General features: G+C 41.7%; 1 protein-coding gene, 1 non-coding gene and 2 pseudogenes across 6 annotated transcripts; 1 reads left to right on the forward strand and 3 right to left on the reverse strand.

The window, feature by feature from the left end:
- Positions 1-44,484: 44,484 nt before the first annotated feature.
- On the reverse strand, positions 44,485-251,468 carry ZNF438 (zinc finger protein 438). Of its 5 annotated transcripts, XM_070428825.1 has the most exons (6): positions 251,371-251,468; positions 190,043-190,245; positions 176,047-176,106; positions 111,515-111,634; positions 46,729-48,516; positions 44,485-45,386 (listed from the first exon to the last, which is right to left on the reverse strand). In XM_070428825.1, the coding sequence occupies exons 5-6, from the start codon at positions 48,504-48,506 to the stop codon at positions 44,771-44,773; spliced, it is 2,394 nt and encodes a 797-aa protein (XP_070284926.1). In that variant the 5' UTR covers positions 48,507-48,516; positions 111,515-111,634; positions 176,047-176,106; positions 190,043-190,245; positions 251,371-251,468; the 3' UTR covers positions 44,485-44,770. The 5 variants fall into 5 exon arrangements, with proteins under 5 accessions (XP_070284926.1, XP_070284936.1, XP_070284944.1 ...); XM_070428835.1 differs by lacking the exon at positions 190,043-190,245; XM_070428843.1 differs by lacking the exon at positions 111,515-111,634.
- LOC139001392 (small nucleolar RNA SNORA43) lies at positions 109,722-109,856 on the reverse strand. Its single transcript, XR_011469986.1, has one exon. It is a non-coding gene; the product is annotated as a small nucleolar RNA SNORA43 (small nucleolar RNA).
- Positions 251,469-262,914: 11,446 nt separating the features above from the next.
- On the reverse strand, positions 262,915-263,374 carry LOC139004703 (large ribosomal subunit protein eL32-like; annotated as a pseudogene).
- Positions 263,375-365,545: 102,171 nt separating this feature from the next.
- On the forward strand, positions 365,546-366,722 carry LOC139004719 (splicing factor 3A subunit 2-like; annotated as a pseudogene).
- The last annotated feature ends 126,628 nt before the right edge of the window (positions 366,723-493,350 follow it).

The raw sequence follows: 493,350 nt of genomic DNA on the forward strand, positions 1-493,350 counted from the left end.
TAAAAATCTGAGTCCATTTAAGGGAAGAAAGTTTGAGTAAACAGCAGGCCACAGGTGGTATGTGGATATGGCAAAAATTATTACAGTGCATGGTGGTGCAAAGAGGTGGCACAAATAAAGGTCCACAAAGCAGCGAGGTTGGCAAAGGCCTGGTGGGGGCGGGGTCCTGCAGCCACGGCCACAGGGCTGGCCGGCTCCTTCCTGAGAGCCAGGGCAGAGGCCTCCTCAGTGCCCAGCCTGTGAGAGCTGAGCAGGAGGATGGCCTTTGCAAATCGCCTGGCAGATCAACCAGCCCCTTTCCGCTACTCAATCCATGTCACTTAAAATCTGAATTTTTACCACTATTGGGGTTTTGGGTAGCTAACTTTGATAACAGAATAATGTTGCCAATATGAGATGAAGTAACACAAACATCAATATTGTGGTCACTTGTCTTGGTCCTCTGATGCCAGAGACGCCTGTCAGGATGGCACCAGCCTGTGACCTGTTAAGGTTTGGTGAGTTTTTCTTCAAGACTCAAGCTGTCTGGGAATGAACCACAGAAGAGAAATGCAAAAAGCTGTTGTTATGTCAAGTATATAAGCATGAAAACCTGGTCCATGTCTCTCCCTGGGGTGGAGAAGGGAAGAGAGGGGACATTACCATTTGATCAAATAAAAAAAAAAACACAGTCATGCCACGCAGACACAATAGAATGAGGTGTAGGTCTGTCTTCTTTTTTCCTTCTTGACCCGTACAGAGGATAAAGCATACTGTGGAGGTAACTTGTGCTGTTACCAAGTCATCTGTGTTCAAATTAATGATTAAAACTCTAATGTGTATGGGGCCTGGTATTGAACATTTTATGATGTTCTGAAGACAAGGTGTTTATCATTCATTTGTTCCCGTTCCGCCCCCCCCCCCCCCCCCAGAAGAATCCACTCTCTGGCTATGGCTCCGTGTCCCCTCTGCAGAGTCCCAGTGTCTCCACCAGAGAAGAAAAGCCGATAAAACAACAGGTGGACCTGTGGGATTTGCCTCTGATGAAATAGTCTAGGAGGCAAGAATTAACTCACGATCTATATATATAAAAGGCTAAGTGGCCCTAGCCGGTTTGGCTCACTGGATAGAGTGTCGGCCTGTGGACTGAAGGGTCCCGGGTTCGATTCTGGTCAAGGGCATGTACCTTGGTTGCAGGCACATCCCCAGTAGGGGGTGTGCAGGAGGCAGCTGATCGATGTTTCTCTCTCATCGATGTTTCTAACTCTCTATCCCTCTCCCTTCCTCTCTGTAAAAAAAATCAATAAAATATATATTAAAAAAAAAAAAAAAAGAAAAGGCTAAGTGACCGTTCAACCATTTGACCAGCCAGTAGCTATGATGCACACTGATCACCAGGGGGCAGACGCTCAATGCAGGAGCTGCCCAGCTGCGGTCACTTAGCAGCTGCGGTTCTCGGGGTGATGCACCCCAGAACCAGAAAGGGGGGAGCCGGATTCCTTGTGATTCCTCTCGCACTCCTTTCAGCCCCATACCCACAGGCCAGGCTGAGGGACCCCACCTGCTGGAGGGACCTCGCTCACTCTGCAGATACTCTCTGAGCTGCGGTGCCTCCCAGGTGTGGCCAGCCAGGGAGGGACCACAGGAGGATGGCTCCAAAGCGTGTCTGGCCGATCTTGCCCAGTCCCACCTGGCCGGCCACCACCTGAAAACCGCCTGCCTTGTTACTGCACCGGAGAGACTACTTAATTTCCTTTCAATGTGCACGAATCCATGCACTGGGACACTAGTGTGACCATACTAAAGCTGGAATTTAATTGAATCCACATTATGGTCACTTTTCTTCCTTTCTTATTAGCCTTTTCTTTTGTCTGCTTTTTTCTCCTTCCTCCTTACTTTTAGCTTCAATTTGAGAGCGGTTTCTCTCAGCAATCTTAGAAATGTGAATACAGGGTGACTGTACGGCTGCTGCCCACGTTCCCTGAGTCTGGCCACACAGGGCAGGCAGGGACCTGGCCTTTCTTACCCTGCAGATCAAGAGCTCCAGCAGGGCTGGGCAGGCCTGCACCAAGCCTGTAGTGCCGAGACTTACCAAACTGAACACTTTACACGTGTGCAGTTTATTGTGCGTGTTAGTTATAGAATTGTACTTGGATAAGCATGTGTAAAAGGGGGGAGGGAGAGGAAAGGGAAGGGGAGAGGGAGGAAAGGGGGAGGAGGAGGAAGGAAAGAGAGGAAGAAACCCTGTTCCCATCAGTGGGCTGAGCAGATTGGGGGTGGGGGGACTTGGACGGCCAACCCCTCTCTCCCCAATGTGACTTGGAACTGTTAAGACACCTTAGATCAGCAGTTCTCAACCTGTGGGTCACGACCCCTTTGGGGGGTCGAACGACCCTTTCACAGGGGTCGCCTAAGACCATCGGAAAACACATATATAATTACATATTGTTTTTGTGATTAATCACTATGCTTTAATTATGTTCAATTTGTAACAATGAAATTGGGGGTCACCACAACATGAGGAACTGTATTAAAGGGTCGCGGCATTAGGAAGGTTGAGAACCACTGCCTTAGATGGAATTAGGCCTAGACTTTAGAGTTTGACTGGATTTCATTCTAGTTCATTCATTCACTTATGTATGGGCAAATCGCTCTCTTTCTCCCTCCCTCCCCCCTGCCCTTGCGCTCCTCCTCCCCACCCTGGCATGACCCCCTCACACCGAGGTCTTCAGCAGGTCAGGAGTCAAGCTCCCACTTGTGCGGAGCACGGGCCTAGCCCCAGCTCTGTTCTTCAATGCTCACTGGCTCTGGAAGGAAACTGTCCTGTGAGATTTTCAGAACTTCCAGACTTTCCAGAAGTTGGAGTCTGTAAATGCAGATGATGAATCGCAATATATTGTGGACAATTACAGAAAACCCACCTTCTCTCCTAATTGCCCAGCTCTCTAGAGCCCGGTCTAGAGTGACGAGATCCCCACATCTTCCCACCATGTGTGAGTGCCCTTGTTTTACGGATGAGGCAGGTGAGGCTTACCGAGGGTGGCAGTTTCACTAGGTCGTGTTTGCTGAGGGTGGGCCAGCTCTGGATGCAGGAAGCTGGAGGCAGCCTCATGCACACATTTTGAGAGCCGGATCCCATAACCCCATAGACGTGGGGCCGGGAAGGTTTTGCTTAGAGAACAGGAGACTGGATGGAGGTGGCTTCCTGATGTCCTTGCACAGATGGGGATGAGATTCTCTTCAAGAGATTCCCTTTGGAAGAGGTAGGTTTCAGTGGGCACTTTGGAAATGACTGAGTCGCTGTGACGAAATGCCACTCCACCCTAGCATCTGTGTCAGGAGGCTTACATTCTTCTCTGCAGGGATGTAGATCACAGAGGAGCCACCGCATGAAGCACTGCGTGAGACGTCCTGTGACAGTCGCCCAGCATTCTGGTCCCATTTGAAGTCCAAGTAAGCCAAGGCAGCGATTCTGGAAAAGGTGAAGAATGCACTCAGGCACAGCTCAGCTCCATCACCTACCAGCTGTGTGACCCTGGGCAAGTGAATTCACCTGGCTTTCCTCTTCTGTAATGTGAGGAGAACAATCCTGCCTTCCTTTCAGGGTTGCTGTAAACACGGAAAGAGACAATGGCTCTGCAATCATTAGCACAATGTCCACCTCCCAGTCAGTGCATGTCGGTGGCAGCCTTTGAAGAATATTATAATATGCTGTATCCTGCTTAATGAATTCAGAAACCTCCTCTTCTTTTATGTTCATCACAACATCAGTAGATAGATGTCATTGCATCCATTTTACAGATGAGAAAATAGGTTATATAATTAGCCTCAGAGCTCATCTCAAGACCAGTGCTCATCTCACAATCTCACAACTCTTTTTCCTTTGTTTCCGTTAAATCCAACCCCCACTGTTAGTCCCCCTTCCCTTCCCCTCAGCAGCTCCCTTCTCACTCAGGATCAGTAGCAGTGAGACTTTCCATGCTGCCCCTGGCTCCCGGGATGGGTGGTTCTGCTGTCCCAGGATCAGGGCCTTTCATCTTTGCTCTTGTCCCAGGTGTTATTATCTCAATTAAAATGCATTCTGCTGGCCCTGGCTGGTGTGGCTCAGTTGGTTGGAGCATTGTCCCATACACCAAAAGGTTGTGAGTTCATTCGTGGTCAGGGCACATACCTAGGTTGCAGGTTCAATCCCCGGTTGGAGTGCATGTGGGAAAGGCAACTGATTGTTGTCTCTCTCTCTCTCTCCTCTCTCTCTCTCTCTCTTCCTCTCTCCCTCCCTTTCCCCCCTCTTACTAAAATCAATAAGCATGTCCTTGGGTGAAGATTAAAACTAAATACATACATACATACATACATATATACATAAATAAATAAAATGCATTCTGCTGTTCCAAGGTGTAAATGTGTTGCCATAGCTGGTGACTGTCTATGGAAAGATGCATTTGGAGTAAAAATAGCCTTACAAGTGGCTTAAAGCTTTACAGCAGAGCAGAAGACTAGCTTTAGTCATTAGAGGTGGTTTTGCAGGGAAAATCGTGGGGACTACTCCTGTTATTGGTGCGAGTGGAGCTCTTGGGGTGACTCGAGGAAAAGAATTTCTTTCGGCTCCAGTGGAGGATGGGGTTTTGTGGAAAGCTCTACTGATGATGTAAAGTTAAGGGGTTCACGTCCGAGGTTTCATCTCTGTCTGTGGAAGAAGTCCAATCTTGTCTTCAGCAGGCCCAGAATAAAGGGCCACTGCCCATAGTTTCGGCTCCATATTTGAAGTCCAGCCCAGTCCAGCATCCTGCTTGTGGAGGCTGAGTCTGCACGGCCATGGGCAATGTGACTGCTTAAGGCCACATTGGAGAGAGAACATGCAAGTGAATGAGCAAGTGCAGGCCATGGTTAAGAGAGAGCAAGGGGAGCAAGCAAGAGAGCAGGGACTCTGTGTCTGGGGATTTTAACTTCCCAAGATTTTGCACAATTCTGATGGGGTCCACCCCCAGCCAATCCATTGTTCCCTAAGGTAGACTGACAGGCAAGCACCTCCCCTGCATCACTCCAACTTCAATGTGCATGCACCCATCTCCCCCTTTGCTGGACCCCTTCCCCCAGTGATCTGCAGGGAATGGACAGGTGGTTCCTTGGGGAGCATGAAGCTGTAGCTTCCTGGTAAAGCTGCCCAGATGACCATGCTTATAAAGTCTGGCCTCCCCTTTGCTTTCTTCCCTTCATTAATACTAACTAGCTAATCATGATGATAACACTTCATCCCCCATTAACACTACACTGGCACCAAGGAAGTGGAAGTCCAATGAGGAAGCTCACAGAGAAGGGGAGGGGCAGCTTAGTGTTCTGCAGCAGGAGAACTAGATGCTGAATTACAGGAGGGGGTTCAGCCTGCTTCAGTTATTACATCAGGATCCAACTCCCAGATCAAAAAGAATGTCAAACACACTCACCATTCCAGTAGGCCCTTAGCTTGCCTCCTGCAGCAGAAGAAAAGTGGTCGGTGAAGTTCAGAGCTGTCCGTCACCCTAACCTGCTTCCTGTCTGTCCCAGGCCATCTTGATACTCCTCTGCCTGCACCTTCAAGGCCTGGCTGTGGCCAGAGGTGGTTGAGTTAAATCATGCTCAACAAGAGCTTTGCTGATGTCTTAGAATTTCTGGGATGACCTAATTCCCTGTGTCTGTTTTTCACAACTTTTCTTTCCCCTCCCCCTCTTGTTTATAAGAGCAAATTGCTGGACTGAGATCAAGCAGCTTGTGGTGCCAAGAAACCAGAGGCCACAGAGACTCCAAGTGCAATGGAGAAAGGCTTCCTGGCGCCAGCACCACCCTCTGCAGGCACCCCGCCCAGCCAGTACTCAGGGTGCATTGCAACCACTGCCTGGGGGGCATCCGCAGCCTGGCCTGAGCTCTAGTGAGGGCCTCACTTTTATCTTAGGTGAGGGAGAAAAGCTGGGGTGCAGGTGGCTGTTGCTGGTGCTCTATAGAATCAGAAGAAAGTGTCCCAGAATAATACTGGCCAGAACACTACTTCTTGCCTGTTCTTCACTCTTTCAAGCACTTTCCTGTTTTGTTTCCTACCACAGCCCTACCCTGGAAATGCAGGCCTCCTGTGCATTCTTATTCTCCCGAAGCTTGATTAGGTATTGGGCGTCCTTGCACTTGCCTCTAATGGGTGCTTATGGCCTCAAGTGTCCACTCTCACCACTGAGCCTCCAGGGTTCCTGTGAGCTAGGCAGGGCAGCATTGCCACCCCCACCCTGGATGGGGAGGGAGGATGACATAGATCTATAAGAGACTTGGCCAAGATCATTGAGGTAATAAGTGGAAAAGCTCCAATAGAAAAGAGTTTTTCTGACTTAAGTCTTAAGGAAGTCTTCCTTCTTAAGGAAGGTACATGTAAATGAAAACGCTTAAATTTTATTTGTTCTTCTGGTCATTTCTTTCAGTGGTGGGATTGTATGAAAGAACCCTATGGTGATTTCCGTGCCCCTTGCATTCCTTAAAGTGAGGCCCTGTGTTGTTGATTCTAGGTGCTTGTCCATCATCTCATCATCCTCACCATTGCCATCATTCCCCACCTCTTTTGACCAATGTGGACAAATAGGCATAGAACCTTAAGTGACTTGCCCAAGTCCACACAGAGGAAGGTGGGAGTGTTGGGTTCAAACCCAGGAACTCAGGTTCCTTGTCTTTACTTTTAATCACTTTGCTCTCTTCGCCTTTTTCCAGGCAGCCCTCCCATCTCCTCTGTCGCAGGGGAGGGGAACGGAATAGAAAGTACAGAGAGAAACTCAAAGATAATTATCGGGAATTACCCCCACTTACAGCAGCAACTGGGGTGGAAGCCTAAAATTCCCAGACTGATTTTCAGGAAGTCTCATCCAGGTATTTAGAATGATGGGGCAGAGGAAGAAACACAGGAGTAAGTACCCTCGCTCTGCCTCTAGAATTTTTCTAGTGAACCCAATCCGATTGGGTGGGTTGGGCAGGGCCCCAAGGCTGAGTTTCTAACCAGCGCCCAGGGGACTCGGAAGTTTCCAGTCTGAGGGCTCCACTGGGAGCAGCAGGCCCATGACCACAGGTCTCCAGACTAGATTCCTGGGGTTTCCTGAAGATACCGCACGAGCCTGCCTGGGGGTGGGAGGGGAGGAGTTTGAGTAAGATTTCCCTTGAGAAAAGGGGTTTTCATGCTTTGAAAAAATGTTTGAAAACCACAGCTCCAAAATATAATATCCCATACATTTGCTAGAATGTGTGGCAAGAAATTTCTGTCCCAAAGATCATTTTTTTATATACTTTGCTGACTCAAGGGAATTAGCAGCCATATTTGGATAGCTGGCCTCACAGTGACCTCCCTGCAACCTAATGGAAAATGTTGAAGGTACTCTACTTAGAAATAATTATATTTACATAGCCTCTGTTCTCTCTCTCTCTCTCTCTCTCTCTCTCTTTCTCTCTCTCTCTTTCTCTCTCTCATAGATGCTTGCAGGCAAAAAGAATACTTGCTTCTGGAATTCATCAGCTTCAGCTGTTTACTTCCATTTGAGGCCAGATTTTTTCCCTGTGGTTACGTTTCCTATGGGAGAGAGGGGGAAGGAAGGCTTCTAACATGCAATTATCAGAAATTGTTACCATCTCTGAAAAATCAGTCTATCTGTCCCAAAGTTTTGAGAACTCACCATCAGACCAGAGGAAAAGAGAGGTTAGAGTATGGAGCTGGGAAAGCATTAATATAATCCAGTGCTTTCTAGCATCTCCAATTGTGTTCTATAAGGAAAAAAATTTTGTGATAGAATAAGGTGGGAAAATGCTAGGCCAAACAAATTTCTCTGTTTTAGGATTACTTAGAGTCCTTTATAAGCTAACATGGTTATAAAGCTCCAGGAGGTAATAAGAATCTGCAGTGTTGCCCCAATTTCCTTGGTCACAGAGCCCATTTTTCTAGAATATCCCAAGTAACACCGGAAGTCCATGGAATCCAACTGCTGGGACCAGCTGATGGATCCCTAGCTCTAGAACATCCAGTGAAACACCTAAAACTGAGAGGACATCTTCCCTGGGGTCTTGTTCTCAAAGCAATCAGACACCCATGTCTTCCACCTCTGGAGTGACAGTTCCAGGAAGCTCCTGCCCAGCCCCTGTGCAGCCCTGGGAGTGCATGGCAGAGGCCAAGGGATGCTCAGGTAAGGCTGGGGCTGGGGCTCTTTCCCCTTTGTTCCTCTTGGGTGGCCCCAGAGAGCCGTCTATACATGTGGGTCAGACTGGATGTGGGGGGTCATAGAAAGACCATGTGAAAACAAGTAGATGCCCAAGCCGGTGGGTGTGCACAACTCCTAGGAGACCAGGGTGCATGGGAGTAGGGATCTTGGAGAAAGCAAGGGAGCAAAGAGTGTTCTGGGAAGGGCAGCTGGGGGCAGGGCAGCAGGGGAGCAGGATGTGACTAAGAGTTCACTCAGCCTGAAGTAGGCAGGGCCTTGCTTTATATGGAGTCCCCTTCAGCTGCCCCTGAGTCTCAGTTTACTAATTTCTTAGACAAGGTAGTTTCATGATTCTGAGGACTTTCCTGAGTCTAGCAGTGACAACTCCCAGAACAGCATGTCTCCAAGTGTGATGATGGTACATTCAAGGCAACCTAGGTAACCTTGGTGATACACAGACAAACATTTTTTTATTTTCATAGTTATGTTTTTGTTTTAACATTTATTTGAAAAAAAGTGAACTAAAACTTCCAGCCTATTCTTTCCCAGATGTTCTTGCTTCAATGAAGGCTGAATCGGTGGCCCCAGGGGCTGCGGCACGTGCTCAGCTCCGGAATCCTACATAATAAGAGGCTAATATGCAAATTGTCCCCAAGGGTGAGAGTTCGACCGACCGGGTGTTAGACGTGTGCTAACCACCGGGGAGGCCCCGGCTGGCAGCCAGAAGCTGCTAGGGACCCTACCCGTGCAGAAAATTTTGTGCACTAGGCCTCTCGTTTTACATAAATGGGAGCAGAAATGACAAAATTGTGAGCAGGCAAAGGCTGACTGCAGTTATAGACACCCAGGAAAAATTCAGAATTTCCTCTAGGAAAGACTCTCCTGACTGCGTAGGGAGCTGGTCCCTGGGCTGGAAGGTAGCTGTGGATGACAGGCTCAGCATCAATCCAGTCCCCCAGGTCCCCTCCAGCCAGCAGCCAGGAGAGGGGTGAGCAGCACACTCAGCTGGTTTTCAGAGCAGCAGCAACAAACACGTGCACCCTGGACCGGGGCTTCGCTCTGCTCACTGAGTCTGGAACCCAGCTTCCAAGTCCAGAACTGTATCTCTCCTGATAGTCCTTAGAAGTGACAGATGCCTGAGGACATGTAAGAAAGTCTGGGGGTGAAAAGAAAATGCCACAATGTGGGCAGTTTCCTGTCTGTCCAGCTGCCTTACCATCTGGCTTCTGTCCCTTTAGATTCCAAAGCCTGGATTTAATTCACTGGATGAGATTATCTTAATTGGTACTGCTTCCAAGTACACCTGGTAAGCTGTGTTTAAACTAACATGTAGGAGAGCTCCTTCACGTAACGCAAATAGGTCTCCAATTGGTCCCTTGTGCTGCAGTTTAACGTGACAGGACTGCGTATGCAAATCCTGTCAGGCTTAAATAATGTAAAACTTTCTATTTTCTGACTATGGCTCCAACCTGGTTTAGGCACGAGGGCTCTGCATCTATCACTCTCCTACAGGGAATAATTAGTCACTGGGATTTGCTGTCATTATGTGTCAGCACTATTCTAAGAAATTGACTCATTTAACCCTGTGAGCCAGGACGTCTATTATTCCCATCTTTCAGATGAGGAGAGTAAGGAACCGAGAGGCTGAGTAACGCCCCAGGTCACAGGGCCAGCAAGTAGTAGAACTAGGCTTTCAAATGCTGAGTCACCTCCCATGACCTCCCCATATCCTGTCTGGTCACATGCTTAACAACACAAAACAAAAGCAAACACCAGATATGTGGATTTCCACAGTCAATAATTTTCAGTGTGGTTTTAGGTGACCAAAAGGTTTGCTCTAACATGGGAATCTAAAAATCTAGAGAAATCTCCAGGTGACTAGTTTCTAGAAACGGGACTGTATGACTGAGAAAACACCCCCAGGAACATAGCCATGACTGCCAAGCTGCCAGTGGGGAGAGGCTCATGAGAGAGTGGAGGGCTGCTGGGAGGTTGAGAGCCCCTCTGGAACCTTTGTCCTAGGGTTTCAAGCAGGAGAGAGAGGAGGTTCAGCCCTCCCATGGGAGCACCCAGGGACCGAGGGGAAGCAGTGTGACCTGCTGCTTGTGGGCTCCGGTGCATAACAGGGACCTGCTCTGTTCAGAATTGCAAATGCTGTGCTGACCTGTCCTTTAAGCCTGGAATCCAAGCCAGCCCTGGGGCCTGAGCATTGGCGTCTGGTTGGCAGCAGTGCAAGTGTGTTTGGGTCAGCGAGCAGCTTCCTGCCCACACTGGCTGGCTGTGCATGCAGCACTTGGCCATGGGCCATCGGTACTGCTCATGGCCCAGAGAAAGCCCTATGGAGAAGACAAAGTGGGCTGGGGACCTGTTTCCTCAGGCCACAGGAGCTGGAAAAGGCCAAGCAGACCAGCATATGCAGCCTTGAACAAGAGACTTTCTAGACCAGTGGTTCTCAACCTTCCAAATGCCGCGACCCTTTAATACAGTTCCTCATGTTGTGGTGACCCCCAACCATAAAATTATTTTCGTTGCTACTTCATAACTGTAATTTTGCTACTGTTATGAATCGTAATGTAAATATCTGATATGCAGGATGTATTTTCATTGTTACAAATTGAACATAATTAAAGCATAGTCGTTAATCACAAAAACAATATGTAATTATATATGTGTTTTCCGATGGTCTTAGGCGACCCCTGTGAAAGGGTCGTTCGACCCTCAAAGGGGTCTCGACCCACAGGTTGAGAACCACTGTTCTAGACTTTGGAGTCTAACCTTCTTGCCCTCAAGCTCAGCCCCACCTCTTCTGGCCATGCCCAATCCCCTGGGAGTGGTTCTCTAAATATAGTTCCTAAACTGGTGAGTTCAACTTTCTGTCTCCTGCCAGTACCTCACCTCTAAACTTGGGCTGCATACATACAACTGCCCACCTGAAATCCTCACTTGGACATTTAATGGGTGTTTCCAACTTCACCCCCATACCTATCCCCTGGTGATGCAACCCCATCCACCAAGGCGCTAAGCTCAACACCCTTGATGTTATTCCTGATTTCTTTTATTCCTGACATCAAGGTGGTTTACTGAAAACATGCTAGTGTCCAGCTCAAGACCCTTGCCTCCTGCCTGCATTGTTGCTGTGGCCCCTGCCTTGTTCCCTGCTCTGCAGGGAGTCCCTGAGGCCACAGAGGGAGTCCCTGAGGCCCTCACCATGTGAGTCCTGTCACTCATGGCCTTCCTCTGTTGAAAGCAGAAGACCATGACCTGGCTCTGCCCCTCAGCCTTATGTCCTCAGGCTCCCCTCACTCCCTCCAGCCACTGAGGCCCCTTGATGGCCCTCAGAGGCCTTGTCCTCCACACACCATGTACTTCCTGGACAGCCAACTGGCTTCCTCACCTCCACATTCATGTTCTGATTGCCTCCTTCTCAACAAGGCCTCCATAGGCCACTCTATCTATAATGACACATCTCCCCTCTTTCCTGATTTCTTTTCTCTGTAACAGTTTCTCCTTCTACACCACACAGAATCCATATTTCTGTTCATTGCCTGCACTCCTCACGGTCACTGCTGTATCAGGCACTGAACCACCAACACCTGGTAGGTGCTGGAAACCCTGCCGTCCCTGATGGGATCAGGAAGAAAAGCGCTCTTCAGAGGGATGGCTGTTGTTCAGATTTAGAACTCGTAAACTGAAGCCCTTCAGATACCTGGATCCGGGTATTCCCCACGTCCACAAGTAGACACAGCTGTAGCTGCCACAGCTTTCCATAGCTCAGCTGCAAAGGGCAGGAGGAGGATAGTGCATTGGGAGCTCTGAGCTGTGACACAGGGACTTTTGTCTCTATGTCAGTAGGGCCTTAGGGAAGCCGATGACCAGGAGCAGCCCTGAGACCAGAGAGGGCGGTAGCGCCCCTCCCTGCTGGCACACTCAGGATTTCCAGTGCTCTCTCCATGGATCCCCTTTCTCTGGAACCTGGGCCCTTCCCCAGGCTAACTCACTGTCCCTGTGCTCTCTGCAGGCACTGCAGCAGGAGTTGGGGACTGGGGACCCGGAAGGAGCAACCACAGTTGGTGCAAGTGCCCTGGTGGACGCTGGCCCTGTCCTGGGCCTAAGGCCACGCTGTCTTTATTTTTGGAATGGTTTGTCTGTGAACATGCTCCCAGGGACCGCTGCACCCTGCCACCACCCCTCTCTCCTGGTCTCACACAGCCATGCTTGGCCTTCTCTCACTGTGAATTGTGGCCGGTCTGTTTGCAGTTTCTCATTGAATTGGTGTTTTCACTCTCCTGGTGGGTGGGGGGCGCTGTCAGGCAATAGGGGTGGTTTGGTAGTTTGTCAGTCACAGGCTGGCAGGTGGCAGGTGAGAAACACTCTGCCTTACAGAGCCCAGGGCAGGTGGAACGTTCTGGTGTATGTGTCTCCCCATCAGACTGTGAGCTCTTGGGCTACAGGGCCCAACCTGTCTTCTCTGTCCAGTGCTCAGCTAAGACCTAGGACACAGTAGACATTCTAACAAGTAGACATGCTTGCCAGGCTGTGGGAGGCATCCAGCCAATGGCCACTAGGGATATTCCCTTGATCTACACCAGGCATGTCAAACTCCCAGCCCACAGGCCGCATATGGCCCACAACGAATATTTTTTGCGGTCCAGGCAATATAACGGTATGTAAGAAACGTTTTAATAAAAATTTCTTAACTTAATTTTTACAATATTCTGTTATACATAACTAGTGGCCCGGTGCACGAAATTCGTGCACGGGGGAAGGGTGATGTTCCTCAGCCCAGACTGCACCCTCTCCAATCTGGGACTCCTCGAAGGATGTCCTACTGCCGGTTTACAGGGATCGGGCCTAAACTGGCAGTCAGACATCCCTCTTGCAATCCAGGACTGTTGACTCCTAACTGCTCACCTGCCTGCCTGCCTGCCTGATTGCCCCAACCACTCTGCCTGCTGGCCTGCTCGCCCCCAACTGCCTCCTGCTGCCAGCCTGCTTGCCCCAAAATGCACCCCCCCCCCCCGCCGGCCTGATCACCCCAACTGCCCCCCCATGTCGGTGTGCTCGCCCCCAACTGCCTCCCCTGCCAGCCTGCTCACTCCCAACTGCCCCCTCTGCTGGCATGCTTGCCCCCACCTCCCCTCCCCACTGGCCTGCTCGCCCCCAACTGCCCCCCTGCTGGCCTGCTCACTCCAAACTGCCCCCCCCCCCCCGTTGTCCTGATCACCTCCAACTGACCCCCACTGATGGCCTGCTTGCCCCCACCAGCCCCACCCTCCACCAGCCTGATCACCCACAAATGCCCTCCCCTCTTGGCCTCTAACCGCCTCTACCTCGGACCCGCCACCATGGCTTTGTCCAGAAGAAAGTCTGGAAGGTCTCCTGGAAGGTCTCCCAGTCTAATTAGCATATTACCCTTTTATTAGTATAGACTAGTGGCCCGGTGCACGAAATTCGTGCACGGGAGGAGGGTGTCCCTCAGCCCAGCCTGCACCCTCTCCAATCTCAGACCCTTTGGGGGATGTCGACTGCTGGTTTAGGCCTGATCCCAGGATGTCCGACTGCCGGGATCGGGCCTAACCTGCTGGCCTGATTGACGCCTAACTACTCCCCTGCTGGCCTAATCATCCCCAACTGCCCTTCCCTGCTGGCCCGATCACCCCCAAGGCTTTTATTAGCATAGATATGACCCTTCACAGAAAATTTCACTAACCCTGCTTTACAATAAGGGATTGACGATTGAATCATTGGGGCCAGGCACCAAGATTTCCTTTCTTTGAATAGTGGAGGGAATAATTATCTTGTCTTTAAGTTGCCCTGAACATCAAATGAGATAATGACTTAGAAAAGCATAAAAGCACCATATAAAGACAACTGTCTTATCATATACTGAAAAGACAATAAAGTGGTAAAATGAAAAACACTATTTTTATTCTCCCCCTTCCTTCCTTTACAGCCTTTATTTAAACTTTGAAATTTAGAAAAATTTCACTCCTATTTTCATTTCTTTACATTCAATATTATTTTGTATTAGTTTCAGGTTTATTAGTTACAGAATAGTGGTTAGACAACCATATACTTTTCAAAGTGTTCCCTGATACTTCCAGTACCCACCTGGCTTCATACATCATTACAACACTGTTGACTCTAGTCCCTATTTAAGTGACAATAGGTTTACAGGTTCCTTCCAACCTTTCTTTTGTGTTGCCCCTCCTTCCTTTTCTTTCTCAGGTCTTCCCTCATTTTCTTTATATAGGATTTCAATTGGCCCTCAAAGCTCAGTGAAGGCACTGAGACACGCTTAACACATTTTACGGAGCAGGAAACTGAGGCCAATTCCAGTTGGCTATGGAACTGGACTCCTCGTGCAGGGAGCCCTCACAGCCGGCTCTCTGACTTTCCTAAGGGACAGCCAGGGCAAACAGAACAAACCTCCCCATCAGGCTTCCAAGCCTCATTCTCCAGCACCTCTTCATCATGGATGCTCCACATTCTTTCCTCTCCTGCCCCACCCCCATTCTTTACTTCCCCCCATTCTGGGGAGCAGGTGGTAGGCTTGCACTCACTGTGCAGGTGTGCACCCCCATGAGGTGGGCGAGAACTGGGGGCGGGGCGGGCGCAGGCTTGTTTTTGGGCCAACGCGGGAGCAGGAGTCCTGGCCTCTCAAGTGTGCAGGCCGCGGGGAGGCCCGGTCAGCACCGGGAGCTTCACCAAACCGCTGCAGTGGGGTACCCAGCATGGGGCGCTCCTCCACTGTGGTGGTGCCACCCCCTCCACCCCCGCCTCAGGGCTGCGTGTCTGTGCCTCAGCCTGGGCGTCCTTCCACGCCTGCAGTCATCCCTGCAGTCATCGCCTCTTGTTTCCTGCCTATTGGGGCCAATACAGAACCTCACTCTCTGCAGGCGAGGCAGATCCCCGCCCGCCAGCACCCTGCCCAGGCCTGAGCCCCCTCCAGTGCACCCCACCTTGGCGCCGCTCTGCGCCCCTTGGGCCGCCCGCCTGCTGGCCAGCCGCTTTCCCCCAAGCCATGGCGCTTGCCCAGGATCGCCCATCAGGCGGAGGCCTGTGCGCGTGCCTGCAGACCCCATGGCCGCGGCTCCTGGCACTGGTTTTGCCAAAGGTTCCTCTACCTTCAAGCTCTCTCCTCAGACTCCCAGGAGCTTGGCTCCCGCGGCCCAGCCCTTCCGTGGCTCCCTGCAGCCCCGCTCTACTCAGCTCTCCTGCCGCCCACCTGTCAGGAAGCTGTCTGGAGCCTTGCTGCGGGCAGTGTGGTTCTGGGGCAGGGGCTAGGGTGTGGGGAGCAGCTCCAGGAAAGTTTAGTAAACCCCAGGTCCCCAGCCCCTCCTTGAGCGGAGCCCAAGGCAGGCTGGGGGCCTGGGTCCAAACACTGCAGCTGCGGAGGCCCCGCCCACCCAGGGCCACACACAGGGGTCCCGGCTGGGGGCGTGGTTTAGGCGGTTTGTTGGCACGCCAAGCCCCCCACTGCCCAGGGTGCACACAGGGCAGCTGAGGGCGTGGTTTAGGCGGCTTTTTCCCACCGCCAAGACCGCCCCCCCCCTCCCCCCCCCCCCCCCCCCGCCCCGCCTCCGCCCAGGTCACTCGCACACAGTGGTCCTGGCTGGGGGAGTGGTTTAGGTGGCTGTTTGAGCCGCCAAGCCCCCGCCCCCCCTCAGCCACTCAGGGCCGCACACTGGGGTCCTGGCTGGAGTTGGGGCTTAGGCGCCAGGAGGGTGGGATGACAGCTCCAGCTGGCCCTCCCTGCCGACAGTATGCAAATTAGCCGCCATCTTGGCTGATAGTTAATTTGCATATACTCACTGATTAACCAATGAAAAGGGTAGCGGTCGTACGCCAATTACCATGTTTCTCTTTTATTAGTGTAGATAGAGGCCTGGTGCACAGATGGGGGCCGCCTGGTTTGCCCTGAAGGGTGTCCCAAATCAGGGTGGGGGTTCCCTTGGGGCATGGAGCGGCCTGGGCTAGGGGCCTGTGGTGGTTTGCAGGCCGGCCATGCCCCCATGGGGTGAGGGTCCCCGTTGGGGAGGTGTGGCCAGCCTGGGTGAGGGGCTGAGGGCTGTTTTCAAGCTGGCCACACCCCTTTCAGGGTGGGGGTCCCCGCTGGGGTGCCTGGCCAGCCTGGGTGAGGGGCTGATGGCTGTTTGCAGGCTGGCCATGGCCCCCAGTGACCCAAGCTCCCAGCCCCTCCTTTTTTTCTTTTTTCTTTTCAGCGCCTCCTTGAGCGAAGATCAGGGAGGCTGGAAGCAGGTATTTGGGATTTATTTATCTTCTATAATTGAAACTTTGTAGCCTTGAGTGGAAGCCAGGGCAGGCCAGGGCAGGCGGGAGGCTTGGCTTCCTCCATCGCCGGGGGCAACCCAAGCCTCCTGTTCGCTCCAGCTCTGCGGCTGTGCCATCTTGGTTGGGTTAATTTGCATACTTGCTCCTGATTGGCTTCTGGGCATAGTGAAGGGGATGCTAATTTGCATGTTTCTTTTTTATTATATAGGACTAGAGGCCCGGTGCACAAAAATTTGTGCACTTGGGGAGGGAGGGGGGTCCCCCAGCCCGGCCTGTGCCCTCTTGCAGTCTGAGACCCCTCGGGAGATAAAGACCTGCTGGCTTAGGCCTGCTCCAGGGTGGCAGAGGGCACGCCCAATCCCTAGGTGCAGCCCCTGGTCAGGCTCAGAGCAGGGCCGATTGGGGAGTTGGGGCACCACCCCTTCATGCACAGAGCAGGGCAGATTGGGAGGTTGGGATGCCACCCTCAGTCTCGCTCAGGGTAGGGCCGATTGGGGGGTTCGGGCACCGCCCCCTGTCACACTCAAGGCAGGGTCGATGGGGAGGTTGCGGCGCCCGCCACCCCCTGTCACGCACAGAGCAGGGCCGATCAGGGGGTTGGGGCGCTGCCCCCTGTCACTCACAGAGCAGGGCCAATCAGGGGTTGGGGAGCTCCCCCCTGTCACGCACAGAGCAGGGCCCATCAGGGGGTTGAGGAGCTCCCCCCTGTCATACACAGAGTAGGGCCGATAGGGGAATTGGGGCACCACCCCCTGTCACACACAAAGCAGAGCAGATCAGCGGGTTGGGGCGCTGCACCCTGTCACACTCAGGGCAGGGCCAATGGGGAGGTTATGGCTCTACCCCCGTTACACACAGAGCAAGGCCCGTGGAGGGGGGTTGGGGCGCCACCCTCTATCACCCACAGAGCAGGGCTGATCAGGGGGTTGGGGCGCCACCACTGTCACACTCAGGGCAGGGCCAATGGGAGAGGTTATGGCTCTACCCTGTCACACACAGAGCAGGGCCCGTGGGGGGGGGGGGGGGGGGCGGTGGGTTTGGGCGCCGCACCCTGTCACACACAGAGCCGCAGGGCGATCAGGGGATTGGGGAGCTCCCCCCTATCAGGCACAGAGCAGGGCTGATCAGGGGGTTGGGGCGCCTTCCCTTGTCACGAACAGAGCAGGGCAGATAGGGAGGTTGTGGCCCAGCCCCCTGTCACACACAGAGCTGCAGGGCGATCAGGGGGTTTGGGCGTTGCCCTCTATCACGCTGATCCCGGTGCGGGAGGCCTCGCTGCTCCGCTGATCCTGGTGCCGGGAGGCATATTACCCTTTTACTATATAGAATAGAGGCCTGGTGCATGGGTGGGGGCCGGCTGGTTTGCCCTGAAGGGTGTCCTGGATCAGGGTGGGGGTCCCCACTGGGGTGCCTGGCCAGTCTGGGTGAGGGGCTGAGGGCCGTTTTCAGGCTGGCAGGTGACTGAAGCTCCCAACTGCTCCTTTTTTTCTTTTTTCTTTTTCTATTCTGGGCCAGCTTTAGCTCTGAGGCCTCGCTGCTGAAAGCAGGTTTCTGGCCTTTACCTTCTGTATTTGATACAATGTTGCAGTCCGGCTGGCTGAAGCCCGGCTGACTGAAAGGCGGTTTCTAGGGTTTTTTTTAGGTTCTATATTTGTTACAATGTTTCTTAGAGTTTCAGCTGAGAGGCCAGCAAGTCAGGTGGGGAACGTTGGAGTCCGCAGTCACTGGAGCAAGCAAGCCTCCCTGTTCGCTTTAGTGCATGGCTGCCAGCCGCCATCTTGGCTGACAGTTAATTTGCATAAGGATATGCTGATTAGCCAATGGGAAGGGTAGCGGTCATACGCTAATTACCAAGTTTCTCTTTTATTAGTGTAGATTGTTAATAATGAACTACAACATTCACTAATGACTGATTACTATAATCGTGTTGCATTCATTTCTCTTATGTGCCTTACGTGCAGGCACACCATTTCTCTCCAGTAATATTAGCAGCGAATATTTTAGCAGCCAATTGCCACGTCATTAGTCTTGAACTGTGTTAGCCTTTGAGTTTGACATGCTTGGTCTACACATTTCTAGCATGAGCTAAGCCTCTGTGGGGTGCATGAGTGGAAGCCATTGGCCCCCCCAAACTTTGATTTGTAGTTGGTTTCTTGAAATCTACCAGCCCCTTTAGAGAGAAGGCAGCTGTGTCAGCTACAAAGACATTCCAGAACTTCTCCATCCTCCCTGGGTAACCCACTGGACAAACACTGGAGACCAGAAAAACAATGAAGCCAGCTGTCCTGAATGAGAATTAAATGGCTGCAAGCAGATCATAATGAAAAATAACTTGGGAACAGACGAAGCAGCATCGTCTCATACCTGTGCCCCCTGCTCACCTAAGGGAGCATGATGAAAATGGCCAGGTTAGCCAGACTGACACTCCACTCTAACAGGGATCCGGATTGAACCTTCTTACCCCCATGGAAACACCTCCCCCTTCTCAGCTCACTCCCAACTCTCCCTTTTCCTGGTGACTTGCAGCTCTGAGGGGTGGGAATAAAATTCTGAGACTTGAAGCCTTGGACACTTTTCCACTAGTGTCCTTGGTGCCTTTGCAGGGGATAAAACTGTGACTTCATGGTGTTGTGTAAACCAGGCCAGCCCCCCAACCTCCACCCCAGCCCCTCCTGTCCTTTCAGGCTTTTTTCCTCACACTCCCCAGGCTTTTTCTCCCAAAGGGAGCCCAACACCCCAGGAGAGCTGTCCCCAGCTTGAAATCCCAGAGACCCTGACGCCCGCCTGATGGCTCTGCTCTGCTTTGTATGACAGCTGCTTAGTTTGTGCATCACGGGAAACTCAGCCACACTGAGTCCGGAAGTTGGAAAGAATGTCGGTCTTCACTGGGATTTAACATGACAGGTTTCTGGCTCTGAACTTGGAGATTAACTCTTGGTTTCTAAGGGGGGAAAACCCTTCAGGTCTCTGAAGTAGCAGTTTAGTGGGAAAATGTGCAGCTTTGAAAGCATCAGGCAGTTCGATGTGCATGTCCCCTCTTTCCGGGGCTGCATATTTTCTGTGTCTGATAATATGTTTGCTACACCTCCTCTCTGCCAGGGACACTTACAGTCAATTGTCGGCTCCAACCATGTAATCTCTTAACCATAAGGCTCCACATCTGTTGGCCAGTTGCTGCATGGTTGGGTCATTAATGTGGCTTCTAATTTTACTCTTTGAATTTAACATGAAAAGTTTTAATGAGTATATGTAATTCATACTTTCCAGCTTCAGAGAGTCCTGAAAGAGAAACTTATGCTTTTATAACCCACATCTCTGAAGTAGATGGTTTTATTTTTAAATCCCATTTCCTCCCTCATCCTCCTTACACAAATGCATTATAAAATAGACCTATGGGATGTTATCTCCCTTCCCCCAAAATGCATCCAAATATTTGTCTAGGTTTGGGTGAAGAGCCCCCTTCAACATCATGCTCCTACGGTGTGTCAGATGTGCTCATTGTTCATTTCAAGATCAGACTCATGTTGTGAGTCTCCATTCATTCATCTATAAAAACAAATTGAAAACTGGCATAGGAAAGACGACCCATGAGTCATCTTGAAGGAATTCAAGCTTTAAAACTTGCTTTTGCTCTGATGCCTGTTTTTACTGAAAGAAGCTGGATTTAGTAATGGTTTGTTCCTGCCAACTTAGTTCACTTTTCCCATTTCCCCCCTTCTCTGGGACTGCACTCCATCTTCAGTGTGGAAAGTGACTGCATTTGATTAAATGCAATTTTGGGTTGACCTTTTTTCAGAGACTTGCTTCCATTAATACATTTGGGGGTATTTTTTAGGAACAAACTCCAACAGACTAGAGCAAAAATGTTCAATCCAATAACATTTGTGTCTGAGAAAGCATAGCTTTCATAATTACACACTATAGCTGTGTTTATCATTAACCAACTCCCCAAAAATTTCAAAAGCACGCCCCATCTGAGCATTCACTTCCTGTTTGGGTCTTCTAGATTGAAAGCTTGGTTGAGTGTTTAAAGAAAAAGCCCAGAACTAACCCCAGGTGTGGCTTATTAACTCCTACTGGAAGTTCTGAGGATGTTCTGCAGACCATGTCCCTTTCTGCTGAGTGCATTTCACGTGGCTCTGCCCACAAGAATGGGACAGTGATGTGCATAATGGATGGCTAGAGTTAAGTTAACTCCTTTTATTGTTGCTCTTTTTATTGAACTTGATTCTCTCAAGTTCACACAAGTTCCGAAGCAGAACCTCAACACAGCATTTTGTGTGAAGAGCCACATCTCAAATGCATGAGGTTGTGTCAAATGGGGGAAGCTGATGAACTTGACCCAAGTCAAGATCAGGTTCCTCCATTCCTCAGTAGAAATGTATTAACTGTTTTACTGGACACTTTCTAAGCCATAGGCAGAGCAGTGAAGCAGAACCAAAGCACTGCTTTCTTGGCACTTACAGTCCAGCATAATCAAATAATGATTTGACTATGGCATGCAATTTTTCTACCGAAGAGCAGAATAAAATTTTCTAGAATCTTTTGGAGATTTGGGGACTTACTACTTTTTAAGAATTCTTGAGAAAATTTGCCTATTCAACATATTTTAAGAGCTGAGGGCCAGTGAAGGGATGATAGTTCCTATGGTGGGTTGAATGGTAATGGCAACGGGAAGGAATCCAGGGAGCACCCAGGCCAATAATTGTTTTTGAGGTGGAGACGCTGAGGTTTTTGAAGTATCCATCTTATATAAAAACTGCTGTTTGAAATTTTAACCCTGATAGTATGGCTTCTGTCTTAAATAATAAGGAAAATAAGACTACTCCCATTCCAGAGAGGCCGTAAACTATGCCCCAGACAGAGTTGTCAGTGCTGACACCCAGACAGTTGCCAGGCCTTGAGATATGGTCTCATGGCCCCTTCCCAGCACGCAGGCCTTCTTTCTCCGAAGGCCCGGAAGTCTCATTCCAAATTTTGGAGACAAAGGACTGGAAAAAGTATAAATAAAGAGAGTTTCCTCCATATTGGGGGCCCAGAATTTGAAAGACACATTTTTCTCTGGGCCTGCACAGAATTTAATAATAAAATGTAACTCCTGTAGTCAGCACTGCAGTTCAGCCTTTGCTTTGGCAGGGTGCTTAACTGTAGTCGCTGGCCAGCTTAATAAAGGCTCCTAAATCTTGATCTGAGTCCTTGGTGATCATCTTCGAGGGTCGCCCCATTACATTTGGAGGCCCCAGAGAGATCCACTCCGGCCGAGTTGCTGGTGGACACCCCGGACACCCCAGGCCAGGACACTCCAGTCTCCATCTTGGGTCCCAGGGAGGCGGAGTGTTTTCCTTCCAAAACTGCAATCTGAAAATGACAAGCCACCTGGACCTCCAGCGGGGAGGTAAGAATCTGGTATCTGTCTGTGGAACGTTCCCCTTAAGACTCAAAAGAGGGCTGTACGCAGCAGAACCTCGGAGTCCGACTGCCCTGACACGATGGCGTCTGGGGGTCCTGGTCTGGGCAACCTTAGGTTGCATTTGTCTGGTTTGTTTTGTCTTTGTTCTTTGTTGTCTTTGTCTTTGTCAAAATGGGTCAGGGTCAGTCATCTTCGTCGACCCCCTTACAATGTTTTCTTGAGAATTTTCAGGACTTCAAGAGATGCGGCGAGGACTACACCACCCCCGTTAAAAGCTACTTTGTGCCATCTGGCTGTACACTTGAGAGTATTTGTTCTGTTGTTTGTTTAAAGATAGGGAAAACCCTGCTTTAGGGGGAAGACAGTAGAGAACTTTTAATTGCTTTTCCCTGATGCATAATTTTGCTATGTTAGGTTAAAATTTTAGAAGTCTAGGGTTAATTTAAAGGTATAAGTTTACAACCCAGAGAAGTTTAAACAAAGGCTTGTTGGGTTAAGATTAGTACATTTTCTCATGGCCTGTGTAGGGTGAGGGAGAGGGACTGCTGGATTTTTATCATGTGGTCCTGAGACCTGCGACCTGCCTGCCCTTCCTGATAGATTTACAGTAGGTCTCTGTTGGGGAAGCATCTGCTCTGACTGGGGGAGGAAGAGAGCTGAAAACTGCTCCGGAGCGGGTGTGAGATGGGGTGGTGGTGGTAGGATTTGCTACATAGGGTAGTAGGTTCTCAGCCTGCTGAGATGGAGGAACCCTAGGCTGGGGGACAGGGGGATGGTCAGAGAGATCAAAAGTGGTAAAGGAGGAGAAGGATTTGAGTCTTTGGGGCTTAAAGAGGAAAAGTCTAGGAGGGAGAGCAGCTAAGGACAGAGTAAATGGTTAATGCAGAAAAGGGGGGGGCGTCGGCAGGGAGAGCAAGGAGAGATAGTTTTTGTTGATTTTTACCTATCTGAACTATGCCGGACTCAAGGCCGCAAGCTGCTACTAAGCACAACAAGTTTTTCTCTGCCCCGTTTTGTTCTCTTTAACCCTTCCAATACTAAATTAGACTGATACAATATACTTGAAATTACATAAGGAAGGAAGCACCTGTTCTTAGTAATCTAAGAAATACTAGCTGTTTACTTTATAGTAATCATTAAAGGATTGAGGTTTCTAAGAATAAGGAATTACTGAGTAGAAGGTCTGAGGCATGGTTATGCATTTTTAGAGGACATAGAAAGAAGGTTTAAAGGCTAATTTGAAAGTATAAAATTTATAAAGGTTGTGTATATAATAAGAAGGAGAAGAGAAATGTTAAAAGGAAATTAATTAAATGATACAGGCCAGTAAGCCAGAAAGAGTAAATAATTTATATTCTGCCTCTCTAAACAGAGGGTAAATAGTTATGCCAAAGGACTTAGGGGGGACTGATAAAAGAAATACAACAGTTACTGTTTTTTTATAACTCTGGAGAGTCCATAAAAAGGACTGGCAAGGAAAATCAGAAGATCTTAATGCAGGTCAGTAGCTTTTTCTCCTTATGTAATTCTTCCAAAATTTGGCAATACTTAATAAATAAATCATGTCAATACATTTCTTTACATAAATTCAAATAGACCGGTTTCCAGTAGTGGTTTTATTGACAGCAAACTTTGACTGGAGTATCATGTTTTAAAGAGCCCTGTCTAAGCTCTGAAGACTTGAAGCCAATAAGAGTGCCATGGAGAAAGCCTGGTATCCTACTTGAGAGCCTTGAAAATAGCTGGCGCTGGAGCATCAGGCCCATGCCCTACCATCACTGGCGGTTGGTCAGAGTTGAAGGGGAGCAATAAGGGCACCTCTGCATCCCTGCATAACCCCCACACACTCTGGGCTGCAACGAGTAGGAGGGCTGCTGAGAAGGGTCTTAAAGCAAGGACAATGGGCCCAGGTAGAGCCATTGCAGGTGAGAATTCACCTAACTCAGCAGATGCTGCAGGCAGGCCTGATGGCAGCTAGATGGCTTGGCTTCCTGGCCCTATGGGGCACATTAAGATTCAATCATAAAATTCCAGCAAAGGTAGTCAGTTACCATTCTTGTTGTGTTTATGCAAACAATCAGGCCAAATTAAATACAATAGATAAATTGGTCTTAATTTGGCTCTTTTAATAAACAGAGGGATAATTTTAAAGAGAAAAACTCTATTTCAATAGAGGTTATTAAAACTGAAATGTTTTCTTTCCCTCCCACCAGACCATTTGTTAATGCAGAAAAGGGGCGAGGGCGTTGACCGCCAGGTCACAAGCCCACCTCCTTCTATGCTCAGGCCTCATCGTCCCTCTGACAGACAGCAAGGATCTCTTGGCTCTGAGAGAAACTTCTGACCCGCCTCAGCAGGAAGTAATTACAGAAGAAATCCAACGTCCATTTTCCCTGAAAGAATTCAGAGCCAGGATCCTTGAGGTAATATAGTAGGCAGTTAGGCAGACATCAGCAGAGCAAGGACGATGGGCCAACTGGCACTGCCAGATGAAACTAAGTCTTTCCACCGCTACGTATGTGAGACAAGGGGACTCCCCAGAAGCAAGAGAGAACTAGGCTGCAGACGAAGCAGCCCGGGAGGCTGCCCTAAAACCAGTGGGGCCTTTACAGATTCTAGTGACTCTTCCAGACCCTGACCTACCCATCTCACCAGCTTACATAGAAACCTAATCTAGAAAAGCGGAAATACATAACCAATCTTTATTCAAGTTCTTACAGGCTTTACAGTCTACCCAGAAAGCAGACCAGAAGCACATCCGAGATGCTCTGCCTGTATCCGGTTCATCCCTTCCAACCTGGTAACTCTGTTTGGGTAAAGAAATTTGCCACCCAAGGACTGACTCCTACCTGGAAAGGACAACTCCCACGGCAGTCAAGGTCGATGGGATCCTGATGTGTCTCCATCACACCCAGCTTAAGATAGCTAGGCAAAATAGAGAGTCTAGGACTCTTCGCACCCTCTAGAGATTACTCCTGGCCCTCATTCCAGGCCCTTATCTTATAAACAGGCCCACTGACTTTATTCAGCAAAGAATTAATCCTATCAAGCTTATAGTCCTCAGGGGTCAATATAACTTCCTCCCCAACAATGACCCGAAAGAGTCAATGATTTGACTCATGTACATAAAACCAGTGGGGAATGAAGTATCCATCTTATATAAAAACTGCTGTTTGAAATTTTAACCCTGATAGTATGGCTTCTGTCTTAAATAATAAGGAAAATAAGACTACTCCCATTCCAGAGAGGCCGTAAACTATGCCCCAGACAGAGTTGTCAGTGCTGACACCCAGACAGTTGCCAGGCCTTGAGATATGGTCTCATGGCCCCTTCCCAGCACACAGGCCTTCTTTCTCAGAAGGCCCAGAAGTCTCATTCCAAATTTTGGAGACAAAGGACTGGAAAAAGTATAAATAAAGAGAGTTTCCTCCATATTGGGGGCCCAGAATTTGAAAGACACATTTTTCTCTGGGCCTGCACAGAATTTAATAATAAAATGTAACTCCTGTAGTCAGTACTGCAGTTCAGCCTTTGCTTTGGCAGGGTGCTTAACTGTAGTCGCTGGCCAGCTTAATAAAGGCTTTTAAATCTTGATCTGAGTCCCTGGTGGTCATCTCCATGGGTCGCCCCATTACAGTTTTCAGTAATGGTGTGCATGAGGGTGCGACCACTACCAACTCCCAGTGTAATATTCTCTAAAGAGGATCAAGGAGAGAAGACAGAGATGGTGACAGAGATGGGGACGGAGAAATGGATTTGAAGGGGAGGTGAGGAAAGAAGGAGAAGGAGCAAGTGGGGAGAGAAGAGGGAAACAAGCTGCTTGGAAGGAGCTGGACCCTGGAATCAAATCCTCCCGCCCTCTTCCATCAATGGGCAGAACCTTGCTTCTCTGTGGTGAGTTTCAAGGTGACTTCAGTTACTTCAGTCTTTCCCTTCCTAAGCTCTTCCTTTTGTCCCTGCCTTATAACAGGGTAGGTATTTTCAGGAAGTGTCTGGGTCCGAAGGAGCATAAGGACAGGGGTTGTTATTGTAAATGAAAATTAATTTTAGACTGTGATAAAGAATAATAAACATTTATTTGAGTAAAAGGAGCTATATCCTAGAGACACAGATTCAGGTAGCAACTTACACTATTTCACTGAGACAAAGGGGAGGCCAAATTTTATAGCAAAAGTTCCTGCCCTGGTTCTCAATTAGGTCAGTTTTATGTAAATGAAGTATCCAAATTGTGCAGTTCTGATTGGACGGGGCAGGTCTCAGTCCTTTAGTAGAAAAAGGAAATCAGGGCTTCCCTGCAGTGTTTGACTCCAATGAAATAAACAAGGGGGGCATAGTGTGAAAAGAGAGTTCAGTCTGAGGTTCTTCTTGGAGTACAGAGTCCACAAATGACCACTAACTTCTTATTATTTATAAAATTTGACCTTGGGATCCATCTCAGCAGATACATTTTTTCTTGGGCTCACATCAAAGGAATCTTTGGTCTCAAGTTCACATTATTGTGGACGAACGAAAGGGGCCACATGCTAAGCTGGCTACTCAGGGAAGGTCTGCATGGCAGCCTCACAAACTCAGAGACCTAAAGTAACCACAAATGATGGTCTGACATTAAAACTTTTAAAATAAAAAAGCAGTTTGTAGTGGGTAGTCATGTGGTAGGCCAGTTACCGAGCCTATTGTCTTTTTGCATCTAGATAACCTACCTGTGGAAGGTCAGGGTAACATGGAACTTCCCTTTTTCCTGACCCCTCAGGGCACAACCAAGGTGCCAGGGCACCAGAGCGGAGACCACAAATTCCCCCATTGTTATTGTTATCCTGTTAACTATCCTGCACCCACCTATGTAAAAGAAGCATGTGTCTATCATTTTACTTTTTATCCAATCCCAGAGGTTTCCTGAATTTGCTTTCTCCCACCTCCCTAATCTATCACCAATGGATTTCATGTAACCCACTTACGTCTCTTCCTTTTATACATGGTAATGTATAAAAATAGGTGAAAAACCACCATTCTCCAGAGCATTATCTTAATTTGTTGAGATTCTGCTTCCCAGAATTTGTCAACAGTTTGGCTCAAACAAAGTCACAAAAATTCTTTACAGGTTTGAATGTCTCTTACGTTAACATTATAGTGCATGTTTCAATGGAGTACAAACAAATATCTAGGAGATTGTGTAAAACTAGGCAGCACGTCACTCTGGTGCCCTATCTGCTAATTTAAAAGGCTGCATCCTTGGAATATTTGCATTTTGAATTGAATACGTATTGGTGCCCCTGTGGTCAGCCTCTGGTACCTCCTCTGGGGTGAGGAGCCGAGCTGAACTGAGGATGTTCACTGTGCTATCTGGGCACTCATTGCTCCTCCACAGCATCTCCCCTTGAGATTATAGCAGAAAGCTTGCAGGAGTCTTTGCAAACCACCTCTCACCTCTTCCCCTCCCCACTCCCTCTGGGCAAAGTGTAAGCCTGACATATTGTGATTTATAAGACACTAGAGGCCTGGTACACAAAATTTGTGCCCTGAGGGGGAGGGGTGCCTCAGCCCAGCCTGCACCCTCTCACAGTCCAGGACCCCTTGGGGGATGTCCGACTGCCAGGGAGCAGGCCTAAGCAGGCAGTTGGACATCCCTCTTGCAGTCTGAGACCCTTCACTCCTTACCACCCTCCTGTTCGCTGCTCCTTAGCACTGCTGCAGAAGTGGGAGAGGCTCCTGCCACCACTGTTTTGCTCACCAGCTGTGAGCCCAGCTTTTGGCTGAGTGGTGCTCCCCCTGTGGGAGTGCACTGACCACCAGGTGGCAGCTCCTGCAGTGACCGCCTGCCCCTTGGTGGTCAGTGCGCGTCATAGCAACTGGTCATTCTGGTCGTTCTGCTGTAACGGTCACTTAGGCCTTTATCATATAGATTTGGTCTTCAGCTATAGTTCCAGACTAACAATTCCTCAAACCCTTTTAATTTCCCTAAGTGTTGAGAGTGAAAAAAGAGAAGTGTCTCTTGTTATGTTAATGAGGTGACTTTTGGAAAGCACCTAAGGATGGGGCTGATTGCCAATGGAGCCAACCCTTGATAATGGGGTTGAAACTTTCAGCCTCATCCCTTGAACTCTGGGGAGGAGAGGGGCTGGAGTGTGAAACAACACCAATGGTCAGTGACTTAACCAATCATGACTATGTAATGAAACCCCCATGAAAACCAGGAGGACAGTGCATTGGCCTTTTTTTTCCGAGAGCTTCCAGTTTAGGGAAGCAGAACATTTCCACATGCCACTGTGCCGGCTCCCAAACTCCTCGAGGACAGAAGCTCCTTTTTTGGGGATGTGGTTCCATGTATTTCTTCATCTGGCTATTAATCCATATTCTTCAATATCCTTTTTAAGAAGTCTGTGATCTAACAAGCAATATGTGTCTCTGAGTTCTGCAAGCCATTCTACCAATTTAATTGGACCCAACGAGGGGTTTGGGGAACCTCTGATTTATAGCCACTTGGTCAGCTGACGACCTGGAATTACAATTGGCATTCTGAGGTGGAGGAGGTCATTGGAACCTTCGGTCTATAGCCAGTAGGTCAGAAGCACAGCGAAGAGCCTGGACTTGCATCTGGCCTCTGAAATGTGTGTATGCGTTGGGGGCGGGGGCAGTCTTGAGGACTGAGCTCTTTGCTTGTGGGATCTGGTGCTGTCTCCAAGTAGACAGTGTTAGAATTGACCTGAATTGTAGGACACGCAGCTGATGTCTGAGAACTGTTTGTTGGGAGGGGTTGGAATTGGCTCTGAAACCCCATTTAAAGCCCCTAACTGGAGTATTTCTGCACACGGGTGGATAGATGGACAGAGGTGAAGGCCAGTCTACAGCAACATTTCTGCCATGTTGGGTTACCTCAGGGCTGATGCCAGTGGTTGAAAGGGTAGAGTGGGGGCCCCAGGAGGACAGAGAAGAATGACAGGCGTATCCGACATGCTCAGATCTTTCAGACCCAGCATCCCCTCTCCAGACCCCTGCCTGCCCACAGACCAAGACCCTGGAAAGGCCTGCAGACCAATGAGTGTGCAGCTTCAGGAGAAATGGTGTTCTTGTTGAGGAGGTTTCATGTAACAGGCATGTTTGTACCACAAGGCAGATGACGCAGAGTAATGACCATCTCCTAATATGAAGGGAACAGTGCGGTGATCCTTATGGGTGACTCTGTCCAACTGAGCGATTCCCCTGGTGTTGTGAAAAAGCTCTGGAACACCAGTACTGAATAGCTAAACAAGCCCGGATTGCTGTTGGGGATTTTGATGGGGGAAGGATTAACTCACTTCCAAGTGCCTTGGGTTCCTCCCAGTATGATTTACTTATCTGAGGACTGCCTTTCAACACCAGCCTGGAGGGAAAGACCAGGAGGTCTGAGCCTGGGGGAGGTGTGTGGGCGGAGAGGGGATGAAGAGGACACATTACAGAGACACTGGCCCCAGGTCTCTGCTGGCTTCTTTCTTGGTCAGACCTCTCGCTGGAGGATCTTACTTTTGTGTTGAAGAAAGAACTGCATGAGTGGGTTTATGAGCAACCCAGATCTCCATGCGGTAGTGGTAGCTTTCCCCTGATTACTTTGACCAACTAGTGATTATGGTGACTTAAGTATTTCTCCTCTAGAACCCCCAACAATTGAAGTGCAAATGTGTTAAGAGACATTCCAATCCAGACCTGCTTATAGTGCTTCTTTCCACATGGAACTGGGTGGTTCTAACTGCAAACCTTTGATGATCTGCCTGTCTGGCTACTGTGCTTAAGGTGTGTGTCGTCTGTGAGCCTGGACCAAGGCGGATGTCAAAGGACCTGCTGGAACACTGTGTATCAGTAGCTCTAGCCAAGCCACCTGCCTGCAGACAGCTTTGATCATGTGGCCTCAATGGCCCTCCAGTGAGAGAGCCTACCGTCATCATGCATTCAGTTCAGTTCATTTATTAGCAAACTCTGAGGTATAGGAGTTCATGTCAGGTACATACACTCAGATTTTAAGACAAGACAGTAAAATGTCAAGTTCAGATTTTTAGAAAAGCTATAGAGGCCACCATAAAAAGCTACAAAGCCGAGAATGATTACTAGTGTTCAGCGAGTACTTAACTACGGGCTTGAATGGCATTGAGATCTGGAAATCCCTAGTCCAGTGATGGCGAACCTATGACACACATGTCAGAGGTGACACGCGAACTCATTTTTTGGGGTTGATTTTTCTTTGTTAAATGGCATTTAAATATAGAAAATAAATATCAAAAATATAAGTCTTTGTTTTACTATGGTTGCAAATATCAAAAAATTTCTATATGTGACACGGCACCAGAGTTAAGTTAGGGTTTTTCAAACTGCTGACACGCCGAGCTCAAAAGGTTCGCCATCACCGCCCTAGTCTGTGGCAGCAATAATCGCCCTCGCCAGAATGAGGGGGGAGAGCCAGCATCTCCAGAGGCCGGTCCAGGGCTGGGCTTTTCTCCCCTCCCCACACCCCATCCTCCAGCTGAGGAATGGAGGCACAGGAAGGGCAGTCACTCCTGGTTTGCACTAAGAGTAAGTGGCAGAGCCAGAATCCAAACCCAGACCTGCCTGGCTCCCGGCCATCATTCAGCCTCACGAAGGCACTGGGTCCCAGGGCACAGGGAGATCACTTCTGTAGAGAGACTGGGAAGGCCTCAGAGAGAGGGCGACCTTTGAATAGCAAAATGAGCTGAGACTTCCTGTCTCTAGGCTCCTTTTTCTTCATGGCCCATGGCCGAGTTATGGTGCTCACCCTCAGAGGCTCAGGTGTGAGGACAGCTCTGCTTCCTGCCAGCGCTGGAGCACATGCCAATGGGCTGAACTTGGATAATGAGGAACATCGCTAGACAGGTGAGGTGTAATAGAGGCTTCTTAAAATCCAACCCTTCAGCACAGACAGAAAGAAAGGCCATTAAGCCTTGGACCCAGACCTGAAGGAGGCCTGCTAGGGGATGAGATGAGTACTCCTAGCTGCTAACAGCACACCACTGGGCACAGGTGAATTCGGTGATTCTTAGCATTGTCAGCAAATGGAGCAGAAGAAGAAGGGTGTCTGCAACTTTGACAAATGACCCTGGAGGGATGTGGAGCTGCCCATAATATATTCCACACACATCTCGAGGTTCCTGTCACGGAGCTGCCATCGTCCTGGTCGATAACAGCTTGAGTTTGGGTGCTAAATTGTGCCAGATGCTTTTAATGAGTTCTTGACGGTGTTTTCCAGGTGTTGGGCATTGGAGAACACAGATAACTGACTGCCTGGGCCCTTCATTTAGAAAATGGCATTTTCCTCTGAGAAGTTATGAGCAACTGAGAGAAACTGGGATGCCCAGTTGGAGCACACAGTGCTGCCAATAGCATCCTCTAGCAGGGACAGCTTGGGCTGCTTCCTGGTTAGACAAGCGCCACCCGGCATGGGGAGTGGAGGTGCAGACTGGGGTGGGGGTTGAGAGGCTGTAGGAACAGCTCAGGAAGATGGCATTGATGGTTACTGTCCTGGGTTTTGGCTTATTTAGTCTCAGGTGTCAACCAAAAATAAAAAATAATAAAACAAGCAAAATCCTCAGCACACAGAGACACTAAACCTGACTCAGCTTTAGAGTGCAGTTGAAGAAACTCAGGAGCTTGTCTCTTGGGGACCACTTAAGTACTCCTGTGACAGTTATCTGTGATAGCAATAAAACATCTGGCCTGATGTTCAATATTGGGAACCCCCAAGGAAGGGAGAAAGTCCATATTTAAAAGCATTTAAGATCTGTGCTTATAATTTCACAAGGGAGACCCCTTTGAAGGGTCTACTTCGCTAATGTTTCTGAAGTCACCTGGTGGTGTATTTCCACCAGCTTTCACCTTCAGTATTAATACTGGTACCATTCCTGTCTGAAATGGCTATTATAATTGTGTAATTACACACCTCATTTATCCAATTGTGAAGCCAAGAGACTGATTAAATATTAACAACTACTTGGTTCTCCTGGTGTCATTAGTTGGAACACAACCCTGTAATCTCAGGTAACACAGGATGGTAATTATCCTTCACATTCACACTTCGAGGAAAACCAGAGTTGTCAATCCACATAAGGCTGGCTGGAAGAAGACGCATTGCCTTTCAATCTATTTCTCCCCACAGTATCTAGCAAGGTGCACTGCAGCCCAGCTCAGGGTTTAGCCCATATGGGCCCAAGCTGGTAATGGCTGGGGGAGAGAGGCGGGCGGGCTTGAACAGCCCTCTCCAGTCATACATTGACTGGGCTTCAGAAGTTATGGGATTTTAACCGGAGCACCAAGATGGGGGATCTGGTTTAGTGCCAGCATCCTTCATTTAGAAAACAGTGCTGAGTCCCACAGACTGTGCCGTGGTTCTGCCCCAGGGGCCACGGAGCAGTGGGGGGCCATTCCAGGCCCAGAAGCCTCTGGCCTGGTCCTGGGCTGTACCAGCTCCCTGTGCTTCCATACTGGCTCCTCCCCTTTTCCCCCCCAAATATGTTTATATTGATTTAGAGAGAAGAGAGAGATGACTGGAGAGAGATAAAGAGATCATCGATGAGAGAGAGACATCGATCACCTGCCTCCTGCACATCCCCTACTGGGGATCGAGCCGGCAACCAGAGCATGTACCCCATCCCAGGAATCAAACTGGGTACATCATGGTTCATGGGTCAACGCTCAACCACCAAGCCACACCAGCTGGCCATCCTGGCTTCCTTTTAAACTGGCCTTTCCCCCAGGTTATCAATCCTTTCCCATTTTAGAGGCCGGCACTCCCAAGCCTCAGGGCAGATTTGGAGCTGACTAGGGCTGACTTAAAGCTTTGAGTCTTGGGTCGGCCTGGCTCTCCAGGCAGCAGAGGCCTGAGTTGCTTCCCTGTTTGGAGATGCTGCTGTCCGGGAGCACAAAATCGGCAGGACCACGCCTTTTCCAGAGCCCAGGGCAGTCCAGCCAGCACTCCGGGGCCTCCCCTGGCTCCCTTCCTGGATCCCCAAACATGCCCTCCTGGTGGTGGGTACTTCTTCCTCCTGCCCCAGGCTATCAGCTGGTATTCAGTCTCTGTTTAGATATGGGATGACCAGGGGGTCCCATCCCCTGGGCTGGGGCCTCTCTGGAACATTACCACACCACAGCTCAGACATGCGGGAAGATGGCATGGCCTGTCCAAGCCCCCAGGTGGCCAGAGCAGGCTGTCTCCACTCAGCACAGGAGGCTGGTGGCAACCTCCCTCTGCTAGGTGGTGCTGGTGCACATCTGCAGGGTGATTTCCTTGAGAAGGATCAGGACAGCATGGGTAACATCCTCCTGTAAATACAAAGGATGTGCTGCTGTTTTCTGCTTGGCTGTTAATGACACAGCATTAATGAGAAAGGATTAGCTAATTATTGCTCAAATTATACTTAAAAAACACCACTCTATCTAGAAGGATTTGGACTCATCTTGATTTATTAATACATGGACATACATTGGTGTGAGGAGCAGGAGAAAAGAGAAGGTGCAGATGATGCAGAGTGGATACTGATATGCTTCGGAGCACAGCAGAGATCAGGAACCCAGAGGGCTGCTAGCTTCAGACTGCACGGCAATGGTCCTGCCCGCTGGTGCTCATCTCATCTCTGAAGCTGTAAACCTCCAGCCCAGGGGCTTTATAAATTAACAGCGATGAAGACCTAGGTGGGGGATGGGGGTGGAGGGAGAGGCTGGGAAGAGGGGGAAAAATGGGGGGAAACGGGAGATATTTGTAATATTATCAACAATAAAAAAATATTAAAAATAAAAGAGAAAGTAAAAAAAGTGATAAAAGAGGTTGGCCCAGGCAATTTGGGGTTTGCATTTATCGCTGGGCCGGGCAGAGTGGTTTGGATCCTCCAAGGCAACGGTCGAGGTCGCCAACCGGTGGTCCGAGGACCACTGGTGTTCCGTGAGGGCCGAAAGGTTGGTGACCGCTGCTCCAGGGTAAACAGCCTAGCAGCGATCCTTCTGGGAAGAGGACACACTTTTCTTCGACAACTCATTTGCTGGATTTTAATTCCCTGGAGATTTGGGTCTTTGCTGTTGTTGTTTGTTTAACACCGAAGTCAAGGAAAATGTCAGATGGAGTGAAATTACACAACTTTCCACTCTCTAAAGGAGAAAGGCAGGACATTAAAATTATTTCTACAAATTGCCTGGGGAACCATTAGAACTCACTTGAAAAATCAGCAGACTTGATCACTGGCCCCTGCTTGCTAATTTCTTATTTGACAGCCGATCTAAGCATATTTTCCTGCATTCAATTGGCCCAAAGGCAAATTCTGTTGGAGGCCTCTCTCCCCTTCTGACGTTTAGTACAGAGATTTTATTTTCTGTTCCACAGCTTCTTTGTGACCATCCAACTCTTGGGCTTCCTCACCAGGTCCAGGCTGCCGGTGCTGAGCAAGCCTGGGCCCCAGCATGTGCACTGCAGCCCAGCCTCTGTGGGTTTATGATTTTCTGTCCCTATTTTGTGGGGCTCCTAGGGAATATTTTTTCACAGCTGGCGGTAGGCATGCAGCGCCCAGAGGCACTGAGCCCCCAACACCTGCCAAGCCTGCTTGAACCATGCCTGAAAAATGTGGTTCATCTCAGGGCTGCAGTGGGGAAAATGCAGAATTTAATTGGTTCTGACTTCAGGATTCAGATCATAGTCTTCCCTGGAGGTGTGCATGCAGGAAACAATATTACCAGAGCCAGGTCCTTTGTAAATAGGCTGAAATTAATCAAGTTCACCATCATTTGTAATGGAAAAACGTAAGTGAGCATCTGAACATTAATTACAATATTTTGTAATTATTAAATCACCAGTGACATTACAAAATGCTCTTGGTGACCAGATACACCATGTATTTCTGTCTGAGAAAGCAGAAACGCTCTGCAAAAATGAAGTAATTATAGGCACCTTTTCTCCTTAATCTTCCCCCAAAGGGACAAATTCAAATAGATAATTTAACTTAGATTGTTTTTAATTACATTGTAAATATATGTAAAGAAATCTAGTATAAAGGTAAACACAAGTCAGTTGGTAATAAAAATCCAGGCTCCAATTCTTCTTGGATGACAGACAAAATGAGTTTAATATATTCTTGTTCTGTGGAAAACATGTAGCATTTGCAAACAACTGAATTCAATTAGCAGATCTGGTTCAAAACGGCATGACAAACTTTATACTATCCACCCATTGTCGAACCAAGAAAGCATCCGAATCCACAGATGATGGAAATTGGTGGAGAAACCATTTAAAATTGGTGCCTGTGTTTTTCCATCCAGCCATGTCTGGCAAGCAGATCCACAAAGAGATCAGCGGCTAATGTTTTCAATCCCTCACCTTACATAAGCCCTTAATTCATCAGAAAGATATGGAAGTGGAGAAAATACAGTGTTGAAAGATGGACTACTAACTACACTGCTTTCAAATGCAGGTGAGTCCAAACAGTAAAGTTCAATTCCAAATTTCCCTGCACTAATCAATCACAGTCAGCAATTGTCTGGGGCCTGTGCCACCTCACAAGAGGTCATCCCTGCCAGCACCTGCCCTGGGCTCACTTTTTGAGCTGGTGATCTTTCCACTTAGGAGAAAAGAGCACCCTTTTATTTTAGAGAAGAATGAGTCTTTGCCTTGGTGTTCAAGACATGCTATTTTCAGTTGCTTAGCAAGGTCGTTACTTTTATAGTTTTATGGTCCTGAAATGCATAAAGAGCTTGGTTCACACATTTAATTGCTTCTACTGGTCTGGAGCAGGACCTGTTGGTCACCTGTGCTGCACTTAAGTCCTTTCTTTGCTTAACTAGTTGGTAACCAGGTCCCTTTAAGAAGCAGCTCAAGGCCCTGGAGATTGAGATGCACAACTTCCTTAGGAGACCAGAAACATCTGGGGGCTCCTCACCCTGCAGAGTGGACAATTTCAGCACAGACATTCCATGGACTCCCATCTGGCCTGCATTTCACTTATGAGAACTGAACTACCGGTGCTCTGGGAAAGCCAGGGAGGAAGGACAATAGTGTGGCCATGCCTCTGCCCCCTCCTGTCCCGTGGGTAGGCTGGCGGAGCCAGATGGGAGGAATGGCTCTGCAGTTCCCCACCTGTGGGTGGGAGCCCCCGCTTTCATCCTGCTATCGTGCAGGTTGAATGGTTTCCTTTATTAATTTCATTCTCCACCCCCACCTTAGTTATAAGTACTGTAAACTTGCATTGTGCATATGTTCTGTGAGTTAGACATGACATCACTGTACTTTGTAAACATTCACAAAACCCAGAGCCCTGTGCTGCGTGGGCTACGGCTCAGTTTGACAGCTTTTGATTTTTGCCTTCCTCATGGAGGACAGAATTCAACCCTTGGAAGACAGGACTCCACTCTGTGCTTATTTGTGTGACTTATAACAAGACAGGAAACAGAACCTTGATTCTGGGCAGAGAGGGGAGCAGTTCCTGTTTGGCATCTCAGGGTGCCCGGGCTGCATATCAGGGCGTGTGGTTGGGGGAGGAGGGCGGGAGGAATGAGAGCATGCCTGGGAGGGAAAACCAACTGCGCTGGTGGTGACAGTCAGGATGGAGCTCCAGATGTGGAAAGCTCACCAGAAGTGCTGAAGGACAGGCACATGGCAGGCGTGCAGGCTGCTGGGAGGGCAAGCCTGCATGGCACCCTGTGGCTCACAGTGCCCCCCACTGAGCCGGGCCCACACTTGGGCAGAAAGAGGGTAAACAAGGCATAAAGGATCATTGTAAAAAACTGAGGGCCACCTCCCAGTTTGGGGCCCAATAAAGAACTGTGTCACTGTTTGAGGGAGTGGGCTTAGACTTGTGTGATTCAAGTGGAAGAGCAGCTGAGGCTCCGAGGGATGGCTCCATCCTTAGGACCAAGTGAGAGTTGTCAAATGAACAGCTGTGCAAACAGAGAGGTGAGGCAAGCAGAGTTGACTAGGGCAACCCCTGTCACAGGAAAGAAAGCAGGAGGCTGCACTGGGCGTGGGAGAGGCCAGCCCTAATGTGGGACCTCAGAGCCAGAGGTAAGTTAGCTTCATCCATACTCCCTGGACGGGACAAGCCCAGGATGGCGTGGCTGTAAAACCATAGGCTCACAATAAATGGGGGTAAGGGGGGGGAGAGAATAAGATGGCCCATTGATTTGGGGCGGGGGTGATTTTCTGCATACTTCAGATTCAAGACTTTTCAGTAGTTGTTAATTTTTTCTGAGTCCTATTTTAACGGTCTTCAGGAAGAATTGTCCATATAAGACATTTTCTCAAAGAAAATATTGTGATGACTTTAGGGGCTTGCTGCTGTCTATATTGGCACCAATGTTAGATGGCACTTAGTAGGAAATCAGCAGGTACTAGCTAAGGATTGGCTGCAACTCTGACTGCAGTGCTGCCGAGTGTGAAGGTGTAATTCAAACCTCACAGCGGGGCAGGGCCTACTCACTTTACCTAAGGCTGATGCAGCCCTCACAAGTGACACTTCGAGCCATAACCGGAGAAAGAGCAGTTAGCCTGCTTTCCTTCAACACCATTAACCGCTCTGACTTCAGGAGAGCGAGTGCTTTCTACCCCTCCACCCGCTTTACCACCTCCTCTACCCACTTTACCACTAGCCAGAATTCAGTGGTTTCTTCCCTGAGTTAAAAGACTGTTAATGCTGGAGTATGCTGAAGGTCTTCCTGAACCTCTTGCTATTTCTGTACACACTATCTGTGCCACTGCTGGTCCTGTAGCCCCTGACAATCTCTCGTCCCAGGAGAGAGCAAAGTTTGGGTCTCAGCACCATGATTTCCTACCTATGATCTCAATCCCTCAGCACATCACTCTGTTTGGGGGCCCAGAGCTTTCTCTCCGGAGCCGGCAAACAAGAAAGCCAGTTGGTGCCCATGGGTTTGGTGATGTACAAATCTTCCCAGTTGTCCTGGACTGAACTCCCCAATGAACCCCACAGAGCCCAGAAAAGCATGAGTCCTTTGTGAAACTGGCTGAAACTTGTAGAAGCTTACCCTTTTCAACAATAAAGGTCCTCGGCGTTATCACAATTATTACTGTAATTATTATTTTCCATATGAGATGATGAACATGTTGGAAGTAGTATTTCAGCGCACTGATGGAAATAAAAGCAAAATGAAAACATTCAGTCGTTGGCTATCGCTGGCCAGTTTCCTTCTCCCCTGGTGCCTTTTGTGATCCATGGGAGAGCCGAATGCTGTTCTGCCATCCACGTGCACCTGAGCAGCAACGCCTCCCCAGCAAGTCCCTCCGACTGAAAGCCGGAGAGATCTGCTCAGTGAGGCTGCCCTCAGCCAGGCCCCACGGTGGGGGTGTGCTCTCCATGGAGTGTAAACACTCAGGAGCTGTGTGTCGATTTGGGAATCTCCTTGGAGGACCCCCAAATAGTTCCATAAACACGTTTTTTAGCAACATGGGACAGACTTAAGCTGCTATAAAAAAGGGAACCAGACCTATATTCTTCAAGTCAACACACTAAAATTGAAAAAGAGGGACCTCTGAGGAGTACACACAGGAGAATGAGAATTAACGAGGTGTTACCTTTGAGGGGTTTAGGCCAAGTGACACTGAGTGAAAAGCAGACTTTTCCCAACCCCCAATGACCTGGGTGTCTGACATAAGAGGGGCAGTTGGCATTTGTTTGCATCAATTAGAGAGACTTGGTCTAATTGTAGAATCGCTCCCTGGGGAGATGTTGGAAGGACACAGATCACCTTAAGTCCAAGAGGTCTTCCTTTGACCATGTCCTACCACTGTGACCCACGGATACTGCAGGCCAGCGAGGCAGAGAATTCAACAGGAAAGGAGGCTTCGAGGAAGAGAAGGAAGGGGTCATCCGCACCTACCACTTAGCCAGGAGGGGAAAGGGCAGTGGGAGGAGGATGGAGGAAGACTGTTGCTTCCAGTATAGCCAGAATCTGCGTTCCCGTCTCCATTTCTGCCAGACCATTTTATTTGAATTAGGATAAGAAATGAAAGACAAGTCAAACCCAACCCAAACCCAAAGGGTGGACAAGTCTAGTCAAGTGAAACTTTGAAAAAGGGTTTTAAAACCCAGTGCTTATGGGGTGGACCCTCAGCTGGACAGCACTGATTCTTGGCTCCTAAGTGATGGCTTTGCCTTTTCCCCCAAGGGCACTAGAGCCATGCAGGGCCAGGGCATTACACAAGAGGCACCAAAGGCTTTCCCATTGGCTGGGGGGAGTCTGCATTAGTCCTCCCTTTGGCTTGAGGTCACCCTTCTAAAGGCCTGTAAAATGCATGAGGAGAGGTGAGTCACTCATCAAGCTCAGGATAGCAGGGACTGGAGGGACTGAGTGACAGCCCAGAACAGACGTGATGGATAGAGAGGGTCAGAGAGTCTAAGTCTGCAGCAGTATATTTCAGATTGTATTTGCCTGCCAGTGGGCCATGAAACCCATTTAGTGTGAGATAGCCAGAATTAAAAAAGGAAATTAGAACAGAGCATATCAAAATACATGTGAATTACAAAGTACACTGCATTATTCTGTTTATGAACTCAAACTTTTGTCCTGATTGTAGTAGGTCTCTGTCTTAGTTCCTTTGTTTTCCTCATCTTTCTTTCTCTCAAGAAGTGGAAGGAGGTGTGGATCTATACATGCCCTGTGTTGAAAAGACATCTCTCTTGCCATGGGTCATTGTCTATGTGGTTCTGTCAGGTACAGGGGTTTGGGTGAGGAAATGCATGGGCACCAAAACTGAGGCATAAGACGAGTTTTCCCTTTGTCACAATTTTGCTGAGACTTCTGGAACAATAACAGCACAGCTACAGCTTAATCCAGAAAAGCCACTTATTCAATTGAAAAAAAAAAATGCAGCAAAACATTCCAATAATAAAAGAGTGTTTCCTTCCCCATCTTCCAGTTGCCCTTTCTGAAGCAACCTTCCAGAAGTCATCTATGAATATACAAGCACACATCTGTCCCTTCTCGCCCCCCCTTTCTTCCTCCATTCTAAAGAGCAAATGAGAGAGCACACTATACTTTGTTCTGCACCTTGCTTCCTCCACAGAATACAGTTTCAGCACACGAAGTGCTACTTCAATCTTTCTCACTTTATACTACAGTACAGTATTCCAGCACACAGTACGCTATAATTTCCTTAACCTGCTCTCAGGGACATGCAAGCATGTCGGTCCGTGGCATCTGCAGACATGCTGCAGCGAACGCCCTCATGTGTGGCTGTGTACTTGTGTGGTCAGGTCTCCACGACACATTTCAGAAGTGGAGTTCCTAGGTCAAAATGTCTGTGCATTTTAGGCTGACAGAGATTGTCAAATTTTGTTTGCTCCATTGAGATTGTTCCAAAATATTAATGGTATTTTGCTGTTTGGACACTGAAGCCAGGATTCCTACTACTCTTACAGAGCCCCATCGAGCCTTCTATCATCACAAAGTTCCTCATGCCCAGTCTTGACACAGCACTTCTGCCCTCCTGCTTTCCCCACCCCACCCACCACCTCCAGCAGGAATAAACACCATCGAAAAGACTTAGTAGTCTTGGATATTTTAAATTTCCTTGTTTCAATGAATGTCCTATGAAAAATTTAACTATGCTTTAATTTGGATTAGACTAGGAAAAGGCAGTTTTTAGTTTCCTAAGAACATACTCTTAATATTACTTCCAGATACAGTCAGAGCTTTGGGATGGTTGTGCAGCTCATGTGTTTGAGCCACCTGGATCCCATCCATGGCCAAATTTTTGTAGTAAGATCTGCATTACAACTTGGGCCATAACCAGATCAAGTTCATTGCTCTGTTTCTACAAATGCCTCTAGAACAGCTGGTGGTCTCCTCACAACTCCTTGGTGGAGATTAAATTCATATTTAGTGACAGAAGGTAAAATCTTTTCTTTTCTGAATAGTATTTAGTTGATGTTTGATTTATCAAAAATGACCTATTCTAATGCTAACTGCTTGAAATTTTGTCCTTGAAGCATACTAACAGAGGCAATGCTGCCACCCTATTATAGGTGAATTCTTTCCTGCTAGGCTGGCTAAGAGGTGTGGGCAATTTTGAAGATGGGAGCAAGTTTCATTAAATAAACAAATAAACCAATAAGCTTGCTCAGCTTCACATCAAAATTAGAACAAGTAATCTTAACTTCTCTTTTGCTGTCATATTTGGTGTCCTTCAACAGATAGTGATTTTTTCCTAGGGTTTTCACACTTCAGCATATTTAAAACGTGCTTGCAAAACTGTGCTTATAGTCAGTTTCTTATGGGGATAACAATGACCATGACCAAATATGATACACAATAAACATTTCACCTCCAAAAGGAACATTTATGAAGAGGTGGGTATCATTAAAATATATATTGGTGTAGCACCACAGGCCTAGATAAGCTGCTGCTGGTCAGGAAAGTCAGTATAAAGTTGAAACTGAAAATCTGTTCTGCTAAATCATCTTTACCAGGGTACTTTTTATCAGGAGTTCAGTGAAAAGGGGAGACTATAAAATATGTGCCTAACAATGCATGTCAGCAGCTTGAATGGAGCAAATGAGTCCAGATATGAGAATTCTAATAAATAAATGAAGTCGAGCATTTATTGCCAACAATGTCACTGGGGCCACAAAAAATTGGAGCTGTGCAGCTGGGAGCGGGCATTTGGAGCCAGAGAAGGCACTGGAGTGCGCCCAGGTTTGATTATTTATGGTGTGCTGATGAAGAGACAACTTTCCATATGAGGAACAGCTTACCAGAGAGCAGTCAAGCTAAACCAGGAAGAGGGCCAGAGAAAAAGAAACAAAAGGGGACATGAATAAAAACGACAGCTAATAAAACAATACAAATCTAAAACGCTGTAACTTTCAGGAATAATGTAGGGCCAGAAGAAAAGAAAAAGGAAATCTCATTTTGCTGGCTTTGTGACAATTTTCCAAGAAGCACAAGACATTAAACAAAATGAATGTACTGAATTTAAGACTAATTTGCCTCTATGCCTTTCTAACTGTAAGTCTGATTGCTCTTAAAGCTAGATTTATTCATAAAAAGGGAAGTGGCAATTTTGTTTGTATTTAGCTAATGTATCTGTTTTTAAACAAATATTTATTGAAACAAATACTATTTCATATCATGTGCCGGACCCTGTGGGGCTAGTGCTGAACAAAGACATAGTCCGTGTCCTCAAGAGGGATATGATCTACTGTGGGAAGCAGTAAAGATCACAGTCATGTTCAGGACATTGGGGTGGACACTGTAATGAGCTAGGTCAGGGCCACAGGACCGCAAAGAGCGGGGGCCGCAGGGAGGAACACCAGACCCAAGTGGAGCCGGGAATAGAAATAATTTAGTGAACTTTGTTTTCTATATTGATTAGACACTTACCAAACCTCCATACAATACAAATCTATTTGACTATTTAAGAATTAAAATACACTTTTTATACAAAGATGCAAGTATCTGTGGTTCTAGTGGTTCTAGTAGTTTTCATCCTTGAATTCTGGACTTGAGGGACACCTGAGCTGTTTTAAATGACTTTCTATGGTATAGCAGACCTCTTCTTTCAAGTCTGACCAAAAGCACAATAAATATTAGCCACTAGTTACTACGTGGCTCACCTGTGGCAGTCATTTCATTTGTCTTGAATTACGCTTCGCAACAATGCCTTGAGGTAGGCTCATCACACTCACTTCACAGACAAGGGACTGGAGCATTAGGAAGGTGACTCTCAAGGTCACACGGCACTTCTACACCTCACTTCCTTTGGGTTCAGGATGCAGGTTAGGACTGCACCAACAACACGCCTACACCCAAGGAAGGCGTATCAATGAATACTCACTGGCTTCCCAAAGTTACTTTAGCTGAATTACTCCCTCTTGTCTTCTTACCCCCTACCAGCACTCTCAGTTAAGCAGTGCTACTGATAACTCCTTATCTTAGTTGGCACTGGGGCTGTTCCCATTGTAACACAGGGGAGTGCTTCTAGAAGCTGAGAACTATAACAAACATTTTATTCTGAATGAATGCATACACACAGGCATTGAGGCCCCTCTGCATTGCAAGTTTCCTTCTCTCTTACAAAGAGCTTTCTTACAAAGAGCCACCCCTCTCCCCTCCCCCATAGATCAGTGCCCAATTGAGAAGGGGATCCAGGCAGAGCACTTAACCATGAGCCAATCACATCTCCCGACTTCTGTTCTCTGTTGCATTCCTAACTCACTACTTCTTTCCAAAGGTGGTCTATGGCCTCACTGTCTGGCCTTGCTGTAAGAATATGTAGATAAAAAATGGCCAGGCAGGCATCTCTATGACCTTGGCAACTTCAGATTTTCCTTTAGCCCCCACACCTTCACCTCCATATATTCTCCAGACCCACTCCTCAGCCCTTGGCCAACTGGTATTTCGGAAATATTGCTTAGTATCTGAGGACTGAGTAGTCTATGAATTATTTTACAGTTTCAATTCAAACAGTATTCTAGGTAGATCTCACTTTTTAGTGTCTTTAAGACCAAACAAACTAGGTAATATACTAAATGGTAAAGCTGTTTCATGAATAACACAGTTCTAAAAATATCAAAAAGTGGAGGTCTAATATTATCTCTCTGAAACTGTGTAGAGTGTAATCGGTTGATAAACCACAGTATTATTTTTTCAGAGATTTCCATTCCTACCCTCTTATCCTCAAATTTATAAAACTATTTGCAAAACATGAATGACTGAATTTCCCTTTTCATAGTATTTGGGCCAAAGTGTGTCTATGGACACTTGCTTTTAAAATTAGGCATTAAAAAAATGACTTAAGACCCACTAGCTTATCAATTAGAACTTAGTTCTTCCTCTGTTTCAAAATCTTCCTTTAGGAGGGAAAAATGTGATGCTGATGCCTGGGCCAAGCTTCAGGCAGAGGGCTGGCCGCATGCACAGTGCTTTCATCTAAAGGCTGGAATATTAGTAGGATGAGGGCTTAACTCCCCCATTTCAAGAAAATAATTTTGCAGCCAGCATGGCCAGAAACTTCAAATGGCAACTTTTCTGATTTGAGGTAATTTCCCAGGAATTTAAGAGGCAATCATTTACTCTTGACTTTTAAAGAGAACCCGGGCTTGAATGGCACAGTTGTGTTTAAAATTGATCATTTAGTGACAATTCTCTGAAGTTACTTAGGAGGGAGGGAAAGCAGCTGAGATACCTAGACATCTGGACTGAACTATCTAGTTCGCTTTCCAGGTTGTAAATTTTCTGGCCTAAAAAATGACTTTTTATGAAAACAGTGATTTAACCAAAGTACTAACATTTTTTTGATTACTTTGATATAAAACACTACAGCTATAAAACTTACCAACATCTCATCTTCAAGGCAATGTGCCTTTAGGAAAATAGAATTTTAAAAAAGATGAGTCCTGAAAATATGAATTTTAAATTGTAAGATGAGAATCTTATTAAATGCATTGCTCTATAATATTTTCAAATAAACAAGAAAATTTGATAAATAGCAATATGGTTGAGATGGAAATAATTTTGTCATCTGGAAATTTTCACATTTGTGGACCTACTTAAATAGAAAACATTTGAACAAAAGGACACATAACACACACTCAAACACACGTTTTTACTGAAAACTATATTTAAAGAACAGCCTAAAATCCTTTAAATTTCAATCTCCAAATTTTGATCTTTTTATTTATTCTGAAATAAAGTCTAAGACATTAACATTTAGTGCACAGAATTTAAAAATAAAACTGCATAAGGTTAGAATATATGCATCAAGGGTATATATTTCATAAGAAAATGAAATTATGTACAAAATCACTCCCACTTATTAATGCTAATCCTAACTTGTTTGATTTTTATAATTAAGCACCACCATAAAACAAGAATTTTGAGAGAAAGGTGATACAAAACTCTGTTTAACCTCTCTGGCCCCAGTCTTTCATGTTTCAGTTTTGCTGGGAAGTTCGGACACTCCCCGGTTAGAGAGTGCATGTAGAATCCTCCAGAGCATTGGAGGGTCCTCACAATTGTGCCCTTGTTCCCAGTGCAGGAGGAGTTCTTCTTTCCTTCTAAGCGTCTGTGCACAAAGGATGCAGTGAAAGCCGGAAGGGGACTGAAGGAGAACTGAGTGTGGGCTGGGACTCGCAGGGCCCTGGGGGACTTCTCCTGGCTTGCTGGGTCTCAGCTGGGCTCCTTCATGTTTTGTGAGCATTTCCTTGTCATTCTGCTGATGCAGGTAGGGTTGCCCTGTCATTGTAGGAACTGCATGCACCTCCTCGTCAGAGGGACGGTGCTGTGGCAGCTTTCTTCTTTCGGGATGCTGTTTCCAGGAAGGAGCAGCATGTTGAGCCAGTTCTTCGCCAGCTGCTTGGCTTCCTGGGGAGATCTCCTCTTGCAGCCTGCCCTGAATTTCCTCTCCATGAACATAAAGTAAATGAAACTTTATTTCAGCAAAGGACTGGGCAGTGATCTGACAGCGGCCACATTTGATTTGTAATTTGACTTCGTCTGCCTGGTTTAGGAGAAGGTCTTCGTCGAGGCTTGATTTGTTTTCTCTGAAAAAGAGGGAAATAGTCAATATAAAATTGCATAGAAAAACAGAATTGGAACTTTTCCTCTTTTAAGTTCTTAGTCATCAAAGTTCTAAAACACTCCCACTGATGAGAAGCGCAAAAGGTGGGAAGACAGAGAGAGCATGGGAAGGCCTTCAGCAGAGGCTGCAGAACCCCAACTGCTGCTCCTGCTTGGGGCCACACACTCCTTCCCAAGGGGAGCTAACTAGTCCTTGGTGACCACAGGAACGGGTGTCACCAATGTGAGAGTCAGGCGGTAGCAAGTGAGGCTCTCCAGGAACATGCTGCGTCTGGTTGACAGTAACTGTCCCACACCACCCACCGCTGCCGTCTCTCACCTTGAACACCCAATACTGTTTGGACATTTTACCTAAAAATCAAAATGGACTACAGGAAAACAATACAAGGGGCAGAAAATCTAGTGTGGGAAAATGTTTACTTTCCAAGGGGCCAATGAGGATTCAGTTCTCTGTCATAGTGGACAGTGGACAAAATAAGAGCATTTCTCTGGTTTACTTAATGCTCTTAGAAAGCCCTGACTGCCAGGCTTATGAATGACTTAGCTTGTTTGTTTATAATGCTAAGGAGCAGTACCTGAAGATGGGAATGACACAGGAGAAAGTTAATCTGGCCTGAAGGGAAAAATAGGACAAAAGTAGAGGGTTAAAGGTCTGGACACTTTAGGGTCTGGTCACACTGAGGTGCCACCACGGGTTATGTGATGTTAAGAGGCAATTGATGCTGTTCAGATGTAAATTCTGTGAACACCATTTTGGAGAAATTACTTGTAAAGAATACCAGGAACTATACACAATATTTAATATTTCATATGTCAGATACAAAAATAATCTGTTATATCCTGGCTGGTGTGGCTCAGTTGGTGGGAGCATCACCCCATACATCAAAAGGTGGCCAGTTCAATTCCCAGTTGGGACATATACCCAGGTTGTGGGTTCAATCCCCAGTCAGGGTGATCCCCACTATGGGAGGCAACCAATTAATGTTTCTCACATCAATGTTTCTCTGTCTCGTTCTCTGAAATAAATTTTTTTAAAAGGAAATGTTAAAAAATGTCTGTCACCTGATTGTCTCCATCATACCTCAAACAGGAATCTGTGGCCTGGCTTACCAGGGTTACCATCATTATAAATCATGAGTGATCAGAAACCAACAAGAAATGAGATTATTCTTCATAGAACTAGCCTCATAAAATCTTAATCTGAGAGATGTTTTTATGAACTTATCTTTCTGAATATGAAATCTTAACCTGCTCCCCAAATCCAAACAGACTTTCTTGCCAGATTTTCATTCTATTAGCACTCACCTCTGCACATTTGCATCCCTGTCCCTGTTCTTTGGCAGGTCCCCTGGCTGCAGTTCGCTGGGGGAGGGCTCGGTGCTGATGACAACCCTATGCACTTCTCTCAGATGGCCGAAATAGATTCTGACATGACCAAACACTTTTGCACAAAATTCACAGCACACAAGTTTCTTCAGCCGGTTCTCGCCGTGATGAAGTTTCACGTGTGCGCTCAGGCTGCCGGGACGCACGTATGCCTTGCGACAAATTCGACAACTGTAAGGCCGTCTGTTAGTGTGGGTATTCATGTGGTCTCGAAGGTGCTGCTTGAACTGGAAGTGGTGGTTACAGACAGGACATCTGTGCCAAGGCTTCTTAATGCCAGAGAATCCATTTCTGAATGCAGAGCTGGGCTTAGGGGAAGGGCTGTCGTCCTGCTTACAGCCGAGATGTTTAGGAGTGAGCGAATTATTTAACAAACTGTCCTGTCCTAGGCTGCTGGGCCTTTGGGAAGGTAATATAGCCACAGGAGAACCCAAGGGAGCCACAGCGGGCATGACAATGACAGGTTTAGGCATAATGCTACGATATTTTTTCAAAGCCCCAGGTTTTTGGTCTCTGGATTGTTGGGAATCATTTTTTATTCTTTTACATTTCCTCCTTTTCCCCTGAAATGACAAGATTTCATCTGGTACCTTTAGTTTTCTTCCTTTTCTCTTTGTTGCCCCGCCATTCAGTTTTGTTTTGTGGTTGAGATCCAGTTTGGTAGCTGGACAAAGGGCACTTTTACAGAGACTCTGCTTTGACACCTGTGGACCAGGTACCTTATTGGCCATTTTGGTGGCTGCATCAAAGCCTTCGGTGGTGGTGGATGTCTTATCCCAGTGCACCCTGAGCCCAGGCAAAGAAGAGTCTACAATGTTAACATCGGACTCACGTTTATAAACCTCTGTTGTTTTCATACTTACGGGGGGTAAGACTGGCAGTTTACCTTTGGGGACTGAGGGGACCCACTGGAGCGAACCACCCCACATGGCTGTCGATAACCTGACTGTGCCTTCTGCAAGGTCAACTTGTTCTTTATGTTTTTCACTGGCGACAGCAGCAGGTTTACTGGATGGTTCTTTGCTTGCAAACATTTCTTTCCCTGAAATCTTCACGAAGCCCTGCCTGGCAGAGGGCTCCTCTGGTGCGGATGATGTTGGGGTGTCAGGAAGGTTCGGGTCTCCACAGTCACTGGTCACTGGAGGTCGAGAGTCTCCGGGGCCACCTCCGCTGGTCAGAGCAGCCGGGCTGACGCTGGCTGGGGCCTGGTCCGGTGGCAGCACTGGCTCGGACGGACTGGGCTGGGGCAGGGGCTCAGGACAGCCAGGTGGGGAAGGAGACGCTTGGGTTCGGGCAGGAGGTTTGCTACAGCCACGTTCAGAGAAGCTCGAAATGGGGCTCTTTGTTGATCCTTTGTTATTTCTTGGGGGTTGGTATCGAGGAATCGGCAGTTTAAGGTTTTCAGGCAGGGGCAGTCTGGGTTTCTGGACTGGCTGAATTGAGGCAACCGGAGGCAACGCCACGAGAGAAAATGTCCCCTTCTGGCCAGCAACCTGCATCAGAGCATAATTCTGGGCAGGCAGCCCCAGTGGGGTAGAGCTGGTGGGGGGGCCTGGGTTCACCTGATCAGAGAGTGATGGCGAAGGGCCCGGCAGCACTCTGGAAGTTAGGACTTTGGACACAATTTTCGGTGCAATGGTCCTAAACTGACTCTTGGTTTGCAAACCTTTTCCACTCTGTATTGTTCCAGAAGGCATGACTGATCACCTGCAATGACATTACAATGCAAAAAGTCACCTTGTATAACTGTCCTGTTGTTGAGAGTGCAAGTAAGTATCTTATCAATTCCTCTGCCTTAAGGCTTTCCTAGACCACCCCTACTCTTCTGAGCAAGCGCCCGCATTCTTCAGCATCCGGCCTAAAGGTCAACTCCTGCCCACCTTCCCAACGATCAACTATTATTCTCCTCTCTGGGTCCACAGCCCCTATTACAACATTTGCCACTTTTCATAATAATCTATCTGTTTATGTGTCTCTATTACTAAACAGAGCTTCTTGAGAGCTAGGGCTCTGTCCTGCTCATCTTTACTCCACTGAGTCCATCCTGTCCATTAACCTAATTCTGATTCGTCTTTACAGGCCAGTGCAAACCCAGCTCCTGTCCTGATCTGAGCTGCAGTCCTGCTACTGGTCTTCCCTCTGGTCTGTTCTGCTGTGTATTTTACTTATTTTATATACATGTCTGGTTGTCCCTATAAAAGTTAAGCTTTGCGAGGGTAAAGCTGATATTTAATTCATCTTGATATTTTCCTCTGTATCTTCAGTATGAAACAAATGTTTCTTGTAGCACTCATTTTTTCACTCAATTTCAGGACACACCATTTGACCCCTTGGTAGTGTGATTGTGTTGCACAGCGAACGCATTCAGACTGAATGCCAGCTTTGTTGCTGTTTCCCCGTGTGACTCGTGAATTCTTTCTCACACCTTCCAAATTGTTTACGTGTGCTTTTGCAATTAAATCGCCAGTATTAAAAAAGTTGATGCGACACCTTAAAAAATGTTGAGGGAAAAGAAAATGATACAAAGTGATAGGTAAAGAGATAGGACAACATCAAAAACACACAAAATCACACAAAAGCACCTCCTAGGGCCCTGACAGAGTAGCACCCACACTCCCTGGCTTTATTATGATTAGAGACCAATTACAGCTACTCTAAGAAAACAATTCCGGAAACATTTTGATGCACTGCTTCTAAGTATTATATTACCTATTTTATTCCTGAAGCCTCCAGGTAGTAAGGCCTGGCTGCAGAGAAGTTTCCCATTTCTAAGTACCTCATTTTAGGCACATTTCACTCCAACTCACTGGGTACCTACATTATTCTAGTGGTTGGCTATTAAAGGCCCATAATCCCTTTTCTAAAACCTTTGGAGCATAACATGTTTTGAAGTTTATACTTTCAAATTTAAAAAAATAGTAGAATGCATAAACATATTGTACCATAATAGGAATAAGAAATGTATACTGACCAACTTATTTTAGAAAGTAATCACTGTTTGGGGAAGACAGAGTATGTTAAAAACATATTTCAAATGGTAGCTTGCATTAGAATAAGAAGGAAAATCACGAGTGCTATGGTCTGGAAAACTGACACAGGATAATTATATAATCTGTTGTTTTCCTATTTAGCTTTGCTACCACAAAGTCATGGGTAAAGTTCTTGGTCAACCACCTGGCAACAGTCACCTAAATGGAGGTGCTACATTTGCACCTTCTTCCTCTATAAGTTATTTATTTTGTAAATTTATTTTCATAGCCTTTAAAGTTAAATGTCTTTCATTTTAAGCTTATCTCATCTTTTTGGAAGAAGTACTGAAGTTGTAAATAAATATATTAAATTTGAATTGTGAGGCTTTGCAGAAAGCTTAAAATTATTGATAGCTTTTGGTTAAATAACTGCATTAACAATAATAATGGTCTACAGAACAGATCCGGGGTGAGGAAGGAAGAGAAAACATTGGGTCACTTATATCTAGTTTATACTCTTTTTTTAAAAAAAATCCTCACCCCAGGAAATGTTTCTTCATTGATTCAAGAAAGGGAGAGAGAGAAATATCAGTCCGTTGCCTCACCCACGCACCACGACCAGATATCGAACCTACAATCTGGTAATGTGCCCTGACCAGGAATCACACCCGCAACCCTTCAGTGCACAGGATGATAGTCTAACCACCACGCACACACCGGCTGGGGCTCTAGTTCATACTCTTAATTGATTGAGCACAAAATATTTACAGCAAGAAGAGCTGGAAGAAAGGCTACTTTGTCCTCAGTCATAAATCCTCTTGAAATAATATGTGACAATAATACATCAAAGCATAAGCGATATCACCTCACTTGACTGCTCAAGTTACCTGCCATTTAAAGAAGTGGATACTGGGGTAGACAAGTTTATCAGCTGGCTTCATGATCAATGACCATAAGCTAATCACAAGGAATCTGTGGGGTAAAAAGATAAGGGCCTATTGGGTAAATTTAACTTACTCAAGTTTACCTGGAACTGTAGGAAGCACATACAAGGGTGAGGGTCTCCATGAGTGTGCTGAGTCTCATCTCCCAGAATCATTAGGATGAAGTGATAGGGAGTGAAACTGATGCATTAGAAGACATGCAAGGCAAGAGAAGGAGGACAAGGCCACAAAAACAGAAGAAAAACAAATGGAAAACCCCTTAGGAGTTAGATAAATGTCTAGCAAAGGGTACTAACAGAATGATCATCCAACCATACAGTGTAATACCATGCAGCAGGAAAAAGAAAATGAGTTAGACTGATATGGACTATACTCTAAGATGTGAGATTTATCGTATGCTATAGCTTGAATTTAAAAATATAGTGAGATACACACAAATATATTCCTGTATATGCACAGGATATTTCTGAAAAGAAACAAAATAAACTAATATTATGGTGGCCTTTGAGGTTGGGGCTGTGGGGAGCTAAGAGGTCAGGATGAGGCAGGTGCTTATTTTCCTTGAATGCTCTCTATGTCTGGCATACAGAAGGTGCTTAAATATTTGTTGAATGAATGAAAGGAAAATGAAAGTTTCCCTATTTGAATCTGTTTTTCAAAAGGGTATCTTTTAGGACAGTACTTTTCAACTAGTGTGCCACAAGAATTTTTCAAACATGCAACAATACCTGCCTATTTAGTCTGGGGCATTGACCTCTTTTCCCCTAGATTGTCAAATAAAAAAAAAAAATGACAACAGACAACACAAAATAGCCATCCAGTGTGAATGAATAAAAATTATACCTATTTTTTATCAGATTGGCAAAAAAATATATTTTTTGGTGTGCCGCAGAATTTTAGTATTTCGTTTGTGTGTGCCATGGGATGAAAAAGGTTGAAAATCACTGTTGTAGGATATTCATATGGGTAAGTGTGAATAAATGACTGTCTAGATTACAGACAAGAGTAGCTCATTTTTTTTTTCCTTGTCTGCTTAATCATAAGAATTGCTAGTGATAAGAAAACTGATCTAACATCTGACAGTGCATAATTACCCCCAAAAGGTAAGCACTACCAAGGACAATTAGAGCTGTTCCTCCAAACATTTGGTTCTTTAGGATAAAACAAAGCAATTTTCAATAAAAGTCAGTTACACTACAATACTACAGACTGTTTTTTTTTATTTTTAAAGTAGTTTGAACAGGAGTTTTTAGAGAAGTTGAAAGTAGCTGTAAGTTTTAAAATTTTAAAATTCTAAGATTCCATGACTGTAGGCAGTCTTTCTTTGCAATGTAGCTACAAGAGTGGTTTACTCCATTACCCACTTTCAAGACCTTTCACAGATGGTGACCAAAATACCCTCACCTGTTACCTACTAATTACAGATCTCATCGAGCTGTGCTCTAAATAACGAGAGGTAGAAATTCCCACTGACATTCATAATTTCTGGAAATCCTGCAAAATTACCCATAACACAGTTTAAGAGACTCACAGGACTCTCAGGCTCTAAACATGGACTTTTATTAACTGAAAACATAAAAGGCTCACTCAGTAAAATTAATTTTGCACAATTTTACAACATGAATCCTTAATATTAGGATTCTAAATGTGGGCTGTTTTATAATATGTTAAGCATATTAAAAATAACTATTTTGAAAAGTGACATTTACAGAAACTGACCTAACTGTGGATTTAAAAGTCAACTAATAGATATTGAGTCCTTATTATGGTTTAGAACAGCCGTGGGCAAACTACGGCCCGCGGGCCGGATCTGGCCGTTTGAAATGAATAAAACTAAAAAAAAAAAAAGACCGTACCCTTTTACGTAATGATGTTTACTTTGAATTTATATTAGTTCACACAAACACTCCATCCATGCTTTTGTTCTGGCCCTCCGGTCCAGTTTAAGAACCCATTGTGGCCCTCGAGTCAAAAAGTTTGCCCACCCCTGGTCTAGAATCTGTGCTAGGTCTTTTAATTGATCCCTCAAGTAAACCTTGCAAATAAATTTTATTGTTCCCCTTTTATAGATTAAGAAAAATAAGTCTTGAGGAAGTTAAATAATGTGCCAAAGTTCACACAACCAGATCTGTCCCATTCCAATTTGAAGCAATAACCTTCCTCCCCTTCATTCTCCTCTTAAAAGGAGAAAAATTACATAGAAGTTGCCTTAATTAACTCCAAAATATAACATTATCTCTGAACATTTAGGAAAAAAATTTTTTTGATATAAAAACGGACTGTCAGATCCCAAAACTTCAATCACTTTTAAATGATTCTTTCTCAAAGCCCACTCATTAGAGAGAACTTATGAAACGTTAATCATTTCTTAAGGTAAAAGCAGATTTTTAAAGTTGAATTTGCCACTTATTGTCCATAGGAGTCTGACAAATCCAGTATGGTTGTCAGATATTTGTTTGGGAAAATACACTGTGTGTCCTCCTCCTTTCCCTCATTGCTTCCAAAGAATTTGACCTAATGGAGATGGGCTGCATGGTAGAGGCAACAGAGGGAAGAGTGAGGGCTCAGCAGTACTAAGCGCCAACATCTGAACCAGCTTAATCCAACTGCCACAACGCAGCTGGCACAGATAATATTAACAGACCAGTTCCTGGGGCAGGCAACTCTCTAGAACAGTGGTTCTCAACCTTCTGGCCCTTTAAATACAGTTCCTCATGTTGTGACCCAACCATAAAATTATTTTCATTGCTACTTCATAACTGTAATGTTGCTACTGTTATGAATAGTAATGTAAATATCTGATATGCAGGATGGTCTTAGGCGACCCCTGTGAAAGGGTTGTTCGACCGCCAAAGGGGTCGTGACCCACAGGTTGAGAACCGCTGCTCTAGAATCTAGATAGCTGCAAACAACTCACTTCCTGATTTCCATGGGCAGAACCAAAGCCTCCTTTGTTGCTTCTGAACAAAGTTGTTCCTGCTTGCCCCTTTGTCGGTGTGGGCACAACTCCATGATTCCATGTGTTAGGGCCACAGGCCTATGCTATGCATGGAGTAGGGAGCAGGCACAGAAAGAGAGGGGTGTCCCTGCTCTTGAAACAGGCTCCATGATCCAGGAGCAGAACAAAAGTACTGCCAAGTGTTAGCTACTTAAAGAGCCAAACTTTTAGGTGTTGTTTAGGCTTTAACTTTGTTAAACTGAAAAACCCTATTTTCAATTCATTTGTTGGCATCTCTTTTTTTCCCTCCCACTTGGCTTTCAAATAACAAATTCCAGTTGGGGTTCAAACTGTTCCCAGGATGGACTTTGGTTAAAACAAATATGGTAAAACCCTGGAGACATTTGAGATAAAAGAAATGCCTCATAACATAGGGGAGCTCAGCTTAATTTTATTGAAAAACACATTTGGCTGTTGCCCCCTCTTTACCCCCCCCTCCCCGCCCCGCCCCTTACCCCTGCAAAGGCACTGTCTGGGCTCCGCAGCAAGAGTCAACAGGAGGCTACTGAGCACTGACTGTAGAGTGCACTGTAAAACATGCCGGCACAAGTATTATTTTGCTTCTAAAGACCCAGGATGCCAAATACATACCACTTCTACTCCACATATCCGTAGCGCTAAGACCTCCTAGAGTCCTTATATCCAGGACCCAAATTTCAGGAAATCTGACACTCTACAAAGGAAATAAGCACATTCCCAGTTAGATATCTTGTATCCCGAACCTAGTTTTCTCCATTCTCCTTGGCACATGCCCTGCTTGCTGAACTATGCTCTTACCCGACTCCTTCTCCTTCCCTCCTGTAAGAACACCTGATGTCCAAACATCTTCCATTCAGCACAGGCCTTTGAGAGCTGCCTTGCTAAACAGTTAATTCATAGCCTAGCTTAGCAGAAAAAAGAACTCTCATTTTCTGAGCCCCAGAGCTTCTGAATTTCCTGGCACTTACCAATACTGTTTCTTAAACATTATTCTAATGATAAGGAATATTTTGTATCAGGTACTGTGCAAATACTTTACATGCATTATCATTTCATCCCCACAATAACCTAAAGTGGGAATTACTGCTACATGTACAGATAAAGATTTCAAAGCTGGAACTCAAGCCTTGGCCTGTTTGACTCAAAAGGCACTTTCCACCTCTACATGCAGACTGTAAGCTATTACACATGGTTATGGCCACTACAATTGTCTCTAGTGGAAAGATCATGGGTTTTGGGGTTTATACAGAGGTGGTTTCAACTCCTGGTTCTGTCTTGTGGCTTGTGAAAGTTACTCTCTGAGCCTGTGTCCTCAATTACTAAATGGGCATACTAATAGTTTCTGGCTACAAAGGTCTATCAGGATTAAACGAAAAAGAGGCCCCATGAAACTTTAGACAATAAAAGAAAAAAGGCTCCATGAAGGTGCCAGGGTAGTGCTTAGCACACATGAGATGCTCAGCAGACATTAATTTTCCACTTCCTCTTGCCAAAAAGTATTAATAACATTAATAACTTGGTTATTATTAACAGGAAAGGAGTAAAGGGGAGATTAGATAATATAGGCATGCCATTTATACAGCTTTGCCAAAAGCTACAGTTTGACACTCTCCAAGTCTATTCCCCGCAAATCAATGGGGAAAAGGACTAGATAAAGGCAGTTTAGACACATGCTCCATAAGGTCTGGATGATGTGAGAAGATGCTTACCTGTCAGTCACACCTGGGAACAAGTCAGTGGCCAGAAGAGATTACTTTATATGTACAGAATGGCATTTACTAGTAAGGAGGGGAAATGGAATTGTTCCTCTGCTTTATAGTATACGTTTACATGTTTTATTTTCACTTCTGATTTATCTGCAACTCACAGTGATTTATAACTTTTTCCTTTTTCTTTGCTGTAAGTTTTTCTATGCGTCAGCTTTTTTTGTCAAATAGTTCATGATTTATAAGTACCAATGCACAGGACCATATATTCCTTTAAGTCTATAATTAGTCCCTAAAACTCCTGCTTGGTACTTTTTTTTTTTTTTTACTATTATTTATTTTTAAAAATTTATCTTTATTATTGAAAGTATTACAGATGTCCCTCCCCCCCCCCCCCCCCCACTATTGGCTCCCTCCACCCTGCTCCCGCTCCCTCCCACGCCTTCATGCACTATTGTCTGTGTCCCTGGGCTAAGCATATATTCATATAAATTCTGTGGTTAATCTCTTCTGCCCTTCCTCCTCCCTCCTCTGAGATTCTTCAATTTTTGCCATGCTTCTATGTCTCTGGATCTACTGTGTTAGTTTATTTTTATTTTGTTCATTAGATTCCACATATGAGTGAGATGATGTGATACTTGTCTTTCTCTGACTGGCTTATTTCACTTAGCATAATACTCTCCAGGTCCCTTTTGCTTATTTCTTTTCTTTTTCTATTTTTAAAAATATATATATATTATTGATTTTTTATAGAGAGGAAGGGAGAGGGATAGAGAGGCAGAAACATCAATGAGAGAAACACCGATCAGCTGCCTCCTGCACACCCCCCACTGGGTACATGCCCCTGACCAGAATCGAACCTGGGACCCTTCAGTCCCCAGGCTGACACTCTATCCACTGAGCCAAACCGGTCAGGGCATATTTCTTTAATCAAGGCACACCTTACCTTAACATAGAGAGAACACCTACAATACTGAGACTTTGAAGAAAGTAAACAACAATAAAAAAAAGCAAATGAATCCCCAGGCACTGACTGGAACTAAGGTAACTGGACTTGCAGTAGTTACCTCTGGGGAGCTGAGCAGATCTGCTCTATGTGAGTGAATTAGCATATACAGGTTTGGAGGTACAGCTAATGCAGTCAGATGCTGACATGAGTGACAACAAAGAGCGAAGTCACTGAGTTTAAAAGCTGTGGGACTACTTAGGAGTCCTTTTATAAAATTCTTCCCAGCTTCTCCTCCAATATCTTTATTGTTCTTTGCATGACAACTACAAAACCTGGTGGAAGGAAATGTTTACTCTCATCTACAGGTTAGGAATATGTAAGAGTTAACTCTCCATTTTCTTTGAAGAGATGGAGGGATTACACAATCCACCTACGTTCTCTTTTCCTTGGGGCTCTTCACATTTGGATGTGTGTGTACTTAGGTAGGTATTCCTGGTTCTGGAGTGGGCTTCGTGGCTGACAACCCACGGACACTCCCAGCAAGCATACCACGAGCTCACCCCACTGCTGTCTTCCTACACACCTACCCCAACTGGCCACACTGCCCTCCACCCCCACTGCTGGTGCGAGAGAAAGCCAACCACTGTGAACACTGGACAACTTGTACATTTAAGGTTTCAGTTTCAAACTGCAGACCTATGCTATCATCTGTATCTCATCCCTACAGACTCCCTTCAGTTTGTCACTGGGGCTGGCTTAGGTCTCTCCCATTGCTTTTCTGAAGCACTCTCCCTCCTCCACCTTTCCCCCAGAGTTCTCTTCTCTCTTGCCAACAATTTTGGGCATTAACCTTGCAATGGACTGAAAGTTTGTGTCCCCCCGCCCCGAACCCCCAAATTCATATGTTGAATCCAAAATTCCCAGTGTAATGGTATGAGGATGTGGCTCCTTTGGAAGGTAATTAGGTCATGAGGATGGAGCCCTCATGACTGGGATTAGTGTCCTTATAAAAGGTCCCCAGAGAGCTCTCTTGCCCTCTTCCTGCCATGTGAGGACACAGCAGGAATTCAGCAGTCTGCAACCCAGAAGAGGGCTCTCACCAGAACCTGACATGCTGGCACCCTTCTCTTAGACTTTCAGCCTCCAGAAATGTGAGAGAGAAATTTCTGTTGTTTGTTGGACAGTCAGGCTATGGTACTTTGGTATAGCAGCCTGAAGGATCTAAGTCCTCATGGAGAAAAGAGGTCATCTGGTAGGAACTCATTCACCATCCCTTCCTTCCACTTCTAAACTCTCCTCTTTAATTATACAACACAAATAACTTTACCTTTTCTGGGGTGGAGGGATAGAAGGGAAAAGCACTCTCTCTCTAAGTATACAACTCATCCACCTCAAGTCCTGAAATATTTTTCATGTGTAAAAAATAGTGCATATTAGAATAAGAAAATGAAGCATTTCCAACCCTGTTCTGCACTCCACACTTCTCTCCAGGCCCCTTGTGCTGCCTCAGGGGTCCCACACCATTGGTGAGCTCCACAGATTAGGGAGGCCATCCTTGACCAACCTATCTAAAGCAGCTGCTCAGCCCCATGCAATCACTGGCTGTTTCCTTTCTCTGCTTTAACTGTCCTTCATGGCACTTGCCTTTATAATGAGATTATATTAACCTGTCTTCCTTCCACTAGAATGTAAACTCTAAGAAAGCAGGGGCTTGTTTTGTTCACTGCCAGGATCTCGGTCCCCAGACCAGTGTTTAGTACATGGCAGTCACACAACATGTTAGTTACTAAATGAGTGAACTATTAACTTTCAACAGTACTGTCTTGCTTTTTCCTTTGTTTTTGCTGAACGACAACAAAAAATAAATAAATAAAAACCAAAACAACAATTAAGAGCTCTTGGGCTCTGTTTTCTCTTCAAGCTACTGCCCTATCTCCTGTAATTTCTTCATGAATAAAGTTACTTACTGAAGGTAGTGCACATGTTCCCCATCTCTACTCATCAAATTCTATTTTTCCCTTAGGTCCTGAACCCTTAAATTCTGTTATGAAGTGCTAAAATATCCTTCTGTCAAGAGTCAGATTGGGTGCTTAACCTATTATCTCACTTAATCCTCCATGAGCTCTTGATATTAACATCCTTGGCCCATAGATGCAGTAATTGAGTATTTCTTGCAAGGGCACAAGGCTGGTAAGTGAGAGGTGGATTTGAATCCAGGTCTGTCTGGCACCAAAGCTGTTCTCCTTCCACTCCAACACAATGAACTTACTAAGGTGTTCTGCAATTTATCTGTTTGTCAGTCTCCTCCAGTATGTGCCACATAACTCATCTCTATGTTGATAAAATAAAGATCATTTTGACTAACCTTTTCCAGTCAGAGAGTGTAACTATCAGGAGAGAGAACGAGCTTGTTTTTTTCTAACAGGAATGTACAGAAGAGTTGCTAGGAAGGTAGTTAATGAAATTTACAGAGCGATTCCCTTCACAATGTCCAAGGCATTACAAGCCAGGCTTGTTACATGAATGGCTTCTTTTACAGAGCTTCTGGTGAACAAATCAGACTTATACCAAAATGGAACTCTTTTAAAGTAACAATTACACAACAAATTTAACACTTTCTAGTACTGACAAAGTAGTTTTTTTATAATGAGAAAAAATGAAGATAAAATTAATTACTTTAAGGTCTATTATAACTTTAGAAATAATATAAATTTCCTAGATATTTTTTTTATTTATTTTATATTTTTATTGAATTCAGAGAGGAAGGGGGAGGGAGAGAGAGATAGAAACATCAATGATAAGAGAGAATCATTGATTGACTGCCTCTTGCACGCCCCCTACTGGGGATCAAGCCTGCAACCCGGGCATGTGCCCTCAACTGGAATTGAACCCGGGACTCTTCAGTTTGCAGGCCAACGCATACTACCTGCTTCCCAAACTGAGGTCACTGATGAACATTAGGACTGACTGAAAAAGTTAAAAAATGCTGAAAGAAATTCTAAATTCCTCATGTGTCAACTTCTACCCATTCAGTGCTGTGGCCAATGATTTAGATCTAGGGGATGTTTCTTTTTTAGGAGAGGTCCTCAGAGAAAACAAGACAAATTGCATTACATATAAGAAAGAGAGCAGAGGAGGCTTTGGTTTTTCCATCTACTATGAAGGAATATGAACAAGACCCGTATTGGCCTTAGTTTCTCCCTTTAACAAGAGAGGATGACACTGGATCATTGTTTCTCAAAGTGTGGTTTGTACACCCTGTGGAAGGTCCCAACAATTCCTTTTCATGCCAATAGTATGTCATTGCCTTTTCCACTCAGTTGACCTTTGTAGGTGTTGCACTGATTGGACAAATGGGAGAATTGGGTAAAACTGCTCTAGCACCTTAGCCTGAATTAAGGCAGGGACAGTAAACTGTTCAAGCAGTCATATTCTCTACTGCCACACACTCTCAGTAGAACAACAAAAAGGTGGCACAAAATTTTAATAAACTGTGATTCTGACGTGCTTTTTACAATTCTGAGTGCTGGTGGTTCACACTCGTAGGGCACTTGCGCTGCACACTGGAACAAGGAGGCTGCCTTGAGGAAAAAGCACTTGTGCGACTGTTTGCATTTCAAAGCTGAACTGCTGCTTTTTTTCATGAAATACCATTTTTACTTGAAATAACATCTGGCAGACATGTTGAGAGAACATATTCAGACTTAAGTATTGGACAGACATTTTTTCCTAAGTGAATGAATGAAGGTTATCACTACAAGTAACCACTGTCACTGATGAAAATCATTTCAGCAAGCGGCAATTAGAACTTTGAAAGACTTGAGTTTATCACCAGGAGCTTGAAGCTTCCCAATACTTAAAGATCTTTCAGATGAGAATGTTGTTACATTAACAATATGATTTTTATAATATCGTGTAAAATGATGTACAGTAAATCCTCACTGAATGTTGTCTGCAGTTTCTTGGAAACTGCAACTTTAAGGGAAACAACTTAAAACAAAACCGATTTTATCACAGGTTAATTAATAGAAACAAGAGTTAAATTCATATGGCATATTTCTTGTCACAAAAACATCACCAAACTGCTAAATAAAGACTCCAAACACTTCTAATACTAAACACTGAAATAAATGTGAGCTATACATACATTAAAAAAAGAATAAAAACAAGTAAGAGAATTCTTGTCCAACCCGCTTATTCAAGTTCAGAATCTTGGGTGGCTGAAGCCTGTCCTGGCAGCTCAGGGTACAAGGTGGGACCCAACTTGGGGGAGGACACCTTTCCATCAAAGGGTGCACTCACCCCCCTCCCCCAACACACACCTCCACACACACACTCACAGAGACTGGGACAATGGACGTGCCAACTAACCTCACATGCACATCTTTGGGACAAGGAGGAAACCAGAGCACTCGGAGAAAACCCATGCAGACACATGGAGAACATGCCAACTCCACACAGACAGTGGCCTAGGCTACAATAGATTCTTTTCTCATCAACATTATAATGAAGGGGCATTGAATGAAATGACATTATTCAAGGACCTGCTGTATATATAGAAGATCTGCATAACTCAGAAAACTAATGTTTTCTAAACGACCGATGTCTTATGTTATAGGGATGGGTAAAAGACTCATTCAAGTGTAAGACAGACAAAAATGTAACAGAAGACAATAAGTACATTGACATGGCTTCAAATAAACTGTAAGAATTACCTAACTCTATTGAAGACAGTTATAGTTATCTAACACATTTTGGTGTAGTATCAAAGAAAAATATTCACAATTATCTGAAAAGGCTATTAAAATACTCCCTTCCCTGCAACTCTGAAGTTGTTTTTTTCCAAAATATTTCAACATAAACAACATAGAACAACATACTGAATGCAGGACTAGATATGAGACTTCAATTATTTTCAAGGAAGCCAGACTTTAAAGATATTTGCAAAAAACCTAAGTCAATGCCAGTCTTCTCATTAATTTTTTGGTTTAGAAAATAGCCACTCACATGAAATGCTATTTATGTTAAGCTTTAATGAGCTTAACATACATTTATTATCTTAAAAAAGAATTCACAAATACATATTTTTCAGTTTATAATGTCAACTAGGGACCCAGTGCATGAAATTCGTGCACTGGGGGGGGGGGGGGTGGTCTCTCAGCCCAGCCTGCCCCCTCTCACATACTGGGAGCCCTCAGGGGATGTCCTACTAATGGCTTAGGCCCGCTCCCTGCTCCCCTTGGGGAGCGGGCCTAAGCCGCAGTCTGGCCTGCCTTTGTGGGAGGCGACCGGGCTGATCAGGGGAAGGCACCAGCCCCATCACCCCGCTGCTGCAGCCACTGCCAGTCACCGCAGCCACCAGGGTGTTTTCATCAACACGGACTCCAGTCCCTTCACCATGAAAAAATGACAACTTTCTTTAGGCATTTTCAAGATGTGTCTTTCACAGGATATGAAATTTCTTTATTTTTTTTTTATCCTCACCTGAGGATATGTTTCCATTGATTTTTAGAGAATGTGGAAGAGAAAGGGAAAGACAGAGAGAAACATCAAAGTGAGAGGGACACTGCGATTGGCTGCCTCATGCATGAGCCTTGACCTGGGCCCCGGCCAAGGAGAAGCCTGTAACCTAGGTACATGCCCTTGGTCAGAATTGAACCCAGACCCTGCAGTCAGCAGGCCGAGGCATTATCCACTGAGCCAAACCAGCTAGGGCAGGATATAACATTTCTTAGCCCTCCAGAGTGGACCTTCCTTTTTTCTCCAGGAGTGAGGTGGAAAAACCCTAGATCACCTTTTTGGATCCTTATTACCCAAGTTACTAAGAATATTACCAGTGGCATACAGGGAGCTTAGCCAATGAGTGGTCAGAAAAGGTGTTTCCTCTGTAGTTCACACCAATCACTGGCAGGGGCCCCCCAGCTCCCTCTCATCGCCGCTCCGTCCATGCCCAGGCCTAAAGCCTCTGGGCCTGGGCAGGGCCCCCCCAGCTCCCTCTGATGGCCAGCTCTGCCCAGGCCCAGGCCTAAAGCCTCTGGCCGAGGCTTTAGGCTTGGGTAGGGGCCCCCTTGGCTCCAATCGCAGGCTCAGCCCTGCCTAGGAGCCCTCTGGCTCAGGCCCTTCCTAGGCTGCTCAGGGCCCACACAGGGCCTACCTCAGAATGACCTGGGTGCCGATGATGTTCCCGGGACCCAGGCCACTGGGTGGCTATGTATGCAAATTAACCACCATCTTTGTTGGGTTAATTTGCATAGTCACTCTGATTGGCTGGTGGGTGTAGCGGAGTGACACCAATTTGCATGTTTGTCTATTATTAGGTAAGATTATGGTAAATACCAATAGATATAACTGACATAGACAAATGTTCTTTAGGGGTCCTCAATAATTTTTAAGACTCTAAAGTGGTCCTGAAACAAAAAACAATTTTGAGAATTGCTGAACTAGATGAAATCAAATATCCCAGGTATTTTGAGATTCTCTGATATTTTGCTGTATGTGAATGACAACAGAAAATAAAATCTGGAAATGTCTTGCTTTGGGTAACTTTTTGTTTCTTTCATGTTTGTTTTCTTCTGAAAATATGATATGGCAGATCCATAGGACAGTCTTGAAAATAAAGTTCATAAAGGTAATTTATTCTAATAAAAGTCAGTTATAATTAAAATATTACTAGTGGGAAATATTAGACTACAGATTAAATAATAAAATGCTTATAAATATGTAATGCTTCAGATATATTAATAATTTGAATTTATATTCATCAAATATCTCATAAATTATATTTAAACCAATGACTGACATTTTTATTTTTCCCTCAATTTTAAGAAATATCATCATAAGATTCTCCGAGTACTATAGTAAATACTGCAATAGTTTTTATTTTTTTAATAGAGTACTGTTTTTAGAGAACTATTATCAACATGCATTCAAAGTCATTTTAAATTATTTTATCAAAACCAAAATAATCATAAGGCTGTTTCTAGTGTAAGTTGGATGTTGGAATTTCAGTAAACGTTTTTAGGATTTTTGTGCCAATTAATTTAAAGACAAGAACAATCTGTTTACTCTATAAAAACATCACTGGATTTATTAATTTCTATTCTTAGTAGTATTAGGCTTTTACAAACATAAAATGCCTAACCTATATTTTTGGCTTGCATAACATTCTAAATAACCCTGTCAAACTTCTTTGCTTTTATTCCTGCTCAACTCATCACAGCAACCATCTGCCTAAATAAAGATGTAAGCATCTGCTATATGGCAAGTGGTCTCAGGGGCAGATGTTTCCATCCTTGTGTTCATGTCACTAGGGCTGGATACATTATTGGAACAGATGTATACAATCGTAAAGTGTTGTGCCCACAGTGAAATGTTTCCAACTGCTTTCTATCAAAGTACATAAATGCTATTTGCACCTGCATTTATGCTAATGACATAAAGGCAGCAGGGGTCTGACAAAGTGAGATGTGATGCTATGAAATATATTTACATGGTTAATTGGAGTTTCCAAGAGACTCTGCTGCCAAATGGCCACACTGACATGGACACATGCTCAAGCAGGTTACCTGATTAATAGCCTGCTTTTTAAGTGGAGATATGGTTATTTCAAAGGACAAAAATACTCATAATCTAAATTTACTAATAAGAATATTCCAAACTCTAGTATTTTATCTTAAAATAGGAAAATAACTTCCATATAGATCTTTTAGGCCACCCAGGTCATCTCCATTTAGTTTTACAAGGAAATTCCTATAAGTACGTGTGTGTTTTCCATTTGTACTTCTGTCAACAGCATAACATACTAATAATGCATCGTGGTATTTTGCAGAGGTCATTGCATTGGAAAGTTCCAATTTCCACATTAAGAAGTTAACCAAAACCAGCTTGAAAAATGTCAATTTGTACTTGGTCTGCAACATAAAATGGTACCAAAAATCCAAGAACAGCATTTACACCACTATTTAAGATCAAATGTTTCCATATGCATGTCACATATTTGAAAACATAATATTTTGGTAATACATAGAGAATGTTTTCCCCCCAGAAATGAGGTCACAAAGCCATGTTAACCACTAAATGCAAAACATAAAATTGTAGTGATTGTCCTTGCTACTGTGCTTTAAATGTGAGTGCTGAAGAGCCAAAGAATTTGTAGTAATTGTCTTTGTAGCTTTACTGAGTTAAGAACCTGTGGTCACTTTCAAATAACATATTTATTTCTTTATTAACTTAACATTGATAATATCAACTTTACACAAAGTTATTCAATCTGAGTTAAATGTTACCCCAAATAACTTTTATTCTGTAAATTATTCTGTGATTTACACTGCTCTTAATGCATTCATATACAATTGATCTGCATTATTCATAGTTTATGTATTTGCAAATACATAATCTGCTTGCCCGAATTTATTTGCAACCCCCAAATCCATACTGGTGGCATTTTTGTGGTCAGTTGTGGATATATACAGGCAAAAAATTTGAGTCACCTGATGTGCATGTTCTCAGAAGTGGTGGATAGATATTCTGCCTTGTTTCATCTCTCAAACTATAAACAAGTGTCCTTCTAGTGGTTTATTTAGTACCATATTTTTCATATTTTTTCCATTTTGTGATTTCACTGCTTAAAATAGCCCTCAAGAATAGTGTGCCTTACAAAGAAAATACACGTTAGATAAGCTTTGTTTAATCATGAGTTATAATGCTGTGTCTGTGAGTTCAATGTAATGAATAACAATATATTAAATGAGGTGTCTTTAAACTGAAACACACATGAAACTAGGTTCTGAATTGATAGTCAATGAAAATGTTGTGTTGTGACTAGAGGCTCACAGGAACCTAACCCTGTATTTCCCTTAGGAGCAATGGAGAAGTATTAGCTAACTCAGTGTTTGTGGTAACTTTATAGAATTTTCTATATTAGCTAATTCAGTGTTTGTAGTAACTATTGCTAATGAGAAGAATTGACTGTACCTTATCTCATTTGACTGTTTCAGAACAAGAATTATTATCCCCATTTGAAAGAAGGGACTGAGGCTCACTGATTTAGCCAAGATCACAGAGCCTCAAAAGAAAGGCAGAAGAATAACCAGAGCTCAGCTGTCCAGCTCTTAGCTAAAGAGAGGAGAAGAGAGGAGAGGAGCCTCCCAGCTGGGGGCAGCTCCTGTATTAAGCATCTGCCCCCTGGTGGTCAGTGCGCATCATAGTGACCAGTCGTTCCATTGGTCATTCCACCGTTTGGTAGATTTGCATATTAGCCTTTTATTATATAGGACTAGAGGCCCAGTGCACAAAAATTTGTGCACTTGGGGGGGGGGGGGTCCCTCAGCCTGGCCTGTGCCCATTTGCAGTCCAGGACCCCTTGGGGGATGTCCACCTGTCGACTTAGGCCCACTCCCCGGGGGATCAGGCCTAAGCTTGCAGTCAGACATCCTTCTGGCAGCCAGGGAGCCCTTGGGGGATGTCTGACTAAAGGCTTAGGCCCCCAAGGGATCGGGCCTAAACCGTTAATTGGACATTATTAGTGCTGCCACAGAGGTGGGAGAGGCTCCTGCCACCATATCTGCACTGGCCAGCCATGAGCCAGCTTCTGGCTGAGTGGCACTCCCCATATGGAAGTGCACTGACCACCAGGGGGCAGCTCCTGCATTGAGCATTTGCCCCCTGGTGGCCAGTGTGCATCATAGCAACTGGCCATTCTGCCGTTCAGTCAATTTGCATATTAGCCTTTTATTATTATTACTAGAGGCCCATTGCAGAAATATTCCTGCAAGAATAGGGCTTCCTGTGGCTGGAGCAAAGCAGAGAAGGTAGCAAAACTCGCTGAGGCGGGCTTCGCTCCCGCTTCAAGCCCCTGCAGCTGGTCTTGCCCTCCCGCTCCAAGCCGCTGCCCCTTATGCTCCCAGCCACAGTGGTTGGGCTTGCTCTCCCGCACCCATCCCCTGCGGCTGGGCTTGTCCTCCCGATCCCAGTCCCTAGGCCTGGGCTTGCCCTTCCAATCCCAGTGGCTTGGGCTGGGCTTGCCCTCACGTTCCCAGCTGCTGCCCCTTATGCTCCAAGCCACAGTGGTTGGGCTTGCCCTCCTGCTCCCATCCGCTGGGGCTGGGCTTGCCCTCCCGCTCCAAGCGGCTGCCCCCACCCCCAGCCGCTGCCCGTTATGCTCCCAGCTGCAGTGGTTGGGCTTGCCCTCCCGATCCCAGTCGCTGGGGCTGGGCTTGCCCTCCCGCACCCATCCCCTGTGGCTGGGCTTGCCCTTCCTATCCCAGTGGCTGGGGCTAGGCTTGCCCTTCTGATCCCGGCCGCTGCCCCTTATGCCCCCAGCCGCTGCCCCTTATGCTCCGAGCTACAGTGGTTGGGCTTGCCTTCCTGATCCCAGCCGCTGGGGCTGGGCTTACCCTCCGGCACCCAACCTCTGTGGCTGGGCTTGCCCTTCCAATCCCAGTGGCTGGGGCTTGGCTTGCCCTCCCACTCCCAGTTGCTGGGGCTGGGCTTGCCCTCCCGATCCCAGTTGCTGGGGCTGGGCTTGCCCTCCCGATCCCAGACACTGGGGCTGGGCTTGCCCTCCCACTCCCAGCCGCTGCCCCTCAGCTCACAGCCGCTGCCCCCTCTCTCCCCTTCAGCTGCTGCCCCTTATGCTCCCAGCCACAGTGGTTGGGCTTGCCCTCCAGATCCCAGTTGCTGGGGCTGGGCTTGCCCTCCTGCACTCATCCCCTGCGGCTGGGCTTGCCCTTCCGATCTCAGTGGCTGGGGCTGGGCTTGCCCTCCTGCACCCATCCCCTGTGGCTGGGCTTGCCCTCCTGCTCCCAGCCGCTGCCCCTCCCGCTCCAAGCCTCTGCCCCTTCCACCCCCAGCCGCTGCCCCTTATGCTCCCAGCCACAGTGGTTGGGCTTGCCCTTTCACTCCCAGCCGCTGCCCCTTCCTCTCCAACCACTGCCCCTCCCGCTCCAAGTCGCTGTGGCTGGGCTTTCCCTCCCGCTCCCAGCTGCTACCCCTTCCCCTCCAAGCCGCTGCCCCTTCCCCTCCAAGCTGCTGGCCCTCCTGCTCACAGAGGCTGCGGCTGGGCTTGCCCTCCCACCTCCCGCCTCCCACTTCTGCAGCCTTGGCTCCGTTTCTGTCCTTGCAGCCTCTACTTAGCTCCCTTCTGTACCGCTTGGCCTCCATGTTGTCGTCAGTCTTCGCTCGCAGCTAGTATATGCAAATTAACTGCCATCTTTTAGCTTCTATAATTGAAACATTGTATCTTTTGGAGCTGTTGCTTCAGGAGCTCAGAGCCTAGCAGTGGCAGGCGGGGAACCTTGGTTTCCTCCGTCACTGGAGCAAGCAAGCCTCATGTTCTGCTTCAAGCTGCCTGGCTGCCGGCTGCCATCTTGGCCGGCAGTTAATTTGCATATTGCCCTGATTAGCCAATGGGAAGGGTAGTGGAGGTACGGCTAATTACCATGTTTCTCTATTATTAGAGAGGACTAGAGGCCCGGTGCACAAAAATTTGTGCACTCGGGGGGGGAGGGGGGGTCCCTCAGCCTGGCCTGTGCCCTCTCGCAGTCTGGGACCCCTCGGGAGATAACGACCTGCTGGCTTAGGCCTGTTCCCGGGTGGCAGAGGGCACGCCCAATCCCTAGGTGCAGCCCCTGGTCGGGCTCAGAGCAGGACGGATTGGGGAGTTGGGGTGCCGCCCCCTGTCATGCACAGAGCAGGGCGGATTGGGAGGTTGCAATGCCACCCTCAGTCATGCTCAGGGTAGGGCCGATTGGGGGGTTGGGGCACCACCCCCTGTCACGCACAGAGCAGGGCCCATCAGGGGGGTTGGGGCTCCGTACCCTGTCACCCACAGAGCAGGGTCGATCAGGGGGTTGGGGAGCTCCCCCCTGTCACTCACAGAGTAGGGCCGATATGGGAGTTGGGACACCGCCCCCTGTCACACACAGAGCAGGGCAGATCAGGGGGTTGGGGCACCGCACCCTGTCACACTCAGGGCAGGGCCGATGGGGAGGTTATGGCTCTACCCCGTCACACACGGAGCAGGGCCCGTGGGGGGGGGCGGTTGGGACGCCGCCCTCTATCACCCACAGAGCAGGGCCGATCAGGGGGTTGGGGCGCCACCACTGTTACATTCAGGGCAGGGCCGATGGGGAGGTTATGGCTCTACCCTGTCACACACAGAGCAGGGCCCGTGGGGGGGGGGGGGTTTGGGGGCCGCACCCTGTCACACACAGAGCAGGGCCGATCATGGGGTTGGGGCGCCGCACCCTGTCACACACAGAGCCGCAGGGCGATCAGGGGGTTGGGGAGCTCCCGCCTATCAGGCACAGAGCAGGGCTGATCAGGGGGTTGGGGCGCCTTCCCCTGTCAGGAACAGAGCAGGGCGGATAGGGAGGTTGTGGCCCCACCCCCTATCACACACAGAGCCGCAGGGCGATCAGGGGGTTTGGGTGCTGCCCCCGTCACACTGATCCCGGTGCCGGGAGGCCTCGCGGCTCCGCTGATCCCGGTGCTGGGAGGCATATTACCCTTTAACTATATAGGATAGAGGCCTGGTGCACAGGTGGGGGACGGCTGGTTTGCCCTGAAGGGTGTCCTGGATCAGGGTGGGGGTCCCGCTTGGGTGCCTGGCCAGCCTGGGTGAGGGGCTGATGGCTGTTTGCAGCTGGTCACATCCCCTTCAGGGTGGGGGTCCCCACTGGGGTGCCTGTCCAGTCTGGGTGAGGGGCTGAGGGCCGTTTTCAGGCTGGCGGGCGACTGAAGCTCCCAACCGCTCCTTTTTTTCTTTTCTTTTTTTTATTCTGGGCCAGCTTTAGCTCTGAGGCTTGGCTCCAGCTCTGAGTCCTCGGCTGCTGAAAGCAGGTATCTGGTTTGTTTGGGTTCTATAATCAAAACACTGTTTCAGCTCCAGCCCTGAGATCCAGGCTGGCTGAAAGCAGGTTTCTGGGGTTTTGTTTAGCTTCTATATTTGTAACAATGTTTCAAACTGCAAGCTCAGAGGCCGGCAGCAGCAGGCGGGGAACATTGGCTTCCTCTGTCACTGGAGCAAGCAAGCCTCCTGTTCGCTTCAAGCTGCCTGGCTGCCGGCCGCCATCTTGGCTGGCAGTTAACTTGCATATCGCCCTGATTAGCCAAAGGGAAGGGTAGCGGAAGTATGGCTAATTACCATGTTTCTCTTTTATTAGATAGGATATAGGATGTCCCTATTTCCCCCCTTTCTCCCCCTCTACCCAGCTCTTGCCCCCCACTTCTCTCTGGCCATCACCATACTGTTGTCTGTGTCCATGGGTTGTGCATATATTTTCTTTGGCTAATCCCTTCTTTAAATTCACTTCTTTAAATTTTTATTTTCAGATAAGTGCTTATAACTGCACTATTATATATTTTCTATTATATCATTTAGAATTAAGATATTTTTTAATTGAACCCTTATATATTTTAGCACAATTTAATAAATTATGCTAGAAGCAATTAGATTTTTCATGTAATGCAGATACATTTCAATTAATATTTTATTAATTTTTAATTTTTTAATATTTTAATTTGAAATAATCTCATACATGTAAAAAAAACTATAAAATACTACAGCATATTATATGTACCCTTTACCCAATTTCTTAAGTGTTAATAATTTAAACATAACCATTATACAACTAACAAAATTTGGAATATATTTTTCTTATAATCTCTTTAATGTTACTTAATCCATTTACTTTGTTTTTGTTAATCTTCACCCAAGGATATTTTTCCATTGAATTTTAGAGAGAGTGAAGGGAAAGGGAAAGACACATTGATTGGTTGCCTCCTGCACATGCTTTGAGAGGGACTGGGGATCAAGCCAGCAACTGAGGTATATGCCCTTGACTGGAATCTAACCTGGGACCCTTCAGTCCAAGGGCTAATGCTCTATCCACTGAGCAAAACAGGCTGCAGCTTAATTCATTTACTTTTAATCTATATGTGTCTTTATATTTAAAGTGGGTTTTGTTTTTGATACACCCTCATAATCTGTCTTTTAATTGGTGCATTTATGCCACTGACTTTCAGAGTGCTTACTGATAGAGTTACTGCCATATCTGGTGGCTTCTGGGGCTTCTGGGGCCTGCCAGTGGCCTTGGGACCAATAAGGTTCCGGGCAGCAGGCAGTCGGCTTCTGGGGCTTGTGGGGCCAGCGTGCCTGCGGCCCGGGACCGGATCAGGTTCCGGGCAGCAGGCAGGCGGCTCCTGGGGTCACCCACGGGGGCCTGGATGGTGGCTCGTGCTGGCGGCTCGCGCTGTCCTGCCCTGCCTGCAGTATGCAAGTTAGCCACCATCTTTGTTGGCGGTTAATTTGCATATCTTGCTGATTAGCCAATGGGAGGCGTAGCAAAGGTATGGTCAATTACCATGTTTGGCTATTATTAGATAGGATTAGCCTCTCCTTTGAAAATATCAAATAAAGGGAAGTTATGGGAAAACCATAAATTCTGTCGCCAAATTCTAAGTATATGAGAAGATAGAAAATTGTAACAAAATAAGTCTAATGAACTTTTAAAGAGTCTATAAGGAATATTTTCACACAGAGAAAAATAATGATGTCACTAAATTATAATGGAAAGCTTTTAATATAGTATAAATTTTTATTAGAGTGATATTATAATATTAAAAGTCTATCCAAAATTAGAAAACATTTAAATAGAAGGCACTAGAATTTGTATTTAGTTTCCTCTATTTCTTTCCAAGCTTCAAACCCACATCTCTTGACTCCTAAATTCCACTTGCTTGAATTCTACACGTGTTAATGTACTGAGCAAATGCCATCTCCTCTGCTACGTTGTTTCCTGACCAGCCTGAGGAAACAACATAAATTCTGGCTTAACCAATTGTCCCTTCATCCTGGTTCTCAAACTATGTCATACTCACTTTTAATACAGCATTTGTTACACTTTATCCTAGTTGATTATATACATGTTTGCTCTTCTAATAGAATTCTGTGTTTTGTAGAAGCACAGGCTCTATCTGATGTATGTTTAGATCCCTCAGAGTATCTGACATAGCTCCCTGTAAGTATTTCCTTGGTGATCATTCAATTTGCTTCTACAATGTGATATTTTATTAGGAGACAGTATGTGATGTAATCGATTTTCTTAAGTCCTACAATTCCGCTAGTGATGTCCTACCTGAATTTCACACATTAATGTGTATATGTGTGCATGTTTATAAATCTGAAATTCAAAAGTACCATACTTTATAGGTAGCCATCAACAGTTTGTCAAACAAATAACTCAGCATTTAATTAATAAATGACATGCACCCAGCAAACTTCTCATGTCACATAAGTAATTATATTTCATGACAGAAATATAAACAAAATCATAATTTCAAAATCTGGCATTTTTCTTTGTTAAAAATGTTAATAGAATCCAGACTACAGAGAAAGCATTTGAACATAGAAATGAGTAAATTAATGAATAATTGGGCAATTCTTAGGCTTCTATGTACTATACTGTTTTTACTTACTGATATAATTTTCTATGGTATAAATTCTAATTTCTGCCTAATTGGTTTAAAATAGTTTAAAATATTCACATATGTAATTAAACACAACATGTTTGATCAGAGAAGAAAAAGGGGAGTGATCTAAAAATACACTATAAATATTTTATAAATTTATAGTGTGACACAGGAAACAAAGAGTGAGTTTTGGATTTTGATAGATCTAAGTTAAAATCTTAGTTCAGTCACTTAACAAGAGTTGGCAGTCTTGGTAGAAGTACCCAAACCTTCAAAATAAGGATATATCTAATTTATCATTATGATTAAATATAAAACAAAGGATAAAGTTGGAGATAGAGTGACTAATGACACTGAAGGCACTTGACTAATTCAGCTCTTTTAGCTATTATATCTCTTTCTCTGTCAAATTCTGGATCTGGTAAAAAATATCCCTTGTACCAGAAATGAGTGATGAAAAATTTATTAAAGCTAATGAATCCTAGCTAGGCTCGAAGGTATCTTATATTCTGGCCAAGTCAATGGAGGTAACTAAGCTTATGCAACAGCTCAGAGAGGTAGACACAAAAACAAAACAGCTTATAGACTCATAACCTTTCAGAACTGGGAAAAAAAGTGCCTAGTGATATTGGCTTTACTAATAGAGAAACTGAGGCTTACAGGCAAAATTACTTGTCTGAGGTTCCATAGCTGCTTAGAGGCAAATCTGTGACAGGAGCCTAGCTTTCGTAACACTTGCTCCAACACTCTTCTAAGCAGTCACACCTCTCCTTACTTGCTCGGATGAAGAAGGCATAACAGCTAGGACACCGAACTTCCAAACTAGTGATGAGCTACCTAGTATTGCAGAAATCTTCCAAAGATATATGCCAGAACATACTCATAGGAAATGCACACTTTTAATTTCTAGATAAGGTTTACTATCCTAACCTCTCATCCTCATAGCCTTTCTTGCCCTAGTGTTCAGGCTGGATCTTATATGAATCTCAAAAACTCTTACTCTCCCTTTGGCCAAATGTCTAGATAAGAACCAAGCCAGGGCATCTGCTCTGTGTTTACTTCCCATGGTCCCTTTGGATCATGCTTGACCTTCTAAAACCAGTAGGCATTCCAAGCAGGAGGCAGCAGTGTCTGTCTAATTACACTAGCCTTCATACTGCTGTATTCACGAGCACAGATATTAGTCATAACCATTAAGAACAATAGCCACCATCATCTTATAAGTCCTACTATGCAATTAGCAATATGCTGGGCGATTTACATATATTTACTCCTTTAATTCCATATAACCTGTAGGGTAGGACTTTTTATCTTCATTTTATAGATTTATAGATGAGAAAGCTTAGGTCAAGTGATGTACCTAAGATTATACAATTAAGTGGTAGAATTGGGTTTCAAATACAGAATCCATGCTCTTAATAGTTATGACGTTATCTTTTTTCCTTGGTAGAGAGATCAAAGAGTGTTATCACCAGGTAAGGGTTCTTAATACCAAATTCACTCCATTCACTAAAAGTTACATATTCCATCAAGGAAGCCCAATTGTGTATCAATGAACACATTATTTTTCTGTGTGGAAAATGATATGTAGGGGCAAGGGAAAGACTTGAATTCCTCTTAAAAGTTAGAGTTCTCCTTTACTGTGAGAAAAATTTATTGTTCTTTATTCAGAAAGCACTCTACCTCCACTTGTAAACTGCTTTTCAGAAAGGTCCAGGAGCTCCTCTAAATCATGATTTAAAAAAAAAAATCATATAGAGGGGAAATGGTTTTTGTTTTATGTTTCTTTATAAATGAGTATGGGAAGAAACAGGTTAAAGAAATGTGTAAGCAAATATCCCCTCTCTTTCTCGGTGTGTGTGTGTGCCTGTGTGTGCATGCACATGTATGAATTATATATAAATACTAGAGGCCCAGCACACGATTAAATTGTGAGGGTTCCCTAGGCCTACCTGCAATCAGGGCCATGTCCATTGCCCAGCATCACTCCTCCACCTCCGTGGCCCCTGCCCCATGAACCTCCATGCTCACAGCCCCCGCCCCGCAAGGCTCCTCGGCCTCTGTCGCCCTGCCCCGCGATGCTCCTCTGCCTCACCGCCCCAAAAAAGCTCCATGCTCACAGCCCCCGCCCCACGAGGCTCCTAAGCCTCAGCACCCCCGCGCCTCGGCAACCCCGCTCCGCCACACCGTGAGAGCCAGACCGGTCCTTTGGTCATTTGGGCCCACAGCTCCTGCTCCCTCAGCTCCCTAGCCTGGCGTTTGGTCAAGCCTTTGGTTTTGTGGATGTTACGGACCCTGGGTCTTTATATATATAGATTCTCTCACTAAAACACATTATTCTGCTTCACTAAAGCCAAAAATCTGTCATTTCATTTGCCATGTATTAGTGCCAGCTAATGGGCTGAGCTATGTGAGTTTTGTGTGGAATGAGATAGCCCTGCTCTCAAGAAGCTCTCATTAAAGGAGAAATGTCCATAAACCCAGGAATCTATACAATCTCAAGTAATTTAACAAAGGAAATAAACTCTCATGTATATTAAAATTTTAGTTCTTAGTTCCAGGAAATAAGTCACCTATGGTTAGAGGACAGTGACATGAAATGTATTAACACTATAACAGCCCTGAATGGGTGGCTCAGTTGGTTGGAGTGTCATCCCATATCCAAAGGGTTGTGGGTTCAATTCCCATCAGGGCATGTACCTAGGTTGTAGGCTTGATCACTGGTCAGGGCGTGTACAGGAGGCAAACCGATAGATGTTTCTTTTCTCTCTCTTTCTCTCTCTCTCTCTCTCTCTCTCTCTCTTTCTTTCTCTCTCTCTCTCTCTCTCTCTCTCTCTCTCTCTCTCTCTCTTTCTCTGTCTCCCCTTCCTCTCTATAAAATCAATATACATATCCTTGGGTGAGGGTTAAAATAGGACACAAAAAAACAAACAAAAAAACTCTATAACATACACATTACCATTTTCCAAAGAAATGGCTTAGCTAACCTTGATCTTTTGGTGGTACTGATAAAGAATTCTGTATTATGATGTATTTGACTTGAATAATAACTTTCCTAAAAATAACTAAGCACAAATAATAATCAGAAAATAATATATACCAAAAATATAATTATAAGCTTTTAAACAAGTCTTTCTATTTATAGCTATCTGAGTAATAAGAAATGAACTAAACTATTAAGAAACTGATGTTTTTATTGCATTCTCATTTTTATAAAGACGGAAATTCACTGAATGTGGGCCTGGAGAAGGAAGCAAAGCCAAATAGAGAGGATTATATCTTTATCTCTGCCCTCATAGGAACAGGAAATGTGCAAGCAGGCAGAATGAAGGTTTCCTTAAAAAAGCCCTGCCTGATAATTGTTTCATATACTCTGTCTAAGAGAAATAATTAAAACGTTTAACAATGCAGGTAAAAGAAGCATAACGGCAATATAATCATTTGATGACATATAATTCAGTCATTAAAATGTGATTATGAACATTATGTAGCAACATAAACATACTAAATGATATAAATACTAGGATTACAATTATATAAAGAAACAAAGGCATAAAAAAACCCATGACAGAAAATATATTAATATGTATATTAACACTGTATTTGGTAATGAAATTACAGATGTTTTCCTCTCCATTTTAGCTATTTTTCAAATTGCCTATAATATGGGATTCCATATTAATAAACTATTTGAATATAAAAATAAGACAAGTACTTAAAAGTATATAGGTAAATATTTTTATAAGCCTTCATAGAAGTATTTCTAAGTATGACACCAAAGATAGAAGCTATTAGATTAGAAACTGATGAATTTTTCTATTTAAAAATGTGAATGTTTTTTTAAAATAGAAAATTAGACAAAATTAAAAGGCATGATTTCTGCTTCCGGCCAAGATTGAGTAAAATTCACTCAATAAATGAGTAAAAATTCAAATACATTGAATTATTAGTTAAAAATCTTCCCTCAAAGAAACTCTAGGCCTAGAAGGTTTCTTTTGTTCTACAAAATATTTAAGAAAGAAATAATACCAATTATACACAAACTGAAAAGGAGGGGACTCTTAATATCTAATTCTAAGAGGCCAGCATTACCCAAATACAAAAACTAGACAAAAAGGCACTAGCAGGAATAAATTCTCCAGATATATCCCTCATAACATAAATTCAAAAGTAGAAATAAAATTTTTAGCAAATAAAATCTGTAAATATAACATATCCTGACCATGTATGGTTATGCCAGTAATGCACACTTGGTTTAACATTCAAAGTTTATGTAATTCAGCATATTAACAAAATAAAAAAGAACAACTCAATGATCATTTCAATAGATATAGAAAATATATTTGAGCCCAGCCAGCGATGGCTCAGTGGTTGAGCGTCAATCTATGAACTAGGAGGTCACGGTTCAATTCCCGGTCAGGGCACATGTCCGGGTTGAGGGCTCGATCCCCCGTGTGGGGCATGCATGAGGCTGCCAATTAATTATTCTCTCATCATTGATGCTTTTATCTCTCTCTTCTTCTCTGAAATTAATAAAAATATATTTTAAAAAGAAAAAAAAATGTATTTGATAAAATCTAACATCCATTCCTAGTTAAAAAATAAACTTTTAGAAAACTAAGAATAGAGGAAACCCTCAAACCAGTAAATGCCATCTATGAGAAATCTACTGTAACATCATACTAAAGACTACAGCTTTCCCTCTAAGTTTACAAACAAGAGAGGGATATAAAAAATCACCACGTCTACTCAATATTTTACTGAAAGTTCTAGCCAGTTTAATGAAGCAAAAATGAATAAAATGCATCTGGACTTGGAAATAAGACATAAACTCTCTTTATTGGCAGACTGCACGATTATCTATGTAGAAAAGTAATCTACAGAAATAATAAATGAGTTTAACAAGGTTGCAGAATACAAGATCAATGTATAAAAATCAATTATATTTCATAGACTAGTAACACTCAGAAATTGAAATAACAAATTAGAAATTAAATTTAAAATACTATTTGTAACAGCATCAAAAATATGCAATAATTAAGGGTAACTCTGACAAAAGATGTGAAAGAACTAGACACTAAAAACTACAATGAGATAATTTTTTAAAAAATGAAATAAATGGAGAGATATACTACTGTGTTCATAGTCAGAAGACTCAACAGTGATAAAATGGCAATTTTCTGCAAATATTAAATTTATAGATTAATATAATCCTAGTTAAAATCTCAGTAGATATTTTATAGAAATTAACCAATTTATTCTTAATTCACATGGAAATTCAAAAAGTTAAAATAGCCAAAATCATTTTTAAAAAGAAGAAAAAAGATTGAAGAATAATACTACTGAGGGACTACCCAGTACAGCAGTTTTTTTTGTAAAGAATTAACAACAACATATACTATAGAGGCTAATCCTATCCTATGTGTCACACTATAATAGGGAATTAAAAATGGCGGCAGAGTAAGTGGATGCTGCACAGACACACTCCCAGGAACAAACTGGAATTACAACTAAAATACAGAAAAACTTCCTGAATAATCAATAGAAGACTCGCTGGAGAGAACCCTGATATCTGAGGAATAAAAGTGGAGACCACACAGAGACTGGTAAGAGGGGCAGAGGCACGAAAGGGCTGGCCCAGTGCCCATAGACAGCAGATGAAGTTCCAGAGAGATATCTCAGCTGTGGGGGGTTACCACTGAGAACTCTGGGATCTAATCCCCAAGCTGGGCCCCACAGCAGTGAGCACCAGAACTAAGAAGGGTACCCACATAACACCTGGCTGTGAAAAGCAGAAGGGGTGCTGTCTTCTAGGGAGCTATGGGTGGAAATTCAGGCACCCTCTTAAAGGGCCAATGCACAAAATTCCCTGTGGAGCCACCCACTTTTTGCTCCAGCAGAGGGAGGGCAGAGTGGACTAGAGCTGTGAGAGCAGAAACCAGGATTGGGGACTCAGGGGTTAAAGCTCAGAAGGCAGACATCCCCAATTTACTGTGCTGAGTCATTCCCTCACACAGCAGAGGGCCTCTTTCCCACACCGACCTTTGCTATGCCTCAGGGGAAGACAGTTGACCCACCCTATTGGAAAACACCTTGCCCTGAGGCCACCTAAGAGACTAAAAATAACAATTAGCCTCCAGGCAGAATCAACTGCCCCAACCTGTTGAAAAACCTCTCCCCACACCTGAGGATGATTGCCTGGGGGCAATTTAAGTCAGAATCCTATCAGTCTGTAGGCAGAGTGGGTCTCTGGAGGCTGTGAGTGTGACTTTCATTCTAATATATGTTCGCTGTAAGTTTGTCATATATGGCCTTTATTATGTTGAGGTATTATCCCTGTATTCCCACTATGCTGAGAGTTTTTATCAAAAATTGGTGCTGGATTTTGTCAAATGCTTTTTCTGTTTACTGATATGATCATGTGATTTTTATCCTCCATTTGTTTATGTGATGTATAACATCTATTGGTTTGTGAATATTCTACCAGCCTTGCATCCCCACATTAAATTCCACTTTGTCATAGGGTATGATCTTTTCAATGTATTGCTGAATCCAATTTACTAATATTTTGTGGAGGATTTTAGCATCTATGTTCTTCAGGAATAAAGGTCTGTAATTTTCTTTCTTTGTAGTCTTTTTATCTGGTTGTAGAATTAGGACAATGATGACCTCATAAAACTCACCTATGGGAGTTTTACCAAACATTCAAAGAACTAAAACCTATTCTCAGACTATTCCAAAAAATCCAAGAGGAAGGTACACTTCCAAGCTCTTTCTATGAAGCCAGCATTACCGTAAACCCCAAACCAGATAAAGACACTATAGAGAAAGAGAATTACAGGCCAATACCCTTGATGAACAGAGATGCTAAAATCCTCAACAAAATTCTAGCAAATCGGATCCAGCATTACATTAAGAAGATCATACACCATGACCAAGTGGAATTTATTCTAGGGATACAAGGCTGGTACAATATCCACAGATCAATAAACATGATACATCACATAAACAAATTGAAAGACAAAAATCATATAATCATATCAATTGATGCAGAAAAGACATTTGACAAAACCCAACACTCTTTTCTGATAAAAACTCTCAGCAAAGTGGGAATAGAGGGATATCTCAACATAATAAAAGCCTTATATGACAAACTACAGCCAACATCATACTCAATGGGCAAAAACTAAAACCACTTCCCCTAAGAATAGCAACAAGACAGGGATGCCCAATTTCACCACCCCTGTTCAACATAGTACTGGAAGTGTTAGCCATAGCGACCAGACAAGAAGAAATAAAAGGCATCAAAATTGGAAAAGAAGTAGTAAAAATGTCATTATTCACAGATGACATAATATTGTACATCGAAAACCCTAAAGACCCCATCAATAAACTAGTAGACTTAATAAATGAATTCGGTAATGTAGCAAGATACAAAATTAACACCAAGAAATCTATGGCTTTTTTATACACCAAAAATGAATTCACAGAAAGAGAAACTAAAAAACAATCCCATTTACCATTGCAACAAAAAAATTAAGATGCCAAGGAATAAATTTAACTAAGGAGTTAAAGGACATGTACTCAGAAAATTAAAGGACGCTGAAAAAAGAGATAGAGGAAGATATAAACAAATGAAAGAATATACCATGTTTATGGATTGATAGAATCAATATCATTAAAATGTCCATACTACCCAAAGCAATCTATAGATTCAATGCAATCCCCATTAAAATACCAACGGCATATTTCAAGGACCTAGAACAAACTCTCCAAAAATTCATCTGGAGTAAAAAAAGACCCTGAATAGCTGCAGTAATCTTGAGAAAGAAGAACAATGTTGGAGGGATCACAATAACAGATTTCAAGCTATATTACAAAGCCACTATTCTCAAAACTGCCTGGTACTGGCACAAGAACAGACATATAGACCAATGGAACAGAACAGAGAACCCAGAACTGGCCCAAGCCATTATGTTCAATTAATATTTGACAAAGGAGGCAAGAGCATACAATGAAGTCAAGACAGTCTCTTCAATAAATGATGCTGGGAAAATTGGACAGATACTGGAAAAAAAATGAAACCAGACCACCAACTTACACCATACACAAAAATAATCTCAAAATGGATAAAGATGGGAAACCATAAAGAGCTCAGTAGAAGCCACAAGCAGCAAATTATCAGACATACAGTATGTCATAGCAATATCTTTACCAATATAGCTCCTAGGGCAATGGAAACTAAGGAGAAAATAAACAAATGGGACTACATGAAAATAAAAAGCTTCTGCACAGCAAAAGAAACCATCAACAAAACAACAAGAAAGCCCACTGCATGAGAGAACATATTTGCCAATGTTATCTCTGATAAGGTTTTAATCTCCAAAATTTATAGAGAACTCATAAATTCCTTAACAAAAGGAAGATAAATGATCCAATCAAAAAATGGGCAAAGTACCTAAATAGACACCTTTAAAAAGAGGACATACATTAGGCCAAGAGACATATGAAAACATGCTCAAAGTCACTAATCATCCAAGAGGTGCAAATCAAAATGACAATGAGGTACCATCTCACACCTGTCAGAATGGCTATCATCAACAAATTACTAATGACAAGTGCTGGTGAGGATGTGGAGAAAAAGAAACCCTCTTGCACTGCTGGTGGGAATACAGACTGGTGAGGCCACTGTGGAAAACAGTATGGCGTTTCCTCAAAAAATTAAAAATGGAACTTCCATTTGACCCAGTAATCCCACTTCTAGGAATGTATCCCAAGAACACAGAAACACCAATCAGAAAGGATATATGCACCCCTATGTTCATAGCAGCACAATTTACAATAGCTAAAATTTGGAAACAGCCTAAGTGCCCATCAGCAGATGAGTGGATTAGAAAACTGTGATACATCTCCACAACAGAATTCTATGCTGCTGTAAAAAAAATTAACAATAAAAAAAAATTCTTACCATTTGCTTCAGCATGGATGGAACTGGATAGCATTATGCTAAGTGAAATAAGCCAGTTGGAGAAAGATAAGTATCACATGATCTCACTCATTTGTGGAATATAATGAACAATATAAACTAATGAATAAAAATAGAACCAGAGACATAGAAGCATCAAACAGACTATATGAGATCAACCAAAGGACTTGTATGTATGCATATGAGCATAACCAATGGACTTAGACAGGAAGGGGGTGAGGGCTTGTGCTGGGTGGTAGGGGTGGCCTGGGAGAGGTCAATGGGGGACAAGGAGACTCATGTAATACTTTAAACAATAAAGAATTTAAATTAAAAAAAAAAACCAAACTCTCCTGTGAAGCCATCCAGTACAGGACTTTTGTTTGCTTGGAGTTTTTTGATTACTGCTTCAATTTTATTAGTTATTATTGGCCCATTCAGGTTTTCTGTTTCTTCATGATTGAGTTTTGGTAGATTGTATGTTTCTAGTAATTTGCCCATTCTGTTCAGGTTGTTAAATTTGTTGGAACATAGTTCATAATACTTTCTTACAATTCTGTATATTTCTGTGGTGTCAGTTGTTTCTTTAATGCTTTCATTTCTGATTTTATTTATTTGGGTCTTCTCTCTGGCTTATGATGAGTCTGGATAAAGTTTCATCAATCTTGTTTATCTTTTCAATGAAATTGCTCTTGGTTTCATTGATCTTTTATATTATTATTTGTCTCTGTCATTTATTTCCCCTCTGATATTTATTATTTCCTTCCTTTTACTTACTCTGAGCTTTTCTTCTTTTTCTCTTTCTAGTTCTTTTAGTTGTAGGGTTAAATAGTTTATCTGAGATTTTTCTAGTTTCTTTAGGTAAGCCTATAATGCTATGAACTTCCCTGTAAGAACTGCTTTTGCTTTGTCCCATAGATTTTGGGTTGTTGTGTGTTCATTTTTATTTTTCCCCGGAAGTTTTTGATTGCTTCCTTGATTTCATTGGTAACCCATTCTTTGTTTAATTCTATGTGCTTGAATGTTTTTGAGTGGTCTTTTTTTTTGTATTTTGTTTCTAGTTTCATACCATTGTGATCGAAGATGCTTGACATGGTTTCAATTTTCTCAAGCTTGTAGAGACTTATTTTGTGTCCTGACATGTGGTCTATCTTTGAGACTGTCCCATGTGCACTTGAGAAGAATATATATTCTGCAGCTTTGGGGTGAAATGTTCAGTAAATGTCAATTAATCCATCTGAACTAGTGTATTGCTTAAGGTTGCTGTTTGCTTGTTGATTTTTTTGTCTGGAACATTTATCCAGTGATGTCAGTGGGCAGTAAAGTCCCCTACTATGACTGTTTGGTGTTGATCTCTTCTTTAAAGTTCTCCAATAGTTTTTTTAAAAATATATTTAGGTGTACCTATATTAGATGTATATATGTTTACCAGGGTTACATCCTTTTTTGGATCAATCCCTGGAGTATTATGTATTGACCTACTTTGTCTTGTTTATAGCCTTTGTTTTGTAGTCTATTTTGTCAGATTTAAGAATTGCTACCTCTGCTTTTTTTGTTTTCATTTGCTTGGAAAATTCTTTTCCATTCCTTCACTTTCATCCGGTGTGACTCTTTTTTTCTAAGGTGGGTCTCTTAAAGACAGCATATATATGGGCCATGCTTTCTCATCCATTCAGCTACCCTAGGTCTCTTCATTGGAACATTTAATCCATTTACATTTAAGGTTATTATTGATAGGTACTTATTATTATTTTTTTTAAATATATTTTTTATAGATTTTTCACAGAGAGGAAGGGAGAGAGATAGAGAGAGTTAGAAACATCGATGAGAGAGAAGCATCGATCAGCCGCCTCCTGCACATCCCCACTGGGGATGTGCCCGCAACCCAGATACATGCCCCTGACCGGAATCGAACCTGGGACCTTTCAGTCCGCAGGCCAGCACTCTATCCACTGAGCCAAACCGGTCTCGGCAATAGGTACTTATTTATTGCCATTTTTATTCTTCATGCCTATGCTACTTTATTTCTTCTTAGAGCCGTTTCTTTAACATTTCATGCTGGTTTGGTGGTAATGAACTCCTTTAGCTTTATTTTTTTTGTTTGGGAAGGTCTTTATTTCACCTTCAATTTTGAATGATAGCCTTGCTAGAGAGCATAGTCTTTGTTTCAGATCCTTGCTTTTCATTACTTTAAAAACATCATGCCATTCTCTTCTGGCCTGTAGTGTTTCTGTTGAGACATCAGTTGACAGCCTATGGGAGTTCCCTTGAAGGTAACTGACTGTATCTGTCTTCCTGCCCTTAAGATTCTCTCTTTGTCTTTAACATTTGCCATTTTAATTATGATATGTCTTGGTTTGGGTCTCTTTGAGTTCATCTTGCTTGGGACTCTCTGTGCTTCTGGAACTTGTATGACTTTTTTATTCACCAGATTTGGGAAATTTTCTATCATTATTTCTTCAAACAGTTTCTCTATCCCTTGCTCAATTTTCTCCCTCTGGAAATCCCTATGATGTGTATGTTATTCTGTTTCACATTGTCCCAAAGTTCCCTTAAACTGTCCTCATGCTTTTTATTCTTTTTGTTGCTCTGATTGAGTGATATTTATTCTATCTTGTCTTCCAATTCACTGATTTGATCCTCTGTTTCTTCTAACCTACTGTTAACTCCTTCCAGTGTACAGTGGGGCCTTGACTTACTAGTGTTCTGACTAACGAGTTTTTTGAGATACCAGCTGTCTCTCGGCTGATTTTTTGCATTGAGTTGATAGAGCAATTTGAGTTAATGAGCTCCTTAACGAGCTCGGTCTCGGAATGAATTAAACTCGTAAGTCAAGGCCCCATTGTATTTTTTATTTCAGCTATTTCATTCTTCATTTCTGACTGATTCTTTTTCATTGTTTCTATGTTGTTTTTCATGCTAGTGAGCATTCTAAAAACCATTACTTTATACTCTGTTTCTGATAAATTGCTTGCCTCCATTTCACTTAGCTCTTTTTCTGGAGATTCCTTCTGTTCTTTCATTTGTGGGCCTGTTTCTTTATTTCTCTATTTTTGTTGTTTCTTTGTGTTCATTTCTTTTAATTGGATAAGACTGCTATGCCTCCCAGTCTTGATGAAGTGGCCTTATTGTGGGACCCAGTGGTGTAGTCTCCTCGATCTTCTGAGTGGAATGCTCTAGGAATGTTCCTTGTGTGGACCCTTTAGTTGTATTTTGGTCTTAACTGCTTTTGTACCATTCAAGGGTGGTCTCAGTCCTTAGGCTTGCTAACTGTGAGGCTCAATCCTGACCATGTCATGCCAGCTGTTATATAGGTGCTGACAGAACAAAATAGGACAAAATAAAACCAGCTAAAAAACATGAAAACAACAACAAGAAAGCCTGAAAAAGAAAATGGAAAGAAAGACATAAAAATAATAAAAGACATGAGAAGAATTACAAAGGGGGAAAAAAAGAGCCAATATGAAGGAAAAGAAGGAAAAGAACTATAATAAGAATAAAAAGAAAAGAAGAAAATTAATAATTTAAATAGTAAGAATTTGAAAATGTAATACTAATTAATAAGTTAAAATATAGAACAGGAAAAGAAAAACAGAAAAGACAAGAGAAAAGGAAAAAGTAGAATAAAATAAGAAAAAGTAAAAATAATTTTAAAAAGAGAAAGACAGAGAAAAATAGAATAAAAATATAAATAAGAGATATAAAAGAAAAAAGAGAGGCAAGAAAAAACAAAAAACAACTTTGGACCTATTTGTGGAACTTGCTGTATTTTTCTCTGATGTTGTTCATTCTGGCTCCTTGTGTGTTGGTCCTGGGCCTCCTGGGAGCTTCTCTGGTGCAGGTCAATGTGAGTCTATGTCCCTGTCTGATCCTGGACAACTTGACTGAAGCTCAGCAGGGTAGAGTCATAAGTAGATCAAAGGGTGGATCCGCCACAGCCCAGAGGCTGGGTCTGCTTTGGGACTCACACCTTGAATGTCCCCGTTTGGAGCTGCTCTCCCTTCCCTCGTTGAACTTGGATCTTTGGAGGAATCTTGGTCTTGGCCAGGAAAGTTCGAACTAACTTGCATTGGATCTGGTTCCCATAGCTTGTAGGTGGGATGGAGGGGTAGGGGAGCGGGGCAGGTAATTCCTCTCCTTCCAGTGTCTCAGCTATACCTGGCTTGCTGCATCTCCTTACTGCCCCTTCAAGCAGGAGAGGATAAAAAAAAATAAAAAATAAAAAAATCAGCCCCACTTGGCACTCAAACCTTTCAATGCCACTGGCTCCCACTCAGCAGGACCTCCACCTGCTCTCTGACCAGACCAAGTATCTGAGACCCCCACGCTACCAGACCCAGCTGCAGGAGTGCAGATTTTCCAGCCCAGACCTATTCCCCCTTGCCTCGGGGTCACTGCAGGGTGGGGCAGAAACAGTTTTTCCACAGGTTGGGCAAGACCAATCCTCCTTCCCAAGCCCCACTGTCCAGTTTCTGTCAGCCCTCCACCAAAAGTTCCTCCAGAAAATAAAGGCTCTCTCAGATTCACTGATGGTTGTGCCTGCCCGATACCTCTGCTGGCCCCGAAATCCAGGGTGTGGCCCCTTCTGCAGACACAATTCAGGTCTAACTTCCCCTAGACAGCATGATGGCTATGTCAGGGTGCTCGTGCTGCTCCCTGCAGCGAGACTGAGCCTCAAAGTGCTGCTGCTCAGAGATGTACCTTTTTTTTTTTTTTTTTAATTTATTTTAGAGAGACAGGAAGGAAGAAGGATAGAGAGATAGAAACATCGGTAAGAGAGAAAAACATCGATTGGCTGCATCCTGCACCACCATCACCACCACCAACTGGGCTCGGAGATGTACCTTTGTAACCGAAACTTTTTACTGTGTGACTTTGGACAAGTCCTTTAATTTTTTTGCTATCTCGGTTTTCCCAAAGGAAGAGAGCTTCTGGTCAAGAGGGCAGAATAGGTAAATATGGTACCTTGCATTCTCCCACAACTAAGCTACAGAACAACTGTTATTGAGATCCTTCTGAAGTCTAGCTGAACAGAAGTCCTGTAACTAAGGAAATATGAAAGAAGCTACATTGAGAATGGTAGGAGGGGTAAAAACTCAAAACAGGATAGTCCTTCACCCACGTGTGTCAATTAAAATGGGAAGGATACCTTAGGTGTGGAGGCTTCCCCTGAGGAGGGAGGGGAACCAGACCCACATCAGGTCCACCAGCCCAGGGTTCCAGTGCTAGGAAGAGAAGTCCCTATAACCTCTGGATGTGAAAATGAGCAGGGATTGTGGCTGAGTAAGATAGAAGGCTTCTGGAGTCCCAGGTGTTCCTCTTAAAGAGCTCATGCATGGACTTACTCAGACTCATTCACTCTGGGATTCAGCACTGGAATGGAAGATTGAAAGGCACCAGGAACATACAAGGAGGATCTGAAGTGTCTGCCGTCAGGACAAGGATTGGAGGAACAGCTTTCTCCCAGACAAGAGTGCTGACAGAGGCCATTGTTCCTTTACTGAACTCTCTCCCCACAGAACCGGCAGGCAGGCACCATATCTGAGTCTCTAGCAACCAGGTTAACATAGTTCCCTGACCCTGGTGATTCGCTGAGACCCCACCCCACTCAATTTTCAGACCCAACCAAGTCACTTCTATACAAATTGCCCATCTTAGCTCATGCTTTTGATTTTCCTAAAATCTCTCAAAGGTTCATAAACCACAAAAAGCAGCACTGAGATTCAGTATGCCTCATACCCCTTGCTAAATGGCCCCAGGCCCGACACTAGCAGCAGCCAGGTTTGGCTCACAGCTTGGCCACTCCTGGGCACCTCCAAGCCCAGCACAAGTATAAGCCATTTACAGATTGCTTTGTAGTTCATGCTTATTGGTCCTAAGCAGGCACAGGTGGTTGCTCATCTTGGCCTATACCTCCTGGGATGCCCCAGGGCCAGCACACCTGGTTGACATCTTCAAACCACATCAAAGCACTACCAAACCATCTCCATGAGTGACATACTCAAGGGGTGGATTAGTGGGCAAGAGCCTTGCTGAAGCAAGTCCTGCTCTGTGGGTTCAGCCTTTCACAGCAGATCCTCCAAGGTGGTCACAAGCAGTCCTTGCAGCCATTGGCCTGGAGGTAAATCCCTCCCACTGATGTGCCAATAACAATTAAGGCTCAACTTCTAAAGGAGGGTGCACACAGCCCACGTGGAAGGTGTACCTGGAGAGCCCAGCTTGGGTGACCACTGGGCTCTACAGGACATATACTACATAAGGCCACTCTATCAACACTGGGAGACATAAAAGTTCTACTTAACACATTAAGCACCCTGTCAGTCACCGGTGACTAACATTATACTTTCCATCCCAAAGACAAAACAGGCTGGGTGCTTAACGTGTTAATACACAGAAACAAACACAGGGAGGCAGCCAAAGTGAGGAGACAAAGAAACATGGTCTAAATAAAAGAACAAAATAAAACTCCAGAAAACAAACTAAACAACATGGAGACAAGCAATCTAGTAGATGCAGAGTTCAAAACACTGTTCTACTAATGTTCAACAAACATAGGGGAAGAACAGATCAACACAGTGAGAAGTGAAAAAGATTGAAAGCAATGGAGATAGAAAACCTAAAATAGTGCCAGTCAGAAATGAAGAATACAGTTACTCAAATGAAGAATATATTACAGTGAATCAACAGTAGAGTACATGAAGAAGATCAAACCACTGATTTATAAGACAAGGAAACAGAAAACACCCAATTAGAACAGCAAAAAGAAAAAATATCCCCCCCCCCCCCCCAAAAAAAAATGAAGACAGTTTAAGGAGCCTCTGCAACAAATTTAACTGTACTGAAATTCACATCATGGGGGTGCTGGAAAAATAAGAGAGAGAACAAGAAATTGAAAATCTATTTGAAAAAAATAATGACAGAAAACTTCCCTAACCTGGAAATAGACATACAAGACCAGGTAGCAGAGAGTCCCAAACAAGATGAACCCAAAAAGGCCCACACCAAGACACATCATAATTAAAATGCCAAAGGTAAAAGACAAAGAGAATCTTAAAAGCAGCAAGAAAAAAGCAATAAGTTACCTATAAGGGAACTTCTATAAGACTGTCAGCTGATTTCTCAACAGAAACTTTTCAGGATAGTAGGGATTGGCACAAAATATTCAAAGTGATGTAAAGCAAGCACTTACATCCAGGATTACTCTGCCTGGAAAAGCTATCATTTAGAATTGAAGAACAGATAAAGAGCTTCCCAGACAAAAAAAGCTAAAGGTATTCATCACCATCAAACCAATATTACAAGGAATGTTAAAGGGTCTTCTTTAAGAAGAAGAATAAAAATAAGTTAAAAAATATGAAAAACAAAATGGCAATCTACACTAATAAAAGACAAAGATGCTAATTGACCGTACCTTCGCTATGACCAAGCCACGCCCACCAGCCAATCAGAGCGACTATATGCAAATTAACCCAACCAAGATGGCGGCCGGCAGCCATGGAGCTGGAGCAAGCAGGAGGCTTGGTTGCCCCAACAATGGAGGAAGCCAAGCTTCCCGCCTTCCCTGGCCGGCTGTGGCCTCTGCAAAAGGCAACAAAGTTTCAATTACAGAAGCTATATCAATCCCAGATACCTGCTTCCAGCCAGCCTCCACTGGGAGCTTGGGTGGCTGGGGGCCGTGGCCAGCCTGCAAACAGCCATCATCCCCTCACCCAGGATGGCCACACCCTCATGGGGTGAGGGTCCCTGCTGGGGGGCTTAGCCAGCCAGGAAACAGCCATCATCCCCTCACCCAGGCTGTCCAGGCACCCCAGCGGGGACCCCTACCCTGAAGGGGCTGTGGCCAGCCTGCAAACAGCCATCAGCCCCTCACCCAGGATGGCCACACCCCCATGGGGTGAGGGTCCCTGCTGGGGGGCTTGGCCAGCCTTCATACAGCCATCAGCCCCTCACCCAGACTGGCCAGTGACCCCAGCAGGACCCTCCACCCTGAAGCGGGTGTGGCCAGCCTGAAAACAGCCATCAGCCCCTCATCCGGGATGGCCAGGCACCCCAGCGGGGACCCCCAACCTGAAGGGGCTGTGGCCAGCCTGCAAACAGCCATTAGCCCCTCAGCCAGGACGGCCACACCCTCATGGGATGAGGGTCCCCACTGGGAGGCTTGGCCAGTCTGCAAACAGCCATCAGCCCCTCACCCAGGCTGGCCAGGCACCCCAGCAGGAACCCCCCTCCCTGAATGGGGTGTGGCCAGCCTGAAAACGGTCCTCAGCCCCTCACCCAGGCTGGTCAGGCACCCCAGGAGTGACCCCCTCCCTGAAGGTGCTGTAGCCAGCCTGCAAACAGCCATCAGCCCCTCACCCAGGCTGGCCAGGCACCCTAGCGGGGATCCCCACCCTGAAGGGGCTGTGGCCAGCCTGTAAACAGCCATCAGCCCCTCACCCAGGATGGCCACACCCTCATGGAGTAAGGGTCCCCGCTGGGGGGCTTGGCCAGCCTGCAAACAGCCATCAGCCCCTCACCCAGGCTGGCTAGGCACCCCAGCAGGGACCCCCACTCTGAAGGTGCTGTGGCCAGCCTGCAAACAGCCATCAGCCACTCACCCAGGCTGGCCAGGCACCCCAGCGGGGACCCTCACCCAGAAAGGGGTGTGGCCAGTCTGAAAACAGCCCTCAGCCCCTCACCCAGGCTGGCCAGGCACCCCAGCGGGACCCCCACCCTGATTCGGGACACCCTTCAGGGGAAACCAGCCAGGCCCCACCCATGCACCAGGCCTCTATCCTATATAATAAAAGGGTAATATGCAAATTGACCTTAACAGCAGAACGACTGGGAATCACTGGTCACTGTGACACACACTGACCACCAGGGGGTAGATGCTCAATGCAGAAGCTACCCTCTGATGGTCAGTGTGCTCCCACAGGGTGGTCTCTGCTCAGCCACAAGCCAGGCTGCCAGCTGCCAGTACAGTGGTGGTGGTGGGAGCCTCTCCTGCCTCCTCAGCAGTGCTAAGTATGTCCGACTGCAGCTTAGGCCTGCTCCTTGCTGGCAAGTGGACATCCCCTGAGGGCTGCCGGGCTGCCAGAGAGATGTTTGACTGCCAGCTTAGGCCCAATCCCCCAGGGAGCGGGCCTAAGCCAGCAGGTGGTCATCCCCCAAGGGGTCCCAGACTGCGAGAGGGCACAGGCCAGGCTGAGGGACCCTCTCGAGTACACAAATTTTTGTGCACCGGGCCTCTAGTAAATATCTATCAATAATTACTTCAAATGCAAATGGTTAAATGTGCCAATAAAAGATATAGGAAAGCTGAATGGGTAAGAAAACAAGACTCTTATTTATGCTGTCTACAAGAGACTCACTTTTGATTGAAAAACACACACAGACTGAAAGTAAAGGGATGGGAAAAGATATTTCATGAAAATGGAAAAAATAATACTTGCACAATTCTACCTAGTGCTTTTCATACCATTTAAATCTTTTATTTTCCAGATAAGTTTCTGAATCATTTTAAAAATAAATAGTAATTTTGAAATCTGAAGCAATGTCTTATTAATTTTGCCATTGCTATACTATTCCATAACTCAAACTGATGGAACATTGACTAAATTAATTTTTTCCAGCAATGAATTTCCTTTGATCTCTACAGATTGCCTGGTTGTATTTTTAGAAGGACTGAACAATTCCTAAAATGATTTAAAAATTATGTAAATGTAAAAAATTTTCTAGTTTCTTCAGTTTCTCTAGTTAGGCTTGGGGTTTTTCAAATACAACAAAATTGTTTTTTGGTGTCACTACCCATATGTAACAAGTCCTAAGAAACAAAGATTCCCAACATTACCTATAAATCCAATTTTTTAACAATGCCACTTTTCTGTTAAAAGGCCCTAGGGCATTTAGTAAAAAAAAGACTCAAGTTTTAGGCAAGTTTTAGCAAACAGGCATCCTTTCATTTCTTACTTATTCAAATGTAGAAGATATAGATGTAAGAAAAATATTCAGTTCTTTCTTCATCAAACAGAGGATCATTGGAATTTCCAGTGTGAGTTCTCAATGCTAAAAGAATGAAGAAGTTGATCAGGCCATTGATGTTACCATCTTGGTGAAGATGAAAGCGTTCCACAAAAGAATTGCACCATTTGGTAATAAATGACACTCAGGAGTAAAATAACATAAAATAAAGAGGCTGTCATTTACATGTCCATGATATAGATACAGATTGGGAACGTCATTATTTTTTTTCCTTCAGTCTGGTTGCCAGTGTTTCTGTTGAATTTAACTCATTACTTTGAAATGATGACATTTCCACCATTCTTGCTCCTCTCTTTTCTACATTCTGTCACAAAATTATCTCTTTACTAAGGTTTATAGCAAATTTATATAAGATTATTTTGGACTCCTCACATTCCTTTTCTCTCTTACCTGTGGCCAACCACAAAAGAGTTTTGGTTTCATCACCATAGACCAACCAGTGGATTTTCAACAAACTACCTCCTGCCTCTCTTCCATTCTAACCTCCTCACAACATGGCCAGTATGGTCCACTTCTCTCTCAGCTCTGCTCCCATCTCTAGCTTTTTCCTTCTGCACTAAAGTTTCTGCACTAAATTAAAATCCCATCAATTAGTTTTATAATAATTGTTCAATTAAAAACAACAACAACAAAAAACACTGCTCTATTTCCTGTTAACTTCATCCATGCTTTATATTTCCCATGTCCTTGTGGGTGTGTAAACTGCCGCTTAACAAATGATTCTGGTAATTTTTCTTCCTCTTTTAAAATAATTCAAACTTTCAGCTTTTCCCTGGAGCACTCTAGTCACAGATTTACCTTTTCAGCATTACCTACATTTAAAAAAATTCCATGGTCTGATGGCATTTATCTAACACTTAAATTACCATAAAATAATTCTCTCCAACATGGAAAAAGCTAAATAAAAATGCACAAGACTTCCTCTCATTCTATAATCCTGGTTCCCCTCCTCAAAGGTAACAACTCTTAACACCTTTATAGGTATACTTTCAGAAACAGTCATCAGTGTGTTTATCAAATAACATGTAAAGATATATGCTCTATCTCCCTTTCCCCCATCCCCAAAGTAGAGTAGATTATGCATGCTACTCTTTTTTCACTAATATACTTTCAAGACCTCTCCATATCAGCACTTACGGATCCTCTTAATTATTTTTAGAGGTTGTGTAGTATTTCATTTCATGGAACCACTTTATTAACTAGTCACCTGACGATTGACAATGAGATTGCTCTCAGCCTTTTGCTCTTACAAAGCTGCAATGTACATTCTTGTCTATGCATCTTTGTTAGCATGTACAAGTCTATCTGTAGGATGAAGTCACAGTAAGAAATTTCTGGGTTGACTTAAAATTTTTATGAATATTACCAAATTGTGATTCAAAGAAGTTGTATAATTTATTCCACAAATGTATGAAAGTGCCTCAAAAACACCATCTACAAAAATTGCCACAGGAATTTTCAATCAACTATCCAGAAGCTTCAAAAATTCAAGCATACCTAGATATTTTTCTCTACTCTAGCTGAATATACAAACACTGCTCTTTGTTGAAATATACAAACCCTGACAATAAAATAAAAACCAAGTGTCAATCTCAAGGATTTGGAAGAGTGATTGTTTACAGGAAGTTGCTGACAGACTAGAAAAGGGAAAAAGAGTTAGCTGCAAGAGACAGTGTTGCTGCCCAGCATCAGCCAAAGGAAGTGAGTATTAGTGTCATGGAGCATGGTCCATTAGTTGGTGCCAGCGCATTCTGGTTATGAAAATGGAAAGACAAAGTGATTTCCTAATTTAAAAAGACATCTATATAAAATAATAGGAGAAAAAACCCTACATGTTTGAAAAACTAGTCTTTTATTAAAAATGTTTTTCTTTTTATGACATTACAAGAATATACAGGTACAGCTTAATAGATAATTTTATAGCATAAAAATGTTGCCATTTTGTCTAAAAAGAAAAAGTGTCTTGACTGAGGTGCTACCAGCTGAGGATTAGGTGAACCCAATTAACCCAATTTTTATGTGTCTGTACCAAGTGGCTTATTTTAGATGTACACTACTCCCTAAATCCTTTAGGGCACCACATGGAAAATCCACAAACAGGCTATAAGGTCATGACATTAATTTTCCTGTCATTCTCATGCTTTAAATAGGCATCAAAAAACTAAAAAAACTTGTCCTCTGGGAAAGAAGGCAAATCTGAAACCAATTATTGTAATACTATTAAATTAAACATGATGACCTTAGTTAAATTTATTTTGGTACCTTTTGTTAATCAATAAACCTTCCCAAATAAGATTATGACATTCTCTCATAGAGCAAAATGATTAACCAGAGGACTAGTAGAACAGAGTAACCACTCAAAAACCTGAATTCCATTCACCTAAAGCTTAACCAGAAAGTTTAATAAGCATACATGGAATCTTTGCTCAGGAAGTGCTATATCTGTTACAAAGCTTGTAAAAACGTCCCATTAGAAGACAATTGAGCCAAGAGCCATATCTGTTTTCACTTGTTTCTGTTGTCCAATACTTCTGCTATTTTGTCAACTGAGGACTTGCTTGTAACTCTTGCAATTTATTTAAACCTAAAAGAAAAAACAATGGGGCAGGGAATATGTCAGTAGCTTCTTTTTCTGCTTAAGTTTTCAAGACTCAAACTGCTTTAGGTGTTTGGAAGATAAGATGATCCAGAGACAACATCTAAGCTTAATGATTTTCTGGTAGTTCAGGTTCCCACCATCTTACCAACACCTTGCCTGGGTGCCAGGAGGGAGTGAAAGCCACCTGACCTGGAACTTGGGAAGTATTTGTTGTGTGTGTCCTCTAATGTTGTGTAACCAGAATGATACCCACATTGACTGTTGGGCTCATTTTAATCCTTACAAATGTTGAAGGAGCGATAGTGCTGAGGATGGTGAATGATGAGTTTAGATGGATGGGAAGGAAAATTAGGCAAGGAAAAGAATATCTACATCTGTGTGGGACTAATGAGCAAGGGAAAGATGCATCAGTACAAGTCACAAAAGAAAGAAAAAGGAAGTGGGAGGAAAAGGGAACAATGGCAGCATTATTTTAAATGGAGAAATGGCATGTGAAGAAAAAAATTACTTAAATTCCAGTTGCCCTCCCACCCCCCAGCTCATGCCCTCACTCCCCTGGTGTCTGTGTCCATTGGTTAGGTTTATATGCATGCATACAAGTCCTTTGGATGATCTCTCCCCATTTCCCCCACCCTCCCCAACCTTCCCTCTGAGGTTTGACTGTCTGATCGATGCTTCTCTGTCTCTGGGTCTATTTTTGTTCATCAGTTTATGTTGTTCATTATATTCCACAAATGAGTGAGGTCATGTGATATTTATCTTTCTTTGACTGGCTTATTTGTTTTAGCATAATGCTCTCCAGGTCCATCCATGCTGTTGCGAATGGTAGGAGTTCCTTCCTTTTTACAGCAGCATAGTATTCCATTGTGTAGATGTACCACAGTTTTCTAATCCACTCATCTGCTGATGGCACTTAGGCTGTTTCCAAATCTTAGCTATTGTAAATTGTGCTGCTATGAGCATTGGGGTGCATATATCCTTTCTGATTAGTGTTTCTAGTTTCTTGGGACATATTCCTAGAAGTGGGATCACTAGGTCAAATGGAAGTTCCATTTTTAGTATTTTTTGAGGAAATTCCATACTGTTCTCCACAGTGGCTGCACGCGTCTGCATTCCCACCAGCAGTGCATGAGGGTTCCTTTTTCTCTGCATCCTTGCCAGCACTTGTCATTTGTTGATGATAACCATCTGACAGGTGTGAGATGGTACCTCATTGTCATTTTGATTTGCATCTCTCGGATGATTAGTGACTTTGAGCATGTTTTCATATGTCTCTTGGCCTGTATGTACTTTTGTGTATGTTTTTGAGGAACATAATTTGTACAAAATAAATACTGCCTATAAATAGGAATTATCAGCTTAAGGTTCCTCAGGCCATAGGCTATCAACAGAGCACTTTCGATTTCCCCAAATACAAGCCATCCTATGTTCTCTGTTGAGTGCATCATAGAGGCAGGGGGTTTCTAGGTAACCTGTTCAGGCTATTTTAATACTAGCAGCTGACAAAAGACCCAGTGTTACAGGGAAAGTACTTCAATAAATAAAATCTTCTTAGCTCCAAGTTGGCTCAGGCAGGGGTGAGTAACCCCCATCCTCCCCCCTTCATGCACTGCCACTTCAGCCACCCTTATTCAACCCTACTCCCCAGGCTCTGGCACTATCAGAGTTGAGTTGAGGGAATAAAATTAACCCAAGTAGTTCCAGATTAAAACAACTGTAGGCATATCAGAGACTGGCTGTAAACCCTTCAATTAGCTTTGAGATTAAAGCAGCAAAGCCATTTATACAGACCTATGACTTTTGAGACAAGCAGACAGGCATGAGGGTGGATGGGAGGCATTGCTCTGAGGCATGCAGGGCCTTGTGGGGGTTCTTCTGGGAACATTCAATTACATTTTGAGTATCTAAAACTCTGGTAGATTGTACACCTACAGATTATATCCTCTAACAATCACACAGCATGAAATCCAAAACTGAAATATAATTATTGGGAAATCTTTTCTCATTTTGGTATACATTATTTAAGACTGTTGCTATAAATTCACTAAGCACTCAGTTTCCCTATAAATGACTGGGAAGGGTATTAATTCAGTCTAACTAAATAAAGTAATATAAAAATAAAATGACAATTTCAAAGGATAAGAAACTGCTAAGGGTGGCTGCCTCTGGAAAGAGAAGAATCAGTAGGTACATTTGGAAGGGAGAAACTTTCCACTGTATACTCTTTTGTAAATCTTTTGAATATTTTACCTTGTAGATGTACTACCTAAAACAACATTATCAGACATATGAACAAGATGTGGCTATGTACTAACAAAAATATTTTTATTTATGGATACTAAAATTTGAATTTTATGTAATTTTCACGTGTCACAAAATATTATCCTCTTTGGATTCATACCTCCCTCCCCCCGTCCCAATAATTCAGAAATGTAAAAACCATTCTTAGCTTGCAAACCATGTAAAACAGGCCCAATTTGGCCTGAGAGTCAGAGTTTGCTATTTCCTGACATACCCACTCTTTAGTAAACCTCAGTAAGGCCAAATGACAAACAAAATCCACAAACAACAACCCAAACTCACTTATAACATCTTAATTTTCAGACGGGAGTTGGGGAGCTATTTTATTGGTATAACAACAGGGGCAGCAACTAACATTTATTTTGAGCTTACTATGTTGTAAACAGTGTTCTAAGCATTTTGTGTGTGCTAACTTATTTCTTACCACAACCTGGGGATGAGTGTTTTATGATCACCATTCTATGTATAAGGAACTAGGTACAGAGAGATTAAGTAATTTAACTAACCTCACAGTGCTAGTAAATGGTGGAGCTGAGGCTGAGGACAGGCACTGGGTTCTGCCCTTTTGTTTGTTTATTAATAATCCTCATCCAAGGATATTTTCCTGTTGCTTTTTCAGAGAGAGTGGAAGGGAGAGAGGGAGGGAGGGGAGAGAGAGAAAGAAGCATCAATGTGAAAGAGACACATCAACCAGTTGCCTCCCGCTCTTGGTCTAGACTAGGGCAGGGAGTGAACCTCCAACCCAGGTACATGCCCTTTACTGGGAATCGAACCCTTGACCCTTTGGTGTGTGGGCTGATGCTCTAACTCCTTAGTAAAACCGGCCAGGACTGGGTTCTGCTCTTAACTACAACTGCCTCGAACCTCAAACATTTCCCCATTCTGTTTACAAAGTTCTATTTCAAATGGCAATTCTCAGAAATTAAAACACACAATACAATAAGCACATGTTCAAAACAATGTAATATAGTTAATGGTTACCAATCCTTAGATTGAGCCTATATGGACAATAATAAAAATGGAAATTTGATTGAAATGGATACAAGCCTCAGTGTTCTCAGGAAAAATCAGGAACAATAGTCTCTCCTGTGTATGCTAGCTCATGAGAACAAACATTAGTGAAAATTCCCCATAGCAGGATTGCAAAAGGCAGGTCACTATCGGTTTCTTTAAATGACTCTCTTGATTCTCCTAAATTTGCCTACAACTTTGCTTATCCAAATGGCATTTGTAGATTTATAATGTTTGTCTATTACTGGTACATTAGCAATAAAACAAACTATTTGCATAATTTATTTTCATTGCCAGGTCTTTACCTGACATTCGGTTCTATGTGTTGACATTCCAAATCCAAGTGGATGCCCCATAACTAAAGGGTCATTTGAAAAAAAAAATAGGGTACAGATAAAGAATTTATTTCAGTATAGTCTTAAATTGCCAAAGTGGCTTTTAGAAATTATAATAAAACACTATTGCTCTAAATAACTCCAGAATAAAAACCTCTTTGAAGAATTTGACATTTAAAGACTTTGGCTAGCCAAGAAAATAAGAATTACTAAAACTGAATTCATTCCTGTTATTCCTCAGTGGAAAGCAGTTATTTGCCAGAAAATTATTTCAGAATCTATTAGTATTACTTAACATCAAAATGAGGAAACTTAAAAATGGCACACGATCAAGTACATTATAACAAGACCCTGAGGATGTAAACTAGGACAAAAAAAGACTCTCAGAGCAAAATTCATCTGGCAAATATATTTTAAAAAGTCTGATTTACTCATTTGTGTTTTTTTTTTTTTTTTTTTGCTTTCCCAAAATATTTGCTATCAGTAAATTGCATAGTCCTGCACTATGTTTGGTAGTCATTGGCCTAGCAGCCTCAGCTTTCCCTGGGTTCTGGATAGAAATGAAGCATGCCTGACCTCAACACAGATCTGTTCAATTTTATATTTATACTGCTTTTGACTTTAATGCTGAAAATCTCAGTTTTTAGTGGTATTGACATAATTATTTATTTGTCTTATCCATATTTTAGTATTATATATATATATATATATATATATATATATATATATATATAACACACACATACACACACACCCTAATATGCTAATAGACCAAAAGGTGGAACAACCGGTCGCTATGACGTGCGCTGACCACCAGGGGGCACGTGTGAAACATGGAGCGCTTTGGCATCAGGCGTCAGAGTGCAGAACATGGTGGGCATCGGCCGCGGTGGGATGGTTGAGCAGGTGAGCGGGGGCACCAGACCAAGGTGGGGCGCCAGTTGCTGTCATCAGGGCTAGCCTCTGGTGGTTACTGAAAATTCTTTGCTCCTACGGGCTGCAGTCCCGCCTGGTGCTCACACCTGCTTCCAGCACCAGCCGGCCCTGCTCGCACCTGCTGCCAGCGCTGGAGCTGCCACTTGCACCTGCTGCCAGTGCCCGGCACCGGCCCCCATCGTTGTCAGTGGGTGCGAGCAGCAGCTACTGGCCCCGATCGCCCCTCAGGGCTTCTCCACCTTGCCCTGCTCCTGAGGGGCAAATGGGGGTAGCAACTGTCGCTCGCACCTGCTGGGCGCCGGCCCCAATCACTCCGTACCATCAGCGGGTGCGAGCGGGGCCAGCACCGTCAGTGTATGGGAGCACCGGCAGGAGTGGGGCTGTTGGCAGACAGGGAACTAGGGGCTGTGGTGGGAGGGGCCAGGTGGGGGCACAAAGGATGGGCCGAGACCCGCCTCTGTGCCCACTGCAGCCTCGCAGCCCATAGTTCCTTTCAAGGTGCACGAATTTGTGCACTGGGCCCCTAGTATTATATAATATTTGTAATTATATTTTTTAATATTTGGAAACTTCATTTTAAATATAGTTATAAAAATATATAATGTATCATATAAGTAGAATACGTTATATCTTTACACATCATATATATCAGAAAAGCATATAAAACATCTGTAACAGTCCAAAATTATTAACATATTTACTAATTTTTCATCTGAGTATAGTTTAATGTTTCTTTATGGCCTTTTTTGTTTTGAAGTAATTTCCTACTTATGTGACCTGAGGTCTGCCACACAGCCCTTTTTATTTATTTATTTAAAAATTTAATTAGTTCTTAAACACATCTATCCTGAAGAACTCTAAGTAAGAAATAAATATAGCCATTCTACATTTTTTGAATAAATACCTGTCTATCACATGGGTATGGTACAAATAGATGATGGTAAAGCACCCTGCAAATAAAAAAATGAATACAACCCTAGCTGGTTTAGCTCAGTGGATAGAGCATCAGCCTGCGGACTAAAGGGTCCTGGGTTCAATTCTGGTCAAGGGCACATACCTCAGTTGTAGGCTGGATCTGTAGCCCTGGTTGGGACTCGTGTGGGAGGCAATCGATCGATGTGTCTCTCTCACATCGATGTTTCTCTCTGTCTCTCCCCATCCCTTCCACTCCCCTTAAAAAAAAAAAATCAATAGAAAAATATCCTTGGGTGAGGATTAACAAAAACAAACAAATAAAAACAAAAAACAAAAAAGAAAAAAACGAATACAGATACATAGTGAAATCTGAAAATGCTATTTCAGAAAAATACTACTGAAATTTAGTTTGCCCAAGCACTTTCTGAAAGAAAAATCATATCATTTTATGATTAAGAAAAATCATTTATGATATACACTTTGGGAAGTAGTATCCATTGCAGATTTTTAAAAGTAGGTCTTAAGAGGCAAATCTGGAAATTATAATGACACCAATATGCGAAAGTTATCTAATAAAATCTTTTCATTATTCTTGTATGAAGTTTGTGGTCATTTCCCTCAGAATTTATAAGATAAAATTCATTGACTTTCTTAAACATGCTTAGAAAAGATAACTGAATTTTTAAACTTAAGAGAAAAACACAAAACAATATTCTTTATGTATTATGAAGGTTACATTTATTGGAAAAAATGACACAGTATTTGAAATCTTAAGCAAAATCCATAAAGATAATTTGCCTTATTCTACTGTACAATACAAAAGGTTACATCTTCAGTAAAGTACTAAGATTTCTCAAAGTAACTGCATGTGAATATGACTTAAATAATGATTACTGAGTTATATAAAACTGCAAATCCAAAGATATGCTTGACTTTGGTCCCAAAGTCCAAACCTAATACCTGATATGGTAAATCCCAGAAAATAATTTTTTTAAAATTTTATTTTCCTAAACATTATTAGTCACTCTTCATTTTCACTCTGAGCTTATCTCAAAATGTCCTCTTAATGAAAGTAAGAATTTTACTTCTTAATATTGCATGGTTAATAATTTTGAAACTTATAAGAGGCAGTGTTAATAATGGGTGGGTACTTTCCATTCCAAATTAATGACACTAACTATATGATCTAACTAAGTGAGGAAAAATTAAATACAGCAAAGGTATTTTATTATTTTTTAATTTTTTAAAATTTATTGTTGAAAGTATTACAAATGTCCCCCTTTCTTCCCCATTGACCCCCTCCACCCAGTGCTGGCTCGCCCCCCGCCCCCTCCAGCCCCCCAGGCCTTCACCGCACTATTGTCTGTGTTCATAGGTTATGCATATATGCATAATAAGTTCTTTGGTTAATCTCTTCCTGGCCCCCTTTCCTCTGAGATTCATCAGTCTGTTCCTTGCTTCTATGTCTCTGGATCTATTTTGTTCATCAGTTTATTTTGTTCATTAGATTCCACATATACATATGAGTGAGATCACAACAAAGGTATTTAGAAGGAGCTGTGGCTTTTGCAGTCATGGTAACCAATACAAGCTTCAATCTAAAAATATATGTGTCGTGCTTGTACATCATGCCTTCTTCCACATCACAATATACCAATACAACAGTGGTACATATAGACTGAAGTGATAACAATAGGGATGCAAAAAGATTTTTGAAATGGTCTTCATGTTTCTTTTATGGCAGGCCCATTTATTCTTACTCACAGTGTGCCTACCTAGACCTTATTTCACATTAAGTCCAGAGGCTCTCTAGGCTCAACTGAACACTCCTGGAGAAACAAGGTGCTAGAGCTCTCCGCATTCTATCCACCCCGGGACACATTGGTTGCAGTAAGACTTAATGCTTTCTTGAGATCTACAGCACACTTACCATGTGCAAAAGTGGGGGAGATTCAACTGAGGCTATAGGCACAGAAAAGAGGAAAAATCATATTGAAAGTGGTAGATTGCAGGTGGCAAGATTCTCTGGAGAGAGAGATGGAGAACATTAGGATTAAAAAAGGCAAGAGCTGATGAGTACTTGAGACAGGAGAACTATGCTTCAGCAAATGCCCAGATCCCTGTAGTTCTCCATACATGTCTAGAAAAATCTGATAATAACAAACATCTTTTCCTCTACTCCCAGGAAAAAGCTTCCTACAAACACAGGACAAAGAGACAAAGACATAATAGGAGACTAGTGCAGTACTTCCCAATATGATTATATTGAAAAATAATGCTCTATTCAATATGAAAGATTTCAGCAGGAGTGTGGTAATATGGAGGATAAGTAATAATAATTTTACAATGAAAGCAGGGAGGGATTCTCTTTGTACTGATATGCCACTCCCTTTTGAGAAAAACTGGTTTAAACAGAATTTTTATTTGTATCTTCATAAGAAAATACTTAGATCTACAGAAACACATTATCTTTTTACCTAGAATATTTTGATAAAAAATAAAAATATAATTTTTAAAGTATTTTAAAAAGAATTTTGCATAAACATTGTTTTTCCTAAATAGAGTTCAAATTGAAGCTGTTATTTTCAATGTATCTCTCCTATCAAAAATCAGAATTAAATTTTGTAGGAGAATCACTACAAACAATATCAAAATTTTAGAGTAATATGGTTCCAGCAAGAAGAAATTTTCATAATTTAACAAATATAAGAAGAAATAAATATATTAATTATGATTCCTACTTCTCAGTTACATTAAATGAATAAAAAGTTCAATTGGATAAGAGAAAACAATCCTCATGGCAGGTTAAAAGGTAGGGTCACTCTTGTTTCAAATATAAACACATCTTTTCAGTAAAAGTTTGCAAAATAATATAAAATTTTATTAAAAATTCATGAGTAAATAAAACATGTCCACAGTATCAATATCTAGCATTTTTTTTTACCATTTACTTTGTGAATATCAGCAGGGTACACTCACAGCAGCTAGCATAGATAGATACAGGTCTTGTCCTTAAAAAGCTGGTTGAGAAGTCTTGCTAGAGAAATAAAGGTCTTTTATGATTAATAAGATGTTAGATATCATGTTAAGCACCAGCAGATTCTTTCAATAGACACATGAAAAGATGCTCGACATACTCATCATCAGGGAAATGCAAATTAAAATCACAACACTATGGTCGGCAAATTAGTATCACCTTACATCTGTCAGAATGTCTATCATCAATAAGTCAATAAACAAGTATTGTCATGAATACGGAGAAAAGGGAACCCTTGTGCACTGTTGGTGAGAATACAAATTGGTGCAGCTACTATTGAAAACAGTATAGAAGTTCTTCTAAAAAATAAAAATAGAACTATCTTATGACCCAACAATTCCACTTCTGGGTATATATTCAAAAAAATCCAAAATAATAATTTGAAAAGACATATACACCCCTATGTTCATTGAAGCATTATTTACAACTAGAGGCCTGGTGCACAAAATTTGTGCATGGGGAGGGGTCCCTCAGCCTAGCCTGCATCCTCTCGCAATCCAGGACCGCTGGCTCCTAACCGCTTGCCTACCTGATCACCCCTAACCACTCTGCTGCCTGCCTCATAGCCCCAAACCACTCGCCTGCCTGCCTCATCACCCCTAACCACTCTGCCTGCCTGCCTGATGCCCCTAACTGCTCGCCTGCCTGCTTGATTGCCCCTAACCACCTCTGCCTTGCCCCTGCCACCATGGTTGTGTCCAGAATGACGTCTGGAAGGTTGTTCGGCTGTCTGGCCTAATTAGCATATTATGCTTTTATTATTATAGATAGCCAAGATATGGAAGCAACCTAAGTGTCCATCAATACATGATTGGATAAAGATGTGATACATATATACAATGGAATATTACTAGGCCATAAAAGAATGAAATCTTACCATTTGCAACAACATGGATAGACATAGAGGGTATTATGCTAAGAGAAACACCATGTGATTTCACCTGTATGTGGAATATAAAAAACAAAATACATAAACAAACAAAACAGAAACAAAGTAATAGATACAGAGAATATTTTGATATTGATGAGAGGGGGTTGTCAGATGAGAGGGGGTTGGGGATAAGTGAAAAAGGGTAATGGATTAAGATGTACAGATTGCCAGTTATAAAAATAATCATGGATATAACGCACAACATAGAGAATATAATCAATAATCCTATATAATAAAAGCCTAATATGCAATTCAACTGAACAGAGGAACGACCGGTCACTATGACACACACTGACCACCAGGGGGCAGACGTTCAATGCAGGAGCTGCCCCCAGCCCTGGTTCTCTAGTATGTTAATAACAATGTATGGTGTGAGATAGGTACTAGACTTCTATGTTCACAGCAGCGCAATTTACGATAGCTAAGATATGGAAACAGCCTAAGTGCCCATCAGCAGATGAGAGGATTAAAAAAACTGTGGTATATCTATACAATGGGATACTACACAGCTTAAAAAAGAAAGAACTCTTTCTATTTACAATAGTATGGATGGACCTGGAAAGCATTATGCTGAGCAAAATAAGCCAGTCAGAGAAAAATAAGTATCACATTATCTCACTCATTATGTGGAATCTAATGAACAACATAAACTGATGAATAAAAACAGACCCAGAGACTTAGAAGCATCGAACAGACTGTCAAGCCTCAGAGGGAAGGTGGAAGGGTCAGGGGGAGATCAATCAATGAACTCATCTGTGTATATGCATAACCCATGGACACAGACAATAGGGTGGTGAAGGCCTGGGGTGGGGTGTGTGTACAGGGTGGGAGAGGTCAATGGGGGAAAAAGAGGACATATGTAATACTTTTAACAATAAAGTTTAGCCCTAACCCAGTGGTCGGCAAACTGTGGCTCACGAGCCACATGCGGCTCTTTGCCCCCTTGAGTGTGGCTCTTCCTAAGCCTTAGAAGTACCCTAATTAAGTTAATAACAATGTACCTACCTATATAGTTTAAGTTTAAAAAATTTGGCTCTCAAAAGAAATTTCAATTGTTGTACTGTTGATATTTGGCTCCGTTGACTAAGGAGTTTGCTGACCACTGCAACCGGTTTGGCTCAGTGGATGGAGGGTCGGCCTGTGGACTGAAGGGTCCCAGGTTTGATTCCGGTCAAGGGCATGTATGTACCTTGGTTGTGGCCACATCCCCAGTAGGGGTGTGCAGGAGGCAGCTGATCGATGTTTCTCTCTCATTGATGTTTCTAACTCTCTATCCTCCCTTCCTCTCTGTAAAAAATAAAGTATATTTTAAAAAACACACAAAACAATAAAGTTTAAAATAAAATAAAGTGTACAATGTGATAATTAAATATAGGTTGTATACACTGTGAAAGGATCCCCCATCAAGTTAATTAATATACCCATCACTTCACATATGTACCCTCTTCTTTTCCCTTCTCTTCCCTTCCTTTATTTCCTCCCCTCCCCTCTCCTCTCCTCTCCTCTCCTCCCCTCCCCTCCCATCTCCTCTCCTCTCCTCCCCTCCCCTCCCCTCCCCTCCCCTCCCCTCTCCTCCCCTCTTCTCCCCTCCCCTCTCCTCCCCTCTTCTCCCCTCCCCTCTCCTCCCCTCCCCCCCTCCTCCCCTCCCCTCTCCTCCCCTCCCCTCCCCCTCCTCCCCTCCCCTCCCCTCCTCCCTTCCCTTCTCTTTGGTGAGAACATTTAAGTTCTACTCTCTCTTGAAATTTTAATTATAGCATACAGTGTTATCAACTATAGTCACCATGTCATACATTAGATCCTCAGACCTTATTCATCTTATAACTTTAAGTTTGCACCCTTATTTCCCCAACATCCTAGCCTCTGGCAACTACTTTTCTACCTTCTACTCTGTTTCTATGAGTTCAACTTTTTTTTTTTTTTTTTTAAGACTCCACAGTATAAGTGATGCCATACAGTATTTGTCTTTCTCTCTGGCTTATTTCACTTAACATAATGTCCTCCAGATTCACCCATGTTGCCACAAATGTCAGGCTTTCCTTTTTTTAAAGGCTGAATAATATCCATTACATATATACCATATTTTCTTCTTTTAAATTTATCTTTATTGTTGAAAGTATTACAAATGTCCCCCTTTTTTCTCCCACTGACCCCTCCTCCCTATTCCTGCCCCCTCCCCACGCCTTCACCAAACTATTGTCTGTGTCCATGGGTTATGCATATATGCATATAAGCTCTTTGGCTAATGTCTCCCCACCTCCATCCCCTCTTCCCTATGAAATCATCAATCTGTTGCATATGCCATATTTTTTTGATAAATTCATTTCTTGGTAAACACTTAGGTTGTTTCCATATCTTGGCTATTGTGAATAATGCTGCAATGAACACGGGAGTACAGATTCGTCTTTGAGATAATGGTTTCATTTCCTTTGGATATATTCTCAGAGTGGAATTGCTAGATCATACGGTAGTTCTATTTTTAATATCTTGAGATATCCCCATACAGTTTTCCATAATGGCTATACCAGTTTACATTCCCACAAACCTTGCACAAGGGTTCCCTTTTATCCACATCATTGCCAGCATTTGTTATCTTGTCTTTTTATAATAGCCACCCTAACAGGTGTGAGGTGATATCTCACTGTGCTTTTGATTTGTAGTTCCCTGATGATTAGTTATTACTTTCATGTGACTATTGGTCATTTGTTTTTTGTTTTTGTTTTTGTTTTTTAAAAAATATATTTTATTGATTTTTCACAGAGCGGATGGGAGAGGGATAGTTTTAGAAACATCGATGAGAGAGAAACATCGATCAGCTGCCTCCTGCACATCCCCCACTGGGGATGTGCCCGCAACCAAGGTACATGCTCTTGACCGGAATCGAACCTGGGACCTTTCAGTCCGCAGGCCGACGCTCTATCCACTGAGACAAACCGGTTAGGGCTCTATTGGTCATTTGTATGTCTTCTTTCAAAAACAGTTTATTCAGGTCATTTGCCCATTTTTAAATTGAGTTATTTGTTTTTTTTGCTATTGAGTTGTACGAGTCCTTTGTTTATTTTGGATATTATTTCCTTTGGGAATATTCGATTCGCAAATATTTTCTCTCATCCATAGGATGCCTTTTCATTTTGTTGATGGTTTCCTTTGCTATGCAGAAGCTTTTTAGTTTGATGTAGTCCTACTTGCTTACTTTTGCTTTGGTTGCCTTTGTTTTGGGGAAAATTGTAAAGGGTACATGAGATGCATATTATTTCTTATAACTACATGTGGATTTAAAATTATCCCAAATTTAAAAGTTTAATAGAAAATAGCTTTAAGGTGCTTATGGCACATTCTCAAGGATAATTATATTATCCATTCTTAAATGCAGGATACCAGTTTTTTAAGTAGTCTTCATCTAGTTTATCCACATTCCACCTTTGTTGGTGGTCAACCCATGAAGAAAGGCAGATTTAGGTAGACAAAAGGAGAAATGTCTTGAGGTTTTGAAAAACACAATAACAACATATTAATATTTTAAGAAGATTGTGAAGTGTACTTGAAAGTTTGAGATCACAGTGACATAAACAAGTATCTATGACCTAAGAATAAATGCATCCTTTGGTACTTTGAAGTATAAAAAAAACCACACACACACACACACACACACACATAGAATTAAATTACAAAGCTAACACACTTGTTTATGCAGCTGGTCTTTTTTAAAATTGAGAAACTTTAAACCTACAATTCCAATAGGCTTACTGGTGACACCCCAATCCTTTGAAAAAGAAATGAAATATCATAAATCATCTGACCATTCTTAAGCTTAGATTTTTATCACCACTCAGATGCTTTAAAAATAAAAAGCAATATGAAAGGATAAGGTCTTGTTTTGTGCCCTATAAAGTTTAATATAGAAAATAAGCCCTAGCCGGTTTGGTTCAGTGGATAGAGCCTTGACCTGCGGACTAAAGGGTCCCAGGTTCAATTCCGGTCAAGGGCACATGCCCAGGTTGCAGGCTCGATTCCCAGTGGGGAGAGTGCAGGAAGCAGCCAATCAATGATTCTCTCTCATCACTGATGCTTCTATTTCTCTCTCCCTCTTCCTTCCTCCCTGAAATTAATAAAAAATATATTTTTAAAAAAGAAAATAAATCATACTATTAAATGTCATTTAGAATCCTAACCTCAATACTTAGGATTAAATTGGCATAAAATTCTTGGTCGTTCTCATGAGAATTGATGCAAGTAGAGTAGCTTTTCTTACAAAATATTTCAAAACTCTGGCACTTACTGAGATAAATGAAGCAATAAGGCACTGGAATTGCAACTGCGTATATTTAAGTACTTCATATATGCAACCAGATTGTTATCTTGCTGTATATCTAGCACTATGAATTTCTTATCTGGCATCCAAAGGAATATCTGAATACTTATAAAGAGTAAAGGTTGGGGTAGGCCCTTTTAATTTTAAGCTACAACTTTAGGACCACATATAGCTACAGAGTTCAACCTATATTTTCTGACAAGTTGATTTAATGAAAAATGTTCACAAATTTTGCAAGAAATGTTAAAATAAAAAAATCTGTAAATACTTTGAAATGTTTAAGATACAACAGAAGAACAGTAATATCTAAGTGTTAGCCACAGAACCTGAAAATTTTTATTATAGCTAACTTTCAAGAAAATAAATGGTGGGAGACCTACTCCATGACCTGATGAAAGGTACTTTAATAATTGGTCAATGTTCAGTTCAAGTGACATTCTAATTCATAAGTGTGCATTCAGAAGCCCCCTGGACTAGCAGTGAGGCCTATATAAGACTGTAACCATTTTAGATTTCAGCAGTTTTTCTAATTCATTTTAAAGATACAGCTAACAAATCAGCAGCCTCCAAATAACAGCTTAACCAATGTCACATCCCTATCAAGCTGTGTACAGGCGTTTGATATAACACTTGAATAAATGACCTAATTAATGATATCAGAAAGCCAACTTATGTCTTGCATATCATATGGTTGCACATGAAGAATTCTTAAAGATTATCTAATTTTTAAAATGTATAATGTTTCCTATTAAATTATTATTAAGTACTGAATATATACCAAACAATATTATAACATATATGTAAGTTAAAAGAAAAATTAAAAAAAAATGAACACCTTTATTCCCACTACCCAGTTTAGGGAATAAAACATTACTAGTAACTTTGAAGTTACCTATATGGCTCTTCCCATTCCATTTCCAATCCTTGCCATGCCTTTCCTCCAATGACCCTGAATTTTTCACTTTGCTTTACTTTATCCTACATATTTCTAGTTAATATAGTGTTTATTTTTGCAATATTTTGGGTGGAATTATACTGGTTGGAATCATATTGGGAATATTATTATATGTTCATGAGATTCACCAATCTGGTATGTTTGAATATAGCACAATTTATGACTTCTCTTGTTGATGGATATCTGAATTCTTTCCAGTGTTCTGGAACATTGTCATGCATATTTCTCTGTGTACATTTGCAAGTGTTGCTATGTTTCAGAGTGAAATTTCTGGGTTGGTATATATAAAAGTTATTACATAATGACAAATTGTTTTATATTTTTTATCCAATTTCTTTTATATTTTTTTATCCAATCTCTTAACAAGGGTAAGAGAAGGCAGGATGCTCTATATCCTTGCCAGCACTTTTCCCAATCTTGTGGATATAAAACAGTATCTTCTTGTGATATTTTTTAAAGCTCCTTTTCATTCCTTTAAGTGAAATTTACATAAGATGGCATGCACAAATCTTAAGTATACCATTCCATGAGTTTTAACAAATGCATATAGCTTGCAACCCAAACCATTACCTCACTCCAAAGGAAGTTTCTTCATAATCCTTGCCAGTCATTCCCTGCTCCATCCCACTCTTTTGACTCCATCCCTCCCAGATAAATTTTGCTTGTTCTAGAACTTCACAAAAATGGAGTAATACTGTATTATTATTATTTTCTTAATCCTCACCTGAGAGTATTTTCCCACTGATTTTCAGTGGAAAGGAGGAGGGGGCGGGGAAGAAAGAGAGAGGAGAGAGAGAGAGAAACACAGATGTGAGAAAGACACATAGATTGGTTGCTTCCTATACATACCTCAACTGCGGCTGGGATTGAACCTAATCCCAGGTTCAAAGCCCTTGACTGGTAATGGAGCCCTCGGTACATGGGCCAACACTCTAACCACCACCCAGGCCAGCCAGGGCTGTATGTATTCTTTTGTATAAGACTTCTTTAGCTAGTTTAATAGATTCATTAATGTGTTACAGGGATCAGTAGTTTGTTCCTTTTTATTTCTGAGTAGTATTCTATTTTATTAATACGCTATAGTCTGTTTACCCATTCTCTACTAATGAACATCTGGGATATTTCTAGTTTTTGGCTTGTATGAACAAAGCTACATGTATATATCATGTATGTCTTATGAATATCTGTGTGTGTGTGTGTGTGTGTGTGTGTGTGTGTAGTTATATTTTCATTTTTTTCTGAGTAAATACCTAGAAGTAGAATTGCTGGGTCATCACATAGTATATGTCTAACTTTATATGAAATTTCCAGATCTTTTCCCTAATAGGTGGTACCATCTAACAGAGTGTATGAGTTTCAGTCACTCAACATCCTTACTAACATTTGTTGTTATCAACCTATTTAATTGCAGTCATGCTCGTGGGTATCTCAGTATCATTTGAAGTTGCATTTCCCTGATTAATGATGTTGAACACATGTTTAGTGGCCACTTCAATATCTCCTGCTATGGAGTATCTATGTTATAAAGTAGCTTTTCAAATAATTTCTCTCCTAACCTTCCCCTTTTTTTTTCTTTTTTGAATGTCAGGCTACAAACCATTCTTAGTGCCCACTGTTCTGAGCACTGAGCGTAGAAATAGCCACTTCCTCTGTGCCCTGGTGTCACAGGTGCAGCACGGCAGCCGAGTCTGTGGTGCCGCAGGTCCAGCACCCACAGGGCAGCCTTTTTTAAAATTTTTATTTTGGATTGTTTTTTTATAAAGTTGCAAAAATTTTTAAATCTATGTAGCCCTCTGACAAATATATATTTTGCACATATTTTTTTCCCCAGTCTGTGGCTTTTCTTAATGGTATTTTTGATGAGCATACATTTTTTGTTTTGTTTTTTGATAAAGTCTAGTCTGTAATTTTTTTTCTCTTATGGTTATTGCTTTCTGCATTTAAATCTCTGCTTACCCCCAAGTCATGAAGATATTCTCTGATTTTTTTCTAAAAGCCTTCTGGTTCTAGCTTTTACATTTAATCTATCACAAATTAATTTTTATGCAAGGGGCAAGGTAGGACTTGAGAATTATTTTTATTCAATATAAATATCCAGTTGTTCCAGCACTATTTATTTAAAAAACTTTCCTTTCCCCACTGGGTTGCTTTGGATTTCGCTGAAAATTAAATTACCATAAACTGTGGGTCTATTTTGGCCTTTCTGTTTATTGATTTATTTATGATCCTTACAGCAGCACACACTATCTTAGTCATTGTAACTTAGTCGACATAACTTTTAGAATAAGTTTTTCAATATGGGGGGAAAAAGCCTGTAGGATTATGATAGGGATAATGTTGAATTTATAGACCAATTTGGGGAGAACTGTCATCTAATTAATTCTGCCAATCCATAAACATGTCATCTCTCTTCACTTATTCAAATCTTCTTTAGTTTTTTTTCAGTAATGTTTTATTGTTTTTAATAGAGACTTGTTAAAGGTTTTTAAGTGTTGTACTTTTATTAAAAGTGGGATATAGCCCTGGCCAATGTGGTTTAGTGGTTAGTGTGTTGACCATGCTCACCAAAGGGTCCTAGGTTCGAATCCAGCCAAGGACACTACTTGGGTTGCAGGTTCCTCACTCCAGTTGGGATGCATGCAGGAGATAACCAATTGATGTGGGTCTCTCACATCGATGTTTCTCTCTCTCTTTATCTCTTCTCATTCCCCATTTTCCCTCCCTTACACTCTAAAATCAATGGAAAAAATATCCTCTAGTGAGGATTAACAACAAAAAAAGAGGGATATAGGCTTATTATTGATCATCTCAATTCAAAACTACTTGTTATTTATTAGAGCTGCTCCAGCATATACTTTCTCTGTGGAATTATTAAATACATTAAAAAATCTGAGCAATTCCGTTTATTAGTATATTCTGTATAGTAAGCAAGTCAAGAATTTCTAAAAATGGGATAAGTACTCTATAACTTGGCAGTAAAATAAAGTAATGGATTTAGTACCAAAGCATTCATGTTGGAAACAGGATCAGAAAATTTTTATAATCCACTCTCATTTTGAATATATTTTGTGATGGGGAAAGAAGGGAGTTAGATATATGATTACTTTTGTCTGAAGTTACATTGATCCTTTAAGCACAAGACTCTTGTTACTTAACTGTTCCAAAGCCAACTCTTTTTCTTTTTCTTCTTTTTTTTTTTTTTTTACTTTTGGCCCACTTAATCATAACCAAGGGTTTCAAGAAGAGAGTAAGGAGTATTTAGCTTTGACGTTTGAGCAAATACAACACAAGCTCCTTTTCCTTTGCTAAAGACAGGCCTGTATCCAAAGACTCTTAGGTTTCCCACTTGGCTTTCTTTCTTTTGTAACTTACTTGTCTTACTTATTCCACTTCATTGTTGTTCATTTATCTCATTCTCTCCTTCTTCCTAGCATCACTAATTTCATTCTCCATATCTTCAATAACTGATTCTTCAGAATTCTCTATCAGGATCTGAAAACAGACAGAACAAATTCCTCATCATCACCACTCCAACCCTAAAAAGCAGACCTCTATGTTTGGCCTTTGCTTGCTTCTTGGTGGCTTCTCTTCTGGTTTCTCCATATGCCTTAATTTCTTCCTATGAGCTTCTTGTCAAATCTGTCCTCTTCTTGAAGTCTTTCTTTTGCTTTATTAAGGTTGACACTTCTATAATGCTTTTCCTCAGTATCTTTCACAATGGATTTCTACATTGGTGGCTAACAGTGAACCAAATTCCCTTTGTCAGCAAATGCTATTTCCTTATTCACTTAAAATGTTTCATTACTTTTTTTTCTGTTTGTTCCTGTGACTTTCTTGATTTTCTGGGCTCATCAGTATTAAGAGCAGATTGAGTTTGAGGCCCTCTTATTTGTACTACTTTCTCTCTCGTTTTCCCCTCATCTGCATCTCTTCCTGCTCCTCTTCCACCCCCTTCATTAGTAATACCACTAGCCAGTTTGTCCCTGTCCTCCCCTGCTTCTGGTCTCTTCCCACCTTACTGAAGGATGGACAGTTTCTCCCTGGTGACGGATAGAGCCCTAAGCTCATTAACAATTCTTTGGTCAGTTGTTTCTACAATTTCTGATAAATTTTATCCAAATTATCATAGCAAGTCCAAGAGACATAGCATATTTGGGTAAAGGTAACTTGTTCAAATCAAATATTTCTTCATCCTTCATCAGGTATACTAACATATGTAGCAAACAAAACACCCCTGAGCTCTTTAATTGTTAATCCTGGACTAAAAAAGATTCCAGTATTCCTCCCCCCCACACCTCTAGATTCCCATAAGTTTCTCTGGATTGGTTTTTATTTCCTTACTAGAGGCCCGGTGCACAAAAATTTGTGCACTCGGGGGGGGGGGGGGGGTCCCCTCAGCCCAGCCTGTGCCCTCTCGCAGTCTGGGACCCCTTGGGGGATGACCACTTGCTGGCTTAGGCCTGCTCCCCGGGGGATTGGGCCTAAGATGGCAATCAGACATCCCTCTGGCAGCCCGGCAGCCCTCAGGGGATGTCCACTTGCCAGCAGGGAGCAGGCCTAAACTGCAGTCGGACATCCTTAGTGCTACTGAGGAGGCAGGAGAGGCTCCCACCACCACTGCTGTACTGGCAGCCATCAGCCTGGCTTGTGGCTGAGCAGAGCTCCCCATGTGAGAGCGCTCTGACCACCAGAGGCAGCTCCTGCATTGAGCGTCTGCCCCCTGGTGGTCAGTGTGTGTCATAGTGACCAGTCATTCCCAGTCTTTCTGCTGTTAGGGTCAGTTTGCATATTATACTTTTACTATATAGGATAGAGGCCTGGTGCACGGGTGGGGGCCGGCTGGTTTGCCCTGAAGGGTGTCCCAGATCAGGGTGGGGGTCCCGCTTGGGTGCCTGGCCAGCCTGGATGACGGGCTGATGGCTGTTAGCAGCTGGTCACACCCCCTTCAGGGTGGGGGTCCCCACTGGGGTGCCTGGCCAGCCTGGATGAGGGGCTGATGGCTGTTTGCATCTGGTCAAACCCCCTTCAGGGTGGGGGTCCCCACTGGGGTGCCTGGCCAGTCTAGGCAAGGGGTTGAGGGCCATTTTCAGGCTGGTGGGTGACTGAAGCTCCCAACCTCTCCTTTTTTTCTTTTTTATTCTGGGATTTATTTACCTTCTATAGCTGTCACTGGAGCTGAGAGCCGGCTCCAGCTCTGAGGCCCAGCTCCAGCTTGAGGCCTTGGCTGCTGAAAGCAGGTATCTGGGGTTTGTTTGGCTTCTATAATTGAAACACTGTTGCAGCTCCACCTCTGAGACCTCGGCTGGCTGAAAGCAGGTATCTGGGGTTTGTTTAGCTTCTATAATTGAAATATAGTTACTTTCGGAGCTGTTGCTTTCAGGCTCAGAGCTGGGCCGCGGCAGGCGGGTAACCTTGGCTTCCTCCATCACTGGAGCAAGCAAGCCTCCTGTTCGCTTCAGCTGCATGGCTGCCGGCCGCCATCTTGGTTGGCAGTTAATTTGCATATCACCCTGATTAGCCAATGGGAAGCGTATCGGAGGTACGGTTAATTACCTTATTTGTCTTTTATTAGATAGGATAGGCACTTTCTTCTCAATAAGAACCATCCTTATTTTCTTCTGAGGGAAGCAAAATTAATAAAGCTTCATATCTACTTGGCAAGTCTATTTGCTCTATGAATATGAGTTGGCATTCTCCGGGCAATCAAACGCAAGAACCCAGTTCATGGCCTGCCTATCCAATAGCCTGGTCGCAGTATCTATTGCAAAGAACACTGTTAGCACCCTTGCAGATAAACCTCTTACAGACTTCCACTTTTCTCATCTGCTGCTGTCAACCACAGAAGTCAAGAATAAAAGTACCAGAGTACAGGCAGAAGAAAACCTGGTTTAGATACGGACCTCTTTACAACTGGGAAAAAATACATATATTATACACCTATTTAGATGGCTTCTCAAAAAGGAATATGAGATACAAATTTTTTACCATAGCACACAAACTAGGTAGTTTTGTTCCAAAGTGACAGGGGTGATATAGTTTACTTTTCTCACCAACCCAAACATATTCAGAAATTTTCAAACTCAAGCATACAAGGTCATTTACAGATTTGATTTGTTTTGCCTGGAAAAAAACAAAGTTAACTGTTTTGGAAGAAGATTTTTGCATTCACACTATCAGCTGAGTCTATGTCCAAGATTCTTCATTATAACCTAACTTTTGGAGGTTGTTATGAACACTTATTGGTTCACCTTTGAGTTCAAATAGTGAAACTTGTATGCAAACAAGTATATTTATGTGGTTGATCTTCTCAAACATCTTGTCTCAGATCCTTTCCATCAATGAAGAGATTGTTGAAAAGCTCATGATCCTTTCCTGCTTCTTGGAAAACCCAAAGGCCTGAGAACTAGATCAGTTCTCATAGGTAGTATTACCAGAACCCATAGTCATCTGTCAAAGTCTATTACAGATGGTAAAAAAAAAAAAAAAGTCAAAGTCTTGCTAGATCCCATTCTAGAAGCTGCAAGTACATCTTTAGTTAATAGCGCCTCAATAAAGATGCAAAGGAATAATTTTTTAAAAAATATGTGTCCAAGTCTTATTATTGCTGCAGAATTACTTTACAGTAGCATCCACAGGATATGTTTTCTTTCTTTTTTAAAAAATGTATCTATTGTTGAAAATATTACAAGTGCCCCCCCTTTTCCCCATTCAGTCCCTCCACCCCAAATCCAACCTTCCCAGGTCTTCACCACTCTACTGTCTGTGCCCATAGGCCATGCATATAGCCATCTAAGTTCCCCAGTTAATCACTCCCCACTTACTCCCCAACCCCAGCCTTCCATCTGAAATTCATCAGTCTGCTCCATGCTTCTATATCTCTGGATCTATTTGTTTATCAGTTTATTTTGTTCATTAGATTCCATATATGAGTGAAATCATGTGATACTTATCTTTCTCTAACTGGCTTATTTCACTTAGCATAATACTCTGCAGGTCTATCTATGCTGTTACAAATGGAAATAGTTCTTTCTTCTTTACTGCTGCCTAGTATTCCATTGTGTAGATGTGCCACAGTTTTTTTATTGACTCATATGCTGATGGGTATTTAGGCTGTTTCCAAATCTTAGCTATTGTAAATGGTGCTGCTGTGAACATAGGTGTGCATATATTCTTTCTGATTGGTGTTTCGGGTTTCTTAGGATATATTGCTAGAAGTGGGATCACTGGATCAAATGGGAGTTACATTATTAATTTTTATGAGGAAACTCCATACTGTTTTCCATAGTGGCTACTCCAGTCTGCATTCCCACTAGCAGTGCACTAGGGTTCCCTTTTCTCCACATCTTTGCCAACACTTGATGTTTGTTGACTTGTTGATGATAGCCATTCTGAAAGGTGTGAGGTGACACCTCACTGTCGTTTCAATTTGCATCTCTCTAATGTTTAGTGATTTTTTTCATATGTCTCTTGGCCATCTGTATGCCCACTTTGGAGAAGTATCTATTTAGGTCCCTTGCCCATTTTTTAATTGGATTGTTTGTCTTCTTTTTGTTAAATTGTGTGAGTTCCTTATATATTTTGGAAATTAACCCCTTATCGGATGTATCATTGGCAAATACATTCTCCCATACAGTGGGCTCTCTTTTCATTTTGTTAATAGTTTCTTTTGCAGTGTAGAAGCTTTTTATTTTGATGTAGTCCCATTTGTTTATTTTCTCCTTAATTTCCTTTGCCCTAGGACAGTGGTCTGCAAACTGCGGCTCGCGAGCCACATGCGGCTCTTTGGCCCCTTGAGTGTGGCTCTTCCACAAAATACTGACTTCTGTGCATGGGCCACGAAGATTCAATCACACTGTACATGCACGCCCACACGTGGTATTTTGTGGAAGAGCCACACTCAAGGGGCCACAGAGCTGCATGTGGCTCGCGAGCCGCAGTTTGCCAACCACTGCCCTAGGAGATGTATAGGCAACATATTGCTATGAGAGATGTCTGAGATTTTGCTGCCTATGGCTTCTGCTAAGATTTTCATGATTTTGCAGCTTACATTTACGTCTTTTATCCATTCTGAGTTTGTTCTTGTGTATGGTGTAAATATCCAACACCATTTTTTGATAAAGACTCTTAGCAAAGTGGGAATAGAGGGAGCATACTTCAACATAATAAAGGCCATATATGACAAACCTAGAGCAAACATCATACTCAGTGGACGAAAACTAAAACCATTTCCCCTAAGAACAGGAATGAGACAGGGATGCCCACTTTCACCACTCTTATTTAACATAGTACTGGAAGTCCTAGCCACAGTGATCAGACAAGAAGAAGAAATAAAAGGCATCCAAACTGGAAAGGAGGAAGTAAAACTCTCATTATTCGCAGATGTCATGATATTATACATAGAAAATCCTAAATAATCAATAAAAAACTAGTAGATTTAATAAATGAATTGGGCAATGTAGCAGGATACAAAATTAACACCCAGGACTTGATGGCATTTTTATACAACAATAATGAATTCTCAGAAAGAGAAATGAAAAAACAAAAACACAATAATCCCATTTACCATTGCATTAAAAAATTAAGATACTTGGGAATAAGCTTCACTAAGAAGGTAAAAGATCTATACTCAGAAAATTACAGGACATTGAAAAAAGAGATAGAGGAAGATACATTGTTTATACAGTGTTTATGGATTGGTAAAATTAACATCATTAAAATCTCCACACTACCCAAAGCAATCTATAGATTCAATGTAATCCCCATTAAAATACCAACAGCATATTTCACAGATCTAGAACAAACATTACAAAAATTTATATGGAAGCAAAGAAGATCCCAAGTAGCTGTAGCAATATTGAGAAAGAAAAACAAAGTTGGAGGAATTACAATACCAGATATCAAGTTATACTACAAAGTCACTGTAATCAAAACAGCCTGGTACTGACATAAGAACAGGCATATAGATCAATGGAACAGAACACAGAACCCAGAAATCAACCCAAGCCATTATACTCAATTAATATTTGACAAAGGAGGCAAGAGCATACAATGGAATAAAGACAGTCTTTTCAATAAATGGTGTTGGGAAAATTGGCAGGTACATGCAAAAAAAAAAAAAAAAAGAAGAAGGAAAAGAAAAGAAAAGAAAAGAAGAAAAAAAAAGAAAAGAAAAGAAAAGGAAAGAAAAGAAAACAAAAGAAAAGGAAACAAAAGAAAAGGAAACAAAAGAAAAGGAAACAAAAGAAAACAAAAGAAACCAGACAACAAAGGAATAATTTTTGAAAAAAAACTATTTCCCTGTTGACTTACTTAAACTTGAATGACTGGGTGAATATAAACATCTCTAAGTTACCTATTATTTTTTTGAAAATCTTTTAAGTATACTCCATTTTCTTACAATGAATGAAATCTGAGACTGAAATAATTTTCCACTTATAAATAACTCAACCTATTTGTCTGGCTCCTCAAAGAAGTCTTTTTTCTTTCAAATAAATCTTTATTGTTCAGATTATTACAGTTGTTCCTCTTTTTTCTCCCCATAGCTCCCCTCCACCCGGTTCCCACCCCACCCTCTGCCCTTACTCCTGCCACCCACTGTTCTCATCCATAGGTGTAGAATTTTTGTCCAGTCTCTTCCCACACCCCCCACACCCCTTCCCCCCCCCCCCCCTGAGAATAGTCAGTCCACTCCCTTTCTATGCCCCTGATTCTATTATATCCACTGGTTTATTCTGTTCATCAGATTATTTATTCACTTGATTTTTAGATTCACTTGTTGATAGATGTGTATTTGTTGTTCATAATTTGTATCTTTACCATTTTCTTCTTCTTCCTTGTCTTAAAGGATACCTTTCAGCATTTCATATAATACTGGTTTAGTGGTGATGAACTCCTTTAGCTTTTTCTTATCTGTGAAGCTCTATATCTGACCTTCAATTCTGAATGATAGCTTTGCTGGGTAAAGTAATCTTGGTGGTAGGTTCTTGGTATTCATCACTTTGAATATTTCTTGCCACTCCCTTCTGGCCTGCATAGTTTCTGTTGAGAAATCAGCTGACAGTCGTATGGGTACTCCCTTGTAGGTAACTGATTGCTTTTCTCTTGCTGCTTTTAAGATTCTCTCTTTGTCTTTTGCCCTTGGCATTTTAATTATGATGTGTCTTGGTGTGGTCCTCTTTGGATTCCTTTTGTTTGGGGTTCTCTGCGCTTCCTGGACTTGGAAGTCTATTTCTTTCACTAGGTAGGGGAAGTTTTCTGTCATTATTTCTTCAAATAGGTTTTCAATATCTTGCTCTCTTCTTCTGGCACCCCTATAATTCGGATGTTGGTATGCTTGAAGTTGTCGCAGAGGCTCCTTACACTATCTTCATATTTTTGGATTCTTTTTTCTTTTTGTTTTTCCGGTTGGGTGATTTTTGCTTCTTCGTATTTCAAATCTTTGACTTGATTCTTGGGATCCTCTAGTCTGCTGTTGGAACTCTGCATAATATCCTTTATTTCAGTCAGTGTATGCTTAATTTCTAGTTGGTCCTTTTTCATAACCTCTAGGGTCTCACCAAATTTATCGGCAGTCTCACTAGATTTCTTGAGGGTCTCACTAAATTTATTGGCGGTTTCTAGAAAATTCTTGAAAAACCTTAAAAGTGTGGTTTTGAACTGTATATCCAGTAGTTTGCTTTCCTCCATTTCTGTCATTTGTGACTTGTTTCTTTGTCTCCGCATTTTTTATGCTTCCCTATGTTGATAGAGTGGCTTTCTGTGTTAGGTGTCCTATAGGGCCCAGTGGCTCAGCCTCCCCAATTACCTGAGGTGGACACTCTTGTGCACCCCTTTGTGGGCTTTGTGCATAGTCTTGTTGTAGTTAAGTCTTGATTGTTGTAGGTATCACTGGGAGGAATTGACCTCCAGGCCAATTGGCTGGGAGAATCAGCTGTGTCTGCAGTGGGAGAACTTCTGTGCTGGAGACACCCTTCTGGGGCAAGACTTGCTTCAGTGGGGCTTTGGTGCTCACTGAGTCTGCCTCCTGAGTGTGTCCCTTATGGATCTGAGAAATTGTAATCTGGATGGTCCCACTCTGACCACTGGGTACACTGGCTCTTGGATCTCTAAGGAGGTGCTAATTTAGCCTCTGCCTGAGGCTACCCAGCAGGAGCTATGGAGAGATATCTCTTCTTTGTTTGGGGTTTGGAGGTGCCTAGATGAGGCCCAGCTCTGAAGCAATGCAAGCTGCTGTGGGGCCTTGGGTCTTCTTTTGGAAGTTCTGGGTCTCTCTGATTTAGCTGCAGTTTGTTAGGTAATTTTCAGGTTGCAAAGGGCCAGGCCTTTCATATGCAAAAGCCTCTGTGCAGAGCTTGGGTGGGGCGGGGTCTCAGGGGATCAACAGGATGGAGCAAGCAGTTATGGCTGCTCCCCCGTCCTACCCTAAGAGGCCCCGCATCTCAGTGTTCCGGTAATTGCTGCAAGCACCTCTGAGAGAAAGCCGCCCTCGAGTTCTGCCTGATGCCAGACAGTCCAGTTTCTCCCGGTATGAGTCTGGGTCCCCAGAGACTCACCCGGAACTGGAGTTCAGAGCATTCGGGAGTTTGAGACTCCCTCCCGATTGAAAAAGACAACCGTGTCCTCAGCTACCAGCCCTTTGCACGTGCGCCTCTGTACCTCTGCAATTTACTTCCAAACCTCCTCTGAGTCTCAGTGCTTTTCTCTTTCCTTCTAGTTGTAGAATTTCCACTCAGCCAGCCTTCCTGTGGTTCTGGATGATGTCCCTCAAAGAAGTCTTTCTTTAGCTCTGAGGTCCAGCAACTTTACCAAACCCAGACACACAGCATGTCCTTTCAATATTCAGATTCTAGTTGTATTTTATTTCAAAAAAGCTTAACCTCTAAACCCTGGTTTTACATCATTGGTTTGGGAATCTTGAATCTGCAATTATATATATGATGGATCTGCTCTGTTTGTCTTCTATATCAGTGGTCCACAAATAGAGGGATATTTTAAGCTATATGAAGGCTTTCCAGAAGATATGTGGGCATAGATAGTGTTTTTAAAATATGTTTTTATTGATTTTAGAGAGAGAAGAAGGGAGAGGAAAAGAGAGAGAGAAAATTTGATGTGAAAGAAAAGCATGGAAAAGCTGCCTCCTGCATGCCCCCTACTGGGGATTGAACCCCAAACCTGGGCATGTACCTTTACTGGGAATCCAATGGCTGACCTTTTTGGTGCATGGGACTACACTCAAAGGAGTCACACCGACCAGGGCGGCACATAGTTTTAAGGCAATACAGTCCAGATGCTCAGCTTCCATTCTTCCTATTACTGATCATTCTGGGATTATACCTGCAGCTAAAGTATCATTGTATCTTGCCCTCCTTCACAATCACTCTTTTCCCACTTTCCAAAGAAATGCATAACACTCACTAATCCTGTCTAGTGCATTTCCATGGATCATAAAAACCCTCTAGGATGCAAATCTGTAAATCCTCCTTTAATCAAAGGACTACAATAAGGATGAAATGGAATATGTGGGCCCATGTTAGTGTATCATCCTATGTAATAAAAGCCTAATATGCTAAGTGCGGTCATCCGGTCGGCCGTTCAACCAATCAAAGCGTAATATAGTAATGATATGCTAAGGCCGCTCAACTGCTCGCTATGACGTGCACTAACCACCAGGGGCCAGACAGTCGACCAGTCAATCAGTCGCTATGATGTGCACTGACCACCAGGGGGCAGACGCTCCGACCAGTAGGTTAGCTTGCTGCTGGGGTCCAGCTGATCGGGACTGAGCGAGACGGGGTCGCACACACCCTGGAGCCCTCCTGCGATCCCTCCCTGGCCCCTATCGTGCACCAATGGGGTCCCTCGGCCTGGCCTGCACCCTCTTGCAATCCAGGACCCCTCGGGGGATGTCGGAGAGCAGGTTTTGGCCTGATCTTGCAGGCTGTGCACTGGGCCTCTAGTAGATGTATAATAGAATGAAGCAGTAGTGCAGGCATTTCTACTTAAGGACTTTACCTCTTCAATACCATTATCATTGTAAAAGAACCATCTCAATTCTGGGATACTTTAGCAAGCACAAAAAAAATACTGAAAGCAGAAGTATTTATTATGCCCAGGCCGCACATGGTAAGGCTCTGTGCTTTATCTATTTATCTATATTAGAATTAGAATTCAGAGTGTGATGGTTGTCATGAAAGATATGTTAATATGTTATTAACATACTTATTTAAGTTAAAAAATCAAGTTTGACCTTTACTGCCAAAGAAGTCTGAGTTGAAAAACAGGTTTGAAGACTGGCTTTGTCAGTTAGGTTAAATGGCAACCATGTCCCCTAATTTGAGTGATCTACTTTTATTGCTGCAGGCTTTGATAAAAATACATTTCAAACATATTTGAAATAAAAATTTCTCTAAAACGTCACATACTGGAAAATATGTATTAAAATTAATAATGTTTCTAAACATCCCTTTCTAAGTATATTGGAATAAACAAGGTGCCTCTAAGTAAAAGAGTAGTATGTACAACAGTCATTTGATAAATCTTAGTTAAGCCTTTTTGATAAACTTCCCTAAACTCAGAAAGTGATCATAAATTCCTTTGCAAGTCAGGTGGTTTCCAAGTCTTTGCTCTCTACAGAGGAGTGAGTAATTGGGTTGTCAGTGGATCATTAAAATAATTTATAGATCATGATGAAAAAAGTTAAGAAATGATACAATTCTGACATATCATAAACAATAATATTTTAATATTAAAGGTGTTTCATCACTCTTTTAAGTATATATTTGACCTGACTCACTTCTCTCATTTCCAATTTCTATGAACTCACTATTTGTCTGTACCATCTCTTTTCTTTTGCACTCCTTCCAATTTTGTTTTCATTTCTTTGGTAGGTTTGATTTTTCTTCAACTTTTTACTGAGTTCTGCTTCTAATTTTATGATTAAACTTAATTATAATTATTAATTTATAACTTATAAGTTAACCATTTTCCATTTTGTGTATAATGTGAGGTATAATTTGTGTATAATCCATTATTACTCTCTTTCATTGAACAATTTCTTGCCCCAGTTGTTGCTGATGGTCTATAGAAATGCAATTGCCTTTCCTGTGTTGACTTTGTATATAAAATCCTTGCTAAACTCTAGCTAATTCTAAGAATTTAGTGTGGAGTCATAAAAATCTTCTATATAAACAATTATATAATTTGACAATAATGGCCATTTTTTTCCTTCCTTTTAGTTTTCCACCTTTTCTTTTGGGTTTTTTTCCATCCTAGTCTGCTGGCTAGAATTTCTGGTACAATACTGAATAGAAATGGTGATATCAGGGAACCTTATCTTTTAAGAGTTAAATTGTATCTCTTGATGCCCGGAGATAATTTTAATATAATCAGAATAAGGAAAATAAGTTGCTTTTGTTTTGAAAATTTCTGTCTTGGAGATAGCAATATCATTTTTTTAGTTTAAAATACTAAAATGTTTATTCAAAAAGCATAAAATATATAACACAAAGAAAAGGAAGTAACATTAAGACATAAAACAAAAGCAATATGACATTGTTATTAAAACAAAATAAAAGCTATGACATTAGTCTTATTAACCTATACACTATTTTTTTAAATTTCTTTTTTGTTTCACAATTTACCATAGCTAAGATTTGGAAACAATGTAAGTGCCTATCAGCAGATGAGTGGGTTAAAAAACTGTGGTATATCTACACAATGGAATACTACACCACTATAAAAAAAGAAGGAACTTTTGACCTATATACTATTAACATCGTCCCAACTTTGCTTTTCCGTGGTGTCACAGGGTAGAGCTGTCTCTGAGAAGTGGCTGCCCAGCCAGAGTCTACATTTCCATATCCTCCCCTGCACCAGTTGTGGCTTTGTGAATAGTTCTCCCCAAAAGAATGTCAGTTCTCAGGTTGAGGCTTTTCAGAAACCTGAGGTGAGGTATATTCATAGTCTCTTTCTTCACCTGCTTGAGGACTAAAGGCTCAGGTTATAGGTCAGGAATGCCTTCAATGCATTGTTTCATTAACAATAAATACACTTAAACTAGGTTTAAGCTGTTATATTTTTTGGAGTCCATTTATTATAGCAGTTAGCATTCCATAACTAAAATAAAAATGGTATCTTTAAATGGGGTGCAGACCAAACAAAAAATCTAAAATATCTAGCAACAGCTTAGCAACCAGGCAGCAGGAAATGAAGAAACTGAGTAAAGGATGGAAAGATAGTTATGTCATGCAGTCACAAAACACTTCATAAAAAAACTGCCTGCCAAAGGGGATCCATAGTGACAAAAGCCAAAAAGTGGTTGCCTCCAGGGGAGCAAAGTGGGAAATTAACTGGAAAGGGGCATCCATCTGGGGTAATGGAAATGTGCTATATGTTATTTTGGGTGCTGGTTTACACAGGTGTACACAATTAAAAAAAACCCATTGACCTGAATGCTTAAGAGCTGTGTAAATTATACCTAATTTTTTTTAAATGCCTGAGATAGATTCAAAGGCAGTCTTGCCTACCAAGTCTATAGCTATAAGGAAAAAGAGATGGGAAAGAGCATATTAGAACAACAGTATTACTTGCTGTATTTATCAATAATTGATAAGAAAGAAATGAGCAAATGCAAGAACGGACAGGGTTGAGAGTAGAAATGAAAGAAATAGAGAATCCAGAAATGGGGGGGGTGGGGGGGCTCCCAAGGTTAGAAAAGTTGACTGCTTCTGAATTTCACACAGTAAGAGAAAAAACTGAAAAAGTTTTTGAGCAAATATGGCCTGTTTCCTCAGATAAACAGAGGGAAGCCAACCTTGCTGCAGATTAAGTATGTTAACTCCCCATGAAACCTATTTCAAAATGGGAGAGAGGGAAGAGGGAGGAAGGAAGGGAAGGAGGGAGGGAGGGAGATATTAGGCTTGGGATTTGGATTTTTTGACTAGAATGATCATACTATTAATTGTCCAAACTGGCATAATTTAGAGTGAAAGAGGGCATTATTATTTAACATTCACAAGAGATAATAAACTAGGACTGTCCTTGCCAAACTGGGACATGTACTCACCCTATTACTAGCACATGGAATTAACTGCAAAAAGATAGATCAGAAGCCAACTAAGTTTCTGAGGGAATAACATGCCTAAAATGTAAATCTTGCTAATAAGCCTTGACTGTTTGACCATTACAACAAACTTCAAGCTGCCAAAATTGCACGAGCAGAAAGTAGGAAACAAAGGTTAGATAGCCTCCAAGGACAGCGTATTTGCAAATGTCCATGTAGGTAAACTTGGAGGAAACTGGGCAAGGAAGAATCTTCTAGAAGGCAAATATAAGGTCCTAGAGAATAATAAGCAGAGTTCCTTTTAAAGAGCAGGACCAAAGTCTAATCAAGGGACATCTTCTACCTTAGGCAAGGATTCTTCAAAATGTTTCTTGCCATACCATGTTTTTTGTCACTGTCAACATTCCTAATTCTAAATGTTCCCTCAGCTCTAAAAAATTAAATATAAACTTGCAATTTGCTAATTGGGCCTAATGCAATAAATTATGAACATTGCACGTAATGTGATGGTAGTGAGAATAAACCTGAAGAGCCTTTTACAAGGATCACTGAACTACTGCCAGGAGGCTATGATTCTCATCCAACCTTCTCTATTAACTGTGTGACACTGAATAAATCATGATTTCTCAGGACTTATAAAATGAATAAGAGGATGCCTTCCAGTTCTACAATTCTAATTTAAAATTCTTGACCTCACTGAACCAAAAGAAGTACAAAAGTCCTCTACAAAATGTCATTACCTGGAGAATCCATAATAGACTAGTTGGTCTGGTTTATATAGCAAAAGCAATTCAGCAGAATTCTAAAACATTATTCTGGCCAGAAAAATCCTGGCACTCTTTCATTTCTTGGGTTTTCTATATAATTTCAGTCCCATTATAATACATTAAAGAATAAAATAAAAATTTAAAAACAAAATGCAATTTGGGGAATACTTTTAATCTAAAAATATAATATTTTATTAGTTATGTAGTCAATAATAAAAATATTTTTCAAATAATTAAAAATATGTCTGCTAAATTTTAACTTTTTATTTCCCCTCTCATTTTAGAAGAAAATAGCACTCAGGACTCTGTCTTCATTGTTGATAAAAGATAATACAAAAACTAATATTCTATTTTGATACTTTGTAACTCATAATTACTTAGCCTTGTATATTTATAAAATAATAGCCAAACATTTAAGACAGTGGGATCCTAAACTTTGTCACTTCAAATCATTATGTTGGGATACATATATTAGTAAAACAAGAAATATCAAGTCCACAGTACCTTGAAGAGTATCTTATCTGTAGAGTGAATTAGTGAATCAAAAAATGAGAAATCAGAATAATTACCATGAAAATACCCTAAATCTTTAAATCACAAATTTTCAGGTGTACCTCAGATTATACAAAAGTTTAAATTAGTTTAAATAATGGAAAATTTATACGTGGAATACTTTTAGTGTGCTAAGAAACTTTCTATTTAGAGATATTTGACACTAACTCTCAGGCAAAAGTATTTTTTTTTATGATAATAATTATCCCTTAAGACAGTGGTTCTCAACCTTCTGGCCCTTTAAATACAGTTCCTCATTTGTGACCCAACCATAAAATTATTTTTGTTGCTACTTCATAACTGTAATGTTGCTACTGTTATGAATACTAATGCAAATATCTGATATGCAGGATGGTCTTAGGCAACCCCTGTGAAAGGGTCGTTCGACCGCCAAAGGGGTCGCGACCCACAGGTTGAGAACTACTGCCTTAAGAGAAGAGAACATCACAAATTTAGATGTTTCCGTACTGACGTAGAGAAGTCTCTTTCTTGCCTCTTCTTATTCAAAACACTTTGTATATGACAATTTTTTCTTCTTTAGAAACTTTAACATTTACCTCTTCCTTCTGTTCTAGAAAAATATCTTATATAATTTCTTTGATAATTCTCTTCCGTTTTTCTCTTATATTGGTGAGCTACTGGACCTCCTGGATTATGTCTCTAATTATTTATTTCTCAAATTTATCTTTCAATCCCCCTAATTAATTTATTTCGGCCATCATATTTCTCATTTTTGAAAATTATTTCTTGTTCTTTACTTTTCCTTTCAATTCTCCTTTTAAATACTGCTTTCTATACAAAATTTTCTCACATTTTCAAATATAATAATTATAGTTCTTGTCTCCTCAGACTTTGTTTCTGTTTACTTTATCTTTGCATTCAAATTGGAGGCATTCCCAAGTATCTGGTGATCCTTGGCTGACTATCTCTACTTTAGTGTAAATTAGTAGTATAGCAAGTTAGCAGCTCTGTCTGTAGGGTTGAGCTTGTTGAAGGTGAGCTTTGCTGAAGAGCAACTGAAGGGGGAACCACTATAGGGCCTTTCTTCGGGATCAGTTTCTCTCTGGAATTTAGAAGTTTGGCTCCTAGTGCTTTAAGAGCAGAGCAGGCTTAAAATAAGTCATTTTACTTCATCCCAACCTCCAATGTTTATGTGTCCCTGAGTCTAGAGCCCCTGTAGTTTCAACAATTCCAAAGAATAAACCTGCCATCTCTGGGGCCTTGGGAAGGTAGTTATCTGGGTGGGATGAGATAAGGAATTGAGTGAGTGTCCAACTGGTCCTTTTATAGACTTTCAGCTGATCATTTGTTTCTAGCCCTATGACTTACTTCCTTCTTCAGCCTACCCTGATACCTCTAATCACAGAACCTCCTAATGCTCTGTAAGAAAAATTGCCTCCTGGCATTGTTTTTCTCTGTAGGTTTTTACCTTCCTCTGTTCTTCTAAATCACAGGATCATACGTATATTTTCTGTGTTTATATTTATGAATTAGAGTTACTAATGTCACATACTTTTTATCAAAGAAAGAGCTGGAATTTTTATTTCCTATTTCCTTTGTTTTGGATGGATTTTTTAATAGAAGAAGGCAGAAAGTTTTCTATTTGCCCCCTTAAAATCAGAAGGTAGCCTTAAATTATTTCACATACCACTTGTAATAGTTTAATCTATTAGTTTTGGTCTGCTGAGCACACATTCCATCTCTCTTCTAATTCCTCTGGAGAAAGCTTCCCTCACTCCATGAGACCTCAGTGGGGCTTTCAGTCATTGGGCCAGGCCCCACTATTGCAGCATTGGGAAAACATGCTTTATTTAGGCTGGCCCACCAGAGTACCCCATTCCCTGGGATCCAGTGATTATTACATGTGGTGTCAAAGACAGTCTACCACTTCTTCTCTGGGGCAGAGAGCTGGATATTTGGCCCAGCAAATTCTCTTTCTATTGGGATTGCTAAACTAGGAGGATGACAGTCTCAAGATGCTGGTGGTCACCTTGCTGATCATATGCCTGTTTGAAGAATGCTGAGTAAAGAAAACACAGAGCTGAAAAAGTCCAGATGAGATCACTTGAGTTCCTGGCTGCAACTGCCTAAAGCCAGAACCTCTGGAAACCAAAGTTATATGAACAATTAAGTTCTTTTTATTTTCATAAGCTGGCATGAGCCGGCTTTCTTTCACTTGCAACTGAAGGAGTCCTGATGAATTCATCATTTAATCAAAATGTTCCAAATTACTAATACTTGAACTACAAAATACCACTTCTTTGCCAAAAATTAAATAGCCTAACTTCTTTTATTAAAATAAAAATCACAAATCATAAGTAACATACACATATATGTGCCTTTCACCATTCAGGTAAGATATTTTAATTTTATTTGAATGTTCTCATGTTTTCAGGGTAACAGACTCTTTGAGAATGAGGCATACAGGTTTGGTCCATAGACATATCATGTTCAGCTTCCACAATGTTTGTTTTAAACATGAATTAGTCATTAACTAGTATATTTTAACTAGTTACTCATTTAATTTGTTGTTAACTAACTTAATTTACAGGTCCAGAATTCTGGGTTCTCTTGACAACTGTAAGATCTGGCAACTTCAGTCCTACCTTTCCATGTGGCAATAATCAGGTAGAGTGGAGTAAAAGCTACCATTATTAGACGGGAGGCTGTGTTTTCAGTTCTCACAGCCCTGTCCCTGGCTGTTGATTTTCTTTAAATAAAATTAAGAGGAAAGTTAAATGTTACTCAACTGCCATCTGTGTTAAAATTGGAAATAACAGGTTGATAGGATGGCATATTTCAGTATAAGTGGAAAAAAAGGTGTTAGTGTCCTAGCGTTTTCGCAACAAAGTACCATACACTGGGTAGTTTTAAACAACATAAATTTATTCTCTCACTGTTCTAAAAGCTAGAAGTCTGAAATCACAATCTTGACAGGGCCATGCTCCCTCTGAGGCCTCTAGGGATGATCCTTCCTGCCCTTACCAGCTAATGGTAAGCCTAGGTCTTCTTTGGTTTGTGTCAGCATAGCGCCAATCTCTGCCTCCATCTTCTCCTGGCTGTCTTCCTCTGTGCCCAAATTCCTCTTATAAGGATAGCAGTCATCAACTCCCACACATCTAAGTACATTTAAAAATGTTCCCTTCTCTTTTTTCCCACCACCACGCTTTAATTCAAGGTGTTTGTTATCTTTCATTCATAAGCAGTGGACAAATGATTTATTTTGGCACACATCAATTTGGTCATGTCACTCACCTCTGAGGGCTTCTCATTGCTTGAGGAACAGAGGCCCAACTCCTCAGCAAGGCATTCATGGCCCTCCTGTATTTGGCCCACCCTTCTAATTCAGTAGTTCTCAACCACTTCAGGATCTTTAAAAGAAAACAGACTTAGCCTGGCTGGTGTGGGTCAGTGGTGGAGCGTCAACCTATGAACCAGGAGGTCACAGTTGATTCCTGATCAGGGCACATGCATGGGTTGTGGGCTCAATCCCCAATAGGGGGCGTACAGGAGGCAGCTGATCGATGATTCTCATCACTGATGTTTCTATCTCTCTTTCCCTCTCCCTTCCTCTCTGAAATCAATAAAATTATATTAAAAAAGAAAGAAAGAAAGAAAGAAAGAAAGAAAGAAAGAAAGAAAGAAAGAAAGAAAGAAAGAAAGAAAGAAAACAGACGTAGGTCTCATGCCCCAGAAGTTCTATTTAATAGTTCTGGGGAATAAACTAGGGTCTTACATTTTTAAGAATATCTCTGGATAACTTTTATTCATTGCCGGGGTTGAACCACTGGTGCAATTTTCCCACCTATTATTTCCAACATGAACTAATAAAGAGTTCTGTTCCAGCCAGTACTACTGTTTTGTTTGTTTGTTTGTTTGTTTGATCTCTAATCCTCCATTCATGCTACTAATGTAACATGCAATATAATTTCATCTCTTAACTATTTAAATCTTCACTATTCCTCTAAGACTAACTGAAATCACACCACTACCTTTACAACATGGTGGATCACAATGATATAGCCATTCTGATAATCATAGGCGCATTTGTTATCCTCAGGAAGTATTTTGTGGCAATTAATAACATACGGTTTGAACTATGAATGTCTCTTTCATACTTCACTGCATTTATTAAGCTCCTGGAGAAAACACAAACTTTTCACAATATTTTGGTTTTCATTCCCTAGCCTCTGACATCTACAATGGTATTAAGCATAAAGCAGACATTCACTCCTGTGCTCAAAGCTTTTAATGACTGAACAAATTAAATTATCTAAAGTTTATAAAGTGTTTTTCTTATAACCTGACAACATAAAACAGTTAACCTCCAGGGATGTTTATGCATACACTGACTTGTTTTTCCTGGTATCACTATGACCACGTAGAAATGAAGAAATGATAATCATTTGTCCACAAAAACTAATGTAATGTCATACACAAGGCTGATACCTGTAAACATGTTTTTCCTATTAATAGAAGTATTTTCTGTTTATACAGTGTGGGCAAAAGTAGGTTTACAGTTGCTCATGTGGATGAATATATAAGAACTAGAGGCCCGGTGCACAAAAATTTGTGCACTTGGGGGGGAGAGGGGGGTCCCTCAGCCTGGCCTGTGCCCTCTCGCAGTCTAGGACCCCTCGGGAGATAATTACCTGCTGGCTTAGGCCTGCTCCCAGGTGGCAGAGGGCAGGCCCAATCCCTAGGTGCAGCCCCTGGTCGGGCTCAGAGCAGGGCCGATTGGGGAGTTGGGGCACCGCCCCCTGTCATGCACAGAGCAGGGAGGATCGGGAGGTTGCGATGCCACCCCCAGTCATGCTCAGGGTAGGGCCGAATGGGGGGTTGGGGCACCGCCCCTGTCACACTCAAGGCAGGGTCGATAGGGAGGTTGCGGCGCCACCCCCTGTAATGCACAAAGCAGGGCCGATCAGGGGGTTGGGGTGCTGCCCCGTTATGCACAGAGCAGGGCCCATCAGGGGGGTTGGGGCTCCATACCCCGTCACGCACAGAGCAGGGCCGATCAGGGGGTTGAGGAGCTCCCCCCTGTCACTCACAGAGTAGGGCCGATAGGGGAGTTGGGGCACCGCCCCCTGTCACACACAGAGCAGGGCGGATCAGGGGGTTGGGGCATCGCCCTCTATCACCCACAGAGCAGGGCCGATCAGGGGGTTGGGGCGCCGCCACTGTCACACTCAGGGCAGGGCCGATGGGGAGGTTATGGCTCTACCCCGTCACACACAGAGCAGGGCCCGTGGGGGCGGGGGGGTTGAGGCGCCACACCCTGTCACACACAGAGCAGGGTCATCAGGGGGTTGGGGCGCCGCCACTGTCACACACAGAACCGTAGGGTGATCAGGGGGTTGGGGAGCTCCCCCCTATCAGGCACAGAGCAGGGCTGATCAGGGGGTTGGGGTGCCTTCCCCTGTCACGAACAGAGCAGAGCAGATAGGGAGGTTGTGGCCCTGCCCCCTGTCACACACAGAGCCGCAGGGCGATCAGAGATCCCGGCTGGCTGAAAGCAGGGATCTGCGTTTGTTCTATAATTGAAACAATGTTGCGGTCCTGCTGGCTGAAGCCCGGCTGGCTGAAAGCAGGTTTCTGTTTTTTTTTTTAGCTTCTATATTTGTAACAATGTTTCTTAAACTGCAAGCTCAGAGGCTGGCAAGGCAGGCCGGGAACATTGGCTTCCTCCGTCACTGAAGCAAGCAAGCCTCCTGTTCACTTCAAGCTGCCTGTCTGCCAGCCGCCATCTTGGTTGGCAGTTAATTTGCATATCACCCTGATTAGCCAATGGGAAGGGTAGCAGAGGTATGGCTAATTACCATGTTTCTCTATTATTAGATAGGACAAATAATAATCCAAAAATAGCCTGTGTTTCACATACTCACAACTGTAAATCTACTTTTGCCTTTCCCTGTATATTTAATTCCCATAAGTTTATAGAACAACAGAAAGGGGGACATGGTAAAACAGTTCCTAATATGTCAATTACCTTTGTCCATTTTAAAATTGGATTGTCTTCTTTTTATTGAGTTGTAAGAGTTCTTTATATATTCTTAATACAAATATCTTATCAGATATATGATTTGCATGTATTTTCTCCCTTGCATTAGGTTGGTATTCATTCTTTCAATGATATCTTTGAAGCATAGAATCTATTGATTTTGATGAAGTCCAATTTATCCACTTTTTTTCTATTAATGCTTGTGCTTTTGGTGTCACACAAACTCTCTCTCAATATTGTTAGTAATATTCCCTGTTCTAGAGCCTATTTTGTTGAATATTAATATAGCCACTCCAGTGTTCTTAATGATTAGTGTTTTCATGGTATATCATTTTAAATCCTTGTTCTTTTAATCTGTGTTCATATTTGAAAAGTATTTCTTGTAGATAGTATGCAGTTGTAGGTCTTGCTTTTTTATCTAGCCTCATAATTTCTGCCATTAAAGTATTTACATTTAATGTAATTATTTATATGGTTGAATGTGAATTAATCATCTTATTTTCTATTTGTCCCAATCTGTTCAATGTTTCATTTCCCATTATTTCCTACTTTTTCTGGGACTGAATTTTTTTAAGTATTTCAATTTATTTCCACTACTGGCTTATTATATATGCCCATTTCTTTTATAGTTTTAGTGATTGCTTGGTGCTTAAAATATAGCCTTTTAACTTATCACACTCTAATACTATCATGCCATTTCACATATAATGAAAGAATTTTACAATGGAATACATCTATTTCCTCCTTCCTATTTTTTATGCTATTGTCATCATAAACTAACTACAGTAAGATTGTCATATTGGAGAAGCTAGGTGTAAGTATTCTGGTTGACAGTCCCAGCTAAGATTAGCTTTTGACTGGTCCTTATTAAAATACCAGAAATGTGAGTAAAGCTGTCTTGGAACCTTCAAACCAGTCCATTCTCCAGCTGAATATCAACAACTAAACTCAGCTGATGCTACATGGGGAAGAGTAACCACTCACTATAAGCCTGCCCTTTTCACTGATGCACAAATTATGACTTATAATAAAATTTTGTTGTTTTAAGATTTTAAGTTTTTAGGTAATTTGTTAACAAATTATAGAAATATAACAGATTCTGTTACATGGAAGTAGGATTTTATAATAAAAATCTTAAAACATGTGACACTGGCTTTGGAAGCAGCTGGTAAGCAGAAGCTGCAAGAGCCTCAGGAAGACTTGAAGGACATTAGTAAAAATGTTAACAGATGGAGAAATGACAACCCCTCTTACACAGTGGTGGAAAGTTTGCAACACCATTCCCTGAATAACATAGAAAAGAGGAAATATGCCCAATACAATGGTAGGTTTGGCTAAGGAGATTTCTAGACAGAAGATTGAAAGTATTAGTCTCTTTTAGTTATATAAGATAAGGTATGCATAGAGAAAGATGAGCTAACAAAAGAACTGTTTCATGTTCAAGCAGAATTTAGAGAAAATATAAAGAAGCCAGGGCTTGCTCTTTTCAAAAAGAAAATAGTTTCTTATCTCCATTTTCTACAGATAGAAAAGTAAGAAATAGCTTCAGAGTAAACATCAAGTAAAGCATGGTTTCAGGATTAAAATCTCTAGTCTATAAAAGTGTGGTGAGACTGAAATATGACTTAAAGCTGTATGTAGCTCACTTAGAATCTTTTTTTTTTTTTTTTTTTTTTTAAATATATTTTATTGATTTTTTACAGAGAGGAAGGGAGAGAGATAGAGAGTTAGAAACATCGATGAGAGAGAAACATCGATCAGCTGCCTCCTGCACATCTCCCACTGGGGATGTGCCCGCAACCCAGGTACATGCCCTTGACCGGAATCGAACCTGAGACCTTTCAGTCCGCAGGCAGACGCTCTATCCACCGAGCCAAACCGGTTTCGGCCACTTAGAATCTTAACAGGGTGCCTCTTAGACTCTTCTTGATAAAACACCTCTAGGAATCTTAAGAGCATGCCTTTTGGACTCCTTCAAATAGAAAAGCTTCTAAGAATCTTATGGGTATTGTCTTATAATACCTTGCCTGTTAGTTTGAAGTAGCAAAAGAAGCCTGTCTCCAAAACAAAATTGACTGTGGCTTCTGCCTAATGGGGTGGTTATATTTTGACCATGTTCTACTGTCTTTAGAACCTGATACAGGAATCTGACAAAGTTTTTAAAGGATTTTTGTTAGATTGGACTGAAAGGAGCAGAGAATGAAAGGCTTTTGAACTTTCAAATTTCAAGAGGCAAGGCTGGAAAGGATACCCAGTTGTAAACATAAACCATTTTGATAGAAAAAGAAGGATGACTCAGAATTGATAGGGTGAAACCAGGAGCCATAAATAATCACTTCCTGGGAGTAAGTTTGGCCCTTATAGAGGAACTGACAACATCGGGATTTCAAAATTACTATGGACCAGTGAAAGCTACATGCCTCCGGTTCCACATTTTTGAATGAAAGTGTTTATTGCAGTTATTCTGTGCCTGACTCTTCAATATATGTTGAGTAAATAACTTGTCTCTTGAGAGGAAGTACACTTGTGAAGCTTCCCGCATATCTGGACCTGATTTAAATGACTAGCCCCTGTACCTTAAGCTTGAGGTTAAAGCCATAGTGGGATGAGAACTTTGGGATTCTCAGAAGGGGTTAAGTATATTTTGAATATAGGAGGAATGTAAATCATTTGTGACCAGAAGGTGGACTATGGTAGATTAAGATGGTCACAAATTCTCTGATATCTCTTTCATTAATAGATCATGCCGATGTCCCCTCTTATCGAAACTGGGAGGGTTTTGGGGCTGCTTTGAAGTGATGAGAAACCAGTTTTCAGTTTTAGGCCATAAGACACTGACACCTTCCACTTGCTATCTCTTGAAAAATTCTCTCTAGGAGCCCTGTACTACAGAATTAGAAGTCTGACTACCCTGAGATTACCATGCTAGTAAGGTCTTGTGAACTCAATCTTCCACCTCTGTCCAGGAACCATATACATAACCCTGGACATGTGCCCTGACCAGGAATCGAACCTGCGACCTCTTGGTGCATGGGACAATGCTCATCCAACTGAGCCACACCGACCAGGACTCGTATCTTTTATTAAATGGAAGAGTGTCTGACACCAGTATATTTATTGCAGCATTACAACAACTATAAACTAAAAGCAATTTAAATATACACTAATAGGAAAATAGCAAAGTAGGGTACAAAGAAAAGAGACTTTATTTTTTTATTCTATATATTCTATATTTGGCATATGAAATCAATTGTTAAAATCTTTACAATAGGCATGTAACACTTGTGAAAATTTACAATGAAAAATACACTATTACAAGCTAATATTTATGATCATGTTCTACTGTCTTTAGAGCCTGAATAATCCCTTTGTCTAAGCACTGGAGAATAGCCAAAATTATTTCTCAGGAAGAATCATAACCCACCAGCATATATTTCTTCAGGCTACCTCTATTCACAGGTGGTAGATAGTCTATTCAAATACATTTCCTCCTCAGGCTCCCCAACTTTCCTAAGAGGATGCCAATCCTACTCCCAACCTAGCTGACAATTAAAGCAAAAGACTCCACATCTAACTGTATCTGAGAGTAACTACATTCCAGGTACTTTTCAGGGAGTAAAATGCTAATCTTATTGTTACTCAGTTTTCACCAAAAGCTTCTGCAGAACTGCGGCATGTCTATTTAGTCCAGTCATTCATTATCCTAAATGTCTGGAGTAAGACATACCAACACTAAACAGCATTCTTTGGTTTTGTCCTTTTACTGTTCTCCTTGCTATTCACCCAGGAGAATTGTGTTTAATAAAGTAGTCTTTGATTTTTAAGTCACCAGTCTGTGTTGAAGAAAAATTTAAGAACATGTTTGGAGAACAGTCTTCAGTTATTTACTATAAGGATGCTGTTGAGATAGTTGAGTATATTGCAGTTTGCCTAAAGGGATATATTTTTCTATGAATTATAATTATTAGGTTTCCACTAAGATCCTGACAAAATTTTGATCTTGTGAAAACTAGAAAACACATCTCATCTTATGAGAGGTCTCTTTAAAGAGCTAACAGCAAAATTTGTCATCCACCTCAAGCAAATACAAGAGCTTTTATGAAATGCATTATGTGTCTGACCCTTAGTCCATTGTCTCATTTTTATCATTCTTCTTTTGTTTACATTATTGAGGTACAATTTATATATCACTAGAGGCCCGAAGCACGAAGATTCGTGCAAGAATGGGCCTTCCTGCCCCTGGCTGCCAGCACCACCTTTGCTCCAGCCTGGAGGCACCTTTCTGCCTTCCCACGCTGCCCAGAGGCCCAGAGCGGTTGGGGCAGTGTGGAATGCCTGCACTGTTGCCATGGCGACGACGCAAGTGTCCTGTCCCACCCCCAGCCTCTCAGCACCTGTGTATGCAAATTAACCCACAAGCTTTGGTGGTTAATTTGCATACTCACTCCTGATTGGCTGGTGGGCGTCGTGAAGGTATGGTCAATTTGCATCTTTCTCTTTTATTAGTGTAGATAGGATTTACCTGTTATAAGTGTACAAATCAATGATGTTTTAGTGAATTTACCAAGGTGTAATCATCACTACAATCTAATTTTAGAACATTCTCATCACTCTCCAATATTCTCTTGAATCTATATGCGGTCAATCACTGCTCCCACCCCCAAAGCTCCTCTGATTTGTTCTATCTAGATATATAATACAATTGGGATCATACCATTTTTAATCTTTTAAATTTGGCTTCTTTCACTTATCATATTCTTGAGGTTCATCCATATTACATCATATACCCGTATTTTCCTTTTTGTTTTTCCAATTGCTGAATAGTATTCCAATGCATGGACATATCACATTTTGTTTGTCCATTTACCAGTATATGGACATTTGGATTATTTCCAATTTTTATCTATTATGAATAAAGCTACTATGAACTATCATATACAAGTCTGTGTGTGGATATATATTTTCATTTCTCTTGAGTAGATTTTGAGAGGTGAAATTTCTGGGTTAATTTTGTGTGTCAATGTGGCTGGACACAGTGCCCAGATATTTAGTCTAATATTCTGGGAGAGTATTTTTGGATGAATCCATAAATTTAAATTGGTAAACTTTGAGGAAAGCAGATTGCCCTCTATAATGTGAGTGGGCCTCATCCAAGTAGCTGAAGGCCTGAATAGAACAAAAGGCTAATCTCTCTGAGCAAAAAGGAATTCCCCAGAAGGCTGACTTTGGATTTCATCTGCAATGTCAACTCTTACTGGTTTTCCAGCAGGCTGGCTTTGCACTCCAGCTCTTTCCTGAGACCAGCTTTCTGGCCTCTCCTACCAGATTTTGGACCTGCCAACCTCCACAATCATGTGAGCCAATTCCTTAAAATAATCTCTTCCTATAGATACATCCTAATGGTTCTGTTCCTCTAGAGAACCTGACTAATATGTATGATAAGCTGGTTTAATTTTAAAAGAAATGGTATACCTGTTCTCCAAGGTAGGTATACCATTTTGCAATCTCACCAACAATGTATGAGAGTTCCTACTTTTCCACACCTAGACACCAGATATTATCTGTATGTTTGACTAGAGGCAACCTAGTGGGTAAGAAGTAATACTTCACTTTTTTTTATGTATATATGTCTAATAACTAAAGCTGTTGAGCATATTTTCACATGCTTATTCATCATTCATATATCTTTTTAAATGAAATGCCTATTCAGTTATTTTTTATAATTGGGTTATTTGTCTTCTTATTATTGAGCTGTTGGAGGTCTTTACATATTCTGGATATAGTCCTTTATCAGATATGAATTGCAAATATTTTCTCTGTGGCTTGTCTTTTCAGTTTCTTAACAGTGTCTTTATGAAGTGCAAAAGTTTTTCATTTTAATTAAGTCAAATTTATCAATTTTTTGCTCTTATTTTCATGTTTTTGGTGTTATATCTAACAACTCTTTGCCTAATCCAAGGTCATGAAATTTCTTCTATGCCTCCCTTTACATGTTTTATAATTTTAACATTTAGGTCCATAATTAATTTTGAATTAATTTTTGTGCATGGTTTTAATGAGAAAGTTCATTTTTTAAGTATGAATATTCAATTTTCCCAGAACCATTAGTTTAAAAGATAATCCTTTCTTTATTGAAGTCTTAGTAGCTTTGTCAAAAATCAATGGACCAAAAAATGTAAGGGTTTATTTCTGGACTCTCCACTCTATTAATCTATATGCTTATCCTTATGCCAATGCCACATCGTCTTAATTACTGTCACTTTCTATTGAGTTTTAAAAACGGGAATTAACAAGGTCCTCCAACTTGGTTATTTTATTCATTTATTTAAACTTTATGTCATATTATGTGTACTAATGAATATCATCGTAAATTCTTTCTGAGAGAAGACAGATATAAATAAATAAAAAATAAATTAAACTATATTTTAAAGGTACTTTAACAATAGCATATTTCTCTTAAGATTTGAAAGTGGCAAGCACTAATGTATTCCCCTAGGAATAATTATGCAATTAAGTCTCCCCCCTCCCTACACCCATATCAACAAACATTTATGAATGCCTATTAGATACCAGGCATGGTGTAAAGTTAGGTGCTGCAGATACCAAAACAAATGAGACCCAGTTCTTCACTTAGCATATAAATGGAAAATGATGGCATAATATATTATTAGTGACAGTAGAAATATGTACCATAATAGCAAGAGCAAGGGGTATTAGATTTATCTAATCAGATTTACCTAACTTAACATAATAAAGTTTTTTTCTGAAAGAAAAAGAAAAGGTTTAAAATTGTTTTTTCCCCTCATAAAGTAAGTTTCAAAACACCAGAGAGTCTAGTACTTACAAACGCTTGGAGTAAGCAATCCTTTTATAAAGTAGAAGTTCTCTCACCAAGGAGTATCTTTTAATTTGTTCTTTGTTTTTAAGGTTACAAAAGGAATTCACACTAATGGAAGAATTCAAACAGAACAAAAGTAGTCATAGTAAAATGTAAAAGTTTCATTTTACCTCTAACCCACCCTCCTCTTTCCTCACTTCCCACCCCCAGAGGTAATTTATGTTATGCTTGATCAACTCCTACTTTTTTCAGAGTTATAGAAGATGCAGAGAGTATGAACTCTTAAACTTCAGACATATCTTAAACCTTGTTTCAGATAGGAGTGCCAGCCTCTTCCCCACTAAACATGACATGAGAAGAGCTAGCAAGACTTGAAAGGGATTCTTTTTCCCTTTATAACCCATCTTTGCCTTAAAAAAAAAAATAGACATTAAAAGAAAAATGAACTTAAGCAACAGACTTAAATAATGTGTGTGTATACACACTTTATAGGACAATTCCTGAAACCTGTTCTATAGAAAATTTTAAAGTGTTCTTAAAAAAGGAAGGAAGAAGGAAGATAAAAAAGAAGGAAGGAAGGGAGGAAGAAGAGAGGGAAAAAGAAAGATGGAAAGTCAGGCAGTGGGCATTTCCAAAATCAAACACATTTGGGAAATACTGAGTTAAAAATATATCAATAATACTCATGAGATGCTCCCATCTTTCATAAAATTGCTGACCACCAAACTTTTAAATCATGGATCACCTAGTAACTTCTTGAAAGACTCTAAATCATCAGAAAAACAGAGTGTGGGAAATAAGCACTGGTTATAGTTTCCCTCTCATTATCACACTGGCAGCAATTCATACAGTTGAACAAATAGGGATGTTTAGAGATATGCATAGGATCACATAAATTTGCTACTGGCCAAAAAACTAAAAATGTAAAGTCTGCAGACTATCTTAAGGTTCTCTCTTTACTTTATTGGACAAACAGGTTTTCTTTCATTGGTGTATTATTTTTCCTTTGTACAATAACAGAATAAAACTACAGCTAGAAGTGTAGCTCTAAAGTAAAATGCAGTAAAATGTTTGCTTTCAATAATCGTATCTAATAAAAGAGTAATATGCAAATTGACCATCACTCCAACACACAAGATGGCCACCCCCATGTGGACACAAGATGGCCAGCAGGGGAGGGCAGATGTGGGCGGTCAGGCCTGCAGGGGAGGACAGTTGGGGGGAACCCAGGCCAGCAGGGGAGGACAGTTGGGGGGAACCCAGGCCAGCAGGGGAGGACAGTTGGGGGGAACCCAGGCCAGCAGGGGAGGACAGTTGGGGGCAACCAGGCCTGCAGGGGAGGACAGTTGGGGGGAACCCAGGCCTGCAGGGGAGGACAGTTGGGGGGAACCCAGGCCAGCAGGGGAGGGCAGTTGTGAGCAACCAGGACTGCAGGGGAGGGCAGTTGGGGGGGGGGACCCAGGACTGCAGGAGAGGGTAGTTGGGGGCAACCAGGCCTGCAGGGGAGGGAAGTTGGGGGGGACCAGGCCTGCATGGCAGGGCAGTTGGGGGGGACCAGGCCTGCAGGGGAGGGCAGTTAGGGGTGACCGGGCTACCAGGGGAGGGCATTTGGGGGCAACCAGGCCTGCAGGGGAGGACAGTTAGGGGAAACCAGGCTGGGAGGGGAGGGAAGTTAGGGGTGGTCAGGCTGGCAGGGGAGTGGTTGGGGGGTGATCAGGCTGGCAGGCAAAAGCAGTTAGGCGCAATCAGGCAGGCAGGCAGGCAAGCAGTTGGGAGCCATTAGTCCTGGATTGTGACAGTCAGACATCCCTCGAGGGGTCCCAGATTGGAGAGGGTGCAGGCTGGGCTGAGGGACACCTTCCCCCCCCCCCCCCCCCCCATGCACAAATTTCATGCACCGGGCCTCTAGTAAGTAATAATAAGTAAATATAATCAAAGGGTCTCAATGCAAATTCTATCAATTTTTTAATTTGCTTAACTATCAGGATTTGGATATAAGTATTTAGGATATTAATGCAATAGTTGTTTTTACTGTAGAACAACCTTTAACAGGTTAAGAAATAATTACTGTGAAGTTATATTTACATAGAATGACTACAGCTACCTCTATCAATGAAAAAAAAGTAAATATGAATCTACCTCCTTAAATGTTAGACTTCAAATAAAGTTATAATTCTGCAGTGATACTGTTAAACTTGCCACTGAGATTGGATGGGCCTTTATTACCAAAGTGTAGTCATGAATAATAACTTTTCAATATATCTTATTTCTGTCTTCCTGCTGAAATTTTAATTGGAAGAGAGAGATTTGGGAGTGTTTCCTACTGAAGTGGATCCTTATAACTAAAAAAGCTCTTGTATGTCCTCGGTGAAAGCTGTTCTGAAATTCCACTTCAGTAAAAAATAAGGAATAAATACACCATCAATGGAGAAAAGCCTCCATCATATACTTAAGCTTTTTGTTGCTGTTTCTTTACTGCTGCTGGGAACAGGAAATGTGATAACTATCACCCATATTTATAAACATCCAATAGCTTCACTCCTTTATATCCAGACCCCGACGATTTGTTTCATGCCCAACTCAACCTTCCTCTGTGAAGTCTTTCACCACTCAAAATGACTTCTTCCTCCAGGAAGCTACTTGATTCTTGTTCAGGCCTCTCACTTAACATATAACATATTTAATGCACCTTCAAATTGCTGTTTAACTTGACCAGTGCATGTATCCTGTTCATTGAGAAGTCTAGGAGACTTCAGATGGCAGGACCAAGTACCAGGCACAATGCTGTTTACATTAGCATTCTCTAAGTATCTATTGATAGATTACTATGCAGTGCGTTTTGACGGTCCCAGGAATAATTAATACCTGGGAGATAATATAAGTATTTTTCTACTATGTACTAATAAATTGGGCTTATTGATTTTAGGAAATGTTAATAGACTATGATTTAACTAATTTATGACTAAATATTATTTTTTCTCATTGCAGAGCAATGTCATGGTTAGGCCAACCAGGTGTAGATCACTTAAGAACTTGGGCACAAAATGTTGTGAGGGGATTAAATACTTAATAGCAAAGGACTTTGAAAAATATAAACAGGAATGATGAGAGTAACATTATTGACATGCACATAATTACACATATATAAAACAATTAAGGATCTACAAAAGTAACGTGGCAGTCTCTTTCGTTCATTCATTCAACAAACTGTTATTGAAAAACCTACTTGTGACAGGTGTTTTAGGCATTGGGGAACTAAAGTTGATTGAGAAATATCAACCATGCATGTAGGCTCTCTAAAGCAGATCCAAACAGAATCCATCTAAAAATTCATCTACCCATGTCCATACAAAACCATATACACTTGGTTAAGTGCATAAAAACATTTTATCTCATTGCTTTAAGCAATGCAATTAGTTTTCTTTGGCCTAAATATCAGCAAACTTAAATTATCCTAGAAACTCCTTCAAAGAGACATTGTTTTGTTTCTGTTCATTCCCCAAACCCCTAGGTTCCTATGTTTTTGAATTAGGACACAGAGATGTGCTATAAGTTACACAAGGAAACTTGCCCAGAGTTGTGTCTAAACAAAAGTTCATTACCTGCTATGAGGGCAGTGCTGGCACAGTTCTGGTCCCCATTGATTTATGAGCAGCTGCTGACACATTCTTATGCTTCATAAGAGCATAACATTTTCTTCTAAAACTTAAGGCAAAGGCAAAAATAGAATACCTTTATCCAACAACAAAAATGTATATTTAAAATATTATGGAATAATAATGAGTTGTGATATACTTTTAAAACCAGAAAAAAAGCAGAAAATAATAAGTATCTCCCTATGATCAACTACAATCTTCTGAATGGAACTGAAGCGGAAGTGTTAAAGTTTCAGGTAAGCAGCTTTATATCTGAGGCAACTTAAAATGATCTACCTATTAAATAAACTAAAAGTAAGATGATAGGTTCAAATCTACCCTTTTATAATTAGAATCCATTTTTAAGTGTGTTTTAAGAAGGAAGAATGTAATCTTTAATAGATCAAGGGGCTTTCATTTAACTAGAAATTCACTAAACCAGGAATCAGTAGATTTTTAAATATACGCAATTAATTTGACAACAAACTTGGCTGTTGAATTTAAATTTTAAAACTAATATATTACTTCTCTGTTCTTGTTTTAAATCAAAAGGATTTCTTCTGGGACTTCAAAGGCATGAGCATTTAGCCTATCTCATGGAGGAAGGAGTGATTTCTAATCTTTAAAAACAGGAGATTTGCCTATATGATCACCTGGGACAAACTTGGCCAGTACAAGTAGGCTAGAAGGTTATAGGAGCCTGGGAATGTTTAACATCAAGAAAGAAATTACATACAGCTCAGTAAGATCACAGGGAATTACACAGGAAATGTGAACAGTAACCCTTTCATATCTCTGTACACCCCTCCCACTGCCTATGATAAATGGAGTCCTGCTGCATGAAATCCAGCTATGGGAATACAGAAGCCAACAGCAGAGGGGGACCGGGGAAAAGAAAAAAAAGAAAACTTTATATATACACACACAGTACAACATAAATTCATAATGACATAAAATCACGTTGCTCCAAAAACAGCCTTAGCCTTTCTTATTGCCACGTATTCACTGTATCACTGCCTTATCCAACAGAGCCTTAAGTAAAAATTCCAAAGAAACTTGAAGAATTGGGCGGGGTTGGGGGTAGAATAGTTGGCGGACTCATGGTAAGTAGGAAAACGTGGCTCCTCTGAAGCTGACCAAACAAACTGGTCTCCACCCTGGCTTATGTTTAAACATCTTGTTCCTAGTCAGCCTGGAGGGAAAACATTCTTTCCACAATAAATAATATGCAATCGAATCAGAAATTCTTACTCCAGCCTGTCTACTCGATGTAACAGTTTCTTCAGTACTGTAAGCCAGAAGCTGAGAGAATTCAACTGATTATGAACTTTTTGTTTTAAGAGTAACTTAGTTATAGTCAAGACAAGTTAAAATATTTCTAGTTGCTTATTTGGAAAAGCAAATGTGACTGTGCAGATCCTAGACTCCTTAGAGAACCCTGGTTGAGATCTCAAGAAAATAAGCTTCTCTTAATACAACTGCTTCTGGAAAAGGGGAAATTCTCAGCTTCTATAAATAGGTGAGAAAGATGAAAAACCTTTTATAATCCTCAGAGAATAAGGGCATGGGTATCCAAATAAAATAAAGAAAAATGTGATTTTTCCAATGGACTAAGTTTAAAATATGGAATGGAATTTCACAGTTCCTTTGAAATAAGATTTAACTTTTCCCATTGGTATAACTTCAGGATAGAGATGTTCTGCTACAAAGAGTAGGTCAAGAAATAAATGGAAGTGAGGACAGAGACCACAAAGCAAAACACCAATTAAAATGAAAAGGGTAAGCTTTTTAGAACTATCGAGAGAGGTAACAATAAAACCAAAGGATTTTTCCCCAGCAAAGTGCCTCCTCCAAAGCATAGATATATCTTCTTCAAGAAATAGCCTATACCTGTAGTGTTTTTGTACAATAAATGGCACATCACTCAAATGTCAACTGAGATTTCAATTGTAGACTTCCTAGTTGCCTTAAAGCTAAAGGATTGATGTCTAATTTCTGTAGCATTGGCTCACTGATAGGCAGTCCAAGGACTCTGTGACAAGCTAAAGGTCCTGCTCTTTCCATGGATTTAGAGTTGCTACAAAATTTACATTAGGAAAAACATTAGCAGAATGAGAGGAAGCAAAGTAATAAACAAAAACTTCCAAATAATGAACCAGACTTCTAATTGGGGTTCTAACCATGGAGCAGTTCCCCCATTATAGTGTGGACTCTGAAGTGCACCAAATGGAAACTCAATGGAGCTATCTCCTCATCTGGAAACAAGAGTTCACTTTCATTGTTTTTTTAAAAATATGTTTTTATTGATTTTTAGAGAGAGAGAGGAAGGGAGAGGATAGAGAGAGAAAAACATCATTGATCAGTTGCCTTCCACATCCTCCCCCTCCCCACCACCACTGGGGATAGAGCCCAAAATCTGGGCATGTGCCCTGACCGGTAATCGAACCAGTGACCTCTTGGATCCTGGGTCTACACGCAACTGTTGAGCCACACTAGCCAGGCCTTTTAGTGCTTCTTAACCATTTTGAACTCATGTCTTGTTCTCTTAAGCATAAAAACTTCATATCCTCATTGTATATTGAGATTTCAAAGTAATTCAAGTATTACATAACCAAAAAGAAACTATAGCAAGATAATTTTTGTTTTTCAAACAATAATCTAGTGCAATAAAATTATTAGAAAATACTTCTAAAAGTAGACAGATAGTAATTAATACTTTATTGTTATCTTAAAAACAAAAGGTAAAGAATATCTATAAACACTAATGATGATAACCAAATGTTAACTGTTGGGACCTTCAGCATATCTCCTCTCATGGAGAAGTACTATAGATAATGTTTTCAGTTCCTACATTAGGCTTGAGGAAATGCTGATTGATACATAGAATTAGGCCTTTAATTTTTGTTAACTGATCCAGCAAAAAGCTCTCTTTTCTTCTCTGAAAATAACAGAGCCCTAATATAGTGTTCTCTTTCAGGTAATAAAGGACAGAAGCAAGCTTTGTAAGTCTTCAGTACAGAGGCCATAGTAAGTAAAAGATGCAAACTGTAGACAGCCTTGACAACAACTGTGGTAATAAAAACAGCAAAAATATCAGCTAACATTGCACATTTGTATAGCGCTTTGCAATGTATAAAATACTTAATGTAATTTCAACCCTGCAGCTTTATAAGGTGGATATTATTTTATTGAAGTAAAGTGGCTTTTTCAAGGTTACCCAGCTAATTACAAGTAAGCAGCAGAACTGTGATTTAAACCTTTCTGACAGCTATCCCATTCATTAAAATATCAATTTTGTCATGTAATTTTGAAATATCTTCATACAAAGTCCAAAATCAGGGTATACAAAATAAGCACAAATTTTTTTCTCTCAACCCACCCAATATCACTTCCTTTCTACCAATTCCCATAAAAATTCTCAGAGTTCTCCTTGCAGCAACCTTTATTTCCTCATACCAGTATGACTAAGGGCACAATGAAAAGCATCTTTCAAAAACAAACCTCTTTCCTCCTAGATCTTATATCCTATAATGGTTCCCCCAAACAAGAACATCATCACAGGCTTAGGTTTTTAAAAGCAGTGACTACTGAGGAAATGTCTGGGGTTGTCTTTTCTTTATGTAGAATGAGTCAGATATGACAAAAATGCCTCCACATTCCTAAAAGGTGAGCAGGAGTCACCCTCTTATTCCCAGCCTTGTGGCTTAGCAAAGATACTCCAGGGACTTGGTAGAAAAAGGCCGAGGTCATGTGAATAACAAAACTAACAGAACTAGAAGTTATATTCCTAACAATTTTTAAATCATTCTAAATTTTTTATTTTTTTGAAAACTTATTAAAGGATGATAAACTACTGGCATTAGCAATTCAATGTAAATGTGAGATAAAATTAAGGTAAATTTTTATTCATATAAAAAAAATATAGAATATTCACCTATTTCAACAAAAGGTTGCTCCCACCAACCCAATGCCAACGGGAATCCTCAATCTGGGCTGTGGTAAAAAGAGGAACTTTAAGTGAACAATTTTCAAACTGGGGGGAAGCAGCCTCTGTTGAAAATCAAAAGTGTGCTTCACCAAGACAAAGGGGAGGACACTTTTTATAGAGAAGTTCCTGCTCTAGTTCCCAATTGGTTCATTTTAATGCAAATGAGAAATCCAAACAGCATAGTTCTGACTGATTCAAATAGCACTGTCCTAATTGGTCAGCTTCATGCACTCCAATTGGTCATTATGGAGCTTCTCTGATTTGTCAGTGCAAATGCAAATGAAGATACAGTTGTGCACAGTTCCAATTGGTCGGGGCAGGTCTCAGTGCATTGGTTGAAAGATGATACCAGGAGCTCCCTTATACAGGTCATATCAGACAGCAGGAGCACAGTTCAGGAAGCTTGGAAGCTCAGTCTGTGGCTTTTCCCTGAAATGCAGCCTGTGAGAGACCTCTGTTAGCAATGGCTGCTAGACTATGATTATGATTTGGGCCTATAACCATGAGGAGTCTTTCCCAGTGGATATAATCCTTTTTAGGGTTCACACCTCCGAAGCTCATTATGCAGATTATGAGAATAAATTATATATAAAATGTTAAATATCTTGCCTAGCACATAATAACTACTCAATAAATGTCTGTTGCTATTATTAATATTATTGAAGTATCAAAACCAAAACATACTGGAAGGTCATATTTAGAATGAACTAACAAACAATACAATCTGTGAATTATTTTTTTAACATCTATTCAAAACATATTTCTGTTATATGCATAGAAATATATGCATATAAATATTCAAAAAATGCTTTGGAAGAAACAATGGCAAAATGGTGACTTCTGGGATGTTGGAAGGATAGTAGTCAAAGGGAACTTTGATCTGTAATGCTTTTTTTTTTTTTTTTTTTTTAAAAAAGTACTTTTTATTCCTTCTGTAAATAAAATTAAAGTTTTAAAAAACAAAATAGAAAATAAATTTAGACAAAATATTATCTTAGTAAATTTCTTGAAGTCCATAGTTGATTTCAATATTATATGTAAAAGTTTACTTTTATTTTTAGTTAATTGTCCAAATGAGGTCTAAATAGCCTTTTCTTTATTTAGCAATACCATTCAGCTTTATGGTAGACATCACTTTCAATAGTCTTCCTAATGATATTCCTAACTGCTACATTAAAAATACTTGCTTTTGCAAAATAAATTATTTTTATACCATTTTAAAACAATTCAATGTATGTATCAAGATACAAGGAGGCTTTCAAAGGCCAGAAAACCATAAATCAAAATGGCTTTACATAAAAAGATTACTTTTCCTCTTAAATTTTGTATGTCTTTATATTTAACACCACATACAGAAAACTGAATCCTTGATTCTTTTTAAAGCCAAAGGGTTGGCTATTTAAAATCATCCTAACAATTTCAAATGTCTTGAGGACTGCTTTAATTAAAAATGTCTCCTTCTAGGCTCTTCCTAACTTCTAATTCTTGTCTGTAGCATACTGATGCCGGTTTTATGATTCTAACTTTCCTTGTAGTTTACAACCATAACTTTGACTTTTTCGTTCCATTTTTTTTCCCTTCAGATCGTCTAGATTTGAGCCTATAAATTTTGGGCAAACCAGGTCACCAAAGCTCTTATTAACTCCCTGAGAGCAGCAAATAGCAGGCCTCCAAACATGGAGATAAGCCACATGCACCACAGGCCCAACCAGGCTGGGCACCATCAATTTACAAATCCAGCTTATAAATTAAAGGCCACTAGTGTTATAAAAACAGACAGACATTTCAAAGGATGAGAGATAGAGAAAGCAACCTCCTACTGACCAGGAGAACATTGGGCTGAATAGGAAATCCCCACCTCAAAGAGCTGTGGGATACAGCTCCTGATTGTGGAAGGCTATAGATTCTCTTTTAGAGATATTTAAAATTCAAGAAGGCCCTTTTCTGTAAATTAATGGAGACAGTATTGATCAAAAGATATTTCCTATGATTTCAACTTAAAAATTCTATTATTTCAATTTAATAATTTTATTATAATTTATAGCTAGTACAAGGCAATTCCAATAATTATAAGATAAGCTTTATTTCTAGACAATAAAAAGAATATGTATATACAATTTTTTCTCCTAGCTGCTCAGATATGGATTCATTAATATTAAGCTGCTCCACCTACAAAAATGTACAACAATGGTTCTTCCAGTAGATGACTCCCTTAATTCTATAAGTCTTCACTTAGCACCATACTTAGAATATGAACTCTGGAACCAAATGCCAGATCCACTACATACTAGTAATTGTTATTGATAAAGTAACTAGACTGCTCTGGGCCTAAGTTTATTGGCTAACATTAACACCTACTTTATAGGATTACTGTAAGGATTACATAACTTGTTATATGAAAAGCACTAGAATTGTGGCTGACAGAAAGAGAGCATTGTAAAATTCTTGGCTATTGTTATCATCCTTAACATCAGAAATGTACAGTTCTTGGAACACAACTTTAAGCACAGCTTACTACAATCATTGAAGGAACAGGTTCCTTGACACTGCTTAGTTCCATTCTTAGAACATATTCAAAGTCCCCTGCATCAATTTCTGTTATGCATTCTAATGATTTCATCCCTCGTATATGACTCCATGAACCCTGTGCTCTGGTTACTCATTTACTCCTCTCCTCTGGACTATAAATGTCTTGAAAATAGGGACTGTATCAACAGATTACCTTGTAGTCTCAACATCTAGAACATAGCCTTATATAGAGTAGACATTGTATAAAAACTGAATAAAAGAATAAATATTAGCTATTTACCTGTTTCTCTCACTCAAGTTAAGTTCCTAAGGACAGAGGATACTGAATGTTGATCTCCGCATCCTTAGAGAGGTCTTCTTTGTATGGTGGCACTAATACCTGTATTTTGTATCCAAGTTTCTAATTTGTTTTGAATTTTATTTGGGTTTATTCATAATGCTTTATTTACTAAAATGAAATGCATTTAGAAATGAAACAATTCTCTTTTTTCCCCTAGAAGCTCTAGATAGATAGGTAAATAAAACTTTTCAATTATATTTTAGTCCTCAAAGTGATGACAACAGAGAGAAACAACCAATGTCCACTGCATGATCTTTCCCATGCTGCTCTGGCTGGAGCCTTTGTCAGTGGCCCATAATCCAGGACTTAATCAGAACAAAGCCTTTCCTCAAAAAGAGTCACCATTTGATTGCAGTACAGATTTTATTCAGTCAGCACTGTTTCCTAGCTCTTTCACAATTACGGCGTGGCATTATTTCAAAATTCTTTCTGCCCACCAAGCTTGTGACCATGCCCAGCTGAGCTTATGACAAACAGCCACCTTGAGCAGCATTCTATTGCTGATTTCAGGGCTGGCAACCTTTTCACCACTTATGAGCTCATCAACGAAAGATCTTCAGTGGGACCTTAAATCTGGTGTTTGACTACTACCCACAGTGGGGCTACCTCCCAGCATCCTCACTCCCAAGACATGCACATATCCCAATGAAAAAATGTAGATAAACACCTTTCTCAGTTTTCTCAGGGGAAAATAGTGATTTAACATTCCTCTGAGTCATTCTATTACCAGATTACTTCCAGGTGTTATAATTGGGCCTCTTGACTACAACATGTCACTTACCTAATATTAGATCAGAGTATAAATACACAAGTCACATATGATCCCTTCTTCTAGTTCTCCTTACTCAAAGTAGTAAGATAAGTGATTTATTACTCTTAACTTTACAAGATGAAATTAAGCTGATTTCTTTGCTTAATGACATCTAAAAATTTGCTGTCAAATTAAAATGTCCTTGCTATCCCTGGTGCCCTGGTCAGTCAAAGAACTTTAAGGTTAGAAAGGATCTTAGAGTCCCCTTCTTCTTTTAATATATCTAGCCTAAGGCCCAGAAAAGTTGAGGGTTTGCCATGGTCTCTCAGTGTATCTCTCTCTCTCTCTCTCTCTCTCTCTCTCTCTCTCTCTCTCTCTCTCTTACACACACACACACACACACACACACACACAGCCAAAGCTAGAACCAAGGTCTTCCTGCCTCCTCAGCCCATGTGCTTTCCATACACCACACTAAATAAGATTCTTGCCAAGAACTCCATCCTAATCCACAGTCTTGGAGAGGCTGTTCTCATTCTCAGTTCCAACTTACTCCCTACAGATCCTGGTAGTCTGTGAGAAATACAAGTCTCCCATCTCTAAGAATAACCTAGCAAACATCACTGGGTTTTTTTGTTATTTTTTTAAAAATCTTCACCCAAGAATATTTTTCCATTGATGTTTAGAGGGAATGGAAGGGAGGAAGGAGAGGGAGAGAGAGAGAAAAAACAACAACAACAACATCTTCTGGGATCGAGACTGCAATCAAGGTATGTGCCCTTGACTGGGAAGTGAAGGGTCCGAGGGCCATTAGAACTACTGCTCTAATCCAGTAGTTCCCATTGCGCGGCACATGCCCCACAGGGGGCCAATTTGACTTTTAAGGGGAGAATTTGAGAATGAGTTATTAACAGTGAATTTTTTTAAAATATATTTTATTGATTTTTTACAGAGAGGAAGGGAGAGAGAGAGAGAGAGTTAGAAACATCGATGAGAGAGAAACATCGATCAGCTGCCTCCTGCACATCTCCTACTGGGGATGTGCCCGCAACCCAGGTACATGCCCTTGACCGGAATCGAACCTGGGACCTTTCAGTCCACAGGCCGATGTTCTATCCATTGAGCCAAACCGGTTTCGGCTAACAGTGAATTTTTTGCATTTCTTATGATTCTAGGGGCCTCACATACATTATATAAATATATAGTGACATATTTATGCTTTTCAGTTCTCTGTTATGTTTTGAAATTTTATTTACTACTTTTTCATATCACTTCATATTATTATTATTTTAAACAATTTCTTAGTGATTTCTTTCTTAGTACTTCAACTGTCTTTTCATTCTTTTAGTTTTCTCTTTTATAGATGCCATGTTCTTTGGGAGCTTGTTTAGACCAAGTTAATGGCCTTTAAGGCTTCCTCCATGTGAATAAAAGTTCACTTTTTGAATAATAAGAATTATATGTCACAGGGGGCATCAGGATTTTAGAGATGCTTAGGTGGGGCATGGCCAAAAATGTTGGGAACCACTGCTCTAACCACTGAACAAAACAGCAATGATCAAACATCACTGTTTTCTTAAAGATATTACCCCTAAAAACTGCTATAGGCTTCTTCCTTCCACAGTGTTTCCAAGACAAGGCTGAGTGTCCTCTAAGACCCCACTTCCCTAAACAGTCCTTTAGTATATTCTGAAAAATATGAGAAAGCCTCCATATACAAGCATCATTACTCAAGAGAAAGAACAGAGTCTAATGCCCACTTGAGAAAGTCACATGATTAGGAACATTCAAGGTAAGAATAACAGCTTATCAGAGACTCAAAGCAGCAGAGGACAGCTTCTTGCTGTCATTGAACAAACATTAATGATAGTGTAAATTCCATGTCCTATGTTATTTGATAGAGTCATTGACAGAGACATCTTAGAAAACAAGCTTACTAGTACATAACTGGTAATATTCCCCAACCCATCACCATAAAACCCATTAATCCTATAATCCCAAACACATTCTGAATCTTACACTTTGCTATAATGAATACCAAATAAAACATTTCACATTGTAATTTCAATAGATTTTCCTTTTCCCTGGTCTAATAAATAGGAAAATAGTCTGAAAGTGGGCAACAGGAAAAAGGAAAGAGTGTCTATTTTTAAAACAGAATATGGAAATAGATCAAGATAATAATATTGAGTAATGTAATATGGCACAAGAGTATATTTTAGTAATTTTTTTAAAGTTCATCTTAACTAATAATAGACAAACATGCAAATTAGTATCACTTCACTACGCCCACCAGCCAATCAGAGCGACTATGCAAATTAACCCAACAAAGATGGTGGTTAATTTGCATATGTAGATGCCCAGTGGCCTGGGTCCCGAGAACATCATCAGCATCCAGGTCACTCCGAGGTAGGCCCTGTGTGGGCCCTGAACAGCCTAGGAAGGGCCTGAGCCAGGGGGCTCCTGGGCAGGGCCGAGCCTGCGATAGGAGCTGAGGGGCCCCCTGTCCAAGCCTAAAGCCTGGGCCAGAGGCTTTAGGCCTGGGCAGAGGCGGAGCCAACGATCAGAGGGAGCTGGGGTCCCCTGCCCACGCCCGGAGGCTTTAGGGAAGTCTGTGTTGATGAAAACACCTTGGTGGCTGCGGTGACTGGCAGTGGCTGCAGCAGCGGGGCGATGGGGCTGGTGCCTTCCCCTGATCAGTCCAGTCGCGTCCCACAAAGGGAGGCCAGACTACAGCTTAGGCCCGCTCCCCAAGGAGAGCAGGGAGCGGGCCTAAGCTGTCAGTAGGACATCCCCTGAGGGCTCCCAGTATCTGAGAGGGGGCAGGCTGGGCTGAGGGACCACCCTCCCAGTGCACAAATTTTGTGCACCGGGCCCCTAGTTTTAATATATATTCGGAAAACAGTGACAATTTATTGAAAGTTATGATAACCTTGGTTTTTATAATTTTTATGTCTATATTAAAATTAATGAAAGAAATATTTTATAAATAATTTCAAATTACAATTTACTAATAGTCTGAGATTAAAATCCCATATCATATAAATAAAACCAAGAAACAGATAAGTAAAACGCTATTAAATTTCTCATTTCATACTGAGGGAAAACAAAAGATACCATCTCATTCCTAACTGCTAATTATAGATAGTACAGAGATTTATTGTTTCAAAAAAACTTGAAAATATAATCCCTAGCACATTTCAAAGCAAGCTATTTACCTTTAGATATACCACAGATTTAAAATATCAATCAAGTCAAAATTAAAGATGAACTTTGAATCAAATAGCAAAAAAAAAAAAAAGAATTTAATACAAAAAACTTAAAATAAGATCAATGAAGTAAAACCAATTAAATCAATTTTGACAATAAACAAATGAATTAAAATATCTATTAAAAGACAAAGGTTTTCACTAGGTTAAAAAATGAATATAACTACATTCCACTTTTAGGAAACATATTTAAAAGAAATGACAAAGAAAGGATAAATATAACATGAAATACAAAGATGTATAGAGAAATATAAACTAATATTAATGCCAGCTAAAACACAAAGCACCAGGCATAAATTAGAAAGTCATGTCATTCTGATAAAATGTATAATCCTCAATTGAGATTTTGACAGTAAATAATATATTAACACACTTACCAAACTAAAAACTGACAGAAATGTAAACAAAAATTAATGGAAGAAATCACTGATTTATATATTTAAGCCTTTCATAGACCAGATACACAGTAATTATAGAAAAGCTGAAAAACAGAATATTTAGGTATTTTAAAAGAAAACAACTTCTTTTAAAAGGTCTGTAAAACTGTATTGAAATTGATCATAATCAAGTCCATAAAGACAACCTTAAAAATTAGAAAACAGCAGTACTGTATTCTAATTTATTAATACTTAGTACATAAAGTTTAAACATAACTTGGAAATTTGAGAAACACTCTCTAAATAACTACCATATCAACATAATTCTTGGCATATAATCTTATGCTATTTTAGAAATTGTTAATTGAGAATATACACCAAAATATATTAAATATGACCATATAGTACACACAGAAAAACACAGACGTCTTAAATGCTTTCATTTTCTATTAGGGTATAAACTTTCTGCCATAACAAAGATCCTCAGAAATGCTCAAGTTAGAAAATTTTCTTTTTCATGTCACAATACAGTGTGGCAGGGGGACGTATGCCAGACAAAATCATTCAGGGAGGGAGGCTGGCCCTATCCCTTAGAGCTTCTATTTCTTTCAGGTGGCAGCTATACCTAATGTAACTAACCTCCAACCAGCAGAGAAAGAAAAAAGAAAGGCTAGGTCCAGTGGCTTGTTTTTAAGGAGGTAACCTTACACACACCACCATTCACCTCTCAATCACAGTCGCATCCTTCTACAAAAGAAGCAGAGAGATGTAGTGTCTAGGTCAGGGGTGGGCAAACTTTTTGACTCAAGGGCCACAATGGGTTCTTAAACTGGACCGGAGGGCCAGAACAAAAGCATGGATGGAGTGTTTGTGTGAACTAATATAAATTCAAAGTAAACATCATTACATAAAAGGGTACGGTCTTTTTTTTTTTTTTTAGTTTTATTCATTTCAAATGGGCCGGATCCGGCCCGCGGGCCGTAGTTTGCCCACAGCTGGTCTAGGTGGTCATCCATGTATGTGCTCAGGTAAACTCTAGAGCTTCTATTCCTAAAAGGAAGAACAGATTCTAAGGAACATTAGGGTGTCTTCCACATATTCTTTCTAGTTTAAAAAAAGAGAAAAGAACAATGAAAAATAAATTATATGTAATTACTTCCTTTCAGCTGGATTCTTAGTGCCAAAAACACTACCAAACATCATTTAAAAGAAATTAGAAAAGTACATCAATGAATTCTAAGGATGCAAGGGCCCCATTCCAAAACATCAAATCATAGACTAGAAAGTATACTGAGAATTCACCTCTCTTTCTTTGTTTAAGGATATTTAATTCATGCATTCTTGTTTATATTGTGTATACTGATTTATCTAAATGGATTTTTCAGGTCAATTAAGTTTCAGCCTTACACAGAGGTCTTCTAACATTAGACAGAAGTTAATCTTTTTTTAGTAAAACAACTTTCAACATTTATATGTTTTTAAAAAAACATTACTGAAGTTATTTTTATATTAATGAAGTATATTTTATATACAATAAAATATGTACATTTTCAGTGCGCATTACAATGAATTTTATAAACACCTATCTACACTAATAAAAGAGAAACATGCAAATTGGTGTCACTCTGCTACGACCACCAGCCAATCAGAGCGACTATGCAAGTTAACCCAACAAAGATGGTGGTTAATTTGCATACGCAGGCGCAGAGCGAAGACTGAAGACTGAAGCCTCACTGCGGCCACAGCGGAGAAGCCAAGCCTCGCTGCGGCCGGACCAAAGGCCTGGGTCCCGGGTGCCGAAGGAAAACTGGTGCCACCAGCCAGGGGAAGGAAGGCCTATTGTGCGAATCTTCGTGCAACGGGCTTCTAGTATCCATATAATTACCACCATAATCAGGACATAGAGCACATTCATCATGCCCAAACGTTCCCTGTACCCCATCCAGGCCAATCACACTCCACTCTCATCTACAGCAACAACTTGTCTGCTTATTGTCACTATAGATTAAATCTAGATTTTCTAGCATTCCTGATGTAATAACCCAGAGCACTAAACAGATTCATACTTTGTATTTTTTTTGTATTTGGATTATTTTATTCAACATAATGTTTTTGAGAGTCCTTCATGTTGTTGTGTGTATCAGTACTTTATCCCCTTTTATTGTCGAACTAGAGGCCTGGTGCACAAAATTTGTGCATGGGTGCGGTCCCTAGGACTGGCCAGCAATGGAAGCGTGAGCATTTGGCATGGAAGGGCAGGTCCCAGCTGATCTCTGGGCTCTGGGCAGTACCTGGGCTCCAGGCCCCTGCAAGACCCCCTCCGCCTGAGTCATCTGGCCCCCGTCCAGCTCCCTCAGTGCCTGGGAGCCAGGCGGCGGTCCCGCCCCCTGCTGCCACTGCTGGTCACCATCTGTGGGGCAACCAATAGGGCAATTGGGCCCCACTCGCACCCGCCTTGGCCTGTTGCCACCCACTCACCTGCTCCACCATGCTGCTGCAGTCCCACTCTTGTCAGGTCCCATCGGGGCCGGCAGCGTCCCCGCTGCCAGAGCCACATCACCAATGCCCTCCATGATCTGTGCCCCCCACAATGTGTTTATCCAGTCACTAGTTGATGGATATATCAGCTGTTTCCAGCTTGGAGCTATTATGAATAAAGCCAACATGAACATTCTTGTACAAGTGTATCTGTGAACATTTTTTCATTACTCTAGGAAAAAAATAGAAGTAAAATTATTGGGTCTTATAGTAATACTAGAGGCCCAGTGCATGGGGGGTCTGGGGGAAGGGGGTACCTCAGCCCAGCCTGCACACTCTCACAATCTGGGACCCCTCAGGGGATGTCCCTCTTGCAAGCCGGGACCGCTGGCTCCTAACCGCTTGCCTGCCTGCCTGCCTGCCTGATCACCCCAAACCACTCTGCCTGCCTGCCTCATCACCCCTAACCACTTGCCTGCCTGCTTCATTCCCCCTAACCACTCTGCCTGCCTGCCTGATTGCCCCTAACTGTTCACCTGCCTGCGTGATTGTGACAACCACTCTGCCTACCTGCCTGATCGCCCCTAAATGCCTCTGCCTTGGCGCCCACTGCCATGGCTTCATCAGGAAGAATGTCCAGAATGACGTCCGGAAGGTCGTTCAGCTGTCCATTCAATTAGCATATTACGCTTTTATTATTATAGACTAGAGGCCCAATACACAAAATTCATGCAAGGGGCTCGGCCCCCACACCCCCACGCCGCCTCCTCTGCCTTGGTCCCCGCCCACTGCGGTGGCTGCCTTAGCCCTTGCAGCCCCGGCTTTGTCCAGAAGGTCGTCTGGAAGGATGTCTGATCTAATTAGCATATTACGCTTTTATTATTATAGATGTTTAATTTTTAACACACTGCCAAACTGTTTTTTAAAATGGTTTTATCATTTTACTTTCCCACTAGCAACATATGAAAGTTTCAATCAGTCTACATCTCACCTAACACTTGTTCCTTTTTAACTTTAGCTATTTCGATGATATACAGTGGTATCTCATTGTATTAACTGGCATTTTTCTGATGTCTAATGATGTTAAACCCCTTTTCCTCTGCTGCACTGATCATTCATTATTTTCTTATGCTATTTATTTAACTGGGTTGTCTTATTAATTAATAACCAGTAAGAAATCTTTATATACTCTGGCCACAAGTCATTTGTCAAATACACGTGTTGAGAATATGCTGAGAATATGCTGTCTCTGTTTAAGATTGTCTTTCATATTCTTAACAATGTTTTCTGAAGAATAGAAATTTTAAATTTTGATGGAGTACCATTTGTCAATTTTACTTTTGTTATGATCCATGCTTTTTTGTGTCCTAAAAAGTCTTTGCCTATCCAAAATTCATGAATGTTTTCTCCTGTGATTTTTTTCTTAAAGTTTTATAGTTTTAGCCTTTTATAATTAGAGATATAAATCCTTTTAAGTTATTTTGTATATAGAAGAAGTAAGGGTTGCGGTTAATTTTTTTTTTCATTTGGATACCCAGGCGTTCTAGTACATTTGTTGAAAAGACTATCCTTTCTCCATTGAATTATCTTGGCAAGGTTGTCAAAAATCAATTGACAATCTATCTACATGTGTGGGTCTATTTCTGGATTCTCTATTCTTTATTTTTTTTAAAGAATTTTTTAACTACATCTCCTATTACAAATAGATGTTCACAAGGTAGTTATCATTTGGTTTGTTGTTGTTTTAGTTATTAATTTTTTATTATTGTGATATTCTTATAACAAGACACAAGACATTTTTTTACAATTTTATTGAACTTATTGGGGTGATATCCTATCTAATAAAGAGGGAATATGCTAATTGATCCTCATGCCGTTGCAAAGATGGCAGCGCCACAACTGATAAGGAGGGAATATGCTAATCGACTGTCCCACCCTCAAAGATGGTGGTGCCCACAGCCAATAAGGAGGGAATATGCTAATTGACTGCCCCGCCCTCAAAGATGGCAGTGCCCACAGCCAATAAGAAGGGAATATGCTAATTGACTGCCATGCACTCAAAGATGGTGGCACCCACAGCCACAAGATGGCAGCGCCCAGTCCCCTCAGCCCCACTGCCAGGGCAGCAGGCGCATGGCAATGCCAGGCATGCCCTCAGGTGGGCCTGGCCACTCCGTGTGCCTGCCTCCAGAGAACCCCAGTCCCTCAGCCGCCCAGGGCTGGCCCGAGGTGCAGGCAAGCCTCAGATGATGGCTGCCCAGCCACACAGGGCCACCTGAGGCTCAGGTAACCAGGGCCAGCCAAGGCTTGCACTGCCGGCAGTGGCAGCAGCAGAGGTGTGATGAGGGCATCACCTTCTCCTGATTGCCGAGTCACCTCCTGCCACTGAGGGCTCCCGGATTGTGAGAGGGGGCAGGCTGGGCTGAGGGAACCCCCTTCCAGTGCATGAATTTTCATGCACTGGGCCTCTAGTTGGTTAATAAAATTATAAAGGTGTCAGGTGTACAATTTTATAATATATCATCTGTATATTATACTAAATTCTCTACCCCAAGTCAAGTCTCCTTCCATTACCATTTATTATCCTCTATACCCTTTCCTACCTCCCCCCACCTTCTTTCCCCTTTGGTAGTCACTATACTGTTGTTGATATCTATGAGTTTTGTTTTGTTGCGGGTTGGGGTATTTTTTGCCTATCTCTGCCCCTCTCCCCTCTGATAGCTGTCAGTCTGTTCTTTATCTACGAGTCTGTTTCTATCATTTTTGTTAGTTTATTTTGTTATTAGATTCCACATATGAGTGGAACCATATGTCACTTGACTTTCTCTGACTGGCTTATTTCACTTAGCATAATGCTCTCCAGGTCCATTCATGCTGTCACAAGGGGTGAGATTTCCTTTTTTTATGGCTGAGTACTATTCTACTGTGTAAATGCAGCTTTTTTATCCACTCATCTTATGATGGACACTTGGGCTGCTTCCAAATCATGGCTAGTGTAAATAACACTACAATAGACTGGATGATCTTGTGGGTGAATTTTACCAAACATTCAAAGAAGAACTAACACCAATACTTCTCAAACTATTCCAAAAAATCCAAGAGATGGGAAGAAAACCAAGCTCATTTTAAGAGGCCAGCATTATCCTAATCCCAAAATCAGATGAGCATAGACACTAAAATCCCCAACAAAATATTAGCAATCTGGATCTAGCAATACATTAAAAAGATCATACACCATGATCAAGTGGGATTTATTCCAGGGATGCAAGGTTGGGACAATATCCACAAATCAATAAACATGATACACAACATAAACAAAATAAAGGATAAAAAGCACATGATCTTATCAACAGACACAGAAAAAGCATGTGATAAAATCCAGCACCCCTTTATAACAAAAATTCTCATCAAAGTAGGGAAGTAACATACCTCAATGTAATAAAGACCATATATGACAAACTCATAGTCAACATCATACTCAATAGGCAAACTCTATAAGTGTTTCCCTTAAGGTTGGAAATAAGAAATCTGCTTTCATCACTCTTATTCAACACTTCTTATCTGATCACTGTCCCAGCCACAGTGATCAGATAAGAAGAAATAAAAGGCATCCAAATTAGAAAGAAAAAAAGTAAAACTGACATTTGAAAATGACATGATAATGTATATAGAGAACCCTAAAGATTCCAACTAAAAACTACTGGAACTTTTAAATGAATTCAGTAAAATAGCAGGATACAAAATAAACATCCAGATCAGTGGCATTTTTATACACTAATAATGAACTATCAGAAAGGAAAACTAATAAACAATCCCATTTACAATTGCATGAAAAAAAAAATACTTAGGAATAAATTTAACCAAGGATGCAAAAGACCTATACTCAGAAAATTATAAGGCACTGAAGAAGAAACAAACAAGTGGAAGTATATACCATGCACATGAATAGGAAAAATTAACATAATTAAAATGTTCGTACTACCCAAAGCAATCTATAAAGTCAATGTAATTCCTATCAAGATACCAATGGCATATTTCACAGAACTAGAACAAATATTCCAAAAATGTATATGCAACCACAAAAGCCATAGCAATCTTGAGAAAGGAGAACAGACTGGGAGGAATCAGGCTACCTGATATTAAACTATACTACAAGGCCAGAACAATCAAAACAGCATGGTGCTAGCATAAAAACAATATGTAGAGAACCCACAAATAAACCCATGCCTTTATATGAATTACTATTTGACAAAGGAGGGAAAACATACAATGGGGTAAAGACAGTCTATTCAATAAGTGGTGCTGGGAAAATTGGATAGACATATGCAAAAAATGAAACTAGACCACCTTTTTACACTATACATAAAAATAAACTCAAAATAGATTATTAAGACTTAAATGTTAGACTCAAAACCATAAAAATCCTGGATTCTCTATTCTGTTCCATCAATATAGGTCTTCCTTAGGCCAACACTACCTTGATCACTTTAAAGAGAAAGTTTTAAAATGTAAAGGAAGTCTTGAAATTAGGTAGTAAAAACCTTCTAATACTGGTCTTATTTGTCAATTCTTTTTTTTTTTTTTAACTTTTCTAGGGCCTTTGTATTTCCATATAAATGTTACATTTCATTGCTAGTATATAGATTATATATAGATTATATAGATCAATGGAAATACATATACAACTGATTTTATGTATTTACCTTGTATCCTGCAATCTTGATAAATCCAATTACAAATTCTAATGGCTTTTTGGAGATTTATTAGCATTTTCTTCAGACATGATCGTGTCTGTAAATAAAGAATTTCCATTTCTGCCTTGCCAATCTGTGTGACATTTGTTACTTCTTATTGCCTATTACACTGGCTGGGATTTCCATTACAATATTAGATAGACAGAGGGAGGAGAGTTGTCACACCTGACTTGTTTCCTATCTTAGGGAAAAAGGCATTTTATCTTTTAGTATTAAATGATATTTTAGCTAAAGATTAGGCGTAGATTACTTTTATCAGGTTATGTTCCCTTCTGTTTCTGGTTTTCTGAGAGGTTTTATCATAAACAGTTGTTGAATTTAGTCCAATGATTTTTATGCAACTACTGACAGTATTATATAGTCCCCCCAGTGTTTTTTTTCTATTAAAGTGATAATTTATGTTAGTGGATTCTCCAATGTGAAACCAATCTTGCATCCCTAGAATAAACCCATTTTTTATATATACTACTGGATTTTATTTGCTAATGGTTTTTTTTCATTTATGTTCATGAAAGATATTTGTTCACAGTTTTCTTTTCTTGTAATGTCTTTATCTAGTTTTAAAATTAGTGCAATGCTGGTCTCCTAAAATGAACTGAAAAGTGTTCCTTCTTCCTCTATTTTGTGAGCTATTTCTCCGTTAAATATTTGATTAAAATTCATCACTTGTCTTTTGTTGGATTATTTTTAAGGATTTCATTCTTATTAGTTATAACTCCTTTTCAAGAACCTTTTTAGTAGATGCTTTCTTTAACTTACTACAATCCACCTTCAGAAATATTAGATCACTTCATGTAGAAGACCCCTACCATCATGTATTTCCCTTTCCCCATCCCATTCTGTGAGTTTTGTTGTCATACATTTTAATTTCACATATACAGTGGGGCCTTGATTTACGAGTTTAATTCATTCCGTGACGAAGCTGGTAACTCAAATTACTCGTATGTCAAATCTTAAAGTGAACTAGTGAGACACGTGATGCTGGGCTGATGTTGTGGCGTTCACTGTGACATTCGCTGCGCCAACTAGCGGTGGGGTATCTGAAGCTGGCTCGTAACCTGAATTTTAGCTCGCAACTCAAAGCAAAAAATCGGCCGAGAGATGGCTCGTATCTCGAAAAACTCGTTAGTTGGGACACTCGTAAGTCAAGGCCCCACTGTAGTATAAAACCTGCTAAATGGACACCGATATTATTTTCTGGTTTAAACAGTCAGTTACCTTTTAAAGGAAGTCAAAAAGGAGGAAACAATCTGTTTTATATTTATCCACATATGAATCATTTCTACCATTCTTTATTCCTTTGTATAATCTAAATTTCCATGTGGTATTATTTTTCCCTTTAGCTTGAAGAACTTCCTTTAATATTTCTTATAATGTAGATCTGCTGGTCATAAGTTGTATCAGTTTTTGTCTAAAAAAGTTCTTATTTCTCCCTCCTTTATTTTCTGAAGTTTTTTTTAATTAAATCTTTATTGTTCAGATTATTACAGTTGTTCCTCTTTTTACCTCCCATAGCTCCCCTCCACCCAGTTCCACCCCACTTTCTGCCCTTACCCCTGCCACTGTCCTCATCCATAGGTGTATGATTTTTGTCCAGTCTCTTCCTGCACTCCCCACACCCCTTCCCCCCTGAGAATTGTCAGTCCACTCCCTTTCTATGTCCCTGATTCCATTATATTCACCAGTTTATTCTGTTCATCAAATTATTTATCTTCTTAAAGGATACCTTTCAGCATTTCATATAATACTGGTTTGGTGGTGATGAACTCCTTTAGCTTTTTCTTATCTGTGAAGATCTTTATCTGAACTTCAATTCTAAATGAGAGCTTTGCTGGATAAAGTAATCTTGGTTGTAGGTTCTTGCTATTCATCACTTTGAATATTTCTTGCCACTCCCTTCTGGCCTGCATAGTTTCTGTTGAGAAATCAGCTGACAGTCGTATGGGTACTCCCTTGTAGGTAACTGATTGCTTTTCTCTTGCTGCTTTTAAGATTCTCTCTTTGTCTTTTGCTCTTGGCATTTTAATTATGATGTGACTTGGTGTGGTCCTCTTTGGATTCCTTTTGTTTGGGTTTCTCTGCACATCCTGGACTTGTAAGTCTATTTCTTTCACCAGGTAGGGGAAGTTTTCTGTCATTATTTCTTCAAATAGGTTTTCAATATCTTACTCTCTCTCTTCTTCTGGCACCCTTATAATTCGGATGTTGGTACACCTGAAGTTGTCCCAGAGGCTCCTTAGGCTATCTTCATATTTTTGGATTCTTTTTTCTTTTTGTTTTTCCGGTTGGGCGTTTTTTGCTTCTTTGTATTTCAAATCTTTGACTTAATTCTTGGGATCCTCTAGTCTGCTGTTGGAACTCTGCATAATATCCTTTATTTCAGTCAGTGTATGCTTAATTTCTAGTTGGTCCTTTTTCCTATCCTCCAGGGTCTCACTAAATTTATCAGCGGTTTCTAGAAAATTCTTGAAAAACCTTAAAAGTGTGGTTTTGAACTCTATATCCAGTAGTTTGCTTTCCTCCATTTCTGTCATTTGTGACCTGTTTCTTTGTCTCCGCTTTTTTTATGCTTCCCTGTGTTGGTAGAGTGGCTTTGTGTGCTAGGTGTCCTATAGGGCCCAGTGGCTCAGCCTCCCCAATTACCTGAGGTGGACACTCTTGGTGCACCCCTTGTTGGCTTTGTGCACAGTCTTGTTGTAGTTAAGTCTTGATTGTTGTAGGTATCACTGGGAGGAATTGACCTCCAGGCCAATTGGCTGTGAAAATCAGCTGTGGTTATGGTGGGAGAACTTCTGTGCTGGAGACACCCTTATGGGGCAAGACTTGCTTCAGTGAGGCTTTGGTGCTCACTGAGTCTGCCTCCTGAGTGTGTCCCTTATGGATCTGAGGAGTTGTAATCTGGATGGTCCACACTGACCTCTGGGTATACTGGCTCTTGGATCTCTAAGGAGGTGCTAATTTAGCCTCTTCCTGAGGCTACCCAGCAGGAACTATGGAGAGATCTTCAAATTCCTCTTCTTTGTTTGGAGGTGCCTAGATGAGGCCCAGCTGTGAAGCAATGCAAGCTGCTGTGGAGCCTTGGGCCTTCTTTTTGGATGTTCTGGGTTTCTCTGACCCAGCTGCAGTTAGTTAGGTAATTTTAGATTGCAAAGGGCCAGGGCATTCATATGCAAAAGCCTCTGTGCATAGCTTGGGTGGGGTGGGGTCTCAGGGAATCAAAAGGGCAGAGCAAACAGCTATGGCTGATCCTCAGCTCTGCCGTAAGAGGACCAGGACTCACTGTTCCTCGGAATTGGCTGCACGCCCCTCTGAGAGAAAGCCGCCCTTGAGTTCTGCCTGATGCCAGTCAGTCCAATTTCTCCCCGTATGAATCTGGGTCCCCAGAGACTCGCCCGGAACTGGCGTTCAGAGCAGTCGGGAGCTTCTGTCTTCCTCCCGATTGAAAAAAGACAGCCACGTCCTCAGTTGCCAGCCCTTTCCTAGTGCACCTCCGTACCTCTGCACTTTACTTCCACACCGCACCTCCTTGAGTCTCAGTGTGCTTTTCTCTTTCCTTCTAGTTGTAGAATTTCCACTCGGCCAGCCTTCCTGTGGTTCTGGATGATGTCTGTTTTGTCTTTTAGTTGTTTTTTTGAAGTGGTTGTGCAAGGCAGCAATTTCCGGTGTTTACCTATGCCGCCATCTTGGTTTTCTCCTCTGAAGTTTTATTGGATATAAAATGCAAAGTTGACAATTCTCTTAGCACCTGAAAAATGCCATTAAATTGCATTCTGGTATGCACAGTTTCTGATGACAAGTTTGTTGCCATTCTTAACTGTATTTATTTGTATGTAATGTCTTTATTTTCCTCTACCTAATTGTAAGAGTTTTTCTTTATCACTGATTTTTTTTTTTATATTTTAATAATTTTTATTTCTTAAAGTATTACAAAGAGTATTACATATGTCTCCTTTTTTCCCCCCCTTGACATTCCCCCGGCCCCTACCCCCCGCCCCCCCCGCCCCGTGTCTTGTGTCCATTGGTTAATCTTATATGCATGCATATAAGTCCTTCAGTTGGTCTCTTAATCCCCGCCCCCCCAAACCTCCCCAGGCTTCCCACTGTAGTTTAACATTCTGTTCAATGTTGCTCTGCTTCTGTATCTACCCCTGTTCATCAGTCCATACTGGTCCCCTTTATTTGTCCCAACCTCACTGGAGTAGTCTCAACCTCATCAGGGCCGTCTGAGCCTCACCAGGGCCGTTTCAAACTCACCGGGGCCGTCCCTACCTCACGGGGGCCGTTTCAACCTCACCAGGGTCGTCCCTACCTCACGGGGGCCGTTTCAACCTCACCGGGGTCGTCCCTACCTCACGGGGGCAGTTTCAACCTCACCGGGGTCGTCCCTACCACACCGGGGCTGTTTCAACATGACCGGGGTTGTCCCTACCACACCGGGGCCGTTTCGACCTGACTGGGGTCGTCCCTACCTCACGGGGGCCGTTTCAACCTCACCGGGGTCGTCCCTACCTCACGGGGGCCGTTTCAACCTCACCGGGGTTGTCCCTACCACACCGGGGCCGTTTCAACCTGACCGGGGTCGTCCCTACCACATCGGGGCCGTTTCAACCTCACCGGGGCCATCCCGACCTCACCGGGGCCATCCCAGCCTTACTGGGGAAACAGGAAGTTTGGCCCTCTGTCCCCTGCCGGCGGCTCCCCACCAGACAAAATCTCCAGGAGTTCCTGGTGGTTGAACATCCAGCACTCCTGCCCTCCACCAAGTGCACAGACTGCCTGTCTGCTGTCCCCCAGCGCCCCACAAGAGACTGGGACCAGTGGGCATGTTTGTGCGCTTGCTGGTACAGCAGTTCCACAGTGCCGGCCCAGTCAGGCCCAGCCCTGGCCGGCCCCGGACCCGACTCTGCCCCCCGATTGCGTCCCTTCCAGATGCAAGGAGCTGAAATCTGCAGCCTGCTGGGATGGGCTCTGTACTTGGTGCCTCTGCACATCCTACTCAGTCTCAATGCACTTCTTTCTATGCGAGGAGTTGAAATCTGCAGTTTGTTGGGTTGGGCTCTGTACTTGGTGTCACATCCTACTCAGTCTCAATGTTCTTTCTCTCCTTCCAGTTGTAGAGCTTCCACTGGGCCAACTTTCCCATGGTTCTGTATGATAGGTGTTTGTCTGATATTTGGTAGTTTCGATGTTGTTGTGTGAGGTAGCACGCACAGGTCTCTTCCTTATGCCGCCATCCTGGTTCTCCTGGGTCTGCTTCTTGAGTGTGTCTCCCATGGCTGCGAGCAGTTGAAGTCTGCAATTTGTTGGGATAGGCTGCAAAAGCGCAGGTGGGTCTTTTTGTGCACCTGGCACAGCTTGGATGGGGATGTAAATTGATTAGGGCTGAGTCTCAGGGAGTCGCCATGGCGGAGCAAATAGCACTGGCTGAGTCTCTGCGGCCCCTTGAATCTCTGCCAGGGCTTTGTGTCCCCCAGTGCCGGCGAGCAGCTGTGCAACAGAGTCTCCCTCGCTTTCTGATGGCTGCAAGGCCGTGCTGCCTCTCCCCGTAGGGTCTGGGGCCTCAGAGACCCGCCCGAACCAGCTCAGTGGATTTGAGAGTTTGTAAAAGCACAGTCATTCCCTCTTGTGCCTGTGGCACAGCCCTGAGGGTAGGGCGGGGTCACAGGGAGTCGCCAGCGTGGAGGAAATAGCGATGGCGGCGTCTCCGCGCGCCCCTCGCCTCCCCGGGACACCAGGACTTCTTGTCCCTCAGTGCCGGCGAGCAGCCACGTGTCAGAGCTTCCCTCGCTCTCCGACCACTGCAAGGCCGTGGCCACCTCTCCCTGTGGGATCCTCAGAGACCCGCCCTGAGCAAGCCCAGAGGATTCGAGGGTTCGTAAAAAACCGAGAATCCATTTGCAGCCCGCGTGGCGTGTGACTGCGTACCTCTGGTTTTGGTGCCTCCGTAGCTCCCACTCAGTCTCACTGCGCTTCTTTCTTTTCTTCCAGTTGTAGATCTCCCACTGGGCCAACTTCCCCATGGTTCTGAGTGGCGGTTGTTTACTTCATAGTTGATAGTTTCAATGATGCTGTGAGAGAGCAGCACACACAGGTCCGCTCCCTACGCCGCCATCTTGGTTCTCTGATTTTTCTTATGGTGTGTTTTGAGGTGTGTATGTGTGTGTGTGTGTGTGTGTGAGTGTGTGTGTATCTTATCTGGGGTATAACTTTCTTGGATCTGTGGGTTTATAGTTTTCTTCAAATTTGGGGAAATTTCAGCCATTATTTATTTAAATATTTTTTCTCTTGCCCTCCCCCCCCAAATCTGAGACTCAAATTACACTTATGTTAGACCCATGGCTATTAGCCTATAGGACACCAAGTTGCTGTACATCTTATTCAATTTCTTTTCTCTCTATGCTTTTGGTTAAATTCTTACCATGTTTTCAAGGTCACTGATCTTGTCTCCTGAAAAATCTAATCTGCACTTAATCCCATCTAGGAAAATTTTCATTTCAAGTTACTGTACTTTTTATCTCTGGATGTTCCAATTTTTTCTTTTTTATATCTTCTATTTTATACCTCATTATGTTTATATATATGTGGACCAGATTTACAATCATTATTTTAACGTACTTATCTGCTAATTCTATCATCCCTGTCATTTCAGGGTCTATTTTTGTTGTCTCCTGTTATGGTATTTTTCTCCTACTTCCTTGTCTAGTAATGTGTGATTGGATGCAATTCACTGTGAACTTTATATTGCTGAGTGCTGGATTTTTTGTATTTGTTTATAGAGTGATGGAATTCTGGAAGACAACTACTTGTGTATTAATATGATTCTTATCAGGCGTGGTTTTAAGCTATCTTAGGGTTTGTATAGATGAACCTTTATTCTAGGGCTCAATCTTACACTGACTTGGTATTTCATTTATCAAGTTGTACTTGACAGCTTTTTGGGGTTTCATTTTATTTATGCAAAGTTTGGTATTAAACCATATCCTCAGGAGCACCCCTATACCAATTCAGGAATTCCTTCTCTTCCCAACAAACTCCTCTCCAGGAGGTAAGGTTTTAAAAGAATCAGGCTCTTCTATCCTGTCTCCTTATTACTTCCTTCCCTGCTCCATAGTGAGGGTTAGGTACTTCACTTCTAAATTCAAGTTGCTGAACTTTAAAGGTCGAAAGAAGAACAGATCTCCTAAAAACCTGCTAGGTTTACCTTACTAAAAGAGAAGGAGGCAAGGCAAGGTAAAGGAAGGGTACTTATTTTATATTTACTGATACAGGAATTAAATAAAATAAAAAACCAACCATAGATTTTGCCTCTCCAGAAGCTTATGCAAAATATATACCAATAAATATTGAAAAATGGAATGTTTCCACATCTAACCCATAATTATTCATAAAAAGTATTTCATTACCCCCTTTCTTAAAAATATTTGCCTTTTATTCTTTGTTGGCAGATGCTCTAACCGAAACCCTAAAGTGAAGCCCCCACTAAACCATTAAATAGCCTATGAACTTTTTGAAAAAAATAATGAGCAGATATTTTGGGGAGGTTGAAGAAAAGTATGCAGGTGGCAGAAAGCAAATGTTTCCTCCAAGCTCTGTTGTAATAAACCAAGTTTGAGTGTATAGTTATCTAAAAGTTTTAATAATGTTAATAATAATAAACTACATCTAGAAAATTATGCAGGCATATTATTAAAGACTGAAAAATGCCAAATATATAAAGATAAAAAATATACCATCTATAAACTTATCACTCAGAGGATAACAACTATTAATATCTGCCATATCTCCTCAGAGTTTTTTTAAGCATATACTTACTTACATACATACACACACACACATACACACACACACACACACACACACACTCACTCTTCATTTAAATTGAGATAATAGTGCAGATATCATTTTTTAAATTTCCTTTTAATTATGTTGTAAGCATAATTGCAAGTCACTGAATGTTATTTAAAAACATGATTCTTAACCAGGGACTGGACTAGTGAAATGAATTTTTAGGGGTGAAATAGGTAGGTTTAGGAAATTTTAAAAATTAAGGAGTCCATGGAAAAAACACAGGGCTACAGAGTTGCAAAGAGTACATTTCCATAAGACAAGGGAGCTGGGAGTAGCAAAAAGTACACATTGCCCAAACAAAGGGAAGGAAACCCCTCATTCAAAGAAAGAGGAAGAAAAGCCCAGAGAGAATAGGAGAATAATAAGGGAGAAGAAGGAGGAAACTTCACCTGAGACTTGAACTCTGGAGTTGCTATAGTGACCAAATCAGAAGGGGATGTGACAAATCCGAGGGGATATCAAAGCACAAAGATCTGCAGCCTTTAAAAACCATAGAAGAAAGGGACTCAGTGGGACTCTTTCCCTCTCCCCAAGTGGGAATCTGCTTGTTTCTCAATAAATTTCCACCTTTACTATACCACCTTTCGTCCATGGTTTCATTCAACCCCACCGGACAAGAGCCTGGGAAAACCATCCTGCCCAGGTGAACACCATGCGTTCCAGTCCAAATTTCCTGTATCGCTAGGAAAAGGTAAGCGGAGCATCTTATATGCCCCACACATCTCTTCCTAGTCCCAGACCTGTTCCTAACAAACACAGAATATGAATGTATTGAAATTCCTTGCTACTCAGAGTGGGGTCCATGGATCAATAGCATCAGCATTACCTTGGGATTTGTTAGAAATGTACCACAGATTTAATCAAAATCTACATTTTGATATGATATCAGGTGATTCATATATACATTATAGTTTGAAAAGCAGTAGGAATTCAGAGTTATTACGTTCTCTTTGAAATTTGTAACTTCTAATTTGTTGTGGTATAAGAAATCAGTTAACCAGGTTTCTTGGAATTATAAGTTAAAGAATTTAAGGATCAAAAATAACAGGTAGCTATACACTTAAATATGAATCCAATCTGTAACAAAACAAACTATGTAACTATGAGAAATGATGCAACCTATGCAAGACTTAGTTTCCTCATCTGTTAAATCAGGATTATAATAGTATTTCCCTCACAAGATCACCAAGAAGATTAAATGAGCTAAAATACATAATGCACTTAGAACACTTAGTGTTATTTATGTGTTTGCTATTATCATTAAGAGGAAAAACAAGTAAATAAAGAGGCGCTAAGTAAACCTAATACACCATTTTAAGGTCTGAACTTTCAGACATCAGCTAAATGTAGTTTAAAAGCCTCTTTCAGTTCATTCCTGGTTTTCAGATGTGTTGTTAAGTAGCTGAGTTTGGCAGAGAGAAGTGTACAAGGGCCCAACACAGCCAGAGCGGCTCCGTTGGCTGGGCATTGTCCTGTGCACAGAAAGGTTGCTGGTTCAATTCCTGGTCAGGGCATGTATCTAGGTTGCAGGTGGGGATTAAAAAAAAAAAAGCATACTATGCTGCTGTAAAAAAAGAAGGAACTCTTACCATTTGCAACGGCATGGATGGAGCTGGAGAGCATTATGCTAAGTGAAATAAGCCAGTCAATGAAGGAAAAATACCACATGATCTCACTCATTCATGGATAATAGAGACCATTATAAACTTTTGAACAATAATAGATACAGAGGCAGAACTGCCTCAAACAGATTGTCAAACTGCAGCGGGAAGGCCAGGGAGGGTTGGGAGGCAGGAGGGAGGGGGGCAAGAGATCAACCGAAGGACTTGTATGCATGCATATAAGCATAACCAATGGACATAAGACACTGGGGGGTAGGGGAGCCCAGGGGATTGTCAAGGGTGGGGGGAAAAAAAGGACACATATGTAATACTCTTTGTAATACTTTAAGCAATTAAAAAAAAAAAAAGACAAGTGTACTACATTTGACAACTGCTTTCCCCCTGGCTGTTGGCTTTAAAATGATTGTGGATATGTTAGTTTTCTGCTAAAACCAGGTGCAAAAATTATTCTCAATTGCCTAGGTACAAGACATCAAGAACCATGGTACTTGTGCAATGTTTATATTATCTTTAGAACCAAGAAGGTATGACTGTCTATCTCACCTTCTAGGATGATCCCTGGCTCAAGTGAAGACAGGAATATCAATACATGAAATAATCCAAATTGTTTGTTTTGGTTAGAATAGCAGTTTTGTTTAAGTGAAATCTAAATAGTGACCAAGAAGAAAGAAGAGTCAATCTAAAAGAGAGAGACAGAAATAATGGGAAAGGGGGCAGCAAAATCAGAAACCAGGGGAAGATAGAGAAACAAGAAGAGACTCAAGGTGAAAACATGTTAAGGGGTTCAGGCCTTCCTTAAAAAGTTGGAACAGTGTACTCATCAGGATGCTGATTTCCTACGTCGTGCCAAGCACATGCTGGTTTGGAGCTGGCCCTGGTGTTACAAGGAGCAATGACAAGCTGGATGCAACTTTTATATACGTCCTCCTTTGGTACTAACTACCAAAGCAATCAAATATAAAATACTTTAGTATCACAGAGACCCTGAAAATCATTCTTTACTATAGCATTAATTCCAAGTGCCACAGTTCAATGGTTACAGGAAACTTGAATTTGCATGAATAGCCTTATTCAGGTCCAACTGAAAGCATTTATAACTTTAAGTTCTCTATTACTTAAATCATTATTTTTGCCTTTGTAATATAAGATAAGGAAATGACTATTTCACCCTCAATGAAACATCCAAACATAGTCACTACTTCTCAAAGTGCTTCTGGTTTAAGGCTAAGGATGAGGTGAATTTTCCATTGCTAGCAAAATCTGACCAAAGGCTATTTTCAAATATCATATTCCTTACTTCTACAACTCAGGAAAATTTTACTTAATAACTAAAATCTACTAGGGAACTTGTCTAGTATGTACATATTACTTATTTTAGACCTGAAATTAATCAAAATAAGTTTTATATAAAAATGAGAGAACAAAATGCCTCAAAGTAATAAATTCCTTAGATGAGGACTTGGCCAATCTGATTGGAAATCAACCTTGATATTAGCTCTTCTTTCATCTCAAATATTGGAAACTTCACCTAGAAGTGCTTTATACTTCATTGGTGAAATTGGTAAAAGCTTCCAATATAAATACCGGCAGATTAATCTGAGAAGACATTAAAAATAATTACTCTGAAAAAAATATTCTAAAAGATATCATCTCAGCATTAGGAAGATCTTAAGAAATCAACTGTCCCCTTCTCCACTTCAAAATAGTTTTCCTCCACTACATTCCATGAGGGGTTCACCCCAATTTGTACACCCCAAAGAAAAGCAAGAAGGCACTGTCCTATGAAGCACTCCAGCCTATTTTCATGCCAATGTGACTATTACCAATGTATTCATTATAGTGCTCATTAAACTGAGTAGAAATCTCTCTCTGTGACTTCTCTCCACTGCTCTAGCTGTCTTTCAGTAGCACAAGATCTCCAAACCCTCTTACACTTGAAACCAATTCACATGACAGAAACTTGGAATAATAAAACCACAACATTTATAGTATGACCTCTCCTACTAGGGCAGTGATGGCAAACCTATGACACGCGTGTCAGAAGTGACATGCGAACTCATTTTTTTGGTTGATTTTTCTTTGTTAAATGGCATTTAAATATATAAAATAAATATCAAAAATATAAGTCTTTGTTTTACTATGGTTGCAAATATCAAAAAATTTCTATATGTGACATGGCACCAGAGTTAAGTTAGGGTTTTTCAAAATGCTGACATGCGAGCTCAAAAGGTTCACCATCACTGTACTAGGGTCTCTGTGCTTAAAAAGCTTTGCATATGTACTTTTCTTCTCTTTAAATCTACCTCCACTGGTAAAAGGCTAGAGGCTGGACTGTTTAGAATGATGGTGTAGGGTAGGGGAGTAAGAGAGATTTAGCTGATTCTAAATGGACTTGGAGAGTTTAAAGAAAAGCAAGAAAGCAATTGTGGCTAGAACAAAGTGAGTAAGACAGAATGGTAGGATATAAAATCAGCAAGGAGCATGTAGGGTCTGGTAAAACATGGTGAGACTTGGGTTTTATACTGATGTGATGGATAGCCACTAAAGGGTTCTGAACAGGGGAATGACAGCAACTGCTTAACATTTAAAAAAAAACCACACAAAACACTTTTGTTCCTACATGGATAACTGACTGGAGAGGTTCAAGGAGGAGATAAGGAAGGCCAGTTATTACTATCATCTAGGAATGTATAATGGTGATTATAAGTTATATTCAAGTAGTAGTAGTGGGGTGGCAGTAGTAAAGGGAGATTTGGGATATATTTTGAAAGGATGACATATAAGCCTTACTGATGGGCTGGATGTTGATTAAGAAGAAAAGAGAAAAGTCAAAGATCTAGTTTTTAACCTGAGCAACTGGGTGGATCATTTACTGAGATGAAGGAGTAGGAGGCAGAAACAGGATTTGGGAGGGAAGTTCAAGAGTTCTATTCCAAACATGTTAAGTTTGAAATGTTTATTAGACTTTCAAAAAGAGATCTTGGCTAGGCAGACATAGATATGAGCCTTGAATACATGGGAGAGATCAAGGCAAAAAAGTAAGTCTGGGAGGACAGGTGGCATTTAAAGCAAAGGACCACATGAGATCACATAGAGAATAAACGTAGACGGTGGCCAAGGACTGGGCCCTGAAGAATGCCAACTTTTGGAGAACATGAAGAAGAGGAGATAGCAAGGGAAATTTTATATGTATTTTATGTTTTCAAGTGTAAGAGGGACTAGAGATTTAGAACGACAGAAAGACATAGCTAAATGGGGAAGTTACAGAGAGAGATTTCTGCTCAGCGTAATAAGCACTATAATGAATAAGTTGCTAACTTATTCTTACTCAAAAAGCTATTGAAATTATTTTATATCTACAAACTATGAAGTCCATAGCCAGTCATCACAATCTTCTTCAAAAACCACCTTTCAAAGTCATGTGCCTATTCTATTTCTGACACCTGCCTATTGACTGAGTCTGGATAGCTGCATTTTATGTGTCAGCTGCTCAATTGTTCTATCCCTAACCTCTGGCATGTGTCCTAACTTCTGGATCCAAGTACTCACCCCAACTAACAACTTCTAGTTGCTCAACACTGACCAGGAGACACATTGAGATCATATTCCCCAGAGCTGCCAAAAGTTCTTGGCATATGATCAATGAAGCACACAGTAAGTGAGTATTCAGCAATTAATCAGGTGACAGAGAACAACTGACGTATTAGGGAACTGCAGAATGAGCCAGATCAAGGTTGAAACAGAGAATAGGAGATTGTACTCCAGACTAGTTACCCCATGGAAAATCTAATCTCGGTTACCGAGTGTGATCAGACATCCTTTTATCCAGAAGAACTAAAGCAGTGGTTCTCAACCTTCCTAATGCCGCGAACCTTTAATACAGTTCCTCATGTTGTGGTGACCCCCAACCATAAAATTATTTTCGTTGCTACTTCATAACTGTAATTTTGCTACTGTTATGAATCGTAATGTAAATATCTGATATGCAGGATGTATTTTCATTGTTAAAAATTGAACATAATTAAAGCATAGTGATTAATCACAAAACAATATGTAATTATATATGTGTTTTCCGATGGTCTTAGGCGACCCCTGTGAAAGGGTCGTTCGACCCCCAAAGGGGTCGCAACCCACAGGTTGAGAACCGCTGAACTAAAGTATCTGAAGTTTACCATGCGTCCAAGGATTCAGGATTTCCTGGAAGCTGGTAACATTATGAACCAAACTGTAGGTACAGCCACCAGGGGCACTTGTTCTTTCTGCCCCATACCCCAGGGTTAGCCTGAAGACATCTGTTACTCTCTCAGTCTCAGCTATACAGGGAATTCTAAACATCTCATAGGTGTTTGTGAAGATTAAATGAGATCATTGTAAATAAAGTGCCTGGTACATAGAAAGTGCTCAACACATATTAGCTATTCTCATTTATACTTTAGATTATCATAAAGTGACAGTCAGCTGAATGATAAAGCATGTCTCTAAAAGCAACACTTTTAATGCTCCTCTAACATAGAAGAATGATAAAAAGGGTGTTTGGGTTTTTTTAGTTGTATAAACTGATATATAATCAATAACATTTAAACTATCCTGAAAAAAATATTCTCCATTTTTCTAAACTTCTTTACCAAGGTTGGCACAGTTATGTTACACAACTAAGAAGTAAAGGTGTGAATTCTATTAACATGAGATTGATAACAATTCTAAATAAATATCAAGCAAAAACAGAACTTTCCAAGCCTAACAATTATTCTGTAAGAATCATTCAGGACCAGGTCTCTTGTTGTAAATGTCTATATCCTTTAAGTATAGTGTATTTCTATTTCCCTGTATGAAATTTAAGTTTAACTAAAATCATTAAAGTTGGCAATAGAAGCAGGAAACCATTTATAAGGCCAGCATGGCTATTTTACTTTTATAAATGAAAAGTTATGTAATAGTTTCAGAGTTCCCTTCTTATACTCTTTTAATATTTATAGAAATTTAAAAGAGTTATACTGCTAGAGTTCATTTTGGAAACTGATAAATTATTTTAGTGCAATTATAGAAATGGTTATTTAAGAGTTACACTCATCTTTATTCATGATCTTTAACAACAACAGGTCATCTGTATCTAGTACTTGATCTACAAGCTCAAATAAGTGTGACTGAACCAAACTACACTAAGAGAGTCTCAACTCCAAACCACTGAGTCACATCACTAGTCGTTTTGCCGCTAACAGTACATTAAAAAAAGAAAAGAAAACAGTGTTCTGGAAACCATTTAAAGGGCCTGCTTGTGATAACAGAAAGTGCTGTACTAAACTACTGAAGAACACACAAGTACCTGGAAGGACTCAGAGCAAAACTGTAGCCAAGTACAAGGAGATGTTCATGGGTACCATACCACTATCCAAAAAATAAAGTCCCACACCTCTTATGAAACCTATAGTCGCATATTTCCCTATATCTCTATTTCATGAAATTTGGATTTTTAAAAAGATAATTAATAATTTTAATTTTTCAAACTACTACACAGCAAAGTCTCTTATAAACTATAATTTCAAATCAATAAACCTTGATATTTTTCTGCTTTAAATAAATTTTTGTTTTGGAATAATTTTAGATTTACAGAAAGGTTGCAAAGATATTACAAAGAACTTATATACCCTTCACCCAGTTTCACCTACAGTTAACATCTTACATAACCATGGCTTTATCAAAACTAAGAAACTAACATTGGTACATTGCTATTAACTAAGCTACAGACTTTATTTGGATTTTCCTCACGGATGTCTATTATCAGTTCTAAGATCCAATGTATGGTACCACATTGCATTTAATGACATGTTTTTAGTGCTTTAAGTTTTAGAACATGCTAATCTTGTGTGTCTTATTACCAACGTCCTAATTATAATTATTATAAAAATACAGTTCCTTGGAAAATATGATTTATTGGATGATAGGAAAATGTTACATTACAATTAATGTAAACATGACATTTCTATTAATGTTTCATTGAGAAGAAAAGAGGTAAATCTCCATTGCTCACTTTGTCAGGAAACTGTTAGATCAAATTATTTTCAGAAATATTTCTTCAAAAAATGCTTGTCACTTACCTATCTCTCAATGTTCCAGTAAAAAGTCATAAAATATGTGGTAAATTCTTTTAATTAATCCTGTAATAGAATATAAAGTATAATTATAATCATATTCAGATAATCCATTTTTATCAAATATATGTAAAACTACTTTCCTTTCATTCCAAAATTTCATTTTTAATTACTATGTAATTTTTTATTAAGTTAACAAAAGAATTGATTTAAGGGAGAATAATTGTATATATGAATTATATATCTTTAAAAACAAAGGCATGCTATCAAGATACCAATGGCATATTTCATAGAATTATTCCAAAAATTTGTTTGGAACAACAAAAGACCCCATATTGTTACAGCAATCTTGAAAAAAAAAAAAAGTGGGAGGAATTTCCCTATCTTACATCAACCTTAGATTACTACAAGGCCATAGTAATCAAAACAGCATGGCACTGGCATAAAAAAACAGACATATAGATCAATGAAGAGAATGGACAGCCCAGGAATAAACCCATACCTTTATAGAGAATTAATACCTGACAACGGAGGTAAAAACATACAATGGGGTAAAGACAGTCCATTCAATAAATGGTGCTGGGAAGACTAGACAGTTACATGCCAAAAAAAAAAAAAAAAAAAGAAGAAGAAGAAGAAGAAAAGAAACTAGACCACCTTTTAACATCATCTACAAAAATAAACTCAAAATGAATTAAAGACTTCAATGTTAGTCCCAGTTGGTTTGGCTCAGTGGATAGAGTGTCGGCCTGTAGACTAAATGGTCCTGGGCTCAATTCTGGTCAAGGGCACATGCCTGGGTTGTGGGCTCGATCCCTAGTAGGAGGTGTGCAGGAGGCAGATAATCAATGATTCTCTCTCATCATTGATGTTTCTATCTCTCGCTCCCTCTCCCATCCTCTCTGAAATCAATAAAAATATATATTTAAAAAAATAAAAAATAAATAAAGACTTCAATGTTAGACTCGAAACCATAAAATTTCTAGAAGAAAACATAGGCAGTAAAATCTCAGACATTTCTCACAGTAATATTTTTTCTGATATATCTACTTGGACAAGAGAAACAAAAGAAAAAAATAAAGAAATACGATTATATAAAACTAAAAAGCTTTTGCACAGCAAAACCATTATCAAAATGAAAAGACAACCCGCTCAATGGAAGAACATATTTGCTGATACATCTGATAAGGTGTTAGTATCCAAGGTTTATAAATAATTTATAAAACTCAATACCAAAAAAAGCAAACAATTCAAATAAAAAATGGGCAAAGGACCTAATAGAAATTTCTTCACAGAGGGCATACAGATGGCCAACAGACATATGAAAACATCACTAATCAGAGAAATGCAAATTAAAACCACAATGGCTATCACCTCACACCTGTCAGAATAACTATTGTCAATAAATCAATGTTTGGAGAGGATGTGGAGGAAAGGGGACCCTTGTGCACTATTGGTGGGAATACAGATTGGTGCAGTCACTGTGAAAAGCAGTATGGAGTCACCTCAAAAAATTAAAAATAGAACTGCCTTATGACCCAGTGATACCACTTCTGGGAATTTATTTGAAGAAACCCAAAACATTCATTCAAAAGAATATGTGCACCCCTATGTTCATTGGAGAGTTATTTAAAATAGCCAAAATTTGGAAGCAGCCCAAGTGACCATCAGTAGATGAGTAGATAAAAAAAGCTATGGTACATTTAAACAATGAAATACTACTCAGCTATAAAAAAAAGAAGGAAATACTACCTTTTGTGACAGCATAGATGGACCTGAAAAGCATTATGCTAAGGGAAATAAGCGAGTCAGAGAAAGACGAGTACCATATGATTGCACTCATGTGGAAACAAAATGAACTAACAAGCAAAATAAACAGACTCATAGACAGAGAGCAGGCTGGGAGCTGTGGGGGTGAGAGGGTTGGGAGGCTGGGGGGTGGTTGGAGGGATTGAGCAAAAAGAAAAAAAGAGAAAAACTCATGGACACTGACAACAGTGTGGTGACTGCTGAGGGGAGAGGGGTGGGGGAAAAGCAGAAGGGCATATGGGATGATAAATGGTGATGGAAGTAGGCATGACTTGGTATGGTGAACACACAATATAGTTTACAGATTATGTGGAATTGTGCACCTGAAACTTGTACAATTTTGTTAACTAATGTCACCCCCATGGATTCAATAAAAAGGAAAACAAAAAAGAAAATGAAAAGTCAAGCTAACAAATAGGAGATAATATTTGCAAATTATATATCTAATAAAAGTCTTATATTCAGAAAAAAATAATAATAAAGGCATGCAAATTTTAATAAAAGTTTTAAGATAAATAGAAAAGGTTATAGAAAAAAAGGCCACAATGAATAAAAACTGACAAAGAAGGATGTTTCACATTCTTTTCCATGTGCATAATGCTGTGGAAATTACTAAACAGTCATAAACAAGTAAATCATATTGAGGGCACAGTCTTTTTGAGGGAAAATAATAAGGGTTGGGGATTAGGAGATTTTTGAAAAAAGTGGCAAAGTATCTATGTGTAACAGTTTGCCTGAGACAGTACCAAATTATGCCCACTGTCTCAACCAATTTATTATTTGTCCTGGATTTCCCATTTTCTAGTGATTTTTTTAAAAGTAGTATAATAAGCCAGGACTTTTATTCTCAGGTTCTGCCATAATCTCATTGAGCAGTGTGAAATGCATGTGCAGTGAACCTAGTGCCATTTAACATGTGGTTAAATCTGAAAGGCCCTGAGCAGTAGCCCATCCCTGGATGGACTGTAACTGATGGGCTGTAACTATAACTTCATCCTCAAATATAGCATCCAAGCCATTTACAGAAAGAGGAGCATTCAGGAGTAGCCAGGGAAAACTGACTCCTTTAGTCTTAGATGAAGGTCGAAGAAATATTCAATGCTGTTGCCCCTGCTTATGCCTAGCTTGATTACACCAAGAAAAGCACATGGAGAAGATGTTTTAAATATTACTCTATAAAGCATGGCTTTCCAATTAGGTCAAATGACTGTTCTTTAAATACATATGTATAACCCATAGACACACACAACAGTATGGTGATGGCCAGAGGGAAGGAGGGTGGGGGTGGGCTGGGTAGAGGTGGGAAAAGGGAGGGGAAATGAGGACATCTGTAATAGTGTCAACAATAAAAATAAAAAAAGACTGTTCTTTACATTTCTTAGTCAGCTATGATTACAAATTATCTTATTTAAATAGTCAAAGTTAAGTGACAGCTGATATTTTGCTGGCTCTATTAGCAGAAGAAATTCACACTTAAATGATGGTAGCTTCTTATCAGTGTCAGGAGATATATCAACTAGAAAAATCAGTTAATTCTAATAATTGTTTGATTGTTTTCACATAATCCATCAAAGTAAAGCTTTTGGAAGTTCATTCTGTCAAACGTGAAACACCAGTCATTGCTGTAATTGCTACTTAAACTGAGTAAAAATGTTCAACAACAAAGATAAAATTATAGACCGTTTCATTATTCAAAGTAACTAAGCTCTATAGAGCCACCATGAACACTGAATTTATGAAAAGCAAACCATTGCTCTTAGAGGAAATACAGTTAGGCTCCTGTGAGCTTTGGCCACAACGATTTCATCAACTAATTAAACATAACCTTGTTTTATGTGCATTTCTAAAGACACTTTAATATAAGTTGTTGAATCAATAACATCGACCTCACAGTCAATAGTATTAATTCATGCCTGAATGAAGCTTTTTATTAAATTTATTGTTGACAATATTATAGAAGTCCCCCATTTTCCCCAACTTTGTACCCTCCACCCAGCACCCACCCCATACTAGGCTTCCCCATACTATTTTCTGTGTCCATGGGCTATGCATATATGGGTATAAATTCTTTGGTTAATCTCTTCCCATGCCGCCCACACACCTCTCCTTTGAGATCTGTCGATCTGTTCCATGCATCTATGTTTCTGGAACTATTTCGGTCCTCAGTTTCTTTTGTTCACTAGATTCAACATATAAGTGAGATCATGTGATATCTGTGTTTCTCTGACTGGATTATTTCACTGAGCATAATAATCTCCAGGTCCCTCCATGCTGTCTAAAAGAGTAAGAGATTCTTCTTTTTTACTGCTACATAGTATTCCATTGTGTAGATGTACCAGTTTTCTTATCCACTCATCTACTGATGGGCACTTGGGCTGCTTCCAGATCTTAGCTATTGTAAATAGTGCTGCTATGAACATAGGGGTGCATATGTTCTTTCTGATTGGTGTTTGGAGATTCTTAGGATATATTCTCAGAAGTGGGATTATTGGGTCAAACAGCAGTTCCATATTTAATTTTTTGAGGAAACTCTTTACTGTTTTCCCCAATGGCTGCATCAATCTGCATTGCCACCAACAGTGTACAAGGGTTCCCTTTTTTCCTCATCCTTGCTAGCACTTGCTGTTGTTGATTTATTGATGTTAGCCATTCTGGCAGGTGTGAGGTGATACTTCATTGTAGTTTTGATTTGCATTTCTCCAATGATAACATTGAGCATTTTTTCATATGTCTATTGGCCATCTGTATATCCTCTTTGGAGAAATGTCTATTAGGTCCTTTGCCCGTTTTTTAATTGGATTGTTTATCTTCCTGGTGTTGAGTTGGATGAGTTGTTTATATATTTTGAAAATTAAGCACTTATCAGATATATCATTGGTAAATGTTTCCCCATACAGTGGATTCCCTTTTCATTTTGTTGATGGTTTCTTTTGCTGTGCAGAAGCTTTTTAGTTTGATGTAATCCAATTTGTTTATTTTTTTTTCCTTTGTTTCTCTTGCCCAGGAGATGTATTGGGGGAAATGCAGCTATGTGAGATGTCTGAGATTTTACTGCCTTTGTTTTCTTCTAGGATTTTTATGGTTTTGTAACTTACATTTAAGTCTTTCACCCATTTTTGAGCTTATTCTGTTTTTTTTTTTTCTCAATATGTTCTTATTGATTTTTTAGAGAGAGGAAAGGAGAGGAATAGAAAGACAGAAACACTGATGAGAGAGAAGCATTGATCTGCTGCCTCCTGCATGCCCCCTACTGGGGATCAAGCCCACAACCCAGGCATGTGGCCTGACAGTGAATCAAATCAGCAATCTCTTGGTTCATAGGTTGATGCTCAACCTCTTGAACCACACTGGCCAGGCTTGAGCTTATTCTTGCGTATGGTGTAAGTTGGCAGTCTAGTTTATATTTATTTTCATGTACCTGTCCCATTTTCCCAACTCCACTTATTGAAAAGACTATCATTACTCTCATTACTCCATTATATGCTCTTACTTCCTTTGTCAAATTTTAATTGGCCATAATGGCATGGGTCAATTTCTGGGGTCTCTGTTTGTTCTATTGGTCTATATGCCTGTCCTTGTGCCAGTACCAGGCTGTTTTGATTACAATGGCTTTGTAGTACATTTGATATTTGGTGTTTTGATCCCTCCAACTTTCTTCTTCTTTCTCAATTTTGCTGAGGCTATTTGGGGGCTTTTTTGGTTCCATATAAATTTCTGAAATATTTATTCTGGATCTGTGAAATATGTCATTGTTCTTTTAATAGGGATTGCATTGTTTTGGGTAGTATGGACATTTTAATGATGGTAATTCTTCTAATCCATGAAGACAGTATATGCTTACACTTGGTTGTATCGTCCTGTACTTCATTTTTCAATGTCCTCTACTTTTCTGAGAACAGGATTTTTCCAAGATATCATTTTCTGTTGTAGCAGTGGTAAATAGGATTGTTTTTAAAGTTTATCTTCCTGAGAGTTAATTATTGGTGTATAAAAGTGCCACTGATTTCTGGATATTAATTTTATATCCTGCTACTTTGACAAATTCACTTATTAAATCTAGAAGTTTTCATGGGGTCTTTAAAATGTTCTGTGTACAATATTATGTCATCTGCGAATAATGACATTTTCACTACCTCCTTTTCAACTTGGATGCCTTTTATTTTTTCTCCTTATCTGATGGCTATGGCTAGGACTTGCAGTACTATGTTGAATGCAGATATCCTCTGTCTTGTTCCTGATCTTAAGGGAAACACTTTTAGTTTTAGCCTATTGAGCATGATGCTGGCTATAGGTCTGTCTCATATGGCTTTTATTATGCTGAGGAATGATCCCTCTATTCCCACTTTGCTGAGAATTTTTATCATAAATTCATGTTGTACTTTGTTAAGTGCTATTTCTGAATCTACTGATATGATCATGTTATATTTTATCCTTCATTTTGTTTATGTGATGTATCCCATTACTGATGTGAGAATACTGTACAAGCCTTGCTTTTCTGAAATAAATCCCGCTTGGTAACGGTGTATGGTCTTTCAACGTATTGCTGGATCTGATTTGCTAACATTTGGTTAAGGATTTTAGCATCTATGTTCATATGAGATAATGGCCTGTAATTTTCTTTTTGAAGTCTCTTTATCTGGTTTTGGAATTAGGATAATGCTGGCCTCATAAAAGAGCTTGGAAGTCTTCCCTCCACTTAAATTTTCTAAATAGTTTGAGGATGACAGGTTATAGTTCTTTGAATGTTTGGTAAAACTTGCCTATGAAGCTGTCCAGTGCAGGACTTTTGTTTGCTGGGAGATTTTTGATTACCGCTTCAATTTCACTAGTTGTTATTGGCCATTTAAGGTTTTCTGATTCTTCCTGCTTGAGTTTTGGAAGATTTTATGTTTCTAGGAATTTGTCCATTTCAGCCAGGTTGTTCAATTTGTTGGCATATAGTTGTTCATAGTATTTTCTTATAATCTTTTGTTTTTCTGTGATGTCAGTTGTTACTCTGCCTCTTTAACTTCTTTTTTAAAAAATCTTTATTGAGAGTATCACAGATGTCCCCCTTTTTTAGTCTCATTGTCCTCCTCCACCAGTTCCTAACCCGCCCCAGGCCTTCACCACTTTACTGTGTCCATAGGTAAGATCTTTGGCTAATCTCTTCCCGGCCCCCCTGCCCTTCCCTCTGAAATTCATCAGTCTGTTTAATTGCTTCCATGCCTATGATTCTATTTTATTCAACAGTTTATTTTTTTGATTAGATTTCATTTATTTTGATTTTTAGATTCAATTGCTGACATATATTTATTGCCATTTTATTGTTCATATTTTTATTTCTTCTTCCTCTTCCTTGTCTTCCTCTTGTTAAAAATACCCTTCAACATTTCGTGCAATACTGGTTTGGTGGTGATGAACTCCTTTAGCTTTTTCTTATTTGTGAAGCTCTTTATCTGACCTTCAATTCTAAATGAGAGCTTTGCTTGGTAGAATAGTCTTGGTTGTAGGTCCTTTCTATTCATCACTTTAAATATTTCTTGCCACTCCCTTTAGGCCTGCATAGTTTCAGTTGAGAAATCAGCTGACTGTCATATGGGCGCTCCCTTGTAGGTAACTAACTGCTTTTCTCTTGCTGCTTTTAAGATTCTCTCTTTGTCTTTAGCCCTTAGCATTTTAATTATGATGTGTCTTGGTATGGTCTTCTTTAGATTCCTTTTGTTTGGGACTCCATGCACTTCCTAGACATATAAGTATATTTCTTTCACCAGGTAGGGGAAGTTTTCTGTCATTATTTCTTCAAATAGATTTTCAATATCTTGCTCTTTCTCTCCTCCTTTTGGCACCCCCATAATGCGAATTTTGGTATCCTTGAAGTTGTACCAGAGGCTCCTTACACTATTTTCATATTTTTTATTCTTTTTTCTGTTTGATCTTCTGATTGGGTGTTTTTTGCTCCCTCGTATTCCAAATCATTGATTTGATTCTCAGACTCCTCTACTCTACTGCTAAATCCCTGTAAATTATTTCAGTTAGTGTATGTTTAACTTCTTACAGGTCCTTTTTCATGTCTTTGACATTCTAAGATCCTTGAAAATCTCATGAAGATCCTTGAGCAACCTTATAACCATGGTTTTGAACTCTGTATTCAAAAGTTTGCTTGCTTCCATTTCTTTCATTTGAGACATGTTTGTCTCCCCATTTTTGGCTGCTTCCTTGTATTGTTTCTATGTATTAGGTAGAGCTGCTATGTCTACTGGAATTGGTAGTGTGGCCTTGTGTAGTAGGTGTCCTATAGGGCCCAGTGGCTCAGCCTCCCCAGTCACCTGAGCTGGGTACTCTAGGTGCGTCCCAGTGTGGGCTGTGTACACAGTCTTGTAGTTGAACCTTGATAGCTACTGGTGTCACTGGGAGGAATTGACCTCCAGGCCAATTGGCTGTGAGGACCAGCCCCAGCTACAGTGGGAGAGCTGCTGTGCAAGAAATACCCTTATGAAGCAGGACTTGCTTCAGTGGGGCTTTGGTGCTCACTGAGACTGCCGCTTGAGTGTGTCATTTATAGATGTGTAGAGTTGTAATCTGCTATGGTCTGAAGCTGTTCACCCAGTGCATTGTCTCTAGGTCCTCCAGGGAGGTGCAAAGTCAGCCACTGCCTGGGACTACACTGCAGGAGCTATTTGTATTAGATTTGGAGATGCCCAGGCAAGGCCTAGCTATGGTGTAAGCCAGGCTCATGCTAGTGCAGGGTCTTGGGCCTTTTATTGATAGGTTTGGGGCACACTGACCCAGCTGCAGCTTGTTTAAGAGAGTTTAGCAAAATCTGAAGCCTAAGCAAAAACATGCCATTCATATGCAAAAGCCAATGCAAACAGTTTGGGTGTGGCAGGGTCTCAGGGGATCAACAGGGTGGAGTAAACAGCTATGGCTGCTCCTCAGACCTGCCCTAAGAGGCCCCACTTCTCAGTGTTCTGGTAATTGCTGCAAACACCTCTGAGAGACAGCCGCCCTTGAGTTCTGACCTATGCCAGACAGTCCAGTTTCTCCCCGTATGAGTCTGGGTCCCCAGAGACTCGCCTGGAACTGGAGTTCAGAGCAGTCATGAGCTTGAGGCTCCCTACCAATTGAAAAAGACAACCGTGCCCTCAGTTGCCAGTCCTCTCCACGTGCACTGCGTCCTCAGCTGCCAGCCCTTTCCATGTGCGCCTCTGTACCTCTGCACTTTACTTCCGCACCTCCTCTGAATTTCAGTGTGCTTTTCTCTTTCCTTCTAGTTGTAGAATTTCCACTCAGCCAGCCTTCCTGTGGTTCTGGATGATGTCCGTTTTGTCTTTTAGTTGTATTTTTGAAGTGGTTGTGCGAGGCAGCAATTTCTGGTGTTTACCTATGCTGCCATCTTGGTTTCTCAATGTGTATTTAATTTTAAAGTGTGCCTTTAATATTTATGTAAAACATTTTTTGTACTCATTCAATAGAAACTTATTTGGCCACTGGGTAAAGCTAAAAATAAAACTACTGGTCTGCAATGTGTTAAGATATAATTTGTGTCCTAACATGTGGTCTATCTTTGAGAATGTTCCATGTGCACTTAACAGAAATGTATATTCTGCAGTTTTTAAGTTTTTTTTTTATTTTTTGTGCTCTGATTGATTTTGATATACCATACAGTTTAACATCACTGTTTCCTTGTTGATTTTTTTCTGGAATATTTACCCAATGATGTCATTGGGGTGTTAGAGTTCCTTACTATGACTGTATTGCTATCTCTCCTTTAAAGTGTTCTAAGAGTTTTTAAATATAATCTAGGTGGGGTCCCTCAGCTTGGCCTGCACCCTCTCGCAATCTGGGACCCCTCGGGGGATGCTGGACTGCCAGTTTTGGCCCCAAAACTGGCAATCCAAAATCCCCCGAGGGATGTAGTAGTGCGTGAAGCAGCAGGCGGCCAGTGAGGAGCCCAAGCTGGGGCAGGATGCCGTGCTACTCCCACTCATCCTGGCCCCACTGTGCCTGCTGCCGCCACTCGTTAATGCTGCAACTGAGGTGGGAGAGGCTCACACCGCCGCAGCAGTGCTCTCCAGCCATGAGCCTGGCTTCTGGCTGACCAATGCTCCTGCTGTGGGAGTGCACTGACCACCAAGGGGAAGCTCCTGCGTTGATAACCTGCCCCCTGGTGGTCAGTGCGCATCATAGCGATCTGTTGACTGGTCATTCAGTTGCTTAGGTTTTTATATATATACTAGAGGCCCGGTGCACAAAATTTGTGCACTCGGGTGGGGGGGGGGGGGGGGAGGGAGGGGTCCCTCAGCCCGGCCTGTGCCCTCTCACAGTCTGGGACCCCTCAGGAGATAACGACCTGCTGGCTTAGGCCTGCTCCTGGGTGGCAGAGGGCAGGCCCAATCCCTAGGTGCAGCCCCTGGTTGGGCTCAGAGCAGGGCTGATTGGGGAGTTGGGGCGCCGCCCCCTGTCATGCAGAGAGCAGGGCGGATTGGGAGGTTGCGATGGCACCCTCAGTCACGCTCAGGGTGGGGCCGATTGGGGGGTTGGGGCACCGCCCCGTCACACACAGAGCAGGGACCATCAGGGGGGTTGGGGCTCCATACCCTGTCACGCACAGAGCAGGGCCGATCAGGGGGTTGAGGAGCAACCCCCTGTCACTTACAGAGTAGGGCCAATAGGGGAGTTAGGGCACCGCCCCCTGTCACACACAGAGCAGGGCAGATCAGGGGGTTGGGGTGCCGCCCTCTATCACCCACAGAGCAGGGCCGATCAGGGGGTTGGGGTGCCACCACTGTCACACTCAGGGCAGGGCTGATGGGGAGGTTATGGCTCTACCCCGTCACACACAGAGCAGGGCCCATGGGGGGGGGGGGGCGCCACCCTCTATCACCCACAGAGCAGGGCCGATCAGGGGGTTGGGGCACAGCCACTGTCACACTCAGGACAGGGCCGATGGGGAGGTTATGGCTCTACCCTGTCACACACAGAGCAGGGCCTTTGGGGGGGACGGGGGGTTGGGGCGCCGCATCCTGTCACACACAGAGCCGCAGAGCAATCAGGGGATTGGGGAGCTCCCCTCTATCAGGCGCAGAGCAGGGCTGATCAGGGGGTTGGGGCGCCTTCCCCTGTCACAAACACAGCAGGGCGGATAGGGAGGTTGTGGCCCCGCCCCCTGTCACACACAGAGCAGGGCGGATAGGGAGGTTGTGGCCCCACCCTCTGTCACACACAGAGCTGCAGGGCGATCAGGGGGTTTGGGCGCTGCCCCCTGTCATGCTGATCTGGTGCCAGGAGGCCTCTCGGCTCCGCTGATCCCGGTGCTGGGAGGCATATTACCCTTTTACTATATAGGATAGAGGCCTGGGGGCCGGCTGGTTTGCCCTGAAGGGTGTCCTGGATCAGGGTGGGGGTCCCCACTGGGGTGCCTGGCCAGCCTGGATGAGGGGATGATGGCTGTTTGCAGCTGGTCACACACCCTTCAGGGTGGGGGTCCCCACTGGGGTGCCTGGCCAGTCTGGGTGAGGGGCTGAGGGCTGCTTTCAGGCTGGCAGTTATTGACTGAAGCTTCCAACTGCTCCTTTCTTTCTTTTTCTTTTTTATTCTGGGCCAAGGCCTCTGCTGCTGAAAGCCGGTATCTGGTTTGTTTCAGTTCTATAATCGAAACAATGTATAACTCCAGCTCTGAGATCCCGGCCGGCTGAAAGCTGGTTTCTGGGGTTTTGTTTAGCTTCTATATTTGTTAGAATGTTTCAAACTGCCAGCTCAGAGGCCGGCAAGTCAGGCAGGGAACGTTGGAGTCTGCAGTCACTGGAGCAAGCAAGCCTCATGTTTGCTTCCAGCTGCCTGGCTGCTGGCCGCCATCTTGGCTGACAGTTAATTTGCATAAGGATATGCTGATTAGCCAATGGGAAGGGTAGCGGTCGTACGCTAATTACCATGTTTCTCTTTTATTAGTATATATATATATATATATATATATATATATATATATATATATATTCCTATATTGGGTGCACATGTTACCAGTGTTATATCCTCTTGTTGGACTGATCCCTTTGATATTATTTATTGACCTTCTTTGTCTCTTGTTATGGTCTTTGTTTTGAAGTCTAATTTGTCAGATATAAGTATTGCTACCCCCACTTTTTTCATTTCCATCTGCATGGAAAATTGTTTTCCATCTGTTCATATTCATCCTGTGTAAGTCTTTTGTTTTTTTGTTTGTTTGTTTTTTTTGTTTTTTTTAATATATTTTATTGATTTTTTACAGAGAGGAAGGGAGAGAGATAGAGAGTTAGAAACATCGATGAGAGAGAAACATCGATCAGCTGCCTCCTGCACATCTCCTACTGGGGATGTGCCCGCAACCCAGGTACATGCCCTTGACCGGAATCGAACCTGGGACCTTTCAGTCCACAGGCCGACGCTCTATCCACCGAGCCAAACCGGTGTTGGCGAGTCTTTTGTTTTGATGTGGGTCTCTTGTAGACAGCATATATATGAGTCAAGTTTCTTATCCATTCAGCTATCCTATGTCTTTTTATTGGAGCACTTAAACCATTTACATATAAGATTATTATTGATAAATACTTATATATACCATTTTTATTCTGGATGCCTTTGTTCCTGTCTCTATATATTTTCTTCTAGCAGTCCCTTTAACATTTCTTGCAATGTTGGTTGGGTGGTAATAAACTCCTTTAGCATCTTTTTGTCTGGCAACATCTTTATTTCACTGTCAATTTTAAATTATAGCCTGGCTAGATAGAGTAGTCTTATTATCATATCCTTGCTTTTCATTACTTTAAATACTTCATGCCATTTCCTACTGGTCTGTCAAGTTTCTGTTGAGAAATCAGCTGATAACCTTATAGGAGCTCCCTTGTAGGCAACTGTCTCTCACTGCCCTTAAGGTTCTCTTTTTGTCTTTAACATTTTCCATTTTAATTATTGTACGTAGAGCTCGGGAAGTATGTCTCAGCGCTGAGGCTGATGGAATGGTGTGAGCACACTCCACCATGACATGCTTCCTCGGCACACCAGGAAGTAGCAACGCCCGCCTGATCGAACTCCTAGAGCCACGTGCACAGTACCCCAGCCTTTCAGCCATTGGTCACCTGTAGCAACATGTCTCCCTCTGATTGGTCCCCTCATGCTATATATTACCCTGTAGTTCCACAATAAAACGGATCTGCGTCACTGAGCCTGGCCTCCGGAGTCGTGCATGCAGATGCCCTAGCACGTTGGGGCTCTGTCGTCCTCACCCCCAAGGGACCCCCTGCTTCAAATTATGATGTGTCTCAGTGTGGGTCTCTATCTGTTCATCTTGATTGGGACTCTCTGTGCTTCCTGAACTTGTGTGACTTTTTCCTTCATGAGGTTAAGTACGTTTTCTGCTGTTATTTCTTCAAACAGCTTCTCTATCCCTTACTCGCTTTCTTCTCCTGGTACCCTTATAATGCAGATGTTTTTATGTTTCATGTTGTCCCAAACTTCATTTAAACTGTCCTCCTGCTTTTTAATATTTTTTTCCTTTTTTTGTCCTCTGACTTTTTTCTATCTTATCTTCTAATTCTCTCATTTGATCCACAACTTCATCCCGCCTATTGGTTATTCCTTCCAGTGTATTCTGCATTTCAGATATGTCATTCTTCATTTCCAAATGATTATTTTTGATAGTTTCTGTCATTTTTCATGTTTTTGAGCATCCTTATAACCATTATTTTGAACTCTGTTTTTGATAAATTGCTTGCCTCCATTTCATGTAGCTCTTTTTCTGTAGATTTCTCCTGTTCTTTCATTTGAGACCTGATGATTTGTCTCCCCATTTTGGCTTTGTCTTGTGTGTTTATTTCTCTGTGTTGGGCTCAGTGGTACAACTGTTAACACTTCAGGCTGGGTGTCTATAGAGGCAAATCTTTAAAAAATATTTTTTTTAATCCTCACCTGAGGATATTTTTCCCATTATTTTTCAGAGAGAGTGGAAGGGAGAGGAAGAGGGAGAGGGAGAGGGAGAGGGAGAGAGAGAAACAGCATTGTGAGAGAGATACATTGATTGGTTGCCTCCTGCATACACCCCAACTGGGGATGGGGAGCAAACCCACAACCCAGGCACGTCCCTTGCCCGGGAATAGAACCACAGACTCTTTTGTGTGCAGGCCAACACTCTCAACACTAAACCACACTGGCCAGCACTATAGAGGTAAATCTTGATTACCATGTATAAGACTCTGTGCAGGTGTTGCCCCATAGGTGGGATTGTTCCTAGCAGGGTCTGGAGCCTGCCAGGATCCCCCTTTGGGTTTGCTGTTTGCATGTCTAGAAGAGTTGAGTTCTGGTGTGGTCTGACGTCCACCACTGGTTGTGTTGGTTTTGGGTTCTTTTGGGAGTGGGTTTCAGTTGCAGGTCACTGTTAGATATCTATAATAATAAAAGCATAATATGCTAATTAGTCCGGACAGCAGAAGGACTTTCCAGACATCATTTCGGACATCCTTCTAGACAAAGCTGTCGCCACTGGGGCTGAGGCAGAGGCGGTTAGGGGCGAGCAGTTAGGGGCAATCAGGCAGGCAGGCCAGTAGTTAGGGGTGATTAGGCAGGCAGGCAAGTGGTTAGGGGCAATCAGGCAGGCAGGCACAGTGGTTAGGAGTGATCAGGCAGGCAGGCGAATAGTTAGGGGTGATCAGCCAGGCAGGCAGAGGCAGTTAGAGGCAATCAGGCAGGCAGGCCAGTGGTTAGGGGCGACCAGGCAGGCAGGCAGAGGTGGTTAGGGGTGATCAGGTAGGCAGGCGAGTGGTTAGGGGGCGACCAGGCAGGCAGGCAGGTGAGCAGTTAGGAGCCAGCAGTCCCGGACTGTGAGAGGGATGTTGAACTGCCAGTTTAGGCCTGATCCCATGGGGATCCCTGCAGGATCGGGCCTAAACCAGCAGTCAGACATCCCCTGAAGGGCCCTGATTACGAGAGGGTGCAGGCTGGGCTGAGGGAACCCCTCCCCTGCACAAATTTTGTGCACGGGGCCTCTAGTCTACACTAATAAAAGACAAAGATGCTAATTGACCATACCTTTGCTATGCCCCAAGCCATGCCCACCAGCCAATCAGAGTGACTATATGCAAATTAACCCAACCAAGATGGCGGCCTGCAGCCACGGAGCTGGAGCAAGCAGAAGGCTTGGTTGCTCGGGAGATGGAGGAAGCCAAGCTTCCTGCCTGCCCTGAGCCAGCTGTGGCCTCTGCACATGGCAACAAAGTTTTAATTATAGAAGACAAATAAATCCCAGATACCAGCTTCCAGCCAGCCTCCACTGGGAGCATGGGTGGCTGGGGGCCGTGGAAAGCCTGCAAACAGCCATCAGCCCCTCACCCAGGATGGCCAAACCTCCATGGGGTGAGGGTCCCCGCTAGGGGGCTTGGCCAGCCTGCAAACAGCCATCAGGCCCTCACCCAGGCTGGCCACACCCTCATGGGGTGAGGGTCCCCGCTGGGGGGCTTAGCCAGTCTGAAAATGGCCCTCAGCCCCTCACCCAGACTGGCCAGGCACCCCAGCAGGACCCCCCACCCTGAAGGGGCTGTGGCCAGCCTGCAAACAGCCATAAGCCCCTCATCCAGGCTGGCCAGGAACCCCAGGGGGGAACCCCACCCTGAAGGGGCTGTGGCCAGCCTACAAATAGCCATCAGCCCCTCACCCAGGCTGGCCAGGCACTCCTATATAATAAAAGGGTAATATGCAAATTGACCCTAACAGCAGAACGACTGGGAATGACTGATCACTATGACACACACTGACCACCAGGGGACAGATGCTCAATGCAGGAGCTGCCCCCTGGTGGTCAGTGCACTCCCACAGGGGGAGCTCTGCTCAGCCACAAGCCAGGCTGATGGCTGCCAGTACAGCAGTGATGGTGGGAGCCTCTCCTGCCTCCTCAGCAGCGCTAAGGATGTCCAACTGCAGCTTAGGCCTGCTCCCCACTGGCAAGTGGACATCCCCCGAGGGCTCCCGGGCTGCCAGAGGGATGTCTGACTGCCAGCTTAGGTCCAATCCCCCAGGGAGTGGGCCTAAGCCAGCAGGTGGTCATCCCCCAAGGGGTCCCAGACTGCGAGAGGGCACAGGCCGGGCTGAGGGACACCCCCGGGTACACAAATTTTTGTGCACCGGGCCTCTAGTTATATATAACTGGCATTGGACTACCTGTCTGTAGCTACTATTCTGTTCACTGTCTGTGTCTGCATCTACCAGACCTGTGTGTGCGTGGGAGGGATACTCTCTGTAAATGGGTTGGCTTTTTCCATCTTAGGACTGGGGACAGATCTGTGGTCACATTGAAGCTCCTGAGGCCCGCCTGTACCTATCAGCTTCTCTGCCTCCGGCCTGAAGTTGCCTGGTCTTCCTCCAGAGCTTTCCGAAAAGACTTTGTAGAATAACTCTGGCTAACCTAGCTCGGGCTAGTCCCCTGCTTGGTGATTCCACAGTAAGGCACTCTGTGAGGGGAAATTAGTTCCTGCTTCAAAGCCAAACTCCTTACTCTCTGCCAGAGTCTCCAACTCTTGTTCCCCCTAAGGCAGCTCACTGTAGGTACTGGTTGGTTACAGCTTGAAGTATCCTTTGCAAGAGCAAGTTCAGCCACCCTGGGTTCAATGGGAAAGACCCCGTCTCGCATTGAGGATGTTGCCAGCCCAGCACGTAGGAGGGGGCTAAGCACTTCCTCCAGGTCCCATACAATAGCCTTCAAGAATCTCACACTCGGATTGTCCTACTCTGATCCATTCTCCCATCCCCCACAGAATTGCACCCAGCAGTGGTATTGGGCTGAACCTAACAGTCTCCTGTTGGGGATGGTGCCCGCAACTTGCAGAAGGGGAGAACAGGCACTACCTCTCCTTCCTGGGGCTATGCCCTGGAATTCAGAGGAAGCTCAGGTCTGCCTCCCCACAACGCAGTCACAGAGCTCAACACTTGCCCATCTGTCCCTCTGACAAAAGCCTTCCTAGGAGACACCGTCCAATAATCCCACCTCCGTGCAGCACTGCTGCTCCCATTCCACCCAACCAAACAGGAGGGGGCAGAAAATCAGCCTTGTGCCAGACTCCATTCTCCCTGCGTAGCTGGTCTCAGCAAAAGCAGAGCTGAAATTCCCAGCTCCACTCGGGGCCCAAACCCTGCAGTGTGGGCCATGAATCTCAAACTCAGCAGGATAGGGAAGGCTTGGAAGCTCCACAGGTGGGTGGGGCTCCAACCTTGAGCTGAAGGTGGGAGAGACGGTTCCTTTTTCCCAAGCTATACAGTTTAGTCACTGACAGGTTCTGCTCAATTCCTTTCTAGAAAGTAGAGGGTCCCTCAAAGTCACTGCTGGGTACAGTCCCCGACCCCTTGCTAAACCCAAACACAGCTACACAGCTTCTCCAGAAGATGGAGTCTGGAGTGAACTTCTCAAGCTGGGGCTGCTTATAAATAGGAGCTCTCCTTTGCTGGGAAGGTGCCCTCCAAGTCTCTCAGGCAGAAAAAATCCCTGATTCCCTCTGCCTGATGCTACGTGTGCTCTTCTTCCTTCCTCTATTGCTCTGCATTGGAGATCCCTGCATGGGGTTGAGACTCCACACACCCAGTGGGAGGGAGTTCTGTAGCCCTAATTTCCCTCCAGCCCCCAAGCCACCACACCTGCTCAAGCCACCACACCTTTCCTCATCTCCACTCCTGTTACCAGTCTCTACATGGCTTCTTCAGTGCTCCTTAGATATAATATTTTAGATCCGCTACACTTCAATTGGTTTTTCAAGCTGATTGCTCTGTAGTTTAGCTGTGAATCACATCCTTGGCTGGGAGCACCTGCACACAGCCTCCAGCTACTCTGCAGTCGTCTTGAACCTTTGAATGAGGTTCAGAGGTTATTTAAAACATATTTTCTTTATAAAATAAATCACATCACAACCTTGTTGCACTTAGGAATATACAGCACTTGAGTACTGTGCCTGGGCACTATTTTTAAAAGGGAAATCACCAACAAGCATAAAAATGCGAAAAATGTGGCACCAGAAAAAGGACACTTATTTACAATATCAGAGCTGAAAGAAGACAGGGAATCGCTTTATTTTACTAAGCTGAAAATGTGTGTGACACAATACAATTTTTTTTCTTACTCTGCAAATGTCCACAAATGACTAAAAGCTCATAAGTACTAATTTTGGGATTAAAAATATATTTTTGTAAGAAGGAGAATTTGCAAAATGGAATCTGTGACTAATGAGAATAGATTGTATTTGTTTTTACAGCAATAACACAAATTTTGTTCAAGCACAACATCATAGAGTAAAAAACAAGGTTCACATTAATTAAAAAATTATGGAACAAAAATAATGTTGGACTTGGCTGTAATTCACATAGAATTCACAACTGTGCCATATGAACTTTAATAATATACTAGCAATCAGTGTAGAAGCAAATATATTTTAAAATTGCATCCACCAAAGAAGTGCAGCATACCAAGAAATATTTATAAATATTTACACACACACACACACACACACACACAGTTAAAGAAAGTGAACTAAAATATTTTGTGTGACAAAGATAATGTTGAATAAGAAAAACTTCGGCATAGTAGTATATGTTTTCTCTTTTTACTACATCTTAGAAAACTTTGAGACTTTTAAGACTCACATTGTAAAATCATCAACAGGACTGAACCATTTTCAATCAAGCACTCTAAACCTCAGCTTCATTTTGCTTAGTCAGTTAGAAATCTTTTTTTAAAAATATATCTTACTGATTTTTTACAGAGAGGAAGGGAGAGGGATAGAGAGTTAGAAACATCGATGAGAGAGAAACATCGATCAGCTGCCTTCTGCACACCCTCTACTGGGGATGTGCCCGCAACCAAGGTACATGCCTGGGACCCTTCGGTCCGAAGGCTGACTCTCTATCCACTGAGCCAAAGCAGGATAGGGCAGAAATCTTTAATTCAAGATTTAATTTAAACAGAGAAACTTTTATTTTTTACTTAGTTAAATTTATATGTACCAGTATGAAAGGGACTTCAATGTGCCTATATTCTAGCATCATCTAAATTTGGTAAAATGTTCAAGAGAATTCTAAATTGATACAATTTATTTGACAAACTTCATCTTGTAAAAACTTCATTAAATAAATGTTCTCTAAATAAAGCAAAAAAGACAGTACCTGTGAAACAATATGGGTTGAAATATTTTTATGTTAAACTATTAAAAAATCAAATTTAAAAAACAAATAAACAAAATAAAAATTTAGAATAATCTTAAAGTAGTACAGTTTTCTTTGAATTTACCAGGTATCTCAGTACCTAAGAGATATGATATTCTCAAATTTAAAAATTATAATGTGCAGAAAATAGTAACTATTGAATTAGTAATCATTCAATGAATCTTTGCAGAAGACTATAATTTTATGAAACAAACACAATAAAACCATATTTCAATACTATATTTCTTTCAGAAAAATATAGACCCAGGATTATATACTAAATTATGACAAAACTAAATAATGTTTATGAACTTTTACTGAGAATTATGTTAGTTTTAAAGTTGAGAAAATCAATATTGAACAGTTTTGTTTGCTTTGATGTACATGGATATATGTTAACTAGAGGCCCAGTGCACAAAATTCGTGTGTGTGGGGGGGTGCCCCTCAGCCTGACCTGCACCCTCTCCAATCCAAGACCCCTCGGGGGACATCCCTCTTGCAATCTGGGACTGCTGGCTCCTAACCGCTCACCTGCCTGCCTGCCTGATCACCCCTAACCATTCTGCCTGCCTGTTTGATTGCCCCTAACCCCTCTGCCTGCCTGCCTGATTGCCCCTAACCACTCTGCCTGCCTGCCAGATCACCCCTAACAACTGGCCTGCCTACCTGATCATCCCTAACCGCTGGTCTGCCTACCTGATCATCACTAACCACTCTGCCTGCCTGCCTGATTGCCCCTAACAGCTTGCTTGGGGGTGGAGCCAGGCCAGCAAGGAGCTGTCCGCCTACCTGATCACCCCTGTTGGCCTGCCTACCTGATCGCCCCTAACCACTTGCCTGCCTACCTGATCACTCCTAACTGCTGGTCTGCCTGCCTGATCGCCCCTAACCACTCTGCCTGATTGCCCCTAACTGCTTGCTTGGGGGTGGAGCCAGCCCAGCAAGGGGCCATCTACCTATCTGATTGCCCCTAACCACTGGCCTACCTACCTGATCACCCCTAACCACTGGTCTTCCTACCTGATCACCCCTAACCACTCTGCCTGCCTTCCTGATCACCCCTAACCGCTTGCTTGGGGGTGAGGGACTGTCTGCCTACCTAATTTCCCCTAACCGCTGGCCTGCCTACCTGATTGCCCCTAACCACTTGCCTGCCTATCGGATCACCCCTAACTGCTGGTGTGCCTACCTGATCACCCCTAACTACTCTTCCTGCCTGCCTGATCACCCCTAACAGCTTGCTGGGGGGCGGGGCCAGCCCTGCGAGGGGCCGTGGTGGTTCTGGTCTAACGGTCGTTATGGTTGTGATGCTGTTACGGTCTCTGGCCTTTTATTATATAGAACTAGAGGCCCAGTGCACAAAAATTTGTGCACTCGGGGGGGATGGGAGGTCCCTCAGCCCGGCCTGTGCCCTGTTGCAGTCTGGGACCCCTCAGGGGATGACCACCTGCTGGCTTAGGCCCACTCCCCAGGGGATTGGGCCTAAGATGGCAATCAGACATCCCTCTGGCAGCCCGGCAGCCCTCAGGGGATGTCCACTTGCCAGCGGGGAGCAGGCCTAAACTGCAGTTGGACATCCTTAGCGCTGCTGAGGAGGCAGGAGAGGCTCCCACCATCACTGCTGTACTGGCAGCCATCAGCCTGGCTTGTGGCTGAGCAGAGCTCCTCCCATGTGAGAGCGCCCTGACCACCAGGGGCAGCTCCTGCATTAAGCATCTGCCCCCTGGTGGTCAGTGTGTGTCATAGTGATCAGTCATTCCCAGTCGTTCTGCTGTTAGGGTCAATTTGCATATTACCCTTTTACTATATAGGATAGAGGTCTGGTGCATGGGTGGGGGCCGGCTAGTTTGCCCTGAAGGGTGTCCCAGATCAGGGTAGGGGTCCCACTTGGGTGCCTGGCCAGCCTGGATGAGGGGATGATGGCTCTTTGCAGCTGGTCACACCCCCTTCAGGGTGGGGGTCCCGCTTGGGTGCCTGGCCAGCCTGGATGAGGGGCTGATGGCTGTTTGCAGCTGGTCACACCCCCTTCAGGGTGGGGTCCCCACTGGGGTGCCTGGCCAGCCTGGATGATGGGATGATTGCTGTTTGCAGCTGGTCACAGCCCCTTCAGGGTAGGGGTCCCCAATGGGGTGCCTGGCCAGCCTGGATGATGGGATGATTGCTGTTTGCAGCTGGTGACACCCCCTTCAGGGTGGGGGTCCCCACTGGGGTGCCTGGCCAGCCTGGATGATGGGATGATTGCTGTTTGCAGCTGGTCACACCCCCTTCAGGGTGGGGGTCCCCACTGGGGTTCCTGGCCAGTCTCGGTGAGGGGCTGAGGGCTGTTTTCAGGCTGGTGGGTGACTGAAGCTCCCAGCCTCTCCTTATTTCTTTTTTTTTTATTCTGGGATTTATTTACCTTCTATAGGTGTCACTGGAGCTGAGAGCCGGCTCCAGCTCTGAGACCATTACCGGCTGAAAGCAGGTACCTGGGTTTGTTTAGATTCTATAATTGAAACTCTGTTGCCATCACTGGCCGCTCTAAGCTCTGAGGCCGCGTTGGCTGAAAGCAGGTTTTGGGGGTTTGTTTAGGTTCTATAATTGCAACATTGTTTCATCCGGAGCTCAGAGCTGGGCTACGGCAGGCGGGGAACCTTGGCTTCCTCCATCACTGGAGCAAGCAAGCCTCATGTTCGCTTCACTGCCTGGCTGCCGGCCGCCATCTTGGCTGGCAGTTAATTTGCATATCTCGCTGATTAGCTAATGGGAAGGGTAGCAAAGTTATGGTTAATTACCATGTTTCTCTATTATTAGATAGGATATTTTTAGAAATAAATTTATTTTAAAAATAACTTCCTAGCAGAGTTTTATTTGCTCAATATGATAAAAAACAATTTGTCAGTTGACAAATAAAATTATATAATTTTATTATCTTTTAGTATTCCTTATTCTCAAAAGAATCTCAGGTGGGGCAATAAATTAAATGGTTAACCTAAGACTGATAGTTACTTTTATGTGTCAACTTGGCTAGACTCTGGTGCCAAACTGTTCAGTCTAACACTATTCTACACATTGCTGTGAAGGTCTTTGTGGATGTGATTAATATTGACAATCAGATGACTTTAAATAAAGCATATTACTCTCTAAAATGTGGTGGGCCTCATCTAATTAGTTGGAGGCCTACAAGCAAAAACTGAACTTTCCCAAGACAATTCTCCCTCAAGACAGTAACTCAGAAACTCTGTTTACAGCCTGCTGTCCTACCCTAAAAATTTCAGACTTGCCAGCTCTCACAATCACATGAGCTATTTCCTTAAAAAAAATAGATGTGGTAGTATAAGATTACATATATTTCTCTGGAGTACTTTATAAAACACTAGATAAAGAAGATTAGAAGTGTATTAAGGAACTTTACCCAACAGAAGCTTCTTCTTTTTGATAAGAGTAGAAAGTGAAAGGGTTTTATTTTAGGAAGCATGTAATTAAAACCATGAAAATGACCTTTAAAGAAGAACAGCACTTTAGATTCTAGGACCACACCTTCCTATGCCAGAATAATACCACATTACCCAATAACTCAGGTTTTAGAAAACAGCGCTATGTCTTACTCTTCTTTGTACCTCCTTTTTAGCACATAGTCTGCTTTTAGAAAAGGTCCTCTAAAATGTTGCTAAACAAATGATGTCTCAGAAGACAACCAGTTCTAAAGTCTATGAAAATAGCAAGTGTTTACAAAAATATGCCTTTAATGTTTTCAGTAATCATATGTTTTCAGTAGCATTAGTGTTGCCACTCTGAGACTGTTGCATGTATAATATGGGATAAAACTAAGTGAAAAACTATGGGATTTTTCTAATTCTATAATCACTTCTTAGCATAGAGGAAATGAGATGCAGAAGGAAGATACAAATATACTGTAGTCCAGAGTTTTATACTTGTGAAGTACTTTTATTTTATCATAAATATGTACATAAATTTCTGAGCTCTCTCTACAGTAAAGGCCTACAAACAATGACCAACCAGTATCAATGAACATCTTTTAGATACTAGTGATTCTAACAGAAATGGTTGCTTCTAGGATTCAGGAGTCAACTTTGAGAGGTTCTCAACAGACAAAGATGGAATAATCTGAGCTTCCTTAATGATAATTGAAATGGATTAATAAAATCTATCAAATATTTTTAATTATAAGATTTCATAATATTTTTAAAGAAATTGGTTGCCTTTAAGACATACTAGACAACTAATTAATTATCTTAAAAACCATAAAATTAAATGGGAAAATCAAGAATTTATGCTGCCTTACCTTTATAAACAGTATCACTGGGTACTCCCTAAAATCTCTCAACTGTTGTAGCATTCTCCAAGCTACACACAATCTAATGGTAAAGAGTAAAAATCTAACTGGCTAGGAGGGCATAAGCACAGCCTTTGACCAAGAAGTGGCTTATGCTGACCAAGGGGTAAAGCTAAAATAAACAAACAAACAGACCTGAGTGGGAGCATAAGAAAGGCACACTGTGGAGAAACAGACTTCACACAGTTAGTTCAGTAAAGTCACTAAAGTAAATAGACGACCATACAAATAACAACAACATTAACCCCCAGCCCCAGGGTTATCAGTACATAATGTTGCTTGTAATAGCTGATTTGAAGTCAGTATCTGTTAAGTCTAACATCTGGGCCCCTTTAAAATCAGTTTGTATTGCTTTCCCTTTTTCCTGCAAATGAGTTACACTTTGCTATGTTTATTTCGGGGGGGGCATATTTTGGAATATTTGTATTTCGGGGGGGGGGGGCTTATTTTGGAATATTTGTTGAACATTTTAGATAACATATAGTAGCAACAATATGCTCCCACTCAGGGGGGTGGGAAGAGGAAGAAGCCTTATAGGGGAATAAATGGTGATGGAAGGAGACTTGACCTGGGGTGGTGAACACATAATACTATATACAGATAATATATTATAGTATTGTACACCTGTAACCTGTATAATTTTATTAACCAATGTTACTGCAATAAATTCAATAAAAAAAGAAAAAGAAAAGTATGTACTTACTCTCTTCTTCTCTCAGCTTCTTTAAAGTACTTAAGATTATAAAATATAAAAATTGTAACATTATATTGTTAGGTTCTATAATCTATAGACACAATCCTATATAAGAAAAGGCTAATATGCAAATAGACCAAATGGCAGAACAACCGGAACAACTGAACCAAACAACCAGTTGCTATGATGTGCGCTGACCACCAGGGGGCGTGTGTGGAACATGGTGGGCATTGGCCGAAGAGGGATGGTGGAAGAGGTGAACGGGGGCACCAGACCAAGGCGTGGTGCCAGTCACTGTCATCGGGGCGAGCCTCTGGTGGTTACTGAAAATTCTTTGCTCCCAAGCAATGCAGTCCCGCCCAGCACTCGCACCTGCTGCTGGCACCCAGCGCCAGTACCGATCAGTGCCATCAGTGGGTGCAAGCGGCAGGTGCCGGCCCTGATTGCCCCTGAGGGCTTCTCCACCTCCCCCGGCTCCTGAGGGGTGATTGGGGCAGCAGCCTCCGCTCGCACCCACTGCTAGCACTGGCCCCAATCACTCCACGCAGTAAGCAGGTGCAAGTGGGGCTAGTGCTGTGAGTGCATGGGAGCGGCAGCAGGAGTGGAGCTGCCGGCAGACAGGGGACCAGGGGCCGTGGTGGGAGGGGCCAGGCAGGGGCGCAGAGGATGGGCCGAGACCCGCCCCTGTGCCTACCACAGCCTCACAGCCCACAGTTCCTTTTAAGGTGCACAAATTCATGCACTGGGCGCTAGTATATGTATAATAAAGGCAGCAAAAAAAAAAAAGGAGAGAGGGAAATGAAGTTATTCAGGAGGAAAGTTTCTTTAATTTTCTGAAAGTAAGAATAAAATCAAAAGCAGATTTTTATAAGTTAAGATGTATGGTGTAACCCCTAGAAAAACACTAAGAAAATAATTCAAAGTATATAATTTAAAAAATAGTAAAGAAATTAAAACACCACACTGAAAATATTCACTAAATTTTAAAAAGTGCAATAAAGAACAGAACAAAAAGGGAATCAGAGCTATCCTATATAATAAAAGGCTAATATGCAAATTGTCTCCTTGACCAGGAGTTCAACCAGGAATTCGACCAGGGGGCGGGGCTAGCCAGCCAACCGCCAGTGGGCTTTCACACCAGCAGGCCCAGCCCGATTGGCCCTGATCGGGGCGGGCTGGCTGAACCCCACTCGTGCATGAATTCATGCACCAGACTTCTAGTAGAAAATAAAAAGCAAAATGGCAAATGTAAATCCAACCATATCAATAATATTAAATGTGAATAGATTAAACAATCCAATCAAAAGGTAGAGATTATCAGAATGTATTTTAAAAAATCTAATTATATCCTTATAAAGTGTCTACAGAAGACACATTTTAGGTTCAATGATACAAATAGTTTGAAAGTAAAAGGATGGAAAAGATATACAAGATTATATAAAGTATAAAGATTCAGACAAAATAGACTTTAAAACAAACAAAAAACTGAATAATAAATATAAAATCCAAAAATGATAATGAAATACTTTAATATCTCCTTCCAAAACCAGATAGAAAAACCAGGAAAAAAAATCAAAAAGTAACAGAATATTTGAACAGAAGTATAGCTCAACTAGACTCAACAGATACCCATACAACACTCCAACTAACAAAACAATATATATTCTTCTCAAGTGTACATGAAACATTCTTGAAGATAGACCATATAGCAAACCACAGAAAAACCTCAATGATTTAAAGTGATTAAAATGCACACTGGAATGTAATTAGAAATAGTAAAAGAAGAAAAGATTTTAAATAAAAGTTATTACAAAGAAATACTATGAAAAATTTCACAGCAACAAATTGGATAACTTAAATGGAAAGGACAAATTCCCAGAAAAACACAAACTACTGATACTGACTCAAGAAAAATAGAAACTTTTAATAAACCAATAACAAGTAAAGAGATTGAATTAGTAATTAAAACACTTCCAATAAGAATAAGTACAGACCCAGATGACTTCATTGGTAAATTCAATCAAACATTTAAGAAGGAATTAATACCAATCTTTCACAAACTCTTCCAAAGAGAGGCGAGGGGGGCGGGGGGGAAACACTTTTCAACTCATTCTACAAGGCCAGTATTACCTGATACTAAAATTAGACAAAACATCATAAAAAAAACTACAGGTGAACATGCCTTGTGGACATAGACATAAAAAATCCTCAATAAAATGCTAGGAAACCAAATCTAGCATTATATAAAAAGTATTATACACCATGACCAAGTGGGACTTATTCTAGGAATGCAAGGTTGGTTCAATATACAAAAAAATTTTTTAAAATTTTAAAAAGAAAAATCACATGATCATATCAATAGATAGAGAAAAAGTATTTGCCAAAACCCAACACCCTCTTATCGTAAAAAGTATTCAATAAACTAGGAACAGAATGAAACTTCCTCAACTCAATAATGAACATGTATGAAAAACACAACTCTCATCATATTTAATAGTGAAAACTGAATGCTTCCCTCCTAAAATTAGGTACAAGAAAATGATGTCCTATTTCTTACCATTTCTACTCACCATTTCACTGCAGGTGTAGCCAATGCACTTAGGCAAGAAAAAAACAACCAAAAACAGCACCCAAATTGGAAAGAAATAAGTATAACTAACTTTATTCATAGATGACATAATTTTGTACATAGGTAATGCTAAGAAATCTACTAAACAAAACTACCTGAATTAATAAACAGGTTCAGCAAGGCTGCAGGATACAAGAACAATATACAAAATTCAATTTATTTCTATACAATAGTAATGACCAACCCAAAAAAGATATAATGAAATTAACAAAACAATTCCATTTATAATCAAATCAAAAAGAATAAAATACTTAGGAATATACATAACAAAAATAGTATAAGACTTGCACACTGGAAACTACAAAACATGTTTGAGGACATTAAAGACAACCTAAACAAATAGAAAAACATGTCTTCCTCATGAATTGTTAAGACTTAAACATTTTAGGATGTCAATACTCCCCTTATTGGTCTACAGTACAATTCTTATTATAAACTGAGTTGCCTTTTCTGAGTAAATTAAAAAACTGATCCTAACACCATATTGGACAGCCAAGCAAACTTAAAAAAAAAAAATGTAGTTGGAAGACTCACACAATCCAACATCAATACTTATTATATAGTTGCAGTAATCAACACAGCATGGCACTGGCATAAAGATAAACATGTAAAACAATGGAATAAAATTGAGAAATAAACTCTTACATTTATGGTCAATTTTGATAAGAGTGCCAGCCAAACAACTTAATAGGTAAAGTACATTCTTTTCAACAAATGTTACAAAGACAACTGAATATCTACATGCAAAAAATAAAGTGGGAACATACACAAAAATTAACTGAAAATCATAGACTTCAATTTAAGCATTACAACTATAAAACCCTTAGAAGTAAACATAGCAGCAAATCTTTAGGATTAAGAAACAATTTGTCAAATATAATAACAAAAGCACAAGAAACAAAAGAAAAAATTGATAAAGTGGGCTACTTCATAATAGCCAATAAGTGAAAATGTATACCAATTGATGAATGGATTTAAAAAACATGGCACAGAGATTAAAAATGGCAGCAGAGTAGGAGGATGCTGCACGGACATAATCCCAGGAACAAGCTGAAATTACAACTGAAATATGGAAAGGCTTCCAGAATAATCAATGGAAAACTCACAGGAGAGAACCCTGATACCAAGGACCGAAGGTGGAGACCGCAGAGAGACTGGTAGGAGGGGCGGAGGCGCGAAAGGGCTGGCCAGGCACGCACAGATGGCAACTGAAGTCCTGTAGAAATATCTCAGCTGTGTGTGTGTTGCGGGGAGGGGGGGGGGGGGATGAGGAGGGGGGTGCCACTGAGAACTCTGGGATCTAATCCTGAAGCTGGGCTCCCCAGCAGAGAGCACCAAAACTGAGGGTACCCACATAACATCTAGCTGTGAAAAGCAGTGGGGTCTGCCAAGGAGTGAGAGCTGAAAGTTTGGGCACCCTCTTAAAGGGCCAACACACAAAAATTACCTGTGGAGCCACCCACCTTGTGCTCTGGCAGAAGGAGGGTGAAGTGGACTGAAGCTGTGAGAGCAGAACCCAGAACTGGGGACTGGGGGAATAGAGCTCAGAAGGCAGACACCCCAAGTTTCCTGGGCTGAGTCATTCCTCACACAGTGGAGGACATCTTTCCCACTTAGACATCTGCCTTGCCTGGGGGGAAGACAGTAGACACACCCTATTGAACACCTTTCCCTGAGGCCACTTAAGAGATTAAAAATAACAGTTTGCCTCCAGGCAGAAGCAATTGCCCCACTCTGTTGAAAAATCTCTCCCCACACCTGAGGATGATTGCCTGGGGGCAATTAAAGTCAGAATTCTATTAGTCTGTAGACAGAGGTGGTCTCTGGAGGCTTTGAGTCTTTGCCTGATCCAATTAGTCAGAAACAGCCTTTAACACTGTCCTTCACGAGAGATTGAGAGGTGTGAGGATCTACCTAATACATAGTCACAAACCCAAACAGACAACTAAAATTAGGAAACAAAGAAACAATCCCCAAATGAAAGAAGTATAGAGTTCTCCAGAAGAAGAGATAAATGAAGCAGAGATAAGAAATTTATCTGAAACAGAGTTCAGAGTAATAATGTTAAAAATGCTCAACAGTATGAAAAAAAATATGTAGTATCTATGAAAAAAGAACAGTCTGAGATAAAGATTGACATAACACAAATAAAGAACACATTGGAAGGAATATTCAGCAGATTAGGGGAAGCTGAGGATCCAATCAGTGAATTAAAAGACAGAGTTGAAAATATCACCCAACTAGAGAAACAAAAAGAAAAAACAATTAAAAAACAGGAGGGCAGCTTAAGAGAGCTGTGGGATAATGTGAACTGTAACAATATTAGAATAGTAGGTGTGCCGGAAGAGGCAGAAAGAAGTAGAGAAGGTGTTTGAAGAATTAATGGTAGAAAACTTCCCTATTCTGGTAAAGGGAAAAGTCACACAAGTTCAGGAGGCACAGAGAACCCCAAACAAGAAGAACCCAAACAGATCCATGCCCAGACACATCATAATTAAAATGCCAAAAATTAAAGACAGAGAGAGAATCTTAAAGGCAGCAAGAAAGCAAACTGTTACCTACAAAGGAGCTCCAATAAGGCAGACACCTGATTGCTCATCAGAAACTCTACAGGCCAGAAGGGAATGGCATGAAGTACTCAAGGTAATGGAAAGCAAGGATCTGAGACCAAGATTACTATATCCAGCAAGGCTATCATTCAAAATAGATGGTCAAATAAAGAGCTTCCCAGACAAAAAAAAAAAAAAAAAAAAAAAAGAAAAGGCTAAAGGAGTTCATCACCACTAGGCCAGCATTATAAGAAATGCTAAAAGGATTGCTATAAGGGGTTGCTGAAAAGAAGAAACAGAGAGAGAAACCTAGCCATACAGAATTAAAATGGCAATAAATAAGTACCTCTCAATAATAACCCTAAAGTAAATGGATTAAATGCTCCAATGAAAAGGTGTGAGGTAGCTGAATGGAAACAAAAACATGACCCAACTATATGCTATCTACAAGAGACCCACCTCAAAACAAAAGACACACACAGGATGAAAGTGAAGGGATGGAAAACAATTTTCCATGCAAATGGAAAAGATAAAAAAGCTGGAGTAGCAATACTCATACCTGACAAAATAGACTTTAAAATGAAGGCCATCACAAGAGACAACAAAGGTCACTACATAACACTAAAGGGATCGATCCAACAAGAGGATAGATCCCTGGTAAACATTTATGCATCCGATTTACATACACACACACACACACACACACACACACACACTTTTAGGGGACATTAACGAAGAGATTGACAACAATACACCCCTCTGACTTCCCTGGACAGATCTTCCAGACAAAAACTTAACAAGGAAACAGAGACTCTAAAGGACACATTGGATCAGATGGATTTAATAGATGTTTATAGAACATTTCACCCCAACACAGCAGAATATACATTCTTCTCAAGTGCACATGGATCATTCACAAAAGTATGGAGTTCCCTCAAAAAATTAAAATTGGAACTCCCATTTGACCCAGTGATCCCACTTTTAGGAATAGATCCCAAGAAACCAGAAATACCAATGAGAAAGAATATATGCACCCCTATGTTCACAGCAGCACAATTTACAATAGCTAAGATTTGAAAACAGCCTAAGTACCCATCAGCAGAAGAGTGGATTAGAAAACTGTGGTACATCTACACAATGGAATACTACACTGCAAACTCTTACCATTTGCAAAAGCATGGATGGACCTGGAGAGCATCATGCTAAACGAAATAAGCCAGTCAGAGAAAGATAAATATCACATGATCTCACTCATTTGTGGAATATAATGAACAACATAAACTGATGGTCAAAATTAGAGCCAGAGGGGGGAAAATATACTAGAATAGAAGTAATCCTATTATTTGCAGATTTTTAGTATTTCCTACAACTTTTGGGATACCATACTATGTTAGTACAGTTTTGGTAATTCTTAAAATCCTTTTACTCTTGAAATATTAATGCTTATTGTGTGTAATATTATTATATGTAAGATTGTTTTTCTTGAAATATTAAGGTCTATTGCATGTAACATTATTATATTTAAGATCGTTTTTTCTTGAAATATTAATGTTTACTGGATATAACATTATTATATTTAAGATTGTTTTTCTTAAAATATTAAGGTCTATTGCATGTACCATTATTATATTTAAAATCATTTTTCTTGAAATAAAAAAATAAAATAAAAATGGAAAAAAAATTAAAAAATAAATAAAAAACATGGCACACCTACAAGATATGGAAGCAACCCAGGTGCCCATCAATAGACAAGTGGATGAAAAAAGCTGTGGTGCATATATTCAATGGAATATTACTTGGCCATGAACAAAATGAAATCTTAACATTTGCAACAGCATAGATAGACCTAGAGGGTATTATACTGAGTAAAATAAGCCAGTCAAAGAAAAACAAATAGCATATGATTTCACTTATATATAGAACCTAAAGAGCAAAATAAATGAATAAACAAAATAGAAACAGACTCATAGATACAGAGAACAGACTATTGGCTGCCAGAGGGGAAGGGGTGAAGGGATTAAGAAGTATAAATTGGTAGTTACAAAATAGTCATGGGGATATAAAGTACAGCATAGGGAATATAGTCAATCTACACTAATAAAAGAGAAACATGGTAATTGGCGTACGACCGCTACCCTTTTCATTGGCTAATCAGTGGGTATATGCAAATTAACTGTCAGCCAAGATGGCGGCTGGCAGCCAGGCAGCTGGAAGCAAACATGAGGCTTGCTTGCTGCAGTGAAGGAGGACTCCAACGTTCCCCGCCTCACTTTCCGGCCTCTCAGTTGCAACTCTAAGCAACTATGTACTATGTTGCAAATAAGAAGCTAAACAAAAGCCCAGAAACCAGCTTTCAGTCAGCCGGGCTTTAGCAACATTGTATCGATGTTTTCAGCAGCGCGAGGCCTCAGAGCTAAAGCTGGCCCAGAATAAAAAAAAAAAAAAAAGAAAACAAGGAGCGGTTGGAAGCTTCAGTCACTTGCTTCCGGAAAACAGCCCTCAGCCCCTCACCCAGACTGGCCAGGCACCCCAGTGGGGACCCCCACCCTGATCCAGGACACCCTTCAGGGCAAACCAGCCGGCTCCCACCCGTGCACCAGGCCTCTATTCTATATAGTAAAAGGGTAATATGCCTCCCGGCACCGGGATCAGCAGAGCAGCGAGGCCTCCCGGCACTGGGTTCAGCGTGACAGAGGGCAGCGCCCAAAACCCCTGATCAGCCTGTGGCTCTGTGTGTGACAGGGGGCGGGGCCACAACCTCCCTATCTGCCCTGCTCTGTGCCTGATAGGGGGGAGCTCCCCAATTCCCTGATTGCCCTGCGGCTCTGTGTTTGACAGGGTGCAGCGCACCAACCCCCTGATCCGCCCTGCTGTGTGTGTGACAGGGTGCGGCGCCCCAACCCCTCCCCCCCCCACGGGCCCTGCTCTGTGTGTGACAGGGTAGAGCCATAACCTCTCCATCGGCCCTGCCCCGAGTGTGACAGTGGCAGCGCCCCAACCCCCTGATCAGCCCTGCTCTGTGGGTGATAGAGGGTGGCGCCCCAACCCCCCTCCACGGACCTTGCTCTGTGTGTGACAGGGTAGAGCCATAACCTCCCCATTGGCCCTGCCCTGTGTGTGACAGGGGGTGGTGCTCCAACTCCCCTATGGGCCCTACTCTGTGAGTGACAGCAGGGAGCTCCTCAACCCCCTGATTGGCCCTGCTCTGTGCGTGACAGGGTATGGAGCCCCAACACCCCTGATGGGCCCTGCTCTGTGCGTGACAGGGGGCAGCACCCCAACCCCCTGATGGGCCCTGCTCTGTGCGTGACGGGGTGGTGCCGCAACCTCCCCATCGACCCTGCCTTGAGTGTGACAGGGGGCGGTGCCCCAACCCCCCAATTGGCCCTACCCTGAGCGTGACTGAGGGTGGCATTGCAACCTTCTGATCCGCCCTGCTCTGTGCATGATGGGGCGGTGCCCCAACTCCCCATTCGGCCCTGCTCTGAGCCTGACCAGGGGCTGCACTTAGGAATTGGGCCTGCCCTCTGCCACCCAGGAGCAGGCCTAAGCCAGCAGGTCGTTATCTCCCGAGGGGTCCCAGACTTCGAGAGGGCACAGGCCGGGCTGGGGGACCCCCTCCTGCCCCCCCCCCCCCCCGCCCCGAGTGCACAAATTTTTGTGCACCGGGCCTCTAGTAATATTATAATAACCATGTATGATGCCAGGTGGGTACTGGAAATATCAGGGGAACACTTTGTAAAATATATAATTGTTTAATCACTATGCTGTACACCTGAAACTAACACAAAATATAACTGAATGTAAACTGTAACTGAGAAATTAAATTTAAAAAAAGAAAGTTAACTTTTACTTTAAAAAAAAAGTAAATAAATAAATAAATAAAAGATGTGGAACATCCCTACAATGGAATAGTATTTGGCAATAAAAAGGATTGAAACACTAATATATGCTACATCACAGATAAACCTCAAAAACATTATACTAAGTGAAAGAAGTCTAACACAAAAGACGTATTTACATTAAAATCAGAATAAATAAATCCATAGAAACAGAAAATAAATCAATGGTTGCCAGGACTAGGGTGACTGGGAGGATGGGGATGTGAAGTGACTGCTAATGGGTACTCTTTGTGTGTGTGTGTCTTTTATATGATGAAAGTGTTCTAAGCTTTGGTTGTACAACTCTGCAAATATACTAAAATCACTGAATTATATATTTAAATGAGTTAATTTTATGGCATGGAAATTGTATTTCAATAAAAATGTTCTTATTTTGATTAAAACCAACTATAGTGTCTAAGAAAGCAAATTGAATCCATAAATTATCAAATGAAAAATACAACTTATTACTATAAAAGTTGGAATAATGCTTATGGGAGAAGAGTGTGTTGTGACTGACAAAGACACTTGGAAGTTTCAAGGGCAACTTACAGTTCTATCTCTTGACCTTGTGATAACTGGCATTGTAATAATTCACTAAAGCATATATTTGATTTCAGTGTTTTTCTTATACCTGCATTTTACTGCATAACAAAAACACCTTTAAAGGGGACATTTTTAGATTTTTAAAAATAGGAATTTGAGATTACATATTATTTCACTAACTTATTGTTAAGTTATTGTTTGTCCAATATGAGCTCTTGAAATGTGGCTAGCATATTTGAGAAAGTAAACTTTTAATTTAATTCAAACTAATTTAAATAACTGTACGTGGCTGGTGACTACCTCATGGAAAATAACAGGCTTAGAGCATACAACTACTATGAATTCTTTGACAGAAAAATAAATAACCTTTAAAATACTAAAAGTAAAATGCATATACCACAGAGACAGCATCTTTGTGACAACTACCATTTATTTTTAAGTTTGCATAAACTTCTCAAAGCTCAGTGAAATAAACAGGGCCTACCATCCTTTTATTTAAATAAATATATTTATATCTCAGAAAAGTTTGAAATCAGATGTTCTTGTACTACTGGACAAAGTACTTAATATGCCAAAGAACTCTTAACAGCAGTCATATATCTGTATTTCATCCAAACTCTCAAGGACATGAAAATGGCCAACTAGAAGAACATCTCTCAAGTGATTTCTATAATATGTCACCAACCCCTGCTCTGTCTTAGACTCTAAGAACCACTAATTCCACCAGAATCTTGAACAAATCCAACTAGGTATAATGTCTAATGTGTGTTTCTGTCACCCTCCACATGGTTTCTCAGTACTAAATTCACCAAAGTGGCTTTATGACCAGTTTTTGCCACTAAAAATAGTTCTAAACATTCAATCACTCAGCAAACATTTATTTAGCTACTAGGGTCCCAGTGCACAAATTCGTGCACCTTGAAAGGAACTGTGGCCGTGAGGCTGCAGTGGGCACAGGGGCGGGTCTTGGCCCATCCTCTGCGCCCCCACCCAGCCCCTCCCGCCATGGCCCCTGGTCCCCTCTCTGCCAGCAGCCCTGCTCCCGCCGCCACTGCTCCCACATGCTGATGGCAAGGAGTGATTGGGGCCAGCACCAGCAATGGGTGTGAGCAGGGCTGGTGCCGTCAGCAGGTACAAGTGGCAGCTACTGCCCTGATCACCCCTCAGGAGCAGGGGGAGGTGGAGAAGCCCTCAGGGGCATTCGGGGCTGGCAGCCACCACTCACACCCACTGATGGCACCGAGCGATCAGGACCAGTGCCGGGCACTGGCAGCAGGTGAGAGCGGGGCTGACGCCAGCAGTGGGTGCACGCAGCAGCTCTGGCACCGCAATGGGTGCGAGCGGGACTGTTGCCGGCAGTGGGTGCAAGAGGCAGCTGCTGGCTCCAATTGCACCTTAGGAGCAGGGGGAGGTGGAGAAGCCCTGAGGGGCAATCGGGGCCGGTGCCAGGCACCAGCAGCGGGTGCGAGCAGCGGCTCTGGTGCTGGCAGCAGGTGCAAGTGGGGCTGGCGCTGGCAGCAGGTGCGAGCACTGGGCGGGACCACGGCGCGTGGGAGCAAAGTATTTTCAGTAACCACCAGAGGCTTGCCCTGATGACAGTGACCAGTGCCTCGCCTTGGTCTGGTGCCCCTGCTTACCTGCTCCACCATCCTGCCGAAGCTGATGCCTGCCATGTTCCGCGCTCTGCCACCTGCTGTGGATGCCCACCATATTCCAAGTGCGCCCCCTGGTGCTCACTGCATGTCATAGCGACCAGTTGTTCAGTTGTTCTTTTGTTTGGTCTATTTGCATATTAGGGTTTTACATAGAGAGATTATTCTGTTAGGCACTATACGTATTAAGAAACAGATGAAACGTACAATCTTTGTCCTCAGAGAAATCATATTCTGGGGAGATGGGAAGAAAAGCACCAAATAAACCACCATTTTCAGTTGGGTCTTCTGTTACTTGCCAGCTAAAAGCATATATTGACACTGAGATGGGTGTGGATAAAATTAACTTTGCCTATTGGAGACATAAAAATTTGAGGGAGTTTCAACCTGAAGTTTCATGTATAAATATAGCTCATATAGATCTATTTTGTAAAGGGAATAGCCTTAGATGTTTTCTGCTTTAAAAAATTACTATTTCTAATGATAACAATAGCTAGTGATGAAGGAGGAGGAGGAAAAAGTGGAAGAGGAGGAAAAATAAGTGAGATGGAAGAAATGATAAACTTGTGGTTATTAAAGTATTTTAAAATCTAGGAATTGTATCCTTGTACTAGTGGCCCGGTGCACTAAATTCATGCATGGGTGGGGGGGTTCCCTCAGTCCAGCCTGTACCCTCTCCAATCGGGGACTACTGGCTCCTAACCACTCGCCTGCCTGCCTGCCTGATCACTCCTAACTGCCTCTGCGTGCCTGCCTGATTGACCCTAACCCCTCTGCCTGCCTGCCTGATCGCCCCTAACTGCTCTCCCCTGCCAGCCTGATTGCCCCTAATTGCCTCTGCCTGCCTGATCGCCCCTTACTGCACTCCCCAGCTGGCCTGATCTTGCTCCCAACTGCCCTCCCCTGCAGGCCTAATCTCGCCCCCAACTGCCCTCCCCTGCAGGCTTGATCACGCCCCCAATGTCCCTCCCCTGATGGTCTGATCTCCCCCCAACTGCCTTCCCCTGCCAGCCTGGTTGACCCCAACTGCCCTCCCCTGCCGGCCTGATCTCACTCCCAACTGTCCTCCCCTGCCAGCCTGATTGCCCCTAACCCCCTGTTGGCCTGATCTTGCCCCCAACTGCCCTCTCCTGCCAGCCTGATTGCCCCTAACTTCCTCTGCCTTGGCCCCCACCACCATGGCTTTGTCCAGAAGGAAGTCAGATGTCCAGAAGATGGCTGCTCGACCTGGTCTAATTAGCATATTACCCTTTTATTAGTATAGATAGATTATATAGGATAGGATTGCTTAAATGAGGGGAAAACCTTTTTCAGCAGGAGGAGATGCTCTTTGCAGAGGAAAACACATAATCCCTATATCTGGGCTGACAGCCAGCCATATGCACTATACTGCGAAACCAGTCATTAAAAAATTGAACAACTTTTTTACACCTTACACCAAACAGCTGTTGCCCTTAAAACCCCTCCTCAGCCCCCACCTTAGGTTCTGCCTTTGCAGTTCACCCAGATTAGGTTCTGGTCGGTTTCTATGCCAGTCAGCATCAAAAGCTCCGTCTCCTATACAGCCATTGGCTCCTCGCAGTTCACCCAGATTTGGTTCTGATTGGTCGGTTTCTATGCCAATCAGCATCTCTGGGCCTATCTCCAGGCCTGATCAGAGAGGCGGGGCTGATGAGCAGATGCCCCAGGCTTCTGGTGAGCAGGCTGAACTGATGACCTCTCGGAGAGAGAGAGAGGCTCAGCTGTTGGCGAGGCCCACCTCTCTTTCTCTCCAAGAGGTCAGTAGTTCAGCCTGCTCACTAGTCCCTGCCCACCGGAGCCTGCTGCATGCGCAGCCTGGCGTTTGGTCTAGCCTTCAGTCGTTTTGGACGTTACGGACCCTGGCTTTTTATAAATATAGATTGTTTACTTTCTGCATTTCATTTGACTTCAATAGTGAAACCATACCAATCTATTTTACTTTGCTTATAACAATTTTCATGTCAGTTTCATTTTTCATAGTCAGCCTGCGGACTGAAGGTTCCCAGGTTCGATTCTGGTCAAGGGCATGTACCTTGGTTGTGGGCACATCCCCAGTAGGGAGTGTGCAGGAGGCAGCTGGTCGATGTTTCCCTCTCATGATGTTTCTCTCTCATCGATGTTTCTAACTCTCTATCCACCTCCCTTCCTCTCTGTAAAAAAATCAATAAAATATATATTTTTTAAAAACAGACACTCTCAACACCAAACAATTTATAAAAAGATTTCTACCTTTATTTCCATATTTTTTCTAAATATATTCAAGAAAAGAAAACATTTCAGCAACATCTGTGGAATGATACCTTTGATTCATATCAGACCTGTCCAAACAGTCACCAAATGGTGAAAAACATTTTCGAAATTTAAATTGTAAAACAGTTTTTAAAATCCAAAACATTTTTCCTATAGAAAAAACTTTATAAAACTACATGCGTAAGACTACTGTCTGAACTATACCCAGGCAAAATAATACCTGTTCCTTTGGAAAATACATAATTTGCCCCCTCCATCCTCTCCCAAGTCCAGAGGAACTGGCCTAGTCATGGCCTCCATTCACCTTGTCAAAGTCATCTCTCCTTACTCTCCACTCCCCCATTCTGTGGGTCAGCCACACTGCCCTTCTCCAAACTGCAGGGCCTTCACCCCTCTAAGTCACTGCTGTCATGCCCTTCCTGTCCTCTCTTAGGTTACCTCCACTCAGCCTTTTGGTCTCAGCTTGAATGCTACTTCTCAAGAAGGTTGTTCCTTGTCCTCACACTGAGTCACACATCCTTACTACATTTCATCACCACAGTATTGATCACTCTGCATTGTAATCACTTTGCTTATCTCCTGCATAATCTCCATCATGTCAGGTATACATTTTGTTTGCTTTTAGTTTAACCCCAGAACTTAGAAGAGTTGCCGCAATTTTAAAGATGTTTACTACATATTTGTTTGTATGAATGAATTTTCATAAGAGAAGGTACTTCAATGCATTTAAACCTTATCTATGGAGTATTTAAGTTGATTTATGGTCATTACCAAGGAATAAAGGGGTTTTCCAAAAAAATTTCTCCACTCCTGAATTTTTACCTGTTGACTATTTGCACAGAGGAGGCTAATTATCCAATTTCTTCCTCACTGGCGATTTACGAAGTAAGTTAAATAGAACATTAAAATTCTAGCAAACAGAAATAAGTATATATTTCTAATATGCTCTTTATCTTTTTATTATAGGTAATGTCATTTATTCTTATGGCTTTTACTATAATGGACAAAATGCTGATCTCCAAATTCGTATCCAAGGCCTTATTTCTCTATTGAGTGAAGATTCAAATTTCCAGCCATCTACAGTTTTCTATCTGAATGTCCCACAGGACTTCACTCCCTCCCCAGATCCTTTCCAACCTTTCCTTTCTTCTGTGTTCCCCATTTCAGAGAATGATGGCACCATCTAGTCACTGGAGCCTGATACTCAAGTTATTTCACCCTTGCTTCTTAAAGATTATTCTGTTGAATCAGAACCTACCTTTTAACAAAATCCCCAGGCAATTCATAGGCACAAGAAAATTTGAGAAACAATGATCTATAATTACTTTTCCCCCTACCACCACACATTAACTCTACCACCAACTCTAAAAACAAAATGTCTCAACTAGACTACATCCATGTCTGTTATCTTTGTCTAATTTAAGCCATCAATCTCTTTTTTAATTTTTTAATTACAGTTTATATTCAACACTACTTTTATTAGTTTCAGGTGTACAACATAGTGGTTAAACAATCATATACTTTACAAAGTGATGCCCCCAATATTTCTAGTACCCACCTTGTACCATATATAGTTATAACAATACTAGAGGCCCAGTGCACAAATTCATGCATGGATGGGGTCCCTTGGCCTGGCCGGCAATCGGGGCCAATCAGGGCTAGCTGGCCACGGGGAGGGACCCCAGGAGGTTGGCCGGCCATGGGAGGTTGGCTGTGGGAGCACACTGACCACCAGAGGGCAGTTCCTGCATTAAGCGTTTGCCCCCTGGTGGTCAGTGCGTATCATGGCTACCATCTAGTTGTCCGGTCATAACAGTCACTTAGGCTTTTATATATACAGATTATTGACTATATTCCTCTTGTCTGGAACATTTTAGCAGAGATACTCTGTTGTATAGCTATGCATATTGAGAGAGGCCATATGGTTGGCTGGCTAGGACTGTGCATAACATGTAGCTCATCTTATCTATGTTGCTTACAAAAGCAGCACATGGGAAAGCATGCAAAAACAAAGCAAAAAAGAGTGAGAACTACTCTTTTTGTGTCTCCTCCCTATAATTATTCTCCATGCTGATATTTACTTTCTTTCCAAAATTCAAATCTGATTATGTCATAACACTCTAAAGTCTTTCAGTGGCTTCTAACAGATCATGTACTTCCACACCCCCACCTTTCTATTTATTTCTCTTTTTTCCTCTGTTTGCCAAAATCTGCTCATCTGCCTGCTCAAGGGTCACTTCACTGGAGAATTGTCATATCTCGACAGTCCCCTTTGTAAACAACAGTTTTGCTCTCTCACTGCATTTTGCTTATTGCTGATCATGGCTATCTATCTTCCCTGCCAGAAAAGGACTTCCCTAAAGGCGTTCTGCATCTCAATCACTGGCAGGTGCTACATACTCAAAAAAAGGTTAAAAGAAGTCAGCTGCCATTTATACCTAACTTCTTCAAAATATGAAGAAGTTATTGATAATGTGAACACATTTATAAACTACAAAATACTAAGTGCCATCTACACTAATAAAAGAGAAACATGCAAATCAACCGTCCCTCCACTATGCCCACCAGCCAATCAGAGTGATATGCAAATTAACCCAACAAAGATGGCGGTTAACTTGCATACACAGGCCCAGAGTGAAGACTGAAGACAGCGTAGAAGGAAGCCAAGCGCTGCAGAAGGGAGCGAAGCGGCAGAGAAGGGAATGGAGCCGAGGTAGCAGAGACGGGAGTGGAGATGAGGCAGCAGAGATGGGAGGGGGCGAAGTGGGGGAGACGGGAGGAAGCGAGGTGGGGGAGATGGGAGGGAGCTGAGGCGGTGAAGGGAGGAAGCGCAGCGGCGGAGAAGGGAGGGAGCGAAGCGGCGGAGAAGGGAAGGAGCCAAGGAAGCCCTATTCTTGCAGGAATCTTCCTGCAACAGGCCTCTAGTATACCTATAAAAAAGAATCATTTAGAATATAAAGCAAAAAATAAATATCTCAAGCTATGTACTCCAAGCACAGTAAAAATTCAGAGAACTAATTCATATTCACATAAATGCAGCTATCCTTGTGAGCCCACACCTTGTAGAGGCCCACGCTGTTTCCTCATAGCTAAATCAGATAATTGGACAGGATGAAGAGATTTTAGCTTTGATGAGGAGTGGGGTGGTCAAGTCTGACAGCTAATTTTGAAAATTACACATTTTATCATAAAGATTTAAAAGTTTTCTTTAATATAAAAGTTATCTATAATTTAAAATTTTTACAATTTCATTTTGCATATTACTTTTCAAATATGGTTCAAATTACAGTAAGTATATAATTTTTTATTTGGTTCCAAAATTTTGCCATAAATTACACTCATAATTATACACTGAGAGGCCGGATTATTATGACTGGCCAGATTATTATGACCACCCCATAAGTACTTCATTGGGCCACCTTTTGCCTTCAATACTGCAGCGATTCTTCTTGGCACTGACTCCACAAGATGTTGAAAGGTGATGCGAGGAATCTGACACCACTCCTGATGAATAGCACTGTCCAGTTCTATGAGATTTGATGGTTGTGGAACCAGCTGCCTGATGGCTCTTTTAACTTTGTCCCACAAATGCTCAATTGGATTGAGATCTGGTGATTGTGGGGGCCACCTAAGCAAGGTAAAGTCTCCCTCATGTTCTTTAAAACACTCCTGCACAATATGAGCACCGTGGCATGGTGCATTGTCTTGTTGGAAGAAGCCATCTCCATTGGGATACGCCATCAACATGATAGGATGAACCTGATCAGCAACGATACTTAGGTATGTTGTGCTATTCAGACGTTTATAATGATCTGGCCCTCTAGCAACTTCAGTGCGAAATTATAGCTAATTTGCCTACAAACGTCAGGTGGTCATAATAATCTGGCCACTCAGTGTACTTTGACCATATTATTCTATCATCTTGACATATTGTAGTTCATTAAAACATTTACCAAATTTCAATAATTTATTTAACATTTATTGAACAACTCCTGTGTGCCAGGCTGTAAGGCACAACTGACCACTCCTAATTTCAAGAACCCCCCCAGTCAAGTGGCAGGAGTTGACTCATACATGTAATGCTGAGCACAAATCAGAGGATGGCTCACCAGCAGAGCTGAGTTGGGTAAGATGTCCCCTCATATCTGATTGCTCATATCATATTCTCATCAAGGGATGAGAAGTCAAAAGGAGGGCAGGAGTAAGAGGGGGAAGAAGAAATATGACAAGGCATAAGAATCTGAAATCACACATGTTTGGGGAAAGGCAGTGGCTGGGCATAGCTACAACATAAAAAACAAATAAGACTGTTTGGCCCCAATTCCTTAAAACCTCACCAGAATTGAGAGTTATTTTAATTTCCAGTACTTCCAAGAAAATAGAAGGGATAACTCAAGGTGGACTTAAAATATATCTCTGATTACCCATTTTTATTACTAATGCTATTACCCATCTGCTAAAATTCTCTGTCCGCTTATGTATTAAATCTTGATATTTTTTCCTCATTAAGTTTGAAAAAAATCTCCAGGTATTATAGATATTAACCCTTAGTCACACTTGACACAAACATTTCCCCCCACCTGTTTATTATTTTTTCTTTATGAATGAATCTTAAATTTTATATATTCAAAACTGTTGAACTTTTCTTTGGTGAGTTTTTGTTTGTTTTTTCTCATTGATCTAATACTGAGTTATCAATCTTTTACAAGTCTGATAAATACTATTTTATTTTCTACTACTTTTTCTAAAATTCAATTTTTAAAGTATTTATCTCTTAACTAGTGGCCCAGTGCATGAAATTCATGCACATTAAAAGGGAATTAATTAGAGGAAATATTTTAATATTGCTATTTGCCCTTTCTCTATAATAGAAGTGTCAGAGATGAAAGAAAATTAGTAAAATGTATATGAAAGTCTTCCTCCTGTCAGAGTCTGGGGCACGCTGTGGGACCCAGAGTCAAGTCTCCACGCATCCGTGTGCACCTCGAAATCACGCGAAACCCAGACCCTGCCGGCCCCACCCCCATTGGGCGAGATCCAGACCCAGCCGGCCCCACCCCTGTCAAACCCCAACGGGCAGGGGGCACAGCCTCAGGTGCCCCGTCAAGCCCCGCCAGGCGAGGGGCACGGCATGAGGTTCCCCATCAAGCCCCACTGGGCTGGGGGCATGGCCTGAGGTCCCAAGTCAAGCCCCGCCGGGCAGGGGGCACGGCCTGAGGTCCCCTGTCAAGCCTCACCAGGCGGGGAGGCAGGCGCAGCCTCAGGTCCCCGACCCCGGCTCAGTGCCACGCAGCCTCAGGTCCCTGCTGATCGCTCATTATGGCTCACTACAGAAATACCACCTCCACTGTGGGCACAGCCATCTTGTGACGGCGTGACAGAGTGAGGGTCAATTTGCATATTACCCCTTTATTATATAGGATACCAGCTAGACTTGATAAAGACATGATGGGCATAAACATTCATACATAGCCATTAACCTACCTCTTTCCAATTCTACTCCTACTCCCTTTGCTAAGATAATGCAAAGGAAATCCCTTTCATCCAAACTCCTCATTCATTTTAATTCAAATTCCTTTATATTAGAATGCTGGGAAGAGAGCAGTTGGAGCTGGTGTCCAGAGTACTATTTTTAGAAATGGCCCGGAGTCATCCACATCCTCTATGAAAGAATTAAAAAGTAACATTTTAAGGTACATGTTAGGAACAGAAGACACTTAAGGGATGTATTAGCAGTACAAATTAATGCTAATTTTAAAGTATTGTGGCAATATTCACTGCCATGCTTTATAAGTTCTCCAAATTGGCCTGGCATGAAAACCTTTTGACTCCATGTTATGGGAGGTAATTTTCAAATTAGAAAAGGGGACTTAGTCAAGTGGTTTGCAGTTGCACATTTCTGACTCCCATGGGAGTTTGGAAATTGGAGGTGGGGGCACTTTTTAGATGTCACAGTGAGGAAGTACACATTGCTATCAGTGAGAAACCAAGGATCATAAATATTCATCAATGTGTGAGACAATCGTATGCACAAAAACTTGTCCCATCCCAAATCCCAATAACCACCTTACTTCAGCTAAGAGCCCTATAGCCCAAAATGTCTTGTTTCCAATATCTAGTGAAGGCAAGTTTCCTCTCATTTGTTCTATCCACCCTGCCATAAGTACATGTTTTACAGTAGCAGGGCCAGCTCTAGGGAAGACTAGTTGTTCTGGATGTCTTGCTTACTCCTCCTGTAGGATCTCTAGTTTGCTGCTCATTCTGGCCTGCATTTATTCAAGCAACATCCCCACAAGTTTCTGGGTTTTAGCCACTCTCGCCTCACTCTGATCTACCAAAATCTTCCTATAAGTCCTGAGAAAAGACTTGATAAACAAATCACACTAAAATATCAATGATTATACAATGTATTCCTCTCTCAGGAATATTTGTATTTAAGGCTTAAACCAAAGATAATACTTTTTACCATCTCTTCTATTAACTACCCTGGTCCAAGCTATTATCATCTTTTCACCTAGATCACCACAGTTTCTTAACTAGTCTTCTTGCTTTAAAAACCTTCCAACTAATAACCTATTCTCAAAAAAGAGCTGACCCAAACTTCCTGATAGCTCACTTGGTTCAATAATAATAAAAGCCAAGTATCTCCAATGGCCTACAAGGTCATAAATGATCTGAAATGAGGAAAACTAAAGGAAAAGTATATGAGGGAGAAAAAAAAAGCAGTCTATTTTGGTCAAGTTAAATTTGAGGTGCTATGAGACATTCAAGTAGAGCTACCAAAAAGGAATTATCCTTAGATCCTCAGGACACAGCTTTAGGCCACATAAATGGTTTTCAACTGGGGGTAATTTTATCCCTCATCCCCCCAGGAGACATTCAGCAATTTGTGGAGACATTTTTGGTTGTCACGCCTGGGATAGAGGTTTCTACTGGCATTTAGTGGGTAGAGTCCAGAGATGCTGCTAAACATCCTACAATACAGAAGACAGTCCCCCTCTCCCCCACACACACACCAAAAAATTATCCAGTCCAAATGTCACTAGTACCAAAGTTGAGACATAAATATGGAAGACTTATTCAAATAGATTATATTTAAAACCCAGAGAACAAAGTGAGAAAAATAAAGAGAACTAATCCTTGAGGAATTCCTCTTTCAATAGTCAGACAAAAGTGGAAGAACTAACATAGAAAACTGAAAAGGTAAGCCAGAATGGGAAAAGGAAAACCAGGAAAGGGTGTGACAAAAGCCACGGGAAGAGTGTTCCTGAAAGGAAGCAATGCTCAACTGTGATCAACTGCATTCAGAGCAATGGTAGGGAATAAGAGGTTTGAAAGAATGAAGGAGATATGCTGTGAGGAGGCACATGAGAAGATTGGGTAATTTTGAGGCTGCTGAGTATACTTAGTGAAACCAACAGGCAGACAGTAGTCCTGAGGCTTTGCCAGATAGGGGAGATCAAAGAGGTGCAAAGGAATTGAGGGAATTTTGAGAAGAGTAACTTGAATTGGGGCAGGTAGGCTGGTTAAGAGAGGAACTGATGACAGGTAGATACTAATGAATAAAGGACAATGCGGGGAGGGGTTAATTAATTGAAAGTCTTGATAAGTTATAAACATTTTGCCATATTAATAAGTATACTTCTCTACCATGCCACTAATTGCTCCATAATAAAATAGTCTATTTCTTGATATTATTAAGTAAATTTGATTTTACTTTAATAAGAAAGAGCTATTTACCATTTGAACACTGCTCACCATTCCATTTTTCATGACCAGATCAAATGGCAAAAAACAGACCATGTTATCATGAAAGATAACAGGGTTAAAACATCAACTTTTTTATTTACTAATGTTATGACCTTGGACAATTCACCTAACCTCTCTGAACCTAAATCTCTTAATCTAATTAATAGAATACTGCCCTCACCTACAAGGGTATGTAGATCCTAATCCCTCAAATCTGTTAATATGTTATGTTACATGGCAAAGGGGAATTAAGGCTACAAGTAGAACTGAGGTTGCCAATCAATTGACCTTAAAGTATGGAAAGTATCCTGGATTATCTAGGATGGCCTCAAGTAATCACAAAGGCCCTTTAAGGGAGAAGAGGGACACAAAAGAGTCAGAACCAGAGAAATAGCATGTGAGAAAGACTCAACCTGCAGGAGCTGGCTTTGAGATAGAAGGAGGCCATGGCCAAGGAAATGTCAGCAGCCTATAGAAACTGGAAAAGACAAGAAAACTGATCTTCCCTAAAACCTCCTGAAAGGAATGCAGCCCTGTTAACACTCAGTAAGACTCATTTGGGGCTTTGACTTAAGATAATAAATTTGTTTTAAGCATGAAGTTCTTGTTGTTACAGCAGCAATAGGAAACTAATACATAAGTAAAACAAATATCTTCATAAATTGTTGTGTAGATTAACCAAAATAACATATACAAAGTACCTAACAGAATGCCTAGTCATTGAAAGCACTTAAATAGCTGCTATTAATATTATCAGTGCTAATACTACTAATAGCACCAAAACCATTGTAATTAACAGAAAGAACACTGACTCAGTCCTAGAATTTACTCAACTCTGTGACCTAAGATATCTTAACCTCTGTAGGACTCAGTTCTCTCACTTCAAAACAAAATGATGGGGCCTAGAATAGATGACTTCTAAAGTTTCTTCCAGTTCTAAAATTTTATGACTCTAAAATCCAATTCCTTAATGACACATTCTACTTATTACTAATTAACTGATTCAGAAAATCCTATCTAATAAAATTAATAAGCCAAGTAGTTTTCATTTTATATTTCAACATTTCAGTATTTTATATTGCTTAATTATAGCCTTATAAAGTTGAGTCATGGCATAAAAATCACAGGTCTGCAAGCAAGGAAAAATAACTAAGTCATCCTACTATTTAAAGGCCTTACAGTCAACTATAATAATAGCATCTTTGCACATATTAACTCATTTATTCTTTTTTTAACAGTTTTATTGAGCTACTAGTGGCCTGGTGCACGAATTCATGCACATTGAAAGAAAATTAATTAGAAGAAATATTTTAATATTGCTATTCGCCCTTTCTCTATAACAGAAGTGTCAACCAAATTCACCATCGACCATGACAAATTGAAACACACGTGTGCAATTGGCGCCAGCGAGAGCTTTATATGTATCGCACATGTGCGAGTCAACTTAGCCTTTTATATATAGAATAAACTTGCTTACTTAGACCTCCTTTCTAATTTAGCTAAACTTTTTCCAGCCCAGTGAAGCACCCCAACTTCTCTTTCAGGTAATTGTCAGCAACACAGCAGTAAATATCAAAACGAAGCAGATTATTATTGTAGATCACGCCGGGAGAACAAAGGGTAAAATATTTAACTGCAGCAGTGTTTGACTATATTATTCACAGTGAGAAAACCTGAAGTCATTTTCAAGGTCCACCATTTCTTACTTCTTTTCAGTTGGGTCAAGTTTCTAAGCTTTCTAAATCGCGATTTTCCAGCTAATAAAAAGAAAATAGGATTCTACCGAGTGTCCTATCTACCTACTCCAGGACTTCTGTGAGGATCAAATGAGATGAGGCACGGGAAAACGCTTCACAAACTTTTGGTTAAAGTGTAAAATGTTTCCACCTGGCTATAAAGCAAGTTGTGTTCCTGAGCTGAAAAAACTCCAAGGAGGTTAGTCTCTAGGGAGAGGAAGCCGGGTGTTGATATGTGACATCATTAGCCAGTGCCCACAGCCACCGTTTCTGGGTTGGGCTGGGCTGTGGGCTGCATTTTGCCTCATGGGATCTCCGCTGCGATTTGGTGGGTTGTCACTCCGGGATAGTGGCGGGACCTGTGTCCCACTTGGGGGAAGCTGAGTGTTGCTTCGTGATGCCGTTTCTCTGTAAATGGCCAGTGCACATCACGGCAATTCCTGTGTTGAGCATCTGTCCCCTGTTGGTCAGTGCACGTCATAGCAACCGGTTGGATGCTATGCATATTAGCATATTAGCCTTTTATATATATAGATAATTCACATATCATACAATTCACCCTTTTAGTATATTCACAGAGTCCTGCAACCATTACCACAATCCTAGACCATTTTCTTTATCCCAAAAAGAAATCCCTACCCATTAGCAGTCACTCCCCATAACTCCTTTCTAACCCTCCTAGCCTAATAATCTACTATCTGTCCCTAAGGATGGGCCTATTCTGGGCATGTCATATAGATGGAATCATACAATATATGGCATTTTTTTGTCTGGGTTATTTCACTGAGCATGTTTTGAGATTCACCCATATTGTAGCATATGTCATACAGCATTTCATTCCTTTTAATTGCTGAATAATATTACATTGTATGGATATATCACATTTGCTTATCCACTCATCAATTTATGATTTCTGGGTTGCTTCTACTTTTTAATTATTAGGAATAATGCTGCTATGAACAGTCATGTACAAGTCTTTGCACATATGTGTATTTTCATTTATTTTGGGTATACACCTAGAGTGGAATTGCTAGGTAACATGTGGTAACTTTATGATTTAATCTTTTAAAGAACTGCCCAACTGTTTTCTAAAGCAACTGCCCACTTTTACATTCCCACCAATTTCTCTATATACTTAACAACATTTGCTATTATCTGTCTTTGATTATAGCCAACTAGTGACTATGAGTACTGTCTTTTGTGGTTTTGATTTGCATACCTCTATGACTAATGATGTTGAGCATGATCTCATGTGCTTATAAGCCATTTTTAAATCTTCTTTGGAGAAATGTCTACTCAGATCCTTTGCCTATTTTTAATTAGGTCATTTGTCCTTTTTTTTATTAAGTTGGAACAGTTTTTTAAATAAATTCTAGATACAAGTATAGATGCAAGTAAAGAATATGATATATCATATTATCAGATATATGATTTGCATGTATTTTCTCCCAGTCTATGTATCTCATCTACTATTAGTGCAGCTATTTGCAGTAAACAGATTCTGTGTTGCTATCCCAATTTTACAGATAGAATAAGCATGTCATAAAAAGAAAGCTTATAGTTTTGCTCCTGTTTTTATTAATTTAAAGAGGCCATAGCAACATTGTGACAGAACATATAGGAAGTTTCCTTCATTCAACCCTGATGCTACTATATTATCTATATTATTTCCACACTATATAAAAGATGATTCATTTATTCACTCAAAAAATAGTTATTAAGTATTATGAGGCTGGCTGTGTGCTATTCCTATTTCAGGATTCATCAGTGAACATAACCAAATCCTTGTCCTCATTGTCTTACAATTTAGAAGTGTTGTGCAAATCCCTAGTCCAAAAGCAATTTCTTAAGAGTAAACAGTCCAAAGAAATTTTTTATCTAATGCTAAAAGATCCACCCTCAACTCAGAGGAAACATTGCCAATTTTAATGCAAGTGATATTCTTTTTAAAAAAATCCAAAGCACCAAACTTATTTTGTGGTCCAGGGCGACTTTGTTTTGAGTATTGGTTTCAGTAGGGCAACACTTGGTTCTTATAAATCCTTTTCATAATATGTCAATGTTTACTTTAATGATATTTGTCAAAATGAAACTTTGGCTAAAGGAAGGTTCAGTCTATATTGTGGGCAATTCTTACCCCATGCTGAAGAAGTGTTATAATAGCTGCATTAAACATAAAAACAAAAATACAGAATTGCAAATCTGGAAACTTGAAAAGGTAGTTCTAACCTTGTTTACCAAAGTACTCCCAATGCAAAGAGATTAAATAATTCCCAGAAGACTAAAGCCCTAAGTGGCCCACACAAATTTTAAATTTCTTGATCTTTTTTTCCCTAAATATAAATGTTACATTCTCAACTATAATAAACCCAGTTTCTTTGTTATCAAAAACATTTAACATTCTTTTTTTAATTTATTTTTTATTTTTTTAACATTCTTAATTAGGGTCAATATAAGAATTTGTTAAGAAGGACTAACAGGCCGAAACCGGTTTGGCTCAGTGGATAGAGCGTCAGCCTGCGGACTGAGAGGTCCCGGGTTCGATTCCGGTCAAGGGCATGTACCTGAGTTGTGGGCACATCCCCGGTGGGGGATGTGCAGGAGGCAGCTGATCGATGTTTCTCTCTCATCGTTGTTTCTAACTCTCTCTATCTCTCCCCCTTCCTCTCTGTGAAAAATCAATAAAATATATTAAAAAAAAAAAAAAGAAGAAGAAGGACTAACAGAATGAACTCATATGAGGCTTATAACTAGAACTACATTAATTTTAACATTACAAAGTTAGTAAGTTAAATAATAGACAGAAGAAAATTTAACACTCAGAAAGAGGTACCATGCCTACCTCATGGTTCTGAGTACCTTCAGCCCACTCCTTTGTGACTGGAGGATGTACATGCTGCGTTTGGCTAGCTAGGAGCCTAAGGATTAAGAAGGCACAGGCTGAGCAGGGAGAGCATGACCTGAGGTGATCCCAGAGATGGCCTGCTGCAAGAAGGCAGCATCATAGTTCAATGCAGGGCTTCTCCACACTATGAACTAGGAGGCTAGGGGTTCTCTGGAGGTGTCTTGGGTTGCTTTGTGGGGTCAGAGAATAGCTAGAAGTGAGCAGAGCACTGCACTCCTGACTTACAATTCCCTTTCACCTGTCTTACATACTAGGCTTTTATGTAAATTTTCTGAAGACTGAACTCAGCCTGCAGAGAAAAGGTGTTGAATAGCAAAATCTAGAGGAAGTCTTGGCCAGGCAGACAACAATGTCCATCAGATCTGAAAGACAAGGTGAGGATAAAATGGGAGAATGAATAATGAAGCTGGTGAGAAGCAGAGTCAAAAACAGGAAAGGGTGCGGTATAAGCCAAGGGCTGGGGTCAGGCCTTTATCCACAGAAAAGAATGCCTATTGTGGAGTGGACCTGTCTGCTTAAAGGCACAGCAATGAAATCTTTCACCCAGAAGCACTCAACTGCTTAAGTCTTAAACTATAATATGCTACTTTCAAGCCACATCTCTTACCCTTTTAGCTCTCTAGATTCCTTAAATCCCACTGCCAATCAATTCTCCATAAACCACCAATGTGAACCATCAAAAAAGTAAGACCGTCACTCCTCTGATTCAAACCTTCCAATGGCCTTTCCATGACACTTGAATAGAATCTTAAATTTTTATGGTGGCTCTAATCTATCACACCCCTCATTAATTACCACTCTCCTCCTCACTGATGCTCCTCAGTGCCCTGGCTGCTCCACAAGCAATCCCTTGGCCAGGCTCTGCCATGCTGTTTCCTTACCCATGTGCACTACATTCCAATCTCTATTCAGAGGACAGTTTTTCAAAGAGTACACACACACACACATCTCTAGATCTGTATCTACATATGTTGTCTACCTCCCACGAGAAGCAAAATCCACATACTAGGCTTTGATTATAGCCAACTAGTGACTATGAGTGCTATCTTTTGTGGTTTTTATTTGCATACCTCTGTGACTAATGATGTTGAGCATAATTTCATGTGCTTATAAGCCATTTGTAAATCTTCTTTGGAGAAATGTCTACTCATATCCTTTGCCTAGTGCAGAACTTTGTTTTAATCACTGCTTTTATCTAGGTAGCCGCATCACCTAGAATGGCATCTGTAACATAAATGCTCAATATTTATTGAATGAACAAATGTGTGAACCATACTTGATCTTAAATATGTTTAGGCATCAGGTTTTTCCCAAACTGCTCTGTATTTTTTTTACCTGATCCATCAAACATGTCCTAAGCTTCACTTCTCGTCTACAGTAACCTACGATTTGATTGCCCAGCTTTGCACACTCCATTGCCTAAACTCTCAAATATCTTGCCAGCTTGTCCTCAGCCTAACCCAATCTAAAGATTTATTTCTTCACTTCCAAACCCCAACCATCTAAAGATGACTGCTATAAAAAGCCCCAACCATATGGATTGGAGACTGCACACCCCTGGATTTAGTAGGACCTTGCTCACTGCTGCCCTTAGCCTTTTGGGCTTCCAATCAGATCTCTCTCATATCCCATAAATCCAATTCTAAACTTCCATTACTTTCTTCAAGCTTCCAACTCTCCACTCCACTCAGCAAGTGACATCACCTCCACAGAAACAAAAGAAAGGTTACTAACTTCTTCAGCTTTCTCCACCCCACTGAACAACAATCAATAACCCACTCTTACCTCTGTCCTGGCAGTGTGCAGGATGTCCCTTTTCATACCCAAAGCTAACAAAACTCAAGCCACCCATCCCACCTCCTTAGGAATATGATGCCATCATTTACCCTCCTTCCTCCTCTACATATTCAACTTCTCCTTCTCTTCTGGCTTTCTTCCACTTCATGAATGTTTAAATCTCTCCCATTTTAAAACAAACAAATGAACAAACAAAACTAATATACTTCCCCAAAGTTTGTGTCTCTCTCTTGCACTATCCTACTTGCCCCTTTCTCTGCACAACAGAGTGTCTTGAAAGATAGTCTGAACTCACATTTTTACCACTCTGCCCACCTCTTCAATTCACTAAGTAACCCTCTGCAATTTGTATTTTGCCTGCAAACACAAAACTGCTTTCTCCAAAACACAGATGACTTCTTAACTGAAAATTTATTCAGAATTTACTAGAGGAGAAACCAAGATGGCGACATGGGTTAACGCCGGAGTTTGCTGCCTCAAACAACCACTTCAAAAATACAACTAAAAGACGGAACGGACATCATCCAGAACCACAGGAAGGCTGGCTGAGTGGAAGTTCTACAACTAGGAGGAACTGAGAATCAGAGGAGGCGAAGTGCTGAAGTAAAATACTAAGGTGCGGAGTGCACGCGGCGCAGGCTGGTGGCTGAGGGCGTGGTTGTCTGTTTCAATCCGGAGGGAGCCTCAGACTCTGAGCTCCAGATCCGGGCGAGTCTCTAGGGACCCAGACTCAAACGGGAGAAGCGGGACTGTCTGGCTTCGGTCCCTCCGAGGTTTGCAGTGGTTGCTGGGACAGAGAAGCAGAGCCCCTGGGGACGAACTGAGAGCAGCCATAACTGCTCTCCTCCGCACTGTTGTTCCTGTGGGACCCGCCCCGCCCAAGCCCTGCACAGAGGCATTTGCCGAATAGCCTCAGGCAAAGGCTAGATTAGCACCTCCCTAGAGGACAGAAGTTCTCCCACTGCAAACACAGCTGATTCTCACAGCCAGTCGGCCTGGAGGTAAAATCCCTCTAGTATTAACTACAACAATCAAGGCTTAACTACAACAAGACTGCACACAAAGACCACTAGGGGGTGCACCAAGAAAGCGTAAAAAATGCGGAGACAAAGAAACAGGACAAAACTATCAAGGGAGGATATTGAGTTCAGAACCACACTTTTGAGGTCTCTCAAGAGGCTTCTGGAGTCTGTCGATAAACTTGATGAGATGTACAGGAAATCTAATGAGACCCTCGATGGTGTGATAAAGGACCAACTAGAAAGTAAGCATACACTGACTGAAATAAAGAATATTATACAGACTCCCAACAGCAGACCAGAGGAGTGCAAGAATCAAGTCAAAGATTTGAAATGCGAAGAAGCGAGAAACACCCAACCGGAAAAGCAAAATGAAAAAAGAATCCGAAAATACGAAGATAGTGTAAGGAGCCTCTGGGACACCTTCAAGCGCACCAACATCAGAATTATAGGGATACCAGAAGATGAGAGACAGCAAGATATTGAAAACCTATTTGAAGAAATAATGACAGAAAACTTCCCCCACATGGTGAAAGAAATAGACTTACAGGTCCAGGAAGCGCAGAGAACCCCAAACAAAAGGAATCCAAAGAGGACCACACCAAGACACATCATAATTAAAATGCCAAGAGCAAAAGACAAAGAGAGAATCTTAAAAGCAGCAAGAGAAAGAAATTCAGTTACCTACAAGGGAATACCCAGACTGTCAGCTGATTTCTCAACAGAAACTATGCAGGCCAGAAGGGAGTGGCAAGAAATATTCAAAGTGATGAATACCAAGAACCTACAACCAAGACTACTTTATCCAGCAAAGCTATCATTCAGAATTGAAGGTCATATAAAGAGCTTCACAGATAAGGGAAAGCTAAAGGAGTTCATCACCACCAAACCAGTATTATATGAAATGCTGAAAGGTATCCTTTAAGAAGAGGAAGAAGAAGAAAAAGGTAAAGATATAAATTATGAACAACAAATACGCATCTATCAACAAGTGAATCTAAGAATCAAGTGAATAAATAATCTGATGTACAGAATGAACTGGTGATTATAATAGAATCAGGGACATAGAAAGGGAATGGACTGACTATTCTTGGGGGGAAAAGGGGTGTGGAAGATGCGGGAAGAGACTGGACAAAAATCGTGCACCTATGGATGAGGACAGTGGGTGGGGAGTGAGGGCGGAGGGTGGGGTGGGAGCTGGAAGGAGGGGAGTTATGGGGGGAAAAAAAGAGGAACAAATGTAATAATCTGAACAATAAAGATTTAATACAAAAATAAAAAGAATTTACTAGACCCGTCAATTTTATATTGATACGCTTAATCTTAAAATGCTTGTCTCTTGACTCCAGTAACATTATTCTTTCCTGGTGTTCTAGTTTTTTGGACCTTTCCATTTACTACTGACTGTGTGATTTGAGAAAAGCCTCTATATGTGGTAGAGCTGTTAAAAACATGGGTGGGCACTATTGTCAGCTTGGCTGCCATAACAAAGTATGTGCCTGGATGATTTGAAGAACAGAAATTTGTTTTATCACAATTTTTGAGGCTGAAAATCCAAGATCAAGATGCTAGCATGGTCGAGTTCTGGTGAGAGCTCTTTTCCTGAGTTGCAGGTGGCCGTGTTCTCACTGCCATCACACAGAAGAGATATCTGATGTTTCTCTCTCTTCCATAGGTACGAGGATTCCACGCTTATGGCCTCATTTAACCTTAATCACCTCCTTAAAAGCCCTATCTCCTGAACCCACATGGAGGGCTCAGGCTTCAACAAGAATTTGGGGGACACACAATTCAGTTCATAGCAGCCAACAATAATGATGTTCTTCTAAGTTAAGTATGGTAAAACCAAAAGTTATGTAACAACTACAAAATTCTAAAGTGATAAAGAAAACGGATGTCACATGAAAAGATCAGAATACGAAGCTTTATATATACATGTAAAAATATGCATATGAAAATAGGAGTGATATTCAAGTAAAACAATTTATTTCTGAATTCTGTTAGATAATTAAAAACTTATTTTTCATAGAAAGAATATATAAATCAAAAGTTTCAACTAGAATCTGGAGAAACCAAGATGGCGGCCTAGGTAAATACCGGAAATTGCTGCCTCCCACAACAACTTCAAAAATAGAACTAAAAGACAAACGGACATCATCCAGAACTACAGGAAGGCTAGCTGAGTGGAAATTCTACAAGTAGAAGGAAAGAGAAAAGCACACGGAGACTCACAGGAGGTGCAGAAGTAAAGTGCAGAGGTACGGAGCGCATGCGTCAAGGGCTGGCAACTGAGGACGTGGCTGTCTTTTTTAATCAGGAGGGAGTCACAAACCCCCGACTGCTCTGAACTCCAGTTCCGGGAAGTCTCTGGGGACCCAGACTCATACGGGGAAAAACTGGACTGTTTGGCATCGGTCAGAACTCAAGGGCGGCTTTCTCTCAGAGGTGCTTGCAGCGATTACTGGGGCACTGAGATGTGAGGCCTCTTAGGGCAGGGCTGAGAATCAGCCCTAGCTGTTTGCTCTGCCCTGTTGATTCCCTGAGACCCCGCCCCACCCAAGCTGTGCACAGAGGCTTTTGCATATGAAAGGCCTGGCCCTTTGCAACCTGAAAATTACCTAACAAACTGCAGCTAAATCAGAGAGACCCAGAACTTCCAAAAGAAGGTCCAAGGCCCCACAGCAGCTTGCATTGCTTCACAGCTCTCATCTGGGCACCTCCAAACCCCAAACAAAGAACAGGTATCTCTCCATAGCTCCTGCTGGGTAGCCTCAGGAAGAGGCTAAATTAGCACCTCCTTAGAGATCCAAGAGCCAGTATACCCAGTGGTCAGAGTGGGACCATCCAGATTACAACTCCTCAGATCCATAAGGGACACACTCAGGGGGCAGACTCAGTGAGCACCAAAGCCCCACTGAAGCAAGTCTTGCCCCAGAAGGGTGTCCCCAGCTCAGAAGTTCTCCCACTGCAGACACAGCTGATTCTCACAGCCAATTGGCCTGGAGGTCAATTCCTCCCAGTGATACCTACAACAATCAAGGCTTAACTACAACAAGACTATGCACAAAGCCCACAAAGGGGTGCACCAAGAGTGTCCACCTCAGGTAATTGGGGAGGCTGAGCCATTGGGCCCTATAGGACACCTAGCACGCAAAGCCACTCTACCAACACAGGGAAGCATAAAAAATGCGGAGACAAAGAAACAGGTCACAAATGACAGAAATGGAGGAAAGCAAACTACTGGATATAGAGTTGAAAACCACACTTTTAAGGTTTTTCAAGAATTTTCTAGAAACCGCTGATAAATTTAGTGAGACCCTGGAGGATATGAAAAAAGACCAACTAGAAATTAAGCATACACTGACTGAAATAAAGAATAATATATAGAGATCCAACAGCAGAATAGAGGATCCCAAGAATCAAGTCAAAGATTTGAAATACAAAGAAGCAAAAAACACCCAACCTGAAAAGCAAAACGAAAAAAGAATCCAAAAATAGGAAGATAGTGTAAGGAGCCTCTGGGACAGCTTCAAGCGTACCAACATCTGAATTATAGGGGTGCCAGAAGAAGAGAGAGAGCAAGATATTGAAAACCTATTTGAAGAAATAATGACAGAAAACTTCCCCTACCTGGTGAAAGAAATAGACTTACAAGTCCAGGATGCACAGAGAACCCCAAACAAAATGAATCCAAAGAGGACCACACCAAGACACATCATAATTAAAATGCCAAGGGCAAAAGACAAAGAGAGAATCTTAAAAGTAGCAAGAGAAAGAAACTCAGTTACCTACAAGGGAATACCCATAGGACTGTCAGCTGATTTCTCAACAGAAACTATGCAGGCCAGAAGGGAGTGGCAAGAAATATTCAAAGTGATGAATAGCAAGAACCTACAACCAAGATTACTTTATCCAGCAAAGCTATCATTCAGAATTGAAGGTCAGATAAAGAGCTTCACAGATAAGAAAAAGCTAAAGGAGTTCATCACCACCAAACCAGTATTATATGAAATGCTGAAAGGTATTCTTTAAGAAGAGGAAGAAGAAAAAGGTAAAGATAAAAATTATGAACAGCAAATACATATCTATCAACAAGTGAATCTAAAAATCAAGTGAATAAAAAATCTGATGAACAGAGTAAACTGGTGAATATAATATAACCAGGGGCATAGAAAGGGAGTGGACTGACAATTCTTGGGGGGAAAGGGGTATGGGGGTGCAGGAAGAGACTGGACAAAAATTGTACGCCTATGGATGAGGACAGTGGGAGGGGTAAAGGCAGTGGGTGGGGTGGGAACTGGGTGGAGGAGAGCTATGGGGGGAAAAAAGAGGAACAACTGTAATAATCTGAACAATAAAGATTTAATTTTTTAAAAAAAGTTTCAACTAAGAAAAATACTAAGAACAAGTCTAACCTTCTGTTTGTTTCCTGCTTACATCATTGCCATCCATATTAACTAGGATATAGGCTACTCTGCTGTAACAAAACCAAGAATATTGTGACTCAAACAAATGGGAGTTTATTTCTGGCTAACGCAATAGTCCAGGGGTAGACAAGTGATCCCAGAAAGATGGAGAGCTCTCCTCAGTCCAGAGACTAAGGTTCCTTCTTTCTTGTCCCACCAATGCCCATGTCTGGATGATAGAAGCTGGCTCACCAACACCTCATTCACGAGCATGAAAGAAAAAGAATATGACAAGCAGATTTTTAAATTTTTATTTATTGATGGATTTGAGAGAGAGGAGAGAGGGGAAAGGAAGGGAAAGAGAGGGAAGGAAGGAGGGAGGGAAGGAGGGAGGGAGGGAAAGAGAGAGAGAGAAATTGATTTGTTGTTCCACTTATCTAGTCATTCATTGGTTGATTCTTATATGTGCCCTAACTGGAGATTGAGCCTGCAACCTTGGCATATCAGGACAGTGCTCTAACCAAGTGAGCTACCTGGTCAGGGACAAACAAGCAGATTTTTAATACAAATATGGTAAGTTGCTCACATCACTTCCACTCCCATCCACTTGCCAAAACTTAGACTAGTACCTCACCTAGCTACAAGGAGCCTAAGAAATACAGTTTCTAATGTAGGCGCTAGGTGCCTCACTAAATATCAGAGGTGGAAGTGCAACCTTCCTATTCTGGAGCAGTCATCTCCTTTCTAAAGAAATAATTCTAAAGGCTCATCCAGTTACTGAATTCAGCTCAAAGTCTATGATCTCTGGGTGATGCACAATCTCTTCAACAGATATTGATTGGGCTCCATCCCAGTCCAGTGACCTTTGCTCTCCACCACCACCATAGTACCCAATGCACATTAGAATGCAAATAAGATGAATGCAACTAAGTCTTCCATTCTGAAAAGAAAATAGTGACAATTATATACTCTTACCAATGATGAAATACTGCTGGACAGGAATGGCAAAGACTCCCTGCTACACCAGCAAAGCAAGTCCCTTGGTTAAACTTATTTCTGTTCTCTGGGTGGATCTCTTTCTCTGGGGGGGGGGGGGGGGGGGGGGCAGGGGGGGATCTTCTTTGTCAATGTGTCTGTTGGGCCTGGCTTTGCCTCTGGAAGGTTCTATTTTTCCATTATCCTTTCTGGCTATATATGAAGTGGATATGGGAGAATGTGTGCTCCAAAGAGGCAACAAAAAACTGATATAAACTTGGGGATCAAGGATTGCTTTAGAATTCACTGTTAAACCACCACAGGCTTTTCAAGGAAAACTTGTAGCATCTTTGACAACATAATACTCTCAAAAATTCAGTATGTATGTTTGCCTTCAGTCAGTGCCATATGAAAGTAACCACAACTGAAGATTTAGTCTGGTCATAGCTAATAAGCTTGTCATTTCTCCTCTTTTATTTGCTGGCCTCTGTGGTAGAGCCACCTCTCTCTCTCTCTCTCTCTCTCTCTCTCTCTCTCTCTCTCTCTCTCTCAACTTCCTTGAGGTCTCATTCATAATGGGAGGATTTACCATCACATCCCATTTACATAAGGGCATGCCATGTGACTTTAAATGGTCCTTCCTAAATAACACATGCCACTTCCAAGCAGCTGGTTCTGCCGTATCTCTTTTTCCCTCTTCCACAGAATGTCCCCCAAAAGTCTATTTTTTCAGCTTCGAGTAAGAGAGGATGTGGAACAGAGTCATAGGCATGTCATGAATAAGAAATAAACCTGTTGTTGTAGGGAACTGAAACTGTATTTGTAAGTGGAGCTTTATCTAGCTTAATTGACTGGTTTAAGTGAGAAGGTAAATCCTTAATTTGATCGTTGGCTGGACTAGCTTCCACTGTCTGGTCAAGAAAATCTAATGGGAGGTTCTGAGAATGAACCTTACCTCTTGTTGTTTCAGATACAGAAGCAATTTTTTTCAACCCTGCAATACCCATATTACTATTCAACCTGATGCCTAATTCAGAGCACAGGCTTAAGCAGAGTGAACAATATCCTTTAACAAAATGATATTCCCTTCCAACTCTCACTACAAACAGCTAACTGCATCTCTTCCTATTTAGGGGACTACATTCTGCGAGTACAGTTCTCCCTTGCTTAACAAGTATGAAATTCAGCTTTGTTTCAGCTATATGTGAGCAGTGGTCTCTTCCCTCAGTAATACATAAATATTATGGTTACCTGGATATTAGCATTTTTCTTCATGGAGGTGTGAACCAACACAGAGTATTAATATTAGGGGGCCCAAAATGTAGTCAAGAGTTCATTAAGAAAGTCCGATTTACCCATGTTCACATCCAGATGAGGTTTGAACATTTGAACTTTCACACTTGCCTTAGAACTACATCCTAGAACTTGTCCTGCCTTGTTTCCATGTCAATGCTTACCTCAGAGTTTCATTACCTGGATCTCACCAATCCTCTTTGAACTAGTCATCACACCATGTTAGGTAGCCAACAGGAAATGTTTCCTTTGTTCCAGCTTGTGGTTTTTGCCTTTATAAACCCTGCCTTTTTTAAGTTCTCTCCAGACCTTAATCAAAGTTGTTACTTGAATTGTGTCTCTTGGATTACAATTGTACCTTCAAATAAAGGCTTTTTATTCTTTATTATAGCCTAGGCATTTTTGGTTGACAAAGATAAAAAAACAATTTTGTTACAATAACTAAGTTTTATAGAAACTTGGGAATCTTCAACTTTTAAGCCTAATTATAATCCTTCTTGCCCAATCCCATTGCACTAACAAAGGTGTCTTCTTCCTTCTCCTCTTAATCCAAGACCCTCAATTTCATACTACCAATGGTCCAAATATATATAGACAATGGAAGTATTATATGAAACATTAAAATTTCCAACTACATCAAGAATTGAAATGATCAAGTATCTTCGAACAAAATGATAACTGATCAAATATGTAAGTAGATATTCTTTTTTATCTAATGAAAATGACAGTGTGGCTTAATTTTGTAAGATCTAAAAACCTAAATTCTAAATCTTATCTCTGAAACTGATTTACCTGGGTAAACTGATAGTCTCTACTTAAAACTTCCAATCTAGAAAATAAGTGACAATTACCAGTTCCTACCACCTTACAAAAATGATGTACTCACTTATAGTAAGACTAGAGGCCTGGTACACGAAATTCGTGCATGGTGGGGGGTCCCTCAGCCCAGCCTGTACCCTCTCCAATCTGGGATTCCCTCTCACAATCCAGGACTGCTGGCTCCCAACTGCTCGCCTGCCGGCCTGCCTGATCACCCCCTAACCACTCCCCTGCCAGCCTGATCGATGCCTAACTGCTCCCCTGCCAGCCTGATTGCCCCCAACTGCCCTCCGCTGCCGACCTGGTCGCCCCCAACTGCCCTCCCCTGCAGGCCTGGTCCCCCCTAACTGCCTTCCCTCCCCTGCTGGCCTGGCTGCCCCTAATTGCCCTCCCCTGAAGGCCTGGTCACCCTCCCCTCACGGCCTGGTCACCCCTAACTGCCCTCCCCTGCTGGCCGGGTCGCCCCTAACTGCCCTCCCCTGCTGGCCTGATCGCCTACAACTGCCCTCCCCTGACGGCCATCTTGTGACCACATGGCGACAGCCATCTTGTGCGAAGGTGTGCAGTCAATTTGCATATTACCTCTTTATTATATAGGATGAACTCTAAATGTTTCAGGAAGGAAATTAAAAATCTTTCATTTTGTTATGTTATCATTTTGTTTGTTGTTAAAATCAAGTCAGTCTGAGGTTAATATCAGCATGGATAAAAAGAGAAGCAGCCTTTAAATTTACATAAAAGTGGCCAAAGAGAATAATATGAATTCTAATTAAAAAATCAGAATAAATTGGAGTCCTATCCCAAATAAAAATCTATCAGACTGGCAAAATGAATGATGCTGGATGGGATGCCTCACCCAAGTATGTATACTCAAATACAGCCAAGAGCCATCTCTTTGGACTACATTTGGACTTAGTGTTCTCAAAAAATAAATTTGAAATAGCAGATAGTGTTATCTTATAGTTTATCAAAACTCAGTGAAGTTGCCACTCAAGTATAATCACAGTAATATTACAAACACTGAATTACTAATTGATTCAAATGACAACATGAAGTAGGTATTGAAGGAAACCAAACTGTCTCCCTAAAATATGTCATTTTGACATATTATTTGAATTAAAGGTACTTAAGAAACAGCAAGTACAAGGACACTGACTCTAAACTCCCATGTCAAAGGTAACCTCACTGTATCAGGAGGAAGGAAGACATTATCACCAGAGACAGATAATTGAGAAGAGAATCTGTACAAACAAATCTTGTTAAACTAACCCATATCTTCCTAGTTATTTCTTCACCACATACTATCTCTAGCCCAAACCCCTTTTTCTTTCCAAGTCTTCAAATTTATTGTTTCTTTGTCTAAAATATATAAACATTTCCTGCTCTGATCACTTCTTTGGGAATTCATTCTTTTGTGAAGGCTACCATGTACATGTAAAAGTTTAATAAAATGTGTGCTCTTCTGTTAATCTCTCTTATATCAGTTTAATTCTTAGGCCCAGCCAGCAACCCAACGAAGGTACAGAAGTTTCCCTTCCCTACAATGTCAAGAGATCTACTTAGGTTAGGCAGATTTGGTGAATTTATCCAGAAACTGTCAAATTTATTTATTAATTAGAGAAGACTAACTGGAGAAGCAGCATAGGCTTAGAGAAAATAGTCAAAACTACATTATGAATTGGGTGACCCTGAGTAAGTTACTTAATATCTTTGCATCAGTTTCCTCATCTATAAAATAGGGATAATAACCCCATTTCATAGGACTGTCAGGAAGACTAAATAAGATAGCAGTAACTGTTAACTGTACAAATCTTCAAAGCACCAAGATATCTGAGAACTAGATTTGCTTTTGTCACATAATCATACATATGGCAAGTCACTTAATCTAAGTTTCCTCATCTGTCAAACAGTGAGGATAATGCATGCCCTATACATTTAGGACAATCACATATGAAAATTAATGTGAAAAGTAGTTTTGAAATATAGAAACAACAGTGTACTGTGATATCATTAATTCAATATGTACAAAAATGCAGGGGATTCAGTCTAACAAACCTGTTACAACCCAGGATTATATAATATCCAAATTAATTTAATTTTACTAAGAAAAAATTCATAATTATAAATAAACAAAAAACTAAACACATTGGCAACCAAAATATTCAAGGCTTTTAGCTACAAGAATTATTTTTCATGCAATAAATGAACCAAATTAGCTCAGCTCTCCAACAAACAAAAAGCAGTTCTACTTATCTTTTATTCAAGTTTGCTGTTGGGGTTATCCTGTGCATTGTATGATATTTAGGAGCACTTCTGGACCCCCACCAAGTAGATGCCAGAAGCAATGCCCGCCCCCCCACAGTTTTATTTTTTTAAATTAAATCTTTATTGTTCAGATTATTACAGTTGTTCCTCTTTTTTCCCCCCATAGCTCCCCTCCACCCGGTTCCCACCCCACCCTCTGCCCTTACCCCCCCCCCCCACTGTCCTCATCCATAGGTGCACAATTTTTGTCCAGTCTCTTCCGGCATCTCCCACACCCCTTTCCCCCCCCAAGAAGAGTCAGTCCACTACCTTTCTATGCCCCTGATTCTATTATAATCACCAGTTTATTCTGTTCATCAGATTATTTATTCACTTGATTTTTAGATTCACTTGTTGATAGATGTGTATTTGTTGTTCATAATTTGTATCTTTACCTTCTTCTTCTTCTTCCTCTTCTTAAAGGATACCTTTCAGCATTTCATATAATACTGGGTTGGTGGTGATAAACTCCTTTAGCTTTTTCTTATCTGTGAAGCTCTTTATCTGACCTTCAATTCTGAATGATAGCTTTGCTGGGTAAAGTAATCTTGGTTGTAGGTTCTTGCTATTCATCACTTTGAATATTTCTTGCCACTCCCTTCTGGCCTGCATAGTTTCTGTTGAGAAATCAGCTGACAGTCGTATGGGTATTCCCTTATAGGTAACTGAGTTTCTTTCTCTTGCTGCTTTTAAGATTCTCTCTTTGTCTTTTGCCCTTGGCATTTTAATTATGATGTGTCTTGGTGTGGTCCTCTTTGGATTCCTCTTGTTTGCGGTTCTCTGTGCTTCCTGGACTTGTAAGTCTATTTCTTTCACCAGGTAGGGGAAGTTTTCTGTCATTATTTCTTCAAATAGGTTTTCAATATCTTGCTCTCTCTCTTCTTCTGGCACCCCTATAATTCAGATGTTGGTACGCTTGAAGCTGTCCCAGAGGCTTCTTACACTATCTTCCTATTTTTGGATTCTTTTTTCATTTTGCTTTTCCGGTTGGGTGTTTTTTGCTTCTTCGTATTTCAAATCTTTGACTTGATTCTTGGGATCCTCTATTCTGCTGTTGGATCTCTGTATATTATTCTTTATTTCAGTCAGTGTATGCTTAATTTCTAGTTGGTCCTTTTCCATAACCCCGAGGGTCTCACTAGATTTCTTGAGGGTCTCACTACATTTATCGGCGGTCTCACCAGACTTTTTGAGGGTCTTACTAAATTTATCAGCGGTTTCTAGAAAGGTTTTGAAAAACCTTAAAAGTGTGGTTTTCAACTCTATATCCAGTAGTTTGCTTTCCTCCATTTCTGTCATTTGTGTCCTGTTTCTTTGTCTCCGCATTTTTTATGCTTCCCTGTGTTGATAGAGTGGCTTTCTGTGCTAGGTGTCCTATAGGGCCCAGTGGCTCAGCCTCCCCAATTACCTGGGGTGAACACTCTTGGTGCACCCCCTTGTGGGCTTTGTGCACAGTCTTGTTGTAGTTAAGCCTTGGTTGTTGTAGGTATCACTGGGAGGAATTGACCTCCAGGCCAATTGGCTGGGAGAATCAGCTGTGTCTGCAGTGGGAGAACTTCTGTGCTGGAGATACCCTTCTGGGGCAAGACTTGCTTCAGTGGGGCTTTGGTGCTCACTGAGTCTTCCCACTGAGTGTGTCCTTTATGGATCCGAGGAGCTGCAATCTGGATGATCCCACTCTGACTACCGGGCACACTGGCTCTTGGATCTCTAAGGAGGTGCTAATCTAGCCTCTGCCTGAGGCTACCCAGCAGGAGCTCAGCTGTGAAGCAATGTGAGTTGCCTTGGGGCCTTGGGCCAGCTGCAGTTTGTTAGGTAATTTTCAGATTGCAAAGGGCCAGGCCTTTCATATGCAAAAGCCGGGGCACACAGCTTGGGCAGTGTGGGGGTCCCAGGGGATCAACAGGGCGGAGCAAGCAGCTATGGCTGCCCTCAGAGGCTCCGCTTCTCAGTGTCCCGGCAATCGCTGCAAGCACCTCCGAGAGAAAACTGCCGTCGAGTTCTGACCGATGCCAGACAGTCCAGTTTCTCCCGTATGAGTCTGGGTCCCCAGAGACTCGCCCGGAACTAGAGCTCAGAGCTTGAGACTCCCTACCGATTGAAAAAGACAACCGTGTCCTCAGCCGCCAGCCCTCTCCATGTGCGCCTCCGTACCTCTGTACTTTACTTCCACACCTCACCTCCTCTGAGTCTCGGTATGCTTTTCTCTTTCCTTCTAGTTGTAGAATTTCCACTCAGCCAGCCTTCCTGTGGTTCTGGATGATGTCTGTTCCGTCTTTTAGTTGTATTCTTGAAGTGGTTGTGCTAAGCAGCAATCTCCGGTGTTTACCTATGCCGCCATCTTGGTTTTCCAATCCCCCCACACAGTTTTAACAACCAAAATTGTGACCAGTCATTGCCAAATGTCCCCAGGGTGAGTCGGGGGAGGGGACAAAATTATCCCCAGTTGAGATCCTCTGAGCTAAAATCATAGTAATATTCCAATATTTCTCTCACATTTCTCTCTATATATTGATAGCTTAGAATGCAGCTTGACCCTAACAGTTTTGCTATATAAAATATAAGTAAAGAATGCTGCTTGTAGAATAGTAAAATCTTAAGAATTATAGGCATAGTAGGGAATTATGGTTAAATTATCACTTCCATCAACATGTTGTTTTTGCTTAATGCTCTCTAAGAATTTTCTTCTTGAGTATTCTTTTGGGGAAAACAACTTGGTTAACATGTCACTAAAGTTTAGTCTCCAGAAAATGGGACTTTGGAAACTCAGGGATTTAATTTCACAGAAATAAAAATTACTTGTTCTCCTGTGCAAGTCTCAGCAGTCCACACCTGGGAGACCTTCTCCCCTTCATTAACAGATGGTAACCCATCTGGGACAAAAACACCTGGAGAAGAAATAAAAAAGTATCCCTCCCTGCCATTTTCCTGAAGTTCAGAAAACTCACCCGCAGCCTCCAGACCTATAGGACTCCAAGGGCAAAACAACAGAAAAAAAAAAAGAAACTGGCATTGATCATGAGGAGAAATAAAATTTAACTTCCCTCTAACTGGGAATTCTATAATTCATCTCTCTCTCCCCCCTATACGGATTCTTGTATGTATAGCTCACTTCCCTTTTTCTGCCTTCTGCTGCGTTGGATGCTGGTTCAAACCCAAACCCAGGACTGGCTTCCTGAGTGTGGGGTGTCCAGCCATGGCCCTCAACTGGGGCAGGGCTAAGGCTGCAGCAGCCACTGCCCACACCCAGCAAATATTGGGGTGGGTGCACCTGCACTCCCTCTGCACCACTGTTATGTGCAAAAGGAAAATGCATGCACACTGAATGCCAATTTCCTGAATTCTGTGTCTGGTATGGAAGACGTGGGATGCGCCCCTGCTCCTTTTCCTATTCACAGCAGCTGCATGCTCAGCCCAGCACTCAGAGGCTTCCTCCTCCATGGTGCCTGGCAGAGCTGTGTGCAGCCTGGGCACTGAGATTCACTCTCCTCTGGCAACTCCTCACCTCCATTCAGTGTCCCTGAAACCATATATCCCTGGTGTTGAAACTGCCGGGGCGGGGGGGGATGTTTAAGGAGTGGCTTGCAGTCCAGCACTACTCCAAACTAAGGGCCCCCCAGCTCTCACTTTCCTCTGCCTCCAGTTTCCGCTTCTGCCTCTCACTGCCCTTTCCCCAGCAGACTGGGCTCAGACCTTCAGAAGGCTGCTTGGGAATGTCCCCTTCCCCAGCAGCCTGGCACTACCCTCCCCGCACCCACTCTCACCCCACCATCCCTGCCAAGGAGGGGAAGAGGGTACACCGATTAGGAGCTCCATTGGAGGAAGCCATGTTGCTTGAGGGCAAAAATATATTTTAACTTCTGTTACAAACACAACTATTGTGTTTCTGACTTCATGCAAACATTACTACTTGTCACTAATACTCCTTTCACAAATATAATAGAAAAAAAGCCTCAAGTGTACAAATACTAAAAAAAACAAACAACTTTTGTTACCTAATCTTGAAAACAGACTACAAACAGAATTGAACCCCAGAGCCTGGATGTTAAATCTCCATTCAGCCAAATTAACAGAAAATACTCCCCCTTTCTTAGGGGAAACTGTCTCACACAGTCAAGCCTCTTAAGAGACCAAGACTGTCAGAAGTATGAGAGACAACAACAAATTACTAGCCCAACTATTAAAGGCCAATTTAAAAAAAACAGAATTTTTTTACCTTAAATAATAGACAATAGACATCTCTTATACATACAGACACAAGAATGAATGCCTACAATAAAGTCAAAGGCCATCAGAATCTCTCATATGAAATTAAAGACCCCATACCTGGACAACTGTAACTATTTGGGGAAAAGTCTCTGTCTCATGTGGAAAGGGACTTTAGACTGTGGGTAAATGTGAATACACCAGTCAGCTTAAACAAAATGAATGGGTAATGGGAATGGCATGAGGGGCAAGGGGTCACAGGCCACTACAAATTCTGGTCTATGATAGAAAACTAGGAAATATAAAATACATTCATGCCTCCCTCAGCTATAAAAATCTCCCTCTCAAGAGGACGAAAGAAAAAAATTTTTAGGTTTTTATTCTCTCCAAAGTCAACTGTAATACAATCTCCACTCACAGTGTCTCAAGAGTGCCTAGTCTGGCAAGGAATTTTATTCTGGGTTTTTCATGGAAAAGACTGTCTGCCTTTAATGTACTAATATTTGGTCTCCAAAAGAACTCTTATCTAAGACATCTATTGAAATACAGATTCTGAGAAATAAATCTTATCTAACTCAAACTATCTGAGCCCATCAGTTTAATTCATTTCACCTGTGATTTACTAAATCTGTGAATTTCACTACATAATACTTGTCTCCATGGAAGTATGCCTCTTAAAGTATCAATAGATATGTCAATAAAAAGCCAATGTTTCTAAAAATTATGAAATATGTTTGCCAATCTAGGAAATAGTAATTGCTTACTTTTAGCATTTTCTCCCTAATTCCTCCAGAATTTGGCAATTCTTAATGAATAAGTCATGGCAATATGTTTCTTTGTGTAAATCCAATGAGATCAGTCTTCATCTGTGGTCTTTTTAATGAGGACTTTGACTGAAATGCCATGTTTAAGAAAGACATGCCTGGACTCTGAATGTCACCAAAAAGCCTTAAGACACTGAGATTGACTTTCCAAAGCCGATCAAAAGCCCATTGCAGAAATGGCCTACCAACGTGCTTAGTCATGTGGTTCATGACAATCTATCCAACTAAAGAACAACAATTGTTTTCCTAAAAAATGGCAAAAGAAAACCTCAAGACATCTTTGAAGACCTCAAGGACTTGAGGACTACCCAAACCTACAAATATTACAGGCAAAGCCTGATAACAACTGGCTTGGCTTCTCTGCCCTAAGGGACTGACTATAATTCAATCTAAAAATCCCTTATGAAAGATTCCAGTAAAACAGATTTTAAAAAGCCTTTATAATCTATTCAATCAATTACTATTTTTGTTGTGTTTATGCAACTAATCAGGCCAAACTATAATTGAACTTAATACAGTCTCTTTAAAAATATGGATAGCCCTGACCAGTTTGGCTCAGTGGATAGAGCGTCGGCCTGCGGACTGAAGGGTCCCAGGTTCGATTCTGGTCAGGGGCATGTACCTTGGCTGTGGGCATATCCCCAGTGAGGGGTTTGCAGGAGGCAGCTGATCGATGTTTCTCGCTCATCGATGCTTGTAACTCTCTATCCCTCTCCCTTCCTCTCTGTAAAATATCAATAAAATATATTTTTTTAAAAATAAGGATAATCTTAGAAAAAAAAATCATGTCAATAAAAACCACAATGCTCAATTATAAATACTGGACTCCAATACAATGAACTGGCTTCAAAGTTTTGCTTTTAAAACTGTGTCTATATATTCCATACAGATCTCAACACCTAATAACATCACAAGAGATGTTCTTAAATATGAAAAAATCTTATCAAATTGTCATTGCTTGATTTCATTCCAAGAAAAGCCTTGTATCTAAAAGTCTTCTCAACTGTTTTATGATTTACTGTATGCATTAACCTTGTGTTTTATGTTTTTCCTTTTATTTTCATAGAATATATGCTTATGTCCTTATTTATCTGATTATTACCAATATAAGCCTCACTTTAAAAGCCATCTGCATCACCATGTCCTAAAATAAGACTAAATGGTTTGGACTTACGGTCGAGTCAATAAAATATGGACACTCTATCGACTTCACTTAAAACTGCTTTCCCTTTTCTCCCAAATGGTTCAGACAAACAGGGCCCACAATTTCTCACGGGAGAAATCTTAGAATATTTCCCTTAGCTTAATTCAAGTTAAATAAACAAAAAACAGACAAATGTGATACATATACCTGAGGGAAGCCACTCTTCCATCCTAATCTAAAACACTGTAAAATTAATTCTTCCCTCTACCACATAGGTTTTGACCTCTCACCAGTCCTTTAGTTGCTATAAATCTCCTCACCTTTGAATTATGCCTTTTAACCTTCTTGCCAAGTTAGTCATTTCTAGAATACAACAAGAATGCCAGCTTGTCCAATGCATCATCCTCTAAACATCGACTATTCCACTTCCCAGAGACATCAAACTTACACTTTGCAAAATCCTTTCCCTTTTGCTCCCTCTTCCTCTACCAGATAGGGGAGTACCTCTAAGCCTTGGAATAGACAGGTCTATAACCTTTGACAGCCTAAAACAGTTACAAAAAAATAAAGACCTTCAGCCATTTACCCTTGTAATATTGCAAGGCTTAAGGTTCTCTAAAGGGGGAATTGATACCACTGTACTTAACTAGTTATTAATAATAGGAAAGGAGCAAAGAGGGAAGGCCAGACATTAAACACATGCCATTTGGGCAGCTTCACCAGGAAGCTGCAATTCTGCACTCCCCAAGGAACCACTGGCCAATTCCCTGAAAAAAAAAAAAAAACCACCACAACAAAAAACAACAGGGAAAGGGATCCAACAAAAGGAAGATTGATGCATGTTCAGTAAAGCTGGAGTGACACAGGGAAGGTACTTGTCTGTCAGTCAAACCCAGGGACAGAAATTGTTGGCCAGAATAGGCATGGCCACTGCAAGGTCATGAAAGTTTGGGAATACATGATTTCCTAAACAAAGGAGTTCTCTCTCTTGTTGCTCTTGTGCTCTTGGCTTCACCCGCATTTCCTCCATAGCCATGTGGCACTGCAGTCCACACATGCAATGGACTGATGGACTGCAGCAGGGAACACAAACTAGCTAGCCTGATGCTGAATTGGACTCTGCTCCAATATGGAAAGGAAACTCTGGACACTGACTCTGATTTAAGATCTACTGAACCCCAGCTACAATAAAAGAAACCACAAGAAGTGGGATTTTAAAAATTATATTTAGTGACACTACATAGCATCATTGATATAGATGCATGGTTTTCTTAAGAAACAATTTCCATATATTTACATTTGTTCTCTTAACATGAGGTAGTGGTTTTTAAATTTGTTTATGTAATATGACTTTTCAAAGGAACTTTTATTTTTATAAGTTATTTTTCCTATTTCAATGATGCTATATTTCATATGGTTCAGGGTTAGAAAGAGTGGCTTCTGTTGTCTTCCAATAGGAGGGCTTACCATCACTCCTGCTCTGCTGGGAGCTATTTGAAACAACAAAATAACCATCAATCTGCCCTCACTGAGCCTGAACTTACAAAGTGACAAAGCCTGAGAAATCAACAGGCCATTTAAGATTGAATTCTACTTTATACCATATCTAATATTCTTAAGGAAGCTAAATACAATTGTGGTACAAAGAAATGCTAATCAACCCTAGCAGGTTTGGCTCAGTGGATAGAGCATTGGCCTGGGGACTGAAGAGTCTGGGCTCCATTATGGTCAAGGGCACATACCTGGGTTACGGGCTCAATCCCCAGTAGGGGGAGTGCAGAAGGCAGCCTATGAATGATTCTCTCTCATCATTGATGTTTCTCTCTCTCTCTCCCTCTCCCTTCCTCTCTGAAATCAATAAAAATATATTTAAAAAAAGAAATGCTAATCATTTCAACTCCATTAAATTTACGGAAGCTACAATAGCAGATTTAAAATGTTGTGAACTGCAAAATGAGATGGCACATCATCTCTACAATATATTTGTGGAAGGTTCCTGTTTAGAATTACTGGTGGCCCTAACCCAGCCGTGGGCAAACTACGGTCCGCGGGCCGAATCCGGCCCGTTTGAAATGAATAAAACTAAAAAAAAAAAAAAAGACCGTACCCTTTAATGTAATGATGTTTACTTTGAATTTATATTAGTTCACACAAACACTCCATCCATGCTTTTGTTCTGGCCCTCCGGTCCAGTTTAAGAACTCATTGTGGCCCTCTAGTCAAAAAGTTTGCCACCCCTGCCCTAACCGGTTTGGCTCAGTGGATAGAGTGTCGGCCTGCGGACTGAAGGGTCCCAGGTTCGATTCCAGTCAAGGGCATATACCTTGGTTGCAGGCACATCCCCAGTAGGGGGTGTGCAGGAGGCAGCTGATCAATGTTTCTCGCTCATCGATGTTTGTAACTCTCTATCCCTCTCCCTTCTTCTCTGTAAAAAAAATCAATAAAATATATATTTTTTAAAAAAGAATTACTGGTAGATTTGTTTATTCAGATCAACACTCCCACTGGAAGCAAAAAAGCTAAACAAAATATAATTTTATATACTGTAATAAAAACTCTGAATTTAACCATAAAATCTATAATAGTGCAGTTTTACCTAATCTTTTAACAGCTCAAATTTGAAATACTCATGTTAGGAAGTAATAAAATTGTGATAAATGAATTGAGGTATAGTAAACCCTGAAAGAAATTTACAGAAATAAGATTCTTATTTTGTGTGTGTATTGTTCTAGTTTCTACATTTTACAATGTTCACACATAAGATATTTAAAGAGATGATCATCAGAGGAACTCAAACTTATTTCATTATGTGGAACTTTGGAGTGAAAGACTGAAACTGGTGGAAACCTGACTAAATACTTCACACAGCCCCTCCATCACCCTCTATTATGCAAGCTGCAGCTTTTCAAGCCGACTCCCTTATTTCACTAGTGAGCCCTGTCAACACTGAGGTAATAGAACTGGAAAAAACTCATCAATCCACAATGATATTCAAATATCAGAATATATTTCATTTTGTAAAAGTTTTATCACTGCCAAATAAAATTAATGCAAATACAGTAATATATGCAAGATTTTGAGGAATTCTTTTTTGTTGAAAAGGGCTGGGAGAGCCTCAAATTCATCCTGCAATTGCTTAGGCATTCTTTTGCTTCTTTGAACCCTTCATGCCCCATCCCTTAAGTAAATAGGGCGGAGGTGGCTACAGAAGGCCAGAATGAACTAATCAGCATGCATTTATGCAGTTAGTCTACTCTAGCTTTATTCCCACAGGTTTTTCATCATACTAAGTTCCTCCAGGAAAAATGCTGTTTTATTCATCTCTAACCTCCAAAATTTATCCAAATATCCTGCATATAAAGTCATCCCTAACGTCTACATGGCAGGCATTAGATTTGCAGTGATGGCGAACCTATGACACGCGTGTCAGAGGTGACACGCGAACTCATTTTTTTGGTTGATTTTTCTTTGTTAAATGGCATTTAAATATATAAAATAAATATCAAAAATATAAATTTTTGTTTTACTATGGTTGCAAATATCAAAAATCTGCTATATGTGACACGGCACCAGAGTTAAGTTAGGGTTTTTCAAAATGTTGACATGCTGAGCTCAAAAGGTTCCCATCACTGGATTAGGGATTAGAAGTAGAGAAGTGAAAGAGAGATGTATCTCACCCTCATGGAAGGGGAATATTGAATATTGGCTGCATGAACAGAATCAAGTAATTAGTGACCAGTTAGCACAGCCCCTTTGCCTATGTTCTTTTTTGCCTATTGCCAACCAAGACTTAGATGAGAAACAACATAGTCTTTCCCTTCAGGAATATAAATGTGTGTCTTCAGTCCTGATCATTCTCCTGAGTTCTATATTCATATACTCAAATGCCTACTCAACATATTAACATGGAGGTAGTTACAGAAATTAACTGCATGGACTCTGAAGACAGACTGCTTGGGTTTGAATCCCAGCTCCATCACTCACAAGCTGGGTGACTCTCGGCAAGTGACTTTTAACCTCTCTGTGCCTGTTTTCTCATTTGTAAAATGGAGACATACAACTGTTATAAGAATTAAATGAACTGATATGTAAAAATGCTTAAAACCCTGCCTACTAAACAGTGTATGCTTACATAGTGCTTACTATTATTATTAGCAGCACCAGTACTAGTGTTACTAGGCATCTGAAACTTGTCCAAAACAGAAATCATGATTTCCTTCTCAAACCTCTTTCTCCCTTCTCAATAAACAGCATTACCTTCCAGTTGTTCCAGCCTAAAACCTAAAAGTTTTAAGTTTTAGAGAAACCCACATTAGTAAGTCCACACCAGCAGCTCTACCTTCAAAAGTGTATCATGAATTTGACTACTTCTTACCATCTCTACCAACTACCTCCCCTAGCCCAAGACACCACCAGATACAGCAATAGTCTCCTATCTTCCCATTTTTAAGACTCCCCATTCCATGGACCCTTCAATTAATATTCTACCTAATAAAACAGAAATCAGATGCTATTACTTTAATGCAAACCTTCCAACGGTTTTCCACCACTCTTAGAATAACGTCTTTACCTCATCACAGCCTACAAAGGCCCCCACAGTCTGCCTGGCCCTCCAACATCATCTGCCATCACTTGCCCCTTTCCTTGTTGTTTTCTCAGCACTGTTACCTTGCAATGCCTTGGCACCTCAGGCTTGCTTCCACCTCTGAGCATTGTTCCATTGTTGTTCCTACTGTGAGGCAGTATTGTTGGCTGGAGCATGGACTGTGAGGTCAGATTGCCCAAATTCAAATACTGTCTCCATTTCATTTTAGCTGTGCAACCTTGAGCAAATTCTTAATCTTTCTGTGTCGGTTTCCTCATCTATAAAAATGGGAATGAGTACTTACTTCATAAGGTTGTTGTAATAATTTAATTAAGAGTGCCTCACATATAAGCTGTACATAAGTGTTTACTGCTGTTATTATTCCTCCCCGAAATGTTCCTACCTCAGGCTCTTCCTCCACTTCAATTGACTCAGCTGTCACCTCCTTTGAAAGGCCTTCCCTGATAGACCTTAAAATAACCTGTCCTTTTTCCCACTGTCTGTTTTTCTCTTATCTTTCTTTATATCACTTTATGTGTCACTATTTGAAATAATATTATGTACTTACTCTTTGTTGCCTATTTCCCCATGGAACATGAGCTCCACTAGGTTGGAGATTGTGTCTTGTTTGCTGCTCTAGTTCAAGTTGTGACTTAGAACCTGACTTTGAATGCACACATCTCTTATTTCTCTTTTCCAAGCTTGGGGACCAATGAAAATTTCTCAATAGCAATAACAAACTTCATGATCTCATTTGATCCTTGAAAAAGCAACAGCAGATATACCATCATCTCCCATCTTAGAAAAGAAAATTCCAAGTTTGGGTGACTTGTCTTTAGACACAGAGCTAATAAGTGATAGAACAAATATAAGGATCCCTGCTTTCTAAGCCTCCTCAAACCAAGATGGAAGGAAATTACACCCTTGAAACTGAATTTACAGAAATGTGACCTTTCAATCTCCTGAAGTGTGTACATGGTACATACTTTTGAGTATGGTACAAACTCATTAATAATGTATTAACACTTGGCAAGCCAAAAAATTCAAGGAGTCAGATATAATAATGGTATATTCTAAATTTACACAGCAAAACCCCTAAAACTCACAGTACATCTGTACTGAGCATAAAGTACTAGTTTCAACACTCTAAAAGCTTTCTCTGAAAAACCCAAAGGGGACTTCGTAATTGTCCAGATCATTGTGATAATGGTACCAGTGATTTCTTGATCCGTATTCCACCAAATTCAGTGATGAAGTTCAGACCACCCCCCAGGCTCAAGTGTTGTCTGGGATCAGATTAGCGAGGGGGGCAAGGTGAGGAGGCAGAATTGTAAAAAAGGTCACTATCTACAAGACCTTTGTCAAATAGCCATTGGCCAGTACATTCTCAGAATAACCAATTGTCTTCATAAGTTTTCTTCCAGCAAGGTTACATGTTTGTATTACCTCATGTGCTCTCACAATTCCTATTCCTGTGGGAATGACAACTAGGAAGGCCAGAGTCTGCTTCAACGCCATTTTACACAAAAAGAAAACTGAGGCAGCGAGTGGGTATCTTTACAAATTGTCTTAGGCGATTTGGTAACTCCTGGGATCGCACAGGAAGCCTGGATATGGAATCTCTGAAGGAAACTTCTACCCCAGACTTAGCAATGTCAAACTCCTGGGCTGAAGGGAATCAAAGTCCCTCCGACAATGAAGAAAAAGGAGGACTCTCCTATTTGGCCCTTCCCGCTTGGATGACCTCGCTCCCAGGCTCTGAAAGCCCTACAGACACCAGAAGAAAAGGCTGGGGCCCCGTGCAGCGGAGTGCAGCCTCGCCGCAGGCACTCCTGGCCCTCCCACCACAGAGGGCGCGCTCCCGCCCAGGCAGGCACCTGTCCCTTAGCCAGGTTCGGCGGCTCTCCGGTTGCACCAGGATCTAACAACCCACAGCCACTACCAACACCAGGAAGACGAGCAGCAGGGAGAGCCCCGCAGGCCCGGGGAGCTGCAGGAATCCTCCGAAACTTACAGTTTTCCTACAGCGTGCGCGTCACGGCGAGGTGACGTCACGGGACCCAGCGTTCGGGAAGGTCAACTCGCAGGTCACAGGACCACACGGGTCCCACGGCTCCGCCCCCAGCGCGCCCGGCGAGAGACACGCCCCTTTCCTCAGGGCCCCGCCCCCGTCTTGGAGCTCTGGGCGCGGGCGCAGGCGCAGACGGGTTGCAAGGCCGCCCGCTGGGGTGCTTCGCGCGTCCGGGTGCCCGGGGTGGGGCCGCTCGGAGAGCTGCGTTCCAAGCGTGTGACCCGCAGCTGGGACATCAGTAGAAGGGGGCGAAAACCCCCGGGAGCGCAGCAAACCAGCTGTTAGGGAGGGGTTGGGCAGGACGCCGGAGTTGAGGCAGATTTTCCACAGACACTGCTGTCTTTTCCTCACGTGTTCGTTAAAAGTTCTCCACGTGTGGGAACAGCCGTGTGCTCTCCGCCGGGTGCCTGCGGGTTCTCGCCGAGAGGTGTCAGGTCTCCATGGGCCCGCCCGGCCCCGGCCCCGCCCAGCCCCGGGCTTCGCTCCAACCGGCCCCGCCCCGACTCGGCCCGCCCCGCAGTCCGCCCTGCAGGCTCCTCTCGCGGGTGGGGCGGGCGCCCAGCTCCCTCGCCCTGTCTCCTTTCCGTCTCTAGCCTTTCCCTGAGACATTTTAGTCTCTCCCCCTCCTACCGGATTCCCGTGTGGGCTTATCTCTATTACATTTAATAGAAGTTGATCCGTGTAAACAAATATGTACACTTCTTCGCTGGTGTCAACTTTCCACCACCTCCCACTCGTGTGACGACACCTCGCGTGCCCAACCCCAGATTTCTGCTCTCACGTTTCCACCAGAGAAACCTGGTTTAAAGATGGCTCAGGAGAAGGAAAGGGCAGGCTCCAAGAACTGACAATGTATTAACAGAGCATTTCTAGCTTGTAGGATTCTTAGAGTACTCTGAAGCAGAAAAAATAATAGGTGTTAAGAAGTGGCTGGGACAAGTCTGTCTTGGAGAAAATAAATTAAGTAGGAAAAACAGGCCTTGAAAATAGACCCTAAGTTGAAGGTAGCAAGGACACTTTTAAAAACTTATTTGGAATCACGACAAATGGGTAGATGAGACCTGGGGTTTTTCCAGGCAAATCCAGTGTAAATAAAATCTGAAACAATGGTTCCTTTACACTCTCATTGAAAACAGTATAGTAACTCCATAGGGAAGAATGATGACAAGAATGTTAGTTTTTTAACTCAACATTAGTTAAAAATAAACACATCTATTATTTAGAAAAAGATCTACCTAAGTAATCAAAGTTTTTTAAAGTTTCTGCATTTTTAAAGAGTATTTGTACATTGTATCTTAATATAATTTCATATGAGATTTTAATTATTATCAACTGATGTAAGAAATTTGTGAAGTTTTTACATAATTTTAACTATAATAAGGCTTTGTTCTGTGGAGCAGTTAGAAAAATTAGCAATTTTTAAAAATTCTACATATATTTTAAAAAAACAATATGTTTTTCCTTGCAAAATAACAAATTTAAGAAACCTCTAAATTGTTAATTACATTATTTACAGGTTTATAGTATATCATCCCAAAAATGAGAATTCTTTTTTAATGAGTCTAGATATACCTGTCAATCAAAAGCTGCTGTCACCAATGCAATGGCAACAGGAGTCCCAATCTGGAGTTCAGTGAAAGGAGAAACTTTATTCAGGTAAACAGTTTGCAAACCCAAGAAACACAGCCTCCAGTAGAAACCAAAAATGTGTTCCCCGGGGACAAAGGGAAGGCCACAATATAGAGGAATCTTCACTATTTTCCAGTCTATCTCCATATTCTGCTTCTTTTTCAGTTTTTTAGGTGCACACCATGATCGACTAAGTTGGTTTGGTGACCTATTAGTAGATTGCCATCCTGAGAAACACTAATCAGAATCCAAAATATAAAGATCAGATTGTATCACATGTAATTAAGGTAATTTTTTCCAAAACACAAATTTTGGGGAACTAGTGTTTTAATAATGTATGCATAGGCTAGGTTGCTATATTAATATATTTCTAAGCTGGATCTCAATTAAAAAAATTAATACTATTATTACCTCCCCTTCCCTGACTTCTATGCATATTTCATTTTTCAGAATCAAAACCAAGAGAAACCAAATTCCACTTACAAGCTCCTCACATCCCTCTCAGCTCCAGGATCTGATCTAAGACATGTCTTCCCAAATAATCAACAAAATAACCAGGTCACTCCTATATCCAGAAAGGCTCTTGTCTCCAGCGCAAACCCAATAGTGTACTAATACCCTAATATAATAAACATCCATAAAACAAGATTATGAAAAGTAAAAAGAGGTTGTTCTGAGAAAGGAGCAGAGATAGGGAGCTTGGTGGAAAGAAGACCTGGGACAGAGATTGGAGAGCTACAGAGGGATGTATGTTTAATGATATACATGCACACTCATACACATGTCGGCTGTTAAATGGTTTGCAAAATATTTCAATCTCGTCTTATCACTTCTCTGCCCTCATTCTGTTATGCAGCTTATTCTCCCCACCCTTTTGGTCTCTACTCCACAGGAACTTCCTCAGAGAAGCTTTCTCTAGTTTTCCTTTTCTCTCAGCCTCGAAAATTATTTTAATTTCCGCCTCTGCTAGACTGTACGCTCTGTGAGAGTAGGGACAATGCTCATCTTGTTCAACCTTAAATCCTCTACTCGTCGCTGAGTACCCAATCCTAAGCAGGTACCCAGTATATATGTGTGAAGGCATGAGTGGATGAATGAACTCAAATTCAAAGACCAGCTAGGTTTCTTACTGAAAATACTGGTTAATTTCTAAAAAGGGGGTGGGGGGACATTGTGTTAATTGAAATAATACTGAGAAGAAAATCTTTTAGGAGGAAAAACATTTTGAATGACAATGCAGCAAAACACTGAAAGGGTCAATTCTGTTATTAACTGGCTACTTTTGTGCACTTCCAGTAACTTCTCCAAACCTCAAAGGGGGTTAGGCTCACCAAATGTTATTTGTAGTAAATGTCCTAATAGTGTTACCCCTTTGGGGAACTCTGGGAAATCAGGAGAGACCACCTGAAGCCTTATTTGCATGAAGTCCCCTGAAAGAACCTGAGAGGCACTGGGTTCAGTTAATACTCTTAAATCAAAGATGTCAGACAAAAGCTTCTCCCAACATGAAGAGGGTGAGATGTGGGAGTGAGGAGGGAAATGGAAGACAAGTAACTAGCATCATTGCTCTGAGGAACCAAGTTCATAATTGAGTACAGGGCCAGGTGCATGCTTTTGAGTATAAATCTGAAAAAAAATTAAGCTGACTTTGTGGTTGTGTTGGACTGGAGGGGAAGGGAGGAAAGTCTAGGAGAAAGAAGAGGGTGTCAAAAAAGATAATTTCCCAAGGAAAAATCCCTCACCTACTACAGCACAGCAGACAGAAAGAATGTTTCCAAAACAGGCCTCTAGGTGTTTGTGCCCGTTCTTTCTCCTTGGATTCTGTTTTCTCCCTTATCTCTTGGAAAAGACCTAGTCTTTCTTCAAGTTTAAGTTCTATCATTAATACCTCTGCTAATAATAGCAAACCTTTCTTGAGCACTTACTTAGATCAAAAGCACTGCTGAGCACTGTTTGAAATCTTTATTTAAGCTTCAAACAATTTTTTTCTTAGAGGTACAAGAAATAATGGTGTATCTTTTAATTGATGGCATCTCTGATTTAATAACAAATAGTATATTTTATTATAATTGTTTATACTTCTTTCGTCCCCCTACTAAACTATGAACTCTTTGAAAACAGAGACTGGTTTACTCAATTTTGTGTCCTTAGCTCCTAAAACAGTTTCTGGCACATAAAAAGCATTTGACAAATTTCTTTAATTCAGTTGAAAAAGAAATGCCATCTTCCTGACAGGGTGACAGGTAGGTGCAATCTCAGAGACAAAGTCAGCCCTGTGTCAACAAAAACCGTTGTTTATCCCCAAGGCCTGTTGGCCTGGGCAAACAAAGTCACAACTTCTCTGCGTTTCATTCCAGATAAGTGCTGTCTAATTTGAAAAGTATATGGTAGTCCTCCAACATGTCATTTGCTCTATTTAACAAATTGTCATTTATTATGTTTCCTTTACGTTGGGTTCAGGTGATTTTTAATCAATGAGAACAGTTATATTAAAGCCAAATTAAAGTAATTCTTTAAAATCTGATTTTGCAAACTCAGATCCAATTACATTTAGACTATAAACTGAAAATGGTACTCAGCTCATAGAGATGTTTGATTTGGTGTGCATTGTGTTTTTAAATTTTTTAATTGACCATTAGAAGATAACACATTTAAAAAGCAAGTATTTTGGCTTCTTTTTAAAAAATCAGAAACTCTGATGATATTGGCCCCCATTCACTCAAGGCATTCTTTTTTGGAAGGAACCATTACCTGGTTCAGAGGCAATGTTCCCTATTTTCTCACAACCCCACATGTGACTATGTAACTTGGCCCCTTTAGGCACTAGAGTTTATGGTGGATCTTGAAGTGAAGGGCTTGCTTGATTATATAAGTCTCTAACTTAATAAGGGATATAAAATCTGTGAAATGAACAGCTTTGCCCAGAAATTCAGTAATGCTCTATGTGAATAATTTTCAATAATCACATTTGCTTCTACAAATAGATTTTTCACAATTTTTATATCTGTCTTCTAGAGAAGAAATGTTTTTATGCATTAGGGATTTTCCTATAAGGTATATTGCTTTTTTGGTATTTAAACCAAAGAAAAAATACTTAAGAAAAGTTGAAGAGCAAAATAGAAGATTGGGTTCACAGTGTTGCCCAAAATATGCAATTGCTGTATTGGATGCATTTGAAGAACACACTCTTATCCAGGTGGTAATCACAGTCACTTTTAAGTTACACCTAAAAGCAAGCTCTGAATTTATATAGAACAAGCATATTTAATTACTCTATTATTTTGGTGAGATTCTTTTAACCAGTCATACAGTAGTTACTGCTATTGACATTAGCATTAGATTTGGTTACAAGTGACAAAAAAACACCCCAGGAACAGGCTTTAACAAGATTGAAGTTTATTTATTTTATGTCTGAAAATGTCTGGATGTAGGTGATCCAGGGCCATTTTGCCGTAGTGGTGTCAGGGACTCAGGCTCTTTCCATCTTGTTGCTTAGTCATGCATGACCTACATTTCCAAAGTCACCTCATAGTCCAAGAAGGCAGCCTAGCTCCAGCAATCCCCAGAGTGCAGGAGAGAGAAAGGCCAGAATATTCTGCATCTAGTACTCCTTAAATCCCACTTTCCCCAAGAAACTTTCTTCAGCTAATTAAGAGACGACTGATAATTATCTTCTATATTCACTTAAAACCTACTAATACCAGACTTCAATCATTTAAATATTTTAAAATGTACTTATGGCTCAGCCAGTGTGTCTCAGTGGTTGAGTGTTGACCCAGGAAACAAGAGGTCACCTGTTGGATTCCTTGGTCAGGGCACATGCCCAGGTTTCGGGCTCTATCCCCAGTAGGGGGCATGCAGGAGGCAGCCTATCAATGATGTTTCTCTCTCATTGATGTTTCTATCTCTCTATCCTTCTCCCTTCCTCTCTCTCTCTGAAAAACAAACAAACAAACCCTAGCCAGTTTTTCTCAGTGGTTAGAGCCTTGGCCCTCAGACTGAAGGGTCGTGGGTTTGATTCCAGTCAAGGGCACATACCTCGGTTGTAGGCTCGATACCCCGCTCTGGTGGAAACATGTGGGTGGGTGGGAGGCAACCAATTGATGTGTCTCTCTCACATCAATGCTTCTCTCTTTCTACCTCTTTCCTTCCCTTCCACTTTCTCTAAAAATTCAATGGAGAAAAATATCCTCTGGTGAGGATTAACAAAAAAAAAATCAATAACGTATTTATGTTATATATAGTCTCAACATCTTTATCATCATGATTTTCTTAAATCAATGATTCTCAATCCTGACTATACATTAGAGGTGCCTGACGAACTTTAAAATGAAAAACAATTCTCAAGTTCAGGATCAATACGTGGTAAATCCTTATTGAATATCATCAATAGGTTCTGAAACTTAATGCGAAACAATGTATAACAAAAGTTATACATTATACACTATAAAGTAGGCTGATATAAATGAGTTAAGTTCCTATGGTATCTCATCAATGTTGTAATGAAACAACATTGAACAAAACTACTTGAATGAAACAGCCTTATTTGAGGACCTGCTGTACTTGGAAAACAACTGCAAAGGTGAAAAAAGGACTGACAGTTGTGGGGCAGGGTTGGGGAAGGGGTTGTTAAGGAGTGGATTCACCAATTGCAGGTTCTAACAGTGACTCACTTGCACTCAGGGCCCTAAGGAGTATGTGTACCCAGGAAAGCTAGACATCTGGAAGCCCAGTTTAGGATTCTGGACAGATAATCCTGAGGCCAAACTTTATCTAGATATATGAGGCTTCATATCTGTGAACAGACTATACAGGCCCATGGGCAGGGTTGACCAGGAGTAGCATCCACCAGGCATTGAAGATCGAAGGCTCTTACCCATGTTGCAGGAAAGAGGTGTATGTACAACCCCAAGAAAGGGAATAGGAACCAGGAAAACAGATAGATGATAGATAGATAGATAGATAGATAGATAGATAGCATTTTTGCCACTCTAGTGTGGAAGCTGTGTCAGATTGGGTTTAACTTAGAAAAAGTAAAGAAATGTAATAATTCTTGTGACTCAGATGTCATGGAACAAAATTGTGGGTGTGGCACAGGAAAATACCTTATATTTGAATAACACTTTATTGTCATATATAAGTTCTCATGTTTTACTTATTATCTGATTATAACTACAAAGCTACCCTTTAGAGTGAATACAAAGTAGAGAGGTAATGACAGTAGAAATTTAGATGATATCTAAGGAGCCCCAGACATAGATGGTGAGACCTTCACTCAGAGAGATGCTTGTGTTTTCTAATTCTTGCAGTTGAGAAAAAACGTCAAATATTTTCCTAGCTAGAAAGTTTCCTTGCTATCAGTATTTTCTTATTTGCAGAAGTAATTTTTTTCACTTTAAAATTTTATTCCTGCCATATCTATTCAAGTAAGTAGGCACTTACTACATTTTTACTTATATATACACACACATCAATCCAGGAAAATAGATGCCATTTTATACTAAGTTGCTTTGGATTTAGTTTTATTTATTACTTTTAGAGGTTCTTTTTTTTATTTAAAAGATTATATTATCCTTGTCACTTAAAGTAGACCAGTTTCTGAATATGGGCTTGGTATTCAATTCACTAGTAACTAAAGCATTAAAATAGAGTTGTCTAATTCCTAGATTTCCCTCTCTTTAAATAAAATTGGGCCATTTATAAAAAACACAAAGTCTGGTAGACTGTCAGTCCTCATTGAATGAATTAATACTGAAAGTTATACAAACAACTTTTCTGAGAAATAAGAACTGAAGAAAATCAGGCCCGGTGGCCACATAAGTGCTACTCATTTATTTTAAAATTTCACTTTTTTAAGAGTGAACATACATAGAATAAAATTCAGAAATAATAAAGGTATAATTCAGTGAGTTTTTACTAATATATATAACCCACCACACAATTATGATATATACTGTAGATTCTTTTGCCTTAATAGAAATAGAGGCATATCTACACTAATAAAAGAAAAAGATGCAAATTGACCATTCCTCCAAAAATACCCACCAGCCAATCAAGAGTGAGCATGCAAATTAACCTGACAAAGATGGCAGGTTAATTTGCATGCGCAGGCACCGAGCGGCCAGGGGCAGGTGGCCACTTGCACATGCACCAGCGCCAAGCGGCTTGGGTCCCGAGGATGGGCGTCCTCGGGACCCAGGCCGCTCTGAGCCTGTAGGCCTGCACGCAGGCCCAGAGTGGCCCGGGTCCCGGAATGACACTCAGCCACTCCAGGCCTATGCGCACCGGCGCCTAGCAGCCGGGGGTGGGGCAGGAACATCCCCGGGACCCAGGCGCTCTGAGCCGGCACACGCGCAAGTGGCGGAGGGCAGTGTGGGAACGTCCCCTGCAGCAAGCAAGCAGACAGGAGGGCCCTGCTTGCCACTGGCTGTGGCAGCGAGGGGCAAGCAGTCCCCTGCAGGGCCCCCACAGAGAGCAGACAGCAGGGCCCTGCTTGCCCCTGGCCATGGCATCAAGGGGCAAGCAGTGCCCCGCAGTGAGCGAGCAGACAGCAGGGCCCTGCTTGTCACTGGCCATGAGAGCGAGGGGCAAGCAGTCCCCCAGAAGGCCCCCACAGAGAGCAGACACCAGGGCCTGCAGTGGCGTCAAGCAGGCAGGTCCGCAGAGAGCAGAGAACCACGGGGAGCAGGCCTAAGCCATCAGTAGAACATCCCCTGAGGGCTCCCAGATTGAAGAGGATGCAGGTCGGGCTAAGGGACCCACCCCCCCTCATGCACAAATTTTGTGCACCAGGCCCCTAGTAAATAGAATAATATAGTTTTTTGTGTCTGGCATCTTTTATGTAGCACAATGTCTTTAAGAGGTATTCATATTGTTGTATTAGTACTTCAAGTGTTTTTATTGCTGAGTAGTATATATTTATTTTTTATTTAATGTATTTATTTTTCCATTCCCCTGTTGACAAATATTTGAGTTATTTCCAGTTTCTTTCCATCATAGATTAAACTGCTATACCTTTCAGTACAACTCTTTTGTTTTCATTTGTCTTGGATAAATACCTTGTAATGGGGCTGAATTTCATGGGTAAGTATATTCTCTGTAAGAAACTGCCAAATTGTTTTGCAAAGTGGCTTTACAATTTTACATATTCATCAGTAATGTATGTGAGTTCTAGTGCCTTCACACTCTCACCAACATTTGGTACAGTCAATCTTTCAGCCCTTCTATTGTTTATTTTCTGGTGTTCTATATAAGAAAGCTTGGACTAAACCAAGGTCACAACGCTTGCCCTTTTGATTTCTTCTAGAAGTTTTATAGTTTTAGCTTTCATATTTAGGACTATGATCCATTTTGAGTTAAATTTTTGTAGAGTGTAAAAGGGGATTGAAGTTTTTTATTTCAGCCATATAGATAGCCAACTAACCCAGCACCATTTGTGAAAAGAATAGCTTTCCCCAATGAATTACCATGATACCTTTGGCATCATCTCTAATATCATCCTTTTTCACAAATTCCATCTGATCTCATTCTAACCAGTCTCTCCTCACTCAATACCATCTTCACTATGGTCAAGTTTAGGTGAATGAGTGAATGAATGAATGAATGAATGAACAAAATTTTAAAAAATGACAACACATAAAACCCTGTAGTGCATTCTGTAACACTGCTCAGGTTCTCTTCAGAACAGAGACACTCATTCCAGCTGCCAGATGTTTGGGTTGGAGATGGCTCACAGTTGTGTCCCTCTCTGGGAACTGCTTTTACTTGCAGGAATCAGCCTTGCCCAAGGCTATTCCCCTCCTCCTTGGGAGTGATCACATCTAGTGCCCTCTCACTGTGCATAAGAAAGCCTGGCCACCTGGACTTAATGTGGGACAACTCTGAAGGGCCATTTCTGCTACAGAGGTTCCTGTGGGATGCAGCCTCTGCTACAGCTGCATCACAGCCAACTTCCCTTCACTCCCTTACAAGCAGTGTTTCCCAAGCAGATCTTGGGGTTTTGGGGACTATTACTTAGGGAGTCTAACCCCTGATCTTCTTTTTATTTATTTTTATTTTTTTAAATATATTTTATTGATTTTTTACAGAGAGGAAGGGAGAGGGATAGAGAGTCAGAACATCAATGAGAAAGAAATATCAATCAGCTGCCTCCTGCACACCCCCCACTGGGGATGTGCCCACAACCAAGGTACATGCCCTTGACCAGAATCGAACCTGGGACCCTTGTGTATGCAGGTTAACGCTCTATCTATGAGCCAAACCGGTTAGGGCACCTCTGATCTTCTTAAAGTTGATTATGCCATTCCTTTGCTTAATCCTTTGCCTACAGACTACAGAGTTAACTCTTAAGCTGGCATATTAAGGTGTTCACAGTCTGGCTTCAATCCATCTCTCTCTCCTCAAACTCCTCTGTCACCACTGACTCTACCCTTCAGACAACTTCATATGTTTGTATCCCAAAATTTCCCATATGGTTCTCTCTCTCTCAGATAAACTTCTCACCTTCTGCTCATCCTTCTGTTCTGCCTTGGATCAGATGTCAACCCCTCTGGGAAGTCTCATTTTTTTCTCCACAGCACCATGCCATCTTTTATATAAGAACTAGAGGCCTGGTGCACAATATTTGTACACTGGGGGGAGGGTGTCCCTCAGCCCAGCCTGCACCCTCTCCAATCTGGGACCCCTTGGGGGACATCCCTCTCACAATCCGGGACTGCTGGTTCCCAACCGCCTGCCTGCCTGCCTGCCTGATTGCCCCTAACTGCTTCTGCCTGCCAGCCTGATCACCCCCTAGCCACTCCCCTGCCAGCCTGATCAATGCCTAACTGACCCCCCCACCCCCGCCAGCCTGGTTGCCCCTAACTACTCTCCCCTGCAGGCCTGGTCCCCTCCAACTGCTCTCCCCTGCTGGCCTGGTCATCCCTAACTGCCCTCCCCTGCTGGCCATCTTGTGGTGGCCATCTTGGACCACATGGAGGTGGCCATATTGTGTGAGGGCATGATGGTCAATTTGCATATTACCTCTTTATTATATAGGATTTATCGTCTAATGTTTAAGCAGATTAGTTTACCTATCTGACCCTCCTACTAAATTGTAAGCTCCTCTACACAGAAACTGAATCCTGAGTCCTGTGCTATCTTCAGTAGATTATTATCAATACATTTTCTGTTAGTGAATTAATAATAAATATCAAGAAAAATTGGGCATTGTAAAAAGTATTAGGCATTTGGAAATTTTTGCTACACTTGGTTTCTGGTATCTTATACCTAGACCAGCAATTTTCAACTTTTTTTATCTCACGATACACATAAACTAATTACTAAGAATCTGTGACACACCAAAAAATATACTTTTTGCCGATCTGACAAAAAATAGGTATAATTTTGACTGATCTACAAAAAAATAATAATAGTAATTACCTATCCTTTTTGCTCCAAAGTGACTTTTTAAAAAATTGGGTGCCTATGCTTCTATATAAGGATTTCTGGTACCAAGAGTTAACCAATCAGACACAACCTTATTATGTTACATGACCAATAAGATGCAACTCTCTTATATGACCTATACATTTATGATTCAAGACAGGGCATTCACACTGGATGGCTGCTGTTTTATTGGATGTTGTCATTTTTTTTTAAATTTGATAATCTAAGGAAAAAGAGGTAATTGCCTCTGACTAAACAATCAGGTACTACATGTTTTAAAAATTCTTGAGGCACACCACTGAAAATCGCTGATCTGCACTATTATCTATCTTAAAGAGAGTTTGTATTTTTTCTTAATCCTTTTTAAATTCTTTTTTGGGGTGCAGAATTTTATGAGTTTATTTACACAAATACAACGTGTACACAATCTGTCTATTCATTTTCTTCGCTGTGCAGCCTGCATTGGGATTGGTGACTCTGATGGCCAGCTGGGCTGCTCTTTCCACCCAGGCTTTGCGGTTCTTTGAAGAGACGCTGTGAGCAATCTAAGCACAGTGAGATCTGTTGCACATCAGCAGCACTTCAAGCTCCTTGACTTTGTGAACCAGAAACTTCCGAAAGCTGCTGGGCAGCATAGGCTTTGTTTTCTTGTTGCTCCCATAGCCAATGCTGGGCATCAAGATCTGGCCCTTGAATCTTCTGGGCACCCTATTGTCAGTGCCTCTGGGTTTCCGCCAGTTCCACTTAATTTTGACATATCGGTCTGACTGGTGCCAGATGAAAACTCTTTGGTTCTCTTTTTGACAATCTTGGGTTTCAGGAGGGGTCTGAGGGCAGCCATGGTACTGAGTAGGAGATGGCTGCCACCTCCATAGGCAGCGCCGAGGAAGGAGGAGACTAGCCTTTTTAAATTCTTGACTACCATGTTCATCAGCAACAAATCCAGGCAAACACTTCTATATGAAATGAAATCTAAACCTCAGGTTTTAAAAGTTCTGTTTATTAAAAAGAAGGCGGAGAAGAAGAAGAAGAAGAAGAAGAAGAAGAAGAAGAAGAAGAAGAAGAAGAAGAAGAAGAAGAAGAAGAAGAAGAAGAAGAAGAAGAAGAAGAAGAAGAAGAAGAAGAAGAAGAGGAGGAGGAAGAGGAGGAGGAGGAGGAGGAGGAGGAGGAGGAGAAGAAACAGAAGAAGACGAAGACTGGGGAGGACTGGGGTAGACTGGGGAGGGTTGAAATACCAATGATTTGAGGGTGGGGGGATTTAGAGAGAGAGTGAAAGGGAACAAGAGAGTGGCTGGCGAGAGACTGAAAATTTTCTTCCCATTCCAAAGAGGTTTATTTTTTTATCTTTCTTTTTCACACTGTAAAGCAGTGGTTCTCAACCTTCTGGCCCTTTAAATACAGTTCCTCATGTTGTGACCCAACCATAAAATTATTTTCGTTGCTACTTCATAACTGTAATGTTGCTACTGTTATGAATCGTAATGTAAATATCTGATATGCAGGATGGTCTTAGGCGACCCCTGTGAAAGGGTCGTTCGACCGCCAAAGGGGTCGCGACACACAGGTTGAGAACCGCTGCTGTAAAGTGTCAAATTAAATTGCAAAGTTAATTCTCATCACTAAGGAAGGATTGTAAATGTATTAATTAAGGATTAGTGGGCATTTTAATTTTATTCATGAGAATGGAAACTTTTAAATGATTAAACATTTATTTGTTCTCTTTTACATATTTATGTTATAGAATATTACAGTTTAACATTAATATTTTAGACTCTAGGTTCTAGAGACTTGGATGACTACTTTAAAATAAGAGCTGAGCTTATTGATAAATTTGATTTTATAAATTATGATGCTGGAGTTTCCTTGAGAAATTGTTCTTTTCTTCGAAGATAAAGTCCTTAACAGGATGAGATCTTACCTTGCAGGAAATCGTGAATTCACTGTGGAGAAGAATGATTTGGATTTCACTCTGGGAGAACATCAGGTACCTTTTGAGTACTTACTGTCTCTTTCAGTGATTTATCTTATGCATGAAAATAATCTGCATTTTCAAAACAGATGAATCCATCCTTATAGAAATTGAACAGTTATTCTGCAAGAAAATCTAAGAGAAAGAAGAACAAAATAATTTATTTTTGCTAAGGTAACTATGTAAAAACAAGGTAAAAATGAAAAAAAAATCCTTGTATCTTTAACTGAAAATTCAGGTACAGTGGGGCCTTGACTTATGAGTGTCCTGACTAACGAGTTTTTTGAGATATCAGCTGTCTCTCCGCCGATTTTTTGCACTGAGTTGATAGGATAATTTGAGTTAACGAGCTCCTTAACGAGCTCCTTAACGAGCTCGGTCTCGGAGTCAAGGCCCCACTGTATTTAATGATTATGTAAAAATTTTTATTTTAAAAAGTGATGCATTCATTCATTGAAAAAGTTGGAATTATTGTCTTCTTTACAAAAAAATGTTAAGGAGATTATGAATTCTAAATTATGAAAAAGTAATCTGAAAATAAAATTATAACCAATTTAAAATTAAAGACTATGTTTCTTTTTCCAAATTTGCCTTGCCTTTTAACATTTACTTTGGATCCCTCTGCTACATTCCCTCAGTAAATAAGCTTCCTAATTCACAGATAGTATTAAAAAGTATAACTTCACAGAAAGGAATCAAGTTACAGTGCTTCAAGCAAAACTAAATTATAATGCTTTAAATGGCACCAACAATCAGAGATTTTAATTTTTTTAATCAAATCATGGGTTTTTGTTAACAAAATAAAAGTCTAACTTTTTATAAATATGTGTATAGATGAACACTGTCCACTTGTCACCTTGATGGACAGAGATTATTATTAACAATAGTGTAATGCAGGTATACAGAGTCTGAAATTCTGTCTCTTAAGACTTAAAGCTTGCCCACAGTAACAGCTGTTTTAAATTTAGGAGAACAGGAGTGAGTTAGGGACATTTTGTAGGAAACAAATGAGCCCTCAGCACACACCAATTGCTGATAAATTCAGAAAATAATAAACATTCTTCCTTGAGCAAGGCAGCAAGATAGAAAATATACCTGCAAAGGCTTATTTTCAAAACAGAAAAGATGCTGCTGAGGAACTGAGGCATTTGCTGAAGTTTCTCCATTTCTCTATTTTCACCTTTTTTCATTCAGGACAGTCCCTGGCTTCAATCGTTCTCAGAAAATCCCAGAGATCTTGATTTAAATAAAATAAAACCCAAAACGTCACAACTCAAAAATGTCAGCTTCAATTTTAAAATCTACGTAATTCACTATTTTTTAAATTCTTTATTGATTAAGGTATTACATATGTGTTACCTATTTTAATTTCTTACAAATATTTTAAATGTATGAAATTAACATTTATATTATAGAATAAATGCTAATTTTTCAAAAAATAGACTTACTTTAGATCTATTGAGTTTATTCAATCAACACACATCAATCAATGCTTTTGAAAAATACTGTAATATTGACATATAGGAGAAAACTATGACTAAGGCATTTATTTTCAAGGGTCTTTCAGTTTGATAGAGGTGATATGATAGTAGGAAACAATAATGATACAAGATATAAAAGTATTAACTTTCAGTATGAATATAAGTTTTAAATAAACATTTGGCAATTTAGACTTGGCAATGTAATTATAAGCCATGACTAAGTAGGTTTGTTGAATGAATTAATATATATTAATATTATAATAATATAAAAATCATACAAATTAATAGTATCTATATATATAAAAGCCTAAGCAACCATTACAACTGAACAACTGAATGAACGGTTGACCAGTCGCTATGATGTGCACTGACCACCAGGGGGCAGATGCTTAATGCAGGAGCTGCCCCCTGGTGATCAGTGCACTCCCACAGCCAACCTCCCGTGGCCGGCCGGTGGTGTCATTGTCCATTCCTTCCATGCCTGGCCCGGCAACCATCGCCTCCTCTCCCGAACCCACCGAGGCCTTTGGGCCCCGGGCTGGGACAGGGAACCAGAGGTGGGTGGCAGCGGACATGGCCCCTTTCCCAGGGGGCCGGAGGGCCAGCTCCCTCCTCAGGGCCAGTGGCCAACCTCCTGTGCCCCATCCCTCCTCTGGCCAGCAGGCCCTGATCGGCCCGGCCCTGACTACCGGTCGGGCCTAGGGATCCCACACATGCACAAATTCGTGCATCAGGCCTCTAGTAATATTATAAAAATATGAGGATAATTCAACATTATAAAAAGTCTAGTTTATTAAATGAACAATTTTTCAAAATGCATATATTACTATAGACAAAAGTACAAAGTTTATACTGATAAACTTTAGCAGCAATTAACAAAAAAAACCCAACAAAACAAAACACAATGACAACAACAACAAACCAGCAGCCATAATGCTAAAAGACAAATGGCTAAAGTCATCACTATTAAAATCAGGGTCAGTCATGAAGCAGAAGCCACACCAGTTATTTTAACAGAGAAAATTAAATATAAAGCAATATTAACTAGGTGCCAAATTATTCACAAAGTAGTTTTTTAAAAGAGAGAGAACTTGGGATTACAGAGGTAGCAATTTCAGAAAGCAGCTATAACCCTATGATTGAATGGGATCAAGATGGGAGGTTGAATTTCTTAAAACTTAGAAGCCTAGAGAAGGGCCCTTGTGGAAATGAAACTCAGACTTCTAGTATCTATGAGGGGTGGTTATGAAATGAGGTGGTTTCTACACATGCTGAAAAATTGTTCATGGGATTCTTCTGCTACTATGGGAAGGTACTGCTGCTGACAAGATGAGGAAACATTGTTGGGATGGTGCTCATAAGAACAGGGAGCATATAAGAAGCTCTCAGAAAACAAACAGGAAGGAACAAGTCCCTTCTTCCTTCTCCAGCCTGTGATCTCTCTGCCTATGAACTCTCCATCAGCAGTGTTTAACAGGGAATAAACTTGAAAAGTGAAAACATGGTTTGCGGAGTTCCAGCCCTAGCATCTTGAGCATAGCATAAAAAGTTAGGTTTGTAAGTAAGAGATAATAGCCTAATAAATGACATACTTACTATCATCACTATTATTCAAAATTGTTTTGAAGATCTAGGCTAATGCCAAAGGTAAGAAAACAAATAATCCTATCTAATAAAAGAGAAACATGGTAATTAGCTGTACCTCCGCTACCCTTCCCATTGGCTAATCAGGGCGATATGCAAATTAACGGCCAGCCAAGATGGCGGCCAGCAGCCAGGCAGCTTGAAGTGAACAGGAGGCTTGCTTGCTTCAGTGACAGAGGAAGCCAATGTTCCCCGCCTGCCTTGCCAGCCTCTGAGCTTGCAGTTTAAGAAACATTGTTACAAATATAGAAGCTAAACAAAACCCCAGAAACCTGCTTTCAGCCAGCCAGGATCTCAGAGCTGGAGTTGAAACAGTGTTTCGATTACAGAACCCAAACAAACCAGATACCTGCTTTCAGCAGCCGAGGCCTCAGAGCTGGAGCCAAGCCTCAGAGCTAAAGCTGGCCCAGAATAAAAAAAAAAAGAAAAGAAAAAAAGGAGTGGTTGGGAGCTTCAGTCACCTGCCAGCCTGAAAACGGCCCTCAGCCCCTCACCCAGACTGGCCAGGCACCCCAATGGGGACCCCCACCCTGAAAGGGGTGTTACCAGCTGCAAACAGCTATCATCCCCTCATCCAGGCTGGCCAGGCACCCCAGTGGGGACCCCCACCCTGAAGGGGGTGTGACCAGCTGCAAACAGCCATCATCCTCTCATCCAGGCTGGCCAGGCACCCCAGGGGGGACCCCCACCCTGATCCAGGACACCTTTCAGGGCAAACTAGCCGGCCCCCACCCATGCACCAGGCCTCTATCCTATATAGTAAAAGGGTAATATGCCTCCCAGCACCGGAATCAGTGGAGCAGTGAGGCCTCCCGAACCCAGGATCAGCATGACAGGGGGCAGTGACCAAACCCCCTGATCTCCCTGCGGCTCTGTGTATGACAGGGGGCGTCGCCCCAACCCCCTGATCAGCCCTGCTCTGTGCCTGATAGGGGGGAGCTCCCCAACCCCCTGATCGCCCTGCGGCTCTGTGTGTGACAGGGTGCGGCGCCCTCCCCGCCCCCCATGGGCCCTGCTCTGTGTGTGACGGGGTAGAGCCATAACCTCCCCATCGGCCCTGCCCTGAGTGTGACAGGGGGGAGCTCCCCAACCCCCTGATGGGCCCTGCTCTGTGCGTGACAGGGGGTGGCGCCGCAAACTCCCTATCGACCCTGCCTTGAGTGTGACAGGGGGCGGTGCCCCAACTCCCCTATCGGCCCTACTCTGAGTGTGACTGAGGGTGGTATTGCAACCTCCCGATCCGCCCTGCTCTGTGCATGACAGGGGGCGGTGCCCCAACTCCCCAATCGGCCCTGCTCTGAGCCTGACCAGGGGCTGCCCCTAGGGATTGGGCCTGCCCTCTGCCACCCGGGAGCAGGCCTAAGCCAGCAGGTCATTATCTCCTGAGGGGTCCCAGACTGTGAGAGGGCACAGGCTGGGCTGAGGGACCCCCTCTCCCCCCCAAGTGCACATATATATAATAAAAGCCTAATCTGCAAATTTTTGTGCACCTGGCCTCTAGTTAATAATAATCAATATAAATCCCGGGAGGCACGTTCTTTTACTTGCAGGGGATGTTATTATACCTACAAACCCAAAGAAACTATATTAAATTACTTTTAAAAATAAAAAAGCAGGTAAAGTGGCAGGATATAAGATAAATATACAAATATAAAGCAAGTTGCAGAAAAATTTGCAATATAATGCTATTTTTATAAAATAAAAATACTACATGTGTTTGTGTTAATATAAATATGAATATATGTTTGTAGGAGAATGAAGAATACGATAGATAGATCACTTGATTTACCTCAGAAGGAAGAATTTGTAAGAGACTAAGGGAATAATTCTTTTTGTTATAGCTCTATGTTTTTTGACAATGGAGTTTAGTCCAGCAGTAAATAAAAAATCAGAGAATCATGCAAATATTTTAAATCTTGTCTAAGTCTCCATTAAAAGTTGGCATGTTTTAGGCTACTGACATAGGTTTATGCATAGAATAAAAAAATATTTTGTTTAGTGGGCTCAGGTATGAGGGGAAACTAGGCAGTCATCTCCTGCGATCAGCATGGCTTTTCTCTTCAAAACCAGTTGGCACTCTTGAAAATATTACTCATTATAAATTTCTCTTTTTATAAGATAATTGAAGGTGGCAGCCAAAATGCAAATCTGATGAGGCTCACTTATATATCAAGGTTAGACCCAGGCTTATTGCAAACAACAAGGGCTCCACCTTTTTAATGCCTAAAAATACCTATCAAAAGAACCATAGAGCCCCTGCTTCAGTTTTAATGACATTTAAATCAGATTCACACAAACCTTATTTTAATATGGGTAACTTTGTTATTAGAGTGCAACTCTCTGCAGTATATAATATTAAATATCAGAACATATTAGGAAGAAACTAAAATGGCTGTGAATATTTAATATAAAGTAGCCCTTTTAATGATTGAAGGACCAACTTTACAACACTGGAGAAATTCTCAGAGGAACAATTGCATTTGGAGGGCTGCTGAAAGTTTATCTGAGAGGATATTTTGAAGTTATCCCAGAATTTTTTTCTCATCTTCTGTAGTTAGACACTAGAATCCCTTATCTGATGATACCTCACTCTGAGTTTTGCAACGGATCAAGTCATGGCTTTTTCTTAATATTAGTTTTATGCATTTTGTGACTGCCCCCAAGAACTTTGTGCTATATCATGTGTCTATGCATGACTTGTGGTTAAGATGCTGTGGAAGAAAAAAGCTATTTCTCAAGCCTTTGGGGCTCCAAACGAACCTAATGATATCTTTGAAGCCCTGTCAAAATTTTTCTGGACAAATGACCTTTAATAAAATATTGGTAGGAATGTGCATTCATGATGCCCATGACACAGGATTCACAGTGGAATTCAATGGGGGGATGTCATGGGGGAATCAGTTATTCACCATCCAGCACTCTATGAGAATGAGAATACTATATAATAAAAGCTTAATATGCAAATCAACTGAACAACCGAACAGCAGAAGGACCATCTGGATGACCTTCTGGACGACCACGCTATGACACACACTGGCGTCAGGCCAGCCAAAGTGGTGCAATGTGATTGGTCAGGGGGCCCTGCCATTGCCCCATAATCGCCCCACAGAGGGAGGCCCAGGCCACCCTCTGCAGGGCGATTGATGTGTGTGTCGGGGGAGGGGCTCTGTGATCACCCCAAAGGGGGAGGCCCAGGCCACCCTCTGTGGAGCGATTGATCACGGGGCTCTGCAGAACCGGGGAAACGGGGGGTGGGGTGGGGTGGGGGGGTGGGGGCAGGGAAGGGTGGCAGCAGATGCAGGCAGCACCAGGCCAGGGAGGGTGGTGGGGGGGGGGGGCAGGGCTGCGGGGCAGCTGGGGCTGTGAAGGCCTTTCCTTGCATGAATTTCATGCATTGGGCTTGTAGTTATTCATATAACTCATGAAAAGTACTAGCATTTATGCCTTACTTTGAATATTTGAATGTTCATGACAAAGTTCTGATGTTTGATCCTGAAGTTTCTTAGTTATCAAAAAGAAACATATTTGGCTGAAAGAATGCAGGGGCCTTATTTTTAGAACATCAAGGAAACTACCAACTACTTCAGACCTTTAAAACTAATAATTTTTTTTTTTAAATATGTTTTATTGATTTTCCACAGAGAGGAAGGGAGAGAGATAGAGAGTTAGAAACATCGATGAGAGAGAAACATCGATCAGCTGCCTCCCGCACACCCCCCACTGGGGATGTGCCTGCAACCCAGGCACATGCCCCTGACCGGAATCGAACCTGGGACCCTTGAGTCCGCAGGCCGACGCTCCATCCACTGAGCCAAACCGGTTTCGGCTAAAACTAATAATTTGATCCTGGCCACATTTGGCAAGTATATTTAGAATTCTGTATATGGAAATTTTAAGAGGTAAACACCAACATTAATGTGTTAAGTATACTTCAGACAATTAAAACTCCAACTAAAGGGAAAATAAATTGTTCTAAAAAAAAAAGTCTCTTCCTGACTTAATTATTAAAAGTGATGTCAGGGAAAAATGAAAAATGTAAGTTATCATCTAGTCTGCTTGCAAGATAAATTCAAGTAATATGTGGCAGAAAATTCCATCTGGAAATTTGGGAGGAAATTTCATATTTGCCAAGCAATTCCTAAGAGAAGATTTGGAGAACAAATTTGATTTGTTTTAACTTCCAGAAAATTCTTTTGAAAATTTTTGGATAAAATAGGTTCTTATTTTACCCCAAATAAATGAGCAGGCCTTGGATGCCCTTATCCAATTTTTATTTACTATATTTGTGAAACTTTTTTCTTTTACAATATAAAATTTTATATTAATGGCTCTGAAAGCAAAGCAGCATGATAGGCTTGGTGTTAAAAATGCCCTAGCTGGTATGGCTCAGTGGATAGAGCATTGGCCTGTGGACTAAACGGTTCCGGGCTTGATTCTAGTCAAGAGCACATGCCCTAGTAGGGGGAGTGCAGGAGGCAGCTGATCAATGATTCTCTCTCATTATTGATGTTTCTATCTCTCTCTCCCTCTCCCTTCCTCTCTGAAATCAATAAAAAATTTATAAATAAATAATAAATAAATAGCCTAACCCGGCTGGTGTGGCTCAGCAGTTGATCATTGACCTATGAACCAGGAGCTCTCTGGTTCAATTCCTGGTCAGGGTACATGCTTTGGTTGTGGGCTCAATCCCCCTTGGGGGGCGTGCAGGAGGCAGCTGATAGATGATTCTCTTTCATCATTGATGTTTCTATCTCTCTTTCCCTCTCCCTTCATCTCTGAAGTCAATCAAAATATATATATATTTTAAATGGCCTATGTTGTGTTCTTGCTCCCAACTCTTCCAAACTCTTGCTTCCAAAGAAAGCTCAATAGCCAGCTCAATATGCACATAAAGTCACATAACTAAGATTGAAAATGTAGGTCTCAAGTTAAAAATTAAATCTTTCTTCTAAAATACAATTGCTTTTATTTTGTTATATTTAATTCTACAATTTCAAATGGAATAAAAAGAAATCATAGTTTTGAAATAAGGAAGTAGGCTAAAATTCTTGCCTCATTTTTGCTACTTATGGAATACACCTTTATGTGTAGCAATATAGAAGTAATTGTAATTTCCTGTATACATTGTGTATTTTATGCTTCTGTGCCTTCTCAGATTATGCTTTCCTTTTCTAAAATTCCCTTTCCCTTTCCCAGTTCACATGGTTCAGTGGTTGGGTGTTGACCTGTGAACCAGAAGGTCACGGTTCAATTCCTGGTCAGGGCACATGCCCAGGTTGTGGGCTTGATCTCCAGTGTGGAGTGTTCAGGAGGCAGCCGATCAATGATTCTCTCTCATCATTGATGTTTCTATCTCCCTCTCTCATCCTCTCCCTTCCTCTCTAAAATCAATAAGAATATATATTTTTAAAAATTCACTTTCCCTCAACTTTTTAACTAAGCTAATTCCTTCTTGACCTTCAAATCTCAGAGCAAGTCAGTCATTTGCTCTAAAGAGCCTGGTTTAGATGGACTAGCCTTTCTTTTACTCTCCACAATACCCTACTCAACCTTTTATCCTAGCCTTCCCACAAACTGTGTGCTCCATGATGCCTGGGACCAGGATCATACCTTATTTGGTTTTATATGTGCAGCCACTCTCAGAGGGTCTATGGCATGCTAGTCTTTCAATACACATTGGTTGCCTAATATTTATAGGTAAATACATGCAGGTATACATGTCACAGAAAATAAGTAGAGAGAAGTCAATGATTAACTAGGTAGTAGTGATGGTGGGCAGTCAGGAATGAGATACAGAAGAGGTGACACCAAACAGGATTCTAAAACTGAAGAGGCCATGCCACATAGAGGGCAAAGTTGAAGGAAGCCTGAGGGAAGAGACTCTCAGACAGGGAAAGAGTATGTGAGGGAAGAAAAAAAAAAGGAAGAAGGGAGGGAGGGAGAGTGAAGGAACAGAGGAAAGTTTTTAGCAAAGAGATAAGGAAGTATAAGGAGATTTAAGTCAATGTGGAGTAGTGAGAACTGTGGTAACCTGGAAGGTACATACCTCATTTAAAGGAGCCATTACCAAGCTTTTATAGATTCTTTTCATATAGGAATTTGGAACCTAATATTACCATAGCTTCTTTTTTAACAGAAGCTCATAATTGGATAGGAAATCTCCCAGTTTTTAGATATTAGTAGGTAACTTAATGTTTTAACACAGGCTGCAGTGGTTCTCAACCTTTGGCCCTTTAAATACAGTTCCTCATGTTGTGACCCAACCATAAAATTATTTTCGTTGCTACTTCATAACTGTATGTTGCTGCTGTTATGAATCATAATGTAAATATCTGATATGCAGGATGGTCTTAGGCGACCCCTGTGAAAGGGTCGTTCGACCGCCAAAGGGGTCTCGACCCACAGGTTGAGAACCGCTGGGCTAGAGAGTCACATCCCTGGGCTAAATTTGTCTACTGACTTCTGTTTTATGTCCAAAGCAATAAGCATGTAAACTGTGGAAAATGAGCTGTCTTGACTCACCAGGTCAGTGGTCAGGTGGTGGTGTGGGAATGTCATAGAAACACCCATTTTTATCTCTGTGAGGTTTCCCAATGATGAGAAGCGCTCTGATGAGAGTGTGCTCTCATTGCTAACATTCTCTATCAGTGTGAGGCCACTGCTGAATTTGTGGACAACCCTGAGGAATTTCATATTCCTGAATGAAATGGAAAGATCTGGGAAAAAAAACCTCTAGATAGTTTAATTTTACACTCTGAATAAATCTCCAGGGAGAAGGTAAAGGGGGAACAATAAATGGTTCAAGGACAGAAATGTGGGGACACTTTCAGGGCACTTGAAAGGAAGAAAAGGAAGAAAGTAGAACAAGAAAAACAAGGAGAGTTTGCCATGGAAACCGAGGGAACAAGGCCAATGAGGTCATTTATTACAATTATGCTCAGGTTATATAGCACATTTGTTTTTTATTAATAAAATGACATGAAAAGTAATTTTAATGACTATTAAATTGTTTCTTCAGCATTCTTTTGCATGTGGGTTCAAGAGTTAACATTCCCTAACAAATAATACAGTATGAGAAAAGAGATTTGAGGCTAGTTTCACATCTGCTTTATTTTAACCTTTCTACACAGGAAAAACAGTCCTGATGATTTTTGCCCAGTGTTTAAACTTGGAATTGTCTTACCTAGAACTGAAAGCCCTCACACATGATGAAATGAATCTTGTGGTGTTGAAACTTTGGAAACCTGGCATAGAATTTTCTTCTTAGATTTGAAATTCACATGAGAAATATCTACAATTAGTACACAAATATGGGGAAGTGTTCAACCTCATTAGCAATCCAATATATACAAATCAAAGCAACAGTAAGAGAGCCTGAATAGTTTGGAATAGTGCTGGTTTCTGGTGCTGGCTGCTTTGCTGTTGCTTCTACTTTGAAACAGTGCTGTAGGTTGTACGTTTGGGACAAACCCTATAGAAAATAATTTGGCAAAGCATTTGAAGAACCACAAATTATCCTGACTCTGTAGTTTTTGGAACTGAATTTGAAATCTATAAAATATGAGAAAAACTACATATATAGGGATTTTTGTGTCACCTGTAATTACAAGATATCAGGTATACCTAAAATGGCTATTAATTAGTTCAGTATATTATTGAGGTGGATGTCCCTAGAAGCAGAACCTGAGATGGGGGTTGTTGTGCAGTGATTTAGTGAGAGTTTTGCCAGTAAAACCTACAAGGGAGTGAGGGGCCCAGGATGGGATTGAGGAAGAAACGAAGTGAATATGTGAGTTCAGTTGAAGTCAAGCCTCAGCCTGAGTCAATGGGGAACTCTGAAGTGTGAACAGCCCCACGGATTAAGCCCACCTTGAACAAGGGTGTGGCATTTTTTAGGTGTCCCATTGGTTAAAAGTCGTCTCTAGGGGGAGAGCAAAATCATCCCTGCATTTCCAGATGAGGCAGCCCCTGTCATTCTGGAGAAGGGGTTAGCTCATAGTACCTGGAGAATGGACTGGCCCAGTGGGGTATGGACATTAGCAAGCACCCCTCTGCTCTCCAGGTTGGAGAATCTGATTAATATGTAGAATCCAGCTCAATTATAAAGGGCAGAACTCCTAGATTCCAGTCAGGTTTTATCAGCCTAATCCTATTTCTTTTTCTTCTACAAACAACATGCCTCTTCGTCTACAAATGGCTTCTGCCAGTGGAAGCTGCTAAATTATTCCTCCAATACTCTTCATACCCTTTCCCCATCTGACCTCCTACCACCACTTTGGCCTTAAATTACTAGTTGAACAAATTGATGAAGAAGAGAGAGAGAGAGAGAGAGAGAGAGAGAGAGAGAGAGAGAGAGAGACATTGGCAGGTGGAAGACAGAAGTCTGGCTTTTAGTGGTTCAAACTTGGGGATATGTGTCTTTTTTTTTCTTATTAGTGCCAATCCAGTATATCACAGTAACAAAGTGGGTGATTCGGAAGCTTGTCCAGTCTCCTTTGGGAGCATCTGCTCTGCTCTGGTTCAGGCTGTGGAGTGTGTGCCCTTTAATCCAAAAATATGCCTCTCTATACAACCCTTTGTATGATACAGGTAGTGGAGAATCTGGCTGCTCCTTCCCATATGGTCATTAGTTTCCACTTCTTATCTTTTTGTTTATCTTCCAGGGAATTTTAAAGAGAAATTGTTAAGTATCTCAAAACTATCAGGAATGGTCAGTTTTCTGTCAAGTTAATTCAGAAGTTTTTAAATGGGGGGTGGGGGGGCATTCACACATTTGAGAAACTTCTTTGAGAATTATTTTAAATTAATGTCTTTTTACTAAAGATTTTCTGTTTAAACCAGACATTCTTATTTCTACCTGCTTTAGAAATAAATGATAAATATGCAAATTCAAAAGCAATGAATGAAAAGCACCAAGGCTTTTCCACCTGAAGCCTTAAAAATATTCACGAGACAAGGAAATGACAGCAGAAAAATTCAGAAAGGACCGAAGTGGTCAAGAAATTATGTTTGTAATTCAAATCCCTGTTCTACCACTGAACATTGCTACTTTGGATAAGGTACTTTCTCTTTTCTGCAGGCTCCAGATTCAGAATGTCTGGCTTTCAATGTTGGCTTCACCTCGCTCTAGCTGTATGATCTTTGGCCTAGTAGTCCCTCTCTGCCTCAGTTTTCTTTCCCCAAACATGAGCATAATTAAGAGTACTTATCTTCTAGCAGTGGTTCTCAACCTGTAGGTAGCGACTCCTTTGGCGGTCGAACGACCCTTTCACAGGGGTCACCTAAGATCATTCTGCATATCAGATATTTACATTACGATTCATAACAGTAGCAACGTTACAGTTATGAAGTAGCAACGAAAATAATTTTATGGGTGGGTCACAACATGAGGAACTGTATTTAAAGGGTCAGAAGGTTGAGAACCACTGTTAGGGGGTGATTTGAGGATTAAATTAATTAATACTACTCAAATGCTTAGAAGAACACTTGGTACATAACAAGCATTAAGACAACATTGGATACTAATTTGTTAGATATTATTATTATTTTTAAATTAAATATATATGAAGAAAATAATAAGTGTTCAATAAATTCTACGACAAGACTTAAATGTTAGACTCAAAACCATAAAAATCTCATAGAAATATTTTTTCTGACATATCTCCTCAGGTAATGAAAACCAAAGAAAAAATAAACAAATGGGACTACATCAAACTAGGAGTTTTTCCCGGCAAAGGAAACCATCAACAAAAAGAAAAGACAAACCACTGAATGGGAAAACATATTCCCATTGATACATCTGATAAGGAGTTTATATCCAATATTTGTAAAGAACTTACAAAGGGTGTCCCAAAATTCACGCAAGAAGTAATTTTGATAGAAAACACAGGTTTATAACTAAAAATTGTGTAAATTTTTTATTGATTCATAAAGTATACAGTATAGGGTTATGTATGGAATAGTATATCAGGTAAATGGCCTCCACAGCTTTGCTGGCACATATGCACTCTTTTGTTATTGCCTGAACAGCTGCATTTTCGAAGAATGGTCCTATGATGCCTCTCCCAAATCCGCACCAAACAGTGACATGTTGTGGATGCATTTGTTTCTCAACAATCACCCGTGGATTTTTCTGAACCCCAAATGTGACAATTTTGTCGATTAACCAAGCCATCAAGATGAAAATGAGCCTCATCGAAATTCAGCCACATTTATGCAAAATGTCATGGAAAATTTCAACAAAAGAGTGCGAATGTGCCAGCAAAGCTGTGGAGGCCATTTAACCAATATGCTATTCCTTACATAACCCTATACTGTATACTTTATGAATCAATAAAAAATTACAATTTTTAATTATAAACTTGTGTTTTCTATCAAAATTACTTCTTGTGTGAATTTTGGGACATGCTTTAAAACTCAACACCAAAAACAAAAACAAAAAACAATCCAGTTAAAAAGTGGGCAAGCGACCTGAATAAACACTTCTCCAAAGAGGGCATACAGATGACCAATAGACATATGAAATGATGCTCAACATCACTAGTCATCAGAGAAATGCAGATTAAAACCTCACACCTGTCAGAATGGCTATCATCAATAAATAACAAACAACAAGTTTTAGCAAGGATGTGGAGAAAAGGAAACCCTTGTGCACTGTTGGTGGGAATGCAGATTGGTGCAGACACTGTGGAAAGCAGTATGGAGTACCTCAAGAAATTAAAAATGAAGCTGCATTATGATCCAGTGATTCCACTTTTGGGAATTTATCTGAAGAAACTTGAAAGAATATATGTATCTGTATGTTCATTGCAGCATTATTTGCAATAGCCAAGATTTGGAAGCAGCCCAAGTGTCCATTAGTAGATGACTGGATAAAAAGCTATGATACTTTTACGCAATGGAATACCACTCTTCTGTAAAAAGGAAGAAAATTTTCCCCTTTGCAACAGTATGGATGGGACTAGAGAACATATGCTAAGTGAAATAAGCCAGTCAGAGAAAGACAAGTCCCATAAATTTCACTCATATGTGTAATTTAATGAACAAACTGAACTACCAAGCAAAATAAAGACAGAATCATAGATAGAGAGCAGGCAGACAGCTCTGGTGGCAGGGAGGCAGAGTGTTGGGGGTGGGGTATAGGAGGGATTGAGCACAAAAGGAAAAAAAAGAGAGACAACTCATGGACATGAATAACAGTGTGGTGATGGTGGGGTGGGAGGGTGGTGGATGGAGGTGGAAGATGGCATAGAGAGAATAAATGGTGATGGAAAAAAATAAAATAAAACAACATTGGCTGCTAATTTGTTAGATATTATTATGATTTTTAAAATTAAATAATGTGTATAAAGAAAAGAAATGTTCACCCTAGCCGGTTTGACTCAGTGATAGAGTGTTGGCCTTTGGATTAAAGGGTCCTGGGTTTGATTCCGGCCAAAGGCACATTCCCAGGTTGTGGGCTCGATCCCCAGTGGGGAGTGGGGTGCAGGAGGCTGCCAACCAATGATTCTCTCTCATTGATGTTTCTATCTCTCTCTTCCTCTCCCTTCCTCTCTGAAATCAATAAAAAATATATTTTTTTAAAAAGAAAATAAATGTTCAATAAATTATATAAAAAGATTTGATCTGTATGTATTCATAACAAAGGGTATATTGTACAAAAAGTGTTTCCAATTTGATGTCATCATTATTTAGAGCAAATGAATCACACATCACATGAAAAGGTAATGGAGGCCTTCTATGTGAAATATTGACAGATCTCTTTAAGTTTATATTATTAACATGGTGTATGCTCTTCATTTTTTATCAAGGAATATAAAATATTCTCTTAGCATGATGATTCACACTGACAATACTAAAAACAAACAGTCACTTAAGAAACAAGCTTTAATAGAATTAGCCCTCCTCTCCAAGAATGATAATACCATAAAGGAAAGGAGGGAGGGAGGGACAGAAGAAAGGAGGAAGGGAGAGAGGAAGGGAGGGAGGGAGCAAGGAACAGAGGAGGGAAGGAGGATGGGAGAAGAGAGAAAGAGAGAGAGAGAGAGAGAGAAACTATGACAGTGAACAAATAAAACATTAACAAAATAAAATAGTGTTACAAAAATATTATCAGTATGTAACTTAGAAGCTTGAAATTTAGATATTATCTCTAATTGGTCTTAGAAATTAGTCAATACTGGTTCAATGTCACCTATGGTGAAAGGGTAAACATCTTTTTTTCCAGGCAAATGCACGTGTAAGTTTTCTTTCTGGTAATTTCATGACTTAAAGCAAAGCCTTGAAATCCATTTATAAAGGAAATGTAAACACATTTAAATTAAGTGTTGAAATATGTCTTCAAGGTAATACAGGTGTTTCTTCTCTAGTGTGATGTGTTTCTTTAGAGACTCTGTGCTCTACAAAACCATACCAGGAGTTTATGAAGAAATACAGTTGGAGCAGCCACTCCAAACTATGCAACTTTGTGAACAGAGCACTATAAAAACACAAATTGGTTCCTGGAACAATAACTTCAGGAGCCCAGTTGGGCAGCTCCCAGAGTCTAGAAAGTGCCACAGCAGAACAAGAGGGGCAGTGCTAGCAACATGTACATTAGAGCAGAGCTGGCAGGGCTGCGACCGTGCAGGTGGCGAAGGCTGTGGGTGCTATGAAGGCGGGCACCGGGGGCTACTTACTTCTCTGGGGTGAGTGCCCCACAGTCCAGCAATGTTTATCTTCTTAAAAATGTAGTTTATAGGTTCCTAGCGCTAGTGTGGTAATTAAGCTGAGTTTTCTTTTTCCTTTTCTACTAAAGGTAATAATTTGATTGTTGCATAAGGTGCTCCTTGCCTAGAAAAAGATCATGAACCAATGCAATTTCCTGGTTCAACAAAGCTCATTTCTTTTTTTTTTTTTTTTTTTTTTTTTTTTTTTTTAAATATATTTTATTGATTTTTTACAGAGAGGAAGGGAGAGAGATAGAAAGCCAGAAACATCGATGAGAGAGAAACATTGATCAGCCGCCTCCTGCACATCTCCTACTGGGGATGTGCCCGCAACCCAGGTACATGCCCTCAACCGGAATCGAACCTGGGACCTTTCAGTCCGCAGGCCGACAACAAAGCTCATTTCTGTCGATCAGCTGCATGTGAGTTCATTTGCATTATAGGTTCTCTAATGTGACCAAAATGGTCTTAAGAAATTTTATACACTAGAAAACTTACATAGAAATACTAAGGAAAATGTTGCTTTTGACTACCTGAGAGTTATAATTTGATTAAAGTGTTGGGGATCTTTGAGGGAGCTGATAAATATGCAAAGGGGTGAGGTAGATGGATGGAGCCAAAATAATAATAGGAAGAATTATTACTTAAGATAATGTCTAATGCATTCCTGATACACTGTATGTGCTTTTTGTGGATTAACCCATTTAATCCTCACAGCAATCCTTATAAGGAGGTTTTTACACCTCACTTTTACAGATGAGGGAATTGAGGCACAGGAAGGTTAAATCACTCTTCAGTAGGTGGCAACTGGGGAGTAGAACCCAGGCCTTTTGCTAAGCCATCTGCCTACAGGCTCCTGGTGAACTCTTTAATTAGGCAGAAGAAGCTCCCCAAGGCACAGGTGCTGCGTAAAGTTTTCAGTTACCTGAAGCTGGGAGGGAGGGAAAGCATGCTGGACAGACAGACAGACAGACACCGCAGGTCTCTGGTGTGGTAGCATTTGTGCTGCCATCTACCATTTCTAGGTCCTCACAGATGCCAACTCCAAACATCCTATGCTTTTATATCAGCCCTGGCTCCTGGTAGGAAGAGGGTGTAGGGTTATTTTGGTTTAAAGAAAATACTAGAACAATCTGACTGTTTCTCTAAAATACAAAGGATCTTTGGGAATCCTAATATCCATCATTAGCATTTTCCCAATTTCCTTCTTTCCTGGGGGGGGGGGGGGGGGGGGGGCGGGGCGGTGACAGAACAGGGGGCTATGAAATTAAATCAATAAACTAAAATAGGAGTGAGGACTGTTAAAAAAGAGAGAGCAGTAGTGCACAGGAGGACCTGGGATTTCAGCCCCCAGGGCTGGGAGGGCCTCTGAGGAACAAGAAGCATTAGATTGGCATCCAAGCCTCTGCTCCAGCGACAGGCTGAGGAGCCTGAGAAACAAAGTGGCCGGAGAGACTTTGGACTTAACATCCACAGATCTCTGTTTGCTCTTCTTACTCTCAGCCTGCTCCAGCTGTTTCCAACTTCAAAAGGATTGTAGCTCATTGAGGACTTGGAGAGTAAGAGGGTATTTATGGCTGATCCCATGGTTTAGGAACCAGAGAAAGAAGGAAACCTTGATCCCAAGAAACAGGTGGGTAGAGTAGAAATCAAAGCAATCAGACAAGCTCAAGAATTCTTCAGAAAAAAAGAAACAACTCAAGGCCAAGAAGCAGTGCAGGGGACAGTTATCTGGAGGCCAAGGCAATCTTGGCATGAGAGGTTCTCTCCTCTAGGAACTGCTCACTATGTCCAGGGAACCAGCGGTCCATGTTTCCGTCATGTAGGAAGTCTGGGGAGACCGAGGAACCCCTAAGGCAGTGGTTCTCAACCTTGGCTGCACATTAGAATCACCTGGGAATCTTTTTAAAATCCTGATTTCTGGGGCCCCACCCCATAACAAGGAAACGGAATTTCCAGAGGATGAGGCCCAGAAATCAGGATTTTAAAAAGATTCCCAGGTGATTCTAATGTACAGCCAAGGTTGAGAACCACTGCTCTAAGGCCTTTGCTTGGAGAACAGAGATTCTGGAATCCCATGTTAGAACTCGAAGGGATTTCCCAGAAAATGAGGGTGTGTAAACACAAAAAACCCCATAACAAAATAGGAACGTTCAGAGCACCACTTTCAGTTCAATGCATTTAAATAATGAGGCAAACAGGAAAAGAAGGGATGTAACAGGAAAGACTGAACTCAGGTTTATTGGAGATGATTCTTAAACCACCAGGAATAATGTTTGGACATGAATCCAGGATCAGTGCCCAGAAGGTCCATGTTACCAGGTTTGAGGATGGGAAGCAGGAAAAACCAGCCAAGATCTAAGATGGGAGACGGGCATTTTGGTAACGGGAGCCGGCAGAGGAGTGGACAGGTTAGGTCTATATCTCCCCTGACCATGAGCATCAGGCGAACTCATTCATAGGCCATACTCCTGGGCTACTTCCCAGACCTACTGACCCAAGACTTCTGGTGGCAAAGAATCTGCGTTTCTTTTCCTTAAAAAAAATTTTTTTTACTATGATGTTTTTATTGATTTCAGAGAAAGGAAAAGAGAGGGAGAGAACAATGGAAACATCGATGAGAGAGAAACATTGATCGGCTGCCTTCTGCACACCCCCTACTGGGAATTGAGCCTGCAACCCTAGGCATGTGCCCTGATAGGGAATCGAATCAGGGACCTCCTTGTGTTTTGGATGACGCTCAACCAACTGAGCCACACCAGCTTGGAGGAATCTGCATTTCAACAAACACTTTAAAATGTTAACATTCTTCTACATATTAGTGTTGGAGAACCACCAGTTTAGATTTTATTATTTGCTATCTATAAATTTGGATGCTTGGATGATAAATGAGAAGAATGATTCAATTATTTTCCAGAACTATGAAGACTGAGCATCCATGAACAGAACGTAGTGTTATAATTGAATTAACCTCCTTACATTGACAGTGTCCCTAATACTTTAAATCGCTCTCTTGCTGCATGGTAATTAAGCATAAATGTGCATCTAGTTCCCTAAATTATTGTGATTTGTGTGACTTCAAACATTTCCATCCCAGTATTTCTGCAGGCAGCAGGAGAGAGAGAGGCATGAGTCAGAGGGTGTTGTAGGGATACAGGTGAAGAACAGACCAACTCTTACTAGCACGGGTCTGGGAGTTAGGTGCACTGTTTCCTAGAGCTGAGATATTGGAGAAATGAGAAGTCATAACTAATCTCTTCCTTTTTTGGATAGAAGGTGGAGCCAGCCACTAGACTGGGCTTTCCTTTCCCAGGTGGGGACCTTCTTAAAGTTCCAGCTCCTTGATTCCTTCCCAGAAGCCCAGCACTCTGGTCCTTAAACTTCCCAGGGCCTTGCTATTCCCTTCCCATGGACTGCCTGGGTAGGAAGGATAGTTGGCTCATCCATCATGAGCAGTACAGCACTTTCAATGTGCAGGAAGATTCACATCTGACCACAGAAAAGCCAGATGCTGTCCAGTCCAGACCTCTCATTTTGCTGGTGAGAAATTAGGCTCTGAGAATTGAAATGGCCTAATCGAGGGCAACTTTGTATCTTGAACTCCAGTTTCCTAATACCTAACACACTGTGCCTTCTTTTCCATGTGTGCCCGAGTTGGTGTAGCTCTGGCTGGACAGAGGTGAGCAGGTGACTCAGGGGACTTGTACACCAGGCCCAGCTGGGCCTGTGAATAGCTTCCTGATCTTTCCCCATCGCTAGATCACTCCTCCTAGGATCACCCAGTAATGGCCTTTTAAAATAACAATTCACTTAGAATCAGTATTGGAGGCAGGTCCTTAATTAAGCACTGTGAAAGCAACATGGCATATCTCTTTTTCTCCATGGACTGATCATGGAGCATCACTTTTTTTTTACTCCCATTTGTTGTTTTCTAGCAAATGTTCTTACCCACTGTGGCCAAAGGGACCAAAATTAAATTCTAACATTGCTTGTGGTAACTTTGAAAGGCTGAGGTAATGCAGCTTGGAAATAAAGCAAGGTTCTAGGGACAGATGTTACTGCACACAGTCCAGCCTGGTTCAATTTCTATGTGATTAGGTCATTGGCAAGGGCTGGGAACTTCTGGGAGATTAGACTTGGCCCCTGCCCATAAGGACAGTTTTCAGAGAAGTCTATGGGTTGTACAGGAGTGTCCTCAAGTCTATCAGAACCTTTACATTTAAGAATAGCCATGCCCCATAAGAATCTGATCAAGGAGTTTGGGGGGGAAATAAAACCCTTGTTACCCTTGCTACTTCTCCACCTAATTGCCAGGTAGCATAGGAAATCATAAGGGCATATGTTTTTAAAAGGCACATCTGTTCTTCTCTATAAGTGTCCTTCATTTCAGCATGACTAAGTGGATGTTAAGATGTCTGTTGAAACGGTTCCTTTACAAGAGTTTATCCTCAGGCTGAAAAACTCCCAGAGACATCACCTGAGTATGCTTAGGTCCTGTCAAGTGATACTCAATTGCTCTATGGGGGAAAGAGAGGCCTTCAAGTGCCTGTGGTTCCAGCCAAGAACGAGCAATTTGGCAAGCTTACCATGGCAGAATGCTAGGTAATTCTTCTGAAAGTTGTCCTGGAATGGTGAAAGCTTTCGCTCTAAAGACCTTATCCAAGAAATCCCCCTAGGTCCCATATAATCACGAACTCTACATTTTTCTTTTTGGAGCAGATAAATGATCCTGTCAAGAAGAGACCTCATGGTTGCAAAGAGAAGAGAATGACATTTTTAGTAGGAATTCAGTCATCACTTCACTCCTCTGTAAGAACGAAGGGGGAAAAAGGTGTTAGTGGCATATAACCAAATATAATAGCTTCAGCTATGTGAAACTCTTTATACATCTTGGAATTTTTGAAGCCAAAGTAATGCCAAGATACACTCAGGCAATAAAACCTGAGAAAACAAAGTTTTAAATAAAGCATTCTGACATCTTTTTCGAATGACACATACAATTTTGTAATCTACCAAGCTTACATAGTTCCTTCCAGCTTGAGAGAGTGTAGCACCATAGGCGTCTGGCCCCAAATCTGTAAGAAAGTTGGGTCTGTACTAACCCCTAGATTCTTTGTGGCAGCTGATCCAAGAGGCCAAGACACAGACAGAGAATTAATACATAACCCCTTAAGCTGAAAGATTTGGGGGACCTGTGCTCATTCCTTTGGTTTTGAAATATAATTATGTGCAAAGACTTGAGCTGGGAATGAGCAATGCTGATGTGAAGTCATTTTGGACCCAAATGAAGATAGGAAGTTATCTGGGAAACTCAGAGTCTTCCTTCTGTAGGCTGATCACAGCAAGATCTCCATTTTACCTCTCAGAGCCAACCTCAACTCAATATGATTTTCTGCAGTTTAAACATTCTAATTAAATTCCCGAATTTATTTTTTGAAAGAAAGAAAGTAGGTCATTTGTTTCAGTCATAAAAATAAACATATCTTTGGCCTGTATTAAAACCTGTTGGTCTCCCAAGCTCTGTTTGAAATTCACAACATGGGAATTTACAGAATTTTCATAAAAACAATTGAAGAAATTACAGCGCCTCCATGAACTCCCAGGGTGTACTTCTATTAACAAAAGATGTTTTGCTTTACTCACACCTGCTCAGTTCTCTGTGGGGGCTCAAGCGATACACATTCCAATAGAGCAGCGTCAATAAAATCAAATAAAAATTAAGTTACAAGGAATGGAATGGAGATTTTTACCGTGCAAAGTGCATTTGAAAAGAAGCTGAGCTCCTGGAACTGATTTTTTAGTAGAAAATTGTTGCAGAAAGATATAATTTTTTTCAACCATAAATCCTACAATTTTGACTTTGTTGAATTCTCTATTCTACAACTTGAACACATCTTCCCTCTGGTTCTGTGTGTGCATATGGGTGTGGGGAGGAGGGAAAGACATGGGTGGGGGATGTTTAGAAGAGGTAGGAGAAAGGGATAAAGAGCTAGTAAAATAGGAATTTTTTTTCTCGTTGCCTGTTACTGGAAAGAATTAGGGAGCTCTCAAAAGTTTGCCTATATTAATGTGTTTCTACTCATTAGATTATGGTCTTAAGAAAACAAAACTCATATTTTCTTTACTCTAAATATATAAAGTCCTGTTTCTTTTAATAAACCTGTGTCTATGGAGAGATAAGGTGAGAGCTGAGTTCCCTCTAATTGCCAACGCATTTGTGTTTATACACAATATCGATATTTCTAGGGTTTTGTTGTTCTGAGAGTCACAAAACATCTAAGGAACCCTCTCTATGCAGACTATTACATTAATAGTTCCTCCCTCCACACACACAAACTCACAAGGATCATGTTGAATTGCATGGAAAGGAAAGGTCCCTTGCCTTGAAAAAGATGACTCCCTCTGGGAAGCAAGAAAATGACAAATACATGAGTGACAAGACAATGTTGTTTGTGAGAGTGAAAAGTGCCTTTCTATTTTTACAATTTTGTGGCTGCTTTTGAAGGAAGGAGGATTCTAAAAAGGACCTTTTGCAGAGTGAAGTGATGGGTGTGAGGGTGGCATACAGAGTCTCTGGGGAGGGACAGGTAGCCCTGTGTGGGAAAAGCACCTATTGGATGGCAGGAGATCCTAGACACAGGAAAGGCTGCCTCCAAGCTGTGAAGGGGAAGGAAGGAGAGCAAAGTAAGGCTCCCTGTGGCTGAAGAGAAGCTCTAGGAGGGGACAAAGATGTGCACTGGAGACTTCTACTGAACTTTCATTTATTCATTCATTCATTCATTCACTCATTCACTCACTCACTGTGTTCAGACATCTTTACTAAGCACCTGCTGTGTTATCAGCTCTGTGCTAGATAGTGGAGATAAGGTAGACACTATCCTGCAAGCACCTTCAGTGAAATATCTCACTTCTTTGTGGAATGGATTTTCTTTTGGAGAAGGTAGGAAAGCACTCAGGGACTTTGCCAAGACTGGCACTGGGTGAGAACTCCAAGGCTGCCAGGAGGATAGTCACACCTGCCTTACTCACATTTCAGAGGGGGTGTCCATAAAGGAAAAAAACAAACACCAATGTGTTAGCTCTTACTTGTCATAACTAACTCAGCGACCAAGAATTGTAAGCATCTAAAAGTAGAAATAACATGAATAGCTGCTCAGGAATGTGGAGGGAAGAAAATGGTTTGCTTTATATTGGCTTACTATACTTCTCAGTATAGTAAGGTGGTTTTATTTAGTTACTAGAGGGCTGGGGCATGGGATTCGTGCACTGGTGGGGGAGGCATGGCCTGTGGGGATCGGCCTGCTGTGGGAGTGCCACTCATCCTGGTCAGCCGAGCAGCTGTGAACCTGCCCTCTGAGCGGCTGCTCCACTGTGGGAGTGCACTAACCACCAGGGGGCCACTCCTGCGCTGAGCGTCTGCCCCCTGGTGGTCAGTGTGCTTCATAGCAACTGGTCAAGCAGTTGTTCTGGTCGTTCCACCTTTTGATCACTGGGTTTTTATTATATAGGATTTTGTTCTTTCACCTTGCTATAAAACAGTCTTTGGAGTTTATTTATTTTACTTTATTTTTAATCCTCACCCAAGGATATTTTTTCATTGATTAGAGACAGTGGAAGGGAGGGAGAAGGGGGGATAGAGAGAGAAAGAAACATCTATGTGAGAGAGACACATTGATTGGTTGCCTCCCAAATGCAACCTGACCAGGGATCGATCGATCGACCCATCAAGCTGCAACCGAGATACTCACCCTTGACCGGAATCAAACCTGAGACCCTTCAGTTTGGGGTCCAATACTCTAATCACTGAGCAACTTGCCAGGGAAAAACAGTCTTTGGAGTTTAAACCTCCAGAGCAGGTTTTTAATGGAGATGTCCCAACAAACTGTGTGTTGGAATAAGTTATAAGGTGTGCAGGAATTTCTTACCAATAATAAAGTTCTAAAAGTGTGCAAGTGTGCCACCATGGTTTTTTAAATGAATATTGTGAAAACTTGGATACCTAAAAACAGCTCCTCATCCCCAAAATCTCAATAGAGATTTTGATAGTCTGTTTCTGTTTATATGCATGACCTTAATAGGTGTTCCCAAAGTGGTAGCTGTAACTCTACTCCTTCTTATCCTATTCAAGAAGGAAATGCAAGGACTGACCAGCAGACCCTGAGCGATGGATGAATGGATTACTTTGACACACATTTCTGTGAAAAAGAGGGCTAAGGGGCTGCTTGGCAAGAGGTACCAAACAGCCCCGTTTGCCTACCTCCTTAGGCTTTTATTGTATCAACAGCTTGAACTAAAATTAACCTCTGTATACAATCATCAGGTAAGTATCCTTGAAAAAGTACATGCTTCTACAAGGTTGGGTCTAAAGACTAAATATAGAGATTCTAGTAAAACACCTGGAGGCTTGGACTTGTTTGGAAAAATCAAGGCAGGAGCTGCCGCCTTTGGCAAGGTCCCCCTTAGAGGCCCTTGACCTTTCAGAGAATCCTCCTTACAGACTTTCCAACCAAGTCCTGTACTTCCTCACAAATACATTATAAGCATTATTATTCCTTAAAGCTAATTCTGGGCTCAGTGGAAAGAGTACTGTAATCGATTGATAATGTCTGCCATGGATATGGTAAGGAGTGTTGCAGTGCATTGCCACATATTTGCCATTTCTGAGTTAGATCATTTCTATGAGTTTTTTGGCATTGTAGCTCTTTAGTTTGCTTTACGTTGTAGTTATCTGTAAGGTTTTCTCTTATACAGTTTTGATTCACTCATATCACCTATCCTGATCAGGTTCTGTACTGAAGGATACTCAATGGATGCTGTTAGAATTCAATTGACTTTATTTAGCTGAGTGGTCCTAATCTGTGTGCTCTCTTAACAGTTATTGTCATGAAGGTGACACGCATGGCAACCTGTGTCCATATAACACTCAATATAGGGTAAGTGCACAAGATATTTTTCTCATTAATTGTACTAATACAGTATTATAAATTTTGATCAATAGTAAAACTGTATTCAACCAGAAATTTTAGGGAATTTTATTATATATTTTCAGAGCCCGTGCTTTTGGGAACCCATCTAGCACACACGTCCACTTTCCTGACTTGGTGAACACAACCAAAGGACAAAATGACAACTGTGGAAGCATCTCCTAGTCCTCATTCTAAATATTATCTGGACGGGGAAGTTTGGGTCAAAACTATGTGAACTTAATTAAGGCAGCCACTGGAAGTTGCTTTATAAACAAACAAACAAACAGCTCAGGCTCTCAGAGTATTTTGTTATTAGTGACTTCTTTATGAAAAGACCAGGTAAAGAAAATCCAATAATCGAACATTCTGGTAAGGCTGGGACAGATAATTCTAGGTTTTTCTATGTCTGGTTGCTCAAACATGGATAAGAGATTAGGAACCCAAGCTATTGAACATTATTCTTTCTTGGCTTGCAGGTAATAAGCCTGGATGAATTAATTTAATAAGCTCACTTGTATTTCTGGTTTCTTAACACTTCATTCTTTCAGAATTTGGAAATAGTCAGTAGCCACCTTGAATAAGAGAATAAGACAGCACCACCTGTCCAGTAAACTCACCCCCAGCCTGAACAATCCTATAGAGCAAACAAACAAAAATAATTCCTATTGCAAGATGTTTGAATGAAATTCTTCCTTTTGAAAAGTAGCATAATGCAAGAGTTGAAAACATGAAAGTTTTTTAGAGCTGGACTATCTAGGCTTAAATTTCAGCTCAACATTTACATGCTGTGACCTTGGGCAAGTATTTAAACTCTGTGCTTCACTTTCCTCATATGCAAGAGACAGCAATATTCAGAAAATCTTGCATATTTTGGTACATGGACAGGGTGCCTGGAAAGTCATTACAAGGTATGGCTGGAACACCATGTCATCTGATAGAAGTCATTAGAATTATCTTTATGCTACTCTTTTATAATCAAGCAATTATAATTATTTTCTCTCTGAATATCAACTTGACTGCTGTCATGAAAAGCTCTACTTTATAGCACTGCTATTTAATTATATAACAGTGAGGTGTGGTTCTTATAATATGCACACCTGGAAAGGTCAATTCTATGTACTCATGCCCTTTCTAGCTCTATAATCCATATTTATGTTTTTATTGATGACCAAATTCTAAAATCTTAATGTCAGTTGGTTCTTTAAAATGACTCAAAGCTAATTTATTTTGGGAGGTAGAATGAACCTGGAGGGCAGGCACTCTCCATGAGAACTAGAACCACTAGGCAGTGGTTCAGAGCAGCCATGAAGCAATGCTATAAAGGGACAAGTGAACAGTGAGCTAAGGAAGGAAGCCAGAGATCAGCCTGATGGAAACGGTGTTGGACCATAGGTCAGAGGGACAGGAAACAGGTCTGCAGCCATGACCTGGGACAATCAGGACCAGGTGGGGAAGGGAAGTGGCCAGCAGAACAGACTGAGGCAAATATTTCAGGATATAGTCTGGGAGAACAGAGAGGATAGTGGTGCCTTTTGAATAAGTGACAACAGTGTGATGTGGGGATAGGGCTTCCACCTTAAATGCTTTGAAAATGACTTTGCTTCAGATATTCTGAGCTGCAGTATTTATACCATTTAATAAACTGAGTTAGTAGGGCACTCTAATTTCTTCAGAAACTTCACACAGACCTTTTGAAGTGTGAGATGGAAGTGTGCAGACTCAGAACTTAAACTCCAATCCCTCCCTTTTCCAGACCTCCATACATCTGCTGAGGATGCCTCTGGGGACAGAGATCATTTGTTGCTTATACAAGAGGCCCAATGCATGAAATTCATGCAAGAGTAGGCCTTCGCAGCTCCACCTACCTCAGCCCTCGCAGCCCCGGCTTTGTTTGGCAGGTCGTCCAGATGGTCACTCCATTGTTTGGCCATTCGGTCGATTTGCATATTATGCTTTTATTATTATAGAAGTTCCATGAGCAACACTAATGGGCATCACATAGCCAAATGACTTAAGTGCGCTGTGCGTTACAAGGGCACAATCGCATAAAGCTGAAGCTGCAGAAGCCAACCGCATGCCAACCCAGGGTCTTTATTCCTGTCCTTACTTATCCCATTCCCCTCTCTGTAGTCAGCATCATTCTGCCTCCTAAACCACTCATGTTATGAGTAGTCATAGCAACAGCTATGCTCGTGTATTGAGTTTTAGTATGTGCGACATCCTTTACACACAACAAGTGATTTAAACCTGGCAACAATCCCAAGGGTAGGTATTTTTATTATTATCTCCATTTAATGGATAAGAAAACTGAGGATCCTAAAGATTAAGCAACTTGCAACTTACAGGGAACTGGCAAATCTGGGAATTAAATTCAGGTCTGTTTAATATCAAAGCCCAGGCTTTTTCCCACTCTCCTGAGGTTCTAATAAGAATGAATTACAGCTACTGATGGATTAATTACAACAGTGAGCATAAGTTTTAGGCAAGATGTTACTAAACTCAGGATTTATGTTTTAAGACACTTTATCTTCAATTGTGGAACAAAAGTTTGGGTCCCAAATTAAAAGGACTGGAGGCAGCAGGAAGGAGAGGGCTGGGTGATATAGTGGGTGAAATTGTTCAGGGCCAGGTGTGCTTCAGTTGGATTGATAATTCTTTTAGTCTGACCAGAGTGGGTGATCCAAAAAGGTTGGCAGGTTCTGCCCCACCACTTCCAGAGAGATCCTGGAGGAGGACCAGCTCAGGGCTGCCTGGGCTCCTTGCCAAACCTATTTTGAGAACCTGCATATATCTGGCCAACTTTCTTATCAACTTGTCCTGTAACCCAGAACCCCCTGAGACCTAAGACAGACGTGTGCTTGGACACTTTCCTCCCACTGTCCGTCCTCTGTCCTCCCCCTGAACCTTTCCCCTTCCTCCAGCCCATGTGATGCTGCTGATAATAGCAGCAAGGGTACATCTAATTTACTATCCAAACACTCCACATAGCTCAACTCAGTCAATTCTATTTCCCTGAGCATTTTAGAATATTTTCCTATACAGTTCTTTCTTTGCTCTCATTCTAAAGTATATTCTTAGGTTCCTTATATTATTTTTTACTCCTGATAACATATTTTCACAACAAATCATGTCATTAGGATGTGTCTTCTTTGTCAGAAGAAGTACAGTGTTGAGTGCCCTTCTAAATTCTTCCATCACCATCATCCCTGCTTTGCCCCTCTGCCCTCCCACTCACCTCCCAAGCACCCTGCTCAGCAGCATTGGCAACATTTTCTAGGCCTTTCCAGGTGTTTGCCTGTGGATTTACTTCTATTTTCTCCCACCACCCTTCTTTCCTCTGAACCTCACATTTGCAGAGTTGTGACTGTCCTTCAAAATTGTCTCCAAATGTTGCTTCTTATTTATTTATCTTTAAGGAGTAAGGTCATCAGCCTGGCAACCCAACGCTGGACACAGACACAGTCTCCTCTCCCTTCCTTTTGGCTCTGCTGTTGAATAAGTTATAAATTTGGAAGGAACATAAAATGGTGATGATTGCCCTGCACACCCCATCACATTGAGGAAGGCCTGTGGCCCACATTGAGGCTGCTCACCTTCCCTTCCATCCCCTTCGAGAAAAAAGAAAAGCATTCAACAGAGTTCCATGGATCTTGCAGGGCCAAAGGGCAAAACAAATATCTTTACAACACATCATAAGTCACCATGAAATGTGTGCCATCATTTCCATGGTTTTGATAAATATGAGGTGTGGTGAAATTAAAGATCATAAATTTGGGAGCTGAGAGGAGATGACTTGGATTTAATAGAACAAGCTGATATATGAAATCTGTCTTCTTAAAGTTAATTAAAGGAAGTGAAAATGGTCATCTATTAACAGAATCTAGCCCTCCAAGGGATAATTTGTGAATACAAATGTATGTATACATTTGTCCATATATGTGGGCATTATGTGTGTAGATAATAGTGTGTCTGTATTTATATGCAACTTCTTCTGACTCAAATAATGAGACCCAAAGGGATTTTATTTCTGATTTGTGAATTTATTCATACAAAGAACATTGTAAGGATATAGAATCAATTAATATTTCATCGTATGGTTAATGCATACTATTATTATAAAAATACAATTTTACACATTTTTTTCTATCTCAAAACAACTGGTATACACATGCACTCTAGGTATGCCTGTTTCCCCATGTTATGTACTCCACCATTCTCTACGCAGTCAACACAGGACATTATTTTAAAGGGTCCTACCTAAAGACATTAAGGAATTCTGTATAGACTTCTGTTTTCCAATTCACTGGTAACTTAAAAAATCAAATGTTATGAGGTTATATGTAATATTAAACCTTAAAAGATGAAGATATAAATTCAAAGGCAGAGATAGTTTCCCATGTTGTCTCAAAATATTTTGAAAAAAGTAAATTGGCTTTTGCATACAGTCTGTCATGAGTTTTGTATTTACATTAAGATCTTTTTTTTTTTTTCAGGATTTTATTTATTTATTTATTTTTATAATTTTTATTTCTTAAAGTATTACAAAGAGTATTACATATGTCTCCTTTTTTCCCCCCCTTGACATTCCCCCGGCCCCTACCCCCCGCCCCCCCCCGCCCCGTGTCTTGTGTCCATTGGTTAATCTTATATGCATGCATATAAGTCCTTCAGTTGGTCTCTTAATGCCCCCCCCCAACCCTCCCCAGGCTTCCCACTGTAGTTTAACATTCTGTTCAATGTTGCTCTGCTTCTGTATCTACCCCTGTTCATCAGTCCATACTGGTCCCCTTTATTTGTCCCAACCTCACTGGAGTAGTCTCAACCTCACCAGGGCCATCTGAGCCTCACCAGGGCCGTTTCAACCTCACTGGGGCCGTCCCTACCTCACGGGGGCTGTTTCAACCTCACCGGGGTCGTCCCTACCACACCGGGGCCGTTTCAACCTGACCGGGGTTGTCCCTACCAGACCGGGGTCGTCCCTACCTCACGGGGGCTGTTTCAACCTCACCGGGGTCGTTCCTACCTCACGGGGGCCGTTTCAACCTCACCGGGGCCGTCCCGACCTCACCAGGGCCGTTTCAACCTGACCGGGGTTGTCCCTACCACACCGGGGCCGTTTCAACCTGACCGGGGTTGTCCCTACCACACCGGGGCCGTTTCGACCTCACCGGGGTCGTCCCTACCTCACGGGGGCCGTTTCAACCTCACTGGGGCCGTCCCTACCTCACGGGGGTCGTTTCAACCTCACCGGGGTCGTCCCTACCTCACGGGGGCCGTTTCAACCTGACCGGGGTTGTCCCTACCACACCGGGGCCGTTTCAACCTGACCGGGGTTGTCCCTACCACACTGGGGCCGTTTCGACCTGACTGGGGTCGTCCCTACCTCACGGGGGCCGTTTCAACCTCACCGGGGTCGTCCCTACCTCACGGGGGCCGTTTCAACCTCACCGGGGTTGTCCCTACCACACCGGGGCCGTTTCAACCTGACCGGGGTGGTCCCTACCACATCGGGGCCGTTTCAACCTCACCGGGGCCATCCCGACCTCACTGGGGCCATCCCAGCCTTACCGGGGAAACAGGAAGTTTGGCCCTCTGTCCCCTGCCGGCGGCTCCCCACCAGACAAAATCTCCAGGAGTTCCTGGTGGTTGAACATCCAGCACTCCTGCCCTCCACCAAGTGCACAGACTGCCTGTCTGCTGTCCCCCAGCGCCCCACAAGAGACTGGGACCAGTGGGCATGTTTGTGCGCTTGCTGGTACAGCAGTTCCACAGTGCCGGCCCAGTCGGGCCCAGCCCTGGCCGGCCCCGGACCCGACTCTGCCCCCCGATTGCGTCCCTTCCAGATGCAAGGAGCTGAAATCTGCAGCCTGCTGGGATGGGCTCTGTACTTGGTGCCTCTGCACATCCTACTCAGTCTCAATGCACTTCTTTCTATGCGAGGAGTTGAAATCTGCAGTTTGTTGGGTTGGGCTCTGTACTTGGTGTCACATCCTACTCAGTCTCAATGTTCTTTCTCTCCTTCCAGTTGTAGAGCTTCCACTGGGCCAACTTTCCCATGGTTCTGTATGATAGGTGTTTGTCTGATATTTGGTAGTTTCGATGTTGTTGTGTGAGGTAGCACGCACAGGTCTCTTCCTTATGCCGCCATCCTGGTTCTCCTGGGTCTGCTTCTTGAGTGTGTCTCCCATGGCTGCGAGCAGTTGAAGTCTGCAATTTGTTGGGATAGGCTGCAAAAGCGCAGGTGGGTCTTTTTGTGCACCTGGCACAGCTTGGATGGGGATGTAAATTGATTAGGGCTGAGTCTCAGGGAGTTGCCATGGCGGAGCAAATAGCACTGGCTGAGTCTCCACGGCCCCTTGAATCTCTGCCAGGGCTTTGTGTCCCCCAGTGCCGGCGAGCAGCCGTGCAACAGAGTCTCCCTCGCTTTCTGATGGCTGCAAGGCCGTGCTGCCTCTCCCCGTAGGGTCTGGTGCCTCATGATCCCGCCTGAACCAGCTCAGTGGATTTGAAAGTTTGCAGAAGCAAAGGCGTTTCTACTTGTGAGTCTGGCACAGCCCAGATGGGAATGTAAATTGCGTAGGGCGGGGTCACAGGGAGTCGCCGGGGCAGAGACTCAGCGGCCCCTTGCCTATCCAGGACACCAGGACTTTGCGTCTGCCGGCGAGCAGCCGAGCGCCAGAGCCTCCCTCGCTTTCTGACCGCTGGAAGGCCGTGCCATCTCTCGCCTTGGGGCCTGGGGCCTCAGAGACCCGCCCGAACCAGCTCAGTGGATTTGAGAGTTTGTAAAAGCACAGTCATTCCCTCTTGTGCCTCTGGCACAGCCCTGAGGGTAGGGAGTCGCAGGGAGTCGCCAGCGTGGAGGAAATAGCGATGGCAGTGTCTCCGCGCCCCTTGCCTCCCCGGGACACCAGGACTTCTTGTCCCTCAGTGCCGGCAAGCAGCCGCATGTCAGAGCTTCCCTCGCTCTCCGACCACTGCAAGGCCGTGGCCGCCTCTCCCTGTGGGATCTGGGGCCTCAGAGACCCGCCCCGAGCAAGCCCAGAGGATTCGAGGGTTCGTAAAAAACCGAGAATCCATTTGCAGCCCGCGTGGCGTGTGACTGCGTACCTCTGGTTTTGGTGCCTCCGTAGCTCCCACTCAGTCTCACTGCGCTTCTTTCTTTTCTTCCAGTTGTAGATCTCCCACTGGGCCAACTTCCCCATGGTTCTGAGTGGCGGTTGTTTACTTCATAGTTGATAGTTTCAATGATGCTGTGAGAGAGCAGCACACACAGGTCCGCTCCCTATGCCGCCATCTTGGTTCCTCTACATTAAGATCTTTATTCTTTTCTTTTTAAATATATTTTTATTGATTTCAGAGAGGAAGGGAGAGGGAGAGAGAGATAGAAACATCAATGATGAAAGAGAATCATTGATCAGCTGCCTCCTGCATGCCCACCACTGGGGATCGAGCCTACAACCCGGGCATGTGCCCTTGACTGGAATCGAACCCAGGACCCTTGAGTCCGCAGGTCTTTGCTCTATCCACTGAGCCAAACCAGCTAGGGCAAGATCTTTATTCTTTATCCTCGGGCTCATCAACTAAATCAGTCCCACAGACACTACTTACTCCTATGGCTTTAGGAGAGCTGGGGCTCTTAGTGCAAGAATTGGGTAGGATTCCTCTGAATAGCTTTTTAGAGGGCTGTGTCCTGGGGTGCATGAGTTCAAAAGACAATGAAAGGTAAGGAGAGAAGGGAAAAAGAAACTTCTCCAACTTAGTTGTCTAAATATAAAGATGGCTTTTGAACTGTACCCAAAAGTTATCAAATCAAATCACTATACAGGAGTCTACAATGTTAGTAGTGTTAAAATGGGTCTTACTTGATATAAGCTATATAGAGAAGGTGTCTATCTGTTTATCTGTTTGTTTACAAAATCATATGGGAGGTTTTGAGGAACAAATGGCATTGTTTTGAACTGTATAAGGGCACAGCATTGTCTGTGGGTGTGGTAGGCTTTAAGCATCTTCTGTGCTAGCTGCATTTTCACATACTGGTAGTGGCAGCACAAACTAAAATAACTGGTTTGAAAAACATTTTGGCAATACATAGTAAGAGTAATAACACTTTCCCTCTGTCCTTTAACACACATATTAGTCTTCTGAGAATTTATCCTAAGGGAATGGAAAAATTAATGCATAATTTCCATTGCATCATCATTTTGAAGAGTAAAATCTTGGCCACAAACTAAAATGCCACTATTCTGGGAATGGTTAAGTAAATGAGGTACAATGGCTGTATGGAATATTGTACAGCCATTTTAAATGTAGGCTGTGTAGTAACACCCCAAACAAAGCTTAAGGTATAGATTGGTTATTAGGGTATCGGCCCCCATCTTGGAACCATGTTGCTCTGTTGTGCTGAAGCTATAACTCTGCAAACTAAATTTGTTTAGCCTGCTTGTTCCCTATTAGACTCCACCAATAGGGGGCACTAATGAGAGATTGAAGGCAGGAGTGAGAAGAAGGGATAGGCCCCTTCCTGTGTGCTTCTGTCTTGTCAGTTACCCTACCATGCCCTTCACTCTGAAGAGGGGCAGTTGATTTCACCAGAAGTTAGTTCCAGTCTTCAGCTTTTGGACCCACATCCAGAGGCTACCTCATCACCTCTCCCCTTAGAACTATCAGCACCAGCCCTGGTGGAGTCCCCTCCCAGAGGTCTGCAGCCCCTTCCCCCAAGCTTCTAGTTCTGAGTACCTGGACCCTTTCCCTTTGTTCCTCCAGCCCTAAGGGCAGCAGCTGCTTCCTGCACTTATGCCTGTTTCATTTCAGGGTCCCCTTTATGTTTTCTCTTCTCTAATATCTGTTTAACCAATTTCTTACATCAAATTCTCTCTGCTAAATAGTGTTGCCTCTATTTTCCTGACTGGTTAAAAAAAATCAGGGAATAAAGTAGGAAATGATCTAAAAACAGATGTATGAGAAAAAGCATTGAAAGGAAATTTACCAAAACATTTTAAAATATATTTTTATTGATTTTAGAGAGGAAGGGAGAGGGAGAGAGAAACATCAATGATGAGAGAGAATCATTGATTGACTGTCTCCTGCACGCCCCTTACTGGGGATCAAGCCCACAACTGGGGCACATGTGCTTGACTGGAATAGAACCCAGAACTCTTCAGTCCACAGGCCAACACTCTATCCACTGAGCCAAACAAGCTAGGGCCCAAAATTTTAATCAAGATTGTATCAGACACTGGGTTAGCCTTAAGAGTGATTTTTTTCTCCCTTCATTGCTACTTTCTAGATTTTTTGGTAATGTAATTACATTACTATCATAGTAAAAATATATATTTATGTATTATAAAAAGGCAGGATTTGATTCCGAGTAAAAGAGTATGTAGCCCAAAGAGAGTTGGACCTGTAAAACCACATGAATTTTAATCTGGGTTATGGAAAGTGATTGCAAGTGTGATCACAATTCCATTGAGGGTATCTTTTGAAAAACAGGAGCCCACAGGAAAACTGGAGGGGAAAGTGACATAGCTCAGAAATGACAAACTGAGAAGGTTGATGTGACTTTGCAGCAAATTCTGCAACAGGCTATCACACAGATGGCTGAAAAACACTAGGAGGAAGCCTGGGTTTAAAGAGATCAAATTATGCCAGATTCACTTTATTTCCTTTTTTATTGGGTCATTATACGGGTCAGTCATTCATTCTATAATTCATGCAATAAGCATTTATTACATAAATTCAATATTCTAGGAAATGTGTTGGTAATGAGGACAGAAAAATGAGCTTCAAATAAGAGTGTGTGGGTGCATAATATTTAGAACAAATATATAACATATAATTCTATTTTAAGCTTTTAATTTTACCTAATAATATGCAAAACAGACATCTATATTTCATACTTAAGACTCACACTTAACTACACCCCAACCCCACTTCTAGTGGGGGGTTGGATTGGGGAGAGGGTTTGGGATAAGGCAGAGGTTGGCGTGGGTGAGAGTGAGGGCAGGTTCAAGGGTGTGGTGTGGTTAGGCACCATCTGGCAGCCAAAACACATAAAACTAGGCAGCATATGTTTTTCATACTTGTTCATCACAGCAGGGGCCATCCATCACTGTAAATAAGATGTCCGCTCAGTCTCTTGATTTCACATGAATCTTGAGTGGTCCACTTATCAGATTCTCTGAATTCTCCCTTAAACCTTCAGTGGTCAAATACATTTACTTTCTAGCAATAAACGGGTTTAGCTATTTAGTAATGAAACTAATTCCACTCTCTGTATGGACACTTCTGTTTTTGTTTGTGTGTTTGTTTGTTTTGTATTCTTTCTGATTTGGTTGTCCTTATTGATTAAGTATACATAGGACATCAGAGGGAGGGAATAACTTGCCCATAATGTGCTAGACTGAAATGAATGTCTAGGTTTGTTTGGCATTCTCTGTTGTAGACATACATCTTAATTATTCTAAAACTCCATTAGAATGATGATTAGGCGGACAAGACTAAAACATCTTAGAGGTTAACCCAGATATAAATGTTAATATGTCTTTATACTTTTCCCTCTGTGATGATGAAGACACTGTCTTCATAAAAATTACGTCATTTAGAAATAAATAAAGTAGAAAGAGAAAGTTTCCCAGAATTAGCAATGTAGGGTGTTGGAGATGGATTAAGGGAGAAGTTTTGGTTGAGTATGATAATTAATAAGTAGTGTGATAGTTATTTGATTTTTGACATGGCTAAATTAATAGAGATCAAAATGCTCAGCTTCAGGATGGCAAGATACACCCCTCCCCAACCCCTGTCCCAAGGAAATCTTTATAACAAAATATGGTAAAGACTCTAGTGGAGGATCAAGAAGAACACAATGAGCATCAAGGAAGAGTTGGAGAGGAGTGTTGGTGCACTTGAGGCTGAAGGTTGGGGCTAAGTCATGGCTCCATATTACCATCCTTAGCATTAAGCAAAAAGCCCTCCACAAATTTATTTTATCCTACCATATTTCAAAACAGATAAGGTGGCCTACTAAAATGTACATAATATCAGAAAAGACGGTGAAAATAAATTTTGAATAGGGGCAGGAAAAGTAAGATTAACCCATGAAGAGATTCGTACAAAATCAATATTTGTTGAGATAATACACAAAAATATTTGTAGGATTTCCTATGCATTTGCTGAAAATGGACCACAAGTTTGGTTCCAAGCTTTCAGGCACATATATTTAAAGAAGAGATTCTGATCACATTGTCAATTACTTCATTAATTTAATTAATTACTTAATTATTTAGTTACTTGAATATACAAACCAGTTGCCAACTAAAGCACTGAGGCAAGAAAGAAATTATTCCCCATGAATCTTCATAAAAAGACACTGAATAACATAGTGATAAATGTCCCAGTGGCACTTTAAAGCAAAAAAGGAAATGAGTTTTATGAAGATGTTTCCTCTATCAGGTGTCAAGAGGGCTGGAGTAAAAATACTATCACCCAATTCAGTGAAAGAAACTCGATGAGAATAACAATTATGTGGTATAAATGTATAACTTATCATGGGAATAATTTTAGAGCAGTAGTTCTCAACTTCTTTTAGTTGTGGACTACTTTGGGAAACTTTCCATGCCTTTATTTTTTAAAACAAATATGTACAAAGATTTGGCTCCATCCCAGGCCATGGCAGCCATGGGAATATGCTGCTTGGCTCTCCTGCTGTGGGAGGCCGATGCTTCCCTCCTGGTTCACCACCATATTCTTACCAAGGCCATCCCCCACCCCTAGCTGCTCCTGATCCCTGCCATTGACAGAGCACTGCAGAGGTGAGGTTCCTGAATCCTTCTTGCAGGATGCAAAATGTTGGCTCAAGGACCTCCCATGGGCCTGCCCAGAACTTTCTTAGAATTGTGCTGTGGTCTGAGATTCTTTCAAGCTGATCTTCCTTCCTCCCCTTTCTCCTTTCCTGGGGCTCAGACCTGCATTGTGGTCTAACAGTTCTGCCTGCCTCCTGCTTCCGCCCCTTTGTCCTTCTCTGGTATATTTCTCCCAATAAATCTTGGCACCTGCTTTTCCAAAGAGCTAAACAACATGCATTGAAGGTTCAAGTTACCTGGACAGCCAGGGCTCCTGCTCACCTGGTGTTTACGTTCTAGAGGGAAAAGGCAAAATACATATAAGGCAACAAACATGTGACTGAGATGATTCCAAGATAGTAATGACTACTCTGAAGAAAACAGAACAGAGTTATATACTGAAGAAGGAGAGGCGACTGTACTTTAGATTGGCTGGTCAGGAATGGCTTCATTTAGTAAGTTGATATCTACATGTCAGAAGCCTGCATGAGGGAGCTGTGGGGGAGAAAAGTGTTGGGTATTCAAGGACAGAAGGGGTGTGGGGTAGCAGGGAGATGGAGCAGAGCTGTAGGGGGCTGTGACCTCAGCATTGTGGGGAGGGATTGGGCGTGTGAGTCTTGGAGAGGAGTTCAGATTTTATGCCAGGTGGGATGGAAAAATAAAAAGCATGGGTCTAATTTTAGGGGGCTTATAGATCTCCTAAAACTTAGCTGTAGGTTATAGAATAAAATTTTAAATGGAAATGTACATGTTTTAGGAAATTTTTTAAAAAATATTTTCTCTTCTTTTAAAAAATAAGTTAGTTACTTTAGAAAACATGCTACACCTTTACTGTAAAAAATTGCTGAATATATAGAGAAATACAAAAAAATTATCCCAAATCTCTCTACTTAGAGACAACTATTGATTGATATTTGGATGAACATTCCTCATGTTTATACATTTCATAGACACAAATAGATATATGCTCATACTGAATATATATATATTAGAGGCCCAGTGCCTAAACTGGCAGTCAGACATCCCTCTTGCAGTCCAGGACCACTGGCTCCTAACCACTCACATGCCTGCCTGCCTTCCTACCTAATGCCCCCAACTGCACTCCCCTGCCAGCCTGCACCCCCAACTGCCCTCACCTGCCGGCCTGATCTCACCCCTAACCCCCTGCCAGCTTGATCTCACCCCTAACTGCCTCTGCCTCAGTCCCCACCACCATGGCTTTGTCCAAAAGGAAGTTAGACATCGGAAGATGGCCACTCAACCTGGTCTAATTAGCATATTACCCTTTTATTAGTATAGATAGATTATATAGGATAGGATTGCTTAAATGGGGGTGAAAAGCCTTTTTCAGCAGGAGGAGATGCTCTTTGCATGCAAAAATACATAACCCCTATATCTGGACTGATAGCCAGCCATATGCACTATACTGCCAAACCAGTTATTAAAAAATTGAACTGCTGGACATCCTCCCCTCTGGCATATGTAGCTAGTTTGGTTCAAATAAACTCTTGTAAACTTTAAAAAAAAAAAAATTGAACTGCTTTCTTACACCTTACACCAGTGGTTCTCAACCTTGGCTGCACATTAGAATCCCTGGGAATCTTTTAAAAATCCTGATTTCTGGGCCTCATCCTCTGGAAATTCTGTTTCTTTGTTATGGGGTGAGGCCACAACATTAGTAACAAAGAAACAGAATTTCTGGAGGATAAGGCCCAGAAATCAGGATTTTAAAAAGATTCCCAGGTGATTCTAATGTGCAGCCAAGGTTGAGAACTACTGCCTTACACTAAACAACTGTTGCCCTTAAAACCCTTCCTTAGCCCCCACCTTAGGTTCTGCCTTCACAGTTCACCCAGATTAGGTTCTGATTGGTTGGTTTCTATGCCAGTCAGCATCAAAAGCTCCACCTCCTAGGCAGCCATTGGCTCCTCTGGGAAATCCAGAACGGCCGGCTGACAGCTGTCTCTCTCTCTCTAGGCCTATCTCTGGTCCTGATCCACAGCCTCATGGCAGCTGCAGATAAGGCCCTGCCTCTCTCTCCAGGGCTCTCTCTAGGGACACTGATGACTCTGAGTTAATAAGCATCTACAAAAGTTGGACTCTAAATGTGACAAAGTTTCAGAAACATTAATTTATTATGCTGATATTTTTATTTCATGCATGCACAAGAGTGATATATAATAAAAATATACTTAAGTCTAAAAAAAGCTGACAAGTGCCCTGGCTGGTTTGGTTCAATGGGTAGAGCATCAGCCTACAGACTAAAGGTCCCAGGTTGATTCCAGTCAAGGGCACATGCCGGGGTTGCAGGCTCCATCCCCAGTAGGGGGAGTGCAGGAGGCAGCCGATCAATGATTCTCTCTCATCGTTGTTTCTCTCTCTCTCTCTCTCTCTCTCCCCTTCTCTCTGAAATCACTAAAAATATTTTTTTAAAAATAAAATAAAAAGCTGACAAGTATAAGAAAATTCTAGGTAACAAGAAAACACTGTGTCTTTTAATTGACAACATTTATTTTTCTTTCTTAGTATCATAAAATAATGAAAGTCTTTCATAAAAACAACGGTATCTCATTTTGATGACATACAATAGACTCTATCTCTCCTATTTTAAGGTTGCTTCATATTCTATTCTATCCCATAATTCATGTGACCAGCCTTCTGTTAATGGACATTTGGGTCGCTCCAATTTTTCACTATTATAAACAATGCTGGAGCAAATATTCTTGTGCATACATCTTTTCACACTTGTGTGATTTTCTCTTTAGGGTAATACATCAAATTTTGATAAGTGAGAAACTGCAGGGATTTTGAAATGATACACCTTGACTACTTGTACCCAGAGTGCTACCATTCCAGGATGCCAAAGAGGGGCAGACAAAAAACTTAAACAGTCAGCGAGCTGGCAGAGGGGTGACAATCTCTTGTGCAGACTGAGAAGCCTAATAGGGGCTTGCTCTGCCTGCAATACAGTCCACCTCTTTTCGGAGTAGATTAAATAGGGAAATTGTGGGCAGGCAAGGTTGACTGAACATTTATTTGTTCATTCATTCGTTCATTCATTCCATAGTGCTACTTTGTGCCAGCTATTGTGCTAAATGCTAAGGGACAAGATACAGATGTCATGACCAAGGTTTACCCTAGGACTGGACAGGATCTAACTGTTTTAGGAAAGTTCTCCTGGTAATTCTTATGCCTAGCCAGGACTAGCCTTGTACATAATTCTTATGTTCAGGGCAGTTGTCTCATCCCTACACTCCCCTAGAACCTCACATTTCTTTTCTTCCATGCATAGGGCTGGGTGCAATGGGCAATGATGCTATAAGAGTTTATTGGCAGAGGCTTTCCTTCTGTTTGGCCTCTCTTTCCTCTCCGCCTTCCCAGGAGAAGCTGGTGACCTGAAGAATCCAAGCATCTATCCTGCTCCCACCCCACCTCCTCTTTGTCTAACTGTGATGACAAGTTAGAATGTGAACCACCTGAAGTAGAATACTTCTCTCATCATCTAGTATGTGATATAATCACAATGTAGAGTACAATGGCTAATGAAACACTAGGCAAAATTTATTATGCTAAAATAAATAAGTGTGCTTTTAAAATAAGTACCTCGAATTCCATTTTGCTGAATTCAAGTTTCAAACTCAACGTTAAATTTATGTGGGTTGTTTTTTGGTTGTTGTTCCAGGTAATGACTGCATTCACAAGACATAGATACTTTGCTTCATACTAATCTGTTCTCTTGAGTGAAAAATATTATTTTAAATTGTCTCTCTTAAACTCATCCAGTCATAAGCTTTCATAATTTCAGCAGAGTTCATTCTAATCAGCGTAATTCTAGAGAAAGAATTTTGTGGCTTTGTAAATACTTCCTTTCCCCCCTAAGAGCTCATTTTAAATTAAATTAATCTTTGTATACTTTACTATTAAAATCTTCTCAGGTTAGTATAGCAAAAAATTAAAGAAACTTCATCTTTAAAAATCAATAACAAAAAACATTCATGTTGCCCTCACCTTAACCCAGCTTATGTTGTTTTTGTGTCTTGCCATCTGTGGCTGTGCATTTTCCGTGGTCGGTATGTGCATGTGCAAGTTTCAGTTTTGCACTTTCCTCTAGCATCATATATGTCATAATTTTTATGGGTTGCATTCAGTTTTACTAAGTCATTTAGGTTGCTACATTGTTGGCTTATAAATAACACTGTAGAGAGGATATATGCATGTATCATTGTTACTTTATTTCCTTCGGGTTAATTCCTGGAAGTTCAATTACTGGGTTAAAGGGAATTATACACACACACACACACTCTCACATATTTTTTCACAAGGGTCATGCCATTTTGGATCACTTACACGGACATCAGTAAGTGATCCATTTCATGGAACTCTTGCCAGCATTAGATATTTCCACTTAAAACTGTTTTCTATGTTAGTAGTACACAGTAGTACCTCCAGGTTGTTTTCATTTGCATCTCTTACTACTGGCCAAGGATATTGACTCCCAGGTAAAAAGCTCTGACACAGCTTTGCTTCATCATTGAGATCATGCTGTTTCAGAAAATAGATGTGAATATTTTCTTCTATTTATGTTTGGACTTAAAAATATGTAGTATCTGCCCTAACCGGTTTGGCTCAGTGGATAGATAGAGCGTCAGCCTGCGGACTCAAGGGTCCCAGGTTCGATTCCGGTCAAGGGCATGTACCTTGGTTGCGGGCACATCCCCAGTGGGGAGTGTGCAGGAGGCAGCTGATCGATGTTTCTCTATCCCTCTCCCTTCCTCTCTGTAAAAAATCAATAAAATATATTTAAAAAAAAAAAAATCTTCTCAGGTTGATACAGGTAAGGCCATCAAACTGATTGCTGACATCTAGAATGTGGTTGTTCTTTTCATTTCCCATAAGTTTTTCAGCACGTTCATAGAGTAATATTTCCCAGCTGGTAAGGGACCCAGCTTCTGGAAGAGGAAAAAGCAAGAAACACAGCCGGGCTCCCCAGCTGCATGCTATTATGTTATTCCCAATTCACAGGAAATGAACAATCATTTAGTCTTGACAGGTACATCCAGAAACTCGCTGTCTTCGTTTTCAACCTGAAAAACAATCAGAGCCTGCAGAAGTTAAGCATTAGTCTTTTTATGCTTCATATTATTTTGCCAACATTGTGAGGATATCTTGTGAAAGCTTTTGAAAACACTCTGGGAAAATGCTGCCAACAAGCTTAGAAACCTGGGAGGAAAAATATAATCATTTGAAATACTTTCTGTTCATGAAGGTATGTAACTTAGTGGTCCCTTGTGGGCTGGTGAAGTTTAGACATATGTGATGGTAATTGGGGTGCAACCCAAAGGGCCTTCTTAGTAGACAATTAGACTTAACCCAAAGCAAAGTTGTCAGCAGTAAGCACCCTTCTTTCTGACTCAGTTCTAGGATGAATAAAAAGCAATATACTAGGGAGGTTTTTCCCCCCCTTTATCTGTTGGATTTGTCCCTCAATTGAAAATATATTTTCCATTTTCTGAATACAGTTTTCCAAAGTAGAAATACAATCAACATATAATAATACTCTCATTTGACTTTGCAGGTTAACATTCACAAAGCACTGCCAGGGACGTTACTTCCCCTCCCCACTTTTCCTTTCACACAGACATGGCCTCCATTTTACAGATGACAAAATAGAGACACAAGGGACACTCCAGGCTAACTGGAGCCGCATTTCCTAAGTGGGACTGCCTGGACCGACAGCTGGGTCTCCTGACTCCTAGGCCAATGCTGTTTAGTCTATCTAGCTGAGGATTTTAAAACATTTACTTCAGCTTAACTCACTTTGCCCCCTATTATGGCCCATTTGTGTGTGTCAGTCTTTATCTCTGGACCTGAGTCAAGCTTCACCCCTTCTCCCACCTCCTCCTGTTTCAGAAGGAGGGAAAAAAAAGCAAAGACTAAATCTGGAACACATGTGCTTCTCATCTGGGCTGTTTAGAGGAATGGAGAAATCAGAATTGTCATTGGCTCTTTGTTCTGGTGTTTCAGTGTGCCCTTACACCTGGGTCCCACTGGCTCGGCTACTGACCCCAAGTGGACAAAACCTACTGCATTCATAATCAACCTACTAGGGTGTGCTTTCATTCCAACGTTCATCTTTTTAGCTTCTTCATGTTTTAGAGGTCTGCGTTACTGGTCTGTGAAAAATCTCCTTTTGTCTCTATTTTGTGTAGATTTGAAAGTATGCAGTGAGAGACTAGTAGACACCTTTTGGTAAAGACTGGAATCTTCTGCCACCTCTTTAACTGGACTACAGTGGGTAGCCATGACTCATGGTGAGGTCATGCATTCCAAGGCAAAGTTTATAGTAACCTGGAGACTGAGCTATTTGCAGGTGCCCTACATACTGAGCATTCTAATGCTAACTCACCTCCAGGTTGCACTGGCATCTTTTGAAGTAAAACTTCATGGGGTGAACAGGAAGACTACAACATTTTTATTATAGTTGGCTTCCTTTGCTGAATTAGCGTTTATATTTTCCCAGTAGAAATCCCCAAATTGAAAATATAGAGGTGTCAGCTAGCACCACTTTAGTTAAGGTTGTGTCAACATTTCCTATAAACCTTGTTTTTCTAGGGTTTATAACTAGACCATAAAAATGTGCTCAGCTCTGAAACTTGGCATAGAAAGTAAACTTTGGAGTGAATTTTGCAGAATTTGAAGAGAGAAAAATAAGTTTAGTTGTTTTTAACATGTGCCTGCTCTAAAAGGAAATGATTTTAAGATGCATTTTCTCATTTGTGTGATTCAAATGGGGCTTCCGTTAAAAAAAAATAAATCATCAAGAGATTAATTCATTAACATGTGCTAATTGCTCTCATTAATTTTTAGAAAAAATGTTAATGATTTAAGTATTTCACTCAAACTCACTGACTGCATCTGCAGGTACCAGTTTTCTCAAAGCAGTAAACTATGCATGATAATGTGATTTAGCAAATTGTCTGCACACCTTTAGTGCAGGAAACCACCAACGCTTCAAAGGAAAGAATCCTTTTGATAAAAGGTTAATGGGTTTTTTCCAAATACATAATCATTCAGGGTAGCATCTTTTTATTATCTTTATTTAATTTGTAGTTCACATTATTGAGCGATGTCCTGCAAAAGCAGTTCACATAATGTTTGTATGAGAGAAACATCCAATCTCTCTGAAAACCCACCTTTCCTTGAGCACAGGGCTGCTACTCCACTTCCCCAGAAGCTCACTTTGGCCCTGCAGGCAGAATGCTGGTCTGTTGGAAGCAATTAGTCACCATGTTGCCATAGGCTTTGATGCCCTGGCCTGCATTTGTCTCAGCCCATATACTCTGGGATACACTCTCGGGAGCATCATGGAGGAAAGGAAAAACGTGCTGGACCCAAATCCAAAAGAACTGAGTTCCAGCACCCTCTCTGGTCCTTACCAACTCTTTTTACCTCAGAGAGTTGGTCCACAGGTTCTGGGGAAAGTGATACTCTGCTAACCCAGTAGAGTTAATGAGACAATAGACTGGAATCATTATATATATATGGAAACACTCATTAAACTGTAAAGTGCAATTCACGTGAAAGGTGGTAGTACCTCCCTCAGCATCTGGTATCCATGGAGAGCTACTAAGTGTTTCTAAGATTCTAATAGTATGCCTGCCTTTCAGCTGATTCATGAGCAAAGGCCCTGGGCTTCCCAGCATAACAAGCCACAAACACACAGGCTTTACTTCCAATTACAGTTTTCTGCTTCCACTACTCTTACCTGTTGCTGATCACTGACCACTTTTTTTAATGGAAAATGTTCCAAAGTCCTGGCTGCTCAATTCCCATAGACATTAACCCAATGTGGCCTCAGATGCCACCTTTGTTGTCATATCGTTCTGCCCCGTTCCTGCCCCCACCCTCATCCTGCAACATGACATCAAGTCCCTTTGCTAGCTGCAGGGGTAAAGTTTTTGGTAGCTTTTGTTTTTCTCTGAGGCACTCAGAGATTTGTTTTTCTCTGAGGCACTCAGGTCTCCCATTGCACTCTAGGGATTTGTGGCATAAATGATTTGCATCTGTTGTGGGGAATTTTCTGTCAGGGAAAGCTTCGAATGCCATTCCCATGGCCAGTCTTCAGAAGGGCCCCACATTTGGGTTAATGGTCTGCTGTCACCGTCCTGAAATTCTTAATGCATTTTAACAAAAAACCCCACATTTTCATTTAGACTGCTCCCTGCAAATTATGTAACACGGTCTGTTCCTGCTCTTTTGCTAGTCCTTAAATAATGTGGAACAATCTGCTGAATTCTGGAACCTGTGCTGATTAGGGTTGGCGAGACTGGAGGTCACCTATCCTGGGTCGCAGAAGGAGTTTGAGTCTTGCTGCCCCATCTGGGGTTGGTGTTTGCCTTCTGTCCTGGAGCCCCACCCCACCCCACCCCTGCAGCCCGGAGGAGTAGATTTCTGCCTCCAGTCCTTGCTAAAACTAGAACCTTTTCAGCTGGCTTCACCAGAGCCAGACCCCCTGCCCAGTATTTGAATCTCCTCTTCCAGAAGCCTGGATGCTGATGTGGGCATCTGTAGAGTCCTGTTCCTACATGATGGAGACACCAGGCACCTTGGAGCAGCCAGTCTGGAACTGAAGACCATCGCACCTGCATGCAGCATGTGGGGGCTTTCTGTCTGCCCAACCAAAGCTAACTGAGCCCTAACCATGTGCCAGCACTACATGGGCACAGGGACACCTCAGTGAGCAAGACAGAGATGTCCCTGACCCTGGGGAGTTCACATTCTCGTGGGAGAAGACAGACAACAAATATATGAGTTAAATTCATGGGTTGAAAAATGAACAGTGCTATGGAAAAAGTAGACAGCACGTCGGGCTGGGGGTGGTTCACATTAAGAAGGGGAAATCTAATCCAAGATTAGAAGTTGTTGAGGACGTGAGAGCTGTGAATTTCTGGAGAGCATTCGCCACAGAAGGTATTTCGTTAGTGCAAAAGCCCTAGCGGGCAGCAAGCTGGGCTGAGCAGGAGCAGGCAGGAAACCATGTGGCTGGAGCAGATGAGAGAAGTGGAATAGGACATGAGGCCAGACCAAGGACAGGTGAGTCCGGCAGGGCCAGGGAGGGGCTTTCAGACCAGCTTGGAGCAGTGGAGTAACAGAGTCTGTTTCAAAAGTATGGCTCTGGCTGCTGTGCGAGGACAGACTGAAGAAGGACAAGTGTGCAAGCAGAAAGACCAGCCAGAGACTTAATAATCCAGCAGGAAAATTCTCTCTTGCGGATGGTAGACCCACCTCTATGCTCCTTTGAATGCTGTAATTCTGGCTGTTGACTCCCTTCTCACACTCAGGCGGCCTCAGCCGGTTCTGCCCTGGCTCCTGCCCCAGGGCAACCTCATCTCCTCCCACTTCTTTCTCACACCCTTATGGTGAGGAGGTCTTAGCAGCCTTTGCAGCAAAATCCACCCAAGAAAGAGTAGGCTACCAAGGCCTGGCAGGTCATCCCCTTGGCTATAGAGTCTTTTTTTTTTTTTTTAAGGTTAGCTTTCACCTGGGGAATGTTTAAATCCAGTTGGTGGAGGGTTTCATACTTCAGGTCTTCTTAAGACCCCTCCATGCCTGTAATGCCTTCTCCAGCCCCTCACTCACAGCAGCTGCATCTGGACTATCTGGCTCTGGCTCACCCATAAGCTTGCTTTCAAATGAGCCCCTGTGGACATTAACTCAAGTCAGTAAAACACCTTTGCAGGCAATAAAACACGTATCCCTCTGAGGTCAGAAAACTCACTGGGCAAGAAAGCCAAGTGGGTGGTGCCTACAGGGCAGGAAGAACTGGGCTTAGGGTTGGTTCCATCCCCAGTTCAGTGGGCATACCTGGCCTGCAGGTCGCAGGCAAGCAGAAAGAAAGGTGGTGTCAAAAAGGCCTGTCTGTCTCCCTTTCTCTCATCTCCATCACCTTTTTTTCCTTACCAATACATTATTGTACCTGTTAAGGAAAATGAAATCTTTCACACCAATCCCAGATGGGGTCTGGAATCAAAGAAGAAAATTGTAAATGTGCTTTGTAAACATGAAAACACTCTCCAAAATTAAAGTAGCATCATTATCTGGGAAAACAGTCTCCAGAATTCTACTTTAGTGTTTGGAAATACCATGTTGAATACCTTCGAAACAATTAAATCCTATCAAGCTGTTCAAATTGTCGTGTTCTAATGATCTTCTGAGACTCTCATGGCACCTCTCCTGGGGGCTGCGTGGGCACAGGGTTAGCTGTTTTCTACTCTCTGCAGGGAGGCTGGGTGGCCAAGCAGGCTGGTCACTGGGCCAAAGTAAAACGCCGGCTGAGCTCTGTAACTTGAGGCAAGTCACTTAACCTCAGAGGTTCTGTCTTCTTCTTTAAAATGTTCTACTTACTTCACAGGGTTTGGTAGATTCTAATGAGATACACTGTTAGACAACTGGGCGGTGCAAGGCATGCCAGTTGGTCACTGCAGAGGATGACCCACAGTGTGATGTGCAGCAGAATTTCTTTCCCAGAAATTCCAAGACACAAGCCCACATTGAATATAGATGTTGTAGGGATCTCCCTGCCCTCCACTCCTTAAGATTTTTGTAATTATTTAAAAACACAAGAAAGCCAGGTTGCTGGATCATTCTGGTCATTGAGGTCTTTGAGAATGAGAAACGCCATTTCCCAGGCCACTGCAGTCATTTACAATAGTGAATAGGAGCTAATGAATTCCATAGATTTGCAGTAAGTGAGAGAAAGGAGAGAAAATCTCAATGGTTAAACCTGAATAAACAGTGTTACAAAATGACAGCTATGTGAGGTGTCACTGGGTTTTGATGTATAGTGATGGCTGGCCCACGAGGTAGTGTGTTTACATGCATTCTACAGAGGAGTTAATTTTTCCTCCCTCATGAAGTGCTTTCAGGGGTTGGGGGTTTGGAGGACTGACACACTGTAGGATCTTGGAACATCTCTTCTTTGTCCTAGTGACGACAGTATGGCATCACTAAATCACTGGAGGTCAGGGTCATTTAGGTAGGTTCTGGCCACCGCACTGGTTGAGGGAGCACACTGTAAAAATCCTACATTATAAGATGATCAATAACCACACTCTCAACATAAAACCAAGACGAGGAACAGAGAGGCATATCATAAGGAGCACAGGCCATAGAGCCCCACAGCCCTGGCTTCAGCCCTGGCTCCTGAACCCACACACAAATGTCATGGAATTGCTCAAGGCCCCTTATTCCTGTCCTGTGAAAACGAGCCCGGCAAATGGACGTCAGTGAGCTTAAGATAGGACACTGTGTGCAAGCACTTTAGGTGTGTGCACAGCCAAAGTGTATTGAGTGTTTGCCCTGTGCCAAGCATTGTGCTAATCACTTTGACACGGGTTAATTTATTAATTCTCCAATAACTCTGTGAGTTAGGTGCTAATCCTGCCTTCATTTGTCAAAGGAGCCTGCATTGAAGGCAGCTCACCAAAGTCCTATTTTATTTAATAAAGATATGTCTTTTCAATTAAGAATGCCCAAGGATTTCTTGGAAATGTCTCTATCTTCCTCAGTAGCCACATAGCCATAAAAGGATTTTCTCCGCATGTGGAAGTTCTGGGGATTTCTCTCTTAGGTGTGTGACATCGTGTAGCACTTGCGCTGGCAATGAAGGGAGGTTCACTTAGCTAATAGTTAACTTATTACAAGGTAAAAGTTTTATAGGTATTATACATTGATCCTTAAAACAACTCTATGAGATACACTGTTATCTTTACCTCACAAATGCGGAGACCAGAGCACAGAAAGTTAGGTGAAATGCCTAAAGTCTCAGACAGTTCCTGGCAAAACTGGGACTCAGGCCCAGGCAGCTCTTCCTTGCTGTCCCTGCCCTGTCTTCTGAGAAGACAGCGACAGAGAGGGCTATTGTACTCCCTCCATCGAACCCACCTGTGAAAGGCAGACCCCTGAATATTGCTACTAAAAGGCCTCAGAAAACATGTCATGTGCATCTGTCAAAAATGCAAGGCAGACCTCACATCAGGTCTGTTTCATGGGGAATGAGATACCATTGACATAGGTAATCTTCCCACTTGGGACTTTTAACACAGGAGTGAAAACAGAATTGAAAGTATTTTATTCTCATGTACTTTGATAGAAGTAGCCTATCTAGGGAGTTTCTTTGGGATTTTATTTTGGGTTATAATAAAGAATATCTTCACTATAATTTTGGCCTTGGGATATCATTTAATATGAAGGTCTATTCAGACATCCAGAGTCAAGATTTTAGATTCTGATAGGAATCTAGAACTCAGCTTCCCCTACTAAATTGACATCCTTTGTGCCAGCCTTTTAATACTCTCTGAGGGGAACTTCCAGTGGCCTAATAAAATCATCACTGTGATGATGGACTACACTTTTATGGAAATCAAGGTGATTTTATTCAGAGACATTTTGCTGTATAGAGGAAGTTGGATGGTACAAGTAATTTAAGATAAGAAAGGTTCTCATTTTGTCCCAGAATTGACTCCCACTGCTCACTCAGCTTTGGAATGGGTACATGTTGGACAAGGAAAGGAGACAGAGGGCATTTTAACACCACCCGGTGGCCAGGGAAGTCAACGAGAGTTCTGTCCGCAGAGATGCTGCTGCACCGTTATGGTGTTAATGGTATTGTTTTCTTTGGCCATTGGTGTGTGCTGCCCAAATCACTGCCAAATTCTAATAACTGCAGCTCTTGTGGTGGTCCTGAGTAACCGGCCTGTGAACGCTCACCTCCTGCTTCCAAATCAAGCTGTTCAGGACACCTGTGGCAGGTGTGTTTCCTCTTCTGTATGTCAAGAGCTTTTCAGAAGAATGTGATTCCTGGGAACAGAAGCAAAGGGAGGGTTAACCTTCTAGAAAGATCCTGCTTGGCTGTGAAAAAGTTATCCTCAAGGAATGGGGGATGTCAAAGCAGAGGGTACCAGGAGGGTACCAGGGCTGGGAGAGGGACACAGAAGAATGCGGTTCACAGTTATCTAAGGTGCGAACCAAAAGGCGCCAGGCAGACCAGGGTGGAGCAGCAGCCAGTTTTCAGAGGCCAGGCCAGCAGTAGGTCAGGGATCAGGGGATTCCCTACAGGGAGTCCCGTCAGTGAACCTGAGACTTAGCATCCTACTCTTTATCCTTTTGTTAAGTATCCTACTGAGGGGTAGAAAATACCACCTTCTCCAAGGGTTCCTAGTAAGGTCTTCCATAGGATTTACCATATGTCCTCTTTTCCCGGGTCAGGTCCTTATTCAGGGAAGAAGTGGTCAGTATGGCTTTTAGAATCCTGACACACCAATCAGAAAGAATATATGCACCCCTATATTCATAGAAACATTATTTACAACTAGAGGCCCGGTGCATGAAATTCATGCATGGGTATGGTCCCTAGGCCTGGCCTGTGATCAGGGCCATCTTCCCTGGATGCTGCAGCTGGTCCTAACCCCTGATGTCACCCACCCCCGGTTCCCCATTCGCCATTGGGTGATCAGAGCCTGACAGCCAGGGGAAGGGACCTAGAGGTGGTCAGTGCGCCTCATAGCAACTGGTCGAGCGGTCATTCTGGTCGTTCTGTTGTTTGGTCGATTTGCATATTACGCTTTTATATATATACTAGAGGCTCGGTGCACAAAAATTTGTGCACTCGGGGGTGAGGGGGCGTCCCTCAGCCGGTCCTGTGCCCTCTCGAATTCTGGGACCCCTCAGGAGATAATGACCTGCTGGCTTAGGCCTGCTCCCGGGTGGCAGAGGGCACCCAATCCCTAGGTGCAGCCCCTGGTCGGGCTCAGAACAGGGCCGATTGGGGAGTTGGGGCGCTGCCCCCTGTCATGCACAGAGCAGGGTGGATCGGGAGGTTGCGATGCCACCCTCAGTCACGCTCAGGGTAGGGCCGATTGGGGGGTTGGGGCACCACCCCCTGTCACACTCAAGACAGGGTCGATGGGGAGGTTGCGGCACCACCCCCTGTCACGCACAGAGCAGGGCGGATCAGGGGGTTGGGGCGCTGCCCCCTGTCATGCACAGAGCAGGGCCCATCAGGGAGGTTGGGGCTCCATACCCTGTCACACACAGAGCAGGGCCGATCAGGGGTTGAGGAGCTCCCCCCTGTCATGCACAGAGCAGGGCCCATCAGGGGGTGGGGGAGCTCCCCCCTGTCATGCACAGAGCAGGGCCCATCAGGGGGTTGAGGAGCTCCCCCCTGTCACTCACAGAGTAGGGCCGATAGGGGAGTTGGGGCACCGCCCCCTGTCACACACAGAGCAGGGCAGATCAGGGGGTTGGGGCGCTGCCCTCTATCACCCACAGAGCAGGGATGATCAGGTGGTTGGGGCACTGCCACTGTCACACTCAGGGCAGGGCCAATGGGGAGGTTATGGCTCTACCCTGTCACACACAGAGCAGGGCCAATCAGGGGGTTGGGGAGCTCCCCCCTATCAGGCACAGAGCAGGGCCGATCAGGGGGTTGGGGCGCCTTTCTCTGTCACAAACAGAGCAGGGCAGATAGGGAGGTTGTGGCCCCGCCCCCTGTCACTCAGAGCCACAGGGCGATCAGGGGGCTTGGTTGCTGCCCCCTGTCACGCTGATCCTGGTGCCGGGAGGCCTTGCGGCTCCGCTGATCCCGGTGCTGGGAGGCATATTACCCTTTTACTATATAGAATAGAGGCCTGGTGCATGGGTGGGGGCCAGCTGGTTTGCCCTGAAGGGTGTCCTGGATCAGGGTGGGGGTCCCCACTGGGGTGCCTGGCCAGTCTGGGTGAGGGGCTGAGGGCCGTTTTCAGGCTGGCGGGTGACTGAAGCTCCCAATCGCTCCTTTTTATCTTTTTTTTTTTTTATTCTGGGCCAGCTTTAGCTCTGAGGCCTCGGCTGCTAAAAGCAGGTTTCTGACCTTTGTTTACCTTCTGTATTTGATACAATGTTGTGGTCCGGCTGGCTGAAGCCTGGCTGAGTAAAGCAGGTTTCTGGGGATTTGTTTAGCTTCTATATTTGCAACATAGTTGCTTAGAGTTGCAGCTGAGAGGCCGGCAAGTCAGGCGGGGAACCTTGGAGTCCGCAGTCACTGGAGCAAGCAAGCCTCCCTGTTCGCTTCAGTGCATGGCTTCCGGCCGCCATCTTGGCTGGCAGTTAATTTGCATATCTCCCTGATTAGCCAATGGGAAGGGTAGCAGATGTACGGCTAATTACCATGTTTCTCTTTTATTAGATAGGATATAGATAGCTAAGATTTGAAAATAGCCCAAGTGTCCATTGATAGATGAGTGGATAAAAAAGCTGTGGTACATTTACACAACAGAATACTATGCAACTATAAAAAAGAAGGATCTCTTACCCTTTGAGACAGCATGGAGGGACCTGGAGATTATTATGCTGAGAGGAATAAGCCAATTAGAGAAAGACAAATATCACATGACCTCACTTATTTGTGGAATCTAAATAACAAAATAAATTGGCCAACAAAATAAGTCCAGCCTTGGCTGGTGTGGCTTCGCAGTTAGATATTGGCTGGGGCATCAAAGGGTCTTGGATTTGATTCCCAGTCAAGGGCATGTACCTGGGTTGCAGGCTCATTCCCAGCCCCCGTTAGGGCTCGTGCAGGAGGCAACCAATCGATGTGTCTCTCACATCCATGTTTCTCTCTCTTCCTCTTCCCTCTCTCCCTTCCACTCTCTCTAAAAAAGCAATGGAAAAAATATCCTCCAGTAAGTAATAAAAGAAAAATAAGTCCAGAAGCATGGAGGCATGGAACAGACTGACATATATCAGAGGAGTGTTGGGGGCGGGGGAACAGGAAGAGATAAATCAAAGAACTTACTAGTATATACTTATATGCATATCCATGGACACAGACAATAGTGTGGTGAAGGACTGGGATGGGGGTAGGGGCTGGAAAGAGCAGGGCAAAGGGAGGGAAAATGGGGGACATTTATAATACTGACAACAATAAAAAATATATTAAAAAAGAAAAAAGTGTTAGGAGGTTATTTTATTAAAGTTCTTAGATTAATAAAAATATATAGGTTGACTTGAAAGAAGGATTAAATGGGGAAAGTCTCATCAACAAATGACCTGTTTATGGAATCTATATTTTTTAACATGCAACTATCTTCAGATAAGATGAAAAATAATAGACATAATGCAAAGTAAATGTCAATCATATGAACCTCACTTCTCCTTCCCCCTTTCACTTAGTACCTTCTTTCTCTAAGAGGTGTTGCATACAAATGCTAAAATGTTATGAAGGCAATAAAAAGTCTAATTTTTTAAAATAAGAAAAAATTTGTTGAGAGCTCTTACAACCCCAGCAAGGCTCTCCTTAGCCAGAGGTTCACAGGCCTGTTTAGAAACAGAAGGGAAAGTGGACACTTCTCTCTTGTTTCTGGTAAGAGCCAAACCCAGCACAGGGCAGCGTGGAGAGTTCAGGTGATGACACGTAAATCATGACTGTCAGGAAGACGCTCCATGAAGTTTTTAACTTTAATAATTTTAAGTCTCTTCCAGATTGTTTACTTATCTTTAGTTTTTTTTTCTTCCAGTGTGTGTGTGTGTGTGTGTGTGTGTGTGTGTAATTTTGTATAAGCTTATCTTCAGTAGAGGCTATCTTTCTGGGTTGTGAGGCATCAGCCTCCAGTATAGTCATCCATTAGACATCTCCAATTTGGACTATTTTTTCCTCAATTAAGGATTCCCAATCCATTTTTGTAATGTAAATTCAGATCCCACCCTTGAACATGGAGTGTAAGATTGATTTTTAATTTCATTCATAGCAGACATTTTTTCCTGCTTAATCCCTAGGCCAGGCAGAAGGCTTACTTAATACCTACCTGGACCATCGGATGGAGTTTTTTGGACCCCTTCTCATAAACCAGAAGCCTTCAAGAATTCTGGCTTTAGGTTGAACCCCTCATCTTGAGTGGACTCAAGGTCATGTTTCTTATCCCTGCATAGGAAATAAAAGTCTAGCTTTTAACATCTTGGGCCACTATGGCTTCAGCTAAAGCTGACCATTCTGATTTGAGTTCACTCTCTTGCTGGCATGTAAGGGTTTCCATTTCTTTCTTTTGAATTCATCCTGTATTACAAAATAACAACAAGCTTCCGCCTTCCCCCATTCTATTTCATCTAGGTTCTCTCTGTGCTTGTAGCGGGAGGAGTGGCTGAGTTAACTCAGTCCACCATGTTGCCAGAAGTCAAGCCCACCTACTTGCTTCTGGAAATTGAATTTTACCTTCTATGGACCCAGTCATTGATGGGGTTCTCACTTTGAGCTAGCTCATAAACTGGAAATTCAGCACTGCTGTCTACTAACTTAAAGCATCATTCCATTTAGGACCCCGATACTGAGCTTATCCCACAAATTAGACTCATGTATCCATCTGTGTCAGCCAAAATGTGGCTACTTGTCCCTTCCTTTCTGGGCCCTTTTGGAGGCCAGCTAACTACCCTCTGGAGAAGCAGCCACTGAGGACACATGGGAGGAAAGGTTGGTTGGAGCTCCTTCATTCTTTCTTCAGACAGTCTGTTCAGGAAGCCTGGCTGGAGAAGAATTGTTTACCATCTAGAGAATCCTGTAACTTTTGGGAGTCACAAATCTATTTGAGGATTTGGAGAAAATTGTGCAACCTATCCTGAAAAAATATAAGTATAGAAACTTCAGCATGAATTTCAGGGATTCATTAACCCCTACATCCCACAGTAAGAACTTCTGCTTTGGAGGCTGGTTATTCTTTGGTGAATTGAAACCCTCATTTTTGCTGACTTTATTCAAATCAACTTTAGTAAAAACCCTTGTTAAAAGAAGACCCTATGATGCTATAAAAATTTTTAAAGGTTTTACTCTTTCAATGCCATCTTGAAACACAACAATGGAACTGAGAGTAAATCAATAATTAGTGACAATCTCTTAGAAAATCTTCAAAGTGTTTTTAGTTAAATAATTGTTAGTTACTGGAGCATAATTTCCTCAAATACTACCTTCTGACTCACACCTATGCATCTACAGGGTAGAAGAAACTTCATGAAATGGGAGCTGACTGGTGTGCATGGTAGAAAGAAAGCTGGATTCTAGATTTCATTTCAAGTTTGGGATCTGTCTTTGCTATGAACCATCCAATGTCTGGGAAATTCCCAATCTTCCAAGATTTTTTTTCTCTCTTACCTGTAAAGTGCATAAATTAGACTTGCTCAGAGGTTGACAAACTAAAATCCAATGGTCAAATCCTGCTTTTTGCCTGTCTTTGTAAATAGAATTTTGTTGGAACACAGCCACACTCATTTATTTCAATGTATCTATGATGGATTTCATGCTACAACAACAGAGTTGAGTAGTTGTGACAGAGACCATATGGCCTGCAAAGCATGAAATATTTACTATCTGGCCCTTTACAGAAAAGTGTGACAACCCTTGGCCTAGATGATCTCTCCAACATTTCTACCTCTTGATGATCTGTGATTCTTAGAGGCAAAGAGTATGTAGCCCAGCCCGATGGGAGGGCACATGTGGAGGAGAAGCAAATGATGGATGAACCCAGACAAATCACTTATATTATTTTGTTGAAGCAGCTCCATCAATAACTGTTGCTGAGGAAAGTCTAATAAATAGTCAAGTGGAACCACTTAAAACAATCAAACTTCATGTGTGTTCCAAATGTTTTAATCTTTCAGCCATTCAGTCACTCAGAAAGACCTTCTTCCAGTGTATCAAGATCAGTGGTTTTTTTAAAAAATTACTTAATCTGATCATATATATTAATAAACATAATTAAATTTAGGAACTAACTAACAGGATAGCATATACAATTCCCTTTACCCAATTAAAATCCTGCTTTGAAATGAGCTAGAACATAAAACAACAACTGAGAAATGTAGCATCCTCCCCGCCCCCCCCCCCACCCCCCCATTCGAATGATAGGTGCATTTTCACTTGAACATCAACTTTTTGGGCTGCATATTTAGGAGACTGATATATTTTTCTGATCCTTGTTGTCCAGGCCATGCTTTCTAACTTTATGGAGTGGGAAGTCACTGTGCCACAAGGACCAGAGCCGTGGCCTATGTCCCAGAGGCTAGGGTTTTCCACCAAGTCAGACTTCTAACAATCCCATTAGATTGGAACATATCTAGTTTTTTAAATTGCTTTTTCTATTTCTCTTCACTTAGTTCCTCCAAGAAGGGATTACTTGAACCAAGTAAGAAGAAGCTTTGTTCTGAAATTAACCTATTTGAAAGCACTAAGTCCCTTTATTAAGTGCTGAAAAATGAGACAGGGACCAGTTCTACAAGTGCTCAACATTTCAGGCCCATAGGAGGGAAGATCTCCTCCCATTGATGTAATTTTACCTTATGCTTTCAATCTACCCCAACTGTCAGACTGCTATTTCCCTTTCTCTACCAATAGCACTTTTGCATATGGCCACTTTTGTGTTTTAGTACAGTGGAAAGACATCTTATAGTGTGGGCTTTTTCTTAACTGATCCTGAGAAGTGCTTACCAAAGAGCTTTGAAAAGCTCACTCTCTGCCATTTTGTTCTAATGATGGCAATTGGAACAAATTGCCCCAAATAATAAGACACATGTGACGACAAAGAGCACGGTGTCTGAATCCCTCTCCACTTCCTCAAAATTGTAGGGGGTTTGAACTCCAACCCAACTGGCAAGGTTCCTTGGGATCATTACTAGAGCTGGGAATGTAAGCTCAGATTCCTGGAGGTGTCCACTGGAGGAACTTCAAGCTCTTCAAAAGTTCCTCCTGAGGAGCTTAAAGAACATTGGAGACCTTCCTGCACCTTGGATATTAAGAAAGCTGGGCACAAACTCCCAATTTTGTAATATGAGGAGTCTGGTTCAGCCCCACAATTGCTGTTCTGACTTAGGAATTTACCTTTTGCTCCCTTCTAGCTACAAGAAATTTGATTTAATCATATTTTTTTGTGTTTTGTTTTTGTTTCTGATGTTCTTTTTCTGGAAGATTCCAAGCATCATTGCATGCATCTCACAGCATTCCTCTGCCTTCCTCCTGGCCCTCTGCTGTAATTCCTTTCCCCAGGAATCATGGCTTATGCTCTCTCTCTCTCTCTCTCTCTCTCTCTCCCTTCCAAAAGGACCCCTACCCCTGAAAATCTCTGTTCTTTCTCATGGGTCATGGCTCCATTTTCTTCTGCCCTCCCCCCACTTCTCATCTCATCCCTCCTTCTGGCCGAAAAAATTTCTATCTTTCTTGCCATTTGGGAGCAAAATCAATTGGGGAAATGTCTAGAAGGGGAGCTTTTGCTTCTCACAGCTTTTTTACAGGGTGGGGCATGTGGCTAAGATGTGAATCATAGATGCAGAGTGGGATGGACACGATTTCATGATAGCTTAGACTGTTTAGAACTTATTAACTTTTAGAGTCAACATAAACAAGGATAAAAGAAGAAATTCCTGTGATCAGCATCACAATCTGCCTTCACTGCTTTGTTGCCTATGAATTTCTTTACTTTTTCTAGTAAAAATTTTTTTCATTGCCTTGTTTGGAACTGGAATGTTGGTCTTGCTCACAGCCCTACTATGAAATTCTCAGCTGCAGTGTCTATCTCCGTAAAAATCTTTGTTCTAAATTTTGCTTAACTGTTTATGTTTTCTTATTCAGCTTCCTGGTCTCAACTCTGTTGAGTTCACCTTTAGCCTAAGATAGTTGTAATACTTTCTATATTAAGTGCTGGCAGTTACCAAAATACAAACACCAAATTTATGAATGCTCCTTACCAAAATAAAGGTTGACTCTCTTGCTTCTGGGTGGCATCATCAGAGCTATGGGAGGTAATTCTCTCTTCTCTCTGAAGCTTTGGCAACAGGAAGAAAATTCCTCACAGCTAGCTTTTTGAGTGGGGACTAATTTCCCACAGGAGCCATTGCATGTGGTGGTCTAGTTACCCAACAAACCCAAAAAGCCCACTTAATCTATAATGTAGGTAAAAAAAGTGAAAAAAGACAGCCAATAAAATATGTTTTTGCTAATGTGTAGTGTATAAGTTCAATTGGGGTTTAAGTTATTATGTTTCTATGGGAAAATGTTTGTTCCAGTTTCCAAAAACTAATTTACAAACAAGTTCTTGGAAGAAAATTTCAATCTAAATTTAGAATTTCCTGGATTAGCTTTAGTTTTCAGCACACGTTTTTCCTTTTGTTTGATAGTCATCTGGGGAATGGTTTACTGAGGCTACCTAGGAGGCAAAAACTGAAGTCATGAGGTGGGCACCTACCTGGTGTAAGCCACCAGCGTGTACAGCGGCCAAGGGAAAGGAGCCTCTGTAGCCAGACAAAGGCATTTTTGGTTTCAACTTGGGTTGAATTTTCTTGATTGCCATTAAAATGCTATCATCACTCTGCTTTTATAGAATGAACACCAGATAGATTTTGAAACTAATTTTTTCCTTTAAACATTCTCAATTATACAATTTTCTGTGAACAAGTCTTTTTTAAAAACAAAACAAAACAAAGAACAAATAATACAAAACCCACACTTCCAGATTGGTACATTAGGGAGTGGTTCTCCACAAAAGGTAGAACTAGCATACTTTGCATTTACCCAGAACTCTGCTCCTGCAGCCTTCTTACGGCAGCAGGGTTGACCATATGAGAACCTGGGTTTGGGGCCTTTCTTCTGGTATGTTCACCTGAAGGACACATGAGTCTAATTAACCATAAATGAAAAGGCATCCTTGTGATTGGTATTCTCAAGACATGAGCCTGGCTTCTGGGCCAGGTGCTCTGGAGGTCCTTGCTCTCTATGCTAAATCACTACAACAGTCAAGGTGTGCCTTACACTGACACTGTAGCTCTTTTGTTCACAAGGGTTGTAAGTGGCATTTTATTTATGCAATAATGGCTGGTAAAGAGGACATTTCCTGATACTTAATGACCAACGGCAGGAATTGTGGGCCCAAGGCAATGCATATAATATGCTGTTAAACTCTGAAATTTAAAAATGTAAAGAAAAAATAATTACCTTCTTATGCATGTTACTATGGATACTGAGCTTTGTTTATAATTTTAATCTTTTCCTAGAGGTTAAAGTCCAGTTGAGCACCCAATAGGAAAGAAGAACTTCAGTCTCAATTTCTACTCACTTTATAATGTTTGACATTACCTAGTTGGGGTATGTCTCTTCAAGAAGGTGCATGTTACCCCAGAAGTAGGATATATAATGTGATATGGATTGCCCTAATAAGTATTCATATTTTATTGAGCAGTTTGGCAATCAGTATTTAAAATCAGCTAACCTTGTAGATAATCACGTTCTGTTTCCCAAGAGTGGCAGTAACTTTCATACCATTCTTTTTTCCCCCCAAAGAATGAACCATTTTTCAAACTGCATGCACATATTTTAAGCATTAGTCCCAGAAACAGGGTTTTTTTTCTTCAGTTGGATCTATTATTACAGTGCATAACTCAGAGATTAACATTTAAGCATGAAGGAGAAAATCCTGAGAAGCCCCTAATGCTCCATGATTTACATAGTAGCTATTTGCTCTATACTTTTTAAAATCTTGGAACACTTTTTCTTTTCTAACTCTTAGGGAAATATAAGATGTAGCTAAATCAAATTTCATAACACTGCAGAAGTGCTGGCCCAAATTAATATAACTAACTCCTCATTATCCATTCCAAAGATAAAAGAACACTTAGAAAAGTTTAGAGACTTAATTTCATCTACAACTCCAAACTTTCTCTCATAAATATTTTCCCATAGTCATCAACAAGATTTATCTGCATTTCTTGTTATTTATCCTATACAATAAAAGCTTACTATGTTAAGTGCCCGGTCGACTGGTTGACCATTCAACCAATCAAAGCATAATATGCTAATGATATGCTAAGGCTACTCAACCACTCGCTATGACATACACTGACTACCAGGTGGCAGAAGCTCCAACCAGTAAGGTTAGCTTGCTGCTGGGGTCCAGCTGATCAGGACTGAGCAAGGAGGGCTGAACATGCCCTGGAGCCCTCCTGCAGTCCCTCCCCAGCTGGCCAACCTCCTGTGTCCCTCCCAGACCCTAATCATGCACTGGTGGGGTCTCTCCACCTGGCCTGCACCCTCTCACAATCTGGGACCCCTCGGGGGATGTCTGAGATCCGATTCCTGCAGACCAAGCCGAGGGACCCCACTGGTGCACGAATTCGCGCACTGGGCCGCTAGTTCTATTATAATCAAAGAATAATATAACAAACCTTTATCAAATACTTAATACAGAAAAACCATTCATTTGTTCTCATATCTATTCATTCATTTATTTTTCCATTAGGTATTTTTAAAGTATCATGAGCCAGGACACTGAAGCATGCTAAATGAAAAGCCAGGCTCCCCACCCTTGAAGGATTCTATCTGCTAAGGAGTCACTTATGTAACAGAAATTACAGTACTTTGCTGGAGGTGCTGGGCTAGAGGTATGACAAGATGCATTGAGACACAAAGAAAGGTGACAATAACTCTCCTGAGAATTCAGGATGGTTTCTCAGAGAAGGTAACATTTACTTAAGATGTAAACTGTAAAACTCAATTAGAAAGCTATTATTTTGTTTCTCTTATTCTTCTATAGGAATACAAAGATGGATACATTCATAAAGAGACTACAACTAAGTTGGTAGTCAAATAAGAAAGAATTAATAGTGCTTATAAAGCCCATTTTAATATATCTCCCCTCCATATTTCCTCCCAAATATTCCTTTCTAAAAACAATGCTAAATTGACATAAAGAACTATGTCTTGACCTGGAGACACTAAGAGTCCCTGGGGGAAAGAGGTAGACAACTCCTACAGTGTTCATGTCCACATTGACATGCAATATTGTAAGCCCTGCATTTTCTGTCTTTATAAAAGTGCTTGAGGAGAATCCTAACACCTTTCTTTGAGTCATTTTTATCTGTAAACATCCAAATCATGCTCATGCCAGTGGAATTTATCTAGGTTCTTAGAATCACACTGTATACGCTAAAAGCATAATCTCTGAGAAGGAGGGAAACAAAGGAATCAGAAGAGAATTCACTAGGGAGGGCTGCCTAAATCCCTTGAGTCTGAGCAAGACCTTTCAGGATGTAATGAACATATATTCACAGAGAAAGGCTGGCATGGACGAGAGTGGCCAGACAGTATCCAGCTAGTCCTTGGGGGTTACAGAAAACTGATTAGCTTTCCTGGAACAGAAGGGCTGGCTGGCTAGGGAGTAAGAAGAACTTATATTAAAATGATAAGGGCAGGGAGGGGAGCAGATGGCAAATGGCCCCATCGTCAGACGGAGGAATGTAGATGGATTGGTAAATTCCTACTGTCCTCAGGACTTTGCACAGACATCATCTCTGGATCACTTTCCTTGATCCCTACCCCCAACCCAAGAGGCCCTGGGCTCATAGCACTTAAAAACGTTGTAGGAAAAGCCCAAGGCATAGTAATCCACTGATGGCTAATCAGAGCTGAAAATGACAAAGCTGTCAATATTGATAAAGTTTACTATTAGGTTAAACAGCAGCCTTTCCAATGGAAAGTACAAATGTTTTTGAAAGAAAGAGGGAAAATACTACTGCAAGTATTTTGACATAAAAATGCATATTGATGAGGCAAATAGGAATTGCCTGGCTCAATATTCTCATAGACCAACTCCTCTGGTGCTGGCTAAATCAATTGTGAAGGCTGTTTGAAGGAGGTGGCTTAACCTAATTGAGAAAACACATGGGCCCAGAAAATGTGGGCTCTGACTCAGGCTCTGACAGAACCTGGGCTAAATCACTGATGCTCACTGCTCTGTTCTCCTTGCCTTTCTATGATGACCCCCAGTGGCCCTCATTACTTCAGGACCATGGCACTCATGTGCTCTACCTTCAAAGTTGGGGAGGAAAGGGGGTTTGTTTTTACAGTCCTCTTAACCAGAGACTATTATAGCTAACTGGATATCCAAACTTTGAGGGCAGAGCTGGGGATGGTAGGAATGTGGGGAAGAAAAAGGGGCGTTGTGGTCCACCTGGGACCACATGCAATGACAACTTCATAGTAGGCAAAACAAGTTCACTTGCATCAGAAATGTCATATGAAAAGGGAAGAAAGTTCTCAATTCTTTACTCAAATCAAAAGAACAGGCATGCACACCCAACTTCTGTTGTATCATTTGTAGAATTGGCCTGTGAACAGGATCTCTCAGGCTCATTAAGTGATGAGCTGCAGCAAATAATGAAGTCTGTGCATTTTCTTTGCACTTGTCCCCTTAATGATACTCAGTATATGCTGTCCAAAAGAATTTTCAGTAGAGTGTGGAGACTTACCATATTTAGTATAATTAGAGTGATAAGTTGTGCAAATTTGATGAAGAGGCTTTCTGAACTACTTCCTCAGAGCAATAACTTTTAGTCATGAAAGAACACAAAGGAAACACCTTGCTCTTTTCCCAAAGTCTCCTAAGATGGAAATTTCTTGATGATTATACAAGACCTAAACTTGAAGTGGCAAGGAAGAAAACATTTGCTTTCCTGATTTGTCCAGGCATATGAGCAAATCGATGGCAGTTGAGGATATACCAATTTCAGTTTCCTGATCTGCCCTGAGCTCCTCCAAACCTCCCGTATTTATAGAGCTGCTAGTGAGTGAATATGAAGTAATAATTCAAAAAATATCCATAGAGTTTGATAAAAATTAATCATGTTTTAAAGTTCCAGCAGTTGCCCATGGAATGCAAATCTCAGTATATATCTAAATTATTAAACATTTGCTTTATCAATGTGGTTCAGTTTCAAGAACTGATTGGATTAGGGGGAAAATGCTATGCAGGCAACAAAGGCACAAAACCTTAGGATTCTTGAAATGAACACAAGGTAGGGAAAAAGTAGGTTTATAGTTGTGAGTATGCAAAACATGGTTCATTGTTGTACTACTGCTTATTAATTACTAGAGGCCCGGTGCACAAAATTTGTGCACTGAGGGGGAGGTGTCCCTCAGCCCAGCCTGCACCCTCTCCAATCTGGGACCCCTTGGGGGATGTCTGGCTGCCGGGTTAGGCCCAATCCTGCAGTCCTGGTAGTCAGACATCCCTCTCAAAATTCAGGACTTCTGGCTCTTAACCACTCACCTGCCTGTCTGATAGCCTCTTAACCGCTCCCCTGCCAACCTGATTGACACCTAACTGCTCCCCTGCCAGCATGATTGACACCTAACTGCTCCCCCGCTGGCCCTATCACCCCCAACTGCCCTCCCCTGCAGGCCTGGTTGCCCCTAACTGCCTTCCCCTGCAGGCCTGGTCCCCCGCAACTGCCCTCCCCTGCCAGCTGGATCAACCCCAACTCCCCTCCTCTGCAGGCCTGGTCCCCCTAATTGCCCTCCCCTGCAGGCCTGGTCCCCCCAACTGCCCTCCCCTGCAGGCCTGGTCATCCTCAAAAGCCCTCCCCTGCTGGCCATCTTGTGACAATGTGGGGGTAGCCATCTTGTGACGATGTGGCGGTGGCCATCTTGTGTGAGGGTGTGATGGTCAATTTGCATATTACCTCTTTATTATATAAGATTGTAATATTTTCCATATGAATTTCTGTAATCCTATTTTTGCTCCACCCTGTATATGAATCTACTAATACTCCTAGAGCTTCTGACCACATATCAAAATTCTGAGGAATGTTTGCATCTACTGAGCTCTGTGAAAATGCATTCTCTTTTACAAAATGGCTAAAATCCAAACTGCGAATTGAAATCAGGGTTGGAAATCTGACATCTGAAGTGAAATATAGACAATGTATTTTAAGGATTCTCAGAAAGAGTTCACTTTGCTACATATGTCAATTTGATCAAAATCAATTGGCAACTAGTAAGAGGCTCATAATTATAGCTTGGATTAATAAAACTGACTATTTTAAAAAATATTTTTATTGATTTTAGAGAGGAAGGAAGAGGGAGAGACAGAAATATCAATGATGAGAGGGAATCACCGATTGGCTGCCTCCTGCATGCCCCGTACCGGGGATCGAACCTGCAACCTGGGCATGTGCCCTTGACCAGAATCGAACCTGGAACCCTTCTGTCTTCAGGCTGATGCTCTATTCACTGAGCCAAACCAGCTAGGGAAAAATTGACTATTTTTTAAAATAACCAAAGTATTTTCATGCATAGACTTCACCAGCCTCTGAATACAAATTTTCTCATCTGGTAATAACCTAAGTTTTACTGCTGTAGGTTATGTTCACAGGGTGTAATTTATTAAGAAGTACTCTTGGATAAGTACTTTTGAAGGTAGAGGAGGAAAGCAGGATGAGAAAGAGGGACAAGTTGAGAGGTGAAATCATCCGACAACCCACATGGAACTTTGGACCTGAGGTAGCCTTTTAGAGTTGTCCCAAATTAGGACAAGAGGGTCATTCAACATAGGTTGTCTGTGGAAAGAGGGGATTGAGCCTGCAACCCGGGCATGTGCCCTTGACCAGAATCGAACCGGGACCCTTCAGTCCATAGGCCGACACTCTATCCACTGAGCTAAACCAGCTAGGGCTAGTCTATTTTTTTCCAAAGCGGGAGAAGGGTGTGCCAAGAGGAGCCTAAGTAGATCACCTGGGTTCTATGTTATTCCTCCCATCCCTGTATATAACAGTAGCCCTCTCTTTTCCTGATGACCAGGTCTAATTATTCCTTCTTGCCTTTTGGTGCAAGGAGCTAAAGGTACCCATGGATCAGTCACAATTGTAGGTCAATGCGGAGATGGCTGTGTCCCCTGTCAGAACTATTCCCCCTTTAGGAACCAGGATCTCAAAACCCACAGAGCTCAGTGTCATGAGGATGGGAAGCCCAAATTCTTCAAATGGGAGTGATGGTTGACAAGACTGCTCCTGCCTCAAAGTATCACCTTTGATCTAGTACGTCAGCTAAGCTTTCAGCAGGTCTGTCTATGTTCTGCTCTGCCTAGATGTTATGTATGAGATAGAACCAGTGGAGTCCATGATCATGTGCCCAATAACTCCTTAGGGAGATGTTATATAAGATCCCATGACAGCGGATTTAACACTGTGTAAGCCTTTGATCATGGTGAAAGCCAATACCCTAAGACAGTGGTCCTCAAACTACGGACTGTGGGCCACATGCAAATACAAATATTGTATTTGTTCCCGTTTTGTTTTTTTACTTCAAAATAAGATATGTGCAGTGTGCATAGGAATTTGTTCATAGTTTGTTTTTTAAACTATAGTCCGGCCCTCCAACGGTCTGAGGTACAGTGAACTGGCCCCCTGTTTAAAAAGTTTGAGGACCCCTGCCCTAAGGACAGGAAATGTGAACCCATATCTGGAATATGTGTCCATTCATTCTAGGCAATGCTTTGTTTTCTGTCAAATTTAAAATGAGTTAGACTCAGTCCTCACAAGGCACATCCCCCCCCCCACCCCCCCCACCCCACCCCCCCCCCCCCACCCCCCCCGCCCAGCACTCTCCACACACATTCGTTTAGTCTCCAAACATTTGTGTTCTGCGGTGGAGACACAATGATGAATAAGATGCAGTATCTGTGTTCTAGGAGCTTATGATCTAGTGTTGGGAACTCAGCAGAAATGCAATTCTTTCATCTTTTTGCCCAAATATGAAGCAGAAAAGGCAAGGTGAGTTTTGACATCAACTGTTCAGGCAAGATTTTAGCCTTGCTCACTGCAGGCTGGCTTTAAAACTGCCAGCACAGACCCCTGCAGAGGAGGGCAGAGCTGGATTCCTCACCCGGGTTGCAGTAAACTTTCCTGCCATCCGCTTGTTGCTTCCAGCAAGAGCGGGAGAGCCAGAAATCCGCTCATGAGACCGAAGAGAGGGCCGCAGGGCAATCCAAGTCTTCTTTGCAGAGCGGGATCCCAGGCCAGCTAGCTCCAGGTCCTACCCTAGACCAGCTCAGCCCTTTCTTCCCCAGGCCCATCCCAGTTGCAGATGCTCTGGGAAGGGCGTGCCCCCTCTACTGCCCCGCCCCGCCCCGCACTACGTCATCCGGGTCACGTGAGTGACCGGGCACTACACCCCCATCACACCAGACTCAGCTGCTCTCCTTGAATGGGGAGCTAGCTGGTTGCTGGCGGCGCGTCTGCTCGGCACCGCCCCGTCCCCTCCCCCCTGGAACCAGAGGACGGCGTCTAGCGTGGGGCTCCAGTGAAATTGGAACCAGTGTTCTAAATTAAGGGGAGCAGATGTCCTTGTGTTACTCGGGAGGCCTGGGTGGCCTGCTGTTCAGACAGAAATCGTTGAGGCACTGACCTTCCGGGGGCTGCTGTCAATCTCCGCGTGCAGATGGTCAGGCGAATCGGCCTGCGCCTCTGCATGGGAAATGTGGCAGCGAGGGGATCCGGCAGCTAGAGAGAAGTCTGCGTGGGGGTTGGCGGCGGGGGGAGGGGAGGCCTGTGGGAGACAGAGGGCAGGAGAGAAAGGCCTGCCTCCCGCACAATGGAGCCCCCGTGGCGGCCTCTCCGAGGACAATGTGCCCCCTGGGACCCGCGGTTTTCTGCGCCAGGCCGGCGGCCGCGCTCCAGCTGCCTCTTAAGAACAAGGCCGTGCAAATGTGCCCACTTGATTCTAAATCCTCTTAGGCGCTCCCCTTGTGAACGAGGAAAGGGGTGGCCTAGACAATCCTTTACAAATCGGAGGTCTGGGAACCCTGGTGCTTGGCAAAATGTCTGCACCACGCATGCAAATGGAGCGGATCACTTGGAGAACAGTCTTTGCCTGGTAGTGGGTGAACCAAACCAAACAAGTACGTGCTTTAAACACTTCTATCGGGTCCTTCGATGCCACGCGGGGTCCAGAAAAATTTTGAGGGTGTTTCCCCTGGAAGAGACTATCTATTAAATGTTTAGAAAAGCCAGCTGAGTTGGGCAAAGTTATTAGTCACCCAGGTATTTACACTGTTTTTCCTATTTCCTTTCTCTGTTGGCTTCTGTGGTCAGTAGTATAAAATTCCTAGGAACTCCCACCTAAACACCAGCTTCCTGTTTATGCTCTCAGTGGCTTTAATGTTTAGCTGTTAAAAGCAGCTGACCAAGGCTCTACAAGACAATCAGCAGAGGTTTGCAGGTGGCAAGGGGAAAAAAAAGGAAAAAGGAAAAGAAACCAGGAAACTAAAAACCCAAATGGGTAGGTCAAAGGTCCAGGTTCATTTTTAATCACTTCTGTCAAAATCACAGGGGGGAAAGGTAAAATTAAAGTGTAACTTAATGCCTAAGATCTTGGTTCAGTTTCATTTGGCCCCTGGGTCTACATGAACCTATAAAATATGATACACTGGTCTAAAATATGTACATTTTCATTTCTAGCAGTTAAAAGCCTTTTTTTTCAATGTGGCATGACATTCCTTTGTTATAGGAGGTTAAAGTTCACACATAAGCACAGCCTCTGTGCTCTTGTGAGTTGAGTTCCTTGCACCTTGCCATGGCTATTCTTAAGTTCCTGCAGCAAAATGTTCATAGGCATAGCTCCCTGAATTGCAGCCTCCCTGACCTGGAAGAGAACCCTATAGGGCATCTCCTTCAACCCTATTCTGATGCAGAATTACCTGTATAACTCCCAGAGAGTGAATAGCTATTCCCTGAAGCCCAAGAAAGAGGGAAAAAGCAAAACGCCTTATTTCGTGCTGGGCTAGCATCATGCTTTTCGTGTTCTTGCAGTTAATCCTCACAAAAACCCTCTGAGTGGGTATTATTGTTATTTCCCTTTTAGAGGTCCAGAAGTCAAATAATCCACCCAAGGTGACACAGCTAATAAGTGATTGTGAGGTCTCTAACCTGTGACTTGCTCTTTATATTATACAAAGTTGCTGCCCTAGGGTCCCAGAGTTAAAGTTGAGGTCCTGAATTTGTTTTTCAGCATAATCTATGACATATAGCTTTAATTCAAGGCCAGAATGTATACATGCTATTTATACAGCTACAAAAACTTCTGAAATATAAGTTAAGAACTTTAGGGAAGGTGAAAAAGTTATTTCTGGAAGCAAATGAAACAAATTCCAAGTGAGAGCCAAAAGTAATCTCAAACATGCTTTTATTCCAATGGCATTACTTAACAGCAAAGTATTATATTTCCCTTGAATTTCCTGCCTGGGCTAAGAGTAGGCCAGGCCCTTGATGCTATTTAAATTATTCCATGTATTTCAGCTCCATCACAAGCAATCCATTGCCCCTGACTCATGCCTGCTCTACAATATGTCAGTTAGTCAAGAAAGAGGGAAGAATATATTTCCCATGCACAAACTGTAATTTTTTTTCCAGTGTCACTCAGCTTGCCAGAACAAAAGTAAAACCACAGAAAGAAGATTCAAATCAGCCTCTTGACTGTCCTGCTGCTATTTCAGTTTTAGGAAGAGTTGGACTTGAAATTATCATCTACCCATTTCTTCTCAGAATAAAGCAGCATTGGCATGTACCCTGCTAAATTATTTTCTGCCCCAAAATGTTGAAACACTTTCTCTCTGGGAATATACTCTACAGAAGGCACAATGGATTAATGGAGTTAGTTCTGAGAAAGTCTCTTAAAGTCTACTGGTACAGGGAACCGTCATGTGCTGACATCCGGCCAGGTGGACTCTGTATCTTAGCAGGATGTTGCTGAGATGTTTAAAATTTGCAAATTTGTTTGCTAGTATGAGTAGTGCCTGAGAGACCTTTTCTTACTGCCCTATCTAAAGTAACCCCTAAACACTATGACATGAATCTGTTTATTTTATTCATAGTACTTATCAAAACTTAATTCTTCATTGACTATGTGCTTGTTTCTGATCTACCTTCATTGATCATAACTTCTACATAAGACCAATAACCTGGTCTATCTTATTTATTACCTAGCACATAGTAGGTCCTCAGGAAATATTTTTGAATAATACATCTTTTGTGCATATATGTTGTTTCTCTTGTACAATTCTCTCCTTAAAATAAATTATTTAAGTATTCAAATTCCTAGAGTCAGAAACTAGAACATCGTTGCAGAGCTGAGGGGAGGGAAACTACCAGTGTTTAATGGATACAGAGCTTTAACTGGGGAAGATACAAAAGTTCTAGAGATGGATGGTTGAGATGCTTGCACAAGAATCTGAATGTACTAAATGTCACTAAACTGTACACCTGAAAATTGTTAAAATGGTAAATTTCATGGTATATCTATTTTACCAAAATAAAAATAAATTCTTTGAATTGGAATTCTTAGGCTAAAAGTAAGTATGTATATATTAAATTTGGGTATATATTACCAAACTTTCCCCCAAAAGTCATGTGAATTTAAATTTCAACTACCAGTGCATAAGAATACTAATTTCCCAACACACTGCCTGCACTATTTTCTCAATCTCTTTATTCTTTGTGTTTGATAGGTAAATACACACACTTTAATTATTGTTTTATTTATCACTATACTTATTAAGAGTGGTGTGTATTTTCACATGTTCGGTATTTTTTCTTTTGTGAACAGTCTATATGTATCCTTTCCCATTTTTATTGGGCTTTTGTTTCCTTTTATTAATTTGTGTATAGTAAACTCTCTGTCTATAATATACTTTGCAAATAATTTTTCCAAGTTCATTATTTCTCTTTAAATGTTATTTGTGATTTTTTTGCTACTTAAAATTTAAAATTACATGCTGTATATAACCTTGGTATGAAAAACACTTCCTCGTTTCAAGATTTTAAAAATATTTATTTATGCTTTTATCCAGTATATTAGTAGCTTTGTTTTTTATATTTAAATATTTGATGCACTTATATATTGATGGCAAGAAGCCAACTGAATTTTCTTTTAACCAGCCAGTTGTTTTATCTCATCTATAATAATAAAAGCATAATATGCTAATTAGGCTGGACAGCCGAACGACCTTCCCGATGTCCTTCCAGATGAAGCTGTGGTAGTGGGGGTGGAGGCAGAGGTGGTTAGGGGTGATCAGGAAGGCAGGCAGAGTGGTTGGGGCAATCAGGAAGGCAGGTGAGCAGTTAGGGGCAAGCAATCAGGCAGGCAGAGTGGTTAGGGGTGATCAGGCAGGCAGGCAGGTAGTGATTAGGAGCCAGTGATCCCGGATTGTGAAAGGGATGTTCGACTGCCAGTTTAGGCCCGATCCCATGGGATCGGGCCTAAACTGGCAGGTGGACATCCCATGAGGGGTCCTGGATTGCGAGAGGGTGAAGGCCAAGCTGAGGGACCCATCCCCCATGCACGAATTTCGTGCACTGAGCCTCTAGCTTATTATATAATCCATGTTTTTTTCTCAATCCATGTTTTTCAAATGTTTTCAATAATTTGAAATGACATTTTTCAACCATATTATTAGGTCTCTTTCATTTATTTGCCTAGTCCAGCATGTAGACCATGATATTTTATACAGTAAGTTAGCAGCATGTTTAGATGATGCCTTTTGCCATAAATCCTAGACTAGTGACTAACCTTAGACTAGTTACTAACCTCTATGTTTGGGAATTAATGGATCATTGGAAATTTTTTAAATTATCTACACTAATAAAAGAGAAACATGGTAATTAGCGTACGACCGCTACCCTTCCCATTGGCTAATCAGCATATCCTTATGCAAATCAACTGTCAGCCAAGATGGCAGCCGGCAGCCAGGCAGCTGGAAGCGAACATGAGGCTTGCTTGCTCCAGTGACTGCGGACTCCAACGTTCCCCGCCTGACTTGGCGGCCTCTGAGTTGCAACTCTAAGCAACTATGTACTATGTTGCAAATGTAGAAGCTAAAAAAAACCCCAGAAATCAGCTTTCAGCCTGCCGGGATCTCAGAGCTGAAGTTATACATTGTTTCGATTATAGAACAGCAAACAAACCAGATACGAAGCCTCAGAGCTAGAGCCAGAGCTAAAGCTGGCCCAGAATAAAATTTAAAAAAGAGAAAAAAAAGGAGCAGTTGGGAGCTTCAGTCAACAACCGCCAGCCTGAAAACAGCCCTCAGCCCCTCACCCAGACTGGCCAGGCACCCCAGTGGGGACCCCCACCCTGATCCAGGACACCCTTCAGGACAAACCAGCCGGCCCCCAGGCCTCTATCCTATATAGTAAAAGGGTAATATGCCTCCCAGCACCGGGATCAGCGTGACAGGGGGCAGCGCCCAAAGCCCCTGATCGCCCTGCAGCTCTGTGTGTGACAGGGGGCGGGGCCACAACCTCCCTATTCACCCTGCTCTGTTCATGACAGGGGAAGGCACCCCAACCCCCTGATGGGCCCTGCTCTGTGCCTGATAGGGGGGAGTTCCCCAATCCCCTGATCGCCCTGCGGCTCTGTGTGTGACAGGGTGCGGCGCCCCAACCCACCCCCACCCCCTCCACCCCTCCACAGGCCCTGCTCTGTGTGTGACGGGGTAGAGCCATAACCTCCCCATCGGTCCTGCCCTGAATGTGACAGTGGCAGCGCCCCAACCCCCTGATTGGCCCTACTCTGTGCGTGACAGGGGGGAGCTCCCCAACCCCCTGATGGGCCCTGCTCTGTGCGTGACAGGGGGCAGTGCCCCAACCCCCTGATTGGCCCTGCTCTGTGCGTGACAGGGGGTGGTGCCGCAACTTCCCCATCGACCCTGCCTTGAGTGTGACAGGGGGCGGTGCCCCAATCCCCCAATCGGCCCTACCCTGAGCGTGACTGAGGGTGGCATCACAACCTCCCGATCTGCCCTGCTCTGTGCATGACAGGGGGAGGCGCCCCAACTCCCCAATCAGCCCTGCTCTGAGCCCGACCAGGGGCTGCACCTAGGGATTGGGCCTGCTCTCTGCCACCCGGGAGCAGGCCTAAGCCAGCAGGTCGTTATCTCCTGAGGGGTCCCAGACTTCGAGAGGGCACAGGCCGAGCTGAGGGACCCCCCCTCTCCCCTCCCCAGTGCACAAATTTTTGTGCACCAGGCCTCTAGTGTAAATTATAAATTGGAAAGGTATAGCCAGATAAAGAATTCCCTCCACTGGGAGTCAGCAAGAGAGAGAAAGTGTGCTGGCAGTAGGCTCTTCAAAAGTCCAGTGATAAGAAAGAGAAGGCTTGGCTGGGATGTTTCCCAGCTATATTGTCACCCAGCTAGATTAATTTAGCAGTGTGGTGAACTTGCCCTCTTGATATTGAGTTCTGTCGCTGCTATTTACTAGGCTTATGGTTTTGCGTAAGTCACTTAAGCAGTCTGCTTATTCCAAGGCTAATAACAGCTACCTAACCTCATTGTTATAAAGAGTAAACAGTACATTTAAATGCATTTTGGGAATGATAACATCTAAACATTCATTGTCATTACTTGTGGCCCGGTGCATGAAATTCATGCACATTAAAAGGGAATTAATTAGATGAAATATTTTATTTATTTTTTAAAATATATTTTATTGATTTTTTTACAGAGAGGAAGGGAGAGGGATAGAGAGTTAGAAACATTGATGAGAGAGAAACATCAACCAGCTGCCTCCTGCACACTCCCTACTGGGGATGTGCCCACAGCCAAGGTACATGCCCTTGACTGGAATCGAACCTGGGACCCTTGAATCCGCAGGCCGACGCTCTCCAGGGGTCCTCAAACTACGGCCCGCAGGCCACATGCGGCCGGCCGAAAACATTTATCCGGCCTGCCGGGTGTTTTTGCCGCCGCTGTGTGCATAGGAATTTGTTCATAGTTTTTTTTTAAAACTATAGTCCGGACCTCCAATGGTCTGAGGGACAGTGAACTGGCCCCCTGTTTAAAAAGTTTGAGGACCCCTGACTCTATCCATTGAGCCAAACTGGTCAGGGCTAGATGAAATATCTTAATATTGCTATTTGCCCTTTCTCTATAATAGGAGTGTCAGAGATGAAAGAAAATTAGTAAAATATATATGAAAATCTCCCTCCTGTCAGAGTCTGGGGCACGCTGTGGGACCCAGAGTCAAGTACCTGCCCACCCCCATGCACCTCGAAATTGGCTGAGACCCAGACCCAGCTGGCCCCACTCCCATCAAGCCCTGCAGGACAGGGTGTGTGGCCTCAGGACCCCCAGCACAGCCTCAGGTCCCTTGGCCTGGCGCCAGGGCGGGGAGCATGTCCTCAGGTGCCCTGGCCCGACATCAAGTCCCCTGGACCCAGCACCAGGGTGGCGGGCATGGCCTCAGGTCCCCCAGCCTGGTGCCGGGCAGGGGGCATGGCCTCAGGTCCCCCGGTCCTGGCATGAGGGTGCGAGGGCGCGAGGGTGCAAGGGTGTGATGACCATTTGCATATTAGCTCTTTATTATATAGGATTATTATTACTACTACTGCTCGAGGGGAGGGATGGTTTTCCTTCAGTGTCTTTATCCTTCTGCCTGTTCACTTGTATCCTGGTTTTGCCACTTCTTTGTCCAATACCTTATCTTCTAAGGAAGAGCTGCTGATAGAATGGGGAGACTTAGAGTCCACCCTCATTCGATGAGTGTGTACCAGGATGTCTCCCTTCTGATCAGCCTCACCCAGGACATTGCTGGCTTAGTCAGTTAGGCCAAGGTGTGCTCCACAGGGCAAGCCTTCCCTCGTGAGCTATTTCTCTCCTTACATTCTTAATTTGGTAGCACTATTATTTTTATTTATTTATTTTTTTTGTGGGGTGGAAGAGGTCTTCATGGTGGATTAGGAGGTCTGTTTGGCCCTAAGTCTAAACCACAGGCTCCAGTGCAATTTAACCAGGAGTACTTCATTAGGGGCAATTGGGAGATAATGATAAAGTGGTATTTTGATTGCCATTCTGTAATTATTCCTTGTGCATTATTACACACATTGCCTTGTGTGTTGTTGAGCACAATCATGTGGAGAATATGGCAAAGTCTAGATGCTTTTCAGAACTTAGTCAACATAACAGAGTTCATACTGGAGAGAAGCCTTGTAAATATAGAGTATGTGGCAAAGCCTTTAGAAGGTCCTCAGAAGTCTTATACCATATATGTAGAGAATGTGGGAAAACCTTCAGTGTAGCATCATACGTAAATTATCATCAGAGAGTTTACACTGGAGAGAATCCTTATAAATGTAGAGTATGTGGCAAATCTATTGGAGGTCTTCAAAATTTACTGCACAGCAGAGAGATCATACTAGAGAGAAGCCTTTTAAATATAGAAAGTACAACAAAGATTTTATTTACTGTTTCTGCCATACTAGACAGCATAGATTTCATAGTTGAGAGAAGTCTTAGAGATGTGCGGAGTTTCGTGAGTCCTTGACCAGCAGTGAGAACTTACTGAACATCACAGAATTCACTCTGGACAGAAGCCTAATGAATGTGAAAAATGTAAAAAAAGCCTTGAAAAGTCATTCAGGTATTACTGTACTTGAGAGACTTCCTAACAGAGAGAGTCCTTACAAATGTAAAGAATAGGCTGGAGCCTTTACCCACAGCTCAAAATTTACTAAACATCAGAGATTTCATACTGGAGGAAACCTTACACTGTAGAAAATGTGAGAAAGCACTGGCTAGCATGACTCTGTGACTTACCTTTGACCACGCACCACAATGTCAGGGTGCAATTCCTGGTCAGGGCACAGGCCCTGGTTGCGGATTCCATCTCCAGTGTGGGGCCAGTAGGAGCAAGCTGATCCACGATTCCCTCTTATCATACATATTTCTATCACGCACTCTCCCTTCTTCTCTGAAAACAATAAAAATATATTTTGAATGAAGAAAAAAAATAGTGAGGAAACCTTTAGTCAGTGAGTATTCCTTCCTGTACATCAGAGAATTTATACTGGGGAGAAACCTTACAAGTGTAATGAGTGAGGTTAATCCTTTTCTTTTCAATGGAGTCTTATTTAACATCATAGAATTCATTGTGAAGGAAAGCCTTACAAATGTGAAGAATGAGGCACAACTTTTAATTATCCTTGTTGTCTTACTCAACACAAGAGAACTTGTACTGGAGGGAACACCTATAAATGTACTGTGTGCGACTTTGATCAGCAGTGTGGTTGCCTGCATTGTGAACCTCCGTTGTAGAACGTGGACCCATGAACCAGGAAGTCAGCGTTCATTTCCCGATTAAGTCTCATGCCCTGTTTGTGGACTAGATAAGCCAGTAGTTTTCATGCAAGAGGAAGCTGATAGATGATTCTCTGTTATCATTCCTGTTTCTATCTCTCTCCCTCTCCCTTTTCTCTCAAATCCTATACCAGTGATGTTGTAGTACGATGTAGGAGATGTTTCGTACCCAGGATGCAGAATTGCCATGAACTCTGCTGAACTCAGAAAATTAAGTTTATTTCTTTCATTTTCTATTTCATATTCTCTGTGTTATGGTTTTTTCCCCTCATTTTTCTACTCAGCTGAGCGCTTTAACAATGCCATCTAAACCTCTTCCTCTCCCACATGAGCCCTCTGACCCCTGTAGCTTCTGTTCCACAATTTAGAATTTTACTAATGCAATAACTGACTTCAGAATTTGGCAATATCTTGCTTTATATTCATGAAGTAGGAAGGTGATCATTCATGTTTCCATGCTGGATTCTAGATTTTGAATATGAATGTTTATTTTTGGATTATAATAAATTGGCTTCTGTGTGCTTTAAAAAGGATGAAGGATGCATTTACAGACAATTGGGTCATTCTAGTGATCATTCCATCCTGGCCATCAAATCCTCACTTTTCTGACCTCTAACCTCTGACAATTACCAATCCTTAGTATGGGTCAGTTCCTCCTATGAGAAGGATACTCTACATAGTAAACCTAGGCAAAGTTCAAGAAATATTAATTATTATTGCTATTATTATCAACTCTGCCCTTACAGAAGGCAAATAAATGGGATCCTCTGTGAAATAGGGGGCCTCAGTGCCCAGGTCTTCATCTCTATAACCTTGGCCTTTGGCCTATTCTTTGCCCTCCACATTGCCTTACCTGCAGCCTCCCTGAGTTCCCAGACCTGAGACTGTGGGCCTGGGTCTCCCTTGACTTTTTGCTTTCTGGATCCAGCCCATTCTTTGACCCGGCCCCTTCTCGTGTTTGCCTGTGCTGCTCCACATTATATGTCCATCTCCCAGGGTAGGGCTTTACCATGCAGCTTGCCAGTGGGTATAAAAGAAATGCTAATGAGTATTCAAGGCATCCTGGGCCAGAACAGGAGACGATGGTAGAGCCAAGGACCTCTGATAATCGTCTGGCCTGCTCTTACAACAGGAAGGCTGTGTTAGGATCATCATTCACTAGTTAATGAGTATTTGTTGAATGCTTGTGCTATATAGGGAGTTAGAGGTGGGCAAGATGGACACAACTCTTAGCCTCAAGGAACTTACAGTCCAATGGGGGAGACAGACAAACACCATAAAACAAGTGAATGAAACAACACAACATGGCAGGTGCCATCCAGGCACAACAGGGTGCCAAGATCAAGACCAAGAGAGCTTGCCTAGAGGCCCACTTCTGATCTGATGACAGCAAAGCCCTCTCTGAATTCCTTAATTCAACGTTCAATGTGAACTTCTTTTGTCATCCCATAAATATTTGGAAAGATTTCCACCAGCTCTTTTTATATTGGCAAGTTTTCTAGTGACAAAAGAAAAAAATCACAAGGTGGGGAGGTAAAGAAATGAAAAATAGAGCCTTGCTATTTCCAGTCATATGTCCCTCTTCATTTGCCCTTTGACATATTTTACTTGATTTCTTTTAGGCCTGGATTAATTTTTCCTGGCCCAAGGCCCATGCTAATTTGCATGTCTATTCTACATACAGGTCAGATGCATGAAGACCGCAGGCCAGCCTGAATTCACAGAGTCACATCCATCAAGTGCCCCAGAGCTCAATATACTCACTGTGAAGAATGGGGGATAATGAGAAATCCTGCCAAGACCTGAAATTGTGACTCACTAGGGTTGCCCTGTGGTCAACCTTAAGGGTAAACTACTCCATCATCCTATGTTCTACTTGTCAAACACTTGTGGGATTCCATTTGGGGCTTTAGACATGTAATTATGGTTTCCATTGTTTCCAAAACCAGAATTAAGCCTCAGATTATATAATTAATTGTGAGTTATGTGAAGTGCCTTCTTTCATTTTACACTCATCTATGATGTTAATACAAATCCTCATTTCACTTAGTAATACCACATATTGTCGAGCCACAGTAGTGGATAAAATATGCCTTACTGTTGTCAAAGTTAGCTGTTGTTATGAATGGGTAACCGGAAGGCTTGTTCACAGCCACTGTTAAAATCCATTATGGCGAAGAGAACCAAGATGGCAGAATAGATAAACACCTATACTTGCTGCCTCTCACAACCACATCAAAATTACAACTAAAAGACAGAACAACTATCATCCAGAACTATGGGCAAGCTGACTGAGTGGAAGTTCTACAACTAAAGTGGTAAAGAAGAAAGCTCATTGAGACTGGTAGGAGGTGCAGAGGCACGGAATAGACTGGCACCCAGGTGTGCTGCTTTTTCAAACAGGAGGGAGATACAAACTCCTGCTTGCTCTGAACTCCAGTTCTGGGCAAGATTTTGGGGGACCGAGACACATACGGAGAGAAACTGGACTGTCTGGCATCAGACAGGAACACGAGGGCGGCTTTCTTTCAAAAGGAGCTACACACAGTGGTCATTGTTCCTGCGCGGGGAACTCTCTGGTGCAGGGCTGACTGGCAACCATTGCTGTTTGCTCTGCCCTGGTGATTCCCTTAGACCCCACCCCACTCAATTTATAACCCTACCCAAGCTGTGTGCAGCGGCTTTTGCATATGAATGGCCTGTCCTTTCTAAGCCTAAAACCTGTCAAACAGGCAGCAGCTGGGTCAGGGAGCCCCAAAGCAATCAATCTGGCAGCAGCAGCCTGTCTTGCTATACAGCTGGGCTTCACTGGGGCACTTCCAAACCTGATACAAAGAGGAGGAATCTGCAGATCTCTCTGTAGTTCCTGCTGGGTGACCCCAGACAGTTGCTGACTTTGCACCTCCTTGGAGATCCAAGAGCCAGTGTACCCAGTGGTCAGTGTGAGACCACACCAGATTACAATTCTTCACATCCATAAGTGACACATTCAAGGGGCAGACTCAGCACCAAAGCCCAACTGAAGCAAGTCCTGACCCATAAAGAGTGTCTCCTGCATAGCAGCTCTTCCATTGTAGATACAGCTGGTCCTGACAGCCAATTGGCCTGGAAGTCAATTCCTTCCAGTGATACCATCAGCAATCAAGGCTTAACTACAACAAGACTGTGCACACTGCCTACAAAGGGGTGCACAAAGAATGTCCACCTGGGTGACTAGAGAGGCTGAGCTATTGGGCCCTATAGGAGACCTAGCACAGAAAGCCACTCTATCAACTCAAGGAGACTTAACAGCTACTCAATACATAGAAACAAACACAGGGAAGCAGCCGAAATGCAGAGACAAAGAAACATGTCACAAATGAAAGAAATGGATGAAAGCAAAATACTGTATATAGAGTTCAAAACCACAGTTATAATAAGGTTACTCAAGAATCTTCTAGAAACCTCCGAGGAACTTAGTGAGACCTTCAAGGATCTTAGTGAGAATGCCAAAAATATGGAAAAGGACCAGTCAGAAATTAAGCATACACTGACTGAAGTAAAGAGTAATATACAGAGATTCAACAGTAGACTAGAGGATCCCAAGAATCAAGTCAATGATTTGAAGTATGAGGAAGCAAAAAACACCCAACCAGAAGAGCAAAAAGAAAAAAGAATCCAAAAATATGAAGATAGTGTAAGGACCCCCTGGGACAACTTCAAGCGTACCAACATCTGAATTATAGGGGTGCCAGAAGAAGAGAGAGAGCAAGATATTGAAAACATATTTAAAGAAATAATGACAGAAAACTTCCCCTACCAGGTGAAAGAAATAGACTTACAAGTCCAGGAAGTGCAGAGAACCCCAAACAAGAGGAATCCAAAGAGGACCACCCCAAGACACATCATAATTAAAATGCCAAGGGCAAAAGACAAAGAGAGAATCTTAAAAGCAGCAAGAGAAAAACAGTTAGTTACCTACAAGGGAATACCCATACGACTGTCAGCTGATTTCTCAACAGAAACTATGCAGGCCAGAAGGGAGTGGCGAGAAATATTCAAAGTGATGAATAGCAAGAACCTACAACCAAGATTACTCTACCCAGCAAAGCTATCATTTAGAATTGAAGGTCAGATAAAGAGCTTCACAGACAAGAAGCTAAAGGAGTTCATCACCACCAACCCAGTATTATATGAAATGCTGAAGGGTATTCTTTAAGAAGAGGAAGAAGAAGAAAATGGTAAAGATAAAAAATTATGAGCAACAAATACATATCTATCAACAAGTGAATCTAAAAATCAAGTGAATAAAAAATCTGCTGAACAGAACAAACTAGTTAATGTAGTAGAATCAGGGGCATGGAAGGGAGCAGACTGACAATTCTCAGCGAGAAGAGGGTATGAGGGGGTATGGGAAGAGACTGGACAAAGAGCTTACACCTATGGATGAGGACTGTGGGGCGGGGGGCGGGGGCTTGGGGTGTGGGGGGGGGAACCGGCTGGAGGGGAGCTATTGGGGAAAAAAGAGGAACATCTGTAATAATCTGAACAATAAAGATTTAAAAACAAAAACAAACAAACAAACAAACAAATTTCCATTATGGGAAACTCTTCTTTCCCTGTATTTGTTGACATAGTCAACAATACTTTCAGTCACCAGAAGTGTTTATTCATTTATTTACATATTTATTCTGCCAATCAACAAAAATTATTTTAGGTCTATTGTGTGAAAGGATCTGTGCTAAGTTCAAGGTAAATAGATATGATCTGAGGCCTGAATATCGCACAACAGAGATGGTGTCCACCTTGAGGCAGGGAGTGGCAAGTTGTTGTATTCGAGTCCCCTGGGCCCAATTCTAAAGTCAGATATGCCTGCCCACCCCACCCCACATTTGCCCGAGGTTCTGGTTTGCTAGATCTAGAGTGAGGCCTTGATATGTGGAATTTGAAAAAACTCCTAAGGTTTTGAACCACTGGTCTAATGATCTTCCCAGAACTCTGTGGAATTCAGCTTCCTTTTGTGGGGCAGGATAACTATGAGCCCCTCTTCACTCAAGCCAGAGAGTCCCTGAAGGTTAACTGTGCCTGACCTGAGCCAGCAGTACCACTGGGGTCATGGCTGCCAGAATCTGCCTGTACCCAAGAGGCTGATCCCAGTCATAGGTCAGGCCTGCTCTGGCCACCTATTCCTATGCCAACTCTGGACAGGTGTCATGCTACTGCACTTTGTCCAGGGCTCTTTTGGGACACCATCCCCACCCCCAACCCCTGAACTTACCTGATCACCTGATCTCTAAACTTGGCTCTGAAAGCCTGCCTTCTGGTGTTGGCTCTGTGATTTCACCTCATGCCTGCCTGATACCCTTTTTTAGTGAAACGGAGATCAGGGCATGCAAGTCATAGATGGCAGATTCCTGGGTCCTGGGCTGAGCATATTATTGTCCTATGGGCTGAGATGTGTGGAGTTGACAAAGCCCCCAGAAAAGTAGCACTTAGGAAAGTGTCAAATCCAAAAAGAGGAGATGGGCAGGAGGACCCAGCCACCCTAAGAGGAGAGACAGAGAGGGAGAACTCAAAACAATGCCCAGAGAAAGAGCAGCTCCGAAGACACAAGATTCAAACTGGAGGTGGAGGGATGAGGTGGGGCAGGTTCTTTTTATCAAGTGCCCACAAGACTGAGAGGGTGTGAAAGGATAGTTAAAGGCCTGAAAACCCTCCTTCCAGAGGGCACAGCCCTGCCTGCCTCTGCCTCTCCAGCTCACTCTGTTTAAGCTGCTCTCCCAGCTGCCTTCCTCCTCGGGATCCCAGTCCAGACCCCTCCTGTTTGGCCCCGTTCAGGAATAAGCATGACTATACTCTAGAGATCTGTATAAACATCGGCAAGAACATTGCCTGAGTGACTGACAAAGATTTGTCTCAGGTAAAGGCCCTTGCCAGCTTGTGAATTTTGGTTCTTTTAAAAAGTTTTCTATTATTTAAATCTGATTATTTTGGATGTGATATTCTGCCTGAATATGGGTGACAAGTCAGAGAAGATATATTCAATATTTTTACCATTATGTTTTAATTTTGCACATATGACATTTGACACAACCCAGGTAGAGGTACCATAAGTCTCTTGAATTGGAAAATGGAGACAATTCATAAAGACTTTCTTAAACTAATAAATTTTATAAGTACAAATAAAATTAGGAACATAAATTAGCTAGTTATCTTTTTTCTAGTTGTGGCTATTTACTGGTTCTGTCCATTTATTCACTCAGCTTTTACTGAACACCTGTTATGTGGTATTACCTACCCAGACCACACCTCCTACCACATTTCCCACTCATCCCTGCCAGGTCCCACACCCCCTCTCACACATGTGCTATCTGGCACACCTGCGGTATCAAGTGAATAGACATGGCTCCTGTCCTCAACTTGGCCCAGTCAGGTGAGAGCAACAGCCACACATCAATTGTTCTGAGGTGAAGGCTATGGTGGCATTTGATCTGGGTTTTGAAGATGAAGAACAGATAAGCAAGGACAGTTCTGTAGAGCAAAAGGTGCCAAGCTCTGGAGACTAGTGAGTTGGTTGGTCAGTGCAGGTTTGCCTTCATGACAGGGTATGTGGTGGGAGGGCAGGGTGAGGGAAGCAGCTCTGTACCTAAGCATGGCTTGAGTGCTCTAAGAGGCTGGTCCTGAGTGTGACTTTCATCACTATGCCTCTTCAGTGAGGTCACATGTCCTCAGCCACCCTCCATGGCTTGTTGCTAAGGTGGAGGAGAAAACACAGACCTTTGTTCTTGGGAGACAGGCAGGGAGTTGGTTAAGGGTGTTGATTTCCCTTCCTATTGCCGTTAAAGCAAACCACATTTAACTGCAGCCTGGATTCCTGTTCAGGTGCTCAACAGACCCTCAGAATATGTCTCCTTTCTGGCGTGGCCCAGCCCCAAAGGAGACTTATGTCTGAGCCCTCAGAAAGGTCTGCAGCAGAAGTCTAAAAATAGGTGAGCAAAGAAGCACAGACTCCGGGATAAACACTCTTACCAGGCCCGGGGACAGCCAGCTGTATCCAGTTCAGGCTTCCTCCCAGCCAAGCCACAGGGTCGTGAGAGACTTCCAGCTTGGCTTCTGGAGCTGGGAAAGGGGAGGAGGAAGTGGAGAGGCAGGATGTGGTGGAGGGGCTGTGTGCTGCCTGGAAGGCCAGAGCTCAGAACAGAAATCCTCCCAAGGACTCTGAACATGCTAACCAGTTAAACACACACACACACACACACACACACTCACACACACAACACACACAACACACAGCCCCTGAACAACACTTTGCTTTCATCTTTAGTGGAAACTGGGATTTGGGATCGTTCTCATAAGTGTGGCCAGCTCATGGTTTCAGTGTCTTCTGAGTATGCACAACCATAAGCAAGACATTGAAAAACACTTTACTCTGATATAGCCAAATGCACCCCATGAATGATGAACAAAACCCTGGGCAACACCTTATCAGTGGTGATTTGCAAAGAACCTGGCTAAGCTTGGGGGTGTGACTACAGCATGAGTCCCTTTTCTCACCGCTTCCTGCCAACATTTCTTCCCTCTGAACTTCCGGCAGTTGAGCCTGGCCACTGAAGGTTGGAACAGTTTCATTTCAGGGAACTTGGGTCCAAGGGTTGGAATGATAATAATTTTCAACACTGATTCAATGTTTCTGACATCCTTCCAGAAGAAAAAAGAGGAAAGCCACTCCCAGGAAGATACCACAATATAGTCATCCCTGGGTCCCCAGGGAACCACTCAGGAGGCTTCTATTAGCAGGTGGGCGCACTATTTCCAAGTGTTTTACATATGGTGAGTCACACTGAGGGGGATGACTGCGTTTTTAGACTCTGAGAAAAATTGTTACTGAAATACCTAATGCAGCTATCATCAACACTTTGGAACTTACACATTTAGAAATATTGAAAGCCTCTACCCTTTTACTTTTTCTTTCAATTTACCTTAAACAATGCACTTTATTTTTTCCAGCTTTATTAAGGTATAAATAACAAGTCTCACCTTTTAAAATCCTCATGCAAGTTAGAGGGAAAGAAGTTCTCAAATATGTTGTTCTGTTCCTCTTTCCTGACTCTGAGAAGAGTCTTTCCTCAGAACGTAGCCTGTTCTATGGCTATAAGATAAGGCTGATGTAAAAGGAAGGGAGAGGGAATTAGTTTTCCTGACTGACTACTAGATTCTAGGTCAGTGAATGGCCAGGGAGTCAGTCATTGAACCCTACTACACCTGCTCTTCCATCAGACTAGCATAGGAAGCCTGGAGGCAGCATAGCATGGGGTTAATACTGTAGCCTGAAGTCAGACTGTCCAGGTTCATATTTTAGTTCTGTCACTTTGAAGCAATGTTTAATCTCAATTTCTTCTCTAAGACGGAGGAACTGAGTTACCTACCCACGGATTTGTGTGGATTTAATGAATTAACACACAAGAACTTGCTTGGTAGAGTGTCTGGAATAGAGTAAATTCTCAATAAATGCTAGTGTCTATCATGCAGCCATTTGATCTGAAAACATTAATTAAACTCCAATTCACTTGATTCATAGTAAGATTGGCCTGTCATTACTTGTAACTGCTGTACAAGAGCTATGGCTTGTGTCGATGCATGTTTTCAGGGGACAAGGCACAAACTGGCCAATATAACAAACTAATAGTTTTCCTCTTAATAGCATAGAAACGTGGTACTAGTCTGTGCTCTCCTGGAACTTCTGCAGTTAAAACTTCCTAAGTAGAAAACAACCAGAGGGTTAACTACTCACTGTTTGGATCAGGCTATTATTTGACCCTTTTATTTCACAGAGACTTTTTGCAGTTATAAAATTTAGTTCTAAAGACCTGAAGTGTTATGGAATAAATTTGCTTATGGTGATGGATGGACATTTTAACAACCCAAGACTTTGCTTCTAAAGCATTTTTATTACCACTCGATATCACCAAACAGTGAAATAGGACAGGACACCAAACAATGAGGTGCATATTACTCCCAGGTTGCAGAGAGATCAGGTGACCTGTTTAAAACTGTCCAGCAAACCTGCAACAGGCAAATTGGGATGCCATTAGGCCACACTTTTTATAGGGCGGTAAAATGAAGGAGTAGGACATCCTCTGACCATGTGTCTTTAATTAGAAGCAAAGGAAATAATGACTTTTTATCTACTTGAGAAGAACAGGGAAACTTTACTAGCTAAATTGAAAATCCTTGACACCAGCCGTCTGTGTGATTGAGCTTCTGGAGGGCCAGCCCAGGGGTGAACACTGGCGACGTGGCTGTCCTGTTGCAGTGGCTGCAAAGCGAGTCACCCTGAAAGCAGCTGGAAGAAGAGTAGGGTGTAGGACCCCGACCCTGCCGCCCCAACCTTCCCTGAAGCACTCAGGATGGTCACTGTCCTCCTGAGGAGAACATTTCACCACGTATTTTTTTCCAACCCACATGCAAAACCAAAAACTTGAGTTCAAATGCACTGAGTCAAGTGAAAACGTTCCAAGACCTCAGAAGTGCTCATTCACTAAAGACCATTTTCCTGACTTGTAATTTGGTCAGTTATCCCTGGTTTTAGAAAGGTTCCAGGTGGTCCAGTTTCCTCTGGGAATTCTGTAGGTTTCATGGTTTGGGTTTCCGGAGTTTTCTGCTTGCCTCGGAGTTCCAGAGAAACCAAACACGCTGAGGGAGTGAACACCGGCATTCAGCTGCAAAAGGCAGTTCAATGCCGAGGAGAGGGAAACCTAATTAGAATTCTTCCCCTGTCTTTCTTTTTAAATATATTTTTATTGATTTCAGAGAGAAAGGGAGAGGGAGAGAGATAGAAACATCAATGATGAGAGAGAATCATTGATTGGCTGCCTCCTGCACGCCCCCTACTAGGGATCAAGCCCGAAACCTGGGCATGTGCCCTTGACCCAAATCAAACCTGGGACCCTTCAGTCCACAGGCTATTGCTCTATCCACTGAGCCAAACTGGCTAGGGCTCCTCCCCTTTCCTGATACCAGGAGCTGGCCTGAGCACGAATTGTGTGGACATGGAGGCTTTGAAATTTTGAATCCTACTACACCTGCATAAGGAAGATACTCAATTTAAAATTTCAAGAGATTTTATAATGATCTATCTATTTTTGTAAGTGTATTAGATCTCCTTCCACCTTTTGGGGTGTCAGAACTGCTGAGCCTTCAAGCATCTCACTCCCTAAGGACCCAAGTCAGTTGTGAGTAGTGTGGAGTGAGTCGCTGATTCCAACACAGTTTCATGCAGTCCTCTTATTTGAAGTATGCACACTTCGGCGCCATCCCAGACAATTAGGTTGAGGAACTATGCACATTTCACAGCAAGAGGATAGGGGCCATCCAAAAGCCATGGAAATTGCTCAAATGAACGATTTGCATTCATGTCCTCCTGGGGGAAAATAAGTGCAAAAACATCTGTTGTGAAAGTTTAAAGTTTAATCTTCAACTCCTCCAACTTTCTCAGTCTTTGTTTTGTATAGCATAACACTAACTGAAGGCAAGGTGGTGAGTGTTTGTTTCTTTGTTTTTAATGCACAGGCAGGGAGTCTAATATACAACAAATGGTCCAGGTACCATCATGGAGACTGAGAATGTGCAACTGAAAAGCAGGCAACTCAGCTTGTAGAACAAGTCAGAAGAGGCCCCTCCGACAACAGAACTGGTTGAAGAGTGTCAGCAAGCATAGCTGGGCAGCCCAGGGCTTTCCTTCAACCAGAGCAGGCCATAATCCTGACTTCAGTTAACAATAAACATTAGAAAGCACAGCCTAGTTTTCTAAATGAACAGAAATCTTTTTTGCACTTTTCCAGCCCCATGAAATATTTCTCCTTCCAGAGGCGGGAAGACCATGTGTTTCTTGAAGCTAATCAAATAGCACACAGTTTGAGATGCGAGTGGAGAGCCACCTCTCTGAGGTCACTGGGTTCAATCTTCAGTGTCTGTTCTAGGGAAACCCATGTGGGTATCAGATGGGATATCTCCCTTCCAGCTGCGTAGCCATCATGGGGAGATTAGGCGAGACCAAGTCCGGAGCTCTGCATCCAATTAGGGCAGGTATTTTATCAAATGCCAAACTTCAAGTTCGTTTCCTTCTTTCTCTTCAGAGTTGCTTTTTCTAATTTCATTATGACCCTCAGCTTGGCATCAAGACCAATTAGAAGAAAATGATGATAATGTCTGGGTGTGTGGGACCAAGCAGATAAAAGCTGTCACTCTTACATCAGGGTGGAGCTCTCTGGCAGGAGCAACTCTCCCGCATCAGAACCACTGGCAGCTGGTTTATAGGGTGCTCTGGCAGCTGAAACAGCTGCTTCAGTCTGATTTGCAAAAGTATCCAAAGTGTTTCAGCTGTGACCTTCACTTGTCTCTTCTTTTTGTCTCTTCTTGTCTCTTCAACAGGGCCGTCCCTGAGTGTCATTTGGGTTCCATGGACCAAAGATATTAGAAGCAAGGGCTGGGCTCTGATCTGTCACTCAGCCCTGCCTCCTTGCCCTTGGGGATGATGGGATCCTGTCCAAAGATTTTATCTTTGCTGATCTTGGCACCTTCTGATATTCTGCACGTGTAGGCCCCAGATGAGCCCCAACTGTGGCCAGCTGAATGGATGTCACCAGGGAAAACCTCTCATCACAGCAGGTCACTTCCTTTCTCAGGCTACAGCCACAGGACAGTGTCAATTGGGGGTAGGGAAAGTAGGCCAAACCAGAACAAGCTGGAGAGGGAAATCAGGCAGAGTTTATTTGGAGGGGATTATGATCCACAGTGAGACAGACACCCCACCTCTGCTGAGGGTAACTGCAATTCTCTCCGTTGTCTGCTATTTCTGAAGGTCATACACTGTGGTCCAAACCATGCAATTGACCAAAATTAACAGATGAACTGGTTTTCACATCCAAACTTCTTTCCTAAGAATCAGCCTATTTCTATCTCGCTTCTCCAAATATTGCCAACTATGTGTGCTCAGGGCATAGCTATAGTGGGGCCAAACTTGGGGTGCTATCTGTATAAAAAGATGTTTCTCGTATGTCCTCCTCTGCCAGTTTGCTGCCTGAAATCCTTAAACAGGAAACTAAATCTTTAATTCTATCATCTGAGCTAAGGACTCTGTGCCAATATGACAGGAGAAAGATGCTCATTGAAAATTTCCCACTAAGATTTCATTGACTCATAAGGATTCTTACTGAAGGTTAAGCTTTTTAGGCAGTTGGTGAGGATGGAAAGGTTGGTTGAGAGCAGGAGGTCCCTGGGTCCCTGAAAAAGGAGGAGGGTGTCTAGAACTGCATAAACATGGACATTCAGGGAAAATGAAGACAACCTAACCTTCTCCATGACTTACCTGGTCTATCAGTTGATGATTCTCCTGTCATCATCAGAGCGGGCCTGTGTGTGAGGACTTTCGGTGGGAAGAAAGCTACCTTTCTCTCACCACTAAGGCCAATAGCACACAAAACTGGGTTTGTGTTTGTTAGGTTAGGTGGTTCAGGAGGCGGCATAGGAAATAAAGAGAGTCGATCAGAAAAGGAAGAAAGGAGAGGTTTTATTCTGTGTCCCCAGGCGACCCACGGACCCCAAAGACAGGGCACGTGGATCCACACCAACAGGGAGGGGGGCGCCTTTTTTTATACTGCGGTTGGGTGAGGGGCAGGGACATGAGCTGAGGTATTCAGTTGAGGAAGTTTCAGCTTGCAGGGGGTCAGCAAGGTATTCAGGAAGGAGTCAGTATCTGTGTCTGGCACCCTGATCTGTTAGAAATGCCAGGGAGGGTCCATTATCTCGTCACACGTCTGCATGTATCCGATCCTGGGCTCTCTCTAACCTAACAGTGTTTAGTTCACCTTGGTTGGTCTACACTGACCCCATAGTAGAGCCAGGGGAGCTGACTAGGTCTGAGATCCACTTCTCATTCACCTGACGATAGGCACAGGGACTCAGCACTGTGTTTTCCAAGTTTTGCTCATGCTGCATCACTTGCAGGTAAGAATCCACAGGCCCAGCCAACCTGGGATTCCAAACCAGAAGAACTGATAATAAAGTGGAATCTTCTCCTGACCCATCCAATCCTCCAAAGGCCAAACTGACATTTAACACAGCCCAGGAAGAGGAACTTTTTATCCGAAAGAGCCCTGTACGAAAACCAAACTAACTCCCTCCCCAGGGACTACTCTCCTCTGCTGCCTTAGCCCAGCCAGCCTTGCACCAGTCTGTTCTCCTTGATGGCTCTGCTGGGAAGGAAACATAAAGGGCCCAAGCATAACTTTTCTTATAATTGCTTCTTAATTATTTTGCCAAAAAAATAAATCCAAAGCATATGGCATGGTAAGTACAATGGAAACTCAACCATTGAAATGACGGGATGCTCTTGGTCTGGAATACCTAGGACCAGGTTGAGGAGACTGGATAACAGCTAGTTGGTCCTTCATCTTGAAAAAAAACTGAGTTCCCAAAAAGTCCTGGAGTCACCAGCTGTATTTAAAATACTGTGTGTATTAATTTAATGAGCAACATTTGGTTTCACTGTCAGCATTTGTTTTAGCATAATTAATGCCATTTAACTTCTTTAAAAAATTGACAGTCACATTCATATTTACAAGATGAGCTTAAGAGTGCCTTTTAATTCCTTTCCTATTTCATCTTTTTCAAAAATCATATAACATATGAAAAGAAAATGGAAAGAGTACTCACTTGACTAGAACCCTGTTTGAAACTTCTCTGAACATATTTCCTAACATTTCCTGATTGATTGCCTGGGAATAAATAACCCCAAGTGGTAACATTATATTTATATTTCTAAGTTAGGGATATTTCTCCTATTGCTGCACTTCTAAAATAGAGTCCCAAGAAAATACATAACATATCAAAATAGCATTTTCAATATCTGCCAAACCTTAACATTTGCATCTCAGTAAGAAAGTGTATAACTAGTGAGTAAACGGCCTCTTTGTCAAACATAAATGTAGCAAATTCAAAGGTGGATCCTTTTCAAGTAAATTGTCTCAGCAGGCAGAGCAGCAGGGAGAATGTTTGCTATAGAACTCAGGCAAAAAAACACAATCTTTATATGATTTCTCCAGGAGGGTGTTATATTAAGTTCCAGAGAGAATGATGAGATATTCCCAGTGAAATGGCACATTTTTTTCCAGAATCACCTACTCCATTTGAATGTGTTCAATTCTTCACCACGTGCATGTAGCATTCTGCTGAGTGGCACACAGCCTCTCCTGCCTCCTCCCTGCTCTTCCTTCCAGGATGGCAATGAACTCTGTAACATGACTCCTTGCTCCAATTTCCACCAGGCCTGCCCTCCATAGACTTACCCTGACTCCGCATACATGCTTTTCAAGAGACACAATTTTGTCTTGTCTGGAGTGCAATGTAATTAGAAAGCAATTTGGCCCACACACGCAGCTTCCATGGTCACTTGGCACGGCCTCACCCTGTCTCTGGCAGGACTGGTTTTGCTCTGCATTGGCTGTCCTCCCGAGATGTCTAGCAGCTCAGGGATCCTCCTCCTCACTTGCTCAGAGCCCAGGCTTGGCTGACTCAGGGAGTGTCAGGTGCTGTCTGCTCAAAGCCTCAAGAGTCACCCTGGAGCCTTGGGTCAGTTGTTCCCACATGGCCTCGGGCACAAACAAAGGAGGCTCAGCCGCCTCACACCAGCTGCCTAACCACTCGGTCCCAGTGCAGAGACCATCCCAAGGCACATTCAACCCCCAAATCCTCCTCATTATGTTGCTCACAAGCTTTCCCTTTAGTCCCTAAATCCTATCCCCCTGGCTTCAAAGTGAAAGCCATTTTTCACTAGGCTCTCTCCATTTCTGTCCACATCCACTAAGATGCCATGCCTGTAAATTTGGCATTCTCATTTCTGCTCTCAATACTCTAATTCAAGCTTCTTATCTGAAACACTGTAACAGCCTTTCAGCTTCCTTTAATTCTAGTATCCTATGGTCAAATTACTTTTCCAAACACATAGCTATGGAAAAGTAATTATTATAACATTTTATAATATCTTTCTGCTCACTATAGGCTTCTCGTGGCCTATAGTTTCCTTAGCTGGGTGTTCTGTTCTGCTGTCTGTTTATGTAAATAAAGTTTTATTGGAACATAGCCATACCCATTCATTTACATATTGTTTGTAAATGGCAGAGTTGAGTCATTGTGACAGAGACTACATGGCTTGCAAAGTCTAAAGTACTATTTGGCCCTTTATAGAAAAGCTTGTTATAAAATTTTTCTGTCCGCCAAAACCGGTTTAGCTCAGTGGATAAAGCGTCATCCTGCGGACTGAAAGGTCCCAGGTTCGATTCCGGTCAGGGGTATGTACCTGGGTTGCGGGCACATCCCCAGTAGGAGATGTGCAGGAGGCAGCTGATTGATGTTTCTCTCTCATCGATGTTTCTAACTCTCTATCTCTCTCCCTTCCTCTCTGTAAAAAATCAATAAAATATATTTAAAAAAAAATTTTTTTTCTGTCCCAAATTTCCTTTCCAACTTCATTTCCTTATAGCTTAGGCTTTCCCACCTTTGTGCCGTGGCTTACACCAAACCCCAGGGAAACTCACCCCTCTAGGCCCATCACGTGTGTTCTACTCACTATGCTTTCTTGACTCCTGCCACAATGCAATGCCTCCCTGCTTTGCACCCTCATCATTCTTTGCCATGGCATTTTGCACATTCAACTCTTGTTGTAAGTGTTAATGTGCGTATTTCGTTGCTTCCACTCACCTCAGTCGAGACTCTACGCTTCTTGAGGGCAGGAGCCATATCTCAGCCGTCTTCAATTCTTAGTCTAGCTCCATGCTCATAGCCATTCAATAGATATTTGGAGACTAACTTGACAAAAAGATGAGGAGTCTTTTCTTCCAGCACCTTCCAGAATAAATAATCAACATTTCCCTCTGGAAAATAAGACAAGGTAGGAAAATGAGGCAGGAGCAGATACAACCTATTCTTCCCTAAGAAGTTAAGATTCTTAGAGGAGGCACATTTAAAGAGGGGTTTTTGTTGTTGTTCTATTAGTTGCTAAGTGATTGGGGAAGTACACAGATCCCACAGAAGAGACCCCTTAAAGAAGGAAGAGAGTCAGACCAGAGGAACGTTCAATCAAGAGAGAGACTTTGCTTCCTCACACATTAGGGCTCAGCTGCAGGAAGCCATTTCGAGGATGATCTGGCCACCAGACTGGCCAAAGGGCATGAGTGGCGCGGTTTTATGAGCTTTCACAGAGGGCTTCAAATCCTTTGTGGATGAAAAGAACATAGTAAAGGGATGAAGAGGAAGCAGCTGAAGGGTCCAACAAAAAAGGGGCCTTATGACTCGAATATTAGAACCAGGAGTTGTCTGAATAGGGGGGAGGGGGGTTGATCTTTCAGAATAGACCAGGGGCTGGGAGGTATATATATTCCCTGTGGCTACTATAACAACTTACTATAAACCAGGTGGTTTAAAACACATGTACCTTCTCTCATAGCTCTGGAGGCCAGACATCCAAAATCAGTTTCACGGGGCCAAAACCAAGGTGTTAGCAGGCCCCAGACTCCCTCCAGAGGCTTGAGGAGAGAACCCATTTCCTTGCCTTTTCCATCTTCTGGTAGATGCTGGCATTCCTTGGCGCATGGCAGCATCACTCCAATCTCTCTCTCCTGGTCCTCTCACCTTCTCCTCTTCTTTCTGTGTCACATCTCTCTCTTCTCCCTCTTATAAGAATATTTAGGCCCCACTGGAATAATTCAGGATAATCTCCCATCTCAAGATCCTTAGCTTACTTCCATCTGTAAAATCCTTTTTCACTATAAAAGTAACAGTTCTAGGGATTCAGATCTAGATATCTTTTGGGGCCAATATTTAGCCCTTCATGGGAGGCCTCTAAAGAAAAGCAAGCAGAAGGAGATGTAGTCTGCTGGGAGGTAAAGAGGTCAGAGAGGTAGTGGGTGAATGTGGAATGAGGGGCATAGGGAGAAATGTGGCTTATTGAAAGGTTATATAGTGTAGGGCACTGGTCTTAGGACAGGGGCCCTGACAAACCAGAGTGTGGGTTGCATGAAATGGGTCAGTGGTGGCAAAATGCTGCATGGAGGTAGATGCAGGTTCAAGTTTCGTAGGAACTGTTGCTTAGACAAGCTTGGAAAAATTATTTTTATGAAAAATATCCAAAATTGCAAATATAATATTTTTATGGAAGTGAATTTTTATTTCAAATAATAAAAGGAATCACAATAAATCACACACTGTGAAAAACCTGACAAATGCTGCCAACATCACATATCCAGAAAATAACGTACTTTATTAACTGCCTGATGCCACTCTCTGACACTTTACCTCCTATTTTGTTGCCTGAATACTTTTTGAACATCTCTTTGTGAAACAGTAACTTTATAATATTTTCTATATAGAGAGAATTCAGTTATTTCTTCTAGCATGATTGATCAAAATATGGCTTATATAATTGACTACAGGCCCAGTGCACAAAATTCGTGCCGGGCAGTGGGAGGGTGGGAAAGGCAGGGGAAGGAAGTCCCTCAGCCCGACCTGCACCCTCTCACAATCTGGGACCCCTTGGGAGATGTCCGACTGCCAGTTTAGGCCCAATCCGGCAGTCAGACATCCCTCTCGCAATCCAGGACCGCTGGCTTCTAACTGCTCACCTGCCTGTCTGCCTAATCACCCCTAACCACTCTTCCTGACTGCCTGATTGCCCCTAACTGCTCGCCTGCCTGCCTGATCACCCCTAACCACATCTGCCTCGGCCCCCGCTGCAGTGGCTTCATCTGGAAGGACATCCGGAAGGTTATTGGGTTGTCCGGTCTAATTAGCATATTACGCTTTTATTATTATAAACTAGAGGCCCAGTGCACAAAATTCGTGCACTCAGTGGGGAGGGGGTCCCTCAGCCTGGACTGCGAGAGGACACAGGCCAGGCCGAGGGACCCCACCAGTGCATGATCAGGGCCGGGGAGGGTGCAAGAAGTTGACCAGCCAGGGAGGGACCATGGGAGGCCTCCAAGGCGTGCCTGGCCTGTCTCGCTCAGTCCCAATTGGCCAGACCCCAGCAGCAAGCTAACCTACCAGTCGAAGCGTCTGCCCCCTGGTGGTCAGTGCATGTCTTAGTGAGCAGTTGAGTGGCCTTAGCATATCATTAGCATATTATGCTTTGATTGGTTGACTGGATGACCGGACAATCGGATACTTAGCATATTAGGCTTCTATTATATAGGATAGTTTAGAAAAGTTTGTTCATCTTCTCAAGCAGTATTGGTATTACCTGATAAATTTCTTTGTTGTCAAACTTGGAAAAGCCTCTTTCAAGTCTATTTCATATACAAACTGGTAAAAATGTCCTCCCTCTCTATTTATAACACCATAAGAATTGCCCTAAAAGTACAGGACTTTTTATCATTTTCATCTTGTGAAAGTTTAATTTAAAAAGAACAAAATGTGTGATGCACTTATGATTGTACATGTTTTGTTATCAAGTAGAAATCCTGACAGGAGAGGCTTCCATTTTGGTTCAGCATTGATAAAAAGTGAGGTTTTTATTTGTGATTTTACACACTTGTTTGGAAGAATTACCACAAACTAGTTTGTGGCTCTGTATATTTCAAATCTTATTTTTTCTGCTGGGTAGTCCAGGACCTTTTCATATCTCCTCTGGCTCATTGTGTTGATGAGTTTCCTCAGTGGGTGGTATTCCCCACAAATATTCCTATATTGGGATGACTAGTAGTCACTTAGTTATGCTCAAGAGAAACCGCAATCTCCATAAATATAGCCCTCTAAACCAACATTAAATGTATCCCCAACTCAACTTCCCCTTATCCATAGCCCCCAAATGCCCATGTGCATTCTGATGCCACCCAGCACAAGGGGAAGTATGTAGAATGAAAGTTGAAGTGGAAAGAGGCATTGGTTTTAACTGATTTTGGTTAAAATATTTTACTTTTGAAATGAAAAAAAAAAAAAGAAGACCACATTATATGAGTCTCTCCCAGGGCCTTAGGAGGAGTCAATGCAAGCAAGGGACTCTGAGTCTCAGCTTCGCTAGCTTCTCAGTCTAGGAGTCACTTACATGTGACTCTTTAATAAGATTGCCCAGGAGAGAGAGCTAGGGGCCAGAAAGATGTATTATGTGCTAACAAGGTCTCCAGATCTACCTGGATCTCTAATCACTCAGGCATTCCCATGGTATAACAAGAGCCTCCTACATTTTTTTTTTGTTGTTGTTGCTTAATCTGGGTTTTAAAAATCTACAGAATCACTCTCGAAAACAGTTTGGCACTTTCTAAAAGAGCTAAACAAAGAATTGCTCTATAGTCCAGCACTTCCACTCTTAGGTATATACCCAAAAGAATCAAAAGTAGGGAATCAGATTCTTGTATACCCATGTTAATAGCAGTATTATTCACAGTAGTCAAAAGGTGCAAGCAGTCCAATGTTTACAACTAGATGAATGGATAAATAAAATGTGGTATATACATACAATGAAATATTATGCACCCATAAAAAGGAATGAAGTTCTGATACATGCTAAACATGGATGGACTTTGAAAACATTATGCTAAGTAAAATAAGCCAGACATAAGAGGAAAAATTTTATGATTCCACTTACATGAAATATCTAGAATAGGCAAATTAATAGAAACAGAAAATATATTAGAGGTTACCAGGAACTGGGGGAAGGGAGAAATGGGAATTATTGCTTAATGGTTAGAGAATTTCCTTTTGGAATGTTGAAAGAGTTTTGGAAAATAGTGATGATGGTTGCACAACCTTATGAATATAATTAATGCCTCTGACTTAAATACTTAAAATTATTAAAATGATAAATTTATGTAATGTATATTTTGCCACAATAAAATATAACCAAAAAGTAAGGTAATATTTGAGCATCAGAAATGAATTCATTCACATCTGGCTATTCATGCATAAAAAACATCTGACAGAATACTTACATTAAAATATTTATCTAAAATAATGACAATTTTTGGAATAAGATTTTTATAGAGTTGACCTCATATTAAACACATTTACATTTTTAAAATATTGCAGGTTAATTACCAAGCCAATTAAAATTGATATTAACCTGGCATACATTCACCAATGCTTCCTACTTGTCAAAAATCCACTATAGATTAATTCAATGGCAGCAAGCACTGCAGCTTCTGAGAGATGGTGTGGGTTGTGTTTACCACTGTTGTCTTCTAAAAAAGAAAGACTTAGTCGGTGGTGATTAGCCTGTATTAATTTCTTTTAGACTCTGATAATCCCTAAGGTTTGTTAAATGCCTCCTTGGCTAACTGTTTAGACACTGACAGCCAGCTGGAGATGAGGGGCAACCAGGTGACCACCCAGTGGTTTCATCAAGAGCATAACAGCATTGATAAGGGAAGTTGAACTGAAGATGCATGTATTTCCTGAACACTGTGAGTCATCTCTCTAAATATATTTGCTATTCTCTCCTCCCCTTCCTAGGTTCCTGTTACCCGCTCAGTTGATTTATCGAGGACAGCAATTTTCAACCTTTGTCATCTCACAGCACACATAAACTAATTGCTAAAATTCTACATCACACCAAAAAATACAATTTTTGCTGATCTGACAAAAAATAGGTTTAATTTTGATTCATTCACACCAGGTGGTTATTGTTGTGTTGGCTGGTGACATTTTTTTTTTTTGACAATCTAAAGGTAAAGAGACAGTGCCCTTGACTAAATAGCCAAGTATTGCTCATTTTAAATTTTCTTGCGGCACTCCAGTGTGCCTCTTGCAGCAGATTGAAAATCACTGACCTAGGAAATGGTCAGAACCTCTATTAAGTAAGGGAAATAATACTTACTGCTGAACTCCAGAGTGGTTTAGCACAATAGAAATTATATTTTTCATTCAAGCAAAATCTTATGTGGCTATTCCTGCTATGCAGGTAACTTTAGTGTTCAGAGATCTGAACTTCTTTCATCTCATGGCTCCCCCACGTCTTATGCCTTTGGAGTGGTCTGATGATCCTATGCATATGACCAGTAGAAGGAGGAGAGAGATTGTGCAAAATGGCCAAAGTAGGTTTTTATGTGCCAGGTGTGGATGTGATACACGTCACTTCTGCCTACATTCCATTGGCCAGAATTCAGTCACATGGCCCCACCTAGCTGCAAAGGAGTCTGGGAAATAGGTTTTGGTAAGTACATAACAGTGTCTCTTGCCACAGGGATTTTATAAACTATATGATCAAATGTCTCTTCCCATCTATTTTATCTTCACTCCATTATGAGACAGGAATAGTCTTACCTTTCAAGAGGAGAAAATGGAAACAAAGAAAACTTCATCTCATGGCTCCAGCAGGGATAAAGAAGCCTGGCCTCTAACTGTGCCCAGGAGCCAGCCCTTCTACCTTCCTGGCTGAGTGCCTGGGTACCTTCTCTAGTGACCTGCTCTGAGCTCCAGGGCAAATTAGGACAGCCTCTTCTCAGAGGGAGACCTGCTTGGACATCTGGGATCCAGATGCTGCTGGCTTCCTTAATGGCTCTGAAAGGTATTGTACTTAAGCCCCCAAATCCTGCAAAGTCTGCATTTTGTCTCAGAGAGATCTTCTCTCCCCTTTTGCACTCTTTGAGGATTGAATTCTATAGAGCCAGTCTTCTTTGACAGCTGACAGGGAATTCTCAGTGGAGGACAGTTGATTTTGGAACAATGCCTGCTGTCAGTCCTATAAAGCCCAGTTTACTGACCTATGATGAAAAACCCATCTGCTTTTGAAGTTAGTCATTTGGAAGGAGTATTCTAAAGTTAAGGTGAGATGGTGCACAGAAAATAATGTGTTCATTTGTTTGATCATCCCATTCTCTGCCCTCTTTTTTGTGACTTTGTATACCATCCCAAGCAATGCATGTGGCTAGGATATCAAGACACAGTCAACAGGAAGTACCTTTTGCCTGCTCTCTGTGCATATCTTTTACTATTCCTCTGTCTTGGCATTTTATTTTTCATGAAAGTGATCCTAGAGAGGTTTGCCTCTCCTATGTGATCTCTTAATCCATAATATGAATAGCAACATTAAGAGTTGAATAGATTCATACATGATCAGTTCATGATGGGCTTTTAGGGGAAACAAAAGTGCATTGCTTCAACTTTAACTTTCCAAGTTTGAGATAAAGAACTACCACAACTTTGACCTTTCTTTAAAATGTACTAGAGGCCTGGTGCACGAAATTCATGCACGGGGGGTGGGGGGTCCCCCCTCAGCCCAGCCTGCACCCTCTCCAATTCAGGACCCCTTGGGGGATGTCTGACTGATGGTTTAGGCCCTATCCCAGGGATCAGGCCTAAACCAGCAGTTCGACATCCCTCTCACAATCCTGGACTGCTGGCTTCTAATCGCTCACCAGCCTGCCAGCCTGATCCCCCCTAACTGCCCCCTGCTGCTGGCCAGGTCACCCCCAACTACCCCCTGTCTTCCTGCCTGGTTGCTCCTAACTGCACCCCCCCCCCCCCGGCATGGTAACCCCTTACTGCCCCCCATGCTGGCCTGGTCGCCCACAACTGCCCCCACTGCTGACCTGGTCACTCCTAACTGCCCCCCCACCAGCCTGGTTGCCCCCAACTGCCCCCCTGCCACCAGCCTAGTCACCCCTCACGGCCCCCTGCTGGCCTGGTCGCCCCATGCAGCCAGTTGTTCAGTCATTTAGTTGTCCCTCACTAACCCCCCTGCCGGCCTGGTCCCCCATGCAGCCCACTTGTTCAGTCATTTGGTCGTCCCTCACTAACCCCCCTGCCAGCCTGGTCATCCCACTCAGCCTGCTTATTCAGTCATTTGGTCATCCCTCACTAACCCTCCTGCTGGCCCGGTCGTAGGCAGCCATCTTGTGAGGGCCTAAGGGTTAATTTGCATATTACCTCTTTATTATATAGGAAACTTTAGTCATAGGGAGCTCTATGATGGATGGGTTGTGTGCTGGCCCCAGGAGGGACTCTTTATGTTCATCATAGCTCTATTACTAATGATGTTTCACAAATAACTGTGAGGAAAGTAAATATGTATTATATTAACACACATATAAGTCAATGAGGCTTAAAAATACATTTGCTTGAAGATTAGGGAACATGGCTCTCATGGGTTCATGTGAGCAGGATAAGAAAATCTGTGTTCCAGATTTTTGTCTCACTATTTCTGAATACTTATCTGTTCAGATTTGCTTCATCTGCACTATAATGGAGAAGGAAAAGATGTGCTTTTGGGGATACTTTCAGATGCAAGGAATAACATACCTGATCAAAATGGGATTTACTTACTCACATACCCAAGGTCCTAGAGGTAGAGTTGTGCCAAGGTTGGTTAAATTAGTGGCACAAACACATGGTCTTTTGGCTCTGCAGTCCTCAGATGTACCTCCCGATAGCCACAAGATGGCTATTGCAACTCCAGATATCACATCCTCATTCACATATGGCCAAATGCTGCAATGTCTTTCTCCTTTTTATCAGAGAGAAAGACCTTTCTTAGAATCCCCCAGAAGATTTCACTTGTATCTCATTGGCCTTAAGGGAGTCAGTTCTTATTAATATAATCATTGGCAAAGGGGAATGGAATTATCATAACTGGTTTAGGCCACTGGTTCAAAACTTTAGCATGAATCAGATTCTCCTGGGAGCCTTGCAGTGTCCCACCACCAGAGTTTCTGATTTAGTATATTGGGATGGAGCCCAATAATTGACATTTCTAGTGTGTCGCGAGGTCATTTTACTGCTTGGTCTGGGGAACACTTTAAGGACTAATTGTGTAGATCTTACTTCTTCATGTTGTGGGGTGTGGGGAAAAGTCACCTTTCTTGAATGAAGAATGGGGGTGAAGGCAACTGGGGGGAAATATCAGGACAAAGTCAGCAAAAAGAAAGCTTGTTAGGTAGGTAACCAGCCCTGTCCAACCCATGTTTTCCTGTATCTCTGTGCACATCTCTGTCTTCTGAATATATACCTACACTCTTTTGGTTTTCTTTAAGGACCATTGTATATTAGATGATTTTACTGAAATATTTTCATTAATTTGATTCCTATAGAACATCTTATTCCTTTGAGATTAACATAAATTTTAATTCCATCAGTGTATACTATTTAAATTATGTAGAGCTTAAATTATTTATTTCACTATCTATCACCTTTTTTCTTCTCTGTAACATGTAGTTGGTCTTTGTGTTTGTTCAGTCATCCAGGTTTATTAGATCCATCTTAAGTTCTTCACAATCCTCCTTAGCTCTTAACAAACTAAACACTTTTGTGTCATCAGCAAATTTTTCCACACTGCCATTCACTTCATCCTCTAGGTCATCAACAAGTATATTGAGCTAAATCACTGGAACTACTAACTTGAACTTCAGGAATTAACAGCATCTTAAATGACTTACCAAGGGTGGCACCAGCCTTTATTCAGTATATCAGTTTCTAATGTTTAAAAAAAAAGTCCAGGGAGTTTCAAAATGGTGGCTATATAAGTAGAAACTACACTGACACTCTCCCAGGATGAAACTGGAATTACAAATAAAATACAGAAAAGCCATCCTGAATAATCAACTGAAGACTAGCTGGAGAGAACCTTTATAACCAAGGACTGAAAGTGGAGACATAGAGACTGGTAGGAAGTGCAGAGGTGCAAAAGGGCTGGCTTGGCTCCCACAGACAGCAGCTGAAGTTCCAGAGGGATATCTCAGCAGTGTGTGTGTGTGTGTGTAGGGGGGGGGGGGGGGAGAGTTTCCATTGAGAAATAAAACCCAACCTGGGCTTCCCAGCCCAGAGCACCAGAACTGAGAAAGGTGCCCACAAAACATCTGGCTGTGAAAAGCAGAAGGGGTGCTGTCTGTAAGGGAGAGATGGCTGGAAATGCAGGCACCCTCATAAAGGGTCAGCACACAAGTTCATGTGCACTCACTCACCTTGGACTCCAGCAGAGGGAGGGCAGAGTGGACTAGAGCTGTGTGAGCAGAATCCAGGATTGGGGGCATTGGGGTTAGAGCTTGGAAGGCAGTACCCTGGTTTCCTGTGCTGAGTCATTCCTCAAACTGCAGAGGACATTTTCTCCATCAGACCTTTACCATCCTGGCAGCTTTGCCTGAAAGGGGGAAGTAATTGCCCCACCCTGTGGTCAATAGCCTGAGGCTAATCAAGACTGAATAACAATCAGACAGAACACAAGCAGAGGCAGATCTCAGGAGGGTTTGATTCTTTGCCTGATCTCCTTCTGGGCCTGGGGCTGGGACAGGCAAACCTGAGTGCACACCTTGGTTCTTTCCAAAGGCACCCAGCAGAGGAAGCCACAAGCTGTAAATTGCTGATAGACCCAAACAGGGTACACAGGGCATCACAAACAGTATCTGACATTGTCCTGCATTAGAGATTGGGAAGCATAGAAGATCTACCTAATAGAAGATCTACATAGTCACAAACCCAAATAAGCAGCCAAAATGGGGAAATAAAAAACAAGCCCCAAATGAAAGAACAAGAGAATTCACCAGAAAATGAGCTAAATGAAATGGAGATAAGAAATTTATCAAATATAGAGAGTTCAGAATAATGATTACAAGTATGCTCAACAGCATGAGAAAAGATCTAGAAACTGAAAAAAACAGTCAGAAATGAAGAGTGACATAGCACTAATAAAGAACACATTGGAAGAAATACACATCAGATTAGAGGAAGCCAAGGATCATAACAATGAATTAGAAGACAGGGTAGAAAAAAATCACTCAATCAGACAACCAAACAGAAAAAGCAATTAAAAAACAGAAGGACAACTTAAGGGAGCTATGGCACAATATGAAACATAACAATATTCGCATCATGGGAGTACCATAATGGGAAGAAAGTGAACAGGGGATAGAGAACATGTTTGAAGAAATAATGTCAGAAATCTTCTCTAACCTGGTGAAGGAAAAAGTCACACAAGTTCAGGTGGCACAGAAAGTCCCAAGAAACAAGATCCCAAATAGGCCCATGCCCAGATACAACATAATTAAAATACCAAAAATTAAGACAAAAGAGAGAATCTTAAAGGCAACAAGAGAAAAGCAATTTGTTACCTAAAGGAGCTCCCATAAGGCTGTCAGCTGATTTTTAATCAGAAACTCTTCAGGCCAAAGGGAATGGCATGAAGTATTCAAAGTAGTGAAAAGCAAGGATCTGAAACCAAGATTAATATATCAAGCAAGGCTATCATTCAAAATATATGCTGAAATAAAGAGCTCCCCAGACCAAAAAAAACCCAAAAAACAAAACTAGAGGAATTTATCATCACTAAACCAGCACTGCAAGAAATGCTAAAGGGACTACTGTAATGAGAAGAAGAAATATATAGAGAGAAACATAGGAATAAAGAATTAAGATGGCAAGGCTGCACTTGTGTACAGAACAAAGTTGTAGTGGCCATGGCAGGTGAAAAGGCAACAGGATCATGACCTCGGGTGCAGGTATCACCCCCAGTTCAGTAAAGCCCCAAGGCCTTCATCATGGACTTCCAACATTGCCCTGGAGGCAAGACCAGGAGTGGGGGCATGGCCTCCTTTTCTGAGAGCAAGAGGGACTGGTGGGAGTGCCTCTGGCAGCTGGCCCTGGAGACCATCAACATCAACAAGGACTCTTATTTCATGAAGAACCACCTGGGCTTGTATGAATGCAAGCTGTGCCTGACACTCTACAACAATGAGGGAGCTACCTCATGCACATCCAGGGGAAAAAAACACCAGACCAACTTGGCCCAGCGAGCAGCCAAGGAGGCTAAGGAGGCCCCCGCCCAGCCAGCAATGGAGAAGGTCAAGGTGGAAGTGAAGAAGTTTGTGAAGATCGGTCGCCTGGGCTATAAAGTAACCAAGCAGAGGGACACAGAGATGGGCCAGCAGAGCCTCCTCTTCCAGATCGACTATCCTGAGATCGCTGACAGTATCATGCCATGCCACTTCTTCATGTCTGCCTACAAGCAGAGGATTGAGCCCCCAGAGAGACCCTGCTGATGGTTGCTGAACCCTACGAGATCATTGCCTTCAAGGTGCCAAGCAGAGAGATTGATAAGGCCAATGGCAAGTTTTGGACTCACTGGAACTGGGAAACCAAGCAGTTTTTCCTTCAGTTCCACTTTAAGATGGAAAAGCCTCCTGCCCCGCCAAGCCTCCCTGCTGGGCCTCCTGGGGTGAAGCGGCCACCACCTCCACTGAGAATGGTTTGCCCCCACCCCCACCTGGAGGCCTGCCTCTGCCCCCCATGCCACCCAGTGGGCCTATACCTGCTGGACCCCTGGGCCCTCCCCAGCTGCCCCTCCACCCTTCAGCACCAGTGGTCCACCCACCAACATCTGGGGTTCATCCCCCTGCTCTCGGGGTTCACCATCCAGGCCCAGGAATCCATCCTCCAGCCCCAGGTGTCCAACCTCCCTTGTCTGCTGGAGTCCACCCCCAGGCCCCAGGGGTACACCCCCAGCCCCGGAGATGCACCCCCAGCCACCTGGGGTACACCCCCTCCTCCAGGGATTCATCCTCCACCTCCTGGTGTTCATCCCCAGCCTCCTGAAGTTCATCTCTCCAATCTTAGGGTCTATCCCCCCACCCCCCGGCTCCCATGCCCCCAATGATGAGACCCCCGCTGCCCTCCCCGGGCCCTGGAAACATTCCACCCCCTCCCCCAGCCAACTGAAAAACCACCCCCTCTCATTGCAAGTCTACTTTCCTGTCTTTTCTCCCTGATCAAAATTTGGTGTTTTTGTAAAGAGCTATGCCATGTCCCTAGATCTCATTAAACAGCCTTCTCAGGAAAAAAAAAAAAAAAAAAAAAAAAAAAAGAAAGAAAGAAAGAAAGAAAGAATTACCTATCAATAATAGCCTTAAATGTAAATAGATTAAATGTTCCAATCAAAAGATATTGGGTAGCTAAATGGATATGAAAACATGACCCAATTATATGCTGTCTACAAGAGACCCACCTCAAAATGAAAGATGCACACATGATGAAAGTGAAGGGATGGAAAAAATTTTTTCATGCAAATGGAAATGAACAAAAGCTGAGGTAGCAATACTCATATCTGACAAAATAGACTTCAAAATGAAAGCCATCACAAGAGACAATAAAGGTCACTACATAATACTAAAGGAATCAATCCAACAAGACGATATAACTCTGGTAAACATTTATGCACTGAATATTCAAGCAGCCAAGTCTAAAAAACAAACAAACAAACAAAAAACAAAACTTCTAGAGGGAGCTCAACAGCAATATAGTCATAAATAGGGAACTTCACTGGATAGGTCTTCCAGACAAAAAATTAACAAGAAAACAGTGACTCTAATGATATACTGGGAAACAGTGACTCTAAATGAAAAGGTCAGATGGATTTAACTGGCCTTTATAGAACATTTTACCCCAAAGCTGCAGAATATACATTCTTCTCAAGTGCACATGGGTGATTCTCAAAGATAGACCACATGTTAGGACACAAAACAAGTCTCTATAAATTCATGAAGACTGAAATTATATCAAGCATCTTCTCAGATCACAATGGAATGAAATTAGAAATCAACTACAGGAAAAATACTCAAAAACATTCAAACATATGGAGGCTAAGTAGCATGTTATTAAACAATGAATGGATTACCAATGGAGTCAAGAAATAAATAAAAAACTTCCTGGTAACAAATGAAAATGAACACACAACAACCCCAAATCTATGAGACACAGCAAAAGCAGTCCTGAGACGGAAATTCATAGCACTTACAAGCCTACTTGAAAAAACAAGAAAAATTAATAATAAACTATTTAACCCAACAATTTAAAGACTTAGAATGACAAGAAATGTCCAGAGTACATAGAACAAAGAAAATAACAAAGATTAGAGCATAAATAAATGATATAGAGAGTAAAAAAATACAAAAAAATCAATGAAACCAAGAGCTCATTCTTTGAAAAGATAAACAATTTGATGAACCATTAGCAAGAATCACTAAGAAACAAAGAGAGAGGACCCAAATAAGTAAAATCAGAAAAGAAAGCAGTGAAGTAACAACTGACACTGCAGAAATACAAAGGATTATTAAAAAAAATACTATGAATAGCTATATGCCAACAAGCTGGAAAATGTGGAGGAAATAGACAAATTCCTAGAAAAATACACTCCTCTAAGTCTAAGTCAGGAAGAATCAGAAAACCTGAAGAGACCAATAACAACTGAGGAAATAGAAACAGTAATCAAAAAACTCCCAGCAAAGAAAAGCCCTGGCCTGGAAGGTGCCACAGGGGAGTTTTACCAAACATTCAAAGAACTATCACCTACACTTCTCAAAATACTCCCAAAAACCCAAGAGGAAGGAACATGTCCAAGCTCTTTTTATGAGGCCATCATTATCCTAATTCCAAAACCAGATAAAGACACTATAACCAAAGAATTATGGGCCAATATCTCTGATGAACCTAGATACTAAAATCCTCAACAAAATTTTAGTAAATAGGATCCAGCAATACATTAAAAAGTTTATACACCATGACCAGGCAAGATTTATTACAGGAATGCAAGGCTGGTATAATATGCACAAATCAATGAACCCGACACATTACATAAACAAACTGAAAGACAAAAATCACATGATCATATCAATAGATGCAGAAAAAGCATTAGACAATATCCAACACCCATTTTTAGATGTTTCTTTTGATAATATTGTCTATCTTGACACCAATTTCATATTATCTTAATTACACTATTCTGTTCCACTGATCAATTTATCTATCATGATGCCATTACAGTCTCTTAATTGCTAAAGTTTTATAAGAAATATTGAATAAGGTAATGTGAATTCTTTGTTCCTATTTTTCAAATTTGTTTTGGTTTTCCTAGCTTCTTTACATTTCCATATGAATTTTAAAATCAGCTTGTTGGTTTCTGTAAAATAATATTTATAAAATAGATTTTGATTGGGAATAATTTTTTTCTATTGATTAATTTGGGGGTAATCTGACATATTAACTATATGATGTCATCTGACCCATTACACTGGCAAATCACTCCATTTACTTAGGTAGTTTTAAGTGTACAGATTTTATACATTTCTCTAGACTTATTCCTATGTATATCACATTTTTATGCCATTTTAAATGGAATTAAAAAATTCAATAGCTAATTGTTCATTGGTAATATATAGAAACTAGAGGCCTGGTGTACGGATTTGTGGACCGGTGGGGTCCCTCGGTCTGGTCTGGCCTGTGGGGATCTGGCCAAAACCAGCTCTCTGGCATCCCCTGAGGGATCCCAGATTGCAAGAGGGTGCAGACCAGGCTGAGGGACCCCACTGGTACATGATTGGGGCTGGGGAGGGACTGTAGGAGGGCTCCAGGGTGTGTCTGGCCCATCTTGTCCAGTCCCAAAGGGCCGGACCCCAGCAGCAAGCTAACCTACTGATCACAGCATCTGCCCCCTGGTGGTCAATGCGTATCATAGCGACTGGTTGAATGGTTGAATGAACGGTTGGACACTTAGCATATTAGGCTCTTATTATATAGGATAACTAATTTTTGCATATCAATTATGTATTCTGCAATCTTCCTAAAGTCACTTAGTAGTTCTTACAGCTTTTTTGTAGATTCCATAAGATTTTTCTATGTAAATAATAATGCCATCAACACATAGAATCAGTTTTACTTCTTCAGGAGAAAATATTCAAGTCCTTAATCATAAGTATGAGGTTAGCTATACATTTTCCATTGATAACTTTTATCAATTTGAGGGAATTTCCTTCAATTTCTTGTTAACTATGAGCTCTAATTATACATATATAAGGCCACTTGATATTGTCCACAGCTCAGAGATATATGGTTCATGATTTTTAGTCTTTCTTTTCTCTGTTTCATTTTGTTTAGTTTCTATTGCTCTGTCATCAAGTTCACTAATCTTTTCTTGTGTAATGTACTCTGGCTGCTTTGACATTGAGGTTACACAGGTTAAAATTTGATACTGCTTCATTCTCATGGTTTGACTTCGAGCAAGTTACCCTCTCCAAGTCTCATTTTCCTCATTAATAATTCAGGGGAAATAAAAGTTCTGGGAGGGTTAATTTTATGTGTCAACATCGTTAGATTACGGTGCTCAGTTGTTTGGTCAAACATTAGTCTAGATATTGCTGTGAAGATATTTTGTAAATATGACCATCATTTACAATTAGTTGACTTTAAAGGGAGAGTACCCTTTATACTGTGGGTGGGCCTCATCCAATTAGTTGAAGCAAAAACCAAGATGTCTGGACAAGAAGGAATTCTGCTTCAAGATAGAAATCTTCTAACATAGAAATCCTGCTTGAGTTTCTATCCTATCAGGCTGTCCTGTGCATTTTGGACTCAAGGCTGCAACTCCAACTCTTTCTTGAATTTCCAGCTTTCTGGCCTGCTCTATAAATTTTGGACTTGCCAGTCTCTGCAATCGTATGAGCCAATTTTAAAAATAAATTTCTCTAAGTAGAACAATTATCATGACCAGTTATTTTGTTCTCTCCCAGTCTCTTTCCTATAATTTCCCTATCATGTATTTAAAATTTTAAAATAAATTATTGGTATATAAAAACTAATAATATAAATATTGCAAATAACTTAGGTGTGTGAGATTGCCTTCTATCACTTGCAGGTTATCTTCCATAAGCTGCAATATATAAGAAAGTCTTTAAAATGAAATAAATTTTCTCTTAAAGTATGGCAATTTACAAATTAAACAAGTACATGTGTGTAGGTTCAACAGTGGAGGCCTATGGGGAAAGTGGAAGATACTATTTTCCCATGAACTTCAAATGTTCACATTTATTTTCTATACAGGGCTGCCCTGAAATTTCCTTACTCCACTTCCTTCACAGAAGCAGCCACTGGGGCTAGTGAAAAACTTGGGGGTCAGAGCCAGAAAACTGAAGTAGGGGGATCCAATAAAGTGGCAGAATGAGGTTGGACTTATAACGAAAGAAAAATCAAACCCCCATTTTTATACTAAACAATCCAAGGTAATAGTCATCTACTCAACCAAGTAGGATATAATAGCTTGACTTTCCCCTCTGGGCCCTAGAAAATTAAGTGGTAAGAGGAATATTTTAAACTAGAACTTTCTCTGCTGAAAATATTTTAGTTTTTCCTCTTACATTATTATGTACACCATCACCATAACATTAAATCCTGGTATTCTTGGCAGTGTGTTTTTAATAGTAAGCATCTATACAGATGAAGTGGGACTTCCACATTATGTGTGGACCTTCACCCTATCAACCTATTTGCTCAAGTAAATGTATGTATTAATTCTATTACAGGACTATAACTTACATAATGGATGAGCTCTCATCACTTTCTGTAGACAAAGGGACTTAAGAACCAGGAGAAAAGGCAATAGTATTCATTCTAGTATACATGCATAACTTATAGCATTGAGAAATAAATGGGGGATAATTATAAGAAAATATTAGAAATTTAATTTATCTAGTGTTTCTTTTGTTTTGTTTTTGCAGTAGATTTAGGAAATTGAAGTGTGTAAGCCAAAGAAGTTGAAGTTTTAAGTCCTAGGAAATTCTGACATATGACTATTTTAGACACATAAAAATTTAAATTTCTTGCTCTGAAAAGAGACACATTAAAAAAAATGGGAGTAAGAAAAGAGACACGCATAATCCAAGAATGAATTTTAAAATGGTGCTTCATTTACTCATTTAACCTTCATGATTTGATTCCTGCTATGAAACTGGCACAAGTAAACACTGCATGAGCCATTTTAGAAAAAAATTCAGATGAAAAGCTTTGGTAGAAAGGGACCTATACTATATATTAATTGGTAAATATCATTTCTCTAAAACTTTTGACTTTATGTGTTTATTAGATTTTTCTGGACAGTTTCTAGTCTCCATGGTTGAGTCATTATTTTTGTTTTTAAAAAAGCCAAAATTCATGAAAAAAAAACATATAAAAGAAGACTAGTTTAATTTTGAAATTATAGATACTCCAGGAAACAATAAAGGTAACACTTTTGGATCACTTTCATGTTCACAGGAAAATATATTCCACCAAATATGAACACGAAGCAATATTACCTAGAATCCATTAATAGTTTTGCAGCTTTATTATAAGACTGAGATTTTATTATTCCCACTATAGCAGAGCATTTTATGAAAATGGCTTTAAATCTCAACAACTAACCCTGAATTCATGCCAAATTACTTTTTACCCCCAATCAGTAGACTGTACCATTAAATGAAAATATGAAACTTTCAAGAATATCTTCAGAGACATTACAAATTACTTCGACATGAAATCATCTCATATAAGATGGATCGATAACCAGAACAGGAAGATTTCTGAAGAGGATGAAATATTTATTTTAAGGGCCAATGAGTCAGGGGACACATAGTGTACTTGTAATATGTTCAATAAATCACTATGTTCTCACTTCAGGGACTCCAAACTCTGCAAATTCCTCTAAACTGAATTTTGGTTGTTCAACAAAACCAGATATTGCACTATACTAAGAAATAACTTAATAAATAGCAATATAGATGTTGGTTTTCCCTCTCCTCCCTCTGAAACTTCTCTGGAATTTCCTGCTTTTCTTTTATGCAAGAGATTCTTTTTTTCCATCATTCTTCTAATAGTGATTGGTTCATATCATTTTTGAACATGTATTTTTTTTTTAAAAAAATATCATATTAAAAAAAAATTTAGCCTTACATTGTCTCATAAAAATTATGCTCTGATTAAAACCAGACCCAGATCATAGATCTGCTTTCTTTCTTTCTTTTTTTTTCTGAAAAACAAACAAGAGAAATTTCAATAAAAACATTCCACTTCCCACCAGAGACGCTGGTGATGGTAATCCAGGTATTACCCTATCTGCAAATATGCATCCAGCACACAGGGCCTGCATGGAAGTATTTTAAAAGCTTAACCTAAGATTTTCATATTAAGAATGGAATGTAGTGTCTTTTGATTTCTTAATGCCCTATTTTTGAAGAAACAGACGTTCTAAAATGACCTGGGCAATGTCCTAAGACTACTACCAGGTATCCTGTGGAATAATGAGCTCACCAGTCTCTCTTTCTCAGCCCTTTTTAAAAGTGGAGAGTCAGCACCAAAAGATACATGAAAAGGATGTTCACTGCAGTATCCCTTTATCATGGCCACTAAGGACACACAGCCAAACTGCCCATCAAGAGGAGACTGAAAAAGTTGAAGTATGGAAGGCACACTATTAGAGGGTTTAGAACAGAAGCACTGGAGACCAGTTGCCTCTTACTAGTCATGGGACCTTGGGCAAGTTACTTAAACCTTAGTTTTCTCATCTGTAAAATAGGGATAAAAGTAGTAGCTAATTTTTAAGTTGAAGTGAAGTGTGAGATACTAGTTGCTTGTATACCAATCACCTAGAACAGTGCCTGGCACATAATAGGTGCTCAATAAATATGTGTTGTAGAAATATAAAAGGATTGCAAGAGTGCCCAGCATATAGTTGGCACCCAGATGGTAGCTATTATTATGGTATATCCATACAATATAATATTGATCAGTAATTTAAAAACCTTATGTGTCAATATGTAAGAATACATTTAAAAATTTTAATTATGATATAAATTTCAAGGTATAAGGTGCTATAATTTTTATAAGAAAATGGCCAAAATGTGCAGATATGTGCACACCTATCCTATATAATGAAGAGGTAATATGCAAATTGACCCTCACTCCATCACACTGTCACAAGATGGCTGTGGCCACAGCGGAAGCGGTGTTCCCGTAACGAGCCGTAACGAGCCGTAACGAGCTGTAACGAGCAGTCAGCAGGGACCTGAAGCTGCGTGGTGCTGGGCCGGGGCAGAGGACCTGAGGCTGTGCCCCCTCCCCCGGTGCCAGGCTGGGGGACCTCTGGCCGCACCCCCTTCCTGGCAAGGCTTGAAGGGGGACCTCAGGCCACGCCCCCTGCCCTGAGCCAGGGGACCTGAGGCTGTGCCCCCCACCCTGGTGCCAGGCTGGGGGAACTGAGGCCGCACCCTCAACCCAGCAGGGCTTGACAGGGGCCCTGTGGATGTGCCCCCTACCCGGTGGGGCTTGATGGGGGACCTAAGGCTGTGCCCCCCCCCCCAGTGGGGCTTGACGGGGTTGGGGCTGGCTGGGGCTGGGTCTTGCACAATTTTGAAGTGCATGCAGGTGGGTGGGGACTTGATTCTAGGTCCCGTAGCATGCCCCAGACTCTGACAGGGAGAAGATTTTCATATACATTTTACTAATTTTCTTTCATCTCTGACACTTCTATTATAGAGAAAGGGAAAATAGCAATATTAAAATATTTCCTCTAATTAATTCCTTTTTAATGTGTATGAATTTCGTGCACTGGGCCACTAGTTTTTATATATACACATTTACACATACAAGACTATTCTTAGAAGCATCCACAGGAACTGGTATGCTTATTTTCCTTTGCATTCTGTTTTGTACTGTTTGACTTTTGGCTGTTTGCATATGTGGCAGGTTGGTTTTCTGGGAAGCAAATTTTGAGTCAAGACTAATGTGTAGGACATTAATTAAGGAGGGCTCTGGTGGAGGAGAGGGGAAGAAAGCAGGACTGGGCAGAGGGAGAAGTTGATCTTTGATGGATTCCCAAAAAGGGCTTCAGTCAAACCCCCTGAAAGTCTGAAGCTGGGATGGCTCCTCAGAATTGTTCCAAGATGGGAAGAGGGGACAGGCCCTGATGCCCCCAATTGATCAGGCACTGGATGCTGGCCCTGAAGGAGACGGACTTAGGTGAGGTCATGTTCTTCAGCTGAAGCAATCCCTCAAAAGAGTTGATGGCTAAAGGCCTTCTTTCACCACATTTCCAGCACCTGGGCGATAAGTATCCCCTTCCTGAAGGGACACCGGGAGCCCCATGATAGTATTCACGGCATTATTTGTTCTTTCAATAAATGAATGACACAGCTATCAAGTATGTAATGTCCAGTCTCAATAGTTAAAACATGGGTTAGCTCAATGATGGGAGATAGACAGACTTTGTGGTGTGACTTACAGGATGCCGGGGCTATCTGCCCTCCGGCCTCCAAGTTTTTCTTATACCACCCTGGAAGAAGTAGATGAGTTTTACCAATTTGTTGAGGGATGGTTTAAGCGGTGCTTCTTGGAGAAATTTATTTGTGTATGCTCACTGCCTTAATGGTTTATTCAATAATTGTAACCTATCAATAATTCAGGAGTACATGAGTTGGCCAGTAGAGAACAAGACATTGAAATTATCCAGTTTTCCTAGTTTAGACCTTAATAATATTAGTAAGAGTTAAGAGTAGATTTTCTGTACATCCACAGGAGCACGAATATAACATACAGCAGTGTTCTACAAAATGGGAAGTGTGCACACTAAGGAACACAAAAGACACCAACTAGCCCTCTTTTTATGGCAGAGACATTTCTTAAGGAAAGGAAATTTGAGAAGTTCTATGTATACATATTTCTGTCTTTAAAAAAGGAAAAATAAGAAAGAAATAAAGAATCCCTAATATTTACTAAACATACTTAGTCCATAAGCCAGACCACCTCATGTCAAGTACAGTAGAAGAGAAAGTGTTAATTCCACAATGCAAAGGAGAGTGACAAAGATACCACTGCTTTTAGCATCATGTAACATCCTGCAGTTAACTTGTTCTTGATTAACTGGAATGCCAAATAATATTATTTAATTTTAACAAATTTTCAAAAAATTATTATGTGGTACTGACTATTGACTATTTTTGTAACATGGTATCTTGAATTGGATCCTGGAACAGAAAAAAAATAATATTGGAACTGGAGAAATTAAAATAAAGTCTGTAGTTAATGAAAATTTATTAATATTAATTTCTTAGTTTTAAGAAATATACTATGGTTACAGAATATGTTAAAATTAGGAAAAGCTGGGTGAAGGGTATATGAGAATTCTTTTTAAAAAATAATTTTTAAAAATTTAAAATTATTGTTGACATACAATATTATATTACTTTTATGTGTACAACATAGTGATTAAATACTTATGTAACTTATGAAGTGATCACCCTGATGAGTCTAGTGCCCATATGATACCATGTGTAGTTATTACAATGTTATTAACTATATTCCCTATGCAATACTTTACATCCCCATGACTATTCTGTAACTACCAATTTGTATTTCTTAATCTCTTCTCTTTTTCACATATCTTCCAACCTCCTCCTATTTGGCAACCATCGAAAGTTTTCTATGAGTTTGTTTCTGTTTCGTTTGATCATTTATTTTGCTTTTTTTTTGTTTTTTTAGATTCCACATATAAGTGAAATCATACAGTATTTGTCTGTCTCTTACTTATTCTTCCTAGCATAATATCCTTGAGGCCCATCCATGTTGTTGAAAAGGGCAAGATTTCATTCTTTTTTATAGCTGTAATTTTCCATTTTATATATAACTGCATGGAAATTCTTTGTTTTATCTTAACAAGCCTCTGTAAATCTAAAATTCTCTCAAATAGAAACTTCTTTATAAAAACCTATTTTAAAAAATATAGATTTTTACATGTATTATTATTAACCATAAACATTGACCTAAGTGTATAGTGTTCTTTTATAATAGTACTAGATGATAGAACAAAATTATCATCATTAGAAAGCTATTTGAAATGAAGTATTCAGAATATTAAAAAAACAAACCTCTGGTTTTGTTTGAAGTTTGAAGTATAATATTGTATGATTCTCAATTCAGGATTTTAAAACATTTTACCAAATGTTTATACACAGAGGCCACTTTTGAGATTTTTTATCTAATAGCAGATATACTTTTGGAGAAACTGTGGCAAGGAAATAATTTAAATACAGCAATAATGAAAAATTAAAACACTCTCTTAAGTTATAAAATCCTTTGGAAGACACAAAACACAAAATGTTAATAAAAATTACAAACTATGGGATGATTGTTGAAATAAAGTCGAGATACTTTTAACATGACTCTATAACTGAGCTGCTCAATTCTGTTTTAACAATAAATTATGTGCAGAAATGTTTTTATATGGGCCGCCAAAGAAAAGATGTATCAGAAAAAATTACATTCTTAACAGTTAATGGTTCCTTTAATATGAATAAATGAAGTTGACCTTTAAGCAATGTGGGGGTTAGGGATGCCAACCACCCACATAGTCAAAAATCCAAATATAACATTTGACTGCTCAAAAACTTAACTACCAATAGCCTACTGTTGATGGGAGGCTTTTCCAATGACAAAGTGTTGATTAACACATATTTTTGTCATATATCTATATCTCTATATCTATATTTATATCTTGAACTGTATTGTTACAATACAGTAAGCTAAAGAAAAGAAAATGTTATTGAGAAAGTCAGAAGGAAGAGAAAATAGATATAGAGTACTGTATGTACTTACTGAAAAAACTTTGCATATAAGTGGACCCACACAGCTCACACTCACATTGTTCAAAGGTCAAATGTAAGTGTAACTGCTCGGAAAGTGGTAGATTTGACAGATTTAAAAAAGAAAAAACTTGAAGGAAAATGCACAGACCTGTTCCTTCTATGACATTCACTAATGCATCAGTCACAGGTATATCATTACAGCAAAAAAGCTGAACTAGAAATCCACAAAATGTTAAAATGTTACAGGATATCATTACTGTGATTACTTAAAAGCAAAATAGAAGTAGTCTTAATGAGATGGGTAATGGCCATTTAAATCCTCTGTGCCCTTAGAAAGTTATAAGTTATTTCATGGAAAAGCATTTTTAAAAAGCATTACTAAACTTTAAATATTCATTATGCTTTTACAAATACAAATGTTCCAAATATGCTGGGGGGTTTTTCCCTGTGGTAACAAGGGGCTGACACACAATCTAGTAGAGATTTTTAAAAAATTACATACATTTAATATGTTCATTTGAAATAAAGGTGAGGAAGAAATGATGTTAAAATGAGCAAAAAAAGTAATAACTTTGGAATGAAATTTATGCAATAAAAAGAATAATTTGAAAATGGATGTTTGGAAATGTTCTAATTTATGTGGTTTTTACTGGCAGAAACAAATGTAAAAACTCATATCTGCACAAATAAAAATCCTGGAAAAAGAATTTTTAACCTGCCCTAAACTTTTCCAAATGAAGTATTTTATTATGTTTTGAATATATTTGTCAAAAATACAAAAAATGTCACACCTCCCAATTAACTTGCAATAACTGTTTGACATTCAGAAAAATGGACATATACTAGCCCATAAGAAACAATGAGATAATTAGTGTATGGAATTAAAAAATCTGTATCATAATTTAGTAATTGTAGTTAAAAAAAGGCAGTAATTCCACTTGAAACAACATTCTTTGTAAAGCATATTTTAATTTATTCTAACTAAGTAATAAAATATGATGAACTCAAAACCATCACAAATTGTTTTTGATCTTGAAATAATCACATGTTAAATCAATATTTTTACTAATAAAAAATTTTAAAATCTTATTTAAATTATTTTCATTTAAAATCATTTATTTTTGGTATTTTATAATATGTATAAAATGTCAATACTAAAGCAAAATAGAATATATAAATAAATATAGGTATTAAATATTGAATATTTTAAATGTACTTATATTCTAAATAACAATTGACATCAAAGAAATACAAAGGATTGTAAGAAATACTATAAACAACTATATGCCAATAAATTGAACAACCTGGATGAAATGGACAAATTCTTAGAAACATGCGATCTTCCAAAACTCAATCAGGAAGAATCAGAAAACCTGAATAGACCAATTATAACTAATGAAATTGAAACAGTATCAAAAATTCCCAGCAAATAAAGTCTTGAACTGGATGGCTTCACAGGCAAGTTTTACCAAATACTCCTAGAAGAACTAATAATGCTTATCCTTCTCAAACCATTGCAAAAAATTAAAGAGAAAGGAAGACTTCCAATTCCAAAACCAGATAAAGACACTACAAAGAAAGAAAACTATAGTCCAATATCTCTGATAAACATAGGTACTAAAATCCTCAACATAATAATAGCACCGGATTTAGCAATACTTCAAAAAAGATCATACACATGATCAAGTGGACTCTATTCCAGGTCTGCAAGGTTGGTACAAAATTTGCAAATCAATAAACATGATAGATGACATAAACAAAATGAAAGATGAAAATCACATTATCATATCAATGGATGCAGAAAAAGCATTTCATAAAATCCAGCACCAATTTATGATAAACACTCTAGCAAAGTTGGAATAGAGGGATCATATCTTAACATAATAAAGGCCATATATAACAAACCTACAGTCAACATCATATCCAATGGGCAAAAACTAAAAGTGTTTCCCTTAACATCAGGATTAAGACAGGGATGTCCACTTTCATCACTCTTATTGAACATAGTACTGGAAGTCCTAGCAGTAACAATCAGACAAGAAAAAGAAATAAAAGGCATCCAAATTGGAAAGGAGGTAGTAAAACTCATTATTCACAGATAATTTGATATTGTACATAGAAAACCCTAAAGACTCCACCAAAAAGCTAATGGATCTAATAAATAAATTTGGCAAAGTAGCAGGATACAAAATTAATATTCAAAAATAGGTGGAATTTTTATACACCAATAATGAGCTATCAGAAAGATAAATTAAGATCCCATGCCAATTACTATTGTAACAAACAAACAAACAAACAAATAAATAAGGTACGTAGGAATAAATTTAACCAAGGAGGTAAAAGACCTGTACTCAGAAAATTACAAGACACTGCAGAAAGAAACTGAGGAATATACAAACAAGTGGAAGCATATACCTTGTTCATGGATTGGAAGAATAAATATTATTAAAATGTCCATACTACTCAAAGAAATCTATAGATTCAATGCAATGATTATTAAAATACCAATATATTTCACACATATAGAACAAATATTCCAAAAATTTATAGAGAACCAAAAAAGACCCTGAATGGCCTCAGCAATTTTGAGAAAGAAAAACAAAGTTGAAGGTGGTAGGTTTGATTTCCAGTCAGGGAACATACTCAGGTTGCAGGTTTGATCCTTCCCCAGGGCACTCGTCAGGGCACATGCAGGAGGCAACCAATAGATGTTTGTCTCTCACATCAGTTTTCTTCTCTCTCTCTCTCCCTTCCTCTGTTTAAGATCAATATAAATAAACAAACAAACACACAAATGGACTTGGCCCACCATACATAGGTAGTTCACTAGCATGAGTCAGGACAAGAATTGTCCCAGCCTCATGTTTTCTCCTACCCACTGTCCCCCTCTGAAGTATGAAAATATAGTGCCTTCCCAGTTTAACAATAGTACATTGGAAACCAACTGAGGGACTCCAATGTCAAAACTTCAGCTTGAAATCCCTCTTCACTTGCAAAATATTTTTTGAATTTTTTGGTGAAACTAATGGCCACATTGCTTTATAGAGTTAAAGACAAATTGTTATTGTTGGGTTTTTGGTGTCACCATGTTGCTAGTAGAGCCTCTACAATGGAATTTACAATGTCTCACTATCTTTATTTCTCCAGTACAGCCCTGCCATGTGCAGAGGACACTGCCTGTGTGCAAGGTGAGCGAGATGATACATCACAAGGCCAAAGCCAGAACACCAAGTGAAAGGAAAGAGTTCCACATATGCACCTCCTCTAAGAACCAGAATTTCAAGTGCCACACACTTTCTTTCCTTTGTTATTTACATCCTAAAAAGTATCCCCCCCAAGGGTAATGAGTGCATATATTTTCAGAGTGAGAGAAAATAGAATAGAGATGGACTCACCACCTAACATTTTTGAAATATTTGAAAACTGCCTTTGCTTTGAAATGTTTGAAAACCATTCTTGCTTAGAAAATAGAAAACATTTTATTTTTTAAATATTCCTGTTTTTTCAGTGGAAAGCTTGTGTTATAAAACCATCCAAATCAGAGTATAGTTGCATTTTCTGGAGTCTTCCTTCTGAGGGTCAATGTGAGGCCATTTCCCCTGCGACTGTGAGCTGGAGGGTGTGCCACATGTTCCTCACCTGCTTCTGAATGAGGACAGATGGGGAAAGAACAGGAAATAACCAGGAAGAATTTGGGGGTGTTATATTTATGGGGAAATTTTCCCCTTCCAATGCTCAGTGGACCCTCAGAGCTTAGGCCTGCTTAGCACAGGTGATGGAGCCCCCAGCCATGTGCTTTGGCTGAAATGCTGAACGGGTAGAGGATGTTTCTGGAAGAACTTGTGCTCTCTCTCCTCAGAACCTACTCACTGAAAGGATTTGTTGCCATTTATGCTATTTGAATTCCATGGCTGTCACAGGAAATGGTAATATCTGTATGGTCACTAGGACCACAGCTTAAGGTTGGAGGGGCCTGGTGGGAGCATCAATTTGTCAATACACCTGTAAACCCAATTGGCAGAGAAGTTGGGAAGCTTTATCTCTATTTGAGGATTGGAAGTCTTTGTCCACCATTAAAGTATTTGAAGGGACATGAGCACCTTCTTAGTGCTGGTTTGTGTCATGTTCTGTAGGCTGCTGTGATATTTTTTGGTTGTGGAGGAGGAGGAAGAGGAGGAGGAGGAGGGAGGAGTCCTGTAGGGGGTTGGAAGTCGTGGCAGTTGGCAAGGCATGAGATTGGGTTTGTATTCAGTAATGATAAGGTGAAGGAGTATCAGTGGGAGAACACATCAAGTATCCCCTAGGGAGGTGGTCTCTCTTCTCCCTGCACATTGTTTTGCAAAAAGGAAGTTACTTAATTCACACACTGAGAGTAACTGCCCACTTACCCACAACCTATGAAATTAAGAGCATTTCATGTACAGAGCACAAAGATTCATGGAGTATGGTTTTCATTTATGATTGTTTTAATAATTTTAAAGCAAATTGTCAGACTAAACAACAAAATTCTATTCTCTTCTTCCAGAGTTTTATCAAGATGAATCATACTTTATTAGACAATTTTTTCATCTGTAGTCTTCACTGACTCTCCAAATAATGGTGAAGCTAGTCAGGCCCAGTGCATCCTAGCTAGGCTGAGACAGACTGCTTGTGCAGTTTTCAGATCGAGTTCCTCAGAAACACCTTCTTTCCAGTTCAGCTCAGATGATCTCTGGAATCAAATGATTTTTCTCACCCCCTAATTTTGTCCCCATCTTTTCTAATAAAAGCTAAATTACTTTAAGATCTCTTGATTAATAAGTCCATGCAAGGATTGGGTTGCAAGTGAACAGGGATGGTCAGAAAGATCCAGGACCATAAATTGGGTTAGCAGAGTCTATAGCTCCGTGAAGCCAGAGTTGTGAGCAGGCCAGGGCCAGGGCTCTAGTATGGGAGAGGCAGAGCCCAGGAAAGTTGGCATCAGGCAGGTACTGCAGGCCTGGGAAAGTAAGACCTGGAGTTCAGAAAGTCAGAAGGCAGAAATGCAGCTGAGTTGAACACAGAGAATACAGATCTAGGAATAAGCAAAGAAGCTGGAAAAGGTCTGGACTCTGGAATGCCCATAGGTAAATGAAGAATGACACTGAGCCTGTTGCTCTCACCTGTCTCCTTCTATGGCTAAATTGAATCCCAGTTTGGAAGTTGGGCCCATCCAGGAGCATGGCAGTCCCCAGGGTCTAGAGCTGAGACTGGGTCTAGAGCATAATAATCTCCAGATTCATTCATGCTGTTATAAAGGATAAGAGTTCCTTCCTTTTTATAGCTTCACTAGAGACCTGGTGCATGAAATTCGTGCATGGGGGGGGGGGGGTCTCTTCAGCCCAGCCTTCACCTTCTCCAATATGGGACCCCTTGGGGGATGTCTGACTCCCGCTTTAGGCCCGATCCCGGGGATCAGGCCTAAACCGGCAGTCGGACATCCCTCTCACAATCTGGGACCACTGGCTCCTAACTGCCCCCCCCTGCCAGCCTGATCACACCTAACTGCCTCTGCCTGCCAGCCTGATTGCCCCTAACTGCCCCCCATGCCAGCCTGGTCACCCCCAACTGCCCCCCTGCCAGCCTGGTAGCCCCACACAGCCTGTTGTTCAGTCGTTACTGTTACTGTGACAGCGTCCCAGACAATTTGCATATTCCTCTGTTATGAGTATAGATAATATTCCATTGTGTAAATGTACCACAGCTTTTTTATCCACTCCTCTATTGATGGGCACTTGGGCTGTTTCCAGATCTTAGCTATTGTAAATAATGCTGCTATAAACAAAGGGGTACATATATTCTTTCTGATTGGTGTTTTGGGATTCTTAGGATATATTCCCAGAAGTGAGATCTATGTGTCAAACGCCAGTTCCATTTTTTATTTTTTGAGGAAACTCCATATTATTTTCCACAGTAGCTACTAGGGTTCCCTTTTTTCCCACATCCTCACCAGCACTTGTTGGTTGTTGATTTACTGATGGTGGCAGTTACCACTTCTTTCTTTGCCATTAGAGCAGCTGACTGCCAGGCTCTTCCCTCTACATTCCTCAGCCAGCCCATTGTGTCCCCGAGCTTCAGGGGACACAGGCTAACCCTCTCAATTTTCCTCAAAACTCCTATACATTGGTTTAAGGTAGGGCAAGCCATCCCATTCTTCCAGTTCCAGGTGAGACCCACACCTTAGCTTTCTCTAAAAATCTTCTCTAGTGTAAACTCTAATCTTTTTTTTGATCTCTCTGTCATCTTTTGTAGTCTGAAGGTGGGTTGTTGGGTGAGAGTATAAAACTGGTATTATAAACACGTTTTGCAAATTTTGCAGCTTACTTTGTAATGTTTCTTCTATTGTAGTGTTTCATCTATTGTTTCATCAGTTGAAACTGAGACTAAATAGTTCTAATTTTGCATCTTGTACAATTAACATAGTGCATCCCCTTTTCACTCAGGGTATAGCATGTACAGAGAATGACAATATTTGAGTGGTACCCTAGGGTCAATGGATGTGCTGTTGACAGCTGGATGTGACTAGCCAAGAGCTCCAGCTGCTCTCGGCCCAATGTGTAAGCCTCCAGGCCTAAGGACACACACACAAACCATTTGCAACACACCATGTGCTACTTAACATTGGTTGGAAAGCTGTGTAAGGCACAGAGTTGTGCCGAAACCTACATGATTGATTTGAACCATAGCATTAAGCTATCCAGACTTGGTGATGCCTAATATGGGTTTTGAAAAATAAAGGGAGTTCTCTAGGCAGCCAAGTAGGACAAGAGCATTCTGGGTACACAATAATTTGGCGCAGATGGAGAATTCAAATATGTGACAGGTAGATGTGGCTGGGCAAGAGGCTGGAGGCTCTTTCCTGGACAGCCTTTTCCCTCAAGACTTCCTCATAGTGGAATGTTAGAGCAATTTCAATTTCATCACAGCCTCAGTCTTGACCCCTTTTCTTCGTCATACTTCAATCTAATTAATTACCCAGTTCTGCTTGCTGGTTTCACAATTTAACTTGTTTTAACAGCATTCCATTCCCTCCTTCCCCACACTCACTGCCATACCCTTATCTCCTTTTCTCCTACTATTGTAAAGGAGAACCTCATCCATCTACACCTTCCGCTCTCCCAATTCATTTTCTATACTGCAACCACGGCAATGTTAAACATCAAGCCCAGTTTAAACCCCATCCCCCAATCATTGTACATATTACTCAGTAAAACTCTCCTGCCTTGCCATAGTCCACCGAGGCCCACATGCTCTAGAACCTGCTGTCTGTCAGACCTCCCCTCCCCACCTTTGCCCATTTGCTCCAGCCATGCAGGACTTTGGGCCCTCCTTCAACCTGGCCAAGCACATTCCTGCCTCAGGGCCTTTGCCTTTGCTCTTCCCTCTTGGAAAGCTTATTTCTCAAACACTTACATGTTTCACTCCTTACTTCTTCAAGTCTCTGCTCAAACATCACTTGATGAGAGACCATCTACAAACAATAGTAACCTTCCCCACCATGCGTGTCCTCCTTACCCTGCTTTATTTTCCTCCAGAGCATTTCTTACCACTTGCCTTGTTTATGTGATCACTGTCTGCCCCAGTGGAGTGGGAGCTTGTGAGGCAGGACTTGGTCCTCTTCCTGATGCATCTCCCATGCCTGGCTGGTAGGAGACCCTCAATGATAGTCATCAAATAAATGGGTGAATAAAATTGTGTGGGCCCATCCAGTGTGGGTCAGTGGTTGAGCATCACAGTTCAATTCATGGTCAGGGCACATTGTCTGGGTTGAAGGCTAGATCCCCAGTAGGGGGTGTGCAGAAAGCAGACGATCAATGATTCTCATCATTTATGTTTCTATCTCTCCCTCCCTCTCTCTTCCTCTCTCTCAAATCAATAAAAACATATCCTATATAATAAAAGCCTAGGTGGCATCACGCGCGAAGTTATCACAAGATTGCTGCCGGAAGATGGCCACCACAAGATGGCCGCCCTCACGTTGTCACAAGATGGCCACCACAAGATGGCCACCCTCACGTTGTCACAAGATGGCCACCACAAGATGGCCAGCAGGGGAGGGCAGTTGTGGACGATCAGGCCAGAGGGGAGGGCCATTGGAGGTGATTAGGCCGGCAGAGAAGGGCAGTTGAGGGCAATTGGGCCAGCAGGGAAGGGCCATTGGGGGCAATCAGGCCAGCAGAGGAGGGCAGTTGGAGGCAACCAGGCCTGCAGGGGAGGGCCGTTGGGGGGAATTGGGCAAGCAGGGGAGCAGTTAGGCATAAATCAGGCCAGCAGGGGAGTGGTTAGGGGGTGATCAGGCTGGCAGGCAGAAGCGGTTAGGGGCTATCAGACAGGCAGGCAGGCGAGCGGTTAAGAGCCAGCAGTCCTTGATTGTGAGAGGAATGTCTGACTGCCAGTTTAGGCCCGATCCCGCAGATCGGGCCTAAACCAGCAGTCGGACATCCCCCAAAAGCTCCCAGATTGGAGAGGGTGCAGGCTGGGCTGAGGGACACCCCCTCCATGCATTAATTTTGTGCACTGGGGCTCTAGTTTAAAAATAAAGTGATGTGGGAGGAGGAGAATGTCAACTCACTTTATACCCATAGTTTGTTTCTTCATGCTTCATGCCATGGAAAGCCATCTCCTTTGACATCAATCATTCAATTATTTATTGAAGATTATATGTGTCTGCTATGCTAGGTATTTTACAAGAATTATCTCAGTCTCTGAAAGAATCTATGAAGTAGATACTATTTCTAGCCCCCTTTGTAATATAATGTGAGTTATTACAGTACATCAAAACATATAATAACACATTAAAACACACAATAATGTATACTTTACATGCATTTACTCCTGCAATTGTTGTTTATTTATTCTGACCTTTTTTGTGTGTACACATTAATGCAAATATATTGGACTGGGAGTTTGTGTGTGTTTTTACTTGTTTGTTTGTTTGTTTTTCTTTACAAAGTGAGCTCCCAACCCTATATAATAAAGAGGTAATATGCAAATTGACCATCATACCCTCTCACAAGATGGCCACCCCCATGTGGGCACAAGATGGCTGCCACAAGATGACTGGCAGGGAAAGGCAGTTTTGGCAATCAGGCCAGCAGGGGAGGGCAGTTGGGGGGTACCAGACTGGCAGGGGAGGGCAGTTAGGGGTGACTGGGCCAGCAGGGGAGGGCAGTTTCGGGGGACAAGACCTGTAGGGGAGGGCAGTTGGGAGGGTCCAGACCTGCAGGGGAGAGCTGTTGGGGGCTATCGGGCTGGCAGGGGAGCAGTTAGCTGTCGATTAGGCTGACAGGGGAGTTGTTAGGGGGTGATTACACTGGCAGGCAGAAGTGGTTAGGGGCAATCAGGCAGGCAGGCAGGCAGGCAAGTGGTTGGGAGCCAGCAGTCTTGGATTGTGAGAGGGATGTCCGACTGCCGGTTTATGCCTGAGCCCACAGGGATCAGGTCTAAACCAGCAGTTGGACATCCCCCAAGGGGTCCCAGATTGGAGAGGGTGCAGGCTGGGCTGAGGGACACCCCACCCCATGCACAAATTTTGTGCACCGGGCCTCTAGTATATACACTGAGTGGCCAGATTATTATGACCACCTGACGTTTGTAGGCAAATTAGCTATAATTTCACACTGAAGTTGCTAGAGGGCCAGACCATCATAAATAGGAAAGCAGGTTGTTTACCACGACAGTAGAAGTGATTTTTTCTGAAGATATGGGTAAACAATGCGATTTAACAGCCTTTGAACATGGGATATATATATATATACACTGAGTGGCCAGATTATTATGACCGCCCCATCAGTATCTCGTTGGGCCAGCTTTTGCCTTCAATACTGTGGCGATTCTTCTTGGCATTGACTCCACGAGATGTTGAAAGGTGATACAAGGAATCTGGCACCATGCCTGATGAATAGCACTGTCCAGTTCTGTGAGATTTGATGGTTGTGGAACCAGCTGCCTGATAGCTCTTTTAACTTCATCCCACAAATGCTCAATTGGATTGAGATCTGGTGATTGTGGGGGCCACCTAAGCAAGGTCAAGTCTCCCTCATGTTCTTGAAACCACTCCTGCACAATACGAGCACTGTGGCACGGCGCATTGTTTTGTTGGAAGAAGCCATCTCCATTGGGATATGCCATCAACATGATAGGATGAACCTGATCAGCAACGATACTTAGGTATGTTGTGCTACTCAGACGTTGTTCCACATGAATTAAAGGGCCCAAATCATGCCAGGAAAACATGCCCCAAACCATAACACTGCCCCTACCTGCTTGAAGGGTTGTACTCATGCATGTGGGGTGCATGCTCTCATGCTGTTTCCACCAAATTCTCACTCTGCCATCTGCATGATGCAACTGGAAACGGGATTCATCGGACCACATGACTTTTTTCCAATGCTCGACTATCCAATCCTTGTGTTCCTGTGCGAATTGGAGACATTTCATCTTGGTAACTGCAGACAGCAAAGGTGTTCGAACAGGCCTTCAGCTATTTTGCTGATACTCGCTCCATGGCTCCGAGCACCAACATCATCCCATGTTCAAAGGCTTTTAAATCGCGTTGTTTACCCATATCTTCAGAAAAAAATCACTTCTACTGTCATGGTAAACAACCTGCTTTCCTATTTATAATGGTCCGGCCCTCTAGCAACTTCAGCGCAAAATTATAGCTAATTTGCCTACAAACATCAGGTGGTCATAATAATGTGGCCACTCAGTGTTTATATATATATATATATATATATATATATATATATATATATATATATATATAATGCATCTCAGAGATTTTTCTCATGAAAGGTAATAAAGTCTACCTCATTCTTTTTCTTGGCGTCATTCATAGGGTACATCATGATATGTTTAATCAGTTCCCTGATTGGCATTTATGTTGGTTTTCTGTTTTGGTTCTAATATAGTATAAACAATTCTGCAATGTATCTGTCTTCGTGAACTGTTGATCAGGGCCCAGGCATGTTAGTAGGGAGGGAGAGAGCTTCCTAGATGTGACCTTTCTAGGTCTATAAAATATGCACACTTTATTTGTTTATTATCATCTGGTATTATGGCTCTGGTCACTGTAGCAGATGTGCCTACCATACCACCCACATTACTCCACCTGCCATGCCATGCAGGCTGTTCCTATGTTGTGCCTGGGGCTTCCCACAGCCAACAGAGCTTTTTCTGTTTGTGCATGACTCATGACCCAGAGCACACTTCAATCAGAGACCCACAGGATGCATACCTCAGCCCCTTGGCCCTTGGTGGGTTAACTCTGAGGTTCGTGTTTTACACTGAATCAGTTTCCCACTGCCCATAGTGGTAAATTGATTGGCAACACATTCTTGATTGATGTTCTTTCCTTTCCTGTTTCCCTTTCCTCCATCCCTACTCATGTTTCTTAGGTTCACCACCCAAATGAACCCTCACACTCAAACCCTTGTCTCAGGGTCTGTTCCTGGAGAGCCAAAACTAAGATACTCATTTATTTCAGGGGGAGGGGGGAGTTTATTCTTTAAATAAAGGTGATGCATGAATCTGGTATTTTTTAAAGTGCTGTATAAAATGATTGAAAACAAAATGTGAACATCTTGTATTTTCTAACAGCTATTCTCTTTACCCAAAGATAATGCCTGAAAGTTTCTTTTATTTCTTAAAATAAAAAAGAAATAATTAAGCAAACATATACACACAAATCCTTTGAAATTACACAAGTGGAATAATTCTAAATGCTACTCTTGGCACTTTTTTCCACATAATGAATTATCTTGGAGAGCCTTTATATTTGTGCATAAAGATCATTAGCTTAATGGCTGAGCACTGCATGGCTACACATAGGTTTCTACTAGTCATCTATTGGAGAAGATTTACTGTTTCTAATATTATGCAGTTACAACTATGCTGTGAAAAATATTTTTGTAAATGTATCTTAGCTCACTTAAAAAAATGTAAATAAATTCATAACAGGTCAGACATATGCATTTTCATTATTATTATTATTTTTTTTAGGTATTGTTGCTTCTCTCTTCAAATGGGTTGCACTGATTTAAACTTCTACCAACAGTATATGAATACTTGTTTTCTCATACCCTACACAACACTGGTGTTATCAAACATGTTAATATTTCCTAATTTCTTAAATGAAAAAAGTATCTAATTATTTTATTATGTTTTCTTTAACTGTTCATATATTTACTGACATTTATGGTTTTATAAATTACCTGTTCATATCTTTGACTCATTTTTCAATTGGGTTTCTTACCTTCCTTCTCATTTCAAAGAGCTTTTATATAGAATATGCCCACTAGATATATTACTTACATTTTCTCCCATCCTATGATTTTCATTGAATTTTTGAATAATGAAATATTTTCTTATATAAGTGCTTTAAATTATTAAATCAAAGCTATTTTTTCATGGTTTGTAAATTCCCTGATATGTTTAAGAAGTTTGTCCTACCTCAGTGATGGTGAACCTATGACACGCGTGTCAGAGGTGACACGCGAACTCATTTTTTTGGTTGATTTTTCTTTGTTAAATGGCATTTAAATATATAAAATAAATATCAAAAATATAAGTCTTTGTTTTACTATGGTTGCAAATATCAAAAAATTTCTATATGTGACATGGCACCAGAGTTAAGTTAGGGTTTTTCAAAATGCTGACACGCCGAGCTCAAAAGGTTCGCCATCACTGTCCTACCTCAAGGTTATAAAAATATCTATCTATATTTCTCCTAGTTCTTTAATATTCATCTACATATCTCCTATTTTGTTTTTGTGAATGGTGTTTATTGTTGGAAGAAACTACAGAGAAATGAAAGTGAAGCAAAGAAGACAGGCTTGGCTTAAGAGTACTGACTGCTTGGATGTTGAGATGAGGGAGCTACCATAGATCAGGAGCTGCTGAAGGCATGGTGGTCCTAGGTTTTTTTCTAGGGCTGTTGCTCCTGTGGTATGCCAGAGCTAGCTTGTACTGATTTATAAGAGCTGATTATTATGCATAGCCATTATTATAAGCTAAATGCTATCCTATCAATTAATAGACAGAGTAATTGACCGTACCTTCGCTCCGCCTCCCATTGGCTAATCAGGGAGATATGCAAATTAACCGCCAACAAAGATGGTGGTTAATTTGCATACATAGGCTCCAAGTGGCAGAGCGAAGACTAAAGGCGAGCCGGAGCAGCGAAGATGGAAGACGAAAGGCGGGTCTGGCCAGGGCTGCAAAGACGGAAGACGGAAGGCGGCTCCGGCCAGGGCCGTGAAGACGGAGGATGGAAGGTGGCTCCGGCCAGAGCGAAAGCCTGGGTCCCGGGTGCCAGAGGAAAATCGGTGCCCGCAGCTAGGAGAAGGGAAGGCCTATTGCACGAATCTCTTCGTGCAACAGGCCTCTAGTCTCTATATATAAAGAAGTAATATGCTAATTGGTCCTAATGGTGTCCCAGTCACGACTGGTCAATAAGGTGGGCGGGGCTGTGGGGCTGCAGGGCGGGACTCCCTGTTGCCCAGGATTTCGTCCTGCCCAGGCAGACTCCCCCACAGCCCTGCAGCTAAATCCTGAAGTGGATCCAGGGATTACTAAACTTTACTGGAGTTGTTCCCCAAACCCCCACCCCATGCCCCAGGACCATGCTGCCCAAAGCAGGGTGCCCCGGCAGCCTCCTGACAGGTGGGTGGCAGGGGAGAGCCGAGTGAGGCGGGGCGGCAGGGAGCCATGGAGGGGTGAGGTAGCCAGAGCCAAGTTCCTGCAGGTCTGAGGAGAGCACCTGACAGAAGCCCGGACTGCAAAGAAGAAAGAGGAAGTGGCCACGGGGAGCTCTTCCAATCCCCCTGCACGGACACCCTACCCTAGCTCCTGCACCCCCAGGGGGGACGGGGAGGCTGACAGGACTGGGAGAAGACCCGGCCTCATGGGTAGCTGCAGCCCATACCTCCAACTCCTGATCTCTTCCCCCCACCACCCCCGCCAGGGGTGCCCACAACAATAGCATGCCAGTGACGACCGGTCAGCGCCCCAAGGCACCCGGGGCCCACGGCCTGCCACTGCCAGGCCCCCTCCACTGGGGCCGGGCATGCCTCTCCTCCCTACAACTCCAGACCCGGGTGGAGGCAGGCCCCAGCGGCCCCCCAGGGTCAGACCCACCCCCCTAAATCCCCGCCCCTCCACAGCAGTGGCACTGTCTCTGCAGCAGAAGCACACTGGACCTCAGCCGGGGGCGGGGCTGCAGCTAAACCCTAGCCTGCCTGGCCCGCCCAGAGCACTTACAGCTGTGAAACGGCCACATTTAAAGAATGGGGCCAAGTGGGGAGGTTTGACAGCTACTCCCCCTTTGGCCTCGCTGTCCCCCTAGCGCCCCTTACCACCCCCCTGCCAGTGCCTCCAGGAATGACCACCTCTACAGAGCTACTGACCAGAGCCCGCCCCTCCGAGGTTTGCCAAACCCTCTGCAAAGCTTCGATACCTACAGTCCCAGGAAACAGTCATGCCCTCCTCCCCTAGTCAGCACCTGCTACCTGCGAGGGTACCCGTGGGCAGTTGGGGGAGAGCAGGCTGGCAGGGGGGCAGTTGGGGGCAATCAGGCCAGCGGGGGGGCAGTTAGGGGTGACCAGGCCAGCAGGGGGGCAGGTAGGGGTGAGCAGGTGGGGGGGCAGTTGGGGTTGAGCAGGCTGATGAGGGGGCAGTTGGGGGCAATCAGGCCTGCAGTGGGGGGCAGTTGGGGGTGATCAGGCCAGAAGAGGGGGCAGTTGGAGGCGATCAGGCCAGCAGGCCAGCAGGCAGAGTGGTTAGGGGAGATCAGGCAGGCAGGCAGGTGAGAAGTTAGGAGCCAGTGGTCCTGGATTGCGAGAGGGATGTCCGACTGCCGGTTTAGGCCCGACCCCTGTGGGGTCCCAGATTGGAGAGGGTGCAGGCCAAGCTGAGGGACACTCCCCACCCCGTGCATGAATTTTGTGCACCAGGCCACTAGTCTACACTAATAAAAGAGAAACATGGTAATTGGCGTACGACCGCTACCCTTCCCATTGGCTAATAAGCGTATCCTTATGCAAATTAACTGTCAGCCAAGATGGCGGCCGGCAGCCAGGCAGCTGGAAGCGAACATGAGGCTTGCTTGCTCCAGTGACTGCAGACTCCAACGGCCTCTGAGCTGGCAGTTTGAAACATTCTAACAAATATAGAAGGCCGGGATCTCAGAGCTGAAGTTATACATTGTTTCGATTGTAGAACAGAAACAAACCAGATACCTGCTCTCAGAGCTAGAGCCAGAGCTAAAGCTGGCCCAGAATAAAATAAAAACAAGGAGCGGTTGGAGCTTCAATCAACAACCACCAGACTGAAAGCAGCCCTCAGCCCCTCACCCAGACTGGCCAGGCACCCCAGTGGGGACCCCCACCCTGAAGGGTGTGTGACCAGCTGCAAACAGCCATCATCCCCTCACCCAGACTGGCCAGGCACCCCAGTGGGGACCCCCACCCTGATCCAGGACACCCTTCAGGGCAAACCAGCCGGCCCCCAGGCCTCTGTCCTATATAGTAAAAGGGTAATATGCCTCCCAGCACCGGGATCAGCGGAGCCGAGAGGCCTCCTGGCACCAGATCAGCGTGATGGGGGGCAGCGCCCAAACCCCCTGATCGGCCCTGCTCTGTGTGTGACAGGGTGTGGCGCCCCAACCCCCCCCACCCCCCCCCGCACGGGCCCTGCTCTGTGTGTGACAGGGTAGAGCCATAACCTCCCCATCGGCCCTGCCCTGAGTGTGACAGTGGCAGCGCCCCAACCCCCTGATCGGCCCTGCTCTGTGGGTGATAGAGGGCGGCGTCCCAACCCCCTGATCCGCCCTGCTGTGTGTGTGACAGGGGGCTGTGCCCCAACTCCCCTATCGGCCCTACTCTGTGAGTGACAGAGGGGAGCTCCTCAACCCCCTGTTGGGCCCTGCCCTGTGTGTGACAGGGTATGGAGCCCCAACCCCCCTGATGGGCCCTGCTCTGTGCGTGTCAGGCTGTGGCGCCCCAACTCCCCAATCGGCCCTGCTCTGTGCATGACAGGGGGCAGCACCCCAACCCTCTGATCCGCCCTGCTCTGTGTGTGACAGGGGGCGGTGCCCCAACTCCCCTATTGGCCCTACTCTGTGAGTGAGAGGGGGGAGCTCCTCAACCCCCTGTTGGGCCCTGCTCTCTGTGTGACAGGGCATGGAGCCCCAACCCCCCTGATGGGCCCTGCTCTGTGCATGTCAGGGGGCGGCGCCCCAACTCCCCAATTGGCCCTGCTCTGAGCCCGACCAGGGGCTGCATCCAGGGATTGGGCCTGCCCTCTGCCACCCGGGAGCAGGCCTAAGCCAGCAGGTCATTATCTCCCGAGGGGTCCCAGACTGCGAGAGGGCACAGGATGGGCTGAGGAACCCCCTTTTCCCCCGAGTGCACAAATTTTTGTGCACCGGGCCTCTAGTAACATTATAATTAAGCAGATTTTCTTTTTTTAAAAGGTAAAAATATTGAAAATTTATCACTTCCTAATATTTTACTGTATTTTACTATTATCTATGCTCCTAGGTTATTTACTTCCATGGTATCTATATGGTAGTAATGCTATGTAATGGTGGTGTCATGTTAGTAGCTTGAACAGGTCATGGTGGGAGTATTTATACCATGGAGATTGGCAAATGCTACAAGTCACAGTTTCCCCTCCTTTTGGAGATCTAGTTGTTAAGCATTTACCAGCATGCCACTGACTTTGCCCATCTTCTGATATGTTTACTCAGAGAAGAGGCTGTCATGTTGGAGAGGAAATTCAAGTGTCAATTATGGAGTCATACTTAGGACATTTTGATCCCTTCCAGTCCTAACATTCTATGATACTGATAATTATTCTTTACAGCTTTATTTCCAAGGGAAATTTAGTTCAGAAAAATATGCTTCAGGGGATTTCTTCAGTCTTTATACACATTCCTAACCTGAATTTCATTTTGGTGTAATTCAGCCCTTTGATGAGTCATGCACAGAATTTTCCCTGTAATGTCTCAGATTTAGATTCCAATGTGGCGACTCAAGGCTATAGATAGAATAATTTATTGTCATTCATCTGTTTTCCATTTGATATTTAGTGTACTTCAAACATTTTTTATTAAAATATAGCTGACATACAATATTATATTAGTTTCAGGTGTACAACATAGTGATTCAACATTTATGTGCCTTACAATGTGATCACTACAATAAGTCTAGTAACCATCTGTCACCATACAAAGTTATTACAATATTATTGGCTATTTTCTCCATGCTTTACATTATATCCCTGTGACTTATTTATTTTATAACTGGAAGTTTGTACCTTTAATTCCTCTTCATCTTTTTCATCCATTCTCTCCCTTTTTTTGTATCTATGAATCTGTTTCTGTTTATTCATTTAATATATCTACACTAATAAAAGAGAAACATGGTAATTGGCGTACGACCGCTACCCTTCCCATTGGCTAATCAGTGAGTATATACAAAGTAACTGTCAGCCAAGGTGGCGGCCGGCAGCCAGGCAGCTGATGCGAACAGGGAGGCTTGCTTCCTTCAGTGACAGAGGACTCCAACGTCCCCGCCGGCCTCTGAGCTTCAGTTGGAAACATAGTAACATTTATAGAAGATAAACAAAACTCCAGAAACCTCCTGTCAGTCAGCCGGGATCTCAGAGCTGGAGTCGCAACATTGTTTCGAATACAGAAAACAAAGGCCAGAAACCTGCTTTCAGCCGAGCCTCAGAGAGAAAGCCGGCTCTCAGCTCCAGTGACAGCCATAGAAGGTAAATAAATGCCAGAATAAAAAAAAAAGAAAAAAAGGAGAGGTTTGGAGCTCCAGTAGCCCGCCAGCCTGAAAACGGCCCTCAGCCCCTCACCCAGACTGGCCAGGCACCCCAGTGGGGACCCCCACCCTGAAGCAACAAGATGGCGGCTAATTTGCATACTGAAGGCAGGCGGCAGCAGGCAAGGCTGTCCTCGGTCTGGGACCCGGATCTGTGACCCTGCCGGGCGGGATCAGCAGAGCCGTGAGGCCTCCCGGCACCGGGATCAGCGTGACAGGGGGCAACACCCAAACCCCCTGATTGCCCTGCGGCTCTGTGTGTGACAGGGGCCAGCGCCCCAACCCCCTGATTGCCCTGCAGCTCTGTGTGTGACAGGGGGCAGCGCCCCAACCCTGATCAGCCCTGCTCTGTGGGTGATAGAGGGCGGCGCCCCAACCCCTTGATTGCCCTGTGGCTCTGTGTGTGACAGGGGGCAGCGCCCCAACCTCCCCCCCACGGGCCCTGCTCTATGTGAGATGGGGTAGAGCCATACCTCCCCATCGGCCCTGCCCTGAGTGTGACAGTGGCGGCGCCCCAACCTCCTGATCGGCCCTGCTCTGTGTGTGACAGGGGGTGGTGCCCCAACTCCCCTATTGGCCCTGCTCTGTGCGTAACAGGGGGGAGCTCCTCAACCCCCTGATCGGCCCTGCTCTGTGCATGACAGGGGGGAGCTCCCCAAACCCCTGATGGGCCCTGCTCTGTGTGTGACAGGGGGCAGCGCCCCAACCCCCTGATCGGCCCTGCTCTTTGCGTGGCAGGGTGTGGCGCCACAACCTCCCCATCGACCCTGCCTTGAGTGTGACGGGGCAGTGCCCCAACCCCCCAATCGGCCCTACCCTGAACGTGACTAGGGGTGGCATCGCAACCTCCCCATCCGCCCTGCTCTGTGCATGACGGGGCGGCGCCCCAACTCCCCAATCGGCCCTGCTCTGAGCCCGACCAGGCGCTGCACCTAGAGATTGGGCCTGCCCTCTGCCACCCGGGAGCAGGCCTAAGCCAGCAGGTCATTATCTCCCAAGGGGTCCCAGACTGCGAGAGGGCACAGGCCAGGCTGAGGGACCCCTCTCCCCCCCCCCAGTGCACAAATTTTTGTGCACCGGGCCTCTAGTATATATATATATTAGATTCCATGTAGAAATGAAATCCTATGGTATCTGTCTTTCTATGATTTACTTATTTCACTTAGCATAATATCCTCTAGGTCCATCCATATTGTTACAAATGGCAAGATTTCATTATTTTTTATGGTTGAGTAATATTCCATTATATATATACTAGAGGCTCAATGCATGAAATTTGTGCAAGGGTAGGCCCTCGCAGCCACGGCTGCCTTGGCCCTCGCAGCCACCCTAGCTGCTGCCTCAGCCCTCACAACCCCAGTTTTGTCCAGAAGGTTGCCCAGATGGTCATTCTGCTGTTCGGTCTAATTAGCATATTAGCTCTTTATTATATGCTAGAGGCCCGGTGCATGGAAATTCATGCACTGGAGAGGGGTCCCTCAGCCAGGCCTGCCACCTCTCACAGTCTGGGAGCCCTCAGGGGTGGTAGGTGACCTGGTGATCAGGGGAAGGCGATGCCCCATCACACCTCTGCTGCTTTCACTGCTGGCAGCACAAGCCTTGGCCAGCCCTGGTTACCTGAGCCTTGGGTGGCCCTGGGAAGCTGGGCAGCCAACATCCGAGGTTTGCCTGTGCCTCGGGCTGGCCCTGGGTGGCTGGGGGGCTAAAAAAACTCTGGAGGCAGGCATGTAGAGCCCGGCTTTGCTGTGCCCCTGCCAACCCAGTGGGGCTAGGAGACTGGGCGCTGCCGTCTTGTGGCTGTGGGTGCCACCACCTTTGAGGGCGTGGCAGGCAATTAGCATACTCCCTCCTTATTGGCTGTGGGCGGCGCCATCTTTGAGGGTGGGGCAGTCAATTAGTATATTCCCTCCTTATTGGCTGTGGGTGCCACCATCTTTGTGATGCATGAGGGTCAATTAACATATTCCCTCTTTATTAGCTAGGAGGATATCCCATCCTTGTCCATTCATGCATTGTTGGACATCAAGGTTGGTTGTTATATCTTGGCTATTATAAATAATGCTGCAATGAACAAAGGGGTACATATAACTTTTTGAACTAGTGTTTTTATTTTCTTCAAATAAATACTCAATAGTGGAAATCCTTGGTCATATGGTAGTTATACTTTTAAGTTTTTGAGAAGACTTCATATTGTTTTCAATAGTGGATGCACCAGTCTACAATCCATCAACAGTGCACAAGGTTTCCCTTTTTTGGCATCCTTGCCAAGACTTGTTCTTTGTTCTATTTTTGGTAATTACCATTCTGATAGGTGTGAGCTGATATCACATGTGGTTTTGATTTATTTGCATTTCCTGATAATTAATGATGTTGAGCATCTTTTTAAATGTCTGTTAGCCATGTGTATATTTTCCTTGGAGAAATGACAATTCAGGTCCTCTCCCATTTTTCAATCAGATTTTTTTATGTTGAGTTGTATGAGTTCTTTATATATTTTGAATATTAACCCCTTATTGAACATATCATTTGCAAATACATTTCAGTAGATTGTCCTTTTGTTTTATTGATGGTTTTCTTCACTGTGCAAAAGCTTTTTAGTTTGATATAGTCCCATTGGTTTATTTTTGCTTTTGTTGACCTTGCCTATGGTGACATATCCAAAAAATATTACTAAGACTGATGTCAAAGACTTTGCTATGTTTTCTTCTTGGAGTTTTATGGTTTCATATCTTACATTTATATCTTTGATCCATTTTGCATATGTTATTAGAAAGAGGTCAAGTTTAATTTATTTGTAGTTATCTTTCCAGTTTTCTCAACAAGATTAATTAAGGACACTGTTTATTTTTGCCTCCTTTGCTCTAAATTAATTGACTATAGAAGCATGTGTTAATTTGGGGGCTTTCTATTCTTTTCCACTGATCTATGTGTCTGTTTTTGTACTAGTACCATATTTTTTCATTACTATTGCTTTGTAATTATAGTTTGAAATTAGAAAACTTTGTTCTTTATTTTAAATATTGCTTTGGCTCTTCGGAGTTTTTTTTTGTGGTTTCATATAAATTTTAATATTATCTTTTCTAGTTCTGTGAAAAATGCCATTGGTATTTTGATAGATTGCATTAAATATGTATACTAGTATGCCTTGAGTAGCATGGACATTTTAATGATGTTAATTTTTCCAATCCATAAGTGGTATTTCCTTCCATTTATTGTGTGTTGTCTTCAATTTCTTCCATCATCGTCTTATAGTTTTTAGAGTACAAGTCTTTTGCCTACTTGGTTAAATTTATTTTTAGGCATTTTATTTTTTGATGCAATTGTAAATGGGAATGTTTTCTTAATTTCTATATCTAATAGTTCATTATTATAATGTATAGAAATTCCACTAATTTCTGTATATTAATTTTGTATACTGAAACTTCACTCAATTAACTTTTTTGTTATAATTGGTTTTTTGTGGAGTCTTTAGGGTCTTCTATATATAGTAGTATCATGTCATCTGCAAACAGTGACAGTTTTACTTCTTCCTTTATAATTAGGATACCTTTTATTTCTTTTAATTGTCTTTATGCTATGGCTAAAACTTCCAATATTATGTTGAGTAAAGTGTCTTGTTCCTAATCTTAGGGAAACAGCTTTTAGCCTTTCATAATTGAATATGATGTTAGCTGTGGGTTTGTCATATATGATCTTTATTATATGGAGATGTGTTCTCTCTATTCTTCATTTCATTGCTCTTTTTTCTATTGCTTTTTAGTCTTTGTTAAGAGGTTTTTTTTATCTTAAATGGATGTTGTATTTTATCAAATGTCTTTTCTATATCTATTAGAATTATATGTAATTTTTATCCGTCATTTTGTTAATGTAGTGTATTACATTGATCAAATATGAATCTTGAAACATCCTTGCACCCTTGGAATAAATTCAACTTGATAATTGTGTATGATCCTTTTAATGTATTGTTGAATTTGGTTTGCTAATATTTTTTGAGAATTTTTGCATCAATATTCACCAGGGATATTGCTCTGTAATATTTATTTATTTATTTATTTATTTATTTATTTATTTATTGTAATGGCTTTGTCTGGTTTTGGTGTCATGGTAATGTTGACCGCATAGAGTGAATTCTGAACTATTCTTTACTCTTCAGTTTTTTTGAATAGTTTGAAAAAGACAGGCATTAATTCTTTAAATGTTTGGTAGAATTCACCTATGAAGCCATCTGGTCCTGGACTTTTATTTCTTGGGAGATTTTTTATTACTGATTCAATTGTATTACTAGTAATTGATCTGTTCAGATTTTTTGTTTCTTCCTGATTCAGTCTTGGAAGATTGTATGTTTTTAAAAATATATCAATTTCTTCTAGGTTTTTTAAATTTGTTGGGGTATAGTTGTTCATAGTGTTTACTTATGACCCTTTATGTTTTGTGGTGCCAGTTGTAACTTCTCCTCTTTCATTTCTGATTTAATTTGGGCCATCTTTTTGTTTCTTGATGAATCTGGCTAAGGGTTGATCAATTTTGTTTATTTTTTCAAAGAAACAGCTTCGTTTCATTGATCTTTTCTATTGCTTTTTTTAGTCTCTACTTCATTTATTTCTACTCAGATCTTTAATATTTTGTTTCTTCTACTAACTTTGGGATTTGTTTGTTCTTCTTTTTCTAGTTCCTTTTGGTGTAAGTTTAGATTGTTTGAGATTATTCTTCTTTCTCAGGGTAGGCCTGTATTGCTATGAACTTCCCTCTTAGAACCACTGAACATTTGATACTTTCTTTGTTCAGTTGATAGCATTCAGCAAATGCTATCAAAGTAACCACAATGTATTAACATTTATACTTATTCCTTTCTACATGGCAGCTCATATTTTGTAGGAAACAAAAGAAAGCTTGCTGAAAATAGGTCAGAAGATGAGTTTGGGATCTCAAACCCACTCTTGAAATAATGGAAGCATTATTTACCCCAGTTATAAAGATATAAAGAAGGTCCTTTGTTTTATCTTCATAAATCAGTATTTAAGGATTTAAGAACACTTAAAAGCTACATAAAATCACAGGAAAGAATGTAATACTTAAGTAGCTTTTATATGATCTTATGTAGAGACACCCATTAAAAGTATTTCGCATACAATACATTTAGAAATACTTACTGAATCACTTTTAGTAATAATTTTATACACTGTTCGTCCTGAAACAAATCTATCTACCATATTAATAATATTTTGTGGTGGTTCCTTTCACCAAGAGTTTTAATTATTTTTTAATTAAAAATGTTATGAAGGTTATAACAAGAGATAATGAAGGCAACTTCATAATACTAAAGGGAATGATACAACAAGAGGATATCACTCTGGTAAAAATATATGCACCCAATTCAGGAGCATTCAAGTACATAAAAAAAATGTCTGGAAGATATCAAGGGAGAGATCGACAAGAATACAATCATAGTAGGAGTTTCCTCAAAAAACTAAAATGGAACTCCCATTTAACCCAGTAATACCACTTCTAGGAATATATCCCAAGAAACTAGAAACACCAATCAGAAAGGATATATGCACACTTATGTTCATAGCAGCACAATTTACAATAGCTAAGATTTGGAAACAGCCTAAGTGCCCATCAGCAGATGAATGGATTAAAAAAACTGTGGCACATCTACACAGTGGAATACTATGCTGCAGTCAAAAAGACGGAATTCTTACCACTTGCAACAGCATGGATGGAACTGGAGAGCATTATGCTAAGCAAAATAAGCTAGTCAGAGAAAGATAAATATCACATGATCTCACTCATTTGTGGAATATAATGAACAACATAAACTAATGATCAAAAACAGATCAAGAGATAGAGAATCATCCATCAGAATGTCAAATCTCAGAGGGAAGGTACTGGAGGGGAGGGTTAAGGGGGAGAGATCAACCGAAGAACTTGTATGTATGCATATAAGCCTAACCAATGGACACAGACAACAGGAGGGTGAAGGCATGAGTGGAGGAGTGGGGGGGGCAATGGGGGGATAAGGACACATATATAATACCTTAATCAATGAAGAAAAAAATAAAATACCAACAGCATATGTCACAAACTTAGAACAAATATTCCAAAAATTTATATGGATTCAAAAAGACCCCGAATAGCCATAGCAATCTTGAGAAAGGAGAACAAAGTTGGAGGGACCATAATACCAGATACCAAGTTATATTACAAAGCTACTGCACTCATAAGAGCCTGGTACTGGCACAAGAACAGGCATATAGATAAATGGAACAGAACAGAGAACCCAGAAATTGACCCAAGCCATTATGCTCAATTCATATTTGGCAGAGGAGGCAAGAGCATACAATGGAATCAAGACAGTCTCTTCAATAAATGGTGTTGGGAAAATTGGACAGATACATACAAAAAAATGAAATTAGACCACCAACTTAAACCATACACAAAAATAAATTCAAAATGGATAAAAGACTTTAATGTAAGATGTGAAACCATAAAAATTCTAGAAGAAACCATAGGCAGCAAAATCTCAGACATCTCTTGTAGCAATATGTTCACAGATACATCTCCTAGGACAATGGAAACTAAGGAGAAAATAAACAAATGGGTCTACATCAAAATAAAAAGCTTCTGCACAACAAAAGAAACCATCAACAAAATAATAAGAGCGCCTACTGCATAGGAGAATGTATTTGCCAATGTGACATCCAATAAGGATTTAACCTTCAAAATTAATAGGGAACTCATACAACTTAACAAAAGGAAGATAAACAATCCAATTAAAACATGGGCAAAGGACCTAAATAAACACTTCTCCAAAGTGGACATACAGAAGGCCCAAAGGCATATGAAACAATGGTCAAAGTCACTAATCATCTGACAGATGCAAATCAAAATGTCAATGAGGTACCACCTCACATCTGTCAGAATGGCTACCATCAGCAAATCAACCAAGGACAAGTGTTGGCGAGGATGTGGAGAAAAGGAAACCCTCAGACACTGCTGATGGGAATGCAGACTGGTGCAGCCTCTGTGAAAAACAGTTTGGAGTTTTCTCAAAAAATTAAAAATGAAACTCCCATTTGACCCAGTGATTCTACTTCTATGACTATATCCCAAGGATTCAGAAATAGTCATCAGAAAGAATATATGCACCTCTATGTTCATAGCAGAGCAATTTACAATAGCTATGATTTGGAAACAGCCTAAGTACCCATAAGCAGATGAGTGCATTCTAAAATGTGGTACATCTATATGATGGGATACTATGCAGCTGTAAAAAAAAAAGAAATAACCCTTACCATTTGCAACAGCATGGATTGTCCTAGAGAGCATTATGCTAAGCGAAATAAACCAGTCAGAGAAGGATAAGTATCACATGATCTCACTCATATGTGGAATCTAATGAACAACATAAACTGATGAACAAAAATAGACCCAGAGACATAGAAACAGGGAACAGACTGTCCAACCTCAGAGCATAATATTCTGTTGAGGATTAAAGGAAATAAAAAATTTAAATGTTTTGAACATTTTAAAACAATACCAATGGTTATAATAGCTCACCTTGACATATGCAGTAAGGGAATTCTGCATTTCTGGAACTCTCTGTCATTTGATTAACTTTTATGATTACTCTCTGTCATTTGATTAACTTTTATGAATACTCCCTGCCTTTCCTCTGAGGTTGGACAGTCTGCCCCCCTGCCTTTCCTGCATTGAATTCATATGCATAACCCATAGACACAGACAATAGCATGATGAAGGCCTGGGGGTGGTGGTAGGTGGGAGAGGTCAATGGGGGAAAAGAAGAACATATTTAATACTTTCAACAATAAAGATTTATATATATCTTAGAAGTCATTTTGCCCACATTTCACAGATGGTCAGTTGGTCTATCTACTTTTCCCCAAATATCCCAAGCTAATTTCCAATTCCTTTCCTCTCCTTATTCTTATTTGCAATTTTAACCCTCCTCCTTCCATGCAATCATCTCAATTCTTCAAGATTCTATGCAGCATTTCCATAATTATTTCCAAGTTCATTGATATATTACTGTTCATGACTCATAACTACAATTTTCTGTATCACTCATTTGGCACCTATTTACACCTTCCCTTGTGACTTACAAGGTTAGTCTGTTTATACTGTGTATAGTTTTAGTTCAACATGTAGACAAGAGTTCTGTTTTTTGTTGTTGTTGTTTTTATCCTGGGTTGTATGGATCCCTTAGGACTTTAGGGAAACTGTGATGTCATAAAATCATAGTAAAAAATTGTGTGTATGTGCCTATGTGCCTTTTTAAAGACAAAAATCTTTATCTTTCATCAGATTCTCAATGAGATTTTTGACCCAAGGTAGTAATCTCTTGGAGGAAAGAAACTGATATACTCTCTTAGATTTTCTACTCAGCTAAGTAATTGAATGGGTAGAGGATAGATCTAGTGTTTCCACTTATTTGCTATCAATTAATGCCTTATTTTCCAAAGTATGATATAGGGGCAATATTGCTTTTTTATTTCCATCTCACAGTTGAGCATTTATGAAAACAATAGAACTTCAAAAGTTTTGAACAGGCACTGGCCAGGTGGCTCAGTTGGTTGGAGCATCCACCCCTACATCAAAAAGGTTGCGGATTTGATTCTGTCAGGGCACATACTGAGGTTTTGGGTTCAATCCCAGGTAAGAGTGCATATGGGAGACAACCGATCAATGTTTCTCTCTCACACTGATGTTTCTCTCTCCCTCTTTCTCTCTCGAAAACAATTTTTTAAAAAAAAAATCTTCTGTTGAGGATTAAAGGAAATAAAAAATTTAAATGTTTTGAACATTTTAAAACAATACCAATGGTTATAATAGCTCACCTTGACATATGCAGTAAGGGAATTCTGCATTTCTGGAACTCTCTGTCATTTGATTAACTTTTATGAATACTCTCAAGAAGCAGAGCTTGGAAAATGCCTTCCTTTGATTCCAGCTTCAGCTGTATTTCACCCAACAGTTCGTCAATGAAAATTGCTTTATCCCCTGGTTATTTATGTTCATTTCTTGATGATTTTATTTCCTGATTAACTGTCATTTTCTCCAACATTATTCCTACTTAATTCTCTGGGATTTTAATATTCTTACAGACACTCTTTCCAATATTATAGCCTCTTATTCCCTGGCCATTCTCTCTCCTATGAGCTTGGCCTCTACCTTACTTTAGCCACCTACTCCCATGATGATACCTACACCAATAACTGTACTCCTTCTGTGTAGGTAGATGTCTTCAGTATAATCTCTAGAATCTGTGAATATGTTGCTTTACATGGCAAAGGGAAAATTAAGATTGCTAATCAGCTGACCTTAGATACATTATCTTGGATTATTTAGGCTGGTCCAATATAACCACAAGTGTCCTTAAATGTGGAAGAGGGAAGCAGAAGAGGAAGTGAGAATGGTGCTGTGTGAGAAGAACTCAACCCAGTACTTCTGGCTTTGCAGATGTAGGACAATAAGCCAGCAAATGTGGGTGTCTTCTTTGGGTTGGAAAGGGTCAAGGAATGGATTCCTCCCCAGAGCCTCAATAAAGAAACACAGTCTTGTTAACATCTTGATTTTAGTCCAGTGAGACCCATTTTGGAATGCTGACCTCTAGGAAATATAAAATAATATAGTGTATTGTTTTAAGCTCATAAATTCTAATAACCTGTTACAGCAAACAAGTATTCTTTTCTTCCTTCCTTCCTTCCTTCCTTCCTTCCTTCCTTCCTTCCTTCCTTCCTTCCTTCCTTCCTTCCTTTTACAGAGAGAGGAAGGAAGGGAGAGAAGAGAGAGAAATATTCATTTAAGAGTGGAACATGGATCAGCTGCCTCCTGCATGCCCCCTACTGGAGATTGAGACACACAACCAGGGCATGTGCCTGGACCTGAGAATCAAACTGACAGCCCTTCAGTGCATGGGACGATATCCAACCACTGGTCAGCAAAGCTACTGCACTCTTTCCATTAGCAAATGAGGTCAGATTTGCCTTGAAGAAATCCATTCGTTTCTCTTCACAGTCTATTCCCTCTTGTACCCCAATTCCAACAATTTTTTGATCCCACTAAGACCTACAATCAACTGATCCTATAATCTTTCTACCTCACCCAAGTGGGGTTGTCCTCTCATCCTTACACAGCTCAGACCCCATGACTTAGAGTTATAATCACTCACATGTAACGCTCAGCTGTGCACTCTCAATTCCCATGACTTCTAACTTTTTGTCCTGCTTCTCTGAGAAACTTCCTAACTTTGTTTGAATCCAACATTCTACCTATTTTATACTTGAACCTGTTAGCTAAACATGGTTGAAGAAAGATACATAACCAGTCTGGTTGGTTTCACTTCAAATTTATCAAGTAAAATAGCCTCTACGTAGTGCTCTACTAGGATTCTGTTGTTCCTTTACCCTCTTGCTTTCCTAGGAGACTAAACACAACCTCTCTTCTCTCTGGAAACCTCCAAATTCTACTTCTCCATCTTCACTTCTGCTGATTCTGTCTGTGTGACCTTACTTCCTATTCCATTGAGAAAGTAGACTGTCAGAAAAGAGTTTCTTCAAATTTCTACCACCTCACCCACACGTAACTGTTAACCATCTGCCTTCTCTCCTGTAACTGTGAACCATCTGTACTCTCCAGTGATGCAGAAGATCCATTCCCTTACAGGTCTCTAGCTTCTGCCTTCTTTTGTTTCAATTAAAACAATGTTCCACTCTCTACTGGATCACTCCCCTCAGCATACAAACATCCCCCTATTGTTCCCATCTTAAAGGCACACCCTTTGGCACTGTATTCCCCTCTTATTACTGCCCCATTTATCTGTCACTTGAAAAAGTGTTCTCTGGTATTCACTCCAGTCAGGCTTCCATCCTCCCCTTCCTTCTGAAACTGCTCTTAATCACATCTTCAGGCTTTCCCACAGCTAAACACAGTGGTCAGTTTTGTGTCCTCATCTTACTTGACCTATTAGCAGCATTTCATATCACCTCTTGCCTGAATTATTGCAAAACATTCCTAAATGGAATTCGAGCTTCTGTTATTGCTGCCCTTTTTATTTTCTACTCAGAAGTCAGTGTTTTGTTTTTAGTAGATCGGGTCATGTCATTCCTCAGCTCACATCCCTCCAATGCTTCTCAGCTCATTCAGGGTAAAAGCTGGATTCTCACAATGGCCCGTGGTGTGCTGTCTGGTCTGGCCCCATTCCCTCCATGCCTTCACCGCCTGGTACTTCTTTTCTGTGCTCACTCTGCTCCAGCTTCAGGGCCTCTTCACCACTGCTCCTCATCCACACTGCGTCTGTTTCTACCTCAGAGACTCTGCTTCTGCAACCTCTCCCAGAGGTCAGCATGACTCCTTCCTCTCTTCCTCCAGGTTTCTGCTCACATGTAACCTTATCACAGTGGCTTCCCCTGACACTATCCAACATGAAAGAATAACCACTCCTGTTTCTGCCCCCATCCTCCTTACCCTATTGTATATTTTTCCATGGCAATTATCATGAGTGTATCTTACATGGATAACATTATTTTGCATATAATATAATAATATACACTATTATATAATATATTAATGCAAATATATGATACTTATTTTGTATGTTATATAGTTACCTTACATATATGTGTATAGACATATTTTTTCTCATCCCTTAAAATATAAATGCCATCAGGGCAGGGACTTTGTGTTACTCTGCGTTATACCTCCAGCACCTAGAAAAGTGCCTTATGTATAATTGAATAAGTTTGTTGAATGAATGACAGAATGATGAATGAAAGGATAAATTTAAGGAAAATTGAGTATACATTTACATTTATTATGGCTTGATTGCATATCTTTGTTTTTGCTGTTTTGGCAGCAGGGTGGGCAAGGTGAATTTTTCCTAGCTTCCCATGTCTCGTAAATTAGATCCTGAGAGTCTGCTTAATTACCAGGTAATGTCTTTTCAATCTCAAGAGGCATCTTCTCCAGGGAAGTCCTAGAGTCCTATGATGTCACCACTGACTAGATTTCTTTGTTATCTTTTCACAATTTTCCCTTGAAAGCACCCTTTTCAGGGAATGAGAGAGACATAGAAGTTAATTATTGATGTCAGTGAATGTTTTCTTTGCTTTCTGTGAAAATCATTGCCTTTCTTCAAGAGAAGCTTACCAAGGAAAAGAAGTTGCATTTCCCACTGTGGGAGGGAACAGCTCAATTCTATAACACCATTCGACAACTGCATTCACCCAATAATTAGTGTGCAAAGATTGCACTCAATGCCATTCAATTTATCAAATAGCAGATGGAAATACACACTCATAGAAAAATTAAGTCAGGTGAAATTTTCTCTTCTTCCCTCTCCCCCCTCCCTTTTTTCGGCTTCAACAACCCAAGAGTTTATGAGGCTGTCATAGCTGGACTATTATAGCGCCCTTCAGTTGTAACTATTCCTCATTCCCATTCTCTTATGAGAAAATGTTCCTGATTCATAATAAAACAGGGCCACAAGCAAAAATAATGTTTCCCTTTATTTTAAAGGGAAGGACATATGTCTGTGAAAATTAGAATTTTGAAAATATTAGACTTAGAGAACATTTTAATGTGGAAAAATATGGAATTTTGAATAGTCCAAACACTGCACTCACTACTTTTATCAATCACTTCAAATAAAAGAGTTGATACAGCATATGTAATAGGAGGAGATGGACATTAAAGTTTGCTAGGAATTCAGACAATGAGTTTATGACAAACTCAGGGACCTTAAATGATGGATGTGTTATACTGGCAGTTTCCATAACTCTAAAGTGCGTGAATGGTGGTCCATGATGGTTGACCAACAGTGATGTGTATTAATAATTCCATTCATTAATGGCTATTAATAGCATCATGATTATAACTGTCTTATACTCTTGTTTGTTTCATAACCTATTTCTGGAGCTGCAGATTTGGAGTTTCACCAGGTCTACAATTCTGTCAGCATTGACTTGGACAGTGGGTGCAAACCAGGTTAAGCCAAATGATTCAACTGAGGAGCAAAGTAGGGGGGAAATAGAATAAAATTAAGTCTAAGTCTGTCAGAACTGTACATGAAAGTAATTGTTGCACAGCATGGATTAGTATTTGAGAGCTGTATTAAGAGTTGGAGAACAGATGAATGGCCTGATATGGAAATTTACAGAGAAGCTAATGGCAAAGTGAGTGTTAACTAAAGAAATATATTATCCATTAATTTATTCATTCCCTCAAGAAGCATTAATTAAGCACCTACCTTGTTGTTGGCATGTGGGAGATATGTGAAAAAATTATTTTTCTGGGTAGAAGTTTGAGAAGTTCCAAAACAGTGGTAGAGATGTGGAAAAAAAAAAAGACTTGGGTTTGAATCCTAGGAATATGGGTTTGACTCTTAGGAAATGAGGTTCCTGGATTCTGCATGTATTATCTGTCCGGTGTACATGGGGAAATGCTCATGTCTCCCTTGAAACGCACGAGTCCCCGTTCAAGTTGAGGTCTTCAGGTCTTACTGGTCCATAATCTGGCAGGATTTCCCTTTGCTGGAGTTCACTGGCTAAAGAGGAAAATATTTGAGCTGTGACCAAGGAAGTTATCAATTATAAACACGGCCCTTTAAAATCAAGTCACACACAAAATGAGACGCTAGAGAAGCACATGCGTTGGTCCTTTCTAAAAATCCCTGCACTGGAAGGTTCAGATGGCCTTTTCTGTTGACATCAGGTGACTCATTACCAAAGCTGGAGGCTTCCTATCATCCTGTCACACAGCACAAGATGTGCTAGTAATAGACACCCCACGAGGATCCACTGCCAGCAGCACAGGCTGCCAACAGCACTGGCGGGTGTCTACTGGTCCACTGTCCTCTCACCCAATTCCCAAGGCAAACCGCTTTTCAGTGGCTTCTGAGGCTGGATCATGCAGATGCTCTTTCAAGTCCCTCTCCCTTTACAAAAAATCAATCCAAATACTTGAACTGAACAAGATCTATTGAATTGGATCTATCTTCAAACTCTGAAAGGAAGCCTGTTATTTGCCATGTGTGCGAGCAATGAGGGTAGATGGCTAGATGGGGAACTCTGGCCCCAGCTTGCACTTATGGCTTGCACATTGGGGCATGTTCCTTGACTCTGTGCCTCAGACTGTCCCCTATAAAATGTGGAGAAGTGATAACAGTTCAGAGTTCATTGAACTATTGTGAGGGCTAAATGAGTTAATATATGAGTGATTAGAATAACAGCACCTAATTGTACTTCCTAAGAGTTAACTTTTTTAAAATTAATTTTATTGTTGAGAGTATTACAGATGTCCCGCATTTCCTTCCCTTTGCCCCCCTTCATCATGCTCCTAACCCACCCCAGGCCTTCACCTGTCTATTGTCTGTGTCCATGGGCTATGCATATGTGCATATAAGTTATTTGATTATTTTTTTCCCACCCTCCCTCTCTCCTTCCCTCTGAGATCTGTCAGCCTATTCCATGCTTCCATGTCTATGGTCCTATTTTGCTTGTCAGTTTATTTTGTTCATTATCATAATCTTTTCCACCTGGGAACTAGTCCCTGCATTAGATATGTCCTTGGGTAAGACAACTTATACAGAGATAAGCAAGAGGGAACACCCATCCCTTTTCTATTAATATGTGATAGCAGGTTTGTACTTCTCAATGGGTGCTTCTGTGGGAGGCTGGGGGAAGTATTGGGATCAAACGAGAAGCCCTGGATTGGAAACAAAGCCCCACTTTGAATCTCACTCTTCCACTTAGCAGTTGGGAGCCCCTAGTCAACTCCCAGTCTCTTTGTGCCTCCCTGCCCTTTCCTATAAAACCAGCCTGGTGCTTCCAGTGAGAAGATGCTTGTGTGACTATGAATGGAAGGCCCAAGAAGGGCAGCAAGGTTCTGAGATGTGTGATAAGGAAGCCTAGGAGGCAGTGGAAGTGGGGAAGGACCAGCCCAGACCATGTGGCATCAGGATGACTGCCTTGAGGGAAAGAACCTCCCCAGTCCCTGACCATGGCCTGGAGAGGAAACAGAGGGCCTGTCCATGCACACCGCCAGGCATCACTGTGCCACGCTCCTCAGGAAGTTCTTTTTGTGCTCGGAGGGGCGGGGAGAAGAAGAGGGCTGCTTTCTGGGCAGACGTGTTGCAGAACTCAGCAGACAGGAGGCAGGGGCTCACGGAGTGTTCCTGGAGAAAAATACAAAAAATGCTGTTTTTCTCTCTACGTAGATTAAATAAATAAATGGTCCTAATTGTTGACTCATTCACTGAATTCCCAAACAGAACCATAAATGGACCCTTTACTCCTCTTTCTGAAAAGGTTAGAGGTGGGAAAAGTTAACTCCATGATAATTGCCCTGAGACAATTACAATGTGCTGGCCACCCCCGAGCAGCTGTTGAAATGCCTCATCCTCCCACATATCAGGCTTGCCTGGCTGCCCCCCCAAATCGCATTTCTTGCAGGTCCAGGAATCAAGAAAAGTCCACAAGAACAAGAAGTGCCTTCCTATTCTCCAGTTGCCAGCAGGTGGAAGGTGGGGCTGCTTCTGATGGAGATGGTTTTGACAGATCTCAGAATTCAAGGGTGTTTCCCATGCAGCAGGCAGGAATGTGTGCTGGCAACTCCCCGGAATCCTGACCCCCAATTCTCCTTTTAGGGACACGTCCCTTTTTTCATAAGGTCCTAGCTCTTTTGCTTTTGGAAGCCCTTGCCCACACCATTTGGCTGATGTGGTAATAGATAGCATTGCCCTTATCCCTCTCCTTTCATTTGCCCTGAAAAGATTTCCAAAAGAGGCCAGTGGCCAAGGGTATTTCCCTTCAATTATAAAGCTGTCCAATGCCATGTGATCTCAAAAATGGACTGTCAGCCAAGAGACATGTAGGTTTTGCTTTACGTTTTTACCTGGAAAATATGGGATTGCATTTGAATGTTAAATTAAAAGTGCTAGGGAGCAGTGGCTCTCATGCTCACTAAGGTGTAGGTGGGCCCTGGCTGGGGGAGGCGGCTCCCAGCAGTCCGGGTTGGGTGACCAGGTCACCCCTGGCCATTGGGCCTGAACACCTCATTCCTAGAGGACCACAGGAAGCCAGAGGTCGCAGTACATAAAAGTTGTGGACCAACTTCTGCATTGGAGAACTCCCAAGCAAGGCTCAAGGGGTGGACAGGAGAAGACTCACATTTGCTGTCTCCAGTTTGCAAAGGCACAGCAGTGGCTGGGCCAGACTTCAGATGCTCTAAGAGCAGGGATTATTAAGATATTTTTTTTTGATCTTCTGGAGAAAATGGCGGAGGCTTAGACGGACGTGTTGGTGCTTTGTCCCGGACCAGATAGGGGCGAGCAGCTGAAATGGGTAACAATCAGCCCGATCAAGCTGGGGAGGTTCAGCTGAGAGACAGTCTGCAGCCAGGAAAGACAGAAAACTCCTAAAAAATGCGGATGGTTAGAGATTGAGGCTGAAACCTCCCTCTGGGCGCCAGCGCAGCAGCGAGACCGCGCCATCTCAGGCAGCGTTTACCGGCATCCAGAGATCGGCTACTAACCCGGCGGCTACTAACCCGGAGGCAACGATTCGCAAACAGCGCGACTGCAAGAGCCAAGGGGAGACCTGCACCCCTCCACGGAAAGATTCAAGCAACAGCAGCTTCCTGATCACCACACGCTCTGCCTGGGGAACAGTTGCTGCGTCTGAAGCCTCCCTCCACCAGCCAGAAGAGCCACCACAACTGTGAACAGCACCCATCAGAGGCCCTGCTATCAACAGAGGAGCCGCTGCTACCACAACCGCCCAAGGAACAACCACAGTCCGAGGAGCCATTGCCACCCAGGGAGCAGCCACTGCCACCCAGGGTCCAGCCACTGAACGATTCAACAACTAGTAATGTCAGTGAGATCAAACATGGGCAGACAAAGAAACCCCCAAAGGAAAGAAAAGGAGGACTCGCCAGAAAAGCAGCTAAGTGAGACAGAGATATGCAACATGACGGAAAAAGAATTCAGAATAAGGTTCCTAGAGTACATGCACCGGATGTTCAAGAAGCAAGAAGAAACAGATGAAAAACTCAACTACGTATGCAAGAAGCTAGAAGAAACAGATGAAAAAATCAACAACTTAAGTAAGTCCCAAGAAGAAATGAAGAGCGACATAGCTGCAATAAAAAACACCATTGAAAGTATCAACAATAGACTGGGAGAAGCGGAGGACTGAATCAGTGAATTAGAAGACAAGGAAGCAAAACACACTCAAACTGTACTGCAAATGGAGAAAAAAATTAAAAGACAGGAGGAGAGCCTAAGGGAACGTTGGGACAACATGAAACGAAGCAACATATGAATAATAGGGGTGCCAGAACAACAGAAAGATGAACATGGATTAGAAAACCTATTCGAAGAAATAATATCAGAAAACTTCCCTGAGGTGGGGAAGAAAAAAGTCACACAAGCCCAGAGAGTCCCAAACAAGGTGAACCCGAAAAGACCCACACCAAGACACATCATAATTACCATGGCAAATGTTCAGGATAAAGAGAGAATCTTACAGGCTGCAAGAGAGAGGCGGAAAGTAACATACAAGGGATCTCCCATTAGATTATCAAATGATTTCTCAACAGAAACACATCAGGCCAGAAAAGAATGGACGGAAATCTACAAAGTGATGCAAAGCAAATGACTGAATCCAAGAATACTCTATCCAGCAAGGCTATCATTCAAAATTGAAGGGGAAATAAGAAGCTTCACAGACAAAAAAGGGCTAAGGGAGTTTATCACCACCAAGCCAGCCATGCAAGAAATGCTAAAGGGACTGGTGTAAAAGAAGAAATATCAAGCTCAGAAAGAAAACAGCCACACACACACACAAAAAAGAAATGGCTACAAACAAGTACCTTTCAATAATAACTTTAAATGTAAATGGGCTAAATGCTCCAAATAAAAGACATCGAGTGGATGAATGGATAAAAAAACATGACCCATACATCTGCTGCCTACAAGAGACCCACCTCATTGGAAAGGACTCACACAGACTGAAAGTGAAGGGATGGAAAAATATCTTTCACGCAAATGGAAAGGAAAAGAAAGCTGGGGTAGCAATACTTATATCTAACAAAATACATCTCAAAGTGAAGGCCATAACCAGAGATAAGGAAGGCCACTTCATAATACTAAAGGGATCAATACAACAAGAAGATATAACCCTGGTAAACATATATGCACCCAATGCAGGAGCACCCACATACATAAGAAAACTTCTGGAAGATATCAGGGGAGATATCGACAATAACACAATCATAGTAGGGGACTTTAATACACCACTGACATCACTGGATAAATCCGCTAGACAAACAATCAGCAAAGAAACAGCAATCCTAAATGACTCACTAGATCAGATGGACTTAATTGACATCTTCAGAACACTTCACCCCACAGCTGCGGAATATACATTCCTCTCAGGTGCTCATGGGACATGTTCAAAAATAGACCACATATTGGGTCACAAGCAAAGTCTCCACAAATTCGAGAAGATTGAGATCATAAAAAGCGTCTTCTCAGACCACGATGGCATAATGTTAGAAATAAACTACAATAAAAACAACCCAAAATACTCAAACACTTGGAAGCTGAATAGCATGTTATTAAATATTGATTGGGTTACCGATGACATCAAAGAAGAAATTAAAAACATCCTGGAAACTAATGACAATGAAAACACAACAATCCCAAACCTATGGGACACAATGAAAGCAGTCCTGAGAGGGAAGTTTATAGCTCTACAGGCCTATCTCAAAAAACAAGAAAAAATGGTAGTTAATCATCTAACTCTACAACTCAAAGAATTAGAAAGAGAGCAACAAGAAAACCCCAGAGTGAGCAGAAGGAAGGAGATAATAAAGATTAGAGCAGAAATCAATGACATAGAGACCAAAAAAACAATACAGAAAATCAATGAAACCAAGAGCTGGTTCTTTGAAAGGATAAACAAGATTGACAAACCCCTCGCTAGGCTCACCAAGAAGCAAAGAGAAAGGTCCCAAATAAACCAAATCAAAAATGATAGAGGCGAAATAACAACAGACCCCACAGAAATACAAATGATTGTTAAACAATACTACGGGCAACTCTACTCCAACAAACTAGACAACCTGGAGGAAATGGACAAATTCCTAGAAAAATACAACATTCCAAAACTCAATCAGGAAGAATCTAAAAACCTCAATAGGCCAATAACTATGGAAGAAATTGAAGCAGTCATCAGAAAGCTTCCAGCAAACAAAAGCCCAGGGCCAGACGGCTTCACAGGGGAGTTCTACCAAACATTCAAGGAAGAACTAAAACCTACCCTCCTCAGACTACTACAAAAAATTCAAGAGGAAGGAATACTTCCAAGCTCATTCTATGAAGCCAGCATCACCCTAATACCAAAACCAGGTAAAGACATCACAATGAAAGAGAATTACAGGCCAATATCCCTCATGAACATAGATGCCAAAATCCTCAACAAAATCTTAGCAAATCGGATCCAGCAATACATCAGAAGGATCATACACCATGACCAAGTAGGATTTATCCCAGAGATGCAAGGATGGTACAACATCCGTAAATCAATAAATGTGATACATCACATAAACAAATTGAAAGAAAAAAACCACATGGTCATATCAATTGATGCAGAAAAAGCATTCGACAAAATCCAACACCCATTTTTGATAAAAACTCTCAGAAAGGTGGGAATAGAAGGATCATACCTCAACATAATAAAAGCCATATATGACAAGCCCACAGCCAACATCATACTCAATGGTCAAAAACTAACACCATTTCCCCTAAGAACAGGAACAAGACAGGGATGCCCACTCTCACCACTCCTGTTCAACATAGTCCTGGAAGTATTAGCCATTGCAATTAGGCAAGAAGAAGAAATAAAAGGCATCCAAATTGGAAAAGAGGAAGTAAAACTGTCCTTATTTGCAGATGACATGATATTATACATACAAAACCCTAGAGACTCCATCAAAAAGCTACTGGACTTAATACATGAATTTGGCAATGTAGCAGGATACAAAATTAACCCCAAAAAAATCTGAGGCATTTCTATACACCAATAGTGAACTTTCAGAAAGAGAGATTATAAAAACAATCCCATTTACCATCGCACCAAAAAAATTAAGATACCTAGGAATAAACTTAACTAAAGAGGTAAAAGACCTCTACTCAGAAAACTACAGGACGTTGAAAAAAGAGATAGAGGAAGACATAAAGAGATGGAAGAACATATCATGTTCTTGGATTGGTAGAATCAACATCATTAAAATGTCCATACTACCCAAAGCAATCTATAAATTCAACGCACTTCCCATTAAAATACCAATGGCCTTCTTCAAAGATCTAGAACGAACTCTCCAAAAATTCACCTGGAATAAAAAAAGACCCCGAATAGCTGCAGCGATCCTGAGAAAGAACAAAGTAGGTGGGATCTCAATGCCAGATATCAAACTGTATTACAAAGCCACTGTTCTCAAAACTGCCTGGTACTGGCACAAGAACAGACATATAGACCAGTGGAATAGAATAGAGAGTCCAGAAATTAGCCCGAACCAATATGCTCAATTAATTTTTGACAAAGGAGGCATGAACATACAATGGAGCCAAGATAGTCTCTTCAATAAATGGTGTTGGGAAAATTGGACAGATATATGCAAGAAAATGAAACTAGACCACCAACTTACACCATACACAAGAATAAACTCAAAATGGATAAAGGACTTAAATGTACGACAGGAAACCAAAAAATTCTAGAAGAATACAAAGGCAACAAAATCTCAGACATATGCCAAAGCAATTTCTTCACTGATACAGCTCCTAGGGCAGTTGAAACTAAAGAGAAACTGAACAAATGGGACTACATCAAAATAAAAAGCTTCTGCACAGCAAAAGAAACCATCAACAAAACAACAAGAAAACCCACCTCTTGGGAAAACATTTTTGCCAACGTCATATCTGATAAGGGCTTAATCTCCAAAATTTATAGGGAACTCATACAACTTAACAAAAAGAAGATAAACAATCCAATCAAAAAATGGGCAAAGGATCTAAATAGACACCTTTCAAAAGAGGACATTCAGAAAGCCAAGAGGCATATGAAAACATGCTCAAAGTCACTAATCATCCGAGAGATGCAAATCAAAACAACAATGAGGTACCATCTCACACCTGTCAGAATGGCCATCATCAACAAATCAACAAACGACAAGTGCTGGAGAGGATGTGGAGAAAAAGGAACATTTGTGCACTGCTGGTGGGAATGCAGACTGGTGCAGCCACTATGGAAGGCAGTATGGAGGTTCCTCAAAAAATTGGAAATGGAACTCCCATTTGACCCTGTGATCCCACTACTAGGAATATATCCCAAGAAACCAGAAACACCTATCAGAAAGGATATAAGTAACCAGATGTTCATAGCAGCACAATTCACCATAGCTAAGATCTGGAAACAGCCTAAGTGCCCATCAGTAGATGAATGGATTAGAAAACGGTGGTACATCTACAGGATGGAATACTATGCTGCTGTTAAAAAGAAGGAACTCCTACCATTTGCAACATCATGGATGGAACTGGAGAGCATTATGCTAAGTGAAACAAGCCAGTCAATGAAGGAAAAATACCACATGATCTCACTCATTCATGGATAATAAAGACCACTACAAACTTTTGAACAATAATAGATACAGAGGCAGAGCTGCCTCAAACTGATTGTCAAACTGCAGTGGGAAGGCCAGAGAGAGTAGGGGGGCAGGAGGGAGGGGAGTAAGAGATCAACCGAAGGACTTGTATGCATGCATATAAGCATAACTAATGGACATAAGACACTGGGGGGTAAGGGAGGGTAGGGGTTTGTCATGGGCGGGGGGGAAAAAAGGACACTTATGTAATACCCTTTGTAATACTTTAAGGGAAAAAAAAAAAAAGTGCTATCTGCCCTTGTGAATGAATTGGGGTGTGACATGGCTTTTATTCCTCTTAGTCATGGGAGAGAATGCTTTGTAAAGGCTTGATGATATTGGTGCTGGTTTACAGTCATTAGCAGGAAGGGTGGTTTAGTCCCATAGGTTTGTTTTACTAGATCTATCAGCCCTTTCTCTTTCTTTCTTTCTTTTTAAAAATATTTTTTAAAAATATGTTCTCATTGATTTCAGAGAAAGGAAGGGAAAGGGGGAGGAGATAGAAACATTGATGAGAGAGAAACATTGATCAGCAGCCTCCTGCCTGCCCCCTACTGGGGATCGAGCCTTGATGGGAATCAAACCAGTGAACTCCTGGTGCATGGGACAAGGCTCAACCAATTAAGTCACACCAGCTAGGGCCCCTTTCTGTTTCTTTATAAGATATTAATTAGGGACTGGTTTTCATAGGAATTCTAAATGGGCTAGGCATTGCATTGGTATAAAGGGAATTTTTACTTTCCTCTTTTAGAAAAGAAATCATGTTTTTGGTTCGTTACTATAAAAGGAATTGCAGTGCTCTGACACTTTCACACCTGTCTCCGGCCTCCAGGTGCTCACTACTTCTGTTCATGGCAATGGAGTTTCCTGATCACCTGCAGCTCTCAGCCCTGTGGCTGTCTCTTGGGCTCAGCTTGGGGCAGGCTGGAGGTGCCAGGGAAGATGATGCCCTGCACCCCAGCAGCTTCCAGCAAGTAAAGAATGAGAGTCAAAAGAATCCTCAGAGGCTTGTTCCACACAATCTCCCACAGGCCCCTGATAGGGTTAGCCCTGTGTTCAAAGGGGTATCCTGTCTCATTTGCTCCTGATTACTATGAAGAACATGACAGAAGTCTCAAATCCTTGTCTCAGGTCTGCTCCCCGAGGATGCAAACTAAGACAGCAAGTCCAACTGAATACACATAGGATAGGTTGTGTGGAATGGAAATATGAAGGACCCTGAGCACCAGAAATCCCTCCACAGACTGTCCTAACCTTCCACGCTATCACTAGGCCCCTGCATTTCCTATGGCTTTCCTCCCCCATGCTCTGGTAGAAGCATCTCAGCACTATCTCCTTGTGCTTGAGGGTGTCACTCTTCTTGCCTATCCTCCCCACCCCCTACCCAAAGCAGCCCCCTCACCTCCTCTAGATGCCAGCCACTTAGCACACTCCCTTCCTGGAGTACCAAGAACTCAATATTTGATGGGCACTAATGCTTGTCCATGTCTGCTTCACTTCTCCACTGAACTATCAGGTCTGGAGAGCTAGGGAACATGGCAAATGTTTTTGTTTAATTTATTACTATTTTAAAAAATTTTTACGCCCCATGCAATGCCTAGTACAGTGCAGGTGATATATAATAGGTACATAAATATATATATATATATATATATATATATATATATATATATATATATATAATGAATACAACTTAACTCATACAACTTAACAAAAGAAAGACAAACAACCCAATCAAAAAATGGGCAACGGACCTAAATAGATACTTTTGGAAAGAAGACATAGGGAAGGCCAAGAGACATATGAAAACATGCTCAAAGTCACTAATCATCTGAGAGATGCAAATCAAAATGACAATGAGGTACCATCTCACACTTGTCAGAATGGCTATCAACAACAAATCAACAAATGACAAGTGCTGGAGAGGATGTGGAGAAAAAGGAAACTTCGTGCACTGCTGGTGGGAATGCAGACTGGTGCAGCCACTGTGGAGAACAGTATGGAGTTTCCTCAAAAAACTAAAAATGGAACTTCCATTTGACTCAGTGATCCCACTTCTAGGAATATATCCCAAGAAACTAGAAACACCAATCAGAAAGGATATGTGCACCGCTGTGTTCATAGCAGCACAATTCACCATAGCTAAGATTTGGAATCAGCCTAAGTGCCCATCAGCAGATGAGTGGATAAAAAACTGTGGCACATCTACACAATGGAATACTATGCTGCTGTAAAAAGGAAGGAACTCCTACCATTTGCAACAACATGGATGGAGCTGGAGAGCATTATGCTAAGTGAAATAAGTCAGTCAGAGAAAGATAAATATCACATGATCTCACTCATTTGTGGATTATAATGAACAACATAAACCGATGAACAAAAACAGATCCAGAGACAGAGAAGCATTGATCAGATGCTCAAACCTCAGAGGGAAGGTAGGGGAGGGTGGGGGTAAGGGGGAGAGATCAACCAAAGAACTTGTATGCATGCATATAAGCATAAGCGATGGATGCAGACAACAGGGAATGAGGGTGAGGACAGGACTGGGTGGGGTGGGGGACAATGGGGGAATAATGACACATATGTAATACCTTAATCAATAAAGAAAAAAATAGTACATTAGAAAGTGTTAGCAGATATAGAGGAAATAAAGCAAGGATTTATTTCATAACAGGATTGCCAGGGTGAAGGAGCAGGGAAATTATTTTAAATAGTTTCCAGGGAAAGCTGCATTTGAAGAGGTTAGGTCTGAGCAAAGACTTGAAGAAGAGGGAGCGGGCTTGACAGATACCAGGAGGAAGACTCTTGCAGGCAGGAAAAAGAGCAAGTGCAGAGACCCTGAGATGGGAGCCTGCTTGATGCATTCAAAGAAGATCAAACAGGTCAACTAGAGTAAGAAAAGGTGACAGTATTGGGAGGTTGGAGATATAGGGCAGTCTCTGACCATTGTAAGGACTTGGGCTTTTGTTCTGAGTTAGATGAGGGCATGAGGTTTAGCTAGGAGAAATGACATCACCTGACTCACATTTTAACAGGATTCTTCTGGCCGCCATGCTGACAGGAGACATGAGGAGGCAATCTGCAGTCTCTCAGTGAGAGATAATGGTGTTTTGGCTGGATGTGTTTTGAAGGTAAAGCATTTCATATTTCTTGTTGGGTTGTATGTAGGATGTGCTAACTTTGATGCTTTGGTTAAAGTTGTGTCCCTCAGGTTTTTTCACTGTAAATGTATTACTTTTCCCTCTATTAGTAAATAGTTTGTGGAGAGATAGTTTTAGATTATGTAAATGTTCACCTACTACTTAAAGCATTCATTGATGATTCCTTCTTGGACCAATTATTACTATAGCCAGAGGCCCAATGCACAAAATTCGTGCAAGGGGCTTGGTCCTTGCAGCCCTGGCTTCATCTGGAAGGTCATCCAGAAGGATGCCCAGAAGGACATCCGGAAGGTTGTTTGGCTGTCCAATCTAATTAGCATTTTATGCTTTTATTATTATAGATCAAATAGTGATTTTTCCAAACCCATCATTCATTCTATATTTATGAATTGGCACTCTCTTATAAAAACTGTTTTCCTTTCTCTTAATTATTTGCTTTTATGAGCCTGGACTCACACATTTTTTATTTTAGTGAGTTATAATATGTTAATATCATTATATATTTTGATGCTCAAAATGCCTTAGATTTGGCCAGTGGGAACCATTGAAGTTTGGCCCCTGTTTCATTGTGACTTATGTCCATCAATCTTCGAGCACTCCTTGTTTTCTGGCACAATAAGATGTCCCAAGCTGATGGTGTACTTTTCTTGCCTTATTCCTAGAATTAACTATTTCTACAAGGAGCTCTGATACCTTAGTGGAGAATGGCACTTACAGACCAAGACCTGGACATACAGCATACCTTTAAATTATGGTTTTATAGTCCTCCTTGTTACTGCTAAAATAAGATTTTTTTAAAATTTATTTTTATCGTTGAGAGTATTACAGATGTCCTCATTCCCACCCCCCCTCCCGCTCCCACTCCACCGGTTCCTGCCCCACCCCAGGCCTTCACAGCCCTATTTTATATATGCGTATATGCATAGCCTATGGACACAGAAAATAACATAAAAATTCTTATATCTTTATTTTAACAGTTAAACTTTACCTAAGTACAAAGAGAATAGAAAGAAACATAAAATGTTAGAAGCTGTTAACCTTAGGGTGTTCTTCATATTGAGATATAATGTGGCCACAATAATAAAATCCTAAGCCAAATGTCTTCACACCTGAACTGGGTACCTAGCAGGGCACAGCAGGTAACACTCTGCACTCATCCTAGCAGCATTTACTACCCAGGCACAATAGAAGAAGGTGGTACATTTTCCATGAAGGAGATCTTGTTCTTAGCTTTATTTTCTCCATGAAAACATCACCTTACAAACATTTTATATTTCAACAGACTATAAAAATGTATAATAATTGAAAGGGGCCTGTGCTCAGTGATGTCCTTTTTTCCACTGATCATTTTGAACCCTCATCTCTCTCTTTCTAGGTACCAAGACACGGCATAATAATGGCACACATAGCCTTATTCAGTTCAGGAGTTAATTTCACATATGCCATTTAAATTGACCTCATGAAAACCTGTTAAACCAGGCAAGATCATCATTCTTATACCCACTTAATAGGAGGGAAAGTAACAGAGACTTAAAGACATTCTTTGTCACATAAATGCCAGTGATGAACCCAAGCACTCTTCAATCCTGAAAACATATTAGAATAAAGGCTGGGACCCAGAGCCTCTGCCTCCATGTGTGGGGTGGCAGGCCAGCCTCTGTAGTTACACAAGCTCCTGGGCAATTCCAATGAGTACCCGCTGAGTGCTGCCCAGTTCCCCCATCAGGCCAGGGTACCAGCAAGTCCAGGACCTCACACTCAAGACCTGCTGAGCAGAGGGAGTGACCCTGAATGGGTGCATGCTGGAGGGGTGGAGAAGGGGCTCAGGTGACCTAGATCGGCCCCATGTGCTGGTGGCTTCATCAGCTGCTTCGATCTTTCTCAGAGGGTTCCCAGGTGTTTGTTAGAGCATTGGCGGTAGGGTGGAGTACAGGGGGACATGGCACCCCGGTCCTGGTGCATCTGCAGAAAGGAGAGATGACACATAAAGAGGATATTTGAGCTTGACTAGAGCAGCTCAGTGGGTCCTGCTATCTCCTCCCTCCCAATTTCAGGTTTCATCCCACTTTCACCCACTACTTAAAGTATTTTAAGAATTTTATTTCTCCACACTAGGTGTAAAGAATATTCTCCTAAATATAAAGAAGGAAGTATGCAGGAATTGCTGTTTCTATTTCTACCTGCTTTCTTGATCTTCTTTTACTATTCCTGCAAGCCCCAAGGGAACGATCTGTCCCTTCTATGTTGTTCTCCGTGATTGCCCTTAGAGCTTCAAAAGCCTTTTCTTGCCTTTAGCATCTTTTTGTGTCTCCATTCAGTTTGAACCTTTGCCCTTTCCCCCTGCTTTTTGTAGGTTTATTATTACATTCATTCTTGGCCAAGATCCCCACTTCCATCATTTGCGCATGCCCCTGGAAAACATGCAGCCATGGATGAGCAGCCTCCATAGTCATAGGGCTTCTTCAGACGTCTGCCCTCTTCTTTCCTCTAAGGTTCATTTGCAGTTATATTGTAAATATTTGGTTTCTACTTTCCCTTTGAGAGCGTCTAGTCTTAGGGTCTGGTGTTTTTGTCTTGAATCTTTAGACTTTCATCTACATCTTGGGCCCACCAGAGACCAGGAGTTGTGAGCTGCGGACCATAGACTGTGTCTGGCCTCAGTTTAAACACAAGATGGGTTTGGCTGATACATTATTTAAATAATTTTGCATTTGAGTTCCCATGTCTGTCCATCATCTTGTATGTCTGACTGCTTCATGCATGTTCTTACTGCCTGGCTTCTGCAGGCATTTGAGTTTGTGAGCCCTACGTAGGCTGTGCCTGGTGTCCTTTCCTCTGCAATGATTTGCCTGATTTTCTGACCCTACTGCTGTCCAATCCAGCAGCTGAAGCCCCTCAACCCCGGTGGGAGAAGCTCGGGCAACAGCACCCCATAGCATAAGCTCTCCCCCAAGTCAGGCCTGAGTTCATTGTACTTGTGGACCTGCTCTTGCTGGGCCCCTTTCTAGGAATGTACTTACTTCCTGAGCATCCCACATCTCATCAATTTATCAGGCAATACCAACTCCCCTGCTCCATTTTGCCCCACTTCCTCAACTACACTAATGTGCACAAAGAGCTGCTTCTTACAATAAATTCCTCAAATGATTCCAGATTCCATCAAAGAATGGTTGCATGGTTTTTGGCACCATTTTGCTGTGTCTGGAAAATTAATTCTTTGCAAATTGGTTTGAATGGTTATGCCAAATGTATTTTCCAGATCACTTAATTAAGACATTTCTACCCACCATTCCTTAACCATCACTTGTTGGCAAATTCCTGTATTATTATCTTCAGCAAATAGTTTACAAATGGAATGTTCCTAAAAAACAACTCTGGCACTTTTTCCTATATGGAAGGTAAAGCTAACATCTGGAGCAGCCTCACGTGCAGACAGAACTTAGTCTCAGTTGATGATGCTAGGAAACCGAAAGGGAAAGTCCTATGGAACTCCTGGCCACTGCACGCACAGCTGCATAGACTTGTCATCCGTGAAAGCACCTTCCTAGAGCCTCGACTTTAAGTTCACATTTCAGAGAAAACTAGCGCTCTGTGCCAAAAGCAGTAAAATTGACAGTCAAAATGTTGCATTTAAGGTAAACTAGTTCTAAGTATAGGCCCTGATCTCCTGGCTGTCAGTTACTATAGAAAATCTTATTCACAGTAAAAGATGACAACATCTGAAAGACTAATATAAAGAAGAATGAAAGTGGGGAGTTTCTCAGTGCTTTTAAGCAAAGATTTTTCCCTTTTCTTCTTTGTGATTACTGCCTTGTGGTAAATCTGCTTAGCACAGCATGTTTGAAAGCAAGTGGATGACAGTGTCTGAGAAAAATCAGACATCGGGATGACTGCAGCACCTGGTCAGGGGCTTACGTGGCCGTTACTCAGCTTCCGTGTAGGGCACACTGCATCTCCGTGAGTGCTGCAGTACCTGGTACCAGCCAGGGAGGCCGTCACCCTCTGGCTGGGAGTGCACAGGGAAAGGGCCTGGGCAATTAGTCTTACAGAAAATGTGAGAGCCAATCAGGGCAATGCCAAACTGATTCATTTTTTCCTCTCAGCCCAATCTTTGCCTGCTCCCCTAGGTGAGCTGGCTGGGCCCAGTGCTCTTTTAGTACTGGTTGAAAGGAGTTGTTTTTTTGTTGCTTGTTTTTTAAAGAACAAAAAACCAAAACAATACAAAACTACAAAAACTTGGTCACTGACACATCCTTTTCATCTTTTAGAGAGTGGAGAAGGGTGGGGGAGTTGGTAGTCAGGGCCCTTCCTGCTCTGATGTAGCTGTCCACTGGCATATGCTAAACTGCTCACAAGCAGTGTCCTGCCAGCGGTGCCCTCACCTGCCCACCAAGAGGCACTGCCAGAGTTCTGTCCTTAAAGTTTGCAGGCTGAGTCCAACTGTGATGAACTGTCAGGGGGACTGTAAAACGACTTCCCTCAGGGCCAAGAGGCAGGAGTAGGGTGTCCTTCCCACCCCAAGATTCCAAACTGCACAGCTTTGACCTCTTTTGCTTCAGTGCCTCTTATGATTATTGTGAAAATAAAAAGGGTTAATACTTATGAATAAAGGTAGATGCTTAATAAATGTTTACTATTAGCAGTAGCTGTAGTTTGTGACTCTTACTTATGCGAAAGTCTGTCATTGCTATTGACCTCTGGACGGCTGGTGAATTAAGTCAACTATGGAAAATTCACTGACACCCCAAGCTTCTTGAGGAGCATTACCTTTTATTCTGAAGGGCAGATATTTAGATGGCCAAAGCTAAGAAGACATTTTACCCTAGAGAATAACTTTATGATCATTTCCAAAGAAAACAGGAAATCTAAGATTCCTAGTTGGCCAGCCCCAGAGTTTGTCATAATTTTACTTCATTCAGATGCACATGTGCACAAATGCACATATATGACTGGGAGGACCTCTGAGTCCAGCGAGATCTGTGGATGTGTGACAATCAAGATATTAAATGAGCTGTTTTCCCTTAGAGAATTTACAACAGACAAACATTGAAACAATATTTAGAGTATTAGGTTGAATTTATCTAAGAGTGCTTGGTTTCTTTGAAGACTGCCTATAGAGCATTGTAGGGAATTCCTATTGTAATACATCTCATATGTCCTTGGGTGAACTAGAATGCAGAGCTAACCAGTCCCTTGAAATGAAAACACCACTGAAAGGCCTGTGACAACACCATAAGACAGTGAGGGGTGGTCCTCTCCTTCTCTATCAAATCAGAAAGTTTCCGGTTTACTGCCAGAGCCCATCTGGAAGGCAGGAGTGAGATTCTCAAACTCCATTTTATAGGGGCAAAAACTGGAATAACTTGGAAAGTTCCCACAGATAGTTGGGTGGTAAAGGCAAGAATGAGCCTATCCAAAAGTCAGCTCCAACAAGAAAAGGTCTTGGTCCGTTGTGTTCACAGTGATATCCCTGACACCTAAGCAGCAGTTGGCACAAAATGAATGTCCATTACTTGTTGAATGGATGTTTCACATTTGGGGGGAGGAGCTCAGTATTTTGTTTATTAAAGATTATACTTAAAAGAAATGAAAAGATAAACTACAATCTAAGAGACTATATTTGCCACACATAACAAATAAAGGTCTCTTATGAAGAATATATTAAAAATCTTCTACAAAACAATTAAAATAATAATGAAAAGAGAGAATCACTATAAAACTGAGCAAAAGACATAAATAAGCAGGCATTTCACAAAGAAATGTACATGGCTAATAAGCATATGAAGTTATGCTCAACTTTCAAGAATAAGAAAATGCAAATCAGGACCACAAAGGAGATATTGTTTTTATCAATTCAATTGGCAAAAATAATTAAGTCTGACAATACCAAATATTGAATAATATGCAGATGAAAAGGATCTCTTACACACTGAGCATTAGAACAGAAATTGGTGCAACCACTTTGAAACACAATTTGGCTTTATTTTGTAAAGTCATATATTTACCCATTTTAGAATTCAGCAATTACACTCCTAGGTAGAACACCCCAAAACTCTTGCACATATGTGTTCAGAAACAAATATAAAAATGTTTTCATTAGTTCTGTTCAAGATAGAAAAAAAAATTAGGAACAACACTAATAACCATTGACAAGAGAATAGATAAATACACTGTGGAATTTTCAAACAACAGGATATTATATAGCAATAACAATGAATGCCTCACACAACAACATGGTTTATCTTCATAACAATGTTAAATGAAGAACAAGTAAGGAGGCTATATATCCTTTTAACAATGTTCAACAACAGATGAAACTAAATAACATATTATTCAAATATACACAGGTATTTGATAAAACTGCAAACTAAAAGAATCAAGAGAAGGATTAACACAAAATTCAGGATAGTGGTGATTTTGGGAGATGGGAAAGCAATGGTTGGCAGTGAATTCACCTGTGTCCAGAGAATAAAAAAGAAAAAAATATATATTTTTTAAAAATATATTTTATTGATTTTTTACAGAGAGGAAGGGAGAGAGATAGAGAGTCAGAAACATCGATGAGAGAGAAACATCGATCAGCCGCCTCCTGCACATCTCCCACTGGGGATGTGCCCGCAACCCAGGTACATGCCCTCGACCGGAATCGAACCCGGGACCCTTCAGTCCACAGGCCGACGCTCTATCCACTGAGCCAAACCGGTTTCGGCGATTTTAAAAGAATACTATTAACATTAATTATGTTTTGTGCATATCCCCTTTAAAAAGGATTATTATGAAATATTTATATTTCCATTATTTCTAATCTGATTGTCCTCTAGACTTATAACTGTTTAAAAGCAGATTCCTTATAAAAGAGAAAATTTTAATTCTGGAAAATAACTATCTGGGATCTATTGTTTTATCTTGCTTGACTTATGAATGCTGTTATCAATCTATAAATGGAATTTCCAAACCAGTGACTTTTATAAAAATATACTGTGAAAATAAGTAAGAAATAAAGAGAAGAAGGGAAGGAAAAACTTGAACAATAATTTTAATGGTCTTTCATCCATCCCTATAAATCAACACATCATTTTCCCACAGGCGAGACTGTGACAGTAGAATGTGGGTTCATTCTGCATTTTAGAGATGTTTTCAAATGCTCGGACTGGTGCCATGTCATGAATTTGGAAGAATGATTGCCTTATGTAACCCATTCTAGGCTCCCCATTATTCCAACAATGGAAATAGTGAAGAATGTTTGGACTTATTTAAAACTATAGGCCCTGTGCACGAATTCGTGCAGGGGAGGGGGGGTCCCTCAGCCCAGCCTGCACCCTCTCCAATCTGGGACCCCTCGAGGGATTGAGAAATACCCTAAATGATGTCCGACGCCCAGTTAGGTCCGATCCCAGTGGGCAGCCGGACATTCCTCTCACAATCCAGGACTGCTGTCTCCCAACCACTCGCCTGCCTGCCTGCCTGACTGCCCCTAACCACTCCCCTGCCAGCCAGGTCACTCCTAACTGCCCTCCCCTACAGGTCTGGTCACCCCCAACTGCCCTCCCCTCTGCTGGCCATCTTGTGTCCACATGGGAGCAGCCATCTTGTGTGTTGGAGTGATGGTCAATTTGCATATTACTCTTTTATTAGATAGATGGGAAGAGTTAATTCTAATATAATCAAGATTCTCTACCACTCAAACATTCCTCCCAATAAGTTCCGGTCACCTGCCATCTTAAGTTCTGATGTGAGGTAAGAAAGAAAAATTTCTTCTAATAGTAACTTGTAGATAATGCACAGAACTAAATGGTGATATTGAAACTCTGTGCTTAGCACCTAGAAGAAAATAACAAATCTCTGTAGAATAGCTCTTGAATCTTCTGTTTCCTGAGGTATGGTTGAGAAATACCCTGAATGACCCTCCTGACTAAAAACTAAAATATTAGATTAAATGTTGAAAAGACATCCCTCATGAGTTTAAATGCATTGCTGAACTGGCACTAAATTAAGGAAGGCGCAGAAGCCCAAAGGAAGTAAAAATGGGCATTTTGGGAGGCAGGCTGATATCAAATGACACTTATGCCCTGAAGGTGGAGGGACAAACCCTGGAGATGATGTGCTTCTGCTTTGATTACTGTGGAGTTCAGGGGACAGAAGATAAAGCTGAAACTGCCCAAGGGGGAGTCCAATAGCAGACCCCTAATTGTCTGAAGCCCTCTAGGCTATAGTTTTAAAGTAAGAAGGAATGAGAAGGTGTTAGGTTTGATTGAGCAATTGAATTGATACCCTTCCCTGGGAACTGACTTTCAGGTCATTTCACAATGGACATTCCCTTTCGCTGAGACCACATTTTGCTTGCTGAAACCACATTCCACTTGCTAAGACCATTATCTCTCCCCTTTAGACCTGCACAGAGAATTCTCCCACACAGAAAAAGACCACCAAAAGTCCTTTAAAAACCTCTGATTCCCGTCACTGGGGGTTGGCGCCATTTGGGGCTCAGCCACCTGGTGTGTGGATGATTGAATAAATTCATAATCTCTCACCATTCTGACCTCGTGCGTTCCTTCTTTGGTGACCCTAAACATTTCACCATTTTGGGGGCTCAGCCCATCTGGTTTTCCAGATGACCTAATAAACTTATAATTCTTTACGCTTTTTGGCCTCTTGCGTTCCTCCTTCGGGGACCCTAACAGAAGGAAACCCAGATACTAAGAAGGGGGCAGAAAGGAAACTTGTTTCATTTTGATGTGGAGGCAGGGAAAAGAAATCTCCCTCCTCCCCTTAAGAGTGTGTAACCATAGTCAGCAGTCTAAATTCATACTACCTGGGTGGTACAGAAAAACTTGGGCTGAAAATTTAATTTAAAATGGTCTGGGGTTGGTGTCTCTGAGAAGCTAGGGCAAATCCTCTGCGGAGGAACTCAGCTTCAAATTAGGCTTCAGAGAATTCCTGCACAATGACTTTCCCCAAAACTCAGGTGAAATTCACAAAACACTTAAGGAAAAATGACATCACGGGTGAAATTCAGCAGAAACAACACAAAACAGAAACAAATCCCAAATACTTGAGATATTGAAAATACTTGGCAAAGAATAACTCCTTTAATATGTTTAAAGTGAGTATAATAAGTGAAATTAAAAACTCATTGAACTGCCTATTTAGCAAATTAGACACAGCTGATGAGGGTATTACAAAAAAAAAAAGCAAATGGAACATAGGTTAAAGAAATGAATAAAATTTGGTGAAAAAAGGGGATGGAAAGTGTGAAACAGAGATTAAGAGGCAAGGTGGATAAAGTGAAAAGATTTATCATATGTCTAATTTGAGTTCAGAGGAATATAACGGAGAGAATGTAAACAAGGGACTGTCCAGAGAGAATTTTTCCTTAGAACCAGCAAGCTCAAAAAATTCCAACCAGAATACATTTTTGAAAAATCACAGTAAAACCAAAGAAGATCCTACAAGCAGTCAGAAAAAATATATATACATCAGTTACCAAAAAAGTGCAATTAGACTGTCTCCTGATTTTTGAACAATGGTAACTGGAAATCAGGTGGAAAGCCACCTGATTTATACCAGTAGAAATAGATTTTGCCTGTAGTGCTTGATTTGTTTATTTCTTTCTCTCAGCATTATGTCTGTGAGATCATCCATGTTGTTACATATAGCAGTAGTTCTATTTTCATTGCTGTGGGGGTATTCCACTGCATGAATCTATATATATATATATAAAAGCCAAGCGACTGGAATGCTGGAACGACCGGAACGACCTGTTGCTATGACACATACTGCCGGGGCAGCCCCTCCTCCCCCGGCCAGCCCAGCCCGATCGGCCCCCATTGGGGAGGGCCGGCTGGACCCCACCCGTGCACAAATTCATACACTGGGCCTCTAGTATATTATAATACATGTAATATTCATTGTATTGCTGATGGGCATTTGAGTTGTCTTTAGCTTTTCCCTGGTATGAATAAAGCTGCCATGACTGTTCTTTTTTTAAATGTGTTTTTCGTAATATATTTCTTGTAATGTTGTAAACTTTCTCTATGAAAGACTAGTAAAGATTAAAATGTTGAGAAAACATAAAGCTTGATTTCATTGTCTTGATTTTTTTTTATTGTATAAAGTTTCACATATGTCTCCGTTTTCCCTGTTTGACCGCCCCCCCCTCATTCCCACCCCAGATCCAGAGACAGAGAAGCATCAATCAAACTGTCAAACCTCAGAGGGAAGGTAGGAGAGGGTGGGGGTAAGGGGAAGAGATCAACCAAAGGACTTGTATGCATGCATATAAGCCTAACCAATGGACACAGACAACAGGGGGGTGATGGCATGAGTGGGGGGGGGGCAGGAAATGTGGGGATAAGGACACATATGTAATACCTTAATCAATAAATATATTAAAATAAATAAATAAAAATATAATAATAAAAAAAGTAAAATCAAGTGAGGAAAAAAATTTTAGTTTCTTAAGTAAAAGATAAAAAATAAAAAAGTGAAGTAGTGAAGGTCATTCACTTCCTCTATTGTTCTGCCTGGCACATCTATTTCCTGTCAGGTAGTCAGCACAGTGTTGAAGTTCTCTGCGATCCACTGCTCCTCTGTGTCATAAGCCACATTCTGGTTTTCAAGCAGGCGGGATCTCTCTGCTCACTTTGTTTCTCTGCCTGCCTTCAGTTGTATTTACACAAGAGTCAATTTCTGACACAACCCCTGGGTGGTGGTGTTTCTGTATTAATTTCCAGGACTAAATGGCCCCTCTACCCAGTGTTTAGATTCTTCTTTCCCTTCCGCACTTAATACTGCATTGGAGGGATGGACTAACTAACCCAGAGCTGGTTTCCTGCTCTTCTCTCCTTATTCTGATCCTCAGTTTCCACAAAAACAGCTTTCCCCTGCAGTTTTGGTGAGTGTTTTTAATTGGAAGATCCTATGTACTGGACTTAGCAAGCAAAAGCATGGAGGTAAAAAAAAAAAAAAAAAAAAAAAAAAGACAAAGGAACTGTGCTGACTCACATCCCCCCCCCCCTCCCCCCACGCCCTCCCGGCACTGCGCTGCCAGTATAGAACTTCAGGCTGCCTTTCTGGGCAGTTTCCCATGGCTGTGGGCTTATATCTAGAGTCCCCTTCTGCCAACACCAAAACTTTACATTTTTATGTTGTAAAACCCATCAATTATTGCTCTTGAATCTTTTGCTTTGCTTCCATGTTTAAGAAGAAATAAAAAAAAAAAAAAACACCTTACTTTTGTTTTCTTCTAGTTTTTGATGATTTCATTGTTACCTGTATTTCAACAACACACATGGAATTTATTTGGGACCATGGTATGTGGCGAGTACAATTCAGTAGATAAAAATTGTTACAGCATCATTTATTTAAAAATTCCTTCTCTACTGTTTTGATTTGTGCTTTTTCTTCATATGCCAGATTTTTACATAAACTTGCGTTCTTTTAGTTTATTTATTCTCATACCAGACCAATTGTTTTTTAATTAAAACATTTTATTGTAATATAGGCACACATTTAAAAAAATCAGATTGTAGAGAATGTGTTAATAATACAAATAACAGCCCTCCAATCTTCCTTTACTCTGATAGCACTGTTCATCAGAAACATTTTTAGCCATTTCTGTTTTAATTTTTTCTAGCATTATCTAGATGTTCCTAAATAATAAAGTGCAGCCCTTGTAATTTTCTACTGAATTCCTGCTATGGTAGATCAGGATTTAGCACATTTATACTATTTTATCTCCTTTCCCTCCGCTGTCTATATTTTAATGTTTTATTACTGTTTTTCCCTTCTTTTTTGGTTATCTTTGTGATTGAAAACACTATATCTAAATTTCTATTTTCTGTTCTATCAACTTCAACAGTGTATCTTGATTGCCTGCTTTGTAATATGAGAATATTACTGCTTATGCCCTTCCTTAAAATTTTTAACTTCTACCTTTGATATATCTTATTTTTTGTTGTCAAAGTTATGTACAATTTGCCTGTATAGAAAGTTAAATGTGTTGATTCTAATGTTGGAAATCAATAAAACAGTTTTTATCAGGGTTTTATAATTATCCTTCATTCTAGGGTCAAATTCCTTCTCTCCTGTTCTAAGATCACAGTGCCATTTTCCTCAAAAGATAATATGCTAACATCATGTAAGAGCAAAAGGATTTTTTCCTAATTCTGTAATTTGCTCAAAATAATAGAAAATGTTTGATAGGATTCACTTGTTAAGCCATATGGACTTAGAGTTTTTTTTTTGTGGGAAAGTTTTTAATTACAGATTTAATATCTTATAAACATATTTTGATTTTTTATTTCTTATGAGTTTTAAAAAGTAGTGTTTTTAGAGAAGTTTGTTCATTTTGTCTCAATTTTTATTTTGGGAGACATAAATGTTTTTCACATCCTGAAATGCTAATTTTAATTTCTGAAAATATCTTTGGTTGTGTCTTTTTTCATTACAAAAATGGCTAGTATCTATTTCTTAATCAATTTTACTAGGCATTTTTTTAAATGTTACCATTTTAAAAAAATATATTTTATTGATTTTTTACAGAGAAGAAGGGAGAGAGATAGAGAGTTAGAAACATTGATGAGAGAGAAACATCGATCAGCTGCCTCCTGCACACCTCCTACTGGGGATGTGCCTGCAACCAAGGTACATGCCCTTGACCAGAATCGAACCTGGGACCTTTCAGTCCGTAGGCCGATGCTCTATCCACTGAGCCAAACCAGTTAGGGCTTACTAGGCATTTTTAATTCAATTAATCTTCTAAGAAGAGAAATTGCTGGACCCCAAGGTGTAATAAGTCTGTTATACTTTTATTGATATGCCAGTTTTCTAAATGGTTTTTACCAGTTTACATACCTACCTGTATATGTGATTTTCAGTAAGTCCACATTCTTGCCCAAACCTGACAGTGTCAGTCCTTTTTATTTTAGCCATGAATTGAATTTTCATTTATCTTATAACTAATTATTTTAAGTACATCATCACATGTTTATTTGCCTTTTAGATATCTTCTTTCATGAAGTGCATGATTATGTATTTTGCCTATTTGTTTATTGGTTAACTCTCTTTATGAATTCTTTATATATTTTTAAATGTCTTTACACCTTTACATGTGTGTCTCTTTTAGGTTAGATGTATTGCAAAAGTCATCTCACAACTTCTTGGCTTGCCTTTACATTCCTTAATGTTGTTAGATCAACAGTTTCTTAACTTTGTGTAGTCCTATGTATCAATTAGTATATGTGATTTGTTTATGTTCTATTTATCCATTATGTTTGTGCTTTTTAAAAGTCATTCCTTATCCCCAAAGCATTAAGGTATTTTCCTGTAATTTATTACAGAAGTTTATTGATTTTGCCTTTACATTTAGATTACAATCCACCTAGAACTGATTTTGAACATGATTTTTTTTTCAACATGGCATCACTAATTGAAAAGACCATCCTTTTCTCATTGCACATCAGTATCATTTTTGTCATAAATCAAAGACTATATATTTTGGTCAGTTTCTTTTTCATTTCTTAGTTTGTCTCTCCTTGTGCAAATGGCACACAGATTTTATTATTATAATTCTATAATTAGTTTTGATGTATGATAGTATAAGTTCTTCAAATTAGCATTTCATCAAAATTATCTTTGCTATTTGTAGACCTTTTACTTCCATATGAATTTTCATATAAGCTTGTTAATTTCCACCAAAAAGTGTCTGCATTTACTCTATAGACTAACTTGTGGAGACTGGATAGCTTAACAATATTAGCTTTCCAATATATGACCATGGTATACATATCCATTTTTTAGATAGTTTTAATCTGTTTCTTTGATATTTTGTCATTTTCTGCACTTGTTTGTTGATTTATTGATAGTCATTCTGACAGGTATAAGGTGATACCTCATTGTAGTTTTTGTTTGCACCTCTCTTATGATAGTGACCTTAAGCAAATTTTCATATGTCCATTGCCATCTGTATGTCAAGAACAGGCATGTAGACCAATGGGACACAATAGAGAGCCCCCAAATCAACCCACACCATTATTGTTAATTTGATAAAGGAGACAAGAGTATACAATGGAGTCAAGACAGTCTCTTCAATAAACGGTGATGAGAAAATTAGACAGATACATACAAAAAAAAACAAACTAAACTACAAATTTATACTATACACAAGAATGAACTCAAAATGAATAAAAGACATTAATGTAAGTCATGAAACCATAAAAATTCTAGAAGAAAACAGGCTGTAAAATCTCAGACATATCTCGCAGTAATATTTTTGCTGATATGTCTTCAAGGGTTAGGAAAACTCAGGGAAAGACCAACAAATGGGACTACATCAAGCTAAGAAGCTTCTGCACAGCAAAGGAAACCATTAACAGAGTGAAAAGAGAACCCACAGTATGGGAGAACGTATTCGCCAATGAAACATCCGATAAGGGGTTAATTTCCAAAATATAGAAAGAATTTATATGACTCAACACTAGAAGATAATCCAAGTAAAAAATGGGCAAAGAACCTGAATAGACACTTCTCCAAGGTTTATTTTTAAATGAATTGCTTAGCTTATATTTGAGGATTCTCTAGTGATTATTTTTGTTTTATTTTTAGTTTAATTCCACTGTGTAAGAGAACATGATTTCAATTTTTTGAAATTTGTTGATACTTATTTTATAGCCTAGTGAATGATCAATTTTGATAGCATTCAGCAAATGTGATCTGAGAAAGAATGTATTCTATTATTGTTAAGTGCACTGTTAATTAGGTTAATTTTGTTAATTATATTGTTCACATTTCTTAATCCTCTCTTTAGTTGTTTATAAGTAATTTTAAAGTACATCTATTTATAGATTAAGTTACATTATTATATTTTTCAGTTTTTGAATTTCCATTTGTTCTATTTTTTAGATTTAGTTCTCTGGTAAAATTCTCCATCGTGACTTTAAAGTTTTTCTAACATTATAATCTCTATTACTATATTTTTAAGTACATGTCTAACAATTCTGATTATCTGAGTCATGTATGGGTCCTATGTTTTGATATGCCTCCTATTTTATTTAGTGATAAATATTGTGACTAAAAAAATTTAAAGCTTTTAATGCTATTATTTTTCTCCAAAGAGACTTTCCCCTGTCCTCTGTGAGGCAGCTAGATAATGGGCTCGGGTGAGTCCAATCAGCAACTAAGTTGATCAAAGTGAAGTTATAATCTTTACAAGCTTTGTTTTACCTACAGGCCTGGAGTAGCCTCCAAGGATTCCCAAGTGAAAGCCGGAGTGTATACTAGAGCCCTCTTCTCTTTTGGAAGATTATTAAATGCAACGATTGTTTCCCAGGCTCCATGAGACTATCAAAAATTCCACTGTTTCAGCTGTTTCTGCTTAGTTTCCTAGACTTTGCCCTGCAAAGTTTAATATTCATTAAATGTTTCACAGAAAAACAAAAAAACCCAACAAACTGATGCCAAATGTTGAGCTTTCTTCAATATTATTTTCCTCTGGGATATTGGTCCTTCAAGTCCTGGCCACTTCAGTGGAAGCATTAATCAGCTATATTGTTTGAAAAGAAAATCCAAAACTTAAAGGATGATTTTCCATTCATTAATGCTTTTCCTGTTCCATCACTACAAAGTTCTCCAAACTCAAGGTCCTTTTTATTTAATATCACAAGTTCTAAAATGTAGTTGGTTTAGTTTTGTTTTAGAAAGCTTATTTAGTAGAGATTAATATTTTAACCACTATGAAACTCATTGGACTACTATTGTTGGGAAAACTAACTCAGATTTAATATCATTTTACTAAATTGTTTTTTTCATTAATTATTTATGGCCAAGTGTCTCCATATTAATCCCGTGTCAGGTATATATGGTTTTAGAGGTGCTTGGTCATTATATTGGAAACAAAAGACTTGGAGTAGTTTTAGATTTTGCCAAAATCAATTATTTCATAAGTCTGTGTGATTTAAGTTTCTCTTGGAACAAATGTCATTTTAAATTAAGCTTTAATGACACAGGGGAGTGGTGGGGGGAGGTTACCTTTTTGGCAATCCCTTTTTGTGGATTAAAAACTCAAATGCAACTTTAGAAATCAATCAGAGGCTATGACTTTCCACCTGGAAAATTGATTACATTTGTTAAAAATTTTAATATATAGAAGGTTCAGAATGTTTAAAAAATCTACACATTCTGAAATGCAGCCCAGCAAGGAAGAAACACACCAGAATCTGAGCTAATATTTTTTAAACCTTCAAGATAAATATTTTAAAGCTCCTTTTTTAAAAAATGTAAATATTTCATCAATATTTTCTTTTAATTACTTTCAATGTGTTATTTATCAAATGATAAGTCATGAGCTGTTTTGTTCTTATTGTATAAAATTGTTTTGGAGAGAAATTTGATAAAATCAATGTGTCTGAGAAACAAATGAATCCATTACATTAAAGGTGAATACATTTCTAATTTTTAAATCTTTATTGTTGAATGTATAAAATATGTCCCCTTTTTTCTCCATTGATCTCTCCAAGCCCAACCCCATCCCCACCCCAGGCCTTTACCACCCTATTCTCCGTGTCCATGGGTTATGTATATGTGCATACAAACTCATTGATTGATCTCTTCTTACCCACCCACTCTCCCCTGCCTTCCCTCTGAGGTTTGACAGTTCATTTGATGCTTCTGTGTCTCTGGACCTATTTTTGTTCATCAGTTTATGTTGTTCATTAGATTCCACGTATGAGTGAAATCTGACTCGCTTATTTCACTTAGCATAATGCTCTTCAGGTCCAACCATGCTCTTCAGATGGTAGGAGTTCTTTCTTTTTTATAGCTGAATAGTATTCCATTGTATAGATGGGTACTTAGGCTGGCTCCAAATCTTAGCTATTGTAATTTGCACTGCTATGAACATAGGGGTGTATATATCCTTTCTGATTGGTGTTTATGATTTCTTGGGATATATTCCTAGGAGTGGGATTACTGGATAAAATGGGAGTTCCATTTTTAATTTTTTGAGGAAACTCCCAACTATTTTCCACAGTGGCTGCACCAGTCTGCATTCCCACCAGCAGTGTCCAAGGATTCCCTTTTCTCCACATCCTCACCAGCACTTGTCATTTGTTGATTTGTTGATGATAGCCATTCTGACAGGTATGAGATGATATCTCATTGTTGTTTAGATTTGCATCTCTTGGATGATTAGTGACTTTGAGCATTGTTTCATATGCCTTTGGGCCTTCTGTATGTCCACTTTGGAGAAGTGTTTATGTAGGTCCTTTGCCCATGTTTTAGTATATGTGCTGCCAAAGTGAGCACTGTCTATGTTTTAATTGGATTGTTTATCTTCCTTTTGTTAAGTTGTATGAGTTCCCTATAAATTTTGGAGATTAACCCTTTATTGGATGTCACATTGGCAAATATGTTCTCCCATGCAGTGGGCTCTCTTGTTTTTTTGTTGATGATTTCTTTTGATGTACAGAAGCTTTTTATTTTTATGTAGTCCATTTGTTTACTTTTTCCTTACTTTCCATTGTCCTAGACCGTGGTCGGCAAACTGCGGCTCACAAGCCACATGCGGCTCTTGGGCCCCTTGATGTGGCTCTTCCACAAAATACCACGTGCGGGCGTGCATACAGTGCGATTGAAACTTCGTGGCCCATGCGAAGAAGTCTCTTTTTGGCCTGGGCAAGTCTATTTTGAAGAAGTACTGCTGATATTTGGCTCTGTTGACTAATGAGTTTGCCAACCACTGTCTACAGCCGTGGGCAAACTACGGCCCGCGGGCCGGATCCGGCCCGTTTGAAATGAATAAAACTAAAAAAAAAAAAAAAAAAAGACCATACCCTTTTATGTAATGATGTTTACTTTGAATTTATATTAGTTCACACAAACACTCCATCCATGCTTTTGTTCTGGCCCTCCGGTCCAGTTTAAGAACCCACTGTGGCCCTCGAGTCAAAAAGTTTGCCCACCCCTGGCTAGGAGATGTATCGATAAACATATTGCTATGAGAGATGTCTGAGATTTTGCTACCTATAGTTTCTTCTAGTATTTTTATGGTTTTATGACTTACATTTAAGTCTTTTATCCATTTTGAGTTTATTTCTGTGTATGGTGTAAGTTGGTGGTCCAGTTTCATTTTTTGCATGTATCTGTCCAATTTTCCCAACACCATTTATTGAAGAGACTGTCTTGACTCCATTGTGTGCTCTTGTCGCCTTTGCCAAATATTAATTGAGCATAATGGCAGGGCTCGATTTCTGTTCTCTGTTCTGTTCTATTGGTCTATAAACCTGTTCTTGTGCCAATACCAGGCTGTTCTGTGTAAGGTGGCTTTCAGAAAAAGCATTCAACAAAATCCTATAATTTTTAATAGGTAATTTAAACCAAAAATGACACTATGAAAATTAATATTTGTTTCCCCTCAATATTGGCCCCTAAAGTAGTAGGCTCAGGTACAATTTCCAAATTAAAATAACATGAATAGATATTTGATGTAGTCTATTATCTCAGAAATAATGCATATTAAAACAAGAGATTATTTATTAGCAGTAAAGTGTTTCTCCAGGGCTTAATTTAGAACTCCTGAAATAACAAAGTCTCAGTCTTGAAAGTGATCCTCTGTAGTTATTATTTAGGGAAAATGTTATTGCTTAAGTGGACAGTTTTTTAAAATGGAGGCTTTTGGTACAATACCAAGGCTTTGGAAGGCTGGTGTGAATGAACACATGCAGTACTAGAAGCTGGGCTTCCCAGAATGATTGGGAGGTTTTAGCTCAGAAGTAGAAGAGGTCATACCTCTCATGCTTAGTGATATCCCCAGGACTTTTGGGTATCCTGCTACTTTATGAGCTTCCACCCATGCCCCCGGTTTGCACATGCAGATAGGAATGTTGGGCAGGGATGGGTTAATTCATCTAACTATACTCATTCATGTTCAGAGAGCAGCCAAACATCAGGTCTGGGTAGATGGAACTGTGGTGGGGTTTTGGTGCAAAACTTGACTAATCCAATGGGTTAGAACATGTTGATTTAGATTTCAGCACTGCACAGGTTAAATATACTTTAGACTTCACAAGCATCAGAAGAGTCTGATTCCTGAAAGTTCTTGTGATAGCAAGACAAGCTTCTGGTCTTGAAAATACAGAGGCAGGGAGGAGCTCAGGTGTGCAGGAGTAAGATAAGGATGAGATCTGGAACTTCTGAGGCACAGGTTCAATCTGATAAAAAAAGCATACAGTGGCAATCCATTTTTGCCAGAGTCAGGAGTGCAACATCAGTATGGACATTAGAGCAAGGCTGACTTAAAGCTGAACCCCCACATGTATCTCCAAAGGCTTCCTACACTCTCTGATCAGAAATGAAATTGATCGTAGCACATGGGGCAGGGCTGAGTCTCCAGTAATCACTCAGTGGTCCCAGTTGTGGGGAAAGGAGGACTCTAAGAGAAGGGAATTGTTTAGCCACTGACACATAATAGATGTTCAGCAGAGTGAGAGCAGGGGCCACACATCCCCTTCCTGGCATGGCTTCAGTTTTTCCTACACCTTACAGATGGCCCAGATCCCTGGGTTTTTCTCTCTGACTGAGGACTAAGTAATGACTGGAAGTCCCTGGGTTTTAATCTGCTGACTGAAGACTAAATAATGACTGGAAGTGTCCATGACTGAACTATGATCGTCATACTTCCAAAACACTAAAATAAATTTCCTTAATGGAACTGTTGGCTAGGGAAAATACATCTATAGAATTCTTACTTATACTTCTATCCAAATATTTTTTCTCTTATTCCAAACTCCAGGCTTTCAGCAGATTGCTTATTCATTTGGAAAGGTGCTGAGCCAGCAGTTGGCCTTGCTCAGCCCAGATCTAACCACACAGCAGCAGAGTGATGTCTGGGTTCTATGCAAGTCTATGTCTTAGAAGACCAGCCCCTTCAGGACCACTCACACAACTAAACATATTTTTCAGCCCCCTTAGTCCAGAATATCATAGTGGTGATTTGGAAAGTAAGGGTACAGATAAACTAGGAGAGTCTGGGACCTGATGAGTAGGTACATGCAACAAGGAGAAGCATATTCTTGTGGACAGGTGAGGATGAGCTGAGGAGGTTCAGCTGTAAGTGAAGAGAAATCTAACAAAAAAAGCATGTCTGATGTTCAGATTATAGACCCAAACAGTAGGCAGTCAGGAGGAGCACAGTGTAGGGATAAAATGATGGTCTACAGGTTTTTGCAAACCCTAAATGGAATTCTAAAGCTTCCATTTACTATCCACTACTTCATCCATCCAACATTGCCTGCAACTTTCTGTGCTCCAGTGCTATACTAGACATGTGCCAGACCCAAATACTGTCAGTGAAGTATGGTTTTCTACACAGAAGTCAGAATAGGATAAAACAAGGAAATTGCTATTTGTGAAGTATTTACCACGTGCCACGCACTTTCATATTGAGGAATTAATTTAACCCTCAAAACAATCCTGTAGACATTATTATCCCCAGTTCCAAAGAATGTCAAGTTGTGCATTTCATGAAAGTAGGATAAAGAGGAATAAAGCCAGAGTGAAGATGATCATCCATGGGACTTATATGAGACTAGAGGCCCGGTGCACAAAAATTTGTGCACTGAGGGCAGGAGGGTCCCTCAGCCCGGCCTATGCCCTCTTGCAGTCTGGGACCCCTTGGAGGATGTCCACCTGCTGGCTTAGGCCCACTTCCTGGGGGATTGGGCCTAAGCTGGCAGTCAGACATCCCTCTGGCAGCCCAGCAGCCCTCGGGCGATGTCCACTTGCCAGTGGGGAGCAGGCCTAAGCTGCAGTCGGACATCCTTAGCGCTGCTGAGGAGGCGGGAGAGGCTTGCACCATGACCACTGTCCTGGCAGCCGTCAGTCTGGCTTGTGGCTGAGCAGAGCTCCCCCTGTGGGAGTGCACTGACCACCAGGGGGCAGCTCCTGCATTGAGCGGTGGTCAGTGTGTGTCATAGTGACCAGTGATTCCCAGTCGTTCTGCTGTTAGGGTCAATTTAGATATTACCCTTTTATTATATAGAATAGAGGCCTGGTGCATGGGTGGGGGCCAACTGGTTTGCCCTGAAGGGTGTCCTAGATCAGGGTGGGGGTCCCACTGGGGTACCTGGCCAGCCTGGTTGAGGGGCTGATGGCTGTTTTCAGGCAGCCCAAACCCCCTTCTGGTTGGGGGTCCCCACTGGGGTGACTGGCCAGCCTGGGTGAGGGGCTGATGGCTGTTTTCAGGCTGACCAAGCCCCCTGGCGACTGAAGCTCCCAGCCTTTCCTTTTTTAGTTTTTTTTGTTTTCATTCACTCCAGCTCCGTGGCCATGGCAACTAGAAGCAAGTATCTGGGGTTTATTTACCTTCTATAATTGAAACTTTGTTGCTTTGAGAGGAGGCAGCAGCTGCCAGGAAGCTTGGCTTCCTCCATCACTGGAGCAAGCAAGCCTCCTGCTCGCTGTAGCTCCGTGGCTGCCGGCCGCCATCTTGGTTGGGTTAATTTGCATATAGTCGTTCTGATTGGCTGGTGGGGGTGGCTTAAGGTATATTGAAAGTACGGTCAATTTGCATGTTTGTCTATTATTAGGTAAGATACTACCTGAGTCTCTGCTTACTTACCTGTAAAACAAATGATACCTCTCTTGGAGGATAGTTGTAAGGAGGAAATTGCATTAAATGGTAAATATGAAAGTCCATACTGCAGGGTTTAACAACAGGCAAGTGTTGTGAAGTGTGTCTTCTACATTACCATCAGAAATCTTATAAGAGGCATATCAGAGAGGCTACAGAGGACAAGAATGGGGCCTGGCCAGGATAACATACAATAATCCATGCACTGAGAAAAACTGGTGTGGGTCATTATGGCCACAGGTAACATGCCTCATAAATCCCAGGCTCAGCCACCAATCCTGAGGGGCCTGGAAAACCAAGCCAGGGGTGAGTAGAAAGCAGAAGATTATTCATTAGCACAAAGCAGAAGCCCAGTCACTGGAACTGAGGCACGAGAATAGGGAAAGACTTGTCAGATGACAAGAGCATTGCTGCATTTCATCAGGGGCCTGTAGCATCAGCCCTGCCAAGAGGAAAGTCATTGTCAGAATTCATGCCCCTGTATTCCCATCTCTAGGAGTTATGGCTCTCAGCTATTCCTCCCACCACTCAGCAACTGCTCAGTTGTCTGCACCTGTCTCCAGCCTTGTTTGCCAGATCCCATGGACTGACCCTCTCTATCTCTGCTGCTCTCTTCTCCCAGCTGATGTCAGCTAGGTTCAATGGTAAGCTCACTCAAAGCTAGGTCATCCAATGTCCAGGGCCCTTTGAACTGCTCGATAAGTCACCAGATCTATGGAAAGCTTAGCCTGCCAGTGGGAGAAGTGGCTCCAGATAGGGAAGAAAGTGACTGTAGATATAGAGCCTAGAGTTTAAAAAACATACTTTCTCTGACTCTTATTCACTAATTATGCCATAATTGAAGAGCAGGGTAGAAATTTTGCTTTGTTTCTACATAATTAATGCAATAGAGCCTGGTTGGCATTAGAGAATCATCACATTTCTCTAGGTTTGAACTCCTACGCAGCATCCACCCTTGAAAATTTGCTTTCTTGAATAACCACCAAGTAAGTTCCCACTTATTTTCTACTTGAACCCAGGTCCACAAAACACCAGTAGAAAAGGTTTTTAAATATGAAATCAGAAAGTATGTAAAAGCAGAGAAGGGTGAATATTTGAGTGGTAGATCCAGAATAGAAATTATTAAAAAGTTATGAAGAATTATCACCTTCATTTAGAACACTATTTGTCAAACCTTTGAATTTGAGTTCTTCCACCTGACCAGAGCTTAGATAAAACTCTTCCATGATCATCATTAATAATTTTTTCCTTCTCAGAAGTTCCTTAGTCCCTCTTATGTTTTTGTCTTATCATGTTTATTACTTCTTACAGGGGTGGATTCAAGTTCAGTAATGCCTGAAGTTTAAACACTGCAGGGGACCTCTTTAGGAAAAATAAGGGGAAGTGATTAGTAAAAAATTTCATATGAACGTGAATATTTATTTAGAACAAGGAAATCACAAAATCTAGAAAACAATATTTTCATTAAGTAATTACCTGTTGAAATTATTTATTGTAATAGTTTCTATAGAGAAAATGAAAAGACAATTCAGACTTTTCTCTCTAATAGTTGGTCACAATTGTTTTATTGTTAGTAATTGAAAAAAATAAAACATACATCTTTAATATACACATACTCTTTGTCATACTGCCACCAGGTTGTCACCAGATACCTATACATTCTGTGTTTTTATGCAGTTGCCAACTTTTATATATATATAAAGAGAAAACATGGTAATTAGCGTACGACCGCTACCCTTCCCATTGGCTAATCAGCATATCCTTATGCAAATTAACTGTCAGCCAAGATGGCTGCCGGCAGCCATGCACAGAAGCGAACAGGAAGGCTTGCTTGCTCCAGTGACTGCGGACTCCAACGTTCCCTGCCTGAGTTGCCGGCCTCTCAGCTGCAACTCTAAGCAACTATGTACTATGTTGCAAATAAGAAGCTAAACAAAACCCCAGAAACCCGCTTTCAGTCAGCCTGCCTTCAGCCAGCCGGACCACAACATTGTATCAATGTTTTCAGTAGCAAGGCCTCAGAGCTAAAGCTGGCCCAGAATAGAAAAAAAGAAAAAAAAAAAAAGGGGAGCAGTTGGGAGATTCAGTCACCCGCCAGCCTGAAAACAGCCCTCAGCCCCTCAGCCAGACTGGCCAGGCACCCCAGTGAGGACCCCCACCCTGATCCAGGACACCCATCAGGGCAAACCAGCCGGCCCCCACCCGTGCACCAGGCCTCTATTCTATATAGTAAAAGGGTAATATGCCTCCCAGCACTGGGATCAGCAGAGCAGTGAGGCCTCCTGGTACCGGGATCAGCGTGACAGGGGGCAGCGCCCAAACCCCCTGATCGCCCTGCGGCTCTGTGAGTGACAGGGGGCAGGGCCACAACCTCCCTATCCGCCCTGCTCTGTTCCTGACAGAGGAAGGCACCCCAATCCCCTGATCAGCCCTGCTCTGTGCCTGATAGGAGGGAGATCCCCAATCCCCTGATCGCCTTGTGGCTCTGTGTTGACAGGGTAGAGCCATAACCTCTCCATTGGCCCTGCCCTGAGTGTGACAGTGGCGGCGCCACAAACCCCTGATCGGCCCTGTTCTATGGGTGATAGAGTGTGGCGCCCCAACCCCCCTCCACGGGCCTTGCTCTATGTGTGACAAGGTAGAGCCATAACCTCCCCATTGGCCCTGCCCTGAGTGTGACAGGGTGCAGCACCCCAACCCCCTGATCCGCCCTGCTCTGTGTGTGACATGGGGGAGCTCCTCAACCCCCTGATCGGCCCTGCTCTGTGCATGACAGGGTACGGAGCCCCAACCCCCCTGATGGGCCCTGCTCTGTGAGTGACAGGGTGCAGTGCCCCAACCCCCTGATCGGCCCTGCTCTGTGCGTGACAGGGGGTGGCGCTGCAACCTCCCCATCGACCCTGCCTTGAGTGTGACAGGGGGCGGTGCCCCAACCCCCCAATTGGCCCTACCCTGAGCGTGACTGAGGGTGGCATCACAACCTCCCGATCCACCCTGCTCTGTGCATGACAGGGGACAGCACTCCAACTCCCCAATCGGCCCTGCTCTGAGCCTGACCAGGGGCTGCACTTAGGGATTGGGCGTGCCCTCTGCCACCCGGGAGCAGGCCTAAGCCAGCAGGTCGTTATCTCCTGAGGGGTCCCAGACTGCAAGAGGGCACAGGCCAGGCTGGGGGATCCCCCTGCCCCCCCTCCAAGTGCACAAATTTCTGTGCACTGGGCCTCTAGTGTGTATATGTGTGTATATATATATATATATATATATATATATATATATACTAATAAAAGAGAAACATGGTAATTAGTGTACGATTGCTACCCTTTTCATTGGCTAATCAGTGAGTATATGCAAATTAACTGTCAGCCAAGATGGCGGCCGGCAGCCAAGCAGCTGGAAGCGAACATGAGGCTTGCTTGCTGCAGACTCCAACATTCCCCGCCTCACTTGCCAGCCTCTGAGCTATAACTCTAAGCAACTATGTACTATGTTGCAAATAAGAAGATAAACAAAACTCCAGAAACCAGCTGGACTGAAAGCCAGGAGGACCGAAACTTTGTATCCATGTTTTCAGCAGCGAGGCCTCAGAGCTAAAGCTGGCCCAGAATAAAAAAAAAAGAAAACAAGGAGCGGTTGGAAGCTTCAGTCACTCGCTTCTGGAAAACAGCCCTCAGCCCCTCACCCAGACTGGCCAGGCACCCCAGTGGGGACCCCCACCCTGATCCAGGACACCCTTCAGGGCAAACCAGTCAGCCCCACCCATGCACCAGGCCTCTATCCTATATAGTAAAAGGGTAATATGCCTCCCGGCACCGGGATCAGCGGAGCAGCGAGGCTCCCAGCACCAGGATCAGCGTGACAGGGGGCAGCGCCCAAACCCCCTGATCGCCCTGCGGCTCTGTGTGTGACAGGAGGCGGGGCCACAACCTCCCTATCTGCCCTACTCTGTTCGTGACAGGGTGCGGTGCCCCAAACACCCCTCCCCCACGGGCCCTGCTCTGTGTGTGACAGGGTGCAGCAACCCTCCCCCCAACCCCCACAGGCCCTGCCTCTGTGTGTGATGGGGTAGAGCCATAACCTCTCCATCGGCCCTGCCCTGAGTGTGACAGTGGCGGCGTCCCAACCCCCTGATCTGCCCTGCTCTGTGTGTGACAGGGGGCGGGGCCACAACCTCCCTATCCGCCCTGCTCTGTTCATGACAGGGGAAGGTGCCCCAATCCCCTGATCAGCGCTGCTCTGTGCTTGATAGGGGGGAGCTCCCCAATCCCCTGATCACCCTGCGGCTCTGTGTGTGACAGGGTGCGGCGTCCCAACCCCCTGATCGGCCCTGCTCTGTGGGTGATAGAGGGTGGCGCCCCAACCCCCCTCCACGGGCCTTGCTCTGTGTGTGACAGGGTAGAGCCATAACCTCCCCATTGGCCCTGCCCTGAGTGTGACAGGGTGCAGCACCCCAACCCCCTGATCCGCCCTGCTCTGTGTGTGACAGGGGGCGGTGCTCTAGCTCCCCTATCGGCCCTGCTCTGTGAGTGACAGGGGGGAGCTCCTCAACCCCCTGATCGGCCCTGCTCTGTGTGTGACAGGGGGCAGCGCCCCAACCCCCTGATTGGCCCTGCTCTGTGAGTGACAGGGGGCAGCGCCCCAACCCCCTGATTGGCCCTGCTCTGTGTGTGTGGTGCCACAACCTCCCCATCGGCCCTGCCTTGAGTGTGACAGGGGGTGGTGCCCCAACTCCCCAATCAGCCCCACCCTGAGCGTGACTGAGGGTGGCATCACAACCTCCCGATCCACCCTGCTCTGTGCATGACGGAGTGGCGCCCCAACTCCCCAATCGGCCCTGCTCTGAGCCTGACCAGGGGCTGCACCTAGGGATTGGGCCTGCCCTCTGCCACCCGGGAGCAGGCCTAAGCCAGCAGGTCGTTATCTCCCGAGGGGGTCCCAGACTGTGAGGGGCACACGCCGGGCTGGGGGACTCCCCCTCCTCCCCCCCCCCCCACCCCCAGTGCACAAATTTTTGTGCACCGGGCCTCTAGTATATATATAATTGCATAGCTATTTATTCTGTGTTATTGAGAGTATTCCTGACTTTGGACAGTTCTGTTTTGACCAGGCACTGCCAAGAATCAAACCACCTGTTTACAGTTTTCCATATCTGATTAGAAGAATTTCTACAGACTAACTATTGGTTACATAGACTTCAAACCGTGTGTCCCCTCCACTACCCACCTATGTGCCGCAGGGCATGTTTCTGTCATAATAAAGCTTCTGTTCTATACCCTCATTCCATGACCACACAATGAGTCAGCACATGGGATGGTGAGATGTTTCTAGAAATCACTCCTACACCTGTGCAGCTGATATTCAGTTCATTCTAAAATGAAGTATTCATGAGCTTCATACATATATTTTAACATGTGTGTTCTCATCTAAGTGTATTCTCAATACAATTTCTCTTTTGCTACATCTCAAAAATATCCTTAACCATGCCAATAGTAGAGAAAGTAAGAGAGGAAAGAGACAGTGTAACTAACTGCAGGTTATTTTAAATCTCACTTTTGCAAATTTTACAAAAATGTATGACCATGTAAGTATGTTCATAGAGTCTCTCCCAGAGCACACATAAGTGAGGAGCACTGACACTTGAGTTTCAATCACTTCAAAATCTGTTTCTGCTTTAACTTTGTATTATAATAATTTATGCATTTATATCATAATATCTTCATATTTCCAGTTCCTGATACAGTTCTTTCCACATAGAAGCAACTCAGAGAATTTTGTTGCATTAACTAAGTAATACATATGCACTAATGGCAAAGCTAGTGTAACCTGATCTCTCTCCCCACACAGTTGAGTGCAGAAGAATTCCAGGCTGTCCAACTCAAGGTTGGGCCTTCTCCTTAGAGTCAGTAGCTTTGGTCTTGAGTTTCTCTGGAACCTCAGGGTTTCTTTTCTTCCCCTGTTCTCAACAAGGTCAGAGGCTTCTGGGTGAGGATTTCTGTAAGGACCATAACTTATTAATTTAAATAATATGATACCATAATTTAAAATAATGAGTACAGCAAGATATTGGTAAATTAAATTATGACACATCTATAAAATGGAATGCTATCTTAAAATGCATGAGATAGAACTATGGCTTTTAAGATGGAAAAACATCCACGGTATATCATTAAGTGGGGGAAAATGCTCCACTCAAAAATCATTACCAGTTCAAATCTCTCCAACAGCATTTTGTCATTCCAGTTTGCCTGCTCAGCTAACCCTACTACCACAACCTTTCTGCAATCTCAATTGAACTTTCTGTCCACAGATCTCTCTACCTTCTCCCAATTTTTTGCAACTTTCCTCACATCCAATTTGGAATCCATGACCATTATTTCAACAATTCTCTTGCAAATATGTGAAACTCCCTTGACCCTTGTACCTTTGCTCCGCCCCCCATTTTTTAAATTGTTGAAAAATAAATAAATCTCACCATCCCACCTATTTTTAAATGTACAGTTCAATGGCATTAAGTACATTTATGATGTTGTGTAACCATCACCACCATCCATCCCCAGAACTCTTTTCATATTGAAAACTGAAACTCTGAACCTATTAAACACTAACTTTCCATTTCCCCCTCCTGCTTGTGCCTGGTAATCACTATTCTACTTTCCATCTCCATGATGGTGAGCACTCTAGGTACTTTATGTAAGTACAATTAGATAGTATTTGTCTTTTTGTGACTGGCTTATTACATTTAGCATAGTTTTTCCCCAGTTACCTTGGAATTAACTTAAACTATGAGAAAAAGGTTACAATGTTTTCATGTAGTACATATTTGGCTCTTTAAATATGATTGTGACTAAATATAATTGTGACAAATAACAGAAAGAATTAAGGAATTCTGATCCATATAAAACACCAACATTTTGGGTTATAAGTTAAAGAAATGCCTCAAACACTTAAAAATATGTAGTAGACAATACAAAGAGGAATACCTTAGGAGGGAATAGGAATACAGTTTAGAAAATAAAGAAAAAATCACACTGAAACGACTCAATTTCTTTAAAAATCTCTGAGAAAAAAAAAAAAAAAAGTAACACTGCACTTCCATACTAACATAATGTCACTTAGTAAGGTTCTTCCACAATGTAGTATGTGTCAGCATTTCCTTTTTTTTAAAGACTCAATAATAGTCCATGGTATGTGTATACCACACTTCGCTTATCTGGACACTTGTATTGCTTCCATGTGTCATCTAGAATTTCTATTTTTTTCCATAATATATACAAATAGATATATAGATATTGATATATTGATATTTCCATTTAGTTCATAAATTGTTTTCTTGACTTTCTCTGTTAGTTCTTTGAGCATCTTTAAGACAGTTGTTTTAAAACTATTAAGTCTACCAACTGGTGTTTCTCTGGGACTGTTTTTATTTTAATTTTTTCCCTTTGAATGAGTGATACTTTCCCATTCTTTGTATGCCCTGTGATTTGTTGTTTAAAACCTGACATTTGCATCTAATAATGTGGTAACTCTGGAGATCAGATTCTCTCCCTACCCCAGGGGGATTTTAGATTTTTTCTGAGTCTGTACCTTTTTCTGGGTACCTCTTTCTGGGTATGTGTGGTATATGTACATATGCATGTCCCCATATATGCACAGTTGATTTTCAATAATGTCTGGCTCCCAAAGGGGGAAAAAGATAAAAATAAAATGGGAGGAGGCACTGGCTCTCCAAATGCCCTGAAAATCACTTCAGCCAAAGAGGGAGAGGCTTGCTACAATGGCTGCCTGGTCTTTGTACCTCTGTGATCAGAAGCAGCAATTAGCAATCAGATCACAGATCCCCAATATTGCCCATCCTGGCTCCTGCAAACTTCTCAAGCTGCTCAAGCTGTTCTAGGATCTTGAGCAAAGCTGCTTGCCAGGGAGGGTAGGATGTGGGGTGCAGGGAGGTAGAGCATAGGTAGATGATACCATGCTATGAGCTGAAATTGATTGAATTTAACCACAATATCTAAGCCTTCTTCTGGAACATGCTAGATTACAAAGTTCCAAAATAGGTATATTGAACAAATTCCTTTAGTGTAATTTTTGTCTAGGTGGGAAGACAGATTTCTAGTGCTTCTTACTCTGCAATCTTCCCAGAATCCTCTCTGTTCCTTTGCTTTTTAATTACACTTCTCTACATGGCAACACTTCAACTTTGGACTAATCCAGTTGCTTCTCTTCTACTTGCTTTCAATCAAGCAGTTGAATTTCACTACAGAAAATCATTTTACTGAATATATGGATAACCTACTGAAACCTACACAATTCTAACCACTCTTTCTTTAAAAAGTTAAATACACTTCTTCATTTTCCTCTTACTCCTTTTTACCTTTAAAATTATTTTATTTATTAATTTGAGAGAGAGAGAGAGAGAGAGAGAGAGAGAGAGAGAGGGAGAGAGAAACATATCAATTTGTTGTTCCACTTATTTATGCATTGATTGGCTGATTCTTGTATGTGCCCTGACCCAGGATCAAACCCACAACCTTAGCTTATCAGGACAATGCTCTAACCAACTGGCCAGGGACTTTTTTCCCACTTTTAAAAAATATAAAATATTTTAAACAAAAGATTTTTTGTCCAATGTCTATCCCTAGTTATTTTTTTATTAAAACAAATTTTTAAAAATTTATCTTTATTGTTTACAGCATTACAGATATTCCCCTTTCTCCCCCCATTAAACCCCTCCACCCTAAACTTGCCTTCACCACACTATTATCTGTGTCCATGGATTATACATATATGCATATAAATTCTCTGGTTAATCTCTTCCCACCTCTTCTTTCCCCCTTCCCTCTGAGATTCATATCCCTAGTTCTTAACACAGTGTGGCACATGCTAGATATTAATTTTGAATAAGTAGACATAGAGAAGTACACAAATTAAAATAGAAAACACGCTTGTACTATATGCTTTATCATATTTGGACACATTACCATATTTGGTCTGCAGTTTTCTTTTTTATCTTTAATTTCTTTATTGGTTAAGGTATTACAAATGTGTCCTCATCCCCCCATTAACCCCCAACCTCCCCCTCACACACACTCATGCTCTCATCCCCCCGTTGTCTGTGTCCATTGGTTTGGCTTATATGCCTGCATACAAGTCCTTTGGTTGATCTCCTCCCCTTACCCCCACCCTCCCCTACTTTCCCTCTGGAGATTGATAGTCTGATTGCTGTTTCTCTGTCTTTGGATCTGTCCCTGTTCATCAGTCTATGTTGTTCTCTATATTCCACAAATGAGTGAGATCTTGTGGTATTTATCTTTCTCTGACTGGCTTATTTCACTTAGCATAATGCTCTCCAGTGAGATCATGTGATACTTATTTTTCTGGGACTGGCTTATTTTGCTTAACATAATGCTGTGCTGCTATGAACATAGGGGTGTATATATTCTTTCTGATTGGTGTTTCTGGTTTTTTGGGATATATTCCTAGAAGTGGGATCACTAGGTTAAATGACAGTTTCATTTTTAATTTTTTGAAAAAACTCCAAACTGTTTCCATAGAAGCTGCATCAGCCTGCATTCCCACCAGCAGTGGGTTCCCTTTTCTCTACAATTAGTGGTTCTCAACCTTCTGGCCCTTTAAATACAGTTTCTCATGTTGTGACCCAACCATAAAATTATTTTCGTTGCTACTTCATAACTGTAATGTTGCTACTGTTATGAATCTTAATGTAAATATCTGATATGCAGGATGGTCTTAGGCGACCCCTGTGAAAGGGTCATTTGACCGCCAAAGGGATCTCGACCCACAGGTTGAGAACCGCTGCACATCCTCGCCAACATTTGCCATTAGCTGATTTGTTGATGATACTCATTCTGACAGGTGTGAGGTGGTACCTCATTATTGTTTTGATTTGCATCTGTCAGATGATTAGTGACTTTGAGCATTGTTTCATATGCCTTTGGGCCTTCTGTATGTCCACTTTGAAGAAGTGTCTATTTAGGTCCTTTGCCCATGTTTTAATTGAATTGTTCATCTTCCTTTTGTTAAGTTATATGAGTTCCATATAAATTTTGGAGATTAACCCCTTATTGGACGCCACATTGGCAAATATGTTCTCCCATACAGTGGGCTCTCTTGTTATTTTGTTGATAATTTCTTTTGTTTATTTGCTCCTTAGTCTCCGTTGTCCTAGGAGATATATTGGTAAAAATATTGTTATGAGAGATGTCTGAGGTTTAGCCCTAGCTGGTTTGGCTGGTTTCCTCTAGGATTTTTATGGTTTCACAACTTACATTTAAGTCTTTTATCCATTTTGAGTTTTTTTGTGCATGGTGTAAGATGGTGGTCCAAATTCACTTTTTACATGTATCTGTCCAATTTTCCCAGCGCCATTTATGGAAGAGACTGTCTTGACTTCATTGTATGCTCCTATTGCTTTTATCAAATATTAATTGAGCATAATGGCTTGGGTCAATTTCTGGGTTCTCTGTTCTGTTGCATTGGTCTATATGCCTGTTCTTCTGTCAGTACTAAGCTGTTTTGAGTATAGTGGTTTTGTATTATAACTTGATATCTGGTACTGTGATCCCTCCAACTTTGTTCTTCTTTTTCAATATTGCTGCAGCTATTTGGGGTCTTTCTTGATTCCATATAACTTTTTGGAGAGTTTTTTTTAAGGTCTGTGAAATATGCCGTTGGTATTTTGATAGGGATTGCATTGAATCTATACATTACTTTGGGTAGTATGGATATTTTAATGATGTTGATTCTGCCAATCCACGAACAGTATATTCTTCTACTTGTGTATATCCTCCTCTATTTCTTTTTTCAACATCCTGTAGTTTTCTGAGTATAGGTCTTTTGCCTCCTTAGTTAAGTTTATTCCTATGCATCTTAATTTTTTGGTTGTAATGGTGAATGGTATTTTTTTTATTTCACTTTCTGAGAGTTCATTTTTGGTGTATAAAAATGCCATACATTTCTGGGTGTTAATTTCATATCCTGCCACCTTGTTGAATTCATTATCTAGTAATTTTTTTTGATGGAGTCTGTAGAGTTTTCTGTGTTTTTATTATGTTTATGTATGATGCCCATAAACATTTAAAAAAGCCAACTGATTGAACCGGAATTATAAATGTAAACAGTATACTCGTCATTTCACAGCTGTTTGAAAGTCAGTTTTTGGTGCGTGTGAGTGCGCATGCCACCCTCTGACCTGGTGCGGGGCCGACGGGCCTCGGGGAGCCGCCTCGCGGAGTCAGCGCTGATCCTACATTATCACCCAACATCCACAGTTTCTTTTTATTTTTTGAATATAGTTTTATTGATTTCAGAGAGGAAGGAAGGGAGAAGGATAGAAACATCAATGATGAGAGAGAACCACTGATCAGCCACCTCCTGCATGCCCCTCACCGGGAATTGAGCATACAACATGGGAACGTGCCTCCGACCAGAACCAAACCTGGGACCTCCAAGTCCACAGGTCAGTGCTCCATCCACTGAGCCAAACTGGCCAGGGCTCTTTTGTTTTTACTCTAATCCTCACCCTAGAACATTTTTCCATTGACTTTTAAATAGAGTGAAAGAGAGAGAAAAAGACAGAGAGAAATATTGATGTGAGAGAAACACATAGATTGGTTGCCTGCTGCATGCACACTGACCAGGGCCTGGGCCATGATGGAGCCTGCAACAGAGGTACGTGCCCTTGATGAAAATTGAACCCAGCACCTTTCAGTTCGCAGGGCAATGGTGTATACACTAAGCTAGTGGTTGGCAAACTCATTAGTCAACAGAGCCAAATATCAACAGTACAACGATTGAAATTTCTTTTGAGAGCCAAATTTTTTAAACTTAAACTATATAGGTAGGTACATTGTTATTAACTTAATTAGGGTACTCCTAAGGCTTAGGAAGAGCCACTCTCAAGGGGCCAAATTGCCCTATGTGGCTCACAAGCCGCAGTTTGCAGACCACGGCTCTAAGCCAAACCAGGCAGGGGTGGGCAAACTTTTTGACTCGAGGGCCACAATGGGTTCTTAAACTGGACCGGAGGGCCGGAACAAAAGCATGGATGGAGTGTTTGTGTGAACTAATATAAATTCAAAGTAAACATCATTACATAAAAGGGTACGGTCTTTTTTTTTTTTTTAGTTTTATTCATTTCAAACGGGCCGGATCCGGCCCGTGGGCCGTAGTTTGCCCACAGCTGAGCTAGGGCAACATTCACAGTTTCCATTATGGTTCACTCTTGGTGTTGTACATTCTATGGGTTCAGACAAATGTAATATAATATGTATCCATTATTACCCTAAAAATCCTCTGTACTCCACTTATTTATTTTTCCCTCTCCCCACCAAAGAAAACTCTTTGCCTAATTCTTTCTCATTCTCTCTCTAATTTTAAGCAATCATTATATACTATGACAACTAACCCCTTGTGAGCTATATGCATTGTAAATATTTTCTTTCAATCTTAACTTTATTTATAGTATCTTTTTAATAAAGGAGTTTAATATTTTAAAGGAGTCTAACTAATCAATTCTTTCCTTAATTGTTTTTGTATATTAAGAACAAACTCTCCACCCTCAGGTCTTAAGGAAACTCTTATATGCTATCTTCTAAATTTGTTAAATGCTGCTCTACACATTTAGTTTTTAATCCAGCCTGGAAACTGAGGTAAAAATTAAATTTTATCTTTTTCCCTATGGATAACTAATTTTTCCACCACCATTTTATTTCCCAATGATCAGTAATGCAACTCCTGACAAATATTAAGTTTCCCTGCATTCCTGGGACTGAGCTCTGTATTCTATCCACTGGGCACCTTGCCTATATCTGTGCCAAAGTCATATTGTACTCACCATTATATATTTTTTAAAGTATTGTTCTCCTCTACCTTGTTCTGCTCTAAAGATTTTTTGGTTATTCTGTGCTTTATCATATGAATTTCAATTTCTATATAAAACTCTGTTGATATTTTAAATGGAATGGAATCTTAAATTGTATTTATAAATTAATTTGGAGACAATTGCCATCTTTATTATAGTGAATCTTACAATACCCAAACATGATTGTTATTCAGGACTTCTCCATTTACGTAAGACTTCAATTACTTCAATAATGCTTTATTTTTTCTAATTATCTTGCATATCTTTGTCGGATTTATCTGTAGGTAAACTATAGTTTTTCTTGTCACTTCACAAAATATATTGCTATTCCAATAGATTATTAGAAATGTCATTGATTATGCTGAGCTCAGACCCAAAAATCTGGACATTCAAATTTGTTTTAGAATTTTATACTGGTTCATTACTGGGAATACTACTACTTCTTAAGTTATTTAATATGCATTATGTCTTGCTTTTCAATCCTGTACATTTTATGTTTTTGTTTTAAATTCTTTATTGTTTAAAGCAGGGGTCCTCAAACTATGGCCCACGGGCCACATGAGGCCCACCGAAAACATTTTTCCGGCCTGCTGTGTGTTTTTGCCGCAACTGCCTGTTGCTTAGCAAACTGAGGGACAGTGAACTGGCCCCCTGTTTAAAAAGTTTGAGGACCCCTGGTTTAAAGTATTACTATTAATATTACACGTCTCTTTTTTCCCCATTGACCTCTCCCCAACTACCCCCTACCTGCACATGCCCTCACCCTCCTAGTTTCTATGTACATTGGTTATGTTTATATGCATGCATATAAGTCCTTTGGTTAATCTCTTACCCCCCTCCCTCCCCTTCCTTCCCTCTGAAGTTTGACAGTCTGTTTGCTACTTCCATGTCTCTGGATCTATTTTAGTTCATCAATTTATGTTGCTCATTATATTCCACAAATGAGTGAGATCATGTGATATTTCTCTTTCTCCAACTGGCTTATTTCACTTAGCATAATGCTCTCCAGGTCCATTCATGTTGTTGCAAATGGTAAGAGTTCTTTTTTTTTTTTTTTACAGCAGTGTAGTATTCTATTGTGTAGATGTACTACCATTTTTAAAACCATTTATTTGCTGATGGGCACTTAGGTTGTTTCTAAATCTTAGCTATTGTAAATTGTGTTGCTATGAACATAGTGGTGCATATGTCCTTTCTGATTGGTATTTCTGGTTTCTTGGGATATATTCCTAGAAGTGGGATCACTGGGTCAAATGGGAGTTCCATTTTTAATTTTTTGAGGAAACTCTATACTGTTCTCCACAGTGGCTGCACCAGTCTGCATTTCCACCAGCAGTGCAGGAGGGTTCCTTTTTCTCCACATCCTCACCAGCACATGTTGTTTGTTGATTTGTTGATGATAGCCATTCTGACAGGTGTGAGATGGTATCTCATTGTCATTTTTTTTTTTTCATCTCTTGGATGATTAGCAACTTTCAGCATGTTTGCATATGTCATTTGGCCTTCTGTTTGTCCACTTTCAAAAAGTGTCTATTTAAGTGTATAAAAAAGTCATAGATTCCTGGGTGTTAATTTTGTATCCTGCTACAATGCCAAATTAATTTATTCAATCTAATACTTTTTTGATGTAGTCTTTTGGGTTTTCTATGTAAAATATCATGTCACCTGCAAATAATGACAGTTTTACTTCTTATTTTCCAATTTGGATGCCTTTTATTTCTTCTTCTTGTCTCATTGCTATGGCTAGCACTTCAAGTACTATGTTGAATAGGAGTGGTGAGAGTGGGCATTCCTGTCTTGTTCCTGTTCTTAGGGGAAATGATTTTAGTTTTTGACCATTGAGTATGCTGTTTGTCATAAAAGGCTTTTATTATGTTGATGTATGATCCCTCAATTCCCTCTTTGCTAAGAGTTTTTATCAGGAAAGGGTGTTGGATTTTATCAAATCCTTTTTCTGCATCAATTGATATGATTCTCTCAATTTGTTGATGTGATGTATAACATTTATTGATTTGTGGATATTGTACCAGCCTTGCATCCTGGGAATAAATCCCACTTGGTCATGGTATATAATATTTCTAATGTAATGCTGGATCCAATTTGCGAGGATTTTAGCATCCATGTTCATCAGAGACATTGGTCTGTAATTCTCTTTTTTTGTAGTGTCCTTATCTGGTTTTGGTATTAGGATAATGCTGGTTTCATAGAAAGAGCTTGGAAGTGCTCCTTCCTCTTGAATGTTTTGGAATAGTCTGAGGAGGAGAGGTTTTATTTCTTCTTTGAATGTTTGGCAAAACTCCCCTGTGAAGCCATCTGGCCCTGGGCTTTTGTTTGCTGAAAGTTATTTGATTACTGCTTCAATTTCCTCCATAGTAATTGGCCTATTCAGATTTTTTATTCATCCTCATGGAGTTTTGGAAGGTTGTATTTTTCTAGGAATATGTGCATTTCTTCTAGGTTGACCAGTTTGTTGGAATAGAGTTGTTCATTGTATTTTTTTTACAATCCTTTGTATTTCTGTGAGGTCTGTTGTTATTTCACCTCTTTCATTTCTGATTTTGTTGATTTGTGTCCTGTCTCCTTGCATCTTGTTGAGCCCAGCTAGAAGTTCATCAATCTTGTTTATCCTTTCAAAGAACCAGCTCATGGTTTCATTAACCTTTTGTATTGTTTTTATTGTTGTTGTTGTTGTCTATGTCATTTATATTGACTCTGATCTTTATTATTTCCTTCATTCTGCTTACTCTGGGATTTTCTTGTTGCTCTCTTTATAATTCTTTAGGTTGTAGAGTTAGATAATTTATTACCAGTTTTTCTTGTTTTTTTTTTTGAGGTAGGCCTGTAATGCTATGATATTCCCTCTCAGGACTGCTTTCACTGTGTCCCATAGATTTTGGATTGTTGTGTTTTCATTATCATTTGTTTCCAGGATGTTTGTTATTTCTTCTTTGATCTCTTTGGTAACCCAATCATTGTTTAATAATATGTTATTTAGCCTCCAAGTGTTTGAATTTTTTATTGTTTTTATTTTAGTTTATTTCTAATATTATGCCATTGTGGTCTGAGAAGATGCTTGATATGATTTCAATCTTCTTGAATTTGAAGAGACTTTGCCTGTGTCCCAATATGTGATCTATCTTTAAAAATGTCCCATGTGCACTTGAGAAGAGAGTATATTTCATATCTTTGGGGTGCAATGTTCTGAAGATGCAGATTAAGTCCATCTGATCTAGTTAGTCATTTAGGATTGATGTTTCTTTGCTGATTCTTTGTCTAGAGGATTTATCCAGTGATGTCAATGGGGTATTAAAGTCCCCTACCATAATTGTATTGCTGTCATTCTCTCCCTTGATATCTTCCAGAAGTGTGTGTGTATATATATATATATATATATATATATATATATCTCCTATCTAATAAAAGAGAAACATGGTAATTAGCCATACGGCCGCTACCCTTCCCATGGGCTAATCAGTGAGTTATGCAAATTAACTGGCAGCCAAGATGGCGGCCGGCAGCCAGGCAGCTTAAAGCGAACAGGAGGCTTGCTTGCTCCAGTGACTGCGGACTCCAACGTTCCCCGCCTGACTTGCCGGCCTCTCACCTGCAACTCTAAGCAACAATGTTACAAATAAAAAAGCTAAACAAAACCCCAGAAACCTGCTTTAGTTAGCCAGGCTTCAGCCAGCCCGACCGCAACATTGTATCAAATACAGAAGGTAAACAAAGGCCAAAAACTTGCTTTCAGCAGCCGAGGCCTCAGAGCTAAAGCTGGCCCAGAATAAAAAAAAGAAAAGAAAAAAGGAGCGGTTGGGAGCTTCAGTCACCCGCCAGCCTGAAAACGGCCCTCAGCCCCTCACCCAGACTGGCCAGGCACCCTAGTGGGGACCCCCACCCTGATCCAGGACACCCTTCAGGGCAAACTAGCCGGCCCCCACCTGTGCACCAGGCCTCTATTCTATAAAGTAAAAGGATAATATACCTCCCGGCACTGGGATCAGAGTGACAAGGGGCAGCGCCCAAACCCCCTGATCGCCCTGCGGCTCTGTGTGTGACAGGGGGCGGGGCCACAACCTCCCTATCCACCCTGCTCTGTTCTTGACAGAGGAAGGCGCCCCAACCCCCTGATCGGCCCTGCTCTGTGTGTGACAGGGTGCAGCGCCCTAACCCCCTGATCGGCTCTGCTCTGTGGGTGACAGGGTGCAGCGCCCCAACCCCCTGATCGGCCCTGCTCTGTGGGTGATAGAGGGTGGCGCCCCAACTGCCCCCCACGGGCCCTGCTCTGTGTGTGACGGGGTAGAGCCATAACCTCCCAATCAGCCCTGCTCTGTGCATGACAGGGGGCAGCGCCCCAACCCCCTGATCAACCCTGCTCTGTGCATGACAAGGGATGGCGCCGCAACCTCCCCATCGACCCTGCCTTGAGTGTGACAGGGGGTGGTGCCCCAAGCCCCCAATCGGCTGTACCCTGAGCATGACTAGGGGTGGCATCACAACCTCCCGATCCGCCCTGCTCTGTGCATGACAGGGGGCAGCGCCTCAACTCCCCCATCAGCCCTGCTCTGAGCCCCACCAGGGGCTGCACCTAGGGATTGGGCCTGCCCTCTGCCACCTGGGAGCAGGCCTAAGCCAGCAGGTCATTATCTCCTGAGGGGTCCCAGACTGCGAGAGGGCACAGGCCGGGCTGAGGGACCCCCTTTCCCCCCCCGAGTGCACAATATTTTGTGCACCGGGCCTCTAGTATATATATATTTGGGTGCTCCTGCATTGGGTGCATATATGTTTACCAGATTTATATCCTCTTGTTGTATCAATCCCTTTAGTATTATGAAGTGGCCTTCCTTATCTCTTGTTATGGCCTTCCGTTTGAGGTCTATTTTGTCAGATATAAGTATTGCTACCCCAGATTTTTGTTTTTTCATTTTCATTTGCCTAAAATAGATTTACATCCTTTCACTTTTTGTCTGTCTGCGTGCCTTATTCTGAGGTGGGCCTCTTGTAGACAGAATATATATGGGTCTTGTTTTCTTATCCATTCAACTACTGGATGTCTTTTGATTGGAGCATTTAGTCCATTTAGGTTTAAACTTATTATTTATAGGTACTTGTTTGTAGCCATTTCTATTCTTTATGCCTGTGTTCCTGCTTCCCTTTCTATTTTTCTTTTGACAATATAGTCCTTTTAGCATTTCTTACATTGCTGGCTTTGTAGTGATAAACCCCTTAGGTTTTTTATTTTTTTCTGCAAAGCTCCTGATTTCCCCATTGATTTTGAATGATAGCCTTACTGGATATAGTATTCTTGGATTCAGTCCCTTGCTTTGCATCACTTTGTATACTTTATTCTATTCCCTTCTGGCCTAATGTTTTTCTGTCGAGAAATCATTTGATAATCTAATGCGAGATCCTGTGTAAGTAACTCTGTTTCTCTCTTGCACCTTTAATATTCTCTCTTTGTTGTTAATGTTTGCCATTGTAATTAGACATGTCTGGGTGAGGGTCTTTTTCGGTTCAACTTTTTTGAGACTTTCTGTGCTTGTGTGAGTTTTTTCTTCCCCAAATCAGGGAAGTGTTCTGTCATTATTTCTACAAGTAGGTTTTCTACCCTTGATCCTCTTTTTGTCCTTCTGGAACCCCTGTTATATGCATGTTACTTCATTTCATGTTGTCCCAAAACTCCCTTATGCTCTCCTCCAGCTTTTTATTTTTTTTCTCCAATGTTGTTCAATTTGGGCATGTTTCTGTGCCCTACTTCTAACTTCCTAATTCGGTCCTCTGCTTCTTCTAATCTACTGTTGAAACCTTCCATCATGTTTTTTATTGTAGCTATATCATTTTTATTTCCTCTTGATTTTTAAGTTGTCGATTTTCTCATCCATCTGGTTTATGAGCTGTATGACCCTTACTCTGAATTCTTTTTGACATACTGCATGCCTCCGTTTCATTTAGTACCTTTTCTGATGATACCTCCTTTTCTTTCCTTTGGGGTTTGTTTTTTTGTCTCCCCATTTTCCTGTCTCTTTCTGGCCCTGGGCACCCTGCTTGGGGTTTGAGAGGTTGAAGACCCTATCAGGGCAATGGTCCAGAAATCATTAGCCCTGAGGCTGGGTCTTCCTTTAGTCTCAAGTCTTTATTGTCTCTTCTCTGAGTTGTATCCCCTTCTCCCACAGGTCTGGTTTCTCAGTTGTCTGCTTCAGATGCTCAGGGTGATGGGAGCATGTGCACAGTTCCTCTGATGTGCTATTCCCTGTGAGGATCCAGAGCCCTCTATCATGCAATTCACTGTGCAGCCCTGGTACCAGTGGCAGGGTAGCACCCTAGGTCCCTTTCGCAGTGCATGTGGCATGGTCCTGTGGCCACTGGCTATTCACACCAGCTTGCTCCAGGTTGCCCTAGCAATGCTTTCCTATTTCCTGGAGTGCGTGCGGCATGTGCTGGGTTGCTCTTGGTAGCCCCTGCAGGACTGTCCCAGGGGCCAGCAAGAAGTGGGTGTGGGTTGCTTTGCGTTGCACAGTCCCTGCTTTCTTGTAGCCCAGAGTGAGGTGTGCTGGGTTTCTCCAGTTCACCCCTCTTCAGTGTGGAGTGGGGACAGGTTGCCCTGGGTTGCTCAGTCCATGCTTCCCTGTGGCATGAGTGGGGCACACGCTCGGTTACTCCAGGTTACCCCAGAAGCAAGACCCTGGGCCCGGGGTGGAGCGGGTGCTTGGTGGCTTAAGGCCAGGCTAGCAGCATGGTTCTGGGGTCTGGGGAGGGAGTGGGACACAGGATTCCCTCTGGCTTGTACTCACTGTGGGCTCTTGGAGCAGTATCCTAGGATGCTGGGTCCCAGTGGGCTGGTGAGGAGGCCTGATGCAGAAGCTCACTCTGGCGGGGCATGCTCCCTGCAGATTTCTATGAGCCTGCTGGGAGGTATTGCACCGCTCACTGCTGGAGCTCAGTGGTGGCTCCATGCGGGTTATGGCTGGCAAGCAGCATCCTCTAGGCATCCTCTGCCCTTCTTTATTGAAAATTGTCTCCTCAGCTGTGTCTAATTTGTTAATTCAGGGTGTATGTTCTCTGATTTAGTTGCTTTTCTGGCCTGGCCCTAGGAGGAGATGCATGACACTGCTGGCTTTCCGGCTGCCATTTTTCTCCTTCCCTTTTACGTTTTAATTATTTATTGAATTGCCTAGAACCTCTAGTACATTGTTGAATAGAAGTGGTAACATGAAATATATTTAATTTTGTCCCTGACTTTAATGAGAATGCCTCTAAGATGTTTAAAAATCATGACAAATGTTGATATTTTAATCAAATGGTTCTTCTGGAATTACTGAGATAATCATAAACATTTCCTTAATCTCTTAATGTAGTATATTATATCAAAAGATTTTTTTAATCCCTTCTGAAACCAGCCTTCCATTCCTGAGATGAACCCAGCTTGAACATAAACACTATAGACTTTTATTTGCTACTATTTTATTTAGAATGTTTTGCCTCTGTGCTCATAAAATGAATCTATAGTTTTCTTATATTTTCCCTGATCTCAAGGGTACACTAGGTTTAAAAAAATAGCTTGTCGCTTTTCAACTTTTTCAATTCTCTGAAATAACATGTATAAATTGGAGATTATCTAGACTTTAAAGATATAATACTCAGCTATAAAATCATCAATATTTGGTCTTTTTTTTCATGAGGAAGAAAGTGCTGACTACTGCTTTAGGTTCTTCAATGACTGTTAGACTAATTACATTGTCCACATTTTTATTCAGGGTTTTTTTGTGATTTTTTTTTAAAGAAAATTTTTATCTAAATATTTAAATTTTGGACATAAATTTGTTCACAGTAATCATTTATGATTAAAAAACTCTCTATGTGTAGAAAGCTCTTATTGGATACTAACAATATAAATCTGTGCCTTTTGTATCTTTTTTTTGGTTCTCCTTTATAAGTTTTTTCACATTATTAGTTTTTGGTTCTCTTTATTCCCTCTACTGTCCCTTGATATTTTTACTTAATTTTTATGTTATTTTTTTTACATTTCTTGAATTCATTTCTTCTTTTTTTCTAGCTTCTTAATCCAATCACTAGCTTATTTTTAATATACTTTTTCTAATTGAAGGTGTTTTGTGCTATAAATTCACCTCTACATACCAGCAGTATGACTAAGTATGTATTATACTAGAGGCGCAGTGCACAAAGTTTGTGCACAGGTAGGGTCCCTAAGCCTGGCCAGTAATCAGGGCCGATCAGGGCCTTCTGGCTGCCAGCTGGGGGCTTCCTTCAGGCTGCCAGCCAGGGCCTTCCTTCAGTCCACCTTGTTGGTGGTCAAAACATGTCATATTGGGCGATAGAACTCCTGGTCTCCCGAACTCCTATGGGGACACTTTGCATATTAGCCTTTTATATATGTAGATGTTTAGTGCCAAATGTAATCTCTGCTATGATCTTCTCTTCAACCTTCCTATGTTATTTAAGCTTTATTTTCCTGTCTTTATACTCTCAATTTTTAACAACTTTATTCTCTGGTTGGAGAATTTTTCTATGTGTCAACAATTCTTTAAAATGTATTGTTTCATTTTTTATTTAGTACATGAGCAATATTTGGAAGAATTATATGTTTTTTTAAAGAAAACATTTTTATGGCATTCTATATAAAACTATTAGATCAAACATATTAATTTGTTTTATAGTAGAAAAATTACTAGTCCAGATTATTTGTAAGCAAAGATACATTTTATAATATTGTAGGAGAGAACAAATATGAAGTAGGTTCTGAAATAAGGCTGCAGCGCACCTCTTATATACAACTTTTAGGTTCTATTATTCGAGACATTCTATGGTTGGTTACATTTAACAATTAGTCTAATCTTTATTTTGAAATTTATACTACGGCACAAAAACAGAACTCCAATAAACCATCTGGAGAAAGAATCTGGTATAAAAATGTCTGAATCTAAATCAGCCTTGGAAATGTGCCTCTTTGTGTCTAATATTCATAAGGCAAAACTTTATATAGACTGTATGGTAGGTGGAATGATGCCACACAAGCCCTCCCCCCTCACCCCAAGATGTCCAAGTGCTTATCTTGGAATCTGGAATCAGTGGATTTGTTACCTTACATGGTAAAAGGGACTTGAAAGATATGATTACATTAAGAATTTTGTGATAAGGAGATTATCTTGATTATCCAAGTGGACCCAATATAATCACAAGGGCCCTTTTAGCTATGAAAAAGGCAAGAGAGTCAGAGTTTTGAAGGTACGATGCAACTGGCTTTGAAGATGGAAAGGGCCACTAGCCAAGGAATGCATGAGGCCTCTAGAAAATGAGAAAGGTAAATAAATGGATTTTCCCCTAGAGCCCCCCAAAGAAGCACAGCCCTGCCAACACCTTGATTTTAGCCCAGTGTAACCCATTTCAGTCAGAAATGTTGTGGTTTCTTTTTTTCACATTATCATTCTTATGGGTTATCACAATTTAATATTTCCCACAATATATTCTATTTTCCTTACTAATTTTTGTTTGCTTGATCTGTTAAGTTCTAATAGAAGTTTATTAAAATCTTCAACTATGATTGTAGATTTGTCAACTTATCCTTATAATTCTGTCAATTTTTGCTTTCGTATTTCCATGCTGCCTTGAGATAATTCATACTTTGGCATTTCTGGTTGATTATTCCTCTATGATTATGTAATTTCGCATTTTACTCCTATTAGTGCCCTTTGTCCTACATTCAATTTTTACTTATATTTATACTAGAGGCCCGGTGCACAAAAATTTGTGCACTCGGGGGGGTGGGGAGGGGGGTCCCCCAGCCCGGCCTGTGCCCACTCACAGTCTGGGACCCCTCGGGAGATAACGACCTGCTGGCTTAGGCCTGCTCCAGGGTGGCAGAGGGCAGGCCCAATCCCTAAGTGCAGCCCCTGGTCAGGCTCAGAGCAGGGCCGATTGGGTGTTGGGGCGCCGCCCCCTGTCATGCACAGAGCAGGGCGGATCGGGAGGTTGTGATGCCACCCTCAGTCACGCTCAGGGTAGGGCCGATTGGGGGGTTGAGGCACCGCCCCCTGTCACACTCAAGGCAGGGTCGATGGGGAGGTTGCGGCACAACCCCGTGTCACCACAGAGCAGGGCCGATCAGGGGGTTGGGGCACTGCCCCCTGTCACTCAGAGAGCAGGGCCCATCAGGGGGGTTGGGGCACCACCCCCTGTCACACACAGAGCAGGGCGAATCAGAGGGTTGGGGCGCTGCACCCTGTCACACTCAGGGCAGGGCCAATGGGGAGGTTATGGCTCTACCCTGTCACACACAGAGCAGGGCCGATCAGGAGGTTGGTGTGCTGCACCCTGTCAAACACAGAGCCACAGGGAAATCAGGGGATTGGGGAGCTCCCCCTATCAGGCACAGAGCAGGGCTGATCAGGGGGTTGGGGCGCCTTCCCCTGTCAGGAACAGAGCAGGGCAGATAGGGAGGTTGTGGCCCCGCCCCCTGTCACACACAGAGCTGCAGGGCAATCAGGGGGTTTGGGCGCTGCCCCCTGTCACGCTGATCCTGGTGCCGGGAGGCAAATTACCCTTTTACTATATAGGATAGAGGCCTGGTGCATGGGTAGGGGCTGGCTGGGTTTGCCCTGAAGGGTGTCCTGGATCAGGGTGGGGGTCCCCACTGGGGTGCCTGGCCAGTCTGGCTGAGGGGCTGAGGGCTGTTTTCCGGTTGGCGAGTGACTGAAGCTCCCAACCGGTCCTTGTTTTCTTTTCTTTTCCTTTTTTTTTTTATTCTGGGCCAGCTTTAGCTCTGAGGCCTCTTTGCTGAAAACATCGATACAATGTTGCGGTCGGCTGGCTGAACCTGGCTGACTGACAGCCGGTTTCTGGGGTTTTGTTTAGCTTCTTATTTGCAACATAGTACATAGTTGCTTAGAGTTGCAGCTGAGAGGCCGGCAAGTTAGGCGGGGAACATTGGAGTCCGCAGTCACTGAAGCAAGCAAGCCTCCCTGCTCACTTCAGTGCATGGCTGCCGGCCGCCATCTTGGCTGACAGTTAATTTGCATAAGGATATGCTGATTAGCCAATGGGAAGGGTAGTGGTCGTACGCTAAATACCATGTTTCTCTTTTATTAGTGTAGATTGTTGCACTAGTGTAACAGAATGCACTCATCTCTCTACCTGAAAAGACAGCTTGCTGCAAAAACCTGTGCTTTCTGCTTGAGGGATTATTTTTCTGCCCATGGCAGAAAATTCTACTTTATTTATTGACTCCAGAGAGGGAGGAACAGGGGAGGGAGGGGGAGGAAGGGGAGAGGGAGGGAAGAGAGAGAAAGAGAGAGAATGTGAGAAAGATATATCCAAACCAGGAATCAAACCCATGACACTGATGCACAGGACAACACTCCAACCATCGGAGCCACACCAGTCAGAGAAGAAAATTCCACTTATCCACAGGCAAGCCAAAAGAGACAGCCCCAGAGCTAGCACTCAACAATGACCCTTGTCACCAGGACTGCCAGCTGATTTTCTTTTGGTTAATAGATGCATTAGTGTTTCTTTCCGCACCCTTTATTATACACCTTTTATGTTTTTTTCGGGTCTTCTACTGTGAGAACTATATAGCTGGCCTAAAAACTTCAATCTGAACATTTTTGTCTGTTAAAAGTTCAGTCCAGAGTATTGACTAACTACTCGCATAGGCCAAATCTGACCTGAAATCTGTTTTTGTATGACTTGCAAGCTAAGAATTATTTTCAGGTTTTTAAGGACAAATGCAGAAACTGCATGTGGCCCACAACGCCTAAAATATTTATCTGATCCTTTACAAAAAAATGTTGCCAACTCCTGGTTTAATCCACTCATAGTTATTGTGTTATTGACATACTAGTGGCCCACTGCACGGATTTGTGCACATTGAAAGGAAAATAATTAGAAGAAATATTTTAATATTGCTATTCGCCCTTTCTCTGTAATGGAAGTGTCGGAGCTGCCACTGGTCACTGTCTGCGAAGCGATCAGCAGGGCGATTGGGCACCTGCCTGGTTCCCTCTGTGCTTGGGATCCAGGCAGCGGCCCCACCCCCCGCCACTGCTGCCACTGGTTGCCATCTGCGGGTTGATCAGTGGGTGATCATGCCCCCACCCAGCTCCCTCAGAGCCTGGGAGCTGGACAGCAGCCCTGCCACCCGCCGCCGCCACTGGTTGCTGTCTGTGGGGCGATTGGCGTGGCACTCACCTGCTCAACCATCCTGCCGCGGTCCCGCTCTCTTTGGGGTCCGCTGGGGCTGGCAGCACCTCCACTGTCACCTGCTGCCAGGGACACATCACTGACACCCCATGTTCCGCACCACCCCCTGGTGGTCAGTGCATGTTATAGCAAGTAGTTGAACTCCAGGTTGAACTCCCAGTAGAGGGGACAATTTTCATATTAGGCTTTTATTATATAGGAATAGTGGCCCAGTGCACAGATTTTTGCACATTGAAAGGAAATTGGTCAGTCCGAGACTTAACCCTATAGCTGCTCCCCACATCTCACCCTTCTTTTATTTTTTAAGCTACTATAATGAAAGTTTTTAAGCTACCATAATGAAAGTAAAACTTAAGCATCAAGAACAAAAAGCTACCATAATGAAAGTAAAACTTAAGCATCAAGAACAAAACTCTGGCTATTAAAACAATAACAAAATAATGCCAATGTGTTAATATTTTTAAAACTAGTAAGAATAACAAAAAATGCCAATGCAAAACAGTAATAAGTGAGAAATCAAACTCCAGTAACATTTTTCTACTAAATGAAAGTTTCTTTTGCTGATTTACTCAGAGTCCTCGGACTTGGCTGTGCAAGACTGGCAGCTAACCAATGCTAACATAGCCAGAAACGTGGTTGAGGGAGTAGCTTCCACTTCTTGCTTTTCTACCATCTGCTGGGCCTCAGTTGTTAGCTTCTTCAGCTGACCCCAAGTCAGTGGTTTGGTTGTCCTCGTTGATCTGGCTAGTGGGCAGGGTTGCTGGCGATGGGCTTCCCGAAGCGTCAGCACATTGAACGGCTGGATCAATGGGTCCATCAGGGCCTCGATTGATGGTGGTGTCGGCATCCAGGGAGGAGTCAGCTGTGCCCTCTGGGTCGGCTGATATGGATGATATGGGGGAAGAAGAAGGTGAGGCGGAGGCGGAGGGCAGTGTGACATGGGGTCAGACTAGATGGTCTGGAATCCACACAAGTGAGTCTGTGTCCTGTGGAAATATACAAGCATACCCCCGCCCCCAGGCTAAAAGTACATCAGGTCCCTTCCAGGCTCCTGTAAGGAAGTCTCTCCATTTGACGAGGGCTTTAGGTTTAGTTAGATCAGGGTTCCAATGTCTGTACGTCGGGGAATTTCCCTCAGAATCTACACTTAGTATATTAATTACAAATAGAGTATGTTGTAGAACATGATAAGGAGAGGAATATTTAAATTCATTTTTTTGTAATTTTTAAATTTGTGTTTTTAAAGTTTGGTGAGGCCTTTCTATTGCTTGGCCTTGAGGACTGTAGGGTATTCCTGTAGTATGTGCGATACCGAATGTAGAGCATAAGTTTTTTAAAATCTCTAGAGGTATAGGCAGGCCCATTGTCTGTTTTAAGTGCCCTTGGTATTCCTAGTTAGGAAAAACATTGGAATAAATGTTGACTTACATCTTTAAAGGCTTCTCCTGTACGTGCAGAAGCAAGGATAACATGAGAAAAGGTATCAATACAAACATGCACATAGCAAAGTTTGCCAAAAGATGGGACATGAGTAATATCCATCTGCCATAAGTCACAGGGTCTAAGTCCTCTTGGATTAACTCCAGTAGCAGGGCTAGGAAAATGAGTAGGACAATGGCTGCAGTCACGCACAATACCTCAAGCAGCTTCTCTAGATATGCGATAATATAGTCAGAGAGCAGAAGCATTTTGATGATGAATGGCATGAGACCGCCGGGCTTCTTCTAGAGCTGTACAAACTACTGGGTGAGTTAGTAAATCCACCTGATAATTTCCTTTGCTTAAGGGTCCTGGTAGGCAGGAATGAACTCTAATATGTCCAATATAGAAAGCCTTTTCTCGTCTATGAATGTAAGTTTGTAGCTGAGTTAACAAAGAGAAAATGGCTGTTCTTCCTTGTGGGAGAGAGGCGGTCTCAATATGAGGAAATAATTTAACTATATATTGAGAGTCAGTGTACAAGTTAAAGGGAACCTGTTGCAATTGTTCAAAAGCATAAATGACTGCCAAAAGCTCTGTTCTCTGGGTTGACGTCTCTAGGGTTTGTTGAACATGGGTTATTGAGTCAATGATTATTACTGCCCTACCATTAGAGGAACCATCTGTGAATGCTCAGGAAGCAGGAGGTGATAATGGCTCTTTTGAACATTTAATAGGAAATATAAACGGATGTAGGGAGAGAAATTGCAATATAGGTGATCTTGGCAAATGATGTAAAATTTGTCCTGGGAAGTTACCTATAGCTATTTGTCACTCTTCTTCAAATTGTAATAATGTGTCTAATTGTTCTCTTTTATAAGATATTATTATCTCAGTAACTTCTCTTCCAAAGAGTTCGATACTGCGTCGTCTACCTTTGATAATGAGAGTGGCCACTAGGGAGGGATAGGATGGTACAATCTTCCTAGGAGTGCCAGGTAAATGTATCCATTCTAATGGTCCTTCCTACCATAAGCATCCTGTAGGAGTATATTTAGTGGCTAGAATGATTAAGGTCCAAGATTTGGAATATTTTAGATACTGTAGTTTCTGTTTATTGATGGCCTGTTCTATTTTTGCTATAGCCTTTTCTCCTTCTACAGTTAATTGTCGGGGAGACTTAGGGTTAGAATCTCCCTTTAAAATGTCAAATAGAGGTTTTAAGTCAAGAGTGGTTATTTTTAGATATGACCTGACCCAGTTGATATCACCTAATAGTTTCTGATAATCATTTAATGTGTTTAAATGATCTTTTCTTAATTGTAAAGGCTGATGGGTGATAGTAGAGGTATGTAAATTCTGCCTAAGTAGGAAAAAGAAGGTTCAGTCTGACTCTTTTCTGGGGCTATTTTTAGACCATGTTCTTCTAAAGCAAAGATGGTCTGTGTAAGAATTTCCTGTAAATTAACCTGATCTTTATGAACTAGTAAAATATCATCCATATAATGAATAAGATATAGATCTGAAAATTTCTTTCTAATAGCTTGCAATGCCTGATCTACAAACTTTTGACATAATGTAGGACTATTTTTCATCCCTTGTGTGAGAACCTTCCATTGATATCTCTGATAAGGCTGTTTAAAGTTTTATGATGGTATGCTGAATGCAAATCTTTGACAATCAGCCAGGTAAAGAGGTATGGTGAAGAAACGATCCTGTAAGTTAATAACAACAACACAATACTCTCGTGGAATTGCCACAGGGGAGGGCAACCCAGGTTGTAAGGAGCTCATATCTTCCACGGTGGCATTTATGGCTCTAAAATCTTGCAAAAGTCTCCACTTGCCTGATTTCTTTCTTATTACAAATATGGGTGTGTTCCAGGGACTATTTGATGGCTCTATATGTCCCTCTGCTAATTGCTGATCAATTAATTGTTGGGATGTTGATATTTTCTCATATGTTAAGAGCCATTGCTCAACCCATACTGGTTGTGATGATTTCCAGACTATGGGATCAGCAGTCCTAGGGGCAATGGCCCTAATTATAAATCCTGATATCCAGTGTGAGGTATTAATTCTATAGGATATAGTCTTCCCTGCTCTTTTCTTCCTAATCCCTTTTCTGGATTAAATCCCATGTCTAGCATCTGTGATGTTACTCTATCACTGGGGCTATATAATAGAACTCCCATTTGAGACAAGATATCCCTTCCCCATAATGTAAAGGGGATGGTTGTAATTATATAAGGACAGAATGTTCCTGAATGTTGATCTTCATCAGCCCAAGTTAAAATCTGAGAACTCTTTTTTACATTAGATGCCTTGCCTAGTCCTATTAGGGAAGTGGGGGTGGTGTGCGTGGGCCATGAAGAGGGCCAATCCTTCCCTGCTATGCAGGAAACATCTGCTCCTGTATCCAATAGACCTTCAATTGGTTTTCCCTGAATTTGTAAAATTTTTGTAGGTCTAGCAGTGTGGATTTCTTGTATCCAAAATGCTGCATCACTAGATCCAAAGCCTCCAGCCCCTCTGGCTTCTTGGGTAATAGCTGTCCCTATTTTATGTATTGGTAACAGGAGTAATTGGGCAACTCTCTGGTTGGGCTGAATCTGTATAGTTGTGGTGGGTGGGGAAAGTAAAATCTGTATTTCTCCTGTGAAGTCTGCATCAACAACTCCTGGGATGACTAAGATCCCCTGTAATGGGGTGGAGCTCCGTCCTAATATTAAACCTACAGTTCCCTCAGGCAGTGGCCCAGGCACACCTGTAGGAATGGCTGCTACTGGCGAGTCTGGGGTTAGTATGCGTTGGTGGTGGGATGGAGGTCCAATCCTGCACTGCCTGGATTGCCCTGAAGAGGTCACTGACTGATTGAAATTTACAAAGGGGTTGAGGGTTGATGCCCCTATTATTGCAGGGACCTGGGGCTGGCCCCCTCTCAAGTTTCCAGATTGAGGTGATGGGATAGAACCTCCTTGGGAGAGGTTTGGAGAATTTAAAGGCTGACCATTTTTATTGTATTTTGATCTACTTTCCTTTGCCCAATGAAATCCTTTCTGACATCGGGGACAAACAGTTTTGGGGGGATTAATATTGTTCCCTGATGTATTTCCAGGCTGTTGAGGAGCTTGCCATCTGGCCTGAGTATTATTATTTTTATTTGGGCATTCTATGCCAAAGTGCCCAGGTTGGCTACAAGAGTAGCAGTTCATATTTCTTTTATTATCCGTATTATTGCTGGCTTGTCCTATGCCCTGTACATATTGAGGATATGTCTCCCCCTTGAGGGCTGTAGCTATACTACACCTTGTATAAATGCAGGACTTACATTGGCACACTGTTTTATAAAATCATTTATAGTTCCTGTTCTGCGAATCGGCCTTAATAAAGCCTGACAGGTGTTGTTAGCATTTTCAAAAGCCAGTTGATTGATTAGGATATCGGCTGCCTCTTCATTAGTGATTACTTGCTTGACTGTCTGTATGAGGTGAGAAAGGAAATCCTGATACAGCTCCTTGACCTTCTGTTTAACCTCTGTAAGGATAGTTGTTTTTCCTGCTGTACAAGGTAGGGATTTCCAGGCATTTACTGCACAACTGGTTACTTTAATAAGTGCCTCTTTGGGCATATACATTTGCTCCTGAGCCGTGATAAAATCACCTTCTCCTTATATCATGTCTAGGGTTATTCCTCCTCTGGATTTTTTGCTAGTGGCTACAGCTCTCTTAGCAAGATCATCATATTTAGTTTTCCATAATAAGTAATCACCTCCTGAAAGACAGGCTTTACAAACCTGTGACCAATCATAAGGAGTCATCCATTTACTGGCTAGGACTTCTACCAAGGTTTGTGTTTAAGGAGCTAGAGGTCCATATTCAGAGCAGGCAGATTTTAATTCTTTAAGTACTTTGTAAGGTATAGGCTCCCATGTGGGATCATCCTCACCAAATTCATTCTCATATGCAACTGGGAAGCAGAGTGAGAATTCAAGATCTCCATTAGCTTCTGCTTCTCTTATCACCCTTTGAAATTTAGACATGGAGCTCATAGGAGACAGAGGACCTGGTTTAGGCTTCCTTCCTAATTTAGGGAACCTGTTTTGAATAGGAGGGCTTTTCTCCTCTCTATTGACTGGAAAGGACCAAGGGTCATGTTTATGATACTGCACTGCTGTCTCCTCTAAATCTTTCTGATCTTGGGGTGAAAGGAAATGAGGCTCATTGTATTTATTCTCCTTTTGATCAGTAGGCATAGCTAAATTGCTCTTAAATTGAGCTGGAGATGATAATGATGTGTCCTCTCTAGGTGGAGCCGAGGGACTATTTAAAGTTTGAGAAAGTTTAACCGTGTCTGCCTCTGGTGCCAAGGTGTCATGAATTGAATTCCAGAGGGAAAAGGTCTTTGCCAGGACCTTCTCAGGTCCATGGAAGCTATAATAAGTCTTTAATTGTTCTCCTACTTTAATCCAAGTTTCTAAATTAACAGCTCCTTCCTCAGGAAGCCATGGACATACTTCTTGTATAAAACATTCTCTCTGACTGGGAGTAACCTTAACTCCTCTGCTAGCAAGCATATGTGTTAAAAGATCAATACAGAGTCTTTTTTCTTTAGACTCAGTATGGCCCATCTTCTCAATCTAAGTTCTGTACTATCCACCCTCTTACCCTACTTATCCTCTATAGGGGGGTCTGCAGCACCCTATGGTGGAGTCCTATCCATCCCAAGTGTGGGGGTTCCCAATGGGGGGGCTTACCTAGGGGAATCCTGTTCAGCCTGTTCAGGCACCAGATGCCGGGGTCCAGCCCCAGAGGGCCAGGGGTTCCCAAAGGTGTGGACAGAGTCGGCGAAGAATGAAGGACATGGAGACAGCGTTCAGATGATCAGCATAGCTCTCTTTAGTCTCTGTGGATCTTCCTGTGCCTGGCTGAGGCCACATAGAGGGATCCAGAGGCAAGCTGAGCCTTTATTTTATAGTCAGAGGTAAACAAAGTAGTGGTTACCATAGTTACACTGTTCTTGTGAGTTACACTTGTTTTGGCAGCACTTGCTGCACCTCCCTCAGCCCATTAGCTTCCCAGATAAGATCTAAGGAGCGTCATAAGGTCAAGCCTAATTATGCTAAGAGGACTGTGCCCTCTAAGCTGGGACTTGTTTGTGACTTTGCCAACAGGTCAGTCTGAGGCTTAACCCTATAGCTGCACCCTACATTAACTAACACAGATGGCCACCAAAAAGGTGACTTACCAAAGGGTGTATAGCAAATGGTGCTGTTAAGTCCTCTTCTGTGAAATCATGCATGTCATGCATTGTATCTGCCTGGGTACATAAAAGAATGAAGTTTCTGTCTGTCTTTGCAATCATATGAGCGAATTGTGTGAGACACCAGCCCGGTCTGGTTTGGTGCTCACAGAATAATAGAGCTCTTTTTTTAAATTTGCTCCATTGGTGGAGATTTCCTAGAAGTTGCAGGATATCTTCCTTTTAATTTTTTCTTGACACTCTGACTTGACTTATGTCTCTCACATTTGCTTTCCTTCCATCCCCCACCCACAACAGTAACTTGCTCCAGGCTCACTTTGCTCAAATGTCTAGGAGACTACACAACGTGTCCACCACCAGAACCATGATTCCCAGCATTCCTGGTGGTTTTCCGCGCTCTCAGTTTCCACTTCTGGTCCAAGGGCTGCAGAAACTGAAAGGACTGGGGACTCCAGCTGCCACCCCCGCCCCCCCCCCCCCCCGGCAGGGCTGACAGGACCAGGGACTCCAGCACACACTGCTTGCCCACCCCCTCGGCCCCCCTGTGGGGCTGACAGGACTGGGGACTCCAGCAGCAGGGCTGAAAGGACCAGTGACTCCAGCAGTGGGGCTGACAGGACCTGGGACTCTGGTATGCGCTGCTTGCCCGCCGCCCCCCGCCCCTGGTGGGGCTGACAGGACTGGGGACTCCAGCGGGGCTGAGGGGACTGGGTGCCAAAATCTTTGTGACAGAGTGACAGTTAATTTGCATATCACCCTTTTATTAGATGGGATTGCAAATATTAACATTTGTATTTTTAATTTCCTATTATTTCCTTTGCAATTTTCTCCTTATTTTGGTCTTCTACTGGATTAATAAAGTGTTTGATTCTCCTGTTTCACCCTTCCACTTGTTTGGGAACTATAGATCATATTCTTTTAATGATTACCAATATACATTTTTAAAGCAAAGCCTAAAGTTGCTCAGAGTTTTAACCTCCTCCCACTGAATACTTTCTATTATTATTTAGAGCCTCATTGTTACCTTTTATAAAACTAAAAACTTTTCTAATATCAGTAATTAATATACTATCTTTTATTTCTGTCAACATCTGTGCTCACTATTATCTTGCATTCCATAATTCTCTGGGTCCATTTTTTGAACGTTTACCCTACTTCTTTCTAATTATAAAATGTCTATTTATGCCTTTTAATAGTTTTTCCAAGAATAAAATTCTAGATTGAGAGTTAATTTCTCTCAGGTCACAAAGACAATTCTGTGTTCTACCATCCATTGTAATAATGACAAGTTTGCAGTCTCTAGTGCTCCTTTGCATTGAATTTGCCTCTCATCTTTGGTAGCTGTTAATATTTGCCTATTTAGAGCGACCACGCCATCTTGGGAAACAGAGCTGCTTGAGACTAGGATCCTGGCCTCAGCACCACCCAGTCTGATCTCAGAAGCATACCAGGACCCTGCAGCTACTGGGGACAGAGACCTGCGACCACAGCTACAGACCTTCGGACACCAAAAGTTCAGAAATCCCTGTGGCAGATCCGTGAGTACCAGAGCCCATTCTCCCTTCCCCCAGGCTCGCGGGCAGCACCAGAGTAACTAACTGATAGACCTACCCCTTGCCGGGGCCTCAGCGCTGCAGGAACTTTGGCCTGGAAGTGCGCGAGTACCTTGGAACTGATCTTACGCGCACTGCGGGCTTTGGAGCCCTGGGCTGGGAGCAAAAACATGGACAGCTCCAGGAACTAATCCTGTGCGCACTGCTGGCATTGGAGCCCTGGGCTGGGAGCAATCGCGCGAACGGGAGTTTGTCCGCCTAGCACAGGCCCAGGGACCCTGTTTCTCAGGGCAGGAGGCAGCACCAAGCACCAGTGACTTGACTGTGTTTCTTATCACCTGCGCCTGAGATCCTGATTTCCTGTGCATTCATACTAAGAGCCAGTGAATCCAATTCCTGGTGCAAGGGCACACAGGGACCCTGATTCTCAAGGTGAGGTCACGCAAAGCAACAGAGACTCTGATACTGGACTCTTGGGGAACTCTGACTCCTGGCACAAGCTAGGGGGCTCTGCTCTGGTTTTCAACACGCTCCAGGGGGGCCTCTATTTCAGCACAGTGCAGCCAGGGTCCCTAATTCTAAGGGCACGTGCGAGGCCACATTGAGTGTTGGCAACACTGACACAGAGCGAGCCTGGTTCCCACCAACCAACAACAACCACACATCTTAGTGCCAGAGCTCTTCAGTGACACTAGGGTGGTGGGAGCCTCCCATTGCACACGGCCCAGGCCCACGCAACTCGACCTTTGAACCATCAGGAGATAATCAGAATGAAGAGACGACACAACACCCAGAGGAAAGATAATGAGGAATCACCAAGAAAGGAAATTAATGAAGTTGAAGCGTGCAACATGACAGAAAAAGAATTCAGAATAATGGTTGTACAATTCATTCACCGGATGGATGAGAAAATCAACAACCTATGCAAGAATCAGGAAGAAATGAAAAGTGATATAGCTACAATCAAAAACACCATGGAAAGTTTCAACAGCAGACTAGAAGAAGCAGAAGACCGAATTAGTGAGTTAGAAGATAAGGCAGAGAAACAAGCTCAATCTGAACAGCAACTGGAGAAAAAAATTAAAAAACAGGAGGAGAGCCTAAGGGAGCTTCGGGACAACATGAAACGAAGTAACATACGCATAATAGGGCTGCAAGAAGGACAAGAAGAGCAGCAAGGATTAGAAAATCTATTTGAAGAAATAATGACAGAAAACTTCCCAGATATGGGGAAGAAAAAAGTTACACAAGTACAGAGAGTCCCAGGCAAGATGAACCCCAAAAGACCGACACCAAGACACGTCATAATAACGATGGCAAATGTACAAGACAAAGAGAGAATCTTAAAGGCTGGAAGAGAGAAACAGAGAGTTACCTACAAAGGATCCCCCATCAGATTATCACACGATATCTCAACAGAAACACATCAGGCCAGAAAAGAATGGACGGAAATTTACAAAGTGATGCAAAGCAAAGGACTGAATCCAAGAATACTCTATCCAGCAAGGCTATCATTCAAAATTGAAGGGGAAATAAGAAGCTTCACAGACAAAAAAAGGCTAAGGGAGTTCATCACCACCAAGCCAGCAATGCAAGAAATGCTAAAGGGACTGGTGTAAAAAGAAGAAATAAAAAGCCCAGAAAGAAAGCAGCCACAAAAAAATAGAAATGGCTACAAACAAGTACCTTTCAATAATAACTTTAAATGTAAATGGACTAAATGGTCCAATCAAAAGACATCGAGTGGCTGAATGGATAAAAAAACATGACCCATACATTTGCTGTCTACAAGAGACACACCTCATTAGAAGGGACTCACACAGACTGAAAGTGAAGGGATAGAAAAATATCTTTCAGGCAAATGGAAATGAAAAGAAAGCTGGGGTAGCAATACTTATATCCGACAAAATAGACCTCAAAGTGAAGGCCATAACAAGAGATAAGGAAGGCCACTTCATAATACTAACGGGATCAATACAACAAGAGGATATAACCCTGATAAACATATATGCACCCAAAGCAGGAGCACCCACATACATAAGAAAACTCCTGGAAGATATCAGGGGAGAGATCGACAACAATACAATCATAGTAGGGGACTTTAATACACCACTGACATCACTGGATAAATCCGCTAGACAAAAACTCAGCAAAGAAACAGCAATCCTAAATGACTCACTAGATCAGATGGACTTAATTGACATCTTCAGAACACTTCACCCCAAAGCCATGGAATATACATTCCTATCAGGTGCTCATGGGACATATTCAAAAATAGACCACATATTGGGTCACAAACAAAGTCTCCACAAATTCAAGAAGATTGAAATCATAAAAAGCATCTTCTCAGACCACGATGGCATAATGTTAGAAATAAACTACAATAAAAACAACCCAAAATACTCAAACACTTGGAAGCTGAATAGCATGTTATTAAATATTGATTGGGTTACCAATGACATCAAAGAAGAAATTAAAAACATCCTGGACACTAATGACAATGAAAACACAACAATCCCAAACCTATGGGACACAATGAAAGCAGTCCTGAGAGGGAAGTTTATAGCTCTACAGGCCTATCTCAAAAAACAAGAAAAAATGGTAGTTAATCATCTAACTCTACAACTCAAAGAATTAGAAAGAGAGCAACAAGAAAACCCCAGAGTGAGCAGAAGAAAGGAGATAATAAAGATTAGAGCAGAAATCAATGAAATAGAGACCAAAAAACAATACAGAGAATCAATGAAACCAAGAGCTGGTTCTTTGAAAGGATAAACAAGATTGACAAACCCCTAGCCAGGCTCACCAAGAAGCAAAGACAGAGGTCCCAAATAAACCAAATCAGAAATGATAGAGGCGAAATAACAACAGACCCCACAGAAATACAAATGATTGTTAAACAATACTACGGACAGCTCTACTCCAACAAACTAGACAACCTGGAGGAAATGGACAAATTCCTAGAAAAATAGAACATTCCAAAACTCAATCAGGAAGAATCTAAAAATCTCAATAGGCCAATAACTATGGAAGAAATTGAAGCAGTCATCAAAAAGCTTCCAGCAAACAAAAGCCCAGGACCAGACGGCTTCTCAGGGGAGTTTTACCAAACTTTCAAGGAAGAACTAAAGCCTATCCTCCTCAGATTACTACAAAAAGGTCAAGAGGATGGAACACTTCCAAACACATTCTATGAAGCTAGCATCACCCTAATACCAAAACCAGGTAAAGAAAACACAATGAAAGAGAACTACAGGCCAATATCCCTCATGAACATAGATGCCAAAATCCTCAACAAAATCTTAGCAAATCGGATCCAGCAGTACATCAGAAGGATCATACACCATGACCAAGTAGGATTTATCCCAGGGATGCAAGGATGGTACAATATCCACAAATCAATAAACGTGATACATCACATAAACAAATTGAAAGAAAAAAACCACATGGTCATATCAATTGATGCAGAAAAAGCATTCGAAAATAATCCAACACCCATTTTTGATAAAAACTCTCAGAAAGGTGGGAATAGAAGGATCATACCTCAACATAATAAAAGCCATATATGACAGGCCCACAGCCAACATCATACTCAATGGACAAAAACTAACACCATTTCCCCTAAGAACAGGAACAAGACAGGGATGCCCACTCTCACCACTCCTGTTCAACATAGTCCTGGAAGTATTAGCCATTGCAATTAGACAAGAAGAAGAAATAAAAGGCATCCAAATTGGAAAAGAGGAAGTAAAACTGTCCTTATTTGCAGACGACATGATATTATACATACAAAACCCTAGAGACTCCATCAAAAAACTACTAGACTTAATACATGAATTTGGCAATGTAGCAGGATACAAAATTAACCCCAAGAAATATGAGGCATTTCTATACACCAATAGTGAACTTTCAGAAAGAGAGATTATAAAAACAATCCCATTTACCATCGCACCAAAAAAATTAAGATACCTAGGAATAAACTTAACTAAAGAGGTAAAAGACCTCTACTCAGAAAACTACAGGACGTTGAAAAAAGAGATAGAGGAAGACATAAAGAGATGGAAGAACATATCATGTTCTTGGATTGGTAGAATCAACATCATTAAAATGTCCATACTACCCAAAGCAATCTATAAATTCAACGCACTTCCCATTAAAATACCAATGGCCTTCTTCAAAGATCTAGAACGAACTCTCCAAAAATTCACCTGGAATAAAAAAAGACCCCGAATAGCTGCAGCGATCCTGAGAAAGAACAAAGTAGGTGGGATCTCAATGCCAGATATCAAACTGTATTACAAAGCCACTGTTCTCAAAACTGCCTGGTACTGGCACAAGAACAGACATATAGACCAGTGGAATAGAATAGAGAGTCCAGAAATTAGCCCGAACCAATATGCTCAATTAATTTTTGACAAAGGAGGCATGAACATACAATGGAGCCAAGATAGTCTCTTCAATAAATGGTGTTGGGAAAATTGGACAGATATATGCAAGAAAATGAAACTAGACCACCAACTTACACCATACACAAGAATAAACTCAAAATGGATAAAGGACTTAAATGTACGACAGGAAACCAAAAAATTCTAGAAGAATACAAAGGCAACAAAATCTCAGACATATGCCAAAGCAATTTCTTCACTGATACAGCTCCTAGGGCAGTTGAAACTAAAGAGAAAATGAACAAATGGGACTACATCAAAATAAAAAGCTTCTGCACAGCAAAAGAAACCATCAACAAAACAACAAGAAAACCCACTTCGTGGGAAAACATATTTGCCAACGTCATATCTGATAAGGGTCTAATCTCCAAAATTTATAGGGAACTCATACAACTTAACAAAAAGAAGATAAGCAATCCAATCAAAAAATGGGCAAAGGAGCTAAATAGACACCTTTCAAAAGAGGACATTCAGAAAGCCAAGAAACATATGAAAACATGCTCAAAGTCACTAATCATCCGAGAGATGCAAATCAAAACAACAATGAGGTACCATCTCACACCTGTCAGAATGGCCATCATCAACAAATCAACAAACGACAAGTGCTGGAGAGGATGTGGAGAAAAGGGAACCCTCCTGCACTGCTGGTGGGAATGCAGACTGGTGCAGCCACTATGGAAGACAGTATGGAGTTTCCTCAAAAAATTGGAAATGGAACTCCCATTTGACCCTGTGATCCCACTCCTAGGAATATATCCCAAGAAATCAGAAACACCAATCAGAAAGGATATATGCACCCCTATGTTCATAGCAACACAATTCACCATAGCTAAGATCTGGAAACAGCCTAAGTGCCCATCAGTAGATGAATGGATTAGAAAACTGTGGTACATCTACACGATGGAATACTATGCTGCTGTAAAAAAGAAGGAACTCTTACCATTTGCAACAGCATGGATGGAACTGCAGAGCTTATGCCAAGTGAAATAAGCCAGTCAATGAAGGAAAAATACCACATGATCTCACTCATTCATGGATAATAAAGACCATTACAAACTTTTGAACAATAATAGATACAGAGGCAGAGCTGCCTCAAACTGATTGTCAAACTGCAGTGGGAAGGCCAGGGAGGGGTGGGGGACAGGAGGGAGGGGAGTAAGAGATCAACCGAAGGAATTGTATGCATCCATATAAGCATAACTAATGGACATAAGACACTGGGGGGTAAGGGAGGGCAGGGGTTTGTCATGGGCGGGGGGGAAAAAAGGACACTTATGTAATACCCTTTGTAATACTTTTAGCGAAAAAGAAAAAAAAAGAAAAAAAGAAAAAAAAAGAATTTAATGTACAGCACAGGACATAAACTAAATAATATACTAATAACTATGTGTGGTGACAGATGGTTACAAGACTCATTTTGATAATAAATTATATGAATTATAAAAAAAAAAAAAGATTCCCAGGTGATTCTAATGTGCAGCCAAGGTTGAGAACCACTGCTTAAACATTTCTCACCCCCCCCCCCCCCAAAAAAAAAAAAGAGACTCAGTTTTTTGGTAAAAAATACCTTACTATCATATGGTCTGTATCCGTCACTGCCATCGAACCCTCTTTACCATTGGAAAATTCAAACTGTATGGTCTAGATGTCAGAAATAAAAGGTACACATACCCTTTGGTAAAAAAAAAAAAAAAAAAAAAAAAAAAATTTGCCTATTTATTCTTGATATTCAGTTTCACTACATTGTACACTAATTTTTATTCATCCTACTTGTAAATAGTTTACTTTTATTCTGAGGAATCATGCTACCTTACAATACTGGAAATCTCATCTCCTCTTTCTTCAAATACTATTCCTCCATTCCCCTGTTGTGACTCCTACTAGGCATGTATTGGGGAACTTGTACCACTCCCTATAAAAATCCCTACTACTGGCCACAAGGCAAGGTTGTACTAATATTTCTCCATCATTCATAATGAAAATTAAGATAAATATAAATAGTGAAGTGCTTAACTATTATTTTATTAAAGCAAATCATAAGTCAAAAAATGTATTGAATAACATTATTTAAACTAGGAGCATTTAGATGATAAGATTACTGCAAAATCCCATTTATTATACCATAAGGCTAAAAATATAATCACACATAGAATTTAAAATACTAAAAATCATAAAAATTATTGAAATCTGACATTTATGTGACAATAACATTACTATTCAAGACTATGATTTCAAACTAGTTATGTGAATTCTCTACCTTTTCAATCCTGAAGTCATTAATAAACTAGATACATGCTTATAGTACAGCAGTATGATTCTATTGTATATATACATGTATATTACAATCCTACAGTAGAATGACACCCTCCAGCAGCTCTTAATTGCTTAAGTTTTCAACAATTATTTCATAACAATTTTCTACACATCAATTATCACTATCTGATATACCATTTGTCTTTTTCCTCTAAAATGTTAAATCCATGAAATTGGAGGTTTAGTCTTTTTTTTTTTTTTTTTTTTGGTTATTACTGTATCACTGAAAAATTTCCTTGCATATAGTAGTTAAACATTTGATGAGTGTAAGCTCATATATTTTCATATGTTCCAGATTTTAATTTGAGTTAAAATTGAGCAAGACAATAAAAATATGTCAAATAGAAGCATTGTAGGTATGTTTTGGGCCCAGATGGATGATAGAGATTGAGGAGTAGAGTGTGTAACTAAAGATGGTCGCAAATTAGGCAATACTACCAAACAGAGGACCCAACCCGTGTACTTGTTCTCATCACAGCTTTGTTTAATTGTGGAAAGATAGAGTAAGAAAGCTAGCCAAAAGGTTGAGAGTTTACTAACACAATCAGGATTAAGTCTGGATGCTTAGCTACAAGCATATGAATAATCTGGTAGATGACTACTCAAATGCAAACACAGTATATAGGGTTCATCCTAAGACAGACCTCAATTACATCCAAACTCCTTAGCATGGCAGACAAGGCCCTTCACCTTCTGGTCTCTACAATGAGCCTCTCTATAATCATTCCATTTTTGTTCTACTCCATATTCCATCCATTGTGAACTAATCACACTTCTCTGAACTAGATTTTCTTATTGCTTACAGGCTTTCGCCTGCTCCTTTTCTTCTGCATAGACTATCACACACCCCTGCCCCCCTTAAGTCTCCTGCCTTTCTCCTACGTTTCCTTCAGGTCTTTGCTTAAACCTCGGTGTTCAAAGGAAGTGTTCTCTGCTTCCCACGATCAGATAGGACACCTTTTTGATGTGCCCCCTTAGCACCTACTTATCCCTATCTAGTCTTTATCATACAGTTTTGAAATTGCCATTTTCATGGTCATCTTCCCAACTAAGGAGTATGATCCTCAAAGACAGAGTCTGGGTTATGTTCACAGATGTATTCCAGCACTTAGCACAACAACTAACACATAAAGGGTACTCAGTAAATGGTTATTGAATAAATGATGAGTAAATGAGTGCCAGATGAATGAATGTGAACAGATCCAAGAAGGCATCTGAGTTATAGGCAGCCTAAGGAGGCATGATTATTCAGTTAGTAAAGTCTCAGACCTACAAGAAAGGGTATGTGTTTGACTCAGGAGTCAGAGGAGAACAGGAGACCTTGGTATCATGCTTAGTTCTGTTTAGTAATGTTTAGACAAAGGCAGTTAAGGCTATGGCAGGGTAAAACGGTCAAGTAGCTGGTCTGTCTATGGAAAATCCAGCCTTCCCTTTCTGATGCTTTCCCCAAACCCAGTTGTGGAAGTCCCTGGTTTAATTTGACTCCAGACAACAAGTTCCCTCCTACTCTTTCTCCTTTCTACAATACCAGCTCTCTAGACATCTTATCTGTGAAATCTTAGGTACTGACTGGTAAAGAAGGAGTCATGGATTTTAACTGCAGGATGTTCTCAGAAATTCTGGCATTGTTGCCCACAAGAAGCTACTCTGCTACTAGTCAAACGGTTGTGGGTTTCATCAATCACTAAGTGGAGAACCAGAGCACCTCCCAGGAGTACACAACATCAGCCTGAGAAAGTACTGAGTTGTTAAAGAAGTAGTACCTGCTCTAATTTCAGTGGGTTGGATCCACTGTTTTAGCGATGCTCAAATCATATGTATACATTTCCCACCAACTGGAATCTATTATCTCTCTTTTGAGCCAGCTGTTCTCTGGGCTTTGTTCCCTATGGTGGAAGGGAGACTTTGAAATTATATATTTTAAATCCTACATCCTCAGAAATCTATATTGATACTTTAATAAAGGGATTCATATATCCTCAAAGAACCCATCTGTGACAAAAGTATGTTTGGATTTACTAATGCACTCGTAATAAATATATAAAGCTGCACAACAGAGTAAGAGTCCTGGTAGCCTGTTATTTACAGTAATTGTAGATTGTGAGTAGACATTTTAAGGAGCAGCTTACAAGTTAGTTGTATTTTCTGGTTGTAATTGCCTCCCACCAACATGAGTCAGTTCAGCAGTTTAAATGCAAGAGTTAGGTGTCCCAAAATCAACAGTCTTATATTATAAATAAATCTCTGATGAATGCATAAATGTTTAAATATTTCTCCCCGATCTCAAAGACAGCCTTAAATGTGCAATTTTTATGCATTAAAATATCTTCCAGAGAAAGTAAAAACAACAACAAAAAAGCAAAAACAATGATCTTGGAAGTCTCTGTTCACTGGGGGAAATCACCACCCCCTGGGGAAAAAAACTCCAGCAACCACAGTGTTAAGTGTGCTCTCTTCAATCCAGGAGGGAAGGCTGCTATTTGTTCTAATGCAGCCCATTTATTTTGTTTTTAAAATAACACTCACAGGGACAACTTCTATGGCAACAGAGCAGTGTTAATGCTTTTGGGTGGGACTGCCTAGGAGTCCTGTAACAGAACATATAACTGAAAAAATGTGGTAGTGTCAGCTAGGAATGCTGAAAAAAGAACAGTCCACACCAGAAGGAGATACTCATTTTTTTGGAATGCTCACTCAAAGACATTGTGTGTCTCGATGAGTATTGGAACATAGATGTTCCAATCAGTGGAACATTTTTTTGACATTATGAAAGTACCCATTGAAAGTATTAACATAAATTTAGGTGCTGACCATCCACTTGCTAGATTCATTATTTTGTGAAGTCCTAAAGTTTTATTTGTGTCTGGTTAAAAATGGAAGTATATTAGAAGTCTCTGTTCTATTCTCATTATATCCATGTATTTTAACATATTACATCAATCACCCACCTGAGTTTAAGAGTAAAATTTATAGTCAGAATTCTATCATCTGTATTTAAAATATGAAATAACATGTCTATATACATACAGTTCTTTATTCCTATTCAAAATAGCCATTGGTAACCAACTTATCACTGAATCCTATAGAATGTTCATTGTCAAAAAAATAACTGCTTCTGCTGAAAATTTTTTCTCAGTATTTTTCTGAATATAATGTCTATTTTGCTTCTAATTATTTTCATATCTTCAGGTGCTGCCATTGCATTTCCATCTCTTGAAAGAAACCAGAAGAATACGGTTTCCTCTGTGGCTAAGTGGGGAAATGTCTGCCAAGAATGCTGAAGTTCTGGTGAAGGTCACTAACTACTACAAAATGGGCTAAGTGCAATAAATAAGAATGTTGGAGTATACAAATAAATAGCCAATGGCAATGGCATTTTGTGGAGAAATGTGATATTATATAATATCACATCTAGACATCGAGGATTGTAGTGAAATACCTCCAAAGGGCATGCAGCAAGTCTGTGGTTAGATGAGGACCAACTCAAAGCCCAGTGTTCCAAAATAATCCTGACAAAGAGTTGATATGGGTTGCATATATTAGACCCCCTGGTACAGCTCATAGTTACAGGCTAGAAACTTTCCACCTGGCTCTCATTAAAAATCCTTTGAACAAGAGGGAAAACCAGGTCCATACAGTCTATTCTCTTGAATGCAAATGATCACCTATAACTGACTTTCAGACTCATAGCTTGTCAAAATATGGGGCAAATTCCCTCTACATGTCCACTGAAGATGTTTACAATGCCTAGGATATTAATTCTGGTCCAGGAAAAGTTTACGTTTTAGTGGGCGGAGATGAAACAGAGGGGGTAGTTTGGAGGAGGTCTGTGACATGCCAGTGCACAAACATTTCTTTTTTAAACAAGAATAACTTATACCTAAGGAAGGAGCTCTGAGGAACTTTAATAAGCATCTGGGAAGAAGAAAAGTTTCCTGAAGCAGATCAGAAATGACTGGGGTGAGGCCATAGGATGCTAATTGACCCTCTAATCACCAGGCTTTTTTTTTTTTTTTTTTTTTTTGCCAGGGAATGAGCAAGATTCCTTTCCCAAAGGTGTTAGCAAATTCTTTTGATTTTAAAAATAGAACCAATTTCCCTGCCTTTCTTCTTTGACTAAGGCAGGCTACCACATAGACTTGAGGTTAATCAGATGGCAGCATTTCTTCTTTGAGTTTAGAATTCTCTCCCTCCATGCTTTATAATCTAGTTGTTTGTTTTTGTTGTTGTTGTTGTTGTTACTTTGATACTAGTGGAAGCAAATCAAAGAGAACAGAAAAACATGCCTTTAGGAATAAATGGGATAGCTCTCTTTTGCAAATATTATTGCTATGTCCCAGAATAGAAAACTGGGTAACTTATTCCAAAGTTACAACCTCTCGGGATCTCTTCTAGTTCCAGTTTCACCAACTATCCTGTGCTGCCTTTGCCTGGCTCTGTCCGGGGCTTCTGATACCCAGGCCTGACCACTATGGGACCTTCGGAGTGCCGCTGAGTCACGTTCAAGCCTGAAGTATGTAGAATGGACTCCTAGTGGGGTGAAACTTTAACCAATGAGATAGGAGGTTGATCCACTTTCTTCCCCTGGACTGACTGGCTTGAAATGCTGTTCATACACCTCATAGGACAGTACAGTGGGATCAAACAAGCAGTTGCACAGAGCATCACAGAACTAGGTAACACCTTGCATTGGTTCTCTCTCTTTCCTTGCTTCACTCCCCTTGTCCCTCACAGTGCTTCCTGGGTTTGCACTCCCTAATAGGCTTAAGTCTTTCATCTTGGTTTCTACTTTTCCTGAAAAGCCAGGCTAAAACACAATTTTCTAGGAAAAACATTCTGTAGTTCCCTTGGAAGAATAAGCCATGATAAATAGTGTTTAATTCTTTTATGAATATAAAACATGATAAAGAACTATCCCAATCAAACATTAGCATGTTGTAAAATGGCAGTGATTGAATTAGTATGTATTTAATGCAAAGAAAACTAAGCAGAAAATTCAGTTAAATAGAGTAATTCAGAATAAGGTGCCTAATGTGTGTCTGGCCCCATACTATGCACTGTACATGAATGCCTCACTAAATCCTCACAATAACCCTGTTTAGTAGGTATCATTTATGTCATCATTTTCTAAATTAAACAACCTAAGGCCTAGAGACTTTTCCAGATTCACCCAAGTAGTATGTTGCAGAGGCAGGATTTGAGCATTTTAATAATAGAAAAATATTTAGTAATATTTAGTAAAAAATAAACATATAAATTATATTTACAATCCACAGATGATAAAATGTTAAAATGCATAGATAAAACAATTAGAAGAAAATAAAGCAGACTCTTAGGTGTTTCTAGATTGGAATTGAGGACAACTTTTTTTCTCTTTCTCTTTACCTTTTTGTACTGTGGCAGACACCATGCTATATGTTCACTAACCATTTCACTCTTGCTCTTGGGTACACAAGAAGTCTGCATTTCCAGACATGTAGACTCTTTCATGTATGGTTGGTCATATGATTCATTCTGGCCATTGGAATATGGGCAACAGTAGGTATGCCACTTCTAGACCTGGCCCTGGCTGACTGCAGAGGATCTGGCAGATGAATCCAACATCCCAAAGGATTCCAAGGCCCCAGAAGACAGTGGAGCCTCTAGATCAGTGGTTCTCAACCTTCTTAATGCCGCGACCCTTTAATACAGTTCCTCATGTTGTGGTGACTCCCAACCATAAAATTATTTTCGTTGCTACTTCATAACTGTAATTTTGCTACTGTTATGAATCATAATGTAAATATCTGATATGCAGGATGTCTTTTCATTGTTACAAATTGAACATAATTAAAGCATAGTGATTAATCACAAAACAGTATGTAATTATATATGTGTTTTCCGATGGTCTTAGGCGACCCCTGTGAAAGGGTCGTTCGACCCCCAAAGGGCTCGCGACCCACAGGTTGAGAACCGCTGCTCTAGATGAAAGAAACTAAATCCCTAGTTGCTGCTAGAAGAAGAGCAACCAACCAGTAGGACCATGACATAAAATAAATAAATCCTTTATTATATTTATTTCTCATTGAACCTACTGAGATTCAGGATTGTTTGTATAACTGTTATTTTAATTATCTTAATATATGTACTTTTCACTTTTAAAAATAAAAATTAATTCAAACAAAATAAATGTATGTTAGATTTTTGGCTCAACATTTCCAAATTTAGTCAGTGATTTTTGTTTTCTTAACTCCCTTGAAATTCTATGACCCCCACTCAAGGCACTAATAACAATGGCAGCAATAACAACAACAACAATAACTAACTCACTTCAGGTGTACATCTCTATGAATTTGGTAATTGTATATAGTCATGTAACTATGATCAAGATCTAGAACATTTCCATCACCCCAAAAAGTTTCTTTGTGCTATTTTGTGTTGATTACCTTCCCAAAATCCTTCCCGAGGCAACTGCTGACTTGCTACACTCTATTTTGCCTTTCCCAGAGTTTCATAAATATGAAATGACATAATACATAATCTTTCATGATCAACTTCTTTTGTTTAACCTAATGGTTTTGAGATTCATCCATGTTGCTGCACATATCGATATTTTGATCTCTTTAATTGCTGAGTTCCCCTTCTTGTCAGTATTGAGTCTCCTGAATTCTAGTTGTATACTCACAGACCAGTTAGAGATAACATTCTCCAGGGGTGGCTGCAAAATTAAATTTACTCCAATGAGAGGTGGGCAAAAATAAAATATGCGAATTCCGAGTTACCTCCTTAATAGCAAGTCATGCTGAATTTCTTCTTCCTGACGGCTGCAAAATGTGATGACTACAGCAATCATGGAAGCCACATGTTTAGGGTGGCAGAGCATCCCGCTGCCCTGGACACACTCACCTATGGATTGCTACAGGGGAAATAAACATATTTCTATCTTAAGCCTCTGAATTTTGGATCTCTTTGTATAGTAGCTAAGTAATTAGCCTAACAAATGAACTCCCCATGAAGCAGAGGCTATTTTTTAATTAGTCTTCGTAACCTCACCATGACTTAGCTTAGTGGTTTAGATTGAGTAAACTTTCAGTAGCTATTTACTGGGATGAATATTGAAAAAATGGATAAATGGATTCCATCTGTGAGCAATGTTAGCCCTTGGAGAAATATTTTAAAACTTAAAATCCTACATAACATTTATTTTTTTCAGTGATATCAGGTGAAATATGTTCTGCCAGATTTGACCTTGACACATTATAATATGCCTAAAATTAAAGTTGGTAATGTAAAAAGTACAAAAATGAAATCAATACTGTTGTAATAACCTGATTATTAATTAACAGGAAAGGAGGAAAGGGAGGGCCAGATAATATGGGCATGCCATTTGTGCTAGGAAGTTGCAGTTTAACATTCTCCAGGTCTGTTCCCCACAGATCAATGGGGGAAGGGACAGGACAACAGATGCATGCCCAGTAAGGTCTGGCTAAGGTGGGAAAATGTTTGTTAGTCAGTCACACCTGGGAGCAGGTCATTGGCCAGAAAAGGTATAGACAGTGCAAGGGTGTGAAATCTGAGCTATATAAGCTCCTGAACAAAGAGAGTTCCCTCTCTTGGCCCTTTTGTGCTCCTGGCTCTCTTGTTACAGGAGGCACACTTCCCTGTATTTGCCCACATAGCCCACAGCCATGTGGATCCCACACACAATGGACTAATGGATTACAACTAGCCTGGTGCTTTGCTGGACTCAGCTCCACCATGGAATATAAACTCTGGACGCTGCCTTTGCTTTTAGCTCTGCTGAATCCCTAGTTGCACATTTTCTAGGACTAGTTTAAGGGAAATGGGACTTTTGAAACTGAGGGATATAACACAAATAAAAATCACTCATGCAAGTCTTAGAAAATTATTTTTCTCAAGGTAGCATAAGAACCCCACTCCCACTATCAATGGAGACATTCCATCTGTTCAATGTTCCGATAACAGAATGAGTCTTACAGATAACCCCTATTTAATAATGCTTTATTTTTTCAGTTTTAAAGTATAGTCAAACCTCAGTTCTCAAACGTCTCCCACCTTGAACAATTCGGTTCTTGACCAAGTTGTTCACAGAAAAATGTCTCAGTTGTGGAACAAAACTTCAATTTTCGACCTGAAAACCCTTTCATGCTAAGACTTCATCATAACAAAAAGTATCTCCCAGGCAACAACGGGAAAGAATGCTTTTGTTGCTGTTGAAATCAATGATTAGCACAATTTTAAAACATAAAGAGGCCATCAAGAGTGCTAATGTTGGTAACAATATTAAAGGAACAATGATCACAGGCAACTTAAGGGATAGAAAAAATGTTTTTGATTTGGATAAACCAAAAGCAGTTACCACATGATCTCACTCATTTGTGGAATATAATGAACAACATAACTGATGAACAAGGACAGATCCAGAGACGGAGAGGCATCGATTGGACCATTAGCCTTGGAGGGAAGGTAGGGGAGGGTGGGGGTAAGGGGAAGAGATCAACCAAAGGACTTATATGCAAGCATATAGGCCTAACCAATGGACACGGACAACATGGGGGTGAGGGCATGAGTGAGGGGATAGGGGGTAAAGTGGGGATAAGGACACATATGTTATAACTTAATAAAAAATAAAATAAAATAAAATAAAAAACAAAAACAAAAACCAAAAGCAGTTAGCCTATGACAGCATTTTGGAGGCAGTGATATGTGAAAAAACAAAGATGCTGCATGCTGACCTGAAAAACACCCCTAAAAAGAGTGCTGGAAGTGATTCATTTGAGGCTAGTAGAGGGTGGTTCAATAAATTTAAGAAAAGTGTTTATTTATAGATTAAACAATACATAGACATGTAGTGTATATAAGAAAGGTTAAAATAGAATCATTTGTGGGTCTGAAACAGATTAATACAATTTACATAATTTCTAATGGGAAAAATGATTCAGTTTTCAAACAAATCACTTCTTGAACAGCCTTCCAGAATGAATTAAGTTTGAGAAGTGAGGTTCCACTGTAGTACAGACAGATTAACCATTTAAACTAATTTTACACCCAAATTTATATTTTTTCCTTTCTAAGAAAAGTTACAAACTTCCAAATCAGATTAAACATTGCTATAATAATTAATTGGAAATGTGTTTCATAAAAGGTAACCAAGATGAATCAAAGAGCTTGATTCCCCACTGAAATAACCCTGATTCCATGCTGACAAAATCTAGTCAAAACAATTAGTAAATATGTCCTGCATTCCTTGGAAAAATTAGCTGTGTGAAAAATATAATTACTTTAAAAATGTGATATAACTCACTAGAAAAAAACAACACAAAAACAAATACTGTAATCAGATTAAACAGTGGGCAGATGACCTGAGTAGACTTTTTTCCAAAGATGATACACTGGCCCGGCTGGTGTGGCTCAGTGGTTGAGCATTAACCCATTAACCAGGAGGTTGAGGTTCAATTCCCAATCATGGCACATGCCCAAGTTGCAGGCTCGACCCCTAGTAGGGCGCATGCCAGAGGTGGCCGATCGATGATTATCTGTCATCATTGATGTTTCTATGTCTCTCTCCCTTTCCCTCCCTCTCTAAAATCAATAAAACCATATTTTTTTTAAATTAAGATATAAGATGGGCAACAGGTACCTGGGAAATCACAGGTACCTCAAAATCACAATGAGATACCACCTCACACCTGTCAAGAGGACTATTATCAAAAGAAATAAGTGTTGGCAATGATGCAGAGAAAAGGGAAGCCTGTGCACTCTTGCTCTAAATTGGTGCAGTCACTATGGAAAACATTATGGAGGTTCTTCAGAAAATTAAAAATAGAACTACCATATGATACAGCTGTTCCATTTCTGGGTATTTATCCAAAGAAAGTGAATACATTATTTATAATAGCCAAAATACGAAAACAACCTAAGTGTCCATTGATGGATGAATGAATAAAAAATGTGATGCATGTATAAAATGGGATATTACTCATCCATGAAAAAGAATGAAATTTTGCCATTTGCAAGAGCATGGATGGACCTAGAGCGTATTATGCTAAGTGAAGTTAAGTCAGACAGAAAGACAAATACTGTATGACCTCACTTGTATGTGGAATACCCCCTCCTCAACCACCCCCCTAAAACAAACAAACAAACAAAAACCCACACACACACACCAAGCTTATAGATACAAAGAACAGATTGGTGATTGCCAGAGGTGGAGGGGTGGAGGGTTGGGCGAAGTGAGTGAAGGTGATCAAAGAATATAGCATTCCAGATATAAATAATCAAGAGATGAAATGTACAAGCATGTTGACTATCAATACTAATAAAAGGATAATATGCTAATTAGACTGGATGTCTTCTGGACGTCCTTCCTGACAAAGCTGGACCTGGGCGAAGCCGCCTGTGGTCCCCGGTTGCCTGTGGCTGTGGCCAGCCCAGGCGAAGCCGCCTGCGGTCCCGGGCACGAGCCACCAGGGGTTGTGGAGCCGCTGGGGGTCCCAAGTGCCTGCAGCTGGCCAGAGGGAGGGAAGCTCGAGTCCCAGGTGTGGGGGCAGAGGCAGAGGCAGTTAGGGGAGATCAAGCAGAGGGGAGCATTAGGGTCGATCAGGCAGGCGAGTGGTTAGGAGCCAGGGGTCCCAGATTGTGAGAGGGTGTAGGCCGGGCTGAGGAACAACCTCCCCCCCCGATGCACAAATTTTGTGCACTGTGCCTCTAGTAGTTAATAATATTACATTGAACATTTGAAAGTTGTTAGGAAAATCAATCTAAAAAGTTTTCATTCCAAGTAAAAAATCTCAGACTATGTATGGTGATGGATGATAACTAGACTTACTGTGGTGTGAATTTAGCAATATATACAAATATCAAATCATTAAGTTGTACACCTAAAACTAATATATGTTTATCAATTATACCTTAGTGAAAAATAAATGTGTCAAAAATTTTAACCCATTGTCTAGTCATTAAAATTAAAGACCTAGGTCAAATTTTTTATAGCAAAAATCAATCAATCAACAGATTATTTCACAAATAAGTTTTTAAAAGGTTGTGTTGCTTACTTATAGCTAAATTAGTTCTACTTTGATGTCAGTTCTGATATTAATGCTTTATTGAAAAGCCTTTTTATGCAAAACTAAATAAATATAATATAAAGTCTAGACATCAATATGCAAACATTGAATTCAGCACTTACACTATTGTGAAGTGTCAATGTCTTGTTTATGCCAGAGAAGCTATGCATTTGCTAGTACATCTATTAGGAAATCCTATAAAGAGGTTCTACCACATCTCACCGCACTCAGCTCTAAGGGTGCAGTTATTTTTAAGGTCAAACTAATTCTTAGCAATTATAATTGCATATTCTTACCACTGATTTACTTATTAAAGTTAAGTATTTGTAAATTCTAACTCTAAAATATCATTTTTTATCTTCCCAAATCAATCTCTTTCCCCAATGGGTGTTGTTT

Source organism: Myotis yumanensis, unplaced genomic scaffold (assembly GCF_028538775.1).
Source record: "Myotis yumanensis isolate MYYU_CA2020_CCGP unplaced genomic scaffold, mMyoYum1.0.hap1 SCAF_1, whole genome shotgun sequence".
NCBI lineage: Eukaryota > Metazoa > Chordata > Mammalia > Chiroptera > Vespertilionidae > Myotis > Myotis yumanensis.

Excerpts from the sequence above, each read along its gene's own strand:
- ZNF438 (XM_070428853.1), bottom strand. The coding sequence starts at position 48,506 with ATGCCTTCTGGAACAATACAGAGTGGAAAAGGTTTGCAAACCAAGAGT. Across the intron at positions 45,387-46,728 it reads AGGGATGCAAATGTGCAGAG|AGAAAACAAATCAAGCCTCG; the intron begins GTGAGTGCTAAT and ends CCTCTTTTTCAG.